At 49.6% G+C, this 554,193-nt stretch overlaps 23 protein-coding genes and 1 long non-coding RNA gene across 106 annotated transcripts; 14 read left to right on the top strand and 10 right to left on the bottom strand.

Moving 5' to 3' along the window:
• The first annotated feature begins 8,919 nt into the window (after positions 1-8,919).
• Positions 8,920-33,217, top strand: EXOC7 (exocyst complex component 7). 13 transcript variants are annotated; one of them, XM_068913144.1, is made up of 22 exons: positions 8,947-9,152; positions 9,719-9,784; positions 10,864-11,048; positions 11,754-11,859; positions 12,384-12,606; positions 14,867-15,034; positions 16,103-16,114; positions 21,236-21,328; positions 22,317-22,385; positions 23,747-23,892; positions 24,224-24,376; positions 25,014-25,112; positions 25,757-25,819; positions 26,142-26,208; positions 28,672-28,710; positions 29,784-29,849; positions 30,630-30,750; positions 31,185-31,280; positions 31,555-31,618; positions 32,168-32,209; positions 32,380-32,513; positions 32,963-33,217. In XM_068913144.1, the coding sequence occupies exons 1-22, from the start codon at positions 9,093-9,095 to the stop codon at positions 33,063-33,065; spliced, it is 2,175 nt and encodes a 724-aa protein (XP_068769245.1). In that variant the 5' UTR covers positions 8,947-9,092; the 3' UTR covers positions 33,066-33,217. The 13 variants fall into 13 exon arrangements, with proteins under 13 accessions (XP_068769256.1, XP_068769248.1, XP_068769255.1 ...); XM_068913145.1 differs by lacking the exon at positions 16,103-16,114; XM_068913151.1 differs by lacking the exon at positions 21,236-21,328.
• Positions 33,218-43,132: 9,915 nt separating this feature from the next.
• On the bottom strand, positions 43,133-47,010 carry GALR2 (galanin receptor 2). Its single transcript, XM_068913990.1, has 3 exons — positions 46,931-47,010; positions 45,934-46,337; positions 43,133-44,442 (listed from the first exon to the last, which is right to left on the bottom strand). The coding sequence occupies exons 2-3, from the start codon at positions 46,275-46,277 to the stop codon at positions 43,662-43,664; spliced, it is 1,125 nt and encodes a 374-aa protein (XP_068770091.1). The 5' UTR covers positions 46,278-46,337; positions 46,931-47,010; the 3' UTR covers positions 43,133-43,661.
• A 3,860-nt stretch (positions 47,011-50,870) lies between these two features.
• On the top strand, positions 50,871-66,634 carry SRP68 (signal recognition particle 68). The gene is made up of 16 exons (XM_068913285.1): positions 50,871-51,043; positions 53,147-53,213; positions 53,829-53,942; positions 54,902-55,097; positions 55,863-55,945; positions 56,177-56,286; positions 56,664-56,746; positions 57,004-57,144; positions 60,308-60,406; positions 60,726-60,790; positions 61,105-61,264; positions 61,935-62,029; positions 62,253-62,382; positions 62,828-62,903; positions 63,777-63,829; positions 64,282-66,634. The coding sequence occupies exons 1-16, from the start codon at positions 50,890-50,892 to the stop codon at positions 64,507-64,509; spliced, it is 1,854 nt and encodes a 617-aa protein (XP_068769386.1). The 5' UTR covers positions 50,871-50,889; the 3' UTR covers positions 64,510-66,634.
• Positions 66,635-68,813: 2,179 nt separating this feature from the next.
• Positions 68,814-106,768, top strand: EVPL (envoplakin). 2 transcript variants are annotated; one of them, XM_068913283.1, is made up of 23 exons: positions 68,814-68,895; positions 78,532-78,674; positions 84,770-84,869; positions 85,399-85,553; positions 86,280-86,403; positions 87,175-87,300; positions 87,556-87,594; positions 88,335-88,496; positions 89,096-89,203; positions 89,859-89,954; positions 90,413-90,538; positions 91,533-91,679; positions 92,072-92,226; positions 93,813-93,910; positions 94,691-94,872; positions 95,610-95,788; positions 96,240-96,378; positions 97,009-97,202; positions 97,756-97,906; positions 98,492-98,575; positions 98,661-98,771; positions 99,844-99,936; positions 100,809-106,768. In XM_068913283.1, the coding sequence occupies exons 2-23, from the start codon at positions 78,601-78,603 to the stop codon at positions 104,256-104,258; spliced, it is 6,093 nt and encodes a 2,030-aa protein (XP_068769384.1). In that variant the 5' UTR covers positions 68,814-68,895; positions 78,532-78,600; the 3' UTR covers positions 104,259-106,768. The 2 variants fall into 2 exon arrangements, with proteins under 2 accessions (XP_068769384.1, XP_068769383.1); XM_068913282.1 differs by lacking the exon at positions 68,814-68,895 and adding an exon at positions 76,357-76,477.
• Positions 106,769-108,101: 1,333 nt separating this feature from the next.
• CDK3 (cyclin dependent kinase 3) lies at positions 108,102-113,475 on the bottom strand. Its single transcript, XM_068914142.1, has 7 exons — positions 113,134-113,475; positions 112,724-112,801; positions 112,345-112,465; positions 111,637-111,807; positions 111,069-111,170; positions 110,057-110,260; positions 108,102-109,052 (listed from the first exon to the last, which is right to left on the bottom strand). The coding sequence occupies exons 1-7, from the start codon at positions 113,259-113,261 to the stop codon at positions 108,927-108,929; spliced, it is 930 nt and encodes a 309-aa protein (XP_068770243.1). The 5' UTR covers positions 113,262-113,475; the 3' UTR covers positions 108,102-108,926.
• A 1,045-nt stretch (positions 113,476-114,520) lies between these two features.
• Positions 114,521-120,351, bottom strand: TEN1 (TEN1 subunit of CST complex). Of its 2 annotated transcripts, none has more exons than XM_009666229.2 (5): positions 120,281-120,351; positions 119,527-119,613; positions 118,263-118,369; positions 117,972-118,129; positions 114,521-116,320 (listed from the first exon to the last, which is right to left on the bottom strand). In XM_009666229.2, exons 3-5 carry the CDS (start codon positions 118,346-118,348, stop codon positions 116,184-116,186), a joined length of 381 nt encoding a protein of 126 aa, XP_009664524.1. In that variant the 5' UTR covers positions 118,349-118,369; positions 119,527-119,613; positions 120,281-120,351; the 3' UTR covers positions 114,521-116,183. The 2 variants fall into 2 exon arrangements, with proteins under 2 accessions (XP_009664524.1, XP_009664526.1); XM_009666231.2 differs by lacking the exon at positions 120,281-120,351 and adding an exon at positions 120,181-120,280.
• Positions 120,352-120,370: 19 nt separating this feature from the next.
• On the top strand, positions 120,371-142,225 carry ACOX1 (acyl-CoA oxidase 1). Of its 5 annotated transcripts, XM_068914139.1 has the most exons (15): positions 120,381-120,573; positions 122,480-122,639; positions 128,183-128,343; positions 131,531-131,691; positions 133,445-133,552; positions 134,086-134,205; positions 134,801-134,916; positions 135,755-135,924; positions 136,251-136,413; positions 137,200-137,390; positions 137,639-137,818; positions 138,470-138,575; positions 138,666-138,809; positions 139,185-139,391; positions 140,400-142,225. In XM_068914139.1, exons 3-15 carry the CDS (start codon positions 128,279-128,281, stop codon positions 140,448-140,450), a joined length of 1,782 nt encoding a protein of 593 aa, XP_068770240.1. In that variant the 5' UTR covers positions 120,381-120,573; positions 122,480-122,639; positions 128,183-128,278; the 3' UTR covers positions 140,451-142,225. The 5 variants fall into 5 exon arrangements, with proteins under 5 accessions (XP_068770238.1, XP_068770240.1, XP_068770239.1 ...); XM_068914137.1 differs by lacking the exon at positions 131,531-131,691 and having other exon boundaries at positions 120,371-120,573; XM_068914138.1 differs by lacking the exon at positions 128,183-128,343 and having other exon boundaries at positions 120,384-120,573.
• A 1,591-nt stretch (positions 142,226-143,816) lies between these two features.
• On the top strand, positions 143,817-160,751 carry FBF1 (Fas binding factor 1). 12 transcript variants are annotated; one of them, XR_011135584.1, is made up of 31 exons: positions 143,817-144,268; positions 144,859-145,010; positions 145,421-145,448; positions 146,139-146,180; positions 146,608-146,698; positions 147,125-147,185; positions 147,494-147,544; positions 147,757-147,901; positions 148,487-148,567; positions 149,193-149,312; positions 150,178-150,331; positions 150,807-150,940; positions 151,221-151,323; positions 151,429-151,824; positions 152,517-152,594; positions 152,925-153,019; positions 153,530-153,588; positions 154,167-154,211; positions 154,301-154,435; positions 154,662-154,762; positions 155,213-155,419; positions 155,535-155,642; positions 155,949-156,088; positions 156,491-156,609; positions 156,765-156,887; positions 157,292-157,477; positions 158,080-158,256; positions 158,749-158,886; positions 158,991-159,116; positions 159,491-159,615; positions 160,271-160,481. XR_011135584.1 is itself a non-coding variant. In XM_068914130.1 (31 exons), the coding sequence occupies exons 2-31, from the start codon at positions 145,008-145,010 to the stop codon at positions 160,352-160,354; spliced, it is 3,453 nt and encodes a 1,150-aa protein (XP_068770231.1). In that variant the 5' UTR covers positions 143,817-144,268; positions 144,859-145,007; the 3' UTR covers positions 160,355-160,751. The 12 variants fall into 12 exon arrangements, 10 of the variants coding, with proteins under 10 accessions (XP_068770231.1, XP_068770233.1, XP_068770229.1 ...); XR_011135583.1 differs by having other exon boundaries at positions 151,426-151,824; positions 160,271-160,478; XM_068914130.1 differs by having other exon boundaries at positions 151,426-151,824; positions 158,996-159,116; positions 160,271-160,751.
• Positions 160,752-162,103: 1,352 nt separating this feature from the next.
• Positions 162,104-167,025, top strand: MRPL38 (mitochondrial ribosomal protein L38). Its single transcript, XM_068914204.1, has 9 exons — positions 162,104-162,235; positions 162,791-162,970; positions 163,170-163,298; positions 163,379-163,587; positions 163,968-164,040; positions 164,838-164,883; positions 165,284-165,442; positions 165,819-165,955; positions 166,358-167,025. The coding sequence occupies exons 1-9, from the start codon at positions 162,169-162,171 to the stop codon at positions 166,492-166,494; spliced, it is 1,137 nt and encodes a 378-aa protein (XP_068770305.1). The 5' UTR covers positions 162,104-162,168; the 3' UTR covers positions 166,495-167,025.
• A 2,035-nt stretch (positions 167,026-169,060) lies between these two features.
• On the top strand, positions 169,061-174,183 carry TRIM65 (tripartite motif containing 65). Of its 2 annotated transcripts, XM_068913833.1 has the most exons (6): positions 169,061-169,576; positions 170,245-170,340; positions 170,423-170,656; positions 170,822-170,990; positions 171,408-171,491; positions 173,045-174,183. In XM_068913833.1, the coding sequence occupies exons 1-6, from the start codon at positions 169,130-169,132 to the stop codon at positions 173,575-173,577; spliced, it is 1,563 nt and encodes a 520-aa protein (XP_068769934.1). In that variant the 5' UTR covers positions 169,061-169,129; the 3' UTR covers positions 173,578-174,183. The 2 variants fall into 2 exon arrangements, with proteins under 2 accessions (XP_068769934.1, XP_068769935.1); XM_068913834.1 differs by lacking the exon at positions 171,408-171,491 and having other exon boundaries at positions 173,045-173,725.
• Positions 174,184-175,688: 1,505 nt separating this feature from the next.
• Positions 175,689-189,319, top strand: TRIM47 (tripartite motif containing 47). 2 transcript variants are annotated; one of them, XM_068913199.1, is made up of 7 exons: positions 175,689-176,443; positions 178,835-178,930; positions 179,702-179,932; positions 180,521-180,716; positions 181,736-181,810; positions 183,190-183,811; positions 188,989-189,319. In XM_068913199.1, the coding sequence occupies exons 1-7, from the start codon at positions 175,700-175,702 to the stop codon at positions 189,101-189,103; spliced, it is 2,079 nt and encodes a 692-aa protein (XP_068769300.1). In that variant the 5' UTR covers positions 175,689-175,699; the 3' UTR covers positions 189,104-189,319. The 2 variants fall into 2 exon arrangements, with proteins under 2 accessions (XP_068769300.1, XP_068769301.1); XM_068913200.1 differs by lacking the exon at positions 188,989-189,319 and having other exon boundaries at positions 183,190-184,180.
• WBP2 (WW domain binding protein 2) lies at positions 176,114-198,123 on the top strand. 3 transcript variants are annotated; one of them, XM_068913202.1, is made up of 9 exons: positions 176,114-176,119; positions 190,015-190,085; positions 191,514-191,622; positions 192,166-192,301; positions 193,917-194,009; positions 194,322-194,438; positions 194,663-194,785; positions 196,118-196,194; positions 196,469-198,123. In XM_068913202.1, the coding sequence occupies exons 2-9, from the start codon at positions 190,027-190,029 to the stop codon at positions 196,520-196,522; spliced, it is 768 nt and encodes a 255-aa protein (XP_068769303.1). In that variant the 5' UTR covers positions 176,114-176,119; positions 190,015-190,026; the 3' UTR covers positions 196,523-198,123. The 3 variants fall into 3 exon arrangements, with proteins under 3 accessions (XP_068769303.1, XP_068769304.1, XP_068769302.1); XM_068913203.1 differs by having other exon boundaries at positions 176,114-176,125; XM_068913201.1 differs by lacking the exon at positions 176,114-176,119 and having other exon boundaries at positions 189,859-190,085.
• Positions 198,124-201,129: 3,006 nt separating this feature from the next.
• Positions 201,130-225,133, top strand: UNC13D (unc-13 homolog D). 10 transcript variants are annotated; one of them, XM_068913191.1, is made up of 34 exons: positions 201,130-201,242; positions 201,736-201,847; positions 204,113-204,171; positions 210,387-210,419; positions 210,720-210,827; positions 211,334-211,393; positions 211,793-211,859; positions 211,950-212,127; positions 212,637-212,681; positions 213,196-213,264; positions 213,487-213,556; positions 213,925-214,029; positions 214,377-214,469; positions 214,813-214,916; positions 215,604-215,721; positions 216,383-216,507; positions 216,880-216,970; positions 217,301-217,357; positions 217,743-217,840; positions 218,206-218,257; positions 218,619-218,749; positions 219,291-219,411; positions 220,107-220,250; positions 220,452-220,550; positions 220,839-221,045; positions 221,436-221,504; positions 221,896-221,975; positions 222,291-222,396; positions 222,494-222,565; positions 222,741-222,824; positions 223,174-223,294; positions 223,998-224,121; positions 224,389-224,594; positions 224,699-225,133. In XM_068913191.1, exons 4-34 carry the CDS (start codon positions 210,387-210,389, stop codon positions 224,803-224,805), a joined length of 3,144 nt encoding a protein of 1,047 aa, XP_068769292.1. In that variant the 5' UTR covers positions 201,130-201,242; positions 201,736-201,847; positions 204,113-204,171; the 3' UTR covers positions 224,806-225,133. The 10 variants fall into 10 exon arrangements, with proteins under 10 accessions (XP_068769292.1, XP_068769296.1, XP_068769290.1 ...); XM_068913195.1 differs by lacking the exon at positions 204,113-204,171 and having other exon boundaries at positions 201,131-201,242; XM_068913189.1 differs by lacking the exon at positions 201,130-201,242 and having other exon boundaries at positions 201,505-201,847.
• Positions 225,134-227,525: 2,392 nt separating this feature from the next.
• On the bottom strand, positions 227,526-273,358 carry UNK (unk zinc finger). 19 transcript variants are annotated; one of them, XM_068913616.1, is made up of 18 exons: positions 268,418-269,686; positions 267,871-267,928; positions 254,277-254,486; positions 252,424-252,600; positions 251,862-251,992; positions 251,618-251,753; positions 249,962-250,079; positions 248,899-248,983; positions 246,824-246,966; positions 245,464-245,511; positions 244,320-244,520; positions 239,886-239,954; positions 239,047-239,221; positions 237,817-237,918; positions 236,170-236,358; positions 233,767-233,864; positions 232,961-233,218; positions 227,526-232,627 (listed from the first exon to the last, which is right to left on the bottom strand). In XM_068913616.1, the coding sequence occupies exons 1-18, from the start codon at positions 268,566-268,568 to the stop codon at positions 232,472-232,474; spliced, it is 2,505 nt and encodes an 834-aa protein (XP_068769717.1). In that variant the 5' UTR covers positions 268,569-269,686; the 3' UTR covers positions 227,526-232,471. The 19 variants fall into 19 exon arrangements, with proteins under 19 accessions (XP_068769717.1, XP_068769714.1, XP_068769729.1 ...); XM_068913613.1 differs by having other exon boundaries at positions 233,767-233,948; positions 268,418-269,685; XM_068913628.1 differs by lacking the exons at positions 267,871-267,928; positions 268,418-269,686 and adding an exon at positions 273,017-273,358.
• Positions 272,935-278,451, top strand: H3-3B (H3.3 histone B). Its single transcript, XM_068913635.1, has 7 exons — positions 272,935-273,026; positions 274,161-274,235; positions 275,829-276,052; positions 276,476-276,791; positions 277,269-277,410; positions 277,502-277,655; positions 277,752-278,451. The coding sequence occupies exons 5-7, from the start codon at positions 277,283-277,285 to the stop codon at positions 277,878-277,880; spliced, it is 411 nt and encodes a 136-aa protein (XP_068769736.1). The 5' UTR covers positions 272,935-273,026; positions 274,161-274,235; positions 275,829-276,052; positions 276,476-276,791; positions 277,269-277,282; the 3' UTR covers positions 277,881-278,451.
• Positions 277,751-291,060, bottom strand: LOC138061607 (uncharacterized). Its single transcript, XM_068913633.1, has 16 exons — positions 290,969-291,060; positions 289,528-289,635; positions 289,331-289,406; positions 288,926-289,082; positions 288,522-288,567; positions 286,570-286,628; positions 286,407-286,442; positions 285,082-285,134; positions 284,628-284,760; positions 284,331-284,527; positions 284,051-284,096; positions 283,883-283,948; positions 282,358-282,417; positions 281,481-281,563; positions 280,852-280,946; positions 277,751-279,832 (listed from the first exon to the last, which is right to left on the bottom strand). The coding sequence occupies exons 1-16, from the start codon at positions 291,003-291,005 to the stop codon at positions 279,798-279,800; spliced, it is 1,287 nt and encodes a 428-aa protein (XP_068769734.1). The 5' UTR covers positions 291,006-291,060; the 3' UTR covers positions 277,751-279,797.
• A 1,309-nt stretch (positions 291,061-292,369) lies between these two features.
• On the top strand, positions 292,370-298,523 carry GALK1 (galactokinase 1). Its single transcript, XM_068913419.1, has 8 exons — positions 292,370-292,551; positions 294,456-294,645; positions 294,842-294,961; positions 295,671-295,806; positions 296,254-296,435; positions 296,636-296,786; positions 296,966-297,128; positions 298,330-298,523. Exons 1-8 carry the CDS (start codon positions 292,405-292,407, stop codon positions 298,399-298,401), a joined length of 1,161 nt encoding a protein of 386 aa, XP_068769520.1. The 5' UTR covers positions 292,370-292,404; the 3' UTR covers positions 298,402-298,523.
• Positions 298,524-298,828: 305 nt separating this feature from the next.
• On the bottom strand, positions 298,829-333,122 carry ITGB4 (integrin subunit beta 4). Of its 11 annotated transcripts, XM_068913412.1 has the most exons (42): positions 332,712-332,768; positions 332,131-332,152; positions 327,290-327,381; positions 326,887-326,969; positions 326,210-326,311; positions 325,550-325,754; positions 324,923-325,019; positions 324,188-324,359; positions 323,180-323,443; positions 322,727-322,816; positions 322,434-322,556; positions 322,040-322,207; positions 321,443-321,519; positions 321,059-321,270; positions 320,431-320,534; positions 320,131-320,229; positions 318,834-318,960; positions 318,546-318,665; positions 318,035-318,141; positions 317,443-317,476; positions 316,786-316,974; positions 316,130-316,233; positions 315,445-315,503; positions 314,749-314,772; positions 314,409-314,557; positions 314,150-314,329; positions 313,423-313,571; positions 312,900-313,104; positions 311,702-311,862; positions 311,062-311,242; positions 310,391-310,528; positions 309,633-309,815; positions 309,291-309,422; positions 307,908-308,108; positions 306,820-306,990; positions 306,105-306,278; positions 304,467-304,616; positions 303,665-303,853; positions 303,232-303,387; positions 302,578-302,742; positions 302,038-302,154; positions 298,829-301,393 (listed from the first exon to the last, which is right to left on the bottom strand). In XM_068913412.1, the coding sequence occupies exons 3-42, from the start codon at positions 327,369-327,371 to the stop codon at positions 301,251-301,253; spliced, it is 5,586 nt and encodes a 1,861-aa protein (XP_068769513.1). In that variant the 5' UTR covers positions 327,372-327,381; positions 332,131-332,152; positions 332,712-332,768; the 3' UTR covers positions 298,829-301,250. The 11 variants fall into 11 exon arrangements, with proteins under 11 accessions (XP_068769513.1, XP_068769510.1, XP_068769514.1 ...); XM_068913409.1 differs by lacking the exons at positions 332,131-332,152; positions 332,712-332,768 and adding an exon at positions 332,998-333,122 and having other exon boundaries at positions 327,290-327,392; XM_068913413.1 differs by lacking the exons at positions 332,131-332,152; positions 332,712-332,768 and adding an exon at positions 332,998-333,101.
• Positions 332,929-339,529, top strand: LOC138061591 (uncharacterized). The gene is made up of 3 exons (XR_011135442.1): positions 332,929-333,156; positions 335,516-339,261; positions 339,356-339,529. It is a non-coding gene; the product is annotated as an uncharacterized lncRNA (long non-coding RNA).
• Positions 339,530-339,860: 331 nt separating this feature from the next.
• Positions 339,861-373,897, bottom strand: SAP30BP (SAP30 binding protein). 2 transcript variants are annotated; one of them, XM_068914150.1, is made up of 11 exons: positions 373,705-373,897; positions 373,459-373,568; positions 370,278-370,325; positions 356,228-356,270; positions 349,629-349,717; positions 346,527-346,618; positions 346,014-346,074; positions 345,476-345,527; positions 345,034-345,092; positions 343,749-343,833; positions 339,861-343,072 (listed from the first exon to the last, which is right to left on the bottom strand). In XM_068914150.1, exons 1-11 carry the CDS (start codon positions 373,880-373,882, stop codon positions 342,891-342,893), a joined length of 999 nt encoding a protein of 332 aa, XP_068770251.1. In that variant the 5' UTR covers positions 373,883-373,897; the 3' UTR covers positions 339,861-342,890. The 2 variants fall into 2 exon arrangements, with proteins under 2 accessions (XP_068770251.1, XP_068770252.1); XM_068914151.1 differs by lacking the exon at positions 370,278-370,325.
• A 50-nt stretch (positions 373,898-373,947) lies between these two features.
• On the top strand, positions 373,948-415,166 carry RECQL5 (RecQ like helicase 5). 3 transcript variants are annotated; one of them, XM_068914148.1, is made up of 21 exons: positions 373,948-374,122; positions 374,341-374,471; positions 375,688-375,809; positions 377,865-378,383; positions 379,090-379,195; positions 379,654-379,765; positions 382,027-382,189; positions 382,586-382,668; positions 404,854-405,081; positions 406,606-406,705; positions 407,217-407,253; positions 408,044-408,102; positions 408,245-408,321; positions 408,820-408,913; positions 409,397-409,537; positions 411,056-411,726; positions 411,944-412,022; positions 412,917-413,168; positions 413,692-413,764; positions 413,888-414,026; positions 414,137-415,166. In XM_068914148.1, the coding sequence occupies exons 2-20, from the start codon at positions 374,351-374,353 to the stop codon at positions 413,986-413,988; spliced, it is 3,138 nt and encodes a 1,045-aa protein (XP_068770249.1). In that variant the 5' UTR covers positions 373,948-374,122; positions 374,341-374,350; the 3' UTR covers positions 413,989-414,026; positions 414,137-415,166. The 3 variants fall into 3 exon arrangements, with proteins under 3 accessions (XP_068770249.1, XP_068770248.1, XP_068770250.1); XM_068914147.1 differs by having other exon boundaries at positions 413,888-415,166; XM_068914149.1 differs by lacking the exon at positions 375,688-375,809 and having other exon boundaries at positions 374,087-374,122; positions 413,888-415,166.
• Positions 415,167-416,122: 956 nt separating this feature from the next.
• Positions 416,123-445,783, bottom strand: MYO15B (myosin XVB). 3 transcript variants are annotated; one of them, XM_068914146.1, is made up of 43 exons: positions 445,767-445,783; positions 444,026-444,100; positions 441,709-441,766; positions 440,454-440,584; positions 440,260-440,355; positions 438,005-438,240; positions 437,742-437,920; positions 436,942-437,014; positions 436,301-436,507; positions 436,111-436,190; positions 435,801-435,898; positions 435,521-435,608; positions 433,966-434,079; positions 433,446-433,546; positions 432,676-432,894; positions 432,070-432,166; positions 431,575-431,724; positions 431,088-431,277; positions 430,864-430,954; positions 430,066-430,291; positions 428,446-428,561; positions 427,827-427,886; positions 427,501-427,576; positions 426,854-426,972; positions 426,292-426,410; positions 425,675-425,816; positions 425,436-425,547; positions 424,946-425,106; positions 424,586-424,698; positions 424,389-424,470; positions 424,062-424,134; positions 423,605-423,681; positions 423,152-423,228; positions 422,467-422,597; positions 421,761-421,855; positions 421,367-421,444; positions 420,972-421,080; positions 420,444-420,592; positions 419,851-419,981; positions 418,661-418,794; positions 418,050-418,183; positions 417,434-417,571; positions 416,123-417,129 (listed from the first exon to the last, which is right to left on the bottom strand). In XM_068914146.1, the coding sequence occupies exons 2-43, from the start codon at positions 444,026-444,028 to the stop codon at positions 417,070-417,072; spliced, it is 4,923 nt and encodes a 1,640-aa protein (XP_068770247.1). In that variant the 5' UTR covers positions 444,029-444,100; positions 445,767-445,783; the 3' UTR covers positions 416,123-417,069. The 3 variants fall into 3 exon arrangements, with proteins under 3 accessions (XP_068770247.1, XP_068770245.1, XP_068770246.1); XM_068914144.1 differs by lacking the exon at positions 445,767-445,783 and adding an exon at positions 444,612-444,711 and having other exon boundaries at positions 444,026-444,103; XM_068914145.1 differs by lacking the exon at positions 445,767-445,783 and adding an exon at positions 444,612-444,684.
• Positions 445,784-482,857: 37,074 nt separating this feature from the next.
• Positions 482,858-517,945, bottom strand: LLGL2 (LLGL scribble cell polarity complex component 2). 8 transcript variants are annotated; one of them, XM_068914017.1, is made up of 27 exons: positions 517,824-517,896; positions 511,378-511,509; positions 510,336-510,443; positions 503,706-503,803; positions 502,639-502,720; positions 501,238-501,353; positions 500,450-500,608; positions 499,390-499,552; positions 499,077-499,209; positions 498,182-498,236; positions 497,825-497,979; positions 494,193-494,410; positions 493,621-493,688; positions 492,484-492,637; positions 492,255-492,359; positions 491,627-491,919; positions 491,215-491,368; positions 490,436-490,586; positions 489,633-489,749; positions 488,935-489,101; positions 487,839-488,103; positions 486,961-487,114; positions 486,219-486,256; positions 485,727-485,774; positions 485,060-485,102; positions 484,269-484,330; positions 482,858-483,559 (listed from the first exon to the last, which is right to left on the bottom strand). In XM_068914017.1, exons 3-27 carry the CDS (start codon positions 510,408-510,410, stop codon positions 483,552-483,554), a joined length of 3,081 nt encoding a protein of 1,026 aa, XP_068770118.1. In that variant the 5' UTR covers positions 510,411-510,443; positions 511,378-511,509; positions 517,824-517,896; the 3' UTR covers positions 482,858-483,551. The 8 variants fall into 8 exon arrangements, with proteins under 8 accessions (XP_068770118.1, XP_068770117.1, XP_068770119.1 ...); XM_068914016.1 differs by lacking the exon at positions 511,378-511,509 and having other exon boundaries at positions 517,824-517,945; XM_068914018.1 differs by lacking the exons at positions 511,378-511,509; positions 517,824-517,896 and adding an exon at positions 515,638-515,685.
• Positions 517,946-519,508: 1,563 nt separating this feature from the next.
• On the bottom strand, positions 519,509-530,147 carry TSEN54 (tRNA splicing endonuclease subunit 54). Its single transcript, XM_068914021.1, has 11 exons — positions 530,063-530,147; positions 529,646-529,804; positions 528,297-528,360; positions 528,070-528,153; positions 526,270-526,368; positions 525,913-525,965; positions 525,460-525,558; positions 523,435-524,072; positions 522,788-522,848; positions 522,015-522,131; positions 519,509-520,865 (listed from the first exon to the last, which is right to left on the bottom strand). The coding sequence occupies exons 1-11, from the start codon at positions 530,089-530,091 to the stop codon at positions 520,715-520,717; spliced, it is 1,554 nt and encodes a 517-aa protein (XP_068770122.1). The 5' UTR covers positions 530,092-530,147; the 3' UTR covers positions 519,509-520,714.
• Between the last annotated feature and the right edge of the window lie 24,046 nt (positions 530,148-554,193).

Below are 554,193 nucleotides of genomic sequence, written 5' to 3'. Positions count from 1 at the left end.
AAAAAAAAAGACATTTGCCTCCTCGTTTCCCTCCAGTGCAGACTGGCTCTATCTGAACCTCTCTTATGTAGGTAGAGAGTATCTCTCCATCACAGACCTGTTTGTACATCCAAATCCTTGGGCAGCAAGAGGGAGCAGCGTGGGTGCTAACCCCCTCTACGGTGGGCAGGGTAATTCCCCAAGGGGAAACACCAAACTGCTTGGTGCTGGTTATACAACATCCATAGAGCAGAAGGGTGGCCATGCCTGACCTCCTGGGCCCCAGGAGATGCCCCTAACCCTGGAGCATCCTTGGCTTCCCCTGCAGGGACCTGCTCTGGGAGGAAGCGAGAGTGACTGTTCCCCTGGGCTAGTGGCCGCAAGAGACCCTCGTGCTGGACCAAGGTGGTGATCGTTGACTTGGTTCCTTGCCTGGAGCAGCCATTTGTAGAGCAGAAGGTGACCCAGCAGGGTTTGCAATCCAAACTTGCTGTTATCCTCAGCACACAGGGTGGGAAAGTGTGGCATGTGGAGCCTGAGTGGTCTCATATGTAGGGAAGGAGAGCCAGAAACTCACCCCAGCTCGACGACTGTGGTCACTGGGCACAGGATGAGAGGTCCCGTGGGTCCCCTTGCTCCTCTTTCCTTCCAGCATCTCATTTATGGAGACATGAGGCTCTAGGGTGAAGCGCTCAAACCCAAAGAGCTGAGGTTGCCCTCTTTCCAGTTGTGCCCTGAGAAACACAAGTGGCTTTGGACGCTCTGGTCACCACTCACCAGTTTTATCGGGGGAGCAAAGGGCCACACCAGCTCCCCTGCCCGGCCGCCCTCTGCCGAGCTGCTCTTTTCCACCCAGGGGATCTGAGGGCACCCTGACATGGAGGCCAGCAGAAAAAGTCACTTCCGCGGCCCCTGCAGCACCCTTGGGCACGTGGTGGCAAGAGGAGCCGCACAAAAGCCGCAGGAACAGCTGAACCCTCACGAGGCCAATTACGCCGAGAAGCGTTGGGCTCTGCGAAGGCAGGGGATAAAAAGCAGAGTAACTCCAGCAACAAACCAAGCCTGGGTGCAGGCAGCAGGGAGGGAAGCTGCACCAGGATGGCACGCGAGTGCCGGGCTCGGAGCAAGGCTGGCAGCGGCTGGGCTCGGACCTGGCGGTACCTTCCCGTGCCCCACGGCTGGATGCCATTTCCAGCAATCCTGGGATAAGGTGGCTGCAAGGAACCTCAGGAAGTGGCTGGTTCAACCCCCCACTCACAGGCCCCCAACCCGCTGCCCCATCACTGAGCATGGCCGCAGCTGGGCCGTGCCAGCACCACCGAGCGGCTCCCAGCTGGTGTCAATCCGGCCTCTTTCAGCCCAAAAGAAAAGCTGTGGGTGCTGAGACAGGCTTGGTTGGTTCTTGCCTTTGTGGGCTTCATGCTGGGAGGACGGGATGTGACCACCTGCACCAGGTAGGGTTGTCCCTGTGTGCTTTTGGAGGCAGGTCCTTGTAGCTTAGGGTCACCAGACCTGGGAGCTTAAAAAGCAAGCAGGAGAACACAGCGCGGGCTGTTCCTCCTCTTGGCAGCACAGGGGATCTCGTCTCTATTTCGCACATTAATAGAGTTTGTGGCAAGGCTACGGCAAGCTGACAGCCCCCCTTGTCTTCTGTTTCACTTATTTTTGTTTTGCCAGACACAACTGCTTAGCTGCTGTTGAAAACTTGCTTGAAAAGGAAGAGCACGAAGTGTGCGTGCACACATACGCACATGCACATGTGCACCCACACACCTGCTCCAGCACAGGGGTGACAAATGACCCTGCTGGGGAAAAAAAATTCCACCCTGCTGGAGCCAGTCAAGGTTTTTAAAGCCAAAAAAAAGGGGTGAATATAGAGGAGGCACCAGGCAAGGGCTGTAACAACCTCATTTTGGTCAGCTTTTGAAGGTGACAAAGCAGACTTGGAAGTGATTTTTTTCTTTTTTTCAAATGAGGGTGTTCTAGCTTTTTTCCCCTCCCTTAGCAGCAGCGAGAAGGCGCACGGATAGCGTGCGCGCGCAGGGAGGGCTCGGGGCCGAGGGGCGGGAGCGCCTTTTCTTCCATCGGAGCCGGGCGCTTTCCCCGGCGGAGGAGCCGGAGCTGAGGAATGCGAGACAATAAAATCTCTCCCCGGGTTGTAAACTGCCCCGTGACGCGGGCGGCGGCGCCGGGGCCGCCGCTCACAAAGCGCCGTGTGTACTCGGCGCGAAAGGGAGCGCGAGAAAAAGGGAGGTCGAGGCCCCGGCAGCCCCTGGCCTGCCCGGGCTTGCCGGCGGGAGCGGGATTCGCGCCGCGGCGCCTTCCCGGGCGAGCAGCGCGCTCCCTTCGGCCCTGGCCGAACGCCACGGGCGCTTGCCAACGCCGCCGGCCGAGGCGGGAGCCGCGGGGAGGGTTTGTTTGCGGTGATGCTCGGCGTCCCCGAGCCTCGGGGAAGGGTCAGCTGGGGCCGAATCCAGCCTAGGGGTGGCTGCGACCCCCCCCTCCTGGCCGGCGCTGGGCTGGGGGGGCTGGAGCCGGTGTCGGCGGCTGTTTCTGGACGTTCACCTGGGATTTTTCCCACCGCGTTGGTGCTGGGCGCGGGCCCCGGCTGCCCCCGCCGCAAGGCTCTGGCCGCTTTGTGGAGTGCAAGGCAGTGATTTGCAACGGGAGGGGGCTGGGGCTGGGGCTGCCACCCTGAAGGTCCATCCCTTGTCATCGCGATGCCTCCCACCGGCTCCTTCTCGTGGCACGTGGCCGTCCGGGAGGGCTTGGGGAGCCTCGCTGCGCGGACCCCGTCGGATGCCGCTGGGGAAGGCTGCGGATGCAACGGGAAGACGGGGGTTTTCGTGGGGCTGGATGCCGCGCACCGTTCCCCCCTGGCTCGCACCCGGGGCATCCCACCACAGCCTGCGAGAGTCAGTCCCCGTCCCCCTGGGGAGGTGCTCATGAGGACCGTCCAAATTGCTATTTTGTCACGTGTTCTCCCACCACTGCTCTGGGGCGTCTCTGCCCGCTGGGGTTCGGCTCCAGGGAGACCCCTGCGCCGGCCCCGCTCTTACGGGGGGTCCCGAGGGCCATGAGGCCGAAGCACCTGGCCGGCCCCACACGGTGCAAACGCCCCAGCCTGGAGGTGGCCGCGTTTTGGGATGGGTGGCCTCGCGCGGGCTCTGGGCACCCTCCCACGGTGCCCCTAAAGCGGGTGGAGAAGCACCCACAGGCCCTAGCTACCCCCCAAGTGCTCTCCCAGCCAGTTATGGAGCACCTCACAACTATCCCTTTCTTATTTATTTCTCCTACTGCCCCCGCCGCCGTCCCCTCATCCATCATCCCTTCCTGATGGGCAAACATTGACACCTCAAACCAATCTCCTGCTCACAGAGGGGGAAAAATATACACATAAGCCCTTCTTTTCTCTCCTCTTCTCGCCTTGTCTTTCTCCTCCATTGAGTGCGGGGCTGGCAGGGAGCCATTCTGGCAACAGCCTGCTTTCACTTGCTAATCATCCGAAATATTGAAAATCAACGCCTAGAATAAACAGCTCAAAGATTGGGGCCATCTCTGCTCTGTTTGGAAATGCTAATCTGGCTGCCTTTTGTTTTCCTTGTGTGGGTTTGGTGCTGTGCCTTTGGAGGAGGTCACAGCTCAGGGGTTCTGCCTCCGCTCCCCCCCCACCTCACATGGTGAAAAATTCAGCCCGTTTTAACCTCCCCGGCTGGGGCGGCCGAGGGGCGGCGGGGGGAGACAGGCTGGAGGAGGGAAGGGGGTGGGATGGACTCGCTTCGCATAGCGATGAAGGGACTTCCAAAGTTTGGGAAAAAGCGGGTTTCCCAAACGGGCACCGGGCAGTTCGCAGGCTTTACCCGAAGCCTGCGTGAGCCGGCGGCCGAGAAGCGTCCCGGGAGCCGTCCCGGGGCCTGGGCTCGCGCGGGGAGCGGCGGCAGGGCCACGGGCCGCCTCTGGGCACCTTCCCGCTCCGGCGTCCGGGCAAGGTCAGCCCGGAAAAGGGGGCTTGGAGAGGCGAGCGGGGGCAAAGCCCTGGTGGCGCGTCTCCGGCTGAGCGCTGGCGAAGCTGCCTCGGGGCCCGCGGCCGGCTGCACCGGACCTTTCGCAGCTCTGCTGGGGACTTTCCGCCCCGAAGCGATGCTCGGGGCCGGGCAGGGGCGCGCACGGGTGCACCCTCGCGTTTTCGGGCTGTGCACGCGTGAGTGCCCCCTGCGGCGCCCCGGAGCCTCCCTCGCCCCCCCCCCCCCCCCCGGCCCCGCTCCTGCCCCGGGGAGGCTCCGGCAGCGCGTGCCAAGCGCCGGGGCAGCGGGCCGTGCCGGCGGCCGTTGCCCTCGGCCGCCAGCGCGGCACAATGCGCCGGCAGGCCGGGGCTTGCCCCGCGCGCGGGGAGCGGCGCGGCCGGCGGCCCACCCGGCAGGGCAACGGCCCCCGCGCACGGAGCTGCCAGGAACGCTGCCCCCCCCCCATCCCACCCCTGCATCCTCCTCCTCCTCCTGCTGCTCCTCCTCCTTGTCACGGCACAGCGGGACAGGGGGACGCGGCCAGTCCTGACCCTTGGCCCGTGCGCCGGTGGGGCCGAGCCGCCGGAGAAGTCCCGGCGTTGCTTCCTCCTCCTCCTCCTCCTCCGGGCAGCTGCATCGCGCCAAGTGCCAAACTTGGCAGGCTTGCAAGCAAAGCGCCGGGGCCCGGGGATTTCTTTCAAAAGCCTGTTTGCGAGGTGACTTGTTCCAGGAAAACTCGCTTGAAAAACCCCAAGTGAACGCCCGCTTTTGGTGCTGGACTCCAGGGGCTGAGCCTTATGGCCCAAAAGCTCGAGCTGCCCCCCACCGCCCCGGTGCTCGCCCGTGCTCGTCCACCTCCCTGTCCTCCCTCGAACCCTCGGCCGCGCGGCTGCTCTCAGCCGGACCGCGGTGGGCGCAGGTCTCCCGGACCCGAAGATCCTACGAGTCTTTGGGACCGAGCGGGAGCCACCGGGAGCCCAAATCCCAGCGATCCTGGCTTCCCGAGCGGCGCAGGCGGCAGGGCGAGGGCTCACCGCCGCCGCGACCCAGGGTGCTACGAGCGGCGGGCGTTGACCTAGAAATGGCCAAGAACGAGGGCTGGCAGGCAGCTCGGCGGGCAGCGCGCCCGGCCGGCGAAGGCGGCTCGTTTGCGCAGGGAGGCCGAGGCGGGAGGGAGGCCGGCCGCCCGCCCCCTCCAGCCAGCCGGGGTGCCCGGCCGCGCCGCACTGTGTCACTTGGGGGTCACCGAGTGGGGAGCCCGTCCGGGGGGCTCGCGCGCCCGTCCGGGGGCCGCTCGGCGCCCCGAGGTCTCCGGGTGAGGTTTCGGGCCGGTTCCTGCCGCGAGAAGCCCCGGAGCAGCCTCTGCCTCCGCCGGGAACGGGTTTGGGGCCGGCTGCGGAGGCGGCTCCCAGCGGAGACGTCGCTGCGGAGGGGGCCGGGGTGAGCCGGGGATCGACCCGCTTTCCTTCCCGAGCGGCACCGCCGGCGTGGGGCGGGTGCCGCCGGGGAGCCGGGGCCGCAGGAGGCGATGCTCCCTTCCCGCGGCTTTCGGTTATGGGACGCGTTAGCCGGCAGGAATGCGCAAATCTCCAGGCTTTGCACGGCTTCCCCGTCGCGGGCGAGCAGGCATCGGGCGCCGACCCGCGCGCACCGCAAACGCCCCCAGCCGCCGTCCCCAGCCGCGCGGCGGGGAGGCAGAGGGGGCATCAGCGGCAGCTGCAGCCGCTCGCGCCCCGGCCCCAAAGCGGGGAGGAAGGGCTGGGACGCGCGTGTCCATCCCCGGCACCCGAGGTCCGAGGGGGCCGGGCAGGAGGCACCCCGCACCCCGGAGGGAGTCTCTGGCCCCGGGCGCCCCTCCGCGTCCCGCCGGAGCGCCGAGTAAACAGCGAGGAGGGGAACCTCGTTAATCCTGGTCATTCATTTACAAAAAGCCATTTAGAGCTGGCTCTGCAGGCAGTTATCCCGGCGTAGGGGAGGTTTTCCCAGCGGGACCTTAATTCCCTCCGCAAATAAAGCCGGAGGGAGGGAGAGCACAGCTTGCGTCTGCGGGGGGGGGGGGGATCTGCCGGGGCAGACGGGGATTTGGGGCCGGCGCTTGGGGGCTGACCCCCACGAGCCGCCGCGCCGCCGCGAGCGGAGGGGACAGCGCGCATCCCCCCTTTCTTCGCTTGGAGGTTTTGCCAGCTGGGGCGGCCGGGAGCATCGGCCGGTCGCCCGGCCGGGGGGGGGGGGCTCTCCGCCTGGGGCGGCCCTTCGGCCCGCAGTGAAAGTTGTGTAATTTCACGGTGGTCCCGGCTCCTCTCCCGCACCCGGGGCAAAGCCCGTTGGGAGACGCCGCGCTGCAGGAACCTGGCTGCCGCGCGGGCTGCTCCCGGCGGCTGCCCGGCTGGCGTGGGAGCTGCGCTCGCCCCGGCGGCGCGGGCAGCCGTAATCCATTTTTGCAACACACGGCCGGTTTTAAACAGCAACTCCTCCTGGGCTGAAGAGCGTCTGACTCACGGCGCCGGGTGCAGGAAATCCTCGCTTCAAGAGCTACTGAATAACTGAGCTTGTCAGGACTTTGTCAAAAAATTTGCCTGAGTGAGCAAATCAAGGCGGAAACGCGCGGCTGAGCAAAAGGGCCCTGAAGCTGCCTGAACCCCGGGCTGCTCCCGACCTCGAACGGCCCCCGAAGCTGTCGGCTCCTGCTCTGCCGTCCCAAACGTGAGGCTTTTTCGGAGCAGAGGGTCCAGGTGCAGCCGGCGAACAGCTCAGGCGGGGAGCGCCTGCATGCCCGCCTTGAAAATCCCTCCTGCCGGGGGGACGAAGGGGCTTTTCCTCTCCCTCCGTCCCGCGGATGGGAAGGAGAGGGCGACTCAGCGTGGCCGGAAGCCGCTCGGCCGGGGCTGAGTCGTCACCTCCCCGACGGGGCCATCCTTTCCCCGCGCCTCCAGCCTCCGAGCCCCGAGGGGTAGGCGGCACTGGAGGAGAGCACCTGCGCCGCGTCCTTCCTGGGGCCGGGAAGGGCAGGTTTCCTTTCCGCTCCTGCCGCCCTGTGCATGCGGGTGAGCCTTCGCAGAAGAGCAATGAGAAAAGCAGTTTTCCACGCGCGCAGAAAAGGCATGGACGTGCAGCCAGGGCGGGGGGGTAGAGCACGAGAGGCAGCGCGCCTGCCCGGGGCAAGGCCTGGGGTCTTCTCTCTTACACCCAAAGGGCCAAATCCCCTAGAGCAGGCGCCTCCGTAAAACACGGGCCCGTGGTCGTGGCCGGGCCACGTCACGGACAGAAAACAGAGCGCTCGGGCGCTGCTGTCGCCCATCGCGGCAGCCAGAGCCGCGCACAGCTGTTTGCGGCGTGATAAGGTGGATTACGAAACGCACTGAAGTCGTCGAACAAAAGGGGCTCGCCGGGCTTGTTTGAGCTGCCTTCCAGAGCCGGGGCTGGGGTGACAAGGGGGAGATGAACGGGAGCGCGCAAGGCTGCCCTTGCCTTGGGGCGCCCCAAGAGAGGGGGAGGCCGGGGCCCTCCGTACGGTTAAGACCCCCCTGCTCCAGGCTGGGGGCGGTTTAGGAGGATGCCCAGCCCGTCGCGGCCCCACCGCCAGCTGAACCACCCGTCCCCATCTCCGCTGGGGAGGGAGAAGAGCGCGGCCCTCCGGCGGCGGCAGCCTGCCTCCCTGCAGCGTGCATGCAGGACGGCGTAGATGGAGCTGGACTCCTGCCCTCTTTCTGTACGTTTCTATAATTCACCTCCTACTCCGGGAGCAAAGCTGCGTAACCTTCCTCCATCCCTCGTCTCTCCCTCCGGGCACCACGAGGCTGCTAAATCCCGCGGCAGCAGGACGCCCTGAGGCTCAGAGGATCTTCCCAAGCGGGGCAGTCCCGCGCTTCACGCGAGCAGCGTACGATTAATTTAATGAAACGGGCACACCGCCTGATTTTCCCCAGATCCTTCCCCGCGGGGACGCGTTCCCGGGACGCAGCCGCCGTGCACGGCCCGTCAGCGGGGCCCGGATCCGACCCGCCGAGGGGGTCACGCCGGGCGAGCTGCCCGGCGCCCTGCCTTCCTCGCGCGGCCCTTCTGCCGCCGTGGCCCGCTTCCCCCCGCCGCCGGCCGCCCTTCTGCCTGACCCGTCGGCCGAGCAGGCGGCGAGGTGGGGAGGGAAGGAGGGCTTTGCCCGGATACGTCCTGTCTCGCCCGCTCTGCGGGGGCCGGGGCGGCCGGTCGCCTCCGCGCCAGCCGAGCGGCGGGCAGGGGAAAGTTGATACTGGAGGACATCTGGCGGACGTGGGGCTCGTCGCACGCGCTCGGGCGCCGGCGGGGAGGGCTCGTCCCCGGCGGCTCGCTCGCGCATCCTCGTCCGGCGACATGGCGGTCACCTCGCGGCCAAACGAGGCGGCCGCCCGGGGCCGGCTCCCAGGCTCTTCGTTAGCGGCGCCGCGCTAATCGCCTGCGAGCCGGGGCGGAGGGGGCCGCTGCCCGGGCTGCAGGGCCGCGGCACCGGCACCTCCCGCCTGGGCTCGGCCCGGCTTCGGGAGGCCGTGAGAGCCACGAGGGTGCGATACGGCCGGGAGGAAGGAAAAGGGGGGGGCTGATTGCCCGGTTTGGGCCAAAAAGCCAGCGCAGGAGTAGGGGGGGGGAACCAACCCTCGCTCCCACCCCCGGCGGCTGTCGCCAGGCCTCCCGCCAAGGGGGTGTCGGGACAGCCCTGTCGCAGGCACCGGGGTTGGAGAGGTTGGGCTCAGCCAGGCCGTAACTGGGAGCAGTGGGCGGTGGGGACTGGGAGCCAGGCCCGCTCCCCATAGAAAGGGGGAGCCGCACTGGGAACGCCCCACGCCACTCCCAATATGGCTGCCCGGCCTCCCCGCCACTCTCAAGGTGGCCGGCAGGCAGTGCGCACGCGCCAATTCACCCAGCGGACCTGCCCCCCACTGCGCGTGCGCCCCACCCCTCCCGTCCTTCCGGCCCCCCTTATGTGGAGGCCACTCTCTAGATGGCGGCTGGCCCGAGCGCGCATGCGCAGTGCGTGCTGCCGCTCCCAAGATGGCGCCGCGAGGGTGACGGGGGGCGGAAGAGGGTGACCGGCGAGGGGTCTCTCGGCGGAGGGTGACCTCGGCGCCCCGCGGCAGGATGATCCCCACCGAGGAGGTGTCGGCCCGCCGGAGGGAGATCGAGGGCAAGCTCAAGCAGGTGGGGCTGGGCCGGGAGCCTGCTGCGGGCCTGGCCGCGGGCGCCGGGCCTGGGGGTCTCTGCTCGTCGCCTAGGAGAGAGGCCCTGGTCCCCCCTCGTCTCTGGGCCTCGGTGGCTCGGAACCAGCCCTCGGCGGTTGTGTCGCGGCAGGTTCACGGCTGCCCCTGAAACGTGATGCCTGTGGAATACCCCTGTTGCCTATAGAGCGCCCCGGGAGACGTGCCGCCTGAATCAGGGTGCCTCTGTGGTGAAGGTGTTAATTTTCTGTTGCGCTTTGACAGCAAAGCGTGCTGCTAAGGTGTTGGGACTCGGGATGTTGGAGGGAAATGCGTAATCCTTAAAAATCTTGTTTATGATGTGATGGGTCTCTCGCCATGGGTTAATTATCCGGATTTCTTTTAAGAGGTGGCATGTTGAAATGTGACCTTAGCGTCAGATCAAGCATGGTTTGCTGTAGTGATTAACAGGACTTGTAAAAATCCAGAAATATTGTTTGGCTCTGATCTTGCATGAGCTAAATCCTCAGTGTTCAGAATTGAAGCCTGTTTTTTCCTTGCTAACGACAGGAAGAAGAAACTCTTTCTTTCATCAAAGAGAGCCTTGAGAAAAGCGACCAACTCACAAAAAACATGGTAAGGAAGGCTGTGAAGTTCAGCCCTAATGTTGGGCTTGGGACTGCTCTCTGTTAGGAGGATCCTTTCCAAGGCTCTCAGTATGCACGTCTGAGGTATGTGGAGGAAGACACCGCTCGCTCTGCAAGTATTTTAGGTTTCCCTGGTTTTTCAACGGGGAAGGTTGGTGAATGTTTCGGTCCCGAGCTTCAGGGCTGGGCTCAAATGAGCTATTGGTCTCATCTCTTTACAGACTGCCCTCCCTCATGGGAAGAGGTATTAATAGACCCCAGATTGGATTGTGCAACAGCATTATGTTGTTGCTCCATAAAGGCAGATCTTGTTTGGGGTTTATTTTAGGAGTGTTTTGTGTGAGAGGTAGAAAGTAATTAGTGCGCTCTAATTAGCGCTGGTGAGCCCTTAGCTAGCATTCTGTGCCCAGTTTTGGGCTCAGCATTTCAAGAAAGTCATAGAGGCACTGTCTGAGAAGTTTGGAAAATACATCCTAGGAGCACATCTTGAAAGAATTGTATTTTTAGCTAGAAAAGATGACAGTTACACATTCTTTATGGGTCTGCTGAGCTTTCCCACTCTTCAGAAGTGATATCATAGTATCTATCTTTTAAAAACCAAATGTGTGTGATTCAAGAGGTGGTCAGAATGGTCATTCCTGTGCTTTTGTGTTGCACATCTCAGTTTTGCGTTTCGTGGTACGTAGGAGAGTGGATGCTGGGTTCTGCTTTTGTTGTCCTTGTTACTTAAGGCACCTCCAGGCAGTTCCTGTGGATCTGTTTTCTACTCTCAAATAAAATTTTGTTCCTCTTTAGTACTGTCTTGTTTGTAAAGCATTCAAATAACATACCATTTAATTAAAGATTGACCCATCTTTTTATGGCAGGTGATCTGTTTTGTAAGTATTAATGGAAATTAGGAAATAGAGGGATTAAACAGCTAGCCTAAGGAGCCATGGCAAACTAGTAGAAGAGCCGAAAGACAAGCTGGGACCTGAAGGTCCCTGGTTGCTCTACTCTAACTGCTAACCTACTGTGTGGATCCATGTAGAAGGATGTCCTCAGCTCTGTTTCTCTCTTGGTATATAGGTTTCTATCCTCTCCTCCTTTGAAAGTCGTTTGATGAAGCTGGAGAACTCTATCATCCCTGTCCATAAACAGACAGAGAACCTGCAGCGCCTGCAGGAGAACGTGGAGAAGACCCTGTCCTGCTTGGATCATGTCATCAGTTACTACCATGTGGCTAAGGACACAGAGAAGATCATAAAGGAAGGGTGAGTTGAGCAGCTAGACCTTACTGGGGAGCTTCATCCCATTGATCTTTTGGGACTGAGGTGTAGGAACTGACTCCCCGCATTCATCTTTGTGTTCCTTGTACCTTTCCCACTCTCTTTCCCTTCCGCCAGTCCCCCAGAAAGCTTTTTGATTAGACCTTCAGCAGTCTTCTGAGGGCAAAGCCTGTTCAGACCTTGCACTGGTGTCCCTTCCAGGTTTTGTACACGTGCTCCCACATGAAGTTCATGAACTTTGGTCGTTTCTCTTCTTTTCTCTGCCCTTTTCCCAAAGATTCTTCCTGCCCTGTCAATGTTGTCACCGCATCCAGAATAAATTGAGCTGTTCTGGAGCCTGCTTGCAGTCTCCAGTAGGGTGTTGTGATGGCCTTTCCTCTGAGATGGGATGGGCAGCTTCATCTACCTTCACATTAGGGTCTGGCCGGGAGAGGAGGGTGAGGGGTGAGAGCTGTGGGCTGTTGAGTGACCAGTACTTCTGCGCTTGCTGTCTGAATTGGGTTTTTTGTTGTGAGTGGAGGCAAAAAGAATTCCCTGATCTCCTAGTAGGAGAAAAGGGAATTGAAGTTTTCCCTGATGTTTTCATCCTGAGTCTAGTCTGGTCCTTTCTTGATATCTTTATCTTCTTCCTTCACTCCTTGGATCACTGTGGTTCTCTCTTTGTTTGTTTTCTATCTTTTTTTTTTCCAGCCCCACTGGGAGGCTGGAAGAATATTTGAATTGCATGGACAAAATCCAGAAGGCGGTGGAATACTTCCAGGACAACAATCCGGACAGCCCAGAGCTGAATCGTGTGGTAGGTCCTGGGTCTGAAACCTGGCAAGGGTGAGAGAGGGACAAACATTGCCCTGCAGCTTGCTGTCTTGCTGTGAGTGGCTGATGGGCTTGTTGCCTGGCAAAGGAGGTGCCTGGGCACAGCTGAAGGAACGGTTGCTTGGGCTTCTGCTGTGAACTCAGCAGTATTTCTGCTTGTGGCATTTTGCTTTCTTCATGTTTTGTGCCAGTAGGACTTCTGAGAGCCTATCTTGTATGTGTTGGAGTAGATTGAACCTCCCTCTGAGTAGCTCTTGTCAGTCCTTTAACTGCTTGAGCAGAATGGGGAATCAGTTTCAATCCCACTTGAAGGCTGAGCAACTCCCAGGCATTTTTGTATTTAATTCACTTTAAAAGTCTCTTAGTTACAAGCGTTGTCAGAGTTTGAAGCATGCGGCGCTTCACAGTGGTTAGGAATGCTGCAGAGACTGATGGAGTGTTTTGACTCGTGAGTGACTGATTTCAGAAACCCTGTGTTTCTTCTATCCTTCTGCTCTTCTGTGCTAGAAATCCCTCTTTGAGAGAGGGAAGGAGTCACTGGAATCGGAGTTTCGCAGCCTGATGACACGGCACACCAAGCCGGTCCCACCCATCCTCATTCTGGACCTCATCAGTGGGGAAGATGAAATGGAGACGCAGGAGGAGATGTCTCTGGAGCACCTCCCTGAAAGCGTCCTGCATGATATCATCCGCATTTCTGGCTGGCTAGTGGAAAATGGCAGGAATCAAGGTTGGTAGCGTTACATGTTGTTCCCTTGTAGCTCTCCGTTGGGTCAGCGCTCTCCAACTGCTTATCGCAAGTGGTTGAGAGCGAAAGTAGAGTGTTGAGGGTTGTTTGTAGCACTGTACAACTTTGCTTGTAGATCACACACCTTCAGCCATCAAGGCTGTGTTTAGGTGCTTCTGTAGCTAATGAGCCATGAGTGACACTGCTGTTGGTAGCTAGCAGCACTAGCAAAACTAGTGACTGTTAATCATGCTTGTAGGTGAGTAGTTCAATCACCTATCCAATGTGCTCTGTCAGTTGGAGAGAATGATCTGTTGGTAGACATGATCAAAGGCTGTGTAAATCCAGTACAAATTATTTTAATGTGCAGCCTGTCCTACAGAAGAAATCTATGAGAGGAGTGTGTTATTTAACCTGCATCTCTAGCACCTTCTGATGGGACTGCAGCTGCCTAGTGCCCAGCTATTACAAATGTGCAGAGCACACTGATCACTTATTCCCTATTTGGGACCTATTTATAAACAGAACTTCTTGTATTAACTGTGACCAAGGGGAAGGAAAACAGCACAAAGACTTTCTTCAGCCAATCCATGCCCTTTTTTTTTTTTTTTTTTTTCCCTGTTCTGTAAAATCAAAATCTATCTACAGCTTGATATTCCTTTACTGACTTTTCCTTTTAGGAGTGAATGACTCCGTGAACTTGTTACAGGAAACCAGTAGTCTCACATACCTGCAAATACTAGAATTCTTCCCCACCTCAGTGACTTACCTTACTTCTCAGCTGGGTTTCCTGTGCTTACTGAGCATGGCTCTCATCTTTAGGAGCGGTGTAAGAATTTTTTTCATGATCAAAGGAGGCAGCTCTAGCATATATATCTTATTTTAGTTGGGCAGTTTGTAGTCTGCTTTCAGGCAGCAAACACTAAAACTGATCCATTCCTGGATGGGTGAGCAGTTTGTGTGGTGGGAGGGCCTGGTGAATACTGCAGGGGAAGGAAGCCTGTTTTAGAAGAAAATAGGAGATTTTTCCCTGCTATAATCTGTGAATGGGGCAGCAGCTAAGCCTGCTGAGTGGGTAGGGGGTCTGTAAGCTGGAGTTAAATGTAAGAGGGCCTTAAAGGAAGGGCTCTGAGGGGACCAGGGTTGGAAGAGAGGTAGATTCGGAGTGGGCTGCTGGCATATGGTAGGGAAGGGGATGGAGGAAGAGTGGCTGCGCAGGAGATGGGAGGGGAGACTAGTGTGATGAACCCTAGGTTTATCAGCTCCACCTCCCAAAGGGTTGCTCTGGAAGAAAGGCCTGGAGGTGGCTGAGCTGAGGTGAGGGGGGGAAACAGCCTTTCTCCTCTAGCACTTGAGGTGATAAAGACGAGTTTGTGCAGGCCCCAAGGGGCTGGCCTAGCTGAGAGGGAAGGTTAAGGAGATGTTGGAGCAGGTGGGACAAAACTAACACTCAAAGGTCTGTGGTCTTCCACAGCTCTTGCCTTCAGCCTGCGTCCGCTTCACCCTCATGCAGCACTGCATTACTGCAGGCAGGGGCATCTCTGGTGTCCCCAGTTGATGCCTGCATGTCACAAGGCAGCAGTGTGGTTTGCCACCATGGGATTGCATGGTTGCAGCTTGGGCTGGTAAGTTACCTGGTAGTCTGCTGAGTTTCTGCTGTCAGTTGATAACTTGCTGCCACCTGGGGGGCAGGGAGAAATCACAGTCCTTCAGGAGAGTGAAAGAGGCACTTGACATCTTTTTGAAATCAAAGCTGACATCTCAGGGCTGTGTCAGGACAGGAGAGGTTTGGTCTGGGAATGGAGGACTCCCAGTGGTTGTCTGGATTCTGTTTCAGGTTTTGCTGTCTTTTGGGATGTTTGCATGTCTGCTCCAGTTTCTCAGTTGTGAAAGGGAGAAACACTCGTCTCTGAGCTGAGTTGCTCTTCTTTCCATTGAGTCTGTTTGTATTTTGGCTTCTTTCTGGGTTCAGCACCGTTGCATTTGGGGTTCTGCAGAACTCCGTCAGTGCAAGTCTAACGCATAGTGCCGTGAACACTGGCAGTTTGGTTCTGGCCAGGTTCTCTTGTGCCAGACGCTATACAAACATAAAAAGTGATGTTCCCTTCCCAAAGAGGTCCAGATGCCTAAAATGCAGAAAAAACACTTATGGGAGTCCCACATAAATGCTGTTAAGTTCCCCTGAGGCACAGTGTGTTTCAGGAAAGGTTTATTTTACTGTACAGTGTTTACTTATGATGCTATCTTTATCTTGTCTTTTTAGATTTCATGACTGTTTACTTCCAAATCCGATCTATCCAGCTAGACCGCTCCATCAAGGGGCTGAAAGACCATTTCCGTAAGAACAGCTCCTCCTCAGGGGTCCCATACTCCCCTGCCATTCAGAACAAAAGGAAGGACACCCCCACCAAAAAGCCCATCAAGAGACCAGGTGAGTCCCTGAAGTGGGGGTCACTGTACTGTGCATCATCTTGCCTGGATATCAGACACACTTGCGTGGGCCTTCTCGCTGCTGAGGTAGCCTTTAGGCCTAAAAGGTGCTTTCAGGGCAGGAGCAGGGGTGGGATTTAGGAGATGAGCACCTCTTCTCTGCACTGGATTCAGCACTGAGGTTATGGCCCTTTTCCGTCTCGATTTGTCAAGTCATCAGGCGTGCTCTCTGGGAGGCTGCGAAGGGAGAAGAGAACTGTGCACAGGGAGAGAAGAGGCTGTTAACAAGGACATCAGTAGTAAGAGACCTGAGCAGGCTATAAATGAATATGATTGGGAACGTCTCAACAGGAATGTCCTCAACCAGAATATAGCCTGTGCCACTGCAAAATGGAAAATATTGACCTGATAAAACACACCAATTTAAGGGCTAGTTTAGAGTGAATGATGATTGCACTAGGAAAGCAAGAACTCATCAGGAGTTCAAACAGGACCTAAGTACCTATGGACAAGCTAGCCAAAGCTGTCCTAATCAAACTTTGGAAAGGCTCTTAAAGCCTGTGCCTCAGCCTGTCTCTGAAAGAGACAGGAATATGACTACGTTATTCTACCCCTTCTCCTAATGGAGTTCTGCACCTGGTGAGGCTGATCACTGCCATCTGCCGCTGTAGCTGGAGCGCCAGAGCTGGATCTGTCCTGGAGTTCCCCGTTCTCTGAAATGTGCCATCTAGTGGGACCATAGCCGTAAGGAGAGTCAGCAGAAGATAGCACTTACCTCCCACAGCAGCATAGTGCTGTTATACCTCCGTGTGTCCCAGCACCCCGTTGCCTCCCACGTAATGGTGATGAAAGTCAGAAAAATGCAGATTTCTGTGGGATTTGCCCGGCAAGTACTCCCTCCCACCCCAGTACTTTTCCTGTGTTGTCTAAATAGCTTTGCCAGATTCAGGAAAAAAATAACTTGAGATGCAGATAGGGCTGGGCAGTGGATGGGATGGGAAGAGGGAGGAAAAGAAACATCCATTTTAATTGTGTTGTGTTTATTTTTATAACCCTGATGTGAATGCAGTCCTCATCCCAGGTAATGTGTGTCTATGTGTATGTGTCCTGGCCCTGGTGCTCGCTCCTTACTTCTGCCTGCCGAGAGGCTTTGTTGGGGCCCCCACCTTGCTAAAGCAAAGGATGTGCCTGGGATATTTGGAGAGGGAGGTCTGCCTGGAGAAGGCTGTGATATCCAGATTTCGCTTCTCTGGGCTTTAAAAAAATCAATCTGTGCCACTGCTGCTGTGCCCTGGAGCTGTTCCTGAGAGCTGATGTGCCAAATAGTTGGTGAGCGCAGTGAGTCTGTCTTAAAGAATTTCCCCTTTTTCTCCCGTCAGAAGAGACCTGCCTGGCAAAGGGATGTCTTACCCCATGCTTGGCCTTCCTCTGGGGTTTGAGAAATAGTTATTTGCCTAAGAATTTGCCCCCAGTATTAGAAGGCCTGTAGAGGGCAATATCTTCCTGCTAAGGAGAGTTAATGGACTGCAGATGGAAAGAAAGCAATGTTTAACGCTGCTCTGAAGAATGACAGCAGTCACTTGTGTTGAGCTTCCAAACAGTGGCCCTTGCCCAACAAGGTGATTCCAGTAGGTAAAAGTTATTTTTGTTGTGGTTTAGTAGATCTCTATCGGAAAAGATGCCAGATGGGGATCTGTAGTTGAGAGTTTTTGGCATGAGTTTGCTGGAGCCATGGGAAACTCAGGTAGCAGATGCTGGCTTAGGATTTGGTCGACAGCTCTCAGTTCAGCGACCACCTGACGCTGAAAAGATCCCTGGATTTTCATTGCTGTGAAGTCAACATGGTCAGCAAATGTTTCCAACCCACCTGGTAAATGGAAACATTTCCCCTACGCTATAAGTTAGTCAGAGGTGGAGAGATGTTTTCATGGGTAGACTTAAAAAAAAAATATATATAAATATATATATATATATATATATGTATATAAATTTTTTGTTTTTTATTTTGTTTTTTTAAGTGAGCTTCTAGATCTTGGATGCTCATGTAGAGAGAACAGAAAGAAGCCCACGTGTCTGAAAAGCACAAGCATCTGTTCTCTACAAACAGGGCTCCTCCAGCATGGATGCATGTGGACATCCAAAATTACTTGTCATTATAATGTCTCGGCTCTAGATTTGCTGGGAGATTTTGGCCCTTTTCCACCCAGTTTAATCTGAGTTTGAGATGTGCCTGGCAACAGGCACAGAGTACGGTCTGAATGCGCTTACAGAGGTGGCAGTGTATGAAGGGTATGTCAAATGACAGTGTATGTCAAATGATCTAATGGGGTATTGTCAATCTCAAGAAAAAATAGTGGCTAATTTATCTCCAATCTCCTGTGAACAAGGAGAGAGAACCAGACTGGAGCTGTTGAAGGAATGGGGGCAGTTAAACTTCATATACCAGCCATCTCTGACAGGTACTAAATTGCACAAAAGTGAAATGAAATAGAGGGTGGGGGGGGGGGAATAGTCTCCGAGCAGAGATTGGCCTGTTTTTCTGCGGTTTCATCAGCTTTCAAGGACGGCTCCCAAGGCAAAGGTCTCTGCACACTGGCATGGTGGCCCTCTTCATAGAAATATTTATCTTATGGCGTTTGATTCTGCTGATTTTAGCCTTTATTCAAATGTGGACAAGGTCATTTTTTCTGCGCTATTGCTTCAGTAAGTAAAATTGAGTTCCCCCACAAACTGTATTTCAGTCCAGGGGTTTCCCACTGTTCCAACAAGTGAGTTGATTTCCTTAATCCTTAAGGAAGAATATCCCAGTGCACACCCCAATAAACACTTAACCTGTTGCAAAGGATAAATAACAAACTAAATCTGCTGTGCTACAACATTTTTACCCACAAAGTGAGGTGCAAGGGTAAAAGTAACTGAAGAGAAGGTGAGGTATTTGGGGACAAGGCAACAAGGCAGAAATCCCTGGGCACTGGGTTGGATTCTGGGAAATAAACTTCATATCTATGTATTGTTTCTGAGCATCCTTCTCTCCATCATTGTTTCATTTGTTGGTGTACCCTGTGCTTCCTCCCATCCTTACAACATGCAGTTGTGAATCTGTGAGTGCTGGAGATACTTTTAAGGCAGAGTCATCTCCTGTTGACTGAAACTTGCCGAAGCAAGTTGAATTGATGGAGAAATCTGTCGGCTTTTTTTAAGCAGTTTTCTGCCTGAAATGTTAGCAGTCTGTGTCAGAGTATAAGTGTATTCAGGTTCCCAAATCTTCCTGTTGCAAACATCTGTCCATAAAACATTAAGATGATTACTCTTTTTCTGTGATGCCTTTAGACCCAGTGCTCTTCTGTTGGCTTGAGAGCAGCAGGTAGCTCAAAGCTCTGAATTGCCAGAAGCTCGCAAAGGATAAGGCCAGAAGAAACCACCTAGCTCTAGTTGCTTACAGAAAAGCCAGAAAGCTTCAGCCAGTTTTGTACAAACTCCTGCTGTCAGTGCTCAAGAGGATACACTATCCTTCTCTTTAGTTAGAAAGCTGCCTCCTGGAAGAGAGAAACAGGAGAGCAAGAAGGCACTAGAAAATTGTGCCTCGTACGTGCCTTAAAACCACTTTATTTAGCAGATGGGCTACAGGAGCAAAAGTGTCAAGATAATTTCCCCCCCCCCCCCCTTATCAAGCTGCGGGTGAGCCCTTTTCCTGTTAACTTACTGCTCCAGTGTACCTAACAGTGAGGTGCTGCTTCGGAGAAGGCTGTGGAGTCTTTGTGTGGCAGAATAAAGAGTCTGTTCCTGTTTCCTATATTGATCACTGCCTAGCTTGAATGAGATGCTTTCATTAGTAGCTGAAATGTCATCCCATTTGGTTTGCAAGCTGCCTAACAGGGGAAAACAATCATGGAACAAAGGCATTTGGTTTCCACTAGAATCTATTAAAGCCTAATTACACCGCTAAGTACCAGGGATACGGCAGCACTGAAGTGATGCTCATAAACACTTGGAGTGTGTCAGTGTACACACAGGTAATTGTACTTATGCAAATAAAATGCAGCAGAGGCATTGCAGCTCTCCTCGGAGAAGAAATTGGCAGGGCTGGGCTGTGGAGAAGTGCACTGCATACCTGTGAAATGAGATCCTGTTGACAGCAACAGCAGTTGTACTCTTGCTTGGTTTTCAGGTTTTTTCAAATCATTTTACTTTTCTATGCTTAAAAGCAAATGGGAAAGGTGAAAGAAACCTGGCAGAAGAACAGTCCCTGGGTTGAGTTGCTGTGCATCAGCTGGGCCATGGTGACGGCAGTAGTGACGGCTTAGTGCACATCTCCAGAGCTTGCTGTGGCCCTGCTGACGGCTGTTGCTTTGCTCAAAGGCACTTTCTGTTGTAGCCAAGCTCTCGAGGTTAGACCTTAAGGTTTCTGAAAGCAGCTAAGAATAAAGTGGAAGCGCTGGGTGTGAAAAGCATCAGGATGCTTGGAAGACGTGGCATAGCTCTCTTGTTTGGTCGCATGGTAGAAACTAGGAGCAAGTGCATCAGCGCGTCGTGGCTGTGCGTCTTCCCACCTTCCTTGCTGTGGGTCTAGAGGGAGAAGTTCCCTGCCAGATGAATGTGTCTTAAGGGTTTTTTCTTTTTTTTTTTTTCCCTTCCCTTCTTTCTTAAGTGGTTAAGAACACTTTGAACTGGCAGGGGGAAACTGTTGCCAGTGAAATATTTTACTTGAAGACCATGTTCTGCTATTTAATAAGTGAAGGAGGTTAAGGCAGATTGGTAGTTGAACGGGAACCGCTCTCTCCCAGAAGCATTCTTGTCTTCCCCCATTAGAGATGCGCTGTCTGAAGGACCTGAAATTTCCTTCCCCCGCCATATTTTCCTTTTAGGGATGAAGCTGTTCCCCAACACCAGGTTGCTGTTCTGCAGTGTATACTTGGACTTTCCCTCAGGATAGCAGCCCTCAGCATTCAGACAGAAAATACTCATTCCCTGGCTGTGCTGCAGCCGACAGAGTTGCTGGTGGAAGTCAGGGTTTGTGCATGTTTGAAGTTTTTATTACTTTCAAGCAGAAGAACAATTCCTAATTTTGGCCGCATCATTTTTATTTTAGATCCTTTTTTGGTTTACCCAGTTCTGTTTCATCTGGTCTCCTATAGAAACTCCTTGTACCTTCCCCAAACTTTCCTTTCTCTGTTGCACAGGCAGCATCAAGACTCTGCTGCGAGAAGCGTCCATGTGCTTGTGACCGTCGTAGCTTGTTGCATGACCACTAACCTTTTAACGTGGAAACAGTGCTTAGTTCTCAGTTGTCACATTAATGCTTTGTTTTGTGCTTTCTAGCTGCATATCCAGCATCAGCTTTTGTTCAGTTCTGTCTATTTTTTGTTTGTTAAGTATAATTCTTTTAACCTACATGTGTTTGTTTTTTTTCCCCCCTCCCCCCACGTTTTTAAGTGATTTGCAGCTCCTTAGAGGAGAAGTGTCTTAGGGATTAGGGTGCCTTTTAATGAGAGCTAGACAGGGGTAGGCAGAATCCATCCATTATTCTGTGATTCCTGTGTTGGAAATTGCTGCTGTAATGGCTCTCTTGAGCCCTGAGGTTATCACCTTTTTATTGCTTCCTGTAAAGCCAGAGATTGTTCCTTGTCTTGGCTGTCGGGTTCCTGATGGATCTATATTGAGCATGCTCAGAAAGCACCCCTCAGAAAGGGCACCTTTTCCTACAGGTCTAGCTGAACAGCTGGAATTGTGGCTCTGGGAGCAGTCGGTGTGTTGTTGGCTAGCAGTAAGACTGTCCGTGCCACGAAGCCTGACTTCCAGGGCTCGGGGAAGGCAATAAGCCTTGTATGCTTGGATGCAGAGTACCAGCTTAAATAAAATTGTTACAGGGAAGGATGTTTTGTTGCTTTCCTTCTCTGGTTACATCTTCTCACCCAGCCATGTCACCTCCCTAAACTGACTTGAATGCTCCCTGATTCCGTAGCATTGATTGGAATTTGTGCCCCTTCTCAAAGAAGGGGAACATCCTGGAAATGCAATTGCATCAGCGCTCTTGGACATCAGTTTGGGGTTCGTGTTCCTGTACTGAGCATGCTCATTGGTGCCCAGCGTCCTCTCCCAGGGACAGGGTGGCTATTGCTGGTGGAGGGCTGGTGTTCTGGTTTTGTTTTCTTTCGCTCATTTTCTAGGTCTTCTTGTCTCTTCTCTCTGGCTCTGGTGACAGGCACGATCCGGAAGGCTCAGAACCTTCTGAAACAGTACTCTCAGCATGGTCTAGATGGGAAAAAGGGGGCCTCTAACCTCATTCCTATGGAAGGTAATCACAGCTCTAGCTACTTCGCCCTTGAGCTTCTCTGTGTATCAGCCTTGCTTTTCCAGGTAGGGCTTCCATTAGCCCAATGCTCGGTGGACATCATCAGATAGAGTAATCTTTGGGGAACAAGGGAGACACTGGAGGCCCAAATCAGTTATCTGAACTGAGTGTCTGAATTTCAAAGTATCTGTAGACATGAGCACAGATGAAAGGAGTCTTGCCTTAAAGCAGTCAATCCACTACAGCTACCTGGGCTAATGGAAGCTCTGTTCTGCTCTGATGACATCTGCCTTTGGTGTTCCTGTTTTTTTCCTTTCGCCTGGACCTCCAGTTTCCTAGTGACCTTTCCAAACCTGATGCAGAAGTGTTAGACCACAGCTAGCCCAATGCATCTTTGCCTGTACATCTTCCCTTTGAATACTTATCTAAACAATCAGGGTCTCCTGCCATATTCTGATCTCCTCTGCTCAGAGAGGTTGTACCATGTAGGGAAGAAGAGAGGTCACTTGCTTCAAAGCATCTGTAAGACCTTCTCGCTTCCTGTTACATCTTCATCTGACGTAGATCTCCTCAGTGCCTACGTTGTAGTCTGCTGAATCTCAGATGATGACTGTCATCAGTTATAGGGGAAAAAAATCAACGGTTTTGAGCTGCAGAAGGGCTTTGAGTTTGGACTTGCAATGGTGGTGGGTACAAATTGGACTTCTGGTACCCGCTGTCCCATTCAGAGCTTATGCCAAGAGTTTCAAGGGACACCTGTGGAGCAGCAAAATGATTAGTGCACACTTCTCATCAGGTTTCAAAAGGTGGCAACTACTACATAACCCAACAAAGGGATTTGGTTAGGTAGCGTTCCCAGGATTGTGTAGAAAAATGTCCATCAGACCAAATAAGCCAAGCTTCAAGTGGCTTCCAGCCAGTGTGAGCATCCATGCTGTAACCACCCTGGATAAATTGCGCCTTCTGTTTGTGCCGGCTGACATCTCACTAGGTCATGAGCATGATTTACGAGTTAAACACCTTTCCGATACCCTGAGCGACAAGCATGGGCCGGCTGCTGGTAAGTACCACGTTGTCACTTCATAACAAGCTGGCTAACATCCCTTCTTTTCAGCATGTTTCACAGTAGTTTTGTAGCCAGTGGCTGTTCCTCTACGTGGGCAGTCCTGGAGCATGGGCCTTCTCTGGCTATGAAGCTCTGGCTCTTCTCAACAGAATTCACTCCTACTAATCACACGCACCCTACGCCCTCCCACAGGGGACCCCAACTTTGTCAAACCAAAGACTGGCAGCCACCATGCTGAGGGGCTCTTTCCTATAAGCAGCTACTGGCTTGTTCAGTTCTGACATGAAGCAAACAGGGAAGGGATCGCACGTGGTGTGCAATGTGATGGGCCTCTCGCCACTGTAGGCCATGTTTTAAAATCCTGATACATGTTTGTGTCACCTGCTGACTGTAACTTTCAAAAGATCATCCTGAGGGACTTGTCAGTGTAGGGAAGGATTTGGTTTTTTTACTCCATCAAAAGTTGCAGATCCTGGTGGGAGCAGGAAAGCAGCAGCCGCATAGCTTAGAGAAGGCTTCTCTGTGCCTGTTTTTGTTGCCCTGTGGTGGTTACTACAGGGCTCCGAATACCGCAGGACGCGAGTCCATTTGTGTCTGTCCTGCTGACACATCCAGCTAGTGGTTGGCATGCGTTAGTGTATGCCCTTATATTGTGCTGGCACTTCTCCTACCTACCAGGTAGGTGTCTTGCGGGATGTATCTGACACGTTCACGTGCCAGAACTTGAATCTTTGCATTTGTATGCAGCATTGTGTGGCAGATACTTTACCTAACGGTGCTGATGTGCCTGCTTTACAGGATTTAAATGTTCATCTGCCTGTTTTTCGTCTTTGTTTACTACCTGTGGGAAGAGGCTGCCTTCCAGGAGAGCCTTGATTTCCCAGAAATGTTGATGCAAAATGCCAGGCCTTCATCTGCATGACTGATGGAGATAGGAATTCTAAAAATACAACTATAGACATTGAATAATTCACCTCGGCCCTTCCCTAATTTAGTACTCTTTGTTCAGGCCCTCGATTAAATTTAGTCTTTGTCCCAGAAATAAAGAGCTCCAACCAGGCCTTCTGTCGTGAGGCTGGAAATTGCTGGTGATGTCCTGATGTGCCCGTTTGGCAAACTGCAGATGACTTTGCGCCCCTTCTGCGGGGTATGCACAGCTTTCCATGCATAAACCCAGGGGGCAGGTTTGGTGAGAAGCTAGATCATGGTCTTATGCCAGAATGGATGCAAAACCCGTACTGCCAGATCCAGAAGAATCTTGTGCTCTTTGTGTAAGCCAAGGCCTTGGAGTGAGCAGCGATGCTGGAAGCTCCGTGTGAATTTGGCCGTCTCTGAAAGCCATCTTGCCCCCACAGGGAGAGATGATGTGTTCGACATTGAGATTGATGCGTACATCCACTGTGTTAGTGCCTTTGTCAAACTGGCCCAGAGTGAATACCAGCTCCTGACAGAAATCGTCCCAGAGCACCACCAGAAGAAGACCTTTGATTCCCTCATCCAGGTCAGTTGCATCTTTCATCTTGGCTGCTCTTGTAAAGGATCCACACAAATTCTTTTTCCTTTCCTCCTCGTTGCGAGGACGTGGTTTCAATCACCTACTGTGGGTGTCCAAGAATACCACCTCTGCTAGGGTTGTCCTCTAGAAACTGTTCAGGGAACTGGGGCAGTGACCTTGGAGAACATGTGCTCTGAGTCACTCACCTTGCCATACTGGCTACCACCAGTCACCTGCTGTCAGCTAAATTGGCATCCTCAACAGGTTCCTGATCTTGCATTGTGCTACCTGAGCAAAAGTTGCACTGCTCCTTTCTGACTGTCTGGCTTTGTTGCAGGAGTCATTAGATAACTTAATCATGGAGGGGGATAACATTGTCTCAGCTGCCCGGAAAGCCATCATACGACACGACTATTCGGCTGTGCTCACCATCTTCCCTGTCCTCAAGCACCTCAAGCAGATGAAGCCAGAATTTGATCAGGTCTTGCAGGTAAGTGTGATGGAAATAGAGAGGGTCCTATGGCTCAGGCTGCCTGGAGCGCTTAGTGAAAGTAGTAGTAACAGTAGCTTTGATCAAAGCCGTGCTGACTCTGTCTTCCAGCATGGCCTGGGAATGACACAGATGCAGTGTGCTTCCTGCTGGGATGCTGGGCCAGCCTGTTTCTCTCCGCATAAGTTCTCTCCAGTTGAAGTGATGACCTGGTGATGGACTGTCTGGGTTATCCGCTATATCCATGCCCTCTGAACAATGTTGAGCTCAGTTTAGGTGATGCTCGCTGGTATCTGGAAGATCAGCTGCTCTGAGGAGAAGTCTAGCATGTGCTTGCACAGGTTTTACAGATAGCAAATAACGGCATCCAGGTTTAGCAAGGCTTCTGGCTGCTTCCAGCTGAAGCTCATGACTGTGATATACCAGCCTCCTGTATTAGATATTGCAGAAGGGTCACAGCATTCCCCCTTTCTGGCTGGCTGAGGAATGCAGGTTTTCACTTGCTGTTGATGATACTGTAAATAATCTCCTGGCATGTGGGGAATGAGAGTGAAATGTGGGGATTGGGAGTAAGTGTCAAATGAGAGGTCAAATGCTAATTATTCACCTTCTCTGGTCTGTTTTGGGACTGTTCCAGGGAACTGCAGCAGGCACAAAGAACAAACTGCCAGGGCTGATCACTTCCATGGAGACCACTGGTGCGAAGGCACTGGAAGAGTTTGCAGACAACATTAAGGTAGGATTCCCCTCACTGTTCTCTCTAGCAAGGCCAGCAGGTTTGGAAGAGGGTTTTTGTGAGCAGAGCCCCCAGTTCAGCTTCCTGCTTTCCACAAGGCCATGTTTTTTCTGACTCTAAAGCAGGGCTGTGCTTGCTGGATGTTGATTTGAAATACAGGAGGAACATCCTTGTTTTGTGCCCCTGGCTTCAAATGTGCTTATAATTAAACAGAGGCCTTTGCATATGGCTGTTGCAGGTCTTACTACAAATAAGTTGACATGGACTTCCAAGCCTCTGCAGACATCAAGTCAATGTCTGAGAGCTTAATCCTTTTTCAAAAAGAAAGGAAAACTGCTGAGTGTAAAAGTTTTGCTGGACTCACTTTAAGCTGTCTCAGCATGCGGTTGGGTCAGTGAACGCACTGCCCAGCCAGTGAATTGAAAGCCCCTGTGGTCCTAAGCAGCTGGGGGCTGGTGCGTTGGAGCTGTGGTTTCTGAGTGCCAGGAGATGGCGCTGAGAGTGCTGGGACTGAGGATACTGAGAGAGGCTATGTAAACAAGCCTGCAGTTCACTTGCAGCAGTTATTTTACACGCATGGGGTTTTTTTCCCCCTCTTTCTTCTTACATGCTTGCTTTATGTTTTATTTTTTTTCCTCTCTCAGAACGATCCAGACAAGGAATATAACATGCCAAAAGATGGGACAGTTCACGAACTCACCAGCAATGTATGTGACTATTTTAATTATCCCCTCTTTAAAATTCACTCTTCAGAGGCTGGTTTTGACAAGAGCAGTAGGGAAATTTCTTGCCTTGAATTAGGGTGTATTGGAAGGGGGATTAACTGGCTTGCACTGAGATATTAGCTAGTTACCCTTGCAAAGCTGTGATGTGACTGCGTGGGTGAAAACAAGCAGCTCAGAGGAGCATAGTGGTTTATTACTTGAAGGCTTTTGGATATGGTGGGACACGTGAACCTTCATAGTCCTTATTAGTCGAGCATAGGAGACCCAGTGCTAGTTGCGGTTAACTTTTCCTCATCTTTTTCAGGCCATTCTCTTCCTACAGCAGTTGTTGGATTTCCAGGAGACGGCGGGTGCTATGCTGGCATCTCAAGGTACATGCGTGGGGCTTGTTTAGGCATGCAGTTCCTTCCCCAAATTGTCTGAACATCTTCCCTAAAAAGGTCAAACCTCAACACGCACTTGTGAGCCTGTTCTCCTCCTGTCCTTCTCCCTGTGGTTTGTCTTGCCCTCCAATCTGCCCTGACCACGTAGATGGTTACCTGGAGATCTCCAAGGGATGCAGAGGGTTTCCCCGCTGGCCTGCCAGGCTTGCTCCCATCAGGTGTTCTTTGGATGGTGTTTGTTGCTAATGTGTACTGTAGTATCAAGAGAGGATTCCTCAGCCATTTAACCTCAAAACAGTCATGGGGGATTGGTCCAGTCTCCGTGTGGGAGTGAGGATGGCTGGTCTAGATGAGTTAGCTGTAAGTAGGCTGTGCAGTGATGAACTGCCTTCTCTCCCTGCCACGTCCTCTGGTCAGAGTAGCAAGAATATTCCCCTCAGCATCCAGCCATGGTCAAGCTGTGACTTGTGAGCTATTTTGTTTGTCACTCTGTTAAGGTATATGGCACACTTTAGCTGAGCTCTCCAGGATGCCAAAGAAGAAACTAGTTCCGGAGAGAAATGGATGGATCAGGAGCTCAGACCTGCTGCCTAATGTAACAGGATACTGCTCCTGCATATGAGCTGCAGCATGATTTCTCAGCTCTCTGCAGAGCAGCAGGTCCCAGCTCTGTAGTGAACCCTCAGCCTTGGCAGATCTTACGCTTTCACCTGGAGAGGCTGGAATAAAGCAGGTTGGAGAGATGGAGAGCCTGAGATTTGGGGGGCACGGGGCCTGAGGAGGCAGGCGTTTGGAGAGAGCTAGGGGAGTGCCTTAAGAGCTGGGAAAGGGGGAAGCTCACAGCTGCCTCAAGACTTCTAAATGCAATTTCTGGCCAAATTTTCCAAGCAGTGCTGGGCTAACTAAAGCTAGGATGTGTCTCTGCATCTTGCCACATCTCCTCTAGCAGCTGTCACATGCCCTCTCCACCTGCAAGCTTGGAGTGCTCAAGGCCTCTGTGGCCTTGGCTGTCCTTGGCCAAAGAGATTCTCTGAATTTTCTCTTAGAGAGACGGACTGTTTCCCATGTGCTTCCCTGAATGGTGAGGCCAGTGCTATGATTTCAAAGACTTGAAGTGCTGTCTCGTGACAAAAATCTGTCATGTGGGCTGATTAAAAAGGTGGCATAGGCTTTCTTTTTATATTGGTCATGTAACAGAATGTCAGGGGCATAAGCGAGCCATTTTTCTTTAATTATGGCTAATTGTCCCATCAGGTATAGAGGGATCCTGCAGAGTAAAGACAGCTTGAGAGGGGGGAAAATACCTCTTTGTAGTCTGCTCAATTATTTAGGTGTGAGGTCAGTGTAATTATAACTGATCTGGTAGTTTAGGCTGACGTTTAGTACCTCAGAGCCATGCAGGAGGTGACCCACAGTCTAAGTATTGTAAATCTGCTCTTTCCATCTGCAGTTTGGCCTTCAGGGCCATCTGCTGCCAGACACTCCCTGCTCTCTGCCTGTGGTGTTCTCTCATGCAGAAACAGCTCTGTCACTTGATCCAAAAGCTAGGCCTAGCCCAGCCCAGGACACTGATACAGGGCAAAGCTGTTTGTTGCATTGTATCTCGTTCTGAGTTATGCACTGGATACTGAATGCTGGTTGAGCTGTGACCCCTGTCCGTCCGTGGGCCTAATGTCACCCTAGACTAAACATCATCAGATCAGAGGTGATTACATCACCAGAGCTCAGGAGGAGAGTAACTTCTGGCTCATGGAGGCATCTGCTTTGGGATGGTGAATTGCCCCCATGGGTGCAATGGCAGCTTCTGGTCACTAGGTCAGAGGTGGGTGTCTGGAGTTGGGTGTTACATAATTCCTGTAGCTGTCCCAAGTGACTGCAGAGAAAGATGCATGGATTTCCCAGCTAATGTTTCCCTCAAGTGGTAGCAAAAGCAGAGCAGATAAATGCAGTGGATCCAAGAAGTCGCTTGCTGCCCACTGAGCAATTTCCATGTAGGCTCTGTAGGCCCTGTATTGCCATGAGGAGATGCTAAACCATGGAGTGATGATGGGATGGCTTTGCTCAGCTTCCCAGAAAGGTACAGGGGATGGTGTGGCTCATTTCAAGGAGCAGCTGAACTGCTGCTGTGAAGCGAGGGGAGGCTTTCCCTTGTCAACGGGTTGGTTGGAACCGACTTGGAGTGAGGCGTCTTGCTGTATCTAAACAGTGACACGTGAATGTCTAGCAGGGGAAGGAGGTTATAGACTTGGCCTTTCCTCCATCATTTCCAGCTCCATCTGTGGCCTTGGAGGGACTCTTGCTTGCTCTTCCGTGTGGCTGTCTGTGGCTGCTCTGTGTTAATATCTGCTTTGTTCTTGAAGGGATGGTGGTCTCTAACCTATCTTTTTTGCGCTTTGCGTTTCTTTCTCTCCTCCCTCCCCTCTTCTCTTTGCTCCGCCTTAATCTTTGTAGTTCTTGGGGACACATACAATATTCCTTTAGATCCCAGAGGTAAGCAGACTTACCTACATGTACCTGTTCACATTGCCTTGGACTCTGATGTATGGTAATCCTTTATGCTGTATGAGTGGTAAATAAATCAACACATAATTGAGAAGTAAAAAGGGTAAGTAACTCTTGCCAGCGGGCTGGAGAGAATAGGGAGGGCTTGTCATCTGCAGATGATGAGGGATGCCCCATGAGCTGAAACGGGCTGGAGACACTCTAATGGCACTGAATCTGTTTGGCATGCTGGCCCAGCTGGGCCAGCATCAAATCAAATCGGCCCAGCTGGAATCACACCTTGTGCTGGGTGTGCTCAGCTCCTTATGGTCCAACTCCCAGCAACAGGAGCCTCAGCCTTTCCCTTGGGGTGCTTATGAACTCAGACCACCTGGACTAGGCCTAGCTGCCAAATTCCTTGGAAGGGAAGGAGGGGATATCTGCCCTACGTGTCCTGTGAGACACAAGCCCTTGAGGGTAGGAAGCCATATCTTATGAATAGACAGAGGAACCTGTGCCAGCCCAGAGTCGTTGCTTGTATGAGCAGGCTCCTGTGCTGGCGCAGTCCCTTGTGCAGATCAAGGCAGGCTGCTGTGAGCAGGCAACCATGGGGGTGGCTGAAACTTTCCAGAGCCCTTCAGCTTGTTTCAGTTACTGTTGTGTGCCTGCAGCCATCAACTTCACTTCATCTGTTTTCTAATTGCAAATTTCTAGTGCTTATAAAGCCCTTCTCAGGTGGGACACAATGATGGGGAGGATGTGGTTAATGGCTCAATTTCTGACCAAGAGGATGTCCTCTGAGCTCTAGGAAGGAATAGGAAGGAAGGGAGAGATTTCTGCCAGGGTATCTAGCACTTGATGCAGATACAAGGATCACGGGGTGCAGAGATTTTCCACCCTCGCCCTGGATAATCTGCTGATAATCAGCATTGAAGGAGGGAGCTAATGTTGCTGTTGACAGGAGTGCTGCACTAAATCCATAGCAACAGGAAAGCAGCTTGTTAGAATAAAGGCAGGCTGACCACAGATATACTCCCCTTCCCCATGGCATTTTAACTGGTTTAAGGCTCTTTTCTTTTCAGAGACCAGCTCTTCAGCTAGTAGCTACAGTTCAGAGTTCAGCAGACGGCTACTGAGCACCTATATCTGTGAGTACTGTGCACACCTTCCCATCTGTTTCTGCCCCATCAGCTGTTCTTCACTTGGCACGTTCTTGGGTGAAGAGTAGAAGCTATGTCTCTTACTGGCCATGTTTGAGCTAGAGTCTGAGAGGGGATGGAGAAAAAAGGTCAGACTGGGAACTTGGGATTGTTACAATTAGACAGGACAAAGCACAGTGCCCTGTGCTGCAGAGCTGTTATTGTCAGTTGGCACAAATCATCCTCACACTGCACTTTGTGCCTTTGTACAGTAAGGGATTCCCCACTGCTGAAGTGGCTCTGAGTGTGTGTGTATGACATGTTTTTAAAAAAAAAAAAAAACAACAAAAAAAACCTGATCCTGCATTCAGTAGTTGGGTGGTCAGAGGAATTCATGGCACTATTTCCTGTGATGATCGGTTCTAGCAGTGGTCAGGTTCCTCAGCTTCTTGGAGATCTGAGTCTGTGTCATGCTCAGGCTGAGTCTGATCACCCGTGTTGGACCTGGGAGTTGTGCCCTTACTGCAACAGGTTTAGAACTAGTTCACAGAGTGGTTTTGGTTACCTGCTGAGGAAAAATCTGCATAAGACTTGTAGGCTTTTTAAGTACCTGTGACTGTACTTTCACCTGTACATGCAGTTGGGATTATGCGCTGTTTGCTTTGCTGTGAGTTCAACAACGCTTCAGGGTGATGCTGGATACTACAGTACTACAAGGTGCTCGGTTTGGGTTGCCAGTAATGACAAATCTCAGTGCAAATCTTCTGTCCTATGTTTTTCCTATTTAAGGCAAAGTGCTGGGGAACTTGCAGCTTAATCTTCTTAGTAAATCCAAGGTTTATGAAGACCCAGCTTTGAGTGCTATCTTTCTGCATAACAATTACAACTACATCCTGAAATCTCTGGAGAAGTAAGTGTGTATCTGGGTACGTTTCCCCGAAGTCCAGCCAGATCCTTGTCACAGTAAGCACTCTTCTGGAGTGTGGCTCTGATACAGAGTATGTTTACTTGCTGGCCTCTCTTCTCTGCTCTTTCTTCTGTTCCTGAAACTGCCCTTTTGAAGCCTTTGCCCTTCTATAAACGTTACGTTACATGAAGGTGGAAGAGAGAAGCCTTAGGTTGCAGAGAATCCTTTGATCTCAGGAGGATGGTGGGGCATGCCTTTGGAAAGTAGCTTGGAGTAGCTTCTGTTTCTTGGTTTGTGCTTTTCAAGGTCCCCTGTATTGTAAAGGGTGCAAAAGATCTTGTTGATAGAGGCTTGAAATGTTGCTGTCCTGCTAGCAGCCCTGAGAACAGCTGATTCTTGTGCCTCCTGAATGGGTGCGAAACCTCCTCCTCTTTTAGGTCTGAGCTGATCCAGTTGGTGGCCGTGACACAGAAGACAGCAGAGAGATCTTACCGGGAGCTCATTGAACAGCAGATTCAGACTTACCAGCGCAGGTCAGGTGGCATCCTGTGCTCTTCCCTTAGCCTTTGTCGTAGTTTGAGAGCTCCCTGGGAGATTCGTGGCCAATGCCGCTGGAGCGGTGGGAGAGATTAGCCTAAAACGGAATAGCCAGTATCATGATTTGCAAGTGGTTAATGTAACTGGGAGAGTGGTGGTTGTGGACAGGGGTGGGTGTGTATTGTCTGCAGTGGCTTTTGGGTCAAGGGTGAGGAGGCAGATGTTTTGGTGAGTAACTCCTCCTTTTTACCTCTCTCCCACCTCATGCAGCTGGTTGAAGGTGACAGATTACATTTTGGAGAGAAACCTGCCTGTCTTTCAACCAGGAGCGAAGGTGAGAAGATAGACAAGAATGGTTTTGAGATAATTCTGGCAATTTCTGTCATCTCCTCTCTTGTATTTAGAAATCCCCAGAGGTCTTCTCTATCTCATACCAGTATTGCTCTGCAGAGTAAATACTGTGGCTGGGACAAGAATGGAGAGCAGCACTGACTTCTAATCTCCCTTGCCCCAGATTCATATAGGTCTTTTCATCTCTGCCTCTGTTCTCGCCTTTCTACCCAAGCAAATGCTGCTATTTCAGGTTTGCAGAACCCTGAGCCCTTCCCTTAGAAAGGGCTTCAAGCATAAAGAAGTCTATTTTTATGTCTGTTCTGGCTGAAAATTACTCTCTTTAAACCTACTTCAGATGAAAGCCAGTCACTGAATATAGGATGTGCTGCACACTGCAGCTTTCTCACCTCTGTTTTAGGAGAGGCAATTTGATCCAAGCAGATGGGGGGGGGGGGTATCACTTAGATTGGATGGGGAGTTTGAGAGCAAATAGCGATGTTGAAATTTATTTCTGGAAGATTGAATGAAATCCTTTTCCTCCTTGTTGCAGCTTAAGGATAAAGAAAGGCAGATGATAAAGGAGCGCTTTAAGGTAAGAAGGCCTTGAATGGTATGAGAACATCCCCTTGTTGGTCAGGACAGTCAAACAGGGTCAGACCAAAGGTCTATCTAATGGTGGTCAGCAGTGGAGGGAAAGAGCATCAGACCCGGTAGAGAGACTTGACTGCAGCCAGGGTGTTTGCTGTGTTCTGTTTTGAACAGGGTTTTAATGATGGGCTGGAGGAGCTGTGTAAGATCCAGAAGGCCTGGGCTATTCCAGATGTGGAGCAACGGGACAAAATCCGCCGGGCGCAGAAAACTATTGTGAAAGAGACCTATGGTGCCTTCTTGAACAGGTGACAACCCCTTGCAACATTGTCCTCTCTCCTTGGGATTCACTGAAGTCTTTGGGGCCTAGAGTAGCCAGACAGAACTGAGGCACGTTCCTGCAGGCCTGTATCTCGTGCTAGAACGCCCCCAAGCTGCGCTCTTCTAGTTGTGGGTATCTGCAGTCGCCCTGATCCTCGTTCAGGGTGAATGTAGACGTTTTAGCTAGCACAGTGCTCTGAGCCACCCTGGGGTGTTTGTGTAAACCCCATGAAATCCATTGTAATTAGGTCACTTGCTCCCTACCAGGTACCCTGTCAGGTTCAAGTGGCGCTTGCAGAGGAGCGCAGTAGAGCTGTTCTCTCTGGCAGAGGGATGTAGGTGGGAGCAGCCTTTCTCCACATGGAGAACACGAGGCAGAGGGTGTCTTTTGCTCAATTCCAACTGCTTGTCACCCAGGGATTGTCTCGCTTTGCAGATATGGCAACGTGCCCTTCACCAAGAACCCCGAGAAGTACATCAAATACCAGGTCGACCAGGTGGGCGAGATGATCGAGAAGTTGTTTGACACATCGGCGTAAATCCAACTGTCTTATACCCTCCAGCTGCTGAGTATGAGGCAGTGCTTTCTCAGCAACCTTTGGGACTCCCTTTCTTTCTCCTCTGCCCCATTGTTGTGGGCAGGGTGTTATACTTGTATTTATCAGATTTATAAACGTGTGGCAACACTGTCTCCTGGCTGTCCTTGCCTTCTTCTGTGGGTCCTGAGCAAAGACTCCAGATGCCCACTGCAGCGCTGTGTCTTGGGATCTTACGTTTGCACGTCTTCAGGCCTGTATGTAAGTGTTCGTGCTTTGATACGTAGTCAAGATGGGTGAGTGCATAAATCTGTTTTAAGTACAGGCCTCTTCAGAGCAGGAGGCTCTAAGCTTGAAATGATGCTGCTGTCTTCCTTGATGTGTTTGGAGAATCTCAGTTTTGTAAGATCCCGGAGAATTTTCCCATTGTTACTCCTGACCATCATTTAGTGCAGTGATGGGGCCAGATGCTGATTCTAGGGTGTGGTGGTATCAGGATGTGATGGTGCTTGGCATGCCTGAGGTCCAGCTATGTGCAGAAAGTGTCTTACCCCAAAGCTTCATAAGCTGCCTCAGTAGCAGTCCTCTGTTTTGTGTGAGGCCATGGTAGAAAGGGTGGTGGCTGGCTAGGATCATTCTGTGGATTAGATCTGGCAGTTTGGGCTTTCCCTTGGAGCGCTGGAGTCGTGAAAGAGAGCAGCGAGAACCAGGAGAGCTCCATGCTGCTTCTTGGCCCAAGCAGAGCATGTGTAGAAGTGTCAGCATGCTCATTTTTGCAGAGCACCTTGTTGGTTCCTGCTCCCGTTTTCCTTTAGATCTTAACAAGACATGAGATAATGTATCTCTCCTGTAAGAAGCCATGTCCGTTCCTTTCCTTTAACTCATGGACATCACATGAGAAATGAATGCTGCTCTTGTGGGGACAAGATCAGCCAACAGCATGCCTTGGAGCTTTGCTACGGTAACTGGACTCTGCCATCTTCACGCCAAGACCTTTCAGAGCTTGGAGCCTGCATGTGTTTCTGTGGTCTCTGGCCAGGCACCTCCTGCTCCCCTCTCACTAACTCTTGCAACTCTCTGTGTTGTGGGGTCTTCTCCATTATTTGCCCATGGTAACATTTGAAATACAGGGTTTCCACAGAGCATTCACAATAGCTGCTACTTTGTAATTTGGAGCAAATTATTATTCACCTAAGCCTGTGCTTACAGGAATGAATGTATTTTGGTGTCTATTTAGCCCAGCAGTGAAACAGCCACTGTATTGCTGCCCGGGACGCTGCAAACAGCACGGGGAGATGGAGCCGGGGAGGAGGGCAAGGCAGTCTGGCATGAGACGGGAGTGAGAACAGGATGGTAAACGGTGGAGAACTGTTTCAACCCTTCTGCTGTTGTGTATCCGCCAACGTTGCCTTTTTCTAGCAGAAGAGGTTGCCCTACCTGGTGAATGCCTCAGAGCTAAGAGGTGGGCCTTTAACCCTGACAAGGTTAGGGTTGCATATCCTAGCAACGGTTTGATCCAGATAGTTTTGGTGCCTCGCAGGTAAGACAGGCCAAGTGGCGAAGGGCAGAGAGGTGGCATATCTCTCCCAGCATCACACAATGGTTGGATGTTAGAGCCAGGATGAGAACACAGGTCCTGCAGTGGCAGACCCAGCCGCTTGCCTGGGCAGCTGCCTCCACAGACAACTGTTTTCCAGATAGTTCCTCCTCTTTTCTTGCCAGTATCTGATTTGTAGGGACAACAAGGACTCCCATCTCCTCTGGCCTTTCAAAACCGCTGACCCATTCCTTCTTAGCCTAGACCTTGTTGGTATGATCTGAGACATTACACCATCAGAGTAGCATAGAAAACACCTGAAAAAATGCATCATTTTGACAGGCTGATCCAGCCCAGATCTGGTCCACTGTGTGATTTTTAAATCTGTCACACCTGTGGGGCGAGTTCTTCATTTGGCCATGCAGGCTTGCAGTACTGGTCTGAGAGCTATTCTCTGCGGGGGCCTTCCCTCCTGCTTTCTGATCTCAAATGGAGAAGAAACCTGACTCCTGTACTAGCAGTTGTTGTTTTCATTAACTTTTTTTCCTTCCCTTTTTCTCTGCCAGCTCTAGGAGCTTCTCAAAGGCTGGGAGGCCCTGGACAGAGAGTTTTTAAGCATAAGCAAAGCACTCCTGGCTTGCTTTATATACGGCACTGAGTGCGCTGGATACATGCACTGACACTGTCCAGAAGGAGCTGGATTCCATCTTGCTGGATTCCATCTTTCCGGATCTGTCTCCGCTGCAGCAGTGATCTGACCTGAATTTCTTTCTCCCGAAGAGCAGGTGGAATTTGTTGACGTGCTCAGGCTGAGACTATAAACATATGTCTTATTGCAGCTGATTCTAGGACAAGGTGATTCACTGAGAACTGTTACAGACAAAGCTGGGGAAGGAAGGTGGGGGACCTTAGCAGGGCACCTACAGACTTTCTGGAGCATCTGGGCTTTAGGGCAAGGGTTAATATTATCTATGATGCTCTCTTAGGCTAACCAGAAATTTGAGGCCACAGCAGTCGATGGCATTGGTTCAGGTCACCCAAGAACACGATCTCTCTGCTGTAAGTGTTGTGCATACGTGCAATGGATAAGCAAAAAAGAAGGTAGGGGAAAAGGCTGAGAGATGCGAGGGCCTTCCCGGATCTCTTCGCCTAATCTGACAGTGTAGCATGTGGCCCTGGAACACCGGTCTCTGGTAGGTGGGGGACTGGGTTCCCAAGACCACAGTTCTCACCTTGCCTCAATCCATGCCAGCTGCCCAGGTAAGGGGAAAATGTATGAAGTTCCTTAGAGTCCAGGAGGAGGACTGCATCCCGTACTCCGGAGGTTTCTGGGTGGCCTACTCAGAAAGATCTGCTGGGCTTTCCATCAGCTGGTCCAGCCAGGAAAGCTGTGCTGGTCTGTGGCCAGAGTGGGTCTGGTCCAGCTCAACTCAGAGACAGGGAAATGCGATCAGAGAGAGAAAGTGATGCAAAATGTCCTAGACTCCTTATTTTTTTTTTTCTATCCCGGGGCAGTTCATGACCTTGTTTGAGGGAAGGGGGGCATGAGGACCCAGTTTGGTGTCCGCCGTGCAGCGAGGAGGGGGGCCGAGGCTTCTGTTGCTCCCAGCCGTACAGCTCTCATGTGGGGATCTGAAGGAGCTGGGCCTGGCGGCAGCCGCAGCACCCCCAGCCAGAGGCCACCCTTTGCCAGAGCGCCAGCCGCCCAGCCCGCGGCACACTGACCTCGATTGCGGAAGGCGCGTCGGACACTGCACAGCACTCGGGGCGGCTTCGGGTGCTCCTTGGCTTTTTATGGTAAGGAATGTCTCCTTAGCAGCATCTTAAGGGAGAGCGAGCAGGCCACCAGGGACCCAAGCTCGCTCCCCGCTGCTCGTGCAAGACGAGTGCTTCACCCCCCACCCCGTGCTTGGCCCTGAAAAATGCGCTCAGCTGTGGGGCTCCATCTCCTCCCTGCCTTCCCCTTGCTCCCTTAATGCTCCTGCTGGTTTTAACACCCTTGGGTTTCCTCCTCCTTAAGAGGCCCCCAGCCCTGCTGGTGCTGCCGTTGCTACCAGCGAGTCCCTTAAGTGTCTGCCGCATGGCATTCACCGTTTTGGGGCCAGAGCCCCGTTTCCCCTGCTTTTGCTGCTTGCAGCCAGGCTGGAGGGATCGGGTAGGGGCTGAATCTGCCACCCACCCTCGTGGCCCCCTTACCTGGGGGCTGCGTGAGCCAAACACAGCAGCAGCGGGAGCCTGCTGAAGCCGCCGGCCTGGCGCCTCGCCCCGGGGTCCCTGCAGCCCCCGGGGTCGGTGGCGAGGGCAGGAGGCTCCAAAGCCTCAGCCCTGGCTTTGATACTCCTCACTGATGCCCAATTTGGCAGCGTGCATAAAAGGCTCCTGCACCGCTCGATAAAGCTGCTTTCTGGAAAGCTCGAGCTTTTGCTCAAATGGCTCCTTTTCTTCCCGAGCTGTTGGGCTTGATGGAAAGTGAATTTAGCCTCTTTATTTTCCTTTCCCAGGTGAATCTGCTTCTATTAAAGTTTAACTACAACACTGGGACTTTCAGTAAGGTTTAAAAGGCTTTTTTAACTGATGGCCTTGAGGGGCGCCCGCGCTCAGGTGCGGGGGTGCTCGGCGGCAGCGAGTCGCGGTGCCCTCGCCCCTGCCAGCGGAGCCCCTTCCCCTCTGGCTCGTCTCTCGCAGGAAGCTCTCTTCCCACCGTGCTTCTGTGCCGGCAGCGACGCCGCGCGCCCTCGAAGGGCTCATCGCGACGCGGGCTGGCCAAGGAGGTGCTCGCCGCCTCGGAGGAGTAGGGGGGTAGCACAGGGACGTAGAAGGGGACTGGGGGGGGGAGTATAAGGGATAGAAAAGGGTGTTTGCGCCCAGCTGCCTTGCCGGGGGCTGGCTTTAGCCTTGCTTTCTTCCAGGGCACGCCATCAGCAACCCCGTCCTGCCCTCCTTCCCATAAGGGGAGTAGAAAAGGGCTCCAAATTTTTGACTGGCTTCCTGCTCTGCGCCTCAGTTTCCCCTGTCCTGGGGGTGGAAATGGGGATCTTCACAGAGCTGAATCGCACCAAAGCCCCTGCCTCTGGCGCTGGCACGGCTCTCTGGAGCAGGTGGGCTCTGATTAGCGCTGCTCCCACGGTGCCGCTGCGTGTCCAGGCCCTGCCGCCCCGCATTAAGCCGGGAGCCGCTGGGGATGGCAGTGTAGGGTGGCAGGAGGCTCAGCATCTGCCTCCCTGCTCCAGGCACCTGGCCTCGCTCTGCAGTGGCCGAGGGCCCTCGGGACCCTGTCCAGCTCCAGCATTCGAGGGTCTCACCCGATGCAAAATGGGTGCTCCTGGCTCAGGGTGGCGGTAGGAGGATGCTTATTTCGAGTCAAGGCACCTGGGCACCCAAGGAAAGGTGCTTTGCCCCTCTCTCGCTGGGTTTTTACAAAGATGGATGAGGGCAGCGTTGCACTGATCTCCGCTGCTTGCTCCCAGTCCCTCTGCCCCCTCTCTGCAATATCGTTTCCCCTGGCTGGGTCTGAGCTGGCTGGTGCATATGGATTTCGGGGCCTTGCGGAGGGCTGGGCGCAGCAGGTAGGGGCTGGGTTCGTCACCTCTCTCGGGGCGAGAGCCCTCCTCTGCCTGGCCCGGGAGCTCCGCGGCGGCCCCGAGGCCGTCTCTCCGTCAGGCTGGCTAGCTGCCATCCGCCGCTCGATTCACAAGTCCTTCGGGGATGGACGCACGAACAGAGAAAAGCCAACGGCCCGAGCCTTGGGTTGAGGACGTGCTGCCTGTGCCGAGGAAGACGAGGGCAGTAAGACTCACCGGCAGCATCTTTGTTTCTTCCTCCTCCTCGCGTGGCCGTGTGGTCCCCCCACCTGCGTCCTGCTGGTGTCATGCAGGGCTGCGCCGGTGACCGTCCCCTGGCGGGAGCCGTGGCTCCTGCTTCGCCTGTGTAAGGGTGAAGCTGGGCTGCTGGGAACGGAGGAGAGGGGAGGTTACTTGCCCCAAGCATGGTGTGGGATGCTCTTCCAAATGCTCGCGGTGGCAGCTGGTTAGTGCCACAGCCCTAACCGCAGCTGAGCGGTGGTGGCCCCAAAGGCTCGTGGCCGCTCAGCACAGAGCAGAGGGACCCACGCCTGGTGTCCCCCCCCGCCCCAAAACTCTCCTTTCAGCTCTTCCCTTGCTCCTGCTCGCGCTCAAACCCATCTCTCTTAGTGCCGGCAAGAGGGAGCAGTGTGGGAATGAGTCACCAAAGTCGATTTTTGCTCAATGTAATTAGCAGATGTGCTGGAAGTCTCTGCAAAATTGCTCTCCTTGTTCCTGCAATGTTATTCTTTGAAATGCAAAAAAATTGCTCGTGTCCTCTGCTCGGGCTTTCTCACGTGTCCCCGTGCGCACACCCAGGCGCGCGCACGTGCGCACACCCCTTCCTTGTGCTGCTCTGCGCCGCTGTCGGGTCTCGCTCCGGCCGCGAGGGCTGCAGCCGCCCCCCTCCCGGCACCCTGCCCCAGCCCGGCCCCAGGACCATCCTGCCCGTGCCTGGTGCTGCGTTGGGGCGCCAGCACCTCTCCGTGCTGCACCGGGATAAGGGAACTGCGGGACCCCCTTTCCCCGCCAGTTTGTGGGGCTGGAAGCGAGTTTGGGGAGCAAGGGACCGCCGGGGCGGGGGGGGACGGGACGGCCGGCTCTCCCACGGCGCGGCCGGAGGACGCTCCCGTGGCCGGCAGCCCGCTCCCGAAGGCGGCCGGGCGCCCGCGGGACTCAGGCGGCGGGCTCTGCCTGGCCGTGCCGTTGTTATGGCAATGCGGGCTCGGGGGCGAAAGCCGCTAAACGAGCAGCCGCCGAGGGGGGACGCGCAGAGGGGGGAATCGAGCGGCGAAGAGGCATCTCGGCGAGGCGATCGGTGGCCGCCGGCCTGGCGCGACCGAGGGCTCCGGAGCAGCTCGGCGCCCGTAGCTCGGGGCTGGGGACCCCGGGGCTGCCGTGGGGAGCGCGGGCAGGGCAGGGGGAGCTCGTCCTTCAGCCCCTGCTCGCGAGGGAAACGGGGGCGTCCCCTTGCACGGGGGCAGCGACGCGCGCCCCTCACCCTGGCGCCTGCCCTGCCCTTTTGGGGTGGTTTCCCCTAAAGGCGCGAGATCGTTGCTGGAGGAACGGACCGAGATTCGCAGGCGCTAGAGAGCCGCCTGTTCCCCCTCCCCGGCGCAGAAGGTGACGACGGGCCCGTGGGCCTTCATCACCCGTGGTGCCATAACGAGCTGCAGCGCTGACGAAGCGCGTTGCTGCGATGCACGTGCTTCTGAGGAGCTGTTTCGAGGGAGGTGACCTGCGTCCCCTGCCCTTTTCCGGCAGCTCGGGGTCGATAACGTTGAGCGTCTCTACGCCGCTCCTAAACACCGAAAAAAGCAAACTGGGTTTACGCGATCCGCGGGGGTTTAGCGCGCTTTCTGCCCTCGATTCTTGTACCTGCCGCGGGTGGCTCGCCGCCGCGGGTGGCTCGGCTCCTGGCCAACGCTCGCCGGCCGGCAGCCCCGTCCAACGCGTTATCCCTTCCCCGAGCGCCTCCGAGATGCTCCTCCGCCAACGGGGCTCGGTTGGGTTTGCACGTGGGGGCCCGTGGGGCTGCCTGTTCTGCCCGAGCCTCCCTCCCTCCCTCCCTTAGGAAAGCGGCCGCAGTGAACGCGGCTGGTGCTGGGGGCTGGAAAATCAAGCCACGAGGAGCCGTTCCGGGAGACGCAGGTAGATCCCGACACGCACGCGGGAGAGGACGGGGTAGCTGACGGTAGCAGCCAGGGTGACCGTTGCTCAGCATGGGGGACAGGCAAGAAGACCTTTTGCCATCTTGATTTTCTGCTGGTCGAAGAAACTTGTGAAGACAGTATTGAACTTGACAGGGCAGGAGGAGGCGGCAGAGAGGAAACCCAGCAGAAAGCTCCATGAACCTCCTCTTGCTGCTGGTAGCCTCAAAGTGCTTTCCTGGGAGCCTGGCGTGCAGCCGACGGCCGTGCTCCCTTCGCTCCCTCCTTCCGTGGCTCAGCATTCACGGGTGGTGCCTCCAGCCCGTGCCGCGGTGCAGGATGGGCCCAGGGTGCTGGTGGGGCTTGGAGCAGAGTCAGCTCCCATCCTGCAGGGAGAGGCTGAGAAGGTCGGAGCAATTAAATAAAATATCCCCCTACTACCCGCTGTGGGCTTAGCTGCCCGGGCAACCAAGGGGCTGGCGCTGGCCCCTCTGGAGCTGCCGGCCGGAATCACCTCCCTCTTCCTCTGCCCGGTTGTTGATGGCCACGGGAGCAGGAGCAGCCCAAGGCTCGCTCCTCCTTTTGGGTCCTGCCCCCCAGCACCCCAGTGCTCGCCCGATGGCGAGAGCAGAAGGGCAGGTGCTCGCCCGCCTCCCGTGCGAGGCTCAGAGCAAGCTCTCTCTAGCCGAGGGGGTTTAGAGCCCCTCTCTGTAGGGGACGGTGCAAGGATTTATGTTTGCTGGCTGGCTTGCAGATCTGCGATTCGGTTATTTTTATTTTGTTTTGAACACTATAAAAAGATGAAGCAACTCCCTGTCCTTTCTGGGAACTCAGCCCCGCACGAAGGGGAACGACGTAGGCTTTGGAGCAAGTGCCAGCTCGCTGGCACGTCCCAGGGGACGAGCTGTGGCCCCAAGGACTCGCAGGGAGCCTCTGCACAGCCTCTTGGGTCAGGACCAGCTCTCTCAGCCGCGTGCGAAGGGAAGACGAGCCTGGGGTGAGCGGGAGGGACAAGGGGGTCAATCTCCACTCTTCCGTTGTGGTACAGTAGGAGCAGAGGCAAAATCCCTCCAGGACAGGCTGTTCCCGTTCCTGTCCCCAGCTGGAGGTGCTAGGTCATGTTTGGTGAAGATGGCACAAGGGGACAAGGACACGGCACCCTGCGGGCAGCTGGGACCTGCCAGCCCCATGCCCGAGTCCTTGGAGAGCAAAGATGTAGTAGGGCAACTTCTCAGTCCCCTGTGTCCCCAGCCAGGTGGGTACCACACGTGGGAGAGGGCATCCAACCTGCCCAGGCGCCAGTTTTAGGCAGCCGGGTGGCTGAGGGACTCTGGACCGTGCTGGGAAGGGGAGACAGGGCTCATGTGGTGTCATGAGTGATGTGGGGTCTCTGTGCCCCCCAGGGACCATGCTGCTCTAGGAGTGACAAGATCCCCCCACGTCTGGCCTATGGCATGGCCAGGGCCACCGAGGGGACCCTCCTGCCACGCGGCACGGGCAGAGCAGCTTCGGCAGCCGTGGGAGCTGGACCTCACGGATCTCTGAGCAGAGGTGGGCGAGGACCGGAGGAAGGGCACAAGGCTGTTAGCTGTGTTTGCATGGCTGATTAAATATTTTCCCCAGCTGCGAAAGGTTCAGCAAGGGAGATAAATGCAGATATAAGTAATGGAGCTGTTTATATAATCACTCTCTGTGACTTATGCCGTGAGCAAGCCTAGACTAAATATAATTGTTATTGATATGAGGCAGTGGCCAATTTATGGCCCTCCATGCGGGGACAGGAAGATCTGGTTAGAATAACACTCAGTGGGGAAAAGCAAGCATTAGACAGCCAAGACCCTCTCGGGGAGAAAGGCTGAGCGATGGGGAAGGGCGGAGGGCGGTGCAGGCCCCACGGCTCTCGCATGGCCAGCTCGGAGGTGGGCTTGGGCCCATGGCACAGCCTGGCCCCAGGGAAGCTGTGCTTGAACCAGGCACCATGGAGCAGACCCTGCCAGCAAGGTTCAGGATCTGGGCTAGATGTAGTCCCCCGCGGCCATCCTGGTGCCAGAGAGCTCTGCCTGGGGTCATGGCAAGGAGGGAAATCTGTGCACCCCTCTGGGCAGAGGGTGCTCCTCCACGTGACCTGCTTCAGCCCATAGAGCCAGGTTTATGGACCAGGACCCAGCCAATAGCAATTTATATGACCTTATCTGCATGGGCATTATATACCAATGGCGCTAAGACCTGGAAGCTGCAGAGGAAAGAAATCCCCCCAAGGCAGTCCCAGCTCTCTGACTGCTTGCCATACGTCTACAGCCAGGTTTTAGAAAGAATAAATTGATCCTATTCCAATTACGTTCCTCTTTTGGTCCATAAAACAATGGGTTTTTTAATAAAGCTCTTGGCTGCTAGCTATAGCAGGGTTCAGCTGTTTGTGGAGCCTCTTTAGCGTTAAGAGCACGGATGCATGAGTCACGTTCAGCCTCTTGCGTGGGTACAGCCGCGCTTACCCGAGGTTAAGTGTTAGAAGGTCCGTGGAGCACAGAGCTGTCCCTCTCGCTGCCATCTCCCAGTGTCCCCTCTTCGACGCCTGTACTCAGACATAACCCGCATCTGTCGCCTCCGCAAAAGCCCACGGTTTCCCTCTGGTCAGAGGTTCTCACCACCACCCCCACCCCCCGAAGCCTCCAGCACCAGCTTTGAAGTGCAAGTGAAACCAAGGATGAGCAAGTCCTGCCATCGGTGCAGCCCGCTCCAGTCTGAGCAGGAGGGAAACGGAGGAGTTAAACATTCAAGGGGTAGCAAACCAAAGCGTACCTCAAGGGACTCAGACACAGGACTGGGGAAGGTGGTCTTTATTGAGGCACACAGACAGGTCATCGATTCCCCTGGTTCTCCCGTGTCCCCACTGACTCTTACACCCCTGCCTGTCGAGCGTTACCTCAACCCGAACCCAAACCCCTGCTGCTGGCCGAGTCCAAGGAGCCCTGCCCGGTTGCACTTCCCCCAGCAAATGGCCTTCTTCCCTGGCAGGTCTGCGGTGACCTCTGGGTGCTCTGCAGAGCCTCGAACGCACGGAAAGGGATGAGCAATATACAGCAAAAGATGATTTTATATGAAAATTGAATCAGGGTTTTGATCTCTCCGCTCTCAGCAAATGTTCAGGGAAAGCAAATCCTGCTCTTGGATCCTCAGTTGCTCACTTGGCTGAGTCCTTAGAAAGCAGCATCATTTTAACAGTTTGACAGTTGGGACCGTTGGAAGGGGAAAGGGTGAAATTTGACGTATTTAAACACAGAGTGTAACCCATCCTCAGGCTTGTGAAACCGCAGGAGATGCTGCAAAGCCATGGGACGGAGAAGGAGCTCTGCTAGGTAACGCTGAAGGTAAGGAAGGAGCCTGATGCTTTCTGCTGATGTCCTACTAGCTCTGCCTCCCCCCAGGGCTGGGATGGGACCTTACGGCGTGTGGAGGACCGGCCAGGCAGTGCTTCGCTGATGTGGGTCACCTCGCTGAGCTCTGCCTCCAGCGTGCTCACGGTGTTTGTCACTTGTGCTACGTGCACCTTGTTGGCTGCTTTCTTACGCAAGAGGCAGATGAAGATCTTCTTGAAGCCCTTGCGGAAGTGTTTGGAGACCAGGGCGTAGACGATGGGGTTCACGCAGGAGTTGGCGTAGGAGATGAGATGGGAGAGGATCCTGAGCACATAGGTAGCATGATTGAGGGGGAAATACCCGAACCAGACGCAGAGGATGACCAGGTGGTGGGGCAACCAGCAGAGGCAGAACAGGACAGCTACAATGATGATCATCCTGGTTACCTTCCGCTTGGCTTTCTTGGACTCTGACATGTCTTGGAGAGGATCCACTGACCTCCAGAGGTAGCGGATAGTCCGCATGTAAGTAAGGCTCAGGATCAAGACTGGGATGATGTAGCTGAAGACAAACGTGCAGATGTCCATGACCTTGCGCTGGGAGATCTCCCAGATGGGGTGGCAGACGGTCAGGTTGGCCAACTGGAACTCCTGGTAGTAACTGAGGTAAGGGCCCGAGAAAATGAAGGAAAGAGCCCAGATGAAGCAAATAGCCATGAGGGCGTTCCTGGGCGTTCTCAGCTCTCTGGAGTGCAGGGGATAGCGTATGGCCAAATACCTACGTGGGAGAGGGAGAGACACAACTGCAGTTCTGCCAAGGCACAAACATCTGCTGTGGGAGCTGACTGGAGAAAGGGTTAAAGGGATGGCTTTTAGCCTTCCAGAGCTAATTCTGTGGTGCAGTACACTGGGGCGTGATTGCCTGGGACCTCAGGCAACTCACTAGCTCAGGCAAAGGCAAGGGCACTGGTTTGGGACCCATCCCATGAGGGCAGTCACACTCTGCTCCTGCCAGTGCTGGGAGGGAAGGCAAGGATGGCTCCCTTCCTAAAGCAACAGATCCACACCTGATCTTTCGTCTAGCTGGCACAAATGACAGCCAGAGTGAGGATATGAAGACAGGAGCCTTTTAAGTGCCAGTGGCTGGAGCAAGTCCCCTGGATCCTCACAGCGTATTCCTCATGCTGTCACATGCTGAGAGCACATGTAGCCCTATTTTCAATTCTGTAATCAGTTAGCTCCTTTACTGACCCCAGAGCTAGGGGCTCTGGCAAGCCCCTGCTTGCTGCATCTATGTTCCTCCAGGCTCCGCACCAACCCAAGAGAGGCAGAGCCCGGGTGGATTTTAGCGACTCGCTTCCTTCTGCAGCTCCCGGGGTCGAGGACGGGGCTGGACGCAGCCAGCTCTGCTCCGGGGCTGTCCCAGCTCTTCCCAGGGGACTTTTGCGGGAGCCCTTTGCATGTCACCATCTCAGGGGTTTCGAGCACCCTGCGCTCCACATGGCAGCAGAGCGGCTCCAGGGGATCCCTGCTCTTTCTCGCTGAGAGTCAGTAACGTGGCAGCCCGTGCTGAGCTGGCATGGGGTGAAGTGCAGGCACCAGCAACAGGCTGCTTTTCACAGCAAGCTTCCCAGCGAAACCCCGCTCCTCCTGGGCCAGCCTGGGATGGTCACCCCCACAAGGGACACACCAGGAGAGAAACGAGCTTTCTGATAATAAAAGGGGGAAGTGGGAAAAGAGATGTCCCAGCTAAAACAACTCAGTGGCTTCTCCTTTTTGCGGCTCGCCTGCTTTGCCGTGGGCTGGCTGGGAGGCAGCAGCTCTCCACGCGTCCCTGTAAGAGCCAGAGCTGCCCGGTTTCTGAGCCCAGGATGAAGCAGGGGCAAAGCTTTGCTTCTCTCTAGTTTTCTACCTGTTCAGCTGCCAGATCCTGAAGGCAAACCCTGATCCCATAGCTTCGGGGTGGGATCTGACCTCCTCCAGGTGGGCAGCAGGCAAAAGGGATCCGAACCCAGCCCTCCAGCTGCTGCCTGGCAGCAGCTCCCCAACACCGGAGCTCAGACTCCTTCCTCGGCCGTGTTTCCTCACACGGGCAACCCCAGGAAATGTTCCCGATTCCCCTGCAAGCCCCAAGACATGCCCTGTTCCCCCCTCTCTGTTACAGCAATCGGGGCTTGGCCCCCCGGGGAACCCGCCTGCTCACGTGCCCCAAGGGGCTCCAGAGAGGGGGAGCTGCAGGGTGCAAGGAGCCCCCCTTCCCCTTTCCTACCTGTCCAGGGAGACGGTGGCCAGGGTGAAGCTGCTGGCGTACATGGTGAGGTAGATGAAGAAGTGGACAGCCTTGCACATGAAGGGCCCAAACACCCAGCCCTCCAAGGTGTAGATGGTGGCTTGGAAGGGGACGCAGAAAAGGATGAAGCAGAGGTCAGCCACCCCCAGGTTGAGGATGAAGAGGTTGGTGGTGTTGTTCACCTGCCCGTTGCGCAGCAGGACGGCCAGGACCAGGCAGTTCCCCACTGTGCCCACAAGGAAGATGAGGAGGTACAGGAGCGGGATGATCACCGACTCGGGCTGCCAGCTCACCTCGCCGCCCGCTGCCGCGGACCCGTTCATGGCTGTGAGCGCACCGGGAGGGTGTGCAGAGAGCGCACAGGGGCTGCACCAGGAGGATGCCTGGAGAGCGCAAGGATGTGCACGGGGTTACGCAGCGAGTGTACAAGGAGCACACTGGAAAGCACACGGTGAGCGCACTGGGGATGCAGGGGGTGGGTGCACGGCGAGTGCACGGGGGATGCACGGGGGTGCTCGGGGAGCGCACTGGAAACGCACGGGGGTGCACGGCAAGTGCACAGGGGATGCCCGGGGGTGCTCGGGGAGCGCACTGGAAACGCACGGGGGTGCTTGGGGAGCGCACTGGAAGCGCACGGGGGCGCACGGTGAGCGAACCAGCAGTGCACGGCGAGTGCACAGAGGATGCACGGGGGTGCCCAGAGAGCGCACTGGAAAGGCACGGGGGTGCACGGCGAGCGCACAGGGGATGCACGGGGGTGCTCGGGGAGCGCACTGGAAACGCACGGGGGTGCCCGGCGAGTGCACCGGGAGCGCACAGGGGTGGCCGGGGGGTGTGGGGAGGGGTGCACGGCCAGCACACCGGGGACGCAGAGGGTGGGTGGCCGAGGAGCGCCCCGGGGGTGCCCAGGGATGCGGGGGCGGGGGGGGGGGCCGGGGAGCGCAGCGGCAGCGCCCCGGCGCCGGCTGAGCTTCACCTCCGCTGCCCGCTCTCCTCCCCGCGACCCTCCTCTCGGCCCGGCGCCGTCGCCTCCCGCTCGCCGGCGTCGCCCCGCTCCGGCCCGGCCCGGCCCGGCCCCGCTGGCGGCGGCTCCGGCGCGGCCCCTCCTCCGGCCGGGACGGGGCCGTGGCCATAGAAACCCGCCCCCTCCATCCCCCCCCGGGCCGGTGAGCGGGGGGCTGCGGCCGCGGCAGCCCGGATTTCGGGGGGCGAAGTGGTGCCGGGGCGGGGGCCCCTCCGGGAAGGCAGCGGGTAGCCGGAGCTGAGCACCCCGGGGCAGTCCGAGCGGGTGCCCGGTTGCTTCTCCGTGTGGCTTACCGGCACGGGAGCTGGTTTGGGGGGAGCGTTTATGACAGGAGGGTCTGCGGGGTGTTTTAGGAGTGGGAGCCCGCTCGGAGCGTGAATGTGTAAATTAGGCAGCACATAACTTGCACCAAAACGTCCCATAGGTGAAACTCCGGTTTGCAGGAGAATCTTTTTTTCCCCCAAAAAGCGGACGATCAGGCTAAGTCACTGCAGCAAGATCACATCTTTCTGATGTCCCTTCTGTCGCCTGCAAAATTGCCCGTGTAGTTCCTTCAGGGGCTTCATGAATAAGTCTCAGGACCGCCTAGCACAATCAGCTCTCCAGGGATGATGCTTCATCCGGCCCATGAGCTGCCTCCCTTCACTCATGCGGAGAGCAATATTTAAGATATCAGTTACTCTCCTAACTAACCCACTCCACGGTTTCTCAACGGCTCAGCTCAGATCTACCCCTGCTGGCAGCCCTGGGCGCCGGGGATGGCCCAGCCGCTGGGCCCTGCTCCAGACCGGCAGCCCAGCTAAGAGCCGACCGGCCAGCCAGGACCGCATCCGGCTACCCGGACGGGGCAGCGAACGCCCTGCTCCGCTCAGCCCCTGGCTTGAGGGGATGCTCCGTTCGAGATGTTGTTTCTCGGGAAAAAGCAGGCGATTAGGAGCAGCTCAGAGCCAGGCACTGTGCAGGGCAGAGCAGGTGGGTGCTGGTACACTGCAGCGCAGGTCCCCCTTCCCCTCCCAGGCCCCAGCTGGCCGCCCCGCACCCTCGGGGAGTCGCTCCGGCCCTGGTGAGGGTTGTGCCACGTCCTCAGCCGCGCTCTGTTGAGGTTGCGCTGCCAGCTGGCGGGCTGAGCCCAGCTCCTCGTGCCCCGGAAAACCTGCAGGAGGGCACCAGCAGCCGGGTTTATTGCGACTTGCCGGCGTCTTCAGCTTCCCTTGCATCTGAGCAGCTGCTGACAGCTTGGAGAGAGGCTGGGTCTCCCCTCACGCTGCAGAGTGAGACCTTTGAAAAAGGTAAGAGGAAACAGCCAGCTCTCTGCTGGACGCCGGCGTGCTGCGCTGGAGGCCTGCAGACTGCTGTGCAAGGACCACCAGCTGGATCCGCTCTGCAGAAAGCTGAGCGCTGGTTCCCCTCAGTACGTTCAGCCAGCAAAGCCCACAGTCTCCACTGCTAACTGAATTCCTCCCTTGGCCTGCGACATAGGTAAGTCGTTTGGCCAGGGACGTAGCAGACTTGGTCAGAACAAAGGTCTGTTTGGGCCAGGACGTGGCCTCCAAGGGTGGCCGAAAGCAAAAGGAACAGGCATGTTGTAACACCTCCAACTCGGAGCACGCTCCCGGGCCCCCGGCACTGGTGGCCCCGGGCCGGTCTGCGCCTGGTGTGTCTCTGCAGCCGGGAACCCTCCGTGGATTTCTCCTCCGCAGCCTCCGTCAGCTCCCCATAAGCGCAGCAACGCGTGGCGCCCACCGCGGCCAGGAGCGCCGCAGGCTGCCCGCTCGAGGGACGAAGGAGCGGCCGCCCCGCAGCCCTCCCCGCGGCGAGAGCGGAGCTGCGCCAGCCTCGCGCCGCCAGCCGGGCCGCCCCGAAGGGCAGCTCGGACCCTCCGTCCCGGGCTCTGCGGGATGCAGCGCTGCGGGTTTGCCCTCCGCTCCCTCTGCCCGGAGGAGGAGGAGAGCCAGGTCCGCAGCAGGACTGCACGCGCAGAGCCAGCACTTGACAGTTTTATCCTCACGCTTACAGACTCCAGAGGAGCAGCAAAGCTTCGAGCCAGAGTCTGAGGATGGCAGCGTGGCAGAAACGTGCCTGTGCTTAGCCCTGCAGCGGCTCTGGCATCCGAGGGGCTGTCAACCGCTCGCAGGGCAACACGCGTGTGTGTCTGCACTGGGACTTTCCAACGCACGCCCTGCAGCGCCAGCCTAATCCGCACCCGCCGGAGCCGCCGCGGCCAGGAGAGAGGAGCGGACGTTGGTAGAACACGCTTTGAGTGACATGTCTCTGGCTGGACTGAGCGTTGCCTTGAAACACGGTTTGATTTAGATGAGGACTGGGTTGCTGGGAGACGCGGCAGAAAGCAAGAGCAGGTGGAAACAGGTTAGAAGTTTTACAGTGGAAAGCTGCAGCTTGAAGACGTGGGTTTTCTGTTTCCCCTTTTGAGCTTTCCTGTGCACAGGAGGGGGGTGAGCTCTGAAATCAGAAATAAAATGTCATCGCTGAGCCCTCCGGACAGTTGCAGCAGGCGCTGCCAGCTCCCAGCACGGGGGGAGCTGGTGCACGAACAGGGCAGGTCCCGCTTGGGCCCCCAGAGCGCGGGAGTCTGCGGGTGTTTGGGCACCTTGACCCCGCGGGCTGCAGGATCAGCCGGCCCTGGCTTGGAACAGGGGAAGAGGATGGGGCTGAGGACCCGAACCCTGGGCGGGGGGGGGGAAATAATCCTGGGAGCTCAGCCATGGGGTGGAGGAGGGGGACAGGGCTGTGGGGCCCCGTCCCAGAGGCTGGGGGATCAGTCGTGGGGCAGGGCAGGAGGATGGAGAGGGGGCCGATCCTGGGGGCCGGGGCATCAGCCGTGGGGCAGGGCAGGAGGATGGAGATGGGGCCGATCCTGGGGGCCGGGGCATCAGCCGTGGGGCAGGGCAGGAGGATGGAGAGGGGGCCGATCCTGGGGGCCGGTGCATCAGCCGTGGGGCAGGGCAGCGGGATGGAGAGGGGGCCGATCCTGGGGGTTGGGGCATCAGCCGTGGGGCAGGGCAGCGGGATGGAGAGGGGGCCGATCCTGGGGGTTGGGGCATCAGCCGTGGGGCAGGGCCGGGGGATAGAGAGGGGGCCGATCCTGGGGGCCGGGGCATCAGCCGTGGGGCAGGGCAGGAGGATGGAGATGGGGCCGATCCTGGGGGCCAGGCATCAGCCGTGGGGCAGGGCAGCGGGATGGAGAGGGGGCCGATCCTGGGGGCCGGGGCATCAGCCGTGGGGCAGGGCCGGGGGATGGAGAGGGGGCCGATCCTGGGGGCCGGGCATCAGCCGTGGGGCAGGGCAGCGGGATGGAGAGGGGGCCGATCCTGGGGGCCGGGGCATCAGCCGTGGGGCAGGGCAGGAGGATGGAGATGGGGCCGATCCTGGGGGCCGGTGCATCAGCCGTGGGGCAGGGCAGGAGGATGGAGAGGGGGCCGATCCTGGGGGCCGGGCATCAGCCGTGGGGCAGGGCCGGGGGATGGAGAGGGGGCCGATCCTGGGGGCCGGGGCATCAGCCGTGGGGCAGGGCAGGAGGATGGAGATGGGGCTGATCCTGGGGGCCGGGGCATCAGCCGTGGGGCAGGGCAGCGGGATGGAGAGGGGGCCGATCCTGGGGGAGCAGGTCCGGAGCGCGCCCGGCCCCGGCCCCGCCGTGCGCTGCCGGAGGCCCCCTCCCGCGGAGCAGCGCGCAGTCCGCCCCGCCCCGCCCCCCCCGCCACGCCTCCGCCGCCGCCGCCTCCGCCTCCGCCCAGCCGGCGCGGGCAGCCCCGGCCCCCCGCCCCGCGGCGGTCCTCCCCTATCCCATCGGCCCCCGCGGCGGCAGCGCGGTAGCACTCGCCATGGCCTCGGCGGGCGGCTCTCCTCCCCCGGCCCATGATGCAGCGCGGCGGCGGCGGCCGGGGCGCAAGATGGCGGCGGAGCGGCAGGGCCCCGCCGGTGGCGGCGGCGGCGGCGGCCGAGGCGGGACGGGAGGCGGCGGCGGCAGCGCGGAGGAGAACAAGGAGAACGAGAGGCCGGCGGGGCCGCGGGCCGGCAGCTTCGGCGACAGCCTGGGCCTGGAGAGCATCCTGCGGGGCGGCGGGACGTGGCAGGCCCGGCCCCGTGAGGCGGGGCGGGAGCGGGGAGCAGGGAGCGGGGCCCGGGCCGGGCGGGCTCCGCCGCCCCCGCGGCGCCGGGGCGAGGGGCTGGCGGCTCCCCCCGGCCGGCGGGGCGTGGGCCCAGGCCTCCTTCACCCGCTTGGGCTTCGTCCCGGCGCGGCGGTGGGGCGAGAGCCGGCGTGTGGGACCCGCGTCGGGGCGAAGGAGGGGCGGGCGCCGTCGCGGTGCGGTGCTCGGGCCAGCGCGGCAGTGACGGGATGAAATGGGGGTGTCAGCTTCGCATGGCTGAATTGCGGCTTTATTCTTTACCTTTTCAGCTTCTCCTTCCGAGCCGCGTGACAGAAATCGTCAGCCCCCGAAGCGGAACTCTGTGCCGGGCTGCATGCTTTAGGTGTAGGGTGTCAGGAATCTTCTTTTGGTGATGTTAACGTTGGAAGTGGGTGATAGTGGATAAAGGAGGTCTAACTGGTATGCTGAGATGGCAGACTGGCTCCTCCGGGTTTAGCACGTCTAAAATCTGATGTGGCATGTAAAGCTGTTGGCTTCTTCCTGTGTGAAAATTTCATGTGAAACTAGTCCAGCTGCGCAGCTGTGATAGAGCTGAGTTTCCTCTTGTAGTAAGAGGAAAACCCAAGTGAAATAAGGCTGCAGTTTTCCGTTTAGCATATGGCAAGTGCTGTGGAGATGGTAACCGCGCAGTAAAAGGCAGACGTGGCAATGTTAGGAATACCTAACAGCGAAACTCTAAATAGAATAGATAGTGTGGATTTAGTGAGTAACTACACAGGCTGAAAGAGAGCCTGAAAAGAATTTCATGTAGATAGTAGCGAGGACTAAAGTGTCTACCCTGAGCAGTGTTCAGGCATTACAGTTTGCCTTATTTGCTTCACAAATACAAAATAATTTAATGTAGTAACTGATGATGCAGGTTTTTGCTACTTAAACAATGGAGACTTTTAGGTTTATTCCCCCCAAAAAACACTTAGATAAAGATCTCCCATGTTAACCTTGAAGTCTGGCATCTTCTTTTTCTGTAGCTGTAATAATAGTATTTTGTTTGATGGGGGTTGTTACACAGTTTGGTATTTTTAAAGGCTTTTTGGTATTGCTTAAAAGGGAAAATTTTGGATGTAAATAAACACTGCCAGAGACTTCTTGCTTATAATGGAGATCTTCTTTCCCAGAATAAAAACTCTGGCCTGTAAACTGAAAGAGTAACGTCTTGTCAAATTTACTAGAATAAAGCGTGTTTTTATTTGGTAGAGCATCTAAGCACAAGATGCACAGAAAGCATCAGGTATGCTAATGAATGAGTGGACTCGATAGAAATCATGAAGTGAGGAATGCTAGAGCAAATCACGGGCAAGTGCATTCCGTTAGGGAGTACTTACTAAAGTAATATGCAGTAAAACTTGAAACGTGTTAAAAAATTCAGTAGAAAATAAGAATAATAACGAATACCTCACAACAGCTCTTTTTGAGGTTCTCAGTGTTTAGAAAGCAGTTTTTTTTGTGGAAAGCTGTGTCAGGAATACAGTGCTGGTTCTGCTTGGTGTAGCAGCACCTGTGCCTTCTTGAGAGATGGAATGTTCAGGGAAGAAAGGCTTCTCTGTTTTTCAGTTTTGCCAGCGTAACTGTGTCACAAGCTGAGGGATGGCCTGTTGGCGGGGGGGTGGGGGGGTGGGTGAGTAATGTAGTTAGGGCAGTCAGTTTTATTGGCCTAGATGCTTCTGCTGGTGTAGCTTGCTTCGCTTGTTATCCAGAAACAGCACCACTGACAACAGGACTCTTATGGTTATCTGTAAGAGAAGATGCTTGTGGCAGTTCCTTAGTCCTGGTCTTGATGTTAATCCTAAAGCTCTATAACAGGCAGTGGAGAAACGAGTTCTTTTAAACCTCTCAGTTGTCTCAGCTCTGTGTTTTTATGAGCCTTTTGGGTGCTGTTACCAATCTCTGTTCAAAGTGTACTTGCTTAACAGAACTTATAGCCCAAACTTGTGTTATTTTGGGCTAGAATGATGAGCTGAAAACAAACTGTACTGTCAGACTTCCTTAATTCAAATTGCAGTCCTTCAGATTGTGAAGGAATCTCAACAGCAGCACGGTTTACGACATGGAGACTTCCAGAGGTACAGGTTAGTAAGCTGTATGGATGTCTTGGAGTTACTGTCTATCATGCAGCTAGTGTGACTTGGTATATTAGCACAAACTCATTTAAAATATAAATCCACTGTAGCAGTCAACAAAAATTATCTGCCAAAGAAATATCCTTTTGCTTCGTATGAAGTGATGCACACATTTCTTTATTTCTTCCCCCCCCCCCCCCTCCTTACTGGACAAGATGTGCTGTGAGTCTTCCATTTAGGAAGATAAAAAAAAAAAAACTAGCTCTTGTTTCTGCGTTGTCCTTTAAGAGCTTGTTTGGCAACACCTTACTAGTAATCACTGTGTTCTTCCAGAAATGATTTTTCAATAAACTTACATAAAGCGTTAGACAGTAAGGAGAACATCGTTCTGTTTTTTCAAGATCGATAGCTATTACATGTTCTCTTGTTTTTCTTTTACTTTTATTCTGTCTTACAACAAGAATAAAGGTTTACAAGTTCTTTCTTGTATCTCACATACGGATGTCTTAGTTAAATATTGTATGTCACAGCCTCTAGTGCTTCTCTTTCTCTGGTTGCAGAAAGCAGTAAGCAGAAATAAAATTGCTCTTTGGCCAAACTGTCTGTCTGTCGTCTTTTCCTTAGGGGTTATTGCTCCCGTAGGCTAAGGCGGCTCCGAAAAACTCTCAACTTCAAGATGGGAAACAGGCATAAGTTCACTGGGAAGAAAGTAACAGAAGAGATTCTTTCAGACAACAGGTACTGTCACAAAATAGAATCCAGCATTTAATATATTCATGAATCATTTCTTTTATTTCTGTAATTTATTTTCATGTGGGTGTCAGGGGAATACTGTTGTGTACAATATACTCAGAGATGTGTGTTGTTGATAGTAATAAAAAAATCAAAGTTCGGGCTGCAGTGCTAGGAGAAGAGAGATTGCTCAGGTTCTGCTTCATCTTGTGAATGAGTGAGAGAAGAGGGAGCAGCAGATAGTTCCTTCTTTCACTTAACATAGCTATTGAATGGTTCTTCTCATAAGCAGTAAAGACTAATTAGATATTAAAAAGGAAATGCTTAGACTTGCTGCAAGGTAGCCACCTGAGTGCTGATAGCTGAGTACTGTAGCCAGCAAGAATGTGATGGGAGGCATAATCTGTTGAACGAAAATACCGCGTTGCAAGTTTTACTTAGTTTTTCGGTTTTGGACAGAATGCTTGTCCAATAGAATACACAGACAGTACCCATGGTCTTGGGCTTATTTCCCAGCTTTTAGAAACACTTGTGTGCTGTGTTGTCGTCTTTTCTTGTGGGGGAAGAAAACATGACACTGTCTTCGCCTGCGTTGTTAAGAAGCCAGATGCGTTATAGCATTAACTGTGGGGAAAACAGACTTGTTTACCCATACTAACTAGTTTGGAAACCAACCTAGAACCAGCAATCTGTTTTCAAAAGGTTTGTGATGTTACAGAATGGTATCGAATTCTCTTCGTCAATTGAGTAGTTACACTTCTGTGATGCGAAATATAGTAGAAAAGAGTTGGGGGTAATGCAATTTTATTTACTTCTTCACATGAAGAGATAAAAGCATCTACTTATTATCCAAGCCAAAGTTTTGTTACCAAACTTTTCAGATCACGTGGCAAGGAACTAAAGGTGACACGGGAGTAGTGATTTGAACATCATCGCAGTATCAGTAAACTTCCTCTGCCCTGTAGGTATTTGCTGTTGATTCTGATGGATGCAGAGAGAGCCTGGAGTTATGCCATGCAGCTTAAACAGGAAGCAAATACAGAACCCCGCAAACGATTTCACTTGCTGTCTCGCCTGCGCAAAGCTGTGAAACATGCTGAGGAGCTGGAGCGACTGTGTGAAAGTAATCGAGTAGATGCCAAAACAAAGCTGGAAGCCCAGGTAATCGCTAATGCTTTGATCTTTTTTTTACAACAAAAGCTGAACGAGAAACCTTTGGCTTTTAGGTGAACAGATTATTCTCATCTAGTGACAGGTAATTAAATTGACCGATTCTTGAATTGGATGATGTCTTCCTTTAAATAGATTGGATTCACTGTTGGTGCTGCTAGAATTGTAGAAATAACCCGTGGCCTGAGCCAAGCAGCTAGAATCTGTTTAAGCATGTCTGGTGATCATCCTTGCTTTGAAAAGCAATAGGTTTTATAAAAGTAAAAAGAATTGGGAGTGAGTAAGATAATGCAACGCAGCCTAAGAAACTGTGCTTATCTATTAAGAACAACTGTTTAAATCTATCTGTTTAGTGTCCTAAAGTAGCCAGCTAGAACGCAAGCCTTGTGACTCCAGTTCCTGGAACACAGAAAGCAGTTGTATTGTGGACACCAGCCTCTGCAAACAGGGGCTACGGTGGTGCTTACCTGATGAAAACTTCTATTTTGTAACTTCTTGCTGAAAAAAGGGGGTTTTTTGCTCTCAGTGGACCATACTGAGGATTCCATCTCCTTGGAAATGTAGAAATGTCACTTAAAACAGTTAGCTAGTAACTTGTAAGCCAAATCAGTTGCTTTCAATGAGCGGTCCAAACGGAAAGGTCAAGGAGTTTAATCACATACCCTAAATGTCGCAGCACCCTTCGTGCTAAAGGTTGTACAAACTAGGCAGTCAGTCTTCTAGAGATTAACTTGTTTGCCCTTGCGCTGTCTGCAGGCATACATGGCTTATCTCACAGGAATGCTTCGTTTTGAACATCAGGAGTGGAAGGCAGCGATGGAGGCTTTCAACAAATGCAAGTGAGTTCCCTCACTTCAGCAACTTCATTTAGTAAAACTCACCAGACTGGTCCAATACTGTTTATGTACTGTATGTACAATAACTCTGGAAGTTGCTTAGTTAATTGTGCCAAATGGGCAGTGTTACTGAAGAAACAGCATCCTGCAAAGTACAGACGAAACCTGTTCCTTTATGTTAGCATCTTAAAAAAACACGCACGCTGCAGTGTTAATCTGTGTTCTTTGCTGTAGGACCATATATGAAAAACTGGCCAATGCTTTCACAGAAGAACAAGCTGTGCTGTATAACCAGCGTGTGGAAGAGATCTCTCCCAACATTCGCTACTGTGCCTATAATATTGGTAAGGAAAGTCGGGTACCTGATCTTCAACAAAAAGCAAGGTTTGCTTGTAGGAAAAGAATACCAACTTGATAGTTAAATATTGGTCCAAAGTGATATGGAGTGAGTCCTTAGTGATACTTTGGGCAAGTATGGCACAGTCTGGGTCGGTTTAGCAGCGGAGAAATTACACTAATTGTGCAACACTGCATCTGGTTTTGTGTAAAATGACTAAATATGTTTTTGGTTAGTTTGCTTATAAAGGCAGAAGGGAATTGCAGTCTCACCTCGCTTGCGCCCAGATCTCTAGTATAAAATCTATTGATTAGCTTTTATGTATCAAAGACCGATTTTTGAACTTGGGTGGAAATGGGATCTCCATTTGTTAATTTTCCTCAGGTGACCAGTCTGCTATCAGTGAGTTGATGCAGATGAGACTGAGATCTGGTGGCACTGAAGGTCTTCTTGCAGAAAAGCTGGAGGTAATTTACTGAACGTTTCAGTCTGAAGCATGCAAATGTTATTTTGTTGAACGTAAATACTGCTGCAACATACCTTTCAGGAGACCAATACCTATCAGAAAAGAGCAAGTGAGGCCCCCCCCCCCCCCCCATGGAAAACCACACTTCCATAAAAAGCCCTTTGATTTCAAAAAGAAGTCAAGTCTAGTGTGAGGTTTAAAAGGTCCAATTTTGGAGCCTTTAAGTTCAGGCTCATAATTTCAGTCCATTCTTTGCAGGCACTGATTACCCAAACTCGAGCAAAGCAGGCAGCCACCATGAGCGAGGTGGAGTGGAGAGGAAGAACTGTCCCAGTGAAGATAGACAAAGTGAGGATCTTCTTACTGGGGCTGGCCGACAACGAAGCAGCCATTGCTCAGGTAACCTGGAAGCCATCTCCAGTGCCAGTGTTCTAACAGTCCTATTTCCTCCAGTGTGTAAGAAAATGCCTGATACCTGGATGAAATGATTTTAAATAATCTTTTCGCAAACTTTGGGTCAGAAGGCTAAAAGGAAAAGTTGGCTGTAACCCAAAGCTTGAGTGGCAGTTGGGGACAGCTCCCACAATTTACCAACAAGCGTTAGTTTGGGAGACCTGTTCTACTGAGTCACTGGGTATTACTGCTCTTTTGAACACGTGGTTCTACCCAGAAGTACTATGTTTCAGTGGCAGGTTGACAGTTGTTTTGTAAATTGCTTTGAAGTGAGGATTACAATTTTGAGATTAACTGCTTTTGAATTACTGTTCTTATTTCCTGAGGTATCTCACCTAAATGCTCAAACTGCAGAGCAACCAGAAAAAAAAAAAGGTCTGTATTGCTCATGTTTTTTCAGCAATGGAAAGCAGCTGCTGTGAGGTTTGTAGCATTCTCTTGCTGAGTTAGGCAAATCTTCAAAAGCAGGAAGCGGATTGCTAAATGTCAGGGGCTAAATTCATCTCAAATGTAACGGACAGTTCTGAAACGCTTGCAGTAGGCACACACAATGCATGTCATAGTATTGCACTGCTGCCAAGATTTTCATATAGTACTTTTCCCTTGGAAATGGTGCCCAGATAGTGTCTTCTCCTTCCCAGTGGTGCATACAGAGCCCTTGCTGCTTAAAAAGGCAGTTAAAAGGTCTTTAGTAACAATTGCAGCGCCGCTAAAGGTGGGCCCTTTGTAGCATCAAACACCATTTATCACCAGGAAAAAATGAGGATAAATACCAATTTAAATGATAAAATTAAGACCCTAAGAAGGTATGAGGTAAGTGGACCAGAGCAGAACATAGCGTTAAGTTAGCAGAAGTAGGTTAAATGGGATATGTCTGGGTAGGAAACTTTAGTGGTACCAGTCTTATCAGAAGTATTATGTTGCTGAATTTATTTTTTTTTAATAATGGTTGCATTTCTTTAAAAGAATGATGTAGGTAGTACATTAACATGGCCAGCAGGTGGAAGTGTAGCTTGGAGTTCAATGTTTCCTCATTTAATTTCCTTCCTGCAAGGCTAACACTTGGGGCTTTTCAGTTTAATTGCCCTCCTTGTTCCACAAAGCAGTGGCAGAACAGCGATCTGAATTTGTTTCCATCTTGCTTTGTGTTCCTTGGAAGTTCTGATTAAATAGAGGAGTTGTGTGGCACCAGGTCGCAACTAGTAATGGTGAGAGCTGAGCAGCACAGCAGCAGTATGAAATATGAATCCACATTTGAAATTGCTTGTGTGATCCCTCTTGTCCCTTGTAGACTTGAATTCGAATTGTGACTTGAAGGGCCGCATTGACTTTAACCAGGTAAAAGTGAGAAGGCTAAAGGGCAGAGTGACAAAAGCATGCTCATATCTGGTATTCCCTTAAGGAGTCTGTGATCATCTGTAGTGGCTAGGACTGTACCAAAAATGAGTCGTAATAATTTTCAGAGATGATGTACAGCCTTTTAGAACAAGGAAAGAATTAGAAATGATCACTCCTAGACTTCCAGAAGTGGGTTTGTGGGTAAGTTCTGTTTTCAGTTCCGTTGATCACTTTAAAAGCAAACCTGTGCTATTCCATCACCCCACTTTATCACCAGCTGTAGCGCTTGTATCTCAATTGTGTGATCTGGTATCAACCAACTCAAACATGCATGTATTTATGCACATACAGTCAGTTTAACCTTAGGAGTCCTTGCTTATAAAGGAAAGCCTTTGTTTCATTGCATGGCCCAGCCCTTTCTCTGTTTGTGCTTGACTGATGATTTAGCTATGTCTGTTTTCATTTTTGTGCGTACAGTGAAATTGCTGTGCTCCTCTGGGTGAGGTTGAGAATGTTGCCAGACTTGTCTCTGGTTATTCTCAGTAGTTAGTCCCACCTTAAAAATACTTGCAGCAAATCTCAAAAAAAAAAAAAAAACCCAAAAAAACAAAAAACACCCACCAAACCTCTTCATCTCAGGTCAAGATACCTAAGGCTTTATGAGAGAGTAAAAATAACATTCTTTAATGAAAAGGGGAGAGGCTTTGAAGGGTAATGCTCAGCAGCTTTTTGTAGACATTCTAGCTCCTAGAGGAAGAGAAGGTGGAGCTCTACCCTAGTGGAGTTAACACAAATTTTTTTTTTAACAGTTCTTTACTGGTCTAAGCAATTGCAGGTTTGTTGCAGCAAATGTTCATCTTCTGTTGTTATATGATATGGAGGTCATGTGACACAATGCTGACATCTTTCTTTCCAAATTAACCGCTCCTTCAATTGGTAAGGTTGGGATTTGTTTATGAGCAGTTTTCCCTTGCAGAATCAGTAAGAGAATTATGATCCCCGTCTGGTTATCTTCTCAGTCAGCAGAACGAATGGTTTTGGGTGCGTTGTTTAATTGGGTATGTGACGTGCCAGTCCGTTAGGCAAGGAGCAGGCTTCAACTTGTTCTTAAAAGGTGTTTTCAAATTTTGCTATGGGGGCAGAAGGCCAAAAACTGCTTTGCTTTTTGACAAAACTTGCGGTGACAGCAGAAAAACTACTCAGTCGCTCCTGCTACTGAAATACAGGTTTAATTTTTTTAAAAAATGCCTAGAACAAGCAAATTATTGCCACTGTGAGCATTACTAGAGTAGGAGTGTAGAGCAGCGAATCATCTAGATGTTATTACCACACTAGAAATGTTAAATCAGTATAACAGGAGCAGTCTGCATTGGTAGTTTGCCAGCTCAGTAACACTCAGCTCTTCTGTTGCTGTGGCCTTCCCACAGTGCAGTCCAACCTCAGCTGTTCTCTAAGCAATGTGGGTGCCATTCTGGAAGGGAAAGGAGTTGCTAGGAAGGCAAGGGCGTACGGATGAGGAGATCAGAGCTGCCTGTGCTAGGCCTTCAATGCTGCTGCATTCTCAGCGCTGACCAGGTTCCCTGCGATTTCTGACAATTTGTCCCCTAGGATATATTGCAAACGGGTGCAGATTGGAGTTCTAGTTACCCACAGGACTTAAAGCAGTAATTTGAGAGACGTTTGGTTTGATCTCCTCTGTTAATTCTTGCTTCATGGGATGAAAAATAGGAAAAGGTCTAATAGGTGTGTTTTGACTTTCCTTTGCTCTTAGGCAGAAAATGAAGAAACAAAGGAACGTTTGTTTGAATCTTTACTCAGTGAGTGTAGAGATGCCATTCAGGCTGTTCGGGAAGATCTGAAACCGGACCAGGTAAGTATCAGGCACCAATGTTTCTACTTTCAACAGCATAGTGTCTCTTTGGGACTGCTTTTTTATTGTTGAACTCTGTTAAGAGCAGAAGTGGCTTTTGGATTTTCTTTAACGAAAAGCCACAAAAGAGCTGATCATCTTTGATTTGATCCTCTTCAGAATTGGAGAGGGTAAATAACTGTGTAGAAGCCCTCATGTTTTTACCCAGAAGCCTGATGTAACTTCCCTAGTTTTATCCAAACTTTGCGTTGTTTCTGATGTTTTTTCCCCCAGCTGCCAATCTAAGTAAATCATGCAGTGTTTTGTCCAATTGTTGCAGAAGCAGCGGGAGCACTCTCTGGAAATGGATTCTGGGAAGGTGTCCAACATCCAGTACTTACACAGGTAATAAGCAGACACAGCTGCCCGTACTGGTGTGAAGAAGTCATACTCTTCTGTCGGGTTCAGTCACCTTATAAGTGTGTGGGGTTTTGTTTTGTTTGTTTGTCTCTTTCTGTCCTGGGCCCCTCAGATCTGAAAGAATGACTGCACAGATTAGGATTTGATTCATGCAGCTTTGAAAACATTTTACTTAAGACTCTTATGCTGATCTTTCGGATGTTTTTTCCCATAGTAAGATCAGCTGACTTATGAGGGAGGATCTTTTTTCAGAGCAAAGAGTAAGTAGTTCTGATAGTCTGTTAATGGTATCTTTTTAGTTATTTGACTTACATCAAGCTGTCGACAGCCATCAAGCGCAATGAGAGCATGGCAAAGTCTTTGCAGAAGGCACTGCTGCAGCAGCAGCGGTCAGAAGAGGATGGCAAGCGCACACCACGGCCTCAGGACCTGATTCGTCTTTATGATATCATCTTGCAGGTAATACTAGGGAAAGCAAATCTAATTCTTTTCACTGACTGGGAAACTTTGGTATGAAAAGGTATTGCATAAAATATGGCAGCTGCAGGTGACTTTTGGACCATGACTTTTGAACAGTAGCTTGGTACCTTCAGTAACCTTGTTGAAGGTGTTTCACATCTGGGCAGACCATGAGAGAATGCTTTTAGTTGTGAGCAGAAAATGCTGCTAGGACTGGTAGCCTTGGTTTTATACCAGGCAGTGGTTTTTCTGACACTTATGCAGCACCCTGATAGCTGCCATAGTTTCTCCTGGCCAGTGAAAATGGCAGTTAAATATAAGCAGCTTCTCAATTTAACATTTATGTGAGAAATTAACTGTGGGAGCCTGTGGCTGGAGGAGTTGTGAATGAGAAAGGAAATGTCTTATGAAAGAATTACCTCATGTGAGATCTGAGGAGTCTTTTGTCCTAATACCCGTTCGTGTCAGGAAATCTGGCCTGAGGTCAAACTTTCACTAGTTTCTGTAAGTGTCCTTCACAAGGTTAGCATTCTGACAATTAGGAAACTGGAAACTGCTTCCATGAGAATTTGCTACTGACTGTTGAAAAGGGCAGCTTTTTCTATTTCAGGAGATTCCAGAGGAAAACAAAGCTTGCCTGAATTCATCACTCTGACTCTATTTTGCACAGAACCTTGTGGAACTGACGCAGCTTCCTGGCCTAGAGGAGGACAAGAACTTCCAAAAAGAGATTGGACTGAAGACGCTAGTGTACAAAGCTTACAGGTGACTGAGAACAGCCTGGTTGTTTAGCAGGCATTAAGTCTTCCACCTGTAGGTGCTGTGCAGGGCTTAAATGCAGTTTGCTCTGTCCTTTTGTTTAAATGAAGGAGAATGCTAAGGGGAAACTGGCCAGTGCTATGTAATAGTCTCCTGGTATCAGTGATTTGAATTGGCAAAAGCGTCAAAGAATATGGACGCATCAAGGATCAACTGTGTACTGTTGCAGGTGTTTCTTCATTGCGCAGTCCTACGTGCTGGTAAAGAAGTGGAGTGAAGCTCTTGTTTTATATGAGAGAGTGCTGAAATATGCCAGTGAAGTTCAGTCAGAAGCTGGAGCTTACAAGAACAGCTTGAAGGTAGGAACACAATCCTTCACCATAGGGAAGCCATAGGTAAAGGGGAGCCATGGTTAAGGAAGAAGCTCTTGACATTGGCAACTAGATACCTGGCCATTACAATTCAGGTCTGGTCTTTAAGTGTGACTTCTTGATATATTATGCTACAGACTTTTCTAATGATATGCAAATGCTTCAACTGGCCGCTCGCTTTGGAGGAGAGGCAGGCTTGCTGTAACAATGCTAGAATACTTTTCCATGTTTCTCTCACATCTGGATTGTACGTCATGCTACTTCTCTAGTGCCTGAAGGACTACAACATAGGTTTTTCTCCTCTGGGAAGGCTTACCAGCACTTAGTCCTTACTCTGTCAGATTTTAACTTTGCCCTAACTCTTAAAACTCCAGCACCTTTCAGAGTCTCAAATAGTTTTGTCTTTTTTTGTTTGTTTTCTGTAATGCTCTAGGAGCTGCCTGACGTTCAGGATCTGATCACTCAAGTCAATGCAGAGAAATACTCCTTGCAAGCAGCAGCTATATTAGGTGAGTTGCACAATCATTGCAACAATTAGGTGAGTTGCACTTTGCTTGGATAACATCCCTCCAACTATTTCATTTCTTTTATTTCATTTCTGAAATGCCAAATGTTTTCCCACGTTTACTTTGGTCTACGTAGGCTCTAGAAAACTGTTTCTTCACAGTCCTAGCCTTTTCTAGCTGTGTGCAGTGCAGCTAGGCAACCATTGACTAGACGCTTGGCGTCTCATTCCCTGACCAGAGATGCAAAAGCTCTTCATGAGGACTTGCACCTATTTTGGTAACCTGCACAGAACATCCTGGTTAGTGTTTAATTTTTTTTCCCCGCAGACACATTGGAGTCAGTAGATACCAGTTATTCAGTAATAGCACTAGCTTCCAGTGTCCTTACTCACCTCAGTTTTTCCCTAACCAGGAGAAATACTGAAAAGGGGGAAAGCAGTGATATTCTGCTCTTCGTCCATGTGAACAAGGTTAGGGGAATTTCAGGGGAATGGATGACCCTTGTGGTGTCTTAGGCTGCTGGCTTCGCTCTGCCTGCTGCTAGAAACCCAAGATAAATAATGGACTGCCTTGTCTTTTGTTGCTTTAACATACCTCACTTGTCTTTTTGTCATCTACTGCTTTGTGCTTAACTTGAAATCTGTACTTCTCTCAAGAGCTTCTCGCAGCCATGCAAGACTGGAGAGCTGTGATGGTTAGAAACGAAAGTCTGTGACTCTCCTAGTCTAGAAAGTGAATTGCTTCTCCTGAAAACATCTTGTGTGTCCCTGAAAGTAAGGCTCACAGCTAAGCTTAGAGGGCAGCTGACTCCTGAGACGCTCTTAGTTTTCAGAGATCTAGTCTGTTATCCTTACCACCTTCTCCTCAATTTTGCAGATGCAAATGATACTCATGAGACTGAGTCTCCATCTCAGGTCAAGGATGGCAAGGTAAGAGCTGAGAGCTCAGACATTGTGAATTTCAGTAGTGTTCTTAATACTGCTTTTAAGCTGTTACTCAAGTGTTTCTTACGGTTCGGGCTGGTTGGAGTTCTGTTACAACTAGTGTATTTAAGAGGTTTTAATAGGCTTCTTTTCCTTACCACAAGTCCTGAAGATGGTTTAGAGGGTGGAGTCCCTCAGGTAGGGATTGGGCTGCCCCTTGCAGCTTCTGGTGTGGCGTCTTCATTTTTTAGCTTTCTCCCTGCACTTGGGAAGGCTTTCCAGAGAACCTGCAGTGAGGCTTTAACAATAGAGGACTATTTTCAAGGGCCCAAGACATCACACATGAGAACATCAGCTTCTGCTGGCTCAGTGCCGCTTATTCCTTTTCACTTGTTTGGCCCCTGTCAGCTGTGATACGACACGTGTTTAATTTGCGTTTCTGCATTCGTCTCTTTCAGCCACTCTCTGAACGGTTTGAGACTTTCTGTCTGGATCCTTCTCTTGTCAGCAAGCAAGTCAGCCTGGTGCACTTCCCTCCGGGGTTCCAGCCCATTCCATGCAAACCCTTGTTCTTTGACCTGGCCCTTAACCATGTTGCTTTCCCACCTCTGGAGGACAAGGTGGAGCAGAAGGCCAAGAGTGGCCTTACAGGATATATCAAGGGCATCTTCGGATTCAAAAGTTAACCAGGACCCCCTGAGGAACAGAGGTTTTATTCTGTATTGAAGGAAAAGCTCCAAGAGGTTCTAGGACATAAATATCTGCATCTGAAACCGACAGAGGGAGGTTTTACCATCTTCTTCCCTATGTTCTGTGTATGTGTCTGTGCACTTATATTCTCTCCGAGTGTATTAAAGGCAAACAGTCTGGTCAGGAACATAAGTACACTATAAATATCTGAAAACATCTAGAGCACAGAGAAATTCCATTCTGCTTGGAGAAGTTGGAGCTCACTTTGTGACCAGTGGCTCATTCAGGGCCAGTACACATATACTTACCATGGACCAGGGCATGGGTATATCTTGATTCCCCATCTCCCCCCCGCCCCCACTGTTGTTTGACATTATCATTTGGTAATTTGATCCAGAAATTTTCTGGGTGTGGTGGGGAAGCAGAGGCAAAGGTAGATGCGGAACTAAAACAGCAGGATGAAGCTGCCTACACAGTGGGCGTGAAACAATAGCCCAGGGGGCTAACTTTTCCTTCCCTTTTGACTCCCACTCCCCACTGAGAAGTATATATAGTTATGTAAAGAGAAGTCTCTTTATTTTTTAAAAATGTAACATTCAGAAATGACAAAGTAGAACCTCTTTCCATATCAGTAAGGATGAAAAGTACCTTATCAGATGTTAATTGTTATCCCAGCTGTGGTGGAATATTGTCGGAATTTGTACTCTGGGCCGATAGAATCCATCCTCATTGATAACTTTTCGTTAAATGCCTAAATACAGTATAGAACCTATTCCTAAAAGGCTTTTCCTGGGAACCTTAACTATTCATGGCTGGCATTAGGAATAGCTACTTATTCGTGGGAAGCTGGGTCTCTCAATGTTTATTTTGTCTCTGATCTAAACCTTGCCTGAAAACAAGATGATCTTTTTCTGGAGTTCATCTGTTGCTTTTTCCTCATTGTCAGTCAGTAGATGTACCTGATATGAGAAATAAGCAACAGAAGATCAGTAGGTTCTTGAGTGACAGATCATCTGTCACACAAGCCAGCATTTTTATAAAGAGCCTGGGTGCTATGGTGATAGGCGCTTTCAAAATGCGGGTAGTTCTGTAATCGTGTTCATTAAGCAGGAAAAACAACAGCACCTGGGCAGAACTGTTCCTAAATAAAGTATTTGGAAGTTTCCACAAGCCATGTTTGGGTTTTTACTCAGACTGTTGCAGCTGGAAGCTGCAACAGCAGTTTGTTATAGCTGCTTTTTAACTCCTCTTCACTGGTTGTCTTGACTTGGCGTTGTTTCTCCATTTTTAGGCATTGCAGTTAACAGAGGTGGAAACAGAAGAACTGTTTTGAATGATTGGGTGGTTGTTGTCGTAGGAATTTTCCATGCGAGGTGCGTGTGTCAGATGAATGGGGGGAATTAGCAATTCCCATGATTTTAAGATGAATGCTTCTTTTTTTGTTCCGAGTTAGTCTGATGTGTGAGTTCTCAAAGTACAAGGCAGCTCTAAGGAGGACTCTGGGCTCAGAGGTAAGAGGAGGAGGAGGAACTTCTTGGTTGCATTTAATATTTGCAACGTGAAAACAAAATGAGAATTTCTGGTGTTCTGACTAATTCCGTTTGCCTCTGGATGCCAGGGGGCTTTTACAAGAGAAATGGGGAAGTACAACCTGAAAGAAACATTCAAGAGTATTTGTACATGTGGTGCTAATTTCTAGCAGACATGGTCTTGGATGACAGATGTATCTGTTCACTGTAAAGCCTGTTTCTTTTTAGACATAAGGAAAGGTCACGCAGTAACTGGCCCAAGCATCATCTGGTTGATCAGCTTCATGGTACCTCTTTCTTCATACTTTACTCTGAGCTTTTCTTTCCTTCACTTTTATATCAAGTCCCTTTGAGAACTGTTCCTCTGTTTGGTTTGTAAACCAAACTTCTTTCTGCTCTCCTACCATAAATCTGTGTGGTGCCTGGATTCATTCCAGTGAAACTTGTATTGCAGCCGCTTTCTAAGTGGTTACTGTTACAAAAAGCTAGGAGCAATTGGCCTCTTCATGTTAAACATCTTTTGACAGATAACTGATTAGTTAGACACAGATAAGAAATCTGAAAACAATAAAGTCTTATTCCTGACCTCTGAGACGTGTAGTTTATGTTAAGCACAGAGAATGCCAAGCACTCTTTGCCTCCCAAGCATTCAGATGATCAGTGCCATGCCATCATCTGGGACTACTTAACCCCTGGAGAATGATCACTTTGATTTGGAGGAGGACCTTTCTGAAGGCTCAGATACATGCTTTGTTTTCAGAGGTAACTTGTTTTGCTGTAATGTAAGAAAGTAGATAGAATAGGATTTGTAAGCAGTGTTGTGATTTGAGTAATGTGGAAGGCACTGATAAGTAATGTGGAAGGCGCTAAGAAAGAATCTAAAGTGAGAAAAATATATACTGTTGTTCATGTAACCTGTATGATGAAAACCAGACTTGTGAAGTTTATTGAGGATCGTAGCCCTGCAATGGTGCCTGGGATTGCAAAGGTAAGGCCTGGAAAACAGTTATAAGGGAATAGCCTTGGCAGGCCTGATAGTCTGAAGTGTCTGCTGTAACATACAGAACAAACTGATTCCCCTGCAATTGGCAAGCATTTAGTTGTGCCACCAGCTGCCAGACCGCTAAGCTGCTAAAACAGCCAGAGCAAGATGCAGAACACTAGTTTGTGATGCATAGATACCTGCTTATTGCTATTCTTTCATGAAGACTGCAGTGTTCGCTCTAAAGCGTTTGCTCTCTTTCATGAATTGGCAAGTAGTCCCCGTGGTTGCTTTCAAACAGGAAAGTCCAGCAGAACGGTCAGGATAAATACCTTCAGTCGACTCTTCCTGTGGAGCGCCGTATCTTTGGGCTTAGCGCTGGACTTGTAATTACATGCTGAACTATCCATGTGTAGTGCCACTGCACCAATCAAAATATCAGTAAGATATACACAATGGCCTTTGACCCCACTGTCAGTGATGTGCCTGCATTTTAAGACTGTGTTCACTTTGGTCACCTACACCAAAGGGCCTTGTGACAGTGGATTGAGAGCCTATTGGAACATGTGGTTATGGGGAGTAATTAGCATGAGACGAACCAGGCAGTCTCAAGAGCTGAATGAGAGGTGACATGCTGGATAGTAAGTCTGGCCTGGGAGCTTCTGAATAACACTCTTTAGCTCCTTAAAAAAGGAATTGGGAGTGTTTTAAATGGAAGGTATTGGGTTACTAGAAGAAATCATCAGTGCTATGTAATCCAGCACGGTTCAGATGGAAAGGATCCTAGGTGAGCACGGGCAGTAAATTCTCTGGTGCCTTTGTGGCCATGTTATCCTGATGGGCTTGTTGCAAGTTTGGCTTGCAGCTTGCGTCTGGCATACCTGACAGTGAAGGGCTATAGTCCCTTGAATTAAGTATAGGAAGTCCTTGCCCAACTACAGAGGGTACGAGTAGAACTGGTTCTTGGGAGAAGATATATCTGTTGAGAGATGTCAGTGCTCCCATGTACCTCTTGCCAATACCCTGTTACTCCTGCAAGCACAAATGCCCTGTGGTTTTCAGCTCAGGATGTAACTTGGGCGTTTGCTTGCTAAAGTGATAATTTGGTGTTATCTTGATCCTGTATGGTCATTCCTGTCTTTATTCAGGCCTGGATTGCTGTTTTCAAGCATGAGAGCAGCTGCAGGTAGGTTTGCCTACCAAAGACCTGGTTCTGTGCAAGCTTTGGCCCATTGTGCTGAGGTTGGCCCTTGGCTTGCTTTCAGCACCAGCAGACGTTAAGGATAAATGTGACAGTCTTCAGGGGATGTTGCTAGTTCTCCCAGCTGCAGGATTAGAGTCTAGGTGCTGAAAGGTTGGATGCCTTTGCTTCTGGAAGGTAGAAGTTTGAAGGCTGTGCTTTGGACATGCCTCAGAGGGTGGGGGGCAAGGGCACAATTACAGCTCCTGTTTGAAGGGGAGAGCCCTTTCCGATAAGGGTGGGAAAACTGCGTGGTAGGTGTCCCTGGTATGGACTAGGAAACAGGCAGTGATCCTGAAAGCTGCTCGACTCGGGTGTCCCAGCAGCTGCTTGCGTGCTCTGAGCTTTTCTGGAGCTGTAGCAGGACCAGACGGCAGCTCTGACTACTTTGCCTACCCCTCCCTGCTCTGAATTGAGGAAGTGCTGGGGAGTGCTGCTGGCTGCAGTGCTACCTGTGCAGCCCAGCTCGTCAAAAGCGTGGCTTACTGGTCAAACCAAGCCCATCCGACCTCTTCCTGTGAACTGCCCCAGCGATCCCTTTGGTCCTGGCAGCTGGCGGGTTTGGTGTGGAACAACTCTGTGCTCAGGATTCGATCCCTCAGCGGTTCGGTGAGACACACCTGCAGCCAAGGTTTGTGCGCTCCCGGAAAGCGCTGGGCTCTTGCTTCTCGGGCTCACCCAAAATTTGTGGAGGATGAACAGGCTTGTGAAATGCAGCCTCTCCCTGACCCTCTCCCTTTGGGTGAGGTCTGTTTGGCCTGAGTGCGTCTCTGATGAGGAGAGGCTTGGTACTTTGCTATCCTGACACAAAGCCAGCTGAAGCGCAAGCTGGTTAGCTGCTGCTTGTTGCTATGAAACCACATCTCCTGCAGGAGTGGATCTCATTTGGGTTCTGGTGGGGACAGAGCCAGAGAGCCCTTGCCCCAGACCTAGCCTAAATAGTTGGACTGTCTTGATTTTTCCGCTGTCCCCACCTGCCTGCTGGAGAGCAGAGGATTAGCGCTTTGCTCTGTGCTGAGCGCTAGGCTACAATGTTTGGGTTAGAGCTAAGCACAAGGGCAAATTCCTGCTTGTGTGGGTTGGCGTGGGAGGGAGGCTGTTGTCAGTCCCACACCCACCTGCTTCCCCAACCTTTTCTGGGCTGATGCAAATAACCTGGGGTGAAAACTTTGCCACCTCTTGCCTAAAAAGCAGTAATTTCTCAGTAGGGGAGGCTTGAAACCACTTTCGAAGGGTAGTTTTCATGTCTTGATGCGTGCATGTGGCCTCGAGCGTAGCTTTCATGTGCTCCAGTTCCACTGAATTCAAATTTGGACCCAGGTACTAGTGTGTACTTAGCATTTCTAGGGACTGTTGTACTATGATCTTTGGCAAACTCCTCCACTGCTGGGCACCTGCACCTGTAGTGGCAGGGTTATTAAAGTTAGAATTCATACTGTAGGAATAGTCGTCTTGCCACTCCCCTGCTGCGCTGCCTGATGGCGTTGTCCATGCACAACACTCAGACGCAGCAATTTGCCTAAGGCCCAAACACTGTGAATTAGAATTAGTGACTCTCATTCCCGGCTCCATGGTCAGTGCAGGGAGCGATGCGGTGGTTGTGGTGCCTGAATGACTGAAGAGCAGCATCAAAGCCTCTGAATTGCATGGAATGTTTGCCTTTTTCCACAGAAGCAGGGGAACTTCTAATTTTCTCAGAGATCGAATTAACTCGGGGAAGGTGAAGTCTGACCTCTCAGAATTAGTTCTGGCAGACAGAACCATCCCGTCCTGTTCTCCACCTGTGACACAGAAGCACTCACCCTTGCACCAGGAGACAGCAGCTCAGAAAAGGAGCTTTGCAGGAGATTCAGAGCTTGCCCAACATAAAAAGTAATTGGGCTTGTGGACTGGAAGATGCTGCAAGTGGAAAGGCTGTGGTTTTGGGTGTTGTGAGCCAGCCCAGCAACGCGCTCCCCTCCGTGATGGCTGTGCTGGGCAGAGCAGGCCCTGAAGATGCAAGCCTGCTGCGTGGACTGGTGGCCCGTGCTCGCCAGCCATTGGAGATGGTTTGCACAGGGCTGTCAGCAGGCTCTCCCTCCTGCTTCCTGCTTTAGTTGCCCAGGAAGAATTTGTCTCCCCTCCCTGTTCACCTTGTGCTGCAAGTAGAGCCTATCAATGGGCTTGTCTTGGTTTGGAGGGAGTCTGAAAGCAGAAGCCTCGCCAGCTGGCCTGTGCTAGAGTATGTGAGCGTCCTCCTTGCTTTTGTCCTTCAGGCTTTGCCGAAGGAGGGTGCTGCAGCCGGATCCCTCATCGTTCATTTAACTATTCACGTCAGGGCCAGGAAGTTTTCCCCTAAGCAGGTACTCCTTTGAGCTGTTCCAGCTATACGTGTTTCTGCCCAGTCACCACCTACAGTGTAACATCCTACAGGTATTTTTGCACATCGCAGGACCTTTGTGTTGCACTTGAGTGTGGAGCCACAGATGAGAACACAGATGAGACTTGCTCTCATCTCTTCCATCATACCAAAGCAGCTGCCTTGCGCTCTAGCTCAGCATATACAAGATGGTCCCTTTTCCAAGGCACTGCCATTTGCGCAAAGCAGTTTTCTCATGCGACATGAAAGAAATCTCCCCAAAATGTTCAGATCTTCCACTTTGATTTCGAGGAGTACTTCTCCACCAATGCTGCTATCTGTGAAGGTTGTCCTTCCTCGGAGGACCGTTTGGTCTAATAGTTTGATTACTTCTCATTGCCAGGTTAACTGATCTAGGACACATCTTGTTCAGAGCAAATTCAATCAGCGTGTTTGTGGAGCAGTTCATTGCAGCAGTGTTACTGGATCATAAAGCAAAATTTGCAGGCTGCCTCCTGCAAGTTATAAACAAGTCTTCCAGACAAACTGCCTTGAGAATCTGCTATTAGTGAATTTAGCACTATTATAGGCTGGCTAATCCTCTGGGGAGAGGATAATTGGGCTAAAGCCCTAGCTGCTCGGGGGAATTGCAGTGGTGTCCTGCTAAACTAGCTGTAGGGCTTAAACTCAGAAGAAACTGAGGGATGCTGTAACGAGCACAGAGAGCTGGCAGAGTGGGAAGCAGGTGTAGGCCCTTTTGATGTCTGAAGGGTCTGGAGATGAGTAGCCCATAAAAGCCCTGGGACTGAACTGCTAATAAACAGGTGAGACTGCTTGATGCAGACATCCTCTGTATTCAGAGAGATGCAAAGGGGCAGGATTTGGACTCTCCGTTCGAGATGCAAGAGGAAGAGGAACAGGCAGGCTGTGGCAGCTCTTGCCTCTGGCCCTGCCTGGCCTCCCGCTGTCACGCCGCTTGTTCCAGTGCGGGGAGGAGGATCTGGGGCAGGCCAAGTCCTGTGCGCCGAGGGATCGCCCAGCCCAGCCGAGCGCTGCCCCTGCTCGCCTGCCTGGGTGCGCGGCGCAGGCGAGGCCGCGGCTGGCAGCTTGCGGCTTGCTCAGCAAACGGGGCAGGAGGGCGAGGGAGCAGCCCGCGTCAGCAGATAGCGTATGCTTCCCGTGCCTGCTGAATGCTGCCGCTGGGGGAACCGAGCGTCGTTCACCTTTCTCTGGTATTTTGGGGAAAGGTCCCATGGCTCTGAGCCTGCTCTAAAGTCAAAGCTTGCTAAGGTATGTTGACTTTGGCAAGGTGCTGAATCCAGCCCTGTTGAAGTCCCAGGAAGCTTTTTAATGGGTCTTTGAATCAGGCCTGTAGGGAGATGTACAGGAGCCTTTGTACTTTCTGGCGTCTTTCCTTTTTATTTATTTATATTTTATTTTTTAACGAGGTGAGCGCAGGTACCACTTTGAACATATCCAGGACTGCATGTTTGCTTTGCCCTGGGTACATCGTTGCCAGCCGTGCAAAAGTCCCCTGGGGCGCTCTGCCAGGAGTTGGTCAGGCTGCGAGGGGCACAGGCTCGGTCACTTCCACTCTGCCCTGAGCAGCTTTAGCAGTTGGTCTCGTGGCCTCATTCGTTTGTGGTGCTGCTGCCACTGCTCGACTTATCAGCTGTTAAAGGTAAAGCAAAGTGGCTGTTAAAGCAAAGCAAAATTAAGTTTGAGGACTGTGTAATTTTAGGACACTTGATTTTTATTAAGTCCCTTTTCTTAGCAGGACAGCGTGGCTGTTTTTTGTTTGTTTTTTTAATAGACGGGCTATTCTGAGACTTTGAGGTTTCAGACTGGCTTGAATGAAAACTACTCTACAAGGAGGAAAAAGGCTGGGGAGAAATGTCACGAGAAGATGTCATCTCTAGTGTCTTCCCTGGGCAGAGGAGGCTGGCCCGTGCACATTGGAACAGGCCTCTCTGATATCTTGCAAGAAAGTGTCTGGGGCTGTGGCTCCTAATTCACATTGTTGCTGTGCTGAATGGTCTCCGGAGAATATCAGGGCGGGTTCCCTCTAGCTGAGGAGAGCCCTTGTCTTCCACCTCTGCTGTTGGCTCCAGTTGCAAAGACTGTGCCCTCTGCAGCAAGCCTTGGTCTGGTCTGGCTTTGGCTACTGCCTTTGCCACCCTGGCAGCCCATCATGGAGAGCAGCGTGGCTCTGCTTCAGAAAGGAGGTTACTCCACAGGCAATGGTTAGGCTCTGCAAACCAAGGGCCAGAGCCTGGTGCATCATCTCTAGGCATATTGCTGCTGCTTCTGCAGCCCACCCTTTTGGAGTTAACAGGGATTCCTCCTCAAGAGGAGGAGCATGAGGCTGGCCAGAGAGGTGCCCACGTTCCTCAAGACCCTCCTCAAAATGGCACCGCTGCCTCGTGATGCTATAGCAATGCTCCATCCTCTTTCTTTCCAACAGGAGGAAGTTTAATTGAAGTGGACAAAGCAGTTGATTCATATCCCTCTGATGCCATCAGTATGTTGCTGTTGGCCCTTTTATGTAGAAGTCCCCTACCGAGCTGTCACTTTTCCTAGGATTGCACTGTCCTGTTTGTTTTGGGCTACAAACAAGGGGCTGGAGCCCAGTTTTGCAGGGTCAGGATGCTGCAGGACCTATTTTGAGGAATTCAGCACCATAAAGCAAAGCTTTGATATTTGTAACAGAGAACTGCAGGAGGGGTAGGAGAAGCGCTTGTTAGCCCTCTGTAGACTGGACCGGAGTTCATCTTCCAGCTTCCCTCAGCTAAGCCAGCAGAAGACCATGAACCCACGGTAGTTCCCAGGTGTATGGAACACTAAACCCCAACCACCTTCCCGCATCCCTGCTCACAATGTGCCTTGTCCCTGCCTTCCCCCACCCCCCGCCCCCGTCCCAACCTCCCAACTGTTTAGCTCTGTTGTAAAGGTCCTTTTGCTTCTGCTTTCTAGGCACCTGCCACTTGCAGAGCTGTTTTTAAGAACTTAATGGTAGAGTTATCCCAGCAGTGTCTGGCCAGGAGCAGTTCTTGGTAATGTGACATCGGAGGCCTGTGCGTAGTGTAGGGGCTCTGCTCGTTGCTTTGATTTCAGCACATAAGCTCCCAGGAGAATAATTTCAAGAATGAAGAAATTCCAGAGTGAAGAGGGGAAGTAGGAGGGAAAGGCAGCCGGAGGAGCGGTGTGCAGAGGGTGAGGAGGGGTGAAGAGAAGCACAGAGAAGGCAAGTATGTTTTCATCCAAAAGGGGTGGCAGATGGTCTTATTGGGTAATAGTAAATCATTTATGGGTTGTATTAAGCCTGCATTTCCTCTCTGAAAACTCAATAGAGGCCTGGCTGATCATGAGAGCAGTCCATCCTCTAAGCTCTTCCTTTGGCCAGATCTTGGGAAGGTTTATATAAAAGCCTAGTCCAAGATTTCTTGTTCTTGAAATCTTATTTCCTTGAAATGTTACCAGCTCACCAAGGTCCTCTAAACAGCTGTACCTGATATCTGTCCCTGGAGGTGACCTACTCATCTGTGTATGCAGCAGGAAGCATCTGGTTATGTGATTGCTCTGAAGAGCTAGACATCTATGTCTTGGCACACCTCCATGCTGCTAGGATGAATCTCCAAGTCCTGTTCTGAAATGTAAACACAATGATTACGATGTGATTTCTTGTACCATCTTTGTTGATCCTGGAGTGCTGCTAACAGCCTCAAGGTCTGTATCTCCAGAATGTATATCTCAGACCCAAAAGTGAGCCATAGCCTGGCTGGAGAAGATGTAACTTCCTGCTGGATTAGCAACTTTGTTCAGCAGCAGTGTTTTAAGGCTGGTCAACATGGAATGAAATGAAGGCTGTACGCCCTGACCTGGCTTCCCTCGGACGATCTTGCCTGGGCCAGGCAGCTCTACCTGCCCTGTCAGTAGGGAACTTTGTCCCCGTTGCAGTGCAGTGCAGAGCAATTGTGTTAGAAGCATAGTCGAGGTGTGGTGGAGGCTGACCCCCTGGAATAAGGGGATGGCCAGGAGTTGTGAGGCCTTGGGTAATACTGTTTTGGAGGGTGTTCTTGGAGACCTGTGCTTGGGCTTCTAGCTGCAGAGAAGCAAGTAGGTACTGGGACACTCCTGCCCAGGATTTCTGGGCCCAGGTCCAAGTGCAAGGCACAGCTGTGTGAGTGATTATGGTGGAGGGGGAGAACTAGTTGAACTGGCCTCCATGCGTTGCCTGCTGCTTCTTGCATGGACTCGGTTAACCATCGTACTCTGCACTGGCTGGACTCGGGTGGGTCTGAACAAAACCCACTGTGATTCTGGAAATGACCCATGCTGAAGCCCCAGGGCATACGAGCAAGCACTGCATGTCTCGGGTGTTTTTCTATAGCTTTCTGCAGCAATATCCATCTGTACAGGCCACAGTGGTAATCACTCTGTGGGGGGAGGCTGGTCTAATAACAGGCTGGATGTCACTTGGATGGTCCCAAGAAAGAAGCCCTGGGCAGCAGAGGTAGAGCTAGATCACAGACCTGTTCAGAATTGGATATGGCAGCTGAGGACATGGAGTTGGCAAGTCCCGTCTCCCCAAAGCTCAGATCAGCCCCTGGAGTTGAAGAGATCTCCGTTCAGAAATGTTCCTGAGCTCTTCAGTGCTGCTGCTATGAGGGGTGAGGAGCATATGTCAGCAGCGGTGAAACCATCTGCTTGCCGGCTTTGCTGCTGTCCAGCCGTCGCTGTAACAGCTTGTGTTCCCAGAGTGGTCCTTGGCTCTGCCTATGGCTTCCAGCTGCTGCTCTTGCTTCCTGAGGCTGTCAGGGGGCAAATAGCTTGGGGCTTTCCTGAGGGTTAAGCTAACCCTGTTCTTCTCAAAGGTGACCAGGGAGCAGAGAGCCATCTTCGCACGTGGCTCTATGCGAGACTGACAGGCTGCATCTCCTTCTTTCTCCTCTTGTGAACGTCTGGTTGGGTGAAGAAGGGGCAGGTCTCTTTGCCACGTTGTGATGATGCAGCAGACCGGATAGCTGTTAATGCTCCCAGACGTGGACTGCTTCATAAGCAGCCAGCAGCCCTGAGCACTGCTCGGGGTGCCAGCCTGAGAGCCAAGCTGATGAGGCTAAGCCCCTGAGGCTGCTGTGAGGCTGAGGAATAGCAGATGCTCTTCTGAGATGTGGCCTTGCCCTCCTGCATCCGAGATCACTCCAAATGCCTCAATCATCCAAGCAGAGATGCTGTGCGTTCAATTCAGTCGTCGTTAGTGCAGGATCCCTCTCTCTGCTCCATTCATGTGCAACCTTGACAGTCCTCTCACAGAGCTGCCTCCTGTCATTGGGAAGAGCAGAGATTTTGCTGGGTAAAAGAAGCAGCAAAACTCACCTCAACGTGCTGGACCTGCTTCTTGCTCAGAGGCAGCTGAGGTCTGTGGCTAGTCATTTCCCACCTTGCTGGCTCCCCATTCCAGCCAGCAAAAACATCCGCAGGAATTGCCTGCAGAAATCTGGCCCGGCTCTCCAGCATGCGTCTCCCGCTGTCTGCAAGCGGCGGGTGCTACCCTGCCAAACACACTGCCACTTTTTAAATCAATCCTGAGATAAGCTCTGTGTTTTTCCGTCCTGTCGGCATCTAGCACAGAGGTTGCTGCTGCCTGCCGGAGCGTGTGTCTCTATCTGCGTAGGGTGATAGATCAAAGAGTCTTGGCTTTTAAAATGCTCCGTCTTTCGGAGAGATCCTTCCCAGGCGGGGTCCAGCTGGGGAAAGGATCACAGCTCTGTCTTGCTAAACGTGTTGGGAGAGGAAGATGCTGTTTTAAAGCTTTGCAGGTCAGGAGCTCCAGCTCTCTGCTCCAGCCCGTGGGTGATGGATTGCTTGGAAGCAGGTAATCTCAGGGGGGAATCTGTCCCGGATTGGTATGTGCCTGTTTTGGTTTTTGTGTTTCATAGTACCTCTACCATGTGCCAGCACACTGTCTTCCAGGGGTTGCTGGCAATAAGTCTTATTCGCTTTTAGTTTGCTGCTTGGATTTCAGAGGACTGATTCTCTCCTGGCTTGCATAAACAGCAGCCTTGCAGAAAAGAGGGTATCCCATGCGGCCGTGGGGTCCTGCTTGCTCCTGTTTTGTAGGGTTGCAAACTGTGGCTGAGGTCTACCTGGGCCTTTAATGCTTTGAACTCTTGTCCTTGGCAAGGTTTGAGCTTTCTTTAAGCCTTTGAATACAAACGCAGCAGGTCCTATGGGCTGGAGCTGATGTGCTGTATTGATTTCCTCCTCCCTGGGTCCCTCCAGCGACTGCAATTTTATTCCGTTCCAGGAGCGTTGTTGCTGTCAGTGGTCAACTGGGTGCTGATGCAAAGGGATAATCTTTTAGTAATTGCTTTCCATCTTGTCTCTAGACCACTGAACAGTAAAGACAGGCCTGAACAATTTTCTACTAACTCCAAAAGCCTTGGAGGAGAGGTCACCCCTTGGTGCTTTAAATGCTAGCTGCCTCCCTGTACTTCGAATTAGGGGGACCTGCTACCTTTACACCTCTGAGTCCTGGTACGAGAAGCGGGTGCCAAGCAAAGAGCCGTGCTCACCCAACAGTAAGGTGATACCGACAGGAAAAGGCAATACTTTGTGGCTTGTAAAAGAGCAAGACCATAGTGGAAAGAAAGGCCCTCCACAAAGGAGCCTTGTCTCATTTGTGTCTGTTTTTATCTCCTGAGACAAACGTGATCTCTTTTGCACCAGTTTAGAGATTACATAGGGTCACCCTGGAAGTGTCGATAGAGCTCAGGCTTCTGCCTCTGGCCCCAGGTTGTTCTAAGGCTGCAGGAAATGGGGATGAACAGCCACAAACCTGTGCTGGCATCACAGGTGGCTGTTGCTTACGTAGGGACTGTGGTCCCCAACCGCTTCTGTCCCCTTCCTCCTCCATCCTCTGCCCTCCCTCCCCAGTTCTGCATGGGATAAAGATCCTGTGTCACTGCAGTATCCATGCTGGATCGACCTGAAACACAGCGTTCCTGCTTTGTGGGAAACTTTGAACTTTGGTTTATCTGAAACCAGCAGGATGTGGATGTGAGCTGGCCCTTGCTGTGGTTTCAGAGAGCCATGGGGCTGTGCAGCTCTACTGTACAGCATGACCTGGACAAGTATTCCCAGGAGCCACGGAGACCCCAGGCTGTTGTCACACTATGCTGGGATCCAGCAGGGACTCTGAACCTGTGCTCCACAGAGGAAAGAGCTGCCCAGAAGGCAAAACCAGCTCAAAGATCTCACACAGAGAGAGCATCTAGTTAGAGCCTCCGCCCCAGGTCTTCGTGTCTTTGCTTTCTGAGTTTGCCTCAGAGCCCAGATTGCAGTGGTTGAGCTCTTGTGATGCTGCGCTGCAGCTGCTGATCCAAGGTTTGCCGTGAGCCCTCAGTATCTTGCTGGGAGCTAGGACGAGCTTGGGTTGAGCCAAAAGGTTATTGAACTGCAAAAATAAGATCATTTTTTGTGAACTGGCGATTCGCAAACTTATGCTGCTGCTTCGGAAAACTCTTGGATGGCATTGTCGCTAGGGCTCCTGCTGCTTCTCCAGCATTTCAAACAACTCACATGAGAAGGTCCTTTAAAACATGTTTTTGTAGTCACAGCAGACTCCCTCTCAGTCATGTTTTCAGACTTTTACTCCCTGTGAAGGCTGTGCTCTCTGCCCCTCTGCTGGTATATTGCTGCACGGTTGTGGCTGTGTGCACTGAAACACTCTCTGAGCCAGGGCGAGGTCTCCCGTTCTCCCTCTGGGGCGCTGTTCTTTCCACCTCAAACTGGTTTTTCGAGTCATTTTTCATATGTGCCTCCATCTCTGTTTCTGCTCACCTGCGTTTGGGGAGGAGCCTCCCAGAAACTGCTCTTTAGCGCACTGCCAACCTTCCCATGCTGAGTCTTGTCATTCCATCCCGACAGACCGGAGCGCAGAGCCAGTGCCCACGACAACATTGCAGACTCCAGGAGACCACCTGTGCTCTAGCCAACATGTTCAAGGGGGTGGGCAAAGGCTCCCCAAGCAGAAGTTCCCCGAACAGAGGTTCCCCTGTCAAGCCTAGCAAGTAAGTGCAACTTCTTCCTTCCCTAAGTTGTCTTGTAAACCCTGAGGAAAGATGGGGGAAGAGAGTCTCAGCGTCTATGAGAGTTTTGCAGCCTTTCAGACGCTTCCCTTAACAATCATTCTTCTTTGTGGAGCAACCAGAAAGCTGGAGATCGCTCGGGGCTCATGCCAAAGCATGCTGTCCCAGCACAGGCTTTGTTGTCCTTGTCTTGTGAGGGGTTTGCGCTCCTCCCCAGAGGTAGCCTCATAGCCCATGGGAGGTGCAGTGTTTGAATGTGTGCTTGAAGATGCATTAAGTGAATAGGGAGATGCGAAGCCCCTTTTGGATAGGCAGGAGTAGGGAGAATAAATGCAGCCTTCTTGCTTGGCTGGAGCAGGCTGGGCTGGATGGGGAAGCAGCTATGAGGCCAGATTAGAGATTCCAGGACTCTCCTGTTGAGTGAGTTTGGCATGGGGCTGCCCTAGGAACCGGGATCCCAAGAGAGGGACACTCAATTTGGTGCTGCCCTGCTGTCAGGTGGCTAAGACAGGTGAGGGATGGGTTTGCTGGCAAGTGATTGCTCTAATCCATCTTGGTGGCAGGCTGGTTCTCTGCAGGTAAAATAGGCCTGAAAGAAGCAACCTCAACTATCTGAGGCGGCACCGAAGGGATCTGACAGCCAAGTCCTCCTCTGAAGAGATTCACTGAGCTCTAGGGGAAGGTAGTGTATGTGACAGGACTAAGAGAGGAAGAGATACTTCCCTAGAGACGAGGTTTTTTCTCGGTGCCTCTGAGAAAGGGTGCTCTTGAGGAGCGAGATCTCATCCCTTCGTTGAGCTGCAGTTTCTAACTCAGGCTTGTTTTCCACTTTTCCTCAGCAATTTTGCGTTTCCTAGTGTTAGTGGACTGGTTCTGCAGGAATCCCTGTCCCCCACCAGGGTTAAAGGCTGAGGAAATTGCAAAGGAGGAAGTTCTAAGGAGAAGGGAACCAGCAGCAGCAGCAAAGGGGGTGCTGGCCCTGTCACTCACAGCCACCAACGGCAGCAGCCCAAGACGGCGTGCGTGCAGGCAGCTGGGTGGACACAGCACTGCACTGGCAGCCAGCTGCACTGTTTATGGGGGCCAAACCCAGCGTTAGCAAACAGTCACTGAGAGGAGTGGTGGCCCAGTGCTGCCGTTGGGGCAGCAGGGCTCCAGGCCTCTGGGAAGAAGGGGATTCTCAGCAAAGGCTGAAGTTTCCAAGTCTGGATGTCTGGATTTGGCCCTTCGCCCCATGGGGCCTCTTTGAACACCAGGCCTTTGTCAGGGCCCAACTGCAGTGAGACGTGTTTGCAGAGACCCTGGAGCTTAGTTGTGCCAGCTTATGTTTTTAGTCTTTCCAATGCACGTATCTAGCTCCCCCAGCCTATGTTGCATGTTGGCTTCCAAAACAGGGCTGGGAATTTTGAGTAAATCTTTGTGATGGAGCTCTCTGCAGTCCTGGTGCCATAGGAGAGGGTTGGGGCCAGGGTCTTTCCTAGTGTGAGCCTCTCGAGATAACCAGAGCTAAACCGCGTCCAGGTGAGACCTTCCCATGCAGGACAGAGCTCAGAGCCGGAAATGTGACAATTGCTGACCCAGCTGTGCTTGTTTTAGGAGGCACCGACTATCAGACAAGGACTAATTTGTTTGGCCACAGCCTGGGGCCTAGTCAGCACCATCCTGCCGAGATTAGCCAAGGAAATGAAGGTGAACAAGTTGTCTTGGAACCAGCGAACAGCGCGCACGCTCTGCAATGGGCCTCAAGCAAATTTTGATGGCCCGTAGCTGCCCCTGGCCTCCTCAGGAAATATATCCTGGAGAGTTTGTAGCAAGCTTAGGTTTGGCCCCCAAGGAACAGCCTTGTTGCACCCCTCTCTGGGATTAGGCATGCTGCTGGGGGTGAAAGGGAAAATTCATGAGAAGGTGGAATTGAATCAGACCTGGCTGGACTGGCTGCCCTGGTATAATCTTTACAAAGGCTGTGGGTGGTTCTGGATGTGGCTGGCAAAGCGTGGGGTTTAATCATCTCCTGGGATTGCTGTTTCTGCCACCACTTCCCTCCACTTCTCCCTGATCAGTCCTGAGCTGCAAGGGCCCTGGGGGGATGGACACAGGTTCAAAGGCCTAATTTGGGTGCCAGTTCCATTTACAGCACTGAGTGTGGAGGGGGTGTTGCATCTTCTGTGAGAGGCCCAGGCTGGCAGATCAGTGTGTGCAAGGCCTTCTGCAAATCGGGGGAAATGGACCCAGCTTTGAGGTCCATCCTGCAGCTGGGCAAAGTCAGTCAGAAACTTTTGCTTGGAGCAGAAAGCAATCTCCCTTGGAAGGAAGAAATGGAGGGGTTAGACTTAAAGGGATAGGTGGTGTAGTCCTGCTTGAACATGCAGGGGACTGTCCTGTTTCTGCTAAAAGACACTATCCCTTTGCATGCAGTTGGACTGTCTAGGAGGCAGAAAGTAGTATGAGAAATCAGCCAATTAATAATGATAATAATAGTGTTCTGCCTCTTCCAGGTGTGCAATAGCCTTAGGGAGGAAGGTCTACTCTGATTCTCTTGATGAGGAAGAGGAGGAGGAGGAAGAGCTCTGCTAAGCTTTGTCTTCAGTTATCTCTCAGCAAGCCCAGTGCTGTCGCTGTATGCACACCCTTTGCGTGGAGTCTGACCTGGGCCCTGGGAGCACAACGGATGCCCAGTGCAAATGTGCATGAGTTTGAGACTCCCCATATCCTGCCCAATTCCAAGTTGCCTCTCTGCAGCCCAAGCGTCAATGTTATGGCTCTGAAACGTGGAGCCTAGCTGCAAACAGCTCTTGTTGAGCATGGGCTTCTGGGGGCGGCAAGGCCGCATAGAGCAAGGAGTGCAGGGCTGTGCAGGGCCAGGTGTGCAGGCTGGGGCAAGAGGAACAGCCCTGAGGAAAGATGGGGATGTTGCTTATGAGCTGCACAAACAGACACTTGCATTCCTCTTGGTGTGGTCCGTGGCTGGGATGGGAGGGTCTACAGCAGTTTGGATGCTTCTCCAAGCATGCGCAGACCAAGTGGGTTCCTCAGTGATGCTCCCACCTTGTCTGCAGTGTGATGAGTCTGGGAGGCTCAGCTGAGGACAGCTGACTTCACTTGTGCATCAGGCCTTCCTGTGGCTCCCAGGAGAGCAGACAGACACCCCTCTCCTTCTAGAACATCCCCTACTCAGAGCTTCAGCACTACTTGAGCATCCAGATTCTCTTTTGTAGAGTCTACGGTTCTTCAGCTGCTTGCATGGCTGGTGTGTCCCTTCGCCAGCCCAGCTTCTGCTGGCTAAAGGGTCTCAAGGGTCTCTTTCTCTAACCTCAAATGTGCCATGCGCTGCCAAGGCAGTCCAGGTTGGGGATGGGCAATGCTGAGCCCCAGTGCTCTTAGAGGGCCGGGTCCCCCCATGGCTTTAGGACCAGCATCAAAGGCATTGCTCTTGTCTTGTGACCAAGAGCTTGTTGAGGTCTTTTCAGTTCATAGTTTCATTGTGGATTGGCCTAAAGAAAAGTGGAGTGTGTCCCTCTTCATGAACCAAGAGATGGGGTGTCCCAGTGTACCCTGCAGCCAGGGTCCCCTGCAGTGGGTTTTTATTGGCAATCTACCCTCCCTGGGAAGGCTGGATCTCTAGTTCTCCCTGGCTGGAAGTGGCACGAAGGTATCCCCAGTCACATCACAACAGGGCTCAAGCTGGGTAGGCTGTCCAAACTCTTTCCGTGAGGCAGCTGAAGTCAGCCAGACCTCTCAAGGAAGACTGACTCTTCCCCAGCACATCTCGAGAGGCATCCATCCCCTAGGATGCCGGCCAGCCCATGACTCACTCTCTCCTCCCTGCGCAGGGAACTTGGGTGGTGCTCAAGTATTTGCTCATGGGACACCACCTCATTCCAGGCGTGTCGAGGATGAGTGGGAGATTGTGTAACCTCCTGGGGAGGGGGGAACCTCTATCTGCTTCCAGCCTGCTGCACACTCAGTTCAGAGGGGACTGTGTCTTGGCTCTGTGCTGCTCCAAGGCCTCTTCCATCCACCCTGCTGAGCCTCGGACCTGGGGCCCTCCTTCATCTCCCTGAGCATTGCAGTTTACCCCAGGAAAAGACAGTCATGTGGCAGAGATGGGATGGGAGGGATGTTTATGGGATATAGAAGACAGATTGTAGCAGAGAGTGGTACTTTGTTGTTGATGAAGATGATGATGCCCTACTTGGGCTCCCTGGCCCCAGGATCCCTGTAAAAGGGGGCACTGCCAGAGCACAGCAGTCACCCATTTATTTTGCTGACCACGCATTTTGCAGGCAGGGAAGGTGAGGTATGGCCGGGAGATGCTGATTACCCAAAGCCCCTGAGGGAGTGGGAAGGTGCATTGCAGGCCCGTGTCACCCTTTTGGGAAGTCAGAAACAAGGGAGGAGTCAGCGAAAGGGATCAGGAGGATGCCGTGAGCAGAAGCACCAAGGCTGCCCCTCCTCTCCAGTAATGTGGGCTTGGCTATGGTCAGCTTGGGCTGAGCTGACTTGAAACACTAACTCTGTCTGTGGTGTCCAAGCGCTTGGCCAGGGGTGACTGTATCACTAACTGGCATTTTACAGCTGCTTGTGACTGTAATGGATGAACATCTCAGCATCTGCTCTAGCCTTTGATAAGAGCCATGGAATAACTGGAGCCCTATAAGGCTGTTAAAGGCTGCACGCAGACAGGATTTCTTCCTCCTGCTGCTCCTGTCCCTCTGCGTCACTCCAGCAATGGGCACATCCACAAATAGGCAGGGGCATGTGCTTGGTGCATGCAGTTTATTTTGGATGTGTCCAGGACTAGGCATGGTTTTCCGTGCCAAGGAGCTAATGGGTTGCAGCTGCAAGGATATCTCAATATCTGTGGGTGAAACACAGCTTCGTGTTCTGGGGGAGCAGTTTCCTCGTGGTCCTTTGCTGGATTCAGGAGCTGGAAAGGAAACCACGGGGTTGGAAGGCAGATGTGGATGGCTCAGCAGCAGGACAGCACCTTTCTTCACTCCCCCAAAGGCACGAGGCAGGTTGTACCAGCCAGCCCTGAAGAAGTGTCCCCCTGTTCAACTAATCCCCTGCTTGTTGCTTTTCTGGCAAAGCTCCAGCTGCCTTCTCTTTTGTGCCTGCCGAAATGCCCCATTGTTGCTGCTCAAACTCTTTTACTTCTGGTCTCAGACCACAAACCCAGCACGTAACTGAGCTCAGCCTCTACTGAGCTTTGTCCCGTGAGCAACAATCCGAGGCACCGGGGTGAGAGGTAGTAGGCAGGGGACAGTCAGTGATGAGGACATCCAGCGAATCTTCACTGGGCCCTAGGAGGGCTGCAGTTCTGCTATTGCCATGGGAAATTTGTCCTCTGAGCCCAAGAAGCAGCATGGCTACTCCAGGCAACACCGTGCCTGGAAGCGTTCGTAATCTGCATAGCAAGTCCTTGCGCATTGCAGCCCAGCCTTGGGGTGGCATTGGGCGCTCCACCACCACAAGGGGCTCAACTACAAAGTACCTAAGATGAAACAAGGCCACAGGGTGGCGTTCTCGGTCAGGCTGAAGGGCCATCTAGCCCCAGAGAAAGCTGTGCCAGCAGCCAGGGGCAGACACCCAGGCAACAGCATCCAAACAGGGCAAGCATATGGTAGTACTTCCACAGGATGCTCTCCCAGCCTCCAGCTGTCTGTGGCTTCAGGACTTCCCAACCTAGATAAGGTGTCTGTGTGTTTGGGAGCCCTCCAGGGATTTCTTTTATTCCTCTACTGGTCTTTGAATCCTCACAAACTTTTGAGCATCTGCAGTGTCCCGTGGCAAGGAGTTCTGCAGATGAACTGCATGGTTTGCAAAGAGCCAGTGCCTGCTCTCTCTGAACATGCTGCCTGTTACCTTCACTAGGCTGAATGCAACCGTCAGGCATCTCCTGCTTGTCAGCACAAGGGGGATGCACATCCATGCCCTTGGCCACAGCTTAGACTCCTCCTTTGGAGACTGAGAGAACGTGGGCTAAAGGCCTGAAGAATCAGGTCAGGCCTGGGCAGTGATTAAGAGGGTGAACGTTACCTTTACCCATCTGTCTGCTTTGTTGTTCCCTCTCTCAGGTCCTCAACCAATGAGCTGGCTGTGCTTATCTCTCGCATGCAGACAAATGCTGATCAGGTGGAGAAGGACATCCTGGAGACACAGTCCAAACTCAAGCAGGTGAGTTGTGACAGAGGGCAGTGGGAAGATGCAGGACTTTGGCAGGAAGATGCCTAAAAAAGTAGCATCTAGAACAACACATCAGCTGTCTGCTCTGTGTATCAGCTTGTCGGTGCAGGTCTGGGGGCTGACTTGAGGCTGGGGAGGAACAGAGCACCCTGCAGGCAGGCCTGCATACTGGAGCCGCTCAAATTCTAGCTTTCATGTTTTATGCTCACTACCTCCTGTTTCCTGCAGCCTAGGCTGTATCACCTACATCTGCAGTGCAGCAGCATGGCCCTGTATCTCCCAGCAGACCCAGAGGCAGGCAGCCAGTCTGACCCATGCTGATGCCCTGGTGCAGGAGAGATGCTGAAGCAGGCAGCTTGTATGGGCATCTGCTCCCCAACTGTGTCCTTGCACTAGGATTCCTCTGCAGCTGGGTACCTCTGAGTGCTGAGCATCCAGACCTTCCATGTTAGCTAAGGATGGCGCTGAGATGACTGTATGGGCCAACCAGGCTTTTTGGTCTATCCTCTCTGGACTCCAGGACACCAGCAATTACCAGAAGAACAAGGCCTTTGAGTTCCAGCAAGAGAACGCCAAGAACCTAAAGGAGGCTGAGACCCTGCTGAAAGACCTCTTTCTGGATGTGGACCGTGCCAAGCGGCTGAAGCACCCTCAGGCTATTGAAATAGAGAAAGAGTGAGTGTGGTGGCAGGACAGCTGGCATGATCAGGGCACTGAATGGTTGGAAACCGCCCCCACCAGAGCAAGGTTCAAGCCTGACTGCAGTCATTTCCGTGAATAGGTTGTTTCATCCTTCTTCCCTTGTGTTTTAGCCTCAGTGCAGCCCTCAGGCATCATTGTCACATCTGCAGGTTGGTGTTTGTTGTCTGTACCTCGCAGGCACCAGAAAGCACCTGATCTTACCCAGGACCTCTTGTAGAAAGTGCTAGATAAATGCAGAACTAAAAGGTGGCCCCACGCCCAGGATCTGTGTGCCCAGGGCAAATGTACTTTTCCTCTGCCTTCCCTAGAACAGAGGCTTGCTCTAATACAAGTACAGAGAGTCAGAGTTGGGTGTCTGAAGGGGAGAAGAACTTCAGCTGGCCTCTGGTGCTTTGCTCCCCTCTCTGCTTTGCTCCCTGGCCCTTCTAGGTGGAAATTAGGAAGGAAGAGTTGGGATGGGAAGGGACACCCATACCCCGATCTCCCTGCGATTGTTCCCAGCTTCCTCCTGGGATGTAATGGAATCTCTGGAGATGGAGAGCACCAGGGAACGTCCCTCTATTGCTAAAGGAGGACCGCATCACAAAAGGACAACGACTTAGGCTGGGTCCTCTGGGTGAAATTTGGGTTCCATGCACCCCACCTTGTCTCTCCCTCTTCCAAACTGACACAGAGACATGTGCCTTTCCTCCTTGGCAGCATCCAGCAGCTCCATGACCGTGTGACACAGCAGTGTGCAGAGTACCGGGGCCTCTATGAAAACCTGAACATCCCTGATGTGGGGCCCAGGGTAGACTGGGCCAGGATCCTGGACCAAAAGATGGTAACAGTAGTTGTATTTACGTATATCTCATAACTCCTACAGGGCCGGATAATGCTTGCTATTGCCAAGGAAAACAAGAGCAGGAGAGATCAAGATTACGTCTGCCTCCTCTCCCTTGAGCTAAAGCTCGGATGTAGCTGAAACACCATGGCTGAGCACCCTGTTGACTGAACAGGGTGATTGTTCATCATTTACTATTGAGGCTCTGTAGGCCTTTGCCAGCCATCATGTGCTCAGCATCAGGCACGTGGTAGAACTAACTCTGATTGCTCTGGGGAGGAGAAGGAATCTCCTCCCACCTCTTAAAACCCTCGGGAGGACCCTTAGATTGACCTGTGCAGATTAAGAGCTACCAGAGCGTGAGCAAGTAGAGATGCGCTGCTGTGGGGCGAAAGGATAGAGAGGGTGATGTCCTCAAGAACTTTACAGCCCTAAATCCTATGATTTAATGCTGTAAGTTCTTGGGTATGCAGAGTGCCCAGTTTGGAGTCAACTTGGGTTCCCTTGAAAGCTGGATGATACACATCCATTGCATGTCACCACTGGAAATGTGGCTGGCTCGGCTTAGAGGCCAGAGGACTAGCTGGGGTTATATGGCCTGCCCCTCTGAGTGGCTGAAGAAATGGCAGCCAACAGAAACAGTGGTAAACAACCACAAGGTCCTGTCTCTTCCCTTCCTCCTGGAATGATATCAGACCTTTTTATACCCTGCCTGCACGCACCCTGGTCTCTCCCTGAAATAAGACTGATTGCATAACTCTCTTTACACAGAAACAAGTGAGCACAGGACAGTATGGCCCCAGCATGCCAGAGCTGGAAAAGCAAATAGCTGAGCACAACATCCTCCAGAAGGAGATTGAAGCCTATGGCCTCCAGATTAAGAATCTCCACTCTGGGGTAAGACATCTCTCTATCCCTTGCTTGTGCTTGCCTGCCCCACTCAGGACCCTGAAGGCTCTCCCCTGCAGAGGATGCAAGGGAGACCTGAGCTAGGACAGATCTATTCAGACAGAGGCCAGGGGGCTGGTTCTTGAATGATTTTTAAAGTACTTTCCATAAATCATCTTACCAGCACCTATCACTGCTAGGTTTTTTTGGTAACAGCTCTTTTCTCTTTTTATTCCCCTTGGTCCTGGATGTGTTATAACCCAGGATGTGGCAGAATTGAAGAGCCAGTACAAGGACTTGCTGGTAAGATTCTCAGTGGCTTTCTCGACAGATGGCTTAGTGGAGCAGGGTGACTGTTTCCCTAACAAACAGGGAATACCCAGATCAGGGCAGGACGTATCTCTAGCGTTGCACAGTGAAGATGTCCCTCGTTTTCTTTCCCCTCCACCTTGAAATGGGTGTAAATAGGTACATGTGCTGCCTTCAGGAGAATGCCGAGAGTGAGATCTGGGCCTCTTTTTTTTGTGGATCATCACTCTGGATTGCCTGTCTATCCATGAGCACAGGGTTACAGATACGAGCAGTGAGAAACCCTGTTCCAGCCCACAGGATGTTCCAAATCTGGGTTGAGAACGTTGAGGTTTGCACCGATCGCTAACAAGCACTCCAGGGAGGAAATGAGCAGCCAGAACAAAGGAGATGGCCAGGACAAAGGTCTTGGGTTTATCCAGCTGGCCCTGTAAAGATTAACGCTGAAGAAAGGCATTTGTGAGAAATATTTCAGAGCTGAGGCTGTTCTCAGACTCCCTGAGGCATCAGCCCGCACCGGAGATTCTGGTTAAACAAACACGTCCTGTTTGTGAAGGAGGGAAAGGAACGATGGCCCCATCAGATAAGAACAAGTGGCAGCAGATGCCTCATAAAGCTCTCTGGGAATCTCCTGGCAGATGTACAATGTGAGCAGAGTCCTGGGGAGGAGAAGTAGGGGAAAGGGCTTCTCAGTCTAAACACCAACACCCTCTCTCTCCTGTGTGAATGGGCAGAAAGCCTCCATCTGGCGAGGGCAGAGCCTGGGCAGCCTGTACCAGCACCTCCAAGGCTGCACCAAGGAGCTAGGGTACCTCGCAGACCAGCAGAACAAGATCCTGAAGCAGGACTGGAGCGACCAAATGATGGATGCTCAGACAGTGCGTCGGGAGTATGAGGTGAGTGCCGGGGGACAGCAGCGTGCCCCAGCCATCTGGAGCTGGCCATGTCTGGCATGTGTGATCTGTGAGGTGGATCCCTGCCTCCTACTCATCCATAGACAGCCCTGGATCAATGCTTTTCCAGGCCTGCCTTGTAGCACTAGGCACAGAAACAAGGGCAGGAGAGAGGATCTGGCTGTGCACTGCAGTTAAGGATGAGCCACTCTGTGTGTCCTCACCTGTCCCGTGAGCTGCTGGTGAGGCAGCACGTTGGGAGCTGCTGGTGAGGCTGTCAGTGTTCAGATATGAGGAAGGGGTTCAGCATCACGTCAGCCTCAATATCCAAAGTGCAACACCCAATGACAGCTATATTCTGGGACCAGGTAGAAGACAGGGGTAACTGCTTGGGAAAATGCACTTTGTACAAATGCCCTGATGCTTTCTTAGGCCCTGGCATAGTCCTGGCCTGTTATTTATTCTAGCTATGCTTAATCACTTGCTATGGAAAAAGCAGGTCTGTGTTTTGGGAGCCTTTTCTCTGCTACATGGGGTTGATGCCCAGGGACACTGCTGTGTGCTCCCCACACACTCTCACTGCAATTTCTCTTTCCCTCCAGGATTTCAAGTCTAGTGAGCTGCTCAGCCAGGAGGAGTTTGTGAACAATCTGCAGGACGACGGCGACAGGATGATTGAACTAAAGCACCCAGCTGTTGAGCCTATCCAGGTAGAGAAAGGAGGTCTCCTCTGAAACCCTATAAGAGAAGGGGAATGCTTTACATCCTCTATGAGTCAAGAGCCAAGAGATGGGTTTGTGTTCACTTGTTCTGCAGAGCTGCCTTGTACCCTTTTCTCCCCCATTGTACCAAGTGTATTGCAGCATCTTTGTGTCTTCTCCAGCCCTATGAGGGAGCTTGGAGCAGTGCAGACTCTTCACACCCTTCAGAAATCTCCATAAGATAGTGGTTAATATCTGTGTGCTGGGGCCCGTTTGCTCTCTGTCTGGTGCTCAGAAGCATAGTTGTGCAGCCATGTTGATGCCGTATGACATGGCATGAATTCTCCAGCTCCCAAATGCCAGGGGGGTATTTCCTACCCTGCAGACGCAGTGGCAAGCAGAGGTGGGCTCACAGCCAACCACACCACTGGAGCTGTAGCTAAAACCCTTTGAGAAATGGTGGCTGCTCTATATGAGCCAGCTCACTGAGGAGCAGGTACCCTTGCTCATGTTCAGGATCAAGCAATGCCTGGGAATAGCTTTGCCCCTGCTCAACAACAGTCTGACTCTCCTCTGATCTCGGGGACTTCTGTAGAGAGGAAACCAGTGGTGGGGGTGGTAGGACCAGTTGGATCCCACTTAGACACGCTCTGTTCCCCCACAGGCTCACCAAGAAGCCTTGAAGAATGAGTGGCAAAATTTCCTGAACCTCTGCATTTGCCAGGAGAGTCACTTGAAAAGTGTGGAGAGCTATAAGAAGGTAAAGAGCAGATGGGAGAGCACAGGCCATGGGGCAGCAGGGTCAGGCCACAGTGGGTAGGCTGGGTCCTGGAAACACAGCCAACAAAGGGATTAGGGTGTGAAATCCTTTGTTTGCACCTAGTCAGGGTATTTTGAGGAAGCATGTCTCGGAACACAGTCCTTTAGTGCTGCAATGAAGGATTGACTCCCAGCTTGTCTGATCAGCCCTACTGCTGGGACCAGCTGGTGTGCCAGCTTGAAGAAGAGGCACAGTTGAGGGTTATTACCTGGTAAATGTCTGTTGATTGGGATTAATATCCTTGTGGTTAAGGCATTGTGCAAGTGTATGCTTTGAGGGTGGCCTGTTGGGTTTTGTGAGCCCCAGACAGGTTGTGGGGGGAGCTCTGACTCCCTCACTGGAGTGGAGAGATAGCAATGTCCCCCCAACCCTGACAGTTTTGCTACCCACATGTCTAGTTCCAGGATGACGCTGAGGCTGTGAGCCATTCCCTGAAGAAGATGAACTCCGACCTGGACACCAAATACAGCAAGTTTGATAAAGACAGCCCTGGAGTGGTGCCAGATCTGCTGCTTCAGCTGGAGGTGAGGTCTTCAGGGTCTGTGGCGCTAACCAGACTTAAGGGAGGTCTCATGTCTCGGGCACAGACCAAACATTACTGCATCCCCCTGTAAATAAGAGCTTGGGAAGGAGATGAGGTGGGTAAGTAACCCTCCCAGGACAGCTCATCCCAGCTCTGTCCTAGGGAATGGAAAGCCCATAGCAATTCTGTGCTGTGGGTGGGAGAGACCACTCCAGCTGAGTCCCTGCAGCCCCAGAAGGGCCATGTTCCTCACACTCTGTGGGGCAGTGACCTCTGGGAAGGCACTGGTCTCCATCAGTGACACACAACCAGGCCCCAGGTCACCGTCAGAGTAAAGAAAAAGCACGCCACAGGGAAGAGCAGTGTGTTTTCCTAAACATGAGAAATTCGGATTAGAGGGCCTACAGAGAGCAAGAGCTGCTGGCCTGCAAGCAGGGGAGAAAGGCTTTCCCATCTTCTCAAATCTCTCTCGTGAGCCAAGAGCAAGGGAGGGAATAAAGAAATCCGACCTCAGGGGTGAGATCTGGATAGGAAAGGAATGTCTTCCAGGGAGAGAGGGAAGGGACACATTCAGTTTAGTATCTTCTCGTGTATGTAATGCATTTCACTCCTGAGAAGTGACGGCTCTTGATACCTTGTGATGATGAAATGGAGCTGCGTCTTGACTGGTCCCTGCTCCTCTTCTGAGAAGAGAAACTTCTCCAGAAGATTTAATATGGCAGTGAGGATCGCTCAAGGTAAACTTAGGCAGGCTGTTCCTTCAAGGGTAGGTCTGCCATGAGCGAAGGAAACAGAGGAGAGTGTAGAAAATGAAGAGGAGGAGGAGAGGATGTGGAGGGATAAAGAATAGAGAAATTCCTGACTCCATCCTAGCAATGACCACCTAAGGATGGACAACTGCCTCCAGCATACTTACAACAGTGTGAACATTGCTGCTACTCTGTTTCTTCTCACCCAAACCTGGTCACAACCACTGTCTTCCCTGCTTTGTCTAGAACGAGGAGAAGGTGGTGAAGCAGGCAGAGAAGAGCATCACTGACCTGAAGAGAAGGAGCAAAGAGATCAGCCCACTGAAACTGCGCAGGATGTGTCCCTCCCAGCCCCTCACCTTGGATACCCTGTGTGACTGGGATGCTGGAGATGTGAGGACCCAATGGTTACTCTCAGGAGAGGCGGGAAATTGGATTCTTCTTTGATTGATCCAGTCACTTTTGCTCCAGGGTGGGAGGAATCCAGTGCAAAATGTCCCCGAGTCAAAGGGCAGGAGGTGACAGCTCTCCAGGGAGTCTCGTGGCTTCCCAGGGTGGAGATAGACACCCCACTAGTCTCTGGCAGGAGATGGTTTCCATGGTAGAACCAAAGCACCTGTAGACCTACAAAAGCCACAGTTCCCTGCCAAATCCTAGGAGCCTGGCTCTGTTACTCCCCTGGGGATCACCTTTTATCCAGCAGGAGCCTTGCTGGTGATAAGGAGTGGAACTGGCCCAGTACTGGAAAGCCAAGACTTTCCCTGGGTTTTGTGTCTTTGTTCCAGGTGCAGCTGGCCAGGGGTGACAAGTACACTCTGAAGGATAACAGCAACCAGGAGATGTGGGTGGTGCAGAGCAGCACTGGTGTGGTCCAGGAGGCACCTGCTGCTTGCTTTTCCATCCCTCCACCAGATCCTGATTCCATGGACAAGGTCAATAGGTGAGTCTGCAGTGAAGAGCCTGACTCATGGGAACACTCAGACTCACTCTTTGGTCATAGGCAGCCTGACTCCCATAAGCTGCATAGAGTTGGACCAGACCTCTTGGCTGCCCAGTACTAAATGGTCTAGCACCAAATACCCAGTACCACCTTATCTTCCTGCTGAAGAGGGATTGTTCCCAGGTATCTTGTCCAGTTTCCTGCCATTCCTCGACAGCTTTGCACACTGCACAGACCTTGCAGTCGAAGAGCTTTCTGGCAGTCAGGCTTGATTTCTTTACCTAAACTTGTGACTTGCGTAGGTTTGGCTAAATCCATTTCAGAATCGGTTTGGGGCTTGGGACTTGCCAAACAGGACAAAATTATCTCCTGCCGGCTGAGCTGTGATATCTGCTCTCAACCAGCCCCAGCTGGAGACCGAAATGTGTTCTTTGAATCACTGTGGAGTTCACTGTGTGTTTGCTCATTTTCTGTGGTTCCCACGGAATGGGGTGGCAATGCAGCAAGCTCTGACATTACCTTTTCAGTCATGTCCCTAGACGCTTAGATAAAGCAGTGCCGCTTATGTGCTGTGATAAGGCCCGCAGACCAGATTCAGCCTTAACTGGGCATGCCCATGGTGGGAGTTTGGTTCCTAAGTCACATGGGCATGATTATTTCATTGCATCGCTCTTCTTGAATACATACCCCCTCTCCACATGTCCCAGATCACTGAATCTTTTGGGCCTATAAATTTCATGCAATTTTTAAAACAGAATATAAAAAATTTGCAACATCCTCCCAGATAAAAGCTCTGCTGGTATTGACCAGAAAACTCTGCTTGTCCTTTTCAGGCTGCATCTGACAGCTTGTTTCATTTCCCAGCATTTTCTTCCCTTTCTACAGATGAAACATTGGTCTGTCCTATTTCCCAGCATGTTCCACCGTTCAGTCCCTCTGCGTGGAGCTACCTAAGGGCTTGGGGAACCTGGGTCCTGCACTGGGACATTCCTTGCCTTATGATAGCTAGGCAAGACTGTGACTTGGTATTTTCAGAGCACAGAGTTTAGTTGAAGTAGTCCATAGCAGGGATATGAACTAACCCTGATTCTTCAAAGGTCCCTCCAGGAGTGACTCTTGGTTCCATCAGCCTTCTACCAGCCCAGAGATTTTGGTCCTTCTAGCTCCTCCTGTTGCCAGCTCTAGTTTCATTAGGAAGGGAATCATCCTTGCAAAGGAAACCTAATATTTCCAGGACAGCAGTCCCAGCAGCAGCCAGTTGTACCTGCCTTCTGCTAACTTGCTAAGGGCCACAGTGATGTGAACTACCTTTCTAGCTTTGTTAGCTTCTGGCAAGAGTTGGAAAACACTGGCTCCATTGGAAGGAATTAGCTACCAGCACTAGTCAGGTGTTCTTGCTGCTCTCCCCTTTCTTAAGGGAAATTTCTGCCTTATAAAAGGCTGTGAGTTCTCAGGCTGCCCCTGCCTTTGGGAACACCTTCCACAGCAGAGGCATGAAGCTGCTCCTGGGCCAGGCTCTGTCGAGGCTTGCTCAGTGCAGCAGGCTTCCTGTCCTGCTGGCTGATGCTACTCCTCTTCACTCACAGGCTGGAAGGGGAATTGAACGCTGTGAAGCAGAAGCGAGTGGCAGTTCAGAACGCCCTGAGACGCAGCCACAAGGAGCCGGTTCAACCCAGCCAGCAAGGTATGTCAGCTTGTTAATCACACCTACTCCATAGCAAGCCCATGCACTTCCTTAGAGCTGACTCTGTTGCATGCTGGCAGCAAAGCTCCTGGACCTGGCTTGGCTGTAAGAAGAGCACTCACCCAGACAGGCAGAGGTACCTGCGGGTACCTCTGAGTATCTCTGAGATTGACCTCCCCCTCCATCTGCAGCTGCAGAGTAACTTGGGATGCAGGGGGATGTGTCTATCCAGAGGCTTTAATTAATCCTCCTTTGGGATCTGGGTCCCTCCCAGTTCTTCCTCTTCTTTAGCTGGGGGTTGTAGAATAAGAAGGCAGCAGTGACTGAATACCAGCCCCTGGCTAGCTGTGTAATTGCCACAGCTGTGGATCATAGGCTCCAAGTGAAGCTGAGCAGGGGTGTTTGCAGGGCACCACAGAGCAGTCTTTGGACTTGAGCTCTGGCAAGCGGGGCCAGAAGCTGAAATGATTTTCCTAAGCCTTTGCAACGAGTAGGCCCACATGTGTGCATGATGCTCCATGGGTTAGAGATGGTAACTGTTTTACAGTCACATTTGCAGTTTGCATTTACAGTTGCATCAAAACCACATGCTCAGAATCAGCCTGTATGTGCTTCAACCCTGCATGATGCACAAAGAGCAGAGCTTTGCAGCAGGGCTGTCGTGAGAGGGAGCTGCAGCTTTAGGGACCATATATGCAAGATCTCAGAGGAGAAGGCCACATATTAAGACTGGGATGGCAAATGAGAAATAGGACTTACCTAAGCTGTGTCTCACTGCAGCTCTACCCAGGAGCCCCCCCATAGCCCAGGATGACCCCCAAGCTGACCAGCTTCTCGGCAGCCTGGATTGTGTTGGTAAGGACCTGGTCCAGGTAGAGAAGGAGATCTTGAACCGAGTAAGGTCTCCAGTGAACTACAGCGATCCCACAGATGACCTTGCCAGGAGGATCAAACACCAGCAGGTGGGTGCTTCTTAGGGCAGCTCAAGGGTAGGATGAGCTTGGTAGTGCTGTGTCCTTGGCCCGGAACAGAACTAACCTAGGATTTACACGGGAGATAACAGCTGGTGCTACAAAGGGGAAAAGCTTGCTGCAGTTACAGAGGTTTCAGGCTGGCTTGAGTCCTTGAAGTGGGACCAGACCCTAGAGAAATGCAGGCCCTTCCCTTGGCCCAGCTCTTTAGCAAGGTAGTCCGTCCTTTTCAGAGCTGTGGACCAGGTGCCAGTCTTGGGGACCCCTCAGCCTTGTCGTGGGGATGCTATCCCCCTTCACCCTCAAGGCTATAGCATGAAAGAGACGGGATGGAGGGAACGGGCTCACCTGATGGAGAGTACAGGCTGGTAAGTATGAAGAGGACAGGAAAAGAGATAGTGCCTTTGAGGCCCCCCTCTTTTCTCTGGGAACAAGGTCTGGGTCCATAGTAGTTCAGCTTATTACATCTTCATCTGTGGGCATTTACCCAGTCCTGGCAGAAGGAAGGACTCAAGCAGGTAGCTTTCTTCATCTCTGTTCAATCTGATGTCTTCCCTACACCCTGCCATTGCCAGGCAGCCACAGTCTGATGGGACTGTGCCCACACCTTATGAGAGGACTACCGCACCCTTTGCCCCACAGCTAAAATCCACCCTCGGGGAGAAACGTTTTCATAACAGCGCTGCTGTGGTGGTGTTTGGTGACTCTGCTCCTGTCTGATGTGCCAGGAAACAGCAAAGAAACTTGAGAATCTGGGGGCAGCCAAGGATGCCTTGCAGAAGGAATGTGAGACCTACCTTTCCGGGAAACCCACCAGCACCTCAGCCTCCCAGCTTCCTGTCACGCTGAATGCCCTCAGGAGCAAATACAACGATGTCAAGGTGCTCTCCAGCCTGTACAGCGAGAAGTGAGTGGTGACGACAGGGCCTGCTGGGGATGAGGGAAGGAAGAGCTTGCAGAGAGGTGTCAGCACAAGAGCCTGAGAGCAAATGCGTTGGGCCAGGCTATATGGGCATTGGTTGAGGTCCATCTAGCCCAGGGCAGGTTGGAAACCCTCCCTCCATCATCAGAGACATCTCTGAAGGAGTTCCTGTTTATCATCCATGCTCAGATCCCCCCACTGGAGAAAAACAACCATACTGCGTGTGCGTGCCAAGTCTCAGCAGTGCTGTGGGCACTGGAATGCAACACATCTGACTTCTGTGCAGCATAGCTGGGTTGTGGGTGCATACTGCTTGTTCTCTGCCATGCCACAGGAGCCCTGATGTTAAGAAGCCTCGACATGCAGAATCAGAGAGAAAAGGAAAAGAATAGGGTCTTCTATAGCTAACCTTGGCCTGTCATCTTCTCTTCCTCAGGGCCAAGGCTGCCCTGAACCTGGAGGCTCAGATTGAGAACACAGATAAGATTATCAGCACGTTTGAGGCCAAGCTGGCTCAGGATAGCATCATTCCTGCCTCCCCCAATGCCCTACGGGATCGGGCCAACGATCTGCAGGTAGGGGAGCATCAGGTTCTTCATTAGGGATGGGAGATCTCTGAGCTCAGGTAGCAATGGATGGGGGGGCTGGACTTTGCTTATTCAAGCATTCCAGGACACCAGGGATGATGCCTTTCCAAGGACATCAACTTGTTCCTCGAAGGCTCTGCCTTGGCATTGCAGGCTATCCTGTATTCATTAGCTAGCAAAAGTCTCTATCTCTCCCAAACAACCTTCAGGGTCCCTAAAATAGGCTATGAACCCTTTAACCACCTGCCTGCTCTTTTCCTCTTGGGCATTCACTGTTGCTCTGCCCCACAGTTATCCTTCCCCTCTTTCCTGCTCCCAGTCTCCCTGCCCCATCATCAGCTCCTGCCCTTGACTCACAGTGACCCTTTTAGCCTTTCCCAAAACATTCCTGTCTCTTCCCTTCTGCTCCATGCACCATCCAAGCCACCTTGCTTCCCACCTTCTTTACTGAATAAGTCTCGCTGCTCCATCTCTCTTCCACGTTACACCACATCTTCCATGTCACATATCCAACTCGGAGAGTTTGACTGTTGCATGGTTAAGGACAGTACTAAAGAAGGTATTTCTGGTTGGGTGCATTGACTGGTACAAACCTGGAGGTGTCTTGTTCCTCTGCAGAAGATGAAGCGTGACCTGGTGGCCCAAGAAGACTGTGTGCTGAAGCTGAATCGGGGTCTCAAGGATGCTGAGCACAGCTGCAGTGCTGTGCAGAACAACTTCCAGGAGTATTGCCCTGACTTGCCCCGGCAGAAGCGGGAGGTGCAGCTCCTCAATGATCGCTACCACGCTGTTGCAGACCAGCTGGATCAGCGGTGAGGAACTGCAGGGTCTTCTATGCTTCTGAAGCCATGACTTCCTCTTAGCTAGTATGGACTAGCTTTACAGTCAGAGCCCCGAGAGGATGTTCCTCATTGCAGGACCCTGATCCAAGCATCCCTACTGTTGTACTGGGGACCAGATCTGTACAGTACTGTGCAGTTCCCACCTTCCTGTGCACAGCATAGCCTTTGTCTGAGCTGCCCAATAGCTGCAGGAAAGCAGCGTTAAGTGGCTGACTCCTGGCCCCTGCCTGACCCAGCTACCCTACTCTGCCCTGGGAAACCCCAGTGCTTAACACTGCTCACGGGCAATGCTGATGATTGCCTGCCTTTTCCTTTTAAATCTCTCATCTCCTGAGTTGTGCTCCTGCTGCAATAGCAAACCTGATGAACACAGAGGTGTGCTTCCCACTCAATAGCCAGTTGTCATCCCCTTATTTTTGTTATCTTCATGTTTGCAGTGGTAGCAATCACCGTAATGTCTTTTTAGAAACTCATACCTGAATCTTTTCCCCTGAATCTTCCTGTTCCCCCTCGTGCTGTGCAGAGAGAAAACCCTCAGAAATATCAACATCACCTACCAGCAGTTCCAAAACTCCAATGAGAACCTGATGTTCTGGATGAACAACCTACCCAAGCACCAAGTCAAGACCACAGATGGGCCAAGCCAGATCAATTACAAGCTGCAGGCACAGAGGGTGCGTTCCAGGGCAAACATCATAACTTGAAACTTTACAGAGATGGGGGGAATTTGTCTGTGAACAGTATGCTAAGTAGCACTGGCCAGCTCCTGGCTGTGTGCCCATGCCAGAGTGCACCTGCACGCTGCAACCCGCTGTCTCCCTTTTTCTAATTCATGCCCAACTGTGTTCACCCACAGTGCCAATCTGTGCTAGTCACCCCCAGGTTGATATCCTCTCCATGGAGAGGACACATCCATACCCTAAATGACTGCATCCAGGCTACCTATGTGGGGCAGATATGTTGCATTTGGGCTCTGCATCTTTCTCTCCATGACTAGATCTTAAGCTGACTAGCTCAGATGATGTGATGTGGAGCTGGTATTTTTCTCAGGCGTGATAAATCAGCGAGGCAGGGAGCAGGTCTCTTGTACTAGTGAGACTGCAGCCGAGATCCTGCATAGGCCAGGAGGCTCTTCCTACATGTCCCCTGGTTCCCATCCTCTCCTCTGCTACCAGGGTAAGCTGCAGCTCTGGCCTGCGAGAATATTAGTGAGCTGCTGTCTTCCTACCCATCCTTAACATTGTGTCCTTCTCCTGCAGAGGCTGGTGGAGGAGATCCAAGGAAAGGAGCCTGAGAAGAACGCAGTGGTCAGACTATCCCAGAACGTGCAGTCGACCCTGAATGTATGGTTGAGTTTTCCCATGCAGCACTCCCCTTGTGTCTTGCCCAAGAGCTTCCAACTGATTCTTCTGTTTCTGCTCTGAACAGGACTATGAACTCCATGCAGGCAAATACAGCTCCTCTCTGGACCCCGCCCTGACAGATTTCGCTGCCAAGAGGCTGCGTGTGACCCCCTTACAAGAAAGCATCCAGGCCCAGGTAAAACATTAAGATGAAGGCCTGGAAACTCATGGAAACTCTAGCATGTACCTCTCACCCAACCCTGTTTCCTCTGCAAGGCCTTAATCCACTCTCACAGCCACAGCGATGATGGTCCTAATTCCAAGGACAAATGTTATCAGTGATCTCTTTGTCTAACGCCACTGGGCAAAACAGCACATGAGATCCAGAACTAGGGATGTATCCTGTACCTTTGGCTGAGATTGCTGATGATGTCTCCTTACCATATTGAGAGTGAAGATGAATGTTACAGGGCAGGTGTGTGGGGTTGCACAGGCATCCCTTGATGCAGGTGTATGTAAAGTTGTCCTCCAAACCCTTTTATTTGCTGGTTCTCTGCGTTTGGATCAACAAGAACAGTGTAGATCGTTGCTGTTTTGACAGAGCTCTCTTTGAGTTTTGAGTATGACTTGGCATTGGAATATGAAATAGGGCTTTGCGTGGGAACAGCTCTATTTCCAGAAGAATCTAAAGCATTTTTCCAGGAGTGGGTTCAGAGGGCCCTCAAACCATTAACTCATCCTCGCAGTAGCATGGCAAAGACCCGGTCATTTTCCACCCTTACAAGCATTACTGCTGAATGCTGTGCTTGCTTGGTCACATTTTCTCCAAACCTGGGGCCTGTTTTAGTAGTGCGCTAAAGACTGGCTCCCATATACCTGCGTAGAAAAGGTGAGTGGGTGTTGGGGACGGAACTGAGCCAGAGCTTCTCCTGCGTGCTCTTTCCAGTTACGTCCCACTTCTGCATCGCCTTAGGCTGTTCCCCAACTACCATTGATGCGTGGCCCGAGGTGATGTTGAAAGTCTGGGACTTGTACAGGCCATTAGGCATCTAACTGGCATGCAGATGAAGGGGACTGAATCTCCGAAACGAGCCCTTAGACTCTTTTCCTCAGTTTACTTAGAAAGTCAGAGGTGATGACACTAATCCCTGGAATGATGCAGTACACACAGTGCATCAGAGTGAAAGGGGTGATGGGAGAGTATGACACATCCAACAGGCTGTGCCGGGGTGAGTGGGACAAGGCCCTCACAGCTGTTTCTCTTTCAGGAAAATGATGTAACCAAGCTCTACATGGAGCTGGCAGCAGAAAACAAACAGCAGCTCAGCCGGTTGGAGTTTGCCAAGAAGATTGTTGAGAAGGTACCCACTAACAGCTTGTGGCAGGATTGGGGTACTCCACCCCCACTACTCAGCTGGAGGGGTGGAAAGGAGCTTTCTAGAGCTGTCCACAATCTGTTCAACCTGGGATCCCCACAACTCTCCCCAGATCTCCATATTCAGGTGTTAGGAAGGGCAGGAATGGAAACCACTATGAGAAAAGGCTAAAAGTAACCACAGTTTCACTGACATTGTTGTGACATTCAGACCATCACCTCTGTGGGCCTTCAACCCTTCACTGAAGCTGTAGTTTATGATAGAAACAAAAATTTGAACGAAGAATCTTAACTCCTCTTCTCAGCTAGATAAAGTCAGGGATTTTAGATAGAGGATTTTAGAGATTCATCTGTGAACATGCCTGGAATTTAGTGCTCACAACCTTAGGGGAACACCTTAAGCCACTAGGTGTTTTTATGCCTTTCTAGGGCTTGATGCACATGTAGGAAAGTACTCCAGTCTGGATGGCTTTCATTTGCTGTGCTTAAAAAGGGCAAGTGGTTAAACTGCACTGCTCTACGCTGTTGCCATGAACCAGCTGTGCAGTAGGAACTGAACATGTTATCCTTCCTCAGTCGCAGAGTACAACAGGACAGCCTAAAGCACCTTTGTAGGCTGCTGCAGCACCTCCCTGACAAGTGCAAACTTATTAAGTTGCACTGTCAGTTGCTTGAAATGGTGTGAAATTGTCCTCAGTTGCCACTTACAAGCGTCCTTATTTGGAGACTCTCTGGAGTTTCTGTACCAGTTCTGCCTCCTACTATGCTTTTTCATGGAAAGGGCCTCTGAACTGGATTCAAGGAGTGACTCTGTTTCCCTGCCTTTTCTTTAAAGACCTTCTTGTTTTTCGCTTGCAGAAGGAAGTACATGAGGACATCCAAGCTGTACGTGAGCAAACCCAGCAATCTGAAAACCAAGCCATGTCGAGCAGAGAATCTGAGGGGCTGAAATCACAGTTGGAGGAGGAAAGGAGGACAGTGGCCAAGATTGAAGAGGACCTGGAGGAACACAGAAACAAGCTGCTGATGTTGAAGACTCAGAAGCCCATTGAAAGAGTGGAAGAAAAGGAAGTGGTAGAATATTATAGAGACCCACAACTGGAGAGCACCCTGTCAAAGATGACACAGCAGATTGAAGAGGAAGGCAAAAAGAGAAAGCGCCTTCAAGAAGATATTGAAGTGATGAATCAGAAGCTTGCCCAGATGGGGAAGGAGAAGGCAGCCATCCCCGCTCAGCTCCTTACCAAAGAGATTACGAAAATTGAGAGGGATCCAAGCCTGGATAGTGAAGCAGCCAGTCTTCGGCAGGAGATCAAGCATCTCCAGGAGGAGAACTTGGCTGTTGCTTCTGAACTTGAGCAGCGTAAGAGAGAGCTATACATTCTGGAGCAAAAGCAGCCTAACATCAGAGAGAAAGTGGTGGTGAAGGAACTGATCAAACTGGAGAAAAACCCAGAAACGCTGAAGTCCATTAGGACCTTGCAGGTACAAATCGATGAGGAAGCCTTCAAGAGGAAGTCTGCAGAGGAAGCAATAGTCAAAGTAAAGAGCAAGATTGAGGAGGTGGAAAAACTAATTGAAACAGTAGAACCCAAAATTATTGTGAAGGAGGTGAAGCAGGTAGAGCAGGACCCAGAGTTATTGAGAGAGTCTTCCAAACTCAAAACTCTGATTGAAGAAGAGAGGAGCAAAAACTTGATGCTTACAGGTGAGCTGGGAGAGCTGCAAAGCCAGTACAGTATTGCAGAGAAGCAAAAACCAAGGGTGGAGGTTAAAGAGAGGGTCAATGAGATTTTCCTGGTGGATCCAGAAACAGAACGTGAAATTACGCACCTGAAAAGGGAGCTGCAAGAAATTACTCTTAGAAGGACAAAGATTGACAGTCAAGTGGAAGAGGCCTTAGCAGAGCTTAATGTCCTCAGGTCGCAGAAACCAGTGGTAGAGCTTAAGGAAGTTATAGAGGAGGTGGTGAAACATGAGAAGAGTCCAGAAATTCTTAGAGAAATCGACAGGCTGAAACAACAACTCAATGAACTAGTGAACACCAATGGCAGGACCCAAGAGCAGCTCATCAGGCTGCAGGGTGAAAGAGATGAATGGAAGAGGGAGAGATCCAAGGTGGAAACCAAGCTGGTCAACAAGGAAGTCATCCGATATGAGAACGATCCACTCTTGGAAAAAGAAGCTGACCGCCTCCGCCAAGAGGTGCGTAACATGTCTCAGAAGAGGAGAGCTGCAGAGGATGCAATCTATGACTTGCAGAATAAATACATGCTACTGGAGAGGCGAAAGCCAGAGGAAAAGGTAGTTGTCCAAGAGGTGATTCTGACTCAAAAGGATCCAAAGCTCCGAGATGAGCACAACAGGTTGAGCCGGAGTCTGGATGAGGAGGTGAGCAATAGGCGCCGTCTAGAACGTGACGTGCAGCAGCTTCGTGCGCTGGTGGAAGAGCAAGAGAAGTTGCTCAACTTTCAGGAGGATCGAAGCAAGAGGCTTGCACTGGAGAAGGATATGAGACAAATAACGTTGAGAATAAAGGAGCTGGAGGAGAGCCCAGCCCCAGTGCAAGAAAAGATCATCATGGAAGAAGTGGTCAAGCTGGAGAAGGATCCACTCCTCGAACAGTCTGCCAGTAACCTCCGCTTGGAGCTGGACCGTGAGAAGATGGAGGTGCTGAATTTGCAGAGAGAATGCAAGAACCTGCAGATGCAAGTTGATGTCCTGCAGAAAAAAAAGTCCCAGGAGAAGACCATCTACAAGGAGGTGATTCGCGTGGAAAAGGATAGAGCACTGGAGAGTGAACGAGCACGCATCTGGGAACTGCTGAACAGGGAGAGAGGCGCCAAGCAAAAGGCAGAAGAGGAGATACGGCGGCTCAGGGAGAAGATTGAGAGAGCTGAAGGTATGAAAAGGACATGGGCTCGCGAGGAGACAGAGCTGCAGAAAGCCAGGAACCTGGCCATCCAGGAGAGAGCCAACATGGAGAGTGAACTGCGGGAGCTGGAGAGGCAGAAGCAGCAGAAAGTCCTCTTCCTTCGAGAGGAGTCCAAACTGCTCAACCAAAGGACTGAGAATGACAGGCAGAAGAAGAAGCAGCTGGAACATGAGTTTTCCCTGCTAGAGGCAGATATCCTGAAGGAGAAGGATCAGATCTATAACAAAGAGAGGTTCATTCGAGATCTCCAGTCCAGGGTCAACCGGGAAGAAATTAATCATGAGACCCAGATGAGAGAGACAAACCTCTCCACTAAGATCTCTATACTGGACCCTGAGACAGGGAAGGATATGTCCCCTTATGAGGCCTACAAGAAAGGTATCATAGACAGGGGCCAGTACATCCAGCTGCAAGAGCTGGAGTGTGACTGGGAGGAAGTCACCACGCTGGGCCCGAACGGGGAAGTCTCGGTTCTCCTCGACAAGAAAAGTGGGAAGCAGTATTCCATCGACGATGCACTAAGGCTGAGAAGGATCACAAAGGAGGAGTACCAGCTATACCGGGACGGCAAGATTCCCATCTCCGAATTTGCCTTGCTGGTAGCTGGGGAATCCAAGCCTCCCTCATCACTCTCTATTGGCTCCATCATCTCCAAATCCCCACTCCCATCACCCACTACCCACCAAACCCAAAGCTTCTTCCCCTCTGCTTCTCAGAAGGGCTTCTCTGACGACAAATCTCCCATCGCTGGGGTGTATGATACCACCACAGACACCAAGTACAACATCAAGACTGCCGTTGCTAAGAAGCTACTTGATCCCATGACAGCTCAGAAGCTCCTGGAAGCCCAGGCTGCCACAGGGGGCATCATAGACCTTATCTCTCGTGACCGGTTCTCAGTCCACAAGGCGACTGAGAGGGGGCTGATTGACAGGACCTACATGCAGAGACTGCTCAATGCCCAGAAAGCTTTCACAGGGATTGAAGACCCTGTAACCAAGAGGAGGCTGTCCGTGGGGGAAGCAGTTCAGAAGGGATGGATGACCAAGGACAGCGCTTTCCCCTATTTGGAGGTCCAGCATCTAACGGGAGGGCTCATCGATCCCAAGAAAACGGGTCGCATCCCCGTGCTAGAAGCTGCCCAGACGGGGATGATAACAGGTGACCTTGCCAACAGGCTCCAGGATGAGTCCAACTATGAAAAAGATCTCGTTGACCCCATCACTAAGGAGAAGATAAATTACAAGGAAGCCATGGCTCTCTGCCAGAAAGATTCACTGAGCAGCCTCCTGCTGCTCCCAGCCACATCGGAGGGCTATCAGCTTTACCATCAAGTGAGCCATTCCCCCAAGCTCTCACGGTTCAGACAATGAATGGATTCAGGCACATACGGGATCAGATTCCATCAGTAGTTCATCCCTTCGACACATCTTCCCCCACAGAGACAGGACTGATCACTAAGGAATGGAGCATCTAGTGCTTAGGGTTGCATGTTCTTCTGTCTTAGCTATCCCTGCTTCCTAACACAGCTTGGCCGTGCAAGGAAGAAAGAGTGATCATGAGCGCGAGGTCTGAGCACACAGTAGCCTCCATGATCCCCCAAGTGCCTCTGTGCCAGCAAAGGGGGTTTATTTGCAAGAACTTCACTTGCAGTAGGTTAAACACGGTTATGCCCAGAGTGGGGGGAGAGCCAGAGCGTTTTCAAGTTGGGTCATTCTTCTGCACACAATAAACATAGACAATGTGTCTCTATGGCTGTATTCTTTCTGAAACCTGAAGCTGCCTGAGGGGAACTAACGATACCTTCTGCTGCCACCCAATCTGCAGAGGGGATGTGAACTCTTAACTCCCCTGATCTCACTGCACTGAACCCCCTGAATTTCCTTCTGCATTTGAGTCTGTATCTTTCAAGATTTTTTTTTTTATCTTTGTCCTTACAACTGAGAACCAATGGGACTTCACTCCTCTGTCCATTGGGACACCTCTGACAGAGGGACTTGATCACAAAAGGGTGTAGTTTCATGTTACTTTTGATCCAATCTAGATGTGGGCAACTAGTGAACGGAGCAGTCCCTGTATCCCCCTCTGATTGCCTGTCCCTGGTGCCTCTCTGGCTGTAGATCAGTGATGGTGTGGCTGTATAATGACTTGGGTCACTTCACTGCTGGAAGATGAAGCCAAACCCCAAGCACCACCAAACCACCCCCACTGGAGTAGAGGGTTTTGAGGCTTGTCCTGCATCCACGCAAAAGCAAATCTGTTGCAACGGAAGGGGTGATCTTCAAGAGCAGGCTGCTGCTGCCTGCAATCCAGTGTGATGTGAAACCGCTCTCTACAGCCCTTGGCTGTGTGGTCCATCTAGCAGCACCTGAAAAATCTATACCTGCTGAGCTTTCACGCCTGTGTACCACTTTCAGTGCTCAGCCCTTGCTGAAGTGAGAAGGTCCTCTCTGCCACGTGTCCCTGTTCAGATAAGAGATGACATGTTCCTCCCTTGTCTCTGCCCCGCTCTGGAGAGTCCCCTGGCTTTGTGGGATGACAAAAATGACTTTCTATTAAGACGAGCTCCTCTGCTAAGGGCTCTGGCCCTGTTCTCCAAAGTGTCGATGTTTATTCGCATCCTGAGGCTGCTCTCTACGGCCTATCTCAGCCACTACGATCAATACAGGGGCAATATTTGTTGGTTTACAACAGGCAAAACTGTCACATGCACATTAGAGCATCTGGTCCTATCCCCTCTCCTCCTGGTCGAGCACTGTCAGCACACAGGGCACTGCACATTGCCTCCTGGCTCATCTGGGCTGGAGCTGGGCTGTGATGGACAAGAGGATGCAGGAGGGAAATGCCTGGCCTTGCCTCCCATCAGGGCTGAGGCCAGGTAAGGATCACATCTCACCATAGCCAGGGATAGTCCCCCAACTGGTACAAACAGCAGACCAGCCACACACCCCACCATCTCTGGTGGGGGAGAGCCTGGCCTTTATAGCCCTGCAGTTCCCAGCAGGCCTCGGGTCAGCCAACGAACTCCCCTTTAAAGCTGTGGGGAGCAGCCTTGCTCTGCTTTGGCTTTGCTCCCTGGAGCCAACTGAGAGCAGCAGGAGTCCATCAGAAAGAGGGCTGTCACCCTTTCTGCAGCTCAGCTCAGCTCAGCTCAGCTCAGCTCTGCAGGACATGTGAGTGTGCTGCCAGCCTCTCTCTCCCTGGGCTCCATGGGGCAGGGCTGCTGGGCTGCAGGAACCCCTTGCTAACAAGGTAAACCTGTGCTCATTTTTAAAGCAGTACAATGGTCACATGGTGACTCTTTTCCTGAAGTGCTGATTAAATAGGTTTGGGGAATGCTGTGAAACTGAGGGACTGGGAGTTCTGGTAGTTAGGCAGGCAGTCAATCATTTTGGGTAATCTGCTCTCTGAGTGCATGACAGCAATAATAGGTATTTACCCAGGGCTGGGTGAAGACGTTCAGAAACAATTAGCTGGCTGAGCGGTCTCCCCTGGAGGGCCGGTCTGCCTCTCATTTCTGACAAAAACAAAAATCCTTTTCTTTGCTCTCAGGTGCTTGTAACCTGCAGTAAACAGGGCACATCCCAGGGAACAGGGCTTTCCTGGGGCAAAACTGTTTGGCAGGGTTGTGAGCTGCCTGGGAAGAGCCAGGTAGCGCTTTGCCTTCCTTCTCAGGCATGGGATGGTGGGGTGGGTTGTGACTTTCCCAGGGCTGTTATTTAAACGCAGCTGTTGTTGGCTCCCTTTGCTGAGAGTGGTGTTGGATCATAAATGTTTGAAATTTGGCCTGTTGCTTCATTTTGTTGGGCTAGGAGAGCCATAGTATTTTTATTTCTGTTTCTGGACTGGGTGAATGCCCTTGGTACTTATTTCTTAATGTAGCTCTCTTAAAAAAAAAAAAAAAAAACTTCTCTGCAGGCACTTTGACCAGTACGACATGAGCATTTGTTCATAGGGAGCAAACAATGGAGCATTGTCTGTACAAAATAAATTGGCTTTAAAACATGCATGCAAAGGCAGGGAAATGGTTCTAGTAGCAGAATTCACCCATGTCTCACAAATGTGCCCCTGCGAGCTGGCTGTTACCGCACAGAGGACATGAGATGTTGCTAGAACACAGCAGGGCTTCAATTTTCCTAGCACACAGCTTTCAAGGCTGCTGGGAGAGCCCAGCTGCCTGCTCTGCCCTGCTCAGGCAGACAAGCAGGACCCCCCCGCACCAGCAGCTCAGCTCTCTGCAGGCAGCTGCTTCGGTATGTCTCCTAACAATATTTTCAAAAGCAAAGCAAACCCCTAAAAGCCCAACTTGGGCAAATTACAGAGGATAATGAGCTTCCCAGCTCCTGGCAGCTAGGCAGCGTGACAGGGTCCAGAGGGAAGTGAGCAGCAGGTCCCTGGGCTGTCTTGCCATAGGGGTATCTGTCGGGAACTGAGGCATGCTGCAACATTGATGACAAAGGTAATTTGATGTAATGAATTAAGCAGAGACGCCTGCTGCCTTATGTCAAGTAGGGGAACAAAATATGGAGCAAGCCCAAAAGGCTAACAGAGCTTGGCTTCAGGCAGGAGGGTCATTTTGGGGGGGGGGGGGGGGGGGGGCTGCAAGGGGGGTTTTCCGGGAAAGAACGAGAAATTCTTAACAATAAGAGAAACTCTTAACTTTCCTCTCTCCTGTGCAAATTCTCTGGTATTTAACAGGTGGGGAGGGAAGCCTGTGCTACAGCCTTTCCTAGCTGAGGTGTTTGGGGACCTCCCTCCTTTACTGCATCATTTATCTGTCATTAAGCCCTAGGAATGTGACAGCTTTTGAGAGCTGCCAGGTTCTGCGGAAATCAGCTGCTAGGTTCACAGTTACTAGGACACATGTCTGCACATGTATGAACAGCAGGAGTGCAGAAACATGACTTCCTTAAGTTAAAAATCTATCTTTGAGTGTTTAAATAAGTAGAACATAACTCTGAACTGGTTTGGGGCAATCTCTACAGAAACTATATCTTACCATACCAAGACAGCACTGGGCTGCAGAACCATCGGCCCCTTATTCCACAGCACAACAGAGAGCACAGCTCTGCAGATGCCAAGGATTTGGGCTGGAAAGGATAAAAGAAAGAGTGCAGGAGGTGATGAAGGGAGAAGAGCTCTGAGAAAGGAATGGCCCAGCCAGACTGTCTTGCATCGCTATCCGGATGCGCCAGGCCAAACAATAAACAGCAAGGTTTCTGAACAAATGACAAGCCTTTTATTTTTTTTTTTCCATACCGAAAGAAAAAAGCTTGCATATGTCAAAAACTACATCAAAAGTTAGTGATAATTCTGCAAACATTTGAACAGCAAAAATACGTCCAAGCAAAGGAAATTGGGATTACATCTGGACCAGCGATGGAAACCCAGTGTTTCCACACCGGGAGTTTTCAATCGGTGCTTTAGGCTAACTGCATCTTTTGGCTTCTCAGTCCTAGCTAAGGCACAAATTAAGATTCCCTACAGTGGTCCTCAGCTTGCGAAAAAGCAGAACATCAGCTCCATTAAACAGCTCACATCAAATAACTTGTCCAATGCTGGCAAACCCCCTCCTTGTTAACAGCAACAAATAACTGAGTAGAGAAGCACTCCCGTACCCAGAGTGGAGCTCCAGCACGCCCTGGTGTCAGGAACTGCCATCGACAGATCTGCGGCAAGACCAGGAGATGCTCCAGGGCTGGAGAGAGACAAATCATTGTGTGTCACCTTAGCTCGCTGGCTAATGCAAAGGGCAAGCCTCTGAAAGTTGCTCTCTCATTTCCAGTTCAGCGTTTTATGCTGATAAATTACGCTCTAGCCCCCTCTTCGGACAGGACCTCTTCAAAACAGCTCTACTGTCCATAGCCTAGACAAACTTTCCCCCAGCAACAGGCTGAGAGTTTCTAAATACAAGAATGTCCCCCTTCAGGCTCCTCAGGAGAAGTGAGGTCCTGGGTCCCAGCCAGTCCCCTGCGAAGTGCGCCAAAACAGATCTGCACCGCTACCCTGCAGAGTAAGCGCACAGGAATATCTCTGTCTTCTCATCTGCAGTGTCTCTGCAGTGTACACCGCTCTTCAGGGTCGTGGGGGCTTCTCCAGAAGAAGTACTGGTGATTGAGGGCTGCCTTGGCTGAGATGCGCCTGCTGGGGTCATACAGTAGCAATTGCTGCCAAGAGAAAAAAACCAATGGCGTTAGTATTCTAGAGTCAGATGATGGATTGCACCAACATGTGTCTGGGCCCAGATGCAGATGTTGTTCCTTCCTCTTCCCCTCCCTGGCTTTCAGGAGTAACCCACAATGTGGGTTACACTAGAAGGATTTCCTGACCCTCCGTCTGGCACTGTCCTCGTGGAACCTGCCCTGACCACCCTGCTTGAGAGCTGGCACTGGGCCCCATTCAATGACAGTCCCAAGGCCATTTCTGCAACAGCAGAGGTGAGCCCTGGAGCCACATCAGCCCCCTCCCAGTCATTCACCTACCCACAGAAATGCACTTCTAGGGTCACAAACAGACAGGTTCCCCATCAGCCCTGCAGTTCTGTCTCAGGCCTGCCCAATTTAAATTCAGGCAGACACGCTGTGCTGCCTAAGATGGGACTGTGGTGCTGTTGCCAGGTGTGAGGCTCTGCAGAACCCCATTTCTCAATGTGATCTTGAACCCCCTCCTCTGGGGTCTTTCATATGCCATGGACAAGGCAGGCATTGTGTTAGTTTTAGAGAACAATGGTTAAAAGCACAGCCCAAAGGGGAGCTGAGATGTTGCTAAATGCACCTGTCCTGCTGTAGGCAACACTGAGAGGATTGAGGCAGTAGCTATGATGCCATACGTGTGCGGGAGTGTGGCCCAGAGAATGGGGTTCTGTATATGGTCATTCTGCTGGGGCTGGGTTATTAGGGCAATGTGCCTCATCAAGGGCATTACACACATCTGGGATCTGAGCTGTGACTAGTCACCTCTGTTCTTGTATTAGTACAGACCTCTGCACCCCTGCCTCAGGCTTTTCCAGCAAGAAAACGTTGCAACAAAAAGATTAAACCAAAGAGCCCATGGCTCAAGGATCAGGAGGAACCCACAAACTCAGGCAGATCAGCTCCAAATAGCCCTGTTGTCTGCTCAGTTTGAAAAGGTCCTCCCTGCCTGCAGGTCTTGTACTGAACCCCTTGCTCACCGTCAGTAAGTCTCGGCCATCCCGATCTAAGTTGGGAACAATTTCCTTCATCTCCTTCCTTGCCCAGCGGGGAAAGTCCCCCTTGTAGTCAGGCAGTTGGGTCACCCCAGGCCAGGTCACCTCCGTGGGAGTGCCCAGGGTGCGAAAGATCCGGAAGAGCTGATCGATCTCAGAGTCCCCTGGAAATAAGGCTTTCCTGGTCACCTGAGGCAAAAAACAGCCAGTTTCCACTTTTCCATCAGCTTTGTGCTCTAGTTCCCTCTGCAAATAACCCTGTTTTCCAGCAGACGCAACAACTGCCCAATTCAGTGCCTCTGCCGCACAGTGGTCGGGAAAGTCACAGGTGTCCATCTGCTTCTCCCCAGCTCCCCTGTGTACCGTGCTCCCCTTAGGCCGTCTGTCTCAGCCAGTCCCTTATTGCTCTTCTCTTTGTCTCTAGTTTCCTCACACCCACTCTTGCAGGCTATCCCCCTTCCCTCTGTACTCTGCCAGGCTCTGCTGCTCTGCATCTCAGGGGCTTTGGGAGCTAGGGACACTGTTGTCATGCTGCAGAGATAAAAGGAGCTATTCAAAGTGGAGTATGGACACCTGGGAGATCAGCTTGGAGCAAGGGACTGCCATGCTATGAAGTGCCAGTTCTCTGCAGCCCACGTGGGGGCACCGGAGGCAGCAGTGGGGGGGAGACATCTGTAAGAGTCTTCAAAACATTTCAGCAAGATGACTGAAATTACCCCTTCTGCAAGGAGAGGCATGACACTCCCACAAACCTGAAACTGCAGCTGAATTGCAGAGGCTCTTACACCTTCTGCCAAGTCCCTGCTGGTTATAGATTTCCCTCTGAGCCCACAGTTAAGGCTCAGCTAACCATCAAGGTGGTCTTTCCCATAATACACTCCCAGCTCAGGCTGGACAGCAGTGTGGCAGATGTTCTGGGTTCTGTCCCTGCTTCCATACTTTCCATTGCAGTTGCATCCTCCCCACTTATTGAAGAAACCATGTAAACCCATGTTACCATTTCTGCAAAGATGCAGCCGATGCTCCAGATATCCACAGCTGTTGAATAGTATTTGCATCCCAGCAAGATTTCAGGGGCTCGGTACCACAAGGTCACCACCTGGGAAGGAACCGACAAACAAGTCTAGTTTTCCTGGCTGAACCTAGAGACATGAGGGCCTCTCTTCTCAGCTGAGCCCCTGGTGTCCAGCAGGCAGAGCTCTTCCTTTTCAGCCTCATTCCAAACATAAGGCACCAAATGCAGTGCCTGTACAAATCGGAGACTGCTGAGGCCATGCTCAACTAACAGACACCTTGACAACACCAATATGAGAATTAACAGACCATTCTTCAACAGGACATTCTGGAATAAATAAACCCTCTACAGAGAAGGTGGGAACCCAACAGGCAAGTGGGCTGGGGTAGAAGCAGTCAGCCCACTTTGTGAGGGCACCAGGTAACCCCTTAGCTGCAGGTTAGGTTAAGGGCATGCACCCAGGCATAGCTGTGCCTCAGCTATGTGCTGGTCACTTGTGATGCATGGATTGTGTACCCCGCTTTCAGGTGGAAAGGAGCCTCAGCAGTACCTCGTGAGTGTATGTGCGCAGGGGGACTCCAAAAGCTCTTGCCAGCCCGAAATCAGCTAGTTTGATGGCTCCCACTTCGTTAATGAGCAAATTCTGCGGTTTCAAGTCTCTGTGGATGACTCTGTGCGAATGGCAGAAGCTCACACCCTGCAGCAGCTGGAAAAGGTAGTTCTAAGGAGAAAAGAGATTTCAGACAAGGCTACGATGAAGCTATTTGGAACGTTGGATCACGTGGACCTACATACTCTGGACCATTTACAGACCTGTATGGGAAATATGGTCTTGCTATAATGTAATACCAGGCTTACAAGCCATTACTCAGGGATAGCCACAGACTGCTCCACCTCTACACCAGGACAGAAGGACTCCAGTCCGAGCAGTGGCAGTTCCTTCCACCCATCTGTTACTCTGTGCAAAAGCAATTAGCAGTAGATCCCTCAGCTAGCCTCGTATCAGCAGTTTGCTCTGCAGTGAGACAGGCTGGGAGAGCCTGGAAACAGCTGGGAAACAAATGCACTGAGCAGTCGTGCCAAGAAGTTTTCCCAGATGCAATGTTTGGGATCGGAGAGGCTGAGTGCCTTCAGCCAAGGATGAATCTCCTTGTGATGCAGTCTGGCGAAGAGCAGCTCAGTGCTGGCTCTGCCCAGCAGAAGGCAGCAAGGACACACGCTTCCTCCCTCGCCTACAGGAGCTCCTTCCATCGAGTACCTTGACCAAGCTTAAAGGAAAGTCTCCAGTCTGGGATGAGTCCATGTACTTCTTCAGGTCCTGATTCAGGTACTCAAACACCAGGTACAGTTTCTTCTGGCTGTGCACGACATCCAGGAGCCTGCAAGGGAAAGGCAAACGCTTCCTCCGGTACCTTTGTGCAGGGAACCCAGGCTACGCCGGGATGCTACCGTCTCCTGCAGAGCAGCTGGGAAGACCTCCTTCTCCAGACCTTTGTCAACACCCAAACATCCCCCCGTCCTCCCGCAGGTACCTCTGCTCTGAGAGCGCTGTGGGGCAGAGCGGACGCTGCCCCAGCAGCCAGCGAGGCTTCGCCAGCCCGATCGGAGCCGAACCGGCGCCGGACCCCCTCTCTTACCTGACTATGTTGGGGTGCTTGAGCTCCTTCAGCAGCGAGATCTCGCGGATGGCGGTGCTGGGGACGCCCTCGGTCTCCCTGCGACAAAGCGGGCGGTACGGCACCCGGCCGGCAGGCGCCCCGGTGCGGGCTCCCTTGGCAGAGCGAGGGTTGAAGCGAAACCGGAGACGAGGCAGGAGCGGCGCGGGAATACGCCTCGGTCCGCCCCAGAGCCGGGCGGAGGGACGGGCCCCTCACAACATGGCGGCTGCCCCCCTTCCCCCTGCCGGGCAAGGCCTGCGGTGCGGGGCAGCGCCCTTCCTCCTCGCACGGGCCCCCGGGGACGGGTTTTCCCCTCAGGCCGGGCCACCCCGAGCCTCCAGCACCCACGGTGGCCGCCGCCGCCTGGCCGCGGCTCTCCCTCTACTCACGAGTCCAAGCGGATCTTCTTGAGGGCCACCAGCTGCCCCGTGTGCTTGTTGCGGGCCTTGTAGACCACGCCGTAGGTGCCCTCGCCGATCTTCTCCACCTTCTGGAAGGCCTCCTGGAAGGTGTCCATGGCGCCGCCCGCCGCGCCTGGGCCCGCGCGCCCCGGGGAGAGCGGCTGGCTGCGCTTTTCAGGGGAAACACCACCACCACCACCGGGGGTGGCAGGGACGTGGCAGACATCCGTGCTAGCCCCCCCCCACCCCGACCCCAGCTCAGTCACGCATCCCGTTGCGTGAAGAAACCGCTGCCAAAATAACCCCCCCCCCCGCCCCGGAGTCAGGAGGGGGCCAGGAAGGGGCAGCTGGGCCTCCCGCAGCCCCCCGACCGCTCTCCTCCCGCGGAGCCGGCCCCGGCGGGACCCCCCGGCTGGGCTTTCACGCCCCCGCGGCGGACGCGGCCCCGCTCCCCCATCTGGTTACGGGGAAAAAGCTGGAGGGAGTTGTTTTTGGGGGGGAAGGGGCTGGTTTTTGCTTTCTAGCGTCTCTAGGGCAAAACACCCTGCAGCCATCTGGCCACCACTACTGTTTTCACCCCTCCTGCGATACGCTGGCGGGGCCGGCGATTTGCTTCCCCAGCGTGGGCCGTGCCCGGCCCTGTGCCCCCTCGAGCCGAGGCGGCCGCCCCGCGCGGCTCCTCCAGCCTCTGCCTTAACCCTACAGGGAAACAGGAGCCGGCTGCTGCAGGAAAACAGGGAAGCCCGGGGCACGCTGGCAGCTTTCCGGGGCCGGGGGGTGTCGGGCAGACCTGGAAAAGCGAAACTCTCCGTGCAAGGGGTGCAGCGTGCCCTGAATTGGTTGCTAGCGACCGCAGCTGTGGCACTAAGGGCTCGCGAGCAAAAAGCAAGCGAAACGCTTGTAAGCGAGTGCTAAGGGGCTGAAGGAATGGCAAGCACGAATTGCACAGGCCCGAGGGAAGCGCTCCAGCGCTGTTTGCACAGCGCCGAGCGTAAAGGGGATGCGGTGTGCGTGCAATCGCTCCTGCTGCAGGCACAGGACAAACACACAGCAGAAAATGTCTTCTCGTTTTTTTTCGTCTTGCACGATTGTCCCTTGAACCTCCCCATCACGGGCTGTGCCACTCGGTCAGCCTTTCGGAAGATGTCCTTGCAGGGAATTAATCATTGACTTGCCAGCCAGCAAAGGACAGGATTTAAAAAAAAAAAAAAAAAAACCATTGTGCATGGTGGCTCTGCAAACAGCAGCGCAACAGGGACCTGGGTCTGTCTTCTGCAGGGTTTGGGGAGCTGCGTGGCCCCACGGATGGGCAGAACAAGACGAGGCAGCTCGCTGGCTGCTCAGTGTGCAGCACAGACAGCAATCGCTTGCAGGATGAGCTCAAGACCTTCTTTAATTGACATAAAGATGCTTCAGGACTCCAAGGGGGTATCTCTGCCTGTTACTAGTTAACTAGCTGTCTTGACGGCTGCAGCAAATCCTGATTTTGCTGAGTTGTTTGGGAAAAAAAAACCACCCCAAAGCACAGTTGTGTGGTTGGCAGAGCTGGAGGCCCGGCTACGGATCGGTGTGTCCCCAGCGAACTCCGGGCAGGTTCTCTGGTGCCTTGTGAAGGCTGTTTGCACGGATGCATCTCCCTCTGGAGGAACTTCTGACTTTGCTCTCCTCTACTTGGCCATTTGTTTTCACGATGCTTGTAGGAACTTGGTATCTTGGATATTCCCAGCTCTGGAAAAAGGGCTCAAACCTGGCCATTTGGTTAAAATTTAAGGGAGGGGAGGAAGGCAGAAGAGATGGGACAGAACAGTCTATGGATAAACACAGCATGACCTTTTGCAAAAGGAGGTTAAAATCCTGCCTCCTGAGATGACGCTTTTAGACTGGGGCTGAACCGAGCATGCTGTGAGACAGGGCTTTTGGAGCTTGATAACTGTATGAAGAAAAAATGTAAGGCTAAACTATGACTAAAATTATAGTACGTGCTATAATTACTGAGCAATCTCAGACTCTTGAATCAAGCCTGCTGGTTGCATGGGACTTTGCCATTACCTGTTGCATTTTGATCTGCTTCTGCACACTGGATGGCTTCAGTCCCTATTTTCTGAACATTTCACCAGCAAATCTGAGTAAACAGAGAAGACAGCAGGTAGCTGAACTTCCCTGTGACGTGTAGTCCCAACTCACTCCAGGTCCAGGGATTCCTGTAGCAAAAGTGAGTTTTATCTCTTTCACTAACATTTTATTCCTGTCTCACATTAGCAATTCTTTTTTTCTTTTTTTTTTTTGATAATTTAATTCTGCTGGGTGGGCAACTTGTTTTCAAATCAGAGCGGCTCTGATGTAACTTCATCTCCTCTTCTTACAACTCGTTAAAAGCCAAGCACTTCCATGCACACCAAGTACTTAGAAGAAGAAGGGCACCGCGTTAAATTCTCTTACATCATCCATGGGGTTTCAGCAGGCCCTAATGCATTTGCCCAAGCAGGCAAGAGGGTTTAAATCAATCCAGACACGTGACCGCTCTACCAGGAAAGCTCTTGTGTGGCAGCTGAGTCACGGTCCCTGAACGTTTGCCCCGTGGACCTGCAGCCATGCAGGACAAAGAACTTCACTCAAATGCCCTTTACCTCCCATCTGTTGATTGCCCCATGACCTGATATGCTCTGGAGGTGCGTGTGGGTGCAAGCAGCCGTTTCACTACAGATTTACAGACATCTCTCTTTCCTGGCTGCTGCCAAGCCTTGCATTACAAAAGGACTGGTCCTTAACTGCCCTTCTAAACACACAACAACCCTCCTTCCCAGAGCTATCTTCAGTGATCATGAATGGAGCAGCTCCACAGACAGCTAGGTACTGATTCACAGCCTTCAAGCATTTCCCTGCTTAGCAACTTCTTTTTGCTACCATGGCAAAAAGCTCCCCCCCCCCCAAATATACTTCAAAAAGATGTATTGCAAAAAGGCTAGTGTGCTGACTCTTTCCCAGCCAAAGGGATCGCTGTTGCAAGGAGCAGCGCACGGTGGGTTTCGGAGCTGCCGTCAGGACACGCCGTTTCCCATCCGCTGCTGCCTCTCGTGGAAGTATTTTCTCTGCTCCTGAACGGCTTGTTCCAGCAAAGACAGATTCATCCCTTCCACGCAGGTCAATATTCGGGCCTTTACCACGGGACCCTCTCCTGGAAATATAAACGGGCAGTTTTTGTAGGAAAGAAAACATGCAGCAGCTCCAAGGCAAGCAAAGAGGTGCCCTTTGGCAGCATATGGCCAAATAACCATTGCCTGAGACGCTGCGAGACCGATCCAACCGCGTGCCTGCGCCGACACAAGGAGTGCGCCACGAACAGGTTCGCTCAGTGACATGTTTGCCTGCTGCCTTGCTGGCTCTAAAACGACGGTGACTAACACCGCGCTCACCCTGCGCTGGGGGAAGGTGGAGCCAAGGACATCTGGGTGCCAGCGCCCGCCGCACAGCCTCCATCTGCACTGCGTGAACAGCTCCGGCCTGGACTGAGCATGTTTGGGTTCTCCCTGTCTAAAAAGCGTCACCGATTCATCTAAACCCATCTCTGAACACCTTTGTGCAGCCAAGAAGCAGGCAGAGCAAAGCTGGGCTTAGAAGAGGCTCAACACTGCCTTCAACCAACAGCTCAGACCTTCCTGGCGCGTTCAGATGGTGGCACGGAGCAGCACAGAAGGGGCCAAACCTTGGTGATGCAGCCAGTGTCTCAGCCAGTTCCCCTTCCACGCCTGCAAAACAGGGTCAGCTTCCCCCGAGATGACTAAAATAACATGCCTTTCTGAAGGAATTTTGCAACAGTGGCTTAGTAGGTGACTCACCAGATGCTACAAGTGTGGCTTTCCATGTGCCACTGAGGACTTCAATGGCACAAATGCAACTGCTTGTTATCAGGTGCGGCCAAGACCTGCGGCCCAGCTCAAATCAGTTCCCCACGCAAAGCGCTGCGCAACCAAATAACACCTGGAGCATCCCAGCAAAGGATGACACGGTGCCTGGTGTTGACAGCGCCTGTCTGCATTCCTCAAGCCCTGTGCCTGAGCACGGCGGGGTGGGGTGTAATTAGCACCTCTCAAGGACACAAAGACCAACCCGGCCAGGTTGCAATGAGGCATTGCTGCAATCAGAGGTGTTTGGAGCAAAGATGATGTGGTCTAATAGCAGTGAAACCATAAGGTCTTAGCACAGGTTTCACAAGCTCAGCTATGGTGCTGAGCCCTCCTAATTTTTAATGAAATCTGTGCCAGAGCACCAGGTTGTCACCAAGGTAAGTGTAGGGCAGCTCCTCTCATGCCTCCTCATGGTCAGCAGGGAGAGATGGGCTGCTCCTGCCTTGCATCACCCACACGTGTGGCTGCAGCAGCCGCGCGAGAGGAGCCTGCCTTGGCCAAAGCGGAGTTTTGTCACCATGCAGCTGGGAGCCGGGAAGGGTGGATGCCATGTACGCAGCAGCAAAGGACACAGGCTCCTGCTCCAGGGCACAAAAGCAATGTTCTGCATTTTCTATCACTCAGCACAGGGACTCCAAGCAGCTCATTTGAGTGACAAAGGGCCAGGGTCATGGTACAGATGTGCAAACTGAAGCAGCTAGTAGCAAAACAGTCCCCAGGGTTGCAGAGGTGGCAGACAGTGCTGACTGCCCGCTCTAACCCTGGAGTGCACTGCCTTGGGGGAGACGGTGCCTTATCCCATCTGGCAGTCTGGGTGGGAAGGGAGACCCCGCAGCAGTGATCACTGGTTCAAGCCACCCTTTCTTTTCTCAGGGGGCCAGACAATTCCTGCATTTGGCTAAAAGCAAAAACAGCATTTACCTTCCCTGTGTTCGGCCTCTCCCAGCACCATGTAGAGAGAGCCCAGCTGGGCTTGGAACGGCTCCACAAAGCTGGTGTCGACGCACACCCGGTGCTGGGCTGCACGGTGCTGAGCAGTGAGAATGGCTTCGGAGCGGGCCAGGTCATAGCAGCATAACCTGGGAGCGACGGATTTGGGAAGCTCAGTAGTGCAGGCACAGTGGAGTTACAGCGACTGCAAACAAAGAGGGGAAGGGACAGGCCAGCAAAGGGAAGGCCCGGCCTGCGAGGAGACCGAGTTACTGTTCCCACCTGCCAAACGTCCTCAGTGCCTCCCCCTCTGGGACTGAGCTGCTGATCTCCCACGGGAAGTAATAGATGCCAGCGTTTGGCAACATCTCACACAACCAGCGTTGAGCCTGCAGGAAGGCAAAAGAGCGGAGTTCCCGCCACACCAGCACCCGGCCCCGGTACAAGGCTTTATGGCCCCAAAACCCCTTCCTCGCCAAGGGCCCCCACCCAGGGGCTGCAGCAGCACGTGGCTCATCTTCTGCAGGGGCTGAGGAGCTTCAGAGCTTCCCTGCTGAGTCCTCCTCGCAGCTCAGTGCACGTGCCGAGCCTCAGGCATCCTTCCCCGGCACAGAGATCAAATACCTTCCCCAGACCCGACTGCTGGGGTGACAGGGTACCACGCAGCAGGATTTAAGGTCTAATGTTGAATGTGTTCTCATGCTGCGGGATAGGAAATCCTAGCAGTGTCTCATCCTGCAGCTGGAAAACAATTCTTTGGATACAAGCCAGCCTGGTTTTATCAATAGTCTAGTAGGGTTTTGGAAGACAGCGAAGAGTGAGAAATGATTCGCTCGAAGACAAGACTCAGGCGAGACCTCAGGGGACCTCATGGGAGCTGAAGCAGCGGAGCAGGGCTTGGCACAGGTGGGCCAGGCCCAGTGGAAAACACGCAGAAAAGCAGGAACGTGGAGCAGCTTTGGCAAGATTTTAATTCTGCCCATCTGATACAGTATTCAGGCTGGCGACTGTGCCCCAAAGCGGTTTCCTTCTGCCTCCTTTTCCCACCAGTCTCCCTTGCAGGGTGTCTAGGTCCAGTGCGTTTCCATGCTCTAAACCCTGTTTTTCTCTCTGGTTTCTCTGCCCGGCGGGGGCAACCCCAGTCTGCGTGCACCAGCGCTGGGAAATGGGGCAAGCGGAGCCACCCAAAAAGCACCAGGGGACGGCAGCGCTGATCACGCAGCAGGAGGGCCAAAGACAGGCTGCAACCCTGTGGCATTAACGCTTGGTGCCCCTTGGCCACCCGTGCATTGTTTGGGGCGGAGGGGGCGCAGCCCTGCTAAAAGCCCCACCGCCTTCTCATGGGGCACTGCTGTGGGAGGCTACCGAAACCGGCTCACCCCTTTTCTGCATGCAGGAAACTCAAGGACTGGCTCCCCTGTTGCCCCATGCAAGACTTTGCATGCCAGGTTATGAAACGCCCCTGGCATGGTGCCAGCCCGCAGCAACAAGAGGCTGTGCTCTGGCCTCTGTGCACACTGCCACTCACTGTAACACCGTCGCTCACCTGGATTTAGAAAGCGTGTTCAATTCTGCACCTCTGGAGTTGGGTTAAGGATGTTCAGCATCGTTCAAGTTTTGCTCCTGAACCACACTGTGCAACAGGACAGGGATCAGCCAGGAATGCAAGATGTTAAATGCACATTTAACGCACTTGCTAACACACACCCAAGCCCAACTGCAGCATGCTATGTGCATATTTAATGCATGCACAACCCCAAATGCAGCATGTTACATGTGCATTAAATGCATGCCTGGCCTCAAACGCAGCATGATATATGCACTATTATTACAAACTCAGCCCCAGATGCAGCATGTTATATGTGATTTCAATGAGCTACTTAATGCATGCCCAACCCCACATACAGCAACATGCTATATGCACGATTTAACGCCTGACTGAATGCACACCCAGCCCCAGATGCAGTACATTATATGAATGCAGTATTTAACATATGTCCAGCCAATGTTGCAGCACATTGTACGTGCATTTAATGGTCTGTTTAATGCACGCCCAGCCCCAGACGCAGCACACTATATGCATTTAGCGCACCATTTAATGCATGCCCAGCGCATGCTGCAGTATGTTACATGCACATTTAGTGTGCGGTTTGATGCATGCCCAGCCCCAGATGCAGCCCACTCTAAGCATTTACTGCACCATTTAACGCACGCCCAACCCACGCTGCAGCACGTTCCCACGCGCATTTAACGCACGACTGGGTGCCGGCCGCGCCCCAGGTGCACCACGTTATACGCACAGTGAAGGCGCGCGCCGACGCGGGGCCCTGCGCGGCCCGGCCGCTCCCGCGGCGTCACGTGGGGGCTGGGGTCACGTGAGGCGCGACGCCGCGGGGGCGGGGCCGGAGCTGGGGCCGGGCGGCGGCGGCGGCGCGGAGGCCGGTGCGGGAGGGTCGCGGTCGGGCCGCCGCGGCGAGGATGAAGATGAACGCCGACCTGCGGAGGGAGCGCGCCGCCGCCACCTTCCAGCCCGAGCTGCTCACCCACATCCTGGACGGCGGCGCCGAGCGCACCCGCCGCCGCAAGGAGATCGGTGAGGGAGGCTCGGCGGCCGCGGGGCGCCCCGGGGCCCTTGCTGGGCAGGGGAGAGGGGAGGCTGGGCAGGGGAGAGGGGAGGCTGGGCAGGGGAGAGGGGAGGCTGGGCAGGGGAGAGGGGAGGCTCGGGGAGAGGGGAGGCTGGGCAGGGGAGAGGGGAGGCTGGGCAGGGGAGAGGGGAGGCTGGGCAGGGGAGAGGGGAGGCTCGGGGAGAGGGGAGGCTGGGCAGGGGAGAGGGGAGGCTCGGGGAGAGGGGAGGTTGGGCAGGGGAGAGGGGAGGCTCGGGGAGAGGGGAGGCTGGGCAGGGGAGAGGGGAGGCTCGGGGAGAGGGGAGGCTCGGGGAGAGGGGAGGTTGGGCAGGGGAGAGGGGAGGCTCGGGGAGAGGGGAGGCTCGGGGAGAGGGGAGGCTGGGCAGGGGAGAGGGGAGGCTCGGGGAGAGGGGAGGCTCGGGGAGAGGGGAGGTTGGGCAGGGGAGAGGGGAGGCTCGGAGGCTTGGCAAGGGAGAGGGAGGCTCGGAGGCTGGGCAAGGGAGAGGGGAGGCTCGGGGAGAGGGGAGGCTCAGGCTGGGCAAGGGAGAGGGAGGCTCAGAGGCTGGGCAAGGGAGAGGGGAGGCTCGGGGAGAGGGGAGGGGGAGGCTCGAGGAGAGGGGAGGCTCGGAGGCTGGGCAGGGGAGAGGGAGGCTCGGGGAGAGGGGAGGCTCGGAGGCTGGGCAGGGGAGAGGGAGGCTCGGGGAGAGGGGAGGGGGAGACTGGGCAGGGGAGGGGGGAGGCTTGGGGAGAGGGGAGGCTCAGAGGCTGGGCAAGGGAGAGGGAGGCTCGGGGAGAGGGGAGGCTCGGAGGCTGGACAGGGGAGGAGGAGGCTCGGGGAGAGGGACCCCCAGGGGTGGGGGGTTGAGAATAGGAAGCTGTGGGGAGGGGTAGGTGCCAGGGGGAGCCGTGGGGAGAGGGAGGCCCCGGGGTGGGGGTGTTGGGGAGGAAGGGAGGCCTGGGGAGGGGGCTGCAAGGAGAGGGAGGCCTAGAGGGAGGGTGTGGAGAGGGTCTGCGGAGAGAGGGGGGCACCCTGTGGGGAGAGGGGCGGCAGGCGGGGGGGCTGCCCGAGGGGAGTTTTCCCTACAGGGCGGAGGGGAGGGCAGCAGCGTCACATCCTTGTCCTTCCCTTCCCAAAAGGGGGGGGGGCACTGATAGAGAGAGCAGTGTCCCTTTTTGCCCTTTTCCTTCCTCTTTCTCCAGAGGAAGATGTGGGGCTGAGAGGCAGCTTCCTGTGGGCATTTCTCTCGGAAACCGTCCCCTCTTTTTTCCTTGCCAGTGCACACTTGCCCAGCAGTACAAATATGAACCGTTCCTTGCTCACAACCCCGATACGTGGAATACTGCCATCCTCTTTCCTTTCCCAGCCCTTGCTGGGGTGGGACTGTCGGAGGCTGGTATTGTATAACTTGTGGGCCAAAGGGGACACAAAAGCCTGTAGCCTCTAGGTACCTCGGTTTTGAGTCAGCGTGGTGGGAGTAACAGCTGTGCCCTTCTTCAGGGAGTTACGTGGCGATCAGATCAGAGTTCATGAGGCAATCTGATCCTGCAGTGACAAGGGCTATGTGAGGATTGAGACAGTTGTTGAGGGCCCTGCAGTTCTTGCATCAGTGAATTAATCTCCTGCCAAGTCCAGAGTACTCCTAGTTTAAAACATGGGTTGTGTGTAGAAACGTGAGAGCGCCCTGTTGTCAAGAGGTGCGCTCTGAAATGCTCCAAGAGCTTTGTGACTTCCTCCTGACCTTGTTAGCTTTTGCTTTTAACTTTCTGATATTTTTAATTGAAGTATGAGAAACGATTCATGCTTTTCACTTGCTATATGAAGATTATTGTGGCCTGTGGAAACTGGGTTTCTCTTCTCTTCTGCTCTGTCCCCAGAGGCCTTAGTTATTAATGACCCTGACTTCCAGCATGAGGATTTGAACTTCCTCTCCCGTAGCCAACGTTATGAGCAAGCCATCAGGAAGAGCGCTCTGATGGTGATGAAGTTGAGAGAATATGGGATTGCAGATCCTGAGGAGATCTACTGGTTTAAAAGGTACCCAGTTGTAGAATTTGCTTTTTATATTTACTTTTATCATCACTAAGGACAGTAGAGCTGCCTTTTTCTTCCTCCTACGTTAGTTTGCTCTGGAAATCTAGACTTGCACCAAAACACACTGAAGTTGGCTTCAATGAATTTAAGGCTCGCCCTGATTCCCTGAATATTGTGTTTTCTTAGGGTTTTTTTTTTTTTTTTTGGCTAGAAATAACACCTTCTGCACCATATACTTAAAAAACAGTGATAACAGGGCTGGTAGTCTGATTTGTGAAAAGGAATGAAAGAATATACGTTGAAATAACTTGACTCTGAATAGATCTGATAAGGTTGCAACTTCTAATGGACTCTCTTAAAGCTGATTACTTCTCTTTGCACTTAGACCTAATAAAGATGCATTATAGACATACTTGAAAGTGTTTCAAGATCGTTTGTTAGTTCTTGTTTATAAGTTTCTCTCTCCCTTCTCCCTCCTCCAAGCTTCTGGGGTTATAGTGGTTTCCCTTTGACCTAGAGGCTTTCTATTGTATGTGACGTTTTATTTAACTGATAGTGTTGCCCTTGGGTTAAGTAAATTAAAAATGCTGCTTTTACATCTGAGTTGCATTGCTGCCAGCTTGCAGGGGGCTTTCTTGCTGGCTCTGACATATTTCTCATCTTAGTTTTATTAAACTGATATAATTAAGCAAAAACTGTTTGTACAGCTCTAGAAATCCAAACATAAGACCGTGAATATATCCTCTGGCACCCTGAATAACTAAATATGTTCTGAATGCACCACTAAAATCATAAGCCCCCTCTAACTACATTTGTAGGAAAGCTTTCGTTGCCTCAGGGGATGGATATTGGGACCAGTTAGTCCAACCTGCTGTAGTGTTAATTTCAGAGCTGTTGTTCAACAGTGTGAACTATGTCATGAAAGTTCTTGTGGGAAGTAAAACATGTTTTCTGAAAACTGTTAGCAGTGAGCAATGATTACAAGAGAAAGTTCAGTGACTGTATTAGGTTATGTAGGTACTGCATGGCGAAAGTTAAACGTTAATTTGTCCGAAGCAAGCATTTCCCTACTGGAGGGGATAGGGAAGCTTTTTCAATTATTTTAGCAGAGAAAACTCGGACAAGTGCATCCAGTCTCTCAGCTGACAAATTTCCATGGTGTGGGTAATGTAAATACTATGCTTTGTTAGCATTGCTAACAGCATTTTATGAAAACAGGACTCTTCTGGAGTAATCAGATGATACATTCTAGTTTTGTTGTTCTATAAATTCATCTTGGAGTCAGCAGTTCATAATTTTAATGGGTGAGTGCTAAATATTTTATGTAGCTACCAAGTAATATATCCGTATCTTATGATATGAATAGTCAAATGTGACTGGTCAGAGTTTGTGATCTGAAATCAACTGAAATACTTGGGAAGATTTACTTATTTTCAGAGCTAAATCTAGCTGCAGATACTCGGGATTTCCAAAGCTAATTGCAGCTATGCAGAATGACTGTATTTCTCAGTCTTCTGTGCTAACAACATGTAGAAGAATAAAAAGCAGTACAGTTTTTGCCTGTGAGGTTTATTTTCTAGAAGAATGATATCAGGCTATACTGTTTACATGCTTGATTTGAATTCTTTACTACAATATGAAGTGTTTGTAAGGGACGATACTGGCTTAGTGGTTAATAGATGGAAGAGATCAAAGGCTTATCTTTTCATCCTTTGAGTTTATTTGCATTTTAACATCTCTCTCCGTTTTCTCAAATGCCGAATTTAAACTTAACCTTAAGTAAGCACACTGGATGGAGTTCAGTGTTTCTTTGGCATATCCAGCCATGTCAGTTGGTACCTACCAGAGGAGACCTTAGTTAGCTAGAAGGCAACCTAGAGGTTTGTGAGAAAGGACTCTGCTACGTATCTGGCCTTATTCAGTTTTCCAGACTGGAAAATTGAATGGATATGGTGTTATGACATGCCTTTAATGACGTTCATGAAGTAGGTTGAAGTCCTTGATTCAACTGTAAAACTGTATTTGTGACTGACAATCAGATTTCTGCGTAAAGAAGGCTGAAGATGTTTTACAGTAATTCCTCTCGTGCATTCATCCTTTAAGAGTGGAAACAAAGGTACGCTCACATATGCGATCGCTGTCGGTGAGCTTTTTCAAGGCCGAGCTCGTTTTCCTGTAGCTTCTATATACTACAAGAATTTCGTAATCAGACTTTGTCTCCCAACATGACAAACTTTAAAGTTTGATGTATGAATAGCCTTGGAAGGAAAAAAAGCTTCCTTCAGCTGCCCTGAAGATATGGCTAAACAACTGTTGCTGCTGTGACGTGTTGGGAACTGCATATTCCTCCTTCCTGTTTCCACAACAGATTTGTTAGGCTCCAGAACTTGAGACCTGTTAAATATATTTAGAAGCCATTTTAATTGCTGCTTATCTCGTCATTTTTTTTCCTGTGCTTTAACACACGTCAGCTCTGCAGGTATCACTGACTGTGGCTTCTGAAGAGCAGCAGCCTTAAAGTGCCAATATTTGATGTTTCTTTCACTGTCTAAGTGCAGTAGAATGCAAGTCAGCGTGAAAAATGGAAGGTTGCTGATGTCCATGATATACAGCTTTTTGAAGCAAGCGGTCTGGTGGCCTTAATTCACCTTCAAATTTAAAGGGCTTTCACTGAAGAAAACAGAAGTAAGAGAAGAAATGAGAAACAGCTGGGAGAAACTGGGGCATGGAAGAGAAGATCTGAGAGCTGCGAGTCAACAGATGATTCCTGTGTTCGTGAGCGTTATTACATGATTGTGCGCTTTCCCTTTGGGACTTTGCCTCTGCTTCTCATTTTGGCACTTAAGGTAGAACCAGGAGTACTTTTCAGTACATCCAACCAGAAGCTGTAATAGGGTCCCAGGCTACTACAGCTTAATGGGGCCCTACTAGCTGCTGCTAAGCTTACGTGGCATGGATGAGTCTGACTTGGGTTTTTCTTTTGATATGGCTTGTAAAGGAGTTTATTGCCATGGCATTTGTTAACTCTGAAACTCAGTAAGCACAGGTCAGCTGTGTTACCCCCTGCTGTTTGCCCCCTGAGGAGATCCTTCCAGTTCTTCCTTCAGAATGATCTTGGGAACTGCGAAAGCTGGAAAAGTTGGGTAGGAGACTTTGTTTTAAAGTAAGTGATCCTATTCTGTCGCCTAATTCTGCAGTCTGAGAATGTCTTTGCAATTGTTCATTTTGATCTGAAATCTCAAAGCGTAGACTTCTACTGTACTGTTCCCCAATAGGTATACTATCATACTAGATTAATCTGTCAAATACAAGTGCCTTTTAGTAATATGGGTGGTGTTGGCTGCTGTGATGTCTGGAAAGATCTAAATTGCCCAAGTAGCATGTTATTCTACGCTCCTCTCCTGTAAGGGGATTTGGAACTGCAGCTGCCTTCTTGACTCACTGTGGTGCTCTTGGCAAATCTGACTTCAGATTAACACAGAACATCTGTGGTCATTGATAAAATTGCTAGTGCTAGATGCAACCAGCCACATTCAGTCTTGACGTAGCTAATAGCATCAACAGTTAATGCAATTCAGGCTGTGTAGATAGTGGGAAGAAATTGGGAGAGGCAGGGGTAAAAGTTTAGAGAAAGAAAAAGAAGAAAACTATTCTTCTGTTCCACAGATAGTACCTCTTATCTGGTTGTCCTTTGTCAAGAGAAAACAGGAATTGCTTGTGAAGGTTCTTGGCATCTTGGCTCCTGCTGACTTCACGTGGCTCTTAACCAAACAGCGTTTTAACATTTAAGAGCGTGATCACCCACTCATCTTTTCTTTCTATTCTTCCCAGTTCTAGCTGTTACTGGTTTTGTTTTGTTACTTATTATTGATAGCATACTTATTAGTTTAATTTAAAAAAAGGAAACTTGCTATAGCCATCTCTGTCTTTGGTACTATTGCTAATGCAAAAGGATTACATGGCTGATAAGGAAGTAGGCTCTAGCCAGTGAAGAAGTAAAGGGTGCTGTTATTACTATATGGCTCCTGGAGTAAATGGGGAGGAAAAAAGCATGTAGGAAAATACAGCAAGGTTGGGGCACTTTCTGTCTTCCTGTCCTTGTAGCATTTGTAAGCCCTTGGTGAGCCTGTTAAGTTTTACTGCAGCATATCTATTTATAAGGGAGATACCAGAAAGTATTCCATAAGTTAAGAGAAGTGGCTGCCTTGATCCCAAGGACTCTATATACACTGTATCCCCATTCAGACCAGCTTAGAGCACAATTAGTTCATTAATAGCCTGTATTGGATTACTTGATGACAATAGTTCTGGTTCTGGAAAGGTTCTTGGCTCATTCAGTCTTGCCCATTTAAAAACTGTTTCATTTAAAATGAGTGTCTTCCATGTGAGGTTCAGTGGTGCTGAAGAAGCTGTCCCTCTTATCTCTTGTCCTAAGGCTGCTTTTGGCACTTTCTGTACAGCAATCTGTTTTTGAATCATCAGTTATTTGCTCTCTGCTCCCAGGTGTTCATTCATAGTGTAAAATGCCAATCACAAATGCTGCTGTAATTTGAAAAGCTCTCTGTACAGAACATCTGCTCCTCAGTGCAGACCTATGCTGACAACTAACTCCTGAGAAATAAGTTCCCTGGCAGGTAAAAACAGATCAAGGTCGGAGGTTGTATTTCCTTTGTAGATCTCTCGAACAGATGGGAGAGTTTTGTACCTAGGTTTTCAGGCAGGTAGTTGCAGAGCATTTGTTTGCTCCTTATCTTCAAGTATGAATGGAATAAGCCTTTCACCTATTGGAAGTAGAAGATGAAAAAAATGTTCAGGCTCTACAGAATGTTGAATGGAAATTGCTGTCGCTTACTCCATAGATTTTTACACAGCAAAACGTTCTAGCATGTTTAGTGTTGCCGAGTTTTGTTTTATTTGGACATGTACTTTGCCCATCATCATGGCTACTAAATTGGTGAAGCTTTCCGTCATGAAACAACTTCTGTTTTGATGAAGTATATCTACTTAAAACATATGGTTTTTTTTCTTACGTTCCCTCCCACGGTACCCCATAACAGTAAGTTTTATTTAAGGTGAATTCATAATCTAACAGCTGATGCTGTTAGAGCTGCAGAGCTCTTCTGAAAGAAGCACTGGGTCACCTAGGCTTTTTCCTTTCCAATACTTAGTGCTCCTAGCACTAAGTTCTAGGCCACTAGCCTAGTGGAATTTGTAAGCTTGAGAAATAAGGGGTGGGGGGGAAAATAACCTGATTTTCATGCTCTCAATTTTAACTTACCAGTGAGTCTTAGTAGAATAATATTTTTTTCTAGTTAGCTAGCAGTAGCAGAAGTTCAAGGGTGAATAGAATGCTTGAAAAACATTTCTTTTTCCGTTAGCATTGCTTCTGATGTCTCCAAACTTTGGAGGTTGTTTGTGGGGCACAAAAAAAAAAAATCAATGGAATGGCAAAGAGAACCTATTTTATGCTACGGTTGGAGAAAAGCCTTTCAGGGGCATGCAAACAGTAAGACTGAGATTCAGATCCCTCTATTTTTCTCCTGTAGAACATGTTTGGGCTCTTTTCCTGAACCTTTCGGTCTCCACTTCAGCATGTTTCAAAAAACCTTAGAGACACAAACAACTGATGCTCAGAAGGAGAAATGGCTGCCTCTGGTCCATGGAGTCAACATAATTGGCACCTACGCCCAAACCGAAATGGGACATGGTTAGTTCCCTTCAGGGATCGATGGGTAAACTCTTTTCTCTAACTCCAGTTCATAATTTGATGCTCCATAGGTAAATCTAAAAGGGGAAAGGTAAAACAGTTAATTTGGTTAACCATTAAATGTTTCCTGCCCAACAGCCAGACAACTGTTTTGTTTCACCTTCCAGCAATCACAGGACTTGGGTTGGTCTTTTCCAGAATGCACCTCTGAGCTGATCACTGTCTTCATTAGTTGTTTACCATTATTGTAAGATGAGGTTGTTCTAAACCCTGGGAGTCTGAATTTCAGTTCAACTAGTTGGGATGTGTCAGTCAACAGTACTGTGGTTTTCATTTTTACCTGAATTTAGGGCATGTAAGTTGCAGAGTTCTTAGTGCATGGACAGTCTGCATAAATGGATCAGAAGTATGCCTTTAGATGCAGTGTAGCATGCTGAAATTACACTACTTATGTTGGTGAAAGTAAGGTAAGCTTTGCCCCAGGCGTTCTTTTTCCAGATGCCACTCCATTACAGCTGTATAATTTCACAGTAAGAGCCTTGGTTTCGAAGAAGAAAAATCATACTCCTATTACTGAGGAAAACTGCCTGCACTTATTCACATGGAAGAATGTTTAATGGATAAGAACACGTTCCTGTGCCACAGAACCTGGAAGTATGCAAGTCAAACACAGCAGCAAGTGGAGTTTAACAAATCAAGAGACTTCAGTGCACGTGCCGGCATCTGAACCTGGAAAGCATAATCTGTTCGAGTCTGGTGGACAACTGCTCAAGTTAGATGGTAATACCAATTGCCTGCCTGTTAAGTTACAGCTGCTTGTGCTAGCTGAAAGACTCCAAGGAGATGCAACGGAGGGAATGTTGTCGTCAGTTCTGCTTCAGAGATGGAATTAGCAAACTTAGCTCAACACGGAAAGCTAAGGGAGAACTAGATATTAATAAATGCTTGCTAATTCTGTTTGCTTTTCCCCCACCAACTTGTTTAAATCAGACACATCCACCCCAAAATGACTTTTTACATGCTGTTTCATACTAGATTATTGCACTTTCTTGCTTGGTGATGGTTTAGTTCACTTGCAGTTTTCCTGTTTGGTGAGAAATGAGTATTTTGAAACTTAACAGAGCTAACCCGGTGCTAGTATGATGAAGTAAATGTACTTTCAATGCTAAATAATTAAAATGCAATTGTATGGCATTTCTGCTGTGAGTGTTGGGTATCTAACTACTTCATCAGTAAAGCCTCTGCAATAATCATCACTAAGCTCTGCTTAATTACTTTTTTTAAGCATGATGTTTAGGAATCGGTGATGGGGAAACAAGCCTCTGGATTATTGAATTGAATCCCAGCCTAGATCGGTAGTAACTTGGTCTTAATGACTCCCTGCTTGGTGGCCGATGTTGGTGGTTTGTTTGTGTTTTTTTTTTTTTTAAACCTATTTGATAGTGAATAACTCTCCAAATAAAAGCATAAAGAGCACAGACTTAAAAGGAGATGAAAATGAATTATGAGAAGACTGCATTGCTTTCACCTATTCTATAGCTTGTAAATAAGGAATTCTGACTATCAGCTGTCTACTTCTCACAAGCACTAAACTAGCTTCAAATTTGGTATTCCTGATTAAAATAGAAATCCACTATTTGACTGTTCAGTCAAAAAACTTTATTGCTACCAGGTTTATTTTTAAATGGTTGATGTTTTTAGGCATCTACAAACAAATACAAAGAATTACAGTTAGGAAGCTCGATGGATAAAACTATAGTTTATATTAATATATGTTTAGAGGTAACACAGCATATCCTTTCCACTTGGATAAGGATGCCAAATGTGTTCAAGCCAAGTTCAGATCACTACTCTTTCCAAAATGCATATCTTGCATTTAGAAAAAAACGTAAAGATGTTATTTGATACATGGATGTGCCAGATGGACAGCTCTTTGAAGATCAGCACTTCTATACAGTCTACAGTCCAACTGTTTTAGTGCTTTGCTTTCTTATAGGCAGCATTGCCAGTCTTGCCCGTTGAGGACTAATGCTATTCGCTTCACTTCTTTTATTTCTCAGAAGCTGGTAAATACTGTTCTGAAAAATAGTAAATATATTTTGAGAACCTTCTCACAAGTAAATGCAAATGGAATAATCTTATGAGACTGCAGCCTACAGTAGTCAAACGTAATTTTTACCATCCCGTGGGGTTATAAGGGACAAGAGTGAAAAGGGGCCCTGTAAGTACTCAAAGCTATCAATATTAAGAAGAGTTAACAAAGTATTTAACTTTTTTACATCCAGAGGCTTAATAGACCGGTCGTGGTTGCCAGAACTTTGAGGAAAGAATAGTTCTGATGAAACACATTTAGTTGGAGAGACTCTGTGCTGGTGATTTACAGAATGGAAAAATTTGGCCGCCTTGCAAAGTTATTGGTGTTCGCAACTTTGACTTACACATGCAGAGCACTGTCCTTTTTCAGGGAGCTTTTAAAAAAAAAAAAAAAAAAAAGACACACACAGAAGTTGGCAAGAGACCACAGATGGAATTTTGGGAGGGGAATATTAGAATATGTGCTACTTGTGTGTACTCCTTCAAAACAAAAAAGTGAATTAAAGAATTCTAAGACTTTTTAAAAATTTCATTGAAAACCTAGCTCATCCAGCTGCCTGGAGTGGAACTTCTATCAGGTTTCGCATTCAAGCCATGGAGGCAGGAAGGGAGAAATGTGGACTTAATACCCAGCAAATCCAAGGCTTACTTCATCCAACTGGACTGTGTCTTCAACAAAAGGACAGTCTGACTCAACTCATTTTTAACTTACGTATGCCCTGGTTTCTGAACTGTAGTAAGTGTTTGGTCTTCCTTCTTTTGGTTTGGATTAATTCTTTTCTTTCAGTCAAACAGGGCATCAAAAATACAGGATTGCTGCCGAGTGCATTTTTTTGTAGGGTTAGGAAGAAATGCATTGCAGCATGTTTATTTTGGAGGAAGCATAATTTGTCTTTTTCAGAAGAATTGAAAGCTGAGAAAAGGACAGCGCTCTAGCTTTCTAAAATATGCTTGCTGAATTCTGATTTACACATGAATCTTTTTTTTTTTTTCTCTCTCTCTTTCTGAACCGAATCTCCACCATGAATCCTCATGCTTGCTTCCCTCCCATAACACTCCCTTCACGCTCCCATCCCATGACGCTTCTTCACAGCTTTGTTCACCGTGGACGGCCTGAGCCTCTGGACCTTCATCTGGGCATGTTCCTTCCTACCCTTCTCACCCAGGCAACCCCAGAACAGCAGAATCGCTTCTTCATGCCTGCCTGGAACCTGGAGATCATTGGCACTTATGCCCAGACCGAAATGGGCCATGGTACAGTACATTACCTAAATGCTATTTCTAAACATGGCTTTATGTACAAAGGATTTCCCTACCTGGGAAAAATGGTGCGTGTTTACTCCACAGTCTTTACATATGCAGTTGTGGCCATAGGGAAGGGTGGACTGCCTCTGAAAATTTTGATAGATCATAATACCATATGCTGCTTGACCTTTTTGATCCTATGGGAGAGTTTGCGATGTCTGTGATTTTATATATGAGCATATTGAGTGCTGCTCTTGTACTATTCAAACGAGTGCAGATGATTTAATAAAACACCTTGTGTATGTGGGTATGGTGGTGTTAATGTGATGGTATCCATTTGTTTCTACGCTTGCCATTCTTTCCAGAGTGATTTCTGCTTTGCTCTACTTAGCATTCAATGTGAAGATAAAAGGACAGAGCTTTAAGATCCTGAAAGAGATGCTAAAAATAAGAGCTGCTTTTCAACTTGGGAATGACCTTGGATCAGAGAACATGTGGACAACTTGGTTCCATTGCCCATGTTTTGCAGGGGCTTTATTCCCCCAGCTCCTTAGTTCGCTTCCATGTGTTCTTTCTAATTGGAACATGAAATGGTTTCTCTTAATTAGCTATGTCTCAAGTAGACTTCATTCTTTGCTATTGCTTTGCTTTCGAGCTTTGAAATGGATTGTGATAACTCCAGCAGTACTGTGACTGCAACTTTTTTTTTAATCCAAGTTTCAAAGGGAGCATGCTATGCCTTGGGAAAACTTTAATTTTGACACCTGAGAGTTGCTGGTGAGAATTTTTCTTTTTCTAAAAATGAGTGGGATCTACCTTTGTGCTGAAGTGAAGTGTAAAGACTGAACGAAGTATAAAATAACCGCAAGTCTGGAGAATCTCTTGCATCTAGTGAGATTTGAAGAACCCCACCAGGAAAGTAAGCCTGTGTTAAGCTGCCTGTGGAAATGCTGCTGTTAAGCTCCACACTTTGGAAAAATTATGTGAATGCCTCGAGGTGACGTCCTGTTTCTTGGTGAAACGCTTGTGTAGCGTCCCTGGCTCTGTATTGCTCTGTCAGTCTGGACTGTCAGGAGTGCTTGTAGCTCATCTAGTTTAAACTTAAAAAAAAGACATGGTGATTGGTCACAAATGCAAGGGAAATGCCACTTGGTAAGACAGGTATGCATGAATTGTGAAGTGAAGATTTAGGGGCAGAGAACAGCAGAGACTGGAGTTGTTGCTTTCGTCTTTTTGCAGTCTCTTCATCTAACTGCCACAGTAACCTAGCATGTGCATGCTATTAGTTGCGCTCTTGGAGCTATGGATGATCTTGTTTAGGAGAAATTGCTCTATCAAGTGAGGGGAATGTAGGCTGGTGAGGGAATAAAGAGATGATGGGCGCTACTTATTCCATCTTGTGGCCAAAAAGTATAATGTTTATTTTACAATTAATCAGTTTGAAATTTTAGTCAAAGTAGATGAGTATGCCTCTGTGGACCTTTTCACTGAGAAAGTGCTCGTGGTGTGTAATAGGAAAAAAGTGTCAGATTAGAGGTGCTTGGAAACTAGTCTAGAGAATGGGCTTCAGGTTCCAGAATATGGCCTGACTTTTCCCTTGTTCTTTCTTAATTGGCTGATACTTAGTCCTTCGTATAGCCTAAAAGGCAAAGTTAAAATTTGTCCATCACTACTGGAGTTCAGCTTTCCGTTGTCTAATTCTGTCCTTGTCTATTTTGTGACTGACTTTCTGTCAAAACACAATGTGCTTGCTTGTTTTCAGGAACTCATCTTCGGGGCCTAGAAACCACAGCCACATATGACCCTGCTACCCAGGAATTCATCCTCAACAGCCCCACTGTGACCTCCATTAAGTGGTGGCCAGGTGGACGTAAGTACGCTCTTGCATGCTTAAGTCTGGAAGATAAATGAAAAACTTGAGGAGGTGATGTCGTGCATCTACAGGATGGTGAAGAAAGTTGATCCGAAGTTTTGTGTAAATTTGCTAATTTGTTTTCAGCCAACTAGCAGACTTATCAGAGCTTAAAAAAAACTTTTGGTTATCTGTGCTCTGGATTGTTTCTCTGAATCATTCATTTTGTATGGGTTTGTAATGATTTTGATACAACAGATCAAAAAATTATATTTGAAGTGTCTGAGGTAGCCTGCAGTTAGGCAGAACTTCCTTTGGCTTCACTGGGAGGTTTAAGGACTTAGTATTGTATAGTCAAGAGAATCACAGTGTGTAATTTCATGACTTGGGGAACCTTGTTTATCTAGGCGTAAAACTGAGATGTTAATCAGGACTGTAAATCTGTTTTTCTAATACGTGGTGTGGTGAATGTAATCTCAGATCTTGCTTTAAGGAACGAGGACTGTGTATTTAAGTCCATTAATTCTCTTTGATTCTCGCTCCTTTTGCAGTTGGAAAGACTTCCAACCATGCCATTGTTCTGGCTCAGCTCTACACTCAGGGTCAGTGCAAAGGGCTGCATGCCTTCATTGTTCCCATACGGCAGCTGGGCACCCATGAACCTTTGCCAGGTAAGAATCTGTGTGGTAGATTTAGCACTCCTGGAAGCATTAGATCTGTTTCTGTCCCGCTTTCAGCTTTCTCAGCAGCTGCATGTGTCTTGTTAATGTACGCAGCTTATTTCACTAGCTGATTTCAGCGAGTAGATTGTAGGTCAGAGGGCTTAAAACTTTAGGAGCCTTATCTGTGATTGGACCACCACTAAGTCAGCTTAGCCTCATGTTTTTGAAGTGAAGGTTAATTTGGAATTTGATTCTGCCTCAGTGTTTCCCAACGAGGTATTCTGTGAGGCAGCATGTCACGTCCTTCTGCTTTCTGAAAGGGAAAGAATACCTTTCAGCATCCTCTAGCTAAAAGGGAACTGGATAGGCTTTAGAGACAGCTTCTGTGTCACTATGGAGGTGTGCATATAAATTACAAAGATTCCCATCTTTTGACCCCTGCTTTTGCCTCACAAAGATAAAGGCCCCTAGCTAGCTGTGATTCCTAATAATGCCAGGACTTCCTTTCTAGAAAACTAAGCGGTCTACATGTTGGAGAAAGCTTGAACCTCTTGTGTGGTATTTAATGCCTGCTGGGTAATGCAACTGGTTTTGTCGGTGGCAGGTATTACAGTGGGTGACATTGGGCCAAAATTTGGCTATGATGAAATGGATAATGGCTACTTGAAAATGGACAACTTCAGAATTCCTCGGGAAAACATGCTGATGAAATATGCTCAGGTAAAGCAGGGAACTTCAGCGTATGCTGTTAGAAGCAAACACCTCAATGATCTTGTGGCTGGCTGAGTAATACCTTAAACTCTGCATGTCATTAACTCCTTGTTTAGCTGGGTAAATCCAACCCCAATTTGCTGCTGTTAGTGGGGGAAGGGAACCTCTTTTTCACTTTTTCCAGACTTTACTGGTCTGGCCCCAGAAGCACCTCCTTTGGAACTTCTGATTTAACTCTGAACTGTCCTGAGTGATGGTGGTTGAGCTGTGTGTGGTTTTAAAAAAAAAAAAAAAATTGACAATTTATCCCAGTATCTGCATTCTCTTTGTTTCTGTTGCCTGATGGCATCAATACCAGGAAAGGTTTCTTCGCTTCATGAACTGTCCTCGCATAGTCACTGCATTTTATTCCAAACGGGAACGGATTGTTGGCTATTGTGAAGTTCCTTTCTATAGAACATCCCTGTTCTGTTTGTCTTGTCTTGCAAACGAGTCCATTTTGCTTTAATTTCTTCAGTTGCGCTTTGTCCCCAATTGCTGTATGAAATGTGCAGGTAGTTCCACTGCGTAGGAGGGATGGACCTATAGTGACTGTTCTAGGGCTGATTCAAAAGACTGTGCCCCTAGCTCCTGCCCAAAGACTGTAAACAGGAACAGAGAAAACAGTCACCCACTCAGCTGGCAAGCTTTCACTATGGTATTTTGGGCTTTCTTTGAGAAGCTTCTTAGATAAGTACCAGCGAGACTGTAGATTGCTTGTAAGTGCTACTTGATGAGTTCAGAGGCTGAAATGTGAACGTGTAAAAGGGAGGAAGCTTTAAAGATCAGTAGACTATTTTTTTGGTAGGTTGAACCAGACGGCACTTATGTGAAACCGCTCAATGACAAGCTGACCTATGGGACCATGGTGTTCATCCGATCCATCATTGTAGGAGATTCAGCTCGCTCCCTGTCCCGGGCTTGTACCATTGCCATTCGCTATAGTGCAGTGAGACACCAGTCTGAGCTAAAGGCAGGGTAAGTGCAATGAAATAGAGAAGCAGTCCAAGTCACGTGGTGGAATTACCAAATGCTGTGGAAAGGAGGGGGACTGTGACTGATCCTGTTTTCCTTAGCACTTGATAGAGTTGTAAAACACTGCTTCACCCTGAGAGGTGGAAATCTTTTATTCCTGACTTCCAGATTCTGCTTCCTTGTGCCAGAAGCTTTTGCTCTGTGGCCTTAGATACTCTGACTTGATGCAGCCTGCACTATCCAAGTGGAGAAGTCGCTTGGAGTTGAACAGCACTTCTACAGTAATTTGCCAGCCACTGGCATGCTGACTCTTCTGTTTTCTGCTCTAGGGAGCCAGAACCCCAGATCTTGGATTACCAGACCCAACAATACAAACTCTTTCCTCTGCTGGCAACAGCATATGCTTTTCATTTTGTGGGAGCCTACATTAAAGACACTTATCATCGTATTAGCGGAGACATCAGTGAAGGGGATCTGAGTGAACTGCCGGAGGTACTGTGTCTGGAAGTCGGGGGGCTTTTGATGCTTTTAAGTAAGATTTGCTTACGGTGTGGGAGACAAGGCATCAAGCCTTTAGGCTGTCACTCGTGAGTTAGCTTACGCTTTTTAGATCCAACAACTGTAAGTCCAGTAAGTCCTGGTGACTTCTACCTCCGTTTGCACTATTCATCTTGCAGTGTTTTACAAAGATACAGGAAGCAATGCATGGTAAGAAGGTTAGTGTGTAGAATAGCAAAGTGCCTTTTTAGGAATGATGGTGTATTAGTTGGAAGTAGAGTTAAGACTGGTCTTGTGCCTGTGCTTGTGCCTTCTTGATAGTCCTTCCAAATGACTACAGTAGAATTGGTGTCTTGATCAAAGTTTTGGTAGTATGTTGAGGGATTAGGATTGTCAGATGTAACGGTTTTCAGTTGATGGTTAGGGATTCTGCTTGAGAAAATAATATCACAAAAGGCAATTGAAAGTAGTTTTGTACAAAAAGACTAGTAGATGGGTGGTGCAGAAGGCTAATGGGATTCATGCTCTAATGAATGATGCATAGAGGCAGAAAGGGCTAGATGATTAAAAGAGCTTTACGTGTACAGAGGCTTTCCCATGAATTGTTGGGCTCAGGAAAAAAGAGTCTTTACAAGAGAAACAGGACCCTGTTGGACAATGGGAAGGTAGTGTTGATGGGTGGGGCTGGTTGGTTTATTTGTTTGTTTTTTCTGGGAGCTGCAGTTCCTAGCAGGATATATGCAAGAATGGAATCTTAACTTATTTGCTTTTGTCCATCAGCTCCACGCACTGACAGCGGGGCTGAAGGCATTCACTTCCTGGACTGCCAATGCTGGTATTGAGGAATGTCGAATGGCATGTGGTGGCCATGGCTACTCCCGCTGCAGTGGCCTTCCTGATATCTATGTTACCTTCACCCCATCCTGCACCTATGAGGGAGAAAACACAGTCATGATGCTGCAGACAGCGAGGTGTGGTAGCTTCCATCCAGAAACTTTCTTGCCGTGGCATTATGGTCTTTGTGCCAGAAGTGATGAGCAGAAAAGTATCTAGACTATCCTATACTACCACGAAACTGTTGTTTCCACCTCTGTTCCTTGCCTTGTTGATACACGCTTTTGCCTACAACTATTCTTTGCTAGATTGACCCTACTTAATGTGACTTCTCTTTGTCCAAATGAGCAACGTAACGAAGGAATTTATTTGTTTTTATCTTCAGGTTCCTTGTCAAAAGCTACACGCAAGTTATTTCTGGTCAGCGGGTTACTGGTATGGTGTCCTACCTTAATGATCTCTCCACGCAACGCATTCAGCCACAGCGTGTGGCTGCTAGGCCTGTGACTGTGCGTATTAATGATCCAGTCAGTTTGGTGGAGGCCTACAAAGCGCGTGCTGCCTGGTGAGTTCACATTTATCAGACTGAGCTATTAAGCAGTAATAAAAGCATGTGTTGGGAGATGGTAGTGATGTGCTGCCCTCTTAATATGAGATTCTCAAGCTGTTACTGGCAAAGCTTTGCTCCAGGTGTTAGTTTTCAAGAAGCGATGACCGTTATTGGGTCAGGCCAGTGTTAAATGCTTTGAAGTTAAGAGAGTACATAACAGCCTAAGTTGCTCTCTGCTCCCTGTTCTGTTTTCAAATGTATCTTTTTCTTATTAAGTGCAAAGCACATTCGAACATACAAGTACGAGCATAGCTCAAACTGCTCGGTGATCTATCTGGAGAGAAACAATCCTCGTATTAAAGCCTATTGTGCAGGAAGGGTTAAGTGAGAGTAGAAAAGGTAGATATGGTGCTTGAATACCTACTACATCTGTCTTGTCAAATGTCATCTTACCTGTCTGTTGCTGTGTATTCTAACTGCAGCCCTCATACTGGCCTTAGAGCTACAAGCACTCACTCCAAGCAATGCACTTAGTCACAGTGCATGGCCTCTGAGTGTCTTCCTGATGTGTTACACTGAAATTTCTGTGAATTCAGGGTAATAATCTTGTTGAGGTCGTGTCACTATATAACCTGTTTCTCTCTTCTTCCCATTTTTGTGAAATAGGCTTGTAGAAGCTGCAGAAAAGAACTTGCAAGCTGAATTGAATCACAGAAAGAGCAAGGAGGATGCCTGGAACAGGACTTCTGTTGATCTTGTGCGAGCATCTGAGGTCAGTGATGAATCTAATAAATAGGAGTGCTCTAGGAGCTTCTTACCCTTTCATGAACCTGATTCGTCTTCCTTTTATCTCTTTTGTTAGGCACACTGTCACTATGTGATAGTGAAGCTCTTCACAGCAAAGCTCTCGGAGATCAGTAATGCAGCTGTCCGTGCTGTCATGACTGAGCTGTGCCTCTTGTATGCGCTCTATGGAATCAGTAAGAACACAGGGGATTTTCTGCAGGTCAGTGACGCTGTCGTATTCCTAGGGCTAGAGTCTTCTTCACAAAGGTACTTCAAATACAAAGCTGCATGAATGCTTATGCATCAGTTCTCTGCTGTTGACTTCCAGAAGGCCAGTAGCAGTGCGCTTCTGATGGAAGGCTCTTGTGTTAAGTTTCCTTTGTGATTCACCAGAAGCAGAGTTGGTATCTCTCTGGGTTAGTTTGTTTTCCCGTTGACAACCAAGTTTTAAAAAAATTTTAAAAAGCTAATATTTCATAAACTGCTGTTTTTCCTCAGTGAAGCAAGACCGACCTAGGTTAGACTGGGGGAGAAGGGGGGAAGGTTCTTGTGACTTGCATACTCTTCTGATAACCTTCTGAATTTTTTTCCCAAGGCGGGTATTTTGACAGATACCCAAATTAATCAAGTGAACCAGCGTGTGAAGGAGCTCTTGGCTGTAATCCGTCCTAATGCGGTAGCACTGGTGGACTCCTTTGATTTTCGTGATGATCATCTTGGGTCTGTGCTTGGCCGGTATGATGGCAATATCTATGAGACCATGTTTGAGTGGGCAAAGAAATCCCCACTGAACAGAACAGAGGTAAAGAAACCTTATTTCTTCCTCTTAGGTCGTGTGAGCCCAGAGAAATAATTTAATTTAGGGTTGTTAGTGCTGATCCAGTGATCTCAGCAGGTAATTGATCAGAAAAAAGTCACTAGTGATTATGGACCAAAACTAGCAAGCTGCTTCTGCCCCCCCTGCTTTCAGCATGCTTTCTTTAACATCTCTCCCAAATGCACCTCACATCCAGTCCTTTGTGGGATACTTTGAGTCCCTCAGTTGGGAGAGCAAATCGCACCCTGCCCAGAGAAACAATTGGAGATGATCTCGTTGAATTTGAAAGCAATTATCACTTGCTTTTAGTTCTGTGTAGTGACAGAAAGCCTTGCATGTTTTCTGGCAAATCTTCTAGTGCCTTCAGGCAGTTGTAGTGACTCTGTGGAAGGAAATAAATTGGTCCCATGCAGTCCTTTGAAAATGTCAGGTGCTGCATATCTGCCCTCAGACTTTAGCTGCAGCGGAGCCAAAAAAGAAGAAACTGAGCTGAGAGGAGTTTGGTGTGTCCCTCTTTTGTTAGCCGAAACAGAACTCTAAATCCTGTCACTGTAACCTTTACTGCTTTTCTTTGATTTGGACTGACTGCATCTCCTACCATAGGCTACTAGAGACTGTACATCAACTGCAATCAAATCCCACCAGAGCTTGCTCAATTTCTCATGCTTCCCAAGTCTGTGGGGCTTACGTGGTTCATTGCAATCCTCTTGGGAGACCTCTACCAGTTTTCTGTTAATTAAAACTCCATATAGATATGAAATGTCTTACAGCTTTTTTTCTTACAAGTGGTAGTGGGGAGACTACTTGTTCTGGGCTTATTTTCTCCATCCTGTCCATGTTGTGCAGACACTCAGTGTTTGGCTGCTGTCCTTTTATCCCAAAAGCGAATGTTTGAGGTTTTCTTAGTATAAAAACACTGCAAGATGTAAATAACTAAATATTTTTAAAACTCGGGCCTTATATTGATATAATCACTGTTTTGTCCTCTTACAGGTTCATGAGTCTTTCCACAAACACCTGAAGCCGATGCAAGCCAAGCTGTGAAGCCAGCTCTTTTTTTAAAAATGCACAATTGTCCTGGTCTGAAAACTGGATGTTTGCATCCTTTCTTCAGTTACCTAAATCAAACCTTTCAAATCCTGATAGCTGTAGGACAGTGAATAATTGTAGCTTTTCTTTCTACTTCTGTAAATTGAGGGAAGTGATTGGGGGAGTGCATATGGATTGGTGGCTATTTGTTTTTGAAGTGCAATTATGGTGGAAAAACCTTTTAAACATCTGGGAAAGCTTTATGGATTCATACAAGAATTGCTTTTGTGAAGCTGCTAACTAGAGACGTTACTGTTATCTAAAAAGGTAGCAGGTTTTTACTACTAAGTAGTTAACAGCCCTCAGGCAATAGCTTCTAATGAGCATTATGTCCTTTTCATCCCCCCTCAAAAAGCATCAACATGTCTTTTTTTATAATCTTTTTTTATAAGACTAGCACCAGCTCCTCTCCTTGTTTAGCAAATACTTGAGCTGCATAAAGCCTTATGCAGAATTTTGTGCATGTGGTGTCTGCGTGAGATGCTACTCTCCTGATGTGGCTGGGAACTAAGTGTCCATCTTTTTTTCTGGAGCTCTGCTTCAGTTTCTTTCTGGAAGGCATCTTCATGTGTTCCAGTACATCCTTTCTTCACTGCCCTGCAGGCTCTCCCCCTGCCTGACATTTGCCATCTCCAACACTGACACCTTACTCTTTGTGTTAATAGGAGTTGAAAGGAGAAGACGCTGATGCTACTGTGAGAAAAGATGAGTAGTAATATAATCAGCCAGGAGCTGTTAATGGATGTTCTGCCCTTCTTTTAACTGTTAATATTTCCAAAGCACTATCTCAAAGCACTTTACAAATGCTAGTTATTGTGATTTGATGTGGAAAAAACACATTCAGTGGAAGAAACTGCAAATTTGACTTGTAATGATGAAGCCAATATTTGAGGGCAGAAGTATGGCCAAGGTCTCTGGATCTTCAGATTGTTCTGGGAAGTTTTTCTGTGTGTGTGTGTTTTTTGGTTTTTTGTTTGTTTTTTGTTTTGGCAATCTTCAAGAAAACAACAATCCAAAGTGAAGTGTCCAGATCTTTTTCCCCACCCATGCATTTCCAAGGAGCTTTCTCTGATCTCCTTAAAAACATTGTTTTTATATTGACTTGGGACTTGCACAATGCTGTCTAGATTAACAGATTTAAAGTGTAGTTTTTAACAGAACCTCCTGATGCCTAGTGAAATCATAAACTAAACAATCACTGCTGTTTTTCAGCACCAATAGCTTTGTCCAGTAACAAAATAAAACATTTTTCCACAAGAGATGAAGAGCAACTTTGAGTTTAAATTGGTAAAGAGCTTCAGCATAAGCCAAAATCCTGCAGTTCTGAGGCAACATACAAGAAGCTTGTTCTCTTATAGCTTTGGTACCTGTTAAGTCTCTAACTTTGGATCACACTTTCAGAGAGGAGTTTTCTAGGACTAACAATCTTTAAACAGGATGTTCAGCTCCATGCACAGTAGCTGAACAGAAATGCTTAATTTTAAATTAAAAAAAAAAATCAAACTTGCCTTTTGGCTGCTGAGTCTCCCAGGTTGAATGGAACCGCTGCTGTTCAGGATACCAGTGAGGCAAATGGCTTTGCCTTCCATTTATTCAGTAGAGCGGATTGCTGACCTGGGGAGGGTCTATGGAGAACAAACAAGGAAAGGTTAAAATGTGTTAATGAAAACAGTACTAGCTAAATGTATGTACAGATTTAATAAATCACAAAAATGTGTTTTCAGATAAAACATGTCTTTTTTTTTCCTTTTGGGTCTCATGTATTTGCCTTCAGCGGATCCGCTTTAAAGCATTAGAGGAAGTGTAGAACACAGTGTTGGAAAGATGGCTTTTGCAGAGAAATAGCTTCTTGAGCTGCTGCTCTCAATCCTTTGTGTAAGGAAATGGAAGGTTTCATCTTTCCTGCCAAGCTTTATGAAAATTCCTGCAGCATTCACCATTAAATTAGTTGGGTTTTATTTGGCTTATTGCTAGTGTGACCTTTCTGGCTTGGCTTGGCAAAGGTCTCTAGGGCAGTTAGCACAGTGCAGCAGTTATTCTTGCCTCTGTAGTGCTGCTCACAGCCGCAGAAAAAACAGAACTGATAGAGAGCAAAGCTGCCTGTGGCATGTTACGCAGTATTATTACTGCTCATGAGCCAGCAGAGCTAATCACTGCCAATACCAAAGACTTAACGATACAGCATTTGGTACTACAAGCTTACAGTTGTAAAAGCTATTTCTTAAGTTTGTTTCTCCCCCCCCCTTTTTTTTAGATTAGATCTTGATGATAGAACAGCAAATTCAGTACTTTGCTATATTGGTATTTGGTCAATAGTATATATATTTTTCCAGCTCTCTACTAATTAGCTCTTCCCTAAAAGGCACAACATGGTTCATCTTGCTGGAATTCAGCTCTGTTAAACGGTCCTGTGTCCTGGTCAGGACTCCTTTTGACAAGAGGTAATGGTAACGTTCTTGTAAACGCTTCACAAGGATCCTATATTCCCACATAGATGGGCAGAGTGCAAGGTGAAAGCCCCTGGTAAATAGGTCCCAAGGATAAAAGATCTCAAAGAGCTGTTTCAAGGCTCCAGGCATTTCCCTGGGAATTTTCTGGAGATAAGTACAAATGAACACGGTTAGACCCAAGGTTGGACTCCCACCTTGGAGTGGGGCTGGCTAGCTCTTTCCTGTGTATCCAGCTTTAGTTAGTATGAGAAATCCCCCTCCCCCTCCCCCTCCCATCTGAACTTCTCATGTTATCTGTTAGTTGTTTTGAGCAGTGCATTTGCACCTTGCTCCAGAGACTGTTGTGGTTAAATCTGCTGTATCTTGCCCCCTTGGAGTGGTGGCCACTGCTTCTAGCTCTCAGCTAGAAAATTGTCCTGCATGGCTTACCAGGAATAGCTTTAACAGCGACAACATGCAAAAAACAGTATTGCCAGATGCAGTATTCCAGCCTGTCCTTGAGGTTTCTGGATCCATTTGCTTTTTTTTCTCCTGCTAAGCTTTGAGTTAAAGCTGGTGGCTGCCACCCTTCCGTGGCAGCCCAAGGGTGCTGTGCTCTGAAAGGTGAGCTTAAACAGCACTGTTTGAGCTATAAGCGCTCCAGTACCGTGCTTGTTGCTAACATCTTGTAACTGGGTGCTTGAACTGGTTTCTGCATGTCTTGAGAATGAGTCACAGCATGCAATTGCTCTCTTTTTATCAGTCAAACCAGGAGACATGGCTGGCATGACCTCAAGCTGAGGCCAGCAGTGGTAGCTTGGCGGGGGGCTGGCTGATGACTTGTGCCGAAGCCGGGTTTGGCCCTCGCAGCCTCATTGGCCGCCTCTGGTGGGGCGTTTCAGGTGGCAGGGAAAGCCCAAGCCCCAAACCCTTGTGCTGCCTTCAGGCATCAGAAGCTGCCTGCAGCCTGTTGGGGAAAACCATGCATATAAAGTGGTTTCTGGGGCAGCTGGCATGAGCTGGAGGCTGTGTTCCCGTCTGCCTCGGCTGCTAATCCACATCTTGGCTTCCCTAGCTGCACCGCAGCCCTCAGAGCCTGTGAAGTGGCACTGTAGATTTCCAGCTGCATTTCACAGTTGTTGAGCCACCTCCTTCCTTCCCAGCTTCCGGAAACTCCTGGATAAAGCGGAAGCCCTGTGGCAGGAGCAGCAGAGGTGCCCGTTCCCATCGGGGACCGGCCGCTGCTGGGAGCCGTAGTTCCCATCCCTCCCTCCAGGCCAGCTCGGAGACTGCGTTTCCCAGGGCTCTGCGCAGGGAAGGGCCTGGCCGGCAGGCTGAGCAGCGGTGAGAGCTGCGGCGGGTGCCCGAGGCTGCTGCGGGCATGGGCCGGGGATACCGTGGACGCTGGTCAGGGATGGCAGGAGCACGGGTCTGGGATGCCGCAGTCAGGGATGCGGCAGGCCGGGCAGGCGCCATGGCAACGCAGAAGCAGGGAGCGGGTACCAGAGCCGGGGAGGGGGACGGGGAGGCCCTGGCAGCCGGGAGCCGGTCAGAAAGTGGGGGCTGCTTTCATCCTGCTTCTCACCGTGCCTCTCGTCCCCGGGGCAGCTGCCGTCCGCTGGTTTGGGGTCCTCCGCGGGTCCCGGCCCCGGAGGGCCGTTTGCCAGGCGGCTGGGGCGGAGCGGGAGCGACCCCTCGGGCTCGGCCCTGCGGTCAGCCCGTGGCCAGGGCAGGGGGTACTGGCCCCTCTCGGGTTACTCTGCAGATCGGTTCCTCGGCCTCCCCTTGTGAATCGCTGCTGGAGCTCAAGGCCGTTTGGGGGAACAGGAAGGGGTTTTTTTTTTTTTAAGACTCGGAAGGTGCCTTGTTTTGTGGCTCGGCGAGAGGCCGGTGCAGCACCGCGCCTGGACAGGAAAGGGAAATCTTTTCAACAGAGGCGCTGCCAGCTGTAACAGCGAATGGGGAAACCTTCCTCTCCGGCGAGTAGGAGGTTCCCGCGAAGGGGAGCAGCGGCGTTAACCCCTGCGCCGCGCCGCGAGTGCCGAACTCCCCCCCGGAGCGGGGCAAGGCCGGGAGCCCTCTGATGGTGAGTGCGGCAGGCAGGAGGCTTGGGAAATCCAGATTGGTTGCTCTGGGACGTTTTTTTCCAGAGGTGGGAGATGTCTTTGGGGCTGGAGGCTTCTGCCTAGTTGGTGGCCACGAGGGGTTGTGCTAACCGGCCTCCCAAAAGTTGCACCCATCTCTGTGTTTCCCTTGGGTTTTGCGTGCGGGGAGGAGGAGGCTTTGCCGGTGCTCAGGGGATGCTCCAGGGCAGCCCGTCTCCAGCTTTGCAGAGGGACAGTGACGTGTCCCCCCCGGCAAGGGGGCTCATTGGGGCAGAGCCTCCTTGCCTGGGCCAGGCGGTACCCCACCGCCCCATGCAGAAAAGACAGTTTTGAGAAAGTCCAGGGCAGGCCCCCTTCGCTTTGTAACGAGGGAATTTGTCTTTCTCCGTAGGCTGCAAAATCCGGGAAAGGTTTAAGAGGTACGTGCCCTTGCGCGCTCTTCCTGACGCTGCCCCTGAGCGCTCGGATCTGCTGGGAGCACGGGGAGGGGGGGGACGCAGGGGTCGGCGCAATCCCAGCTCCCAAAATGCTACAAGACCCTTGGCTCAATGCTGCTGTTGAGTTCATCACGTCGCTCCTCGCCTGGTGCTGCTCACCTGCCTCCCAGATCCAGCAGATCTGCTTATCAGGGTCCTCCTGTCTTGGGGACTTTCCCAAATCCAGGGGAGAACATAAACGTACCCGTTTCAGTTTTTCCCCCCACCCTGGTGCCTTGCTTAGAGGCTGTCAGCCGCTTGCAGCCCCTCATGCTGCAGCAGAGCTTTTGGGGGGGCCCAGGGGCTCCGCGATGCTGCGCCATCAGAGCTCGCAGGTCGTCTCAAGTGCTGCTTGTGGCCAGCAGCTGACGTGAGTGTAAAGCAGCTTGCGCACTCGATGAGGAAGAGAGCCCGTTTCTAGCTAAGTGAAGCCAAATCTTTTGTCCACAAAACACTGGCCCAAGTCCCAGTCCTGCTGAAGCTGAAGGAAGCTCCCTTTGCACTAACGATGCTGCAGACCAAACCTTGTACTTGGGAGCTTTCAGAAGAGCAAGCCGGAGCCGAACTGGAGGCTTTTCTGCCCTTGCCCGGTGAACTCGCCTGCTCCAGCACCTTCGCTCTGTCTCGTTCCAGGCTCCATCGACGACGTGCTGGGCGACCTCCTCGGATACGACGGTAAAACGCACCTTCCCTGCAGCTGACGGGGCAGCGTCCTTGTGCCCTGTAGCTCCCTGCCCGGGAGCAGGAGGTGCTGCTTCGGCAGCCCTGCGGCGCACAGCCCTCGGTCTCCTTCTCCCAGCACAGGGCTTTTGCTCTGGGCTGTCGTATCGCCGCGGGATGGGCAGGACAAACAGCCCGGTCAGCCGGAAACGGCCTCCCGTAGCGAGGGGGGACGAAGCAGGGAGCAGAGCGGGGAGCAGCGTCCCCAGCATCCGAGAGGCCTTTGAGCAGGTCGGACAGCGGGTTGGGGAGGCAGAACGAGGTTCATCTCCAATTAAAAGCCCCTGGGGCCTGTAAGGAGACAGCGAATCCCGCTTTGGAGTGCCTAGGTCAGGGATATGCCTGTGTCCAGCATCTTAATCTCTCCCTGCCTTGTTTCCAGATGAAACCCCTGTTAAATCTGCCAGAGCTTCCCAGCCGGCCGGGGGCAGCGGTGGGAGAGCCAGGGGCACCGGCTCCCCGGCCAGCAAGAAGTGAGTAGCTCTCAAACACGTCCCTCTTGTTCGGAGATCTGTCTGTGCTCCGTAAGACCTTCTGCCCTGCCCCGTCCGTGGCCTGCAGCTTTCCAGCAGGAGTCGGGCGTTCCCCGGCCCTGCATTGTCTTCTGTAAATCGCCTTTCTAATGGTTGTTTGCTTAAATGTAACAGTCCCAGCCCTAGCGTCAGTTTTTCTAATGCTATTTTAGCCCTGTCAGGTGGGTGCATGTTCCCATGTTGTGTGACACGGCTGCTGCAGGGTGGCTGTGTGGTCCCCCTGCCCCGCCTGGCCTGGCTGTCCCATCAGCTGTGGGTGACCAGTGTCCCCAGGGTGGTGTGCAGCAAGTCCTGCCCATGGCTGGTGTCTCCCTGCACCTTGCCAAGCGCCAGTGCGGCGTTCCCAACCCTGGGCTCATGTCACAGGTCCCTCCTGGAGGACGATTTCTTCAGCAAACTCCCTGCCGAGGACATCGAAGCTGCGGAGGTGAGCTTGAATTTTGGGGGGGGGCCCTGGGTGTCCCAGTGACCTCACTAGGCCCAGCTTGCCCCTGGCGTCACTCCATCAAAGTCAGCAGTGGGACAGCAGGGATGAACCTTGAAGTTTGGCTGAAGAAGTGACCTCTGGCTGGGAAGATGGGACGGGGAGTGGGTGGATGGTGGGAGAAGGGCTTCCGGGTGCCCCAGATGGGATGGAGCGAAGCCAAGGGAAGGTGCTAGTGAACGCCCCTGGGGCGAGGTGTCCCCAAAGCCTGTCCGCCCGTCCATCTGATCTCTTGCCTCCCTGGCACACAGGGATCCGATGTCTCAGATGCCGACCCGCAGGCTGTGCTGCAAACCCTGAAGGTAAGCGCCCAAATACCCGTCACCTCAGCCCCGGGCGCACCACGGGCAGGCGCGACAGGCAGACCAGCTCAGCGGCCTCTTGGAAAGCCTTCCCCGTGGAGCCAAGCTCCGCGAACGCAGGTCGGGGCAGGCAGCGATGTGCCGGCCGGGAAGCAGCCCTGGGGCGGTGGCAGCATCCACCCTGCTCCCATCCGCATCCTGCTGCTTTCCAGGACATGGATGACATGGAAGCGGATCTCCTGGGAATATCAAAACCCAGTTCGGGGCCAGGGAAAACGACTGTGAAAGGCTCTGAGAAACGCGACCCTGCGGGAGGAGCAGTAAAAACTGTAGGGAAGCTGCAAACTCCTGAGAAAGGTAAAAAGAAGATTCTGCTCCTCTTCTCCCAGCCTGCCTGCAAAGGTGCATGAGATGTTTTCCTCTGAGATAGGGAGCAAAAAGTGGTTTTGTTCCCTAAAATCCTTTCCCTGATCTCTTTTGGGGCTATTGCAAACACAGAGTTTTATTCTGGCTGTGTGTGGTGCCCAGTGCTTGAATCCTCGTCCCTGGGGGATCCCTCGCCCGGCCTCTTGGCATGATGTGACAACGTCACCGACACGGTAGCGCCCGCAGCCACGCGGCTGCCTCCCACCCAACACCCTTGCGCCATTCCCGATGCTGTGCAAAGTGTTTCTAGTGAGATCTGCCGGGTGCGGGTGGAAGGAGACCCAGAGGGGTTGCATTTAAGATAAGCCACTCCTCAGCCCGTCCTGCTCTCCCTGATGCCCTCTTCTCCTTTCCTGCTTGCAAAGAGGCCCCTGCAGAGAGACCTGCAGCCCCTGGGACCTCGGGGGGACTTTGTGCCACAGCACATGCTTGCCAGGGGTGCCTGGGAGGGAAGCAGCTGTTGGCTGGGGAGGGGACAGGGGCAACTCTGTCTCTGAGCATGGCCTCTCTTTCCAGGGGAGTCTGCACCTGCAATGGAAAAGAAGCCGCTCTCATCTCCCCCTGCTACCCGGCAGTACAAGAAATTTGACTTTGAAGGTAGGCTCTCGCTCTGGGTCTGCCAGCAGACGCCTGGGGCAGCTGCGGACTCTGGCCTTGCTGTTTGCCTGCAACTTGCCTCTCGCATTGGCTGAAGGTTTGGATGGTTAATGAGATGCAGTGTCATTCACCCCTGCAACGCTAGTTCAAATCTAATCCCACAGAAACGTAACTTTTGAGCGTATGAAGTTCAGGGAGACTGGAGGGCATCCTAGATCCCTGCAGAACCCACCTTCGTGGCATTAAAGGCAGCAGCCCTGCAGCAAAGAGGGATTTTGGGAACACCTGGAAGACCTCAGTAGGGATGCTGAGGTCACAGTTACACCTGAGGCCACATTGCAACACATGCCTGGCAGTGCCCAGAGGACCCAGGTCTCAACCCGGCTGCCCCGCGGAGTTTGGGCACAAGCGCAAGCACTGGGGTTGGTTTCCCTCTCGTCGCCGCTCTGAGCGAGGCAGATCTGGTCCCCAGAGTCCCCATGGGCGCGTGATGGGGTTAGTGCTTTAGTGCTTGGCTTAGTGCAGAACAGGAGGTCTTCTAAATTATGTGTTTGGTTTGAGGTTCTTCTGTTTGTTTGTTTTCTTTTTTAATTCTCCTTTCTTTCCCCTATGGGCTAATTCCTAGATTTAGATGATCCTTTGGCAGGACTTCTATCTGATGAGGAACAAAACGCTCCCAAGAAGCCAGCCCTATCCAGCACTGAAAATAGCCCTGTGAAAAAAATAGAACTGAGCAAAGAGAAAGGTAAGTAGGGATGCTCTGCATCCCATTTGTATTTAACGAATGAGGAGCCGAGATTAGTTTGGGTGACGTCCAACCAGTTCAACTGAAAGCCAGCTAGTCCTGTCTCTTATTAACCAGTATGAATGTTTATAAAGCCACCCCTGTGTAGCGGGGTTAATTGTCAAGCAGCTCACTGTATGCTTGATACTTCCAGTGTGCTACAGGTTACAGAAGTGACCTTGGCTTCTGGGAAAGGTCAAATCTTACCTTTGACTTCACCCAGCCTGTTTGCACAGTACCGAATGAGGACAAGTTTGCTGGGTAAGGGTTGGGATGGCTAAGAGCATTGCCAGTTCCCACCAAAGCCCAGCTGGTGCATCTCCAGGTTAGATCCAGCTGCTCTGTGGCTGTTGCAAGCACCTGGCCCCCTTGTCCCTGCAGCTGGGACACTAACGGGAAGGGACTGAGAGTCCCCCTGAGCACCCCCCACCCCAGTAAGTCCAGTCTGCTGCAGAGATGGACACAAGAAGCAGCTGCTGGGTTAGGGCAAGGACTAAGGTGCATTGAGGGAGTGGGGACTTTTGGAGGGCAGGAATTCACTGATTAGAAACTTGCAGGGCTACAAAGCTCCTGGCATTTGCCAGAGCTGGAAACCCTGGTGATGGTGACACCCAGCAACATCCCAGCAGTGTGCGCGCGGCCGCAGCCCGGGAAGTAGAGCCTTGCTGCTTTGTCACTTCCCAGGGGATTTGAGCACCAAAAAGCCCTGTTTGAAAGTGACTGTGTAAACGGTCCTGAGAGAAAAGGGCAGGCAGGGCTGCTATGAGCTCTTGTTAAAGTAAAAACTGATGTAACCTACTGCTCCTGTGCGTGATCCCATCCGCAGAGCCTCCCCCACCCCAGCCGCCCCGGCACGCCGCGGCCCCTGTCCGCAGAAGGGAGGAGCTCGTGTTTGAGGACGATGGCGATGAGCTGATGGACGCGCTGGGATTCGGCAATAGCCCAAAAGGAGACCCAAAGCAAGGGAGGAAGGGAGAAAAGTAAGGCATTGCTGGGCAGCAAAAAGGCAACAGGAGCAAAGCAGGGGGATGTGCGTGATACGGCCATGCGGGGCAGCCACTGGAAAGAGGGTGCAGGGTCCTGGAGGAATTTAAGGCTTCTCCTGTGGGAGAAGCAGCAGGAGCTGCTGTGCCTGGTGCTGTGCAAATACAGGGTCAAAAGATGGGGCCCTTCCTTGGGGAGCTCAAGGTCTGGTTAGTTGTGCTGCGGCCACGCTGCACCTCGTCGCTGCAGCTTCGCGCTGCCTGTCTGCGGACTCGGCCGCGCTGCAAGGGGTCACGGCTGGTTTTCTTAGCAATTGGCATGCTAGAAACGGAGGGCTTAATTTAAAAAAAAAAAAAAAAAAAAGAAATCACACAAAAAGTGGCAAGAGCAGCCTCATTTTGTACGGAAGAGCAGGAATGCCCTGGCAAGGCTGTGTGTCGAGAAACACCCTCACGGCTGTGTCCCCTGCAGGGACGAGCTCCGTCCAGCCCGCTCCAAGCTGGACGAGTTACTGGGACGAGGCCCCGTGGCCAAAGCCCTGGAGCGGCCGGGCGTGGGAGAGCACAGGGAGTTCAAGCTGGATCCAAAATACCAAAAGCAGCCAGGTGAGCCCAGCCGGGGACGCGGGGAAGGCCTGCGGAGGTGCCAGCATTGGCGCAGGAGGGTGAGGTGCTCGGTAACCCAGTTGCCTTTGAACATGGGCCCATTCCCGATGAAGCCGCTTTTCCCAGCCGTGCCAGGAAGGCACCTTGCTTGAAGCTTGCCGGGGAAGATGTTTCCAGCAGCGTTTCCCCAGCGGCCGTGATCCCGGTGGGAATCACAGGGGAGGAGGAGGAGGGCCGGTATCTTTGCAGCATGTTGACTTGAGGCCACATGTCTGAGCAGAGAAGGAAGAGCCTTGGGACGAGGAGGATTTCATCTTTGGGGCGTACCAGCCCACGGTGGCCTCGGCGCCTGAGGGCCGGCCGGCGCGGAGGCAGCCTGCGAGGTACCGCGCTGTGTGTCCGTCTGTCCGTCTGACCGCCGGCTGTGCCGCCTCTAAGCCGGGATGTCCCCTCTCAGGCGGGTTTGTGACTCCCTCTCGCCGCAGCAGGTTTTCGGCTGAGAGCAGCGGTGAATCGAAGCCGGACCCCCGCGCCAAACCCTCTCCTCCTCCAGCAGACAGGAGCCCCGCGCGGGGCAGCAGGGCTGGCGGTGACTGGCTGGGCTTGAAAGATGAGGATTTTCTGGATTCGGACCCTCCGTCTCCAGCTCAGGCCAGTGCCACGGGGAGCTGCCCAAGCCCCGCTGCAGCCAGGCGGCCCGACCCCACCAGCCAGCTCCTGGCCGCGGAGGAGCCCGCGGCCAAACCCGACCCGCCAGACGAGGACAGCTGGCTGAGCGCTGCCCTGTCTCGCAAGAAAGCCCGAGTGCAGGCGAAGGCGCAGGAGAGAGGTGCTGAGCCCTCGGGGACCCCGGGCGAAGGGCTGGATCCCCGCTTGGCCACTAGGTAAAGGCATGTTGATGGCTGCTCCTGTCTGCTCTGCAGAGGGCTGCTGAGGATCCCTCAGAAAACCTGAACTCCGACTTAAGGAACTAATTTTAAGCACTGTTTTGTCTCCTATTGGGGTAAGAATGTGGGACTTTGTCCCGGCTGATTCAGCTGGGGGTCCATCACGCCTCCAGGCCTTCATCCCAGCTGCGGCAGAGCTTGCACACGCTGCCTGGGGAGCCATGCGGCTGCCTCAGATCAGCTCCTCCACTGGGGCTCCCACCGCCCTTCATGTCCCTGCCTCACCTTCCCCTTTATTTCTCTTAGTCGCAGGCAACCCACCTCCTCCCAGTCTGGGCTTACACATGCACAGAGTCAGGCTTGTGCCATGCAGCTGGGACTCAAAGGCAATTTGCGGATGAAAAGACACAATCCCAGACTTGTGTTTCAGGCAGGGAGTGTGTGAGCTGAGGCTGGCGCTGCCCGGGGGAAACAGCGGGCTGCAGCAGGGAGGAATGCACAGCATGAAGCAAAGACACCCCATGTGTCTTTGGGGTGTCTTTGCTCCATCTGCAGCCAAATGGGCAAATCCTGCCACAGCTCAGTGGGACAGAGGCTGATGCCCTGCAAGGAGCAGCAGGTGTTGGGGAAAAGACCTTGTTGCTCATCACCTCCATGGCTCTTCCACATACGAGGTTCTTTTCTTGCAGCCAGCCAGCCGCCCTCGCAGGCGCACCGTCACAGGCAGCCGCTCCGCAGGACACAGCAGCGAGCGTAGGCGGCTCCAGGTAAGGCCTTCCTTGCGTTTTGGATGTTCTCCATGGGAGAGCTTTCCTGTGAAAGCAACCACGTGGGTGAGATAGGGAACGGGGAGAGTGGGTAGCCAGCAGTGACCGCGTTGGCTTGGCACCTCCGTAACGGAGAGGGAAGGCAGCTTCGAAGCACTGGTGCTTTTGAGTGGCTCTTCCCTTTCTGCCCATGATGGAAAAGCCAAGCTTTAAACTTACGGCAATGCCCAGCTTGAGGAGATTGCGGGCACATGCAAGGAAACATCCCTGTGCCTCTCCCCGTGTCATGGCACTCTCGTACATCGTTCATGCATGCCTGTCCCCACACAGGTACCCCGTTCCCCACCTCAGCGTGCCGAAACAAGCCCCAGCTCCCCCACCGGAGTCCAGAAAGGAGGATCCTGCAGGAGCTGCTAGTGCCCTGGGTGCGTTTCATGGGGCAGATGGGTCCAGGCAGCAATAGGCAGTGAGGCTCTCCTCAAAGAAACCAGCAGGAGCCACAGGGCAGCCCTTGGCCATGCAAGGACTACCCCAGGCTCTGGCTGGCCTTTGATGGAGCAGGCTGCCGAGCTGCAGGATCCCGCTGTCCCTATTTCGTGGTGTTTGGAGATAGCGTGCCAGGGGTGCACTGCAGCTCCGAAACACTGCTCCAAGCTCCCACAGCGCAGCCTTTGCAGTCCCAGAGGGCTGCAAAGACTTGCCCTCTCCAAGCAACAAGTGGCCTGGAGTGGGCTCCCATCCTTGCTGTCCTTTTTCTCCCCTCGTTGCCTTCCACTGGCCAGACACTCATCCCATTAGTGCCGTGTGCTGGCAGGACCCCTGCCCTGGCTGAGCCCGTGCACCAGCTCAACGTCCCCTAGAAGTGGCTTAGGGGATTCAGCCTCCTCCCTGGTTCCCATTGCCATGTCTGAATTACGGACACGTTGAATTTTCAGCTCCCACAGCCTTATTCCCAGAACAGCAGGAGACACCGGGCCCTGGCCCACTTGCTCAGGTGGGTATGTTGGGCCTGTGCTCCCCACAAGAGGTGCAGGACCAAGGAGGTGATCACGAGCATCACCTGAGCAGCATTTACATAATGCCCTAGGCATATTTGTATATTATATTAATAAGGAAACAGAGGCTCCAGTTGAGGAAGGACTTTTCTTTCTGCTCGTTTTCCCTGATATTGGGGTGAAGATCCTCTAAGGTTGTTTCTAGGGAATTGAAGGGGAATCAAAGCCTTTGAAAGAGAGGGCAGCTCATGCTTGGTCCTTGAAGCCTCTGTTTCTAGCCAAGGTGGGCCTCCTCACTCTGCCCCTGTGGCAGGGTGCACATGATGTCCCAAAGGATTCATGGTCTTATCCTTGCACCTGTCCCCAGTAAGGAAGAGCTCAGCATGCCTGTGGTAGGGCCTCCTGGGGCATCACTAGGGTAGAAGGGACCTGGCTCAGCAGTGGGGCTGGGCTGGAGAAGGGCAGGAGAAGAAGGACCACAGCAGCTTGGAATGGATGGCCGTTCCCCAGTTAGAAGGAGACTTCTTGCAGAGCTAGGCTCAGCCCAAGGTCTGAGAGTATCCTTGCACCTCCTCAGGCTGTCGTCCCCAGGATGCATCTCTCGGCAGCACCACAGCCACAGGTGAGGGACGTGTGTTTCCGTGGGGTCTGCTGGCCATGCTGTAAAGCTGCTGGTCCTAAAGGCCTCCGTCTTCTCTCTCCACCCCGCAGGCCGAGCCGCTGGCCCTGGACTTGCTGCACACAAAGGGGCCAGGGGCTCCCATAGCCCAGCTCTCTGAAGACAGGACAGGCTGTCAGGCAGCACTGCTCAGTGCCCAGGCCCGCATGGCGGAGCTGGAGAGCCAGGTGACCCTGTCGCGGGGATCTGGACAGGGGACCCACGGGGAAGAGAGGAGCCATGTCTGCTCCAAACACCATTGGGATGGCTGGGGAGAGGGGAGAAACCTCCCTGGGCAGAGGTGCCTGAGGCTACCAAGTCCTGCTTTGGGAGCTCTGTCCCCAGGCCAGGCTGGATGGGGGGACACATCTCCCCAGGATGGCACAAGGACCTTCTCCCGTGGGTGCCCCACAGGTCCGGACGCTAGAGCTGGAGCGGATGCAGCAGAAACTGTTGCTGGAGAGTCTCCAGCAGCGACACCAGGAAGACTTGGATCTCCTTGAGAGTGCGCACAGGTATGGGGCCGTCTCCCCTTCTCTGCCATGTCCTCGCCTACTGGCCTGCCAGTGCTCCCTGGGGTAGGAGGCCTGGGGAGCTCCCCAAATCCATCCCTGGGGCAGGCAGGCACATAGCCACATTAGTGCTGATGCTGGTGGGGTGGAGAGCAGCCCCACGGGTGAGCTGCAGTGGGGGGTCACCCACGCTGTCCCACGGGTGGCAGGGAGGAGAGACCAGTCCTATTGCCAGCAAGCTTTAAACCAGGGCACCTCCTGGGTGGTAGTGGGAGAAATCAGGGCTCAGACCACAGAGAGCAAATCGCCCCATGCCTCAGTTTCCCCAGACACACAACAGCACCCATCTGCACGCTAAAGCCCTTGGTGCCCCTTGTGTGGGGAGCACTGGGTATCGCTATGAAAGCAGCTCTTGTCGCTTGCTGTGACCCTTTGTGGGCTCTCTCCGGGCAGGAGCTGGGTGAAGGTGGTGGAGGAGACCTACAGGCAGCGGGAGGAGCGGCTGCGGCAGGAGAAGGAGCAGCTGGCGGCACAGCTGGTGTCGCAGAGCCAGGCCGCGGAGCAGGCGCGGGCAGAGCTGCTGGCGCGGCACCAGCAGCAGCTGACGGCGCTGGAGCAGCAGAGCACACGGGAGCTGCAGCGCCTGCAGGAGCTGCAGAGGTGAGCATGGCACAAGGCAGCACCTGTGTGGGGCCCATCCCAGCAAAGGACCAAGGCAAAAGTTCGGGGGCCCTGGGAAAGGAAAGATGAAACAAACTTTCCCTGGGTCCCGCAGGACATCTGTCCAGGAGATGCGCAAAGACCACGAAGAGCAGCTCCAGCGGCTGAAGCGGCTGAAAGACCAGGAGATTGACGCAGTGACCAGCGCCACTTCGCACACCAGGTTCCAGTGGCCCGTGTGGTCTCCCTGCATTGGGCCCCAGCCTCTGTGTCCCCTGTCCCGGGGGAACCAACCGCAGGAGCGGTGGGTCTCTCCCACCCACTTGCTGCCCCTTGCATCCGCAGCTTTTGCTGAGGAGATGGTAGGGAACCCACACAGATGTCCCCAGTTTGAGGACTAATATGCCCTCAGCACCAAACCAAACCCAACCCATCAGTGCCCCCCTTGTCTTGTTTCTGCTTTGTTGCAACTGGGAAAGACTCAGGGCAGCGAGATGAAGCACGTTCCCCATAGGTGGCCTCTCCACAGGTCTCTGAATGGCGTCATCGAGCAGATGGAGAAGTTCTCTAGCGACCTGCACAACCTCTCACACCGGGTAGAGGCCACGCACCACACCACCTCCCAGGAGCTGGCCATGGGGGCCCAGCAGCGTGACAAGCAACTCAAGGGTAGGTCTGCCCTTCCTGGCACCAAAACAGCCACAGGGTCCTGAGGACGCCTGGGGTAGGGAGAGGCACCCACATTAGGGATGGGGCCCCCATGGCGGGTCGGCTACGGTGCCCGGGTTGGCTAGGCCCTGCCTGCTAGCTGCAGTCATGAGCCATCTTGGGGTCTCCCCCTTACAAAACAGTGCTCCCAGGGATGTGCAGCAGGTGATGAATGCAAAAGCACACAGATTTTTCCATGAACATGCTATGGACAGAGGGGTTCCCCCCTTGGTGTTACAGAGGATGCTAGAGAGGGTGGCAGTGATTCATTGTGTATGTGCGGTGGGGTGGGATGGATGCCCCGCAGCTTGCACCAGCCTGCAGGTCCCTGCTGTTCATGGCCCAGCCCTTCGCTCCCCTCAGTGCTCCAGGACAGGCTGTCGCAGCAGCAGAGGGACATGGAGGAAGAGCGGAGCCGACTCCAGGACGTTATCGCCAAAATGGAGGCGAGGCTGGGCGAGCAGACTCGGCTGCTGGAGCAGGTGAGCCTGTGTGGCATCCTCTGCCTGCGCTGGCTCCACACCCAATGTGGGACTGTCCTTTGTGCAGGCAGGCTGGAAATGGGGCAGGTTGAAGATCTCGGGTCTCACCTGGAGCCCATGAGTTGTGTCCATCTCCCCTCTGCCTCCGGGCCCAGGAGCGGTGGAGGGCAACAGCAGAGCAATCCAAGGTGGAATCGCTGCAGCGCTCACTGGAGGAGCAACGGAGAGTCATGACCCAGCAGCTCTCCATGGAGCGGGCAGAGCTGGAGAGGGCAAAGGTGAGACGTGGACATCTCCAGGCACTATTCGGATGTTTCGAGAGTCGGACCAGAGCTGCACTGCAGTGCATGGTGGAGGAAAGAGCTAGATGCTGGGCTGGACCATCCCTCTGCTCCGTTCCATCCTCTGCCTCCTCAATCCCACACTCGGTCACTTGATGAATCATGGATCAGACCAACCATCTGGCACGCAAGTGCAAGAGGCTGCCGCATATGTGCACGGTGCACACCGGCTGCCGAGGCGCATGAAGCCTGAGTTCCCCATGTAGGGCTCACACCTGGCGCCACAGACTTGACTAGACTGTAGATGCTTAATGGGGTTTAGTGGCAGAGATAGGTCAGAGGAGAAAATCCTGTGACCACGGGGCTCAGGGCTCTTGCTCTCTCTTGTATCGCTCTCCCAGAGTGCGTTGCTGGAAGAGCAGAAGTCGGTGATGCAGAAGTGCTCGGAGGAGCGCCGGAAGCTGGCGGCCGAGTGGGCCGAGTTTCACACCCGGCAGCAGCTGAGCAAGGAACGGCTGGAGCGTGACATGGACTGGGCCCTGCAGAGGGACTCCCAAAGAGAGGGCACCATCATGAGCCTCGCCAAGGTACCACAGCAGAGCCCTGCCTGCAGGGTCCAGCACGGCTGGGCAGGCAGCTGGGCTCCCTGGTGGGCCCTGCTTGCAAGCAGAGATTCAGACCTGGCTTCAGCTGTTTAAAATGGAGACATCATATGGGGCCAGTGGTGAGAAAAAAAGCCGTTCCAAGGGCAGCTCCCTTGGCCTCTTTTAGATGCTGACTTTTAGCATCAGTCACAGCTGTCTCTTCCCCCTTGGCTGTGAGGAGTTTGGGCAGCCAGACCAGGCACTGCTGCCTCTGTGGTGAATGTCCAAAGTCAGGTAACCATCGAGGCTGAATACTTCCACTGCTGTGGCTTGAGCGTGTTTTAGGGTGTGCAATGTGGTGAGGAGATCGCTTTCCAGGTGCGCGTGTGTGTCTGTACACCCTCAGCTCCGCCAAGCCTTGGTCCCCGTGGCAGGGTGGATGGGGGCACTGCTTGAATACCTGGTGGTGTTGCTCTGCACCCCAAACCCAGCCTGTTAGCACCAGGAGCTCAGCGGGGCCAGATTCCTCCCATCGCTAGGGAGGATGTGGGATAGCTGCTGGGACAGGGCAGGTAACGCATCTCTTGCCCCTCTGCTCGCCCTAGGAGCAGGCAGAGCTGAAGATCCGGGGCAGCGAGCTGAAAGCCAAGGAGGAGCAGCTGGCAAGGGACAGGGAGCTGCTGGACCAGGCCTGGCAGGAGCTGAGGCTGGAGAAGGAGAAGGTGAACGGGGCCGCGCTGCGCATCCGGCAGCGAGTGGAGGAGATCGAAACCATGAGCAAGGTAAGCAGGAGAAACCAGGCTGCAGCTTGCAGCTCTGTGGGGCGCAGCTGTGCCTGGGACAGCCCTGGCTTAGGATCCACAACCTCAGGGGGGTGTGAAACCCCAGCTTTGCTGCTGGTGCGTGTGTGACTAAGGACAAGGGACAGTGCTGCCATCCCCAGTGGTGCCACACGACAGCGATTCCTCCCTGGTAGGGAGCTCTGATCCCTGTTGACACAGAGGTACCAGAGGAGGTGACAATGGTGGCATTGGCTGCATCATCCTCATCCCCTGTGGAAACCTGTGTGACTTGATGCATTTGCAGCAGGGAAGGTGCAGGGGACAGGCACAGACCCCCTAGGGGCACCTCTTGCTGGGATGGTACCAGTAGAGAGAGCGTGGAGCTGGGGCAGCTCAAAAGGGGAATAAGGGAGTGAACGAAGGAGCCTCGGCACCTGCGCCGGGTCAGCGAGGGTCTCGGTCCCCCTCCTCCCCAGCTGCTCTGCCTTGCAGCTCTCATCCCAGAAGTGTGAGGAAGGAGAGCGAGCACTGCGGGAAGCCCGCAGGGTGGAGTCCGAGCACCAGGCCAGACTGCAGGTCATGCAGCAGCACCTGGAGCAGCTGAAGCAGCAGGAACAGCATCTGCAGCAGGCAATCCTCCCTTCATCTTCCTTTCTCAGCCTTGGGCCGCCATGCTGAGGGCCTGAACATTTACCAAGGGCCTCTCTCTCTCTCTCCCTTTCTCCTGGGATCAGAGCAGGAGCGGCTGAGCATGGCTCTCCAGAGAAGTCAGCTCCAGCAGCTACGCGAGGAGCTGCCGAACAACCCCACCACGGCCCAGGACATCAGCGCCCCCACCAAGGGCCTCTCCGGCACGCTGTGTAAGGGCTCCCGCACACTGCTGATGGCAAGGAGCAAGCCATGGAGCAAGCACGCTCTCATTTCACTCCTCAGGAGGGTTGGGACATTTCTGGGGGCTGTTTTAGTTCCCCCATAAACAAACCTCAGAGCTGTTTTGGCGTTGGCCTCTCCACTCTCACAAGGGGTTGTGCAGTTGAGCTCTCCAAGCCAGGGCAATGCCAGGATGAGGTACAGGGCGCTGGGAGGGGCAAGGTGGGTAGCTTAAAGCCCATCTGCTCCAGGAGGTTGGGAGGGACTCCACTGCAGTGGCATGTAGACAGCAAAACAAGGATGCTCCAGTGTGTCCGTGTTTTTCTGATGGCAGCGTTGCTGCATGCTCAAGCTCTCATTCCAGGCTTTCCACCTCCCATCACGGCATTCCCCCGGCACAACCCAGGCAGTAGCAGGGACAGCCTGGGCAGGGCAGGCCCGTCGGAGCTCTATGCCAAATTGCTGCTGCTGAAGCACAGGGCTGAACAGGTGAGCCAGTAGGAAGATTGGGGCAGACAGGGATTTCAAACCACCCAAGAGACAGCAGGATTGCAAGAAGCCAGATTCAGGCCTGACAGCCAGAGCATGGGGTGTCTTCTAAGATCATTGCTGAGCTATGAATCCGTGCTGGGCTGGGGGGGGCTTGCAGCAGGCAACGGCTCCACATTTCTCTGCTGTACCTACAGATGGTTGAGTGATACCAGAAGCAAGGACTAGTGAGTGCTCACCACTTGTCTCAGACTCGCTGATAGTGTCCTTGTCTAGCTGGGGTAGCGCCTCACCCCATCTCTCAGTGGGAAACATCAGCTCTCCTGGACTCTGCCTTCATTAATGTCTCCATCCTCTCCCATTAGCTTCCCTCTCCATCAGCCCTCTGTGTCCCTGCTGGGTCCTTCCCCAGGCAAGCAGGTTGTCTGAGGCTTTTTCCGTGGGTCTCACTCAAAGCGCAAGCTTATGGGCTTTGAGTGGGAGGCCCTAGACAAGCCCTCCCAGGGACCGTGGCTGGGTAGCTGTCCTCATGCTTATGCTTGCTGTGTGAGAGAGGGCTTGGGATTTGTCCCTCACCCCTGGGTGACACCCCAGCCTGGGACCGTTTCCCAGGTGCTCTGTGGCACCCCTCCCATCCTTTCTCCTCTATTTTCAGGATCGTGATTTCTTGGAAGATGAGCAGTTCTTCCTGGAGACCCTGAAGAAGTCGTCCTACAACACTTCATCTCTGTCAGCCTGAGGAGAAGGCATCCCCACATCCTCCCTGAGGGACCAGCTGCTGTCTGCCCTCAGGGTAGGCTGCTGTGCCATACTCATAGGGGGGTGGAAAAAAAGCAAACAGTAAATAATTCCAGTTCTCAGCTGAGAAACTGGCCTTCTTTTCTTTAAAAAAAAAAAAAAAAGCCATGGTTTGTCTGATCTCCATCCTGAGGGCTGCCAGCCACCTTGGCAGAGCTGTGGCTGCAGGACTGCGCTAATGCAAAGGGTACTGCAAACCTGGAGGATCAGGCTCCAACGTGGTGTCTCGGCCAGCCCAGCCACATGGTCGTGGCTCTTGCACAAGTAGCTGCCTCCCACGGGACTGGACTTTTCTCCAGTGGGAGAAGGGAGATCATAAAGCCTTTCCACCCTTTGGCCAAATTTCAATGCTCAGTAGACTTAATGCAGCATGGGACAGAGCTGTTCAGGCCAGGAGAGGAGGTCTCTGCCTCAAGTTTGCACTGATGTCTGAAATGCCTGAATCTTCATGGGCAGGTCATCCCCACCAGCACCCTTTGCTGTCTCCACTGCTATCTCTTCTCCCCATCAGGGGAAATGGATCTGCTTTTGGGGGGCTGCTGAATTATGGCGGGGGACAGACTGGAATAAAAAACTACTGGAGCCCACCACCCCAGAGCACCTGGGCACAAGGCAGGGTAGAGGGGATGTCTGCTGGGTCTTTGCTCCCTTCGCAGCGCCCACGGGGTGGGGAGGATCGGCCGCTCTGCAGGCCAGGATGTTGTTACGCTGTCCAAAGAGCAGGCAAGCGATCGCTTTCCCAGAACCACAACTGGCTCGATTCATTCACATGCTTCTTTCTGTGGCCTCAACAGCCCTGAATTGGGTGGGTTTTCTCCACATATGTTACCACCACTGCCCTGTCATTTGAGCACGCATGCGCTTGGCCTGACCACAGCTTTCCTCCTGGCTACTGGTTGTCTGTGAGAAAAGTGTTACGAACTTCACTTGAGGTTTCCCCCTCTCCCCAGAAAAAGGTGGAATTGCATTTCCTGAAGAAACATGACCAATGTGCGGGGGGTTCGTGTCCTGTCCCTGCTATCGGAGTGTGACCTCTTGGCTAATTTCCCCGTGGCTGACCTGACACGGGGACAGAGGAACCACCAAGAATTATGTTCCTGTGAGATCCATGAAGGTGTAACCGGGGGAAAGCTCCCGTTCCCATCCTACTACCACCCAACCTCTTACAAGACATCCCCGAGCCCGCGCAGGAGCACAAATCACGGGTCTGCAGGAAACGGGCAACATGAGTTCTTTTGGTCCTGGCACTGTTACATCTTCAGGGCTCTCCACAGCCTGTGCTGGCTCTAAAAAGCCCAAACTCTGGGTCTGAAACTCTTGCTGGAGGCTTAGTTCCCCTGTGGAAGGTAAAGGCAGGTGGCTCTTTGGGTAGGAAGAGCAGGGTGGGGGGCAGCCGGCGACAGGGACCGACTGTGGACCCCCCCCCCCAACCCCACGAGGTGCCCTCAGGACCCCAGCTCGCCCTTCCCTGAGGAGACTCCCCCCCCGACCCGCCATGGCCGCCCCCCTCTCAGGGCTGGCCCGCGCCGCCCTTCCCCTCGGGGATGGTTGCTGCGGGCAACGGGGGCCTTTCTCGCCAGGCTCTGCCCGGGGCAAGCCTCTGTCTCTATGGCAACGGGGGCCTTTCTCCTCGCCAGGCTCTGCCCGGGGCAAGCCTCTGTCTCTATGGCAACGGGGGCCTTTCTCGCCAGGCTCTGCCCGGGGCAGCCTCTGTCGCTATAGCAACGGGGGCTTTCCGTTAGGGCGGTGCGCACGATGGCGGCGCCCATGCTGAGCGCGGCGCTGTACGGCGTACGGAGCGGGAGAGCCTTCGGCACCGCCGGTGAGACGCGGGGGGTGGGGGAGCCCTCGGACGCCTGGGTCCCCCCACGGGCGTGTAGGAGCCGTGGGGGGGGGTGGGAGGGAGCGGCTGGCTCTCGGGCGCCTGGGTTCCACCAAGGGCGTGTAGTAGGAGGCGGTTGGGGGGAGGGGCTGGCTCTCGGGCGCCTGGGCCCTCCCAAATGTGTCTGGCAGGAGCCAGTTTGGGGCGGTGGCGGGGGGTCTCGGACGCCTGGGCTCCCTTGCCAGTGCCCCTTTGGCAAATGGGGAAGGACTCCAGGCTCGAGGCCTACGGCAAAGCGGGGCCTCCCCCATAACGATGCTGTGGTGCTTTATAGAGGGAAAGAGAGGATTCTTCCATAAATGGGAAACGGCAGCTTAAAACTGAGGATGCCCCAAAACCCCCCCGACTTAACGACGCACTAGAGTTCAGCTCTGCTCCTGTCCTGGCCCTGCTTTAGCCCCAAACCGTGTTCCTGCTCTTCATCCGGTCCCGGGCTCGCTCGGTCGGGCTTGTCTCTTGCTGTGTTTTTACAATGAAAGCGCTCGCCGTTTCCAGCTGCTCTCTGCAAAAGGGCAGCCCCTCTGGGGCCGATGCCTAACGAAGACATAGACGTCAGCAACTTGGAAACGCTAGCAAAATATCGCAGTTTCACTCGCTACTTCAGACTGGCTGAAAAGGAGAGCAGAAAGCCTCGGTGGTGGAAGACGTACCGGCAATACACTACCTCTGAGCCAGGTACTCGCAGATAGATCTGTGCTTTTTCGTTTCTTTGCTAGAGATCTGGGAAGCTGTTTGTAGGCTGGGGCCACGGTTGTAGACCTAAAAATCTGTCCTATTTCCCAAAGAAACACTAACTGTTTTGTGGGGTTTTTGGTTCTGGATATTTTGAGCATCCATATTTTTCATGCATGTGTTTTTTTATTTCTCTGTGAAGAGCCAGAGATTGACATCAGCCTGCCACGTGATAAACTGCTGCGGATGAAGGAACTCAAGGAAAGAAAAAAGATCCTGAGACAGAACCACCAGAATGTCGAGATGGAAAGAGCAGCACGGCTCCGAACAGGTCTGTGTCCCATCTCCTCTCCCCTGCCCTGGGTGCTCTCTCTCCGGCAGCCCTCTCCAACCACTTCCCTCCATTTGCAGTGCTGATCCCCCTCGATGAAGTCAGAGCTGAGTGGGAGAAGACCAGTGGTCCGTTCCACAAGCAGCGCGTGGCAGAACGCTACGGGATATTTCGTGACCTGTTCAAGGGGGCCACGTTCACCCCCTGGGTTATCCTAAGGGTGGGGTACAGCCAGGAAGATGAGCATGTCGTACCAGTCTACCACGGGAACATGGTGACTCCATCAGAGGTGCGTGAGGAGAGTTGGGAACATCCCCAACATCGTGGGAAAGCCTGCATCTTTTTGTCAGATGCTCCTGATTGGCATCATCACTTCTGGAGGATTTCTCTTACAAGGGCGTTTCCTCTGTGATAAAGCAAATGTACATTTCTTAAATGCGATAAGAGTAGATCTTCACAACAGGTTCACTGTCTGTCAGCAAACTGGGGTTTATTAATACTCCTGGAGCTCTCCTGATGGAGCTGGGTAACGCTACGCCATGGCCATGTCTGGTCTGTGCTGCTCTCTGGCTGTTCCCCTGACAGATTCACCTTCTTTGCCTTTGAAATCATGACTTAATGGAGACTGTTGTCCAGGCGATTTATGTTCTCTTTATATCGTTCATTTAGGCTTCCAGTCCCCCTGAAGTGTCATATGAGGCAGATAAAGGGTCCCTGTGGACTCTGTTACTCACAAATCCAGGTGAGTAGCAAGTTCTTTAAGAACAATGTTTAAACTAGGCTGTTTCAATCTGCTTTTGGATAGGAAGCTCCTGTTTCTTTCAGCTGCATGGTCAGGGATGATGCGATAACCTGTTACACAGGGTCTGTCCCCTAAGCTCTGGGTGCAGAGAACGGCTTCAGAGACTGTGTCTGGAAAGGGAGTTAGAATTTGCCTGCCGTGGGGGAAAAGTTGTGTCTTCTGAGAGTGCTTTTGTGCCCTTCTGTCACTTATTAGAAGATGAGTGGATGTTTGCAAAATGCTGAGTGTTACCTCACTGTATTACATACACAGGAAAGGTTTTGGTATCCTAAAATCTCTGCAAGTGCAGGAATATATTATCCAGTTTGCAGCTGTGAGATGGGACAGTGACAAAACAGGGCCCATGTCACAGCATAGGGGAAGCAATTCCATGACTCCATGTTTTGTTTACTGCCAGACTCTTCTCTCTTGCACACAGCTTGCCTGTCCCAAGTGCCCCCTCTCTTTGCAGACTCTTAGGGAGGTAGGTTAGCTGGCACTAGGCACCCCAGGAAACTAAGGTGCAGCGAAAGTAGGCGTCATCCAGGAAGTCCTTGTGATGTCGGGGTTCCAACGGTAGAGTTCTTGGCTCCTCGTTTTGAGCTCAGCCATATAAGGATGAATTGTTTTCCGTTACGTGAGAAGTGCTGGGAGGTCTTGAGGTGCCCTGTTCCAGGTGGACTGGCATTCTTGCCTTGGGGCTAATGCAAACACCACATTGTCACTAAGGTGCCTTTCTCCATTGTGTGCATTTGCAGATGGACATTTAAGAGACACTGACTCAGAGTACCTCCACTGGCTGGTGTGAGTATTGCTGATCAGAGCTCTGTGCTCCTTGGCTCAGGAGAAACCCAGGCTGAGAGGGTGGAAACTCTTTCAAAAGAGCTTGGGAATAGATGTGTTGCCAAGATGGTTCCTTGGCTTTCTCTGATGCTCCTGCCCTGGGCTTGTCACACGTCTGTGTTCTGGGTCCTGCTAAAGATGCAGTAGTTGCAGGTGTTGGTGCTGTTCTGCGTTCCATTCACTGGATGTGATTTCTTCCAGTAAAATCAGCCTCTACTATCTGCACGTTTGTTAAAGAGGTGGAAAATAGCTCATGTCAAAGCCTAGTGCGAGGTGATTTACTACGACCCTGTATGAAACTCCTAGCCCAAAAGTGGGGAAATGAATGGCTACTTAGTGAAATAAACTTCTTTGTGTTCAGGACAAACATCCCAGGCAATGACGTCAAGTCAGGAAAGGAGATTTGCCATTACTTGCCGCCTTTCCCTGCCAGGGGAACTGGCTACCATCGCTTCATCTTCCTCCTCTTCAAGCAAGACTGCCCAGTAGATTTCAGTGAGGATGCTCGGCCGATGCCGTGGTAATTCAGGTTTTCATTAGGCCGTTCCATTCTTTCTTGGCTTGGATGTTACTGCTTGTTACTCCTGCAGCAGATCAGTTTCTTTCGACCTGCAGGGTTGTTCAGGCCTTCTCGGTCTGCATGCTACCTGAAGCCAGAATCCCAGCCCTGCAAGCCTCGTAGAGTCACACTGCCTTCAAACAGGCTGTTGAGAAAGTGATTTGCCCTGGCCAGGGCAAATGTCTGTAGTGCTGAAGCACCAGGGAGGCTTTCTCCTGGTGATTCCTTTTCCCTTTCTGTTTGTAAACTCTGGGGTGAGGTGGGGAAGTAGCTGCTTAGCAGGATGCTGCAGGAAAAGAGGTTCGCCTCAGCTCTTGTGCCTGTGTCCTGTTTCCAGCCGCAGTCTCAAGATGAGAACCTTTAGGACGTTTGACTTCTACGAGAAGCACCAGGACCACATGACCCCAGCAGGGCTGGCATTTTTCCAGTGTCAGTGGGACAGCTCCGTTACTCGGGTCTTTCATCAGCTTCTCGGTAAGAAACGCACTGTGCAGGGGTGCTGGAGGGGGCCCGTTTGTGGGCGGAGGCATGGCTCCTGCCCATCAAGCACAAGATCAGTGAAAGAACTGTTGCTAAGGCCCTTTGCTGATCCTGGCTGTCACTGGGGCACTTGGACCTCTTACAGTACAGACTGTAATTTAGAGAATTTATTGAGCCATCCTTCACCAGCCTAACAGCTGTCTGAGGAAACGACCTCTAAAGGCCTTTCTGAATGAACATTTTAAAATAACAAGGGAGCCTTCACTAGGATGTGCTTAACCAGCCCTGATCTCGTGCCCTGACCTGGATGCACAAGGCAGCCCTTGCTAGCAAAGGGAAGGGGCCAGGGTTTGGATCTGAGGCATCTTGCTAACGTTCTGCCTTCCCCCTTTACAGATATGAAGGAACCCGTGTTTGAATTTGTGCGGCCACCCGTTTACCATCCTCCACAGGAAAAGTTCCCACGCCAGCAGCCTCTGAGGTACCTGGACAGATACCGAGATACCAAGGAGCCCACCTATGGCATTTACTAGGGGCCTGGCCTCTTCTCTGCGTTCTCTGGTGTACATGAGGATGCAGGCCCAGAACGTGGGACTGCTGGCTTCCTTGTGTTTGCAGAACTGTGATGCCGGGAGAAGTCTGCACCTCCAGAGGAAGACAACAAATTCTCAGCCCTCTGGCTCCAAGTTCCACTTTGTTGGCAGTACTGGGAAGCAGGCAGCTAAGGGCAACAGGCATTTGCAGCATTGGCAGTTGTGTGGTCAAAAGGCTGCTTAAGAGCATGTTCACGTATGAGAACAAATCCATGTCCAGGCTGAAATCTTGCTACTGATTTTGTGGCAGAGCTGATTGATAAGGGTGCCAGGGTCGAGTCCACCAGAGATGCTCTGCCTTGCTTCTCTGAAGGGATCAGAGCTCTCCTTTTGTCCATTTACAGTGCAGATGGAGCCAGGTCCACCTGTGTCTCCTCCCCTTCCCAGTGCTGCGGTTTGGGGCTGTGTTGGCTCTTTTTTTGTACAGTTCTCTTAAAAAGCTGAGTCTGATTAAACGCGTTGTGAGCAACACTGGAGGCACTGCCTTGTGTTCACTGAGAAGAGCTTGGGTGTCCCAGCCATCTGGTGCGGACGTGGGGAGTTCAGTGGGCTGCACGGGAGAAATGCAGCCCTTCCTCCTGGTTTGGCTCTCCTTCCCCTCCTGGATGTTACAGGGAGAGAAGAGCACAGCTAAGTACCTGGTAAACCTTGTAAGAGTCTGTTCAAGGTCAAAGTTAATGAAGCTGACTTCTCCCAACAGCTGTCCAAGCACATGGACCCCAGTTTCCTTCTCCTCACCTGCTGGACAATGTGTTGACAGGAGTCTAAAGCAGATCTGTGGAGCAGACACATGGTGATGGCCTGGCAGCCTACTGCTGCCTGTCCTGTACCCAAGTTGTGGAGAGATCTGTGGTGTTTTCTGCTCTGCAGAGCTCTTAGTCCAATCACTGTTTGCGTGTTTTAAATAAAACCCCCAGATACCAATGTGTTCCTGCCACTGCAGCTGTCTTTTCCCAACTCTGGTTCCTAGCAACCTTAATCTAAGGTCCCCCTCTTCCTAGGGAAACAAGAGACTCCAGTAAGCAAATGAGATTGGGCTGAAATGCCCACCTGCTGCCATTGCTCAGGGCCATTACCAGTTAGGTAGTGAGCTGCCATATGCTCTCCCTTTTAATATTTGGTCAGAATTTGCAGATTCAGCCAAAATAAATGTTTGGAGGGCTGTTGCTTGCCTTGGCTGAAGCTCTGTTGTGGCATGCAGTGAGTTGTGACAGGTCCTAACGTGCCCTGCTGAGTTCAGGGGCAGTCTGAGGTTGTGCCTCCGAGCTTGCGTTTGATACAGAAACTCCTCTGATCTCCCACCACCCCGACCGCGAATGCCCTAACCGCAGTAGGGATCTCCTCCCCACTCGCCTTACCTGGGCAGGTGGGTGAAAGCAATGCTGTGCCACGTGAGGAGGCTGCAGAGCTGTTGGCAGAGCTAAGGCCACCTCACAGAACAGTGTTTAGCTGATCAGCAACATGTGCTCACAATGATAGTATGTCTGCAAGGGTATGTAGATAAGGATTGGACTGGAAGGTTGGCAGCATTTTCCTTCCTGAATGTGAACTGTATAAAGATATGAAGACACATGGCACGCAGGCACCACAATCGCCTCCAGACAGAAGACTCCACCTGTCATCTGGGCATGGACTGATTTCCCGGGTGAGGTCTTTCCTGCCTTTTGGGGTAGAGCTCTACTGATGTGCACTAGGTATTGCAAGGAACATGCTAGTACAAGTTAGTGCTAGTTCTCTCTACCGCGCAAGGAGCGTTGGCTGCCCCAGCTGGCATATGCAAACAGCAGGAGCTGTGGTTTGAAGGATGCAAGGAGGGAGGGAGGGAGGCAGTTAGAGTGGCTGGCTGCTGGCATGCGTCACAGCCCTTGTCAGCGCAGAGGGAAGCGGCAAGTGTCTGCAGCAGCAGTGGGTGCTCCTCTCTGCCAGTTGCCAGGCTGGCTGATGGGGCAGGAGTGCCACACTGAGGTCTCTCTGCCAGGGACAACTGTCATGCTCTGCTTGGGGACCAGTCTCTGGGGCCCTGGGAGAGGCAAGGGTGGGCTATCCTCCCTCTGCAACTGGCCTGCCCGACCCACCAGCAACCCTGAGTGCTGGAGCAGGTGCTGTGGGATTGCAGCGAGCATCCCTGCATCTGGGGAAAACAACTGCTGAGAGGCGAGGAAGTTCCCCGCCAAAGGCAGAAAAGGAAATCGGATTATATAGAATACGGATACTCATGCAAACACGTACAAGCACATATGCATTGCTTTGAATCTTTTTAGCCTCTTGCAGGAGGAAAAACAATTTCCCCCTGCTGTCACTGCAGCGTTTTTATCCTCTCTGGGGCACCCTGCTGTGCTCTGCAGCCCCTCGCAGGGAGCAGATTCAACCCTCCGAGCTGTCTGTTCCGCCTGTGGGCGAGCGCAGGTCGGAGCTGGCGAGGCCGAACTGCCGAGCAGCACCCGCTGGGTGTCTCTTTAAGAGTGTCTGGCTCTGTGCCTCGACCCGCCTCTGGGCTCTGCATCACCATCTCTTCCTCCTTTTCCCCAGCTGGGGCTGGGTTTCGTTTCCTCGGTGCCCTGCTCCCCGGCACAGGATGGCATCGACAGTCTCCCAAAAGCTGGAGGAGAAGCTGGTCTGCTCCATCTGCCTGGAGCTGTTCAGGGTGGCCGTGACCTTGCCCTGCGGGCACAACTTCTGCCGGCAATGCATCAGCGACCACTGGGACAAGCAAGAGCAGGAGGCCTCCAGGGCCGAGAAGGGCTACACCTGCCCCGAGTGCCGGAAGAGCTTCGAGCGGCGCCTGGAGCTGAAGAAGAACGTGACGCTGTGCAGCGTGGTGGAGCTGGCGCGGACGGGCGAGGTGCAGGCCTCGGGCGCCGAGAGGCGCGAGGTGGCGCACGGCGGCCAGTGCCCGCGGCACGGGCGCCCGCTGGAGCTCTACTGCGAGGACGAGAGGCGATGCATCTGCTGCATCTGCACCGTCCAGCAGTGCCAGCATCACCGGCGGGTGCTCTTCGAGGAGGAGCGCTCTAAAAAGCAGGTGGGGGACAGGGGAGCCATCGACCACCCCTGCACTGAGGCTCTTCTGCCCATCTGCTGCCCCTGCATCCCCTCGTCAGCGTAGCAAGGCCACCACCAGCCTTTAAGCACCCCCGGGCTGCGAGTCCAGCCCCGAGCAAGGCAGCTCTGCCCCGTCCTCCTCCCTGACCAACATAGTCTCGCCCTCCAGGGTGACTGCACTGGGGTGGTGGGAAAGGGACAGCTGAGCCGGGCTGGCCACGCAAGGTGGCTTGGGCACAGCATGACGTCCCCCGGAGCAGTCAGCAAGGGTTGCAGCCTCTCAGCCTGCGGGGATGTGAGGTACCTACTGTATGCTGAGCTGTGCCTGGCCTCAGCTGACGGAGCTGTCACGGGCTCTTTCCCTGAGAAATCACGGGCTGTTAGGAGCAGCAGAGAATGGCATAAACTCAGCAATTCTGAAAAAAGTGCTGCTATGTATGTTTGTAACCCCCTGATCTAGGGGAAGCAGCTAGAAAAGGGTGAAATCCAGCAAAGTGCCTCACTTCTAAGTGACGCAACACAGCGTTTCCCCTCCCTAAGCCTCCTCCTTCCTCACGAGGGTTTTTCTCGGAGGCCCATGAGGGATAGATGGGCGCGAGGTGAGCTCTATCGCTCTCCACCGCGAGGTGTCTGTGCCACCCTTTGCAGGCCCTTCTGAGAGAGACCTTGGAAAAAGCCCAGCAGGAGTCAGAGAGGATCGAGCAGGCGATGCAAGAGCTGGAGAAGCAAACGCACAGCATCAAGGTAATGCTGCGACAGGACACGGGTGCCCCATGCTGCTCCCTGGGAGGGAGCCCACTGGATCTCACCTGTCTTCCCCATCCAGGACTCCTCCGAGAGGCTGAAGTTGATGGTTCTGAACAAATTTGCCCACCTGGAGAAAGCCCTGGAGGACTGCCAGCGGCTAACAGTGGCCAGGATCCAGCAAGAGCAAGCAGCAGCACTGGGGCAAGTGGAAGAGAACTGGAGCCACCTGAAGGACTGCCTAGATGCCTTCGACCACCACAGAGAGAAGGCACAGGACCTGCTGGCCTGCACTGACAACCGGACGTTCCTTGAGGTATCGCCCTGGCACAGTGTCCCTTGTCCCTCTCCATCCCTTTCACTGGTGCCTGAGCATTCCCAGCTCTGCTCCCTTCTGGCGAGGATGGAGACGTGGCCAACCCCTTGGGGCTGCTGATCCTCCCCAGTCTAGCTGCATGGGTATCTGTCTGTCCGTCCGCAGGAATTCCCCCTGCTCCCTTCTCCAGAGAGCCCGGAGGCATTGCCCCCTGTGGAGTTCAATGTGGGCATGATAGAGCCCATCACTGAGATCCTCACGGACATCTCCAAGCTCTTGCTGGAAGACTTGCCTGGCTCCGTGGCCCCCAAAGCCACTGACCCCGTAGCCACAGGTAAGCCCTCTGCACACAGATCACCCCAAAGGACCTCAAGCCACTCTGGACCACAGCCTTGCCCTGGTCCAGTGTCACTATGCTGGGGATACAGCTCCTGGGCACAGGGGGCTGAGAGGGGGGCACGTGTCTGCTTTCCAGCAGACAAGTATCAACAGGATGGGACGTGCTAGGTGGCTTCTCTGTGTGCCCTGTCCTTATTGGCAGTGCCAAGCCGCAGCAATATGTGCCCGCTCCCAGGCTTGGATGTGATGGTTTTCCTCCTCCTCCTCCTCCTCCTCCTTCTCCTCCTCCTTCCCCTGAAGTTTGGCAGGGATGAGTTCTTTGGGTGGCATCACACGAAATGCCTGCTGGCTTCCTCCCACCTGAGCAAACCTCAGCTCCCGCCATCCACCTGGTGCTCTCCCCTCTCCATAGGTCCAGTCCAGCCAGAGGCACCTGCGGTGGTGAAGGTGGTGGACCCTCTCCCCAAGTGCCAGCTCCGAGCTGAGCTTCTGAAGGGTGAGGAGCACAGTGGGAGCGGGGGGGGAACGGGGCTGTGCTGGGGTCCCCAGCTGGCCTTGGGGGCAGGGCAGTGATTTCTCCAAGCTGGGACCCTTCCCTGGGAGGAGGTGGGCAGAGCGAGGTGGCTGCAGGAGAGCGTTTGTGGCTACGGGGGTGTGGGTTCCCTCCCTGGCTCTCACAAAGCATCTCTTGTGAGCCCGGTCCTGGCGCTGGCTGCGTTTCCCTAAATACAGAGGAGGGTGTCACGTGGCTGGGGAGGGCAGGCTGGGAGACGCCGTTCAGACGGGAAAACGCTCGTGGGTCGTTGCTAGCCCTTAAGGGCACCAGGGACCAGCTTTCCCACGGAAACTGGAGCAGCCCATGCCCAGAGTCTGGTTGGTCACTGCAGAGCGTGGCCAGCGCTGAGATGCTCCAGATCTCACCCCGTCTCCACCCTCTCTGTGTTATCTGCTTCCCCTGCCTCCGGCTTCTCGCCCGGGCACGAGCAACGTGCCTGTTCCCAAGGACCCATATTTAGACACGGCTCTTCCCCAGGGCAGGCCGACAACGTCAGCAGCTGGCGCTCCGCGGGGATGTAGCACGGCCCGGCGCTGAGCCGGCACGGCCGCGAGTGCCGTGCAGAGCCCGGCCTGCGATTGTTGCTCCCTTGCCCTGGGAAATCAGCCCGGATGCTCCCACCTGCGATCCTTCCTTTCGCCTCCCCGCCCCGGGCTCAGCCGCAACGGGGAGAGCGGTTAGTGCAGCGAGGCTCGTTTCTCCATCTCCCCCCCCCCATCTAAAAGAGGGATAAATAATGTTTAGGGTGCTTTTGTCAGGTCCCTCACCAGCTAGACCATCAATGCCTAAGGGATCTACAAGGATCCCTTCCTTAATGGCCAGAAAATCCCACAGAACCTTCTCAGCAATATTAATAGCAAAAAATGTAATTTATTACCAGTAGGCATGAGCCCAGAATAGCCAGCCAGGCTGGGTTGCTGTGGGAGGAAGGTGAGGTGCTGGCAACAGGCCAGTCCCCCCCCCCCGGCAGGAGGAGTTAATACAGCCTGCGCTGATGAGAGTCACTCCCTGCAATACCATATTTGCTCATGTAACACCTGGGTTTTCTCCTCTCTTGCCACATCCACACACACACACACACACACACACACTCGCACTTTTTGCTCTTAAAATCAAGTCCATCTCTTCCAAAGTTACCGCTGAGCCATTGCACGCTTGCAGCTATTTGCTAGTTGTTTTGTGCCTTCCCCTCATCAGCATCAGCGAGGGGCAAAGCATCAGGTCTTTGCCCCTCGCCAGCTGTTTCTGGGCTCTTTTCTCATTCGTTTCAGCATGCGGGCAGGCATGGAGGAGCCAGGCAGGTGTCACGTCCCGACACGCTCCTCTTCCCCTCCAAACGTGCTCGGAGTCGTTTGCGTCTATTTTCGGGGCAGCCCTGCGCGGCTTAAACCGTGCTGCTCTCGGGGGGCTCACACAAACGGGCAGGAGCAAAGGCACCGCGAAGCGTTTTGGCCCCCCCCATCCATGCCCTTGCTTCTTCCTCCCATTTCCAGACCACCGAAACCTGACCTTCGACGCCGAGACGGCCAACAAGTACCTGCGGCTGTCAAGCAGAAACCAGAGGGCCAAACACCCGCGCAGCGCCGACAGCCGGCAGCAGGACCACGCCGCCCGCTTTGAGCTGTGGCAGGTGCTGTGCGTGCAGAGCTACGGCCAGGGCCGCCACTACTGGGAGGTGAAGGTCTCTGGCCACTCCGTCATCGTGGGGGTGACGTACCGGGGCATCCCGCGGAAACGGCAGCCAGGCCACAAGTTCAACATCGGCCTGGACGGCGGGTCGTGGGGGCTGCAGGTGCGGGAAGACTGTTACTTAGCCTGGCACAAGGGTCGGTCAGAGAAGATCCAGGAGCGCTTGTACGAGTACCTGGGGGTCAGCCTGGATTACAGAACGGGGATCCTTTCCTTCTACGGCCTCGGGGACAGGACGCAGCTCATCCACACTTTCCACCACATCTTCACGGAGCCCCTCTACCCCGTCTTCTGGCTTTGCGAAGGCCGAACGATCACGCTGTGCCAGAGGGACTGAGCCGGGTGTATCTCAGTGCAACAACTCGCAGGGCACCAAAGCCGCGGCAGGAGTGGGGTGCAGTGATTTAAACACAAGTAGGTGAAGCCAGAGGTGCAAATTAACTGTCTGCTTTGCATATGCAAATATCATTATGTCTACACAAATTAAGGCAGTGGCAAGGATGCTGTTGCTTCACTGAGGTGCCCTCGCAGAGGGGATGAAGCCCTCCAGTATCTGTAAGTGCACGTGCTCAGTGCCCACCCATGCAGAAGGGAGTCAGTGACCGTACAAGAGAGGGCGATGGGAGGGCACAAGAACATGATTTTCTTGTCCCTCCTGTCCTGGCCAAACCCACCCATGCCTGGAGGAGCTTTGGGGTGAAGGGGAGATGAGGGGGGCGCAGACCCTCCTGGGGGGCTGCCAAGCCAGACTCAGGGAGCCTCATGCTAATTGAGACCACAGGCTTTCCAGAGCCTGTGGTAGGCCCAGTTCCTCCAGCCCCCCCGTGCCATCTTGTCACTCTTTGACTTGGACTCACGCAGGGCAGAGCATCCTTTTTGGGGTGCCACACTGCAGTTAATGTTTGTAAGAAGCTGCTAGCCCCAATAAAGCTTTATTTTCCTACATGCTTTGACCTCAGTGCTGGCAGGAGACGTGGGACCGTACAGCGCTAGCAGGAGTGAGCCAAGGCGCCCTGGCTCCGGCACTCATCCCTACATGGCCTTGGCATGCCTGGCTGCATCCTCGGGGGCCGGCTGCGGGAACCAGCCTCTTTGTGGCATCCAGCCGGCGTCAGAAATAGAAGGGGCTTTATTTACTGTAGCTCTGCAATAAGGAAACCTGGTTTCCTACGGCTTTGTCTCAAGGTTGATGTGGCGCTGACGAAAAGCCACAGCCTCGATCAAAGCTTTTCCAAGGGTGAGCTGGCAGAGTCAGCGCTCTCCCCTGCCGCCCCCGCAGGCACAGCCTCAGCCGGGATGCTGGCTGAGGACTAACCGGCCAAAACTGGGCGCCAGATTCAAAGATGCTGAAGATGTGCAGGCAAACATGCAGGGAATGAATCACAGCAGCTTGTTTTCTTCGGTGAAAAAAGGCTTAAAAGGAGGAATCCCCTTGGTTGTAAACTAGTGCATTTAGTTTTGCCATGCTTCTTCCATCACGCCATGCCTTCCTGCTTCTCCCAGCCCCGTCCCTTGGTGGGACCTTGGGCCAGCTTGCCTACGTGCAATCCCCGCTTGGGCAGGGTGGCAGTGTGCACTGCTGGTGCCATGCTGGATGCAGCATCCCGGCTGGCTGGGACAGCTCAAGCATCTCCCTCCATGCCCGGGGGGATGAGCCCACGCCAGCAGACGGTGGCTGAACCCACAGCGTCGACCAGCTGCCAGCCAGAGCTCGCACCCAGCGCCCGACCTGTCCTGGGTGCTGGCAAGGCCAGGGCTGAGTCAAAGCTCACCGGGAAGGGGGCCGGGGCACTGAACCCCCACGGGTGACGTGCGCACTGCTGCCCCGTGGCCTTGCAAGCAACTTGGCTGCAAGCCTTGCACCGGCAGGGGCAGGAGGGCAGGAAAGGGTGGGCACCCTTGTGCTGGAGGGTGCTCAGGACCCCCCCACCCCCCGCAGCCCCAGCGGCTGGGGGGTAGGTTTGGGTTTTACCTCCAGGGGGGAGGCAGCTTCCCTGGGGGGACAGGACCTCCTGGAGGGACAGCCGAGTCCCCTGGGGACAGCAGAGCCCTGGGGGTAGCTGGGAGTGAGCTGGCGCCAGCCCTCCCGGGGCTGGGAGGGGTGCAGCAGATCTCAGGAGGGCACCGGATCCCCCACGGCGACAGGGCATCCCGAGGGGCAGCAGATCCCCCGGGGAGCAGTAGATCCCCTGGGAGGCAGCGATCCCTCGGGGGGGGGGAGGGAGGGGTAGATTCCCAGGAGGGGGCGCAGATCCCCCGGGAGGGGGCAGATTCGGGGAGGGGGGGCGGCAGCGTCCTGGGAAGCAGCCCATCCGGCGGGCACCGACCCCCCGCGAGGCAGCGGACCCCGGCGGAGCGGCGGGGCCGGGCTGCGCCCCGACGGCGCGGGCGGAGCGGGGCGGAGCGCGGCGGCCGCCCGCCCCCTGGTCGCCGGGGCCGGGGCGGCGGGGCGCGCAGGGATGGAGGCCGCGCCCGGCAGCGCCCCGCCGGCCCCCGCCGTCGCCGCTACCGCCGCCGCGCTCCGGCTGGCCCTAGCGGCACCGGGGCTGCCCGACGGCCCCTTCGGCTGCCCCATCTGCCTCGACCTCCTCAAGGACCCGGTGACGGTGCCGTGCGGCCACAACTTCTGCCAGGGCTGCCTGGAGGCGCTCCGCGAGCGGCCCGGCCCCACCGCCGCCAACGGGGGGGCGCCCGCCGCCACCGCCGCCCGCTGCCCGCTGTGCCAGGAGCCCTTCCCGGCGGCGCTGCGGCTCCGCAAGAACCGCGCCCTCTGCGAGGTGCTGCCGCTGCTGGGGGCCGCGGCCGGCTCCCCGCCCGGGGGCAGCCCGCCGGGGCCGCCGATGGCACCGGGCGCCGAGGAGGAGGAGGAGGAGGCGGCGGCGGCGGCCGCCGGGGGGGCGGCGGCGGTGCTGTGCGACGTGTGCCCGGCGGAGGCGCGGGCGGCGGCGGCGCGGTCGTGCCTCGTGTGCCTGGCGTCCTTCTGCGGGCCGCACCTGGAGCCGCACCGGCGCGCCGCCGCCTTCCGCGCCCACCGCCTCGTGGCGCCGCTGCGGCGGCTGGAGGAGGGGCTCTGCCCGCGCCACCTGCAGCCCCTCGACGGCTTCTGCCGCGCCGAGCAGGCGTGCGTGTGCGCCCGCTGCCGCGCCCACGAGCACCGCGCCCACGACGTGGTGCCCCTCGAGCGGGAGCGCGAGCACAAGGAGGTGCGTGGTGGGGAGGGGGGGGGGCGTCCGCGCGTGGGGGGCGTCCGCGCGGTGCTGCGTTGCTGGGGAGGGATGGGGCAGCGGGCGGGGTGGGTGCCGCCGCCGCGGAGCCCGCGTGCTTGCACGGCGCAGGGTGCTGTGTCGGTGGGGCGCGCTCTGTCGGGTGGGTGCCTCGCCCGTGTCCTCACGGGGGACCTAATCTTTGCCGGGGGGGGGGGTGCAGGGTGCTGTGTCGGTGGGGTTTCCTCAGTGAGTGCTGCCCTCGTGTCCCCACGGGGGACCTAATCGCAGCCAGCGTCCCCACAGGGTGCCCTGGGTGCGATGGGGTGCTGCACCCGGGTGGGGTGACACGCTGCGCCCCGTCCCCACGAGGGACCGAATCCCTGCGTGCTTGGTGTTTGGGGTGCTGCGCTGGTGGAGCACCCCACACGGGGTGGGTGCTGCACCCCTGCCCCACGGGGGACGTACTCGCAGCCGGGGGGGGGCTTACAGGGTGCTGTTCCAGCTGGGATAGGGTGCTGCACCCTGGGTATCACGGGACACTGCGCCCCATCTGGGGACCTCATCCCAGCGCAGGGAGCATCAGGTGGGGCGGGTGCAGCACCCACATCCCCACGCGCGGGGGGGGTGTGCGTACGGGGTGCTGCCCCAGCAGGACACCCCGTGGCAGGGGGGGACGGGACAGGCGGCCCCGGGGCGGGCGTTGGGGGCAGATGTGGGGATGGAGAGGGGGCGAGCAGCGCGGGGAGGGACGGCCCTGCTGCGGGGATCCGGCGCCCTCGGGGCTGGGGGCGGCGAGCGAAAGCGGGGTGGCAGCGCCGCCTCCGCCGCCGTCTCGTTCCCACAGCATCGTCAAAGAGGTTTTTCTCCGCGTGCTGGCGCCCTGCCCGGCCGCCGCTCCCGCTCCGTGAGCCCTCTGTCTTCTTGCGTTTTGGCAGCGGGGTTTTTTCCATCGCTTCCATTCCCAGATGCGGCTGAGTCACCTCCCAAATTCGCACCCACGGGCCTCCCTGGGAGCCTGGCGCTGGCCCCCGGGGACTCCCCGGGAGGAAGGCAGCTTGCCCCCAAGCTCCCCGCAGCCTCAGCACTCCTGGCTCGAGTGCGTGGGGACTCTGCGGGGCCCCGGAAGACGCGAGCCCCCCGCGAAGCTCACGGCGCGGTGACGTCCCCGCGCTAGCCCAGGTCCGAGACGGGGTGGCGGCGCGGCCCTGCGGCGATTCGCCCTTTTCCGCGGAGAGCCTTGGGGCTGCAGACGGCGCCGGCGGGGAGCAGCCCCGACCCTGCTCCCTCCTGGCCCTCCTGGGCCGCAGGGAAACCCTTTTGTCAGCGTTATCAGCCGTCGAATGCCTTAAAATAGAAAACACGGGTGATCCCAGCCCCGAGGAGCTGTTGGTCCTCAACAGGCGCTGTTTAACGTCACCCGCGCGGCCGTTCTCGGTGACTGTGTTAGCGTTTCAGGGTGGGAAAGGGGGCCGGGGAAGGCGTCCTTTCCCCCCTCCAGGTGCAAATCCCGATGGGCATTGGGGCACGGAGGCTGAGCAGCCCGGGGGAAGGTGGGACCGGGGCTTTTCCCGCAGCTCCGGGCATGCTGCCCCTGTGGCTTTCCGTGCCCTGGGCTCATGCTGTGGTTGCAGCTGGGTTATTTTTTCCCCCTTTTTGCCCGTCCGTACGCATCATGGGTTGCTCCCACCGATACCGACGTTCGTTTGGACTCCCTTGCAAGCGCCTGGCTGACTCCCAAACTCCTGGCGGGCCTCCAGCGGCGTGCGCAGAGAGCAGAGCTCCCAGGCGAGGCGAGGAGCCGCGCTGCCCTCCGGGCTCCCGCGGGACCCGGCCTCGTGACGGGGCAACGGCCGGCGCTAACAATAGAGCGTCAGGAAATGCTGTGTTCGGACGATGTTTCCTTTGCGGCCAAGGAGCGCCCCGTGCTCTCGAGCTGTTTTGCAGTAAAGCGTAAAGGCTCTTACGAGAAACATCCAGGGGACGCGACGCTGCATTTCCTAAGTGCTCTGGGTCTGTCTTTTGGTTTCCACATGAGTTGCAGGTTTTTTCCAGCCTCGGAGGCCCATTTTGAGTGTGCAGCTTTGCTGTACTTGCTGCAAGCACTGCCTGAAAATGAGCCTAGTTTTCAAAATCCAACTTGTTTTCCTTTGGTCTCATGACCGAGCGAGAAAGGATGTTTGCAAATCAGACAGGTTTGGAGGGTGGCAGGGGGAGGAACAGGAGAAAAACAGCTTAGTTAGAGTTAGGGAGAGTTTGGGTTTGTCGCCGTTGACTCTGGCGTACGGTGGCCTCTGCCTCTCGGAGTCCGCGGCGGGTGCGCGCCGCGGGTGCCCCGCTGCCGTCCCGGCACTGGCGGCACAGCTCAGCGTCTGTCCTTTCTGTCCAAAGGCCCAGCGAGCCAAATTCCTGAGCAATGTCGAGAACGAGCTGGAGGAGCTGGCGGTCACCATCGCGCAGACCAGGAAGATGGTGGAGCTCATTAAGGTGAGCTTAAGGTGCCTGGTGGGGCCGGACAGGAGCCCTCTGCTCCCCCTGACCGCTCCAGCCACGTGAGGCCAGCGCGCGTTGGGCATGGAGCCGGGAGACGTTTCTGGCTCGTGGAGATGGCTTTTCCTGGTCATCGCTGCGTGATGGGCTCACTCTGTCAGCGTCTCTCTGCACTGGGGCCGGAGAGCAGAGGCAAAGGGGCCACCAGCTATCAGAGCGTGCAGGGTGTAAGAAAGGTGCTTACAGAGGAGAAAGTGCTCAGTGACGCGCCAGTGACCCTGTCCCCGTGGGTCCTTGCTCCTGTATTAACACGCTGGATCTGGCCCCTCACATCACCTCTGGTTGCTTTCGTTTATAACGTGGAAAGAGGAACATCAGGAGGACCGTGCCGAAGCATCCTCCGGCTCTTAGATCCCCTCTCCCCAAGTTCAGAGGGGGTTTGCTGGTCCCCCTTGGCCCTAGCACACACATGTGTCACTGCCTGGGGAAACCTGAGCTGCTGGAGCGATAAACCACAGTGCAGGCCAGCCTGGTCTCTCCACCTGAGTTAGGCATCTGTGTCCCACTGGGAACGAGCCATGGAGGCGTCCTGGAGGAGCTGGTCCATGTCACCTGGGTTGAAAGTACTCTGAGCTCCTTGGGTTTGGGTGGAGGGAGCTATGGGGTGTTGGGGGCACCCTGCAGAGCAAACTGGGGTGCTCTCCTTCCACCCCTGCGCCCAACCTCCCCGCCTGCGGATGGTAGCACGGACCTCTCTTCCCTGTGCAGGGCGCCGCCACCAAGGAGAGGGAAAGAGTGGAGAAGCTCTTTGCAGAAGCCTCCGAGGTGCTGGCAACCTTCCAGAAGGAGGTGGCGGGTTTCATCGAGAACGGCGAGCGCTCCATGCTGGCAGACGCAGAGGCCGATCTCCACTGGAAGGAGGAGAGACGAGCCAAGCTGGCCCAGTGCAAGCAGAACCTGGAGAATGTCTCCAGCACAGACACCATCTACTTCCTCCAGGTGCGTGGGGACAGGGCTTGACAATGTCTCTCTCTATACATACGTAGGTATGTTGTTTTTTCTTTTTTTAACATGCCACCCCATTTCAGGTGGAGCTGGGTGCAAGGTGCAGCGGGATGTGAGGGCTGCAGAGTCTCAGTCCCATTTGCACGTTCCTCTCCCTTCCCTTCCCCTCTCCTGGGGGTGGCCAGGCTGCCGAACTTTCTCCTCCGTTATCCCCTCCCTGGCACAGCGCCTCAGGAGAAGCTGGTGCATTGCCTAGGTGCGGTACTAGGCGTTGGGCTGTTCCACTGCCCCCTTTTAGCATCCACCCCTTGCCGGCAACCTAGCGAGAAGAGACCTGTTTGGGAGGAGACGCTGCTCTTGGGGATGAGCATGGTCTGGGTCCAGATTTGAAAGGGAGCAAAGAGAAGGCGCCAGGAACGCATGGCCGGGAAAGCGGTCTCCTCCCTCTTGCAAGTCTGTTTTCGGGCCAAGTGCTGCAAGCTGCCAGTTCCCAAATCCTCCAGGGCAGGGTGGGGTTGCGGAACAAGAGGCAGCTTCGGCTTGTTTGAAATCTCCTGCAACCCTGTCTCCTCCTTGGCTCAGGAGTTTCAGGCCCTAAAAATAGCCATGGAAGAAAATCTCTCCCCTGCTCCGAGCTTCCAGAACGAGCTGAGCTTCACCAAATCCACCCAAGCCGTGCGCACGGTGAAGGATGTGCTGTCTGCTGCCTGCAAAAAACAGTGGGACCACCTGCTGGGGAAAGGCGTTGACGGGCTGAGTTTCCAGGAGACGGAGGAAGGTTTGTATGCACCCCCCGGGCTGGAGATGCCGTGCAGGGCACCCAGCCACCATGTTCCCTCCCGCGGGGCGCGCAGGAGTGGCCAGGAGGTGCTTGAGGCTTGGCGAAAGCACTGATCCCTCTCCTGCCAGCCCTGGAAGCTGCCCGGCACAGTTGCACTGTGCATTTCACAATCACTGTCTGGGCTTGCGCCTCGTACTTGAGGTTTTATAAATTTTTTCCACGGAGACCAGGGAATTGAGAGGCAACAAACAGCCTGGGAGTTAGGCAGGGCCGTGCAGGAAGGGGCAAGTGGCCAAGGTGGCCTCCCATGAAAGGGGACTTTTTCTTCCCGGGACAGACGATCCTCTTCATCAGGCAGGCTGTGGTGTCCCAAACCTGCCAGTGTTAGAAAGCCGCAGCAGCTGAAGGTTCAGGCCTCTCCCTGCTGCGCGCTCTCGCTTAGGCTCAGCTCCTTGCAGCCTCTCATTTTCTTGGACGCTCATGAGAATTGCAGCCAGGTCCTTGCCGCCTGTGCTTGTCTCCAGGAGGTGGCCAAGGTGGCCTCCATCCTTTGTTACACCAGAGCCTGCAGGGATGCGCAGGAGACGGCGTGGGCTGGAGCTTGGGGGCCGTGGCAGCATGCAGCCGGGCACCGTCGGGGTGTTGGGGGTGAGGTCAGGATAAGGTAGCAGGAAAGGCAGCGCAGGGAAAAGGAGCTGATGAATGCAGCATTTTTGATCCTGCTCAAAATCTGCCCTGTCCTGTCCGCACCTGGCTCAGTCATGCCCAAAACTGCTGCATCCTGGAGGCGTTTGAATTTTTGTATATATATTCACAAAACATCCCAGACCAAAATGCCGGAGGAGAACGGTGTGTCTCCATCATTGTATGGAGAAGTGGGAGGGCATGTGTCTGGTACCATGCACCCGTGCTCCCCAGGCACCACGCTCTGCCCACCATCTGGCTTCCAGTAACACTCATGGGTTTGGCTCTGGTTTCTTTGCTGGGGGTAAAACCATTCGTCCCTGTCTTTGCAGCGGTGGCTGAGTCCCAGTTTCCAGACAAGTCGAACAGTCCCGCCTGCCTGGAGAGCCGTGATTACTTCCTGAAATGTAAGCGATGGACTTTTGCTTTGACGCTCGTTGCTAAGACCCGTCTTCCCTTTCCTCTCTGCAGGCGGCTGGCTCCGTCCCGCTTGCCCGGCAGGCCCCGCTCTCAGGCCCACGGCTGGCGGGAGCTCTGCCATGCCCCGGGGGAAATATTGCTCAGCTAATGAGGAAGTCTCCTTGCTTTCCTGACAACAGTCAGAGTCTGTTTAGGTGCTTTTTTTCCTTAGTTCTGCCGGACCAGCTGCCAGGGGTTTGTAGGCATATCATGTAACTTGTGCTGCCTTCCAGCCATTGACAAATTTGATCCTCTGTTTAATTAGATCAGAATTTGGGCATCTGCCTCGTTCGTCTCCAGAACAGCAGTCTGATGAGGGTCAGCTTTGAATGCATTAAGCTGATGGATAATTCAGTGGCTGAACAGAGAGTGCTGTGACAGCAGGGCAGCAATGCAGGGAGAGAGGGAAAAAAAGGAGCCCGAGGGAGAGGCGTGTGCATTGAGAAAGCTGATGATAAACTGGCCATCATCTGAGGAAGTTCCTGACCAGCAGCGCTGTTTGGGTGCTTATTGAGCAGGTCACGGTGGGACAAGGAAGGGGCTGGTCTGAAACAAGTCCGGAGACTGGAGAACCTTGCTGTGGGCGAGTGAGGAGTGGAGACGAAGTATCTCCATGCCCCGCACAAAGCAGGCAGCTGATTTTCCATCCTTGGGCTTGCTTCCTTCCTCCTTGGCCCCAAGTCAAGCCTTCGTGGCTGAGCTCAGGTCCCAGCCACGTCGCCAGGGGCTGTTTATAGGGCGCAGGGCTTGGGTCGGGCTCCAATGCCGCGCGAGTCCCCCCCGGCCTCACATGGGTCCGAATCACGACGGGGGATTCAAGTTCACCCGGTGAGATCTCCACTGAGGGGGAGCCGCAAGGGGCAATGGCCAAGCGGTCCTCAGGGCCAGGAGCTCTGTGTGGCCGGACCTGCCTCGGCAGTGTTGGGTGCACCTCTCTGGGAACCGGGAGGCAGAGCCCGGACTTGAGCCAGCTGTGCTGGGCCGCAGTGTGCTTCTTCGCGGTGGCAGGGGCTGAACGTGCCGTGGGATCGGGCTCCGGCTGTGCTATGTGGTCGGCAGCGATCCATGTCCAGGGCTGAATTCCTGGGGTGGGAGCGTCCGGCAGCACTCGGAGGAGGGCTGCTACTTCTGGAAATCCCCCATGTTAGTGGATGGCTCCAGCGGCCGTTGGCTCCAGGGAGAGCCCCCAGAGCCCTGCACGCTGGGGGCTGCCTCTGGCTTTTGGGGAGAACCTGTTCGGCAGCGAGAGCTGAGTGCAAGGAGCGGTTGTTTTAGATTTCTTCTTGCTTTCCTCCTCATGCTCGTGTTTTCTTCTTGCCCCACACAGTTGCCTTCATCATCGACCTGGACAGCGACACAGCTGACAAGTTCATCCAGCTGTTCGGCACCAAAGGGGCCAAGCGGGTGCTTTGCCCCATCCCCTACCCGGAGAGCGTGACCCGGTTCATCAACTGCGAGCAGGTGCTGGGCGAGAACCTCATGAACCGTGGCAACTATTACTGGGAGGTGGAGCTCATCGACGGCTGGGTCAGCATTGGCGTCATCGCGGAGGATTTCAACCCCCGGGAGTCCTACGACCGCGGCCGCCTGGGGCGGAACGAGAAGTCCTGCTGCCTGCAGTGGAACGGTCAGAACTATGTGGCCTGGTTTGGTGGCTTTGAGTCTGTCATCCAGCAGCCGTTTTTCCACACCATCGGGGTCTTCCTGGAGTATTCAGAGAAGGCCCTGACGTTCTACGGAGTCAAGGACTCCAAGATGACCTGCCTGCAGCAGCTCAAGGTCTCCCGTTTTAAGAAGGGTCAGTTTGACGCTTTCCAGAACAAGATCAACCACCAATTCCCCTCTCTGTTCTCCTACAACCTGAAACCAGCCTTCTTCCTGGAGAGCGTCGATGCCCACCTGCAGATTGGGCCGCTGAAGAAAGATTGCGTTTCGGTGCTAAAGCGCAGGTAACTCCCAGGGAGCTGGAGCAAGGGAAGACCCAGAAGAGTCTCTCGTGCAGTAACTTGCCCCCGTCATGGCTTCTCTTTGGTAGCGTCGTATTTCTCTGTGACAGCCCTCCCTCCTTGTTCTCTGCTGCTTGCGACCCAGGGGTGGATGAAGCCGTCTAGTAGGTAGAGCCGTGGACTGGGACCCAGGAGGCTCTGGATTCGAGTCCCGGCTCTGCCGCTGGCCAGCTGAGCGAACTTGGGCGAGTCCTGTTGCTGCTCTGTGCCTTAGTTGCCCTGTCTGCGCAACGGGGATGGCGAGCTGGGCTTTCTCGGTAAAGCACATTGCTCATAGCAAGCGCCGTGTAAATTCAAAGCTGTGTCTTGGCCAGCTGCTGGGTTGCCTGGTTCCTCTTCTAAATAAGCGTGCGCGCTGCCCTGGCGACCCGTGCCTTGTGCCTTATCTCGGGCTCTGTGCTGCCGCTTGTTCGGCTCAGCAGCACCACCTCCGTGCTCCCTTCTGAAGTGCCTTTGACAAAGCGAGCCTGGCACGGGCCGGGCAGACCCCAAAGCAGACGCCTTGGCTTCCCCGGCGCCGCGTAGCCGCCGGGCCTCGGCCTCTGCCGAGAGGGGCTGCCGGCGGGGGGACGGGAGGGGAGCTGCGTACCGGCACGGCCGCGATCGCTGCTCCGGGCAGGCGAGCTGGGCCGAGCGGGGCGCGCTGGGCTGGGCAGGAGGCGGAGGAGCCCGGCGGGCAGAGGAGCGGTGATGCCGAGGGTCCCCGAGGGGCTGAGCGCCAGTTAGCGCTGCGAACGAGAAACGAGGAGAGTCGCTCCATCCCTCGCGCTGCGGCCGGCAGGTATTTCGAACGCGTTCGGGAAAAGGCTGGGGTCCCGCGCGGGCTGGAGCCCCGCGGCCGCGGGACTGCTTCCTGCCGCAGCCGGGAAACGGGAGATCCTCCTGGCGAGAAGCGCCGCGTGCTGCCTTGAGATAACGAAGCGAGCGGCGCAGACGGCGAGTCTGAGGATGTGCTTTTAGTTAACACGTTCCTCAGAAACGGCTTACGGAAGCGTTACCATCAAATTGCCCGTCAGATGAGGACAGCAATTCACCATGCTATTTTAGGGGATTTTAGTATGGTTAAGCTGCCAGTTCCTGAAGTAGCCAAGGCGCAGTTGAGCTGTAAAGGTACCCTCTAGCTCACAGAGGTCAACGCATGCCAAAGCGAAGCCGTGAGTATGTCCCGGGGGCAAGCGGTGTGTTTTAGGGACAGCTGGGAGCTACATGTCGGTTGTATAACTCTGGCAGTAAGTGATAGTTAGCAAAAACAACTCTCGAGGAAGTATCCCGTCTGGCAAAGGTGGAAACTTCGGGCTGAGGCTAGATGGCAGTTCACGTTTTCTAAAGGAGCTCTTTCAGGTCCGCCGCCCTGGAGATGTGACGGCGGCGGCAGGGAAATCCTGCTGCTAACGGCAGCACAGGCAGCTCCCTGTCTCGGTGCAGCGCGCCTTTCTAGAAGTTTATTTTTTCTGGGGTTAGTTTGTTACCTACCTCCTGAAGCTTGCTTTACAAAAACTTAATGCTGTGTACTGTGTAATATATAACTAGAGAGGGATTCGTCCGACGAATCGGTCGGATTCGTCTCTGGCATGAGTGAGTCACTGATGACGCATCGGCCTCCAAAGGCATGGAAAATGGCCCATTTATCTATATATATGAAAAAATATATATCTCCCAGAGGATGAGCTGGAAATCATAGTAGTATATTCAAGGGGAGCCAGGGAGAAAAGGCAGACACATGGCCAAGAGGTTTAAAGCTAAAGCCGCATTTACATAAACACTGAGGCTTAAAGAGCTCCTTTACTGTAACTAGTCAAAGGGCCCTGATTTACCGGCGCTGCCAAATCCTGCTACCGCAGGGAGAGGGGCTGCTCTCCGGCTGCCCGTCCGTCCCCCTGCCAAAGCTACCACCTCCGCGGCGCGTCCAAGCTGGACGTGCCAGCGACGACCACCGCTATCGGGTCCCAGCGGGAGGACGGGAGGGTGCGAATGCAGCTGGCGGACTGATGTGCCAGCTCTGAGCCCCCCGCCGAGCGCTGCTGCCGCCCCGTGCCCTGGGCACGGGGACGGAGGGCTGGAAGGATCAGCCGTCGTTGCCCTAGGTGCTCTCGGGGCCCGTATCTCGGACCTGGTGGAGGCGGTGAGCCCTGAAACCCTGCAAGCGGTGGGAAAAGGGAAGGTATGTCTTTCAGCGCTAAATCTTCGGATGAAATCTCGGTTTTTTGCTGGTCAGTGGGAATGTTGCCTGGACTCGTGTCCGGACAGGATTGTGCTCCTCGCGTCCTGAGCTCCTGCCTCAAAAACGCTTTGTTTCCCTCGCGCCAGCCTTTCCTGCCAATCTTTGCCTTTGCGTGAGCTGTCGGCGGTGACATAGCACAGGGATGGGTGCTGTTTTGTTAACACCAGGGAGGACTCGCTATCAGAAATAGTGTAACCAGATTAAAGAGCTAGAGATGTGCAACAGCCCATGCTTGGCTGTGTCCCAAGAGGAAGAGGAAGGTAACCTTGATCTCTGCTGAACGCCTGCAGGAAGAGATCCTGCTTGTGGGCCAACATCTCGGCTCTGTCTGGGCCCCAAATGTGACTGTTATTCAGGCGAAACTCCCACCGTTTGCAGCGAGGAGTTTTGCCAGAGTAAACAGAGCAGATCTGGGCCGTTGCCCTGTTTTGCATGGCCGTAGGCAGCTCGATTACACCCTGGAGGGACCGCGCGCTTGGGGAGCCGCGGAGCCCTCCCTGCTCCATCGCGCCCAACGCGGAGATGCAAGTCTCTGAACCCCTGCAGGGTCTGGGATGGCTTGGAGGGATCCTACGCTTTTCCCTTTCCTCTCTGTCCCTGTTGCCAAGGGGGAATTGCCGTGCGTCCGGGCTCTGCTTCCGGTGGTGCCTTGGCTTTCTGCGGTCGAGGGCCAGTTGCTTAATTCATCTTTGCCTCATTAGCTGGGATGCGGATACACAGCTTTACAGAGGATTTCAAGGGCTTCTGTAGATGTGATGCAGCTGGAAAGCATTATCAAAACCTCCCCTTCCTGTTGCTGCTTTTCATTCTGGTTGAAAGTGCTATAAATCCTCATGTTTCAGGGCATAAAGCAAATTCTAAACAATTTCAGATGGGAACAATCCTCCAGGCTGTTGGACCAGAGTTTGCTCAGACACGTTGATCCTGTCTTCCCAATAATTTGTGGTGTAAACTGGAATGATTAGGAAATGTGCATTACACCAACCCTGGATCTCTGATTTTTGCTGCAAATGAAAGGATAAGTGTGGTGGGTTTAGATAGATAGCACTGTGCAATTTAAATAGCCTTTCTGTGTTCTCCTGAGTTATTTCTGCTGTCACAGAGTGTTCCTCTTTTTAATTAGGATTATTTTTTAAATATACAGTTACTGTAGAGTCTTTTACAGTGTGTGAAGAAACTGTAACGGAATAATATAATGATATTAGAGACTATGAATTGCCATTAAATATTATACAGACATAGCTCTTGGTTTGTCTTTCCTTTAAATACCAAACTAGAAGAGTTGTCCGATTACCTCCTGTTTATTTTTCTGTGTCCTGTACATCTGGCTTAAAATAACAAGAGATTTTATTTTCCACGTGTGTCAAAAGGAATTGAGCCAAATATTTATTTTTATTGCTCGATTGCAAAAGGAATGGAAGAATCCTAGAATCCAATAGTGATATTGCCAGTCCTGGGCAATTCAAAATATTAACTTGTCTCACTTTTCTCTTTGGGTCTCTTCTACCTCTGTCCTCAGCTTAACAATAATGAAATTAAGTAGTTTAGGCACTTTTTTCCTTAGAGTTTTAAGTTTTTAGAGTGTAAATTTCCAACGTTTTTTATGTAATGAGGCGGTCCAGAGATCTCCACGCACACAAGCACTTGTACCAGTAGCATTTTTTAAACAAAGGCTGAGTTTCTTAATACCAAACCTCTACAAGAAAAACACCATTATCGGGCAAGCTGTGACTCATGAGAGGTGGCAGTGCTTCAGCTGGGAACTTCAGTGGAAGCTGAGTGGATGTTTGCTACTGCCTTTAATAGGAGAGGAATCAGGACTGTTTATTATAACAGTTTCTTAAAAGGGAAACTTACAGCTTATTAAAAAGCGGATATGAAAAGCACAACTTTGCTTTTTTCTTGCCAAGAACTATACAGATTATGTCACTGCATTTATTTAAATCTGGTTTCCATTATGCAGCTTTTCTCCTTTCCCCTACTCCATCTGATTCTTAGGTGCTCAGGCAGGGCTGGAGGGGGCTGGGCTGCAAACCCTGCAGGGAAAAGTTCAAATCCATTAAAAGTAATTTAGAAAAATATATGTTATCAATATATTTGCATAGTATATAGGTTATTGATATGAAGAAATGTTCAGAACAGATTGATTAGCTTTAAAGGGCTTCTATTTTAAACAAAAGTATGCAACCATAATTTTTTAAAAGTTACTCCCACCTCCTTGCTTGCCCACCTGGAGGCAGTAGACTATACTCATAGTATAGCTATGCAAATGCCACAGATATTTTCCTGTTCCCAGATTTCTTCCAGACGTGCCTTAGAGTCCCTTCAGTTTAACTCTCTTGAAGATAAAGGCTTAATTTTACAAACCAAAAGCAGGGTGATTTCTGCACAGAGAGCATTTAATATTGGGCTCCAAAGTCTGTTTGCAAGCATCTGTAACACAACGTGTGCGTCAAGCATCTGAATTGAAAAACAGTTGGAAACTCTACGCATCCTTGCTGTGAAAGGCACTGGGCCTCATTTTAGATAAAGCATCACCAGCTATCTGAGATGCTTTTTTTACTCTGCATTACCAAATACCTGAATTTGCCCTGGCCACCTACTGAGAGTCCAATTCTGTCTCCGTTTCATTTATTTCTGGCTTTTCCCTGGGAGATCCTGCCAAGCAGCATTAAAATCACTTATGGTTGCACGTGGCATGCAAACAGCTCCCCCTTTACATGTTAAACTGGACGACATCCCAGGAAAAGCGAATATTTCATGTGCTAGCGGGCTGGCCTGGAAACGCCTTCGGGAAAAAGCGACGGTGCAAGCCGCAACAAAATACAGCGTTTTAGGACGAAACGGCAATTTGAGCAGTGCCAGAGGTTTTTTTGCTTTGCTTTTTTTTGCTTTGCAGGCTCCTACCCAGGCAGCGCAACTTTTCCAGGGCGCCCGTGCGAACGCCACGGAGCCGTCTGAAACGGGAAGCCAGGAAGACCGCGGCCGAGTCAAGCAGGCTCCAAACAACTTAAACCGTGTTATTATATACGGTGAGAGGGACATGTAACCAGATGATTAACAGGTTTCTCAGCGCTTCAGAGAGTCCTCCCGAGGAGCAGGAGAGCGGATCTTCGGATTATCCCTGCTGCTCCCTGCAGAGAGCATAAAGAGGGGGTTTAATAACATATGAACGGCGACTTTTAGCCCACTAAAAGTAATATTGAGTATAAAGCGATTATAAAACAGTTGACTTTTGGCTCTCGGCTGGAATCCCTTAGAATATCTGTAAGGCACCAAGCGCACGTGGTGCCGCCGGGCAGCGCGGGGAGGAATTTGTCGTTCGCCTCGGTATCCACCGCAAACATTTCCCCGTTCAGCCGCGGCGGGCGCCCTGAGGGCCACGCGCGAGCCCGGCGGGGCTCCCGCTTTTAGCGAGGGCGAGCCGTTGTCGGCATGAACGTGCTGGGAGAGGTAGCGTATTTTAGGAGGCTAACTTCAGCAGCTGGGGAACAGAGACAAGCTTTCAGGCCCAGGCAGAGCGGCGCGGTGCGAGGGAGCCGCGTCTCCGCCTCCCGCTCCCACAAACGTCCCTTGTTTTGTACAAAAGCCCTACTGATTGCCAGGCCTTGAGGGATGGCTAGAGCCCCTGGGGCTTTGGGGGGCACGACGGAGGCGGTGAGCGAGGCCGCGGGGCCTGATGCTGGGCAGAAAAGGGATGGGAGCGCCCCGCAAGCCGGCCCGGCCCCCGCTGCAGCCTGTCCCGGGCAGCCCACGGGGCGCTAAGGGCTGCTGAGGAGGGAACATGGCGCCCGCTGGGCTGCAGGGGGACTACAACTCCCAGCATGCGCTGGGGGGAGGGAAGCGCGCCCCGTCGCGTCGTGACGTCACGGGCGGCCGCTATCCGCCGGGCGCAGGCGCAGAGCAGGCTGGGTGCTGCGAGGAGGCGGCGGCGGCCATGGCGCTGAACAGGAACCACTCGGAGGGCGGCGGCGTCATCGTTAACAACAGCGAGAGGTGAGGTGCCCCCACCGCGCCCGCCGCCATCTCCTCGGGGAAGTAGGGGGGCGGCCTCCCTCCCCTCACGGGGGGAAGCGTTAGGGCGCCGCGGGCCGGGTGGGGGCGGGGCCCCCCGTGCCTGGAGCGGGGTGGGGGGAGGGTTTAACCATTTCAGTGCCCCCCCCGGCGGGGGTCGGGCTGTTGCCCCCCTTCCCCCCCCCCCCCAGCCCGGGCCCCCATCTCGCCGCTCTGCCGCCCGCGCAACGGGAAGCCTCCACGGAGCTGCCCCCGCCTGCCGGGCGGTGGGCGGCCCTCGCCCCGTGTGCCCGCCCGGCGCCCCGGTCCCGACCCGGCGGGGCAGTCAGCTGCTCCCGAGACAGAAGAGGGGTTCATTCCGCAGGGCTCCTTTCCGTGAGGCCAGCTGGAAGATTGGTACGGGAGTTATGCCCCTGACTGCCATTAGGGGTATGAACCTTCCTCTGAGAATTCGGGGAAACTCTTGTCTGTGGCTTAAGTTTGCGTTCGCTGACGTAAAACATCTGGCTGCTTAATGTGCTCCCAGCTGCCAGCCTACCTGGGGTCGGAAGTTATCTGCGCTATAACCGGCAAAGCGGATGCGTGCCCGTGCCGCAGCCCAAGCTGCGCGCATTGTTGATTCGGCTCATATGCTGTATAGTGACTAAAGCCACTGCCCCCTCAGCCTTCCCTGGGCTTTTGCTGTGGGGGCAAGTACCCACTGGCAGAAGGGAAAGGCGAATGACTAGGGATGGTAACATGTACGTTGCCAAAGATAAATGCAGCAGAGGCTTGTCCAGCTTTGAATGTTAGCGTGTCTAGTGTGGATGTTGTGTTAATACCTGCTACCTTCTGCATCCATAGAAGGGTGTTGCACCCGTTTTAACCGGGTCAGTTTCTAATTGAGCATTAAGGAGTCAGGGCGGACACCACAGGTTAACAAACTCTAGTGACAAAAAAGAGATGTTCCTCTGATTGCGTTTTTATGATAGAAGTGCTTAAGCTGAGGTTAGACGCTCAACAGCCTTGTCGCATAAGCCAGCTTAAGCAGTTCCTGCCTCTGCACTCCTTCCTCTGTTGTGTTGCTTGTGGCAAACCAAATTAGGGAACTGATCCAGCAGAAATGCAACGCAAGTTTTTTAAAAAAACAAAAATCAGATCTTGATCAGTTTAATTGACTAGATTCACTACCTGCCTATGCGAATGGCTGTAGCAGTGCCAGCACACTGAGGAAGAAGCACAAGGCTGGGAACAAGTAGATAGTACTGCTTAAGTTGTTCCTGCCAACAAAAAAACAAGTCAAACTGATACATCTGCTGAGCGTTTGGCTGAGATTAAAGCTCGTTTTGGTTGGTCAATAGACTATATTCATGCTGAACCACAGTGTTGAGCTGTAACACTGTGTCTCTTCTCTTGTTGTCTTGTTTGTAGCGTTTTGATGACCTATGATCACATAGAAGTTTCCTTCAGTGATATCGAACCTATGCCAGATGCCTTCAAAGGGACCAAGAAAGGGAGTGTTTTCTTGACTCCCTACCGAGTAAGTAGTAAAAGGCATTATCTTGCCTAAGGAGATAAGAGCTCTTTTCAATTCTGTGTTTAAATGTTCTCAGTGCATGAAAGTTGGGATAACCTACTGCCGCTTGAAGTATGGCTCATCCCCTCCCTCTGGGGAGCATTATGAATTCATTGCACGTCCAGTCACTTTGTCAAAAGATGATAAAATCTGATTAGTTCTTATACAGACAGCTGCTTACTCTATCAGGCATCTTCAAGATTGGAAATTAGCAGTGGTCTGGAAGTGCTGAATGTAACAGTTAAGCTACTAAATCATAGCTGTGTGGAGCTGGGAGTTCTTTAGAAATTGGGAGGAGTATTATCTGAGCAAGGATAACGTTTCTAGAAGGCACTTTACATTATTGCATTGAAGCTTTAGTTTAGCCTTGTTGCTCTTTGCAGAATTGACTAGAAGTTTCAGATGTGGGAAGCAGCTTCAGTGCATTGAAAACTCTTTTCAAATAAGAAGTTCAACTGTGTTTCCTGCTTGTTTTAAACACTCTTCGTGATGTTCTTTTCTTTTCAGGTTATCTTTGTATCAAAGGGAAAGGATGCTATGCAGTCTTTCATGATGCCCTTTTATTTGTTGAAAGATTGTGAGATTAAGCAGCCTGTTTTTGGAGCAAATTATATCAAGGGTACAGTGAAAGCAGAGGCAGGAGGTATGTATTATACAGACGTGCAGTTGAACTAAGATGGAGAACATCTAATTCACAGCGAAGTAAGTATCCAGTTTGACCTAAACTGGATACTGACCAGATGGATTTTTACAGTCCCGCTAAAATGTGTTTCTTTCTTTAAAACCAGTAGCTAAAAATATTTCCCTTGTCTGCTTCCTGTACAGTTACAATGAAGAGATCTGTTCTGTAACTGATCTCATTCCTGCCCTCTGTACAAAATATTAAGTTCAGTCAGCCAAGTGATCTCACTGACTGAACATCGGAGCAGAGATCAGACTGTGTCAGCAAGACTGAGGATATCATTTAGTTTTGGTCAGTTAGGGTTATCTATTAATTCTTCATCCAGATCCTTCTACGCAAAACGCTTCTGATTCTTTCCAAGACCTATGTTGGTTTTCAGATGCAGATCGCCAGAGTATTGTTCTCTGTCATTAGTTTCTTGTACAGTTCAAGGAAAGGCATGTTATTGCACCAGTGTATCTTAGCAGTAAAAACGACACTTTCTGGGGAAAGAACAGGCTATTTTGAAATTCAGGAGTCTTCAAGGGGCTGTTTCGTATTATGTTCAACAAGGGAAGGGTAGACGTTTTTTCCAAGAAGAAATGTACTTTACCACTGTCTCTTATGCTTCCTCTTCTTAACAAAGGCACATAGTTCAATAAACTCTTTCTCTTCCCCAGCTTGATTTTTTTTTTTTTTTTCCTACTAGCTGTGGCACTGAAATCGCAATACACTGCTTGGGAAACTTCAGTCTATAATCATAAAATCAGCATTATAGCTTCCGTGGAGGATCAGAATGGGGCAGTGCAGCATGAGAGGGAGCCCAAGCAGTGAGGAAAAACTCTGGAAACTGTGTGAAAGGCAAAAAGGCTTTAGCTAAATCTCTGTGAGTCTTCCCCAGAGGCTATCTCCTTTAATGAGGATGTTGCTTTAACAGCCATGAGTCTGGTTAAGCTCAAAAGGCTCTTTAATCTACATGTCCCTGTTTCAGCACTGACAGAGCTGCTGCTTTGATGCATTGTTGGGGACTGTAGGCTGTGCATGTTTTTCTTTTTTAGTCTGAAATATGAGATGGCAGGATAATAAAAAATTAGTGGCTTGAAGTATCTTCTGTGGACTCTAATGGATTTATGTGGTCTATGTTTTTCATTAAGCTCTTTGCTTCATTGGGTACTCGAACTCCCAAGCTAATTTATAGCTGACAGTTAGGTGTAGCTGCAAAGGCTTTTTAGCAAACAGGATTAACAAAAATGCCTGTCTTCTGCACTAATCTTATACAAAGCTAGAGCAAATCCAGTGCCTCGTGATAGCTTGGTCTGTCAGCAGCTGGTATGATAACAGGCACAACTTTAGGAAGCTTTTGAATGTCTCCCTCATTGATGTTTCTTCTTAAGGTGTCTCTTGACCTGAAAATATTGTCCAATATGAATGTTTCTGATAATACTGTAGTTCTGCTGCTTTATCTGCAGTTTTTTCTTACATATTTGAGATAAGCCTTTTAAAGCGTTACATACAAGGGATCTGCAGACAAAGCATGGAGCCTAAATAGCAACGAAAAGGCTTCTCTGTACTTCTGAATTCTCTCTCCTCCCTGCAGGTGGCTGGGAAGGATCTGCCACATTCAAAATGACCTTTTCAGCTGGGGGCGCTATCGAGTTTGGACAGCGTATGCTGCAAGTGGCATCTCAAGGTATGGGAGTCTAGTGGTGCCTGAGGTTTAGCTTTGTGGTTTCAGGAGCCCTCGCCTTATGTTACAGCAAGGGTAGTTTAAGTTGCAACAAGTTGGATATTTGAAGTCTATTTGAATTTCCGGCTGTAGCTGGAAGTTGCTTGCTTAAAAATAACTTTTTCACATCCAATGAGCAGCAGGATGGAGTTTGTTTGTTTTTTCAGATAAGAGCTCTTTGAGTTTGTTGGCCTTCTAGCCACAGAAGGCCCACTTGGACTGAATTGGATGCAGGCTTGATGCTTTGATGCGATGAACTTACCTTTACTTTTCCAGCCTCCAGAGGTGAAGTACCCAATGGAGCTTATGGCTATTCCTACATGCCGAATGGATCCTATGCTTTTGCACCACCTGCAGCTAATGGGGGCTATCCTTACCCACCGCCTCCTCCTGGTAGGTTGGGAATTGAAGGTAGAAATTGTTCTACTTAGCAAAAGTTAAGAATAGGTAAAAGGGGAAGAAATACAATTTTTATATCTTCTTTTACATTGGGTCTGGTGCCTTACGTAACTTCTGTTCCTTAGCTTAATTGTGTTTGCCTTTTGGCTTATTTGGGCTGCGTGTTATGACGTACCTAAAGGAGCTAAGTCTTCTGCTGTGTTGTTTCCTTCCCTCAGAGTTTTATCCTGGCCCCCCTATGATGGATAGAGACATGGGTTACATGCAGCTTCCACCCCCACCGTACCCAGGGCCCATGGAACCACCCGTCAGTGGTCCAGACCTACCTTGCACTCCTGCAGGTAAGAAGTGTGTTCAACTGACTTAGCTCACGTTTAGAACCTCAGTAGTATAGGCACTGGAAAGAAGTTGGCAGACGTCGTCTTATCACTTCTTGACAACAGCTCTGCAAAAACGTAGAACAAATCCTTCTTTATGGGACTGATGATGTTGAGCATCAATGTTACTGCTCTGAGAAGTCATAATTGTGTTAGTGCCTTTCAGGTTTCATGTCTGCTATCTCTTGGGGAACTTAGAGTCAATTTAGAAGCTCCACTTAGAAGTTAAAATCATTTAGGAGAGAGGGATTAGGGAGCTCCCCTAATCCCCAGCCTTGTGTCCTCTGCTCAGGCTGGAGGCCAGCCTGAATATCATCAGTAGATATTTTGTGGTTGGATTTTTCTTGTGGTGTGATGGAAGCAAATACAGTTTGTGATTCTCCTATTGTGATAAATTTGTTCTGTGATGAATAAAACAAACCAAGGATGGAATAGGCTTCTAGTCCGTTTTAGTAAGCAAATGGTGTGACTTTGCTGATATTGGCCCTCCCAGCCCCCCACTTCATTTTAACCTGGTTACTTTACCCTGAACAATATGGAACTGAGGCATAGACAATGGAAAGGAGTTGGAGAAAATTTAGTCTCGTGTTTTCACTCGTTTGGGATTTATCAGAATAATTTGGAACATGATCTTAAAAGATTCTGCCTGGGGAAAAAAAAGCAAGAAACGAGCGTCTGTGGTTGAATAGAACTATAGACCTCTTTATTTTAAGGATGTTTGTCTGGATAAGGACTTAGCTTGTCTCTTCGGTTTGAATCAACAACCAGTCAGCTTTGAACTATTATTCAGAAAATGGCCTGGATCCGGAAACAAAAAAGGTTTTTGTACTCTGCAGAAACGGAGGATCTAGATTAGCCTCATAGTTTACCTTCTTTTAAGTATTGAATCCCCTGAGCTGCTATCAACTTGTGCGGGTTTGTTTTTTGTTTTTTGTTTTTTTTAACTACCAAAGAAGATGGTTTGTTGACTGCCTTTATGGGATATTGTCTGTATTCAGTCAAAGCAGCTGTAAGCATTTATTCCTTGGCTAACAAGAATCCCAGGTGACATTTCCAAACTAAATCTTGGTCTACTTTGTTTGTGACTAGACAATGCTGTGGCAACTGAATCTCTGCGCTTTACTACTTGGAAGAGATTATGCTTAACTGTCATGTTTATATCAGAGCTATTTTGCAGCTTTAGTGGTGGTCAAATAGCCCTCTAGCTATAATGCTTGAAAGCCAGAAATACGAGCTTTTGATTATAAAAAAAATCTCTGCTTTTCTGAGCCTGTAACTTCTATGCTTCTGTGACAGCTGAAGCGAAGGCTGCCGAAGCTGCTGCCAGTGCTTACTACAGCCCAGTCAACCCACATAACGTCTATATGCCCACAGTAAGTTCCTGTATCGTTCTCTTTTTGCAACGTGAGCCCAAGAGTGTGTTGCCTGCAAAGAGGAGGCCCATATTTCCATCAGTGTAACTGATCCCTGCTAAATCTATCTTCCTCAAAGATTTCATCCTATTCATACGTGAATAAAAATTGTGCAAGTAGCAGGGATTTTAGAGGGCCATATTGCGTTAGCAGTTCTTTTCTCAATGACGAAGCAAGGTTTTTCTGAGTGGATTTTTCTTAGCCATGAACTGATCTTTTTTTGCCTTTATTTCAGGACCAGCCACCCCCTCCTCCATACTTCCCACCAGAGGACAAGAAAAACCAATAGGATAACAGAACTTCTCCACAACTCATTGCTTTCTTATTTCCCATTTTGGCTGAATCTTGGGGCATGGTCCATAGCACCAAGGATTAGCGCCTTCCCTCAAGGCACATAGCTTTCATGGACTTCAGTGGTGGATATGTGCAGAGAAAGGGAAGAGATCTAAACAGCCTGGGTTACCTCGTAGAGCTCTGAGGGTTTGCTATCCTACTGCGGTATTCCTTTCTCCCTATGCATGGCAACACTAGAACTGGAGGTTCTCTTTGTGATTGTTTCCCTTGCATCTATTTCTTTTGATACTTAATTACACTTAAGTTATACTTCTTCGGAGTAAGCAGCTGCTCCAAATTGGCAGTTAACAGGCTCATAACCTGGAAACAAGACTCTTGGTGGTCTTGAATTTACCTTAGTGTGCAGCCAAGAGCATCTCTGGACACAGGGATGTCTCTGGGTATTTCTCTCAACCTAGAGCATTGCATCCAACTTCTCCCCCTGCTACTGAGAAAGGGCTTCAAAGGGAACCTCCGGGGTCTTGAAGGAAGTTGATATCAGTCTTTTTTCCTCTCACTTCAGAAAAGTCATTCCTGGCAGTTGTGGGAAATAATCTGGTAACCCTCCAAATTTTCCTGGTGTGCACTGTGATGCAGGAAAGATTCCTTTTTAAAGAAAATATACTGCCCTTTGCAGGGCTGATTAGTGACATCTAACTACTTATAGATCATATGGGAACACTAATTTTCTGTTGGATTTTTTTTTTCCCAGTTAGATACATGGATTCAAGATCACTAAGTCCTGAACCTTCTCTTTAGAGCCATTAATGCACCTTTGATTTTTTTTTTTTTTTTTTGCTTGTTTTTCCTCCTGCTGTAACATACGCTTCACTGGCCAAGAAGTGTAGCTTCTTACTGCTGTGATTTAACTGGTGAATTAAGAGCTAGTGGGGGAAAAATAGTTGCTTTATTTTTGCCCTGGAAGCACTTGTCAGAATATGCAAAATGATGGAATAAGCTATTAGGTATAACTGAGCCATTCATTTGAGTGTTGTTTAACACTGTTAGTGCTCTTGGATCAGCTATGAATTTACTTCTCAGTAGCTTGAATGTGGGCTCCTTGGACTGAGGGTTCAAGCATTTTCCTTCCATAGCATTGGTTCATCGATCTCATTAGCAATGACTGTAGTATTTGGAACCTCTGCAGGACTGATCAGTAACCAGGTTGTGAAATTTGCATTGTACAAAGCTTTGCACGCAAATCAGATTTCACTGACTTCTGACAGTGTCTATGGGAGATAAAATCATTCCCAGCAAGTGTGAAGAGAGATCATGTGCTAGGGAAGCTTGCTGAGACTTACTGCATGCAGCCTGCTTGGAGAGAAAAAGGTTCACCTCTTATTTTCTTTTGATTCAAGTCTAGCTGATTAATCAAATTGCTACTCTGTGCACTGATTTTTCTAGAATTGCTACTGCAGTGATGTAAAGACAGGGTTATTTAAAAAGAATATTTATTTTGAAAATGTTTGATTAATATATTAATGTGCAATGACTTTTGAATGCAATTTGTTTTGCCAAGACTGTGAAGTAAAGAGAAAATTGGTTCAAAACTTTAAACGTTTGTACATTTGTGTGTGAACGGGCAAACCTGAGAGTGACTTAGTAGTTCTGGATAGGGTGGGGGTGGGGGAATTATCAGACAGCAAAATCATTTGGCAAAGTAGGATTTTGTTCTTGGCTTAGCTATTCATTTGCAACTTTGCAGTAGTCGCTTGATTTCTCTTGACTTCTGCTTACTTTGTGAAATGAAAATGTTAAAATCTTTACAAACACCCATTTCACATTTCCTGTTGTAAATGGATGAAGCTGCTGCTGAACATTTTAGCAAGATGTGTTTTTCCAGGCCATTCCTCTTTAAAATCCCTCTGCAATCTAATGCTAGAAGAGGTAGTGGAGGGCCACAGCATAGTCGACCCCTCTGAAATCTTGTCTGTAATTGGAAGACAAGAATTCATAGGTTGGTTTTTTGTTTTTTTTTTTTTTGTTTGTTTGTTTTTTGTTCCTAAGTGTGCTGAGATGTCTGGACTGCACTGTGCTCAGTTAGGTCTGAATTCTCTGAGGCAGTGTGGTCCAGCTGGTAGCTCCTCTCCCTGGAAAAGTGGGGAGTTGTTCCTCAGGCAGCATGAAGAGCTCCTCCGGGACGTGCTCCAGCAGCAGCTGTGCAAGTGCTTTTGCTACTTAGGCATGAGCAGAACAGTTTGGTAGGGCAGGAAAGGGGACATCCCGCCCCATGGGATCTGCTCCTGTGGTAATTGAGATTAGATGAGACCCTCTGGTTCACACTGACCTGTAGCACATGGAAGACATTCAGAAGCTGCTCCACAGCTAACATTCAAACCCTGCTCGGCTTCATTCCTCTTCCAAGCTGTGATTGGCCGCCTTAATGCACTTGAAGCTCCCCAATCAACTGGGGTGGCAATTTTCCAGATTTCACTCTCCTGCTATGTTGTATTTGGATCTCACATCCTTCTGGATATCTCCTTTATTGAATTTTAAGGCTGGCTGATCCATTTGAGGTTTGTTTTCTTTAGCAAGAGGTGGGTGGGGAAGGAAAGCATTAAGAGATAAAATGTTACAGTGCAGTGAGAACGTAATAAATCCTGTTTTGTGAATTAAATTACTTCAAATCTAGCAATAGCATAGAGCCAGACAGATATGATTCAAGAAACCATGCTGACTGGTACAAGACCCTTGAGAAGACTTCTGCTGTGGTTCTGTCAAACTGTTTTGTACTGCAGGGCTCCTACTCTGTTTTGAAGTGCTCTTCCCCTACTTACCCTCTACTCCCAGGCAGATAATCCTATAAAATATAGTTTGCACAAAGTTTCCAGGTCTCTCGCACAGCACCGTTTTCTGTGCAGCTCTGATGCCAACAGTCAGTGCAAACCCACAGGATTTGTTAAGTCTTTCTGCAGCAAGGTGTGCTTGAGAGAAGAAGCATTTAGATACCTGCTTTGATGAGAACTTAGCTTCGTGGTTCAAGCTGACTCTCTGTTTCCTTAGTGCAGGCAAGTGGTAGTACAACAGAGAGACCATGCTATTTGCTGCTGAAAAGGAAGATGTTCTAAGAGGATGGATCAGGCTGGAAGAAGTCAAATATTCCTTCCTTAACAAGGATAATAGTGAACTAAATCAGTGGCTCTTGTGAGCTTTTTACAAGGTTTTGTTGGTGAATGCCCCTTTTCCTCTAGACTAGACTTTGGGGTGTTGTATGGGGAGGTGAGAAGGAGCAAGTCAAAATGAAGAGCTCGATCACAGTCATCTCAGTGTGACCGGAGCACGGTGGGGAGAAGAGAAGCACGTGGTAGGAGTGCTGAAGACATGGGGCCAAAAGGCCAGGCAAGTCACACAGCTGGTAAGGCTCAGGCAGGTGTGGCGCTGAGTGGAGCAGCGCAATCTAGGAGGGTACAGATTTTGGCCAGTCTGATGCAGGTGAGAATCCCTGCTTCACTTACTAAGATTTGAGTAAAGAACATAGATGTGGCTTAGATATTCAGCATTCCCTGTCCTCTCCCTGATGGGAACAGTGGGCTGTACTCCACTTTGAAAATAGCTTAGGTAGGGTGGAAGGGTCATCCAGTCCTCCTGCCCAAATATAGGGGAAGATTTTAAATGCTGAAATAGAGAAGTGCTACTGAAAGTCTGCCTCCACTCTGAAAGTGGGGATGAGAGTAGGGCAGGAGGAAATGGCATGCGTTAATGTCTCTATATCTAGTTTCAGCTTGAACATTTAATCATTTGTTATGCAGCAGTAAGGCTGTCACATGAAAGCTAAATCCATACTCTTGATTTGTAGTATTTGGACAGTATTATGCTTTACTGATCTCCATAAAGATAATTCTATTTAGTAAAAGGAGGCAGGCATATCAAATGATTAAATTGTTGGATCCAGTAAACCTTTTAGCAAAAACAGTTTTTCTACTAATGTGTACAGTTATGTCTTCTCGAAGTGACTTAGGCTCTTTATTTGAGAAGTCTGTCACTTAACCTTTGTGCTTGCTTCCCCGTTCCGAATACAGACCTGTTTCCCTGCTTCACTGGGGTGTGGTGAAACTAGGTATTTCTAAAGTGCTTTGTGATCTTATGCAAAAAGCTGTTACTGCAGGAATTGTAGGTACTAATTACAAACTTTCTACCGTAGCCCCTGAAAGTCTTGTTGATATCCCTTGGCGCTGGTGTGTATCTTTACTCTGGAAGGATGGTGCTTGTGTATTCGTTTTCAGGAATGTCTATAACCTAAGAAAGAGGCCAAGCCATCCCACGCCATCCCACTGAGATTTTATCTAGAGCGCTCCACCTGCATGTAACCCATCATAAAAAAAATCAGAGCAAATCATTAGTTTGCATGAATTCCCTTCTAGCTGAGGAAATGCACTAAACAGTCTTTGGGACCGCAGTGAAGCAAACCTGGCCAGCTGCCTGCCTGCTCTGGGTGTGTTTCCCTTCAGGGGCTGCAAGGGCTGCCAGCTGCTTTTCTATCAGTAGACAGTCAAATAAGCCATTGATTGCATCTTCACCGTATGGGGATAATGTGATTTATGAGATGCGGCTTGCAGTGCCAGTTCCCTTCGCAAGCGCAGCTGGAGGAGGCAGGAGGCATGGGGCGAAGTTCGGGCTGAGCCGTTCCCGGAGCAGCAGCTGCTGGCAGTGCCTGGGAGCGCGTCCAGTGCCGGCAGGTAAGCGGTTTGGGCTGGCTGGTGTCAGCGCGTCGCGGTCGCCTCCGCGGCGGCAGCTGGCGAAGGGCTCGTGTCAGCCAGAAATAACTCTTGGGTGGGCAGGAGAAGATGGGTTTTGTTAACACAGGCTGTGATCGAGAGGTAATTTCAGGTTTAAAGCTTTATGAGGAAGTCCGAGTGACAAATATATTTTTTCTGTGGCTGGTTAGAAACACTAGGGCATGCAGGGCAGACACGTTAATTTTAGGCAAGGATTTTCTTTGCAGTCATATTCAGAATTACTCACACGTCTGCTGTCCTCTGTGAGTCAGCTCAAAGAGTTGCCATCATGAGACTAAACTGGGAACTGGAATTTCAGCACCCTCCTTGCTCACGGACTGGGTGTTTGCTGCTGAGAGAGGCCGCAACGAGATGTGAAAAGCTCTACATAATTGTAAGAGCAGGAGCGTGGAGGCATACCTGCTCTCAAGGGCTGCTGAATTTCGTACTTCAGGGTGCAAATGGACCGGGAAGGATCTCTGCAATGTCCTTCCAGCTGCCTGTGAACCAGCGGGCGATTGATTTCCTTCACAGTTGGATACTGTCTCTGGATACTGGAGCAAAAGGTATTGGCCTGTACTCCGCTGGTGGAATCTGTGGCGTGAGCTTGGCTCAGCAAATTCTGTATTTCTAAAACTTTCCCTTATCCTGCTCAAGTCTAGTCTCTCTCCTACACGTTTATGTACTTTGTTCTGTAAGGGCTGGGCCCTGGCTGGGGCACAGTCACTCTCCTTTGCAGCACAGATCAGTGTTTTGACTTGTCTGCCCAGGATCTAGGGGTAGGGGAATCAGCACTGCAGTTTGCTCCTCTCTTCCAAGGTTTCCGATCCAGGTCGGGTTCAGAGCCTGGTTCTTCGGAGAAGCTTTAACATGCACGTGAGAGAGAGGTGGCAGTAGGAAAAACCATGGAGGGACTGTTTTGGGGTTGAAGCTGGTCAGTAATTTTGCGTATGTGCTCCAGCACTCCAGAACAGGCAGAAAGGCACTTAACACACGCCGGCATGCCTGGTCTGGTGCTGAGATGTCAGCTCCAAACTTTGCCATGTTCACGAGCGTCTTCCCTGGTCTCTCTTAGGCTCATGCAGGAACTGTAGGTCCTGCTAGCCTGAACTCCATGCCACGAAACAGCAGATGAATTGGCCTCTAAATCTGTGTGTCCCTTTCCTGTCCCTGCAGTGAGAACAGCTGCTACCCTGGGCTCCGCTGGCACAGTGAGGGGATGGTAAATTGTGTGGCTGACACTGAATTCATCTCACTAGGAAAGGGAGATGGAAAAAATATTTGCTACCTCCATGTAGCACATGACAGTAATGGAGAAAATGCTTTAAAGCTGTCCTGGAGCACTGCAAGCCGAATGAATGCATCCAGATTGATACATGAAGTTCATGACCTCCTAAAGGAAGCGTAACTGAAAGCCCATGAAACCTGCACAGGTACTCAGGCTGCTGCGGTGTTTGATGGACAGAGAAGTACATCAGAGGCAGAGCCTGAATCAAAAACCTCTTTGCTAACTCCCATTACTTCTACATTAGATCTTGCACAGCCCCAGTGATTGCTTGGAGTTAAAGCCTTCACAGAGCCCTCAGGACACTTTCGTGATGTGTCCTGTCCCAGACTTACTGGAAGAGCTTGATTTCTGGTATGCAGGTTATTCTCTACTATCTGCTCCTCCTACTGACCTGGCCTTGGCGTCAGATCCTGCGCAGAAATGTTGGGGGCTGGTGCCCAGTGCTCTAAAATGTCCCGGTTCTCTAAAAATTTTGCAATCGCTGTGAGCCCAGGCAAGTGCAGGCTGCTACCCAGAGAGATTTGGTCTCTCCACCTGCCTTGTGTAGCCGCGCAGGGAGCCAGAGACTCAGCTTTTAAGCTGGGATGGTTTTCAGCCAGCTCAGCCCTGGGGTCTGGCTCACATGCCGGTACAGCAGAGGGGGCAGGACCCCGGGGCTGGGGAGGGCAGGACGCTCAGTTCACTCACCTTTGGAAAACTATCCAGTTTGGTTTCTCTAGGGAGCTGGAGCAGCTTTAAACGCCAGCAGGCAGAGCTGAGCGTCGCAGCAGCGTTTCCGCTTGAGGGACTGGGGACGTTGAGGCCCGGTCTGTGCCCGACGGGATAAAGCACCCCACGGTGCCCGGGTGCTGACTCTCTCACAGGAAGCACGGCCAGAGTCATCCTCACATGCACCGTTGGTGGAGCAGGGACGCCTTGGTCCAAACCCGTGTTCCTGCCTGGGCTCCCCAGAGGAAATGCAGATTGCACAAATGCAACTTCGCTGCCCCATGTGGACAGCTGAAAGTCCCTTTTGTACTTCCCAGAAAGACAAGGTTTGCCTTCACATCCTGCTAAAATGTCCCTCTTGCTGCAAAACATCCGCGTGGGTGTGGGCGGCAGTGTTCCCCCCACCCGAGGTACCACCGCTTTTCCCTAGGGCAGCACTCAGAGCTCCTTTGGAAGCAAAGGAGTGGGTTTAGGCAGGACAGAAATAACCTAAGTGCTCCACAGTAGAGAAGGAAAGCAAATAACCAAATCCTGGGTATGAAATTACTGATCCCAGAACAAATTGCATCTGCAAGTCCCTGGGAGGTTCAGCCAGCGGCTGGATCGCCCCGGGGGCCAGCAGCCCCCGTAGGGCTCAGCAGTCCCCGGGGAGGGGGCATCTCTGATCTCGTTTTGAAACCGCCTTCCGCTACGGAGCTCGGCTCTCCTCTGCCTTGGGTCTTTGCGAGACGGCTTGCCAAACTGCGTCAGGCACAGCCTGGTTTTGCATAGTCATGAGGAGAAGTGAGGGAGAGACATGTTGAAATCAATTTGTTGACTATTTGCCTGTTTCCAGCCCAGAGATCAAGATAAGGGAGAGGGCCGGCTGCGGCACCAGGATTGTCAAGCCGAGAGGTAGGAACGTAAACTATTGTTCATGCTTATAGAGGGTCCTTTTGCACCGTGTTTTCCTTTGAAAGGAAGATAATTCTTAAGGACTGCAAAAATGCTTGTTCTTTGGTGATCTGTTTTCTCTGGAGACCCAATGGCAGCAAGTACAACCCTATGCATGACTTAACTGAGGACTTAATTTATACCGTGGGCAGCCTATAACCCTGTAGGGTTATGGCCTACAGGATTATAGCTTTATATCCTATGAGGAAAAGCATTTTCCTTCAGGATGAGATGTTTTTAAAGGGAATGGAGAGCTTCACTGTATTATTGTGCATAGATATGGTATGTGCTGCTGGCTAGTGATTTTGGGACTGAGATTGATGTTGCTGGGAGGGAGGTCTATTTTGGGGGTGCCGACCACTCCCCTTAGAAAAATAGGCCCTTCTGCAGTGCTACACCTCATTTTTCTTGAACAGTTTGGCTGATGTATTAAGGTGTTTCCTTGCTGTTCTTGGAGTCCTCTGGAAGTCTCCTGACTTGGGATTTCTGAGCGGTTTTGCAAGGTCCTTGCTAATTGTCTGTGGTTTGGGGCATGGAGTTTATTGGAATTATTTCTTCTAGCCAGAAATCTGTGCTACTTTTGGTAGCTACTTCTAGAGTTTCCAAGATGAGGAATAATTCTGGGTTCAGTACAATGAGATGTGTGATCGCGGTGATTTTTGTCACAGGTTATTTTGGGGAGCAGGCGATTGCTGGTAAAACCAAGGGGTTTACAACTCTCCCTTAGCACACATTCACAGAGGCCCACAACCCCACATGAGCCCTGCACAGCAACTTCAGGTGAGAGGCAGACTGTCCTGTGACAGGGGAGATCTGAAATGCTTGTGTCCAGCCTGCAGAGCTATGACTGAGCGTTTCCAGGCAGCATTGCAAAGCCAGCCCCTAGAAATGTAGTTATCAGTTTGGAAACTTTTGGGGAAAGTATTTTTAACAGCACCTTGCACATCAAAGCTGATCTTTTCCTCTCTAAAACGTGCAAAGCCACAGCACAGCAACTGGCTTTTGGCTGGAGAATGACTGTCTGATGTTCAGCAATACTTCTCGTTGATGCTGCTTTTATTTCTTCAGCATTTCAAGCGAAAGTGAGGTGGATATGAGGATTAACTAAACTCTTACCAGTCGTTCTCTCTGCATCGGTTGAGGCTAGAGACGTTTCTTTGACTCCTGTTACTTTTTTGTTTGGGAGAATCCGCGAGAGGTGTGAGCAGCTCAAGAGGGGTTGGCATGCCGGGTCTGCCTTCTGCCTTGAGCTCTGTGGTTACTCTTTGCTGTGCCATATTTTGCCTTTGCAATCAAAGCTAAAAGCAAAGGTGAAAGCAATTTTTTTAAAGGCCACTTTGCACTTCACACTTCTGCTTTCCTACGATGACATTTTGCAGCGGAGTATGGCACTACTGTCCCAGATCAATAAGCAGCATATGTGAGCATCAAAGGCGAGGGAGGTGGAGTAGAAATCCACTCATCTGACGTGTCCACCAGCAGGGGATGAGACACCTTTAAACTCCTTGCCTAAGGTAAAGCGCAGGCTTAGCTGAAAAGGGCCTTGAGCACCTCTGCCGGTGCTGGGGCCGGGCACCCTCACCAGGTGCAAGGAGGGGAAGTGACTCCACAGCCCAACCGGGAGAGGAAGTGATGCAGAGTCCTTGGGACTCATGTGCCGGTGCTTGGGGACAGCAGTTACAAAAGAGCTTCCTTGCAGCACTTCCACCGGGGCCGGGGTGCAGGCACCTCGGTGGCCGGTTGGGCGCCTTCGCGGGCCAAAGCCACAGGAAAATGGGAGCGGAGGCTGGCAAGGATGCACCCTGTCAGCTGTCTTGGGACACAAAGGCATCACCCTCCTGAACAGTGGGCAGAAATTTTACAAGCAGGTTTTCTCAACCCTCTGGGGATTGGCCTGTTGCTGAATGATCTCTGCTAGAGCAGGGATGAATTTCAGTTTTCCATCATTTCACTGTATCTCCCATTAGCCAGTAGATTAGCTTTGGCCCACATCCCCCTGCCCTTGGAAACTTGCTGGAGGAAAACAGAGCGCGCCGTGCATGTGCTACACAGCTGCTCGCGGCAGGCACCGGACCTGGCCCCGTGCTGGCTGTGCCGGATAAAGAGCACCCGGCCATTGCGTCAGCCACATGCCGACACCTGTGGCCCTTTTGGAGAGAGCGAGAGCCCGCGTCTCATTTCCCACCTTCTAGGAGCTCCCAAGTAACCTCCTCTCACAGGTTTTCAGGGCGAAGGGGACTTGGTGTCTGTCCTAAACTAGCTAAAACAGTGCAACTCTGAGGTTGGGCTGCCTTGTCCCACCTTCCAACAGGGCATTGCCTGCTGTGCCCAAACTAAGGAAATAAATTGGTCCAAGGATGAAACAGGCCAGCTGCCTCCCTCCCTCCCTCCTGCAGGGATACTGCTGCCCAGATCCTCAAGCGAGTCAGTGCGTCGTGAGGTGCCTCGACGCCATTGCCGTCGCCTCTTCGCGGTGCCACATGCGCTAGCTAAGGGGACAGACGTAGCTGCGCGGTTTCAACGGTTGTGGTTTCCTGTTTGGATGAAACAGAAATCCCTGACAGATTACGAAGCACCACTAAACCCGACCTAGAGCCTCTGCTCCCCGTGCTGCCGTCAGCCATCGCAGCCTGGGCTCGAAGCACGTTCAAAGTGCCTGTTGCTGCCTTCGAGGAGCGTTTGGGAGCCAGAAGCACCAGGGAGCAGAAAACCGAGCTCCCCTTGATGGGGAGGGGGGGTCCAGGCCCCAGACCTGCTCACGGCCCCATTGCAGAGCACCTGAGCGCTTGGCGGCCCCAGGGATGATCGGCAACTCTCCCACGCAGCCCGCAGCGCTCCTTCCCCCACTGCCTGGCTTTGTCTGAGCAGCACGGGCCCTCTGAGCTCAGTGGCGCCGCTGAACGCCCACCTCGGGCTGCTCTTGGCCGTGCAGGTTACGTACGTTAGACATCTGGGAGCCGAGTACTCTCGGCTCGTCCCTCGGTGATCTCCCGGGCTGCTGCTCTCCGGTGGCGGCCTGCGTCGTTCCCCTCCCTCCGCCAGCAGCGCCGGCGGTTGGACGGGGCTCCGCGAGGGCAGCGCGTCGCCGGCAGCTTTTGGTAGGCAGCTGCCTTGCAAGTTGCAACCAGGTGAACTGTTTACAAGAACGAAAGCTGACAGTAACAGGCGAGTTTTTCACTTGGTTTCCTGCTGCTTTCCCCCCCCCTCAGTAACCTACCTGGCCAGCTGGTTCAGGGAACAGGGTCTTCGCGCGCTGCTCCCCGCCGGCCGCGCGGCGCCTGCCCGCCCTCGCCACCGCCCCCTTTCCCGGCAGGGTTTTGCTTCGACCTTTTCGGGACTAGTTTTGTCCACTCGCTTGTGAATGATTGCCTGGATGGGATGCGAAACCCTCCTTTGCCCCTCCATCCTGTCTGCCCCTCGAGGTGCCCGCGGAGCCGCCCCGGGGCAGGATGCAGCGCCGCCAGCGCCGGGCCAGGCCGCCCGCGCGCCTGCCGACTCGCCCTAGCAAGAGGCCCGCGCGCGTTTCCGTTCCTTATGGCCGGGGTGTGATAAGGGCTGTGGTTTCCTCTGAGCATGTGAACGAGGGGGAGAGGAGGCAGCGCTAGCGCCAGCGGCGGCAGCTCCCCTCCAACATGGACGCCGCCGGCGAGGCCCCGGCGGGGACCGGCCCCGGCGAGGAGAGCCCCGAGGTACGTGACCCTCCGTCCCGTCCCGCTTCGCCTCCCCGCTCGGCTGCGGGCGGCGCGTGTTCCCCCCCCCCAACCCCGTCCGCTCGGGCGGCCCCTCGGGGAGGATGGCTGCGCCCGGAGCACGGCCGGCACCCGGCGCTGAGGAGGAGCGAGCTCAGACCGAGCGACGAGGCGGCTGCCGCTCCGGCGGCTGTGCCGGCGGAAGGGCTCGAGGTCGGCGCGCCCCGTCCGCCGCGGCCGGGCGGCTCCCCGGCGCCTTCCAGCCCTCCGCCGAAAAACCCCAACCGCCTTCGCCTGCAGCGGCCGGCCGGGCCGCGGCCCCTGCGGCCCCACACGCAGAGACGCGGCCGCGGTGACCCACGGGCTCCGCCGGCGCCGGGCCTGGCCCTGCCGGGCGCATGCCAGCCTGATTCCCCAGACAACCTGTCCTGGGGGGTGGGGGTTAAAATCCCTTCGAGGGACCGGTCCTGCCTCCCAGCAGGCGGCCGTCTCCGCAGCAAACCCGGCCCGCCGCAGCGGCGCCGCTGCCCAGGCGAGGGAAGCCGCCACGGCTGGCGGGGTCGGGGTGCCGGAGGCTGACGCCGGACCTGGCTTCCAGCAGCGCCCCGGGATTTCTGCTAGGGTGCTGGCAAACGCATCCCGGCGGCTCAGCTCGGCTTTATCTGAAAGTCCCGTGCCCGTACGGGCCAGCAAGACGCAGCTCCCGGAGCAGCCTTCCCTAATGGCAGAAGGCACCAGCGCAGCCTTGCCCTCTGCCACTCAAAAGCAGTTTTTCCTCCTCCTTTTTCACGCTCCCCGCTGCGCGGCGAGGGGCACGCGCGCTTGCGTCTCGCTCATAAGCGCCTGCGTCAGGGCAACGAAGGCGTGTTTTCCTCTCCCGCTCTGCGCTTGCGGCCCTGCTACGTGGGCGCTGCTGCTCGCTCGATGGCCGGGAGGATTCGGTCCCTGCAGCGGTCCCGGGAAGGGGCCAGGAAAAAACCCAAAGTCCCGGCACCGGGAGCAGCAGGAGGGCAGGCCGTGCCCGGCAGTGGCCATGCATGCTGGGGGGAGCACGCGCGGCCCGTCCTCGTTGCAGCGACTCCCCGCCCCCCCCAGCTTTTACATGAGCAATTCAGCAATCTCAGCACTGCCCCAGCTGTGGCCAGCACTTTGCTGGTGGTGATTAAAAAAAAAGGAAAAAGACCCTGGCACGTTGGAGAGCTGCAGTGCACGCGGGCTAAATTCGCCGTAGGTGGAAGAGCTGAGTTTAGTCCAGGTGGCCAGGGGATTATGCCAGCCCTAGATTTACTATCTGCAAATGTTAATGTCACAGCTCTTTCTTTTTTTTGCTGGTAGGAAGATCCTGGGGTCATTTCGGGGCCCGGGCTGGCCTCCCGGTAGGCGCTCGTCTGTCCCTCCCTGGGGCCCGTCGCCTTCTGCTCCAGCCCGCGGCTGAGCGGGACGCCAGGGCCGTGCTGGCCGTCCAGCATGGAAAGCGCTAAACTCGTTTCAAGCCTTCCAAGCTGAGGTTTGTTTGCGTCACGTTGCGCTTCCGAGGCTCGAACGCCGTGGCCGAAGCGGCTTTCGCATGCCTTTGGTCCCGACCCCGCTCTGCCCACGAGCTGCGTCACCCGGCTCGCGGTGGCGGAGTCACCGTCCCCAGGAGCGGCGAGGCAGCAGGAACATGCTGCTCGGCGGCCCGGGCCGTCGTTACTCCAGCGAGGCGTCTGGGCGAGGAAATAGCTCAGCACACTCGACGGCTGGCTGAGAGCACGGGCTTTGCTGGGAAAAAGGGTATTTTGGGCACAGGCGGTTTTGGTTCGTTTAGCAGAGCCGTGGGGAGATGTGACGCGATGCGAGCTGGGGGAGACGTGCAGTTTGGATCCCAGGAAGCAGCGAGGCTGCGCGTGGTGGCGGGACCCAGAGCCTGGCTGCAGCTTGGCATGCGGCGATTTTAGCTTTACCTGGTTTGCCCGCCTTCTGGAAATCACATGTTACTGCTAGGCCTCCTTCTAGTCGAGAACGGCCCTTCGTATCAACCAGGAGCAATCTATTGTCCTAGCAACGGTCACCTTTCTTTCTGATAGGGCTTTAGAGGTTGCGTATCCTTATCGCCCTTTGACGCCTCCTTGCCCGTAAGCGCTTTGGCAACCTTGCAGCTCACCCGCCCTGCGCGCGCTTGGGAAACTGCCCTGTGCCCCGCGGCGCCGCTCGGCCGCCTGGCCCTGCTCGGCCCCGTGGGCTCGGGGAGCCGCTCTGCGTGCCGAGGGCTCGCGCTGGCGGCCGGTGCGGCGCGATGCCTTGTGCCGTACAGCTTCTTCGCCAGCGCCTTCCCGCCGTGTGTCCGCAGGGTTTAAGGGTGTCCTTTAGGGCCTGTGCATCCTGAAGGGCTGCGGGTATTGGCACCCTGTCCCACTGCCCTCCTCTGCTTGGCCAGCAGCATCCTCTGGAGATGGCCTCAGCCACGCTGGCAGACCCAAACATCTCTGTTTTTCTTGTTTCTCCTAGATGGATCTGTCCCACCGGTTCTCCAAGCGAGAGGTATGAGCGTGGCCTGCTTTTCTTTGGGTAAAACGGCTGCCAACCGCTGGGGCTGAGCCCGTGGTCCTCCTGTGAGGAGGGTGGGAGGAGAGCTGCTGGTCGGGGGAGGTGGCTCAGCACCTGGGGACCCCAACGAGGCTCCCCAAGGACACCTCTTTCAGGAGCTGGAGCAAATGAGCCCCATCGGGTTGCCCCGAGCAACGTGACCCCTGGCATGATCCCCCCACTTGGAAACATCCCCCCATGCAGCTTGGCGCCAGGAGAGTGGCCACAGGTGACCGGGGACCCCTCTCGTTGCAGCTTGTCCTGCTCTACGAGGAGGTCCTCTACACCATCCGGTATCGCCTGGGCAAGCCCGAGCATGACCACGTGGCTGACGCCGAGGAGCTCTACACCTATGTGCAAAAGGTCAGTGCCCATTATTCCAGCTGGAGCAAGAGCATTGCCGCGGCTCCTCAAAACCTACTTTCCCATTCCCCTTGTCCTTTCCACATGTCTACCTTCGTGGCAAAAGAAACTAGGGAGCATGCAGGGGAACAGACCAACAGGCCACCTTAAAAGATGTAGCAGGAATGTCTGTGATGATCTCCAGAGGTCCCTTCCAACCTAAACGATTTCTGTGATTCTGTGATTCTGTGCGGAGGGCAGGGGGCAGTTTGTGCCTGGGAAAGGCAGCCTTTTAGGAAGAAATATTTATCTTCGGCTCAGATGGTTGGAAGAAGTCTCTTCCTTAAGAGCTTTCAGCTGTTGCCTAGCCTTTCTCCGGACTGTTTGCTCTTCTCCTCTCCCACCAAGCGTTCCAGCTGGCTCCCACAGAGCAGGCGCCTCGCTTCCCAGCACTGGGAAGTCCCTGGCTGCCCTCCAGCCACCATTAGCCAGGCAACGTCTGTTAATGGCATTAATTTTTGTAACAGGCTTTCGGCATGGATCCGGAGGAGCACAGCGTCATCATGCAGCAGGTCAAGGAACTGGAGGTAGGAAGAGGGATGTGGTCACCCAGCAGCACGTGACCCAGGGCCAATCCCACTCCATGAGGTCTCCCTGCAGGGCCTCCTGGCCTGCGTACTGGGGCTTTGGCCCTCAGGCTTTGGGGTAGGGCAGCTCTGCAGCTGCTGCTCACCGTGGGACTTGCCCAGGAGCTGTTTACTGGCCTGACCCTGCTGTTACAGCCAGCGACCAATGGCATGATCCCACTCCAACCCTGTCCTCCCTCGCAGGATCGGTGACACACACTCACTCTCACTGCCCGGCTGAGCCCCGTGGCTGCTTTCTGTCCCTGCAGGCTTTGCCTTCAGGCCTGATGTGCATCCAGCCTGCTGGGTGGAAGAAATCTTCCCCCTGCTCCGAAATTACACAATTTTTCTTTCTTCCAGAGCCCAATTTTTTGTTTGAAAGCAACCGTGAAGGAAGCCAAAGGGATTTTGGGTAAAGACGTCAGTGGTGAGTGGAGATACGTGGGTGTCTTGAGCAGAAAAAGGACAGCTGCTGCTTGCTGTTGCAACAGGGTCTTTCACTTCTCTGCCGTTGCAGGGTTCAGTGACCCATACTGCCTGCTGGGAATCGAGTCCAAGAGCCAGGAACCGTCTCATCCGGAGAACAAGAAACGGACAAAAGCTGTGGTCAAAGACCTCATCCCTGAAGACCAGATCCATCGCACCCAAGTCATAAACCAGACCCTCAGCCCAGTGTGGGATGAGACATTTATCCTGTAATCTGCTTTCCTATTATCCCTTCTTTGCTGGTGGCTGCCACCCTGCTTACCAAGGGATCTCAGGATCTTTCCAAGGGATCTCACACTGGGGTGGCAGTGGGGTACTGGGAGGACTGGAGGGTTGCAGCGTTGTGCCTTAAGTCTTTGATGGTCACGAAAGAGATGCCAAGCTCGGGGCTAAGTTAACCTTCTGCCCTGGCTGGGATTTTGGTCTCTGCTAGGTCAATGCCAGCTAGTTCTTACTGTATTTGAGGTCTGACCCAATTAACAGATCCAGGGAGCAGTAAAACAAGAGCGTGGCATGGAGACGTGGCAAAAATCCCTCCCAAGGGGCTCTCCCATGACTTGCCCAGGCTGTGTCAGGTGGCATAGGGGGTATCCATCTCCCTGGTGGCCTGGTGGGAGCCACCTGCCTTTAATCTTTAGCTGTCCTGCCTGCTTGCTGCCCATCGCTCTGACCCCAGCAACTGCTGTTTGAGTAACGGTTTCCCTCTGGCATATTGCAGGGAGTTTGAAGATGTGGAAACCGCCAGCTTCCACCTGGACATGTGGTGAGCAGCAGCATCCTTCTTCCCAGACTGACAGCCCCCAACCCACATGCCAGACCTAAGCAGGGTCCTATCTCCTTACAGAGGGTCCTGGGAGGGTCACTGAGGCGTTCCTTGAGCCTGGACCCTTTAAAAAGGTCTAGAAACCAGCTTGGGACCTGATTCCCCATTGCTTTCTGCTGCAAGCAGTCACCAAGAGCAGAGTAAAGTGCAAGACATGCCCACTATGGAGTGGAAAAAGCTCAGACTGTTTCTATATGGGCAGGGTTTGTCGCCCAAAGTGAAAAGCAACTGAGGATTGGATTCTGATTTTTTTACTAGGCAAAGGTGGCTCTTGGAAACTGTGCTTGAAGGTTTTGAATGGAAGATGGTTTTGGGGGGGGGGGGGTGGTCTCAACCCCAACACATTCATGCCAGCACCCCTCGCTGCACTATCATTTTGGCTGCCTGAAATGTTTTGCAGTAACCTGAATTTCCTCTTTTCTTTTCCTATGGGTTTTCCTGCCCACCCTTGCAGGGATTCGGACGTTGTGGAGTCCGTGAGACACAAGCTGGGGGAGCTGACGGATCTCCATGGCCTCAAACGGTGGGTGCTGCCGCAGCCCAGCAGTGCTGTACAGACAGCACTCCCAGGTGCAGAGAAGGGAGGGTTTAGAAACTGCCTGTTTGCCTCCCTAATTTTACCAGTTGCTTTTGGAGTGGTGGTAAAAGTCATGAATGCAGCTGGCAGGAGGCAGAGGTTCCTGCAAAGTCGTAGACAGGAGGAAGAGAAAGAAAACCTTTTCATCCTCTGATTTATGCCTTACAGGATCTTTAAGGATGCTCGGAAAGACAAAGGCCAGGATGATTTCCTGGGGAACGTGGTCCTTCACCTGAAGGTGAGAGTGGAGCGAGGTGCTTCTCGCTCATGCGACATAATGTCACCTCCGAGAGACTCCACAGATGTTATAATTAAGCCTCCTGGGGTCTGGGGAGGATCATAATCCTCCAGCAGCACAGGGCTAACTCGGGCTCCAATCAGCAGCAGAGCCACACATAGATGCCCAGCCTCCCAACTCAGTGGAGGGTGCCCCGACCAGCCAAACAACCTTTCTCAGGGATCATGGTTTTTTTATATTAAATATAAGAGTTATCAAACAGAGCATCTTCCTGCCCTATTAATGCATGGAGGACCTATTCTCTTAATAGAGACCCTTCATCTGGGAAGGCTGCCACAGGATTTTACGCTTTGTTTCTGTGGGTGCAGGACCTGCACTGTTGGGACGATCAGTGGCACCAGCTGGAGCCCCGGACAGAAACGTACCCCAACCGGGGGCAATGTCACCTGCAGTTCCTGTTGACACACAAGAAGGTAGGACGGGAATGGGGGAAGGAAATCCCTTACTAGTGGCTTGGCAGAACTGAGCAGCTCCCTCTGTCCTTCCCCTGGTTCCCGTCTCAGGATCTCCAGTCCATGTCCCAGGCACCACAAGAGTCCCACTCACTGGATACCACCTTGGCTCTGCCACCGAGTGCAGAGACACATAGTGCCAATGCACTCAAGGCTAGTGTGGGAGCCTCCACCACAAATCTGCTCTGCAGGCTTACCTGTATGCTTGGTTCCTGCTTTGGCTTCAGACAAGAGCTCCCTGACCCCAAATTTTTGGGTTCTTGTGTTCCCAGTCTCAGACTTCATCCCTGGTGCTATCTCTTTTTCAGAGGACCACCACTAGCAGCCGGACACAGCCAAGCTACACTGTCCATCGCCACCTCCTGCAGCAGCTGGTGTCCTATGAGATCCTACAGCATCAGGTATGAGAAGGCCAATGAGCAAGGGAAGGAGATGGTGGAGAAGCAGTGGAAATGGAGGTTTAATTCCCCGTTCTTTAGCAGGCAGGCTGGGTTGCGGGCTTCCTTTGGAGCCCATTGAGCTTGATGTCCTGCTGTGGGCACCACAAAATGATAGGCTGCTTCCTCGGGAGGCGGGTCATGGTGCACAGCCCACAGAGGTCTGTGGTGTCTGGCTGTGCCCAGCAGCCCTTTACAGCAACTATCCTGCAGTGGCCCTGAAAATGCACCCAGCCGCTGTGCCTGACCCCTGCTCCTTGTTTGCTCCAGGGCACATAACCCTCACTTTGCATCCTCTTTCCTGCAGGCTGGCAGCACTGCCTGGGACGGGGAGCTGAGCAAGCACGCCATCACCATGCTATACCTGCACGCCACACAGAAGGATCTGTCTGTCTTCCACCAGGTCATGGCGTGAGTACCCTTGTGCCCCAGGGAGCAGTGCCGGTGAGCAACAACGCAGCAGTGATGGAGCAGTTCACGGGCCCTGGCACTTTTCCCTTGATGCTGTTTGACCTTGGACAAGTCCTCAGTTTCCCCTTTGAAAGACTGCCCTGATAATGTCTCCTTGTGTCTCAAGAGTGTTGTGGGCCTCCACAGAGTGGAGTGGTGTGCTTTGAGATCCCCCCAACAAGACTGTCAGTGCTGGACATGGCCAAGTCAGCTGGCCGTGGCCGTTTCTCCAGCATCACTGAGCTCTTTTCCCATTTCCCTTAAGTGTGGCTCGCTTCTGCCTCATGCCTCTCTGCAAGCAGATTTGCCCAGATTGCTTGCCTCCTGGGCCCGATCTCTGCTGTGAAGTTTAGATTAGCATTACTGGTATCAAACCCAGGGCTGTGAGCAGCGACGGAAGACCTTGGTTCTGCCCCCGACAATGATAGCCATAGCCACGGACAGGGATGCGTGGACATGGGTGAGGGAGCCCCATTCTGGTCTCTGGGCTCATTCGTCCCATCTCTCATGATTGCTGCATCACGAAACCAAGCTCTGGAAGTGGGGCTTATGCATGCTGGAGCAGCCAGGCCAGGAGGGGCCCCTTCCCACTGCCAGAGGCAGCCCCAGTGCCTCAGCGCTCACGCCAGCCTCTCCCCGGCACCCCAGGCAGTGGCTGGCTTACAGCAAGCTCTACCAGAGCCTCGAGTTCAACAGCAACTGCCTGCTCCACCAGATCACCAGCATCGAGTACCAGTGGGCACAGGAGCGCCTGAGGCCAGAGCAGGTGAGAGGAGGCACCAGACAGGGCAGAGGTTGGGGTAGCCCAGGGGAAATATGCCCCAAGCACCAGAGCCAGATCCTTTCCTCCCACGTCCCAGGGCCACCAATAGGGCCAAGTTAGTGCAGTCTCCCTCCCTGTGCTCCAGAAAGGGCAGGAGATAGTGGGATTCAAGGATGTCCTGAGAACCTAGAAACCCCAGCAGTGGGCTGGGGCAGCCAGGAGTAATTTCTGGGGAGGAACCAGACAACATATGGGTCAGGCAGCCACTTCTGCCTGAAACTGGTCCCCTTCTGTGCAGAGAGGCCCTCATCCTTTACCTTGACACTCCACTCCTCCAGCATGTGAGCATCGCTGCCATCAAATTGGCCACTCACTCCCCCCACCCCGAAATGAAACATGACCCAATTCCCGCTCTCTGATCCCTATTCAGTTTCCCAGGGCATCCCAGCACCCTGCTGTGACTCTGAATTTGTCATGCATAGCAATGAGGTTTAAGCACAAAGCTCAATTCAGCCCCCTTCAGGGGGAAGTTACCTAGGGCATCAAGAGGTTTGCACGTTCCCAGAGCAGGCTAGAAATGACAGGCTCCCTCCATCTCAGTGTCGCGTGCCTTCTGGCATCTCCAGCCAGGGACAGCAGCGCTCGTTTCCTTCCTTCTCCCCAGAAAGCGGAGCTGGCTGAGTCCTTCCAGTCCTTGCTGACTTATGGGATCTCTCTCATTCGGAGGTACCGCATTATTTTCCCCCTCTCTGTCCCAAGGTCCACGGAGAGGCTCCGATCCTTACTCAGGTGAGTCAACTGCTGCATTCGCCAGCCAGTGTCAGCTGTGGTTGGGGGTCGTGGTGCTTGGCCCCCTCCAAGATGGACAAGCTTGTAACCCTTCCACCTCCTGCCTCCTTCCACCTTCCACCCATCCCAGGGGAAGGGGATGTCGAAGCTTGAGTGAAAAACCCATGAGAGCCCTTTCTGCCCCCTTCCAGGCTCCTGACCTCATAACTGCTGTGCAACATTTTCTTCCCTCCATCTGTGGTCTGGCTCCTAGTCCTGGGCTCCCCATGGGGGATTTTCTCAGGAGGAGAATGTCTGTTTGGGTAGGGTCTCCAGAGTGGTTGTTTTTTGAAGGGTTTGTGCTAAGTTTCACTGGTGATTCTCACCTTGCAGAGTCCTGGTCCAGATGTGCAAAATGAAAGCCTTCCGAGAACTGTGCACGCTCAGCTCTGACCTCCCTGAAATGGTCTCTGAGGCTCTCAAGGTATCAGGAGCAGGGGGATCTGTCCCGTCCCAGCCCTGGGAAGCAGGGACCCTGTGGCTCTCCCCTCCCATCCTTTCCTTCTCCAGTGCCCACACCTCAGCCTTTCCTCCTCCAAAGCCTGCAAGCCACATAGACCACCGTTGGGTGAAAAAATACCCGCTCATCTCCCTCTTCAACTCAGCTTGCTAAGTGCCACATACTGGGTCCGGGCCCTGCCATTCCCAACGTGCCACGCTGGGCCCTGCCTATACCTGGAATACAGGGAGAGCAAATGGGATGACAGAGCTGCCTTTGTTCCTCTGCCCTTACACTGGGTCTCCTCTCTTGCAGTCAGGGACTACAGAGTGGTTTCACATGAAGAAGCAGCACCTCAGTCCCATGATGAAGGTCAGTTCCCATTTCTGCCTTTCTGAGATTACAAGAAGCAATTTGCTGGGTTTGGGGTAGCAGGCCCAAGGGACTGGAAGATGGGGATGAGACAAGGCTTTTGCGGTTTTCTGATACTGTCTAGGCATTTGGGTTTCCAGCCTGAAACACCAAGAGCTGTATTACCTTCGCATGCCAAAGTACATTGAAGCTTAAGACCTTGCTGTGATACTCAGGAGAACAGGAACTGGTCCCCAGTGTGGGTTACTAACAGGCAACTTCCTGGTGCTGCTAAAGCAGATCTAATGATAGATTGCTACCTCGCAAGCAAAAAATCGACTGAATGGAGCCCAGGTCCATCTCAAAACCACTGATTATCCAAAATAAGCTCTTCCTTCCCTTGCAGAGCATGGAGGAGAATGGCAAAGCCCTAGCCAAACTCCTTCTGGAGGTGATAGGAGATCTCCAACAGTGCAACAATACCTGGAATAAATTCTTCATCAGGTAGGTTTTGGAGGTAGACCCTTGTCCACCTTCCATGGGGGCAAGAGTCACAGGACGCTTTGATACCTCATTCCTCATCTCAGGCTCCACAGTTAATGCCTATAAAAGGAAATCTACAGGAATAAAACCAAGTTGTGAGAGCCAGAAGACAGGAAATCTCCTCCTGGGGTCTCAGGGGGGAACAGGTACTAACTGCTGACTTCCTCATCTTCCAGCAGTCCCTCTTAGAAGATCTCTTAGAGCTGTGACACCATTTCTGTGCTGTTCTCACTCTTACAGCAAGGGTATGGGCTGTGGAGGGCTTGCTGGGCTGGGTTTGCTGCCTGGGTCTGGCAGACTCCTGACTCTCTGTTTCTCTCTTGCAGCACCTTGAAACTGAATATCTTCTCCATTGCCTACCTGGAGCTGGAGAGCCTGGTGAGCAAGCTGAGCAAGCCTGGGCTGCTCTGCAGTCATGAGACTAAAGATTAAAGCCAGTCTGAGATTTTTAGCTCTCCCTGCAACTGACTTTTGCAAGTCTGTAAAGAGAGCAAGCCAGGGAAATTCTGAGAGTCTTGCCCTGCACGCACATTAAGTGACTATAATCTGTTTGCTCCTCTGTTTGCTTGACCAACTGAATTTCCTGAAATGCCAGCCAAAAGGAAGGGGAGTCCCTGAGGTTGACCCTCACCTCATGGCTCCTGAGATCCCAGAACAGTCCAAGGCTTACTGGCCTGACTCTCACTAACACCTCTCCCCCCCATGAGATGCCCACCTTATTCCCTTTCATCATTGCTAGGTTGCAAAGCACGTACAGGAGCAGCTGAGTGAGATCGACAGCAGCATGTCCAAGCCCACAGCTGAAAGCCTTTTCCAGCTCTACATGAGCCTGCAGGAGCTCTATCGGATGAAGGACTTTGTCCCAAAGAGGTACCGACCCGTTTGGGCTGAGTCCTGATCGGCACTGGAAAGAAGGGAGATGCTTGAGGGTGGAAGTGAGCTGGCTGTTTGGCTCTCCTGGAGGCAGGATGCAATTTGGGCTGGACCAGCCTGTTAAGGCTGATCTCCACATGGAGTTAATTCAGAGGAGCTGCAGGCCCTTCGCATTCACCTCTATCATCTGGATTCATTTTGGAGTGTCGCTAATTACATACAAGCCAGAGAGACCAGGCTGTTGACTGTCTGGGTTTTGATGTGAGGATCATTAGAAGGGTTTCAGGCTTGTCTCTGGGCAGGTTTGACAGAGACCTCACAGAAGCAGAGGTGGAGTCTTCTCCTTAGCATGTTTCTCATGGGGCTCTTCTGACGGGTTTATGTCCCCAAGGACTGTTGCTGGGAGGGGCTATGCCAAGGGTTCACCCGAGGCTACCTCCTCCTTGGGGCAGGGTCTCTCATATCTAAGAGAAAGGAGGGTTTGTAGCCCCATGCTGTTGTGCAGTTAGAGAAGCCAGGTTGGTGCCTTCATCCACAGGGACGGGCCCTTGGCTCTCAGTGACTTCCACCAGTGGTTCAAAGACGCTGTGCCCCAGTGGCTGCAGAAGGCCTACACTATCGCACTAGAGAGGACGCAAAGAGCTGTCCAGATGGATCAGGTAACATGAGGAGGAGAATGACTCCTTCAAGCCTCCTAGGGACTCACCATATCCCTCCACAGGCTCCCATCCAGCCTTTCTGGAGTCTTTTATTCCTTGGCTATTTATGGTCCTCACCCCTGCTCTTTGGCCTTTGCTAGCTCAAGCCTTGCAGCCTTGAGACCACCAAGGCAGCTGCCTCTTGCAGCCCAGGAGCAGGCTGGCTCCTGTCTCAAGTGCATAATAAAGGACTGGCTCATCCCACGTGTTCCCCAGGGCACCAGGCTCCCCATGCCCTTTCCCTCACTGCTCTCTGGCAGCCAGTGCAGAGCAAGTCGACGAGCCTGCACTTAGTGCAATGCTGCAAATGCCACCATTACTTTTGGCCTTTGGAAGGAGAGGAGAGGAGAGGGGAATGCAGCCATGGGGCCAGAAGCTCCTCACCTCGCTCTTCGGTGCAGTCCAACCACATTGGGTCAAAATATGGGAGAGCAACTAGATGGGGGAATCTCGGACTGCTCCAGCCTGCCCTCTGTGCACTCCTTCTCTGTCCTTGTCTCCTCTGCTCCCCAAAGTGACCAGATGATGACCATGGACACAGCCATGATAGGAAGGATCAGAGCCAAGGAGCTCTTAAAATAAAGGAGTAGCTCTTCTGTCCAAAATGGCTTCTTCCCAGATGAACTAAGCCACATTTGATCTCTTCACCCATCCAGCTGATGCCCTTTGGGGAGCACAACAAGCACAGCACATCGACCGTCGACCTGTCCACTTGCTACGCCCAAATCGTGAAGACCTGGCAGCAGCTGAACTGGCCGGACCCAGAGGAAGCCTTCATGATCATGGTGAAGCTCGTGGAGGTTTGTATACCTGGACCCTGTCAGCAGAAGTTGTGCTTGCAGGCATCAGTGGCAGGAGTTCCCTCTTAATCTTGGAGACAGGTCCTGGTGAAGTGGACCGGTGTCCTGGGCTGCTGGGACAAGCCGGTGCCAGTCCCCTAGCTCCACAGTGGCCTCTTTGCTGCCTATTCATCTGCTCAGTCCCACTGCTTTACTCTCCAGGACATGTGCAAAATCGCCCTGATGTACTGCCGGATGATCAAAGCGAGGGCCAATGAGCTGTCACTGCGTGAGCAGAATGAGAGCGACGCAGCCAACAGGGTTGGTATCGAGGCAGGGCCCACGCCTTAGGGGCGGCAGGACTGGGCAGAGAAGGAGATGAGCTGCAGAGTGCCCAGCCGAGAGGCCCACCGTCCCAGGTCTGGCTTTCTTGGGGTTGAGTGGGCATGGAGCAAGGGCTGCCTCAGTTTCCCCTCATATCTGTGATCCTGGAAAATCAGAAGAGAAATCACATGAGCAGAGGGAGTGGGACGGGCGCTGATGGAGCCAGCAGAGGATGCACAGGGAGCCCTGTGCTGGGCCGCTGCAAAGCAGACCCTTCTCCCTCAGCTCTGCATCGTGGTGAACAACATCAAGCAGTTGCGGCTGCTGATCCTGAAGTTGCCGTCACAACTGGACTGGACCCTTCTGGAGCAGCGCACAGAGGCCGTCATCAACCAGGAGCAGGTCCAGCACACGCTGCACAACCAGCTGGATAGCACCGTCTCCTGCCTTGACCATGAGGTCAAAGACGTGGTGCAAGCCCTGGCTGTGAAGGTAACCACCTGCCACAGTCCCCCCTGCCTCTCACCTGGCCTGAAGCAGGGAGGTTTAATCCAAGGTGGCCTGGAGCCCACAGAGCCCAGAGCATCTTCTGCCTGCTGGGATGGGGCTGGGGTCCTATGGAATGGAGCCAAGATGAGTAGATGTAAGGGAAGACGGGAAGAAAACAAATCCTTAGTTCAGGATTCTTCTAGCAAGGAGGCTCAAAGAAGGATTTTGGCTTGGGATGGAGGAGGCAGGACGTGTGCTGGATGGTACCATGGGGTTTTCATGGGGAGGCAATGCCCCGGGTGCCCACCAGACCCAGGCACAGGGAGGCTGGTAGCGTGCTGTTGCAAGACAAAGGCAAAACCCAAGTGTCTCAGTGCATTTCCTCTCTGGCAGCTGGAAGGGGGCATTGCCAGACACATCCAGGAGCTCTCGGCCTCCCACGACTCCCAGGAACCTGAGGATGTAAGTACTTGGCCCCTTCTGGCCCCGCTCCTTTTGCAGCTTGCCCGTGGCCATGGGGCTGTCTGAACACCAAGGGGCTGCAGTTAACCATGAATAATACTTGCCTGCTTGATGGAGGTCCTTGGCACCCTTTCCTGCCTCCTCTTACCCCACAGCCTGGGGCAAGGAGACACACACCATGGGGTCCAGACCCCCCAGATGCTTTGTCAGACACCTGTACTAGCAGCCAGGACTGGACCTGAGTGCAGCCCACCTGCACCCTTGCTGCAGGAGACCATCGCTGCCCTGCCAGCTCCTGCCAGCCAGCAGCTCCCTGCCCCTCCTCGAGTTAAGCTCTGCTGGATACAGCCCTGCCAGTGACCTCCCTGATGCACCTCTCCTTTCACTGCAGTCCATCATGCCGCTGATGAAGTTCCTGGAATCAGAGCTGCAGTATCTCAATGAACATCTGGTCCAGGAGAACTTTAAAAGGTGATGGGGGGGTGGCCAGGGACGCACTGCGGCAGGGGCTAGCAGCGCCACGGCGCCCTGTCTGCTGCAGGGAGGGAAGAGCTGGCTCTGCCTGAGCAAACGGGGGCTGGTGAGCCACCTTCCCCGGCCAGAGCATCCCATGGGGCTCGGGGATGTCCTCGTCTTCGGGCTGGCCACTTAGCCCAGCGGGACGAGTAAACAGCTCTTGGTTTCCCTTGGGTCTTTGCTAAGCCCCTCACAACTTGGCTGAGGACCAAGTCCCCCCCCATAATCCTCTACCCTATGCTAACAGCCCTTCTCCCTCACCCGGCGCAGCCTCCTCGGCCTCCTCTGGCATCACACCTTGGAGGTGCTGTCAGCAGCTGCCCGGCAGGAGATCCCCTCAGCCCAGTGCTACAAGAAGCTGCACTGTGCTCTGAAGGTATCAGGAAGGGCTGGCTGTCCAGGAGTCCTGGCACATGGGGCAGAGCCGGCTGGGACGTATTTTGGGTGCCCACTAACAGCATCCTTCTCTCCAGAGCCTGGAGCTCTGCTTTCATGCCGAGGGCTGTGGGCTGCCGCTGGAGACCCTCCACACTGCAGCCTTCCTGGTAAGGCCCTGTGGAGGCATGGTGGGCAGGGGGTTCTGACTGTCTCCGTGTCCCCTGGGACCGTGGGATGGCCTCAGTCATTCTGGGGATGGGCGTGGGACAGCTCCCCGGCTGCAAGCTCATCTGCACGCTTGACCGTCATACCTCATTGTCCTCCTCCTCCTCCTCCTCCCAGTCCCTGGAGACCCACCTGGCCCTCTGCTCAACCACCAGCCGCAAACTCATCCAGAAATACTTCAGCAACAGGATCCAACAGCAGGTCAGAGTTTCCCCCAAGCGCTTCCCTTCACTCTGCGCTGGCTTCCCCCCCCCCTCTTCCTTGCACACACGAGGCTGCATGATGCAACCACTGGGTCTCCCCATCATTATGGGCTCCCCCAACTCCAGGGGCTCTTGGGAGCTGTTTCACCCTGGTGGTGGACAGTTTTAGGGTGGAGTTGAGCCAGCCAGCTGATGGAGGGAAAATTGCTCCCTCGGGCCAGGGGATCCCCCTCGCCTCCGAATGCCCAATAAAACATCTGCTCAGCCTCCACCAGATCCAGGGCATCCCCTCTCTGACCACGCAAGAGCTGAAACACAGTGCTCTTATTTTGTGCTGCCTCACTCAGCTGGACACCAGCTCGGAGAAATATGGAGCCGTGACGATTAAAGCGCTCTACCGCTCTTCGGAGCAGAAGCTCCACGTGGAGGTCCTCAATGCCGTCAACCTCATCCCCCTGGACTCCAACGGTGAGTGAGCACCAGCTGGGGAAACCCTTCACTGCACAGGCACCACTTGGAGTAACTGTCTTCACTTGCTCTTGCATCCAACGAGGCTGATTTAGGGGATTTTTACCAGTCTGGGCTTGCTGATGAGCCCCTGTGATCTGCCAGGCAGGACCCAGGCGGCACGGGGCGCACTGCCCACTCTGCCCACATCTCACTGCCTTCAGTTTGCAGTGATCCTGCCTGCGGCTGTGGCAAAAGCCTGCAGACAAGGCAGCTGGCTCTTCCAGCCGCACAAACCCCACCTCGCACAAGATAGATGCCGGCAGACAAGGGACGTCTCTGGGGATGGCTGTCATTCAGTGAGGTCTCCAGGAGAGGTCATTCCTAGTTCAGCCACCCGTGGCCAGCCCACAGCTGTTCCATGGCCAAGGTTCCTGTGGCCACTGGACCACATGTGGGCTGATCCAGGCTGCTTCAGCACCATCCTGTGGGCTGTGAGGCAGCAATGACGGTGGTCTGGGGTCTGTTTAATGGAAACAAAGCCCCCAGGAATCAGGATCTTGCTGAGACATGTGGCAGCATACCTAAGGCAGAGTATGTTCCTGCCCTACCTCGGGCTGGGCGGGGGGGTCTGGGCCCCTCGAGTGCCCTGAGGAAGGGCCGCACGACCGCCCCTGGGATGACACTGGGCGATATTAGGGGGCTCACGGCTGCACCCCACCAGGTTCGAGCGACCCCTTTGTCCAGCTCACCCTGGAGCCACGGCACGAGTTCCCTGAGGTGGTAGCCAGGACCACGCAGTGCAAGAGGAACGAGCTGCACCCGCTCTTTGATGAAGCCTTCGACTTGTATGTAGGGGCTGGTGCTGGCTGTGCCCCCCCCCCAGCCTTCCCCACCCTTGGGTGGGAATGCATGCCCACAGTGGGAGCTGGCGTCCAGCCCCCCCCCCCCCCGGACGCCTGGGTCCTGCACGCTGCAATGCATCGCAGTGCTTTGAGGTTATTGAGGTCAGCGCATGGCAGCTGGGGGAACCCTGTCTGATTCCTGTGGGGATGCAGAAAGGGAATTGGCAGTCTGAGGGGGTAGGAAGTGACAGCCCTGTCCCCCTGCTACAGTTTGATCCCCCCCGAGAAGTGCCAGCAGGACGGGGCCTGCCTGCTGCTGACCGTGTTCGACTATGACGCGCTGGGGGCCAACGACCTGGAGGGAGAGGCCTTCTTCCCCCTGTGCCGCGTGCTGGGGCTCAATGCCGACGAGGACCAGCTCGATGGGGGCCGGGTGCCCCAGACGCGCCTCCCGCTCACCCACCCCAAGCCCACCGGTATGTGGAGGGGAGGTTGGGGAGCCGCGGCCGGCGGGGCCGCTCGTCACATCGTGCGGTCGGGGGCCACCGGCAGCCCTCAGCCTCGCTGCCCTCTCCCGCAGGCGATGAGATCCTCCAGCTGCTGGAGTCCCGGAAGGGGGACAGGGAGGCTCAGGCCTTCGTCAAGCTCCGCAAGCGACGAGCCAAGCAGTCCAAGGAGGTGGCGTGAGCCCAGTCTTCCCCACGGGAAGCTGTCGCAGGGACAGGGGCGGGAGGGGACTGAGGAGATCTTGGGGCCACCCCTCCCCGTGCCGAGCTTAGCCTGGCCTTGTGCCCCGTTGGTGCTCAGCCTGGCACCTGGCCCCCCCATCTCGGCGGGTGGATTCGGGTCCCTTGGCCGGTGCACAGGGGGTTTCGTTGCCTCTCCTGGCTGGTGACGCTGCGGGGAGGGTACTGCGGTGTGCGACTGCCCCTGAGCCCAGGCCTGACCCCGCGGCTGCCGGCACCGTGCAAGACAGTGGGGGTGTTGCAGGAGAAATAAATGAATACAAAACCGAGGTGGATGTTTGTGGTATATTTATTGGCGATGGCAATACAGTGTTCTCATGACAAGCGTATCTTACTGCACTCTCGGGTTTCCCAGGTCCTTATGCCTTACCTTTGCGATGAGCATACCGGGGTTGGGGGGGGGGGGGTTCCTAAAGCAGGAGAGTAAGGGCAAGAGGCGTTGCAAAGCAAGGGGAGGATCGCTGCCGGGCAGCTCGCGGCCAGGCGGGAGAGCTCAAGGGGCTCTTGGCTGAGCTACTGTTTAGCCGACGCAGGGTTTGCCGCATGGTCACACTGCACATGGTGAGGAAAAGCACTGGGTACGTTGGGCCACCCATCCTCGCGTCTGCAGCCTGCCTTCCTGCTTGATCTCCCGGCGTCGGGGCGCTCTGCGGTGGGACCTGGCTGCCCCCTTCCCCGTTCACGGTGCCTAGTGCCCCAGGCTAGTGGCCATCACGAGGGGAGGGCCACAGCGGGGGTAGCCAGAGTGCCTCCTCCTCCCCCCCCCCCCAAGGATGTGCCTTTTGTGTTTAATTAAAAGTGACAAACCCGAAGTGTTGGATGACTCAGTGCTTTGGGCAACGGCCAGCAGGAGCGTCCCTGGCTGCAGCAGCCTGGGAAAGCGCCGGGGAAGCAGGGCCAGAGCCCCAGGAGGGGCGGGTTTTTGTTTTAGTTTCTTCTCCCCCCTCCCTGCCCCAACCTTCTCCTGCAGAGCTTGTGGGGCTCAGACTGTTGGTTTCAGTTGCAGGCCATTACAAAACACTATATACAACTAGTCTGTATCCGCTTAAACTGCTGGGGCCGCTCTCGCCGCCCAGCAGCGTTGCAGAAAGGCAAGGACGTGCCAGCGGCGCGGCTGACGGCTGTCGCTTCGCCCGGTGCCGCCGGTGGAGCGACGAACGAGCTGGCCCTCCACGCGACGAGCCAGGCCCGGCTCGGGCATGGCAAGAGGCTCGCCAGAGGGCCAGTACAGAGGCGTTTGATGAGGAAATCTGGGCCCAAGCAGCTGTGAGCGTCTGCGGAGCTGCTGGAGGGGCTACGTGGGTGTTGGGAGAGGGGGAAAGGCGCCAGAGCCCCCCCCCCCCCCCCAACCGCGGCTGGGTGCTGCCTGCGCCCTGCCTGCACCGTCGGCCCCTCTGCAGCCGGCTGGGGTTTGTGTTGGGGGGTTGGGGGGGGGCAATCTGTTGAGCCTTGGTTTTGAGCTCACTTTAGCTTCATTGGCCTAGTTTTAGCTCTTTTTTTTTTATTATTATTATTATTTTTTTTTTTAATCCAAGTTGTTTTAGCTGAAGTTGTGCTCAGCTCTGGCCAGGACCAAACGAAACGGCACCACAGGCAGAGAAGGACTAACAAACCCGTATGATCACAGCATAACGACCCCCACGGGCTGGCAGGAAAGGAGCCCGTTAAAAACTATGGGACTACAAGCACATGAGACCAGATCCTACCGGATGCTAGACTGAGGAGGCTGAAAAACCGCCCCCCCCCCCATTCACCCTCCTCACCCCCCTCCCCCAGCAATGACCTCCCGATGCCGCCAGCGCGCCCCAACAACACAGGGAAGTAACGGCAGGGGGCAGCCACTCCTGTCTACTGATTTTATTACATTACTACTACGCGTTAATATAAATTGGGTGATTTGGAATATTGTTGCACTCGCACTAACAACAACAAGTGGTTGATGCCGCTTTAAAGCACTAATTCAACTAAAAATAAATGCTAATTTTTGGATGCTTATATAAGGGGTGGTCTTCTGATGGCCAATACGTGACACTGTGCGTGTAACAGTATGCATGTTCACCCCCCCCCCCCCCGGCTGCCTGGGCACAAAGGATTAGGCCTTGCTCTTGCAAAAGACACTTAGGGCCAAATTTCTCTGCTCAGCCCAAGAATTTGGGTGCTAAAATGCTCCTGACTGAAGGGCTCTGGGGTTCTGCCTTGTCCAAAGAAGTCTCCACCACCGCTAACTTCACCAGAGGACCCACGTGTGGTTGGATTGTAAAGGCGAAGGGCAACCTCTTCAAAGGGGCTTCCTGCACGAGGGAGCTCGGGAACAAAGTAGTGGGTGGTTTTTTTTTTTTTTTGGGGGGGGGGGCAAAAGAGATTGGCCATGTAGATGTTTTCTGAAAGTGGTTTTTAGACGATGCTACAGCATAGGACCCCCCCCCCGCCCACCCCACCACAAAAGATGGGGCCACGGCTGCACATACACCCCGGACACGCACGCACACACACACACACACACAGCTTTATTTTTTTGTTTTCTTTTTCTTAGCAAAAAAATAAAAATTTATTGTCCTCTAAAAAAAAAATCCATCCTGCCCTTGCAAATTGTGACACAGATTGAGTTCTCTTCAGCCCCACATGCAAATTCACTCTGCCAAGAAAAGAGTCTAAACCAGGTTTCCGACAGCCAAAACACATATTTACAGAATACGAGAGAGAACGACAGCTGAAATCACAGTTCTATACATGGAATCAACAACACGTTTTACACACCACCGATTACCATTCTGCCAACTTCTACACCGACTAGGGGCGCTTCTGCCCTGTGCCCTTTCTCCTGGGGAAAGCAGGGAAGATACTGGGCACGAATTCCCCCTAGAAATACTGCAGTGTGTATTATTATTTTTTAACGTATACTGCATTTATTTTGTTTTAACAGTGGAAGCTACAGAGTGGGGAAGCCCCAGAAATCTCTCCAATGCAGTCACTCGTCTGCAGGAATACTTCACTTTTGAAATACTTCTTGTTGTTGCTTTTTTTCATCAGTAACATCTAGTTTTCTGTTGGCTGTCACTCCAAGGATTATTACAATTCTGGAGGAAAACACTGGTAATATTCTTCCTCCTCAGATGGGGGAAAAGGAGAAAAAGCAGATAGGGAGGCTGGTCGAACAAATTACTGAGTCCATTCAGCACTCCAGGCTTCCTCACACGGTAAGGAAATCTCTTCATTGTCTCAGCTGTACAAGCCTTGCTAGTGGCTCAGGTTCAGCTTCAGAGATGTACAAAAGTTAAAAACCCTTCAACAGGGGAACGGCTGCAGCGACCCCTTTGCGGGGGGACCGTTCAAGGGAAACGTGCTCCAGCTCTGAGACTCTCCCCTGGTCCCACCTGTGCCGCGTGCATCTCTGCCACAGCTGGCATTTGGCTACGGCAGCTACGTCCGGAGATGATCTAAAGGTGGTCCCAGCTTCCCAAAGCGATGCAAACGCCAAACGTACCCCAATTCTTTCCTGGCTCTTCTCTACAGCTCTGTCTTTGCTTTTTGATATCCAGCTAGCTAGGATATCATTGCCTTAAGCCATCTGCTCATATATTTTGTTTTTCCATAATAAAGTGTATTGACCTTTAAGAGTACTGTGGTTTCACAACTCCACTCAAGACTCCCTTCTCCCAAATCTCAGCTCAGGAACCTCCAAACTACACTATTAGTCATAGAGGTCAACACTTCCACTGCTTCCAAAAATTTGGGGAGGAAAAGTGTCATTATGGAGTCAGGAGTTGGGGAGTCTATGTGACAGGGCAGGAACGGACAGAGGCCAGACATGCTGGGTTCACGCAACCATCTTGTGAAGCAAAACTTAGTTTTGAAGTGTGACTCAGCCAAAAAAGTCCCCTTAGTTCTGGTGTATTACTTCATGTCCTGTAAAAGGGAGTTTCCTGCTTCAGGAGGAAGCTCGACAGTACATTAGAGGGGCTGTACACATTAGCACCAGATTTATTTTTAACAAGACCCTTTTTACACCACACACAAGCTGACCAGACTCCTAAGCCTCAAAGGCAGTGCGGTGATGACTGTTAATCCTTCCTGCCTGAGGCACGCAGCAGCAATTGCTGGAGTCGGTCAGAAATTTTGTCTTTTCCCCTGGCTCTCATCTCACTCTAGTAAGAAAATCTGTCACAGAAGTGGCCCCCAAAAGTTTCACAAAAGATGCAAAGATCAAGTTCTCCCTTCCCTTGGATGCCTAAGAAAAAAATTCACATTTCAGATTTTTTTTTTTTTTAAAAGCAGCAAACAAAAATTCATAGATACCTAAATTAAAGTGTTTCGTAAAGAACCAGAGGAAAGAGAGAAACAGTCTCTGTGCTTGTGCAAAGAGAGCACTGGGATACCTTGGGATGGAGGCAAGGGGAGGGGACGCGCCAGCCCAGGGCTCGTGCCAATTCCTGGGGACTGCAGGGCCAGGTGTGCGGTGTGGCAAAGGAGAGTTAAAATTTAAGGGCCATAATGAGGGAAGTTTTGAATTCTTTGGTCCTTCAGTATAAGCTTTAAAACAGAGAAATTGTGTTTAATTCAAAAGGGGGGGAAAAAAAAAAAAAAATCAAGCTTTCCTCTGGCTTGGAATTTTCCTTGTACCTCCCTGGCTAAGCAGTACGCTCCCTTGGAAAGTGGGGAACGTGTCCCCCTTATGACCCCACGGAGCTGCATCACTCTTGAACGTCACATTGAGACAGAGTGATGGACCAGTGGACAAGTTTCATCTTAGGAGAAGGAGGGAGGATGTGAAGAACCCCCACAGGAGCCAGGTGCCAGACAGTTCTGGCAAAAAGGGTTGCACAAAGACAGTGTCATCATGACCAACGGCACAGAGAGGGAGGAGAGCAAATAAACCACAAGGCTAATGGGGTGGGGGGGAAGTGTTACAAACCAATAGCCAAAGAGGCTGATGAGCTCCGGTTCTTATAAATATTATAGATCTGATTCAAGAGTTTATTTCCTATGATTTAAGTTAGTTACAAAAGTGTTTTAGTAAATTTTACCTTCAGTGGGTTTTTTTCCTCCTCCCCCCTTTTTCTTTTTTTTTTTCCTTCCTTTTTTGTTTCTAAAAAAGAAATGTTCACATATTTTAATAAAAGGTCTTTCCTTAAGATCAGATTGAGGCAGATGTGCTGCCTCATGGCACAGACATTCAAAGGCTATAACCAAACAACATAGCCACAATAATCACCCAACAGTGTCTCTCCTTAAAAAAAAAAAATTAGAAAAACTGATGCTAGTTACAATAAAATACACATGGAAAAAAAAAAGCATTTTTACCAAAAAACCCAAAAACAAGTTAACGGGAAAAACATAAAAAAAGAACTACACAGAGCTGCACTTAAGAGATCATCTGGGAATGCATATAACCCCTTCCATGTAAAGGAAAGGTAGAATTATGGAAGCAAGTCTAATTATGTCTTTGCATTAAATATGAAGCTTTCTGAAAGACTCTGGTAATAGTTCAGTTGTTCCTACAACAACAGCAGGCAGCTGGAGGTTCCAGTGCTTTTTCCAGGTCAGGAAAGGGTTTGCACAGGACGCTGCCTGTGCAAAAATGGTATTTAGTCACAGGAGTGGCCTTTTTGTTGAGATCCCAGCAGGTTATTGCAATCCACCTGATGTAAAAAGTCAAGGGACATGCTGGTGAAGAAAGTCACAGGAAAGCTCAGTTACCAGACAGGTCTAAGCTGGTGGCATTTCTTTTCCCTGGAGAGGAACTGCACTGGACAAGGTACGGCTGGTATAGGACTAGTCTAAGGGATTCCCTTCTTCTTTGCCTTTCTGAAATGATCTAAGGTAGGAAATTCGTTGTGGACAATTAAGAGGAGGATCCTGGTGAGGAGAAAGTCCCTGAGCTCCTCTGCAGGTGGTGCTTAGGGACAGAGGCCCAGAGCACACTTAGCAGGTCAGAGACGCCAGCAGGAGCTGCACAAGGGTGGTGGAAAGCCCCGTGCTTAGGAGAAAGCAGGGCTGGAGGACCCTGCAATATTTCTCTTGCATGGTGGAGAAGGAAGCTTGTTCTGCTTTGAGCCACTTCTCTCCTCTCTGCTGTGATGAGGTTGGCATCCCTGGCGGCAGATAGCCCTGGAGTTGAGCGTCTAGCCCTCTACAACAGGGCCACACTACTACCAACTCACCAGCACCTGGACAAACTGGCAGGTGAGGCTGATGAGTCACAGATTTCTAACGAGCATTTGAAATGAAAGTTCTTGTCTTTTCTAGTTCTCTTTTCTCAGGAGCCAAGTAACATATGAAACACTGCCACAAGACATGATTGGATCAATTAGCTTTAAGATTTTCCCATCAATAACACTTATATACATAAGAACAGTGGCTGTGTTTCTAAGTCAAAAGCGTTAATGAGAGTCATGTTTTAATGTCAAAGCGAGGAGCATTACAAGGCAAGGAATTTACACTCTCCTCCAGTTCCAAGCAAGAATAGATTTATCAGAACAAACATAGTTTGTTCCATGCTGAGCATTTTTCAGACACCGCTGGTATACACTGTCACTAGCATGAGGGCTTCTGGACCCCCTTGTCTGCAAGCCATCCTTGAGGTGCTGACATCAAGTCTGTTCAACTAAAGCGTCCTCAGACTACCTGGAACTGTTTCATGCATTTCAGCAGTGACTATGAAACAGGTCCCTGTGGCTAAAAGAAAACTGTAATCTGGTCTGAAGCAGTAAAAAGTCTCTAGACAGCCACCAGATATGGGGGTGCTGGAGAGAACAAACCTATGCATCCACATTCCTTTCATACAAGGCTTTAGTTGACACAAGGGCAATACTTCTAAGGCTGCTCAAACCTGGAACATGCCAGCTGTATCAGCAATGAACACACGTCACTGAATTGTTAGGCCTGGCTTGCTCTAGTTCTGATAGATTTTTTTTTTCCCCTTTTCTTGTTTTCATACAAATATACAAAGTGTGTGTAAAAAAAAAAACTTTTAAAAAGTAAACTTTGCTGTTTAAACAACAGACAAAGTTGCTGTACATTCAGAGGTTGGCAATGTGAGCCCCACTGGGCAAGGGCCCAGTGGGGCTTCCATCAGAGAGGACAGCTTTAACCACGCTGGGTCAGTGAAAGAGCAAGGAGACTGAAGACGCAAACGAGTCACTTCAATCCACCTCATTCTTCCCTGTGATCTCAACTCTTCCTCTGGAAAGCACATGGAAGCTCCTCTCGCCCACTCTAAATCCTTCTGGAAATAGTCAAAAATTTGTTATCACCTAAATAGAAAAGAGGAGAAACACAGACTCTCTGCAAATGGCCCTTTGATCTGTATTAAAAACAGCTCTCAAAGTTCCTCAAGAGTTAGAATTAGTGGGGCATGGGTGAGGGGCAGTTTAGATGCGGGTTGTAAAATATTAAAAAGTGCTCTGCAACTAATTTGTTTTATGTGTGTATGTGCGTGTGTGTGTGTGTGCACATATATACATACACAAACATGCACATACACACACTCATATATACATATATATCTACACATACATATATATATATACACACATACATATATATGTACGTATGTATAAAGTTAAAAAGTTCTATATGATATGATTAGACCCAGTGTCCTTGGAAGGTCACGACTGGAGAGAATGGGGCCTGTTAGGATGGCAGATGGGGCATTCACCCTCCTCAGCGCACGTTTCACACAGCACAGCATGTTGGCACGGCAACACCACCCGGTTCTCTTCCTGACACTTAAGGCATTTCATCGACTGCATCTGAAATACTGCCTGCAAGAGAGGGGGACAGGGTGAAACATAAGCGTCAGAGTCACAAAGCAAAAAGGCCTCCCATCCTGTTTGGGGGAGCTCCCCTACATAGTCTGGGGAACAGGGAAGAGGCAGCAGGGGAAGGACTTGCAGCTGCCTGTCCATTTTATTTATATGGACGTGCACACAAGCATACACACACACACCGCCCCCGCCATACATGCATGTGTGTTCATACATGCTTTATATATATAAATAAAAATAATACAAATATAAAATGCATATAAAAAAGGGGGTCTGTTATCTATGGGAGCAGAAGCAACAAGGTCCCACCCCGTGATCCTCAGCACTCACCTTATCAACTTTCTCCAGGTTTGCCCGCAGCTGTTTCTGAAGCGTATAAAGTGAAGAGAGCGAGAGGGTTTCCAGGTCAGAAAAAGAGCGCAGAAATTGAGGGTCCTGGCCTGCATGGATCCTCTCCAGCTCCTCCTGCAGTTTCTTCACTTGCAGCTCCAAGGCTTCCCTCTGCTCCCGGGCCAGTTCACATTCCATGTTAGCTGTGTTGGCGCGATCATTTGCTTCCTCTGCCTCCTTTTTCCATGCATCACAGGCCTACAAGTTCCAGCAAAGAAGGTAAAAGAAGAATCAGTTTGAAAACTTGGTCGGCATCAAACAGAACATCCTAGGCAAAAAACACGCATTTCCACACACTCCTTAGCAGGAAGGTATTCTGTCCTATATGCCCTGTCCCTGAATTCCGAAACAGCCTTTTCTTCAAAACACTGCTCGTCTTGAATAACCTACCCAAGTGGAACTGCAGTTCTGCAAATTTGGATCACTCAGTTAAAGGGAATGAACTTTGCATACTGGTAAGTTGTCACGGATTTAAGTCAGTCACCAGGTCTAAGAGACTCTCAAGCACTTCAGAGCAGCTGTTAGGACACCTGGCCTTACACTTCCAGCATCTGAACGTCAGGCACATCGATTCGCTCTCTCTTCCCCAAGGGTAGGAATGAACAAGAATGCTTAAGAGAATCTGTTTATAAAACCTATGGCCCTTCACATCACCTCAACATCTGGAAAGCCTCCTGTTTTAAAGACTGACACCCTCCCATTGCTTTACCCTCCCCAATCCCTCCTCCTAGGAGTTGCCCAGGTACCTGCTTGGCTTGTTTCCAAGATTCTTCCCACTGCTTTATTGTGCTGTTGGCTTCATCCAGTTCTTGTCGTAGCCGTGCCAGCTCCGCAGCACCTGGACCTGACAGAAATGCAGGTGAGGTACTGGGCGAAAAACTCCCCGAAGCAAAGTGTTCCCATATGCTGCTGTTCATCCCATTTAAACCTGTTTCACAGGGAAATAGAGAGGGTTATGTCAAAGGCGCTGGCAATTCCCCATTTCCTCCCTACCCCTGTGAAATCCAGGATTCAACGTGTGCATTTAGGAAAGAGAATCACTTCCATCCCCAGGACCCAGGAGTCCATCACAGGGAGACTTCCTAGGGCAAGTTTCACACCTTTAGGCCTCAAGAAACTCAGCAGAGGTAACTTTTGCATCAGGTTGGTTCTTAGAAGCATCTATGTTACAGCTGATTTGACTAAACTCAAACCCCCCTTCTCATATGAGAATGTCTTTGAACTGCTTACTACCTTCCCATCCTTCTGTGCAGCAGAGACATTACTGTTGGTGAACAGAGTGGTTTTTGGCTCACGTGGCCAACTCAGGTAGGGTTTCCTCTCACATTACGCTAGTGTTGGGCCTTTACATCACTTCTGCTTTTGTCTCTTCAGCTGGGTCCTTTTTGAGTCTCACTTCCCAAAGAGCCAGACTAAAATGCTCCAACGTCAACTGCTGTTTGCATACGTAAAAAAAAAAAAAAAAAAAAAAAAACACACACACCAGAACTAACTGGAAAATCCTGTTTGTAAAGAAGTGGAGGCAGAGCTCCTATATACCAGCTTCATTCCCTGCTGAGTCTCAGCATAAAGCTAGTGACTGGGGCTGGAGGAAGCCTAACCAACCCCTTTCCCATTTCAGCGTGTTCACATCATTTTCCCGTTCAGGATCAAGTTCAAGGCTTATGAGAAAAAGCAGTAGAAAACCTGTTGTAAGCAAAACTGCCTATTTTTTCCACAGAACTCAAGGCATGTGCTCTTTTAAACAAGAAAACATGTGTTTACCCAAAATAAGCATACAGAGCCTGTACTTGAGGGATAACCGAGAGGAAAAGCTCATATCCAGAGGTACAGATCCAGACTCTTCTGCACACAGAAACACACCAGTTTAACAGAGGAGTCATTTTCATTTAAAGAGTTATTAACGACTGGGTGCAGACATTCCTAAACCCAGTTGCATTCGATAAACCAAATTAGCCTAATGTAGTTAGAAACTCATCTTAGAGCAGCCAAACTGACTCTGTCTGCAAATAAACTCTGAGGCAAATGGCTTCTCAGGCCAGAAGTAGTAAACTGCTTAACAACTTGTTTCGTCTGAAATTAAAACAAGCCTTTTTAAGAAGTTTTCCTTTTCTTACTGAAACTGGGATGAACAGTCAGCCTCAACACTAATTAATAGCAGAGAGGTCTTCTGATGTCTCGTTTCTTATTACTGTGCTTGTAAAAGCTGCTAAAGCCAAAAAAATAGCAGTTGTAAAGCATGGTTTTGTCCTGTGCAAACAAGGGATACAGTTACATAGATGAGCGCAGGGAACAATAGGTTACAGAAGCATGTAATCATTTTATTGTGTTAAGCTGAGTATTACAGATTAAAGCATATCTGAAATCTGAAGAAGCATTTACTTCTAGTATCAAGAGAAAGAACTAACATTTACTGCTACTCATACAGAAATCAGCAGGTTTCAGCAGAAATCAGTTTTATTTCTCAATGTAACCTCATATCTTGATAATAAAACAGATCTGGTGCCTCAGCTCCCAGTTCTGCCTGGTCTGTACTGAGGAAGCTCCATATCAGTTTCCCTTCGCTTTACAGTCCCTTGTAGAGGAAACAGTTCCTCAAACGGGAAAGAAGGGGGAAAAGGGGACGTAGTTGGAGAACTGTGACTTTTTGCTGAGTCCACGCTGCAAAACAATCCGTGCAGGGCACCGAACGGGGGAAAAACTACAGTGATCCAAGTCTGTTCTCAAGCTCCCAGAGGCCAATCTACCCTATAAGCATTCCCAAAGGCACGCTACAATCCCCACCTCAACTAGGCCAAGCTGACGACCCAACTCTGAGTATTAAGTAAAGCAAAATCTCAGCACACTGCTGGTAACAGAAAAGGGCTGAGCTCTTTTCCCTAAAAGCCATTATCAGAGCAATTCACAACCTATCTGTCACTTTTTCCTCAGCCTAGAAAAAGGAGAGAGCAGAGGGAATTGCTCCCTTGCTCACAGGGTGTTAACTGATTTTTGATAAGCAGCTTCTAGTACTGTTGCTGTTCTCACAGGAAAAAAGAGATATAAATGGCAGCAGTGAAATAATACATTAAAATTAAAGCTAACTTGAAAGAAAATACTTACATGGCACAGACAGGCATGTACATGGGACACACACACTGTGCATTTACCTAATGATCCATGAGAAGCTGATGTCCCCAGGAACGTGTTTTCTGATTGGCTTAAGTGTCCCTGGGGCTGATGGAGGAAATGCGATGAGAGGCTGACCGGTGGAGAAGGAGAGGCAGAGTGAAAGGAGGCAGAGCTTCCAAGGGACCCGGGGATATTTACAGGAGCAGAACTTTGCAGCAAACTCCCACCTGGACAAAGAACACACAGAGAGGATGGCTATGTATGACCATGAAGCATGGGCCAGAGCACAGCACAGGAGCTGAGAGCAGGAGGTGTTAGCTTCCCTCTCTCCTCCCTAAGCCCCTGGGGATTCCCTCCACTTCTCTTTTACGTTTCACCCCCCTTTCAGCCTTTAGAAGGAGCACTGAAGCTGCCATCCCATTAGCCACAGGTGAAAAGACCCTCCAGATTTCAATGGCCTACTTGTTTATTGGCCAAAGCAACGAGAGGCTTCCCGAGCAGAGTTCGGTCCCTAACTGTCTGGAGAAGACGAACATCTTGATATCTTGTGAATGACTTTGTAATGCAAATTTCACTTCTAAAACATCCTCCCCTGCCTATAACCTCCAAATAACCTGTAGTGAAAGAGACTATCGTGCTGGGTCATGACCTGAACTACCAAAAGCCAGTGACTAGCTTTAGACATACTTGAAATCTTAGATCTACCAGCAATAAAAAAACACCACACACAACCTCCAAAGACATCACACTTCCCTTACACAAGGGGTCAGTCTGCCTGCCACGTACAGACTGAGGGATAGCTCAGCCCCGCTCTCCACTCTTTTGATCTCTCTTCTTAGACTACCAGGTAACATCCAGACCTGGAGGAACCAGATTGGCCACGTTGCTTTTCCCGCTGCAGATAGACAGTGGCAGAAGCTGGGCTATCAGCATAAACACACAGTAAACTCTCTGATGAGGTTGTTGATCTTTGGCAGGGAAACGGAAGTGCTGTTCTTTAGTGCTCCTTCCACAGGACACCTTTCACACCGAATACAATTTCGAGCAACAGTTCCCTTGGCAACCACTAAGACAACCAGTGTTAGCTCCCATTCAAAACCTGTCTTACAGAGCAAGGGTAGCCAGAAACTACAGCCACGTCCAAAAAGCTACGAGACACTCCATTTTTCCCCTGGACAGTCACAAGACAGGTAAAAGAGGCCTTAGCCTAACCTCTACATGTTAAAGATGAGACAAACATAGGAATCAAATCAGCAGACCGTGATGACGCTCTGTGACAGATGAATAGCATTACCAGGTCAGTGAGTTTCCTGTTACCGTTAGGGAGACTTTTCTGCTTACAATGCAAATTGTTATACTTTGGTCTGTTCCTAAAGCCATCAGATGCCTTCTAGATTCTACTTACACACTGGAAAACCCAAGAAATCAGACAATTCCCATTCAGTCTCAAGAAACATCCCCAAGACATCTGGGCCCAATGGCAAGAACTCAGCTCTGCTGGTCAGCAAGGACAAGCTTGCGCTCGTAAGATGCTCAGTGGTTGCCAGAGTTTGTTATAACTGCTGTTTTAACTAGTCAAGTTTATTTTGGGCCTGGTTTTAGAGCTCTACTGGGCTGGCTCTGCTTAGGTGACTGGGCAACACTGCTTGGCAGAAGATAAAGAAAGCTCTGTTGCTTTCATGTACCTATCATGATGCCACTTGTGTGGGGCACTGTGCTGCTGTCAAATGTCTTCTCCAGGGCAGCCACTCCGAATTCATTCAGGTCCAGGTCATCCAAGGCAGACTCTGCCAGACACAGAGGTACCAATTATGTTATAAAGGACCAACAACTTCAAGAGATAGGATGGCCCAAAGAGCCTACATGCAGGGGAGCCTTCGCTCTCTATCTGTCAGTCTGCACAGCCCTACTTGCCGTCCTGTCCAACGCTGCTCTTAAATGATTTGGCAGAAGTGTCATGGGCAGCTTTTCAGTTCAGGTTCTTTTGCCTGATCCAATTTCCCAAGGTTTTGTCTCAAGGTATTCCCAAGTGTTGCACATAAACAAAAAATTGATGAAATAACAGCAATCCCCACAAATCTTCCCCAAACTGCTCTTCTGAGCCTGTCCATAATATGTGAGAACACTAGTTTATGACACGTCTAGATCCCGAGGGCCACTTGGGAAAGGAATACCAGCAGAAGGGAACACTGCAAAAAATAATCAGCTCTGAGGTCCAAAGGCAAAATAAAGTAAAGTAAAGAAAGCTTATGCAATGCCTGCAAACGTTATATCTATTTGAACGTGCCTCATCGCTAACCTTGATCAATATAACTTCATCCCACATAGGCCCACTCATTGCTATTATTATTTTTAAGCAATGTAATGACTTCACCTCAAATGTTAGATCATAAAACAAGTTACCAAAAAATTGTACCTATCTAAAAGGAGTGATTCTTCACTCCAGAATCTCCTGTTCTCCTTTTTCTCACAGCCTCTGTCCCATACCCTGTGAAGGGCAAGTCCTTGCAAGCTACCTGGTGATAGTCCTTACTATGAAATTGTCACTTGCAATATAAAAGTCTGTAGCTGTGGAAAACACCTCAGTGATTTCTTGCCTGCTCCAAACCCTCTTTGTCATTTTGACAAACCTAAACCTAAGGCTCTTTACACCATTTGACCATATGAATTCAAAATAAGCAGCACACAGGCCTTCTGTTGGCCCTCTTGGGTTAATTTCATCCATAATGACCCACAGAAACTGTCAGATAGGCTAGAGTCACAGAATAAGCGAGCCTACAGCTTCAAGAACCTGCCAACACTGACACACACGACAAGCTGGAGTTCACTCCAACATCCAGGCTATTCCATTTCTCATACCTGGAGATGCACATCTGAGGAAGCCCTGTTAGTGTAAGTAAAAAAGGCAAAGTTACCTATGACAGACTCAACGGTGTCACTGGTTGGGTAGAAAGGAAGGGCATTGGCATTCATGCCTGGAATGCTGCTGGTGCCAGCAGGACTGGGTGGTGTTGCAGCCAGACTGGAGGTGATACTGGAGGAGATGCTGGATGTCAGTGGGCTCCCCACTGGGAGAATCCCCAATATGTCCTGAAACAAGAGTTTTAAAAGGAAAAGGGGTAGGAAGTGAAACATCTCCACAGAAAATCCCTTCAGAAACACGCAGGAATGAGCCAAAGATCAGCAGCAAACCTGTTCCTGCCTGCTTCCAACTTGACAGATGGCTGGTGCTGCCACTGGGATGGGGGTGGGGGAGAGATTAACAGCTTTTCTTTAATTTCTGCCGACTGTTTCTTTTCAGTATTACAAAGATCCTTCAGGATGCCTGAGAATTAACTCCCGCGACCCACAGGTTGCATGCAATCATAGCCATAGGTCATACAATCACTCACTCAGACTTAGCTCAGCGCATGACTTAGAATGTGACATTAAATTCTCTTTGTTGGATCCTTGAACTTAGATGACTCTAGAGATCCATTCCAGCTCTATTTTCTGTAATTTGGGAGACGCTCTCTGATACTGGCCAGACTCATGAATCTAACCTGAATTTGTGCAAGCACAGCCATTCACATATAAACCCTCCAGCCCCTGTCCCATCTTCATACAGTAAGCCCCTAAGCTGAGCATCCCTAACAGGGTCTAGGCTGCCATTCCTCCTTACAGAGCCGCCTGGATCCACAGAGCTTTCTAATGTCCTTGCATATAGAGGTGTGAGCACCAAGCCAGATTCAGAGCCCTGCTAGCCGTACCATACCTGTTTGGGCTGTAACAAAGGTTGCTCCTGACTCCTGTGTTCCAGTGAATGGGATTTCATTTTCGCTTGCTGCAGTAAAAAAACAGAACAGAAGATTAGCAAAAAAAAAAAAAAAAAAAGGGGGGGGGGGGCGGGATTAGCAGCAAAATTAAAAATGGCTGACTGCTGGCTTTGGAGCAGCCATGGAAAACATGCACGGTCCCCTCCTCTCTAGCAGCCTGCCCTGGACACTAGAGAACACAGAGAGCAGGAGAGCTCAGCAAACTGAGAACTTACCAACCGATCTGCTTTCGATATATCAAGACATCCCCCTTAGAGTTACACAAAGGCTTACCACAATCACATTCACATTCAGTGCTGCTAGTCCTTTGCTAACACAAACGACATCTTAAGAACCAAGACCAAAACTGAACTGTTTTGCCTTGATACAACTCATAAGCCCTACCAGTACCTAATAAAGAGAGCCAGAACTGGTCAGAGGCACACACTATACACACATACATACATGTATGCACACATGACTATGTGTAAATACATATATTCTCCAGCTCTGGGAAAATAAGCTATGCAAATTATTTTTCCTCAACTTTTCTAGCTCCCAACTAGGACTGCATAGTTTATAGAAGAACGGTACAGAGGTAGTATCAAGGAGAACACAAAATTATGGGGAAGAATCTGGATAAACCCCTCAAATTATTTTTTCTTAAGGACAAAGGGAAAGCGATAACTAACCGATTTTAAAAGCGACATCAAAATTATTTCAAAAAGAAAATCCCTCCCCTCATCCCTTAACCTGGAGGGCTCAAAGCTATAAAGCATAAGTGAGGTCAAGGCTGCCCGGGATTTCAAAACTGCACAAATACCAACACATGTTTAGAGTTCCACTACCCAGCATAACAGTAAAGCTTAAGGACCTTTCTGTACTATGCCCGTAATGGATTTCAGTCTTCTTGCTTCAAGACATCAGCCAGTTCTCAGCTACAGGAACCAGAGTTGGGAAGGAAGCGGCCTCATGAGCTTGTCACTGTGCAACGGTCTGTTCTGAAGGCCTTGTTTCTCCCCTGCTACTGCATCTGAGACAGCCGCAAGGGGAGATCAATCACCCCCTCCAGGCACAAAAAGGGGGCAAACACCTGCCATGAGTCAGGTCTGCTTGTTTACTCCCCTCCTTGCACCCACCCCATCTGACTCAGAGCAACAGTCCAGGCGTAAAAGGTCTGCTCAGTTACTTCATCGCAAACACGGACAGTCACTGTATTGGCAGGGGAGATCAGGCCCGATGTACAACAGCAGCACATGAGACGCAGCACTGACCTGAAGTGATAGGCCTTGACTTCTTGGCTTAAACTGTCTTATAAAAATGACAAATGATTGCTGAAGAGGGACCACATATCCAGACAGGCGAAGGAGCAGCAGCAGAATTCATCCTTTGTTTTACTTCATTAAATCATTTTCTCAGTTTAACTGCGTGCTTTTGGGGAGACTGAAAGGAGCGGGGGCAAGGCAAATAGGCAGGTGAGATACAGATGCCGAGATCCTTCTGCAGCAAGTACCACTTACCCGTACTTCCCCGAACACAGCACAGTATGTGTACATGCAGCAGACCTACTACTGATCACAGGCTTGCCTCTTTTTGTGTGCAATAGATGTGCTACATGAGTGCATCTGTGTGTGTCTGATAACATGCCTGCTAGATTATCCAACATATCCCTATCGTGTTCGACACTCATCTGAACACAAGATGTGCTATCAGACGTCAGCAGCTAAAGCGGAGGCACATACGCGGGCGCGCCCCCCCCCCCCACCACCGAGAGGCTTCCTGCCAATGTAGCTGGCACTGGTGCAGCTAAGCCTTGCTGAAAGCCATAAAAAGAGGGGAAGGGGGAAAAAAAACCAAGCCAAACAAAAAACCCCCAGTTCTGAGCTAGTCCCAAAATGCATGTAATCTCAGTGTAAAAAGGAACAAACTGATTGACCCCTCTAAGTCAGTCTCCTTTAGCTCTGAACAACACTAAAAAGCGCATGCATCAACACAAATTCAAAGCGTACACCAAAATTCTCCAACTCACCCTGCTGCAGTCAGGGGAAGAAAAAAGAAGGTATACATTATGGATGAAACTAAATATTGTATGACCAGTACGGGACAAACCTAGTGTATTCTATGTATAGACTTGGGAACACCTTCTGGTCAGGGCTCTCAGTGCAGCTAGAATTTTTTCTACCTTGCTACAACTTTTGAGACTTCAAAAAAATATTTTTAGCCTTAACTGCTAGCTCAGCTTTATCAAACCTATGTGGAACCAGTTAGCACAAAAGGTACACCTTCCATTCTAATAAGATAGAAGCCATTTGTATTAATTCTATCAAGGAAACTTTATAACTGTATTACAGAGCTGAGCAGGAGTGAGAGTCTCTCCTACATTTTCAAATGAGTGGCTGAAGCAAGCTGCCTAATTATTGGTCTAATTTAGAGCATATATAAGAATCTCTGGTGCCCACTGCAGCCAAAGGGAATTAAAGAAGATAAAAAGTAATTATAGATTTAAAAATAAATAAATAAATCATCAAATCAGGTCACTTATTAAACACCTAATTTTTTACTTTGAAGCCTAGCACAAGGCAATTGTGATTACACCTGTCTGTATCTTAATAGCTATTTATCCCAGTCATTTAACACAGTCTCTTTTACTTAATTAAAAGGCACAAGAGTAAGAAGATACCTGAACACGGTATCTTTGTAGCACAGCCTCAACCCGAGACATAAACGCTCATCATCTGGCCCTCCTTTTAAAAGCCCTATTCACGCTCCATCCCCTTTCTCCTTGGCTTAGGCTTGCTGCCCATTTTCTCCAAAGCAGGGCCTCCCTGGCACCCTGCCTCTGCTGGCAGGAAACAGGGCTTCTCTCAGCTTTGAGTTCGCTCCTGCTTTGCGGCGCGGGCAGAGGACGAGCACATGTTTTTCTTTTGTTTCTAAAGAACTGCTACAAACTGCTGTGCCTGCCAGAAGTGCCAGGATCACAGCATGGTTTGCACTTTTCCCGCAAGGACATGCTGCATCAATTTGTAATTTCCTAAGCCACATCCACGTTAAGCAAAACAATAGAAGTATTTATAAGAAGCCTACATACTAGCCTATATAGCTTAATCTTTATCTGTCACTAAACCATTTTAATTAGGCCAAACAGTGTTCAAGACTGGTCCTACTGCAAAGTTTGAGTGCGGTATCTTCCCAAAGTTGTAAAAATAAATAAATAAAACAAAACCCACAACATCTGCTTCTAAACCCAACCACTTTCTGCGAGATCTTGTCTGGACAGGATATTTCCACTGTTTTCCCACAGCAGTGCAATACAAATACAGCAGCATAAGCTTAATAAGGCTAGCTTCTTTAATATTACAGACAGGAGTTTAAATGAAGCCAAGTTGCAAGCAACGTTTCTGGCCAACTCCATTTTCAGCAACATAGAACAACAACTCAATTCTTTTTTATAAAGAGGTGCCTGCAAAAATATTTCCAACAAGTTCTTTAAAAAAAAAAGATCTATTACATTTACAAACCTATTTAGAATTAACAATGGGGACTCAAACTCTAGTTTGGACACAGTTGACTTGGAGGGGATGGTATAGAGAAACTACTGGCTCTAACATCAAGAAAGGATAGCCACAAAAAGTTATCACTGTAGCAGAAGAATCAGAAGAGATTGCTCTTGGCTTAGGGAGTAGTTTGAATAAGACATGACAGTGAGAAGGAGAAGACTGAGGAATCCGTAAGGCAAGATGACTGGGACATCCAGAAGGGATAAGAGGGAATGCCATCAGAGATGTAGGTTGGATAAGATTACAGAAAGTTCTTCAAATAAGAAATTTAAATTTAATACAGAAGTCAAGGGAGAGATTCAAGTTGCTGAGTGATACAGTTGGAGAAGCAAGAGACAACTAACATCGCATTTTTAACACACTGGAGAAATGAATGGCGAAAACAGAAGACAAACTAAAGTCACGGAGATCAAGGTAAGAGTTCGGCGTGAGAACAGATAGGGAAGGATGAGTTTCCATGACACAATACAGCAAAAAACCCAGCAACTCTTGGCAAGGACATGAACATGGAAAAAGAAAGAGCAAGAAGCAATATGTGGGAAGCGACCCAGGGTCGAGACAGAAGAGGTCAGGAAGTGGGGAGGGGGGAAGGAGAGAAGCAGCTCAACTTTTACAAACAGACTGTGTGATATAGCATCTAGACAGACAAGAACAGATGCAAGATGGAACAGACGACAGGAGGCTGAAAGCAACAGCATAGATCTGAGAACTGCAAATGAAAGTAGTGCTTTCTCCCTTTGTCCCCTGAAAAGTGGAGATACATTCAAGCTAGGTTGGACATTTTCTCAGTCTTCCTCCTCCCCCCTCCGACTCCTCCAGCCAACGTTCCCTACTAACCTGGCATTTGAAACTCTTCAAATACTCGGCCCCCACCTGATCTTCTCGCTCAAACCCAGGTGCTTTCTTGTAGCTGCCAGCTGCTGTTACTGAGTCTGGAGGAAAACCAATGCTCTCCAAGCTGTGTGGTTTTCCAATGGCGCCAGGAGGAGACCCACATATATTAGATGGGCTTCCGAGACTGCTGTTCCTACAAAGAATCTAATAGAAGGAACAAGGGTCAGGAAAGTGCAGAGAGACAGTAGCACCAACTCAAAGAGGGGAAGCGTCCCAGGGACTAGCTCATTCACTTCACTGTTTGAACATTGATTTTACCGATAGTCAACACAAGTGTACAAGCTTCTAGTAAACAGCAATTTTTTAAAAAAACAGGAAAAACAGCAGAAGATATGGGATTTATGCAGTTCCACAGTGATGGCTTTATTATCATTGCTTTGCACTTGAGTGCAGACTTACAAAAGCCAAACTGCAGTTCTAGAGACATTTCCTCTTTCTGAGGTCTCAGAGGTGACTGATCAAGTTCCCAAACCTGACCAAAACTCTCCTCACTTTCCTTAGGCTAGAGCATGATATGGATCCTTGTTTGCACTCAGAGGAGGAGCAGTGTGAAACCTGAAAAGGTGTCACGGCAGTCAGAACCACCAAGCATATCTGAGCTACATGTAATACTGTACTTTTTTGCTTTGGAGTTGGAAATCTGAAAGCTTTAACGCAGGCACAGCTAAGTATCTACAACTGCATTACAAAATAAAAACACACCCACACACCCAAGGATTTGAACAGTTCTATTCTTTGGATCATAACCAGGGATCACAACCACGTGCAGCAAGGCCAGTTTTGCACTGTAGCTGAAGCCACAGACAGCAGCAAAGGAGATTTAAGGCGAGTTTTAAAGAAAGAACCTAGCCGCATCAAAGTGATATCCCATTTCCTTGGGATGGGAAATTATTTGCTTGTACTGGCAAGACTGACTGTGCTTCAAACAACATTTATACAGTTACTGCTACGACAGATTCAAATATAGCACAGTCTGGTCTGGCATTAGAAAGAGGGAGCATGCTGGGAGCACCCTACACTGTTTTGATTTTATTTTCATACAGACATTCTGCTGTCCGCGCTTCCCAGTTGCGGAGTTACTACTCACTGTGGTGGAGGTGGGGCTAGTTGGCAGAGTTCCTGTTTTATTCCACACCTACAGTACAAATACAAAATAGAACAGGCCATGTGAGGCTTGCTGCCAGAGGGACCTTTTCCTTTGATTAATCAATCACGTAAAATGATCACCAGCAAAGCCATATTTGTTTGCAAGTTACATGCAGATGCCCTGTGCAGTGATGAAATCACAGAAAGACATGTGTTGCCATTTGGCTTATATTCAAAAATTAGGAAGGACTGTTTAAAAGATTGAAGAGCTTGAGGGAGAGAAAACCTACATGATCTAGTAAGTGCAAAAGATCTTCAGTTTCCTTGCAACTTTCAGAGCATTTAGATGACACATTCATAAGATGAAGGGGTTTTCTTTTTACTTCATTCCACAGTGTTATTTATTGAGAGAAAATAACATGTCCGGTCTTTTCAAGATCTATTAAGAATTCAGGCTGCAATCAAATCCAGGGGAACTATTAACTGGTAGGCTGGCTTTGGTATTAATGAAGTCAAAATATCAGTTTTCCTTTTCAAAGGGAGGTCATAGGATAACATGGAAATCCTAAATGAGTTCACCTCATCCAGACCAGTTTCAAATGAGTTAAGCACATGTCATTTTATTTTCTCAACATCTCAACCAACCATTTGGAAAGGACACGCACCTTAGCAACAGGGCAAATAAGAAAGGACTCAAACTTAATGAACATAAAACTAGGCAAAAATTCAGAGGTCTAGCATTCCACATGCATCTAATCTGTGTGTGTCTGTTTACTAGTTCAAAATCTCTTTTGTTCATACAACTAAAATAAAGTACCTACTAACACTTTGGGGCATTACTTCAAAAAACATATTGCAGACTTCAGCCATCTCCAGAAAGAGGACAGGGAGAGGATCAAGGATATCCTACAATGCCACACACAATATGCACAGGCTAAGCCTCTGAGATTACATATGTAAACAAATTCAATTGTCGTTATGTACTTTAGATTACACTGGCTCATGGCCTTTAATGAGAGTACTTGGAAACTGAGCCCAGTATGTACTTCTAGACAAGAAGGAGCTGGACTAGATGTACAAGTGCATTCCATTTTCCTGAAAGGATATTAACTAATTTTGCACAGAAAGGAAGGCTTAGAGATTGTAAAGGTGAGGGGAGAGCATCTAGGATTAAAACTACCGAATACTATGTTCCAAACAAATAGACCCCTCTAAGAAGTATGGAGCTGAGACTTAAAAGGAAGTCAAATCCTTCGTGCTTTTGATACTTAGCTTTCTCTTTTTGGGTAGAAGAAATACAGTGACTCAGAGAAATGCAGATTTATAAAGTAGGGACAAGGCTTCCCTGCAGTGCTACATACATTGCTCAGGTCTGGGGCATGTGGACTGGAAGGGCTGACTGGAACGGAATCACCAGCTGCTGATGGCATATACATCACAGGGCCTGTCTGTGTTGGGCTGGACACAGCCGAGGATTGCTGTAAATCTTCATTGAGAGGAGGCTCTGGAAGAAATAATAGCACATCAAACATCGTTGAAAGCTGTACAACTGCAATGGACTACAAGACGTTTAGGAACAAGAATAGCTACACACTCTTGAGAGAAGGAATATTCCACTAATGCCTACTCATAAGTAATATAAAAATCAAGGAGAAATCGTATCTGGCAAATGAATACTTCTTATCTAATATTCCTCACGTTATTACTGTCACCACTTGTACAGTCTGCTGCTCTTCAGCCCGTTAATGCTGCTCCAAAATTATCTTTCCTGAGCGAATTGCGTGTTATTCATTCAGCTGTCCTGAACTAAGCAGAGCTTCCTTCTTTGCTAGGCACAAAGCTGATGGAAACTCAGCTTCCTCAGCTAATTAAACACACCCATCTGCTCTCAGTACAAACCATTACAGAAAAAGTAACATACACAGAAAGGCATACAACTGCCAAATACACAAAAAGAAAATGTCGTGGGCTTGGAGGGGGGAGTTGAAATGCTGTAGGGCTGTACTATTCACATCTAATACAACTCATCATCTTTACAAAAGCTACAGCACAAACCCCATGCCTATTTTGCAATATCTTAAAAGCACTGCTTACAGTTTTAAACTTCTATACATTTCTTGTTAATAATTAGCAAAATTCATGCTGCGATCATACAAAATAAATGGACTTCTGTTACTTTAAGTCAATTAGGTCCTCAGCGTTCACCTTGGGAAGAGGACTAGAAAACAGGGGTCTGTAGAGAGCCACAAGAAATAACCATGATGAAATACTAAGTGGCCACTGAATGTTACTATGGCTTTAAAGAAATACAGTATCAAGTGCAGTACTCTGGTTATGAATAAAGTATCTCCTAAGTAAAAATACTATGTTATATACAAGGGAGTTTGTTGAACATCATTTCTTTATTAAGGTCTCATTCTCTCTTAAGCCTGCTGGATCATACAGCGAAGTTGCACTATTGTGTTTTGGGCATTATAGCCCACAGCCCTAGCTGTAATTACTGCTTGACTGCAAGGTTTCCTATGAAAGCAGCTCTGTAAACGGTGGTGAATTTACTCTCACCATTCCTTGACAAAGGCAGCAATTACTAATCCCACCATTTACAAAGGATAATCAAAACAACAGTGAGATTTGCTCAAGGCCATGAAGTGAGTCAGTATCAGAGCCCATCTATTGACTTACAACTAACCTGCTCTAATTACTGCAAATTCAACTGTGAGACTGGAGTGCAGAAACTGAGTAGGAGCAGTAGGAGGATTGGGAGCTAACCATTATCTATAAATGGTAACATACACCTGAATACAGAACTCTCATGATAAAACAGCATCACTAGTTTACAATAACGAAAACGAAGACTGAAATAACACCCTATAAATCAGTCAGCTAGTGAAAAGGGAATGAAGATTTGAGGAAAAGTAGACAAAGAACCAGCATGTTTTTCTTCTCTAACCGTCTTAAAGATTTAAGCTCTAAGCAAGACATCAAAAACAGTAAAGTAATATTTTATTTTAAAAACAGATGAACACCTTATCTGTAGTAGTTAGCAATTTTATCTTCAGCTTTTTATAAGACAACATTTTGCAACTTCACTATGGCACAGTTCAAGTGCATACAGAAGCAGCTCTCATTCTGTTCCATAGTCCTCCAAGCTGACTTGACAGAGAGCTGAGCGAGCGAGACTCAGAGGGAGAGATGCTTCAAGAGACAATGCAACGAGAGCTAGTGGCTGAGCCCTACAAGACTTCTACTGCCTTCAGCTCTGATAACATCTCCCAAAATAGCAGTTTTATAGGAATAATCAAAGTTGAAGGGTTTTCAAGAAACCAGGTATCATGAAAGCTCCAGCTTTGTGCCCTCTCTTTCAACCTTTCCACTCCAGCCAGAAGCCCTCCATAGCTCAAACAACCCCGAAAGATGAGAGAAGCAGCCCACGTACGTTCTACATGTGCAAAAGCACAGAAGGGTCCTCGGGGACAGCTTCCAGACTGCTGCATATCATTGCACTTGGTGGATTTGTAGATCTGAGGATGGGAAAAAAAATAACGGACATGAACAGGAAAAATAGTGACCAGCAGCCCAACTATTAGACTACTGAGAAGAGATTCAACAGCAAGATAGAAAGACAGACAAAAGGCACAGAGGCCAGTAGATTTCAGGGTGACCATTTCAGTGCTTTGCTTTAAAGAAAGGAAAACCCACAATAGTTACGAAAACAGCAAAATTTGCCCAACACAGCTAAGCTTACCCAAAGATCACCCCACCACAGGGTACGCTCACCCAAAATCACCATTTGCCATCAAGTCCCTCAATCACCCTAGGAGCTCCATGGATATAAAAATGGTTGAAGGTAGGAAACAGTTGACAGATGACAGCACAGAAAGCTACAGCCACGTGTCTGCAACGGTAGTGATAAACCGTTGACAGCGATTGCAGGAAATGGATTATTCCCCTTCCACCCAGTTTGACAGGCGGGGACTATGGTTACTTGGCCAATACAGGCCCAAAAGAACTTTTCAATACTGAAACATGGAGCAGGCTGGGACAAAGTCTTAATTACACTTTCTGTAAGGATACCAGAATGCTCCAGGCCTGCCCGCATTAGCGGCTTGGCAATTTTTAGCACCAGCTCATGCATTATCTGTGGCTTAGTGCAATTCTCATCAACTAAGAATGTTTTTGACGGAAACAGATGTTGTATGCTTCTCTGCAGACCCACTCCCTGCTTTTAGAAGATCCCCACACGTGAGTCCGCTCTCTTACAACTATTTCCCCCCACACACATACTTTTCTTACCTCCTCCCATAAGTTCTACCTAATGAAAAGGCACCCTGTCAAGCAGCTCAGTTCCAGTTACTTCCAACATGCAGTTTCTCTGTATCCCAGGACCATATTGCAAGCAGCCAACATATTCTCCTAGTTGGCACATAAATGTATCTCATAAGCCTGGAATGCTTTTGCTTTTCCAGTCAGCTACCAAACAGACCACACAGGTACCGTACCTCTGGGTGGAACTGCTGCTCTGTGCGAGTGTGGCAGTACTGGCATGAGTCTCCATTCTCACACTTACTGGGATCTCCCCACTCATCTCCATGTTTCACACTGGGACACGGTGAAGATCTGTTTAAATAGGTAGCAGTGGTATGCATCAGACACACATTTTGGGCTTTGCTACCTCAGTTGGGAGACAGGTTCAGCTGCTCCCACTCTGCTGTGCACTCATTTGCCCAGCTGCTGCTCCCCCAGCCCCCTACCCTGCTACTACTGCATCTTCTTCCCCCTCCTCCAGTTTCTTAATGAGGGAGAGAAACATGGTTTAACTCTCCATCTGAAACAGAACACAACTTGAACCACCATAACTTAACCATGTTAGCAGCTGATGTGATTAGTGTCAGCGATGCTGGGTCTGTTTCGTTTTGGAACTCTACAGTCGTAGAGAGCTAGTAAGTTAATTGGCTAATCTTGAAACACATAATACCCTTCTACTGGTACGTTTCCAGGGTTATAGCGTGGCCATGCAGAAAAGAGGCTGAGTCAGGTCACTGGGGAAAAGGCAAACCCATTTCCTTTCTCCCAGCTGGGAACCAGTTCCGTTTCCCAGGTCTGAATTTTTGCTGTGACCTACTTCCCTGCTCTTTATGCTCTCACCCATTCCCTCAAACAACAGCAGAGGGAAGCAGATAGCAGCAGCAGAAGCCCACATTGAAGAGGCAGCCACATCAGCTGGGGGTGGGGAAAAGCAACACAGAAGTGAGCAGAGATCCTAAGGCGAGAAGCCTTCACCTCTTCCCTCCTCAAAGGGCCCAGTGAGGGGCAGAAAGCAGATGGCTGTTGCCTAAGGACTGGCTTGGAGTCTCTGTTTCTACTGATGGTGTTGGGATTAATGTTTCTCTGATTTTTACAGGATTTCAGCACTGATTCAGAAATTTCTGCAAATGCTGGGGGTGGGGAAGGGAAGTGAGAACATCCATGGCATTTTCTGTCCTGGCTTTCTGGTCTGCTCTTATGTTTTTCAAAAAGGAACTAAGGAAAAGCCCCACTGAGACAGCAACAAAAGCGCTGTTGTGTTGGAGGAAATGAGGGCCTATAACTGGGACAGAGTGCGTTCAGGGAGAAGCAGCATGTTGAAAAATCCAGCGACAGCTGAGTGATGAGAACACCCTGGTGCCTCAAAAGCAGTCTTTAGCAGTTGGTTAAGAATGCATGTCCATCTATAGTACTCGTCACACTGTGCCTCACAGTCCCCATCACCAGGCACACACAACAAACAGCTTGATGCTTCCGAGTCCTTTACCCAGGAAATCATTGCTGTGTGAGTTTGTTTCTAGATGGGGATTCAATCCTCCTTTTGTTTTCTTTTTCCTGTACCTTTTCTTTTTTTTTTTTTAAATAGGAGTTTATAACATCACCACAAAACCAGAGATGTAACATGATTCAGTAGCATAGTTAGATATATTGGTTCTTCTATAATGCAAAACTCCCAGCTTAGTGTGTTATCCCAGGTCCTAAGCAGAATTAACAGTCCATCAGGTCTGTCAGTACAGGCCTTAAAGACACACTAAAAACCATCTAGAGGAGCAAATATTAGATCCTTCCATACAGAGCTCTACTACACCTCACCACTCAGCTGGGAAATAGAGGACCCAGGAGCAGGGTACCTGTACTTGTGTTTTCTTGGGCTTCTTCTTCTATCTTTGCTATTGTGGTAGTAGGGACAGGCATAACCCTGGCGACAGAGACGGGGGGGTTTCTTACATTGCTCCGTCTTGTAATTTCCCAACACGTAGGTTGTATCTGTGAAAGAAGCAGCTGGTTAGCGAGAGATCACTATGGTCTGTATTTATTAGCGAGCACTGCATGAACACCAGACCTCCCCAGCCTTGCAGACCTTAAGGGACTAACCTTGCCACCTTGGCTCCTCACCAAGTATTTTCTCTATCATTGCATGGCTAGCAGCAACTGCAGACTGGCCCTCTATGCCACCTTCTGATGTAGTCTGACCATTCTGCAAAGCCTCCATGGCCTGAAGCTCCCTTAGTGGACAGAATCAAACGAACAAGAGAGAGCAGATGAAGAGACAGAAATACATACAAAAACTCTGACAGACTGGAGTGCTGTAACAATTCCTAAGTGAGTGCATTTCGTTCATGCTTTCTTGCAAAAACATCCTTATTCAAGCAGCAACTGCAATACATGCTTTTCCTTCCCTGGGAATTCTACATGCGTTATTTCAACTCCACCAGGCTCCCAGCCACAGCACAACTAGTCTAAGGTGTGGCTCCCTCCCCCACCTTTTGAGTATCTCCTTGGAGCTTTTGTACATTTGCTTCGTCAGGAAGGGATATATTGTCATCTCTCTGACACTAAGCATTTCACTTTGAAGAGGTACTGTCCTCCAGTCACCTGACTTTCTATTGGAGCAAAGCAATTACCCTTTCCACACAGAGCCCTGACATTTGCTAACCTGATGTCATAAACCGGAGAGCGTAGGTCATGGGGCCCGTGAGCAAAGGCGCAGTGGACTCCATTCTTTGTACAGTTTCCCTTGGAGTCCGTCTCATGAATGCAGATTCCAGTTTTGTAGTAGCGCAAGTGATATCTCCTCTCCGTGTCCCCAGTAGTTCTGTGCAAGAATGGACACCTGAGTCAGAAGAAGGGGAAGAACAAAGTTAAGTCACACGGGTGGCAGACTAGACGCTACCAGAAAGCGCATTGCTGATACAAGATGCTGTGGCTGGCAATATGTTTGCCAGCTCCGCCCCTTCTCTTACACTGTGCCTTCCAGCATCACACAGAGCCCCTAAACCTGTCACTGCCTACTATATAATAGTTTCCCTCCTAAACAGACAACTGGGTGGTTAAGCCAGCAGCAGCTTATTATTCTAGTCTAGTGACTGCCAGGGATCTGGACAAGAGCAAGGACACTGTCAAGGCGTTCCGATATACTAGCCATGATTGAGGGGACATCACATGGCACATACCATTTCCTCAGCAGCCCATCTAGACTTCGTGCTGTTACTGTTTCCTGCTGATGTACTCTTACAGGGGGCTGTGACAGTCTATCTATAGCCAGATGCATCCTTTATGCAGAGCATGGGACAAGAAAGGAGAATTACAACACTACCATTTTAACTGATGTTCTGTTTTCCCTCTTAGGCAGAGGAAGAACAATCTACACTGAGAATTATAAAAGAACAAGAATAGGTGGAGTTCAGCGTTAAGCTAAAAATATAAATCAGTAAAGAAGTTCTGACATAGCAACAGTCTTCAATGACTGAGTTTGAGCTAAATATGAACAAGTGGTCTAGAAGCCAAAGTCCCCAAATGTCCCACTTCCGGTCCCTTCCAGTTCTCTCTTATTGAGAAAGAAAGAAAGAAACAGAGGCCTTAGGCTGGGGGATTATTCCATTCTGCTGTTGCCACAAAATCTTTAGTTATCAACCAAAAAAAAAAAAAAACACCCCACCACCACACAAAATACACACACCAACACTGTTTCCCAGATAAATAGCTGTTTTCTGTGTGTGTTCATACTGGCACCATGAAAGGGAACTGAAATTCCATCCTTCTATAGCATCTCTATATAAAACTGTCTCTGTATTTGACCATGGTTTGGTTACACTATTTATTCTTCTGTGTCTGTCACGTGGGTCAAGTTATATTACTGGGTTAACCCCCTAATTGCTGGCATCTGTCACACACATGGCAGAAACATGTGCATCTCTGCTGTAGTTAAACTCATCACAATCTCGGGGAGGAAAGACGCAGCAAAACAAGCTCTTCCCATGTTGCCTTATTCTGGGTATCTGCCTTCCCGAGCTTTAAAGAAGCGAGGAGGGAAATGACAAAATAAACGGGAAATAACCAACATGATCTAAAAAGCAGGTGATAGGTAACTCAGGGGACAGATTAGAGGACAAAGCTTCCCCCCTCAGCAATCGGCTCAAAACCAAGCTACACTGCTAGTGAGCAAGAGCTGTTATTTGATGGTCAGACTCACGAGAAGGGAGCCCTTCTCAGTGCATTTATCAGTAAGCTGTTTGTCACACCCCAACTTTGCTGAAGATGCCAAGGCTCAAGAGGACACAAAGATGCGAGAGCTGAATTCCCATCTTTGTCAATCTCAGTACCCTCTCCACAGCAGGCTTAGAAAACACGAGTTGCTGTTACAGCTTTTACATCTGTTCTTACGTTACTTATGTTACAAAGCTGCTTTACTGCTGACTTGCCTCATCGCTACAAGAACCGGCTGGAATCATCACCTGGACTGATCCCAAAAGCTGAACGCCTGAAAAGCAGGGCGCGCTCTTCACTTACTCATCTCCTTCTGGGCAGATTCCTGTGGTCTCATCGTACTTGGTACAGTAGATGTCAGGGCTGTAGTTAAATGTACCATCCCGACGGCGGATAGATCTGCGACGACGCTGGTTGACAAAGTGCCAGTGGAAGCAAGTGTAGGGCCGGTGCTGAGTGCACTTGTGCTGCACGAAGAGAGGGCACTGCTCCGTGCGAAACTCCTTCAGGTAACTGCAGGCAGAGATCCAAGAGAAGGGATTAGGACCAGGACGTTGGTCAGAAGCAATAGCCAATCCCCCAGCAGACCCCCCTGCCAAACCAAGCTGCACCCACCAGAGATGCGTGCTGCCCTTCCCACACCAGCCTCTGCTTTCACTCTCAGTAACAGAGACTGGAAGGTGCTGGTTTTCTGCAAGGGGAAGTTATCAGTTACCAGGCCAGTTCACCCAAACATCAGGGCCAAAGGCAGCTAAAATCATTTTCTACTGTGTTTTTCAATATCATTTCAAATCAGGCCATCACAAGCTTAGTGAGCTTGTGAGAAAACAGAAATAGATAAAACGAGAGTTGGAGGTCCACCACCATTTAGAAGACACATGGGGGAAAAGGGTTTTTCTTCCCTTAAAGAGGTTTAGGTTTAAAAACAAACAAACAACCCCCCCACACACACACAAACACACACACAAAACACACACTTCTGTGTAGCCATGTTACCTTTGCCATGTTTCAAGTTACTGAAAGAGAAAAGATTTTAAAATCTGTTCTTTCACCCCCTTGCCCCCACGGTTTAATCTTTGTTTCTCATTCAACTAACCCATTCTCTCCTGCAATCTTCTGACTTCAGGACTCAATCTTGAAAAGTGAGATAACTACCCTCAGATCCCAGATGTTTGCTTTCTATTTTACCAAAAACGGCTTGATGTCATTCTCTGAAATGTATATTTTTTTTAATCCTGAGAACTAAAGAAGTCACAAGCTTTTATTTGTGACACTAATAACAGTCTCTAAACCCAGATTGTAGAGGATTACAAAATGATTCAGACCGATATACTGAGATCACAGGCAGATCGCTATAGGTGCTTACAAAATCCACGTTGCCTACAACCCACCAGTCGCCCTATATCTAGGGAACACACAAACACTTTGAAAAGATCAGACCCATATCCCACAGGGTTAGATCTTCTCGGAGACAGCTCCAAGAGCAACACAGAAGGTCCCAAGCAGGCAGATGTGTGGTAACTGCCTCTCATAGCAAATCACACTCTGGTCTTTTATGTTTAGAGGTAGGTTTAAATAGTGAATAACAACATTTGTCAGTCACAATAAAAGTGCTGGTGCTCTGCTGGAAGCAACAGGATGATATAATAGCAGATATGGAATAATTTTGAGCTCTGTATACATACTCCAAGGCAATAAAATGGAATAGAGGAATTTGTCAGGTATTCACTCCAGTATCAGAGGACCTTTCTATCTTGTTTCTAAATAAATGGAAGGATGTCTGATGCCTGAAGATGCATTTACAGATAACATCATCATCCTAGACTCTGTCCGAAAACAATATCTGTAAATAAAACAGCCTTTCCTCTTTACCCCTGGCTGAAGAGAAAGCCTCCGGAAAATACACGAGTTCAACCAAAGTGGTTTTGTTTGCTTGCTCCGAGGAGAGAATCTCACCGGCAAGAGCTTTCCTACACGGGATTTTTGCAAGTGCGGATGGATGAAAGCGTTTAGCCTTCAAATACATGGGACTCACAGGTTCCACTGCCTGGCACCGGCTCTGCGAATGCTCAGGGCTTGGAGAGCTTCCATGGCCGGCTCTAAGCCTCATTCAACGCAGGTCCATCTGTCCTCTGCAATCTAGTGCTGCTGCAATAGTACCTGCATTGAGGCCTAATGCCTAACATCACAAAAACGCTAACCCACATTCAGAAACAGGTCTCTTTGGAATAGGTAAGGGCTAACAACATCACTTTCTTTTCATTTTAAAGAAGCTACATACATTCAAATGGAGAGCTGTACTCCAACCACAGCAACTATTCATCAGAGAACCGAATGCCATCATAACATCAATCCATGCTGAAGAGCCTTCCATGCTGTTGGAGCTAGCACAGTTCTACAAGATGAAATTCTACAGAACATTTTATCTTATCAATACACTAATAAGACTTAAAGCAAAAGTGACTGTATCAACATTTAGGTTAGAAAGTGAATTAAGCAAACTTAAGCAGCATGATCCTTAGGCTGCTTTCCACAGGTATCATACAGTTGCCTACTGGGCCTTTCCCTCCATACACCTCCATGTACATGTTATGGAGGTGAGCCTTGCACTGCTCTCATTTTACTCAGAGAGAAACTGCAAAACAGGCTAAGTGCCCTATCCAACATCACAGAACAAACAACCAGAGTCAGCAACAGAGTCCAAGAGCCCTTCAACTTCTGCATCTTCCCTAAGTGACCCAGAGTCTCCTGGGCCTAATTTGAAGAGCAGCACTCTGAATCTCTTTAATGCCCTGGAAACTAAGGAGGGACATCAGACCTAAACATCTCATGGTATCAAACCCAGCACTCCAGACTTCTAGCCATAGGCACGCATGAGACACTTAAACAAAAATAAAACTTAACTGCTTGGGGAAAAGGAGCTGAAACAGCTTCCCTTTAGCAGGATAGTTTAAAAACATACATGCTGACTAGGGATTCCAGTCTCCAGGGCGTCAGCTGTTGCTGAAGAGCATTTGAAAATTAATTGCATTTTATGATTGGCTAAACTCCCTAGAGAAACATTTATTATAATGTAAATGAGAGATAATTACATAAGTAAACGGTTCACCTGAAAAGTGTTTAACACCTAACTCGCTTCATCAGAAACTCATTCTTTAATGCTATCTATTAAATAAATGATCTCTCTCTCACTCTTCATTTCAAAGCAAGTCCTGCAAACAGGTACCATCGAGCTCCATACCAACACATTAGATGTGCATGAGCATCTCTGTGACACCGACCAATAGTGGAAAACTAGAGTTGTCACATTAAATCAGACATTTCAAGCCTTTCAATCACCAGTTTGGGTGCAAATTTAAATACCAGGGTTTTTCTTCTTTCAAGTCAATAGAACATTTTAAAAACACCCTTCTCCACACTAGCTTGAATGGTAAAATGTCTCTGTAGCCCTATATTTTCTTGATCCATGAGGTGAGTTTTAGCTCCTTTGGGAGAATATGGAACATGGGCCACTCAACCAGCCACTTTGTATTAAAATATATTGAGACATCTAAACCACATGTGTTTTGGGAATGTGGACAGGATATACAGACTGTGCTACTGCAACGTGATGGCTCACAAAGCAGAATGCTATAAATATTTCAGCAGTCTCTTTGCAAAGACTCTAAACAGAAATGTTGAAAAGGCTGTTGTGATGGATCCTTATGGCATGGAATGGTCTCTATAAAAATTTTCCCCAGCAGAGCAGAGAAATGGAATTTTTGAATGACCCCTAAAATTAAAAATATGTTGACAACTGGTACATACTTCACAGCCTATCAGCCAAATGCTGTGTCTGCACAGGAAGAGGAAATCTGGCAACGATAAGTTGCGTTTCTCAACTCCTCTCTAAAGATCTCAGGAAACTCTATAGCCCCCACAAGAGGGGCATATGAATTACTACCCTACTTCATTTACAGATTATTTCTATATTTACTTTAAAAGAAAAAAAAACTAATCAGTTTTGTGTTCTTGCTTTATCTTTAGTGTTTTTTTTGTGTATGGGTGCACATAATTTTTTTTTTAATCCTCACAATTTTTTAAAAAGTAGAAAACACGTAGCATGGTTTTCTTGTGATACTACCACAAGCCAAATATACAAAGTGATAAACAATGTCAACAGCAACACCCAATTCCTGGAGGGAACATTACCATTTACCATTCCTACTAAACAAAGACAAATACAATTCTAAACAAATAGGACAAGATCGTCAGAACAAAGCAGATCAAAGTCACCAGGCTGAATTGAACTTGCTGCTGAACAGGATTGGTACTACTCTAAATGAAAGCTTATTTCCCTACGAAGGCAAGAGGAGAGGTTCTCAAACTAGTTTTGGGAGCTCCCAGAGACTGACAGGAGCTGAAAGTTGTCAGAAAAAACAATGCTACTTTGCTGAAATTCTGCTTCCTCTGGGGTGGGAAGCAAGAAGGGGCAGTAATTACTCTCTGCAAGAATTTACACTGGCCGAGGTGGGGGGAGAGACACACAACTGCTAACTGTCTTTAATTGCTAGCAGCAGCTCCACTCTCCAGGGCAGGGCAGCAAGTGTTTACATCTGCAGTGGGTTCCCACTCTGCCCTGGAGGAATCGAGCTGCAGTCTGCCTTGGGAGCTGCAAGAAGATGAGCAAGAGAAAACAATTGCACTTCCAAACACTATCACCCCCTCCCCCCCCACACCCACACCCCCCCCCCCAAAACCAACCAAAAAAAACCCCACCACCTGTCCCCCAAACCAACCCCCCAACCTCTAACTTTGCCCCTAACTTTGTTTCTAAATTCAACAGCTGCAGCCTTGTCCTGGTCACATCCATCCTCTGCTGCTGTGAAGATCCCTTGCTTTGCCACAGCTTTCCTGCTCTCTGCACCCAGTGTGCTCAACCAGCCAGTACAGCAGGATACCTGTGTCCGTCGTGTTCCAGAGCTACACGTTTCCTGCCAAACTCAATGTAAGTCACGCATGCACTGGCACGAGCTCAAAAAACAGGAAAATGTGCTGTTAGTGCACCAGAACAGCTGAGCTCTAAATTCCTCATTAAAAGCCTTACCCAAAGCTCCCTGGAATCACTGGAAGACTCGCACTGAGGCCAAGAGACAAAATTGCTGAAATCTCGAACGAGGAGAATCCAGAAGACTACGGTGAAAAGCATAAAAATAAAAGGAGGAAAACCAACTCTTCCAAACCCGTGTTCTTCCCGTAACACAAAGCCAGGCTCTTTTTTCCTTCTAACATCCTCCCCGCACCGTTCCACATCTTTTTGCAGGCCCCAAGACAAGCTCCTCTCCCTTTCAGTCCTCCTTACTCCTCCCAGTCAAGGCTCTTCCTGCCAAAATTCCTTTAGGGCCCACAGAGAGTGCCTAGGCTAAGAAACAGGATCTAAACCTTCTGCAACAGTATGACACCAGCAAGAAAGCCATTAGATAATTGACTAATCCAGACTAAGACACTGTAAAAATAGGACAGTAGTGAGATCTAACACCACTGTCATCTAGATTTTGCATATCCTGTGGGTGTGTGTTTACAGCAGTGAAACTACACTAGAGAACCCTCAATACAGATCGACACAAGAAGCAACTGGCACCAGTGCAGTTTATCCTAGCACTAGACCAGAGTAAGTTACAGACACCTTTTATACTAGTATGGCAGGTCCACGCTCAAAGCACTAGTCAACATCAGCAAGGCTCCATCCCTGCAGCTCCTCCTGCGTCACGAGGAACAAACCCAAAGAGCGTAAGCCCAGGTCATATTCACACAGAGCAGCGTCTGGTCATTTCTGCAAAGTCCGGTCCAGTATGGACACTTTATGCAGTCCCATGCTAGTCATTCCAAAATATCAATGCTAAAAAATAAAGATTCTTAGCACTAGCCTACCCAAAAAAGGGTCCCGCAGAGGCAAATCTGAGAAATTTGAACTAAATTTGAACTAAGTTTGAACTAAAACTGACAAAGTCATCCGAAGCAAATCAGTGAGCGCTTACCCAACACACTGCTTGCAGGGTAGGCAGCACCGCTAAACCCAGGAGGAAACACCTACCTATAAATACAGACATTCCTAATTCAATAACACTCATCTATTTTTAAATATTTTTAAAATGGCTACTTCGCTTTTAAGCTCAAAGACCCAGCCCAAACAAGAGGAAGACAGCTGTCCATGTTTAACCAGCTAAATTCCTTTCACCCTCACAAAATTTTATTGCAAAAAAATGGTATCAGATACGCTTTCTGTAAAGACACCCATGAGTCTTTTACTTTCCTTTACTGAACTGTAGTATTCCGATTGAAAGGAGTCAGTGGCACATGACAGAATCCACTTATTCCAACAGGATACTCGACGAAAATCCTAATAATGTACCTTTCGTTTAACATCACCACCAATAGAGGGAAAAAAAATATGCAGCTCTGACATTGTTCAGGAGTTCTTGCTCTTAGGGCAAAGAAGATATTCCAGAATAAGAGAAAAACGGGGATTTAAAGAATAGCGTCATTCCAAAATAAGTAGGACAATGGATATTCTGGAACAGCTACTCAGCCAATTTGTCTGCATGGGAAACTCCTTACAACACCCTTACACACATCAACAAGTCAGCAGGGCTAATGCAGGGCTAATACAGGGCTTCCTCCCCCCCCCCCCCCCCGTCCTTTTAAATAGAATTCCTCAGTATATTGAGGAGTTTAGCAAGTTACCCTATGTTGGGGATTTATATTGCTTCCAACCACCATGGAACTTGAACACCTTTCAGAGAAAGGGTTTGATAATAGCATTCCCAAGGTGTCTTCGAAAATGCTTTCATTTCGATGCCAAGCAAGCTTCCCGACAGGCAGCACAGCCTTTTGACTTGCACAATTTCTTGGAAATTGGGAGAAAAAGATGTGAAACAAGCAATCCAGCTTCACAATTCTAGGCACAGGAGAACTGCATTCTTCAGTCCACAGCTTCAGACTACCAGCATCCCAGTTTAAAGCCTGCCTGTACCTCTGCAAGGAAACCTTGTCAGCATCTTTCTAATAAGAGAGGTAGTTAAGACAAGTTCATTTAATCAAACAATATTTTTTTACTTCTGTATTAGACTGTAATCTAATATTAAAACAAAGCCCAACACTAGTCACAGCTGACTAGCAAACGCGCTTCTCGCAGAGATCTTGCACGCTTTCATCACAATTTGAGGAAAAGTTCTAACCAGATTTCACCAATTTTGTTTTTTTAACCAGCAATTTTTATTAATTACTATGGCTCACTGCTATCGTTTTATCTCCCCATTTTCCAAGTTTAATAGTATTTTACAATACAATCTCACATCGCTGATCAAACCTTCACACCAAACAAAGGCCTTTTGAATACTCCATGCATTGCTTTACATAAATGCTATTTTTTCTCTTTTTCAGTACATCTCAACAATTTTTAGTCTATTTGCCTTCCCATGTCAACAGCCAGGTGCAATTTCGTAAACCTTGAAGAGATTAGAAAGCATTTAAACAAAGAAAAATAGATGGATGACCTTACAAAAAAAAAAAAAGAGGCTGATTGCGAACATGGGGAAGGAGAAAAGGATATGGAAAAAGTTTCAGTAAGCTCACATCTGTCAAGAAGATAGACTTCACATGCCTCTGTTTTCTTTATCACCTAAATAAATTGAACCATCAACTGTAAAAAGGTCATACAGCAGACAGCACTGTGTGATTTTAAAGCTGTTAGATTTCCCCTTCGCCATTAGGGCTTGACAATAGTGTCAGTCTAAGGGCAAACACAGAAAGTGAAAGTTGAAGAGACTTATTACAGATGCATAGAGCTGGACTTGTTTGGTTGTGGGGTTTTGTTGCGTTTTTTTATTTTAAAAGCCCACATAATTCATGGCGCATCTCAGGGATCAAAAGAGCACTGCTCAAATCCATAGAGCATGGCATGCTTATTGGCTCTCCCAGTTTTCACTACAGAAATAGGTAGGTAGCACTCAGGTTTTCCTTTTTCTAGGCATCCAATTAGTTTCGCAAGTCAAGTCAAGCTGGAAGCTTACAAATAAATCCCAAAGGACTGCGGGCATTGCAGAACCCAAAGCACAAAGCACTGCTACATTACAGACAGCTAAGGACAAAACACAATAGTCATATTCAACACTAACCTGATTGCTACGGTAGCTCTGTTTTTGGATTTCAAAGCATATCATGGGGTGGACAACGATGTAACTAATCAGTTCCACTATGAGAGAAGAACCATGTTACCACCACTTTATAGGTAAGAACTTGATTTGAATAGAGTGACTGCAAAAGGCCATGCTAAAAATAACATGTGTCGGCAACTATCACAAATCATTATGAGATTTTTTCAGTGAAAAGAAATATTTTGTTGACACAGAGTCGCGTCTTGTCTATATTAAGAAACTAAGGAAAAAACCCAAGAGATTGATCCTGTAGTATCATGCCAACCAATCGAGGAAGAAAGCCTTGCACCAAATTTTAGGCAAAACATTCCTAGGTTTCCACAATTATATCCAGAAGTGGCTTCATTTTGAGAGAAATATGTTGCAGCTAAGTAGCTCACCAAAGCTTTATCTCTTTGAGGAAAGAAAATTGGGGCATTCAACTCTAAGTTTACTCAACAAAATCAACACATGCATTACATGTGTGAACAGCCAAGGCACAAGCTTCACTGAATTACACTGTGTTAGTCTATAGGCGTCAAGGGAATGATGTTCTCGTTCAGTCTTCGCCTGGGCTGTGTATCCCTCGGGCTTGGCATACAGAGAGTTGTGCCATTCAAACCTGACGAGTAAAACAATTTGAGTCATGCTTTTTGGCTGTGCGCTGCGCACTCTTAAGAGAGTACAAACCTGTTGCGTCAGTGGACTGTGAGATATACATGACCAAGCTACACCAATAAAATCCATTTTAAGCACAAGTGTTTGTTTACATAGTGATTTTACCTTTTTAATTAAAACAATCAAAGTACAGGCATATGCAAACACTTAACTGCATCGCATTTCAGAGATGTGTCTTTAACAGCCATTAAGCGTGATCCAGAATTGCACATAAAGCCTTTCTTTACACCTCCTCAAGTTTGATTTTTTTCCCCAAATTAGTTAGGCATGAATATGTATTACTTGACATGACCTTAAAATTAACTAAGCATTTAGACAGTTCATGCAATGTTTTAAAAATACATCAATTTTTCCCAAGTTTAAATGAAATCTTTTCGATTCAACGCTGTTAGTTTATGTAAACAACAGAGTTGTGCCTAAAATAAGCCTCCCTGTTTTCAGACATGGCTCACCCCCAATTTAGACAACCCTCAGCAGTCTGCAGGTTAGTTCCTGCTGTACAAACTATTTAGCAGCCATTAATGCTTCCCTGCAGCACCTGTACAAGTGCTGAGTTTATGAAATCGGATCATACTGGAACCACTATTTTTCAATAAAATGTGAACTGAGCATAATTGTTTCAGTGATAGGAAAATATTGGAACTTATTGAATCTGGACAGCTGTACTCTAGTGAAAATTTACACCTGCTTTGTCAGCACAATATATGAATGTGTCTTTAAACAGGAGCAGTTAACTATTTTACTGATAATTACTTATCAAAAACATCCATCCAAAAGTTTATGTATTACGGTCATTTATTTAGGTTATATCCATGTAAGTTTTCTAGTTTATACGAACCAGATCAGGTACGTGACGTTTCTTTATCCTAGCTTTAGCGTTTGCACCATATCTCAAACTTGTGGAGAATGCCCACCGAGTCTGTAGAAATGCAGAGTTAAAATGGAGTTAATAAAGGTCAGGTTTGCTGGACTAGACTACACTGAATTAATACAGATGTCCTGTGCTGTACAAATTAAAATTCCACCTTCCAATTAAAAAAAAAAAAAAAAAGTACTTCTCTCACCACTGATTTAATCACTAATAAAGCATTTCCACAATTCGTGCCCCTGGATAGGCTAGCGGAAGGTCGGGAACAGGGCAGGGCTGTTTGAAAAGTTGTGTTACTCACTCTGCTAGCTCCCTGAAACAAAACATCTCGCATGCAAGAATTCATAAAGGCTAATTCAGAAAAATATTATTTCCATACAAGCCACTACATCGCTCCAGCTTTCAGTTCCAGATTTTTTAATGAGCATTTTTTCAAGCAACCAACCTTCATCATCTTGTTTCACAGAGATGTTTCCACAAATACAAGCACAGTAATCTTGCTTCTCCTGACCACGTCAAGAGCCTTCAGGATTTAGTAAGTGGCTCACAAATCAGTTGCAACCCCATACTCACACCAGTTTTAACACATTACATGAACTGTTGGAAGATCTATACTTATGTTGAACCAAAAACATAAAATCAAAACTCCACAAGAAGTGCCTGATCTATAGTGCTCTAATCCAGACTAATCCACATTTGAAAATGAAATGCAATCTGCTTCTCTTCAGGTTAAGCGCCAACCAGATTTGCGGCAGCAGCCTCTTTGGAAAGATTCAAATTTGTGAACAGACATTTTCTGTTGCAAGTTTGAAACAAAACATGGTGATTATCTAGCAAGCACGAACCTGCATCCTGTAATACACGTGCCAGCACAAAGATAAAAGCTGACTCTTAGCAGTTACCTTTAAAGAATCAATGTTAGTCATTTGATTGATTTGCTTCTCCATTCGGCATTCAAATCACACTTTACTTGCGTCTGCTACAGACCAGCGGACTCTTCTGAGACTCCGCAAGAAAGGCGCACCTCACACCAAAAATTCTGCACAAGCAGACTGGTCCCAAAGGAGCACCATTACACAATGCCATGCCAGACTCCACTTCAGACGGGTACATTGACAACATCAACATGTATACTAGGTCTTCTTCACAAAGTGGAAAACAGTCAAATCCCAAGATATGCCAGGACTTCTAATTTTCCATTTTGACTAATCAGAATATGAATAAATCAGGTGGCACTCTTAAGATATTTTAAGCTTGCAAAGCTGCACAGTTGCCCTGAGGCATCTGAACAGTTTTTATTTCTATGATGATAGTAATATTTAAGTGCCAACCGCAATTTAACCGCAATTAACAGTGCAATCATTCTTAAAAAGCCAGCATACTCTACAGACACATATTTGTAGTTAAGATCAACCAGATAGCTAGGGATGGCCTAAGATTTTGCCTGTCTGACCACAAACTCAGTATTTAAGTTTCCCTTCTGCATATATTCTAGCAACTATGTTCTATTTAGTGACTCTGACTTTTAATAAGTGATGAAAGTCAGGCCAGTATCCAGCATCTCCGTGAGCTAGCACTTTATTACCATCATCGCATTTTGGCACTTACCATTGATATCTTTCTTTCAAAGAAAACTTAGAAAGTTATTGTTACAACAGGAAAAGTTCTAAGTATGAACTGAATACCACAGGGAGGGGAAAAAATAAGAAAAAGCATGAGTCAGAAGACAGTCTGAAACAAACTAAAGAAAAGAGACTGTTGCTATTCATTTTCAGGGGATGTTCATTCTAACTGATATTTCAAATGTCACACTGGTATTAACTACATCAAGTACTGATCAAAATACACAAGGAAAGATATAGATTGCCGAGAAAATTATCACAAGCATCTAAATCGGTTGTCATCACTAGGTGGAGTTTGGGAAAGCACAAGCCTTTAACAAACTCCCTATGTTCCCTGTCAGTCCATGTATTTTTATTGACCTGATATAAAAGAAATTTCCCAATAAAGTACAGAAAAAAATGCAGCTAAGAAATTCCTCTTGTTCTACAGCCTGCTAGCATAGAATCATCCATTAACTTGGGACAGGAAAGGAATTGCTGGGGGATTGGCTCTGCCTATGCACAAGGCAGAGCCGTCAGTAATAATTCGTACCCAATTTGCAAGTGACATGCTGAACGTCATATAAGTATACAGCCTTATAACAGATATCTCTAAAATTGCCTCACTCTTTAGGCAAAGGGATGGACTAGGCAACCTCTCCTTTTTCAGCCCTACCTTTCTAAAAAGATTTAGGAAGTTTTTGAAAAGCAGAGAGAATAAGTTTACTGAACAGTTGTACAGAAGGGGCAAAACACAACCTAGGCATCCTCACAAAATGAACACACCTGACAAGGAGGTTCTCATGAACCTCGAGGCAGCAATTTAATACTTTACTGCCCCAGGTGTTTATTTCGCTCCTCTCCCAGAAGTTACTGCTCCCTACAAAAGGGTTAACAGAAGACAACACGTGCCTGCTCTCCAGCTGCCCCAGTTCACAGCCTGGTTTATTAGTACAATCTACCAGCACCACTCAACTTACTGCTTGGCATATTAGCACAAGGCAGGTAAGTAATCTACTAGCGCACGCCTTCTGCCACCCTATTGCAGGGGCAGTAACATCTAACAAACAGCTAGACAGAAATACCTTAAACCACTGCAGAAGACTCTCCAGAGGACGCTAGTCAGACCATTCGTAACAAGGCTGTGCATTTTAGCTGCTCATAGAAAATAAGCTTTATTTTGTGGAAGGAACAGATCTAGAGAAAGTAAAATATTGGATTCTGACAGAATTTCACTTAAAATAAAGACAATCTAAAGATATTAGACAACAGAAAGTCTACAAAACAAAAAAAGATGTGTGGAAACTCAAAGTTATGAAGTTTTCTAAAATAATCATTTTTTCCACATTTATCTCCCACACCGCACAAATTCACCCTATAGAGTAACGTAAAGAACGTATAAGCACTCACATAATACACATTTTTAAGTCAATGAATCAGATGACCCATTTTCCATGTTAGAACAATTCTGAATGACTCAGTCTTTCTCCTCTCTGAAGTCTTCTTTCAGAGAATACTGAATTTTTGAAATACCAAGCCTAATCAGACCAAAACTAGTTCCGAAAGTGTCAAAACTGTCCATGGAGCTTTCACCCTCTGCACAATATTTATATCCATCCTATACAGCAGTTATTCCTATGCAAATCCGCTCTCAATGGCAATAATCAAAAGTACTCCGTTACTAAGAATAAACATAGCTAGCAAACCACAGCTCCAACATCGCTTTAACTCAACAGAGAAACACCTTATTGCGTGAACACATAAGGCAATCGGCAAGACAAAGCAGTCCTGCGTGGAGCCTCTTCTGCCCAGGCCCAAACGACCCCCAAAGCCCACTAGCCCCGTGTCCCAAGCTGTGAGCTTTCAACACTGAACCTTGGAAGGACCAGAAATCTACACTTTCATTTTCCAGACTGCATTGCCCAGACTACTTTGATGGCAAGTATATACTGGGAATGCAGCCTTTCTTGTGAACACTCCTGTACTTTATACTTCCACCTTCCTGTTACTCTTCATATGTCCCAATAACAGCTTGGGATGGACTTCAGTGAAATTCACGCAGACTTAAAGAATTAAAAAAAAAATAACCAGCTTGTACCTGCTGATGAAGAAAGCAGAGATTTTACAGGTGACAGTGTAGCAGACTGCTGGTGAGTTTATAAATATTGGCTTATTATGTGTTTTCCTAACTATGCCCAAAAGTAGTACCAAGTCTGAATCCTAAAAATGCCTTTTTTTTTATTTTTTTTTTAAATGAACAGGGGTAGATTCTGCTTGTATGCAAGTCCGTAGCAGCTGTATTGATCTAAGGGGCGTCACCAGTAAAACCAAAGCAAAATTATGAGAAACATTTGTTATTTTAGAGTTGTTTAAAAATAACACATAAGGTAGGTTTTTAAAAACAATTTTAAAAGTCTACACATATTTGTTAGCTTGTGAAGACAACCCAACACAGGCACGTCAAAACTAAAATTTAACAATCCAGATGTTTTTGTAAAGGAAATACTAAGTCTTCTAGAAGTTCAAGCAGTTTATGAAAAAGTAGCAACCTCTCTGAAAATGTGTTTAATACACACCTGGTTTTCACTTGTGCAGACTGAGACATGCTGCGTTCACCCTGCCAGTCTGAAGACACTGTCCAGTGATAAAAGGTAAGAATTACTCTCTGCTGCTACAAATACTTTGGGGTGTGCTTTTGTATGAGATTATTTTTGAATGAGAAAGTAAACACAAGATTTTAAGGCAGATAAGACTGTGCTCGCAAGCTCTTCATTGAAATCCACATCCACCTGTGATCCTGCTAATTCCTTCTTCATCCATATTTCTATTGCTGTCCTACCAGAGTTCCCATTTAAGACTGGCAAACCACCAGGCAAGGTACTGCTCAAAAACATGCCAACACAGAAACATCTCAAATACGGAATTGATCTGAGTTATCAATACAGCATTGCACCAACCTGATTTTCACTGCCACTTAAACAGCCCTTCACTCAAGTGCACTAGTTCTTTTACTTCTAAATGGCTGGCACAGAAATGGTTGTAAGATAAAGCTTGGGTGAGCGCAACCCAGCAGTCGCCAACATGACTATGCCAGTGTGGATGCAGTTCTAGCACCACACTTACAGGGTGCTAATCCTTCAGGAATTTCCCACAATTCCTCCTCTTGTCTTTCCTTTTGCACAAGTTTTTGCCTTTTATGTTGCAAAGGCCTTATCTTGTCACAAAGCCTTATCTTGCTGCAGTATGAAGAATGACAGGATATGCTCCAAGGCATCTTAGTCCAGAATTCGAGTAAGGAATCAGCCTGTGGGCCACGGAAACTCAAAGTTTATTTGCAGGATGGCTGCTCATATTTAAGACAGGCATATGCATGAGAATTATCCTGAGTATAGGTAGTCCGAGTTACATCCAGCAAGACTGTGTCCTGACGTGTTGAAGACCTAAAAATCAAAAAATACTCTCAAGACTGCTTTTGCGTGTATTTTGAATAGCCTAGAATATATCTTCACCTGAATATTCACCTATCTCAATTCAGTGAGACCAATAAACACTCCAGCAACGGATACAACTTTTACAATTCACAGTCAAAGGGAGTCCAGCCTCTCTGGAAACCAACAGCCAAACGGATAGACTGTACCAAAACAAAACTACACAATAGCACATGATGTCTACAATTCTTAATGACTGATCGCCTGCTTTCAGTTTCTTTGAACTCAGCCTTCATTCATATGTGTAGATAACACATTAAAGGCAAAGAGATACATACTGAAATAACTACGCCAGCTAGACTTAAGAAACGGTGCAAAGCCAACACTTAAAATTAGATGAGGTTTGACAGAACGTATGCAAACCAAATCCACTTCCCACTACGAACCACCAACTAAAGCCTGCACAGTACATCTCCTGAAGCAGACCAAATCCACCCCAGTCTGCACATCCCTGAGAACCAAGCCCATCTCTTGGGTTTGTTCTGAGCAACACACTGACCTCAGCCTACTGCGGTAGCTGTGGAATCACAAGGAACCATTGCACACAGAAACCTCTAATCCAATAACCCACAGAGAACATAACAGCAATTGCCGAATATTGTATTACTCGCTTGAATTCTACAAAGAGAATACCAGATGCCCAAGCAAGAAATACGGCATTCATACTTAAATAGGGAAGGTTGCATACACCAAAATGACTTGGTTTCTAAGAGTGTCTAGCTGTACACTACAACGGCTAGCAAGGACATCTTCAAAGAAGTTCTTTTTAGGCTCTTCTGCTGGCAAATAGTCAGTGCCGAAGGTGTGGGATACCATCGGTAATTTCATTTTTTTCAGATTTTCTTTCGCTGTAGATCTAGATCAATTATAAAGGCTTCCCGACAAGACACAAAATGAGAGTTCAAAGTACCTAAAAAAAAAAAAAAAAACCTCATGCAAATAACACCAAGAATTTAAAAATTGATACTAATACAAAAATTGGAACATTTCCTAATAGATACAACCAAAGTTTTCCAAGCTAGAGATTCCCCAGTACCAGATTGCCTGTCCCCAGGGCACAGTGAAGTATGCAGATAATTAAGTCTATCTGGTTTTTCAACTTGTAACTCTTATGTCATTTTATGCAAACAAACTGTATTAAAAAAAAAAATTACATTTTGACAGCATACAACTTGTTCACACAAACAACCACCAAATAAGTTCCCATATGTTATCAGAAGGAGGTTTATAATATGATGTGACCTAGTGCACAGATCTTCTAAGACTTCCAAAGTATGGCTCACTTCACACTGTCAGCACTCCGCAATCCCAAAACCCATCTTTCACTTATGGTTATTCAGCATTCCTGCAACTGAAGTATTTTTAGCATCCATCTGAAAATAAGTGTTTTGTCCTCTGGAAAAAAAGCTAATTACACCATCACTTTTGTTCCATACTGTTCCATTTTCCCCCTCTGTCCTTTTCAGCTACTGGGTCCTGATCTTCCTTCTTCTCTTCCTGTTTCCTGAACTCTTTTCTTCCAGTGTTTCTTTCCTAATTTTTGATATCCTTTTGTTTCCATGGTCATGCTTAGCTATGTTGTTGTTGTTGTTTTCTTCTTCTACCTCCTTAATCTCTGTACCTAATCACACTGTTACCTGGATGTTTCTCTCTCCCTTTTGATGACCGTTTCCCTGCCTCTGGTGACACTCCATCTCTAAAGGCAGGTCCTGCGCTCTCTTTCATCACTACAGCAACAGTCCGAGTAAACTCCTTCATTCTAGGTGCTTCTATAAGTCTACCAAACTTCAACTGTAGACACAACCAGAAATAATCTAAAAGGTTATGACTTGCCAGGTCCCTGAAGGTCACAACAGATTCTTCACAATGGGAAGAAAACCTAAAATCCCTCATTCTCCTAGAGCCTTGATATTCCTAACAAACCGAAGCATAAGGATGTAAAATAGTCCATTATCCCTCTAGTAGACACAGGGGTCATATGATTCTATGCCTTTACATCTCTGAAGCTCTTTTTATTCAGTATATCGCAGCAAAAACACAAGGAAGAACTTCCCTCATTCCCGCTTCCATCATCAACTAAGAAGAATAAGAGAATACGACACAGACCACACTCTGAAATTGCCCTTCTCATTTTTTGGGTGGGAGCATCAACACAAGTGAGAGATAGGGGTAACTTGTTCTACATTTTCTCTGTATGTGGACAACACCCTAAAATGATAAGGGTAGACAGTTCAGCAGAAGTGTTTCTGTTTTGACCTGAGCTATTTCCATCCACTATAATCCCATCACTAGCCCATCCTCACAGAGATACCGTTCACTCTCAATTCACCCAGTTCTTCCTATCGCAAAAGGAGCAATGACTTTTATTGCCGTAACTTCCAAGTCAAAACAACTTATGAGTGGCCAAGAACACTTAAGTGTAAACTCCAAGAGGTTGTATATCCTTGGGACAATGCACTGTAGCGATATTTTTGGTTAGGGAAGACATATTCCAGGAATAGTTTCCCAGTGAAGGGTTTACCTCCAACGATGGAGGCAGCACACGCTAAATATTTTCTTTACAGAGGAATCACGTTTCAGTAGTATAAGAAAAGGAGGGAGCAGGACAAGCGCCACTAACATTGCCCTACAGGAAAGGAGGGGTGTGCGACGTTTCGCTTGGGATGCTTCTCACACGCACGAGCAAAACGCTCCTGCAGCCCGTCTACGGGCAACTTCTGGCCGATGCGGAGAGACGCTCGCTCTCACGAGGTTTCCTCTCACGGCATCCCTCACGGACACCGGCCCGGCCGCGTCTCCTAGAGCGTCCTCGCCACGCGCCCCTCCGCAACGCTCCCACGGCGGCAGGCCCCGACCGGCGCAGGGTGGGCCCCACGCGGGGGGGGGGGGGGGTCAAGAGGAGCCCAACACCCTGAGGGACCACCAGCACCGCACGCGCCCCACACGAGGCGCCGCCACACCCGAGGCGGCGGGGGGCGGCCACGCGCGGGCCCCGTGACGGCGGGGGAGGGGGCGCCCCCGCGGCGAGGCCGAGGGGCTGCGGCCCCGGTGCATCACGGTCGGCGCGCGCCGAGGGGCGGGGGGGGGAGCGCGCGCGTGGGAAGGGGGGGGGGAAGTCGCTCATCCCCTGCCCCGCCCCCGCCGCGGCCCCCCCCTTCCCTCCCCGCAGGCGGGACCCCGCCGGCCCGCGCCGGCTGCGGCCGGTTCCAGCCGGTGCCGCGCGGGCGGCGGGTCTCTCCGTGCGCGCGTGCCGCACGCTGCCCGCTGACGTCAGGCGCGTGTTGGCGCGCGGGCGGGCGCCGGGCGGAGGGCGGCGGCGGCGGGGTGCTCTCGCTACGTACGTGTAGTGCTGCGGCTTCTCGGGCTGCGCCTGCAGCGCGCTGGCGGCGCTCGCCGGCCCGGCCGCGGCGGGGCCGCTCGCCACCGGGCCCTTGGACATGCCTGCTGCCTTCCGCTCCCGCCGCCGCCGCTACCGCCGAGGAGACCTTTATTATTCACTCTGCGCGGTCCGCACGGAGGGCGCCGCGCGCAAGCGCCGCCGCCGCCATTGCCGCCCCGGTGCGCGGGGCGGGGTGGGACTTGTAGTCCCGCCGCGCGCGCGCGCTCCGCCAACCCGGGACGCGGCTGACGCGGGCTTCCGGCCGGGGGAACTACAACTCCCAGAGGCGCCCCGCGGCGGCGGGCCCGGACTTCCTGCCGCGCGGGGCCTGATGGGCGTTGTAGTCCGGGGCGGCGCGCGAGGGCGCCCCCCGGCGGCGGGGCCGCGGCCGAGCGCAGTCAAGGGCCGGATCCCGCCCGCGGCCGGGTCCCATCGACGGGACCGGCCTCGGCGACGGGGCCCGGCTGCCCCGGGGCCTCCTCAGCCCGGAGCCTCCAGGCCGGCACAGGCAAAGGAGGCCGCGGCGCGGGGGCGGCGGCGTGGGACGGGCGCAGGTTCAGGGGCTCGGCGGGGGCGGGAGGCCGGGACAGAGGGGTTTGGCGAGAGGATTAGGGAGTTATTTGTGGTGCGCAGTATCACTTCCTTCCTACCCCCCACCCCCCTTTCCTCTGCCGAGGGGGAAAATAAGTGGATGCTGGAGCACAACGTCCCAGCCAAAGAGCTATTTTAGTATTGGCATCTCCCATGGCCGCACGGCTTTCCCCACCCACAGGACGGCATGGTCCAGGAAGTGCCGGCAGTAGCGCTACGGTCCAGAGGAGGAGGGAGACCCAGAGAGCAGCGTGGAGAGCCTACCTCTTCATAGGTGACACGAAACTCTTAGGGGTTCTGGGTCATCAGAGGGTCGCACACACACCTCATCCTCCCCTGAGAGAAAAAGCCTTCCCTGAAGAAGCAGTCCCGAGGAATCTGGTGAATTCCCATGTGAAGAGCTTCCTCAGTAAATTAACTTCTCTCTCAGGGGAGGAAATGATACGAGCTTCTTTTAATAGGACTTTGATCTCTTGGGTTCAACACATAACTGCTTTTCTAACTCGCTGGGATACTCCAGTTGTGTGGTAAAGGGCAGCAAGGATTTATAATGCAAACGCCTTTTTTTTTTTTTTCCCCTTTTCAAACGTTGCCAGCGTGCATGGGTTGAACGCTGTTAATAATAAACTTTAGGCCTTGTCTTTGTGCTGTGCCTGTATCAGTGCAGCTGTTTTGGTAAGGGGAATAACTTTTTTAATTATGATAATTTATACTGGTGCAGCCTCTACTGTGGGCAGGTTTTTACTGAGGTAATTTAATAGCTTATTCCCCTGCATTTACAGGAATAAGTCATATGATATCAATACCTTCTTATTAATGTTACAACCCTCCACAGGAGGCTGAAGTACTATAATTATGCAGCTCTCGTTGAAGTAGGACAGCTTTTTGTATGTCAATACACGTGCAGGTATTTAAGTTAATATCTACATAAACACACATACATATCGAACATAAAATCACAGTTAACAGATGTACCTGCAGAGAGAAACCTCAATTATCAACTATCATCAGTGAAAACGCTACTTTGTTCATGTATGTTAAATATATCCTTGACAACTTCTTCGTAAGGCTTGCATGCTATAATGTTTAGACAGACTTCAAATTTTCACAACAATGACAATTAGTTACCAGACCATCAGTCATTCTATTCTTGATTGAATAAAATCTTAAATCTAATGTTTTTAATATTCAACAGTAATATTATGAAAACACTTGACCTGTCTTTTACCTGCCTTTTAAAAACGAGTTAGCAATGCAATAGGAAGAAAAGATATCATGTGAGCACTAAGCTCTGCAGACTACCAATGTGCACTTCATGCCCATGAATTTGGAAACCACTGATTCAAATCATTGTACGCTGACGTTTGCTTGACAGCCTAGTACTGACACTATCTATTTCCTCCTCTAGTTCTGTTCTGTTTCAGAGTCAGGAAAACTCAACATATACTCTGCAAAGCAAGAAAAAAAGGTTAGGATATGCCAGGTAAGCGTGCCCAGTTTGTATTCTACTTTTATGTGTGTGCCTGTCTTTGTCAATATGTGTACATTTGCTCTCTTCAGCTTTTGTGTAAATGCCTTTCCCTCATCCTCTGTTTTATATAACAGGATGCACAGCTTTTCTTTAGTCGTAACTCAAAGAGAACAAAAATCATCAGAAGTATCTCTAAAATTAGAAGCATAAGCAAGCAACATTATAAAAACGTGGGAGAGGAAATATCTACGGAGCAGTGCATCTCAACTATTGGTAACAAGCACTAAGCGGTGGCCTCTTCACGTTATTAATAGCATAAAAAATAAAGTATATGCAGGTACCATCAGGAATGTCGAGGTGTCTAGAATTCTTTTTCCTAAACAAGACGACAGACAGACTAAAAGAGAATTCTTCTTTACTTTGGACCTCAATCTTCCAAAGCATGTAAAATGCAAATGCTCATTAATATATATCTACCAAGTGATATGCAGTTATTTGTCTCTGATAAATAATTAACACTTTTCTTTACGAGTATCAAAGAGCAAATTAACCTAAACCGAAGATCAGTGGCAGGGGAGATGTACAGAGAGAGAATATCCTTACGGCAGACCCTACCCTGGGACACGTGACGATCCTGTCGCACCATATTGCTGCGCGTTTGCTTGACTTGCCAGGAACAGGCAAAGAAGCAAGACACAAGCTCCCTACGCGCGGAGTCACTGTGCCGTGGCAATCCTTGCAGGACGGCTCTGCCCTTCACGCCCGCTGTTGGCTCAAGAGACTCACGCATTTGGGGAGGATGCAAAACCTCATGGAAAGTCTGCTTGATTGCACCTGCGCTCCCGTTTGCAGAGCACACGAATACCTTTAGGAGCGGTTGTTAAGCAGGCATTTATTTGTGCTCGGTACACGTTCGGCATGCTACAACTGCGGGGCATTTGGGACCTGTTCTTCCTGATCGTGGTACCCTTCCCATGGGGCAGGGAACTGCCTGCACTCCCAGCAGTTGTTACAAATATAATGAGGTAGTAACATATAGCCATCACTCCTAAGGCACATCTCTTAAGGTAGCAACATCACCAGAAAGACACAGTCTTCCTTTTTACTTAATTGCTATCATCTTTATAGATGTTTCTAATAGAGACCATGGATTCTAGCTTGCCGCTTCCTCTGAAACTTTGTAATAAGCCCTGGCTTTTGATTTTGAAGACAGTCCACCAGGTCAGTGGGAGTTTGGTTTCAGTAAGTGGCGAATGAAAGCAGAGGGTCACAGCCTCAACCTTGCGAATACTTACGAGCTCGCTTTGCAGCAGGACACGCGCACTTCCTCTGGTGGCGTTCCCAGTTGGCTCACATCAATGATCCAACTCTTCGTGACTTTAGGAGGGCCACAAATCAGTAGGGCGGCCCCAATTCAAAATTAAATCCTGTGACAAGTGTTTCTAGGCTGGAATATAGCTGTCATAATTAATAAAATAAGACACCAAATGCTACAAATATATTTATAGCACGTTACCCAATTAAACGAAGACTCACTGTGTTGACCAGATGAGTGCTTTTTTTAGGAACATGTAAAAACGATGCCACTTTTTTTTTTTCTTTCAGTTCACACTAACTAGCGTGATGCTTGTGAGCTAGGAAAAAAAAAAAAAAAAACCAAATCGCCACGAAACCGGACGCTACGAAGCGTCGCTCGCGAAGAGCGCGACAGCCACGACCGCCAGCCGGGTGCCGAGCGCAGCGCGGGAGCTGCGGCCGGGGCGCGCCGGGACCTTCTTGCCCGAGGGATGCTGACCCCCGCTGCCGGGGCGCTCGGGCTGGAGGGCGAGGTAGGGACGGGCTGCAGCGAGGGGCCGGGGGCCTCGCACCCCCCCCCTCCTTCCCCTTCCCCCGCGTCGGCCCAGCGGGCCCCGGCGCCCGGCCTCCCCCGCGCTGGTGTCACCCCGCGCAGCCTCCGCCACGCGGCCTCCTCCGCGCGTCTCCGCACGAAATGCCAGAAAAGGCGCTTTCTGGCGCGGGCCGGGAGGCGGCGGGGGCCGCGGAGCCCTCCCCGCCCCCGCCCCCCGCGCCAGGGCCGCCCGCCCGGGGGCAGCCCGCCGCCCCGCCGCGCCCCGCCGCCGCTCGCCCCGCTCCTATTGACTTCCCATTGTGGAGCTTTGCAACAAAGGGTAGGATCCAAACCGTGCCCCGTTTCGTCCAATCAGCGCGCAGAGCGCCCGCCCGCCGCTCATTGGCTCCTTCTGGCCTCACAGTGCCCAATCAGGCGGCTACTTTAACAACCAATCAGCGGCCGGGCATGTGCCCAATCAGCGCCGAGAAACCGGAGCACGGCCTTTGTGTCTTGTGACGCCACGGCGCCGGCGGAGGTCCCGGCCAATGGAACGGCGCGCTGTTTCCAGGCATTGTGAGGTCACCGCGCCGTGTGCCGCCCCCGCTATAAAAGGCGGGTCCCCGCGGCGGGGAGGGCGCAGTGAGGGGGTGGCTGGCTGCGGAGCAGGTCGTAGCGGGAGCAGCGCAGGCTTCGGCGCGCACGGATACCGGTACCGGCGCTTCCTTCTTCTCCAAAAGGTGAGTGGCGGCCGCTGGGCGCGATCGGCAGCGGGCGACGATGCTACGCGGCCCTTGGCCGTCTCCTTTCTCCGCCTTGGCGGACAGGCCGGGCCTTGCCTACGTGCCTTGGGTCACGGCTGTGCCGGCCCCCCTCCCCCTCCTCCGGGGCAGCATGGGAGGAAGAGGAGGCGGCGTGACTCAGTCCGCTTCCCCCGGGGAGGGGAGCGGCAGGACCGCGCCACGACGCGAAGCGGGGGTGGGGGTGGGGGGGCGGCCGTGACTCCTCCTCCTCCTCCCGGGGGAGGCCGCTGGCCGCCTGCCCGCCTCGGCGGCGGGGGAGGGGGGCAGCCCGCCGGCATCTGCTGCCTCTGGGGCTTGAGGGGATTGTGGTGGGGGAAGGGATCCGGATCTGTATGGCCAGGCCCGGCCTGGCGATCGTGCTGCCGTGGGGGTCGGGCGAGCTGGGCCCTGTGTCACGCGTGCCTGTCTCCCTAGGTAAGTGAAGAAAAATGGCCCGTACAAAGCAGACCGCCCGCAAGTCCACTGGGGGGAAGGCTCCGCGCAAGCAGCTGGCCACCAAGGCGGCCCGGAAAAGCGCCCCCTCTACTGGCGGCGTCAAGAAGCCTCACCGCTACAGGTAAGGCCGCCGGGACGGCCTAGCCCGGCCCTGCCCGGCGCCGCCCCCACCCCGGCTCACGCCGCTCCCTCCTTCCTCCTCCTCCTCCCAGGCCGGGCACCGTGGCCCTCCGCGAGATCCGCCGTTACCAGAAGTCCACGGAGCTGCTGATCCGCAAGCTGCCCTTCCAGCGGCTGGTCAGGGAAATCGCCCAGGACTTCAAAACAGACTTGAGGTTCCAGAGTGCGGCCATTGGTGCACTGCAGGTATTGCTGGCAGCCCGCTGGGCCTCGACGTTCGCGGCACGGAGCGCGCTTCGCTGAGGGTTTCTAATGACGTTTCTTCTTGTGCTCTTGAAACAGGAGGCCAGCGAAGCATATCTGGTGGGTCTGTTTGAAGACACAAACCTGTGCGCCATCCATGCCAAGAGAGTCACCATCATGCCCAAAGATATCCAGTTGGCTCGCAGGATACGGGGGGAGAGAGCTTAAGTGAAGGCTGTTTTTATGGTGTTTTGTAGTAAATTCTGTAAAATACTTTGGTTTTAATTTGTGACTTTTTTGTAAGAAATTGTTTATAATATGTTGCATTTGTACTTAAGTCATTCCATCTTTCACTCAGGATGAATGCTAAAAGTGACTGTTCACATAAACCTCAGTGATGTGAGCCTTGTTGCTCAGGAGTGACAAGTTGCTAATATGCAGAAGGGATGGGTGATCTTTCTTGCTTCTCATGCATGTTTCTGTATGTTAATGACTTGTTGGGTAGCTAAACTTGTAAGGTACTAGAATTGATATAAATGTGTACAGGGTCCTTTTGCAATAAAACTGGTTATGACTTGATCCAAGTGTTTAACAATTGGGGCTGTTAGTCTGACCATACATCACTGTGATCAAATGTGGACTTTTTCAGAGGGTGAAACTACAAGTCTTAACCACAGTGTAACTTACAGTTTCCTAAAAACGTAAACCTGGCAGCTATAGAATACACTATGTGCATTTATAATAGCTATTTTATATATTGTAGTGTCAACATTTTTAAATTAAATGTTTTACATTCACATGTGAGGAGTCTTTGTCATTTGGTTTGTCTGGGCTCTGAAGAAGCTTATTCCTTCTGCTCCAGTATGTTAGCAGTAGATGCTTGTAATACTGGAACACTCCTGTGGCAACAGGGTTTAGCCTGCCAACAAAATGGAGAACTGCCTCTTGTTACTCTCTAGGAGTGTGGGGTTGTTTTTCCTCTTTTTGGAGGCTCATCTTAAGCTAAGCCAGTAAGCAGAGCTGAACCCTACAGTACAGCTGCGGGGGAAGAGGAAGGATGCTGTTGACAGGCTTAGGCTGGGCAATAACTTTTTATTGTTTTTATAAAGCATAACTGCTCATCTGTTTTAAGGCTGGGTGTAAAGAGCTAGAGGGGTTTTTTTTTTTTTAAGTCTTCTTCCTTCCTCCCTCCCCCTGAGTCTCTACAAGGGGGGAAGTTTATTTGAAGTGTTTTGACTGTTCTGCGTGAAACACAGCCACCAGCTTTGACCCTGACTAAGTCTAGAGTGTGAGAAACTTCAGCTGCTTAGGCAGTATGTGTGCAGCGGCTGGTCTGAAGCCCTGGCCTCTGGATCCCCTATGTTTCTATGGGAACTTAACACTGGATGTTGCATTAAGTTGGTCTTAATTGTGCTGGAAGTGCAAGATGGTGTGCAAGTGGAAAAGCTAATTATACAGCCTGAAAGTGTACAGATTGCTAAGCAAAGTGGAGAAGGCTGACTTAGGAAATGAGAATCTTATTGAGAGCTATCTAAGCTTTTTTTTGACTGAACAGGATTACACTCAAACCTTCACACCGGAACATTCCTTCAGGCTTTCTGCTAACAGCTCTGGTTTGCTTAATTGTGCCTCTGGGAACAGCCTTACCTAATTCAGCTGAGGTAAAGGAAAGCTGCTCAGACTGCATTTGAAATGCAGGTAATTAACATTTAAATAGCTAGGCCAGCTATCCTCAATCCTTAAAAAAACAGGATACACTAGTTAAGGCTAAAGTTGAAACAGAAGTAGCATGGGGAAGTAGCTTTAGTTAGTCCATTTTGATTTATTTCAATGAAATTAAAAACTCCCTGGAAAGAGTGACGTTTTAGGAGGAAAAAGCAGTAGTTCATACAAAGGAAAGTGGACGCAGCAAGTCAACGTTGGCTTTCTGTGTAATTGTTTAAGACAGGATGCATTTAAAGCACTTCCTTCCACAACAATGTTCTGACAGGAGTTTAAAAATACCAGTTCACAACAGTTGGAACCTGCATCTTATTCCAAGACGGCTGCTGTTAGGATGACTGTGTTTCAGACTGGGCTGTGAACAGGGTTGGGTCACCAGAGTGCTGGGAGGAAGCTCACAGCTAGAGCCACTGATCTCCCTTATCAGACAAACCACTCTGTGTGTTTAAATCCTGCAGCTGGAGAAACAAGCACTTATTACCACTCAGTCTTACACAATTTCCTCAACACTCTATCCTGCTCTGATCCCAGAGGTACTTGAAACAAATACACCACCACATTAATACCGTCGCTGCATCTGCCACATAGCTACTAAAAAAATATGCTTAAAGCCCAAATCTTGAATCCTTTTTAAATATGTTTTCTCACTTACAAATCCATAGGGAAAACTAATTTATTGCATCTAAATTGTAAACTAAATTAGTATAAAAATAAATTTATTATTTGACACACTTGAGAACTGATTTCACATCTTCACTCCAAAACAGCCTTCCTTCACAGGCTTCAACAAGTCACTTAGAACCTCTGCACTATCTGTAAAAAGTGGATAACACTCAAACACCTCAAAGGCACTGCAAAGACAGGCACAGCTGAGGGGCTCAGCTAGCGGGAAGGGAACTGCAAGATGCATCTCAGCACTTCCCAGCTACTGATCTCAAAATACAGCAATAAGGCAGTTATGTCCAGCTGACAGGTACAACCTGTCAGGGAGCCATTCGGCAGCAACGCCTATTAGCCCACCAGAAAGCTGAGGGTCACTGATGGCCCCAGCAGCCCCGTAATTTGGGAAACGCAGCCCAAGCTGTATTTAGGCGAGTTAAAAATATAGGAATTCCAAGTGATGGACCTTGTTAATGGTTGGTTTGGTTCTGAATTGCATTAGCAGGCTACACTCCTGGTGGAAGAGTGTGTTTTAAAATAACATCCCTCGAAAACAAAGTTTCCTCCAAGTAGTTAGTGGAAACAATGAAACATCTGGGTATGCCTAGAAGCTGTTTCTTAAAATAAAATCATTGTCTAGTGAGTCTAAAAAACAACAAAAAAAACCCCACAGAAAACTCTATCAAAGTAGCTATTCATCTTAATACTCCTAAAAAAAAAAAATGTTGGAGCTTGCCTGTGGTGGAATGGAATAGCAATTCTTGGTGTTCCACGCTTTTACTGTAATTATAGCTGAAGAAATAAAATGTTCCCTCACCAATTCTCTTGATAATTTCCTCACATTCTTGCTCAGAATTCGATTCAAACACTAGACAGTCAAATGTGCTCCCTTCAAGGCTCTCTGGGGAAACACTAAATATGGAAACACATCCATTAGCAGGCAAAAAGAAATCCAGTACTTAGCAGTGACACTGAAAGCCAGGCAGCGTCTTAGCAGTATCTTGTAATCGCGTAAGCGACAGCGCAGCTTGTCTGGACGTACTTCAGTTTTTCTAAGCCCCGCCATCCCTCAACTTTCAAGTCCAAGCTCAACCCCGCTACACATATGGCACCGTGTGCTGGCCCAAACCTTGACTGGCAGTGCATTTGAGTGCCAGTCATGCCACGTCCAGCTCAAAGACCTTCAAAGCGGTGGGCAGGCAGGTCATTCAGACACTGCTCTGGGTGAGCACTCTTCCCATGGGACCCCCCCCCCACCATGGGCTCAGCTCAGCATCATGTAAAACAACCAGCAAATTGCCCCTGCTAAATGCAGCATTTGCTTCTCGCCACTGCACTTTCGTTTCCTTCATACCTGCTCTGGATCATGCACACACGCACGCTCGCTAGCCGCGCAGCCCCTGGTCTGGGCAGCCCGGCCAGGCTTAGCCCACAAGCAACACTTACACAACGCAGAAGGCAAATAAATTGCTGCTGCTCAAGTGGCGTCCCACACAGGAGATCTCTGGATAGGCATAGCGGAACAGGACCTACGCAGGGAATCAGAGGGAGAGCGCGTTAGGGCAAGATCCAGTTCATCCCTGGAGCTAGTCCTGCCACTGAATTAAGGACAGGCTTAGTGCGGGGACGGGCGTCACAACAAGCGGAGCAGCTACATGTATGAACCAGAACAGCCCCCACTGCTGTGCATACCCATCTTCCCACACTGCTGTGCATACCCAAAGCTCAATGCACCACATGCAAGCCAGGAACAAGCAAAAGGAAAGGCTGAGGGTGTCGATTCTGCACATCACTTGGCCATGCCGCACCAGACCACGTGTCTAGCTGGGTCAGCATCTCTGCAAGAGCACCTTCTCAGCTCCTCCCTTAAGCAGCTGTTAGGAAGCAGCATGCTCAGAGCTACCCCGGGAACGCATCCCAAGATGGACAGCGTGGGGATTGTCTGACGCTGCCTGGCTCAGGAAATCATGTTCACGCGGCCCTCGTGGATTACAAACTTGCCTCACCCCTTCTCACACCAACATCTATTTTTGGCCTCCGCTGCCTGGCTTACCCCAGTTCTGAAATCCCCTTTGTGAAACAACGAGCCTCTGTTTGGTTCACGTTCACTCTGTGATCATGCAGCCTTTTGAGCCACCAGTTTTCCCTTTAACCGCTCTCACCTGAACAGCGGCAGCAGCCGGGCTGCGCGCTGAGTTCCCACGGTCCCAGGTCGCCAGGCGCTGCCCTGCAACCACCTCCCCGCACACCGCCGCCACCTGAATAGTCAAGGTCCCAGCCTGCCTCGGAGGGTTTCGGCTAACCTCAGGCATCACTCTCTCACCTTGGATGAAGTCTTCTCTTGTACGAGGACTTCCGTTTCCTTCACATCAAATAAAACCTCCTGAATGGGGAAAAAGAAAAAAAAAAGGAAAATCAAAAAAGCCCCAATCATTGCAGCTTTTGAGCTTTATTTTTAATAAGACACTTGCAAGAGAGAGATTATTCGAGAGCAGAGGTAATGAATCTCATCTGAAACAGTTTTTCAAGGACTTTCCTGTTGCTCATGGCAAAATCCACAGATGGAAAGCGGAGATAGGGGCTGCACATTAACTTCTCTGTACTTCAGATGGGGGTCAAAAAAAGATGGCAAGAGTGGAGTGAAAACACTCGCTGGCCTCTCTTGCAAGGCTCTGTCAGCATCGTGGCTCCACAACGTGACAGTGCCACGGCCAGGTCCTGCTCCCAGGCAGCTGGGTTGGGGATGGCCGAAGACGCCAGGGAAGCAAACACATCCCCTCGGGTCTTCTCCTTCCAGAGAGCTCCTGCCCCTCTGCTCTGTGCTGCCCTTTTTGCCAACAACCAGCACTCTCACGTTTGAACCTTTTTGTGAACGACCACATAAAGGCTCAAGCAACAGTGACCCGAGCCCAAAAGTGCCTTTGAACCCCGGCCCGGCCTCCCCATGCTTTTTCACTGCTTTCCTACATGCTGCTTTCCGTTTTGTTTGGTTGGGTTTTTTTTTCTCCTTTCCGTAATGTACTTTCCTATTCTGGCTGCAAATATGCTTCTAAATAGAAAAATCACAAGGGCAAGGGGTGTCAGATACTCAGCCAGGCCAAACAAATCTGGAGCCAGTAAGGGGAAAAAAAAATCCACTGGGCAGAGTAAATATTTCCCTGCAATTTTTTCATTGAGCACTGCCGATTGAAACGCCAGAGCTCACCGCACACTGGCACCCTGCTCAGATGGTGTAGAAATAGTTATGAATACAGTTGGGGTGGATTTTCATTGTAGGCAGGTTTCGGCTTCTCTTCCTTTCCCCCCTCTCCCCTCCATCTGGGCCCACACACAAGACCACATCGATCTGTTCCGCCTGGGCTCATTGGACCCAATCATTCACTTATTATTCAGCTTTTCTATAGCCTTCCACGGGGACACAGCACTTACAGCTGCCGCCGGGCCAGACAAACATCCTAATCCCTTCCCGTGGCATTTTCATGAAAGGGGAGGGTCAGCTCCGACACAAGAATATTAAAAACAACCTGGAGAGGAGACTGTTTTGCCTGGCCTCGTGGCTTGTGGATTTACTGAGCTCCTAATGCTTTTTTCTCCAGTCTCGCTGACATTACGACAGCTTGGCTCTCTGTCCTGATGTTTCCCTGCCCAGGACGGCCAGGTCCATCCCCTCGCTGCCCTGCCCCGACTTGTCCCCCACCGGCCATCTGGTACCATACACCCTGCAACCGCCTGCCCCACTCCTAGAGCTGAAGATGAAGAAATTGGAAATTAGGGACCCCTAAGCGCTAAACCTGCTGCCACCAGCCCCAAAGAGCCGCAGCCCCTCTCAGCACGTCCCCGTTGCTCACCTGGGCTGGCAAGCTCGTCTCCACCACGGCGGGGATGCCCTGCTCCAGTATCTCCTTGCCACCGTACTGGAAATGGAGTGGAGAGAAGGCAGTAACCCATGAGCACATAGAGAGACACTCAGGAGGAGACAGCTAACCCCCAGGCAGATCTCTGCCCCATCTCCTCACCTTCCCAACGCCCGTCCGGCCCAGGTACCGCAGGTTATAGAGCAGCCTGGGGAGAAAAGGGCTCAAGGCATCAGTGCAAGGGCCCTGTGCTTCCTCCTGGTTCATGCTGGGGGAGGTGTTCAGGACCCCCCACCATCCCTGGGCCCATGGGCTAGCTTTGGCCCCGCAGCCCTGAGCGGAGAGGGGCAAAACCAGATGGTGCGGGCCCAGGACTGTCCTGACACTGGGACCTGCAGACAGTGCCCACCCAGCCCGGGGGCCCGCACAGCACGGGCCCTACCTGCCCCCCTGCAACCGCCGCGGCTCCTGCTCCGCCGTGCGCCGTGGGCCGTGCTGGAGCTGAAAGTGGGGCTCCTTCTCCTTCAGCACCTTCAGGTAGGGCAGCAGGGGTGCAAAGACCCCTCCGTCGTGCCACCGCCACCGCAGCAGGCGCAAGCTCAGCGGCTCACCCTTCAGCTTCTGCAGGGCCGCGCTGGCCTGGGGCGGGGAAGAAAGACGTGCGGAGGAAGACACCAGGAGGAAGATGAGGGGAGGAAGACACCAAGAGGAAGATGCCCACCCTCCCATGCCCACCCACCTGCCCGCTGTATGCGTTCCTCAGTGAGCAGCCGTTGATCTCATCAAGGACGTCACCAGCCAGCACCACCTCGTCCACCTCCGCCTGGCCCTTGGGGAGCACCTCGGTGACAAAGACACGTCCATCCACGTACCTGGGGGTGCGCCCGAGCCCCGGCTCAGCCTCCAGGGCTGTCCACCCAGAAGGTCCCCCCAACCCTTTCGTACCATCATGTTTCACCTATACTTCAAGGCAGGGAAAAACAACCCCAGGGACAGGAGAGCCCTACAAAGAAAAAAACATCCAGTGCTCCGAGACACAGCCCCAGCCCTATCTCCAATGTTCTCAAAGTGATGTTTATCTCCCCCTTTTTTGGGTTTTGAGTGTCTTCATCTCCAGATGCCAGGAGCTCCTCGAACAGCAACAACCACCCGACTGCTGCTGGGAAGTGGAGAGAGGGATAGCGGTCTCCTACCTGAGCACCATCCCCAGCGCCCGGCACGGGACTGTCTCATAAGTGATGCACACCTGGAAGAGAGCAACTGCTCAGAGCAGCTTCTGGTAACATCCCCTGGGTGAGGGGCTCCCACTCCCTCTTCAGCATGGCCAGGGACAGGGAGGGAGCATGGGGACCCGTCGCCACAGTCTGGCACTGAAGGAGAAGCTGGAGAATCGCTGCCAAGTTGGGCCATCGGGAACCCACAGCCTCTGCCCAGGGATGCGAGGCCGGTCTCCAGAGCCACCAATGGGCCCAGCCCATCTTGATTTCCAAGAAGGCCATTTCCGAACTTCATCAACATCTGTATTTGCTAGGGTTTGGCTGGGCTCAGCCTCTGGAAAGATAAGTCTGCTGGACAGAAGCAATCCCAGAGCCAGAAGTGTCTGCGAGCCTCATAATATGGCTATAACGCCTCTCCCTCAGCCCAGGTGCCCCAGCGCAGCCAGGAGAATGTAGCTTCCTCTCCCCAAAGACACCATCATTTCCAGCACCACTTACTGTCACATCACATTAGTCAGGGACCTGACATGTGGCCATTTCAGCTAGGAGCAGTTGTGGTTGGAAATGCGTGACAGTCAGCAGGAGCCACAGCTTTGCAGCAGCACCGCAGCTCAGCCCCTCTTTCCTGCCAGATTTCAACCGTAACCAGCCCAAAAGCCAGCCCGAGCAGGCTGCACGCGCTGGGTTCCCGAGAACACAACCCGAATGAACAGCAACGGGTTGATTTTTAGGGTTCCTTTTCAACCCAGAGGCAACAGAGAGAAGCTGTTCATTTTTTAAAGACATCAGGGCACCCCTGCTGTTCACCGCCTCTTTGCAGAAGAAATGCACAGATACTCAGCGGAGCAAAAACAAGAACGAAACCAACAGCTCTGCATTCTGCGTCAGCCCTGAAAAAGGAGACTTTTTGGTAAAAGAGGGGAAAGGAACATGGGAAGACTTTGGGGGTGTCGGAGATTTAGGCTTCGGTCCTGCCCACTCCTTCGTTTTTCCCCCAGGAGCAACCCCAGGGTCTGCTCCTGTTGACGGCGCAGGCACAGGGGCCCTGGCAGGACCCAGCCCCAGGTGCCGAAGCGAGCGCCGGCAGCAGAGGCGGCTCGCTTCTGTTGGCGAACCTGAGCCATCTTGCTACCTCTGACCGCCTAGGCCAGAGAGACCTGCTGGGCAATCTCGCCAAAACAAATTCTTTGTTCTTTTCCTAATTTGAGCATTGAGCAAGGGCCGGCCCAGATGGCAGAAGGACGGATCCCACCCTGGCTCCTGCTCTGGTGGCATGTCAGGAGGGAGGAACAAGGTCTTACCGGCAGCAGCCAGCTTTCATCCAAGAAACTGCAATTCTGCAAACAAAGAAGAGCGTCACAGTTGCTCCCTGCGAGGAAGGGAACCGGGACTTTGTGCAAGCAGCTATGCAGGGACCCACAGAGCCCCATTAGAGCTGCCACCCAGGCCGATTTATTACTGTACCTGCAGATCCAGGGAGAAATTCATCTCTGTCACCACCAGCATTAGTGAGAGGAATGGCTCTGTAGAGGGAGGAAGGGGGACGGGGACCGAGAGCCGACATTACTACCAGGCTCTGAGCCACACGCTCTGTAAGACCCGAGTCGCAGGGACACAGGAGGGGTCCAAATAATCAAAGCAATTTTCAGTGCAACTAACGAGGCCCTGAGGTGCAGTCCCGGGGGGACTCTGCCGGCGCAGTCAGTGCTCATGGTTACGCGAGAAGAAAAAAATGGAGAACCTGGTTCCTGCAATCCTCTCTGCAACACCTCTGCGTCACATTGAGCGCTCGCGGACTAGCTGAAGAACCGGCTGGCTACGAGGGGTCATCAGGGCAAACAGACAAACCCTCAGCCCACGATCCCCCCCCGGCTCATTGCAGGGCCTGGAACGACGAGGCGGCAGAGCAGCACTGCAGCCAGAGCAGCTCCGGGACCGCAGGCCACCCAGCAGCGCTCGAGCCCAGAAGGGGTCGGGCCCGCGACCGCAGCGGGCTTGACGGGAGCTGCCAGGAGGTGCCATCTCAGCTCTTCCTCCGAGGAACGTCCTGTCCCCCGTGCCGATGTCCCCGCTTCGCCTCCCGCAGCCCCAAGTGGGGACGTGGCAGCAGCACCGCGGGCACTTTCTCATGGCACAGCTTAGACATGCGCCAAACGCAGCGAGGACGAGGCGGCTGGCCGCTGCTAGTGACCTGTCCGGAGCTGCTCCGGACACTGTGCCTCCCGCTGCCGGCATCCGAGCGGGAATTACGGCATCGCTAGACCTCATCTTTCCTGCACCGGAAATAAGGCTCGTAGCAAACACTGCTGACAAGTAACTTTCTCTCCATTTGTCCTCTTAAACGCAAGGCTGCCTGCCCTCTCCTACGCTAATGTTGCAATTATACCGAAGTATATTTGTAATCCGGTCATGCACTGAGAGCCCAGGGTGATTTATAAGCCATCTAGGAACGATTTTAACACAGAGTTATTTATCATAATCAAAGGATTAAAGGCTTTCACCCTGTTCCGGTCCTCCAAGGAGCAGGGCTGCAAATGGAGCTACACGTAGCGTCAAAGGTGATACAGATACTTATCGAGCCGGCAACCCTCCCTGTCCGGACCCCTCGCACGGGGCCGAGGACTGGGATTCGGGCTGCAAAGGGCTCCGCTCGTGAGCGGGACTGCTGGGGTTTGCTTAAATCAGCATCCTCGTTAGAGAGAAATAACACAGAAGACACTCAAGCGGCAATTTTCCCATGATATCCCACGATAGTAAACCATCCTTAGATTGATCCACTGCTTAAATATTTACATCTCCTTTCCCATCACTGCAGCCACGTATGTAGATTGTAGCACTTAGTTTGGCTTAGAAAATCACATCAGACTGTTTCACTTCCTCCCCGTGCTAGCACAGTGCCGCAGCACCCAAGACATTTGCTGCAGGGCGGATTAGGTCCAAATGTGACTCCTTTGGTTGGATTTAACAAAAAGAGTTGCATGAACCACACAGCCACGGGAGAGGATGGTGGCTGAGGACCCCGACAGCGCAGGGACCATGCCTGCAGAGGTGCCAGCAGCCGGCTCCCCCCGCTGAGGCTCCACGGTGGCCCTTGGGGACAAGAGAGGGCTGGGGACGGCACTGCCACCAGCACTGCCAGATGCACCTGCTGGTATGAACCCGGCTGGGTCAGCGGTGTCATGCTGGGACTGCCTTCACCCTCAGAAAAACACATTTCACAGGAAAGACTCGGCAGGCTTCTCCCAAATCAGGTACCCAGCAAAGTGGCCGAGTAACGATTTTGGCATAGATCCGGGAGGAAATCCCTGCGGCCCTCCAGGGTTCGGCTTTCAGACCCAGAGCAAACCCTCCCCTTCCCCAGCTCCATGTGATTTCTAAGAGATGCCACTGAATTTTGGAAGACCACTCGGTCTTACCCATGAGGTCTTCATTGCCGAGGATGGAGGTCACAGGGTCGTAAAACTGAAACACAGTGAAAAGCCGCAATTAAGTCACCGCTTTGTTTTATGCTACGCCACGGGTAGCTGCTCACAAACACTTCTAAGACTGTGCCCGTGGCAGAGACAGCGACAAGGCAACTGGTGCTTTCTGCTCGCCCCACCAAAGCCCAAAGGATGTTGAACCCCGCTCACGGGAGCGGCCAGGACACCTGCTCCTGGCCAAGGAGAGGCACCTACGTTCGGGCAAAACCCCCCGTGTCCAGCCCCTTCTCCCCAGCCTCCGCTCTCCTCGTGGGGGCCGTCGAGCCAGTCCTGAGCGAACCCACGGCGTCAGCCAGGCTCCAGCCGTAACGGCGGGGCGCCGCGAGAGCCCGTCGCACCTCCAGGAGCCGGGGCGTCCCCGCCAGCTGCTGCACGGCCGCCGCCAGGAGCTTCTCGTTCAGAGCCAAGCGCAGGAAGTACCGGCCTCGGCCCTGCGCCGTCAGCACTTTCGCACAGGTACTGGCTTTTTCTATGCTGATGGACAGAGCGGTCGGGCTTTGCAGAGAGAGGAAAAGCAGTTAAAGGCTTAAACCCTTCCCCGCTGCAGGAGACTACTCGTCCGTCCCTGCTACAGACTGGTCCGGGCTGGGGCGGATCAGGTACGGGCAGAGCCGAGCGAGCGCATTGCAGCCTGGATCGCCCCAAGCCCAGCGGGCTGCCGCGGCTCGGTTTTGCCCGTGCGGGATGCTCACGTCGCACCCAGCGCCAGCTCGGGGCCGTGGGCCCTGCCAGCCGCCGCTCACCCGCTGCCGGCTGCCCCCGGCGGCAGCTGCTCCAGCCAGTGCCAATAGTCGCGTCTCCTGAAGCCCAGGAGCGGCTCTGCAGGAGAAAAAAAGCGCGAGGCCCTTTGCTGAGCGCAGCGGGGCGACGGCATCCCTCCCCGAGGTGCCACCGAGGCCCTTTTCCTCCCCGCGGCGAGCGGGCGAGAAGGGACACTCACGCTTAAGTCCCTTGCGGAGGATGCTCTCCAGGAGCTGGCAGAAGGAGGCGAGGTGCGGTGAGGCGTCCGTGCAGGGGCTGCTGCCGTCCCGGAGCCGCAGGACACCGGCTGCGGCACGTCACCAGGAGGAGGGATGCTCAGCGCCCCTGGGTGCCCCGGCCGGGGGGACCCTGGGTGCCCAGCTCCGCACGCAGCCCCAGCCACCCGGCTCCCCCCAGGACGATGGGCAGAGCCCACTCAGAGCCCACCTGCCCGAGCAGCTCTTACGGGGACAAGATCAAGCGGTGGCCGTTAGGGAGGAGAAGCAAAATCCTCCTTCGAGAGAGGCGGTTCAGCCTAGGGAGCGGATCGCAGGCAGTTTCTCCGTCCCTGCGACCGCTTCCTCCTTTCCCTGGGGTTTTGCTGATGCTGTTGGAGGCGTCCGAGAACCACGAGCCCGCGGCAGGAGGGGACGTACCCCGGCTGGGCCAGCAAGGGCCAGGGACCTCCCGACACACTCAGCCAGCCCCACGGCCACGAGCAGCATCGCATAACAGAGCCGTCCGAACGGCGCAGCGAGACACCGAGGGAAGTGACAGCTCAGCGCCCTTCGTGCCCACGGCCTCCAGAGAGAGGCACGGAGAAGGACCAAAGCCTCCTGCCCCACCGCCACCACCCAGGCGGGCGGCCGGAGGCAGCCCCTGGCCGCTGAGAAAGCAGGCGGCCGCTCGCCCAGGATAAAAATCAGGTAAACTTCCTGAAAGCAAGGCACCAGGTGCAGCGAACGCAAATGCAAACACTGAGTCACGCTTGGTGCCCGGCCCTGCCGCGACGCCCCGCCGCGGCTCTAGGACCCCCCTCGCCAGGCTGCCCCCCGAAGCGGAGGCTGCGGGCCGAGGCCGCGGCCCTGCAAGGCAAATCTAGGGCTCGCGGGGCTTTTCGGTTAGCGCAAGCTGAGTTTTTGCTGGTTTTCAGAAAGGGGCTGGGTAGGGAGTTACTTCCAAGGGCTGCGGGAGAGGGTTGCCAGAGATGCTAGGGGAGGAACCAGGCACAGGGGGAGGCGGCAGCGGTGGCAAGAGGACACCGTCCCTCTCTGCCCGCAGTCACCAGGCACCTGAACATCCCCGGGCAGCTCTAGAGCCAGAAAACCAACCAGGCCAGCAGCCTTGGCATTATTTCAAGAGGAAAAACCCCTGGGCATCCAAGGAAGCGAGCTACCTGCAGGTCCTCCCCACTCCACCCGCTGCGCCTCGACCTCTCCCTGCTATTCCAAGCACGGCTGGGAACACACACGTGTCTCCGAGGGCACCGGGAGCGAGGGCACCTCCCACGGATGCTCCTTGGCGGCCTCAGTTCGTGTTATTTCGCTCCCCTCCCTGTCTCCCGTGTTGCAAGGAGCAGCCCGGGGGGCTACAGCCAGCGCCGGCCGCCCCGCGGCTGCCCGGGCCGGGGCCCCGCTCACCTCTGAGCGCGCCGAGCAGCGGCTCCTTCCCGGCCATGCTCCCGCTGCGGCGGCTCCCGGCTCCGGGCTCCCGGCGGGGCGGCACCGACGGGGCGGCACCGGCCGCGCTGCCCCGCCCCGCCCGGGCTCGGCGGCGGGAGGCGGCCCGGCTCGGCCCGGCCCGGCCCGGCCCAGATATTGGCACACACCGATGCGGACGTGTGTAGCTAGCCACATAGGACACCGACACTGGCATATATATATATATATATATATATATATATATATATACATACATACATACATACATACACACACACGTACATATGTATTTATACAACATAGACATAGCCGTGCATATACGCCTCTATACACACATATAACAATTGATGTAGATATACATAGCTATCTATACTGTATATAAAACACTAGCATGTGGCTATACACGTATTTATGCACATATATAACAGACATGGACGTAAACATCTATACATATAACAGACATTGGCATACATACACACACACACACACACTTATAACTGACATACATATATATCTGCACTATATATAAAACTGGCATATATCTATATGTATATATATTCACACATGTATAATAAAACTAGTATATTTATCTACACACATATATGTATACAGACATACATAAACAGACATCACTTACAGATATATAATAGAAACATTTGTGCACAGATATGCATCTGTAAATATATATAAGACCCACCAACATTGGCATCTATAGATATACATACATGTATCTATACATAGATGTCTATATGTACATACACATACATAACAGACATTGGCATATATATATACACACATGTACCTATACGCACACTCTCTATACATATAAAAATATCACTGACAATGGCATCATATATACACACACATCTCTATAGCTGCATATATATACACACACACACACACACACACACACACATATGAGAACAGTATTTCTAAGGCGGGAGCCAAGGGTATCTATGGCCCATAGCTGCCCTCCAAAGCCGTTTGTGGCACCCCGGCGTGCGCGGCGCAGGCCAGCGCCCGCCGCCGCCGCGCTCCGGGGGGCGCCCCGGCCCCGGCCCCGCCGCGCCGCGAGTTCGAGCCCGCCCGCCGCCGGCGGGGAACCGGGGCGGCCGGTCCCGGTTTCGCCTTTGCGTTGTCCTCCACGAACAGCGCGCCTGACTGATTTCTCCTGGGGGGAACCCAAACCCACTGGGTTTATTGCTGAAGAGTGAAAGCCAAGATACCTGATTGGGGTTTTAATTATTAAAAAAAAAAAAGCCCCCCTCCCCCGGTGGCCGGCTCTGGCGGGTGGGTCCCAACCGAGCAACCCACCCGGCGGCGCCGGGGGCGGAACGCGCCGGACCGGGCCGGGCCGGACCCGGCGGCAGCGGCAGAGGCGGCGGCGCAGCCGGGCGGAGCGGAGCGGAGCGGCCATGGCGGCGGCGGCGGCGGCGGCGGCGGCGCGGGCCTACGGGGCGGCCTTCGGCGGGGGGGCGCCGAGCCTGGCCGCCTGGGCCCCCGGCAGGGTCAACCTCATCGGCGAGCACACCGACTACAACGGCGGCTTCGTGCTGCCCATGGTAAGGGCCGCGGCCCCCCCCGCCGTGCAGCGCCGAGCACCGCGGCCCCCCCTCACCCCCGCCGTGCAGCGCCGAGCACCGCGGCCCCCCCTCACCCCCGCCGTGCAGCGCCGAGCACCGCGGCCCCCCCTCACCCCCGCCGTGCAGCGCCGAGCACCGCGGCCCCCCCTCACCCCCGCCGTGCAGCGCCGAGCACCGCGGCCCCCCCTCACCCCCGCCGTGCAGCGCCGAGCACCGCGGCCCCCCCTCACCCTCGCCGTGCAGCGCCGAGCACCGCGGCCCCCCCTCACCCCCGCCGTGCAGCGCCGAGCACCGCGGCCCCCCCTCACCCCCGCCGTGCAGCGCCGAGCACCGCGGCCCCCCCTCACCCCCGCCGTGCAGCGCCGAGCACCGCGGCCCCCCCTCACCCCCGCCGTGCAGCGCCGAGCACCGCGGCCCCCCCTCACCCCCGCCGTGCAGCGCCGAGCACCGCGGCCCCCCCCCCCGCCGTGCAGCGCCGAGCACCGCGGCCCCCCCCCCACCCCCGCCGTGCAGCGCCGAGCACCGCGGCCCCCCCCCCACCCCCGCCGTGCAGCGCCGAGCACCGCGGCCCCCCCCCCCCCCCGCCGTGCAGCGCCGAGCACCGCGGCCCCCCCCCCCCCCCGCCGTGCAGCGCCGAGCACCGCGGCCCCCCGGCGCGGCCCGGCCCGCAGCGCCCCTGGGGATCGCAGCTCTCCCGCGGCGCCGCGGCTTCCGCCTCCGCTGCGTCCCGAGTGACACCGGCCCGGGGCTGCACCCCCGGCCCCAGCACGCCCCCTTCCCTGGGCCAGCTACTGTGCTGGCAGCCCCTTTGCGGGGTCCCCCACGATCCTCCGATGATCCCTCCCAGGACCCGCACAGGATCCCCCCCAACTGTCTCCTAGGATCTCCTATCATAATCCCCCACGATCCCCCCTGGGTATCTCCCCCAGGATCCCCCCCACGACCCCTTCTGGATCCCCCCACAATCCCCCCTTCCTGATCCCCCAGGATCCCCAGTCCCCCGAGATCTCCATGTTGCCCCAGAGCCCCCTCCTTCCCCAGGATCCGATCGCTGGAGCTCAGGGCGGGGAGCGGGGGGAGCACCCCGCAGGCTGGCTCCTAAATCAGTGCCGGAGGGCCGCGATTCCCCCTCCCGCGGGCTCCCCGGCGCCGCGCGCCCCACGGCACGTCCGCTCTCGGACACCTGCCCACCCCGGCCTGCCCAGGCAGCACGTCTGCAACTCGGTTGGACAATTTCTCGTTCCTGGAGAGAGATGTTTTTGTGGCAGGGATGAGCTGAGGCAGCTGGGGTTTCCTACCCTGTGTTTGCTCCCCGGGAAAGTCCCCGCTCAGTCCTAAATCAGACCTAGAGCTAATTATTCTGAGGTCCAGCAGCGTGGTGAAAAGGTCATATTAAAAGCTTGCGTGGTGCTTCCTGCAGGCCAGAAAACTCCCCGGAGCCTCTCGCGAGCTCATTGTGGGCTGTCCGCACGCCACCGAGCAACCCCCCCGCGGCCGGCTCACCCGGAGCCCTGGGCAGCCAGCGCTGCGGCGGGCGCTGAGCTGGGGCGGTCGGTCATGACATGTTGTTGTTGGGGTTTTTTGGAAACCCTCTGATTGATGGTTTGTGGAGTTAAGTAGCCAGAAAGTTAAATCCTGCGATAACCCAGAGAGCAGTGCGTGGTGGGGGCTGGCAGCTCTGCGTGGGCAGAGTTAAGGGTAAAGGCTCGTTGGGTGTCATCAGCTGTGGGTTAAGGCAGCCGAGCCACCACCCCCTTCTGCGCTCGGCGGGATGGCAGAGCGTGGGAAACCCCCTTTCCTGGGGGAATCGGGGGGCGGCGGGGGGGGGCGGGGCTGGCGCTTACCCCCCGCGCTGCCGTGGGGCTGAGCCTGCCTCCCCCCAGGCCCTGCAGCTGGGGACTGCGCTGGTGGGGTCGCCCACGCAGGACGGCGTCATCTCCGTCCTCACCACCGCGGAGGGGGCGGACGAGCCCAGGATGGTGCGGTTCCCGGTGCCGAGCGACGGCAGCCCTCTGAGCCCGGGGCAGCCTCGCTGGGCCAATTACGTCAAGGGGGTGATCCAGCACTACCGGGGTAAGGCCTGGGCCGCTCCGGGGCGGCGCGGGCTGGTTAGGCGGGGGCCGGAGCCCCCGGCGCGCGGGCGCAGCGCTCTCAGCGTGGAGCCCTTTGCATGCTGGTGCAATCCTGCAGCTGCTGCAGCAGGAGAAATAGAGGGGGAGAAACAGGAATTGCAGGCTCACGGCCTCGCTCCTCCCCTCTGTTCCTGCAGCTGGGCCCCTGCCGGGCTTCAACGCTGTGATAGCCAGCGACGTCCCCCTCGGCGGGGGCCTCTCCAGCTCGGCCTCTCTGGAAGTAGCCACTTACACCTTCCTGCAGCAGCTCTGCCCAGGTAACGTGGCAGCCGCCCCCCGGCTCCGCGCGTCTCCGTTCGCAGGTCAGAGCACGGGGCGCCTTGAGCGAGCTCCTGCAGCCCTCGGGGAAACGTCGCCGTCTGGGTGGGTCGCGACGTCCCGCCGCAGCCGCAGCTGGCTGCAGGGGCTCCTGCAGCTCCCCAGTGCAGGCAGCCTGCCTGGAAAGCCCCAGCACAACTCCTCAGGCCGGCCGGGGAGGTGAGAGCCGGTTCCCTTTGGAGCATCTTCTTCCCCCGCTCTGTGTCGCTGAAAACAGAAGGGAATTGCCCAAGGCTGCGTCTGTGACGCCACCGTTGAAATCTCCCACGGATGCCGGCAGAGAGCGCGGCTCAGGCGCCGTGCGGACCTAAGCGGGGACTGGATCTCACCCTCTGTCCGGCTGGTGCTTTGACGAAGCCACGTTCGGAGGTCACGCGTGCTGTGCTCGGCGTCACCCAGGCCACAATTTCCCTGTGTCTCACAGAACTGAAAATCTTGGAGAGAGAGAGAGAGAGAAGCGAGAGCCACGCAGCGCGGAGGGAGCAGCTCAGCTCGGGGCTGCCAGAGCCTTACGGCCGCTCCGCCGGGCCCTTTCACCCAGCGGCTGCTTTTCACCCTCTTTGGTGGACAGCCATGAGAATGAGCCTTTGTTTTTGCTCTTGTTCCCATCCCGAAGCTGCTAACCTGGATCTCTCCTGTCTGGCACAGATGACGGCAATTTAGCAGCCAAGGCGCTGGCATGCCAGCAGGCCGAGCACACTTTTGCTGGCATGCCCTGCGGGATCATGGACCAGTTCATATCCGTGATGGGCAAGGAAGGCCACGCGCTGCTCATCGACTGCAGGTCAGGACCGAGCCCCGAGCGCGCCGCGCTAACGAACCCTGCTTGGGCATTTGCCTGTGAGCATCTTAACTAACGTTTGGGACCCGCTGTCTCTTAGCTGTGAAGTGAATGTGGCCACAGGAGTGCAGAGGGGGTTTAACCCTGCATCCGGGTCAAAATCTCATCGCAGGGTTAGGACTAGGCCCAGCTTTGCGCGTCCTCTCAATGATGGTCTGCACGTGGCTGGGCTGGCCTTCCTGCAAAGTCTTTCGGGTCTAATATGGGACTAATAATTGGGAAAGAGATATGTCCAAGCAGAATCCTAAATCACGTGGACTTTGCCCTTGCAGAAGCACCAGCTGCCCACCACGTGGCATGCAGCAGGAGGCTGCACCGTGGCCTCCCTGGAGAAAGCAGGGGGAACGGGGCCATCCCCCACGCATGGCCTCCTTTGCGCTCTCGTTCCAGGTCCCTGGAGACCGTCCTCGTACCACTGACCGATGCCAGCTTGGCCGTCCTCATCACCAACTCCAACGTGCGGCACACGCTGACGGGAAGCGAATACCCCAGCCGCCGGCGTCAGTGCGAGGAGGCTGCTGCGGCTCTGGGCAAGGCCAGCCTGCGGGACGCCACCGTGGCCGAGCTCGAAGGTGGGGCCAGGATCTCGCTGGGCTTCGGCCGCCCCTTGGAGCAGCAGGAGCTGGTGTGGGGCGAGGTGTGGGGTGAGACCGGCGGGTGCGTGCCCTGGGGACGGGAGCGCGATGCCGCTGGAGGCGAGCGGAGAAGCTGGATGAGGCCGCGTCCCGTGGACCTGAGCAGCTTCGCTCTAAGCAGCTGCGTGTCCCTGCAGCGGCCAGGGACCGGCTGAGCGAGGAGGTTTACCGGCGGGCCAGGCATGTCATTGGGGAAATCGAGCGCACGGCCCAGGCAGCGCGAGCGCTCCAGGCCAGGGACTACCGGACATTTGGGAGGCTGATGGTGGAGAGTCACAACTCCCTCAGGTACGGCGGCGCCAGCCCCCGGGCAGGCCAGGCTGCGTCGGGGGCACCGGCCTCGGGTCGCTGCAGCGTTTGACGTGCCCGCGCCCTGCGACGTGATATCCGGGAGCCCAAACGGGGCAGCCGGAGCAATACCCTGCCCGGCCTCGGGACAGGGCTGACTGGAGGTCTCGTCCCTCCAGGGACGACTACGAAGTCAGCTGCCCAGAGCTGGATGAGCTGGTAGCGGCAGCCCTGGAGGTCGACGGGGTTTACGGCAGCAGGATGACGGGGGGAGGCTTCGGCGGCTGCACCGTGACTCTGCTGGAGGCCGGGGCTGCAGAGAGGGCCCAGCAGCACATCAAGGTAGGCGAGAGCCTGCTGCCTTCCGGCCACCACAGCCCTCCCGCTTGGCCTCCCCGCTAATGCGGAGCTCCGGTTCTCCTTAGCGGGAGCAGAGGGAAACGGGCTCGCAGCGGGACAAGTGCCCCATCCAGCGATGAGCGGGGATATCGCCAAGTTTGCTGAGGCTACCGAGCTCTTTCAGGCCATTAAACACTGCGTGGGTGGCAGAGAACTGCAGAAGGACCTCACTCAGCTGAGGATGTGAGCAAAAAGGTGCCAGGGGAGCTTCGGCGGAGCTCGAGGACAATAAGCCCAGCGTTTGCAATGTTGAACTCGATGCTGGCACTTAACAGCTCAGGAAAGATCTTGGCGCTGTCATCAAACATCCCTGGAAACGGGCAACTCAGTGTGTGCCGGTGGCCGGAAAGGCCAGCAAAATCTGGGGGTGTCAGCAGGGAGGGCGGCAAACAAGGCAGAGCCTCGTTTTGCTGCTGTATGAAGCGAGGATGCGCCCACCCATAGTGCAGTTCAAAAAAAGGGCAGAGGAAGGTAAGGGAAATGATGCAGGGGTGGAGCAGCTGCTGCAGGACGAGAGACTAAAAGGGCTGGGCCACTCTGGTTCAAGGGGAAGGCTGGGGTGCGGGGGAGAAGAAACACGATCAAGACTCACAAAAATCATGAAGATGGTGGTGAAGGTGAAATCCTCCCAAACAAAAACTTGTGATCACTACAGGAGTTAGGAGAGCAGTTAGAAACAGAGCAAGGGAAGTATTTCCCAGAGCCGGTAGCGAATTTCCTGCCATCACGGGATGCTGGGGAGCTGGCAGTGTTGGCAAGTCCAAAAGGGATTAAGGAAAGGCATGGAGAGCCTTAAAGGGCTAATTATTTTTTTTTGGGGTGGGGGGGGGAGGGTGTCTATTCAGGGATGTATCCTAGAGCACCCCCCCAATGCGATGCTACAGATGCAGAAGGCATATGAAGGGACACAGGCCAGGCTTGCACATATTCCCCAAACAGCATCGCCCGTGGCCGCTGTTGGAGCTGCTGGCTGCTGCTGGGCTGCAGATGCACGCGGGGCTGCCGAGCAGGGCCTTTCTTGCAGGCCTGTTCAGCAGGTCCTGCGTGCCTGCGGCCAGCCTGAACGCAGCCTCGTGGCCTGGCCCCTTGCTGCAGCGTGTTACAGACCTGGATCGCCAACGCTTAAACTCCTTTTGTCTCCTAGGCGAAATACAGCGGCACAGCAACCTTCTACATCACCAAACCTTCTGGCGGGGCGAAGGTGCAGCCCCTCTAGAGAAGCACCTACCTTTTCTGGGCCGGGATCATCTCTGAGGACATCAGTGGCAGCTGCTTTCCTCAGTCTGCAGGGGAATCAATTTGTGACCGCATCGTCTGTCTAATAAAAATTAAACATTTGCACAGCAGTTCTGCCTCCTGCCTGAGCCACCTCAGCCCAGCGCTGTGACACCAAATGAACTTGGGAGCGTTCCTCAAAGGAGGCAACGCCAGTTCATACTGGTGTAACTAAGCACCTCCAGGCACACGTGGTGCCTCCGCGGAGATGCAATCACACGAGGGGATGGTGGCAGAGGAGTGGCAGGCACTGAATACTTGGCAGAAGGCCCCACTTGTGTGTCTTCTTGTGGCACACGTCCCTCATCTGCTGGTGCAGCTGGAGCTATGAGGGGGCCGGTGTTTTTTGTAAAAAGGAACAGGCAGACTGTAGAGAAAAACATTTATTGAGTGCAATAGGAAGCCACCTGATCAAAGACCTGCTGTTAGAGCATTCTGCCAGCCCTCCCTTGGAAAGGCTGAGGCACCAACAGCCTCCTGACCGGATGAGAAATTAAAAAGTGACACCGTTGAGCGCGATGCATCGGTTAGGTGCACAGCCAGCTTGCTTGTTTAGGGACCGGGTGACACTACCGTCAGGAGCAGTGATGAGCTGTGCTCTCTTCTCTTGGATAAGAAAATAGTCTTTGGTTAAAATGCTTGGAAATGGGGCTCCCATTTGAGGCTGCGATCAGTGTGTTAGCTGGTACCACAAAGCACAGGGAAAGGGTCACAGAGCCTGAGGGCAGGAAGAGGCACATCAGCTGGAAATACTCCCAGGAGAAAGGAGGAGGAGACAGGAACCTAAAGGCAGTCAGGGTAATGCCATTGGTACTTGCTCGGGGAGCTAAGTGCTTCTTGAAAGCACAGTAGAACCACAGGTTTGCTGAAGTATCTCCGTTGACCTAGCGCCAGTTGCTATCTCAGTGACCTCTGTGGACTTTACTCACCTGTGTGCAGGTTTGGCTCAAACATGCAAAAACCTTCCCATTAAAATGAACAGCCGTGAGGGGGGAGGGAGCCGTTGATGTTGTCCGTGCTGGAAATTCTTCCTCTGGTTCCAAAAGGAAAAAAAGGTCAAACCAAATAGGCAATGCTGCCCAGGAGACCAACCAGCTGCTGTTTTGGGTGGAAGCTCTAGCCTAGAAAGGTGGCAGCTGCCGTTTCGGGCAGGATCCCTTAGTGGGAGGCTCCTTGCCTGCTCCAATGCAGTTGAAGCAGTCCAGGGAAACTTGCTTTTCATTAAGACACGAGGTCCAATTGTTCTCTGTTGGCAGAGGGTCAGCAGAAGCCAGGCATGTTGCCCAAAGCCACACAATGAGGCACAGCAAAGTCTTAGCTCAGCTCTGCACCCAGCACAGTCCAAGAGTGGCTAAAGCCAAGGGTTGAAAGAGGGGCCAAGAGAGACACATTCGCTCAAAAGGACAAGTGAGACACTGCTGTTCCCAGTCTCATACTCCTCTTGAGTTCACCGAGCAGTTCACAAAGCCCTTTTTGGACATTGCTATTGGGCAAAAGATCTTTTACAAGTTAGCCGACATTCTCTGTCCAAATCTCATGCGCTCCAAGTCAGTACTGTAAAAAAACCCCCATGCACTGGTCCCATTTTCAGTACTTCTCCAAGCACTGTTAACTGAGCCATTCTCTTCCCCTGCTTCCAAGCAGCTCTCAGCCCATCTGCGAGAGTGCGCTATGGATAGAGAGAGCTGAGCTGGTGGGTGCTGTGCACTGAGCAGATACATCTGCTTGCAGTGGTCTGCTGTAGTCTCCAATGCTGGGGGAATGTCGGCGCCAAAGCGGGGCTTTCCATGGGGTTTAGAAGCCTTTGGATCAAGCCCTTTAACTGATTTCTTACAGTTATTAATGTTTCTCAGCAGCCAGAGAGCCAGAGTCCCAGTGTATCCTCAACCTTCAGTGTAGGTCTCATCCACCTCCATTTTTTTAATAAAATAATACATTTTTATATATACTAGAAAAACTGTACAATATCATATTGCAGAAACCACATTAGAGGCCATTGTGAGTAATGCTATACAAATCTAAGGCTGCAATTCGCTATTGTGGTACCAAATGTTAACAGCAAAGGGCAGAGTCAAGAAAGTGCAGTAAGAAAGCATAGATTACCCCAAACCTCTATCTTGCAGCTCTCATATCAAAAACAAAACAAATAACCAACTCTGGTGGGCAGCCTTCCACTGCTGAAGTGAACAGGAAACAGCAGGGAGATGGGAAACCCAAACTGCCACATGGCACAGGGAGAAGGTGGAAGCAAGCCCCAACCAAAGCCCAGCGTGGCCCAGTCCCCACAGCAGACCCCAGGGGTGTGAAGATGTTCCAGAAAGCCCAGAGAAAAGATGAAAACTGTGACCTTCCGTAAATCAGGATGTATTTGGATGCAATCAGTTGGGATCCTCTCAAAACTGAGGACCCAAGAATAAATTGTTCTATTCCATTCATTTGGGGAGGCCAGAGCAACTGAGACATCTGAAGTTTCTGCAGTAGCAGGTGTATTTGGGTGGCTGGGCACTGAGGGATGGTATTGGAGTGAGCAGTGATAACTCATGGAAGACCTCCCACTGTAGGTTCTGCAGAAAAGATCCCAGGCTGTCCAGACAGCCTGATGACCCAGCTGTGCAGAGCTTTGAGCACACTGGGCTCTAAAGGAGAGGTCCAGAGCTTGAAGTGCCATGGAAGGTCTCTGCCCACATGGAGGAGCTGCCCAGGCACCATGGCAGAGTCTGCATGAACAGCCCTTGGATTGTTCTGCTAGTCTGAACGGCACTGTCCTGCTTGCAGGCCGCCTCCCCTGGCTCAGGCCTCATAGAACTGCCTCTCCATCTGTTTGGTGAGGGTCCCACTGGACATCACAGTCCGGCTCACAAACTCTTTGGTGACCTGTTTGGTGAGGGTGCTGCTGGCGCTCCCCACTCTCTGGGTCGTCATCAGCATGCCATCTGCAACAAGAGAAGCTCAGTGGTCAAGACACTGCGCCAAGTACTGGGTGGACCGGGTCAGACACAAAAGCATAGGGAATAGGGCTGGGAAGAAGCTAGAGCACTCAGCGTAAGCTCTACCTAATGATTAATGGCAGACGTTTCTCCTTCAATATCGCTTTCATTGATGGAGAACCTCCCCAGATCAAGTGATTCAGTACTTTGCTATGGATGGATTTCTTAACATCTCCCAAACTCTCCAGGCTGCAGCACAAGCCCATGACTCCTTGCACTCAAGAGGGACGACATGGGATACTGTTATCTCTCTGTTATCATACTTCTCTGTTCTCTCTTTTCTGAAGAGATCTAACCTTGCAGGAAGAGCTATGGTTTGGTTACTAGTAATAGCACCTGGGGGGGCTCTGAAAACTCAGGGTTCCCTCTGCAACATTGCTTACAACCAGGCAGCACAAAGTAAAACAACTGCAACAGCCTTCTGGGGTGGAAAAGGGACAGGGGGTTGGAAACGGTCTGTTCCTTTTTTTCTATCCCTATTTGATGGACCCTCCCTCCCCAACTTCCACATATGAGGTAAAAGCACCTTCCAGCCTTTGGACAAACAGAGGGTCTCTCCAAGAGTTTCAAAGCAGACAGAAAGCCCTTACCTGTGAAGTGAGGATCCAGTGAGGAATGGCTGATGCTGGTTTTGGTGGTGTATTCGACGGGGAATTTGTACACTTCCTCTCTCATGTACTGCTGCCCTCCAAATTGGGAGAAAGTGCCTGTGGAGAAGAGAAGGAGAAGAGTTAGCCAGGAGATGACAAGGAACTTCCAGCATCTCAACCCTGGCCAACAAATACTAACAATTATCTCGTGAGGCCTGTCTGGCTGACATCAAAGCCAGGCTTAGGAGAAACTGGGAGGACTGAGGACCTGTGCACTGCAAAAAGCTGCCTCCAGGGATGTGTACAACCATGGAGATTCATAATAAATTACATAGTGACAGGTTTTCACAATCCTCCTTCATTCAATGCCTCTTGCTGGACTGGGACAACGCTCACAAGGTACAACGTTGTCTTTGTTGTGCAGATGGAAAATGGAGTTGCCACCAGAGCTCGAAAGGGACTCCAGGAGTTGTCACCTAGCGTTTGTTTGTTTTGAGAAGTTTCTTTGCTTTGCACTTTTTCAAAGAAGTGATACCGTACCTCCATCTTGAGATTCGATAGTGATGATGCCCTCTCTTTCTGGCCCAAAGCCTTGGGTGGTCTTAGCTTGCACTTTAAACTTGTACGGGACATTCTCACTCAGTTGAGGCACAGTCAGGGTGGTTTCTGGGTTGTCTCCTTCAACGTAGATATTCCTGGGCTCCCCTAATCCATACAGACATACCAAGGCTGAAGACAGACGGGAGCGACAGTCCTTTCAAACACGCTGCCCCTAACTGTAGCTGGTGACTTGGCTTCTGCTAAGCTTTATGCCATCCGCAGACTGTACGATCGCACCCAGCCCTATTGCTAAAGCAACCCTGCTTCAGTATAAAGCTGATCCTCAGTAACCAGCCTCCACTGAGCTCGGATTATATTAGACCATGGGTCCTTCCTTTTCCCACCACATCTATTTTACTAGACCATGCAATAATGCAAAGCACCAAGGTCCAGCAGCTCCTGAACCTGGAATCAGCCTCACATCCTCACTCTGTGGGCTCTGTGTAAGCGGATAACTTTGTGGCTGGAGCAGGCGGGCAGTGGCAGTAATTTTGTTTGGTTTGGTTGCAGCAAAAATATGGCAAATTCCTGCCTTTGCTGGAGAAACCTAGTTCTCTGCACAGGGAACTGGGCTTCCACAGCCTGATACCATACCTCCTCCATGCAGCATCTCACAGGTGACCATGTAGCCCAAGATGGCCCCATTGGGCTTGCGGGGTCTCTCCCAGCTGAGCTGCAGTGAATCAGGGCTGAGGGCAGTGAAAACCAGGGGTCCAGGAGCACTAGGTGTGCTCAGTGTGAATGGTGAACCTGCAAGTGCACAAATGAGAGGCCAATGTCACAGAAGGTGGAGAGGAGGAGCCTGGGTGGGGTCTGCATGTAGCAGTCATGTAACGAGCTGGAAAGTCTCAGCTGTCTGCACAGCTAGTAGAAGGCTAGTGCACAGGGGAAAAGGTCCAGTTTCCAAGTGAAAGAAAGGGGGAACTCAGGATGTGGTAAAAGGAGAGAACACAGTAAGGCCCACCACTGCACACAGCAGCAGAGATCAGTGCCACCCTCCTCTTCCGTTATGCCCTGTCCTCCTCACCTGGCACAGGGCTGAGTGGGCTCTGCGGGTCCACCTGGGACTCTATGGTGATGACGCCTTCTCTCTCGGGGCCCCAGCCTTCCTCACTCTGGGCCTTCACCTTGAAGATGTAGGAGTGGTTGGGCAACAGGTCTTCCACCACCACCGAGTTCTGGCTAGGGCTGGGGATGGTGAGTCGGTACACTTCTCCTGGGACATGCAGGGAAGGGGGAGGTCAGCACCGTGTTTCAGGCACGAAGACAAAGCTGTGGCTTTTGCTTAAATCCTTCCCCAAACTGCCTGGAAAAACAGCTGGAGCAATTCATCTGGGGCCCCTCCCCCAGCCACCTCCACCACACCTTGCCACCTACAACCAGTAGCACAGGCTGCTACAAAAAAACTTGGGACAAACAATGGCTTCCTGAAATCACAGGGGTTTTCAGCCAAAGAAAAATCGGTTTTCACTAACGTTGTCCCAAATTTTGTGTAAAAATAAAAGATTTTTACTCCAATCTTTCCTCCAACTCCACCATGATAAAAGCAAACTTCAAGTAAGACTTTGGGGAGAGATAGAGAAGGAGCCCAATACTTTTTGGAGGAGGAGAGGAGACTCCACAAGCAGCTCCATGAACTATCCCCCTGGTAGAAAAGGAGAATGAGAGGTGCAGGGTAGTTGAGTCATTCCCTCAAGCCTATGCAAGAAGAAGAGCTAGAACCAGTCCTGAAAGATGTGGGACAGACTCTCCACCATCCGAGACGCCCACCCTGGCTGGCCAGCTCTCCAGCCTGAGCCATAACCTGCACCAGTCATGCGTTCGCTCACCTCCGTTGAGGAGCTGGTACTGCACGCTGTACCCCTGCACCTCCTTCTCACAGTGTGGCTCCTGCCAGCTCACCTTCAGGGAGGTGGGTCCCAGCGCAGAGAACACCAGGCGCGTGGGGGTGTCGGGGACACCCAGCGGCATCCTGGAGTCTGAGGCAGAAAGGGACCGTCATTGGCATGGATTTGAGGGCAAGAGGTTAGGGGGGCCAGGGAAGAGGAGGAAGCAGCACACACAAGTGTGGGATGATCCTGATGGTCTGGGGAGAATGCGGCAAAACGTCCCCTCTGCAAGCTCTGCACAACTACAGCAAGGCATGGGGTCCTGTGGTCTTGGGCTGCCACTCTCAGATGTGACAAGGCAAGATAAGCTTTGTGCCCCCTTCCCCTGTGGTGGAGGGACCGGAGCAGGAACCTAGGTGCTGTGCATGGCCCTCCACACTCATCCTGAAGCAGCCTGTCCAGTGCTGTCCTGCTAAGTGCTTCATGTACATCTTTGGAGCGAGTGTGGCTCCTGGCTGCCTGGGGAAGCGGGGAACAGGGACTAGGTTGGGGGCTTTGCCCTGACCTGCCAGTGCAGAGGAAGAGGCAAGTAGGGTCAATCTGCCTGCGACTGGCCTTGTACCCAGCCTGGACTGGAGGGAAGCAGACAGCAGGGCACAAGCTGGCTAGAGAGCTCTGGAGGACATGGTATCTCCCATCAGTCAGGCCTCCAAATGTTGTTCATCTACTGACCACTCTCCACCCACTCTCCTCTTTCATTAGCTGCCTAGTCATTCTCAGGCATCAGGGACCTGACTGTCTGCACCCATCTCATATGTACCAACTCCAGAAAGACGGCACTTCTTGCAGGGAGATTTACAGAGGGAGTTCAGGAACCAACTCTCCCAGGCTTTGAAAGGGAGCTGGGAACCTCACTGAAGCTTGCAAATTGGCCACCTCTTCCTCACCCAGTTCTTCTCCCTACTCTGCTGAGAGGCATAGAAGGAATCAGGACTAGCCCTAGCCTACAGCTGGAGAAGCCCAGCAACTCCAGGGATCATTCGAGGGGATGGGGGCAGTCAGGACCAAAACTAGGTGCTCCTCATTCCCCCCCAGCCCAGCCCACTGGCATGCTGTGCTTCATATCAAGCACAGCAGCCTCCCAGGAAGGTGAAGCTTGGGGTCAGGGGAGTTGGAGACCGCTTTCTGGGCAAGGCACAGATACAATTCCAGGCTGGATCTCAAGCCTCTAACTGACAGGGGCTTTGGCCAATGAGTTTGCAGAGGGACATCTTGTATGGAGCACACATTCTCCCCAACGGTCCTCCAAAGACCTGTAGGGTAAGACTGAGAACAACAAGCTTGTTAGGAATGAAGAGCACAGGGAACAATGAGCTGATGAGCTCGTTAGAGCACGATGGCAGCAGCAGTGAGCGTTAATCAGCCCATATGGGTTGAAACACACTTGAAGTCACCTGTAAATGGGAAAGTGGTGTGATGGAGGCATAGCTTGGATCAGGAGAGAGATCAGTGCAGCACACAGCAAGCAATGGAGAGAGAGTTTGGGGAGAGCAATGGATGGCAACAGTTCACAGGCGGCCAGTGCCATGGCTGGTTATGGGGTGCATGGCCAAGATGAGACACTGGACAAAGCTGTACCTATGTACTTGCAAATCCCCGCGGACCCATCAGTCATGATTATAGAGTCCCGAAAGCCAGTGCTGGGGTAGTAACCCTTCACCTTTGCCCTGCTCCTGAAACCCACATCCCGGGACAGTGGGATTGTCCTCCTAGCATCTTCATGGATGGGAGGGAGGAGTCTCCCTGGGTAATCTACAGGCCGGCATCAGAGAGAGAGAGAGAAAGAGAGAGAAAGAGAGAGAGAAAGAGAAAAACATCATTGGAGACATCAGAGTAGGTTCAGCCAGCGCAGCTTCCTACACAGAGATGGCTTCCTCAAGGAGGAGGCTCTGCTCAGATCTGAAGAGCATTTTTACAACTTCCTCTCCATGCCAGTCTGATGTGTACGTGTGGAGCTGAAAAGTAACCATGCTGCTAGACAGAGTAAGAGGGAAAGACATGCAGTCTTCCCAGCAGTGCTTTGCAGTGTGGGGATAAGGAAATAGCTCCTTTTCCCGAGTGCTCTGCACATAAGTTATGGACCCCTTCCAAAGTGGTTTGGCAGCAGAGTAGCCTTACCAAAGTGCTTGCAAGTCAAGGGTAGGGACATGACCTTCTTCCAGATCTTTGGTTCATAGTCCTGGCCACCTTAGCTATGAACCCACTCCTCGCCCCAGAATGAGCTGCAGGGTGGGGATCTAACAAGAGTCATGAGAGTGGAAGAGGAGGGCAGCCCCATCGCCTCAGTACTCACCATGCCCCATCAGCATCGTGGAGTAGTCTCTAGTCAGCGAGGAGCTCCCCATCACCCTGTGCTCTTGCTGCATGTGTGAGCTCAGCTGGTGGTAATTTGTATTTGTTGTCCTGGTCAGTGTGCCCCCACTGCCAGGAAAGGAGAAATCCATCCGGCCATTCAGCAAGTGCTCTGTGAAAGAGGGTACACAGTGAGGAACGTAACTGTGGACTGAGCTTCTGCTCCAGCCAGCTTCCAGGAGGAGGAAAAGCAGGAGGCCTCAAGAGGCACCCTGTCTTGGCGTCTTCCCAGCTCCAGCTGCTCTGGAACGTCATTTGGGAATGCTAGATCTAGAACAAGGGACAATCACCCAGTGGTGAGGGGGAAACAAACAGGTAAACAAAGACTTCACCCTACACCCAGCACCAGAGACACCCACAGTGCCCAAGGTAACTCCAGACCTCGGCCTCACTGGGGCACTGCCTGGTGGTTCTCACCATGTTCTCTCACATCTCTCCTTTGACATAAGCACAAGTTTATAATTTCAGGTTAAAAAAGAAGATGGAAGAAGAAAAACAGCCCTTTACGGAGGCAGTTTCTCCAAATCTCACTCTGGATCCTATCTCAGCTGGATCTGAAAAACAAAGTCTGCTCCGCTGTTCTTGTCCTTGACAAATCTCCATCCCCTCCCTGCAGGCCAGAAGAGATCAGCTACCCATGAGACAGTGATTTCTGTTTAACAGTCCAGCCGGTCTGCCCTGGAAGCTCAGGGGACCTAATAAAGATGTGCAGCTTGGAGGTGGTATTTAGCAGGTATCATGTGAGTTTGTTCCTGCCTTGAAGGTCCAGCTCTGTGCAGAAGCAACTTGCTAGCAGGCTCCCAGGTCCACACCAAGATGGGGGTTACCTTGACACTCTCATGAGCAAAGAGACCACGACAAGGCTTTGAAGCAGACTCTATAGCACGTGAACAGTGCATCACGCCAACACGAGGATGGGCACACAAGGGGAGGAAGGGGACACGGTTTGGGGCAGAACTCAGTTGCAGGCTCCTTGGCTCAGAGCAGGACGAGACAGGACAGTCAGTGCAGTAGGGAGATGTCCTTCACCTGCTTGGGGCCGAGGGGTCCCACTCCTCATCAGACTGCCAGTAGCCACGTCACTGTCCTCCTCACGGAGGAGACCCTCGGTGTCTGAGGAGAGGTGGCTGCTGCCGGAGAGGCGGGGAATGGTTTCAGGTGGGAGCTTCCAGGTGATGCGACGAAGATCCAAGTCTTCTCCCAGCAACTGCACGTATTTCCACCTGGAGCCTTTTGGAACAATGTAAGCACTGGTGTTGGCACAATCTGCAGGGGACAGAGTGGACAACCCCACCATCTTCATGCTGCTTGCTGGGGAGGGGAAAGGGCAGCCACCAGTGGGAATGACACCCATTTACGGCCCGTCTCGCCAAGTGTTAGCTGATGAAATAAGGCAGTGCAACGATCACGTGACTGGCAGAAGGAGGACGGAGGGAACATGACACGCATGGGGTTCCCTAGCCCCATGGGCTTTGTTCCAGCCCTATGTCCATCAAGACCAAAGGCGACTGTTGAAGTGCCACCACGCGCCTGTCCCTATCATGAAGAGTCTGCTACAATTGTTCTCCTCTTCTCAGGATAGGTCTCCTCGCTCCATGATGTGCACACAGAATGGTTGTCTCAGATTCTCAGCATTCCCATTGTCTCTGCTTTCTCCAAGGACGAGGGACTCGCTCCTGGATCCCAGTCCCTGGAGAACCACTGCCCACCCCAGGAAAGACCCTGTTGACAAGCCCCATCATTTCAATTACAGTCCATCTTCCCCTTTTCATACTCATTGTTGTCCCAATACAGGAAGCTAGGAAACCAGGCCTTTTCAGAGAGAGAAGGGATTGAAGAAGAGAACAGGAGCTGCAGGGATCCACCTGTGTATGATTCATGGGCCAATGCCTCCCCATCACTTGGGGAGTCTGGACAGTGTCCTGGGCAACCTGCTCTAGGTGACCCTGTTTGAGCAGGGGTTTTGACTAGATGATCTAGGTCCCTTCCAACCTCAACCATTCAGTGAGTTCCCTCCTGTTGGACTGGCCAAGCCCCTAAGCTTCCCAAGGGACTCAAGGGTCTGTATCTTACCAGCTCTTGTTTGCAGTAACTCTCATGGTCCATTCAAACAGCAACAGTAAGAGGAGGTGAGCGAGGCGGGGCAATGAAAAGCTTTTCTCCCGCTCACGATGAGATTTCTCTTTGTCTCACAGCTAAGACAAGGAGACACTGGTCTTATTTACATTGTGACTAGTCAAGTGTTCCCATGGATGCAACTACTGTGCTTTGGAAAAGCTGATCTCCCACAGCTCTGTGCCTTGAATCTCCCCATCTCCAGGGGGAGGAAAGGTGCAGTGAAGCTCATTACTGAAAGCTGTTAAGGAAAATTCATGTTAAAAAAGACTCTTTGCAAGACCCAGAGCAACATACCCGAATCATCAGAGACGCTGGGATGCTTGCTGCCAGTCGCAGACCGAAGCACATCTGTGCTGTACATCAGGTAGCTCTCGTAGTCCTCACCCCCCTCAGCATCAATGATAGGGACATCGGGGATGATGGGGACTGGAGGGGAGGTAGAAAGTGTCATTAGGCAGGCAGCTTGAAACCATGTAGGGCTCCTCCACGCTCAGGCTGGCCTTCACCGCTCACCAGGATGACAGGCACAGGGGAGAGGGCAGGGGATGGAAAAGCACCTGGGGTGATGGAGAGTATTTCCCAGCATGGCTCCTCTTTCCCTTCCCCGCTCCCCACCCAGGCAGGGCAGTAACTCACTGGACATCGGGCGCTTGGGTTGTGTAGCAAGGTTAATGGTGGCTTCTCTCTCAGGCCCCCAGCCAGCACCATTCCTAGCCTTCACCATGTAGCGATAGGGTTGGGACTCCCGCAGGTTTTCTATAAGCACCATGCGCTTCTTTGGATCTTCAACCAGCACCTTCTTCATTGGTCCAATGGGTACTGCAAAAACAGGTACATATATTCCCCACAAGGTCACAAGACAGAGAGAACCCCACAGCACCTCTCCCTGGACCAAGAGACTCACTGAGGCTTCGTGTCAGGACACAGTCTGGCTGTGGGACAAGGTGCAGAGAACTATTTGGGCTGCTCACGACAGGCATAACATTGTCTCAGGGGAAATTCCCAAACTGAATGCTGAAGTCAACCTACAGCAGAGATGTCCTGTTGCTCATGTGCCAGCTGCTGTCACTAAGTAGCACCTTTCAGGCACCATGGTGCTAGGTCTAGACTTATGGACTAAACTTTTAAGGTGAGAAACAACACAAAACACTACGGAAGTGAATGGGAACTAAGAGTGTTCAGGGATTTACATGACTAAATCCTTAGTGATAATTTTCTGTGCTCCCTCCATCTAGAAGCAACCTCTCCAAATCCCAGCTCTTGCAAGAAGAGTGCTTGGAGCCATTCTGGTTCTGCTGTAACTTTAAGACCAGCACAGCCCACAACAAGCGCACTCCAGCCACTCAAGCTGGCTGAGCTGCCACAACTGACCCACTCAGAAAATGAGCTCTTACTGTTGTCCTCATTAACGAGTCCATAACTGACTTCATAAGCCGTGATCTCCCCATTGGTTTCTGCAGGCTCAGCCCAGCTCAGCTGCGTCACGGTGGAGGACACAACATTGAAGGCCAGGCGGCCAGGCTCACTGGGAACTAGAAAGGCAAGAGCAAAGAGTCTGTGTTACAGGAAGCATGAGAGAGGGCTGGACAGCCCTGGAGGAAGGGGAAGGGACATGGCTAATGAGAGAGCGGGTTTGAATAAACTCAGCTCCTAGAGATTCCCGAAGCTGCAAGGCTCAGTCACGCGCAGAGCTGAGCAGCCCAGTCCCCGGAGGGTGTTGGGCACAGCTCCTCCAAAGCACAAATTGCCTGGTTTGAGCCTGAGGTGCAGCCCAACTAACACCCAGCACAGGCACTTTGCACTGTAGAGACAGCCACTGTACTGTCCACCAGCTGCTTATTTTCCACCAACTGCTCTGAAAAACAGGCTGTTGATCTTGCAGCCCATAGCCAGACTGCTCAGATGTCCGGACCTCCCAGGACTACAGGGGGCATCACAGCAGGAGCCACTCAATGCCTGGCCCCAAGGCTATCCGAAGCTCAAGGCTGGGGCCCTTTACCAGCTGTGTGTGCAGATTGCCAGCTCGCTTCTGCATGGGGAGGGAGCGGGGTGCAGAGCAGCTCACCATCCTCCAGTGTGCGGCAGTGGATGATGTCAGAGTAGGCTCCTTCACCCATGGCGTTGTAGGCACAGACTTGCATTTCATAATCACAGAAGGGGTAGAGGTTACTCAGCTCTGCTGATGGTGGTTTGACATCAAGGAGCCTGGCTTCTGACTCAGGGTCCCCTTGGATCCAGTATTTCACCTGACGAGATTAGAGAAAATCAAAATTCCTTCAGATCCTTACCACAGTGGCAAATAATTCCTCCTCTCTTATTAGATCTGCTTTGGGGAAGGTAGGATATTGTGCGGGCCCTCAGAAATGGGAGGATAGGACACAAACTGAGCATTTCATGCTACCTCTAGTTCTCACTGTCCAGTCTTCTCCCCCACAGAGCAGGCACAATGCCTCTAATGCTTTCTCTAGAGCTTTCTCGAGCTTTGCTTAGTGGTAAGTGATGGAAAGGGGGATGGACCTGCCAAGAAACCTTACCTGCAAATCCCACATCCACCCAATGGTCCTTGGGGATGAAGGGGAGCCAGGAGCTGAGAGCTTGCTCCCTCTTTGGGCCTTCTCTCCCTGCCCCTTCAGCATGAATGACTGGCTGTGTGTGGTGTGAAATACCCACAGAAATGGGTCCTCTGCGATCTGTTCACCCCTTACCTTGTACCCTTGAGGTTTCCCTGGAGGAGGAAACCAGCTGAAGCGGATTTTCCTGGAGCTGAGAGCCTGGGCATTGGGATTGAGCGGTGCATTCAGGCGGCCTTTGGGAGACTGGGCAACCTGGCTCTGGCCAGCCAGTGAGGGGACGCCATCTACCACCTCTGCAGACACAAAGAGGAAAGGGCACAGGTCAGCGTTGGTCCCCCCCGGAAGAAAAGAAGGAAGCATGTCTCTTCCCCAGCACTGCCTGGCTGTTACTGTTCGAACCACTCAAAGCGTTCCTGAGGAATAGAGTCTCATCATAGCGAAGGAAAACTGAGGCAACAGAGGATGACATCCCCTAAAGCTAGGCGCAAGCTGGCACAAGAGGCTGGTGCAGAACCACAAGTTCTGCATTTCCCACCGTAATGACTGAGCATCGCTGCTTCTGTCCAGGTAGGAAAAAATGGGGAGAGCAGCTTCTTGCCTCTGAAATCTTTAGCTCTGTCTGAATGCATTTCTTGATTCTTTAATAATGCTTCAACATCTTCACAGGTTGCACTGGGCATCTGGGACAAGAGCATGAGAAGGGCAGAGCCACCTTGAGTCACCCAGATGCATCTTTCAGAAGCTCACCAAGTCCATTCAAGAGCTACCGAGGAGCCTCTTTACCCCTAGTGCCTGCCCTAGGAAGCTCTTCTGATTGCTTCAGTGACAGGAGTCTTCCTTTCATCCCTAGCATTCATGGCCAGTGCCATGATAAATACCTTCACGTTATCAACCCACTTGATGACAACTCTTACAGCTCTGAGGATGCCTCTTGCATACTCTAGAGCCTGGCTGCCTGTGCAGCCACAGGAACCTCTACATAGCCTCCGGCAAGGCCCAGCTCTCCTCCAACGTTGCAGCTTTTTATTCCGACCCTCAAGGAAAAGGAAGGAAGAACCCAAGCTATTTGCAATGCAGTTTACCCTGCGTCTTCCCACCCACTGTCTATACACACTACTGCCTCTAGAGGGAGGCCCAAATCTACCAATCAGAACTGGATGAATATCCTAATCTCTGTTTCTGGGGGGAGAAGCAGGGCTGGAGCTCGGATCTGCAGTGTGCTCCACGTGTTGCCCTGGCGTGGCATGCCATGGTGACCCCACACCTCCTGCCACCATGCCAGCCTGGCCTTGCAGGCACAGTTCTTGCCAGCTGGGCTACTGGTCCCTACCTGGGTCAGCAATGGTCACTGTGGCCTGGGAGTATTGACCGATCTTGGCGCCGTTCTTTGGGTGGAGGAGGTCGATGGCAAACTGCTTGACCTGGCGGTTGTGCAGAAGGGTGTCTATCTCTGTCAGCTCCAGCAATGGGACCTGTACCTCCTTCCGAGTCTCCCCGGGGTAAAAGACCAGGTCACCCTCTGTGAAGACATAGTCCTGCAGGGGAAGGAACAGGAGTGTGATTATAGTCTACAGCATCCGTAAGGTGGTTCCCCGTGAGCTTCCCCTCATCTGCCAGTGAACCTTGCCTCCCAGTATTCACAGCTCAGAGGGCAGCTGGTGCCCACTATCTCTGGTGGGAAGACTGAGGCCGAGTGAGCGAGGGCAGAAGGCAGAACTGGAGCATGTCTGCCCTTGTGCTAGGCTCAAAGCCTCGGACCACCCCTTTCCCATCCCTGTCCCCTTTCTGAGCCTGATTCACTGTTCTTCTGCAGACCTAGAGTTGCTTCCTTCCCAGCCCTCTGCGCTCCTTACCCTGCCGTTCTTGGCGGTGAGATCTCGGGTCCTGTAGGTGACTTGGGATTTCCCATCGTCTATGATCTCCCGGATGACAGGGATCTTGGCCACCTTATCAAAACGGCTGTGGGAGTAGGTTGGCTGCAAGAAGGTGATGAGGCTGCTGACTGGAAGGGGCAAGAGAGAAGAAATATGTAAAGCAAATACATGAAGTGAATACATTAAAACCATGAAGAAGTCGTCCCTCCAAACAGCGTTCATATCACCCTTGGGTGCAAATTTTGTGTAAAAGGTTGCTGCAGGGGCTAAAGACTTTGACAGTCCTAACCCTTGCTCCCTGCTCAGAACAACCAGATAGGAAGCAGAGGCACAACACTGGGGACATCCACCTGTGCCGAGCAAAGGGTGTTTACATTATTCCAGCAAGCTGCGCAGCTGCTGGAGCAGTGGAGGGATATGGTCAACCCTGGATCTGCCTCTCCAGCTGTGGAAATGGTAACATCTAAATCTGTGGGGGCCACACGTTTGGGTCTCTGTCACCAGAGGTGATGACCCTTCCTTGGATGCTTTAAAAGATGCTCTAGTTCAGACGCAAATAACTTAAGAGTCACCAAGCAAGTCTCTGGCCTGTGATCTGGAAGAGCTCAAACACGCAGACTGTGCCTTCCTTGGAAGGTGCGCGAGTCTCTCTGGACATTGGACACACAAAATCCCTTCGTCTTGTGCCATGGTTGCAGCCCTTCACCTTGTTCTTTGATGATGGTGATGTTGACGAGCCTGCGTCCAATCTCTGCAATGCCAGTGGGGACATCAATGGCCTCCACCTGCAGCTGCTTCTCATCGTCATCATCCTCCCTGATGAAGAGCGGGACACGGACATCAACCAGCTCCACAGCCTCCTGGAACTCCACCATCCCATAAGCATCTAGGGGGAAAGGGCGATGGTGAGAGGTGGCAGATGCCCCCTGCCTGGCCAGGAGGCAGCGCTGGGGTCTGCTCCCTACCTTGATCTGAAGTCACAGTGTAATAGCCCGGTGACACCTTCAGGTCATTGAAAGCCTCGTGGGAAACGTGCTTTTCCGTCACTTTGACGATCTCTGACTTGGCTGAGCGAGGGGCAGTGAGCACAGTGTCCACAATTGTGTGATCCTGCCTGTGACCGGTACAAAGAGAAAACGGGGTAGATGCTGAAGCCAGGTTTGCTTTTCTCACATTGCTGCTGTGCAGCAGCTGGAGGGGCTAGCAAGGGAGTGGGGCATCCAGCCACTCTGCACACGCAAGGTTGCAGACACCCCTCCCAAAGACAGAGAAGCAGCAAGAGAGGGGGCTGCAAGATCCACTTACCTTTTCCCAGAATTGGGCTGTACCCTGGGGAAGAAAACAAACCAGAGTGATTAACACATTCGAGGAGACAAAGCTCTGCATGAATCACAGTCCTCTGCAAGTCCAAGCTATGGCAGCGGCTCCACGGGCTCCTCTGTGGGCCCGGTGCCAACCCATCCTCCAGAACCCATGTCCCCATCACATGTTCCCACATGTCTAGCCGCTCCCTTCAGTCTCAGGTTTCCCAATGCAATAAGGAGCATGCCCAGAGGGGGGATCACATCCTCTCAGAGCCATGGAGAGTGGATAACACTCCCTGCAGAGTACTGGTATCTTCAGACTCCTCCATCCTGCACCAGGCACTCCTAACTTTGCCAGGGCTGAAACCTTTGAAGGCAGTGGGAATTTTCCCATTGAGCACCGTGCAACCCACCCCTCTCCCTCCTACCTGGGGGGAGGGGTCTCAGCTACATAGCCAGAGGCAGCAGAGATTGCCTGCAAAGGGAGCTCACTCCTGTGAGTCCTGCTCTGCATATTCCTGCGCAGGTGAAGGAACCTCAGCACTGCACCAGGCTCATGCTTGTGCTGGGGAACAGCACACAGACCCACTGCCTTTCGGCATCACACCTACACCCCGGCCCTCCCCTGCACTCCCTTGTCAGCAGAGCCCCTGGGGCAACTCAGCCCGCACATGAGGTCTCCTCCCCAGTTACTCACCTGAACGTGGTCTGCTGGACCTTGTGGCAGCCAGGAATGTGCTTGTAAATGTCATGCAGCTGCAAGGAGCAAGAGAGACTTTTACAACAGTAAGACCCCCACCACGAGGCAAACTGTCAGCAAGCAGATATGGCTGCCAACAAACCGAGCCTCCCACCGACCATCCGCAGGCCCTTTCCCCTTGCCCTTCCATGCCAAGCTGAGGGGACCACACAGGTTCCCCTCTTCTGCAGCAGTCCCTGCAGTGGAGCCTCTAAGCCCAGGGAGCTCCAGGGTATGGGAATGCCGATCCAGGCTGCACTGCAGAGACAGGAGGTTCCAGGATCCCCTACTCCATTGCCCTCTCTCTAGGATGTGACAAGAGGCCACACTAGGAATTGAAGCCAAACAGGAGCTCCAGAGCATGCCCTTAAGTGCTGGTTCATTGCAAATCTCTTCAGCAACCCGATGCTTTGATAATTCTCATAATCATGATTTTAAGATTTGTGCCTTTCACAGGAAAATTCTGCTTTCATTTGGAAATAGAAAGAATTGCTTCTTCATTGCAAGAGCTTTTTAAATTTCCAGAGCAGAGGAGTTCCAGCTTCCCCAGCGTCGCAGACAAAGAAGAACAACTCAGCGCGGCTGTAACCCATTCCCATCTCTCACCCCGCGAGCAAACCCTGCCAAGTGCTCAGGCCCTTACGTTCTCCTCCACTTCCTTACGCAGTTGCTCACATTCCCGACTATCTGGCTTCAAGAGGTTCTGTGTGAAAAGCCGGGTCAGCCTCAGAGACAGCCCATAGGGAACTGAAAAAAGAAATTCTCTGGTCAGACTCCTTCCCTCTTGGTCAGAGAAATAACCTAATCAAAAGCCAGAAGCATGTGGACATACATGATGCTGGATGTCCAGATCCTTTATCTCTAGCACCCAAACCCCATCTAGCACCAGGAGAGAAAACCACCTGAGAGCTGAGTGCTTACTAGGAAGTTCTGTGTAAGATCCACCCAGAAGCCTGTGAAGGAAGCTGTGTCCAGTGGTTGCTATGGACCGATGAGGCAGGAAGGTTGGATCACCTGAGCTAATGAGACCTCAGACACATGCTAGGAACATCTGACACAAGGCCAGGCTGTCAGGAGCTCTCCAAAGCTACCCACAACTCCTGTGACAGGCCTGGACACAGGAATATGATGCTCAGCTGCCCCCTGGGATGGAAGCAGATAAAGGAACAAGCCACCTTGCAGCAGGCTTGGAGGTGATGCTATGGCTGGTGGAGGCAGGAGGCAACCACAAAGGACTCCCATCCCCTCTGGCTCCTGCAGCATCTCACTTGGGCCTTGTTTCTCAGAAATAGCACTTACTGAGCTCTTTGGGGTTGGTGGCAGCGAGGGAGGTGAAGCCCTGCTTGTGAACATTGTTGTTGATCTTCCAGCGGACGGTGTCTCGGCCCTTGAGGGACCCACTGCGCACCATGGGAGTGTCCAGGTGATCAGAGGACATGAGGCTCTGGCGAAGCATGTAGTGATCCTCCTTGAAGCCAACGGTGCGGCCTGCAGAGCAGTGGGCAGGGTCAGAGACCAGACAAAGTAGGACAACTCGAGCCATCAACTTCCCAAAACCTGGGATTTTGTCCTGGGGAATCTTTAGTGCTTCCACCAAGCCAAGGGTGTTGGGAGTGGACTGGAGCTGACTGGCCGGTGGAGAGGGCATGGGATGCTCACAAGCAGGGAGAGCACATCACCCCAGCTGGGCATTAGGAAAGACACGGGGTAGGAGAGCACTAGGGCAGGATTCCCCTGCAGGCACACACAGGGCATGCGGCAGGGATACAAGGCAGGAGTTTCAAGGGCTCCTTGGCTAAGAGTCTCTGCCAGGGACCTTCCCCTGATTAATCTCCTCAGCCTGCAGGAGGTTACTGCGCTCAGGGAGGAGGAGATGCTCATTCCAGTATGCCCTCCTGTCCAGGAAGGCAGGGAACCCCTCACGTCCCTTTCCCCCCAAGTTCAAAGGGATGGTACCTCGTGCGCAGCAGGGAAGCAGGGCCAGGCAAGCCTAGAAAACAAATGACCAAACGCACAATCACTCTGCGGCCAAAGCAATAAAACATGTCTCCAGCTAGGGGCATTTGCATCAGCAGCATGGGAGCAGAGATGGCTGGGGCTCTGGAAGTGGATTTTAGCCAGACATCCCTTTAGCTGGGGAAATCACACTGCAATTCATATAAGCAACGGGAGAGTTGTTGAGTAGCAGTGGGACCCAGGTACTGATAATCTGGCCATGCTGGAGGCTGGGTGGACTCTGGAAATTTGTCACTTTCTGGACACTACCTAGTTCTTCCTGAAGCCTCTGGCAAAACTCCCACCATTTTAACAGGCACTGGCTGCCCTCTTCTATTCCCTCCCAATATAATATATTCTCTGTTTGTCCCCACCAACTTTCCCAGCTGGTGAGGGAAGAAAGGCAGAATTTTTCTTTTTCCTGGCATATTCTCAAAGCTGTTCAATAGGAGAGACTTGAAGGACAACTTTTCAAGAGCAGAGATTTGCTTTCAGTGAGGGCTCCCTCTTGGACCAGCCCGGTACGGGGAGGCAGCCGGGCCGAGAAACTCACCTTGCAGCAGGCGCAGAACTTCCAGCAGAGCAAGAGCAGCAATCCCAGGAGCAGGATCAGGAAAATAAGCAGTGGGATGAGCCACAGAAAGTTTCCTGGAGGGCACTCTGCAACCAACAGCAATGTACCACCATGATTCAGGGGCATCAAAACCCTGTGCTGCATATGCAGGGCACAAAAGGGAAGGAAGGGGGGGATGCATGGACAGATGGGAGAGGCTGGACCACAGCTCTTTTCGGGATGGAGCAGCCAAGTTTGGCCTAGGAATTTCTTTCTCAGTGCTCACACAGAAAAAATGCTGCCCATGGAGAGGTCTTCTCCCTAGGCAGTGAAAAGGCACTGATCTCCAAAGCTGCTGATGGCTGAGGGCACTATCCACCTCCTGGCGTTCATATGAGAGCCAAGCGTAACCCAGCACACAGCGAAGAGGGGAGAAGAGGTGCTGTGCACGCAGACCACTGCTAACCCAGACTCCAGGCTGCACCTCCTTTCTTGCTGAGTCCCTGCTCACCTTTTTTCTTCTGCACCTGGACAGTGGTATTAGGGAGGACAGTGGGATCTCCCTCCAGGGAGTAGTGGTAGGTGCAGTCATCCTCCTCATCCTGGAACGAGCAGTGTTCATTGACCTCTCCTGCAGATAGAAAGATGGGGCACGGTTGCCAGGCTGCTAGGGGATCTGGACCAGGAAGCCAGTGCTAAGCATGAGGAGCAGGTCTACACACACATAGACGAACACACACACACACACACACAGAGGCACATCACACATGACTGCACAGAGCACCGAGTCTCCTGGTACCTTTCTTCAGCTCTTCCACCATCTGGACCTGGAGGTGGCAGGTGCTGCAGTTCCCTTTCATCTTGCCCGTTCCCCAGGCCTGGCACTGAACACAGTCCCGGATACTCTCGCACACAGCCTGGAAACCCTGGGTGGAGACACAAGGTGGGACTGTTAGGAGACAGGCCAAGGGGGAACCGGGGAGAACATCTCCAAAAGGCAACAATGCTGCGTCCTCATCCTCACGACAGGGCAAAGAGAGAAGAGACTAACAGAAAGCAAGCAGCTAACACAGACAAGGGATTTGTAACTCAGGAGACAGACAGCCACAACTTTATTTCTTGCAGCTGGGTAAGGCTTTTCACATTTATTGGATGAGGTGAGCGTGGCTCCAGAGAAGCGACTGAAAGGCTTGCTCAGCCTCGGGGCAGGCGGCTCCTCGTCTGGCTCAGAGGTGTCAGGAAGGGACTTACCAAGAGCAGGTCTGTACCTGCCGCACCGCGCTGCCAGTGGGAAGGTGAGTGGGGGCCAAGCAGAGGTAAGCGCAGATCTCTTTAGTCATCTGCCTCGGAGGCACCAATTCCCTCCTGCACACCCACCCCCCAGCTGCAAGCAGCTGGAGCAGCTCCGTCAAAGCGGTGATGAAACGAGGGGGTGGAACTGAAAATCTGAATTTATGTCGGGATTTTGGCAGCTGACTCCCACACCTCCCGAATCCAAACAGCACGCGCGAGACAGTCCACACAGCAGCCCGCACAGCACGCACCCAACAGTTCAAGGTGTTCGGACTGGAGACACTGAACCCTCACAATCGCTCCAAAATCTCTTACACTGACATGCTGTATTTGGGCAGTGGTTAGATTTTTCTGTAAGGGTTTTAGGTGGCCTGTCTAAAATACGATCAGGCTACCTTTTGCCTCTCCCACCACGAGACTAGCATGTGTTTGTCCACGGGGAAACTGAGGCACGGGGCCACGGAGTGACTTTTTCTAGTCTCACGGCAAATCAGAAAGAGAAGCAAGGAGCCAAGGCTCAAACCTCTATTCTGATTACTAGATGCACTTCCTTCATGAATGTGCAGGTAAACACAAATATACCTTAAACAATCATATGGCTTTAATGCTGCTGGTGAACTGGAGGGCAAAGCAAGCCCAGGGCTGCAGAGCAGCTCCAGCACAGAGCCCCTCCTGGCTGCCAAAGCAGGGTTTTGCTCCTGTTTGAGGTGTGCTTTCATCTTTGCTCTGTTTTTCTTCCCCTCGATGTTCTACGTAGGTCAGAGGAGTGATAAAACCGGAGGGACCGCAGGGCTGAGCCTTACCAGGGAGTAGCTGAATTCGCACGTGGAGCTGGTGTACAGAGAAGCCGTGTCACAGATGCACCTGCCGCATTCACACCTCCCATGGTTATTGCAAATGCCCTGGGAGAGGAAAGGTGACAGTCCGTGTCCAAGAGCAACCACAGGCACCCAAGGGTGCTGGGAGTGAGCACGCTGCCAGCTACCAGCAGCCCTGAATCTCAGCTCCTGGGGCAGTTTGCTACAGTCCCAGCTGGGGTGGTCTTCCCAGACTCAGGGCAAAGCAGCCCCCCAGCCAAGGCTGGCCTCAGACACGGGACTTACCCCTCGGCTGTCAATGCAGGTGTCGTTGCTTGTGGGACACTCGCAGCTGGGGCCCTCCCAGCCGCTCTCACACACGCACGCGCCCTTGGAGCAACGGCCACGATCTGCATTGTAGAAGAAATCACCAAGGGACCCCACCACGCTGTGCTGCTCCCCCAGCCCTGCCTGCAGGCCAGCCCGGCTCTCCCAGTTTCAGCGGGGGGCAAAGGGCTGCCCTGAAGCCAGGACTCAGACAGACTCCAGTGCTTTCGCCCCAGGTCTCCCTCCTTCCCCAAGCGCGGAGTCCCCACAGCCCATTGCCAGCTGAGCAGTGGGACACTGCCAGTCCATGCCAGCTCTGTACCCAGCGCCTGGGGCAGGATGGGGACCATGGCATGGAGCTGCAGCCTCCTCAGAGCACCCCACAACGGGGACGCTCGTCATCTACCTGCCACTGCCACAAACCTGTCAGCATCACACCCCTCCAGCAGCCATCTCAGCTGTTTTGATGCCAACCCAGAGAGAGCTGCCATCATGACTCTCCGGGTGCGTGCGAGGACGCACGTTCCCTCTCCCACAGCCCTGGCAGTGCCTGGAGGGGAGAGGCAGTGGGGACCGGGGCTGGGAGGCAGCGGGCGCCTGCTCTCACCGTTGCAGAGGAAGCCAGAGGTGCGCGGGCACTGCAGGACGTCGTACTGGCAGAACTCGCCGTCGAAGCGCAGGCTCAGGTCTTCGGAGTAGCACTGGCACTTGCCACAGAGACACTCGCCCCGGCCCGAGCACGGCTCCACGTCCCCAGGGCGGATGCAGGCCTCGTTGTTGAGGGACGAGGCTGGGGAGCAGTTGCATGTGTCCCCTCGCCTGATGGAGGGGAGGAGATGCTGAGAGAGGCAGGAGCAGGGGACAAGGCAGCAGGCTCCTGGCCTGATGCCTATGCGCAGGCAGGATGTCCTTGGTGTGAGTATGTGTTATTCTGGGTGCCCAGAGACAGCAGGGACCACGAGAGAGGTACAGAACTAGACAAGGTCCTTACCAGCCTGCATGGCAGATGCACTGGCCGCAAGCAAAGTCCCCGTTGGAGTTGCACTTGGGTGAGCCAAACTCTTGTTGCTGAAAGTGAGGAGAGAGGAGACATTGCCAGCTCCCCTGTGGGCTCGGCACCCCCTGCGCCATCTCGGGAGTTAGGAAGGCAGAGCCAAGGGAAAGGCTGTGCGCACGAGACAGCTCTGCAGTAGAACAACATGCGCAGTCCTTCACAGGCTGACTCTGCTCTGCAGGCAGCTGGGAACAATCAACTCATTCCACTTGTGAGTGAGTCTCTGCAGCAAGACACCTGGCAGATCTGCCTGCCACAGCATAGGCAGATGCCATTCTCACTCCAGCACCCTCAGAGCAGGATGAGGGCCAGCAGCCTCAGAGTGCCACTGACCACACTTACTTGGATATTCACAGCAGCAAGACCCACAACTCAGATCCTCCTGCTTTAAAAGCACAGGGCTTCTGGCACCCAACTAGAAGGCCACGGCTGTCAGCAAGGAGCTGAGCAGGACCTGCACGCGCTGGCCAGCGCCTACCCACTCCCGGCTAGACAGAGAAAGTGCTGGGGTCTATAACACACAGCCCCCCATACCTGTTCGCAGGGACACACGTCACAGATGACAGAGGCTTGGACTCTGAGACTGTCACTCAAGGACGTGGGTTTCACGTGGATAACTCCCTGCCGGTCTTTCTCGGGGAGGCTGCAGACGTGCTGCCCTCCTACATACTCAAGCGCCTTCACACGCATGTTGAACTTGCCCTGGAAAGGAAGGGACATGCAGGTGAGCTTGCTCTGCCCAAAGAGCCTGCGGGATGTAGCTCTGCTTGACTGACCCTGTCACCAGTAAGTGAACGCCTAGGAAGGAGAGACACAGCACAGGCAGACAACAGCAACACCGTGCCTTCCTCACCCTGCCCCAGCAAAATCACAGCAGAGCTCTGCACATTGCACACACCTCCCCTCCAGGGCAGCCACTGGGACTTACCACTTCACCCCGGGTGATATGGAAGGAGCCAGATTCTGTCTTTTCATACATGGTGGAGGTGAACTCTGTCTTCATGGCTTTGGGAACAAAGTCAGCCCGGATGTCCATCTTGGAGCGGATACGCTATGTGGGCAGAAGGTAATCACTGCACTGATTTTCAGCTGTATCCTTGAAACCACCCCCACGGCCTGCCCCGGAGGAGTCACATACTGCATCCTCTCTGCTTTCCTTGGCAGGCTCTCACCCACCATCTGTCCTGGGAGTGAGACCGAGGCTCTAGAGAGCACTGTTACCTCAAAGGCTGTGCGAAGCAGCTCCACAATGTTGGAAGAGTCCTCCTGGAGCACCCCGAGCTCAGAGATGGGGAAGTACTTGTGCAGCTTCTGCAGAGGGAGAGGAGCCCACTGAGCCACAGCACAGCACTGCAGTAACAGGTCCAGAAGCTGAGCTGCAGCATGTGCTGAGCATCTAATGTGTCCACCAATGTTGAGGGGAGCCCTGGATGCCCAGTTGTGAGGCCCTCCATACTTGAGGTTGGAGGGATTAGAGCAACCATTTCATATTCCCTAACTGCTCCAGCCTGGAAGGAGCCAGGGTGAGCAGGATTAGACACCAAAGCGGGCCCAGAGCCTCCAGAGAATGACCAGGGCTCCTCTGCTTCCTCATAGATAAGCTGCAGCCAGAGGAGAAAGGGTCCTGAAGGAAAGCAAGCGCATGTGGCTCCCATACCACCAGGTTCTCCTCACCTCATAGTAGCTGTAGGAGTGGTTTGTGACAGCAAAGATGGGGATAATGTTGTGCTGTCCCAACAGGCGCACCAGGGTTGGCACTGAAGGATAGTCCTGCTTGGTGTCATATCTGTAGGTGCCATCAGGATCCAGGTGACACTGCTCATCATTCCTCCTCAGAATCCCTGCCAGGACGTTGGTGCCATCAGCTTCATAGTGAAAGGCAGATTCAGTGGAAAACACGAGCAGGTGAGTGCTGTCCTTCCTCCAGCCGATCTTATCCTACAGGCGGGGAGGGGGAGAAGGGAACTTTTATCTCTGTGCCCACTAAAAGACTGCACAGAACTGCACCCATTGGCAGACCAGCACTGGCAGGACTGGGGCCTTTGGGAAAACCAAGGGAAAGGCACCAACTCCACTTGGTAGCAGATGCATTCAGCTACGTGTGGTCCCGGGACTCCAAGCCAGCAGGTCTCTGCTCCTGCCATCTATGACCCAGGGCACAGGATGTCTACCTGGCTGGTCAGTGCCAGGTACATACACACAGAGCAGACAAACCCTTGCTTTTCTGGACGTGTTTGGAGCCATGCTCATCCATTTGTATGTGTACCCCTCAGCCAACTGGACAGGCCCAAGTGGGCAGTTTTCCAAGCAGGAGAATTTCACCACGGCAGGCACAAAGAGGAACAGCACAGAGACAAGAGCATACAGGGTGCCTGACAATTAGCTCCTCTGCTGGGCATCAAATACCAGAGAGATAAATACATCTGGTCTGAGATCTAGGAAGAACGGGGAACGCAGAACAACTCAGCACCAGGAGCAGCAAGCTGGGGAGGCAAAAACTGACTGTGTCTGAACCTGAACTCTGGGCCCATTGACTGTATTATCAGCTGCCCAGTGTGCTGCTCCTCTCTTCCACTCATTACCACACTGGTATCATTCCACTTATTACCCAGAATCAAGCAGATCTATCCTCTAAACCTGCCCCAACACACAGAGCTCCTGCTTCCCTAGCCACCATCAAACCTTGCAAACAGCTGTCTGCAGGATGGCATCAAAGCCTCCTTCTGGGGCATCCAGGTTGCCAGAGATGCGCTCTTTCCTGAGCTCCTTGCTGAAGTAGTTGATGTTACTGGTCAGGCGGATGACGTTCTTGAAGGAGAAGGGGGAATCAGCATTGTTCCAGGGCTCACGCAGCCTAGGAGAGAAAAGGAGAGCAGGGCTCTTGTACAGGGCAGGTCTCATTGCAAAGGGATGCTTCTCAATCCAAGCAGGGCACTGTTTGTCCATATGGAGCTCCTAGCACAGGGACTGTATGTGCAAAAGGTTGGCTCCACCTCTCTTGAGGTGCCGAAGCCAGCTGGCCGCCCACCCCAAGCTCCCTGGATCCTAGGAGAGAAAGAGTGGGAGATCATTCTTGGGAAGATTCATCAAGGGAGGACGTGAAGTTGAGATGACAAACCAGTGGCCCTGAGAGAAGGGACAGGAGCAGTAGAAGGGATAAAGGCAAAGATGGAGGTGACAGAAAAATGTGCAATCTGTTGCGACACAAAGCTGGAAGAGGACACTGCTGATATCGGCACTGTGTTACAGCAAGGTTGGAGGGCAGAGCAAGGAGGCCGGAAAGCAGAGATTTGCAACAAAGGGAGTGAGAGATGGACAGAGGCTCTTACGCTGCAGACACAGAAGACCAGGAGCGAAATACAAAGTACCTGCTCTCCTCACTCTGCCCACCCCCTTGGCCCCATCAGCCTCACTCACTTCTCAGGTCTCATGTCTGTCTGAGGGGATGAGACTTTGTCCACAAACTTGCCGAATCCAATGGTGTAATTACTGGTCAGGGCTTGCAGGAACTTCGCTGGGAGAAGAGGAAAGGAGGGAGGAATAGACATGTGAACACAGAGATGTCTGCAAGATCGCTGCTCCAGGGAAAGAGTCAGGTCTTAAAGAAGACTTCCAAACTGTCAGCTTTTAAGCTTTTTGGGGTTGGGCTTGTCTTTTGGGGGTGGAAACCTACACCACCTAGCCTTTGGTTCCTCTCCAAGACTGGTGCTACTCCTATAGCACAAATCATCCCTATGGGCTCGAGATGCCAAAGCTACTGCACAGAACAATGCAGCAGGGCACCAGCCCCCATACTTGGCTGAATAGGAGACAGGACGTATGATGAGCTCTGCAAGGCCAGGGACCATATCCCATGTTGGGAGAGACCTGCACAAAGCAGCAATAATAAGACACCATAATTAAAACAGACACTTTTTGGCCCTTTGCCAGTTCCATACCTTTCTCTGCTACAGGCAAAGAATTCACAACCCCAGGCAAGAGAGAGTCACCTGCCTTCATAAGTGCAGGGTCTGGCTACCCCTCTTCTCCCAGTTCTGGTCTCACCTAGTTTTTGGCCCATGTTTTTGAGGTTGTCCAGATCATCAGACATAGAGTAGGAGAAGTCCATGAGGATGTAGAGATCCACGGGGCTCTCAAGGGGCTGGAAGACATCCATGTCGAAGTTCATCTCCTCCCCAGCTCGCAGCCGCATGAACATGCTCTGGGGGGACACCTCGGTCCTCCTCTGGGACTTGCTGATAGTGATATTCTGTGAAGGAAGAGCGTTGTGTACATTGTGTAGTGGCTGGACTCCATGTCCTGTGCATACGCAATGAGGAGGTGACAAGGAACAGGGGAATACTCAGGAAATGGAAAGCCAGGGATGATTGCACACCCTTCCTTCACGTACAGCTAGAGACTAGCTGCTGAGTCAGTGTCCCCTCCCACTGACCACCTCCACCTCCTCCAGACTGTGGCATTTTGCATATATCTATTTAGTCTGAAAAGTCACCCCAGCCACAGTGAATAGGACCGGCTGTGAACAGGTTCCCCCAGCTGGCAAAGGAAGAGCATTGCTTTTGAGTAAGCTCTACATAAAAAGTGGTGTGTACTTCATATTTTCCCTGCACAAGAGCCTAGAGGAGGATGAAGGACGCAAAGGATGTTGGAAAAAGTAGGACCCTTCAGAAGAAGTGGAACAACAAATCTCTACCTAGCACCTACCTGCAGAGCCCTCATCTCGCCTCTCATGTACACAATACTGGCCTCCTCGCAGCCGTATCGCAGCAAATTCTCCCGCAAGTCGCAGCGAGGCTCTTTGAAACTCTGCAGCAACAGAGGAAGAACGTTACAAGCACAGAAAGCAGCAAATCTCCACACACAAAGTGGCAAATCTCCACGCAAGGAGGCCACACTGCTGGTCAGAAAGCAGGATCCTCTTCTGAGATGGTTAGATCTGGTGAGCCTTTACAAGCAGGAGAGCAGCAGGCAGATGGGGATGGATCTAGCACAGAGCAGCCAATGCCCCCTCGGGCACTGAGGAAATGCTACAACCAGTGAGTCACTGGGTCTTCTGGGGCAAGACTCTCCCTCCCTCCTTGGCATACACCTTTTCCCAGGAGCTCCAGATTTGTCAAACAGGCATTTTCTGATAAATCCCTGTATTTCTGGAAGTTTGCCCTGGACTTCCCTTCCTCCCCATTTGCCAGTGTAGGCTGTCTGAGCCAAAGGAAATCCACGTTTTAAGAGCTTTCAGTCTTGTAGAGAGAAGTTCGAGTCAGCAGCTGACTCTGCACTCAAGTTCCTCTCCTGGATTTCACCTGGGGTAGCGTGATCTCTCCATTCACAGGGTGTGAAATCAGCCTGGAAGCGGAGTCCCACACTCCCCTGAAAGCTCTCACCTCATCTGTGCAGAAGGAGCAGTCCTTGTCCACGCGGACACACTCAGTGCAGCTCTTCGCTTGGGACAACACGCAGCGGTTATCTAGGGGGAATGTGGAAGCATGAGGAACATGGGAATTGGGTAGGATGCGGAAGGGCACAAGAAGGGCAGATCCTGTTCCTGTGGAAGTTGGTGGGAACTTTGCATGGGTGTTCAGTGGCAGAAGGCTACAAAACAGCTGCTGGGTACATGAGAGAGGCGTCCCAGCTGCTGGGGAGCTAACAGACAAGAGAGAAGGCACACAGCAGATCTAATATCTTATCCCTACGAAGACCTTTATCTTCTGGAGCCAAGGAGGAGTTTATACTGCCCTAGAGGGAGCGAGCAGAGATCACGGATTGACATAAGAGGACCGCACTCACTTTTGTTCCTTTGGCAGAGGCCTGTGGTGTAGAGCAGGGACAGGAGAAGCAGCCCAGCGCACACCCTTGGCAGCATATCCATCCTCTTCCTCCTGAAAAACATCTGTCAGCAACATCACAGCTAGCTCCAGCCACGGCCGGGGGTGCTGAGCTGCCAGTCTTCCGCAGGAGCCAGGACTGGTGCAGGAGCATGGACTGCTCCCTGACGGAGCCCAGCACCATCCTCATGTATAAGCAATGACCAGGTTGAGACCTTCCTTTTCCTGCTAGCTTAAAGTGAAGCAGAGAAGAAAAACAAGGCGACTGTCTGCATCTCGCGCCAAAAGCAAAATAGACCCCTCCCTTTGGCTATTTCCTATTGCACTAAGAATTTCCAGGATGGTCGAACCAACAATAGATAGAGGGTGAGGCCTTGGGAAGTGCCCGACCAGGAGCTTTGGGCTGCCTGGAGCTGCTGAATGAGTCTGTGGTTTGAGAGCCCGACGCTTTTCTCCTCCGCCTCGTCAGAGGTGATGCAGGGAGCCAGAGGTGAAATCCTAAATAGAGGAAGCCCTTTTTCCTGCAACCACGCTTCCACCCATGATTTATTATCTGGCCATCAGAAAACTCTCAGTGCTGCCTCAATTTCTGCATTTAGACCTGGTAAACAGAAGAGAGAAAACTGGAACGTGAGCTCTGCGGCTGCCTGGCTGAAGGGGGCCCGGGCTCCTGTACCACAGTAGGGAAATTGGAATATTCAAGGCAAAAAATTTGGTCTAAAGATAAATTTAAAGCGTCTCTTTTATGGAAGATACAAGTGTAAAATATAAGATACGGACAAATTGTCCAATAGCTTCTTACTCTGTTCACCCTTATGCTTCTAACCGTTGCCTTACAAACCATCAACCTCATATTTAACGGGATAATTTCCCGCATGCAGGCTGTGGTGGCTGTGGGGGTGCACAGAGCACCACCAGCTGCCCTAACGCACTGCCAGCCTGTGGGGAATGCCGATATTTTGTGCAAAAAATCTCCAGTCACCTCCCTATTTCCAAATAGGAATTTCCCTCTGGAAGGGAAAATTTCACTTTCACTTTGGAAAAACTGCAGCACTTTGGCTGGATTTTCATGACAATGAGAAAAAGCTGTTTAGCTGTCCAAAGCCAAGGAATGATTTGGATTGGCTCCTGACTGTATGATGCCACCCCAGCCCTTCCCAAACACACATGTGCTCCAGCATTCCCGCCTGCTTCGTCCCACCCACCCCCTGCCTCCACCTTGGCCCAGCTGACAGACCTGCTCCGGACAGGGCGGACGGACGGGGGGGACACGTGCTGGCGGGCAGCACCTTAGGGCAGGAAGGGAAAAGTGCTTTGGAGCTGACGGTGAAAGGGGGAAACCTCCCCAAAATTGTTTGACACCCACTCGATACTTGGATTTGGTTGCTGGGGAACAAAACTGGGGAGTTTCAGAAACTTTGTGCCAATAGCATCTCATCTCCTCAGCTGGAGGCTTTTGGAGCAGATACAGAAAAGTCCCCATCCCGCCGAGTTGGGTCAAGATGCTCCACCTCTACGGGCTCACTCATCCGCATGGATTTCGGGGCCTGGCGTGGTTTTAGCCAGCGCCAAGCAGCCCCTGAGCCCGGGCCAGGCCCACCCCACAGAGGGGAGAGACACAACAGCCTTTTGTTGCATTCAAACCCACAAAACACCCAACGCTTCAGTGCCTTCAGGTTTGCCAGGGCTTGGGATCTCAATGAGGTTGCAGGGCTGAGGAATTCCCCCAGCCTCGCTCCTCCTTCCCTTTCAAGGAAAAGCACCCGGGACAGGGAGGGGAGGCAGGGCAGTCCGAAACCAGTAGCACATCCTGCAGAAGCACATCTGTCCTCTGCTCCTGAAGCCAGAAAGTCAAACAGACCTTCCCAGGCCTCATACTGACCCACCTGAAAGCACTGGCTCTCCTTAGGAGTAGGAGACAACCAGACACAGGCAGCAGCGTGCCGGAGGGCATAAACTGCCCAGGAAAAATACAGAGCCCCAAAGCCATCAGCCTGGCGCCCAAGCACGCGAGCACAGTGCTCAGCGTGGGCTGGGAAGCCAGGGGAGATGTTCAAGCCTGCAGCTCGCCCCAGGCACAAATTACAGAGCCCAAACCCGGTATCAGAGAGCCCGGGGTGCTAGGGGCAGGGAGCCGAGGCGCTCCTGCACAGCCTGCAGCCTTGTCCCCTCTGCAGGGGACTGCCAGGCGCCCCTGCCCTTCCTGTGGTTACAGAGCATCGGGCTCCTTGCTCTTCTCCTCAGCCTCATCTTGCCAAATCACCCTTCCAGGCTCCTCCCCAAGCCAGTGCTGATCACGGAGGACGCACAGCCAGCAGCAGGGGCTATGTTGGCTGGCTCTGCTCCCAGGAGCATGAGCACAGCTCAAGCCACAATCTGGCCTTTGCTCCAAGCCGGCCTAGGCAAAGAGGAGGATGAGCAGGAACACGTTTCACAAGGAGCCCTTGCAGTCCTCTGCAGACGCCCAAGTCTGCGGAAGAATCCCCAGGGAGGGATAACCCGAGGCACCAGTACAGGCTGGGGCCTGACCTTCTGGAGAGCAGCTCTACAGAGAAGAACCTGGGGGTCCTGGTGGACATCAAGTTGAACATGAGCCAGTAATGTGCCCTCGTGGCAAAGGCAGCCAATGGTATCCTGGGCTGCATCGAGACCATTGCTAGCAGGTTAAGGGAGGTGATCCTTCACCTCTACTCAGCCCTGGTGACGCCACATCTGGAGCGTAGTGTTGAGTTCTGGGCTCCTCAGTACAAGAGAGACATGGACATCCTGGAACACATCCACTGAAGGACCACAAAGATGATTAAGGGGCTGGAGCATCTCTCGTATGAGGAGAGGCTGAGAGATCTCGGACTGTTTAGCCTAGAGAAGAGGAGGCTGAGGGGGATCTTATCCATGTTGATAAATATCTGAAGAGAGCGTACAAACGGGACAGGGCCAGACTCTTCTCAGTGGTGCCCAGTCACAGGGCAAGAGGCAATGGGCACAACCCGAAACAGAGGAAAGCCCACTTGAACACAAAAAAACACTTCTTCATTGTGAGGGTGGTCGAACATGGAAACGGGCTGCCCAGAGAGGTTGTGGAATCTCCATCCTTAGAGATTCCTAAAAGCCAACTGGACACGGTCCTGGGCAACCTGCTCTAGCTGACCCTAGTGGAGCAGGGGGGATTGGGCCAGGCGATCTCCAGAGGTCCCTGCCAACCCCAACTACTTTGTGACTCTGCAAGCCTGTCTGCTCACCAAGACCCTTGCAGGCTGTTCTCCACTCCCTCCTCAAACACTTTGGCCTTCAGAAAGTTATGGCAACTGGCTACTCCAGAAACGCCTTGTCCAAGCTCCCAGGGGAGCATCAGACTCTTGCAGCTCCTGCACCTCCCCTCCGTGTTCGGGCAGCAGGGACAGCATAAGGACCACGTGTGTTAGAGCTGACACCGTGTGCACCAGGCACCAGCACCTTGCTAAATGGGCGGGCTCTGGAAGAGATGACGCTACAGCGAAGCAAAACGCCCTTTGCACCCATCTCCAGCCAAAGCCCAGTCTGGAAGGGCCAGGGGAGCGGCCATCTGCCCGCGCGGGCCTGTGAAACCACGGGGCTTGCCGCTTGCTCGGTGGAGCGCCGGGCTCGCAGCTCTGCCGCAGCCTCGCTGCCTCGGCCCCGAGCAGCCGCAGGCTCCCGGGCAGGCCGAGCCGCTCCTCGCCGGGCAGCGCTGCGAGCGCATGGATCAGCGCCATAATCCGTAATCTCTCCTCCGGGTTCCCCCCTCGTGGCACGCGCAGAGGCACAGTCCTCACAGGTGCCACGCTCCGAAACTTAGAAATTAGCAAGACGGATCCCCAGAGCAATATCAGCATTTGGCCCAAAAGTCAAGGTATTTTTTAAAGACTAAATGCTATTTGTCTTTGCCTTTTATTTTGATCAGCTTCCCCTTCTGTTTTCTCCTTTTTTTCCCTCCTTCCCCTCTGTCTCCGGAGACTCGCGCGCAACAAGCGTCACGGTTTGTTGTTCACCGCACGAAGCGGCACCTTGGCTCCCGGGCGCCGACGGCGCTCAGGACCCCGACACGCGGCTCCCACTGCCCCCGCACGGGACGAAACACAGCGGGGAACGTGCAGCCGCAGAGCCAGAGCAGAGACCCCCGGGGGCACGGGGACGTCCCGGCCGGGCAGGGGACGGCTGACACGTCCCGTCCCGGCAAGGGGGCTCCCTGGCGCAGGTACAGCGCGAGGGACACCTCCCCGGCCCGCCGCTGAGCCCCACAATCGCTCCCGAACATAAAGCCGGATTCGGCCTCGTTCCTCTGCCCTCCAGGCTTGCAAAATGGTGAACTGCCAAGAGGCCGCAGAAAAGTCGGGACCTGCTGCGCCGCTGCCTGAATTCCTGCGCAGCCGCTGCCCCGAGGTCCCCCGGCGCCGTCCCCTGGCCCGCTCCCGGCGTCCCCTCCCCTGCTGCGTGCAACCGCTCTGCCCCTCTCCCACGCCTATCGCGCGCCCGTCACCTCCCCTGCACAGACCCCACCAGGCTCACGCACTCCTTTATTCCACCACCCGCGTTTCTGATTCACTGGCTGGAAAAGACAAAGTTGTATTTGCAGTTCAGCAAAAAAAAAAAAAAAAAAAAAAAAAAAAAAAACAAAAAAAAAAACAAAAAAACCCAACCTTCCCGAAGCCGGTTCACGTTTGGCCCTTTTCTGGCTGGGTTCAGCCCTCCTCCTCCTCCCCGAACGCCACCCGCGTTTTGCGGAGACGGCACCCAGCACCCCATTTTGCAAACCGGCCCTTGCGTTTTTTAAGGAGCCGGACCCACCTGCAGCTCTGAAGGCTTCAGGCTGCTTTCAGCGTAAAGTCAAACAGTTTCCTCAATGTCAGCTCCAACGGACAAGCGATTTTTCCCCAGGAAGCGGGGTGGACGGAGGGAGAAAAGCGAAGCTTTTTAAACTGTAACAAACCGTCCCCTCGAGCTACAAGGCAGTGAGATCCGCTCCCCGCGGGCTCCGCTCTGCTCTATCGCGGCTGCTGAGTATCCCCCCCGCACCCGGCACGGCCACCGTCCCCCCTCGGTCTGCTTTGTTAAACAAAGCAACTATAAAAAAGCAAAAAGAAAAAAAAAAAAACACAAAAATCCTGCACAGCTCTGCAAAACAAAACCGTGGAGCCACAAGCGCTGCCGTTCCCGACCAGCAGAAAGGCACGACAAAGCGTGCAGCCGCCAAAACGAGGGGAAAGAGGGGGGGGAAAAAACAAAGCGCGTACGCAGCTGAGCCCGCCGCGCTCGCCTACCTGCCGGCGCAAGGAGCCCCGCGCCCCAGCGAGCCCCCGAGGTGACCGACAGAGCAACGTTAGAGCAAGCCGGACGCCACAGAGAGCAGATGAATTAATTCCACAAACCTCGTTAGCGCTGGGGCTGACTCGACGTCCAAATCCTCCGCAACGAGCCGAATAACAGTCACCCACACGACCGGCCAAGAAATTCTTCTGCAGGCGAAGCGGGAACTCGCTGCTTCGCTGCCCCTAGCTGATTTCCAGACTCGGCCTTTTCTTTTCTTTTCTTCCCCTTTTTTTTTTCTTTTACTTTTTCCTCTCCTCTCTGTTTTCTGTCCCCTTTCTCTCTTTTCCGGTTAAACGTCAACCTCGGAGGCTCTGGGGAGGGCCGGCAGCCGGCGGTCTGACATACCTCCGCAGTGATTGCTGCAGCCTCCAGTCAAATCTCGCCTTTGCTCCGGTTTCCTTTCGCTGTCGCACCCCGGCGCTGCCTCCGCCTGGCCCAGGCAGCCCCGAGAAGGGCCGGCGAGAGCGGAGGTGGGAATAAGCCACGCGCGAGCTCCCTGCCCAGGTGAGGAAGAGCTTTATCCCCGCCGGGGCGGGGGGGAAGGAGGGGGTGCCCGTGACTCAGGGCTGGCGTTCCCGCGCCTCGCGCACACCTGTACGGGCAGGACCGGCCGGCGGGCGCCCAGCACCCTCCCTCCCCGCACGCACGAGCACCAACCCACAGGAAAAGGGCCGGGACGGGAGCCGGCCCGGCCACGCTCGGGCATTTACGGAAGGGGCGAGGGCTGCGCGGAGCCCGGCCAGCCGCCGAGCGAGCGCTCCGGCTTTCCCCGGCTGCCCGGCGGCCCCCCTTGCCAGTGGTTTTTCCTCCGTGTTTCCCACTGTCCCGGCCGGGGGTGTCGTTGTAGCTCCTGCGGGGAAGATCTGGCAAGTTCACGCAGTGACAGCGACGACCCCCCCTCCCAGCCCCAACTTCGGCAGCTGGTTTACAAAAATTGACCCCCAGCCTGCACCCGTGCCGGGGTTAAAGACAGAGCCCCGGCCCTCGCCTGCAGTAAACGGGGCTCAAGGGTCAGCGTAACCCCGCGCAGCAGGGTGAACGGGACCCATCCGTGCTCGGTCCCGTGGCGGGGCAAGGAGCGGGGTCCAGGGATGCCGGGGACGTGACGCACCCGTCCCTGCTCCCGCCTGGTGCTCCGGCGAGACCTCCCTTGGGCCCGGAGCAGCCTTTGGCTTCAGCCTCCCCGGGGTTTATTGCAGGTCGGGACACAGCTCCGGTCCCGGCCGACATGCCCGGAGCGGGCTCAACCCACAGGGAAGGGGCCTCGCCGGGCGCGGAGCCCGCCAGGGCCGGAGCGGAGGCCAGGGCACAGGCTGCGTTTTAGCTCCTTGGTGAAACCCCACGCGGAAAACGGCACCTTCCCCGCTTTGACTCCGATACAAACGGCAACGGACTGACAACCGCGACCGCAGCTTGCGATCGGCTTTTATTTCCCGTCTTTCTTGGACTTTTTCCTTCCTCCTTTTTAGAGATTTAAAAAAAAAAAAAAAACCTAGCAGGGCAATTGCAGTCAGCAGTTAATTCAGCGTCGCGGCGGCGGCTGGCTGGATCGCCCTCTAATAGCCCTGACCAAGCACTGATCCAGTGACAGTGAGGATCGGGATCCCCTCCACTACAACAAACGTGAAGTTTGGGTAAACATGAGTAAACAGATTAAGGCCAAGGAAAAAGTAGGATGTGCTCACGCTATTAAAAATCGCAGCCAGCAGGAGACATGCGAGGGGTGGGGGCAACTGAAGTTTAAAACTGGTATTTCCTAGTTTCCAAATGCTTGATTTGGCAACTTCAGCAATATCTTTGCCTTTTTGGAGATGCCGTTTCCTGTATTTAAACAAAAATCCTGAAAATTAAGGGTTTTTGTTTTGTTTTGTTTTTAACCACAAAACACGTTTACTGCCACGTGCAGCATTAGAGCTGGGACATGAGGGTCTCTGCAGCTCTACGGAAGTGGCTGCTGGCAAACAGCAGCTCATTACCCACCGAGGGGCTAAAAGCAGATGGACCCCCTTGGCCTTGGGAAGCTGCAGACGCCGCGAGACGCTGCAGATGGAGGAAAGTGAGGCTTCAGGTCCAGAGGCTGGAAGGGAATGTCCGCTGGTGCTTGTGGACTTGCCTGCTCACAGCCCCTGGTTTCTTCTGGTCCTATCCACCATCAGTGCCCAGCTCCTGCAGTCCCAGCCCACCTCACCACTTTGCAGTTCTCCTCCCTTTGCACTGGAGTAAGCAATGCTGCTGAGTACCAAAGTTGAAAAGAGCAATTTGGGCTACAGACAACAAGAAATATATCAATTAAAAAGTATTTTAGTGATGGTTCCCCAACAGGAGCCCTGGACCCACCATAGAACCCAAACACCAGGAAAGCTTGGGAGCAGCTGGCTCAGCTGGCTTGCACTCGGTCTTCAGTGTCTGTTGTGCCTGGAGGACCTCCTTCCTCCATCTGAGATGGAGAATGCTTATTTTGTCTCCTGTAAAGTAGCTCTGGTCCTTCATATACGCTCACTGGTTACCTAAACACCCAGAGCTTTCAGCTGCCTTCCCGCAGCCCTGAGGCTGCCCGCTTTCCTCTGACCGCTCCTCACCTTGGGCTACTGCTGCTGGTCCAGGCGCTCCTCCCTCCCTCTTGGCCAGTGGACAGCACGCTGAGCTCTGGTTCTCCCAGGTCCAAGGTCTCCTCCTCCTGCAGCAGCCTTGATTTGCTGCCCAATCCTAACAGATAAGGAAAAGGGACCGGTCAGAGGAGAATTTCTTCTTTGAAACCCTGCCACTGGAAGGGAGGCTCTAAAGGAAATGGAAACGGAAACTGAGTGATGAGAACTGACGATATTCACCCGATGCCTTACCCTCCACCCCGCTTTCATTTCAGGAGAGCCAAGAAGAACACGGGAGAGAGCATCTTCCTGCTCTTCATCACCTGCAGCTTGGACGAGCCAGGCAGGATCAGCCCCACTCGGCACCTCCTGCCCCTTCCCGACAAAGGGAACGCGTTACTGCGGGCACAGTCACATTGCCACTGCTGGAAGAGCTGGAGAGGAAGATGCTCGTTTAGTACCGTTCCTTAAAAAGTACCCACCAGTCGCTAACAAATCTCTGAGCGCACGGAGCATGAAACGTCCCAGAGGCTCGTAACTGGGCTGCATTTACGACTACATTTGCAAGACTTCAGAATTTATTAGAGGTTCGTTTCCAAAGTCACCAGAACTCCACTGCCAAATGTTAAGGCGCTACTCCAAAGCGGAGAGGAACTAGCAGTTCTCAGTAAATGGGCATAACATGTTTTCGCTTTGTCTTGTTCTACAAAAATTGTTGGATTTTTAAAGTTGTATTTAAGGAAACTCCTCCAAACTACTTCTGCCAGAGCATTATTCTACCTGATCAGTTCAAGTGTTGTCTCGGCTTGATACCTTTTATTCACTGCCTGCTGGATTAGGCTTTTACTGCACAAATCTGCAGTTTTACACGACTGAAAACAGGGACTTCAAAGAGGAAGAATCAGCAGATCTCACTGCAGACCTCTCTACCAGAGCTCCCAGCCGCATTCGAGATGGACCTCACACTTATAAATCACTGGTTTTTCCCTGTGATAAAGGGGCCAAGAAATTTTTGCCCTAGGAGTGAGAACAAGCCATTTTTATAGCTCACTCAGTTATTGCTTTCTGTGCTGAGACTGCCAGTCAGGGTGCCAGTTACTGCTAGTTACAAGTGGTTTTAGGGTTACTTTTCTCCCACTTTTTTAATGCCATGCCGGACCGCTCAGAATCTTTCTTCTTTTTGTCCTGCTACCGCACTGCGCCCAAACACAGAGTTTTGGGACTTTTCCTGGATCGCTACTGAACAACTGCATCCAAGATCACGCTGCTGAAACACGTTCCCTTTCTGAATTGTATAACGCCACAAACCATTAAAAGAATAAATTTTAAAGAGGTATTTTTCTTCCTCAGTGTTCTACTGTACGCTGTGCTGGCAACATCCTTTAGCATGCTATCTGGCATAAATTTAAGGAATGCTAATAATGTATTATTAATGTACATTACTGTGCATATGATTTATTACACTAAATTATGCATAATATAATTACCCAGGTAATTAAAAATAAAGCAAAAGGTTGAGGAAGAAAGAGCACTGGAGGATTTCATCCTAAAGAGGAATTAACTGTGTGCCCCCATTGTTTTGCATGAGATTTATTCCCCATCAAACGTTCACAGAGAGGAAAATCTCTTTGCTGGACATCACCGGCGCTCAGCTCTCTCTGGGGCGGGCAGGCAGCAAGAGGCAACGAGAGAGAAATTTTAGTAAAGGATCCAGGATAAAACTTTGGTGCCCGACAATCTGAACATCCATCCAGAAGAGACAGGACCCAGCAGCGTTATATTAGTGTCTTATCTGCCCACCAAAGGGACAGCAGCAAGACTGAAAACACCCTGATCACGCGTTTGAGAGATGTAGGCAGACAGCCCCCCTTGCCCCCCGCTTTATCTTGGCTGGCTCCTACGAAGCGTGGGGCGAGAGTCCCGTAAGGAGCCAGCCCGGCAAACGGGGAGAAAAGGGGGACTGACGCTTTTTGTGATGCTCTGCAAGTACTACAAGAGGCCGCGCAAAGGAGATGGGTTAAAAGTAGCGGTAACTTCACCCCTCTTATCACTGCACTGGAAAACAGGCCCGTGACTGGTTTTCTTCCTAAGGCTGGATCATACGGAGAACAGACAGACAGACGCCTGCTACGTAGCAAAGCCTTTCCTGCGCGCTCCTGGTGCTTTGCTGTTCACGGGCAACCGAAGGCAGCATCAGGCCAGCGCCGGCCAGAGACAGCTCACGTAAACAAAGCCTGAAGCGTGGCAGCCCCCGGCGTCCCTGGCTCTCGCCTGCAACGAAAGGAAGGAAGTCAAATGTGAACGCTAAGAGGAACGGCAACACGCAGCAAGGCCGAGAGACACAGTTAGTCTGTGAAAGCGTGGAGCGCTGGTGTGCTGGAGACATTGGTGGCCCTTGGCGGGCCTCGCTTCTCAACAGTGATTTAATTATTTTAATATTAGACAGCCTTATAGAGCCCTGTTGAAGAGCACGTTTCCTTCTCTGAAGGAATCTGCACTTTCCTGGATTCCCAATGTTTTACAGGCACGAGAAGCCCATGGTCCTGTGATAACTTCCTGCACCGACCATCTATTTGAGGGCGCTTGGCAGAAAGCTGCAACTGTTTTCTCCCTCCAGCGATGAAGGGCTGGAAAGGAGGTAGCGCAGGTGTTGGCTGGCTGAACGCCTGCTGAAGCCATCACCTCCACGCTACGAGGAGCCGATTTTATTATCGGCGAAGCCTTGCCATGGCCCGAAGCCTTGGCATGGAAGGTGGTTTATTTAAGTCTCAGTGGATAACACTCTGCACTGCTGCTGCGTTTAAAGCAGACGCTGCAGCAGCACTCCAGCAGAAACATCGCTTGGGGTGCTCCCACCTCCCCGGCTGCGGTGGGGCTGCCCAAGGCTCCCCTCCCAGCTGCTCCCTCCGTTGGGTGGCACCAAGCGAGACATAGTATAAAAGCGAATCCTGAACAGAGAATCCCTCCCCGCAACACATCTCTAAATGACAACAAGCAAATAAGAAAGTAAATCAACACCTCAGGGCAAGGAGGAGAGGAAAAAAAAAACCAAACAAGCTTCTTAAGAGTGGTTAAAGCAGAACAAACTCTGCCAGGTATGACTTCATTACAGCAGCTCTCCTCCCATCACCGCTGAGCGGCCCAGCATGGGCCACAAGAGACATTCGAACATGGAGTTTCAGCTAAGACAAACCTGCTCCAGCTAGGAAAACCCATGCTTAAGAAGAAGGTGAGCAGAGAGAAGACCAGTGGTTTTCAAGGAGCACCAGCCTCTAATAAGGGACTTGTTCTGTTCTCTCATGCACAATGAGTGTCCTCTTGGGCGGAGAGGTGGGAACAAGCACGTCCAGCTCTTGGCAGTCAGGAGCACAGCCCCAGCCATCGCTAGTGCAGCGGCATAAAAACCTCTGAGCGTAAGTCAGGAGTCTGCATTAGCGCAGCTGAGAAACAGCTCACGGTTGTCAGCGGCTATTTGACACACTTACCTACGTAAAACGTCCCAGCAGAACGGCGGTTCTCCCTTTGGCCCTTCCAAGCTCAGCAGCAGCCACACAGCCCTCGGTACGATCACGAACATAGATTTGTAAACAGAAAACCAGTCAAACCTCCGGTTTTAGGGCTTCACATAGCGGTAGTCACGGGCCAGAAAGGAATCCTTTTCCCTCAACACATCGCTCTTAAGTTCCCTTCACATTTCTCTGAGGTTACCAGCTGGCCATAGCCAAGTGCAAGCTACCAACATGTACGAACTTGTTCTCAGAGGTAGTAAAGAGGTTTTTTTCCTAGAACAGTAGTTTCCAAACTGTGCATCTATGCATCACTTCCTATAGCGACACACATGATAAAAAAAACTGCAAACTGTTTTAAGAGATGCAAGTTTGTTATACAACAGTTGGCATCTCCATTTCAGGTCTGGGAGGAAGAAGGGAGGGAAGGAGTTTTAAAACTGCTCCTCTAGGTGCCTCGCTGCCGTCTCTGCTGACAACGCTTCGAGGACTACAGAAGAGCTGGTTTTCAGAAGGTATGTTCTGCCTTCAGGCTTTGGGCAGAGTTTTCCTCATCCCTGTCTGTAACATCACCAAGCTCCGCTGACCGGCAGCTTTCTGTTGTTCCAGGGTTCCCGGACACTGCCATTCCCTGCCTGCCTCAGCAAAGCAGGAGCTAAATGAGCAGAGAAATCCAGAGGTTTGGAACAGTTATGGATTCTGCAAAATATGAAGGAAGAGGGAGCATGGAAAGAGGAAGGGTGGGGTGCCAGGATGTGTGATACGAATAAGATACTTCCATTTAAACAATGTTCAGTAGCTTCTGTATTTAAATGATTCATCCCCCAGAGCACTTCAGCATTTGCCCTGCGTTAAGTGCCAAGAAACAGGTTGGAGTCTAGCTTCGTAGTCACAGTAGCTGGTGGGACTTTTTCCACCAAGTTCATCTCTTCATCCTGCAAACTTATTCCCTTGGTTCACGTTCAGCTGTATGCTGGTACTGGCTTTTCAAAAAGGTAAATAAGGTCACAAGCACCTCCCTTTGCTGCTTCTCTCTTCCTGATACAGTAAGGCATATAATGATACAAGCGATAACATTCTTCACTAGTATAAATAATATTTCCTTGTAAACGAGTTAGTTAACCAGGCACATTTATTTCAGGTTAGAATCAAGACTCTCATCACATTATCAATTAGATTCATATATTCACTTGCATTGAATATGGTCTTTCCAAATTGCCAACGGAATTGAGAAACCGAGCAGACACAGAGGTCAGGAAGGAATTTCACATCACGAGAGCGTGAGCAGTCTAGAAGAGACCACCCTGCAAGGTTTTCCAGCTGCTAGGAGACAGTCACCACTTCTGATCCAACGTGACAAGGACTTACAAGACAAAATGGCAAAAGATGGTCAGCTCTTACAAAAGGCACAAAATCTTTTCCATTATATATTACACTGATGTTTAGGCTTAATATATAACTTTGCTTAAGTTCACGTTGTTTCAGCAGGCTCCCACATTCAGTGTTTCCCACTAATTACAGTTAACGATAAGGAAGAGGAAGCGGATGCACAAGACTGACTGGTACCTCTGGTACTAGGCTGCATTTCTCTGTGTACTGGCACACGTTCCAATGAGATATTTAATCTCACTCAGCCTCTGACAGACTCGTTCACAGCATACACGTTAAGGATATTAATCAGAGGAGTGTTTGCTTTTCTAGAAGCCAAGACACTCCTCCCACCCATATTCACAGGACTGAACAATTGCAGTGATCCTTCCAGCGCTCCAGCTGCCTCTGCTGCTGGAGAATCACAAGTGCCCAAAGTTTGTCATGAATCTACAGTCTGGGAGGTAGAAACTGCAGCAGCCAGTGCCTGCCTTACTGCAGTTTGCGTTGTACCTTCATCCACATGTTGTTCAGCACAATTTTAAAATAGATGTTTATGCCACACAAGTTTTAAACTTGTACGAGATGTTCTAGGAAGCAGAGAAAGTAATGTTACAGGGCTGTAACACTACCTAATGGCTTGTATTTCCCACCATCAGTAAATTGCTCGCCCTTAAAAGAAGCCCATGAAAACTTTACAAACCCTGTTCCTCACGGCAAGGGAAAGAAACCCTTAAATATAAGGTGGAGTGTGCCATCCTCTATAGAGCATGTTACTGAACCAAAAACAGAGGATGCCCCTCAGCCAAGGGAGATGTTACCATCTTCTACATGAGGAAGATGGAGTTAACGGCATCCATTACAAGTTTGTGGGAATCAAGTCAGCAGCCTGATGCAGAGTTACTTTGGCAGGTAAACAGAAAGATACTTTTATCTTGCTGTTTTCATGCCCTTAATTTTCATTACTTTAAAAAGAATTCCACCTTCTCCCCAATTTCCCATGCCTACAGTCTCATGTACTCCCTGGTTTTCCCCCGCTCCATGAGCATTCTTGGATACACAGCTCATTTTTAAAGCTAAAACGATAGTCAGGACAAAGTGCTTAACATGTTTTAAGATTCTTTGAAAGCAGGAAAACTCCTCTATTTCCTTCCTTAAGTTTTCATATTTATAAGTTTTAGATCACTGTTATGAAAACATAACATTGAATTCTAAGAGACTTAAATCATGATCTAATGAAGAACTGAAGACTGTACTTAAAGCACCTGAAGCGACCACTGGGGAAGAAAAATCCAGGTTAGCAGCTATTCCTCTAAACAAATGGAGCCACTCAAGTTATTGCTCCCACCCACCTCAAAACTGTGGACAAACCACTTTACCAATGGCAACTCCGCTCCTTTTTAAGGGACTGCCCTCTATAGATGAAGAGGATTGTGTGAAGTGTCTTGGTGCTAACACTACTGAAGAAATTTAAGATGCTGGAACAGGTTTAAAAAAATAGCATCAAGAACAACTGAGTTATTAACTGTTCTAGAACACAATCTAAAACAAAAAGAAAGAAGTATTTCCAAAGACAATCAGGTTAATGCCCAAAATTTTTGCAAGAAGCTTGATATTAAAAAAAAAAAAAACACTATGGGGGGAAAAAACATTGTGCTCCACTCCCATTAAATACTCATCTAGTAATATTTGTTACCAAAAAGCAATCTGATTCTGATTCTCCTTGGCCAAAATGAGAAATGCAAAGAGACATAAATGACATTAGAATTTTTTTTTTAAGACTTTTTCATTTTTATAACAATTTTTTGCAACACAAGTACGAAGATTTATACAATAAAATTTTGAAATGAAAATATTTTCACAACAGTGGAGCAAGCAGTAACCGCTGCGCGTGCATTTCATGGTACTTCACTATCGGCTACAGAGAGAGGCAAGAACGCAGTCAAGATCACCTACCCTCTGATTACCTGCTGTCCGATCTCGTTCCACGCCAACAGAAGAGTTCTCTGCACAGATCTTTGCAAATGAGTTCACAAATTAGACCTCTACAGCTTACTGGCTTTGCATAGAAATCTCCATCCCTGCAGGATGCTGACAGGACTATTTCAGTATAGTTTCCTCATTATTTCAGCTATTTAACACAGGGTCACTAAGACTTACATAGATATGCACACAGGTACAGACGTCAGTACTATAACAAAGAATGAGCGCACATTCATAGATGTAGATCGCTTCTCAAATCTCTGCTGCACATTTGAACACGGACACTGACCAATTGTCTCTGCTTTAGTGCTCTCCATTCTTAGTGCATGTGAAGGAGCACGTATGACAAGCAGCAGCCTTTGAGGAGGACCTGGAATATGCAAGAATAATACTGACCTTCCCTCACTGCTTGCTTTAAAAAAAAAAAAAGGAGGAAAAAAAAAAAAAAAGGACAGAGACTTACAAGTAGGGTAAGAACCTTCAAGTCTGAAGAAGGCAGCCATTTAATAAGCTAACTTTTACAAGCTGACTTCGCATACCACCTTCCTCCAGCACAACACAGGCAGACTGTGGTTCTTCCTGCAGCAAGAAAAGACAGCGGCATTTTCGGCAGAGGTCCATTCCCGTGGGCACACAGCTGGCATGCCTGCTCCTGCCCCCATTCTTTCAGATGGGAACTGTGGTCTGTTCCAAAGTCTTGTCATCTTTTACCAAAGGTGAAAGCTAGCCCTCCCTTTTGAGGGCAATGGCTTCAATGACAATTCAGTCTAAAATCCAGGCCCCAGCACGCTAGTCACTGCTTTGCCTTTTTCACAATGGTGCCAACAGCAGAGATGACCGTAGTTTTGGATCCACTCGCGCTGGTTGTCACTGTGACAACACCTGGTAGCGTCGCAGTCGTGGTAAGGATGGTGGGCTGAGCTATCGTCGTTACAGGGATGGCAGAGTCCCACTTGCTCTTCCTCTTCTGTGCATCTGTGCATTTGATTAGATGAAGCAAATAAGGATTAGCACTGTGCTAAACAACATTGATCCTTTTATAACGCTTCTTCTTGTCAACTTTTAAAATATTACTGATTGACTAGACAAACCTTTCCTTGCATTCGTTTCAGCATATGCTGTCAGCAAATGCTGAGGAGGAAAGACAACTAGAGGAGCTTTATACTTCAAGAGTCAATGTAAAACTCCACACCTGAACTCCAGCCAAATGAGACAGGTTCACTCCCTGCCCCAAAGCATGTTTAGTTTTAATAGAGCACATGCATCTCAGCTCCTTAGGTATGTGCACGGAGCACTCCGTTTTCTCCTCTCTTCCCAGTTTAAAAGGCAGACTGTAGGCAGGAGAAGGATTTTAACAGCCTTCCCACTTGTCTAGAGCGGTACTAATCCCAAGAGAACTCCACAACACAGACATCTGCAGATCTCTTGACCCACTAGCAGACATTTTCACTGTCCAAGCTGTCCCTAGGCCTTCATTCCAGAAGGACCACCATGGGATACAGGGACTACAGGAAAGCTAGTCTATTAACTCTGGGAATAAACACTTTTCTTGTATTATACGCGCAATCAATAAGGAGCTTTTAGAGTTTCCAGGAAGCACTAATCCCAGCATTACTACCGCTTAACAGGTACAATCACAACAGGTTTTTACCTCCCACAGTGGTACTGGCTGTTGTGGTTGTCGTAGAGGCAGCACTTGTCGTTGTTCCCTTTTTAGTGCCAGTCACAAATTCAATCTGGGAAGGGAGAGGCACCCCAGAGAAAGGGGAGAAGGGAAAAAAAATATTAACATACACAGGCTTTTTTAATTCACATCTTTTTTCCCTATGATTTTGGGCTTAAAGAAGAGCTTTAGTGTCATGAGACACTGGCTTCTGAGCTGACTGTCATTCAGGAAGAAAGATGTCCTCAGGCCAAAGTGTACTGAAATCATGATCATTAAGGGTCCCTGTGTCCCAGTTCCTAAGTCAGATACCATAGAAACATTTTTTTTTTTTAACTTTTTTTTTTTTTTTTAAACTATAAGCATAAGGACTTGATGCAGTTTTTGGAGAATAAGGACAGGTCCTGGTCATTACGTATCAACCATATCTCTACGGTTGCATGTTTCTTCAAGGAAAAAGAATAGAAACTTCTAAGGCACGAGTCTCTACTTGCATGATTTACCATGACTGCATCAAAATAGGAAACCTAGCAACAACAATTACAACAGCATGCAATCTCATATACTCAAAATTGCAGATATGAGGAAGGAGAACGTAATCAGATACCAGGGTTACTGTGCAAAAAAACAGAACAAGTAGCAAGACGCAACATGCACAGGAAGTAAAGAGTACCTTCAAATGCAACTATTGAAGGAGCCCTCTGCTAGGTTAGACAGTCATTTCTAATATTCAACAGTTTTCCAATGCCAGTCACTAGCTTAAAGGCACCAAAGGAGAAGAATAAAATCTTCCAAAGCACGTTTGTATTCTTAGTGGAGGGGGTACACGAGCATATGCATTTCTTAAGCTAAGACACTCCCAAGTTAAAGAACAGAAATTCGATATTGGCTCTCAATGAGATACGGTAAGGAATTTAAGCTGTATTAGGCTATGCAACCCGACCAAACGTCAAAGATTAAAAAAGCTGTTCCTCATGCAGTATCTTGTCTTTATCTGGCTTACTGAGCACCATTTTGGGAGCTCTGGTTTAAAAAGGCTGATAAAACAGCAGGAAAACCAGTGGAATAAGTGGATCTATAAGGAAAGGCAAACAACTTGATCTGTCCAGCTTAGAAAAGACATGCAGGAAGAAAGGACAGAACCAAAGGGGGGGAAAAAAAGTAATAGCACAGAGGAGAGTTCATTAAAAAAAACAGCAAAGCAACAAATGAAATTCATCAGAGAAACCAGAAATGTGTCTCAGTCCCATAGCTTTTGATTTTGAACAGCTACCTTTGTGCGCTCCTTCTTGGCCTTCTCCAGTTTGTCCATTTCAATCTTCTGTGCTTTAGCTGAGAAAGAACAAAATCAGAAGTTATAAGTAGTGCTAGAATCAGCAAAAACTCTACCTTACTTCCATCATGAACAATCAAAAATAATTTCAAATTATGTATAGAAAATTAAATTATTAAGAAATTACCTTCTTTTTAAGCAAAGCATTGCAGCACTACATTAATGATTTAAGAGATGAAGAAATTAAAGTAACAATTTAAATGAAAGGGCTTTCCAAACTGACGAAGCATCTATTAAATTCATGCACATACAGCTAGAATGAAGTAGTGCAAAAGCAGCGTGTGATGACTTTTCTTTTATAGAGACAGTAAAGATTCCAGAGCATTTCAGTAACTAAAAAATGAAAACAGCTAAGCTATGACAAAAAAATTCCTGGAATTACCTAGCGCCTCATAATATGAGTCTTCTGACCAACCATGAGGATCAAACATGTCCTAAAAGGAGAAAGAGTCAGTCACATCAGGGCTATTTTCACATATACACAACCCCAGTACAAAAGTGCTGTGTATTTCCGTTCACAGATGATATTCATTACCAGTTACTTCGTACATCCCAGTGACAAAAATCACATCAGACCTTTTGAAGGATCATGTTCTGTTGTGAATGGAGAAACATCTTTGAAAGTAAAAGGGCTCTGGGATAAGGTGTATACTTCTCTGCTGCTCAGCTTCTATCACCCTCTCAGAATTTCTGGTATATCCACATTTTTCAGCACAGTGTTAATTCAGAGTCCTTACAGCAAACTTGGAGGCACTAAGACTCAGTACCACATGCAAAACGGTCATTCAGTGCAGAGGATCGGGCTAACATTCCCTTAACGGACCTCTAAACAAGCAGGCTCAAGAAAGTCAAGGTGAGACCCCTCACCCCTGCATCATCTTTCACCCACCCCCTTGCCAGTCAGAAATATTGTACCTCACCTTTGGATAATTTGTACCAAGTTCATCAATTGAACAAAATTGGATCAGTTTTTCATATATGCTGCAAAGGAAAGACCAGAGTTTAGCTCTAGTTCAGTCACTCTCTTCTGATTTTCAGTGTTTCAGGTTTATTAGCAAAAAGCCTGTCATCTCTTCACAGTGTAACATTAAAATCAAAACCCAGGCAACTTTGCTTTCTGTGACGCATGCAGTGTGCCACCAACCACTTCCCAAGTTAATCTCACCTCTCCCAGAGCAAGCATCTTTTAAAATGATCTATACAAAATCTGTACGTTTAACAAGTTTAAAATCTAACTGGGGTGCTAACTCTAGATGCTGCCACATAGAATACCAAAGAGCAGCTTTGCTGTTTCAGTTACAATTGAATTATGCCTTTCCCAATTTTGTAAGCAGTAGCGCTTCTCGTTCTAATACAACTCCAATAGCAAAGAGAAAAAGCCTTGTGGTTTGCTGTGTGGTACTTTGGTGATACAGGACAGGATGATGGCTCACCTGGGGTTGCGGAACTCCTTTTTCCTTTGAATGATATAATTCATATCCATGCCCTCTTTTATTTTCCTCTCGTACAGTTTTTGAATTTTATCCTAAGGAAACAAGATCACAGGATGAACCAATACAAAAAGCGAGGAGCACTTCAGCTGACTATCAAAGCATACATGTGAAAACAAGCCAACTGAACGAGTGACATCCTTACATGGAGCAAGGATTGCACCTCCCCGCCAAGGCCAGCTAGGTTGGTTAGTAGAGACACTCCCTCCTTCACGGTCTGAAAGTATCCTCTCCGTGAACTGTCCAGATGGGTAAGGGAAGTGATCTTTGCAGCGTCTCAAGGCTTCAGTGATTAAAGACTTGTATTTGAGGCAGTAGCGCCCACTCCTTCTCTTCAGTAAGTTGATTTCCTCTATAACAGAGGCGGTGGAAAGGCAGAAACAAGCACCGAGGGGGACAAATAGCCGCACAAAGGTTCTTCCACAACATACAGTGAATGACCCACCCTCTGACTCAGACATGCACCTGAAGAACAGCTGCTGGGCTACACCATGCAGAAGTCAAAGCTCACAGCTACGCCTGGGTAACAGATGAGCAGAAGTGAGTTTTGCTGGAGAACCAAAACCAAGCTGGCCTACTCAGACAATGTGATCAGCAGGTATTGCTGGTGGTGTCTACTGGCAACCACGTGCTCTTAGGAACACCGCACGTGTAAACCTCTCCTTGGACACATGGCCAATTAGAGGGAAGCAACTTCTCTTTGGGGATCACTCGCACAGTTAGGCAAGTCTAAGAACATCTTAGTGAAGCCAGAAGCCCCTATGAAAGGCAACTTAACTGACTCAGGTCAGAAATGCTGAGCAGTCCACCTTCCAAAAAGGTGGACAGATTTAAAGAGAACCATGGCTTTGGAGTTTTGGTTTTGTTTTTTCCCCTCAGCAGGGTAGTGAAAGGCCTCTAAAGTAGTCTTACCCTGGTGATGCTGAAGGGATAGCAGAAACAGAAACTTTCAGGCAGAACACGCATTTCAGCAGTACTACTAGGAGAACTTTCTCAGTAACTCGCTTCATCTTTTTTGACACAAATTTGTCACGTATAAAAAGCATATAAAATAAGATCCCTGGCTCAACCTCAGTCTCACAAGACAGGAGAGCTATCGGGTCAATTTTCCTTTTCTGCTTCTGGGTAGGTCACTGCACGTCTCTTCCTCTGTACAGATATTCAACTCAAATACTGAACTGACTGTTGTCCAGGAGTTCACTCATGTCTGAATAAAAGATGGTCACTGTTAAGAGCTAATATGAAATTGGTATTTCATGAACTTTAAGAAAAGAAAGCTTTATTTGATAAGTTTATCAGGCCCTCAGAAAATTAGCCAGAAGTAATTATACAATCTGCACACCCAAAGCCCACACCACAAGGTTTGAAGGAACAACTGCAACAAGTGGTGAGCTTTTGGGGTTGAAAGAATTGAATGCGTGCCTCCTTTTCTGACCTCCCTTTAGAAGCACCAATATAGTTCACATTGGTAACGTCCATAGATGAGGAGCTACTAGGTCACCTTTACAATAAGGAGGGCTCTCTTTGTCAGAGTTCAAGACAGTTTATTAGAGGAAGAGCCTGACAGAAGTAGCAAATCAACACTGAAGAGCCTAGAACATTTTGAGTTTCCAAAGAACAATCCCATCTCCTTGCTGCAAGTGCTCTAAGATGTGGTTTGACCTGCTAAAAGAGGACAAGTTCTTTGATTTAACCTGGTAAACTACTGTCAAAGGGGAAGATGCCTGCTTTATTCAGTCTACTCTCTCAAGCTCTGTGCATTCCTCAGATCTAACACATCGTAATTCATTGATGTCAGAACAATAAAATCCTGCTGCAGCATAAGAGAACTACTGGGTGCGTCTAGGTATGCCACACAGAGAAGAAAAGAGTGTGATCTGGATGGTGAGTCACTCACTCTGAACCACCATTCCACGTTAGTAGCTTGCTTTGTAGAGGTTTCCAAGTGTTTTTTTAAAAAAAAAAAAAAAAAAAAAACACCCTTCCCACTGCCCTTTCATTTGCCCTTCATCAGGAGGGGGAACAGAGCAGAAGGGGCTCCTCCACCTATCCTGGGAAGAAGTTTTATTATACACAGAAGTCTACAGAACTTCTCCCAGAAACACCATAAACCAAACTCTGTCAACGGAAGGTAACTCAATTTTGTTATTTTTGCTCTAAAGCAGATGGCACATTCCTTACTACTCAGGTAAGAGGCATTATTTGCAAACATAACTCCCTCATAGCTTTCATTTTGGATAGACGGTAGACAGGATGCCATCAGGGAATGCTCAGACCAACTGCTTTATGCACAATGCAGGTTGGATGCAGGGAATACTACAACTGGATGTTAACATTTCTGCCACACACAATCAGAGCCAGAGGCTCAGTTAATAATATTGTAAGTCTAAGATTTGTAGGACTGGCAAGTCAAGTCCATAGCAAAAGTTTGTTTGCAAATCATCCAACTGATGAAAGAATCCTTATATTACAAGGCAGAATTAAGATACTCATGGAAGTGGACTGTGGCAGTCTCAAACTGATCATTACTGCAATTATTTGGGCGTGCACCAGAGAAAACAAGCATTTGTTTTCTTTCACTGCCTCTAGGTTACTAGCCTTCTCTCTACATGTTTATCATCTAGAGATATGTAGGTGGAAAAGGAATCCAGTTAATGCTGCCTCAACTATTCCAGTTAGGGGATTCTCAGGCCCATGCAGAGAAACAATGATTTATTCTCTCCTACAGAGCTGAATTTGCTGAGGTAAGAGGATAGCAGCCTTCACAGTAAACATTGCTTCTGTATCACTGGTGGAATCAAGAGCCATTTTAATGCACAAGTGACCCACACAGACTGCGGAGAACAGCATAAAGCTAATTCGAGACTCCTAAAACAGAATTGCTGCCAAGTCTGAAGTATTAAAACAGTACATTCAGGAACTCAAGTATTATTAAAAAGCTTTAATGCAAGATTTGTGCAAAAACACCAAATTTTCAGAGGTCTCCTTCCCCACAGAAATATAAGCTTTTTAGGGAAAATAAAGCAGAAGAAAACTTATACCAACCTGTAAGTGGTTAGAGCATCTGCCAGGAGGCTCAGGTGGGATTTTGATCTCGTCAGGAGACATGTTCCGCACTCTCTCTGAAAAAGAGGCTGTAGAGAACAAACTGGGCATGAGTTCTGGCAATACAGAAGCAGTTAAAGTCCATGTAAGTCATGAAACTTGTTTTATGTCCTTGACCAGCGCTACTCTATCACCAAGAACCAAAGGGGAAATATAATAGGGGAATGCTGTAAACTACTAGTCATGGTATTTTGGAAGTGCTGTTAAAGAAGCAACTAACCTAAAGGGTAGATCATTGGTAGAATGATGATGCTTGAGAAGTATGAGAGGTATGTGATGCTTGCAGTATTGACATCTACCTTATACTGTAGCTCGGTGTTATACCCATGCTTAAAGCTTTATATTGAGTCTTTTCACGCCGAGCGGTAGTGTGAAAAAGCAGAACTATCCCCCACCCTAGCTGTGGTTGCTGATAAGATCCTCAAAGACAAAAGAACCTGCAGAAGAACAGAAATAGGTTCACAGCATATTCCGCTAGCCTTGCGCTGTGCACCACATACTGAGCTTTCCACTACTCCAGATCATGCATATGCACTTTAAAGTCCTGCTCTGAAGAGCTCAGATAACCTGGAATCTTCAGCAAGACTTGAGACAAGATACTCTTGCAGAGAAAAATCAGACTCTGTATCTGAAGCAGCAGAGGATGAACCTAATTCAGCCTGGCCCACGGCCGTATTTGGGAACCTAATCCATTTGGATCCTATTTACTTCAGGATTTACCTACGTGAAACAAAGTGGTTCAAAAAGCAAACAACCCTCTGCAGAGCCGTCAGGAGTTAGCCACAAGAAGTAACGTTTGGTCCTGAAGTTAACATTTCCTTAATGGGCACTTTAATCACTTACAGAGTCAGGCCATTATTAGAAACAACAACTTGTTCTGTGGGACTGAGGACAAACCACGCAGCGCACCAGGCTCCTAGAGGCAGCCGTATGTGCTGGGCTACGCTATTACGGTACCCGACTGCTCTGTGAGGATTAATTCACAAAGGCGTCAGCAAGACACTGCCATGCTTCCCCCTTTTGCTTGCTCCTTTCCCACTCGGTTATGGAAAACCCATGCAGCTTCCTGGCTAAGCCCTAGAGCAGAGCTTCAGGCTGTATTTAAGCAGCCAGGTTTGTTCTCAACCATAGTTAAGACAGGCAACACGTGCCAGGGGCCCACAGTCTGCGTGCGTGCGGGCGGGGGGGGGGGGGAGACCCGACAACAGCACAGAAATCAAATGAAGACATTCACATTTGTGGCTCCTCAATTACATATTCTTGAGTAGAAGCTGACTGAACTGCAGTTCCAGCACGCTCAATTCAGCTCCTCCGACCAAAGCCCAGAAGGGCCCACAGGGCAGACCTTGGCATTTGGGCACAGCATACTATCCCGCTGTCCAGCGCAGACTATCAGAGAGCTGAGGCTACGGATAATCAACGCTACATGTGTTCAGCACTACTCCAGTTTCTCGTTCTTTTGTCAAAATGTAAAGCAATAAGGACAATATCCTTTCGGGACACAAAGCTGGCAGGCGACCACTTGTTCTAGTCGATCAAGACATTGCTGAGGGTTAAATTCTTCAGCAGTTGCAAATAATGAAGAAAAAGCGTCCTTTGGCATTTACTAAGAGGGTGCCTCTACAGAGAGGGAAAAGCTTGCCAGAGTCCCTATAGAAAAGCAGGGAAACTAGAGCTCCCTGACAACAAGGCTGACATTTGTTATAGGTTACAGCTGCTAGAGGGATGGGGAAGTCTCTAATTTAATTAGAATTTCAGGAACCCAGAGAAACAATTGTAAATAGACAGAAATGGTCGTAATAGACAGCATACTAGGCTTCCAGAAAAGCTGATCAGTGACTTACAAGTTTTACAATGTCAGTAAAAACATTAAAAAAAGGCAAAAAGCCTACAAAGTCCCGACTTCTGGGGGGGGGGGGAAGTACTTAAAAACCAAGCCTAGCTCCCAGACTAGATATCCCCTAGCCTTTTCAGCTTCTTTGCTGATGACCAGAAAAGCCACAGAGAAACATTTAGGGGGAGGGGAATTCCGGGTTCCTGTTCACTCAGGAACGAAGGGCAAGAACGCTGTCTAGCCAGCGAAGAAGGCATATAAAGCTGTAAGAGCATATTTGGCAATCAATTCAAAGCTCCCTTTAAACAGAAATAGTAGTGGAGAAAGAACACAGAACTCGCACTGGGACGATGTATTTTGACCCAAGGTATTTACAGCTCACTTGCCCTTTTGTTTGAGCCATATGAAAGCAATCAATTATCATTTAGAGTGGTAAGGGGAATCATCTCTTAACAGGGTATAATAAACTAGAATTAAGACATCTTTGTCCACTGCAATCCCACTGTGGCTGCACATAGCGGAAGGCTTCTAGTCAGCCGTGAGGCTACGTGTACTGTTCCACCTTCCAAACTGAGCACAGACAACTGTTCATCATTACTCAGCTATTTCATCACATCACATGTCGGATTTAGGAAGAAAAGAATGAGTTTAAAACCTGTGGGTTTATATACAGCAAGAAATTGCACAGAATTCATGCCCTTGAGCAGTCCTCAGACTCCTCTCCAAACAGATACCAAAGTAGCTGATTCCATGGCCTTTTCCAATAGGTCGTTCCCCTGGAGATAGCTTGGATCATCCCTCCAGGGGACCGTGGAACTGGTGCAGGTACCAGCCGCAAGGTGCTACGGTGCTATGTAACAGGTCTTGTGTTTTCAAAGACCCAAGCAAACGAGCATTCTGCTCCCAAAAGTTTCTCCCCTGTGTATACAGCAGTAAATGTAAATGAAGAGCTAACGCCAAGGTGTGTCCTCACAGGATATATCCAACTGCTTTTTGCATCCTGTTATTTCTACCAAGATCAAAGCTTTACTTTTACATGAGTCAGAGGCAGTGACACTGGCCGCAGTTTCTAAATGGACCTGTGATTTGCTGGCTCATCTCCACTTGGGGACTTCAGGAAGTTGGTTGTTGGCATGATAAATCACTACAGGCACACCCAAATTCTGACTAGTAATGAGTAAATAGCTTCACCTGCACTATGAATCTGATTAGGAAAAGAACATTTAAGAAACAGGCCACAGAGCAGATCCCATGAGTCAGCCGGGAGTCCAAGAAAGTGGGAGCCAAGGCACTGTCAGGGCAGCAACTCAAGGCATCTTCCTGCTGAAAAGGGAGCTGGCTACTGTTGCCAAGTCCATACATTCTCCTTTCACAGGCTGACCTAAAAGTTAAAAATTTTAGCACCGTATGAAATAGGTACTCATGGCTTTTGGTGTAGCCAGTACCCACATCATGGCAAGGCAGAGATGTCCAGCTGGTCCTGAACACTGAGAGAGAGGCCAAAGCGCTACTAGCCACTAGGATGCATTTCAGAAAGATTCAGAACTTCAGTAGTCAATGGAGAATATTTGTTTGCCAGAGGCCTTGATGAGACAGATAATTATTAAAGCGTTACATTTAGCCTGGTTCCGTTTCAGATGGATGGGTTATTTGGCCAGTATACCAAACAGAAAAAAAGATACTGCAAAAGCAGGACAGAAGAGAGGAGAATATAACAACGCCAAACTGCAAAGAGCGCACTGCCACAGTGCAAACTGTTCAGGCAGTTCCTTCCAGAAATAAATGACTGCTCACAGTTCAAAGGCTATGCTGGAGACGAGGGCACGAGAGCTCATGAGAGCTTCATTTCCTGCAAATGGCTAGCCAGTTTTCTTTAGTGCAGTGAGAACCAAAAGAAAACCGAACATGAGAGTATCTGGCAGCACCTGGACAGATTGGAGTGTGGATCATATGAAGATCTGGTAAAGCATCTTGTCTCAGTGCTCTGAGTGAACAACACTGTTCCCCAGGTAGGATTAAAATCTTGTCCCTTTCCAGGTTCACTTGTGTGCTGTACCTTAACCAGCCACAAGGGATTACAGGTAGTATCAGGTGCCATCACACACGATGGAGGAAAAAAAGTGGAAACGGCAGAGGGGCATGGCTTTCCCCTAGAAACATGCAAACCAGTGGTGCCTGGTCTCTAAAACTGCATTCTTTGGCATCCTAATCAAGTCTGCTTGGCATAACCCAGGGTGTGTGGGTTTCTGATTTCCTGGCACCAAAACAGCCAAATCACAGGAAAGAATCTGAGGCAACAACATGCCAGTGAGTCACCCATCCATGAAAGGATACCAGTTCCCCTACTGTTCTGTGGGCTGAGAAATGCACAGAAAGACCAGCATCTCAGCCATATTTTCTGCGGTTATGAACACTGACTTTGTGTTCAGATATCCTAAGGGCAGGAGAGGACGTTTCTTATAGGCTGAAAGGTAAACAAAACCATGCTGCAAAAAGCCTTGGGACAACACACACATCCTAAAAGTATTATTTTGCAAGGCCACAGGAAACAGCAAATGGAGATGCGCTGTCAGTAGTGCGTACTCTTTAGAGCAGTACAAAAATGAGGACAGCACATGGATGCAGAAATGTATAAAAAAAGTTCCACATATACTCCCTCTTCAACCACAGAGCAGTTACTGCTGGAAACCTCCCTTCCAGTCTTTCAGGCTTGGATTACACAGTCACTAATTCAGCATAAGTCAGGACAACTGTGCCTTTCCCAGCAGCTCATTTTTGCTGTTTCCTTTGTGCCAGCCCTAGTGCTCACCTGACAGGCACTAAGCAGACCAGGGAATGGATCCTGCTGGCAACCTCACAGGAAGGAGGAGGAAAGAAAAGAAGGTGGGGGGGGGGGGGAAGAGAGAAGGTAGATCTCTGCTGGCTCAGTCTCCTCGTCCAGCTCACAGCACTCAAACATTATTAGTATGCGTATAGGGGAGGTAGAACAAACACTCCTTTTGGCAAGAGCCTGCATTTGTGCTGTACTTAAGTGGCTGCATAACCATGGACTTAGCTAGTGAAGGTGACAATGAACAGCAATAGGTTATCCAAGAAGGGCAAGCCGCAGCTTTTAATGGAGAAAGCTGTTTTGGAGAAATAAGGAAGACTTACACTTCCACATACTGATATTAAGACAAAACTCTAGATCTCCAGATTGGAGAAGTTACTTGCTTTGCATCTGAAAATCCTCCATCTTTTTCCATTCAAGAATTCTAAGCCTTTAAAAGCCCCAACTTCCAGGAAGGGAGTGGTTCTTGTATTACACAAACCATATGGCTCTTGCAACTGTTCCTTTCCAACTAGATAAGATATGGTCCAATTGAAGGGAACTACAGAAGCAGCATGGCGAGCGTTCTGCTCCCAGGTAACCTGGTTCTGCACAAAGCTAGCCCACATGTTGCTCTGTCTGCTGCTATTAGGAAAGGATATTAAAGGTCTATTACAACCTTAATCCAGGTCTCAGACTCACCAATGCTGTTTACCCAAAATACGTGATGCCGAGTGCCCTGTGTGCAGCTTTCAAACTTGCATGCAAGCCTGGGCAGTAATGAAGCAAAAGAGGTTCAGTCTCCTAAACCTCCATGGATGGGGCAATCTCTGGGGGACAGGGCGACTATATCATAATTGTAACTAGAGTGTTATACCTGAACTAAGAGAGGAATTATCACTATATTGCTTCACTAGTGCAGAGCTTCACTCATATGAAAAGCAGAGAGTAGAAGGGTAATTGGTGTTCAAGTATTTATATATAGTCTTTACCCTAAATGCTGTTGTTGTTTGTGTTTCTTGTGTGTATTTTACAGCAGATCAGCAGTTTGGAGAAAGATCTCTATTGCACTCCGTGATAAGACTGGTTAAGGTAGTTTTGCCCTCTAAAGGCTGAACGTTTAGTATAAGAGTTGGGTTAGTGCAGAGTCTAGGCAGGCCACTTGCAAAGGATCTAAAACCAAAGATTCAGTGACGGTTGCTTTAAAAATCACACCTTAGCATCTTCATACTTACTGTCCAATAGTTTGTTTTAAGTTTATTGCAGAAACACTTAGTGGACAAAATATCACAACTGAATCTGGACAAGCTGACTTGACAACAAACAAAGCAAGTTCTACACTCGTGATTTATTGTGGTATCATCACATGCTGCCACGCAACTGTACTGATAACCTCAGGAACAAAGGGTTAGTTTGAGATGGTCAGAACATCAACATAAAATACAATAGCACTTTCCACATAGCCCCACAAAAAGCAAGCAGAGGATACTATTTCTAGCCGATTACAATGGATTTTCCAAGGGTTTGTTCCAAATCTAATCATTGTGCAATGAATAAGTGAAACATCACAAAAATCAAATAGTTTTCAAGAAACATTACTAAACATATAGGGTGTGCTGGGTTAACACAGTGCCTATAAAGCACTCTATGAATCACATTTCAGTAGGGGGACTTTAGGTACCTAAAGTTTTTGAAACCACAGAACAAAGCATCCCTCATCATTCATGGTTATACTGGCTCCCACAGAGGCCGCTTGGACAAAGCTACGCTATACTGTTTTTCAGCTCATCTGGAAAAACACCAGCGTTGCCCGTTACATATCTGATACAAAAGGGGGAATCCATAACATCTAGTTTGAATATATGTGAGTTAATAAATACTTCTTAGTGAACTTACCAACTAGCTCCTGGGGATCTCTTTTCTCCAGTTCTGAGAATTCCTGGGAGGAAGGGGGAAGAAGTAGATTTTAATCAAGGTATGTTTCTGACTTAAAAAGCTATACTGTCTTTTTTGTTGTTGTTTACAAGTTTACACATTACTTCTGAGACAACAGAATAAAAATGAAGAATGAAATGCAAGTTATTAGATAATAGGGCAATGTTTGCACCATGGAAATCTAAAGCCTTACAGGATGCTCTGTTTCCTTCCAAAGCTAGCGTCTAAATTTAATCATATAATTATGGCTTTGTTTCTGTGAGTCCTGAACACTCAGCTCCTTTTGAATTCCATGAAAACTGCTGCACTTGAAGGCTTTCCTCACAACAGATCAAACCATGGATTCTTCATATCCAGAGACTGGCATTTGAGACTGGCCAAGAGTCAGTGCTTTAGAGCATAGCCAGCTAAATACAAGCTGGATCCAGCCCATAGAAAATGACTCGGATCCTGGAAATGCCTACAAGAGGCCTGTGCAACAGGCAGTCCACTAAGCAGGGCCAGCAGGATGCGTTCCCCAGAGAGTAACATATAAATAGCTGAAATGCTCCCAGAGCCAGCAGCAGAGCGCAGCCGCTTCAGAGGCATCCGAGCTGCCTCTCCGCCGACCCCTGAGCATCCACACTACGCTCACCAGCGTCCCAGGCTGCAGAGGTTTCCTAGGTGTGCGTGGTGCCAGAATTCACTCCTGCATTTGTGCCGTAGAGGGCTTTGGCTAATAAACCCTGCAAGAATCAAAATGCTGGGGAGCGCAGTGGTGATACAGACACTGTATTCCCACTTTCGAAGAAGGCTCCCGCTATCAATTTCCTCTTGCCAGCCCTGCCAGGAGCAATACAGCTGAGCTGCTCTATCGGCAAATCAAGGGCAAACGCCAATGAGCTGAGAAAATCTGTCAACGTTTCAGCATGGACTAATGCATTCTCAGTAACACTGGTATAAGGTAAAGGCAGCTTCAGCTGTGGGAGCGCAGCAGATGTCTGCATCAGAGTCTGCTCCGCAGGAGGTGTTATGCAGGACAAGGCACTCCTGAATACGCCTTCAGTACGCCGAGACCAATGTTCAAACGTTTCGGTACTTCTGAGAGATCCCAGGAGAGCCACGAGTAAGATCAAGTTCAGCACAAGTAAGGTTTATGAAACACTAACAACTGTATCCTAACATTGTCCTCTCCCTCCTCCCTCCCAAAGGCTTTTTGTGACTCACTGGACTGTGTGTCACAAATTCCCCAGTGCCTCCGAACACTGGAGCTATTCATTCAACCTGACACAGACATAATGCTGCCTCCTTGCTGCTTAGTAACAGCACTTTAAACCCCCTCCTCTATTCCACTTCCAAGCAGGTGAGAGGCGCGTACGGTGCGGAGAAAGGAGGAGCAAGGTCGCCAAGCCAGTCTGGGAACATGCTCGGTCAAATTCACCGTGAAAACCTACCGGTTTCCAGAGGAGCCAAAGCCCTCCAGGAGCAGGAAAAAAACCACGCACATTCTCTCTGTGGCACTACGCTGCTATGTGGCACTACTTATAGCCCTCCATGAAAAAAAGCACTGTCTCTCCATCGTACACTAGGAGCACAAAAACCCCACAAGGCTAATGCTATTTTAGAAAAAAAGTACACGAAGGAACACGCATCTTCTTGCTGGCCAGCTGGCTACGAACCAGCCTGCTTCGTGCGGCACCGACACGGGCTGTGGCCTAACAGCCCCGACCGCTCTAAGCGGACACGCTTGGGCCAGCCTATTAACACCTCTTCTCCCAGGGTCTTCAGAAAGAAGAGTACAACCAGAAAAGGTTATACAGAAGTACGACGTTTCAAAGCGGAAAACGAAGCGTGCGCTGGAAGAACGAGCCCTCTTTGGCAAGGGCGCTGGACAGGAACTCAGGCAAGCGAGGCCGCCTTCTCCGCGGTCCTGCATGGCGTTAACACGGTGAGCCTCAGCTACACAGAGCCAGCGAGCCTCAGTTTGCCATCAGTGACACGAGGAACAATTCTGCAGTAATTAATAATTTCTGTGAGGACAAATTCAGACTAGCATGCAAATGTTGCAAGCAGGCTGGTGAAGTTCATAGAGCTGCAGATGCAAGGGAAACATATGTGCAGACAGCATACAATTGCTCACTGGTAGTTTAAACGCTCAGACAAAAGGCTGCTTTATTTCCTTGTGGAGGGAAGATGCATACTTCAATGTATTCCTCACCTTCGTTTTACAGGCAGAGAACAAATATTTGTAAGGATGAAAGGAGGGAACTGCGTTGCTTCACCCTTAGCTGGTCTATAGCCAATATTCTGTTGGAAGTTTTCTGTTACAAACAGATTGATAAGGAAGAGGGAGACTACGTCCTTAAGCACCCCTTGATCCTTACTCCTATGCAGCACTGTTTTATTTACTCCACTATCCCTCCCATCTTCTCCACCCCATCCCTCCTCCCACCCTCCAAGAGCGCAAAGAAAAATCCCTGACACAATATTGCCAGGCATATACTTAAGCAACCCAATGGCACAGTCAAATTCAAGAGCTTTAGACACGCATGAAATGCCCTCAAGAACAGACCAAATTAATAAAGCAGCCTTAGCAGGGTTGCAGGAGCATTCACTGTATTTTTGAAGTTTTCCAAACCCCACTCTCGAGTCTCTCGCAGCTGTCTGGAGCCAGTGCCAAATGCATGAACGCAGTTGTCAGGAAACTGAGTTAATTCCAAGAAATAACTTGACAGGGCAAAACCTCTCTGGGTATCTGTCTTAGATCTCTGAAGTATCAGATGTGTTAAACAGTATGTTTTATGAATTTCCAGAGTCATAAGTTTTTCACTACCACAAGTTTGTCCTTTAACTTGTGCCCTCGAATCCTAGAGCTACAGCACAAGTCTGCCCCATAACAGCCTAAGTGAAACCAGTCCTATCAGGCTGCAGCTGTGTATTTACCTGGCCTAACCACCAACACCCATTTCAACACAGCCACTCTAGCAAGTCTCATCTCCATACCCTCAGGACATTGCCAAAACATCAGAAACCCTAGAGCTATGCCAAGCAAAAGAAAACAAGTTCACTAACATATTATAGCCACACCTCACTGCCCAGAGGATATGAAGTCTGCTTACTGAGGAATTACTGCTTACCTACACCCACTGCTCCATGATTAACAAGCTGAAGACATCAACACAGCTTTTCATTAGTCAGACTTCTTTCAAGCCTCTCAAATGCCTTCAGAAAACAAAGGGATGACCGACCCCTCCTAGGGCACTTGTTCATATTTGCTCAATTTACTGTCCAGCACTACAGCAGGCAAGTATCAACAATCTGACCAAAGGCACACAGTCTGGCAGATGCAAGAAGTCTCATTCAAGCCTATTGCACCTCCTGAAGGTCCAGAACTCAAGGTTAGGTCCAAACACCTTGAGTCAAGTAATTAGCCAACAAAAGAAGTGTCCTACGCTAATTTTTTAACAGCTATCTAACACTATTTTGTTAGTGAATTGACCCACTACACAGGGCAAGCAAATATACTTCCAGAGATGCTTAAGTTGAACTGCATAGAGGTACTTACAGCACAGCAAGCATCCACAGGAGAGGCAGTACAACATACCCATTATACCCTAAATTGTCACTTCAGCAGCACAAAATAGGCCAGGTGTCCTGCCAAATCATCTTGAATGCAACTCCTACTAGCAGGAATGAATCTTGGACTTCATTTTTCAAAATCTTGCTTCAGCTAATTCAAGACTGGGGCACAGGTTGAATTCAAGAGGTTAATTAGAAAAGAGGACATTTTAAGAGAAAATAAATGTCTTCTGCAGATCTGATCCTATATAACGTCGAACAAGGGAATCACTGAGCAGATAAATGAGGTACAATAAATATTGCACAGTTCCTATCTTAGTTGTGAAAGAGAAAGAAATAAGTTGGATGCTGACAGAAGATTCGTACAGAAATTCCAAAGCAGTTAAGCAATGGAAAATTTGGGAGGTAACTGAAGTTTAAATAGACAAGTTATTTAAATCCATTCAGGGCAAGGTGATCTTTTTGCAGATTAGGGTGTCACCAGTACCCTAATGCACAGTACTATGCTTCAGTATCTTGGCCAAAGTGCAAAAGTCAAGCTACTGAGTGGTACTGTTCAGGCAAGATTATACCCCAAATCTCATCTTCTGAGCAACTAGATGGAAGTTATTACAGCCTTTAAGTATCCTAGAGCCAAGGCAGCACAGGAGCATTTCCATTTGGATCCTGATCATTGATAAGTAGCCAGGATTTCAGCAGTGGCACCTGCCAATCCTGCTGTGTTCACAACCCTGAGCTCTAAGAGGCTGCGTGGGAACATCTCTGAATCTACTTCTGCAGCCAGTCTGCTCACCATTTGCACAAAGTCAGCCTGGACAAATCAGTTTTGCCAAATACTCTTTACCACCACAGAAATACAAACTCGGCAAAAAAGCCATTCCCTTTTTCATTCCTTCTCTCTAACCATTTTATCCCATCTGGTATTACTGGTAGTCCTCTTTCTCATGCACTCAGCAAGTTGGTTTTCTGGCTGCTGTCTAGCTGCAGCATAAGCCTCTGTGGATCCACTGTTTAAGGGCCTAAAGCCAGACAACCTTGTTCCAATAGACCCACTGAAAGGAGTCAAGGGATGCTGCAGTGGCTCAGGGCCAAGCTGGAGGAGGACCAAGAGAAAGCCAGGCAAGGGGGAGATAGTCCCTGGATCAAGGGAAAGGAGTCTAACAAAGAACAGCAGCCTCCAAAGAGCTTAACGGTTATGGGGAAAGAAGAAAAAAAGAAAGTTTTTTGAACACATAACTGGACCACCCACCAACATAAGTCACAATTTCTGCACATCTAAGAGTGATTGTGCACACCTTGGATATGACCTCACAGAGAGGAGCACAGTTACTTTATTACTATTCCTATCAGCATTTAGGAAAGTTTTCCATTTTTTACTACTTCTCTAGGACAAAAGGCCGTGTCTTCAAGCCTTGAGCAAGACAGCACTGCCTGTGATAGCCTGACTGATATGAACCCAATGTCATAGTTAGGCTTTCTTATCATCAGTTAAGGAGAAACAACAAGCTGCAAGTGTTTGTGTATAAGCACATCAGAAACACCCTGCATTCTGATTAAAGCCTTCATCTTACTGAGGCGAAACATGGACCATCTTTTCAGCTGTAGAGTGTTGCTATTAAGTTATATAAAAAAGTCTCTGCTCAGGCTCCACAGAAAAGAAAAACAATTGCCCACAATCTGCACAGTGTGGAACAGAGACTAAAGGAAGGAAACAAAAACAATATGAATCTGAGACTGCTGAATTCAAGCTTGGAAAGGCTTACCCAAAACAGCTTTAATTATTGGAAAGAATAGACTCATTTACAACAATGCTTGCTAAATCCTTCCTGAAACAAGATCCATAAAGGCAGTGTCCAATGTGAGCTTTATACTGGATTTAACTACTGCCAAAAGGTACAACCATCAATTTCTCATAGAAGCAGTTGCATATATTAGCACAGGTACACTCCCAACTATGAGGGGAAATCGTCATACAGGGAGAGAAAAAAAAGATGGGAAATAAAACAAGACACAAATTGTAAGAAATGAAAATTGATACCAGATTTGTCACCATGCAATTGCTTTCCCAGACTTGCAGCCAACTTAGCCTTCCACCTTCCTATTTTTCCCCCAACTCGCTTCCAGTTAGTATTAAGAAAACCTCAAGCAGTTAGGAAGCATCAGTGCATCTCAGCACAACATTTCCCCTTTTCCAGAGACAGGGACCGCTGCTTCTTGGCAGACTTTGATCTGCCTCCCCCTCAACTATTTCACCCGTTTGCAATTAAAACAAAGAAATGTAACTCAATTTACACTGACCCCCACACAATCTACAGGCCAGTTCCACTGTTTGCACCCTGGTGGGCTGCGGATTAATTGGAAGACATTCATATCGAGAACTTTTTAGCATAGTTCTTTGACCAGTAACCAGAGTAGCCGTTTAACACAGGGACTCACCTACTGCCACAACAGTTTTTACAGTGAACTCATCTGGGCAAATGCCAGTAATAACTTTTTTGCAATTTTTCCTCCTCTCCACAATTCAGACTCTCCCCTGTAGTCCTAGAATATCAACAGCCTCATTTGGCTGAGTATGATGGAAAGAAACTCTAACTCAGCACAAACTGTTAAAAACAGCTGGCTAAGCTGATAGCAAAAATAGTCTTGCCAGAGCAAGCAGGTGAAGCATTCATATACAGGCAGGAAGAAAAAGACTTATACTTGCCATATTGAACATCTCTGATCTTTAGACCTTGCATTTTTTACTAACGTGCTAGCAATTCTGTTCTTGGTTTTTTACAAGACCAAAAGTTCTAAAGTGTAGAGAAAAACAGAAGCTTCTCTTTTTATATTAAGAGTATATGGCAAGAACCATTTCATCTCTTGTCTACCAGATCTGCCCGATGTTAACACGCTACAAGGCGGAAGACAGCAAACAACGGGTGCCATGTGTGCTCGCAGTGAGGGAGAAGAGAAAGCAAGGGAACTGAAGGACAGAGCTTGTCTTCCCCCCCCCCCTTTTTTTGTATTGTGAAAGAGGAGAATCCCAAGAGAAAGCTCGAAGCAAGCCCATTTCCTACAGCCATATCCTGTTTGCCAGCTCCGATACGCAGCTCCAGGCAAGCTGCCCAGTACAGGATAAGAAATTTAACAAAGAAAAGGGAGAAAACTGCCAGGACTATGATCTAGGTACTCAGAACAGCACACCAGCTCAAAAAACAAGCCACCGATAGGAAACAACTGACTATATTAAAACTCCAACATCACTAATGTACTATTTGTACAAATTACCTATTTCAAGATGCCATTGTTGTTGCAGATAGAAAGAGGGAAGGAAAAACAAGACAGGAAAGAGTCAGCTCCTGAGACATTCCTTAAGCATCTTATCAAAACAAAGAACATGTGTAGCTGACACCGCCTTTCACTTTTTAAGCTAAATTAAATCTCTAAAAATCCATCTTCACTCATTCCAAATTCTATGACAAAGCACCAAAAAAACCCAGCCAAGATCTGGCAAAGTGTTTCAGTGAGAAAATGCTTCAGAAGGGAACTTTCATAGCAGGAAATCCTTTAAATAGCTTCTTTGAAACTTGATTCCATTCACCTGACACGCTATCTCAACACTTACAACTAATGTTTTTATCAAATCATTTCCCATCAAGGAAGCGTACACCAGAACTCTTGCTTTCCACGCTGAGGCACAGTCAAAGCCTGCCTTGCTGTGGCGCTTGGGTCCTGAAGCCACAAGCTTCAGGTCCCTGCCTCCTTCCTCTCCTTCCCCACCTCACTCCACTTAGGACTGCTTCCTAGGGGCTCTCCAAGTTTAACACTAACCGATCAAGACCAGAGGGTATGGCCTCTCCATAGTATAGGGATCAGCCAGGACGCAGCGGTGTAAACATGCTACCTGCATGAAGACCGTCCTAACCAGATAACCCATCCAGCCACAGCCCATTCGAGCAGGAGAACGGTTAATGACTGCCACACTTTGAACCCACTCAGCAGCACAGCGCTCTGCAGTCTGCACCAGAAGAGCCCATAGGAAGATCCTTGCTCTGCAGAGCCCATAAATTCCACATTCAAATCACTTTTGCTTCCAATTGTGAAGGAGGAATTCAGAAGTTAAATACCAGCACTGCATGACAGCTTGACACCTCAAGCCCTACTTTAAGGATTTTATTTCTGCAGGTTGTTGCAGGGCAGAATCAAGCAGAAGGTGAAGTTTGACTGTGAAGAAACTTAAGCCTCAACAACAGCAAGGGAAAGGCTCAAGAATGCTGACAAAATTAGCACAAGGTTTCTTCCCAAGCACTTTGTACTGAAAATCCTGCTTCATGGATTAGAGTAGAGGCAAGGTGCAAAAGCAAGTATCATCATTGGGAAATCTGCTGCTCCATGAGTGGATTCCATGGAGATTTTTCAACTTTTGGCCCTTCAGTACCCACAATGGGGAAGCTGGAAAAAGCTATTATCTGATGTTTGCTGGTATTTGAGACAATCATCTGTCTGTCTGACCGTTCAGACTCCAGGACTCTCACTCTGACATGTGCCAACAAGCGAATTTAGAATAGGCTGTTTCAGTACGGCAAAGAACTGGACTTGAACAACATACACTTCTATCAGGTGAAATATGCAAGGAAAGCAGCTCCAGAAAGGACTTTTCTCCAAGTTTAAAGACAAACAGAAAAAGCCTGACTCTTCCTTTGGAGAAAAGCAAGCCACACCTGTGTCAATAATCTGTGGTATTCAGCACTGCAGGGAGTGAAGGGTTTGCCGCAGCATGCATGCCTGGCGGGGAGGAAGGAACAAGCATGTCTTTGGACATGTCTCATCTTCCAAATAGTTCATGAGCTGGATTCAAGCCAGCAGCTCTGAAGGAGGCAAGTCAACTCTGAAGACCAGCAATGCTATGATTTACTTCCCTCTCAGGCAGGCAGAGCTGGAGACACAGAAGTACATGCACTTCTGTAGGGAAGGGGCAAAACCCAGAAGTGCTGAAAGCTACTTAGTTGCCTGCATACAAGACTGCTTAAGCACTGCTGACACTCTCTAGCAATAACCAAGGCCAACTACCTAAAAAAAGTGACAACCAGGAGAGGTATCAGCTGTTTTAACACTGGAGCATTCATTTTAACAGTGCAGTGTACAGCATTAGAGGCTGAGTGTACTCCCCCTAAAGGCTTTCCACATGTAATGCTGCCTGCTGAACTGCCAAACTTTCCCGATCCCTCAGCAGAGCACTGGAAAGCAGCGTGCCAAGCCTAAAATGAGGAAAAAATACACAGAGATGGAAGTGCAGGTAGTATTTTCCATGCACGTATTAAAAGCAAGGAAGATGAAGCTTATTACAGTCTCAGCTTCATCTCATTCTGTAAGCTTACCACTTCAAGCTTTAGCCTGTGCTCACAGGCAAAGAAATTAGTGGGAAACAAACTACTGGCAAGCGAACTTTAGCCCTCAACATTGCACAGTTAACACTTTGAAAACGTTTACAACGATGTACGTAGCACAGCCATCTATAATAAAGGTCTTTTTTGAAATATAGGGGCTCTTGTGCCATTTCTGTCCATGAGGTGCCAAAACACCTACCTGAGCAGTGTCAAAAAGCAAGGCGGGGGTGGGGGGGATGTGAAAGAAAATAATGAAATTTGACTCTGATAAGACATTGAGAGCCTTTCCACAGTGCACTACAAGCCAGTGCACTTAGGTCAAAGTTACTGAGTAGGTTCAGGCAGGTATTTGTGAAGCTAGATTCTCAAAGTGTCTCGAACACAGAAATATTAACATGCCTTACCAAATAAGGTTACAGAGAATACTTTGCTGCACACACCTCCATTTACTGATTCTCAGCTCTCATTTTTACCTGAAAGCAACATAGTTTTTGTATTTAAACAGACAAGTTAATGGGCAGACAACATAAAAAGCACTGCAATTAAGATCCTCTAAGTATTGGTACACACCTATGCATCATAACACAGTGAAAATATTTTACAGGTAGACTGGATCCATAAAAGCTAAACAAATCTGGAGATCCTTAAGGTACTTCAGAGACATGCTCAGGAATGCAGCACTTCTCTTAAAACCTTGACGCCTTTTTGCTGCTTCTACAAGATCCCAGTTTGGCTGCCTCTCAGTATAATACCGGAAGAAAGCAGGGGAGCCTTAAAACAAACAAAAAACCCAAAACAAAACAGGAAAACATCAAGGTAGCTACCTGCTTTCAGAAACTGTTACCATGTGTCAGGCATTCCCTCGCAAAGGGAGTGGCAATATTTATCAACTTTCCTGTGCTGGCTAGTCCTGATACCATAATCAAGGCTTGAGAGTTAATGATTCCCTCTGTGAAAACGCCAGTAAGCCAAGCAGAAGGGCTGGACTCTGTCCTTGATCACCACTTGTAACCTGTTATTCACCCGGCCCCACAATGTGACAGTACAGAACCCTCCAAGTAAGGCCTGGAGCATGAGGTCAGCACTTCATCTAAGATTCATTTCGCTTCCTCCTGCGGGGCTGGTCCATTAGTGAGCTCTGAAGGCTTGTATTTTGTTACTGCGTCAAGGCTGTAACCATAGGCAGCCCCTGGCAAGAGCCCAAGCTGACCGCATACACCGCGCAGCCCTTTAACCCTTGTCATTCCAAACAACTGCCAGCAAAATGCCAAATTTCAGACCAGCATTCACAAGCTCTTGTTTTTTTTTTTTTTTTTTTTTAAATCCACAGTTTCATCATCTCAGGAGAGGACATAAAGAGCCCATCTAGATGCAGAACACCATCTTTTAACATCATGCTTTTGCCAGCAACTTCTGTTGACCATTTCTTTTCCCTTCTAAGAAGTATTTTGTTTCCAAAATTCTTTTAAGACAGTAGCTTGTTTGCAGCAAGCGACTGTTGCTTAATCCTAAAAACAGGGACCAATGAAATGATTTGGGTCAATAACAAACACCTCTTGCCCCGCATGCTGAGCACATCCTTCCAGAGTAAGATTCTGGAAATCAATTAGTTTTTCCTAGATTTGAATCTCCTGTTTTCCATGAGTCCCTGACTCACTTCAAACACAGCTACAGGATGTAACATATCTGACTACGCTACTTAAATTTAAGAGGAAGATTCTGGTTTTTCTATAAGCATACAATGTTCAGGACTGGTTCATAAGTGCTCAGTAACAGAGCGTCCTATGGTCCAAAAGTCTACTCTGGAAGAATATTTAAGCTTCAGCAATCATCTGAAAGAAATCTTCTACTCCTGACACACCCATCTCTCAAGAAGGTTTATAGAAAGCCTCAGTTTATCTCCTGAGGCTATTGATAAAACAGCAGCTTGACATCACAGAAGTGTTTGATCTTGAAAAGCTTATCGGGACTCGCTGCTCAGAACTCAGAAGAAATGGGAAAGCTGCAGTCCCATCCAGCCCTTTATACTGCCTTCGCCTCTAGTGAGGAACAAGGGCTGCCGAAGCGGACAGATAAGCCTTCATCAAGAGCAACCAAGGGCATGCTGACTGGGCTCAGGACAAAAAACTGAGGTAAATTCAAACACCACAGAGGGGGATAGAAAAAAAAAATTCTCCTCATTGGAGCTATGAGACAGGCACTAAATTCACACATCTCCACCATTATTTTACTGGTGCACTTGTCAGCGCAAGTTTTTACAACATTCCCCACTTTTTAGTCTCTTCAGTCTATATCCATAACTGACGCAAAGCAAGTCTTCTGGAGGTTTTGTGTATGTTACTGTTCAAGTCCACAACACCACCACAGGATGCAGCAGGTACATGGGAACCCCTTCTCCATATAACCTGGCCTAGTTAATTAAATAATTGACCAAGACTCTAAGACACAAGTTCAATATAGTTCATTTACCATATGTTCAGAGAGGAAAACAGTAGAAACAACGTGGGATGTACACTCAGGGCTTATAAAAAGTTCTGTAATTAACTGATCAATTGCAAGGGTTCAGGTTCATTCATAATAGCCTTTTGAAGGACGGGTCTTCTGACAAAGTCAGATTCAAATCCTGGAAAAGTCCTAGCCACGTATAAAGAGCCTATGCCACCTATTTAAACACGTCTCCAGATCTGTGATGTCTTACAATGAAGTCCATATAGCAAGAACAATTTCAGTACTCAGCTGGGACAAAAAATAAAGTTATCCAAAAGTGTCAGCGAGTTAATCAAGTGCCCCACTTCCTGCCACACCTTGCATTTACAGCAACAACTCTTACTCACAAGTTCTCAGAGATGCTGCAAGCTCAAAGCAGCAAGGAAGAACCAGGAGAACACTGCCACTTGGTGGAAAAGGGTGATAGGAAATACCTGCTATTGCTCTGACTAAGATTACCTTTATATGTTCCATACCTTCTCCCTCCCCTGAATTTCTTAATAGCACGGCCAGTACAAGTCAGCGCCCCACGTGATGGTTTACAGCAACATGCCTGCCCTGTCAGCAACACAGCACTGGGCCACCTGGCAGTATGTCATGTAGCACACTGACATGTGATTCTTCCTCTCCCATCCCTCCCAGGGCCCACTAGCTATTTAGCTAGAACTATAAAAAGCCCAGAGGAGCTATTGCCTTTTTCATTTACGTCTAAAGTCAAGTAGTAAGGACAATATAGAAGTCAAACTACTGAGGTTCAGCTCTGTCTCCCTGCTATCCTTCCCAAATACTTTCCTTTCAGAGAGGAAGAAATTCTCTTTAAACAGAGAACAACACTCAGGTTTGACCACTGAGTAGAGTCCTTACTGCAGAGCGTATCTAAGATACTAAACACTTTCGATTCCCCATATTAAGCTGAAATGCTGCTCCATAGCTACATGTAACTGCTCTTCAGAAGGGCAAAATACATCTGTACAGTAACACATAAAACTCACTGAAATCAGGAGGCTTTTTACGCAAACTGACATGAAGCATCAGAAATACCTTAAAGCAGTAATTGCACAATTCAGCTCTAAGCTATCTATAATTCATCGTTATTTAGACAAGAGCTACGATAATCTTATTTTGTTCTACTTCCGAGCTGTCGGACAGCTTCACTACTGCCCTGAAGTCTCAGGGCCCTTTTTCAGCAGACAGAAAGGCATATAGTTGCAACAAGGCCTTGCTACAGGGGCTGTGATGATATACAACAAAATTCTCATTCAAGGCAAGCCTGTCTATTCCTCTATTCAAATTAATGGGTGTAAGCAAATGCAATATTTGAATATACCAGTTTTTAGAAATACCTTGCTAGCATGCCTAAGCCAGCCACAATGGGAAATATTTAAAAGTTAAGTGAAATGGCAGCTTGTGGAGAAAGAACAAAGATTGTGATGGCCCTTTGCTCTCTTAAGGAAATCTGTGAATTATTTTTCTTGCAACAAGGAAAGGCAACAGTACATTCCATTTCTGTGTCTCCTACTTGCATGCCAAAGGCTTCAGCCACATTTCACACTTTGTGATGCAAGAGACCTCACCAGCTACAGTACAGCTGCCAAGATTTTCAGCTGTCTACCACTGTAGACCCATGCAGATATCATGGAAATTGATATGAAGGTGCTGTTACAAAATATATATAGGCAGGAGAGCTAAACGCATAGATCTGCCTTCCTATTGTCCCATGAAAGCTGTACATTAATTTAAATGCTCTACAGAATTTCAGCTTGCAGCATGGCCCTCTGGTTTTCTCAGCAAAGTTTAGAGATGCTCTGCACCTTTGAAGAAGTCACTGGATAAAACAAAGACCCTTGTAATCGTCATTCATTCAATATTCCAAAAGAGTTCTCATACTGCATGGGGGATTGATCTGACATCGAAATCGGAGCACGTATCTCTACGTGTCAAATGGATTTGGCCTTTCTCCCTACTTCTTGCCTTATCTGTGTTCCTATGTTCTGTTAAACACCTGTTGTTCAGCAGAAGTGAGATGTAATCCCAGGATACAAAGAACTTCAATTAATCATGGCGTTACGATAGCTGTCATTTGGGCATATCACTCCAATTTTTTTTAATATAATCTTTGCCAAAGAACTTTATTCAAATTGGTAGGAAGAGCTGGAGACATTTGAGCCAATTTTGTCATGTTTCCTGACCTCTAGGAGTACAAAATCACTTATTCATTAAGTTGTTCTAATAAAAGTCTTTCAACTAATGCTGGTCAGAAGTAAGAGAATTCTGTACTGACTACTACATCTCCCAGATCACTGCAAAATAGATGAGATGCTGTCAGAAAGCCCACCTCAGATTTCATTCACAAGAAGAGGCCAAGTTCAGGGGTTCAGAACCAGATCCTCACGTTGAGTCCATAGCCTGACCAGTTAACTACCTTTGGCAAAAGCCAGATTTTAAGACCTTACAAAAAATCATGTTGCAGCTACAAAAAAAAGAACGTGTGAAACTAGCTACAGAAGATCACAAACCAAGACCAACCCATGCTGTTAAGACTTATTCCTTTTGTACTGAGCTTTCCCCCCCCACCACCATACCACACTTCCAAATACCTTTAGGTCACCAGCCTCAGGTTTTTCAGTCTCTGAATCGTCATCTTCCTACAAGACAAGAATTTACAGGATTAAGCTTAAAGAGCAGGCTTGGCAAGTTACTGCACTTTCAGCAAAGGGCTTGCATACAGCAGCCCAGCAGCAGTCCAAGACCCTTTCCACAGAAGTTAGTTTTGCCCCACCCACTTACAAAAGGAAAATAAGTCCTACAGTCATGGAAACAAGTGGGGGTTCTGTTGTTTTTTTAAAGCAAAAGCATCGCTAAGTAGCAGACAACTCCCATAGAATTCATGCAACTCCTGAATGCTCAAAACTAGACAATGAGAAGCCATAGAACTGGGGGGAAAAAAGCATTTCTCATTTCATAATTCTGACTCCTCTAGTTTTGGGGGGGCTTTTTTGCACTTGCCCCTGTTCAGCAGTATTCACAGAAAAAGCAGCATTTGCAAGACCTACTGTACTCCCAAGCACACATCAGCAACACATACAGGACACAGCTTGCCTGCCATCCAACCAAACATGCAGGCTTGGTGAGGGTCTGGCACCAAGTTCCAAAGATCCGGTGATGCCAGCTGACACCGCATCTTTCTTATTTGTACAGTGCTCTAGTAGCCTTATCTGCAGCTCATAACATGAACTTGTACAGAACGGAATCATTGACACTTAAGTGTTTTAAGTAACAGTCTTCATTCAATTTTTACTTATACCCAGAAATAAGCCAGAGAGCTGGGGCAAGAGCAAATTTCTGCCCTATGAGAGCTTAAAAATATTAAACTCAAAACCTCTTGTAACCTTCCACACCATCTTAGAAGTAAGCTACAGCTCTGGGCCCAACTGGTAGCTAAGCCTAAAGTTCCATTGACCCATCAGCTAGCTACTTTACTGGGGATCCTACAGTTACTTATGTTTCTAAACATAAACACATACTCTGGGTTCAAAACAAATTTGAGGAGCAGAAAGAGTTTTTCATGCTCACACAACTCAGCAGAATGGTTTTTCCTCCAAACTTCGTCACTGAATTTCAACTTTGGCCCCAAAACAAGAACTTGGGTGTTTCAGCTTCAAAAACAAAAACAAAGAGTAGTGAGATGATTACATGCAACTGAAAGGAAGGGTTGATAATGAAGTGGCCACTTCAGGTTATTAGCACATGAGCAACATCTGGCAAGGCAAGCTAGAGAGTGATCATGCAATTGTGTCAGTAAGTTGTAACTACCTGAAAAAACACACATATCCCACAGAAGTGGGATATCAAATCTCTTCTTCGTTTCCATTACTCCCTAGCTTGCTTTTCTGAAACATGCACATGTGCCAATAATTCAGGCTTATCAGTCAAAGTTTAATACTAGTAAGTGTACAACTAAACAAGAATTATAGTACCAAGTAAGCTGGTGCTTAATCACACTTGAGATTCCCCTCCCCTCCATACTCCCTCACAGTAAACAGATAAGTCATTTTCAACAGAGCAACACTGGGCTGAATTGTTCATGTTAAAGACAGGTAACTGAAATGGATCTAAAACCCCACTAACCTGATAGGTAATAGCCCTAGAACTAAAAACATGTTACAGGGGGAGAAAAGAGGGAGGGGGGCCTTTTCGATCATGGCCAAGGTAGCTAACGTAAGGACACAGGTGCTTAGGTAAAAACTCAAGACAAGCAGAGTCCAACTTGCACTGTTTTCTAAAAAGAACTCAAAAATCAATATAAGCCACTAGCACAAGCAAATTCAAGGAAGCTCTTGAATCTGGTCAAAGATGCAAGAAATACACTTTGTTCTCCTGCAACAAGACTAGATAAGAAGCCCCCCCCAGGTAACTAAGTGCAAACCTGCAGAGATCTACAGGGTGAATGACTACAAGTACACACCAGAACTACAGGCTAACCACTGCAGTGGCTTGACCAATCACCGTTACCGGAAAGGTATTTTGCAGTTCTCAAATGATGGATAGCTGAACCTATACTGAAAACAGTGTATGCAAGAAAAAATACCCAGTCTATGTGCCTATTTGTCAATGCTACACATAACAGTTCTCGACAACCATCTAGTTCACACTTACCACTTTCTTTTAAACTAAGGAGTTCTCATTGAAAGAGAGTCTAAAAGCTCTAGAGACAAAAAACCACACACACACACACAAAACACCCAGCGATCACTGATGCAGTAAAAAACCCTCATTACTTTACTTTGAGGATAAACCGGGATCTAATCCTAGAATCTGGCTATCACTTACACCTTCTCAAAGTAGCAACAGAACAAGAATCAAAAGCCAGAACCAAAAACAGACTATTTTCTTTTCTGCTACTGGGGAAGGTCAGTAATAGCACCTGGGAAAAACAGCAAGTTTCTCATAAGAAAATAGTCCAACGCAGGTAAAACAGCTTTCAATGAGAAAGAGATTGTAGTAACAGGGCCTTATTTCCCTCCTCTGCAGGGTAGCCACAAAAACTAAAGCATGAGTAAGATAACATATTGTTACTGTCGTGGCAGGCAGAAGGTTGATCGGAGAGAAAGGAGACAAGAACTCCTCTGAGAAGCCTTCTTGTTTTGCTCCTATAGTCCCACAACAGAACAAATTTTCCTTTTTTGTGTTCTAGCTGCACTCACATGCAGTGAATTTCATGCCCTGTCTCACAACACACCAATTATCTTGGCGTTAAGATGCTATTAGAGACATGCCATGCATCTGTGACAAACAAAACCCACTCAAGTCTAGATAGAACATTGCTACATCAAAATGACCTGATGTAGTGAGTGAGTTCAGTTATACACAAAAGAATAATTTAAGAGATCGCATAGCTTTATTCTTTTTAATCCTCCAACTAGCCATGCAACAGCATGTTTGTCTCACAGGATTTTAGTAGATACTTTTTTTTTTAAGAAATAAGTTATGTTTTAGATGACTGTGGACCAACATCTTTTCCATTTAAAAAAAAAAAAATCAGAGTTAGTAGCAAGCAACACAAGCTGTGCCAAGCTGCTGATGGGTTTCAAAGTGAACGTCTCCTACTTGGAAACAAATGAAAGTGAACGACAGTGTTCAGGAAGTGCCAAAAACCACAGTAGGAGTCAGAGCTCCCAGGTTCCAGCTCGGCTGCCGGTCAGGGGCTTTCCTCGGAGAACAAGGCTCTGCAACGTGCCAAAGGGCCAGGGCAAGCCCTAGGAGCAGAGAGCTACTTACGGACTGCCTGCTGTTCTCATCGTCCTCCTCCTCGTACCCATCCTCGTCCCCATCCAGGCGGGTGAAGTCATCGTCGCCGTACCCAACGGAGACAAGGCCTCCTTTCTCTCCTACAGAGGAACAGGGGGGAAGAGAGCCATGAGGAGACGGCAGCAAGCGGGGCCTCAGGGCGAGCGCGGCGGCGCCCCCCGCCTCCACTCAGAGCGGGGCAGGCCCGGGCCGCGGGGGACCGCTCCCGGCCCTCACCCGTGGCCGCTCCGCCGTCACTGCCGGCCGTCCCGGCCTCGCTGTCGGACTCGGGGTCCGAGTCCTCGGCGTAAACCGCCAGCGAGGACAAGACGCTCCGCTTCGCCGCCGCCATCTTCTTCCCCCAGCCGGGCGAGCTTCCGGCGCGCGGCGATGACGTCCGCAGCACAGTCGCCATAGCAACACCACCCCCTCAGTCCGCCTTAAACAGGCTCCCGTTAATCCCCGGGATGCTCCAATCTCGGCGCAGGGCGAGAGCGATAAACCCTCAGCAGACGAAACGGGGTGTCTAGAGGGAAGGGGAGGATAAAAGCGTGCGGCCTGCTTTTGGCGGCAGCGGCGGCGCCGCTGGCCCTTTAAGGGGCGCTGCTGACGTCATCGCGCCGCGCCGCGGCAGCACCTGCCGGACCCTGAGCAAGTGCGAGACGCCGGGGGTCGGGGCGCGGCGCGGAGGGATACGGGGATGGCGCGGGGGCGCGGAGGGGTACGGGGGGGCGCGGGGAGGTGCTACGGCGCCCGGCGGAGGGAGGGTCGGTGCCGGGGGGAGGGCGCTGCGCGGCCCCTTCCCCCGCGGGTGGCCCCGTCCGGCGAGCGGCGGCGCTTGGGCTGAGCGCCCCGTCTGCGGCCTGTTCGCAGCGGCGCCAGGATGAGCGAGGAGCGCGGCCCGGGCCCGGCGGGCAGGGTGCGGACAACCCTCCGGAAGGTCTTCGGCTTCGAGTCCTTCAAGACCGCCCTGCAGGAAGGCGCGACCATGGCTGTGGTGAAAGGTGAGGCCCGGACGAAACTCCCCCTTTTGGCTTCCCGCCCGTCTGCGGAGGAGGTGCTCGGCCTGCGCCGGGAAGGCCCTCCCGGCCCTCCGGGGCCCCGCTGGTGCAGGAGCGCTGCCGTGTGTCGCAAACCGAGCGCGGCTTTGCCTCTGCCTGTTCCCCTTGGCATTTGTTTAGAAAAAACACTATTACCTCAAAAAGAAAAAAAAGAAAAGGTGTAAAATTGAAGTGCTGTGCTGCTCATGACTCCGCTAGAGGCATCTGCCAGCATGTTTATGGTCAGACGAGGTTAAAACACTGATCTGTTTGCAGGGTAAACCTGTCTTTATTATAGGTGGGGTAGACGCAGCTGATACCAGCCGAAGATTGATTTGTCGGTATCGTTCATATGTATTCTGTGAATCATGCGGAAGTTATCAGAAACATGATTGTGCTGGCGTTAACGCGTCCACCAAAATACTGCTGTTTGTTGGACAGGCAGCTCGCACGCGCGAACTGCCGACTGACAGCTCTCCTGGCAGATCTCATAATGCAGATCAGAACAGCGTCAAACTCGGCGTTCAGGATATAGTTACAGTTTTCATCTATTGCCAGCAGTTGTACAGAGGTGCTATTGATAATAGACCTGCCAAAGCGGTGTTCTGTCAGCGGGGTGTCTCTGCCTCTTAAATAACATTGCGTGCATTGGCATCTCTGATTTGAAGTGGATACTGTTTGGCGCAGCGATGGTTACTAAACTACATAACGTTCTCCATGTGTTTGAAAGATTTCCAACTCTTATTGTGCGGGATCTTTCTGGGATAAACTTTAGCAGGATATGATAAACATCTGTCATTGGGACTGGTAGTTTGGTAACGGAAAGTCTATCAGATGAATGAAAGCAGTTCATCTGGAAGAGAATTAGTCTGAATATGGATAAGTTGTTTAACTGTTCTTTATCTTGGTTTCTGTATACCTTCTGGTGCTGATGTAAACCTGTTTCTCTATGTTTACAAAGTGATCAGAGATTCTCTGAAGGAACTATTGCAGGCATGCCAAGTATTACTATGCTTTTAGAAACTAAAATGAAGCGTCCTGCGTTGGTATGCCACAAGGTACATGCACAGATAGGCCACTAATGCTGTTTCTCACAGATTTTGTGCCCGTCCCTCCAGACAGAGCTCTGGGAAGTTGCCGCCATTCAGTAGCCTTGAGCTTTGTTCTGTTGTCTTTGCAGGCGAGAAGGATGTCTTTGTATGCATGCCCACAGGGGCAGGGAAATCCTTGTGCTACCAGCTTCCTGCAGTTCTGGCAGTGGGCATCACCATTGTCATTTCACCTCTGATTGCACTGATTCAGGTAACTGTCTCCTGTTAGCTGTGGAAAAGCAGACAGTGAAGGGGGTAAGGAAACTCTGGAAGCACAGCTGCATCTTGCCTTTCTGTCTGGAAGTCTCTGCTGTTAGCCTGTCTCTGGCTTCTCATCTTGATGTCTTGGGGTTTTTTCCTTATCGTGGTGATAGGTGAAGAGACTGCAGCTTGGCTGCATAACAGAGCAACTCTGGTTTAATATTATGCAGTTCTCTAAAAGGCAGGACCATGGCAGATCTCTTTCACAAAGTTAATGCTATTAAGTTTTTCTTCTTTAATAATAACCTGGTGTTTATTGTAACTGATCCTTTCTCCATTTTCTCCAGTTGCCTTTTACCTCCACGTGGCAGTGTGCTCTACAGAAGCACTGATGTGTAGAGTACCTCAAATGGACCAAACTGGATCTTTCCCTAGAACAAAACTGCCATTTTATCTGTAAAGTAATAACTCTGGAAACAATGAAGTTGCCTTTGAAGGCATAATTTCCTCTGCATCAAACTGCCTTTTGTTGCTGTCTTTCTTTCTGTCATGGGAAGAAGCTGGTTTAACAGAGCTGCTCCTGGAGCGCTTTCATCTGTGAGACGTTACGTTTGTGTGTTTTCCCTTTTCTACTGTTTCATCGCTTATGGGGAGAAATGCTTCCCTGCAAGAGCAGCTGTAGCATAATTTAGACTTCTGTGAAGCATCCGATTAATACTGCATGATATCTGGTTTTGTAAGTTGCTATTTTGTCTGTTTGGTTTTTTTAATTCCTCTATAATCTCTTATAACGCGCTTTAAGGATTAAGAACAGGCTTGGTGGCACATCTTAGAAAGCTGTTACAAATAGTGAATTCTTTTCAAGTGAGAGAATTTCTAATTAAGCTTCAGGGGAGTTAGCAGCAGCTCCAGCACAGGCAATATTTTTATCTGTGAACTAGAAGTAAAAAAAAAAAAAAAAAAAAACACCACGCTGGTAAGGTTTCCAGATGAAGCAGAATGTGTCAGAGTGACAAATATGCTGAGATTGACTCAGCGAATCTTAGGGAACAGAGCTGGAGCGAACTTTGAGAGGTTGTCTCATCCAGCCCTCCGGCAGGGTGGCTGTGTCTGAGATGATCTTGATGTATTTCAGTGTAGCCAAACTTAAAGTGCTTGATCTGTTTAGTTTATTACAGGGAAGAATGCAAGTTGACTTTGTGAGCAGAAAACAATGGATATTGGCAACCTCTCCAATCTAGTGAGTAAGACCTGGTGAAGATCAGTGGCTGTAAACTGAGCATCACATGCCTTGAAATTAAAAATCAGGCATGTGAAAATTTAGGAATGAGAGGTAATTAATCACGGAAAGCAACTACCGAGTGAACTGATGAGGTATCCGTTCTTCAGGATTATACATATCTTTTGAAATGTTACGTGCAAGTCAAGTGCACAGCTCCGTCCAGGGACAGGCGGATGAATTTCTGTGTCTAGTGTTCATTTGAATGTGATCTCGTGTTTCCTCCTTGATTTTCAAGGCCTGATTCTCATCCAGACTCAGTTCTGTTGCAGTGGTGATTTGCATGAGCGTTGTATTTTGTCTCATCTCAGCTGTGTTTATAAAGTTCTCTAGATATTTTGGAATGAAGCGTGCTCTGTTACTAAAGGGTGGTGTTATTCTTTTTCCATGTATGACAACTTGATAGTGTAAATCCTTAGATGCGTAGGTGACTCGTTTCAACTCACTCTGGATATGACAAGGTACTTAGCACGTATACAATGTATTTTGTATTTTACCTGATGATGTTTCCAAGCAGCAAAATGACTGTCTTAAAGTGCATGGAGACACAAAAATGCAGATGGATGATAGATCTGAACAGATTTGCTTGCAATTAAAGATAAAGGCAGTTAGAGTTGAGGTTCTAAATAGCCAGATTGTATGCGGATGTTGTCTTGAGACTCAGTCCTGGAGGTGAAGTTAGGGCCCCATCTGGATGTCCCCAGTAGTCTTTATTGGTGATGGTTGGCTTTCCTCAATTCCATTTGCTTTTCTTTTAATCGTTATTTATTTATTTATTTAATATAGGACCAAGTGGATCACTTGTTGGCTCTGAAGGTCAAAGCCTGCTCTCTGAACTCCAAGCTTTCTGCCCAGGAAAAGACGACCATCCTGGCTGACTTAGCAAGCGAGAAGCCCCAAGTAAAGCTCCTGTACATTACCCCAGAGATGGCAGCTGCCTCATCCTTTCAGCCCACGCTGAACTCTCTGGTGTCCCGAAACCTCTTGTCCTACCTGATAATCGATGAAGCTCACTGTGTCTCCCAGTGGGGACATGATTTCCGACCTGATTACCTGCGACTGGGCACCTTGCGCTCTCGCATACCAAATACGCCGTGTGTTGCCTTGACTGCCACTGCCACCAGGCAGGTCCAGGAGGACATTGTGGCAGCTCTTAAGCTAAAGCAGCCTCTTGCCACCTTTAAGACTCCTTGCTTCAGATCTAACTTGTTCTACGATGTGCAGTTCAAAGAGCTCTTGACTGATCCGTATGGCAACTTGAAGGATTTCTGTCTGAAAGCACTTGAAGTGAAGAACACCGCTGGGGTAGGTTTTACGTTTGGGGGAAAAAGGCTGAATTGAATAGAATATTCCTTAATTATGCTGTGGTCGCTATAGCCCTGATAGGTCTGTGATGGGGGAGGAAGAAGTCCCTGGAAGGGAAGTGCTCACATATGTTTTTTAGTTCCTCTAAAATAAGTAAAACGTGAAGCTGTGCTCCTTTCAGACAAAAGTAACCTCAGAAATGGGTTGCTCTAAAATAACGTGCGTTCAGAATACGTGAATAGCATTTCTCTCTTGGTTTTTCTTGTCTCAGGCAATCAGGGTGTGTTTGGTAGTGTTCTGCTCTTTGCCTAGTGTGGAAAAATACAGTAAGGGTGAACTGAAGCATTTGGAGCGTTGTATTGAATTTCCTTCTGTAACACTAATTTCCAAAGTAACTCTCAGCAAGTCAGTCAGCCTCTGCGCATCAGTTTGTTATCTGTAAAGTGGAGAGAGACTGCTTTTTGCCTTGTATGCAGTGGGAGAGCACTGAGATATTTGGTTAGTATCCTTTTGGCCTCACAGGATTCATAAGGAGACTCTCTGTCTGGTTTACTTCTGTGCTGCAGCAGTATCATTTAGTTGTTGGGGAATCAGCTTGGAAAAGAGCCGAGTCTTATGCTTCCCCAGGGTCTCTTCTGCACTAATGACTGCAGCTTTGCTGATTGGCTTGGGACAGTGTCCTAGATTTTCTCTCCTGTCTGCACAGGTGTACTCTGGTTGTGGCATTGTGTACTGCAGGATGAGGGATGTGTGTGACCAGCTGGCTATTGAACTGAGCTACCGAGGAGTGAAAGCCAAGGCTTATCACGCAGGTACTGGAAGCTGCATCTGCATCTCTCAGTGGTTGGTAGAGCTGAACTGTACCACCCTTATGGTCCGGGTCAGGGCTACCTAGACAGCAACTTTCTAAGCATGGTCTGCGATGTGTCTGATGTTCAAGCTGGCAGTGTGGGGCGTTCCAGAGAGTGGCATTCCCTTCACTCCAGAACTTTGACTTCTGCTGGATCTTGCATAGCCTAAATATAACAACAGCTTCTGCCCCAGAAGGGTTCTGGATTTTCCTCTCTGAAGTAGAATCAACTGCTGATGACTTCTGCTTGATCCCAAGCCAGTTTAAACATAGGCTTAGAGGAGTGTGTACATCAGTCCGTTCTTTAAGTGAGGGAGCTGGCTTGCAGTGGGGGAACGGAGGAGGAAGAGAATATTGCTACTTCCCCTTCAATCCTCTTATTTCTTTTTTTAATTTTTTCTCCTCTTTTTCCCTTCCCAGGGCTCAAGGCAGCTGACAGGACTTCAATCCAGAATGAGTGGATGGAGGAGAAGATCCCAGTTATTGTTGCAACCATCAGTTTTGGAATGGGAGTAGACAAAGCAAATGTCAGGTGTGTGAGGTTGGGTTTTATGCACCACCAGACACTGAAACCTGAAGAAGTGGGGAGGGAAAGCCTCCATCTCTCTGTCCCCTGGTCCATCTGACTCAAATGCATGATGAACACTTGCTAAAACCCACAAAAGCAGAGCTTGAGGTTTTCTACCTTAGAAGCAGCAAAAACAAACAAGGAGAGGTTTTGTAAAGAAATTAAGAAAGCACCAGAGCTCATCTTTGCTAGTCATCCTGGAAACCAGGAAAATTGGAGGAATGCTTGTTCTTACTACACCCTCCAGAGTTTCAACAAGAGCCATCCAGACACAATCACAGCTGTCCCTTTCACTTCTCTTGATGCAATAGCTGCCCTTAAAAAGCAGTGGCAAGGAAATTTTCACCTAAAGTAGTTTGCACACCCTCTACTACAATAGTCAGAGCCAGTTTTTGGAGATTGCCCCTTTGCAAACTGCAATGAGGTAAAACAGCAGCTCACAGATCACAATAAGCATTCTAACATTATTACTCTAATTCAAAGGTTAGAAGCTTTGCAAATGTTTTCAGTTGCTGTTCCTCTTCGACTTTTTAACTGTCCCCATAATTGCTCTGTGTTATTAGAATTCCTGTTATCCCTGCACCGCATTATAGCTGAGTTGTGTTAGTGCTGAAAGCTAAGATCTTTTAGTAGATGCATGACCCAGCTGCAGCTCACACAACACCCCATAAGGACCTGATCTCCTATGCTCTAAAACCCACATGAAGCAATTGCTTTGAATGCCATGGGTCAGGAGCAGGACATGATTGAGATGATCACATCAGTGCACAGCTGTGCCATCTTTCTGTCTCTGCCATTTTGCTGACAGATAACGTGTTCCCATAGCAATGACAGACTATTTTACTGCTTGACTCAGGTTACCTAACAGCAACATGAGAAGTCTTCTACTATAGCAGCATGAATTGTAGTGATCTGCTGAAATTAGTCTCTGCCTTACTCAGTACAGTGGTCACTGAAACAGCAAAGAGTAGCTGAAATGTATGGGGCTGAATGAGAGTGAAATATAGCTGAAACATGCTTGTAACCTGGTTAGTTTCCGAGGAATGCAGTTAAAGTGACTCTTTAAAAGCAGTTTTTTAATAGCTAAAAGTCTGTTTGACCCTGGTAACAAAACACTTCTGCTTAGCCCTGACTATATGTTGGCAGAGTTTTAAGCTCTTATTCATGCATATCTTCTCAAGTATAAGATCAGGTTTGACGAGTTCTGGAGGTGACTTTTCAGAAAGAAAGGGAAAACAGAGGTGTTGTCTCTTGTTTGACAGAATCAGATCCTCTCTCTTTACTGCTAATTCAGCTTTGCTTGAGATTATTTATCAATTCCTTCAGTAAGCTTACCAATGGGGAAGAAATGTCAAGCAAGGGCCCTGCTGCCTTCAGACTGGCCTGTTCCTGGAGCGTTCGTGTCTGGAGAAACACATTTGCTCATTTTTGCCATTTAATCTTTTGTCATGCCTGTCTGCAGAATACCTGCCTCTGGGACATGGTGTCTTGCAGAGATTAAAAAGGCAGTCTGCCATTTAAAATAATGGCAGCATCAGTGGACTGCAAAATGCTGAGACCTCTCGATACAGGTTTGAGCTGAATTGCTGCATATTCAAGTATGAGCAGGTTTAAAGTAGTCTTGCAGTATTGTGTTGAAAACTTTCCTTGAGAGATTATTTATGGTTTCGTAATGACTCAGAGTCATGTTTGCTAACTGGGAAGGATGCCTTCATCTACAAAGGAGCTTGGTGAGACAGAATTTCCCATGCAGACTTTGTTGGCAAAGAAGTTTCTTTTCAAAATCAAATATTTCAAATTGTTTTGTAATGTTCAAATTGTGTGCCACAAAACAAATAGGACTTGTGTTCTATTTTATGGTAAAATATTCCAAACTCCTTCAGTCAGGGTCCTTATTCTCATCCTTCAGAGCTGTACAACTGTATACGTGTTTGAAATATGCACGTGTCCGTTCTCTTCCATCTATTTTGAGTGACATCCTGCTTACATTTTGTTCACATGTACTGGATTTTGTTATAGCTTTGCTGCTTTCCTGTGTGCCTCAAGTGTTAAGAAGTAATAAAAGTCTGCGTTCAAAATCCTTTGCTCTGCTAAGTCCTCTGTATTTCATACTTTTGCTGCCTGATTTTTTACTCTGTTGTTGATGTCTATGAACAATGCAATTGTGTATGCAGCGATCTGAGAAGATTGCAGCCATGTGCTTCCTGTTGTCTTATCGCATGCAGATTTGTTGCCCACTGGAATATTGCCAAGTCAATGGCTGGATATTACCAAGAATCTGGCAGAGCTGGGAGAGATGGGAAGCCATCCTGCTGCCGCCTCTATTACTCTAGGAATGACCGGGATCAAGTCAGCTTCCTGATCAAGAAAGAGCTCTCTAAAATCCAGGTATAATCTGCAGAATAGTATCTACCAACCTGTATACGTTGGGTTTGTGCAGACCTGGTTTGCCTCTTGCCTGTAGTAGTATCTGAATATGCAAAGATGAAATGATTCTTTTCTGGAGCTGTAGGTATAGCTGTTGAGTCTGGAGCTGGCTATAGCCCTGTTTCAAGGAATAGCAGAAGAGGACAAGGCAGGGAGGGAAAGGGCTACCAGACCCAGCTCCAGCCTTATTAGGGAAGCAGGGGTGAGCAGAAGTGATCCGAGTAGAAATGTGGAGCGGAGAAAGGGTGGTGTCTGTATCTGTGCTGCATTGCTCAGTAGGGTGAGATGTGGTTGTCACTAGAGTTGCTCTATCTGTTTGAATTGAAGACTATAGTTATCGTCCCTCTCTAATTCCAGGAAAAAAAAGGCTCCTTGAAAGAGTCTGACAAAGCTGTGATGACAGCCTTTGATGCCATAGTCAACTTCTGCGAGGAGCTGGGGTAAGTGCATTTCTTTCTAATGCTGTTTAATGTTGGGGAAACAATGTCCTTTCCCTCCAAGGCACTCTTATGGCTGAGATCTTTCTGTAACTGCATGACCAGGAAAAAGAAAATAGTGAATGAATCACCTGATACTTTGTTGTTTGGACTGGGGAAAGTGTCACTTAGACATCTCATTCAACCATCTCTCTCTCATTCCCACCTCTGAGTTAACTGAGATGTTGGCTTGGAGCCTGATAAGTAACATGTTGTCATTAAAACTATGATTCCTCTGGCTATGAATTTTAGTGTGTTTTATCTGTGGTGCATTGACTTATTTCCAGTTGCCTCTGTTTTGACTCTTTCTCCTTTGCCGCCTCTCCTGTGAGGAGGCAGACAGATAGAGTAAAGACCATCACTGTAGAGCAGAAGCATTTAGCTTTAATATTTCTCTAAATCTCAGGAGCTCCGCTCTGCAAAATACTAGGTATCCTTGATTCTCATTGATCTCTGAAGGAGCTGATGGTGCTTAGAACCTTTCAGAAACAGGCTCAAATTATGAACATGCCCAGTCTAAATGCAGACTAGCATCTGCAACATGTGTTGTTCAGATTTAGTTCATAATTTGTAAGCTGTAATTGTACTGATTGCTAGGCTATGCTATGCTGGATGAGACATCAAAGCTATAATTTTGCCAGTAAGAGAGCAGTGTGCGTTCACTAAGTGAAAACAGTCAACACTAGTCATCTTGCTTTCAGGTCTGCGTTTAGTTTCATCCTTCATAGCAGTGTCTGAGGCAACTTTTTCAGGGTGGATGTGGTATGTGTTTCTTTTCTGATGCCTCAGTGAGCATATTCTCTCTTTCTGGTCATGTTTGGAAAACAAATCCTGTTTTTACAGGGTTGCTCTGTAAGAGTCTTATTTGTTGTGCTGAAGCATTGCACAATGTTGAGTAGCGCTGGGGCATGTGAAGCAATGCATCTTTGTCCAGAGTTAAGGTGATTTGAGGAAGCAGCTATTAGGATGTTTCCTGCTATAAGGGCCTGATCCACGCAGGTGAAATCTGAGCAGCTCTGCTCCTTCTGTTGCATGTCACCTACTCACAGCAAGAGTGGCCAGATGGCTGCTTGTCTGGGTTTTGTATAATACGAGAGGCATTTGTGTCTATTGGGTTAGATGCTGATCCTGGAAACATCTCAGTATCTGTTTTTCCTGGGTCCTTACACAGGAAATAGTTGTGTTAGTGTTTTCTTGGCATAGGCACTCATGCTGTGGGAACTGCGTTGGAATCAACGAACTAACCTTGCATAAGCCAGAAGCAGTTAGAGGACACTTCAGGGTGGGTCTCCTAGAGAGGGTATGGGTGAGGATCCATGTAACCATCTTACAGCATCTCCCCTTTCATATACTAAAAGACCTGACCATTATTTAAAGTGAGGACCTTCACTAGAACTGGGCTGCAGGAGTGAGGCCATATCTGAGAGAGGGCAGAGAGAAAGCGGATTCTCCTTTGCTCAGGTTAATAGAGGAGGAAATAGTATTTCACTGAGTACATAAAAGAGAAAGACTTCTGCTTCTCACTATGTTACTGCAAGGGAAGCTCACTGAGCTAATTACAACTCAAACGCTTGCCCATCTCTCTGTCTCCCAGCTTGGTACCTTCTTGCTACCTTCTGGCACACCACAAGTCATCCCAGGATAGCATATTGCAGCAGTGTTGTCTGGATTTCTCTTCCTTGCCCTAACTGTACAGGGGACTAAGATGCTCTTTAAAGGAATGTCACACTGCATTTCTTTTTTGTATTTAGAATACAGTTCTATTCACTATCCAAACAGCAAAAGTAAACCTGAATCTCTGATCTTGCAAGGTTCCAAATAAAAACAAATAAAGAAAAACTTGTATTCTAACAGGCAAGTTTTTGCATGGTATATTTAGGCTATTGCCTGAGCATGACAGGTGAATAATTGTATGAGCTGCTTTTAGAGAACAGACATTCAGACAGAAAGGTCAAGTTGAGCTTTTGCTGGTGAGAGTCTCCTGTTGCCCGCTTGTAAGGCAGAAGAAAACATGAAACTGCAGCAGTTGACGGCATCTTCATCAATTTTAGGTGATGGCTGACCATTTATCATCTCTACCCTCTGGTTTTGCTTGAAAGATGAAAGTCAGGCAGAGACTCTGGTATTCAGCTAGTCACGCAGTTCCTGAATAAGATTGCCATATGTATTGCATTCGCTGTGGATTTCAGAACAACCTGCTGGCACTAGTAGGTGGCTCTCAATGCAGGAAAGCTGCTGCATGGGGGAAATTACCACCCAGGGATAGAAGATGAGAAAGCTTTCTATGAACAGCACAGTCAGTATGTAGCTGCACTGACTCTTGCCTGGCTGCAAGGCTTTAAGTACTACACTCAGCCTCGCTGTTTTATGCACAGCTCCGCTTGCGTTTTGGAGATGAGCAGCACCCAAAGATGGCAGCAAATAAGAGGAGAGCAATGAAGATGAGACAGAAGGCACTAATCACCACTAGCCCCCCAAGAGCCCAGTCACTTGTTACAATCCGTCTCTTCAGATCTTCCAGAACTGAGGACGCCTCTTGTACTGATGACATGCTGCCTTCCACCCTGCCAGAGTTAGACAAGAACAGCATCAGATGTTGATGCATCCTCTCTGTGCCCTGAGCAGAAACCGCCACAGCCCCTAAACCAACATGTGCACACATGTCCTTTGTGTTTGCAGGCTTCCCTGTTCCAAAAGGTAGAGTCACTCCTCACAGAATCTGGAGCATAAACCAGAAGGAAGATAGCGGAGGCCTTATTAGCAGTCAGATCTACAGAGAAGTAAAGCCGCAATCTTCCAACCTTCCAAGATTTTGGAAGCTGAGACTTGTTTTAATTATAGCTTATCATATTTTTAATAATTGAGTGTCTCTCCCAGTATGTTCAGTATGAACCCTTCATCTCTACAAACTGCACAGCCTACACATGAAAGACAGGTATTCAAGGGGAGAACCTTGTTGATACCCATGGAAAGATGTCTAAAAATGAAAGTCGGGTGCTCCTGTGAATTCTTAAGTCCAGTAATAATTTAAACTGGGATCTCAGTGGGTCATACACACTTGCTCTTTCACTGATACTTTGCATAATGACCCAACTGTCAGCTTTCTAAAGAACATCCAGCATCTCTTTGCATCTTGTGGTTTTACTAAAGCTTCCATGCTAGATGCTTCTGAAGTGAAAGGACAGATAGAGTATTTCTCATGCTCTCTCTCAAATATTACCGTACAGACCTAACTCAGGAAGAGAGGTTCATTATTTCAAAATGTTTAGGCCTCATTTGCTGCCTCTTATCTCTGCATCCTGAATATCTATATGAAAGGAGAGGATTCGATATGCAAAGTGTGTTTCATCCTCAACAAGTCACCTGTGACTAGGAGTACAAGCCCACATTTCAGTTTCCTGAAGCTTTTGTTTATTTCTGTGCAGCCAAAATATTCAGTTAATGCTTTGTTTTTTGGAACAATGGCAGATCACCTTGCCCAGTCCTTAACCAACAGGCATACAGAACAAGGAGGCTGTTCCAGATAGCTCCCTTTTCCTTTAAAAAGGAGGCAGCCTAAACAGAAAAGCCTCAATATTAGCTCAGCAGACCCAAAGCCAGAAACCCTGTGTGACTGTACACCCCAGAAAGTTCCTCTCTCTTCTCTAACTACAGTTAGTCTCCTGAAATAGGAGAGTTGTGTGCAGTCTTATAAATACCTGAAGCTGTTGTGTTTGTAGTGTGCACTTCCTCTGGTGCCTCCTCTGCACCCGCTCCAAAAGATCTTGGCTTGTGGCAAGGACCCTCTCACTGCATCCAGAGACTTGCAAAGCAAGGGTAGAAATTGCCCGTTTGTACTGCAGTAAATGATTAACAGCTGGCTTTCTTGCAAAGGTGTGGCTAATCTAATCAAAGGCCTTGAGCCTACTTAAAAAGGCTTAATTTACCTGTGATTTAAATGTTTTTTTTTTCTTCTCTATGCCTGCATGCATCTGTTCCAGCCAAACCTTCCTAGTGCCTATAAAGGCCCACTACATCCTCCAAATGGAGGATATTGTGGAGAGAACGGCTTTGTTCCCTGGCTGTATCTGTACTGCAAACTCAGTTAAGAGACTGGCATTTCTAAAAAGAGACTGTGAACAAGGCTGCCCTCTAGTCCAAACTTCATCGTGACGATTTAAGGAGGTAAATTCATTAGAGCCTTGCACTGCTGTTAGCTGTAATAAAATGGACTCACTGTTGCTTTCTTAACTGAGGAAGATCAGAGTGAAGGTGCTGCAAATTAAAAAGCTCCTGGAGAGAGGTGCACATATGGGTGGGAGGAGAAGAGTGTGATGTGACATAAGTTTTCTTCTACACACATACAAGCCAAGCAGATCACTTTGAAACCAGAAGGATGATGTTATTGAGTAGAAGCTATTCCACAAAGCTTTAAATGCTTCTGCTGGAGAGGCTGGCCTCAAGGTTTGCCTTGGGTTTCTCATGCGAAGAAACTACTTCAGTGGTCGTATTGTCATACTGAAGTAACTGTATCTCCTTGCAGTTACTTCCAGGCTCGCTCCATCTTTTACAATGTGTACAGAAATTGCTGTGTTTGAAGAAGTCTTACCTTAGTCTGTGCTCTTCTGAATCTTTCTTTCCTTTTTGAAACAGAGAAAATACAGCCTTACTAGTGCTTGGGGTGTTTCAGGTCCCTTTATGTGGGTAATGGGTGAAGCCAAAAAGACCTAAGGCTTGTGTGAGTGGTGTGCACGGGCTCGGAGACTGGCTCACGTTTTTCTAGTCAACAGAAACTGAAGAACTGCAGTAAAGTGAATGGAGATTTGCTGGGCATCTTTCAGGCCAACCTTATCTCTTGCTTGCAAGAAGTTGGCAGACCCCAAAGCAGCCAAACACTTATGCATATGCATCAAGTGTATGAATAGTCCTACTGAGTATAACAGTATGAAATGCTAAGCAGAGTTTCAGTGAGGTCCTGGCAAGTGTGTGGAAACCCTACTCTGTGGAGTCCCATGCTTGATGGCTGCTCCTCTGCTCCAGAAAGGCACCTGCATTCTTTAGAGACTTGCTTGATTTTCTCCCCTTCTCTTTTCTAACTCTGCTGTGTTTATCTTCTCCTTCTAATTCAGGAACTAACAGTGGTAGAGATAAGAGAGGAACCATTTCCTCTGTCCTCCTGCCTGGTGCCTGTCACTAGTTTAACACGTAGCGTGACTGGCAAGCAAGTATTTGTCACTTTTCACGTTGAGATAAGGCCTGGCAGCTCTAAGCTCGTTCCTAATGACAGCAGCTTGTCAGGCATTGGTGCGTTTCCAACTCACAGAGCTTCCTTCTGACTCTGTTAGCACAGGCCCATTCCATGCTGCTGAAACATTTCTCAGTGGGATCCTGTTAATTCCTGCAGCTGGCACTGTCTAGCACAAGCTAGGGAAGAAAGTAAGCTCTGTTCTTTCACAGGTCTCATGATATAATTAAGAAACAAAAAAGGTCTGTTAAATTGAGCCCATCTCCTGCAAAAGAGGGGTTCTGAGACATCCTTGATTGTCACTTGTCTGTAAATGAAATGAGAAAAGCAGCATCTCTGACAGGTTATGGTGTGATGCATCTCTGAATGTTGATTAGAGTAAATTGATGACACACTTGAGCTTATCCTACCCTAACATGCTTGTTGGGAGTGAAAGCTTTGAGATGGCCTAATAAAGGCCAGTGCTTTGTTAGTCTGCGCTTGCAGTAGCTCTGGGTATCTTTCTTTTATTGACAGTTGTCAAGTTGTGTATCAGATCTTTGCTCTCTTAAGAACATCCCTGTCTTCTGCTGGAAACTTTTTAATTTAAAAGTAATGTTGTCGCCTTTAGAAGTTTCTTTTTTCCTTAATTTTTAAACTATCCTCTGTGTTGCTGGCTGCAGATTTATACCAATGCGCAGCCTTACAAAGGTGCAAAATACCTAAATATAGTTTCTTTGAAAAAATTAAAGTGCAATATATACATATAAATAAATAAAAATATATATATATATACACACACACACACACACACACAGATGCAATGTTCATTTTACTAATCCAAGCGCAGGCATCAGAAAGAAGAGGTTTCTTTACAAAGTTTTCTATGTGTTGCTCCTCTGAAGTGTAAAGAGTATTTAAAAGCCCATTAAAAAACTTGATGATTCTGTTCTCTCTAGCTGGATGCTGGCTCTGGTATATACATGCGTAATCCCTTTGACTCTTCCAGGTTTAGCAATATGAACACAAGGGTAGAAGATGGCTTATCTACATGCATGTGTCCTTTTTATACCTTCTCTTTAAGGTGATTGGTTTCATGTTGTGGCCTATCTATTTTGGGCTGAAAAAACACCAGTGGCTTACAGAATAGGTGCAGTATGATGTTCTTCTGTTTCTCTGTCCCAGTTATGAAAGTCATTCCCTGTGCTGTAGCCTTGTACATAGGGAAATCCCTTTCTGAAGTTCACCAAAGTACAAACCAAGCATACACAGTGGCTGCAGAATGGAAAGGGGATTTATTTGCGCTTGTTAACTTCAGCTGTGCAGCCCAGTCTTGGCTCTGCTTTGTCACAACGCCAACTGTCAGCTGCTGCATATATACCCTGAAGTGACGCTCACCATACTGTGTGTCACTCCTGTGAAATGTCTTGGTGTATGCGAATAAACATACCTTAAGCATAATGCTTATGTCCACTAAAATAAACTGTACCCAGTGCAGGGAGTCAGGCACACAGGTTCTTCAAGTAAGGATATGGATTTGTGCATCTCCTGTGACTCCCATGCTCTGAAAGGAGCATTCACCTGCAATATGCAGAAAGAGCAGAACTCCTGAAGGATCTGAATACCACCTAGAGGGTGGGTGATAGAGAGCATGTTTAGTAGTAGAGCAATCAAATTAAACTGTACCATTTGTGAGTTTTCCCCTTTTGCCTTCATCTTACTGATTACAACTGATATTGCACATGATCGAATTGTTCTCTTTGGCAGTTTCACATCCTTTTAACACTGAGGAAAAAAAGCAGGGAGCATTTGTAATCGGCTGCACTCAGAGCCCCTCAGCCGGCATGTCAAGCTCAGAAGGTCCAAGATTTCTTGTGTTTTCTCACCAGTCATCTCACCTAGACGTCTGTGCTCTGTTGTGCACGGCTTTTGAGAGAGCAGGTTTGGGCTTCATCCAAGAAGTGCTGAGCACGTGCACCTCCCAGTGATGTTACTGGGTTTTGCTAGTGCCCAGCATCATCCTTCAGATGAGTCACTTGTGAAGAGGGTAGGGGCTGCCTAGCCATGTGGCAGTTTGTGTTCTCTGCTTTGGCTTGTGACTCCGTGGTCACAAAGGGAATCCTTGGCTGGCCTACCTGTAAGGTTGTCATGGGAAAGTGTGTCTGTTCTCTTGGTAGCGTGTGTCCATGCATGCCCCCTACACCCTGGCTGAGGGAGACGGGGATGGTAAAGTAGCATTACCTTGGTGGTCACACCACGGAGCCCAGCAGTGGCTGTCACAGAAAGAATGAAATCCAGGCTGTGATTTCTGGTCCTCTGAGTCATATTCATTAATATTGTTATTGCCATATTCAATGAGTTAGCGTAGACAGTCATTCCCATGTGACTGAATCATGATGTCCATGCGTGTCCTTGGTCGTGTCATCTCTTGTTACACCTCATGGATGGGCAGTTGGGCGGACTTGGATCTTCCTACGTCTGTGGTCGGGATGTCCGTTGCAGCTACAGCAGCTATAGCAGCAGCAGCTGCAGGCAATAATCATCATCACCAGAACAGTACCTGGAAAGAAAAGCAGAAGATATTGATTTATTGATTCATGACATAGAAGGAATCACTGGAGAATAACCCTACATCTCCTCTAAGTTGTTTGATGAACAGCAGAATTAACAAAGCCTGGTTTCTTGCTGATTTTCACCCTGCGTCCTTTACCTTCCGCCTTCCAAGTTCCTCCCCTCTTGTATTTGTTATCCATTTAGCTGGACAAATGTCAGCACATATCAGGTCTTAGCAGGAGCCATAGGTGTTGGTTGCCTTGCTAGTGCCTCTCTTGATTGGCTAGCTGGCTGCTTGTAATGGTTAAGAGGCTAGTTATACTGCCTTCCCCACAGCGGGGACACTGATTTGGATCTCTCTCCTCTACCCAGATGTCTCCTTTTGTGGATACTTGGAAGAGATCAAAAGATAAAAGTTCCTGTTGCTTTGTCGAACTTGCTGAAATCAGCCAACAGGTTCAAAGATTCAGGACGGGCAGATAGGGCAGGCCCAGTGAAGAAAGGTTTAAGCAAGTAATTTTAGATTTGTTTCCAGTGGTAAATAAATAAATTAAGGAAATGGCAGAGGGAAATTCTTCTGCAACTGTAAAGAATAAATTACCATGACTATTGCATTTATTTCTGGGCAAGTGGAAAAGTGTCCATATAGGAAATGGTATATGTTTATCTGTAGGCAATACAATAACAAAAGTAGAGAATTTTAATAGTTATACGTTTTGGATTGAAGTTTACTTTCCAGACTGTGGGCCCAGAGTTCACCCATTACACACACAAAACTCCTGTCGTCATTACTGAATATTTCATGATCATAAGATCATGATCATATGTGCCAAGCTGTGTGGGTGCATATCTTTACCTGCCTCTTGTGGCTGTTTCTGTGATGAAATGCAACAGTTAGGTAGAGTTGTGTGTCTGGAATGGACGGAGATTCAAGTCTCCTCATAGTTGCATCAGAGAGGATTTAATTATTCAAACTGGCATTTCTGTGGCAGGTCTGTTTCTGAAGAGTGGGTGCAGTTTGCCCTTTAATGATGATAGATATTTGTGACTGAGCTGGCTTTATTTTTTTTTTTCCATATTTAGCTCTGTTAGCATAGAGCAAACAGATACTTTGGGCACAGGGCTTTGCTTTGTAAAGCAGTGAGTTAACCTGCTGGTATTCTACATTAGGCATAATGGTCAGAATTGGGAGCGGTATCTTAGTTTGTCTGGAGGAGAAAAGGATGACATTTTTAATCCTTCAAAATGTGTAAGAGTGCGTGCATGTCTACGCATATGTGTATGTGTTCCTTAAAAGTCTGTGGATGGGCTGCCAGGTAACCAGCCCTGCGGGGAACCAGTTGTAGTTATGAAAAAAAGGAAAAAGAAGAAAAAAAAAAAAGGCAGGTGTGTCTGTGTCTGAATTCCAGCCTGGGGAGGAGTGTCCACGGTGGATACACACCCTTCCTTCTGGCACTGCGCCTGGGAGCAAACTGTACCTCTTGGAGGGGGGAAGGCCTGCCTTCCTTCCTGGTTGTTTTCCCATTGTTTGAACAAACTTGGTTCCCCTTGCCGGAGCAGGTCTTTGTTGTTCCTTCCACGTCATCTCCACATGGCTGCCGGAGGGGTCTTGCCGTTACCAGAGGCGAATAAATACACTCATCTGAAGCATATTGCTTCCGCTGAACTAGGCACAGAAATGACACTTGGAGTCCCCAGCCTGAGCGTCTTTGCATGGCAGTGAGGTCCTCTAATGCCATTTGTCACAAACCATCTTCTCTGCCTCAAAACACTGCAGCAACCTGGGGTTGGTTAAAATACTGCTGTTGAATAAGGGAGCTTGGGGGAGTTATACTGCTGCCTGTCATATTCTGCATGTGTGCAGAGATGCACACTGAACATGAAAACTGACTTAGAAATTAAACTGGGCTTCAGAGCACAGTCTGTAAAACAACTGCTGATAACATGACCTATCAACAGAGACCAAGAGCAAGCTGCCCCTGAAAAAGAGCAGAGACATTCGGATGCCCCTCTGCCTCCACCGATAAACTCACCAATAAACAGAAGAATCACACAAAAGGACACAATCTCCACAGGGTCAGCCTTGGGCAGCTTCTGGAGCTTAAGGAGCAGCTTCTCACCAATGCCTTGCATTTCCTTCAGAAAGCCTTCAGAAGACATTCTGGCTCAACCTCTTCAGGCTTTATGCTGTAGAAAAAAACAAATGGAGAGAGAATAAAGCTTTTCACTGACTAATGCTAGGAAGCTGCCAGCCTTCTTATAGAGCTCACTGGGGATCACAAGTAAAACAAGTTTATCTGGTCTCAGTCCTTCCTCCCAGTAGCTAAGGAGGAGGACTATTAACTGTCTGCATGCTCTGGCACTGTTTTCATTTCAAAAACTGGCTTTGAGGGTTGTTTCGACAGTTGCACAGTTACACAAAGGCAAAAATAAGATATTTCTTCTAAAAGTACACCTATGCCAGCAAGCAGGGAGTTAAAACTGGACAGTGGCTGCCCTTGGCTTTCCCCCAGTGAAAATAATTGATTTTTTTTCGATTGTGCTTCAATTGTCTTCCAGAAAGCCATGCGATTCTAATTCAAATTGTGTTCCAAATACTGTATTCTGGTGGTACATAGGTTTCACTTGTTTTCTACTGAGTAACATACAGTAGAACCCTTTGAAGACTCTCTGTTTCCAGTTACAGAAAGCCTCTTCAAAAAGTAAGGTGCTTGCTTCAGCACCTTTTTATAATACCATTAAACTGTGGTTTTATCAACCAGTCTTACTGAATGGTGATATTAAAAGCTAAAGTGTGTGTTTACCGGGGACAGCTGAATGGTTTTCAAGGTTTTTAGAGGACTGTTTTATAATGCTAAACTAAGTGTAGCTTTTTTCCTTTTTTTTTTTTTTTTTTGGTTACGCTCTGTTCTAATGGAGTAATACGTAAGTTGAAGAGTGGATGTCCATCCATTACTGCTGGTGATGAGTAAAACAAAAGCCACTGAATCTACCAGGGCCATGTGGAGATAGTCTTTCCTGCCCTGCTCAGTAACGTTACACTTTGTTTAGTCTCAAAGAGAATGATCATCAGGAACTGTTGCTAATTGATGTTATTAGTCTAGTCAAAGTCAGATACCTCAGTTTCGCCGCCAATATTTGCTGTTCTTGCCTCCCTTTAAGCAAAGTTTTGCAAGGCACTGCAATGAATAAGCTTGCAGGAGAGCTACAGAAGTTCAAATTTTACTTCAGCCAGTAAGTGGAATAGAAGATTGTTGGGAAATATGCATAGTCTTGCCTAAAACAAACTTTTGGACATGCAGATGGATTAAGGCTCTTATGTCATTAAATTTCATTTCATTTATGTCACGCTTGTGCGTGTTGTAATAGTCAACACGGTTTTATGGGACTTAAAAATTGCAATTTAATTTCCTTTTTTTTGGTGATAACACAAAGGCAAAAGACCTAGACGGTGCTTCCAGAGTAAGCCAGCTAGTTCACTAGCACACATCTGGTTTGATTACTCAAACAAATGGATGCTTGGAGCTCAGTTTTTCTAAACACACTGAGGACTGAGAGAGACCTTGGATGTTTCTTTGCATGCTGGGCTTTACTACTACAGTGCCAAGTAAAATTACATTTTGTATGTTTATGCAATGCAGGAAGGGTTTTCTTTGTTCTTTTAAACCCAAGCTAAGGAATAAAAATCGGAACCAGCTGACTTAGGCATGGGGGTGGATGAAAAGCTAGCCCCACAGAAAGATCTCTGTGCAACTTAGCAGGGAGGCTTAGCTGTGGCCTTTTGCCCTGAAAAGGTCACTTCTGAGACTAGGGTTAAATAGTTCTTTCCGGATGATTGCCACACCCCAAGTGAACTGCTCCAGAAATTGCTGCTCTTTGCTTTGCACAGTGGTGTAGGACTTTGTGTCAGCAAGTTCCAACTTTGTTTCCATTTCAAGAGATGGCAGTGCAGGCAGGGGTGAAGCGATTTGTGTTTTTTTGCTCGTGGCTCTAGAAGAAAACCTTAAATATATATATATATTATTTATTTATTTATTTATTTATTTATTTATTTCTGGCTATAACATTCTAAAAATATTTCTTCCCCTTGGGGGTATTTCTGCCTGCCTAGTATTTCTGCTAGAAAGGAGTCTGCTCTAACTTTTCATACCATGCTTTAGGCTGCACCAGGAGCAGCAAGTATAAGTACTAGCCTTCTTCAGGTTGGGTGTAAAATATAAAATTACTGATCAGAAGTGTACAGCTCCGTGTGGATTAACAGAGTGCCTAGTCTAAAACGATAGGAGCTTGCCTTGATTCTCTCTTCTCGGTAATGGACGTTCCTCTGCCCATGGTGCCTTATCTGGCTCTAAGTGAAGCAGTTTTTGTTCCAAAACTTGCAAGGAATGTTGCTTGTTTACCTCGGTTTGAACTTCTTCAGGGAGAAAGTTTGAATTGCAGTTGGTGGTGCAGGCTCTGATCTGCACGTGCTTTTCCACCCGACTGCACTTCTCACTGTATGCTGGCTCCAGGGGCTCGCACTGCTTTGGGATTTCTGCTTGTGGAGTGCAGCAAAAGGGTGATGAATAAATCACTTCTCCCTCCCCCGCCCGCCCCCCCCCCCCAACAAGTATAAAGCCGCCAGGAAAGCTAGGTGCATTCATGGACTTCTGTATCTTCCATTCTACTTGTGACTAGTCTCTGCTCAGAACTAGTTTTGATCGTGATCTTATTCCCATCAATTTCAGCAGAACCAAGATCTTACTCTAAAGATTAGCATGAGGGTAAGCTAGTGCTGACCATGCGACTTCAGTTGTTTCCATGCGTCTGCCTTATCTTCCTCATCTACAACACAACAGTGATAACATTACTTACAGATTTCACAGTGGAGTTGTAAGAAATAATTCATTTTTTTCATTATGCTATGTTCAAGTAAGCTCCCAGTTGCCAAGAGCAGTAGATGCCAGGTGGTGCAGGAGATTTGGGCGAAGCAGTAACTGTAATGATTATTATTAAAATAGAAAAGTCTTAAAATGGTTTGAAACTTAGGGCTGTATGCCTTACTGACGGTTTATTTTCTAAGACTGGATTGTTGTTCTAGAGCCTTAGAACAGCCCCCCGAGTTCTGTTGGAAACTCTTGGGCTCCACACAGGTCCTGTGAGGTTTGGAGCAAACATAATTCTCTGCCTGTGTTTTTCTCATCTGCGAATCAATCCTTGCCCATTGTCCTTCCTCAAAAATACATCCACCGACTCTGTGCTCCTCCAGAGCAGATAACATGGCTGTTAAGGCAGTAAAGTCAATGGAACTTGTTATGCATTGTCAGACTAATGTCATTAACTTGCCATAGCTGCAGCCAGAGATAAAAAGAAGTGAAAATAGGGTGAAGGGAGGCAAGAGGACAAACTTGCATAGAAAAGAAAGTGACACAGTGCTGATGCCTTGTGGCAGGCAGTTTGGAAGTTCCTGCTGGGGTGCTGCGGCAGTCTGAAATCCGTAGTTTCAGTTGTTTTCTCTTGCTCTTGTGGCTGTTTTTTAAAAACATTTCAACCACCCAGTATTGCCAGTGGGGCTAGATCATGAAACCTCTCTGCTCCCCTCCATGTTGCAGAGCCAGGCAGGGGAGAGAATAAAACAAATCTTTTAATCTGGGTTTATTCCTTTTTGAAAAAAATAAGGCAGACTTTTCCGTGAGTTGTTAGCCTTGCTTGTAAAGAGAGAGCGTGGTAGTAATGCAGGGGGATGTCTGTGGCGTGCAGGTGTGCCGCTTAGCTGCAAGGATTAGATTATCATTGAAAACCGAAGAAGCACGTCTTACATTCAGGGCACTTGTAGAGTTAGATTTCCAGAAAGTGCTAATATTTGTTTTTAATGCATATTCACCCTGCTGTGCCTGCTGAATAAAGCTGTGAAAATTGCCATAATAGCACTGAGATTATCCTTCTGATCTGTTTTAATGGACTTGGGGCATACTGAAGCAGTCAAAGACGTTGGTTGCTCAGGCCTTCTGAGAATAAAGCCATTTATGAAAATGCCTCATTCTAGATATCCAAGACAAAAGCTTTGGTCAGGGTGTCTTGGTACTGCAAACCCAGCTGTACGTGGTAGCTTCTGTGCTTCAACCAAGAAAAAGAGCTTTGGGATGACTACAGAACATGGGTCCCACATCCCTCTGTCTGCCTTAAGCTACTCAAATTGCTATCAGTATTTTGGAACCGATGAAAATTAAGCAGTTTTTTCCCCTGCTTTTGGTTTGGAAAGCTACATTCTTTCTGTGTGTCTGGGCAGGTGCATCAAAGAACTGTAGGGAGCGGGCGAGCTTAAATTTCCTGCTGAGGAATGAGACGCTTGTTTAGTCATAACCATGGTGGCATTTCAGCAGCCTATTTCAGCATGACAAACATGAATTTCAGTTTGTGGTTAAGCCTCAAGACTGGAAGTTAGGAAAGGCAGGCACTGTGCTGGGCCTGCCACGGGCTCAGCGGTTGTGTGACTTTGGGTAAGTCATGCCATCCCCCTTGCTGTGTGACTTCCTCTCTGTGAAGCAGCAAGATACATAACCACCATCAGAGGTTCAATTTACTAATTGTTTTGTGTCCAAGTCTCAAAATGGTGTGAGATGTTTAGACAGAAAGAAAGAAAGTCCCTGGTTTTGTTACAGTTACAAAATGAAATGACCTCTGCTTGCTAACTGCTTGTTATGCTTCAGTCACCGAGCCCATTTAGGATGAAAGTAGATGAACGTATGGCTTCTACTCTTGGTTGCTGCTTACCCAGTCATGCCCCATAGCGTTTTATTTCTCTTGATGTGACCTCCTGATTCATTGGTTTTACTGTACTACCCCCAAGAAGCTTTGCTTTCATGAGTCTGTTGCCTCTGTAATCTAAAACAGGAGATGAAGCTTTGGAGGGGGGAATCTGTTGGTAGTGGCCTGAAGCTGCCAACACATGTAGTGCTAACGCAGCAAGTCCCTGTGAAGGTGAATTTGATGTCCTCCACAGTGCCCATTCCCCATGTCAGCAGTACTCCAGAGACCTTATGAAGTTGAGCCTCCCTGAAGTGCCCATGAAAGCAGAATGCCAGGACAACATCTTCACTGAAGAGCTGTTTTTTTCCAGGGCTCCTTGGTTGTGGAGAAGCAAATGCTGTGTATCGTTCTCACTCAGACAAGTCAAATGAGTTGGCTGAAATTGGACCAATGCAGGGATGGGAAAGTGTCCATGGACTGCAGTACCTGATTTGGTAGGAAATCTCATAAGGCAGTCCCAGCCCTCACAGAAGGAGGGTACTGAGCAGCTGAAGGAAAGAGGATGTTTTTTATTTTGGTCTAAGACTTGAAAACAAGCTGTGACCGTATTTCTTAAGAACATGAAGGCCCCAAGTCTTGGCCAGTTCCTAAGCCTACCAACTTTGTTCTTGGTTCCTGAGACGTGCTTCTGATTTCAGATGGATAAGGTCTGCAGTGCTTCCTGTCCTTACAACAGTCTTGGGCTGTGAGGTGGTGTTACAGGGCAGATGCATTTTGGCAACAGATGCAGTAATCCCTGCATGATTGTTTATTGTTCTAAGTCTGTAACGTGCTTCTGAGAAGAAAAGGGCTATAGAAATGTAGCGTTATTATTGGTGCACGGTTTTCCCTTGTCATTGTCAGTACAACGTTTGCTGGCGTGACTGTAGTTGACCAGCCACATGAATCTTAATTGTGGTTCACAGGCAAGCCCTTTTTCCTAAAATGGGAGTGAATGGAGCCAGACAGACCTATAATCATTCCCCAGCAGATGAAAATAGTTCCCAGTATCAAGAGAATTCAATTTTTAACAGCACACACCCAAACTGGTAAACTGCAGTTGAATGTCATGGGAGAAAAGCTTTGACCTTGTCAGCTGGTCTGGAAAAGAAGGCTACAAATTCTTTCAGATGATAAAGCAGCCCTGGCTGGCTAGCCATTTGGCTGAAACACCCTGTCATCTCTGCCACCCACTATTTGGAGATTGGTTTTGAGGTAGCAGTGTAAATGTCTTTCCTCCCCTACAACCTAATATTAGACTAACATAAAAAGGTACTGAATGCCCTGCAATAACAGCTTGAAAAGTTGAGGGTACCCATCAGGGGCACTGAGCTTAGAGTCTCTACACCTCTACAGAGCCCATTGGCTTTCTCCCTTCCATCTAACAAGCAAGTCCACAAAACCCCAGGAGACAACTCCTCTCTACCAGTCCCCTTTTTAAGAACTAGGGAAACCAAGGCACAGAGCCATGGTGTGTTATCCAGTGAAAGGAAAAGGTCAGTTTTAAAAATAAATCCGTAGCTGTTCTACAAGTGAACTTTTTTAGGCCCAAGCATCGCTGATGCTTGAATTTAGCCTGAAAGTCTATTCTGACATTAGCAAAATAACCATTTCCCAGCACGCTGACAGCGAAGTAACTGTGTGCCTATTTAGGCTTTGTAAATAGTTACTTCACAAACCTACTGGACTCTATCAACAGTTTGGTGTTTGAGGTGAGGCATCTGGAGCCCCACTGAGAGTGCTGGAAATACCTTCTCCATCTTCATTCAACCACCTCTGGGTCCTGTCCTTGACTGCTCGGTAGATCTCAGACATGGTATGCGTTTCTGAGTTTTTAAAATGTGTTGGTCTAATCTTAGTACAGATACCACTTGAGTGTTGGAACTCAAAACGGCAGGACACAACAGCTGCTTCCTCAGAAGAAGCTGTTTTGAACTGTATCAGCCGTAAGACTTGTGGCATGGTTGTGCAGGGCGGTGGTGGGAGCCTGCATGGAAGTGAGGGATGGTTGCTGCTCGCCTCACCCAGCGCTCTTGCGGTCTCTGCCACCCGGTACGCAGCTCTGCTCACTGGCCCTCCGCAGGCTGTGTGGGCAGCCTGCTGGTTGGTTGTTAAGGGTTTGTGTTATGGAAGAGATCTGCTGTATCAACCTGGGTTTATTTTGTACCTCTCCTCCCACAACCGCTTTTGCTTTTCACTCAGCCAGCTCAGTGACAGCTGTAACACAAGCCATGTCCTGCTTCTTTTATCCAGACATGTGTTTCATATTGCTTATTCCTCCCCCCCACATACGCACGCTGCTGTGGCTCGATGAGCCCCCAGCAGCCAAACCCATTAAGATTTTCTTTCGGCAAGGAAAACTTGGCCTGTTTCTCTGCATCCCTCCCCTGGCCTTCTCCCCTTGCTCTCTCCCTTTTTTTCCCCTAAACTTTGTTTTTCCTGCCCTTTCTTTGAGACACCATCTTAACTGTAACAACCAACCTATGGACCCTTCATTAGCAGAGTGGGAACTTCCCTCTGTCCCCTTTGAACCTTGGGCTAGACTGCAGGCACTTGGATCTTAACTACTAGGTTAACTACTAGGTTCTCACGCAGGCAATTCCAAGTCCATCTTCGTACAAGGTGTGCATCAGAAGGATGTGCCCTCCTTTCCACAAGAATGGGACTGGAGAGAAGTGGAAATACCTGATCCTTAACATTCCTCCATATGGGCACATATGGGATTGGGGAAGGCATCTCACCAGGAGAACTGGCTTTCTGCCTCTCTCCCTGCCTGTTTGTAAACAGCTGGATGCCTGAGCTCCTCCTGGAAGAGGCACAGCATTTCGGCTCAGTGCTGGGAGCTGCAAGACTCTTCCGAACAGAGTAATTGGGAGAACAGAGTAAAACAGAACAGAATAAATGGGAGAAAATGGGGTCTCCCCACACCCAGCAGCAAACAGAGATGGGAGTGAGGCTGGAGGACGCCTTTCTATGGAAACTCAAGGCTGACAGTGGGTAGTTTCGTGTATCTGGGGGCTCCTTCTCCTTTTCTCCTTCCCTTCTCGGTGCAGTCAGGCCTTACAGTCTTCTGTTACTGTTAAGTAACCACAGACCATGGATGTGTATGTATGTTCTCTCTGAGCAGTGGTTTCTCATGCTGTTTTGAATAGTAAACCAGCATCTGTGCCTGATATATTAGCTGATTTTTTTTAACGCTCTCTTTAGAGGCTGCGTAAAAGTTTTGCATTTATTTCTCTTGGACACAGATGCTTAACTTGCACAGTATGTTAGTTCCCCGGCCAGTGTTTGTTTTTTAAGCTGTTTGCTTCAGGATTTGGGGGGATAAAGCGCAGCTCCAGGTGGGAGGAGCTCTGGGGAAATGCTGTGGCTGGCACCCACTTGGTTTGACATGCGTTCACCTGTGGTGGCAGCTCCTCTCTAACGGCACGTACGCTGTTTGTACAGGGCAGGGCTCTCGTCCGAACTAAGTACTAATGCACCAAAACACGACTGCAGAGAATGCCCCGTGCTAGACCCTGCTTATCACTTAAGGTCAAATTCTGTAACAGCAACAGAAAATAGCATACGGCCTTTCTAATCAGCAAAAAAGTTGCTTACTCCTGCTGTGAGCTGCTGTTGAGTGTTTGGGGTAGGAGCAATGCAAGGCTGCAGGCTGGGTCCTTTTGTTAGCAGTGCGGCTGCAGCATGGCTTTCTGGAATCCTATTAAAAGCTTTTCTCTCTCGCCACCTTCGCCCCTGAGTGTCCCCTGCAAATAAATTCAGGCTAGCAAGCTCTGCTCAATGGCTGATTTTGCAGTTCACCACACAAAAGAGCTACAGAAGCTCCAGCTACTTGCTAACTAGCTGAATGTTAAGGTGCTACGGTTGAACGAACAGCAGCAATAGCTCAGCCTTACCCCAGCCGTGCCACGGGACCTTTCTTCTCCTCTTGTTTTTCTGTCTTCTTAAACTTTCACGTCATCTCTCCCCTCATCCTGGCTTGTGTCTCCTTCCTCGCTCGGCTCCTCTCTGCTCCGCTGCTGACAGCCAGCTGTTGTCTCTGCCTTTTTTTTGTTATTGGTCGTCCTGGAGATACGAAGTTTCATGTTACATGTGTGCCAGAGAGGGAGGGAGGGCTGGCGGCGAGGAGCCACCACAAGCTGAGCCGGCCCCTGGTACAAACTCCCCGGAGCTCCCAAGTGCCAGCACTTGTTGCTCGCTTCCTCTGTTCATCTCCTCCTAGCAAAGTCTCTTCTTTTTCCCTTTAATTATAGCTTTTTCTGGAGTGGGGTTTGAATTGAATCTCTCCTTAGCAATAGTTTGGGTGCGTGTTAAAACAATTAACTTTTCTTTATGCTGCGCAGTTTCCTTCCGACTCCCGGGGAAGGAGCCTTTCTCTTGCGTTCTTTGAAGGAGCAGAGCAAGAAATCGCAATGACAGCGCAGCGCAGTCTGCCGCGGACGGGAGCAGGGATGATGCTGCAGGGGGTGAAATCGCTCCGTGCCCTTGGCCAAGTCACTTACTCGCTTGTGCCTGGTTTTTGTTTACTGGGGACAGCTGATGCCCGCTGTCTTGTCTCAGAGGACTGTTGAAGTTCAGGCAGTATCAGAGAGGATGCAGTCCTTCAGACAGGTGCAAAATGATAATACCTCATCAGCGTCATAGTTTGCCTTTCTTTTTGATAGAGCTTATTAGATGGCTTTTGTTCAGCAACTGGCATCTACTTAAATAATTTGTCCTTGTATGATTTTTGTCTTTTTAATGCTCTGATTTCTTGGCTTTAGTCCAAGACTTGCTGTGTTTCCAGGGACCTCTTCCCACGAGGCTGGGAACCCTTCTTTGGGGGGGACACAAGAGGGAACACTTTTTCCTAGTGTATTTTGCTAGAGGCATGGCTGCTTTTAGGAGGCACGAGACTTTGTTTCTCCCCTGACGGTTCATCTGCTTGTACGCACTGCAGGAATAGGGCTACAGTTTTGTCTGATATACAACAGCAAGTAGTACCAGAAGGAGGCTTGGTGCAGACATCCATATGGTTAGTTTAGCACTTTCCTGAAATGTATTGCCACAGAAAAAAACACGTTAAACAGAACTTGATTGTTATCTGCTTTTCATCCTATCCCATGATGTAAAACTAGGGTAGGATCTCTCGAATGAAAGAATGATTTTCTTTTGATATTTTAAAGACAGATAGTCAGCTTATACGTACTCTTGTTGAAGAGCGGGGAAGGCAGCTAATAAAATTGCATGTTTAAAGGACTAAATAAGTTTAGGACATGCATAACAATGCAAACTGCCAATAATTAATGTAAACCAGATCTCCATCTCCCACGCATTATCAGCTGCTTCTATGACTCAGGAAGCTTTCCCACCCTGTGTCAATGTATAACTAGCTAGGTCTCAGGACCTCTTGCCTTCAGTTAAGCATTAATGAAGTGGCTCCTCAACATTCCTAACGGTGAACCTATTTGTGGCCTTTTGACACCTGTTTTGGGACTGCGGTCTCAGTTTTGCAGCTGAATTTCCTTTGTGACCCCACTCAGGAATACCATCACCTCAAGTGAGGTGGTGGCCCTGATTTGGGTAGTTCTTCATGAAGATACAGGCACTTATGGGAGGCTGGACCAAAATGGCTTGGTTTCACATGCTTGATAAGCCAGAAGCTTTAAATTCTAGTGACTTCAGAGCTGATCTCTGCTTCTGCCAAAACACTCCCTTGGGGACATCTCCCTTGGCTTTAGGGAACAGAGGTGCATATGGGTGTCTCTCCCCAGCATAAGCGTGGTGAGTAGGCTGTAGGAGGGGGGAGAAGGCCTGACCATTACTGTATGCCTCAGTTAACACTAATTTGGATGAGCGTGTGTGAGAGAGACAGGGACTAATGAGAATGCCAGCCTGTTTTCTTTCCGGGGAACAAAAAGCTGACTTGCAGCTCGCTGACATTTCTATTATCACGTTGCACTGGCAGGACAGGCAGCGCCAGTAGTTCTTTGGGAAAGGCAGGACAAGGGGATCGAATGTGTCGTTGTCCCCCCCCCCCCCCCCCCGGCCCTTCCCTGCCCCGTGAAAGGAGCTCTTTCTTTGAGTGCAAGAGGAGAGTGAGTCAGTGCCGCTCTGCAGGGGGATATAAAGCCAGCTTTGTAGTAGCCCTTTCTAGGCATTCAGGGCCTTACCCCGTGCAGCACAACGTCATGCCTGTTCCAGTGCTGCTTACCTGAGCAGTGCTGAGTCCGTCACACTTCAGCACACGCTTTTCTCGCTCCGGCGACGGTAGTCGGGGGGAACCTGCTGCTTTGCAGCTTCGCTCGCTCTCCTCCTTGGTAAATTAACCTCCAGGCCATCGGAATGAATAAGCCAACAGCCAGTGCAGACCTTTACAGGGTTTGTTTGTGATGCTTTGATAGACATGCAGTCATGTTACACACACACACACACACACACAGAAATGTTTTGCACACCAAGTTGCTAAGCCAACGAGGGCAATCCTTGGTAGAGAAGAAAAATCTCCACTTTGATCTTTCTTGCAGTAAAATAATTCTCTTTTAAAGTTACTCTTGTTGCTGCCTGGCTGCACGATTTGGTCGCTAAATGCCTGGTGAAGTAAGTGTCTCTGTGTGTCTGGTATCAGGATTTTAATTAAGAGAAAAGTGGCCACCTCTGCTGTGAAATCAAAGTTTTTAAATAAAAAAAAAAATTCTTCTCCGCTCCGCCAGCTTTCTGGAAAAAAATGACTACCTGATTCTTCATGATCTACCAAAATCACAGTTGTCTTCACTTGTTTAACTAAGGGGGTGATCTGGAAAAGAAATTGCTTCTTGCCTGTATTGCTAATGAGCATGTATCTGTCACTGATTTTTTTTTTTTAATTTACATAACCCAAAGCACTAATATCTGCCAGAAATCTTTGAAGATTCTTGGAAAAAGCTAATCATCTTCATGTGGCTAATTTGCTAAGGCTTGTAGGACTGGTTGTGCAATATTGTATGAGCAAATGGACTGGTTTTCATCACCAGTTTTCATGGATGTTGGACTTTAGCAGAGCTTTGACCACTGATCTGAAGCAAGTCAAGAACCCAAACCTCCTTTTCTGACTAGTGCTCCCTGTTAACCTTAGTCCAGACTTTATTTCTGTGACTTAATGTACATTCCTGCTTATTCAAACATAGATTTGTTCCTTCAAACCACAAACTATAAAATTAGAAGCTCTCCAATGTGAAATATACGGGCATATTCTAAACTCTGGGTGCAGGGAACAAAATGACTTCTGTACATATTTATGTTAGAGCTCTTCTGATTGGACAGGGTGCACATGGAATATATTTGGCCAGCGACGCAGAATTAATAGCTGCGTATTTAATCCATCACACTTTTTTTAGATCTCCAAATCTGAAAGCGTTTTGTAGAGGAGATTGATGCCTCTGTTTGTTTTATACCTGAGGAAAGGAGGGCACAGAGACCTTGAGCTGGGTGCCAGGAACAGAACCCCAGTTCTGCTCTAGGGCTTGATCCCTATGTCCCTATGCTAGAATCAGCATTCTCTAGGCAAAAAAGACTCAAGTCTTCATCAAAAGACAACTTGTGCTTGGGGGTTGGAGGACTTCGATGAAAATAATTACCAGCTCACTTTCCCTTTTGTCTCCTAGATGTCGCCATGCTGCCATAGCGAAGTACTTTGGCGATGTCACTCCACCTTGTAACAAGTGCTGCGATTACTGCAAGAACCCAGGGGCAGTGAAAAGGCAGTTGGAGTCACTGGAGCGCTGCAGCAACAGCTGGAGCAAAACCTGCATTGGGCCCACGGGTTCCTCCTGGGATTGTTATGATCCAGAGCTGTATGAAGGAGGGAGAAGAGGTTGCAGAGGTTTTAGTAGGTTTGTATTTGGTAGCTCAAACTCAACTCACGTGAGCTGTCTGAGAGAGGAGAGCATCTTCCAGCTGCAGGACCTGCCACTCCTATTTTCAGCACATGTTTCTGTGTGGTGGTATTTTCCTGTAACTTTCTGGCAGCAGGAGCTGGAATTTCATTTTCCACGTGCTTTGGCAGCCTTGATCAAATACATGCCTCAGAGAGCCAAAAGCTGTTTTGATTGACCTAAGAATTGTCTTGCAGAATGTAACTGGTTCAAGAAACTAACCTGAAAGTTTTGAAAGGAGTAAGTGGGCTTAGCCCCTGCTCACAGTCACAAGAACAAAAAACGATTAAATTGAGACAGAGATGAGAGCAAAACATTACATGTCCCAGAGCTTGTTCCTGGCTTAGTACTGCTCTCTATGGGGCCAGCGAGCTGAGGGACCATTGAGATGACTTAGCCATCACAGATGATGTAATGGGGTGCCGGTGTCAGATTCTTCTGCAGATTGCTAAATTTTAGTGACTCCTTAGCAGATTGACAGTAAAAGGAAGATGTGCAGTGGAAATCATGACTTATTCTGTAAAATGCTTGGCAGTGTGGAGATGACAACTTCTCTTCTCCTTGCTTTCCACAAGAATCCTCATGTTAAAAAGCAAAGATAGGTGGCCTGGCTGGGTTGCAGCCATTGTGCAGGTCAGGCAGGATGCAATCTTCCCTGCTTGCACTGCCAGTGAAGCTCTGCCAGGAGGCATGGCAGCCTGGCCTAGCCCTCTTCTTTACTTTAAACAGCTGGAGAGTAACTGTAGCTTTGTTCTTCGGGCTATTCCAGCTGAGTTGGAGAAAACTTCTGTACTTATGACCTGAGTCTGTGTTTGATTCCAGGACTTGAGAAGTCACGGCCAGTGTTGTTGCTGTACAACACAGTTTGCCACTTGGTTTATTGAGCCTCTCCATGACTCGCCCGTAGCTTTTCCTCGGAAGCTATACTAGTCACGAGTCTTAGAGTTCTGATCTGTGATACCTGGAAGTGTTGGCTGTGAGAGCTGTAGAAGGCAGTAAACTCTTGAGCTGCATCTGGGAAGAATAAGGTGCAACATTTCAGAGTATTAGTGATGGGGATTTCATTTAATAAACGAGTCTGTGAACAATAGCAGCTGAAGAATGGATGATGTGCCCATTCTGTCATCTCTGCTGCAAGGGCAGTAACAACTGAGACAGAGAGAGAGAGAGAGAAGGTGGGCAGCTGGCAGTCGTGACTGCTCGACCCCATGGGAGAAGCTGGCAGAGCTTCTGAAATGGAGCCCTCCATTCTCAGAGCGCTAGTTACCTGCTGTTAATCCCATGAATTTCTGTGGAGGGGAGTACTGCCCACGCTGAGGGATGGTAGCAAAACTAAGGGCTATGACTTGTTCAGAAAGGATCTGAAATACCTCTTCTTTGTAAATACTGAGATGACCCGGGCTTTCCAAAGCCTGTGCCCCTACCAACTAATGCTGCATCTGCCTGCAGGAATGTTTTTTCCTCTTGTTCTGCCTTATCCAGGTATGATGAAGAAAGCAGCGGGAATGGAGATGAAGTCAATGAAGAAAATCGGAAACGGGAGTGGAACAACTTCTACAAAAAGCAGATGAGTCTGCGCAAAGTGAGTTGATGCCCCCTTATAAGAAATTCACAAGCGGTTTGTTTTTAGCTTCTGTGCTGTGAGCTTGCGTTGCAGATAAAAAAGGCTTCCTGGCACTACTGAAAGTCAATTACTGTATCTTGTTGTTGCTTGTTCTGATTTTTACTGATTACTTCTGTTTTTGCCATGCTCTCTGTATTCTGGGTAAATCCTGAAATGTGAAGGAACTCAACCTAATTACATACTGATCTCTCAGCAGTGCTAATCAAGAGGATCCAGTTGTCTTTAGCATCTTTGATATTAGTAAAAACAGACTTCCCCCATTCAGCTTCTCTTGTACGTTCCTCTGGACCTCTGGCTTTGATTTCCATCCTTTGCCTCCCTTCCTCCATTTTGATGCCTTTTCAACCCCTTCATAGTTTCATCATTAATCTTCCCTGGAGCAGGGAGATAAAGAGTTTCTTGTGTGCTCCTAGACCTGCATGTGTGTTGCAGGGATGGAAGTGTTTGACTGATCTGTGTTTTCTTCCAGGGCAAAGAACCAGAAAAGGAAGATTTTGTTCCTCCAAGTAAATATCTTTTGATTTAGAGTGGCTTTTCTTTGGAAGAAGGGCGTCTTGTATTTTGCAGCTGCATGTAATTTATGTTGCATCAACACTGCGGGTACCAATCCTTAAGCACAGAGGTTATGTTTTTGGCTGTGGAAGCCTGGCTGGAGGAGATCAATCTGAGCTTAGTCCTGGATGGGGTGAAGATATGGAATGCATCTCTCTGAACAACTTTTGTAAACGAGCAAGAGAGAAGGAAAACCCTGTCTCTTCTGGGTTTTTAGCTCTCTCTCTCTTCTGCAGTGGCTGTGCAGCGTTAACCAATTGGGCTATATGGAAACTAGTGAGGAACTTTGCCATTTTTATCTGTTCTACTCGGAGCCCTGTCTAACAACACAGTTAAACTATTGTAAATGAATACCTGATTGTTCATGTTACTCTTTTCAGCCTCTTTAATTTTGGTTGCCATTGCAGGGAGGAGGGAAAGAGTTGGATTTCCTAAGAACTGGGATGTCTCAAAAAAGTGCTTCGTGGGATGGGGAGTTTTTGGAGAGCTGCCAGTCATAAGCTAGCTAGCAAAGTAGACGTTCCCATCCAGAGAGAGAGAAATCTCACTTCAATTTCTGCCTGCTCTTCTGGAGTTTATAGCTTCTCCAGCTAAAGGGGTGATTGTAGTGGCCCTTGGGGTGATTATGCAGGGAAGAGCATGCCAAGAAGTATTGGATTAGCACCCTCCTAACGAGATTTGAGATGTTCTCCATCAGCCCTGGCCCTGCTATGGCATCTTTCCCAAATATCTCTTCTCTGGTAGGTGCAGACTGTCCCTTGAAGGATGCCTTCAGCAGGAGAATCTCTAAGCTCACAGTGAAGGTAAGAAAGGCTATTTAACATTCAATCTAATTGACTCGCAAAGGAGAGCAAAGATTTTCGTCTTCCCCATTCCTATTCCTTCAGGGATGGAAGGGGCTCTGTGACTTCCATAGAGCATGTCTAACTGTCCTGTGTTTCCTAGGGACGGGAACACTGCTTGAAGATACTGGAAGAAGCTTTGAGCAATAACCAGAAAGTTCCAGCAGCAACAGGAAAAGGGTATGAGATAAGAGAGAAAAGGGGTAGCAAACTGGATCCCTTAACATGGGTCCTACCCTATCGTAAGCGAGATCACCATTCTCAGGAAATACCTTTTTAAGTTATTGGGTCCACGGATGTAGTTTTGCTTAACAGCATTCTTCTTGTGGTGATGTTAGGACCAGACATGAGGATTCCTGGGTCCAATTCTGCTAATTCAGTTTAATCTAGGAGTCACAGTTCCTCTCTGTCCCACAAGATGGGGATAGTGTACTTCCCAAATCCAGCAACTGAAGAAGAGAATTTAAGTCTGAACAGGCTTAAGTCTGTTTTCATCACCCCCTCCATTTCCCAGCAAGTCACCCCTGTATATCTTAGACCTTAATCAGGAGTTATCACTTATCCTTGCACCAAAGAGGGTGAATTTTCTATACTTTCTGGGAGATGTTTAAGCATTAGTGTTCCCTTTGCAGATGTAGAAGTGTATCTTGCCAGAAATCACCCCAGCCTATGTTACAGGTCAGACCCTCACGCCTGTGCTGTGGAGCTGGAGTATGAAGCTTTCCGAACCAGTAAAATGGCTAACTCATACAAGGCAACTGTGTTAAAGAAGGTAGGGCCCTAGGTCTGCTATTGCTCCCTGACCTCTAAACAAGGTGAGGCCTCAGCTCATGGTGAAATATGGTAGAGTGCATGCAGGAAAGACAAAGGAGCAGCTTTGCTTTGCCTTGGATGTCTTCCAAATCTTTCTTCGTGGTTCTGTTTCCAGGAGGAGCCACAATCACACTGGCTTCACGTCTTTGTTGGCTTCAACCCATAGGCTTTGGAAAACTACATATCAATGCAAGCTTATTCAGATATCATCTAGGTGTAGCAATAAAGGGAATGCGGAGTTCCTCAGACTATCACTGACAATAGAGAAACCTTGGTTTGCATTAACTGGCTGCCAGAAGTCTCTTTCAGGATGCTCTTATCCTTGAGATAGGTGTCTCTCCAGGGAAGACACATGTCTTGCCACTAAGGCTTTCAATACGTACAGAGGCAGGCACACATCAAGGCTTATAGCCACTGGAGAGCATTTCCGTTCTCTCTTCAGGTAGCAGAGATCAACAAGGCCTCAAAAGAAGGAGAGGTGTTCACAGTCTTTGAGTCAGGAACCGGTAGCCACAGCAGTTTGGAGACAAAGTCAGGACATCCAGCAGAAGAGGACTTCCTCCCTGCATCCCAGGTTTACTCGGTGAGTGAGTACGGATGGGATAGACAAGGAAGGAATAATGTGGTATGGCTCTCCCCTTTAAAAAAAAAAAAAAAAAAGTCCTTTGTATGGCCATAGCTGTATGTTTAGACTGGAATTGCTTTCCCTGTCACCCTTTGTTTCCTGTCCTTGAAGCTGCTGAGGTAAGAACAACTAGTCATGCTGGTTCCTATTAGTGATTATAACTTACATGCAGGCCATACATCAATAAGCGTTTCTTATCTTGCTCTAACCAAGGATGCTGTCTACTTCCTTGCTGTGGGCCTATGACTTCAACCAAACCATTTTCCTAATGGCTCAGTTGATGGTTACGATGATGAGTTGGTTTTAGAGCCCATCCCAGGTTATGGCTGTATGCACTGTGTTATACGGTGCGCTGTCCTGGGGAGCACTCAGGACTTGTCCTGGTTAGTCAGTTTAACTTCTCAGGAATGGCTTCTCCCCCAGATCACATTGCTCATCACTAACCTTGCCTCATCCACTGATAGATATTACCCTGCTCAAAGTAATGGTGACCAAAGCTCATCTGCTGGCTTTTCAGGAGTGGCGTGCGTATGAGAAACAAACTCAAGTTGGCTTCTGCAGGGATCAGATTGCTGCATTGCCAGCCTCACTGCTGCAGTGCTTGGACTCCTTTGCTGACAGCCTTTTTGTAACAAGGCTCCTGGTAGCTCCATCCCCAAGGCTCACACTGGCATGCCCCAAAGAGGGTTCCATCTGATCAGGATGAAAGAAGCATTTCTTTCCAATTCCTGTGCTGCAGTGAGCTCTATTGGCCCACCACTATTTATCAGATACCTCTCCCATTAGTTGACCAGTCTCGCAAATCTTCAAGAGCTGCCACAGTGCGTGGATGCTCTGCCTCCTTTACATCCAAATGAGGATCCTGAGATGCATCTGTTCACAGTACAACAGGTGCTAGTCCTTTAGCCTCTGCTGAATCTCCTGCTAGAACTCATTTTCCCCATCTGTGGCCCCACAAAATTAAGAAACTCTCTTTTAACCTCCCACTGACCCTGCTCCTAATGGCAGTGAGGAGAAAAGGCTCTTCGGTGGAGCTGGGTGGCTGTGACACCCTGGCTCAGTCTAATCATTTGATATACCTTAGCAGCAACATCTGCTGAAGCTCTTCAGGGCAGAAAGTGTCGATACAGCTTCTTTTCTCAGCATCCCTTGTCGTGTGTCTCTTTTCCAGGCTCCTGCTCCTGTTCCTTCCCTTCCCCCACAAGGGTTGTTTGTTTGCCTGGTCTTATAATCCTCCTATTTTAAAGGCCACTCCCTAATTTGGTGGGGTCTGTCCATTGGTTCCAGAATGCAAATTGGCTTCCACCTCTCCTTAGTTTGCATAGTTCAAAAATGGGCCATTCTTCTGTCTCCTGGTATACTGCTGTGACAGTGCAGGCAAGCAAATGGAAATTTGGCTCCTTTCAGAGTTCTGCGCATGAAGCCTCCTTAACGCTCTCATATCCTAAATCTGCCTTCCCCTTCCTTTCTCTCTAGTTCAAACCCAAGCGTGTGGGAGCTGGTTTTCCAAAGAAATCCAGCTCGTTCCAGGCCGCTTCGGAACTGCTGAAGGTCGAGGAGGAGAGCGATGCCAAGCCTGTCAAAAAAGATGATTGTCCAAACGGGCAAGATAACAGCAACTGCAATCTGGAACTGGACACTAGAATCCCTGTTCTACAGAAGAAAGAAATAGCAACCAAAGCAGTGTGTGAGAGTGCTGCGGAAGAAGTACTCCTTCCTGAAAAGAAGGGACAGCAACCCAGTCCAGACACAAAAGCTGCCCTTTGGGATAGCCCTCCTAAGAAGGCCAAACCTAGCAAGAAGCAGCAAATGCTGGCCGAAGCAGCCAAAAAAGAATCACAGGACATTTCCAAGTTCTTCTCCCTCGCTAAAGCTGGATCTAAAGCCACAAGTTGCAGCTCAGCAGAGGAAGACTGCTGCTCAGCACGGACGCTACCTCAGGTTTCTTCTCAAAGCATGTGTCAAGAGAAACTGATACCTCAGGAAATCGAAGAAGTCTCTGGAGAGGATGTGACTGGACAGTCCCTGGCAGAAGATAAAGAGTTAGACGAGAGGGAAGGAACACTGACTGAGAGAGAGAAGAACTTTAAGACCCAGCAGGCTGCTAAATCTGAACTCTTTCAGACAGAAGTTGATGAAAAATCCAGGTAAAATCTCCATCTCTGTGCTCCCTACATTGCTTTACTAACTACCTGCAGAGGTCCACCAGCTTTGTCCTGGGAACTGGAAATCCATGTTAGAGGCTGGGGAGGGAGGCCTCCTGCTTTTACCAGGGAGAGTCTCATGGTCACTGACAGTGAATGCAGTAACATCTTTACTGTGGAATAATTAAGATTGTCCTTCTCTCCACTATTCCCATACCAGTGTTGCTGAAACTGTCACAGAAACTGAGCTAACTGCTGTTGGGGAAGGTCAGAATAGGAAGCGACCAGGATCAGATGAGGTGAGACTTTAATGGATGCTGTTTTCCTCAGCTCCTTCTGCTCAGCTTGTGCCAAGTTTCTCTCTGGGAGTGATGTTCCTAGTCTGAACTTCACCTAATAGGGTTATTTATCTGGGGAGGGCCCACGTGCAGAGAGGAGAACCGTAGTCGAATTGCCCTCCTGGTATGCCCCTTCTGCCCGCTGGGCCAGTGCCAGCAACTCAAACTGCAGGTCTGGAAAGCCTCCCTTCCGCTCTGCTTTGTTTCCTCTTCTCTGAAATGCATGTGGTTGTACCCTTTGCTGATGACTTGCCTGGAATGAGTCTCTCCACCTGTCTAGATTGGTAACTAACTATAATTAGCAAGTTGCTTTCTCAAGTCAAGGGAGCAACCATAGGCCAATAACACATAGGACCACTCAGCAGCAGACCATGGAAACAGCCTTCCTTGCCATTCAGTCCCTGGTTCTACATTTGGTGTCTGTGACAGTGCAGTTTTTTTTCTTCCTCTTCCAAGCTGAATGGGAATGCAGCTCTCCTGTGGTGGTTGATTCCTCCTGAGAGGTATATTTTCAGCAGACAGCCTGAGAGATCTTTTCTTACCAGTCTTTCCTGTATAAGAGAGGGTCTAGCAATTACCTGCCCTAATAAAAGCATAGGCTAATTCTAAATGTGGTAGTCTTAAAGGACTTTTTCAAAGCCCCTTTCCTTTGTGTGGGAGCCGGGATGATATTATGGCTGCACAGCTTCATCTCCCCAGGAAGCAGGCAAAATGGGTTACACAGATTCCTGCATGGTATTCACTATAGGAAGAGCCTGCTGCAAAGATTCATGTTCTCAGAAGGCAAAGGCTGCTTGGAAGGCTAATGCTGCTGCAGGAAGCAATGGTTTTGGTTTTCTTCTGTCCTGTCTCCAGGATATGGAAAGCCCTGAAACAAAGAGGCTACGGACAGCAGCAAAGTCTTCTATTCTGTCCCAGCCAGAAAGCAAAAGTGTTGGTCCAGCAAAGAAGAAAGTGACTTTTGATCCAAACATATCACAGTGTGATAAAGAAGGAACCAGCAAGACCATCCAGCCAGTGACCAAAGGCATGTCCCTCAAAGAGACAGCAGACATCGTTGTGAAATATTTGACCCCATTCTACAAGGGGGGCAAATTTGCTTCCAAGGTAGGGCATGGTTCAAGGCCTTCTCTCTCAGGATACTGAATCTACCTCCAGTGATCTGGGGCTCTAAGAAGGGAAAGGTGTGATAGGGATATTTCTGTCCCAGTCAAATGTTGGTATGGGCTGCTGTAGTGACCCTAGGTCCAGTAACTTGCCTCTCCCAGGAAAAGGGTTTGTGGGTGATAAAGTGGCATCATGTTGATCCTATACTTGCTCAGAAGCGTTCATGTTTTCACACTAAACTCTGGCAAGTTTTTTAGAACTCCCACCTTGTGGAATGGCAGCAAATCAGGTTCAGCTTTGGTCTGGTTTATCTGATGTATTCTGCAAGGCAGCATGTGTGTGCACGTGCTCATCCAGTGCTGAAGGGTCAGGTCTATTTGCAGGCTTACAGCACTCCTGTAGTATAAATATATGAACAGCTTGTGCTACAGTCAGTCCATGCTAAGGGCAGAACAAGTGTGGAAATGGTTCAGTGACACAACTGATCTTGATTTCCTGTTCTTTCTCTTCCCCATCCCTGCAGGATCTGTTTAAGGGCTTTGCTCGGCACCTGTCTCACCTACTGACTGAAGAGCAGAACCCTGCCCGCAAGATTGGTGAGTTGGCAGCTGGGGATAGCATCAACAATCTTGGGTTCTTTTGATGCTAAGTGGCTTGATCTATTGGGGGGGGGGGCGGGTGTCTTAAGTGTCTTCTCAAAGGTGGTGCTTCTCTTGCAGTGAAGGAAGAAGCACAGAGACTCATCAAGGAATTTTTCAAAACACGGGTCAGGTGTGAGAGCGAGACAGACTGGCAGGAGCTGCAGAGCTCAGAGAGATAATCTTTGCATCTTGTTGGCTCTCTTCCTTTCTCGAGCAGGTGGGACCAGGGGGCTCTTGCCGAATGTGGCCAAGGAGGGTTTTGTGAAAAAATGCAGAAGGGAGCTTTTTCTTCCCACTGCATTTTTTTTTGTTCTCTTCTGTCTGCAGTGTCACCTTAGTGACACACACTTCCAGGTAACCAGTTTCTGTGAACTTGTGAAGAGTTTCTCCAATGACCAGGGCACTGAAGCCCTCCAGCACATCTTGCCAGGAGGTGTGAAGTCTGCATCTGCTGCGTAGGTTAGGGGCTGCTGCCTCAGATGTTCTGCAGTGCCTCCAACCTCTGCTCCCTGTAGCAGTCTGGGAAGGGCTGACTTTCCAGTTGGGACTCTGCTTTGGGGATAGCATCCTCTTGCTCCCTAGATGGCTCCTCCCCTCACTCCCCCATCTCTTATGTTCTTATTTAAATGTTACCAATAGAAGCCTTATGCTACAAACACGTTCACGCGCTTTGCTCAGGGCTGCCAACGATGGAGTTTGTGGTTGAGTTCCTGGATGGAACGTTTTCCCTTGGAGGGTAGAGTTTTGTTTTTACCATGTGGGCATTGCCTACTTTCTGAAGGTAGAGAAACTCAGATCCTTTTTGTTTTAATCCTAACTTTTTTTTAACTGTGTCTAGTTCTGCCTGCCCTTTAATTTAAGTGGTGATGCTCTCTGTGTTAACCTCTCCAAGGGTGGCAGCAAGGTTGCTGACACTTTTCCAGCATTTGCTTGTAACCCCTAAAGCCATATCTGCTCCCTGTGCCTCACCTACAGCATCCAGTACAGAGGGCAATGCTGCTGTTACAACTGGTTAGCATACTGCTGTGGCCCTTAAATTGATGCTGTGGTGCCTCTGCTGCTATATTTATATAAGGACCTGAACCTTTAGGGCATCAGTGTGCTTTAAATAACCTGATCCCCAGGCACAAGTCCTTTCTGTCGGGTTTTTGTTGGGTTCTGCCTTTGTTCTGTGTCTACAGGAGGATGGTGGCCTCAGGTACTAGTGCTGCTAGAGGAATCCACAGCCTGAGAAGCCATGAAAGAAACAGGCTTTTGAATCACTTGTACTCAACAGATTCCTTTTTTTTTTTTTTTTTTTTTTTAAATATACTGAAGGGTGTGTGCAGAACTGACAATAAAATGATGTTATAGCTGCTGTGGACTCTTCTTGGAAACTTTCTTACCTATCATATAAACCTATCTCAAGTTAACATTAAGACAATGCTCCATGCACAGTGGTGTGTTCCATCACTGTGAACACAGACACAAAAGCTCATTATTTTTGTTTGAACAGGCAGCCAATGAATGCAAGACTGGGATACGATGGGTAGGAAGTCTTTGGTGGCAGTCAGATCCATCCCCTGATAGCTGCAGGACTTTTCCAGCTAGAACCAGAAGAGGAGCTTGGAAATGTTTAACTCAACTCAAAGTCACTTTTGTCTTCAGCTTGGTGTGCTCACAGTTGCTTGATGACTTCTCCTTCACCTTCCCCTTAAAGATCCTGATTTACTGGCCACTTAGGTGGGATTACTGTCTCTCTGGAGTTTAGTGCTTACCAAGTTCAGCTGCTGTCTGGCTGGGTCACCTTCTCAGAAGTGTTTTGTGTGGCTTGTAAATCAGGGGGCTCTTGTACGGATTCTAAGGGTATAGGTTGCGGAAAGTGTTGAATCACCATGTGTGGCATTTCTAACCAGGAAAGCTGTGGAGGGTTGTGCCTCTGTGGAGGGTAGCAAAAGCTCATTTAAAAAAAAAAAGGGGGGGGAAAGGATGAGTTCAGCCTCAGAACTCTCTCCCTCTCTTTCATGTTGCTGTAGTGCTTCACCTAGCCCTAAGCAACGCTGGTGATGGGGGAAAGGTGGAGCATGCTTCAGCTGAGACCTTCCAGGCCCCAGCAAGTAGCACTTGCAGGGAAGTTCCTGATAGAGAAGACTCAGCTGCTACTGCTATCATCAGCTCACCAGCAAGGAGTCAGCTGTGCGTCATGGCTTGCACTGAGCACCCTCAGATCTAGTCCATTCCCAGCCAACAGTAACATCCTTTTCCTCAAGCTTTTCCAGTTACTGCAGGTCACCCTTCTCGTGTTATATATAAACTAGTATCTGTCACATCATAGCTGCAAAATAGCTCTTATGTGATTATTTTATTGCAGTCCCCTAAAAATGCAGGTATGTTTTAGTTCAGTAAGATAGCGGTAGTAATAAAAATAAATTAAGCATTTTTATACAAACCAGGACTCTATCCTCTGCCATAATACAAGTTCCCTTTGAATACTCTTTTCTCCATGGGCATGGAGCCATCATTTAACTACAACAGCTGCACAGACCTGACTGCCTTCTTTGTAATAGAGGGAGAAAAAGATGTACATGATTATGTCAGTAAGAAATTAATTAACAATAAACATTCTTACCCTTGCAGCTCAATCTGTGATCCAGCACATGTGGTAATTGCATATTAACACTGATCTGCTTTGTAATTAAGATGCTTTCTACAATCTCCTGCTTCACAAACCCTACTGCAGGGCATCTCTTGCACATCAAGATAGAGAAAAAAACTGGTCTTAGAAAAACACCAGCAGCCAGTGCAGTCATATCATAGCCCTGGCATTGTTTTCTGATGCAAAAAAAAAAAAAATCTCTAGCAAGCATCAGTCTTTGTGCCTGTTAATTAATTCAAAAAAGAAAGAAAAAACAATCTCACAGTGCATAGCCTGAAGGCAATTGCCTCTGTGCTTCCATTGGTTCAGCTGCATTGTGATGGAGCAGGCTATGAAAAAGCAATAGTGTGAAAAACGTGTCATGTGGTTCTTTCAGCCAGCACATACATCACTTCAAGGAAGAGTATAGCCCATGGGGATCGAATTGCAAGTCACATGAGGTGAGATTATGGTCCAGTCCATCAACAAACAGACCATCACTGTGGTGGTAGTCTTGGAAAGCACCTGAGAGCAAGGATGGCTTTTGGGAGAGCCTTCTCCAGCAGACAGGGCAAGGAGCACAGAACAAGCCCAAAGAAAGGAAAACAGCACTGTTCTGCCTGGTCAGTTCTTCTCTTCTCAGGCTCTAGTGCTGAAATTCAGTTTGACTCAAGATGACACCAATTGTGTGATACATTTCTTTAGCCTGTCAAAACACAAATCAGTACCAGTTATTCTCTACTTACTGCTGCTCCAGAAGTCCCTGCTTATCATAATTAAATATTCCCACAATTAAGTATCTTCCCATAAATAACTTCCCATAATTAAGTATCAGCTGTGCACTAGAACTCAAGCTGCACTCTGGAAACTAGGAGATACACTGCCCCAACCACCTCTGGGAGAGAAGAGAGCAGAAGCACTGTCTCTTGGTAATGGCTCAGCTGGGCAGTGCAGGGCAATTTCTGAATTACCAGGAGAAAGCTGGGGGGGGTCAAGGCTGATCGTCTTACCTGTGACAGTTCAAGCCACAGAGTCTTGGGGCTGGCAGCTGAGCCATAGTTCAGTTCTATGCCAGGAAGCCCGCCATCAGAAACAGGCCGCAGAGTTCGCATCTTCTGCAGCTCTTTCAGTGGGATGACACAGCAGATCTGTACAAAGAGACAAAGACACAGAGCACTCTGGCACAGTGTTTAAGAACAAAACCACCTGGTTCCGGTCAAGGAGGATTTGTCTCAAAAGTCTCTTAAAGCAGAGACAAGAAGTGGGGCACAGGGCAACGTGCACTGAAGAAACAGAAGGGCCAGAGTAATTGCTAGGCCCCTGCTGCCAATGTGTTCATACAACTGCTGCAGGAATGAGATAAATAGGAATGTGACCAAGACTTAGTTTTACTATGGACCATGCTTGTTTCCAAGACCATTGTGCTTACAAAAGAACACATGACAACATGCATGTCTATTCTACCCCTCTGTCTGTCGCTTACTTTGGACTAGAGCAGTTGTTAACAGCGAACGGCTGTCATGCAGGTAAACACAGTCTCTTCCTGCGCAGGTTCTTCTAAAAGTCAAAGCTAATGTCTGACAGACATCAGGGTTCTGGGCTCAAGGGAAGAATTCTCTGGCATACCTGGGCATCACCATCCACCGCAATGAGCTGTTCTTTATTCACGCCAAAGAAACAGGGCACAGGGATTGTCTCATCACTGACTCTCTCTACAAGGTAGCTGTTGTAGCCAAAGAGAGGCAATTTGATCATGTGTTCTGTAAGAAAGCAAAAGGTAGTTTTCAGGCAGCAGCTGCCAGACAGGAACCTACTGCATCAACCTACGACAGTCAAAAGCTGAAAAGGTTCCCAAGCTTTTCTACACTAAAAAGTAAGACTGACAACTTCTCCCTCCTCCCCTAGGTCCCTGATATTCAGGTGTCAGCAACCTGAATGGATGTGCTATTCTTTAAAAGGCAGAAAACAAGCATGCAGCCAGAATATCCATTTAAATGTAACTCATACAGGGCTCCGAACATCTGCTGCAGGCTTTTACCAAGAGGTGGCACCTGTATCATGATCACCACACTTGGGAACAAGTGCGCCCTGCATTCTGCAGGGCGAGGCTGTCAGGGTGTCATGTATTGGGCCGTTCCAGGCTCCAAAGACCCATGCCAAGCTCATGAATTACCCCAAAAGCAGGTTCAGAGGCAGCTCAGGATGGGCTACTCTAGCAGATCTGGATATCTCCTCACCTATAAACTGGATTTTTGCGTCCTTTGGCTGGAGTGGCTGCCTGGATCTCAGCAGCAGGCCAATCTGGTTCTGCAGAGCCTGGGGGCTGATACAGGACTGCAGGGGCTTTGGCGTGTACTCCTTCAGCTCCTCCCTGTGCCAAGAAGCAGAGCCTGACTCACTCCCTGCCCAGCTAAAACAGAAAGTTCAGCCAGGGGAATTAGAGGCAAGGAGGGGATGTGACAACAATTTTCACTGTCAAGGCTGGGGGCAAGGATGCAGGGAGAGGGAAGAGCACAACAGGTTGTGTCCAAATTGAATAATGTGGAAGAAAACATCACAGACATTGAGATAATCAGATATCCACAGAGAAGAAAGCTGTGCACCCACTGATTAGTACACTGAGAGAAATCTCTCCTTTCCAGAGACAACAGGAGCTCTTCAAGCAAGAACTGTAGCATGGAAGTAGAGCTATAGAGTGTTTGTTTCACAGGCAGTCTCAGCTGAAAAACGCCCCACTGCATCTCTGTCTTGCTCCTGTGTCTCCAAAGCACTACACTGAGCAGGTTCCCCATGCCTAGCAGGACTATTCCATTGCCCCTTAGTGCTGTCGCTTTAAGGGGATTTGATGGATGTCCTACCACTAACACCACTTGAGTCAGAGTGCAGAAGGATACAGGAAGAAATGAATGTGAAAATAGAGCTCAGGGCTTTAGGAGGGCTTCAGGACAGAAGCTGGTGCCTGAGGACCTTTCCCAATACCCAAGGACACCTTCATTCCCATTAGACAGCACACCACAGATTTCAGGTGCCCAGGGTTGAAAACACTGGCCCTCATGAGAAAGAGCAAAAGAGCATTCAGCCCAGATAAAAAGCTACAGCTATAAGCTCAAGCACTTCCTTCTTGGTAACATGAGCAGGTGGGAGTGGCAGCCAGGAGAAATGTCTGTGGCACCCTCATGGCCCTGAGCTCAGGAGGAGTCACAAAAGCAAGTGTGGATAAGAGACGGTCAGCATTCAGTGTGCGAACAGGAGGTAAACTTTCTTGATTACAGGCAGGAGTCAGACACTAGGTGCCTGGAGTTAGTGGATAACATTCACCAGAATGCTCCATTCCCTAATTATCCACAGAATAGTTTCAGGCACCTTCCCCCAGCCCCTGCGATACCAGCAGCCATTAGAGATACAGACCACCCTGAGACAAGCTTACCTGGAGGGAGCAGCGCTGTGCTGCTCTGTTGTTTTGGCCCAGTGCTGGAGCATTGCTAAAATGCTCACCTGCATCTCCACTTCTTTACTATAGCCCAGCAGCATCCTCCCATTCAGGTAATCCCACAGCATCTGAGAGAGAGCACACCAAAGTGGCCTTTGTTAAACCTGCCAGAAGGTAAACGCAGCTCTGGACAGCCCCAGGCTGGAGAGATCTGGATCCTGCCTTGCTGAGAGCTCAACCCAAAAACACTAAAGCAAAGTCTTGTTGGGCTCAGGAAAAGCATGCAGAACTGCACAAACTACGTCTGGAAAAGAGACAGCTGCCTCCTTCACCATCACTCTCCAGTACAGGGCCATATGGGCTAGGGCCATAGAAGTACTGCTTTCCTTGGATCCATAGCATCAAATATTAGCCATTTCCAGAAATACCATACAAAATCAATCAGCTAAAGCCCTCACCCTTTTTTCATCTCCCTAGTTTTCCTGTTTCCCAGGAAAATCCCTGTTGGCCTGTACACCAGCTCTGCTGCAGGGCTCTCGGGAGCCACTCATAGGGAGGTTCTTGGTGCTCATGCTGCCTTTGTTGCTTACCTGTCCATAATGGACATCAGTATAAATGTTGTTCTCGAAGTGCAGAGGCGTTTTCCAGGTGACCCTCCGTAAACTCATGGTAACCAAGTTGTCCTCCAGCAGGTAATCATGAAGATATTCCTCTGATCTTATCGGCCTCACCATTTTCTCTAAATGTTAATGCAAAGAGAGGGTCATCACTCTTAAAACTGAGGCAGTGAATCAAACTCTATGGCCTGGAAGGGGAGCCTTTCTGCACACCCCTATTCCTCCCTGTCCCTACAACACCCGGCATCAGCCATTCCCAAAGGATGTGCGTGCGTGCGCGCACACACACACACACACACACACACACACACACACACACAAAGGGCTTTCAGGAACAAGTAACGCAGCCCCTGAGAAGGCATTATTCCTAAGCTCAGTACAGGGGGCACCACTGAAAAGGAACCTTGCCAGGGCCAGCAAGGGTGAGGGAATTATCAGAAACAGCAGCCATGGTACTGCCCGCTCAGCAAACTTTTAAGAAGCTAGTCGCTCTCTACTTGCCGAGTTTATCACTGGCTCTCCTGATGGCAAAGAGAGCAAATTCCCGGATCTCTTCCTGCTCGCCTGCTCCCATCTGCTCACAGATCTCCTGCAAGATCTCCCTGGCCACCTGAAGCAAGAAAAGAAGCTGATAAAGCACTATGGCCAGGCAAGCCCAAAGCAGCCCCAGAACAGCGAGACATGCTGGGCCTGTTGGAGAGGAGCAGCATGGCTCCAGCCCTTGTGCAGAATATGGGCTGGGTGTGATGGTCCTGGCATGCTGCAGGCCCTGCAGAGATGTGCTGTCATGGCACTATGGGAAGCACAAGCTAGGCCTGAGGGTTTGACAGATAAAGGAGTTCCCTGGTGTGGCTTAGAGTCTGGATCAATGGAAAAATGCAAAGCAGAAAACTCACGGTGAATGTCTTGATTCTGGTGAGGAATTCCATGCCTCCAGGCGTGAAGATCACAAGTCGGCGGGCCCCACGCCCCTTCTGCAAAGGACAGTCTTTAGGCAGCAAGACACACAAGACCCAACCAGCCACACAGGTCTCTTCATCTTCCCTCCTCATCTTTGCCTTCTACTACCTGGCCCACAGCACTTGCCTCTTCTCTGCCCACATCCATATCCTCCCTATGGCATTGCACCTCCCAGCCCCTTACAGACACATGCCTCGTGTCCTCTGTTGGACCACTAACTGCCCCCACAACCCACCTCTTCCACATGTAGCAACATTGCACATCACACCTGCAGGCAAGCATCTGCCCTCCCTCTCTTCCCAGTGTCCCCACTTCTCTGCCCCTCTATACCAGCAGTGCCTCCATCTCCACAGGGAAAGGCAGGTGGCGGCGGCCCCCATACATGACATTTTTCCGCAGGTTGCTCTGACAGATCTTGGCTATGTCTGTAAGGAAAGGAAGAAGCTCCATGTGCTGAGCCAGACAGAAGGCTGAGCATTGACTCCTGCAGTGTTGGGTCATCCTGGCTATGTTGAATTCAGCTCAGTCCACTGCTGGGAGAGGAAAGAGACCTCACCCTGTCCCTCACTTTGTCAGGACATGTCCAAATCATGAGACACCAGCCCCAGATAGTGTCCAGGGCAGTAGGAGTACATAGGAGCAATGGCATCCTCTTCTCCTCTGTAAGAATTCCAGCCCAAATGCTTCACATCTGATGACTCAGGAAGAGCACAGCCTGCCTTGCCTCTAGGGTTTGGCTGTCAAAGTGGGTCTAAGTCACAGAGTGAAGCTGAGCCCCAGAGAGAGATATAACAACCCCACATTGCTCAGGCAAAGATGAAACAGGAAATGACCTCCGGAAGCAGGGAGATTTCGGATACAAAGCAGATTATTGCCTGCAGGCCCAGCTCCTGTCATTTCTCCTGTCTGACAAAATCAGGGAGATTTCCCCATTGGTCCATGTCCCCACCTGGATTCTGTCTTCTTTCCTTGACCACTGGGGCTTAGTAACAGAGAGAAGAGCTGTTTATTTTACAGGGCACAGAAATAGCCATACCGTAGTGGGTGCTGGATGGATCGCTGCTGGCTTGCTGCAGAAACTTGGTGGCATAGGGCATCAGGATGTTGGAAGGGAGGAAATAGCCAGTAAGCAGGTTTAGGAGCAGCCAACCACGCAGCAAGCTCTCCCTATGGGACAGAAAGAACTGTGGACACCTTGGACAAGACAATCTCTGCTCCAAGGTGCTCAAAGTGAACCTCTGCCCTTCTCAACACCTATGGAAGGTGGCAGCATAAATAAGGTGGTGGCCCTTGGTCAGAGTATCCTTAAGAGGAAGGGACTGACCAACCTATTCCAGCAAGAAAAGAAAAGGAACAGGCACAGCCACTCTAACGCCACAACATGGGACAGCATGGGATCAAGCTACTCCTGACTGCTGTACTAACTCCCCAAGGCTCTGAAGAGGAAATCAGGGCTATGAGCAGCACTGCTGCTGAGAGCTGCCAGGAATGTTTACCAGTGCCCAGATACCTCAGGAGCCAGAGACACAAGGACAACTATCCTTTGACGTGACAAAGCCAGACCTACTGACAGCTTAACCTTTCTGGGTGTTCAGTAAAAGCCCCAGCAACTGAGCAGCTGGAGACAATACACCTCTTCCCCTGCTCTGCTGTCCATCCAGCACAGCAGATGTTCCCTCTGCAGCCATGCATACCCAGGAGCTGATGATGCTAGTACTCACTGTTTAGGGTTGTGGGTGACCTGTTTGATGACCTGGCAGTACACCTCATCATGCAAAATCTCCTTCTCCTTGCACAGCTGCATTCAGAGAGGGGACACAGCATCAGAGAGGCCCCAAGTCTGCTCTGTGGCTCTCCTCTCCCAGCTCCTGAGCTCTCTCAGTAAATCCCAAACTCCCACCATAGCTTAAAGCTGGGACTTCACAGCCTCTGGTCTCTAGTGCTATCTGGGCCCAAAGAAGATGGCAGGCTGTGCTCTCATCCAGGGAGTGATATCCAGGTAAACCATTTGCACACACACCCCTCTCCATTTTTTAAACAGCCGCTTGTTTCAGCTTCTTTTCTCACCCATGAGGTGGTATTATGGCTCTCCCTGCTCTCTGCCTTCCCTGCAAGGTCTTGGCCCCTCATTCCCATCGGTGCTTCAGCACCTTGCCCAAGAGGAGGTCACAAACCTGAAGGATTTCATAGATGCATTCAACCTCATTCTGGTTCTTGAGTTTTGGCTGGTCTCCCATGAACCGCATTACAGCTGCAAAGCAAGGGCTAGCATTTAGGTCTCAGCAGAGCTGATCCTGCCATGGGGCAGGCAGTAGACTAGTAACATCCTGGAGGCCTTTCTGCTCCACAGACTATTATTAGGCTTGCACTGGACATACGTTCTTGGAGGGGAGTCAGCCCAGACAGTGTGTGATCTTGGGCACTTTGACCTCAAGGCAAAGTGTATTTTGCTGCGTGCTTCCAGCAAGGATTCATGTGGCTATCAACAGCAGAAGTGCCTTAGGAGAGGCTCTACTCTCACAATTTTCATTCCCCTCTCTGAGCCCCAGGGTGTCTGTGTGTGGCCACCAGGGCCATCTTGCTCAGCCCTGCTCCAGCCTCTGCCATGTTGTGTCCTGGGGAGATACTTACTTACAAAGTTCTTGGTAGCCAGCTCATTCAGCTCACTATCAGAGTATGGGAGCAAAGACCCCTGGATTGGGACCTGCAGAGCCAAAGCACAGGGGTAGGCAGGGGAGTCAGATCAGCACAGAGCTGCATTACAGGCTTCATGAAAGACACAAGCTCCCAACATCTTGCACGCAGCACTGGAGAACAGGGAGCACCTCCAGTTCTGCAGAGACCGCAGGCAAGGATCTGCCCTGTGCACTTTTACCACTCTTACCGTAGTGGAGAAAAGCTAGAAGCAATGCTGCAGCTGGGATTCCAGCTGTAGCCAGGGGGAGAGAATGGGCTCACCGTGGTGTGCTGGACCAGGTCAGCTGCACTTTTATTTTCACCAGACATCCTCTTTTCAGCAGACATCCCCTTCCATCCCAGCCTAGCCAGAGGAGAGAGAACGTAAACCAGTCCAAGAGACGCACGCAGAAATGGTTGGCACGGGTCAGGCTACACAGGCCCATAAGCCTGCTCAGGAAGGACCACGGCCTACTCACATGGACTGAGCCTCTCGGAAGTGGGCTGTGGCAAAGTCCATCATGGTGTAATGATCACCAACAGGAGCAAGCATGATGCTGTTGGGTTCTGAGGTCAGGCTGGGTAGAGAGCTCTGCAGGGATAGGCACCAAACCCACTTGAAAGGTCAGCTGATGCAGTACATATTCTCTTCACCCGCAAGACCTGACCAGATCTCATCTGTGTATGGTGACTCCCTCTCCCATTATGATAATATTTGTGTGCTTCCATCTACAAGGATTAAGCAGTCTTCTTTTTCCCCCAGCCTTGGGTGTGAGATACTACCAGGGCCTTGGTCACACCCAGCCATGTCCCCTTTCAGTTCCCCAAAGACACCTCACCTTCCTGCTGGTGTTCCTGCCCTCCATGGGAGCTGTCATGCTCTTCCTTAGCCCTCCATGTCTGTCCATGCTGGTGTTGAGGTAATCAGGGGCTGCAGCCAATTGCACCAGGCTGGTGGGGAAAAGACCAGAGCGGCCACCAACAGAGCCAAACTGCCAACCTGCAGAGATGGGGGAGAAACAGTCAAGCACCATGGCAGCTGCAAAGAGAAAGGAACAGTGAGGCATCCTAAAGGCAAAGGAGAGCATCAGTCTCCGACCAGGCTTTCCAGCATTCTAAGGTAACATCCCCTACGACTGTGGCAGCAGGAACAGAATGGGTCACGATCAGAGAACGGCAGAGCCGAAGGTGGACAATGTCAGTCCTTAACAGTCTGCTTTCCTCTGATCTGCTTGATAGCAGCATGTAGGGCTTCTGGGTTCCATGTGTCCAGCAGGCCCTTGAATCCAGTCCCCATCTTTCCTGCCGATCTCGGGAAAATTCCCTCACCTGGCTCCATGTTTCGCATGGGCAGTAACTGGATGAGGTCACCTTTCTTGAAGCTAAGAAGGCTCTTGTCGTCTGTGACATAGCTGCGCAGAGCAACAACATAGTTGGTATCCTGGGGGAAAAGTGATGGGGAGGTCAGATCTCGTCCCCAAGATGTAAGGGACTGGGATCATGCCACCCTGTCAGGGCCACGGGGGAAAACACCTTCAATCCCTGCTGCACCACAGCTGCTCCCTCACCTGCCTCAGCTCCTGGATGAAGAGTTCCACCATGGCCTTGATGTGCTGAGCCTTTGCAGAGTGCAGGAAGAGCTGTTCCGTCTTCAAAGAAAACTCTAGGGCGTTGCTGCCTTTCAGCTCCACCGACAGCACATCTGCAAAGCTGAGAACACAGCCAGCACGTTCAGGCTGCTTCTGCCAGAGCTAGGGTCTGCCTGAACTGTAACCAGCAGTTCATGGAGATGGGGCTCTGAGGAGCCTAGAGAGGCCTCAACATGCTCCAGAGGGTGGTCTTTCACCAATACTCATAACAATAAAGAGAAGTGTTGTAGGCTGATGATGATTTTTGCTGTACCACTCTGAAGACCTCCCTTCTGATGCCACACATGGAGCTGAATCAGGCCTAGCACTCACTTATTTTAAGCAAAGCGCAAGGTGGGAAGGAAAGGAAAACACCAAACTCATTAGAGGGAGAGTCAGTGAGCCACAGCAGGGCTGAGACAATACCGGAAAGCACAGCACAACCAGGGAATTTGTCAGCTCACCCATTCAGTCTGCCTCCTACCGACTGACCACTCTAAAAGCAACCTGCAAGTCACAAACCATCCTCCTGCAGCAACCAGTGCCCTTCTGCTCACCTGTAGCTGCAAAGAATCTTCAGGTGCTCAGGAGTATAGCCGGCTGCCCTCACGACCTTCAGCAGCCGCAGGCCCCGGTGAGAAACACCCAGGATCTGAATGTCACTTCCATTTTCACCCTGTAAGGGAAGTGCAAAAGTAGATAGGACACAGCAGGGGAAGAAGATGCTGCCAAATGTACCAGGAAGGAGGCCTGGCTGGCAGGAGTGCCAAACAGCAACGTTTTTGCAGCAGCCTGGCAAATGGAGAAAGCAGATAAAGGAAGACAGAGGAGCAGGAATCTGAGGGTGCAGAAAGGCAAATGGGAGAGCTACGGGGACAAAGACTCAAGTGACAGCTGCCAAGCAGGGAGCTTTGCACTCTTATATCACAGCAGGGAGCAGGGATTGGGGCATGAGAGCAAAGAAAATATGCAAGTGAAGAGAAAGGTACAGAAAGCACAGAAGAGTGAGTGATATGTGGCCAGGTAGGAAGAGATGGCTGGGACAGAAAGGCATCCCAAATGAACCAGAGCCACACAGCCACAGCAAACCCAGGGTCTTTTGAGACAATTAAGACTCACATGAACTGGGAAGAGGCGGGAGAAATAGTTAGCCCAGTTATCCCGAGCAGCCAGTACAATCCTCTTCTTTATCCCATCCTCCTGAATGGACTGGACATCAGCACCAACCTGAAACTCCACTAGCAGAGATACAAAGCAGATGTTTTCTCAGCAAGGCAAAAACAGCCAAGCCACCTTCTGCCCAGGGACTCGCTTACTCTGTTCTTAGTGATTTGGGGGCAACAAACAGAATGCAGAGGCAAAAGGACACTGTGACCAGAAGAATCAACACTACTTGCACACACCAGTCTACTGCTAGTGTCTGTCCCCCTTTCCATGAAGCGCCTGTCAAAAAAGACAGGTGGATTTTGAGATAATTCAAAATTCCATCTGTGCACCTGTTTTCTCCCTCCACAATGAGCACATCAGAACTAAGTTTCCTTGACTCAGAGAAATTCTGGGGCCATGTTCTAGCCATTTGGAATAAATGAATGTTCCTAAACTGCACTGCACTGCACAGCACACACAAATGTGCTTTCTTGCTGCAGTGACAAACATTTCTCCTCTGCGCTAAGTCCTGCCTGAAAGGGCTTGGAGGCCTGTTTCTCCCTTAAAACTAGGAGCTGGGGTGAGCATAGGGAGTGAAAGAGGATGGGACTGTTAATTACTCAGCAGATCTTTCATCTTGCGCTTCTCCTCCCTGGAGATCCGAAGGCAGGAATCAGAGAAGGTGTCACGGACGATCTGCAGAGGAAGGAAACAGAGAGGGTTCCATGGAAAAGGCCACAGCTGAGTGTGTTGGAGCAACTGAGGCTGTAAAACGGACTGGGCTGCACAGAGAAAAGAGTAGGGGCTTGGCTGGATGGACCTGAGGAAGGGACTAATACTACTACAGATGCAGAAGTGAAGGCAGCTTATGTAATGTTATTATGGAGTATTTTGTCACCCCCTCAATGCAGAGGTGAGGGGCCCTGCGTCATACACCAGTGCATACCTGTTCACACAGCAAGTTCAGATAATAAGGGTGACTGAAGTTTTCTTTGGGGTAAAACACCTGCAAGAGGAGGATAAAAACAACGTTTATGTTACGGATGTTGCAGAAATGGCTCACCAGGGATGTTTTGTAATCTATATGCCCTACTGCTAGACAGGAGTGAGTCCATCTCTGAAGTCAGTGGGAGAAGAGACATGGTGAATGTGAATGGAAGAACCAGAAGCGAAGGGTCAGAAGTGAAGTGGGGAGACCACGGGGAGAGCCCTGCTCAGTTCAGTGCATTCTCCAACACTTGATTTTAAACACATTTGTAGTATTTTGAAGAGAAAGCAGCAGGTAACAATAGATTCACTTCATCTGTAGCGCTCTCAGTTCTTTACAGAGGAAGGTAAGGACAGGTAAGGAAACTGAGGCACAGGATTCAGAAAGGTAGAGTAGGACCCTAATCCCCTAGCTGCCTGATGATCCCCTATCTCCCACTCCTGTGTCATGCGGCCTCCTCCCAGAACTATCTTTGCACTCTTACATCACAGCAGGTGCATGGGCAAAGACAGATTTTAACTAACTGTGGGATCAACTCCTTCCCCCTACAACAAGGCCCTCAGGTAATGGACTGTACCTCTTTGCGCAGAAAGATTTTCCATGCAGGGTTGACATAGGAGAAGCTGACACTGGCAGTGAGCCTGTACAGCTGGGTCTTGATACTGTCATCTTCAGCCACTGTTACAGTAGAGGCTGGGCAGGAAGAAAGAACAGTAAAGATGGGAGTCTTTACCCCACTCGAGTCACCTTCCCCCCTTCTGCTCTACCAAGAGGAAGGGACAGTGCCATGTGCATCACAGAAGAATTACTGCTAGGAACCCTCTTTGAGGTTAGTAACCAACTGATGTGGATGCGTGCACAAAATAGTCATCATGTAAGTACAAGCATTTCCAATAGCATTTACACTTGCTGTACTAGCCAGAGTTCAGTGCTCAGGATAAAAATGAAGCACTCCAGAGGTATGGAGCACACAGCATCCCAGGCAACATATTGCCCCTGTGCTTAAGCTTGAAGACACGAGTTCACTTTATGTCACTATAAAATGACTGTTGAAGGAAAGTTCTCCCCTGAGTTTGCATACTGTAAGGTTCAGGTACAAGGCAGCTGGTACTTGCACTGGATTTTCTCTCTACAGGAGAGTTATTGGAGATAGGTTCAGTTTGAAGGCAACCATTCAAAGGCATTCCTCGTTTAAGCAGTCACAACTTTTGAAACTCTGGAGTTCACAGACAGTCAAGAAATGTGATAGATCCCACTGTGCAGCTGTTTCTATATCCTTATTAAAAAGAATGTAGGGATTTTTCAGGCTAATCCAGCTACCTAGGTTTGCTTTCACAGTACTTCCTAAACACCTTTTTTTTTTTTTCTCCTTCCTAAAGAGAGTGGGAAAGGAACATGGAAATTCTTTTATACCAGAGAAGCTGCTGCAGGACGTAGGCCTGCAGGAATGTGCACAGGCTCTTTGCATGTTATAAAATGCGATGCTGATGAGTGTTTGAAAGAGCTTAAAAGATAGTGGTACATGTGTCCAAAATAGCAAAGTATAATATGAATTTTGGCCCTAGGCTCCCATTGAAATTCAGAGGCAAAACCTAGGATGGAATAACACTTCCAAAACACTGCTGGGAAGCATTAGCTACTCCATTTTTCAGGTGGACAGCCTCCAGACACACCTTATGTAAGACTCTCCCAGGCTCCCATTCTCCCTCTGAGAAACACTCCCACATTCCTTAACTCATCTCTAAGAACCCTCCAGAGCCTCTAGAAGGTAAAACACCTCCTTTCTCATTCCTCCCTAGTCTAAAGTCTGTCCCTTGAATTGCAGCTTTGATAAAGCAACTATGCTTCAGGTAGGCAATAAAATGTGTTGTGGGCTGGACTTTGATAAAGCTGTAGCCCAAAGGTCCTTTTTATTTTTAGCTGCATTTTTTTAGAGAAACCCAGCCCCTCCTTCATCATTCCTGTCTGACGTCCTCCATTGCACTGCGAAGAAAGTAAGGAGTTAGAGCTGGGCCAGCAGTTGTGGTGACAGCTTCTCTGATTTCATGCAGTCTCATGCCTCTCCCTGGAGCCCACTCAGTCTTTGGCCAGCTAGCAAACAACAGAGCGTGTGCTGTGACGCTCCTCGCACCCTGGCCACTGGGTTATCTGACTCTCTATCTGCCACCAAACCCACTCTGACAAAGTCAACACTCACCTTTCCCTGTGGATTCCTGCTGGCCTTGGTCCCCAGGGGGAAGAGGCATGGGAAAAGGTGGGGGAGTAGGAGGGGCCTCAGAACCTGGAGGAGTACTTGGTGGGTCACCAAAGGTGGACAGGAGAGGCATCTGCTTCTCCCTGATGGAGCTGGAAGCTGAGTCTTTCTTAGGTGGGGGAGGTGGAGGCATCCCTTTGGGTTTCTTCTCTAGTGGCCCAGGGGATGGCTGCAAGACAGCAAAACCATTCAACAGGGTCATTCTCTGCACTACTGCACTCTGCCATGACAGTGCTGTCAAAAATCATCCCCAGGGCAGCAGCCCAGCTCTGTAAACAAGACCTGTGTGAGGAGGGGTATGGGAACCTGTAAGTCAGCATACAATCACAAACAGATGAGGATCGAGCAAATCCAGGTGCAAAGAACCAAGTACTTGAGACTGTATCCTCCAATTGGAAAAGGGGGGGAAAAAAAAAGATATCAACAGGCAAAGACCTTGGGACCAAATGTGGGGTACATGAATAGTTCTCTTTGAACTGTTTCCTGTCAGATCAGCCCTAAACATACCACAATAGGCCTTGTTGCTTCAGGGCCTTTCTCCAGGATCTGAAGGAACTTTACAGACTAGAACGCATTCAAGGATGGGCAGTACCAGGGGCTCTGAGCCCACAGCTATCTTGTAATCCAAAAAGAAATCACCCAGATCCTATCGCATTACCAGATAGCTCCCAACTCATTGGAGGCTGCATATAAGGGCACTCTCTGCTGAGCTCTTGGCTGATCAGAGAGGAAGGAACTCACTGATTTGGGAGACTGCAGATTCATCATCCCCAACTTGGCCAGAGCCTCATTCTTGGGATCATTCTTCTTCATAAATGGCTTGGACACTCTCCTGCAACACAAAGGAGAGCAGAGTCACTGAGGCTGCAGCGGTGTCATGGCCACAATGGAGCCATGTGGCAGTGCTGAGATGCGGTCCCTCTCATCTCTCTTCCTGCCCACCTGGGAGGCTCCCACCCTCTCACCTGACAGGCTCAATGGGCTGTGGCTCAGGGGCTGGCCTGCTCTGGTACATTTTGATGATGTTGCGGATCTCCCGGCTGGGTGCAGGCCGTGACTCAGGGCTTGAAGGCTTCACTACAGGTGGCTCCTTCTTCGCTCTTGGTGTCTGCTTTTTAGCCTTTGGCTCAGGAAGTGGCAAGATAGGAGCAGGAGCTATTGGAAATGAGAGCTTTAATCAACAGACGAGCAAAAGCACAGGACAAAGCCCTTAATCCTATCTGAAGCTCCCTCCCTTTCGCTCCTGGGCTGACTAGCCTTGGGCTTCCTGTGCCTTGCTTTGGGATCCCACTTCACCAAGCTCAGGCCTTTCGCTCGCTCCTCTGTTGTCAAGATGCAGACTTGCAGAACAGCTGGATCCTTTCCTTCTCTGGCTATATCCTGTGCTGATGCTCAGTCCTGGAAAGTTTCTGCTTGTCAGCCTGCCTGGGTCTCCACCGCACGTCATCTTACCTGCTTCGGTTTTAGGGCTGGGCTTTTCTTCTTCCTTCCTTTTCTCCATCTTCTCTTCCTCCTCCTCTTCCTCCTTTGGCTGGAGATTTGCTGGAGGAGTCCAGGTTTTAGAAGGAGGCCTGACTTTCTTCACTCGGATCTGTTGCTGTCCTGCACAGAGAGGGGGAGCCCAGCTCCTTAAACCCATAGCAAACACATAGCCCTCACAGCATGCGGCTGCCTGTTTCCCACCCTTGAATCAGTCAGCAGAAGCCTGTGCTTTCCAAGGGCAAAGGAGAGTCACAAGCCCAAAATTTCTAGAAAATTGGCAACTCAATGATTCACAATCTTAATTGCAGCCAGTTGAACAGGCACACAAAGTTCCTGATACATGCAGTGCCAGAAGCTCATGCAGGGATCAGCTGGGTTCCAGACAGGGAACCCTGCTGTTATGCTGCGGAGGCTGCAGAACAAGGTGCTATGATGAGTGCAATTCTCAAAGTGGTAGAGGCTCACCCATCTTCTGGAAATATTCTCTCTTCTGCTGGAAAGTCTCCCGAGGGTAGTCGTCATCTTCGCTGCTGGGGAACTGGTCTTCTTTGTAGTCATAAATCTGCAAGTAGTTCACAGCATGGTCAGTTAGTACTAGCCAGCAGAGACACCTCCAGAGTGCCCTTAAACTCAGAGATGACCTTCCCTTGCTAGGGTTGGACCCTGATACAAAACTTGTATCCCAAGAGTGTCCCAAGAGATCAGGCCCTGACCCAAGGAAACATCAACTAAGTCCACAGGCGGAGGAGGATGTTACAGCCCCAAGATAGCTTGCTAGAAGATAAAGAATTCAAAGTGATGAATTTTCCTATGTACCTCATTGGAATTCAGCTCAGCTGGGAATGATTTGGCCAGTACTGCAGCCATCCTTCCACAGACCTAAGTGCCACCAAGGTTTGACCCTGTATCTTAAAGCCTCAGCAAGCAGAGTTTGAAAGGCTTCAGTATCATAGGTGAGCATAGTTCTCTACTCTCCTCTCTGCCAAACCACTGCCAGAGTGGAAGGGGAGCAGAGCAAACACAAAGTATGACATGCAAACCCAATTCCCCACCACCGTCTGTTCCTTGTACCTGTTCTTCCACCTGAGCTGGAGGTTCTGGAGCCTTTGGTGGCTGTGCAACGTTCTGGCTGCTGGGAGACTTCTTGGGTTTGGGGGAAGTGGCTGGGGCTGGGGCTCGTGGAGGAGTCGAGACTCTTGGCCTTGAGTTCTCAGGAGACTGCTGCCGCTGCTGCTGTAGCTGCTGTTGCTGCTGAGACATGGTCATGGCTTGAAGGGTCATCTGCTGGGCCTGGAGGAAAGAATTGCAGTGTGCATGAGCCCTAGGCCTCACAAACACCAACCATCAGTCAGGCTGCCCCATTCTTTCACTGGCAATCACAACTTCCCAGTCCTCTGCCTCTATGGACGAGGCAGGCCTTCAGAGCTCCTGACAACACCCCAAAGACTCAACTATCAGTGATATAGGCTGGGGCCTCCCTTCCCTCACAGGGTTTCGTGCAGAAAGCAGGATACTGCAGATTTGCATCCCCAGCAAATCCAGCTTAAATACATTTAGGAATTACAGCTGAGGCCCCTTGGGACCTGCTCTTATCCCTGCTACTCACCCTATGGTACTTCAACCTCCCTATCTACACAAAGGGACAAAGAGGGGATTCCCAGCTTTGCAGTCTTAAATAACACCAACTTGATGCACCTAACTCCCAGCACATAAACACAGAGCGCTACAGAGCAGGCCCAAAGCAGAAGGTAAGCATGGCTAACCTTTTCACAGCTCACATACACTAATGTGTTTTTCTTCCCCACTTCCTGGGCCTCTCCCATCCAGTCCCTTCAACTCACCATGAGCATGGCTTGCTGGTTGATAAAGGCTTGCTGTTGTGCTGCTAACTGATTGGGATCTACAGCTGGAACCACAGACTGTGCCTGGGGCATAACCATGGCTGCAAAAGAAACACACACACACACATATCTACAAACACCCACAGGCAATCGTTCCCCACTGTGCCTGAGCATCAGTCCAGAGCAGCATCCGTCTCACAGAGCTGAGCTAGGCAACAGCTGTACACCCAGCTCACCTGTTTCTGAAACAGATGATCCTCATTTCAGCCCCAGCACAGATCACTCTACACTAACATGTGGCTGCACAGCTGCCAAACAGCAGCTGGACTACACCCCAGAGGTAGCTGCACTGCAGTGGCTGCTGAACCTCCTGAACGTAGAGTCTATGATTTACAATGAAAGGTTTAAAGGGCTATGATGACAGAATACTGCTAATACCCAAATGCACAGGTTCCATTAGGATGCTTCCGTTCTCCTCCCCTGTATTTATTACTGAATTACTGAAACACTGTGTTATTACCTGGCATAGGTGCCATCCCACCAACCCCTGGCATCATGGGCATGGATGCTGGCATCATCCCCGCCATTGCAGGCACAGGCTGGTAAGCTGGTACTTGCATCACTGCAGGGAAGCCTAGAGGCAAAGAGGCATATGCACAGTGTTTTAGGGGAATCCCAGATCAGCAAGCCCTGATCAGTCCTGCAGAACACAACACACAGGCTGGGTACCTCTGTTTCTCTCCACATGCACCAAGCACAGATATATGTGAAGGGCTTATCTCTTCGTACACAGCAGGATATACAACAAAACTCAGATGGAAAAGGAAACCAAAGAGAAACATGTGGCTTGACAAGCTTTTCAACAGCAGGAATTAGACACTGTTTCTGCAGCCTTAGGACACCACATCATTCTTGACTACACATATAGACACCTCCTGCCTGTGTATGATTACAGAGAAGGGTTTATTTTAAATGATGGGCAAAGACCTCCGGAAGTGCCACATCCATGTGGGTTTCTTTGCAGCAGGTAGCATAGGTGAATGAAGAAGGAGCCCTAGCCTGGACTGAATTGAGCAGCATGTGAAGGTACCGTGGGGAGAAATTTCTCTGCTCCCAGCAGTCAGGACCTACATAAGGCCACAGAACAGAAATCCCACAGAGCAAAGCCAGCATAGCAAGAGGCACAGAGATCAGTGTCAGCTAGGAGTGAGTCAACACGCAGCATAGGTCTTCTGAATGTTGATGTTCTGTCATCTGTTCTACCCCAGCAAGAACGGCACAATTTCACATTTGGCACAAATGGCACAAAATTCTCACAACACCACAGTAAGAATGACATAAGTAGCCACATGAGTGACAAACTGGTCTTATGACAGTGATTTGTAATAGTGCCTACGGTTGTGCCCCAGAGTTTCTACAATAGCCACAAATAACTCCAGTCTAACTGCAGATATGAATAGGACACTCCCCACCTTACTGAAACAGCTGGGAGTGTTCCTACACATGCAGATTTCTCAGTGCCATTAATATAGTGGTGTTTGACTCCACCCTGCTGAAAATAACCAGGTCTTGCCCTCCACACAAACAAGGAAAAGTAAAGAAACTAAACATACAAAGCAGAACCTCTACAAGGTTCAGACTTACTAACCCATGGAATAGCTAGAGATAATGGGAAAGTCTGTAAAGAGGCAATAAGATTAAAACCCTCACATGAGAAAGGCAGCAATTGTTTTGGGAAAGCACAAGGTGCATTAGAGGTGAATGAAGGACTTGCAAGTATCGGCCTAGGGAAGAGGTGGCCTGGGTCAGAGGCAAGTTATTTGCTGCCTTATGCCCTAGACCAACCCAGGAGAGAAATTAAAAACAAGATAAAGGCAGTACTCATTCTAGGCACCTTCTCCAAAGCATCTGTGTCTCCCAGCACCTGGGAGGGAGGAGCGCAAATTCTGATGACCTAGGCTAGAAGTCCAATGCTCTTCATCAATCAGCTGAGACCATGCAATAATTAGCATTTGAGGCGCTCAAGCACAAGTAGCCCCACAGGTGTTCCTAGCTGTTCCTATCCCCTTACAGACCTGTAGAAGGAAAGATTCCTCTCTGTGTGGGTCCAATCTTCCCACCTCCCTTCATGCGGCCAGTCAGGCTCTCCCTGCTCTCCATATCCTGCATCAATAAGAAACAGAGTTGTCTGAGCTCAGATAAATGGACTTCACAGTGGGGGAGCCATCCAAACGCTTATCTGAGCTGAAGAAAGGCAGAGTGAGCAGGCAGACTGAGGCATGCTTGAGGAGGGAGTCACAGGGAGAGGAGAGCTGCAAAGAGACAGGAGGGAAAAGGGAACAGCAAGGGACTTACCGGTACCCTGGAACCTTGATGCAGCACAGGGCTGAAGAGATCATCCACATAGTGATCCAAGCCCACAGGAGTCCCCAGGTCATCTCTGAATCTTGCATCTAAGAGCAGAGAGAAGTGTGGTGACAAGATAGGTAAGGAACATCCCCCTGTTTCCAGTGCCTATTAAACAGCCGTGTTTTGGAGTAGAACCCCCCTCACTTTTACTTTTCATCAAGAAGAGTCAACCATTCTTTTCCTTCTACCCTAGTTCCCTGGCTTGAGCTCATCTGACCCTTCCCAGTGCTATCCACAGTCCTGGACAGGAGCTCACCTGTGTAGAGGTGGTTGAAGTCTGGGGGTAGACTGGGTGGTGGGAAGGCTGGGGCCTGGATGCCTGGAGCAGGGGGGATCCTGTTGAAGGCAAAAATGAGATGAGGACAGCACAGAGTGATGTGAGAAGAGATGGGCCCCCTGGGTAGCAGGGCCAGGAGCGATGGAGCAAGGAGGATGAGGTGACTCACGGATCCGGGATAGAGTTCTGAAGGAAGCTTCTGCCCTGTTCAGGGGTGATGGGGTATGTGACTGAGGATTGAGAGGGGCTGCTGGGGCTCCTGGCCTCCTCCATCTCTCCAATGAGGTCCAGCACAAAGTCACAACCCAGCAGATCCTGCCACGTGGTGCCAGTGAACATGGAGACAGACCACCCTCGAGGGCTCTTATCACAGCCCCTGGCAACCAGGGAAAGGAAGGAGAGAGAAGATGGCAGGGTAGGCATGGGGGAAGAGAGAGAAAGGGAAAAACTGCATTCAATTTCCTCTTGCCTTATCTATCCTGGCCTAGGTCTTTAAGCTTCTGGGTGTGAACCAGCAATTAATGCACAAGGTTAGGAAGAAACTAGAATTGCTTAAGATTTGTCCAATTTTTGCATCTTTTCTCTGAAGCAGCTCTGATAGATCGTATTCATGAGTTCCCTGCTCCTAGAGAAACCTGCAGTCTGTGCACACATATGGAAGGGAGACGGAAAGAGCATATGCTGGGAGAGTGGAAGGAGTGGCTATTCCATATCTGGCTGTACTATCTGTAGCCTGCAGCCCTGACCAATCTGAACCTTTAAGGGGGTCTTTTTCATAGCCCCAGATCTTCTCCCATCCTCTGGCAGTACCTTGCATTCAGGAGCCAGCCTGCATACCGCTCCCCGGTCATCCAGGACTCCACTTCAGCTGAGAACTTCTCCTCTAGCCCAGAAAAGAAAGAGTCAGTGCCCACAGCCCCTGGCAACACCTAAGCAACTCCTAGGCTCTGGAGAGCACAGGCAGAGCCCAGCTGAAAAGCCTCACACACTCTTGAGGGGGTGCATAAGGACTGAAAGCAAATGCAGGGCTCTGCATGAGCACATTCCCATCTATAATGACTGTTTCATGGTGCATCTCAAAGCATTTCCAATCCAACAGCTGAAAGTCTTCACAGTATTCTGGCTTGTCTGGGCCATCACTCCCCTCACTAACAAGCCGGAGGAGGGATGCCCTGTACTCAATTTGCAGAGTTTCTGAGCATTCAGGAGGCAGCATGAGACAATGTTTGGAAGGGGAGAAAGGCTCAGAAAGTCTGTAACAAAGGCAGTGGCTGCTGCTACAGGGGCTATGCAGTAATGGCTAACAGAAAAACTAGACCCAGAGAGATGCACCATCAGGACAGCAACCTCTGCTGAGATGGGCCCTGACTCGGAAGAATCCCATCACTCAGGATGCCTGAGTAGCAGGTCTGAGCTGAGCAAGCTCAGGTTTCAGGGAGTTGGGGTCTGAATTCAGATGTTCCTATCCTCAGTGGCTGCACCAGCCAGAAGCATTCGGTCTTCTGATCACTCTTCACCAAGCTGATGGAAGTATTTTCTGAATGCTGATTTTTGTGCTGGAGGAGTTGTTGGGGACCAGGAGATGGTGGAAGGGCAGAAGTATGAGTTACCATTAAAGGTATGGACATCCAGCACCATCTTTCCTCTCCTCTGGTTCGCAGTCCACTCCAGCTGAGTGGGAGGGTAGGCCCGGGAGGCTGCTGGGTCAACCTCTGTGTGCTGTGCTGCTGTCAAGATCTTGCGCTGGCAAACAGCATTGTAGCCTTCCATGCCATGGTCTGACACAAATCTGGGAAAAGGCAGCTGCCTTTAGCACATTGCTCATCTCTCTCAACCCTAATCAAAGCATAACCAGCCCTTTCCTCCTCCTTACTTCAGTAATGGCTTCTCCAGCACTGGTGAAGGAGCAAAGGAGCTCAGCAAGGTTGTCATCAGGACCCAGGCTCGCCGGCTCTGCTCCACGTCTGGGTTCTTCCATGTCTGGCTGACCACCTGACTGAGGATTTCGTCACGCAGAGCCGGGTTATTCAAACCTCTCCCAGCAATGTAGTTGCCCAGAAGCACCTCCTGCCAGCCATGGAGGTTCTTGTCACCAATGAACCGCAAAATCTAGAAGGATCCAGGGTAAAAAAAGAGAGCTTTAGCTGCAAAGCTCTGGCCTAAACCATGCCGCAAGGTGACCTCAAAACTCTGGGTTGTAGACACCAGGGTGTTTGTGACCCTAGGAAAAGTAATCAACATTCAGATCTTGATCTGTGCTCAGTATTCAGGGACCACCTAATTTCTGGGGAATTTGGGAGGCAGTGTTCATAGGGATAGGACTCTGACTAAGTGTCAGGACTTCTTCAGTCTATTCTTATTCTGCCTCTGACTCATAATTTGCTCTTGGGCAAAACAATTCCCCTTCTTTGGGGATCAGAGCTCAGACACATGAGCCAGTTACCATGGGCTATTTCTTCCTGTATCTGAACCCAAAGGCTGCCTAGCTGTAAAATTATGAAAAATAAATTGATTCAAAGCTGATCTCTGTGAAACGCTCAGAGAACTAGACATGAAGAAAGGCAGTCTAACAGCTGAATGTTAAAAGACTTTGGTGTATTTAATATTATACCAAGTAGCATGAGATATGTTATGCTCAACCAACTCACTTAAGCAGTGATTCAGCTTCTTTGCTTATGTATATCAGCATCATAGGTATACTTGTAATTTATATTTCTCACCCTTAGGTACAGAATGATTTATTTTCAGCCTCTACAATTCAATATGTCATTAGATTAAAATTCTTCTAAAATGTGCTTTGGAAAGGACATTTATGCGTAATGGTCTATTTTTTCTGGAAGAACAACACTTCTTAAAATCTCTGGCTGAAGGCAGTAGGGGTGTCAGAGACTCACTGAGAAAAATCAGAGATGGTAGCTGTTTAATTATTTATGGAATTCTTTGTAGTAAGTCCCTGTGTACTGCAGCCTTTGCTGAAAAAATAGCTGTATATATGTATATATGATTAGCAATGGAGAAAAATGATATTTAATCTTCAGGAAAAATAATAGTAATCTGCTTAAACACAATCCTATTCACAAGGTTTCAGTGAAACTTGTGTTCCCCTACAATCGAGATCATTGGGACAAAGCAAAAAATGTGGTTTAGGTATTACATTTCCTAGACAGCTTATTTTAATTACATGCCCAAAAGGATTAACAGATCTACTTACAAATTCTCTGAAGACTCATTCTATTTTCAGAGAGTAAGCATCATCATTTTTAAGAAGAAATGTACTTTTCACATCCACAGAGAAGAGGGCTGGACCCTCCTTATACAGGAGACTCAGCTTGTGCCTTCGCAGGACAATTGCTATCGATACCTTCATGATACAGTAGCACAAAGCCATGCTGACCCAGGATATAATGGTGTCTCTCATTACATCAACACTACAGAAATAGGGTGTGGTTCCAGGTGTAGTTTTCTTGATGACAAAGTCCCTGCCTGTGGCCACTTGTTCCAGCCTCTATACCACAGGTCACTGTCCCCTGTTGTGTACTGACACAACAGTACATCTGTGATACAGCTAGTATCTTATAGCTATAAACCAGATCATGGAAAAGACCTGGGTTAAATAAACCTTTTTCTGACCGAGGTACAGGAATAAGTGCTTGAGGGAGGGAAGAGACAGATCTCCTTTATACCATGTTATATATTAATACTGTGAAACAAAAGCTAAGCAGTCTAATTCCTATACACTCTGCCAAGTTCTCAGACTATACCAGTAAGCAATTCACTTGGATTCCAGTCCTGCTCTCACTTGAATCAGTAGCAAAACTCCTACTGAGACTGCCTTTTACCTTTTAAGTCTTACTTAGGTACTCACTGAAGATAACACTTACCCTTCTAGGGCTGGTCTATGCCCCGCCAAAAACACAGAAACCCTACGGGGCTGCATGCGATCTCTGCTAGACAATTCCAACACCTAGAAGGAGCTGGAGTTTGTTCTGCTCTCCTAGCACACCACATATTGTAAGAACAGTAATAACTACTATGCGTTTCAGCTTCGTATTGTATGAAGGCATCAAAGCGTTCTCCTATGTCCACCTGTTCTTCCACAAGGCCCTGGTCAAGGAAAAAGTCTCTCACCAGTTTGTTGATCTCAAGCACAGTCTCCTCGTATTCAGTTTCCAGACGGGTTAAGGGGTGCTGCAGGGGCTGACCAGGGGCAGGGAAATCGGTCTTCTACAAGGAAACAAAAGGGCATTAGTACTTGGTGTTACCAGAACTAGCATGTCCTCCCTCTAGGGAAGCAATGGGGAAATACGAAAAAAGGTTCCCACCTGGAAGTGTGACTTGATGAAGGAGGAGAAGGGATAGCTGTTGATGGCAGGTGGAAGGGAAAGGTCATCTTTGACCTTGACCTCTGGAGGCAATGCCTCAGTTATCTGGTTGGTTTGTGCTTGATACTGACCTTCAAGAGAAAGAAGTCCGGCGCTGTGGCAGTCAGAAATGCAGCCAGAGCATATCTGACTTGCAGTGCAACATGTGGCTATTCCATGTATCTACCTTTGCCTGAGCATCTGTACTAGCCCCCTTGGTACCAGAGATACCCACTGCATCCCTGCTGCCCCCAACCTCCCACCAGGTACGTCCTCATGACCTTGAGACTACAAGGCCTAACTTCAGTGGGGAGCTTCTACAGCTGTGATCTTTCACACTCTTATGCCTGGGTAACACCCAGAGGACAGTCAATATCTGGCATTTCAATTTTGTTATGCAGAGCTTACAGGACAGGAAACACTGAGGCTACTCAGAGATACTGCTGGCAACAGCAGTACTGCCCAGTTAACAAATAAATTACAATGAGGCATCGGATAAAGAATTTATCATGAATAATAGAGGAGGAAACATCTTTCTGAATGAAGAGATTTCTCAGTGCAGCACAGCTTCTGCTGCACTCCTCTATATCCAAACCAATATACCCCATGATGCCCTCCCTCCCCCTCTCTGTTTACATCCCATCAGCATGAATTTCCAGCAGCTTCAATCCAGTTCGTCCCCCGAGCTCCTAGACCAGCTGACAGTTCTTCAAGGGGTATGCCATGAAGTATGGAGTATTAGGGAATCCAGCACAGTCTGCTCCAGCTCACAAAGTTCTTCCGACTGATTATTGCCTACTATTGTATTATATAGAAGGCCAAAGACATGGCCGTCATTTTATCAGGTGCTGTACCAACCTATCAAGGAGGCAAATCCTGCCTCAACACATTTGCAACTGAATTATATACATTGTACAAAAAGTTACAGAGGAAATGAAACTGTGAATAACTTCTTGCTCAAGATAGGTCAAGAGCTGAGCAAATAATTTTGATTTATTTTTTCAAATCACCAAAATACCATCAAAGAAAACAAAAACATACACATACACAGCATCCATTTGCCTTTATCATAATTACATTGCAATGGTAATAAAAGAAATACGGCCCAGATGAGAGACAGCAGGTAGAACAGGCACACGCTTAATCTCCTGCTAGAAAACAAGATAATAAAATAAAACAGTGCAGGAGAGGGAAGGAAGGAAGGAGGGTTACTAACCTTCAGCTAAGTGCAAGAGGGCCGCAAGATCTGCAGGGATCTCCAGCAGTCCTACATCCTGTGGAGAGAGTGAGCAAGTCAGCCACTGGGGTACTAGAAGCAGAAATTTCCTGCCATTGAAACACTGGCTAAACCTGGAGGCTGCTTTACTGAGACCGGGTAAAGCCACCTTTGAAAAGCTGGCCGTAACAAGGCCAGCTTGCTGAGTATCTGAACAACAATAATGATTTCTGCATGTTGCATGTTCAGAAAGGTTACAAATAAGGAAGTATCACATTAAAGCAAGTATCTGAGCTGGGTCAGCAAAACAAGGAAAGGTGAATAATTTCTGCCAAGAGCAATTACCACAGGGGGAAGAGACAGGCACACTGATTTTCTTTGACTCATTTCTCATTACTCACAGGCTTTTCATTTTGCAAGGAAGAGACTGTGGTTTAAGAATAAGTGCCATTTCCTCCTGTTCCTTTATCTGCTATTCTTAATTTTTCAGAGTGCTAAAGAGTGCTACAGCATAAATAGAGAGAGATCTGATTCCATTTTTTGATGGACCACTATTTTGGAGTTTCCTAAGGAAGCTCAGATTTTCACCAGGGTAATTCAGATGAGAATCTGCAGAGAACCGTGATTTTTCACTGTTTTGCACCTTGCACGATGCATATATTTGTGCAACGTAGGAAGTAAATGGGCCATAACATATCAAAACCAGTGTCTGCATATAATGTAAGACCAAAGATAATTGTGCCCTGGAGCCTTGACCTGAGACTGCTGCTTCATATTGGTCCCAGTTCAGGGTAGGTCTCTTGCTGGCCAGGGAGCCTTACTTATTTCTGACAAGACTACTCAGATGAAGAAGCTACCTAACAGAGTAAAAGGATCAGAACCTTTGCTTTTTTGTTTCTTTGTTTTTTTAAGATCTGCATAATAAAGCCGTTACTCATCAACACACCATTCTGACATTTCTCTCTAAATAACCTCTCAGCAATTATTAATAGATTCACAGCTTTTCTGATCAGTTTGATTTTGCTCATCATAAAGTCTTTGATTTTAAAACGAGCTTCTTAATGGGGCAGCATTCAGGACGTGGACTGTGAAATTCCACACTGCTGGATCCAAACCTGAGAAATTAGGTGATATTTTAAGAGCACCCATAGGGGTACTACTATTGCCTTTACTGGCAAATCCACACAAAATTGTGAGTGATGAAGTGTTGACCCAGCTTTCCTTGTTACACACATCATAGCAAACGCATGCTGTCTAAACGCACAAGTAATGACATTAGTTAGCAGTGTTACGTTAATAATTGATATAGGCTACTCTTGTATACGACTAATGGCTTATGCATTTATATTACTATAAAGCATTCAACATCTACAACATCTTCTGTAAATACATTTGCCCAGATCTGCCTCATTCCTACCCTTCGCAGCTGAGCATGTTCCTCTTCCTCCCAGATGCAATGAACAGATTCTAGTGCAACAAACGAACACTGTATTCTTCCTCAGGACCACTTTAGGATGCCTGGCTATGCCCAGTGATTGGGAAACACTGACCTACTAAGAGAGCTATACAGGTAGAAGGCTCTTTATACCAGACTAAACTGCATCCTTACTGCTGGGTTTTCAGCATACATGTGGGCTCTCTCCAAGGGCAACCCTAAGATGCTACTGTCTCAACCCAACACCCAAACAACAACAAGAAAGATGGAAGTAAAAGAGGAGGCCTAGAGTGAAACTCCTAGGCTTCCAGTAGCTATTAATAAATAAAAAAGGAAATCCCAAACCAAGTTTGAGGAAAAGTTTTAAAATTCCTAGCGGAAAATGCAGCACCAGAACACAGGCATGCTTTGTTATTTGCATAATTTCAGCAGCATCAGGTTTACATTATCCCCAATCTTTGTGTTCCTGCAAAGTGTTGAGCTCTCCCAGCTTCCACAACAGGGTGGGAATGAAACAGGCCCTACTACAAATAGGGACGTTCAGAGAGCAGAACTAAATAACTTATTAGCCCAGTCGGTCCCCTCCTCGGGGATCCACAGCACGAACAAAATGGCAAGAGCCTCATTTTGGCAGGTCAGGCAGAAAGGTTCCTAGAAGATGCTGAGTCATTTGGATGTTCCCATTCTGCACACTTTTATCCAGAATCTACGATGCTTAAGAATGTTTCCAGAGCTCAGCACTGCTGTTCTTTCATTTCACAGGCACCCCAGGGAATTCCCATCCATCAGTGCCTTGAGCTGAGGAGGCACAGGGGGCAGAGGAACACCCCGAGAGACTGGCTTGTTTCGTCTCAAACTGCCCAGGACTACTTGTCTACTTACCATTCCTGGGCTGGGACCTTTCTCCTTGTCGCCACTGGCCAGGGACCTCCTCCTTCGTTTCCCTTCCTCAAACTCCTGCTGTTAGGAGATAGGAGAGGGGGGAGAAAGATGTATATAAGACCAGCTACTTCTGGGAGCAGACACTGTGGACAAGCAGGAGCTGGTGTCTTGCTCCAGCAGATAAAATGACAAAACAGCCGCAGTGCCTTCTTAGGACTCACCACACAGAACAGGAAGGTGATGCTCAGGCAAAGCCCTTAGTTTTGCTCAAGCACCATCTGCCCTGCACACCACAATCCAAGAGCAGCAGCCTTTGCCACCTGCCCAGCATCTCCACCACACCTTTCCTCCCTTGCCTGGCATTCAACGCATCAGGACAAAAGCAATAGCACACACAAGCTGTCGGAAACATTCACCTGCCTCCTCCAGCACCAGAGAATGTGATAATGCAGCCTGAACAGGATCTAGGAGGTTGTCCATGAAGAGGGACCTCTTTAGAGGGGGTGGGAGGGACAAAAGGAGTCAAACTGTCTTGCAGCACTACCCTTTCCCATCCATTCTACTGTCCCATAGCCTCACCACTCACCTGCTGCCTGCTCCAAGGTAGAAAAGGAGGGTCTCGGTCTCTCCTTCTCTTTCTCCTGCTCGTCTGTGTTGCAGAATGGTATGACTAGATGGGATGTTATGAGGGTTGGGCTGAGAAAGACAGTAGGCATGCTAAAGTCCAAAGGGCAGGGCTGTGGGGAGGGAGGAAAGGGGGAAGAGGACTCTGTCTCTCCAGCAGGTGAACTTTGAGAGCTTTACTGTTGCTACTGTATGTACTGTGGCTTCAGCAAGCAAACACTGGAGAAACAGAAACAGGTTCAAAAGAGCAGTGCTGCCGTGGTTACCTGGGACAGAGACAAGCTGGATCCTATCCAAGCAGGAAGGGGCAGGAGAAGGAACAGGAAGACATGCTGCTCTGGGCACTGCATGGCAGAAGGCACCTCCGCAAAGTCGTCCAACATCATTGACCTGAACTCTCTTCCCCGTACTTTGCTAGTCCTGCCAGCAGCTGCATTGCTTTCCTCCTTCCCTACCTTGCGAAGCTGCCAGCTACAGGTACACTAGCTTCTACCATGAGTGGTCTAATTTCCTATTTTCCATTTTATTTTTAGCAGCTTGTGCAACACTTTTGACAGAATCGTGGCGCTCTCCTGCAGACAGTTTTCCATCTTCCCAAACCACTGCCATCCTATTCTCACTCCAACTGTGGACCTTGTTGATTTCCAAAAGGACTCCAGCAGCCTGAAGCAGCTGTAGGAGGTCAGTGAAGGATCACAGTGGGCAGAAGAAATCTTGCATTTCAGTTACTATTGGAGATATTGCCCAGAAATTAAACTGGGCAACTGCAAGAGCAGGATGAACGACTCACTACAGCTTGAGCAGAACCACAGATCTGGAGCCCAGAGCTGGAACAGACTCGTGTCTTGCGTGGGGCAACCTCGAGAAGCTCACACACATGGAAGTACTGCCTTTGCCAATTCCGTACCTTGTTTCCAGAGAGAAGGCTCCAGCCTTAGTGATTGTTTCTTTTGACTACATTTATCTCAGTCAGAGAGTGAAAGGCAGTTTCACCACATTCATTGACTCATTTCCAATAAACTGTCTTGAAGGCCAGCCCTGCCTCACCCACTCAGCAGCTCTCTACCTAGGGCAGAAATAGCTCTTGCAGAACAAGTCCTGTGAACAGGGCTGTTACCTGGCAATACTTCCTCCTTTGGACAAAGGGCCTGGAGATTAAAACCGTGGTCTTAAATTGTATCAAAGTTTTCTTCAGCCTCCTGTATTGCTTCCTAAACGGTTGTGCAAAGAGAAGAATTGCAAATGAGAAGGAAATGTCGACAAGTTTGGGCAAACTGTGGAATCAGTTCAAGGGCGTGGGCCAAACATAAGGTTAACATAAACAGCCAATCTGGATGTGGTATTCCCTTGTTAAGCCTGGTCTTAATTAGGAACTGCCTCCACAGCCTCACTGGGCTCCAGTGAGCTCCAGCCATTCCAGTAAGGGTTCATCCAACCGGATTCCCCACCCAGGGGCCTGGCCAGGCACGTCCTCACCTTGTCATCCTAAGCAAGGACAAGGGCTGGACCTTGCCTGACCTTTGACTCCTGACCTTGCCTGGTAGCCACGGAAGTGAGCCTGAATGATCGTGACTTTTTCCTGGAGGATGCGGAGGCGCCTGCGGCGGAGGAGGCGTCGGAAGTTCCGCTGGAGGGTAATGACGGCCCAGCTCTGTCTCTGGTTCCACCATCTCTCCAGTAGCTGCCTGGCCTTCTCCTTCAGGAATACCTGGGCAAAGGGAGCAGCTGCTGATCCACAAGGAAGCTGCCAGCTTCTCTAAGGAGTGATCAGTAACAACAAGCTGCTGGCTTGCCTCCTTGGAGCCTTTATGGCCTATAAGATCCTCTGCTAAAGGAAGTGCATGGCCTTCCATTAGGGAGGGCAGGAGGCTTAGGCACAGGAGACAGGGTGGAAGTATTTGTGGAGGACAGCTCAGGAGCAGGCTGTCAGGAAGCGATATCAGTTAACAGACAGGGAAGTAGGAAACCTAGGCCTCCATCAAGGAACACTAGCTGGATAAAGGAGTTGGCCATGCTACTACAACAGCCTGGAGCCAGCGTTTCCTGTTTTTCCATCCAAGACACTAAAAAAAATCTCTCCTTCATACCAAAGACAAGAAGCAAAGCAAAAGGGAGGAAGAGGCATGCAATGCTTCCCCTCTCTAGGCAGAAGGGCTGAGGTGCTCACTCTCCATTGATACCCAACGAATATATGGCTGGAACTGTGGGATTGAGACACTCTGTAGGCAGCACCTTTGTTACTCCAATCTGATAGAGTTCTGAGGGGTTTCCCACCACGTGAGACAACACTGCTGCACAGCCTTCCCTCTCCTCCAAGCAGTCACGTCCTCTCGCAGCCAGGAATCCATACCTGGAAAACGGTACGTTGATATAGGGGAAGCCAGGGCTCTACCTATAGTCACCAAAGAACAAATCTTGATGTGCTGATAAGTCCACCCGGGCCCTTGAGTGGAATCACAAGCCAATAAACCACTCTACCTGGCTAGGAAGTTCTGGAATGGAAAACGGACTGGGTATCCCTCTTTTCTAATGTGGATGGCCTCCAGTATCCCAGAATGCCTCAGCTGACAAGTGACATACTCCACATCAAAGATATTTGACAGCTGTGGACATAAGGCAGAAGAGAAAATGGAAAAAGGGAGGAGAAAGAAAAAAGAAAGGAAACAGGGCTGGGTGCTTAGAAAGGGGCTCCTTCTATTATCCTATCCTCAGGTAGATCCTGCCATTGTCTGCAGGGACAGGACACGCTACCCCTCATATCCTCTGGGTGCCCAGCTGACACTGGCTTCTTATCTTCTAGCATGTGGTCAGCTCACACAGCCACAGAGGTGGGCATGGGACAGAGAAAGGGGAAGAAAAGTCTCAGCTGTGGACTGAAAAAATAGAAGTTCAAACCCCAACTGCAGCAGGCAAGCGGCTGGAGAGGACTATAGTACTTCTGCTGCTCAGGATGCTGCCTTACCTTTTGGGGATTAGGGGTGATGCACCGAATGAAGAAGGCATGGCTCCTGCAAAGCAGAAGAAAGGAAGACCCTTTTACCAACCTGTTCTCTGTGCTGACCTGGGAAGATTTCACAGAGCCTCCACCTTTCCAAGACACCTTTCTCCAGCACACAACACCATCCTCTCTTTCTGTCCCAGCAGCTCACAAGCAGTCCCTGCTCAAGCACCCACTCCAATCCATCCGAAAATAATCAAGGAGGGGAAGCTTCTGGGTGCAGCAATCAGCCCAAAGCAGGGATAGCACTGTAACAGCATCTCTCACCTCCTCAGCTTGGCTGTGAGTTCCTGCAGAGACTGCTGGAATTTGGACACCAATGTGGAGGCCTGAGGCTTGAGTCCTTTCCCTCTGGCCCCTAGCTCCCTTTGCTGACTGTAGGCAGCCTTAGCCTTTTGGAAAATGTGAGACACCAACTGGAAAGACACAAAGGAACAACCAAAACTCCCTCAGCTACATGGAAAGAACAGTCTCTTCTATTGTAACTGGAGGATCATTCTCTCTTGCCCCCAGCACTGCCAGGGCCCCAGCTGCATCCTGAGGCAGTCTATAAGTTTTATATGTAAAATGCATCAATTGCAGCCAAAGAAGGAATTGCTGAATTCCCATGTGCCCTTCAGTAGAACAAATCTTCTCACAGTTTCTCCAGGCTCTCCCCAAACCTGATCAGGCTCTTTCTGCTTCTCATATGAAAGACATGAGGGGCTTGTTAGGTGCCTGAAGCAGAGATCCTCATCCACTGCAGTACCTCAAGGCGGCTCTGAGAGAAGATATCCAGCACCTCTGGACGCAGCTGGTCACGGTTTTTAGTAAGAAACCTGTGGACCTGCAAAGGCAAAGCCCGATTTAATGCACAGTACAGATCAACAAACCAGACAGGCAAACGCCTCTCCCACACACACCTTGACTTGGGACAGATAGCTGGAGAGGGGGCTGGGGGTAAGTGCTAGAGACTGAGGCTTGCTGGTCCTGCCGCCACCAAGAGTGGAGAGAAAAGTGCTTGCTGCTTGTAGGAGGGATTGCTCCTTTTTCCCCTCGCAGTGGAAGACGTGGCCAGACAGGCTCTGATGCCTCTCTTTGTCCCCTTCAGCAGCACCAGCTTTCCTGGCTTTCCAGGGCTCTTACATGAGCAAAAAGTAAATAATCCCAGTTACCTACTTTGCTTCTGCCCAGAGCCAGCCCTGGTTGTCTCACCTCACTCCTGATACACTGACACTCTAGAGGGATGTACAGTTACAAAGAGAGGGTTTTGTCCACAGCATTTGGAGCTGGTCCATCAGGACCCCCACACCCACAGCATGCTTCCACCCTGGCCCACAGCTCAGAGCTCCCTGCCAGCCCACAGAGCTTACCTGATAGGTGATGGGGCCTGCAAAGTGCTGCACAGTGAAGACTGGCAGAGGTAGCTTGGGCTTGGTGTACCATGGGCTGTTTCTGTGATGGTAATGACACTTCTGGAGGAAAGTGTGGTCAGTGGCCTGAAAAGGAAACGACAAGCATGTTTCCTGCTGCTGCAGCATATTCTGCGGGTCAAAAGGCCACTGTTAAAGTGAAGGTAGAAACACATAATACCCCTGTAAACACACCCCTGTTAATGGGTGAAACTACCCTGCCATATCCATCCTGTAAGAGGGATCAGATAAGAAGAGTTCCTCACCTGAGGCAGTGAAGTCTGGTCATCCAGGATACGCAAGATGCCATGGGGTTTTGCAGAAATGAAATCGAGGCATGACTCATTGTACATCTTGGAAATAGGAATCCAAGCTAACTGCTCTTGGCTATATTCCTCCTGCATGTTAAAGATCAACCAGTCAAATGCAGCCATGAAAACAAGAACAAATTCAAGGAGTTAGCAAACAGATTTGGTTCACTCTTCCGGAAGCTAGTGTTTCCCTGCTGTTAGAAACCCGCCTAGAATTATCTACTCTTGTCTTACGAAACTTCTTTTCAATCTACCAGTGATTTTCCTAATTTAAAGGAGGTAGGCTTCTGGTTGGAATAAGATAAAGGGAATTATGAAAGCCAACAAGTCTGATAAATACACTTCTATTTCCAGGAGCTTGTGAAGTTGTGAGTAAAATGCTACATCGAATCTACCAGAACGGGCTTTAAGAGTACCAACGGAGGTTTGGGGTCCCTGATCCTGACCAAGTTGCTTATAAAATCTGTAAGAGGGAGAAGGCACTAACAATCTCTCTTTCTCTTAATTTACTACAAAATTAGTAAAAGGTAATATCCAGCTTGCTTTGGATGAGGATCCTGTGAGTACTGCTTAACAGGGCCAAGTCCATTCAGTTTCATTCTTCCCCATTAAAGGACACTCTCCAGCTGCTGCTGCCTCAGCTCATTCCATATGTGCTGCCCCCCATCTGCTGTCATGAGTTCCATTTACCTCCTCTTGGGCAATGACAGCCTGGCTGAAAAAATGCTGGAGATGCTCATTGGCAAAGTTGATGCAGAGCTGCTCTAAGCTGTTCACCCCTAGATCCTGCAAAGACAAAAAGGCATCATACTTCCAACCTGCAGCCTCCTAGAAGGCTTTGCCTTTTGGGTATAACACACAGCACCAGTTAGTACTGATCTGAGCCCCCAGCCCAGGCAGCTTGTTCTAATCAATAAGTTGTAATGAACCCGAGAAATCCAGAACATCTTATGTCTGGTTTGCAAGCTCTCAGCCTGGTTTATTGACTAGGCTGAACAGCAAGAGGCAAAGCAAGCTGTGAAGGAGTACAAAGAAAGAGAGATATACTATTGGATGCACACCCCCACCTATATGCACACCATCATTCTCAGCATGCACCAGTTCAAGCACAGACTTTAAAATGAATCCTAAGCATAAATCTCACAGGCCTTGGCAAGCATGTTGCCACACTCCTGCTCTGCATGTTATTCATTGTTCAGAAGTTTGGGAAGCCCCCAGAAGCTCACTGAGGCAGGAACATGGGTCTATGCATGCCACAAGGGGACTTATTCCTGACAGGGTTGCATGTAGAGTTCTCAAACCTCAATTTCAAAAGGTCTCACCTGCAAGGCCTTTGCTCACAAAAATCCCTGCATCTCTCCTGTCCATGGCCTGATCGAAAACATACTGGATCAGCACAAATTTCTTCAGAAACCTCAGTGGATTCTGGACTAACTCTTACTCAGGCTAGGAACCCTAACTCAGGCTAAAGCACATGAAAAAAATACATTTGAATAGACAGTGTGAACATATTTCCAACTTCATTCAAGTCTTCAGGAACAAATGGGAACAGTTAGATTAAAATTCTATCAAAAATGTTTTTGTTATCTATGTTAGGAGTAGCACCAGCAACAAATAAAATGTGATTCATTAAGAGCTACCTCATTCAGCTCCCTTCAGCAGCATATTTATATCAGAAATTCTGCTGGGTTTGGTCCACAAAAACAGGTTAGTGAATGATCTGGCTCCCTGAGCTACTGCAGAGCAGCAAAACACAGGCTGTAGGGAAAGGACTCCTACCTGCTTTTTACAGGAATATGTTTATGGGTAAACGTTCTATGAAACTTTGGGGGATTTTGTCAAATCTTCTTCATATAGGAATAGAATCATGGAGTCAAAATCGCCAGGTGTCCTGTTAACATCACAAATAACCTCTTTGATTTCTAAACTCCAGCGCACTGGCTGAAACCACAGTTTTGATCTGTGTTCAATACAGTACGTCAGTTAATACAATGGGTCAGATTCACATTTTGACTGTAAGTGCTAGTTTGGTCCAATTTTAACCCAAATCATTTTCCTCTTCCTTAGAAGGACAAATCCAAAGCCAGGTATGCGTACTATTTGTGCAGCACCATACTGGTCACTTTAGGCAAAGGTATGAAACAGGCAAGGCCGAGATGGTAGGAGCACCAGAAACCATTCTCACCATTTGAGGCTAGGTTTTTAACTGCCTACATCAGTTAAGACTCCACCTACACACCAATCCACCCAGTTGTATGTGCCTTAGGATTCTACCTATGCCGTAAGTCATGGGCTCCTCCAGCTGGCAATTCATGGCAAGAACCTATAGTAACTGTGTTAAATCACCTCCTGAAGGAGCCCTTTTCACTGCTTCTGAAGGAGAAGTACCCCCTGCCCCAACACAGGCACTTAACTTACATGGAACCAATACTGTCTCCTTTCTGCAAAGACACATTAGATTGCCTCCCATCTCTGGCAGTGACTGAGAATTAGCGCACACACTTGCAGCCCATAAAATATGAAAGGAATGCAAAAAGTAACCTCAAAACCATATATGTCCACAATGCCCACAGTGCAGTCTGTTTCCGAGGGAGCCAACCACTCATTGATCCTCAGCAACAGCCATTCAAAGAGAAGGTAATACAGAGTCTTTGCAATGGAGTCCCTGAGTGGGAGAGGGGAGTAAAGAGTTACAGCAGAGACGGCACCCTTGGGTGCATCTCACCAACCCAGACAAACAGCAGCAGGAACTACCTGGCATCAGTGGCTCCTTCTACAGACAGAGGGGTGACGATCCGATCATAAGACATCACCTGGACACATAGGAAGAGCTGGGATTTACTGTTATTATCTTGCAAATATACCTCTTTTTTGGAAATCCACAAGAAAATCAGCCTAGCTTAATACAGGGTTTTCCTTTTGGCCTCAGAATTTCCCCAGGTGCCACAATGGCAAAAAAAAAAATCTGCTACTTTACAATCTCTTCACCCTGACAGAGCTGCCTTGAGGGGTTCAGCCCATCCTTCCTGATCCAGCATAGGAACCATTTTGCAGCATTTTATTTCTGCAGTTACTTCCCAGATTTTGGACCCTGCAAGATGGCAGCCCTTATGCTGACAGAGCATGTCATCCCTCAGGATGAATGAAAAAGGGGCACAGAGGTACTCACAGTGACCCGGTGAGTGATAGCACTTTGCAGAAGATCTGCTGAGATGCTCAACAAATTGGCCACAATCCGAATCTCAGTATCACTGGCAATGGCTGCATGTTCAAGTGATCCTTTCTAAATAATGGAGAAGAACAGTAGATTCAACTGTGGACTGAATACCAGACACCAGATAAAACTAATACCCTTGACAGCATCTCAACAGCATAGAGACAGGTCACATCCTGGGCAAAACACCACCATCTAGGTTCACTTTGGCTCCCCAAACAGCTGCCCAAGCTCTAATGACCCTTGGTTGCCTCCCATCTTCTGTCCCTGCCTAGGTCAGTCTGGAACCTCACATCCAAGGAACAGGACGGTCTTCAGATGATACCACGTTCAGTCAAGAATAACATCCCTGGACGCATCACATGGGACAACTGCAATGTGTTCAGCACTAGCAGCCCAATCCCAAGCTGCCAAGGGTTAGCGTACCTCATAGGAGGTAAAGCAGATGTTCCCTAGCTGCAGAATGGCAGCCAGCACAGTCCAGGTGGAGGTCAGCTGCTCATCGGAAAGGCTGATTCTCTCCAGAGCTTGCACCAAGACCACAAAGTCCTGACTGTCCTCCTTCCCCAGGATGTCACATACTCTGCCCTAAGATAAAAGGGACAGATAATCATGGCCAGTCCCGTTTGCCTCCAGCTGTAGCTGAGGTCCCAGCAGCGAGCTTCAACAGTAAGGGCTGGAGGCATCTGAAACAGAAAAATCAGAGACACCACAGCCAGCTGCCACTAGTGGGAGCTCAGCATTCATAACAGATCAGTCTCATTTCTCCCTAGAGGTTGTGAGAGCAAGATCTCTCTTGCCCACAGATGATATGTTTTGATTACGCTTCCAATATGGGCACCAGACCCCTTACTCGCTACTGCAGTGCGACTCGACAGGAGAGGAGATGCTAGACTCTCCTCCAGCTGAGGCATGCCAGAGTTACTACCCTAGATGGTACCAGAACCTGATGTTTCAAGGCAAAGCAAATTGGTTTCTATACGCATAGAGAGCAGTCTTGGGCTTTAGTTTCATCTCTGACACAAGAGTTTCACTATGGGCAAATCACTCATCCTTCTTGTGCCTTTCTCTGCAAGAATGACACTGCTAGCAACCACCTGTGATCCTGAAGCACATGGAGGTCGTGGGTGAAGGCAATCTGTAGAACTTGTCAGTTGGGAGTTTTCATCAGAGACTGCCCTTGTACAGAGACATCAGATTCAGATAAGGAAAAGAATGAGGTCCAGGCAGCTCTTGGGGTTTTTCTTGCCAAGCCTGAGATCCAAGAGAGATCTGAGAGAGATTTTGTCAGTCTCTGCTAAACTTCCTTCCACATGATCTGATCTTTTTCCATTTCTTTTCTGCAGCAAGCTGAGACACTCCTGTTAGCTACCACCTAGAACATCACACCTCCTAGGGCCTGGTTTACAACACAGAGCCTTTGCCACTAGAAACCCTCATGAGACTATAGGAACATCTTCCTGCAGAGGTAGTTACATCATCTCTGCAAACAGTGCTGACTGAGCTGACAAAAAACATACTCCTCTCAGAGCAGCTGCATCATATCCAGCAGGTTCTGGCAGGACAATGCTGGTGACAAGTGCAAGTTTTCCTCAGCATAAGTCAACACAGCCCTGCCAGCAGACCTCAGATCCAGGCCAGAAACAGTATAGTTTTGCTTGGTTATTCCCAGGTGGTAGAGAAAGGTATATTATCAACCTCTAAGACAGATTTCCCCTCAAGCAGGTAAGTTTTCTAGCCCTTAGCAATTGTCTAATAAGTATCTATTGGGTAGGATGGGCTCTTAATTGTCCTCCATCCTTGAGTCATTAATTCTACTTGTTCCTTCCTTGCCTGAAGGAAAGATGATAGCAATCATTTGTCAAAGGCTCCTCAAAAGGCCACAGCTGCTATAAAAGGGTTTTTTCCACCTGGGAAAGCTGACCCACACAGCTGAAAGATATCTTGCTGTAGCTGGGAACTCCCTGGGTATGGAAACCATTATCAAACAAAAGCAATCGTGCTCCGAGATGATGCCTTGCCAGAAGTTGGGGGAACAATTTTCTAATTTAAATAAATCTCAATCAAAAGTGTATTTCAGTCGTTTTAGACTTTCAACCCATTGACTCAGTCAAGTAATCAAGTGTGTTTTGGAGAAGGTAAAAAGAAATCCTCCTTGTTCTTTTTAGTCCCATAATAAATTACAAATGCAAAAGGTGATGAGCAAAGGATTTCCACACCACGACGTGGAGCCAGGGGGCCACATGATGGCTGAACTTTTTTAAAAAGGCTTTCTTTGGGAGCAGCAGGGGCCAGGAAGGGTGAAAAAAAAGAGGAAATAAGACACCAAGGCATTCCTTCTTGTGTCAGGTGTGAGAAGGAGCAGAGCAAACTTCAGCATAGTCCTGTGTGGTTCATCAGGAGAGAAGCAAAGTTATCAGGTGCCTCATAAAGGGCCCTGCTAATCAGAGAGAAGTGATATCTCAGCAATTTCACTCTATCAACTGCTGCAGAGTGCCGTCACCTCACTCACCTGATTCAGGTAAAAGTAAGACTCTGCCTCTTGCAAGAACAACTCCTCTTTCTGCTCCATAGGCAGCCCAGCCAGTAGCTCATAAAACACATGGTAGTTCCTCTCACCATGGGCCTAATAGGGTACACAGTTTATAGAATTGACTTGAGTCCAGTTCCAGAACCCTACAGAATGCATGCTGCCACAAACCAAATACTCAGGTAAGTGGACACTGAAACTCTAAGGTCAGTAAGATGAAGGCAGAAACCACCCAAGAACTGGGTCATTTGAAAAGTTTCCAGGGTTTCTCACTGACACCTTAAGAGCATTCCATCTGAGAGCAGTTCCTTTCACAGGGCTGCAATATCTGACCCTTTCCAGACTCCAGACATCATGAAAAATTGGGTGAGAAAAGATTTAACTTTCAGTAAGCCCTAATAAGTGGCTTAGTTCGACCTGCTTGGGGTAGAGAGAGCTCCTGTGTTATTCGAATAAGAGAAGTGACCACCTTGTGACATATTTCTTGCTGACAGAAGAAACGGGAGGCAATTCTTATACTTATTCCCATCCCCTTTATTTAACAGTGAACTTAAGATAAAATATGAATAATACAAAGAGAGTGAGGGACTCCTCTAGCAGGGAGGGGTTCATTGATCCTCACCTGAAACACCACACGAGACTTCTCCAGCAGGTACTGGGAGATGGACATTCCCACCATGGCCCCACTGAGTACAAGAAGGAGACATCCTGTCAGAGGCTAGTGATGGGTTTCCTGTAGACCATTTTTCTGAGGGTTTAACAGAGGGAGGGAGTTGTTGCTAAGAAACAAGGGTACAACCTGACCAACTTGATCTGAATGTTGAAGACATCTTACACTGGCATTTTGAATCAGACTATTACTCAGAAAGCAGCTATAAAACATCACTCAGGATTCAAGTTTGGGTTCTGAACAACCTTCAGAGTACCAGGGAGCCTGAAATTGAATGATTCTCACAGGGTATGTCCCCAAAATGTTCAGGGGATGAGCTACACACCTTCCCTTCAGCCATCTCTGATTACTGTTGCATTATCACTCCCCTGTCTGTCCCTACCCACCTATTCCTTATGTCAGGCTGACAGTTTTTGGGGACAGGGACCACTTTTTTGTTTTGTACTTGAATTTCGTCTTGCACAAAGTCATCCCAAACCAAAAGTAGGAGGCCCAAGTGCTACAGTAATAGTGGGCTGAGGCAACAGCAGTTTGAAGTTAAGCTGCATGCAAGGCTCTATAGGCCTGTAAGCCCATCTGCCTGTCTGCCCCAGGCAGATTAGGCAGAGGTGTAATGAAGGACAGAATTACTGGGCATCTGAATAAGTACAGTTGATGTGAGAAGTGTCGATATGGCTTTGGTAAAGGGAGGTCCTGCTTCATAACCTCCTAAAGTCCTCTGAATGAGATGATAAGCATGTAATTATGGGTGATCCGACAAATATAGTCTACATGGATTTCCAAAAGATTTTGACAAAGTTGCGGGACTTTTAAGGAAACTGAGCAAGCATGCTGTAAGTGGGAAGATCCTGATATGGATATATAATTGGCTAAAAAATAAGAAAACAATTCTAAGAATAAATGGCCGATCCTCATAACAGTGGGAGGTTCACAGAGTGTCCGTCCTCTGACCTGTGATATGTAACTCAAGGTTTCATAAGTGACCTAAAAGAGGAGCTGAATAGAAAGATGACAAAGCTTCCTGATAATATGAAGTTATTCAAGGTAGCAAGGATGAAAGCCAACTGCAAATAAATGCAGATAGATTTATAATACTGAGTGACTGAGCAATAAAATGGCCTATGACATTCACAGTAGATAAATGTAAAGTGATGCACAAGTAATCCCAGCTTCACATATGAACAGACAGGCTCTGAGCTAAGAGTTACTATTTAGGACTGAAACCTTTGGGTTATAATAGACAGTTCCACAAAAAACATCAGCTCAGTGCCTGACAACAGTCCCCTTCCTCTTCCCCTTCCCCCCCACCCCCCCCAAAAAAAAACAGATGTTAGAAAGGCAGGTTCAAAATGAGAGGTGTTTTCTCATGGAACTGGTTAGACCTGTAGAACACTTACAAAGACTGTTACAGATGCATGAAGTTTACATGAGTTCAAGAAGAAACTGGAAAACCACAACAGGCTCTGAAAAACTCCTGAGCTGAAAACAGTCAAGGGCTTTGAGAGAAGCATCATATATATTTGGTCTGTTTTTGCTGTTGCCTCAGTGGACACTTGTTGCCAGTGTTGATTTATATTGTTCTTTGATATGTTCTTAATTTGTTTCCCATTTTGAGAGACAAAGATCTATTCTTTTGTGGAGGAAACTTAAAGCAAAGTAGCGGCGTAAATTCACCCTCCTCCTATCCTGACGAAAACAAGAGTATGAAGGAGGGAGGGCTTTTGCATGATCCTTGAGTATTGCTAGACATTTCCTCACCCAAGCAACCCTGAATATCTGGGAAGGGCAGCATCCCATGATGTCCCTTTAACTCACTGTTGCAGGTGGACATGCAGAAGCTTCCCAAAACGACTTGAGTTGTTGTTGAGAATGGTTCTGGCATTCCCAAAACTCTCTAGGATAGGTAGGACATTGCAGGGCTTGAAGAAAAGAGGGAGAGAACACTCTAGTAGGAGTCATAGATTTCAAACCCAGAAGGAACCTAAGTAACTGTTATTCTGAAAATCCAAGTAAGATGGGACTTCACTGAATTAATTCCAGCTCGGCTATAGAGTCTCTTTTCGAATTTATCATGGCATAATTATCTCCGCCCAGGAGTGAGTAGCTGTATGAGCTTTTCCCCTTCACTGCAATAATCTGTCACTTTACTTCTGCTCTGTGTCTGTTCAGATTCAACTCCCAGACACTTTACAAGGTCTCTGAGGCAGGTATCCTCTTTCTGCCCAGATATATCAGCCTGTACAGCACCAGGGCTCCCAGATACTAAAACAAACAACAGCAGGTAAACCAGCTGTGCCTCTGGCTTCATGGCAGCTTCACCTTGAACCTCAGCCCATCCAAAGCCCAGTGAAACAGGAATGGAAAACAGCATGAACAATATGGCCTCTTGGACTAACTTTGGCTTCCATTCCTTGCCAAGCCATCACAGCACAAACTCTTACCTGTGTGATCCTGCAGCTGTCTGATCTCTGGTGCAGCATGGCCAGGTACTGCACAACTGCTTTGGCAGCTTCTGTTTTACCTGACCCACTGTGTCCACTGGAGGAACAAGAGTTAAGGAAGTAGGGGTCAAAACAGATTTATGTAATACGGCCATATCAGAGGTCTTGTTACAGTAAATCAGCAAAGTTGTGCTGGTTTACAATAAATGAAGATCTGTCACATATTGTTTGAAACACTGAGACAACTTGGCAAAACAGGCCCAAATAAGAATCCACTGTGGAAGGACAAAGTCCTTTTCTCCCAGAGGAGAACTAAATTCAAACTATATTTGTGCAAAGTGAAAGAAAAATCCATCTTATTCATGTTCTCTACTCACAGCTTTCACACAGGAGCCTGAGTGACAAATTCATGGCCAGTGAAATACAAAGATGAAAGTCTTAGGAAATAAATAAGCCTTTAAAAGAGCACCTTCATTTCCTACCTGATGATGACACACTGCTCTTGTGCTGATGACTGGGGTAGCATGTAGGCCATTTCTGCTATGGCAAAGATGTGTCTAGTTGTACAGAAAGGAAAGCTCAGTTAACTAAACTGACCCTACATTTCTGCCGCGCAAACATGGCACTGAAAAGTTATTCATCAGTGATCTGCATTAGAGATGGGCCACTATCATGATCTGAAAAATGCAAGGAGTCACAGAAATCAGAGCTTTGTTCTTGCTCACTTTAGGCCAATATTACTGTTAAAAGGCAATTCAAGGTTCAGGCTCCTGCAGGACCTCTTCAGCCCAACCTGAATAATGCTTTGTGCCATGATATTTAATATAGTTGGCCCCAACAGTCTTATCTGCACTAAAGGAACCTGCCTAAGTTGCTAGCACTGTGCCAGTGTTAGCAATGGGAAGCACATATTGCCAGGAACTCCTCAGGTATAGGCACGCATTACAGTCCTAGCCAGCATCAAATCTAGGACCTTCAACCATTAACGAAGAGACTTGAGCTAAAGAGATTAGCTCTGTAGTAATTACAGGTTCAGGCAACTACCACTTTAGTAAATGGAATGTTCACTTCCTGTGGCATTCATCCTGCTCTATCAGACATCCTGAAGCAACTAAAACAGTTTCCACAGCCCAAAGGGAATAGAGTCTAGGGAGTTATTTGAGAAAGAGAAACATACGGGGCATTTTTGGAGAGATTCCCTTGCTGGTACTGGGTGGTCACATCTTCAGAGTAGATATTGAGGTCTTTGAAAGGATTCACAGAAACCAAGATTTGTCCAATGTAAGTCTAGGCCAAAAATAAGAACAGGGAAAAAAAGGTTTTGGTATGTCTGGTGGCTTATTAGAATTTTCTGAATGAGGAATGCAACTAACTGGGAATACATATACTAATACAAAGAATAAAATGAGCTTTAAGGGAATACTGTATACTCTGACTATGCTGCCAGCTCATTCAGGCCATAGCACGATTTTCTAGCAGTTATTTTCAAAGCTGCATCATTAATATTGTGGGAGAAGAGGATATATTTTCTTCTCTGGTCACTTCCTATTCTCTAAGCTCCATACGGCGTTTCAAGCACAGGTTTGAATATCTGAGCTAGTAAGTGAGAAAGAGAACAGTTGTTCCTCTAACTCCAGACTGCACATGAAATGTTTGCAGAAACTCCAAAGTTTCATCTTGAGCTCCACAAATTTCACTTGGAATTGGTTTGCTAAGACGGGAGTTCTCTCCACTAGGAGCAGCTGAGCCTGAAACTGAACCCAAGCACGCTCAAAAGGTGGTGACAAATACCAAAATTCAAAAGAAACTCTGGGGCTTTCAGATTTCACCACAAACATTTCATGCTGCCCCTTTTCTGAATGAAAGCAGTATGGGTCCTTCTTATCACTGTTCCTAGGAATGAGCAAGCTCTTGCATTACTTGGTGAAATATCAAAGCCTGATGGAATGAGAGAAATCATTCTCTCTTGAAGCTCCTTGTTCAGGATGAATGAGCACTGAAGAAAAAATATATCACTACCCGTACATAAATGAGATTGCGATGGAACCTCTTCTTCAGACACAGCAGAACTGAGTGCTCACAGACTTCCCTAGAAACAAAGGAAAGGACTTGTCAGCCATAGGCTTCACTTGCATGCTTTAATGTTAACCTTTCTACCCTCCCAGAAATTTTGTATGAGGCTGGGATATGAGACTATTCACTGTCCTTAAGTGGTTCCAACCTGTCCAGGATTAACCACATCAGAGAGACTAAAGTAGCCAAAGCTCAGAACATCCAGGCTGTTTCTGTCTGTATGGTCATGTCTCCTTGCGTACAGCCTTTACAGTTGTCTCTCCGAGCAGGATGTTAAGGGTAGAGGGTGCCAGGGCATGTGTGAGGAGCCATGTTAGGTGTTCCTCTTTTGACAATAGCAGTAAACCCATGATTTTAAAACTGTTAAAGATTTAGGGCTGGAGTTTGTCATAGTTGCAAGCAATAAGAGTTGCAAGAGCCATAGATGTCAGCGTCAGTAGGAACGTGACAGAAACGTCTCTCATCCTGAAAGCCTTCCTGATTTGCTGCCCACTTCACGCAACAAGAATGGTATGTTCAATTCACGGTTCTGTCCCTCTGCAACGTCACAGAGGTCACATCAGCCTCTGGACCTCATTTCTCCTATCCATAAAGTAGATTTGTTTTTTAAAACTCATTTTAGGCCTAGGAACAGTTTAACAGGAGAGCTAGAGTTCTCTGGATGCATCTGTAAGAAAGTTTACTAACCATGGTGAGCTACTCTCTCTGCTGTGTGACCCTCGAGATTCAGCGTGCACTCTCTGTGTAACAGAGTGTGGGGACACACTGCACACAGTGTAGTCAGGAGTTTCCTCTGCACCTGACTCAGTGCAGGTCCATGACTTAAATAGTGCAATTCAGCCTTTTACTTAGCTTTCCTCAGCAGCATCATACCTCTAATAGGGTACACACTAAATTCATTCAATGTTCTCAAGTGGTAGCCAAGGGTCTACAATATGCTTTCTGCGGCTGAGCCAACAGGAGCTTTAAAGGATAACAAACCAGCCCCTGTGACTTTCAGTTAGCTTCAGATCACTGCTGACACTACGTACTCCAGTCCAGTTAGATCTTCAATCTCCTCAACTTCCACACTGTGGTCTTCATCCGTGTACACCTAAAATACACAGGCACATTACTGAAAATTAGAAGTTCAGCTTCATCCCACGGAATCATAGAATGGTTGAGGTTGGAAGGGACCTCTGGAGATCATCTAGTCCAACCCCCCTGCTCAAGCAGGGTCCTCTAGAGCGCATTGCACAAGATCGCATCCAAGCAGGTTTTGAATATCTCCAGAGAAAGAGACTCCACAACCTCTCTGGGCAATCTGTTCCAGGGCTCTGTCACCCTCACAGTAAAGAAGTTTTTCCTCAATCCCAAAACACTCTGTTCAAATGTCCCCTATACCTGTTTCTGCATTACATCCATCTCTAGCATATCCTCAGTAATATCTTCTGCTTCCCACTCATCCCTGAAGACCTTCATCCCATGGCTGTTTGCCAGATGTGGGTCCTTGTAAATGGTCCATTTGCTTAGGTTCTCAATGGTGAGTCGTGGGAGCAGCAGTTCAGACTTCAGCCATGCCGCAGGATCATATCCCTGAGCCTGCTGCTGAGACCAGTGAACATAAGATATGACTTTGGACGCTGCAGTCTGAAGGGCACCTGAATTCTCGTTGACATCTACCTTCCTGGAATAATCTACTCTATGCCTTGAATCCTCTTCTTGCTGCGGAAGGAAGCTCAGAGCATAACAGTAATTTCCAGATGCTTCTGAAGAAAGGGAGAGTTTAGTGTCTTTGTGGTGAGACTGCAAGTCTTGCCCAGTGGTGAAGAACTGGGATGTGGAAGTTTCCTCAGGAGTTTTGATCTGCTGGGGCGAGGAGCTCAGAAGCCTAGTCACTCTGTATTGGGTTGCGGTAGATGTCACCTGTCTTGCACTGCCTGCTCTTGATGCAAATATTTCACCATTGCAGGAATACTGTTGGCTGTTTCTCTGAGAGGTTTGATCCATCAAAGATCTGGGAACGTCACAGTGGAATCTGCAGCCCTGTTGCACAGGTATCATAGATTTTCTGCTTGATAGAGTTGTCACTTTCTCCAGGGAATAATCACTCCCAGAGCCCCCAGATAAGGAACTCTTTGTCTGAACCATGCTGTGGACTCTAGGGAACTTTACAGCAAACTTGGCATCAGCAACATTGTTCTTCTCCTCATCATCCAGGCTAAGTATGTAAGGAAAGGAACTGGTTCCATGAAGAGGGGAATCATCAGAATGCAAATCAGTACGCCTCAGCTCCTCTGCCATTTCAGCACCACCTCTCCCCTCTACTAACCGCCAAAAAGATTCTTTGTCATTCAACTCATCCATCCCCAGTTGTCCCGCTGCACCAGGGCAGGCTTTGCAAGACCTACCAACCCACCCAGCGGTGCTTGCAATCCTGATTGCCGTTCTCCTTCTGAGTCCAAAAGGCTTGCTGCTCCTCTTCATTTTCCCAAATTTCTTCAGAAGCCATCTTGAGATACCAATTGCACGCGCCACACTCAAAAGACGAGCTTTCAGGCTTGCTTTCTTGGCAGGTTTTTGACTGAGCCAGCTGGTGACTTTTCTGAAAGTAGAAAGGGTGTGCAAGTATTTGGATCCTTTCCTAGCTTGCACATTTTCTTTTTCAGAAGGTGCATCTGCAATCACTTCTTCTTCTGCTTTCTCTTCTGCCTCTACAGTCTGGCCTAAACCCAGTTTAACCTTTCCAATAACTTTTCCAACTCTCTTCCTCTTGCAAAGGAGCTGCTTATCAGCTTGATTTTTTGTAATAGAGGAGCAGTTTGAAATATTTGAAAGAGTTAATCTTTTCTCTGCAAAACTCTGAGCTATGTTGGGCTCCTTATGTATACTGAGAGTTTCTAAAGTGGTGGGTTTTGAACAGATGCTTTCAACCTTTTTCAGGTCAGGACTGGTTTCCAAAGCCATCTGGACAGAATTTGTTTTACAGCTTGTTAATAGTTTCATCTCAGCTTCTTTATGTTTGCCTTTCATATTGAGAAGGACTTGGGATGGAAAAGAGCATTTGTTTGTGAACATCCTCACTGCTAACTCCTGCTTGCTACAGTCTAAGGAAGAACTGTCTGTTTGTATTTGTCCCATCACTTTACTTTGTTCTGCAGTCTCACACCTCCTGGATTTCTCTTTCAATGTCATTTGCTGCTTGGACAGCAAAGGGCTATCTTCTAGTGTGCTGCCTTCGTCATTCACCTTCTCTTCTTCTTCAGTTCCCTGAGGTACTTTCCTAAGGCCAATGTGATGGAGTTTTGCTTTCACAGCCCTAGACAGTGGTTTTCTTCTTATATCATCTTTTCCTTTGTCAATGCTCACTTCAGTGTTATTCTCCCCGTTGCTGTTAGAATGATCATGGTCATCTTTTAACATGTCTTGATCCTTGTCCTTTTCTAACATAATTTCCTTGCCTTCTCTATTATTGTCTCCATCATTTTCTCTGTTGTTAGGACTTGTGAGTTGGGACCCTGAAACACTTGCATCATCATCTTCCTCACGGCTCTCAGCTAGAATAGATTTTGTTTGTCTTGGCATGTCATCTTGCTTCTTCAGTTTCTCCTCTACCTCTAATCCTGCAAAGTAAGTGTCTTCATCCTCAGATTCTTTCCTTCCATCTATGGTCACCTGCTCCCTTTCAGTTTCACTAGCTGTTTCATTGCTTTCATCAAGCAGCTTCTTGAAGCCTTTTCCTTCAGCCGCAGGAAGTTCTTCCAGAATGTCTGCTTTCTCACTGATGTCGTCCTCCTCTGAAGAGCTTCTCTTGTCTTCACTGCTTTCAGTGCCGTCAACTCCAGTCTTGTCTTTACCTCTTTTATGGGTCCAGTGAGCTTCACTGATTGAGTTAGAACAAGAGTTATCTGAAGTTTCCAGGATCTTTTCTTCTGCACTTTCAGTGACAATAATCCTGGCATGTTTTCCAACTTGCTTTTCCCCAGTTCTCTCACCTTTCCTCCAGATTACACTGCCTTGGAATTGAGAACCTGACTCATTCTCAGAAGCTTCCTTAGAGCCATGATTCTCCCTGTGTTTTTTCCCAGGTCTGACATTGTCTGCCTTCTGTGGCAAGTCATGTTTCTGAAGAGAGCCTTCAACAATTTGCGCTGCAAAGGACTTTACAGACTCTGACTCAGTGACTTTTTCAATAACAACAGGACACTTTCCACACTTCCTCTTAAAACTCTGTTTCTTGCTGTTTACAGTGGCCTCTTCCTCCTTACCAGTACTGTCATCACTTTCTTGTCCTGATGTCGGATCCTGTTGTTTGGAGGCCTTTCCTTTTTTCTTCGCTTTGGACACTAATTGTTCTCCATGTTTTCTCCCAAAACTAGATTCTCTCTGATCATTGCTCTTGGAGGCTCTCTCTTCCCGGAATAATTTCTTGTGGCCACTTTCTTTGCTTCCCTTAGGCCTCACCAGCCTCTGGCTTTTTAAGGTGTCCTGTTCAAGGGTTTCATCTTGTTCAGGTAATGACTCTTTGCCCATCAGCTGGCCTTTACTCTTTTCTTCCCACTGTCTCCCACAACGTATCTTTGAATCTCCAGGAGAGCTTGCCTTTTTCTCACAGTTCAGCACTTTCTCCTTTCCAAACTTTTTGCGCCAAGTCTTGGATCTGGAAGGAGCCATTTCTCCAGTGTTCAGAAGGATGTGAGTGTTTATTCCAGTTCACCTATGAAAGGAAACATCGTGCATTTTGCTGTGAAAAAAGCTACAAAGAGAGGCCAGGTCCTCATAAGTGATAATTACCTCATTTCTGTAGAACTGAGCAAATGTTTGCAGAACCAAACCTATACAACTGTGGAATACCATGCTGACTGTCTTGCACCAGGTTAGTCTCTATTTCATTTTGTCATGAATCACCCTTTTTTTTTTTTTTTTTCTTTTCATTAGGTCTCTTTCCAGAGGCCGGTCTTATACAGACAACTGAATCAAAGTCCATGATTTTCCACAGCTGACAAAGGTTTGGCCACACTGTAGTTTAAGAAAGAAGGATTCTTTTATTTCAGGTTTTTCTTCTCTGTTAACCTTCTTTGTGTCGAAGGACAGAGGACAGATCTAATGATCTACACCAAATTAATGAACAGTAAACTATTAACTCAGTTTCCTAGGTGACTAGAATTACAATTGGTCCTATGTGAACTGCACTAGCTTGAAGGCTGAAAATACAGGATACTGAGTAGATGCTGTATCACTGAGTAGAACTGAAAAGACAACAACCAATTGTTTAAAAAAAGGCATCTAACTCAAATTGTTCAAGTTGAGTTGACACTGAAGTATTAGAATTGATATTTAAAACATTATATTTTTTATAAATATAAATTATATTATATAAAAATATAACCCCTGGTTTTTGTGATCATTTTATATTCTCTCCCCTTTTATTCTAGCACTTCTCTCTTAAAAAATAAGTGCTGGCTAAGTTTAAATAAATAGGTTAATTTTAGTTAAATAGTAGCTGTTTATCCAAGGAAAAACTTTTTAAGTTTTCTGCAGTGCAAGAGAAGGACATCATTAAATAGATCATGCTCAAGATTTGACCTGTCCTGAAATTACAGTTTAGCCCAAGTAGCAAAATTTATATGTGGAAACCAGCTCTTAGAGCAAATAATAAGTCTGCCCCTGAACAGCTCTGCTGAAATCATATTGGAGAGAAGGCTAAATAAATCAGTGAATAAATGAGGAATAGGAAGAAGAAAGAAGAAATGAAGTGGTGGAAAAATAAATATCATAGGGAGAGTGGAGATAACAATAAAAATTCAATCAAGTGATCAGACAATCTCTGCAGAAAAAAACAGTTAAAACTAAGTAGGTTAACTCTGTAGTATAAGTCTGCTCTTCAGAATTGCTTCTGACACATAAAATACCGAGTGAAGATTGCTTTTTTTAGGATAGCATATGTTAGTTCCTACCAGCAAAAGGATTTTCACACCAATATAACTGATTCTACATTAGGATTTTTGTCGATGCGTAACCATATTGCCAAAGCATCCAGATAAATCCTTGCAAACATATTTACACCAAAGAAAACTCCTACTACTGACCCGGTACACGTCAGTGGAATTGTTTGACACCATCTTCTCTTTTATCATGATGGGGCTGATTTTGAATGCTATATTCCAGGAACAAGCATTCAGTGCCTTTCTGGCTAAACTGAGCAAGAAGTCAGAAGCAAATATTGCTCCATTAGGCAAAGGCACCTCCACGCAACTCCTCCTGGGTGTGCTGTTATTAGCTGGTAGTTTAGGGAATGGTCAGTATTCTAAGTGTTAATCAGCATTGCTTACCTCTTTATCTTTTCTCTAATCATAAGCAGGAAATAAAGGATGTAAAAGTGCCCATAGGATTAGTCCTGATCTTTCAGCCTGTTGGGAAATATCACCTCTATCCCTTCCAGTTACAAAGAACTTTTATTTTATGAGTCAGCCTCTTGCTGCTCCAGACAGACCAAAATACCACTTGGGCTCCAGGTTCAAGTTCTACCCATTTGTCTGAATGAAGCGTTAATGGCAGAGCCTGGTTTTGATCCCACAGTCACTAAACACTTCAAGGCAAAGGTCCAAATCAGAGAATAGCAAGAGCATAACTGAAAGGAAATGATGGAATAGAGAAAGGAAAACTGGGAGGTGAATGGAGGAAGAGAATAAGACATAGAAAAACAAATCTTTTAGCAAGGAAACCCAATAGTCTTCATTATCATTTCCAAAAAAAAAAAAAAAGTAAAAAGCCTCCTATAAGGGACATTCTTAGCTACCTTAACCATGACACTAGCTAATGACGCACACGGACAAACCAGCACACAGGACAAAGGGAAATTCTATTAGGTATTTTGTCCTCTCACTTCCTTCTATGTTAAACTCTTCTCTCCCCTTGCTCCTTCATTCTCTTTCTCTTTGCTTTATAGACAACTCTGTAGATTCTCTACAGGAAGAAGAGATCCTTCTATCATATTCTTACAATCTCTCTCAACAGGCAACTGAGGACCTAGCAGTCAAGATTCTGTTATTAACTCCCACCTTCATCATAACTCCATGAGGTGTTAACCTAACTTACCTAAGGGATGAAGTACAGTGTCTGGAAGCCTTCAGAGGTAGGATTATTGACAGGACACTGGCAACATGTTTATCTGGCTCACTGCAGCCTCCTGGTTGCATGGTTGCAGTGTACAAGTTGTGACAGAAGTACCCAATAACAATGGGGACTGCAAAGACACACCAGAAGGGTGAGCAATTTTTGATAGAAGGGATTGAGTTGGGAGGATTAGCTTTATTATACAGTACCAATGTTTTTTCCCTGTATGAAAAGTAAAGCCTTGCTGGGTATTGCACGCACACTGCTAGCCCAAAAGGGTTCTGAACAAAGTTTTTTGGAATGTGCTTCCATCCTGTCTAAGGTCTCGTCTTGCTCTAGGGCAAGGGGAGGGGGAGGAAGAGTGAGTAGTTAAGATGGCAAGTTAGCATAAAGCTTTAAATCTTTGTAGCTACTACAAAACTTGATGAGGAATGAGAATTTTTAACATTTAGCACCGGAAGAAGGCAGTCCACCTGCTCTCCAGAATGTCCTATGACTTACTTGCAGACTAAAACCTGTCCAAGCATTTTTAGAAGATGTTTAAAAACAAATACCATAAGAAAATACATTCCAGTGCTCTGGGAATGTCAAATTGGCAAAGGACAATTCAGCTGATCAAAGTCTGCCTGGCTTCAACAACCCCAAAGACAGCAGCAAAAACCACATTTGAGATTGACCTAGTCCAGGAAGACTGATGCTCTAAAAGAATACAGTAGGTGTATAAAGCACGTGGTTTCACTGCAATTTTTTTTTGTGTACTACTCATTTTGTTCTCTCTTGCACGGCATAACAATCCTCTGCATCTGGAAAAACAGTATCACCCCTTCCCCAGCCGCAGCTCTGATGTTGAGCAACTAGCTGCTGCCCAGAAGGCACTGTTACATTGCCTCAACATCAGGGAGAAGCAGGTTATACAAACAGCCCCGCAGTCCTGGTGAGAGAGACAGCAATCAGTGTTTTTGATGTTCCCCCTAAACTTGCTTTTTTACTTTGGTCTAGATCCGACACCAGTCGTAAGATCCTGGACATGTATGTTGCACAGTACAGAGTTCATTTCCTAACATCAAATCCTCTTCCTTTATCCTTCTCTTTAAACAGTAGCCTCTCAAATACATAAATCTCTAGTCACCTTGTTTCAGCCCCACATGCTTAATGCACCAATATCAGTGGCCTAGATCTTTAAATCCTGCAACAGGACTTTTGTCACTGAGATTAATGGTAGCTGAATTAGACCCTAAATCCTCAGCACAGGATAGGTGTTAATATTCCGTCCTCCTGAAGGCTTAAAGCTCGTTCTGCTTCTCTACAATGTCAAACGAAGTTTAAAAAAAAAAAAAAAAAAAAGGTCTGTTTTTATGTATTATTGCTATATAGTCATGTGTCCAGAAAGCTAAAATCTTCCACAAAATAGAAGTGCTGCAGCACTTGGATGATGAGGACTGTCAAGAACACTGCTGAAGTTTGTAGGGAGCTTGGACACAGGACTTTGGTTTGACTCACTGTAAAGATAAGACCCCAAATTCTGAATCTGGGTTAGAACATGAAAATCTAAAGTTCACAGTTCTTTCTGAGACAGCGTTTCAGAGTAGACTGCTTTGTGACACTGCTGCTATCACTGGGAATGGTAAGATGAATCATTGCTTACATAAACAATTCCTTTGACATCAGCCCTGCTTTCTAACTGCCCTGGACCATCTGCCTCCTTGACACGCTGTAGCAGGTGAAAGATCCTGCTCATCAGCTTTGCAGCTTAACGCATTGTAACAACTCCATCTAAATTGCCACAGGAAGAAGCACCGCTTGATTTTATTTGGTCTTTTTAGATGAAATGAGAATTGCTTACATCAGAAAGAAGAACCTCAATGCTATTAAGAAACACAGCGTGAATCTACAAAGAAGCGCAATACCAATTATTATTTTAAGACCAGTAAGAGAAGTGAATCTCAACTTCCATAAACACAGTACTCCAGGCTGGTTTCTCCTGCCTCATGCAGAGGATAAAGTACAGTCATTAGTCTTAAAAGGAAATGCTTGGAACTTTGTCTTAGCAGCTTATGTTTTTATTAACCTGTAAGAATTGCTCAAGCTCCTCCCTTATCACTCTGCACAGTAAATTTCTCAACATACCTACAATGTCCATCCGGATCCCAGCAAGTTGCTCAGCACCACATATCATAGGTCATATTCATTTATATGGCAATAGATTCATTCTCCTCTGCCTTGTTCCTAAGCAGCCCGCAGTTTGTCCCAGTGTCCTTGCAAGCCTGCCCAGCTGTGGAGTCTTAACATCAATTCTGGCTGGGTGGTGCCAGGCATAGGGAAGGAAACTGGCATGAATAATTCAAGCTTTCTCATGGCACCTTTGAACTTTTCAATCAGCAATATCACCAGCTGGTTGGCAGGGTTTTGGATAAGAGGATAGGAGGGATTTCACCCAGGCAAAGGCCAGGCTTAAAGACAGTATGACTGGGTACATCTCTAGAGACTTAAAAGGATAGGTCACTTCCAGTACCCAAAAAATGGCTGTTACACTCCAAGAGACACTTGGAGGCACTGTGAATCAGTCAAGGCACTGTGAATACCATACAAATAAGAGCTTAAATTGGTGAAAAGGACTAATTCATAGGCCTCTTTCTTCTGCAGCCCTGGAGTTTTATTTCAGAGAGCCAAGCATGTGCAGCTCAGGTAGCCTCTTCTCCCTGCCAATACTGAGTTCTCTGCTGACAACAGGAAAGCAGTTTCCAGCTCAGCGCTGAGATGGCAGCAAAATTGGCACCATTTTTGCCCTCGCTTTGCCTAAATCTCTCTGTCCAATAAGAAGCAGAAAGACTGAATGTCCACTCAATCTGCTTTTCCAAATAAAGCTTTAAACGAAGCTTTTGCAGGCAGGTCAAGGTTACTCCCAGCAGGAGTGGGCAGCAAGTGATGATGTTCATGCAGCACTGCTGCCACACTCATTAATGGTTTTCCCCTTCCCAGGCTTTTCCAAATTCAGTGATGGTTTTCCCCTTCCTAGGTTTTTCCCAAGAAAGCAGATAGCAGAGCAAGCGCGCACACACACATTCTCCCTCCGCACTCACCAGGTTGCAAACTGACAGCATGGTTAGTGCCATGTTTAACGCCTGTGAAGATGACCCTGGTTCTTCAAAGCAAAGTCCCCTTTTACCCATACCCCCTCACAAAAAGGCTTTGCTGAAGGGGGGGGAGAGATTAAACAAGATAAACTAAGGTGGGGCTAGCAACCAGAACAAGTGGCCCTAGCCTAAAATGTAATTAGTGCTGTTAAGATAAGATAGTGGATGCTTAACAGCATTTGTTTGGGTGGGGCCTGTTTTCCTATCTCCTTCCAAGAACCCCCTGGCTGTTATGCACTACGCTTTAAGGGCTCCTCCATCAAGAAGGAAAGACAAAAACCAAGTGCTGAGCTGGAGAACTTAAGAAACCCACTTTACCTAAGCTTTCTGCCACTGGATGGTCCTCTCCTCTTTAGCTCACTAAGAATGGGCCTGTAGAACAACAGGTTAGTTAACTATTTCATCACCTTCTTTCATTCATTGTTTATAAATAACTATCTCTGTTGAGAAGAGAGATCTTTTCTTTAAAGCCCAAGATGATTGGTGTCATCTGGAGCATGCATTCCTTTTCCAACCCTGCAAAAAAGCCTCTGGGCTCTTAGCTCTAAACTTTGGGGGGGGGGGTAAGAAACTTCTCTGCAAAATCCAACTCTTCAGGGTTCCTGTGGAGGAAGTGGCTTTAACAAAGTATGTAATTATCAGCTGGAGCCTCTTTAAGGCTTTGATCCCAAGGCAGAACTGAAGCCTTCTGTGTTTCTTTGATTTCTTTGATTTGTCAGAAGTCTCACACGGTATGATTGGGTTTTGCCTGAGGAAGATGGCTGAGAAGAAGGCACTGATCAAGTTAGCTCTCTTATCAGACTTATCATCTGCTTTGAGCTACACTGAGATGAGAGAGGCTAAACTGATTCTCTGCAAATATTCCCTTTCCACCTTTATTCAGTCTCAAGCCTGTCTGCCTCAGCACCTCTAACCTGAATTCTCTGCACAGACTAAACACTACTTTTTTTTGTCTTTTAAAGTGCTCCTAGCAAAACCTTGGCAGTTTATTCATATCTTTTTAAAGGAAGGGAACGTAACCAACAGTAAAGATGGGACATTTCCAGATTTCACCTACCTACCCCTGAGCAGACTGGACCATGGAGCACGAAGCCTGAGACTTGGGTTCAGTGCCCATCTCAGCCACTGATTTACCCCATAGGTTTGCACAGGCCATTGCATCAAAGACAAAGACACATTCACTTCAGATGGGAGTATGAGCAGTCGGACAGCTTCCCCTCATGCACAGCCCCCTTAACACTTGGTACATGCAGTGAGAATTAAGTTATCTTTGGAACTAAAATCTTGCTTGCACTTTCCCACTTTCACTTCCATTCTCCCAGTGCCCTTCTCTGTCTGGACATTCAGGGTTGAGAAGGCAGGGCCAGGTGGGTTAAGCAGATGGAAAGTAGATTGTGTTTGCCAGCTATGTACTACCCAGGGATACCAATACCAAGGGGAATTTCCAACTAGCCAGGTCCTCTGATTTAAAAGCCCTTTTACCTTGGAGAAAGAGCTTTATTTGGGGAATCCAGCAGCAGATTGAAGAAACAAAAGGCTTGAAAAGCGGCTATGTTCCTTGAGGACATACAAGACTCCCCAGTTTCCTAAAGAGTCCTTCAATTACGCAAAAAATCAGGTCATTGCAGCCACTATTCAGCCACCATTATTTTAAAATGTGATTTAAAAGAGGTAACACATCAGTGCCTCCTTCTCGCTGCAAATTGTTCTTAAATCAACAACAGGAAATAAATCATTGATGACATTGCAGCAAAGAGCTAATAAGGTCACTGAATTTTAAAAATGGCCAAATCACAGGCATAAATGAGTAGACTGATCAGAGAGATGATACTGTGCATAGATTCACAAGAATCCTGTTTGGTGGTAGTTGGGGGTGATGGTGGCCAATGCTGTTCTGTTTTTTCTAGCTCCCATTGCATTAATATACAATATCAACATCATTCCTTCCATATCTCTTGCTGCCTCATACTGACAGAAAACATCCTCTCTTGAGCCTGCACCCTAGGCTACTGAGAAGGGATTCCAGTCCTCTGTGCTCCAAAATTATGAAGCCTCTGCCCTTTTCTTCCAGCCATTTTAAGATGAACTAGAAGGTCTCCAAGGTTCTCTTTCCCCAGCAGTAACCTGAGGAAGCCAAATAAAATATTCATGACTGCAAGAAGAAACCAAAACAATTAAGTTAAACATGTCTGAAAACAACCTCTTGAATATTTCAGGAGTGCTCTGTTGCCCAGTTGTCTGCCATGAGGCTGGATGATCCCGTTGCACTGCAAGCCAATGTCCCATGTCCTTTACCCAGAGGTCAGCCAGAAGGACAGACTGACACACTGCACAGATGGTATTACACCATACTGGAGGGATTGATTTTATTCGCGTCTGAGCTGAAAGACTTTGCACTAGGCTAAGACCCAGCTCAGGCTTCCTCCTTTTATTCCCCTGACCTACCTCTGTAGTTGGTGCCTAAAAAGAGCACAGTGAAGATATGTGGTCCCACAAACCTGCACTGACTTTAATCTTGCTTTGTAACAGTAGTGAGCAATTGGTGGAATAATGACAGCAGCAGGAACTCTGGCATTACTAGAAACTGGAAAACAGGCCCAATTGTCATTCGACTGCATCTTCACTGCTGTTGTGTCCTGTATTAGCAAGAGTATAACTAAAGATGACATGCCTGCTTGTGCTTCAATCATATTTTCTTTTCACTGGACACACTGAGGTGCCTGGGTGGCCTCAGAGAGGGAGTAGTCCTTGTTTCCCTTCCAGTGCATACCTAGGGAGTTTTTCTCTGTAGCTTGAAGCTATGGGTTTGATATAGAATTTATTTTAGTCAGTGAAATCCCCTGTAGCTGAATTGTTTTCAGTCCAACTCTTCATGCATGCACGCAGGAGTGAGCTCCCCAACTGCGTGGGCCACAGAGCTGGCATGTGGCTGCCCACAGGGCCTGTTCTTCCATAAGTAACATCTTCTCTGCAGGAGGCAGGTTAGCCCCTGAAGTATAAATCAGAGGATCAAAGTGGAAAGCTAGAGTGTCCAGACTGAAATGATTACACCCAGGTATTTGAGAATTCCTAGCAGAAGCTAATAAGCTTGCAGAGACAAAGGCAGAAGGAATCAAGCAGCTAGGGGTGAGGTTTCGTATTACAGCTAAACTGACTTTATAACTGTTATCTGAAGGAGGACACTTCAGTCCCTTCTGTATTCCTCGACCGCTTCTGTTGCACCAGTTCTGGTGACTACAGCATCAAAGGCGCAGTTTGACATTACAGCTAATGGCGTAATGGTGAGCCTTCTCTAAAGTGAGTGGGCCTACTTGCCTGCATCTTGCCGATTGTTCCCCTTACTTCAAATCATATGGAAAGATGGTGGCCTTGGTTCAGCTGACTGAGTCAGCAAAAAAGTAACCTTGTTAAAAATAAAATTAAAAAGCATAAATATATATTAGCACAAGGCAGCAGGTACAAGCTGCAAGGGAGCGCAGAACAGCTCGCAGTAGCAACACAGATCTGCACTAGGTAAAGTGGAAACGTAAATATAGCTTAATACTTCAGCTCAATAAGATACAATGTATGCCCTATTTTGTCAAAGATCAGCCTTTTGCCATAAATAGGAGTAAAAAAACACTTGGAGAAAGGGCAGGATACACTGAATGCCCAGAGACGCAGGCTTTATTAATACCAAAGAAGCACTGCTACAATACTATGAAGATAGTGCTCCCCTAGACGAAACTGCAGAAGAGGGTATATAACTGACAGCAAGCTAATGCTGGAGCTGGAAACAATGCGGAAGCGCTGAAGCATGCTGGCTGTTGCATGTCACGGGTGTATTCTCACACTGTTGGGTGTACAGAAGACATATGGAGTGGGAATTAATTGTCCAACATCCTCAATGGAAGCTAATGGCAATTGTTTGGTTTAAACTGCCCCAGGCCCCTTAGAAATTGCCAGCCATAATTTTTAGCTCTTCAGGTAGGGAGAACTGTCACCAACTGGTAGATTGGCCTTTTCAAACAAAATACAGCCAACAGCTGTTGTTTGAGAATTCATACAGGTGGCTTTGGCCCAAAAGCACTCCCTAGGGCTGGTAGCAACCTCCATCCTACTGGAGAGGTCATTTCTCAGCTATGGCATGTCACAAAGGCACCGCAGCATGTCTCTGTGTTTATGACATTACAAGGGCCAAAGCCCTGCCTGGCCCACGCAGTTGGTTGCCAGTGCACGGGCAAGAGGTGCTTGCGAGGCGTTTGCTCTGGAACCTGCAGTCTCCCGGCAACACTCAGACAACGCTAGAGGAGGACGAGGTTCTAAACGGTTTACTCCAAAAGCTGGAGCACCTCTAATTCGCACTCTCTTCTTAAAAGGATTAACTACTATTTTTTTCTTAACATTTCAACCTCAGCAAGACCCTTCCAGGGGCCAAGCAGGTTGAGTAAATTGAGGGCTGACCAAGTGGAGCAGACAGGCCCAGGTCTGGCAGGTGAAAGCCTAATGTGTGCGTGGCATGAAAAGCAGAAACACCAGCCATGCCAGAGCTCTGCTGTTCCTCAGCTGCCAAGCAGCCAGCCACCCAGTGGCACCTCAGCCCAAAGGCTGCAGCCATCGCATGGGCCTGTACCTCTCTCCCTTGGGAATGAGGTGCAACAGCCCAGCTGCAGCTCCAGTGAAAGGGCTGCTTACTTTCTACAGGTGTTGACTCCACGAGAGCACTTGGATTCCACACCCACGTCTGTTTTGGCATCACAGGATTGTTCCAATACAGATGGGACATCACCTTGTGAGACGGACCCTGCTCCTACAAGCAACCAGATAGTGAACAACCCTTTACATTGCAAAGAGGACTCGGAGGAGATTTCAGAGGAGGACTCAGAGGAGCACTCAGAGGACGAGGAGTTCGTCCGAATCTGTGTTACAGACTTGCTGCTTGCTGTTTCCTCCAAAAAGAGACCGAGACTTTTACCACCTAACAGGAAGATGTACATTGAGGTGCGGTGCAAGAAAGAAACCTCCCAAGAGGTGGAAAAGAGGAGCCCCATCCCACCAGAGTACAGCCATTTTGTTGATGCCATGGCAATGACAGAACCTGCTGACATTTCTAAGGCAGAGTCCTTCTACAGGAGATTTTCTCCCTGGCCAAGGAGACAAGACTGTGGCTGCAGCACAAGGGATATTTGTGCTCAACCAGGGAACACGGTATTGGCCAAGGCAATCAAAGACTTTGCCCACCGCCAGCCTGACCTCAGAGGAGCAGCAGGCAACAGCTACGAGCAGAATCCCAAAGTTCATCGCAAGAGGAGCCTGGCTTCCATTGCCTCCCCCACCACACTTACTGAACAGTTTGGGGATGAAAATTGGCTTGAACACCTCCCACCAAAGAAACGTTATAGCCGGTGCTGGCAGTAGAGAAACAAGCGTTTCTCGCAGTTAGCTACAGCAGACTGCTGTGCTCCTGCAACATCCCAGCCTATAATCAATTGTACACCAACCTGACGTTTCCTCGAGCAGCACCTCCCTCAGAGACTTCTGCCAAACTATCTTTTCCCTACATTTTTAGATAGACTATTATGTTTTCAAAATAAAATTAGGTGATGTTTTTAAGTCACACTCTTGCGTGTGTTCATTACAGGCAGTAGGGTAATTAAAAAATGCTTGGGAAATTCTTTTAGTGCTCCTAAGCTCTTGAGGGAATGAGGAGGAGGGTACAGGGAGATTAGACAGTATGTAGAAGAATATTTGGCTTTGAAACTTTGACAGATCTCTGTCAAAGGCAGAGTATCCTACAGTGGAATAAGAGAAGCTTTAGCATGATATTGGGCCACTCATGCGAGCATACGCCCTGTAATGCTATCTTGACAATTCTGCAGGCACAGGCACTCTTATATGCTTTGCGGTCAAAGACTTCGGTCAAATTGGGAGTGGTTTGCTTAGCCAGGCCTTTAGGAGAAATGCTCAAAGGCTCTTCTCAAGGGGGTTGCCTCCAAAACTTGCCATTTATTTTATAGGATGGTGAAAATTTTCTCCCGTTTAATACGGACAAGCCTCTCGGTATCTTATGGCTTATTCTACTGTGGATTTTTAATTTCCTTAATCTTCTGTTGATAGATTCCTGTTCTTTTATGAATGGATCCCTGTTCTTTTAGGAGAAGCTTAGTTTCTCCATACACACAGGAGATGTTCTCATATGTAATAAATACCTCTCAGTAGGTACCACTTTAAAAATGAAATGGTTTATAAAACCTGAGTCATTCTCATGCTGTATACGTTCTGATGGAAAGGTCCCTGACTGTGAATTAGCTCTCCTGAGACAAGCACATCACTGAACAAGTTAACCTGCTGAACCAAGTTTGTTTAGCCTTATGAAATAAGAAAAGAGCGCAGCGATTGTCTACCTCCTCTCATCAAAGAAAAAACTACCAGGGTTAATGGTGGTTAACACCCATATTATTAACCAATAAGGCACATGAAGCTCTGATACGCTGGATTGTGACATGAGCTACTGGGACAAGCATTTTGCTTGTGCCCTAAAAAATCTGATAAATGAAGATCTTACCCTCAGAAAAGCTGGCTTTTCTAATGATTTAACAAACAAACCTCTAAGTAACAGCTGAACAGGCACAAAGAACAGTAGAGAGGAATCTGCCTGTGCAACATCATTAAGCAGACTTGAAACGGACTAGGAGCGGTTTCCATCCAGGGCAAGATTAGATAATTTGAAAGTGCAATGCACTTCAGAGAGATGACATGATATTATTTCACTTTGAAATTTTTATATCATACTTAATCCTAGTTAAAACAAGCTTTTTAAAGGATGGCAGCTGAATGTTGCATGGCAGAAGTCACAGGGCCCAGACTCTCAGATTACTTTTCGTAAAGGTTCCCTGAGCCCTCAGGAATGAGGCACTGCCACCTGAAGGGGTACATTGCGATGTGAAGGGGAACATGTAGAGGCCTCAGCAAGCGAACTAAGTATACTATGATACTAGCTGTTTGTAAAAGCAAATTCTATAGCAGGTGTCTACTACTCGGCTCTTGAATTTTATTATTTCCAGAAATAGTACCTCATGGGCTGAGTAACTTGACAACTGGATTTCTTTCTTAATCCTCATTATTGTATACTGGCACTCCAAATGTCTTACTGTAATGAAAGTGCATGAAAATATCATCTATAGCAAGTAAGCTGTGGTTATGAGACATGAACAGACTTGTCCAGATATGCAGGGTGCTCATGGAGAGATTATTGCTCTTCCAGGTCCTGATCAGGTCTGAACCATGATCAAACTATCCCATCAGTGACAACACCACAGACTATCAAGTCAACTGGGGGCTGTGAAACCTCCTGTGGTCACAAGCCTGCATTTCGTTTCCTCTTATCCGTGTTCACGTGCTTGTTGCAGAACAATCACACCCTTTAAGAATACCTGCACCAAATTCAGATTTGGCTAAAGGACAGATACGTTTCCAAATTTGGTACTCTTCAGACTGCAGGACTTGGAATAAATCCCCCTCAACAAGAGCTTAAACCACTTCAACTCCAGACATTACCTAAGCTAGCAGGTACCCTCAAAATAATGCTAAGCATCTGCTTGAACAAACCATGTTTAGGTCAGAAGCTATACATTTTAGTCCGTTCAAGCCACAAGACCGCTTACTTGAACCTACATATTCTCTGCTTACTTGGACTCTTACCTCCAGTCCAGACTCTGGCTGTAGCATCTGACTTCGAGGTGGCACTCAGCAGCCCAGACATGTCCTTGGAGCAGCAGATGTTTTTCAGCCTGTTTTTCCAAGGACTCACCATAGCAATCTGCTAAAGCTAAGTTCCCTTTGAGGGGAACGTGAGCATAATCCAAGCATCCTTTTTGAACTCACTGCCCTAAGTATAAGCAGAGAACAAGCAGTTGGCTTTAAACAAATAACATCCAGAGACTCTTTAGGAAGAAGCAGACAACATAGAGGTTCATTTGTCACCAAAGCGTACCGGATCGTATCTCTTGAGGGGGAAGAATCAGGGCACAGGCTGCCTCTCTGACACGGCCAGTGGAGAGGGCAGCAGCTTCCCCTCTTCTCGGGACAACTCTCCCCGGCCGCTGTCAGCGTGTTCAGGACCACTGCCCTTAAAGAGGGCCCCCACCGCTGAACAGGCATTTTTAAACACAGTTTAGCTCTGGATGAAAAAGCCATACCAAGAAAGGTTGGGCAGCAGCAGTCTCTAGCTATGTAGCTGGGGAAAAGGTGCTCAGCAGTAACGGCCACCTATAAACATACCTTCTCGGCTACTTCCTTCTCCACTGAGGCAGGCCGCAAGCGCCAAGAGCCTGTTAACCCCCCTCCCCACCGTGCTTCGGCCAGGTCTCGTCCTGCTGTCCCCACAGTTCAGTCAGCACTTATAAAAACACATCTTCCTGAGACGCAAAGGGGAAAGGAGGAGTTTGTTTACACCACAGTGCTTCATTAGAAGCAAATTCGGCCTTCTTGAGTCCCCACTAGAGCTGATGGACCTTTCCGGGCATGAACTCCCCCGGTACCAGGGCGGCCTCCTTTTCTGTGCTGCCAGAGCCCCGTCGCACGGCTTGGCCCATCTCCCGCGTTTGTTCTTCAGCGGTTTGCACGGTCACGTTTGACAGCTAAAGCTGTTCTGAAGGGGGCAGACGCAGCACAGCAAGGGCAGAGCGGCGTGCCGGCGGGAGGCGGCTCCAGCCCGCCCCGAGCCGCCTCCCGAGAGGCGGCGGTGCCCCCCAGAGCTGGTGCGCCTCAGGAGGCGGCGGCAGCTCCTGACAGGAGCACGTCCAGCCCTGCAGCTGAGCTCTGCCAGTCCCAGGAAGACGACTGCTCCCGCTGGGAAGAGCATTTACCTCAAGTCATTTATCTCCTGTGTAGTGGGGGGGGAGGGGAGGGGAACTAACTGAAGGACAGTTAGGTGGGGGGAGGGGGGAAAACCCTAATCCCCTCCAAACTGTTCACACTGCCCTTAAATATAAGCTCTGACCACCACAGAGCTTGCAGCCGGAGAAAGCCAGGCCTGCTCCGCCGAGCCCCTCGCCCCTCCTCAAGCAGCAGCCGCGAGGCAGAGGGGCTCTCGCTGGCCGAGAGGGACCGCTTCCACCCCAGCAGCGCCTGGGCCATAAAGGAATTGCTCCTAGGGTGATTGATCTCAAGGGCCATCTTACTGCCACAGCAACCTTTTCAGCTGAGGGTTTGCTGATCCCTTGTACAAAAGAGGAGCTCTGCCTAATCCGGAAATCTCACCCAACGCCCCAGCACCACCAGGTCTGAGGAAGAAGCTGGTTCCTGTGTGGAAATACCCCAAGCCCCTGGGGTCTAGTGCTGCCAGCGAAGGCATCAAGTCTCATCTGACCAAGGACTTGAGATAGCTATCGAAGGAATCAGTCCTCTCTGCCCGGTTTACCTCAGGGAAACAGCTACTGTTGCAGCACAACCTCGGCCTATGCTCCAGAGAAATCGCTAAGGCAAATAACAGGGCTTAGTGAAGACAGCTGGGTGGTAGAAGAAAACTTCCATTAACCTAGTATCGTTCTCCAGCTGTGCCAATTCAACAGAGCTTTGCCCCAGAGGCATCCCTACTCACACAGCTGCGTAGATGGTGACACGCAACACAAGCTGAATTTGCCAGCTGAACCCAGGCACGCATTTATTCTAGCCCCAATAGACACAAGCCGTATATTCCAAGAAGTAGAGCAATTAGGCTGCAAAAGTCTGCATTCTCTCACAAAACAGACATGCCTCAGGCCTTAGGACTAAGATGATGAAATGGACTTTTCCTCCCAATAGTCTAACAGAAGTGTTAGACAAATTCAGCAAAGATTCAGTTGCTAAGCATCTGAGGAAAGTTCGCTTTACTGTTACCTAAGAAGAAAAGAGATAGCCCCATGCCAGGCTTTTCCAGCAAGACTAGTGATTTTTGGCACTAAACGTGCAGCCCTATAAAAGACCTCACGTTACAAGAAAGCATTTGACCTCTGAAACCAGGCCACTACAACAGTGTCCCATATTTGATACCCAATATGTGCATTCAGATGTGGAAAAATCTGGGCCGTTCTTTGAGATCCAAGACTCTCTCTTCTTCAGTGAAGCAGGTCTGCAAGGATTAGGCAACACGCTACCAGCACAGCTATAAGAATGGATTTTTTCAAGCACTGGCAGCCAGTGTTAACAGCTCCTGCAGTGAAGGGGCATTAAATGATGCCAGACCCCAAAGACTGCATGAGCAGGAGAGAAACGCTGCCAAAGCCTGACCAGCAATATCCTTAATAAAGGCCAATGAGCCCTGAGTGCTTTCAAGCATTAAGCATTAGCTCTTGGAGACGGCAAGCTGCTAACAGAGACTCCAGACAAGTATTTCAAGTGAAAAGTAGAGGAAGGGTAGGCACAAAACTCAAGGAGTTTGGCAGCAGCTGAAACCTCTGATCAGAAGCAGGCTATTATTAGTCTGCCTGTCAGCTGACAGTAATAAGAGTAACAGCAAGACTCAGAGAAGACAATTAGATCTGTGGCATCCGTGAAAGGGAGAGAGGCAAAGGGTTTTTTTTTTTTTCCCCATTACATTCACAAGCTGCTTACAGACATTCATTAAAAAGAGCGAGTCCCTCATGAACACCTCATCCCATCCCATCTTTGATTTTACTTGTTAGTGGCTTTTTGACAGCACAGAAAGTATGCCCTAGTTTTGGATGTCATGAGCCTTTCCATCCCCTCCTGCTTGGCTCTAGACAGTGCTGGGGCACAACACAATTGAAAGCATAACACAAGGGTTCCACTCTTCCCACAGCTTCCTCCCTTCTCTGCTTTCCTGTATTTTAGGCACAACAGCTCTAAGAAAGGATTATTAATGCCTCTACTCACAACAATAATCCAAGCAGCTTATTCCGGGGAATCACTGTGCTGCAGGTTTAAAATAAACATTGCTAGTAAGAACCTGCCCTATTCCAGCACATACCCTAAACTATCCCTGTGTTCTACCTCAGCTGCAATTGCACTAGTAGCCCAGCTTGTACACCTTCAAAAAAATAACAAGAAACTTGGTTTTGTTTTTTTTTTTTTTTTTAAATCTAAATTCACTTTAAAGGGGATGAATTAGATAAGCCACAAAAATGCTGTTGTAACACCCTCAGGAACCCTATCCAATTTTTATGGTCGTGTGGATGAAACTGGGGAGAAGGCACAAACTACGTTTGCCCTTCCTGAGCAGGGCAGCCATGTCACCTACTCAAAGGTGGCTTTAGAATCAATTCATCTGTAAGTAGCAGAAAGGAGCAGCTGGGTGCACCAGGATGATGCATTTGCACATGACCATAGCAGCTCAGAAGCTGCTTATTAAACCATAACTTCCTATAAATTTGCAGCACCAATGATTGGCACAAGAGGTGGAAAACAACAGAACCCTTCTGTTATCCTCAGTCCTGCAGCAATAGAAACAAGGAAGTAATGAAACTAGTGGGAATAAGGAAATAATGAAACTAGGTTGTCAGATCACACAGCATAGGACAGCAGACTACAACCTCATTAGTGATAAATTAGGTCTCAAAAGAGATACTAACTGCTAGAAGGGTGCCTGAAACCTCACCTGAACAACAGCAGCTCTACAATCATATTCTCCTGCAGAACAGAAATTGCCACCGTAGTACTCTCCAGGAAATAAAGGATCCCTGTGCCTTGCTCAGGGAGACATTACAAGAACAGAGCTTGAAACAAGAGGGAATCCCAGGAGAGGATTCCAGAGCATGCCGAGGACAACGGCTCAGCACCCAGTATGGGAGGATTTAGCCTTTCTCACTGACTATCACAATGCTACAAGCCAAGTTATTTGGGGGGGGGGCGGGGAGCAGGAGAATACTCTTGCTCTTTCTTAGCAGGGAAAGAATAGCATCAGGCCTGGGGAAAAGGGACAATTTAGTGTTTCTAAATAACAACAACAAAAAATTGTAACACACTCCTCTACATAGTTTCACCACTTTTATTTCATAATCCAATGGCTAACTAGTATAAAAACATTGCCAGGTAACTGTTTTGCCCTTCAGCGTGCTATCATCCCAAGTTATTTCAGGATCTATTGGCAGATGACTTACTGAGGACTATTATCTGAACCACTGCTCTTTTCTGGCAACACAATGTACAGATCGCAGGACAGAGTGATAGAATCAACTTGTTTGCCATGTGCATCTCCTCCAAACAACAAGCAGTGAAAGAGGCCACTCTGCCTCCAGCAGCACTCGTGGCCTCTACAGCTCAAAGAGGGAGAGAACTCCACCTTCTTCAGCAGTGAGGGGGTATGAGCATGGGCCTCTTGCCAGTGTGAAGGAAGTTGCTGATAGAAAGAATAGATATGAGAGCAGACAAGGATCACAAAAAGGAATTCAGAGTTTTATTTCCAAAAAAGAGCAATGTAGTGTTGAAACAAAACAAAAAAAAATCAAGTTCAATTAATTTTCCTCCTGTAGCAATTTCAATGGCTACAAAAATAGATTCTACCCAAATCCGTAAAGCCAGTTAACAGTACCATAACAAACAAAAACCAAATTTACTCATTCAGATACCACATACAGCAGTCACAGGAATCTAGCATATATTATTTAATGTTTAAAAAGTAAACTTCTAAAACGTTTCCTTTAAAACTGAAATACCCATATGATTTTAAAAAATTGTACAAAAAATAATTTTAAACCAGTTGGAGGTAATAGTGTGCGTTTATTAAAATCCTGTACCAAGGCAGTAACATTTATAATTTAAAACCCAGCCCAGTAGAAAAGAGAAATGTGCAAACATTTAAAAAGTTATATGTACTCAGAGGCTTGTGGTGCATTAGACCAGGCGATCCACTTCTGTCCTAATGCAAGGCGGGCTCCAAGAGGAGATGTCTCTAGCTCTAGTGAGGCACTGAAAGGGGAGGCAGAGGCAGGCACGCATATGCATGCAAGTTGCAGCTCAGTAGCCTGCAACGCAGGGAGCAGCAGTGCCCTCTCCCCAGGGACGGTTTGCCCAATCAGTAGTGTTATGGCACTCAGTCCAATGCCAGAAAGTCCTTGATGAATTTTGGTCAATCCGCTTTGGGGAAAAAAGAATGCAAAAGCCATTTTAGAAAACAGAAGTTGAAAGCAAATGAGAGAAATCAGTATTTGGTCCACAGGTGCATGTCACTGCATCAACTATAAAAATTCACGCTGGGCCCAAAAGCTCTCTAAGAAAGTGCACCTCCACAGACACCCATACGAGAGCTTATTTTGAAAGACAATAACCCTTTATATAGCCTCCCCACCTCCCGACCTTTGTTTTCTACCCATAGGTTTTCAGAATTAATACAGGCTCACATGTTGCTGTGGTCACTACTCAAGCCTTCTTTTGAGCACAGAGGAAGGGAAGAGGGTAAAAAGCAGTAGCAGAGAGTTCTGTGCATCCCGTTATGCTCACTGAAAGCATCTTTCTATTCAGAGGGCCCTAGTAAGTCTCAACAGATTAGCGTGATGAAATGTGTCTAGCTCTCAGGCTTCCTTTACAGTAAGGTTAAAGAGTCAGACAGAATCCTTCAAAGGGTTTTTTTTTTAATCTCTTCCTTTAGAACTGGTGCAGCACATTCACTCATGTGGCACACAAGGTGCTTACACTGTTAAGTATATCACACAACTAGCAGGCCCCTATCCTGAAAATACAGGTCACAGTTCTGCACTCTATCATGAGCCATTTAAAGAAATGTCAATGCACTTTCTGCTTCTTTTGGCTACTTCACCAGACGTGAAATATCTTTAGCCTCACCTACCTCCTCCATTACTTAGTCCATGTCCTAATGGACTTCTTGCCAAATTTCTTTCTGCATAGCTCCTGGAACGACACAAGAGAAGTTTCGTTATTGCCATGCAGTATCATCCCATCCACTCCCAGCTGCTGACAGAAGACCAGATTAGGTAGTGTCCAGAGGAAGTGCGCAGAGCAGAGCATGTCAGGCAGTCACTTATCCTTACACACCAGCAGTTACCAATCCCACCAAGCTTCCTGCATCCGTTGCAAGTAGTAGTCCTTTGTCTACACTTCCATAGCCCCTGTCACCTGAACATCAGTGTTCTAGGGAGACAAGATAAAGCCCCGCACCCATGGTGGTAGTTTAGCTCTACCGTACAGACAGAATGGGAGCAGAGATACTGAACATGTCCCAGTGACAGTGTCAAGCCAGGATTAGAACTCCAGAGTCCCATCCTCAGCCAACTGAGCCCACGTGGCCTGCCCTTAGATCAGTATGGGTTGACATGAATAGAAACCTGTATGCGAATACTCAGAGTCCTGTTCCTTTGGGATGTGGGAATGTGATCTCTCCTGCTTTTCGGAGAGAAAGAGACAAAGCATTACTCATTAAAAAAAAGTCAAGGGACAACATGTGAAAGAGAACCCTGCCTCTCTCTTACTAGTTCCCTTTGATAGTTTGTTGGACACACACACGATCAGATTCCAGCACAAGGATCCCTACCATCACATCGGGCATTTCCCCTCCTTTTCCTAGGAACGCCCTCCCTTACCAGCCCCATGCCTCAGGGACAGAAGTTGGTCAGTACTCACCCTCTGCCCCCTTCCAGAGTACTCTGGATCTCCTTCAGGACTTCTGGAAAGCAGAGTTTTTTGTTAAAAAAAAAAAAAAAAAACACCACCACCAACACACACACACACACACACACACAAAAAACACACCACAGCATGAGCAGAGCCAGAGGAGATCTGCTTTCAAGGCAGCAGACCAGCCACGTTCCACCTCCCAGCAGAACAGCCTTTAAAACCTGCCTCCCACCACACAGAGGTCAGACCTTTTAATATCATTGCCTCTTCAACAGTACTAGATTTTTACTCAACAGGCTGGCACAAAGGACTGAAGCAGTCACTTGCCAGAGGAAATGCTGCCTGTCTCAGTGTACCAGAGCCCCAAAGGAACAGTCTGTTCCAGCTGTCATTTTACACAAGTCCCACTGGAAAGTAAAAGGGCCTTCTCTTATCAGGGCAGTGAATGTAGCTACGCAGAACAATCCTTGCCTTAGGGTATTACTATCTGTCCAACTCCTCACTTCTATTGATTCATGAAAAAAACAGTATTTCTAGCAGTCTGGCGTAATTGCAGATGCCTCAGAACCAAGTGCTGGAACCAGCAGAATTCTGGTTCTGAAGCAGAACAGCTTTCCTGTTTTTCCACCCAGAAACGCACCTGCCCTGACAGTAACAAGTTCATCTCACTCACTTTCATCATTGAGTAAGGCATGTTCCATCAGCCTCCCAGACTTCCTTTCTAAAAAAAGGAGTAGGAAAAACGTTTTTATCTAGTAATGTTTTCTGCTTTTCATGAAATACATGCACTTTTGAAAACCCACAACAGAACTGGTTTTTTCTTCAAGTCCTTTGGACTTCACTGAACGCTTCACAACTAATCCTTAAAGCTTCTCACGTACTGCACTGTATTTTCCAGCAATACTAGTTTGGCTAACAGAGGATATCTGTAATTTCAGAGCTTATCTTCCCACAACCTCTTCCTTCTAGCAGGAACTACATTCTAATTTTTCAGCATAACCTTACTACATGCAACCTACTTTAGCACTAGCAACTGCAGTGTCCAGGCCAAAATGTTTTCTTCATGTCCCCCCTTGCTTTCCCTTTCCTATGCAGGAAATATCAACTGCAGTAATAGGAAATGGTATATTCAAGCTTTTTTTTTTTTTTTTTTTTTTTTGCTTACCGTCTTCTCCATAGTCACCTGAAGTCCTTCCTGATCCCCTAGAAGAGGAAGAGGGGCAAAAAACAAACACTGACTCTGATGCACAGGGGTGAAGAGAATTCACGTATACTCTTGGCAGCTAGAAGCAGCTTCAGTGCATGTAACTAAATGCCTTGTTGAGCAAGCGTGCAGGAAGGGCTTCATCACTATTGGTGATTCAGAAGTTTGTGGGCACTAGAGAACCTGTCTAATCCTTTAGAATAAAATTCCTACAGGACCTCAGTGTCAGAGCTATTGTTATGTGCTGATGTTTCAAGAGGAGAATCGCTAAGTTTTCCTTCACAGAGCAATAGTTCAGTCTCTTCATTAACACATAGCCCTCAAGTAAAGCAAGCCAGAATTTACAGCTTGTTACTCTAGCTTAGGGAGACCAATTTCCATACTTGATTACTTTTTCCCAGCAGTAGTACTGCAAGTAGTAAAACTATCAGGGAGAGGGTTACGTTTCCTCATGCCAATCCATCTAGGAATGAAGTTAAGAGTCTTCAAACAATAATCCTACTAAAACTTCTGCCTCATTTATTTATATATTTTTAAAGAGCGTTTCTCTGTAAAATACAATACTTTGTGGGATACAGCTTGGAAAGGGAGACAGGCTACAGAAACGTTTAGAACTCATACCACAGGCTTGCTTGTATCAGCTGCAATACAGGAGCAGGTCACAATACCCAGACACAGTATATAGGAGTTTTACAGACTTTACCTGGATTTTCTTGTAGTATTTTCCATGCCAGACCTGCTGTGCACATGATTGTTGCTGGTAAATTCTGGCACATCAACAACACACTGGGGCTCCACTAACCATTTGGTAGAAAGGGAAAACCTCTCAAACTCTGATGGCGAGATCAGATAGAAACCTACAGAGGAGAGAGAGAATTTATAAACAATTCTCAAGTTCAAGAACATGGTTCCAGAACTAAAAGCCACCCAAAAAAGAACACACACAAGCATCATCCACGTTCAACAGAAAAGGGCCTGTTTGCATTTCTTCTTTGCCAGTGTTATCTTGATTCAGATAAGGAGCTATTACCCCAGTTTTCCTAGGAGGAGTTAACCTAGAGACTGAGCAATTTAAGACTAGGCTGAAGGATAATTGCGTTGTGCTATGACGACTTCTATGAAAAGATATCAGGCAGCACAGACAGATGTAAAGACAACTGCCAAGCAGAGATCCACCTTTAATAGCCATAAGGTGTTGGATCCCACTTTTGCAGTTTAAGTGTTGATCCAGAACGACATACAGGAGGTACAATACGGACATTTTCACAGTGCCTGCTACTTAGAGGGCCATTCCCTTATCCCCAAGGAAGGATGGGGCGGCCAGACAGAAGATACCTATGGGGCACATCCAACTTGTTAGCTGAAAGTTAAGAGTAGAGAGCAAGCTCATATTTGTTTCTGCTAATTCATACGTCAATACCTGCTGGCAACTGGAACTGGCCAGAAATATATAACACACACACACACAGTGTGAGGCTCACCTGTGTAGGCAGATAGTTCTAAAACCCGAGCCCTACAACTCCTCTGCCATCGTTACAAACACACAGTAGGGGCAGTTGATTTGGAAGAAGCATACCTTACCTTGGCCATATTTGGTGAAGACGCAGGATGCAATGCCGCTCACATCCTCTTTGCGGATGCAAGGGTAGCGGATCTGTAACTTGAGGAAGGGCAATGAGATGATCTGAATGTCTCCCAGGTTAGTCAGGACAGCCAGGTCATTTTCACTATAATCGTTAGTCTTGCAGCTGCCAAAGTTAGCAACTGTCACCTTTCGTACTCTACAGCCTTCCAGTGCCGTCAGCTTGAGCTTCAGTTTGGAGCTAACCTTGGGTAATGTGAAGACCTGTCGATAGGAATAAGACACTGACAACTCCTTCCTGTACAATGCCAGAAGCCGCACCCTAGGACATCTGCTGCTCCTTCCTTTAACAATGTTTTTATTCACAGCGAATACACACAAGTGTAATCTGAGTCAACCTGGCTTCCTGTTCGTGGGACAAAAAAATAAATAACCAGCTGCAGTCAGTGTTAAGAGCCTGTTTCTGTTCTGACATCAAGCAGTTTTACACTTCAGGCTCCAAGCTGCGTTTCTCTCCTAGCTGTTTTTCAAAATCCCTCTGTACTCAACTACAAATTATTAAGGAAAAAAAGGGGGTTTACAGTCCACGCTCTTCCACATTTAAAAAAAAAAAAAAAAACCACACAAGGAGAGCCTACAGCAAGCTACATATGGAATATTCTCTCCTAAGCTCGTTAGTATGCAAAACGAGAAGCTTTAGGTGCTTATAGAAATGCCTACAAATTATTGTTTCCGTACAGTGTTCCATGGAACTAACTACAAAACTAACCACAAAAGCTCTTTTCCAAAAGCAGAAGCAGCTTTGTACAGAGTTTAAATATAGGAATAAAATTTCTATGTTCAGTACGCACGTTATTATGCTGAATACTCAAATTGTCTGCATACACCTGATTTCCCTGGGCTCAGGATTATTGTCATCATTTTCCTGGACAGTACCACACTGAAATGCTATTTAAGCATTATTTATGAAGTATTTATTATTATTTATTATGAAGTATTATTTAAGTTCAGAAGAATAACTATCCCCAAGAGCGCTGCTCCATGTTTTAGCACATTTTACATGCGGTCCACATGCACCTCCTGCGTGATACTTACCTTAAACTGCTCTTCAGACACCACCAGCAGTTGATGGCTGCCTTGCATATCAGGGCTCTTCGAAAGGTCATGCGCTACTTCCAGAGGTTCCGGGAGAGGAGTGCTGCGCCCATCCAAGACGAGTATACCCACAACAGGAGCCCTGTGCATCAGCTGAATTTCTTTGGCTAGACAAGATGAAGGAAAAGAAAAAGAAAAAGAAATAAAAGAAAAAAACAAACAAGATTCTAGTCAGAGACATTGTGCTAGAAACTCACCTCATCCTCTCAAAGCTGGAGAGCTACAGATCACTGCTATAGAAACATTACCTAAAAAGATTTAGTAGTTAAAGGGTATTTGGACTAAACTGGTTCACGTTAAACAGTAACCATTATTACACAAAGATAACAGGCCCATCTGTCACAATAAGGTACATGGACACTGTTGACTTGATGGTAAGCTTTAAGGACAGCCGATGCAAGTTCAGACTTCTGAAGTCAGGGGGAAGTAAGGCTAAAAAGGGTCAGGGAACACTGGAACTCAACTACTCTCAAGCATTGCTCAGCTCAGACTATGCTATATTTATCTCGACTCTCTCACTGGTAAACAGCAGTAACTGAACCACCTTGCTTTTCTATTTCTATGACTAAAGACATGCCACTGTTATAAGAGCGACACCTAGATTCATTAGGACACTTGTTTTCATGAGCCATACTTACCCTGCTCTGCCCTGACAGGTTCGTCCATCCTCCTCTCTGCTGGAGGAACACGTAAACAGAACGCGTAGACCGTACCTCCGTTGGTGCCTGCCCACAAAGATGGGCAGTGGCGGGAGCCTGGAGCAATGAGAGCACTCATGAGCGCAACACCAGCTCTGGCAACCTCAGATACCTGCTTTCCTTAACACGCTAGCTGTGTGCATCCTCCCTCTGTTTACCTCCTAAACACCTTTACGTTATGGCAGACTTGCCAGGAAAACTATTTTCTTAGCACTTCTCTTTCCAGAGCTGCTCAATCAACAGCCCTGATAAAAGATATGGCGTGTGAGCAAAGGCTACAGAGTGCTGTTTCCATCAGTCACCACCACTGCTACATCCAGTTTTCACGGATTTGTATCACATATGAGCAGAGGAAACAAAAGTTTGGGCTCTGATGCTCACCCAGCCACCACCTTCGCCAGAATTAAAAGGCCACGTTGGGGCCAGGGATGAACTTTAGAGTAAAGAGACAGGGAAAACCTTATGCTCAAAAGTCAGAAGCCATTTCGGCACATTTGAAGACCCGTGCGTTCAGACTGCTTAGGAGGATGAACTACTACTTGCCTTGGATTAGCCAACAGCCACAAGAGCTAAATAGCAGTTCTGCATGACAACACGTGCTCTTGCTCTAGATTATTTTTTCAGCATAGCACAAAATACAACACAGGAGGCGCTGAATTTTCCTGGCAGTAAGACCCTAATGCGTTCCTTGGCAGAAGAGGGAAAAATCCCATCAGAAGAAAGGAGATGCTTTTTCTACTCACTATCTCTCAAGAAGGTGTCAGCAAAATATAAGGTGCGCACAAAGCCAGTGAAAGAGTCCTCTGCAGATCGAGCTTCAATCTTCCGCTGGACTGGAGCCAGTTCCATTTCCTGCAGTGTGTCCTGGTCAAATTTGGCATTTGCCTCTTGAACCTTCAAAGAGGAGGAGACATTTTGCAAGTCAGGCACGACATCTTTCCCTTATCCACAACACAAGGATGCAGGTTAACACATGGCTTTAGAAGAGCAGAGCAGCCCAGTCTGCCTCAACACACTGCAAAGAACTAGTTTTGCTCTTTCCCTACCAGCCTGCTGCACACTGTAGGAATGCTGTTCCTCTGGTACTGACCACACGTGCCAGTTACAGTATCTAAAACTCAGGGAGCTTTGCACAACTCATATTCGCATCTCTCTCTAGCCATTGATTTTACTTTTTTTACCAAGTTCGTGTCCTCCTCTCCTCATTGCAAAGACGGAGGGGAGAGAGGGAGATAATAAGAGCAGCAGGCAGCAGAAAGGGAAAGTACAACATATCAGTGAGCAGGTATATTCTGAATCACAGGTTCAATGCCAGACTGTACATTTTCCCCTGAAAACGTAAATAGTTTTATCTAACAACCAGCAGCATCAGAAGTTGCTATTTTTGCCACTACACCAATCAGCCACTGACTGATCTCATAGCAGGACTGCAGACCACCTTCCTGCTCTGGGCAGTCTAATCAGGAATCTACACACTCCAAGTTGCATTATAGACTGGGTGCCAAGAAGCTGGACCCCTCACCTCGGAGGTATTTCCACTACCTCCTCGCCGCTTCCGACTGGACACTCGGCTTCTTCTGATCCGCCTGAATGACTGCCGAAGGGATTTCTTCAAGGATTTCACCCGAGACAGCGGGCCTTCTAAGGCCAATTGGTCACTGGGATGTAGCGTGCACCTAAAAAAAGGAGATGGCAGGCACACAGTCACTTTCTACTGGGTGGCGATCACTACTAAGAGTTCAACATGACATGCACAAATGCTGAAACAAGAATATGCTTATATTCTTGAAGATCTTCAAGAAGTCCAATGAGGTAGGACTTCTTGCTCTACTAGCTGCTGTCTGTAAACCTCTTCTCATGACTTGCTTAGTTAGGACTTCCGGGACATCTGTAACTGGAGGTTACCCTGAAGCTCCTGGAAGGAATGTACTTACTTCACAAAGACCAGTCGTTTCTGCTGGTGGTCAAAAAGCCCAAAACCATGACTGGTACCAAAGGCCACGAGCTTCCATTCAGAGTGAAGGGCCAATGAGGTGACCACAGCTGGTGGCTGACATTGGACCAGAACAAATGGCTGAAAACCAGCTTCAAATCGGACAGGACCGTCTCGAGTCTTTAGTTTCTCATGACCTTTCCATCGATAGCCCTCTTGATCCTGCAGAAGATCTGCTTCAGCATGGTCCACAACATGTTCCGCATCTTCATCATTCAGTTCCATCACCAGTACCTGAAAGGAAAAGAACAAGCTGTTACAGCTTCTACTACCCAGGCAGTCCTCCATGCTGTCAAGTCAGCCAGAGTGACAACATCAACAAGCCAGGAAAGGTCAAAAGATAAGTTCTCCACAGCTGGAAAAATTAAAGCTCCTCTAAGGGCTGATAAATAATGTTAGATAAAATCCAAAACACAGATTAAAGAAAGTAGACAATCCTCAGACAACATTTCCAGTGATTGATTAATCACTGCAGAAATTAGTGTTTGCAGTTTTGACAGATCTCCAATTTGCACTGTAACAGGCTGCACTAAAAGCAAGGTTGATAGCGACTGTTTATATATCAATACCTGCCCTGCTGTTCCAGCTACAGCCAAGTATCCGCTGTATTTACAGAGGTAGATCTTCTGGATCCCAAGTCTAGGATCATCACTATACGGGTCAAAGGTACCAACCTAGAACAGAGGGGGGGGGGGGTGTGTTTGTGTACACAATGGCTGATCTTTGTAGATGTATTAGTAGTACAAGAATAAAAACTCTTCAGCTTCAGAAAGCTTCTACAAGCAATAATTTTCTTACCTTGCGAAGTGGAGGCCATTCATCCTCACCCAGAGTGTTCATATTGTCATTGGGATCAGCATCTGTGAGAAATACTCTCACTGTGCTCAGCTTATAAAGGAGGTGTAAGCAGACACCAGATGCATCCCAAAACCTCACAGTGCCATCTTCATGCCTGTATGAGGAAGGGTTACGGAAAGCACAGATCATACAGAGGCACAGCAAGTCACAAGGATAATAAAACAGAGGGGAAAAACAACGCAGTCAAATGTTAAACCAAACTATTTACTAAGCCCTGAACTGTGGCAACTTAGAGCTTCAAGACTACTAGCTTTTTGGGGTTTTTTTTTTTGTTTTTTTTTTTTAAATTCAGTTTGTTCATGATTTGATACCACTATAGAATTTAAGGTTACTCCAAAAAACACCAAAAAGGAAAAAAGCCCAGCACATGGAAGGAACAACTCACCCTAAAAAAAAAAAAAAATACTACTAGCAGAAAAGCTATAGGCTAAAAATCAAGCTTTAATCTTAGTTCTCCAGGTGAGAATTGGCAACATTCTTCCCAGGACTTCTAACAACTTGCTGCATCAAGAATGAAGAGTCTGAAGAACAACCCACAGAAATGCTTGAAAATGCTTTGAAAAGAAAATGAAACATTTTTATACGGTGAGGCAATTCCTTGCTAGCTACTTCAGCCCAGCACTTAACTAAACTAAATTTGTTCATGCTGATCAAAACAGACAGGAGTCCAAGCTAACCTCTGAGATTCACAACAGTGTAAATAGCGCGGAAAAAAAAGCTTAAAACTTGAAAGATTAAGCTCTGCATTTACATCGCTTCCTTTGAAGCGGTCTGGATTATTGCCTGCACTTCTACAGTGAAGTGTATGAAAGGCAAAGATAACATTTCAGAATCAAAAATAAGGCAGCTGTATAGGTTATCTGTGGGTATTAGGACCTGTATGTTCTCTCAAAAGCAGCAGAAATGCTTCGCTTTAGGAAGCTAGCAGCCAAGCTTTGAGAAGTTATATTGCAGAAAGAAGGCCGCAGCTTTACAAGATGAGCAGACTGTAATCTCAAGGGAAAGCCTCAGTCAGTTCAAAAGGAAGGGCAAAGAGGCTGGGAAGGGCACCTTGAATTGTATCAGTTAGGTACATACCCTGTTAGAAGCAAGTCCCTCTGAGGAGGATCTGGAGCTAAGTTGGTGCCACCATCAATCGGCCACGGCTACAAATACATTAAGGGAAGACTGTGACTTCCTGGGCAGTGGCAGTGTGAAGAGAATACGCAGTCAGCAGGAGAGCATGAACTTTAGTGGAAGTGGCAGTGAAACAGCCCATGCTGTTAACTTTTGTTTGGATTAGATGTTCCTGTTCTGACACCAGCTGTGCTTTTTAGTAGAAGATATTCTACGTATTTCCTCAAGAAGCTGTGCCGAAAGCTTCCAGCTTCTAAATGAGAAGTTTGTTACCACTGACAGCTGGGAACACTCACACTTTCCTTCTAGCTTGTCAAAGCCTGAAAAAAATATCACATTTTAATCCCCACAGTGTGAGCAACTGCATTGGTGGTGGTCTGGGAAAATGCCCTTCTCAACCCTGCTAAGAGGCAGGACAGTGCCTGGTGGGACTCAGCCCTCCACACACTGTCAGCAGCACAGCCCACCCACGCTGAGCATGCTGTGCTGTTCTTAAATGCATGTGGTCACGTCTACACTTAGAGCTGCCATACCATATTGGAGTAGTGAATGTTCTGCTTGCTCCCAGCACTGATAATCCTCTCCCACAGTTTCAGTGGGATGTTGGAGACGTGGTGTGAGCAGGTGATGGCTGAGCAGTGGAGAGAAGCCAGGTACGGAGGATGGACTGCTGGCCAGCCTGCAGACTTTAAGTCTATCACTACCAGCTCTTCTTCCGCCAGCACCACCATAGCAGAAGGGTCATCAAACTCTGTGGAAACACGATTCTTTGAGGCTAACAAAAAAGACTATCCAAGGATAATAGAAACAAGCTTCCTGTAAGGCTTATATGGAAACTACTGTCCATACAAACATGTTTTTGTTGGCAATACCTCTAAATGCTTCTGTGTTAACTGGGCCTACTGAGGCACTGATATTAATAGAATTCGAAATATTAATAGATTTACTGCAAGTTCACGTTCCTCTATATCATTGCTGGGACTAACAGAGGGACTCAAAGTTTTTCTTCTGAAGCGGAATCCGTAAACCTCATCCACAACTAAACAAAACAAGTCTATACTCATCAATAGAACAACTCAAAAGTCCTAGCTAAATTTAGCTAATTAACAGCAGGGGATGGATGGACATGTATGCACCCCAGCAACAAGCCATTTAGTACTGTGTTAGGACCACAGTCCAGCTAGGCTAAGCTGCTCAAAAACAGTAATGCCATGGGTGCTGCAGAAGGCTTCTCTGCTTGAGCTGACAAGCGTTTACAATTCAGCACTCTCACTCTAGAGTCTTCCCTGCTTCTAGCATGCTGAGCTACCTCCTCTGGACTTCAATGAGCACGTACATCTAATATATTTATACATGTTAGACATGATTACAAGCAAAAGAAATCTGCTAACGTAACCTTAGATACGACACTTGACACACTGAATCAAGAAATTAACTCTAGTTACAACTAGAAATTTTAATCCACATTAAAAAAAAAAAAAAACAGTCTGCAGTAACATGTACAAGACAGCCACATTACCAACTGGTGGGGAAAACCAGAGCTATGAATTGTTTCACATCAGTAGCTATTAACGAAGCCACACAAATCTAAGTGAATGCATAGGTGCATTTGTGTCGCTGGGGGTAGGGATGCATAAAGGGTGTGAGCCAAGAGCAAACTGGCAGCTCTTCCCCGAGATTCCCTAACCTGTACTTTCACTTCCCTTTAGTATTTTGATTATCTGGAATATACTTGCAAGAAGGCAATTCTATAATCAAACACATACCAAGGCTATTCAGTCCACTAGAACTGACTTAGAAGTATTTACTACTTGGCACCACTGTAGTTAGACATCCTGAGTTCCACCTCTGACTGGTCACAGCCATAACACAGCAATAAGCAGTTCAGTTTCTTCAAGATGACTGTGGAGATGCTTTAAAACATTTCAAATCCAGTTTTCGTTCCCCATCTTGTGTGCTATCATTTGCAGTTGCCTACAGACCTTCTAATTTGGACCAGTTATATCATATCTGCACTGCATTATGCGTGATCAGCCCTGCACTGTGATTAATACTGCCAACACTAACCTCCAGCTTAAAAATAGCCCTTTCCCCTACAAAGGGGAATATCTGAGCCCATTGCTTATGGAAAGAATCTGTTTTAAGTTGCTGAAGTAGCAAACATAGTAAAATTTTTTTAATGACTTCTATAAACTCCTCTACCTACTAAAAAAAACGAAACAAAACAAAACGCCACACACACACAAATCAAAAGGACAGGAAGGGTTAAGTTCATACGTTTATCTTTTCCTTTTTAAAATTTCAGCATATTCAGAGTTACGGAAAGCCACTACCTACCATGACGCTTCAACACGAGCTTTGTGCTTACTAAATTAAGTGGCTTTGGAATACAATTAATACCTTACTATTGCCATTGCAGGGAAAACTGCCTAAGGGTGAACAAGGCTAGCTACGTAGATCCACTAAGCTTAGGCAATCAGCCATAAGGAACCTCGTCAACCACAGAAACCTCATTTTATTGTAAATAACTTCCTTGTCTAAGGACAACAGCTTCAGCTTCCTGTAACAGCTCCTGTCTGTACCCACTAGAAGACATGTTAACTAGATAATTCAATCCTTGGGCAGAATAAAAATAAAGCCTGTGAAGTTCAGTTATTTCATCCTAAAGAGACTTAAAATCTAATTCCCGGATACGATTAGAAGTAGTCAATCTCTTAGCTTAAAAAAAATAAAAAATAAAAAGTGTCAGATTTCTTTCACCTTTAAGACCTTCATGCCATTACTCAATTTCAGCTCTGACAACTTCACAGAAAGTAAGAGCGCCCTGCTTCTTTTATTATAAAAAAAGCTAAACGGTACCTCAAGATTAATACCATTGCTAAGCTTGAAGGTTTAAACAAATAGGTTCTGTGTACTTGGAAGATACCACCAAATTAAGCTTATAAAAGGCAGCCAGCCTTGTATAGGTGAAGTTTATAATAACAAACATAGAACAGCACTTCATCACGCTTACAGTCTGCCCATCTCATTCCTGTTTTAACAGACTCGTTCAAGTCACCGAAAAAATATCCACGGGAGGGAAAAAAATCCAAAACCTAGTTTGCTATGCCTCCTTTCCCAAGCTATTCCTCCACTGGATCTGCAGTCTGCTTTGTACAATAGGCCAGAGGGAGGCAACCTGCACATGCACATGCAGCTGGGAGCTGTTGTCCTCACCCCTGTGCAAGAGAAATAGGTTTGGAAACTTCTGTACTAAGCAAATCAGAAACTAGAAGACCTGGGACGATTCAGTAACATAGAAGATTTGCCTGCAAGCACTTAAAAAGCATCTAAACTTTGCAACTTGTTCCACCTCAACTTCCAATAGTGTGTATTTGCAGAGTTTGAAATATTAATTTTCCACTCAGCTACTTCAAATTAACCAGAAGCAAGAACTATGCCAGCAGGAAAGGAAGTTCTTCCTTGGGTGAAGTCATTGACAATTCCATGAAAAAAGGGGGAAAAAAAAAAAGGAAAAGAAAAAAGATATGATGGGTATTGCGGACACTAGAGTAAAAAGCTCTTCAATGGAAGCAAGAATCTGACAAGCTCTAACTATGCCATGGAATGAGAGCTATTCAGTGTTAGAACTGTTTACACTCATGTTTGCCAGCAGTAAGTAAATTATGCACTCTATATACTGACCCTTGGCTCTGTGTCACCCTTTGTTGATTTATTACCCAGAGCCTTAGTCCTAAATCCAGGTACTAATTAAGAGAAACATTGTCTTAGTGGGAGTAGGCTATGTTTTCAATTATTGCCTCCTTTGAAGGACTATTTCCAAATAGGAATATCCAGATCCTGACTTCACAACCTGGTTATGTCCAGTGTCCAGCCTCCACAGACAAGAGACTAAGAGGTCTTTCCTCATTAATGGAGCAGCTTGCAGCTTACTTTTTTTTTTTTTTTTTTTTTTCCGGAATGTATGGCATTTGTGGTTGACACATTCTTGATGCCGGTATTTTACACTTCATTTTTAAATGGCACAATCTCTCTGTTAAAATCTCAGAAAACCCAAACAACTGAGCATAGATTCCTTTGCATTTCATTTGCTATTTAGACCAGGAAAACATCCACATGCTTACACAGCTATTCAAATTCTTCAGTATCGCCTTTCACTACATACCTGCCGTAGGCTCTGAACTGAAGATGATAAAGAAGTCTATCACCCGTGATGTGAAGTCAAAGGCTGTCTGTTGGCTGCCATGGATGACAGAGATACTGTGCCGGTCACCATAGCTAGCCCGGGGCATCCCTCCTTGGAATATAATGTAAGGAAGCCTGAAGAGAAAGACACAGATAAGTGGCCTATGCTGAAATGAGGAGTAAGGACAATTTCAAAGACTTGAGGCAGGTCTAACTTTGACAAGAAAATTCTTACCATGTTACTCTAAAGGGCTGTTATTGGCATGGCACACTGCACCCTTTAAGGGCCTCTTGCTAATAATACTGAGAGGAGTTAAAGACTAGACCAAGAACTTACCCATTTTTTGTTGTTTGCCAATAGATCTTGGAGATGGCCTTGCAAGGAAAAGGACCTAAGAGAACAGAGTTAGTTAACCGTAAGCTGAGAAGTCTATCTTTACACAGAAAGTTCCTTACTCTGCTTCGCCTCATCAGGCGTATGGGACCCAAAGTCATCTCAGCCTCCCTGTAAAAGGGAGCCACCTGAATTTGGAGACACCACCACCATCTCCCCAGGCCAAGCCACATCCGATGCAACAGTTCTTTCGGGACATGGTCATTCCCACAGCACTCCTCCACATAACAAGGCTCAGACCCAAGGGAGGTTCCAAACTATGTTGCTGATGGCTAACAGGGACAGGGAGTGCTGCTGTAGAAGCTGATTAACGAGAAAGGATTGCTAAAAACACAACCGTTCCTGAAATTAATGTAAAGGTGATAGAGCTTTAGAAGCTTCTATATGCTTGAAAGATGAGGTCATTCCCATTTGATGGGCTTCAGCAAATCAGAGGCATCATTTCATCACTGCTGTTTGACAAAAAGCATACTTAGCTCACTATTAATTACAGAAGATCCAAGCAACTCCTGCTGAACAGGATACTTGAACTGAACCAAAGAGTTGAATCACAAACATCCTTCATAAGGCATATAAGTTTCTTCAACACATTTTTCTCCATGCTCAAGACAGACCTCAGTGATGCAAAGGAGTTTAAAATCCGAAGAGAGACTGGAAATCCTTTAATTTAGGCTCGTAATCCATTCAAAAGGCGGCACTGCATTTTGCATCAGGATTAAACATTACGGAGAACCTGACTTAAAAGTTCCACACAAGCTCAAAAAGAGTTCGAGTTTCAGATGAATATACAACTATTAAACTTCAGAGAAAAGGATGAGTTCTATAACCACATACTGACCGTAAGGCACAAGGTTTTCCAGAGGCTCAGGCTGCCTGTCGTCATTGGACACTGGCCACTGGGTGTAACTTCCATCATAGTGGCAACTAATGAATTTACTGCCATCCCTCTGCCAGTAGAGGTTCTCCAGTTGCTGAAGAGGAAGAGACACAGTGACTGCTCTCCAGAGGACTGTTAACTCCTCCAAAACCAGCTCATGCTCAGCGAGAGAGGCTTTGTCAGGCTTTCCCTGCACCCATTTGTCTTCAGGGGGCCCTGGGAGGAGAGCACTTTTTTTTCCCCCTGCTGAATTGACTTCGGACTAGATGAATACCTGGCTGCCCAGGAAATGGTGTGTCACTTTGCTATTTTGCAGGTCCCAGAGGACAATCAAGCCCCGGCTGTATCCGATCAGGATCTGGTCAGGGTTCTTAGGATGTTCCTGGAGGGCTTCCACCAGTTCACATGATCGCCTGCTACAGTAATCTTCTGGCACCCTACAGAAGCAGAAGAGAAAGCCTAGAAAAGTTTACTCCAGGTACAACCCAATACGGCTGTAATAACATTTAAGGTATAAGCAGCAACAAAACAATTTAAGAAATTAAACCGGATTTTAAAAGAATTAACATGGATGAGAATAAGTATGGTCTTTCCAGGAATCTGTCAAGCAGCAGAAAATCCTATATAAGACATCACATCAGGCTCCTGGAGGCCTGCCAAATGAACCAGCATCTAGTCCCATTTTCTTAAGGGAAAACCCATGGTATGCGGTGAATTCCAGGACTGGACCCCCATAAATGTGAAAACAGTCCGAATTGCCTGTGCTATTCTCTCATGACCCTCACAGTACGGGTAATTGCGTACAAGCGTACCGAACAGAGGCATTTGGTTTCTCTAACAATTAGTGCATAAAGCAGGGTCTGAATTTTTTTTTTTTAAGCTGGCATTTCCATATCAGAAGGAAGTGACAAGGACACAATGTAGGACAAAGTGTTCAGCAGCACTTAAACCTCCAGAGGGACAAAATCCTCATTTGGACAAAGCAGCATCATAAGTTCCCTCTATCGTTGAAAAAATAAATGCGGAATTGCTGCCAAGTGTAAAATTCGTTGCACGTGTAAACACAAGGGACAGGGCACAAGACTTCCAGCTTCACTCCAAGTGTCTCCTGCACAGTAGTGCCCATTTCCTGGGAGCGACAATACCAGACTCACAGGGACAGAAACTGCCTCTTAACACGAACCAGGACCAAAAGTTATTTTCACAGGATTTGGATGGTGCTTAATACACAACAATGAGGCCCCAATACCTAAAGTGAGGGTAACATTTGAACAAAGGATGTATCTGCTATTGGGGTTCCACTTCTACACAGCGGTGCCTGTTCGCTCACTCACCGTTGCAGCACAGCTTCGGAGGTTATAGTCCTGTCCTCTAGTACTCTGAATGATGGAAGCTCCACCACAAAGACATTGCCGCTCTCCGTACCAAGATACAGAACTTCCCGCGAGGAGTGGGGAAGGACAGCCGTTATCTGCGTGGCACTGGGAGGAGACCTGGGGAGGCAAAGGGAACCTGGTCAGCTGCATGCCAGAAAGCAAACCTTGCTGAATTTGAGAGCTAACAATTCACCAGGGACTTTTAAAAAAGTCTAATTTGTCTGAAGGACAGAGACTGAGCCAGGCAAGATATTTTAAAGGAGGAGAACACTACCTTTAAGATAAGTTATGTCAAAAGACTTCCGGCAAGTGCACAAAGACCCAAATGCCTTTTTACAGCAGCCTCTCTTATTAAGCTGTCCCCAAAGCAGCTAAAAATAGCTCACCCAAAAGTGGCAGGATCACGTGAAACTGAAATCATAGCAATATTTTACACTCTTACTTAAGGGATGCTTAGATTTGCTTAACCTTAAGATTTACTGCACTGTACACACAGAATGGGATGCACATTAACCTTAAAAAAAAAAAAACAACAAAAAAACCCTTTTACATTGGTACAACAGTCCTTAGAGGTGGTCTCCTGGGCCCTAGCCAACTCTGTTTCCATGGAAGCCCCTTTAACGGATCCATAGGAGCAAGAGTCCCTAAGATCAGGACAAGCTCCAGCTAGAACAATAGCAGCATTTTCCTACTTGCTTCCTACTTACTTATCCCAAAACTAGCTCAAAAACACTCTTGCAGATTACCCAGGTGGCCCTTTCAATGTGAAGCGACGCTCCTCCTGCAGCTCGGATGCTCCATTGTGCTGCTTCAGGCTCCAGAGGTGCAAACTGTTATCATCTAGCAGCGTCACCAGCTGGCACTACAAAACCAGACAATATCCTTCGTTTGAGAATCACATTAAAACTACCACAGTAGACCTAGCAATAAAGGTGTTGCTGTTCATAATCCCCTCTGCTAAAGCAGGACTGAGAAGCCAGCCACAGCTCTTCACAGTGCTGGGTATATACAGTTGCATTCAGCCACACTGCAACAGTGCTGTCAGCTAATGACATGGGACTCTGGGGTTTGGAGGAGACAGCAAGTAGCCTAAAGGTTGAAAACCCTCTTACACAGGACAAAGGCACAGGCTGTCACCAGAGGGGAAGGTAAGGATTTAGGCCCTTGAAAACCAGCCTGTGTTGGAGCTCAGCGAGGCATGTGCGAGCTGTTAGCACAGCACCTTCTCGCTCGGCATGGTTTGCCGCAACACACCCCAGCCTTGGGTGGGGCGAACGTAGCCTACTACACCGCACTCCTTGCATTCTTCATGTTCAACCTCATTCTGGAGGGTTGTGTCAGAGTCCTTTTACGAGCCCAGCCCTTCTGGCTCTATGTTCAAACTGAAGCATTTTGCCTGCTAAAGCCACACCTGGTGCAACGCTCCCCATGGGAGTTTCAGTTTATACCATTAGTTAAGCAAACAGCCACCCAAAACCGTCTTGAAAATTAAATCCCTCTCATAAAGAGGCCACTGGTGAGACATAGGGGGTGTCAGGTAATAAAGCACACGGCTGTCTAACCACTTTCCCTTCTCCTGCCTGGCAGACTGGTGTCTTTGCCAGTAGCCACTTGGAAAGTTTTGTCTTCCAGTTTTCAGTTTGTGGCAATAACTGTTCGGCAATCCCCAAAAGCAAGATTCAGTACCCAAACACAAAGGCAACAAACAACCTTAAGAGCAGGCTAAGTTAGCGGTATTGTTTTGAACTCCCCAAAATAATGAAATCTGTTCAGCAGCAGCTACTGCTCCATCTGTCCTGCAGGAGAAAAACCACCCAACCCTACTGCAAGAACAGAGGTCGCAAAAGGAAAAGGAAGTTTCTGTTTCTGCATCAGGCTGCCTGAACTATTCTGGCCTTATTACCGTTCCCACTATACTTGAGATAAACGGCCAGTTACGAACAATAAACCTACTCTAAGTTTTATCAAACATCTCTGTGGCAACAAGTGCAACTGAGAGCACAAAATATACTGGGATAAGTGTTCCAGACCAAGCAGCATTTAAATAAACTTGATATTAGGAGTTCAGTTGCCCAGATCAATTTTAAACTCAGCCCTTGCTTAAGGGAATTCTATACAAGTCACAGAAGAACAGAAAATACACTCACCTGATCAGGTATAAAGTGTATTTGCATTACAGTATTGTTTTCTTCGTGCAAACCCATGAACTCCACCCCAGGAGCGCCGTATCTGAAGGGTTTGTTGAGGATCAGCAGTATTTAGAATGACCCACAGCTACAATTAATTGATAAGAAGCTTGCTAGCAAGCAACATGGAGAGATTAGTTCAAAACCAGGTCCTACCGTTAGCGATACAGACCGAGGAGAAGCAATGCAAATCGACTTTGATTTTCTGCTTGTGGTAGGTTGCTACAGGAGAATGTGGAAGTTTATTTTGCCTTTTGAGCATATGCAGAAGAGGTGTCTGGACCCTGTTTTTTCTCAGAGATGTTCAGTGGTTTCCCTGACACTACAATCCTGCTTAACTAATTTGTAACCAGGAGACAGACGGCTCCCGCTTGCACGCAGAGTCCAGCCTCTGAACACAAACAACACCGGGAATGATTAAGCAGGCACAGAGAGCACCAACTTTTCCTTTCTGGGCTGAGCAATATGCCTGTTTCACAGCACGCCTGGCTGGCAGGGTGCCACGCAAATCACTCAGTGCCTTGCACATGCAATACTGGACTGGACATCACTCTCTCAGGAGAGAAAGAAAAAGCAACCACCCTCAGTGCTTAGGTCTCTAATGCCCAGATGGTCACAAACTCAGGAAGCTGAAAGCATTTTTGACTTCATTTTTAACCTTTGAAACAGAATTGCTTTAAAAACCGGAACCCTGCCCCAAATATTTAAACCACCCTGGAATTTACAACATGAAGGATTACTAAACTGAGGCCAGATCTTGTCTGACCTCCTGCATAGCAAGAGCAAAGAGCCCCATCTAATATCTGCATCAAGGTCTGCTTCTGTTTGAGCTATAGTTCAGCTCTCAGCAAGACGATCCCACCCTGATCAGACTGGAGTCACTTCAAGGCAAATTGCTCTAGTACTCAGTAATATTTCCTTGCAAATCTATACTTTGTCTTAGTCTAAATTCAGACAATGTTTTCAAACACAATTACACATTCTTATGCTATCAGAGGAAATCTATCCCAGGTAGTTCAAAAGAATACAGTTTGATGGCTCCCGATCGCGTTCCAATGGCCATAAGGCGGAGAAACGGGCTGTAGCCCAATGCACTGGGTTGATGGGGAAATCCATGTTCCACAGTCTGGTAGAGAGAAAAAAAATTATGATTAACGGCATGTTTCATGGACATTGTTACATACAGATGAAAGACGGAAGTTAAATATGGCACGGCAGCCTGAAGCACAGCACTTTATGACAGCTTTTTCGGTTGAAGTGTTCAGATAGGGCAAGTCTGATTTGCTGGAAAATAATCTCAGGCCAAATCTGTTCTAAGAGCCCCTGGTTGCACAGCCCAGGCACGCAGAAGTACAACAGAAATGAAAAAGCAATATTCCCAGAACGGTAATCCACACAGTTCTTTATATTAAATTTATAAATAACTCTGCACAAGCACAGCTTACTCAGTCTCCACAACACACTGGATCAGTCCTCATCAACTTTACTTCCTGTAAACCACCTGTTCAGCATAATTTCAAAGCCTGACACAATTGCTGCTTATTGAAAGGTCAGTTTTATCTGTTAAATTCCATATAAGTCAGCCTTCATAACCTTCACTTGTTGATTGCCATCAGGAAGCGGTGCAAAGCTATGAAGAAGTGTTGAGTGAACACCAGCGCTTACCAAGAAAACTAAACAGATTACCCACGGGGCAATCAGGAAAACTGATGCATCTGATACCCAATTTCCAGAGGTGGCATGAGGAACACCGAATTTTAATGAGAACAGGAGCCTGCTAGGCCCCCTCAGACTAATTCCAAGCCATTCTGTAATGAGAAGACATCAGTCACTATCATGGAGGATAAGCAGTACGTTGCTTGCTCTTAGCAGCTTCCCCAAAGCACAACACACCGTATCAAGAATAAGACTCGATGCATGCAGTATATGGGCATCTGCTTTGCACCTGCTTTGCAGGGCTGACGCATTTACGCACTATGGCAGAACCTTCTGCCGTCCTTACAGGTTGCAATCGAGCTGCTTGTGAAATAGCTCAATCAAGTTTTTAGAAGTGCTAGTGTAGAGCTGTTGTCACTGTTCAGAGAAAACGAGCATGCCTGAAGGTTCAAGAATTTATGGCTGTATTAATCTTGGCACACAGATCACGCTTTATAGGGCTACCACATTGGAAAATATTCAGTTGTACTTCCAGTGCAGATACAGCTACTGGAAGAGACATGCTTTTAAAGCAAGTTGGACAGCTAGAGAATAGGAATTTGTTTCAAAACAATCTGAGGACTGGTCACAAAAAAAAAAAAAAAAAAAAGGAAAAACCCATACACAAACAACAGAACACTTTGTCTACAAAAACGGACACTTGCTCCTCACTCCCATCCTCGTTTCCATCATTTCTTTGAGATGGGCCTGCCACCTTACCTGACCTTTGGTCTATTCGAGCTAAATCTAACACCTGGACTTTATTTCCTGCGCAGTGATTTCCTGATTTCCAGCAATTTCTCCTTTGCAGGAGAATCAAATAAAGCTTGTTTCATTTATGTGGTCATGCCACTAGCCTGAGGTGTTCCCAGCTGAAAGGCAACCACAAAGTAGTTTAATGACCTTTTACTGTTCCTGCTCAAAGACACACAGTCTGCCAGATTGCTTCAGCTTTGGCTGTTTGACCAGAACTTAGAAATTGTAAGACAGACCTCCTTCCTCCCAATCATCAGCTACCCCCGTTTGAAGTCACATCAGGGAAGGCTGAGCCATTTAGAACACACACAAAATTGGAAAAATTGGAGCATTTGCCATTTTTCCGCTTACCAACTCAGAAGACTGGACAAAGGAGTCATTACTAAATTTTAACCTTTTATACCTCGTAAGTTAAGATTATAAGTTAAGTTATACTGGCTCAAAAAGCAGCAAGTTTATTCCCTTCCTGATAGTTTAGTCTCCAGCCTTACTTGTATATATTTTAAGAAGGTCATTCAAGTGTCACGTTTGTATCACTGAAAAAGAATTTTGAGAAGCCGGGTTTTTAGCGTTAAGCTTGAAGTTGTGGCAACTAGGTCAAGGTTGGTTAGCACATACACAACTTCCTACAGGCTGCATGAAATCTGGAACTGAATCTACAGACTCGGAAGCGGAACAGAGCAGTTTCCTAATCTAATACAGGTGAAGAATTTCTCTGTACCGTAACAGTTACTGAGACAACACAAAGGATTTCCAGTTGTCTAAGAGTGGGAGTACGAGGCCACGGTATACAGTTCGGGGAAGAAAATCCAAGATAACATGTTACCTTAACAACAAACCAGGCATTCAATCGAATCAGCTGTAGCATAGGCTATAGATACCGTTTCATTCTGCCCCAAAACAGAGCAAGGAACTCGTTAGGGAGAAACTAGCGCAATTTTGCTGTTAGTTTTAGTTCCAGCTTGCTCACAGCCACCGAACTGTCCAGCTACTGGCAGAACTAGGTGTCATTTTTAATGAAAGATCAATTAGAAACTGAGTTTTGTCTGAAACTTCTTCCAGTGCAGAAGATACCCGGGGTTTAGCCATGATTCAGAAAGATGTGACCTATGCAACACGCTGCATTTCAGGATGCTGTCAGTGCTAGCCTTAACACTGGCCTAGTTATAGCCTGGTTTTGATGTGCTAATTTGTGAGCACATTAGGCAAGTAAATATAAGCTTTAATTTTTAAATACAAGACCAAGGAGCTGCAGAACTGAGAGTGCATCACTCAGTGCTAACGCTAGGAAAGTAATTGCCCTCCCCACCAACCCCCCCAGATTCGCCTTCAATAGAAAATTCAGAATAAACCTCACATACCAGCGTGCAAGAGCTACAGTAACAGTCGCAAGCCGGAGGGAGCCGCGCGGAGCACCGCGCCGCCGCAGCAAACGCGAGCACAAGCGCAAGGGGAGAGGCTGTCAGGAACAGCCGTACGCAACCGTCACACAACCGCTTATCTAGTAGGATAAATCTATTAACGGTTTCTAATAGCCTTGAATTATTCAACCGAGGTGTCCATAAGACCGAAGGGAGGATAACTGCCGCCTCTGCCATTCGTTCGTTTTCACAGCAGGGCAACAAAGGCTACGTGGGGGCTTTGGGGCCAGGCTGGACCTCACCCGGGCCAAGCATCCCATTGAACCGGTTCCCTCAGGTCTTTTCCTTGCACTTATTCACATCCAAGAGTGATTGTGGGTTTGGGGTTTTTTTTTTTTTGGTTTGAGTTTTTTTTTTTTGGGGGGGGGGGGGGTCATCACATTAAGTCAACATTTCAACTGGCCTTGGTGTCCTCCCCCCCCCCCCCAAGGGCTCTCAGCGGCCAGCGCTTTCACCTGCTCAGCAGGTGAAGCCAGCGAGGGCTGGGGGGCCCGACAGGCCCCAGAGGTGACAATGGAGCCTTTCAGCAGAGCTGAAATGAGACACCAGAGGGGCAACAACGTGGCCTCCTTCTCAAAGGGGCCTTTGTTTCCTTGGGAAAAAGAGAGGAGCTTTCATTTTCATTTCTCCTCAGACTACAGGTTTGTGGGAGTCAGGGAAGGCAGCCCGATGTCGGCAGCCGCCGGTAGCTAAGAGAAATGCTTCCCGTCAGGCGTATTTACTGCAGGAAAAACGTGGCCAAACTTCACAGTTGTTTCTCAGCCCCCGCTGCAGCGGGGGGGGGGGGGTGAAATTTGGTGCCGTCGTCTTCGTTTCTCACTGCTTCTCCTCTCAGATTGCTGTATGACAAAGCAGCGGCAAATGGGACCACGGGCAGCACAAACCCCGCGCCCGCGTTAACGCGCCCTCGGAAGCGACCACGAAGGCAGAACGTGTTACATCCGCTTTGCATAGACACTAACTGAGTATTTAAGGTAAGCTATCCATCACACCTATTAGCGAAGGGCTAGGAAGGCTAAAAAGGGGGGGGGGGGGAACCACGCCACAAAGCCATAAATTAAATGCAATGGTCCCAGTTTGCTAACACTCAGCTGCAAGACTGGCTGGTTCACCTGCGTGCTGCCCATCGTCTAGCCTGACAGCGCCAGCCCCAACACGTCTGCTCTGCCGGGCCCGGGCTGAGCCAAAGGCATCCAAACACTACTTCCAAAAGCAGGGTAAACGTAAGGAAGTAGTCTGCCAAGTACACATACCTTCTCCTTCATTCTAGCCACTGAGCTAAAAACAGATCCTTGCAACAGGTACACACAAGCACGGGAAGTTCGTAGCCATCCCGAGAACCAGGCACACCGAGCTAAGCCACGCCGGCAGAATTTGGCTAGGTGCTCTGTGAAACGCACGCAAGTTTGAGGCGAGTTTGAAGAACTAGTCTAGTCCCAGTTATCAGTCAGGCCTTCAAGACCATCCAGACCACCTCTTTTCTCAAACAGAGACGCAAAAGGAAAGCAGTAAAAAGATCACAGGTTATTGAAACCCGAGTGAAACAAAAAACATCCAAATCCAATAAATACACACATATAAATTATAATCTATATATGTGTATGCATGTATATGGAACTGCCTCCTGCCTTTTTTAATTGAAGTCCATTACTGGGTCAACATAGCCAAAAACACTCCACTTCATTAACACTGAATTTGGGTGGTAGCATGCAGTCATATTCAACTTGCACGTAAACAACAGAACAAGGGCAGGAATACCATATCACTTTTAAGGTACAGACCTCCCATTTAGTCACTACCAGCGTCATGGGTAGTCAGACTGAAGCGATGCAAATCCTCTCACCAGCAGCTTATAGTCCCACAAAATATTTCCCAAAGGGGTCTTAAACCAGAAGAGTTTCAAAGGTCTCAAATAATAGGGGTTAAAAAACTTGCTTACCACCACGCTGTTTTTACTGGCATATTAGACGAGGGCAGTCTTGGCCTAGAAAGTACCCTAAGATTCTTGGCTCCTTGAAGCCACAACCTTTGACAGGCCAGAATTAAGGTCCATCTTTCCCTGCTCTGCTCGGCCTACCTAGCTGTGGCAGATGTTTACTGTATCAAAGGGCAGACTTTCAAAGGGTCCCATTATTTCTCCAAATACTGGAATGGGACACACAAGATTTGAACAAGCTTTATATAAGAACACAATGCAAAAGATTCTGGTATAATGTAAAAGCACCGGTAGATTCCCTTTCCAACTTCTTGCTGGAAAAAAAACAAGTTAGTTTGGCTTAAAAGTGCAAATGCATTTTGCAAGGCCTTTAATCACCAAGTTGTTAATGAGAGTAAATCATTAGGAAGTGTCCAAAGTAGCCACCTCCCTAGAAACAAGATGCCATTTTTACCTTCAGGACTGAATCAAATGAAGTCACGTATCCTGATGCCAACTTCTAATATATTTGGAAGTTTCCCTCTGCTGCAAAAGCTAGCCCTTTCCATCCTGTTTTGCATCATCCAAATTATTCCTTCCCTAGCAGGCAAAGTTTAGTCAAAAGTTCTCATAAGAGAAAAATTTATTCAAGGAAGAAATAGCAAACCTTGCTCTGAAACATGTAGCATGTTATATGCTTTTAACCCATCGCTGGGATGTCTCTTGAAGCTGGCACTGCATTCAGCTAAATACAAGCAACTCGATACTGGACTTCATTTACTGAAACTTTTACTGCATCCGCACTAGCGTTTCCTCATGATAACTAGCGGAAAAGAGGCCAGAAGCAGCCCGAGTTCCTTTTGGCTTAAGGGGTGCGTGGAAATGATGGATATTAGTACCAAATTACATTAAATAATTCATTTCAAATATCCAAGCAGGTTCCACTTTAAAATCCTAGTGTAGATATACCCTTATTGAATCAATAAGGTTATTGCCTAGGCTGACATCACTTACCCATTCTACTTTTCAGCCAAATTCCATTTAACCTTGGGAATAAAAAGCCTACAAATACACTTTTGCTAGTCGGTGGAGGGTATTGTAAGCAGCCATTAGCCTACCAATGAATTAATATTAGGCATTTACAAAGATGAAAACATGATGTTCCTGGCCAGACGAGCTGGGCCTCTAAAGAAAACGCCCAGAGCGGATAGCCAGCGCAGCCAAACATTGCTGCTCCCTCTTCGCAGGGGGAAAGGAAGAGGGATGGGGGAGAACAAAGTAAAAAAGCAAAACAAAACAAAAAACTAGATACTGTTAATAATCAACAGCAAGATCATTATTAATGGCCACTGTGTTGCCTGGATAATCCCCTATTTCCATCTCCGATCACTAATTCTGCGTTTAAATGACAGAGGTATCACATAGAAACCCAAAGCATAATCACAGAGAGAGACGTCTGGCAGCTGCTTCAGCCGCATCTCAACCTGCATCTTAGGTGCTTCTCCAGAAAATGCTACTTTCATAGTACTAATGCAAAGACTACCTATATCATAAGTAACCACAGCACATAGCAAGGCAGCGAAGATCTCTTCTTTCAGCAAGAGCGCCACTGAACCAACAGCACGACAATATGCTGCTTCTTGACAACGAAAGCCAGAATTGAGAACATGCTCAGGAGCTTTAAGAAAACAAGCCAGGCGCTTGAACGCATGGGAGAAAAAAGAAAAACTGAAAACCCGAACAAACCACCTCTCCTCAAGTTAACTTTTCCACCCACACGCAGGTAGTTTTTCCTTCCCGTTTTACTCCGCAACGACTCTGGACAGATTCGCCTCACACAAGTATCTCAGAGTTTGAGGAAAGCGCCGTACCTTGTTAAACTGGAAAAGGTCGCGTTTGAGCCTCTCTCTCACTGGATCGTGTCCGGGTCTTAAGAACCTTCTCATTTTCCCCGCTGTATCACCTTGGCACCAAAAATCCTAACAAAGAAAAAAAAAAAAAAACAGGCAAAGCCATATAAACAAAAGCAGCCTGAGAAGAGGAGCAGGCAGAAGGCGGCTGTTTTGGTTTAGCAGGTAACAGAAATCGGCCAGAGCAGAACGAGACAACACAGCCACAGAGCAACTAAAACCTGATACCGCCGCAGATCTTCATCCCCGGTGGCCGGATTTACTTACAGAATACTATTTGCACATTGCCCAAGCAGACCTAGGGTGGTGGATCTGAGAAGAGCCCAGTATTGCACGCTGCCCAGGAGATCCAGATAAGCAGGAGGATTTGGATCCAGGAGGTCCAGATAAGCAAAGGGGATTTTAGAAGAGTTTTTACACTTGGCCGTTTTGCTTTCTCTTCAGCTGACCTCATCCAAAGGAGAGGCAAGCAGAAACGCAGCAGTTGCACGAACATTCAGAGAAACCCGTGGTAAAGGCTAACTCCCGCGCTCGCAGGCACTATCGACCAGAATCACTTTTCACCCCAGGTAACCTCCAGCTATTGAGCCAAAAAGAGAAAGAATCACATTTTCAGCTCAGTCCACGCGTACGGCAGAAAGGGCACTGTGCTGCCTGCAGCGCAGCTGCATTAATTATTAACCTGCTTTTGTAAAACATTAAGCCTAACTCCCTGCCCGCGGGGGGGAAGGGGATCTCGCACCTGCGGTTCGAGGTACGGCTGGAAGCACAAGCCCTTCGGTACAGCTCGCGGCGCCTCTCCCCGCGCCAGGACCACCCAAGCAGGACACACCGGAGCGCCTGACTTGCAGCCCAGCGATGGCACTGGGGATACCAGCGAGAGCCTCGTGCCGCACGCAGCCCAGGAGAGCCCGTCACCTCCCTCCTCCGCAGCGGTGCTAAGCGGCGAGTAAAACTCTGCCAACTCGAGAGCAAAGGTTTGACTCGCGCCCTGACAACTTACCTTGGAGCAAGCGCTCCTGCCTGCCCTGGTCGTCGTTCAAAGGCTCCACTTTCCACCGCGCAGGAAGCCGGCCGAGCTGCTCACGAAGCAGCTATTGGACCGCTCCAATCAATATTTCTGTACCTTAATTCACTGGGCAGGAAATTATAGCTACTTAGCAGCTACTCCATGAGCAACTGACACAAGCGCGCAGCGGGGGCAAGAACTTCCGAGGTGCAATGAACAACGGGGTCAGATACCCTCTAGCAACCCGCTGCCCGAAGACGCGCGGGCGCAGCACCGAGGCCGCAACGGGGAGAGGAACCAGGAGGGCAGACGTGACCGCCAAAGCCGCAAAGCGAACAGAGCACCTTGGGCCCTCGACGCGAACCGTGGGGCTGGATGGGCGACCGAGGGAAGAAGGCTTTCACGGCCCGTCTGGAGAGATGTCGGGTAGCAGAGGCGGTAGACAAGCGCCTCTCTCTCTATTCCAGCCAATAGCAGCGGTCTTCAGTTAGTGACTTAAAACACCAGCTGTTTAAAAGCTCGAGCTGGTTTTCAAATGGCTCCTAGCAAGGCTTTTCCAGCTGTGAAGGACCAACTAAAACAGACAGCGTTACAGACAGGGTGCTCTGTAGCCAGTACACCTCCCCAAATTTTGACAAGCCTCTTCAGAAACTCCCTGAGCTAGAAGTTGTACCCTTTCATTGCATTACTCCCCTTTCACCTTTCCTGCCCATACTCCAGTACCTCCAGCCAACCACCCAGTGCTGTCTGGAGCTCGCCAAGACGACTGGGATGCCGTCCTGGTTTGGGGGACCAGGAGGCCACCTCAGTGCCAAGAGTCACTCAGGCCCCAGCCAGAATCACTAGCCTCTCCGTTCACCCCGAGAAAATGAGCGGCTCAGAGCAGCTCAGAGGCATCTGGGTTAGTGACTCGACAGCAAAACAGCACCACCAGCACAAGCGGAGACGAAGAACGTGCACAGGAACACACCTAGCTGGGGACCCCAAAGAGAGAGAAAGAACGAAAGCACAGTTTACTGGAAAAGCACAACAACCTTCTACAAAGATTCAGATATAATTTCCAAAATTTCAGCTCAGGTATCAGATCATCTCCCATAACAAACTTTCAGCTGGTATTCCCAACAGGAAGAGGGGCATTTTTTTACACAAGGCTATTTTTGCTGTTAGGGAAAGCTGCAGAGCAATCCCAAGCTGCTGTGCTCTGCAAGGAGAGCGTATCACACCCCTGCGTAACGCACAGTTTGCCCTTAGCCAGACAAGGGGAGGAAAGTGCCAAAGAGACGCACCCTTTCCCACTGTCAATCAATATCCCAGACCTGCTCAACTGGGCAAACTCACAGAGAAACGACCAAAAATTATGTTCCTGACGCTGGAAAAGAGACCACCTCAGCCTGGGAGAGCAAAGAAATTCACTGTTGGAAGCAAAGTAAGGAGAAGAGTGGGCTTGATTTGAGACACTGCTTTATATTTAACACCCTGCTTGAATGTTTTATCCTGAAATATTAATGGCATCTAGAAACATGCTGTTTTAACCTGCTTATGCAAGAGATCTAGTATTCACGCTCCAGCCCACAGCAACTTGCTCAACTGGCTAAGGAGCATAGCAGCTTGGAGAATCAAACAGTAACTCACATGAAGAAACATCATCCTGGCAAGCTGATGTGAAAAAGGCATCATCAGAAAAGGCATGCTACAAAAGTCATCTCATGTTGACTGGCAGCAGGGCTTCATACCTGACCGAGGAATTCCCAAGCATCAAGGCACAGGAGGAAATAAAGAGAGAGAAAAAAAGTACTTTTGAATAAAGGCAAAAGGACAGAGTGGAACAAAAGGGTTCTGCTGTAGCACAGTTGTCCGAGGGGAGTTATTATTACAAGTTCACAAAGCTCTTGTCAGTAAAAGAAAATTCTTTTTAATACAGTAAATGGCTCTTCCAGTTCCAGCAAAAAACAAGTAGATTCCACAGTCTGTAGAGTCTTATCTTCCAGATGCACATTTACATATTAGCAGACCAGTTTCTCTCCCACATACCTTGGGCATCTTACATAAAGCTCTAACCCCGTGTGCTCTGCAGCTATCTGCCAGTCAGCGTTTGCAGCCATATGGTAGCACTTGTGGCTACCAGTAGCCAGAGTGGAATTCAGCGGTAGCCTCTGAAGCTCTGCCAGGTCGGCATGCAGCTAATATTCTTATTTTCCAGGGAAACCCTTCTTTATGCTTTTAAAGGTCAGCCTCTTCGCAGAAACTACGTGCAACAGTCTTCTCCAAAGATGTATCGAGGTCAGTCTGTTTACAAGCAACAGTAGCCCAAGGCCGAGTCAATCCCAATTTTGCTCACATCCAGAAAACAGACACCTGACAGCAAGGCTCAGAGTGCCCCTTCCATCTAGCTCCTGCAGCTTTGTTAGCCGTACGCTTAGATAAATATTATGAGGTGCCCTCCTCCATCTCATTCAATTAGCTCCAGCCAGGAAGCAATTATCCTGCACTGTTCACACAGGATGGCAGGGAAAGCATAAATTGCAAGAAGATCCTGTTTCCAAGCACACACCGAGAAGCAGTTAACATTAAAACCAGATCTCGTTCTGGCTTCTTTGCTCGGCTCAGTTCATTTTAGATGTTGAGATTTACGGCAAGTACCCATGCCACGTCTCATGACAGACCCATACTCAACAGAGGGCAAAACACTCCTAGGGTAAAGCAGCTGTTGCACTCACTGCTCCGCGTTAGCACTCCCTCAGGAGAGGTTTTGCTTTGTCTTCATCGCTTTTGCACTTGGCCTTGTGCCTGGCAGCACGTGCCCAGCTCGCTGAGACGCTAAGCGAGGCTTGGGCTGGGGGGAAATCGCCCTCTGCAGAAGTTTGTTGCGGTTTTTGTTTACGTCCTCCCATGACAGCAGCAGTTCCAGCCAAAATTACAACAGAACCAATGCTCTAAGTCACAGTCCAACACACACAAATTAATCCAGTTTTACAAGATTAAGCAGCTCAGGTCAGAAGTTTTTCCTACATAGACAGTATTAATACATGGCTACGGGCCCAAATTACTCCCACAACAAAAACATACCCATAGTGAGTTTATTTTGCTCACATAGGACAGTTGCAAGACACCTTCTGTGTTCTTCCTAGGTAACCTTTACTCACTTTGAGCAGGTTTGCAATGGCATAAGCTCCAGTTGCTTTCTTTTTAAAATGCTATGAAAGATCTCAAGAACTGCTAACTTCTCGTGCTTTAGGCTCCTGCTTTTCATTCTTTCCTTCCTCGTCTTCCCTTCCCACATTACAGAACCTTCCAAGGAAGGGCTTCTACCTCCGCATCTGATAATACTTTATTAACTCTGCTAAAATAAAAAGAAGTCTTATCTACAAGCTTTGTTTCAGCTCCAAGCATTTAGCACTCCTATCACAAGCAGTCACCACCATGGCCCTGTGTGAACCAGGCTTTCTGCCCACACCCAGAAGTTTGCCTGGTTCCTATTACCAACACAGTCAACGGTCACAAAACAGTAGCTGCCTCAATCACACAGGGACAAGCTATTCCTTAACACTAACGATCTCTCAACAAAAAGATAACCAAAGCATCATTTAAGTACTAGGGGTCTCAAGTGTGCCAAGTGCAGGAGCCATCAGATCCAGCAGACATGATTCACTGTGAAATGACAAGTTTTAGAACACTTCCAGCTTGAAATCAGTGAAGCAATCCCTAGCTATTTTCTAGCCGGGCTGTCACTGTAAAGTTCACTTCTATAACCTAGCTCAGCCGCACACACTAACAAGACAGATACTAAATAAGAAAGCAGAAGCCAAGCAGAAGAGCTAGAGCAAACGAAGGAACGGTTGCAGCACATTGAAAGCTTGGAAGCGCTAGATACCATCTTCTTCCCCCCAGGATAAAGCTTCTTTTGGAAAGACGTTCCTTCTAAAAACATCAGTAATCTCATAGTTTACTAAGACCAAGCAAAAAGCTCCCTTACATGACATAACTGCTGATCAACTGCTAGCATCTCATCACTCACAGCTTTCCAGAAACAGGACAGCGCTCAGATGCATCTTGCATGCGTTAATTAGGCACTAGCAGAGAAGACAGCTGAAAGATCCTTCCATAAAAAGGATTTATTTTTTGCAAATCTGGAGAGAGAGACATGTAAACAGGCAGTTGAACCAGCTACATCAACACTTTGTGCAGGTGGCCACCCTTAAAAACTGAAGATAGATCCTTCTGATTTCTTAGAAAAGGATCGAGAACCAATCTTACCAATCAGGAAAGTTCATGGACTTCCACAGCTTTGCGTTCAGAGTTACCAGCAACTGCCCACTTGTGATGAATTCGCTAACTGTGCAAACTTATGTGTCATTATGACTCCTATTGTATTCTCCTTGTCATGGGAGCATGACAACATGAAGTTTCAAAATGCTACAGCAGAACAAAGTCTTTGCATTGGACAACGTTATTGCACACAATGCAAAACTCTTTGTAGACTTCTAAATAAGAAGTGTGATTCAAGTGAAAGACAGAATGGCTCATCATCCTGAAAATAACTTCAGGATAGCATTTTTACACCAAAAATAGTGGGGACGTGAAAGCATTTTCTTTCTAAAGCCACACAGAGAAATCCACCTAAAAGAAACCTGTAGGTGAGATTTGGAGTTTCCATACAATTTCTGCACAGAGGTTGAACTTCCAACTACTGCCAGTCCCTCCCTGGATAAAGTATTGTAAAGAAAGATCAGACTAGTAGCAGTATCACAACCTCTTACTGGGATGTAGTAACTGCATTACGCATATACGTTTAAATCCTCTTACCCTTTGACATTTCTCAAGACGCTAGTCAGTCAGGAAAAAACATCTGTCCCACAAGCAATTCCCCAATAATAATCAAATTATTGTACCAGAAAGCAACTGGAAGATACAGGATTATCTCAACCAGTTTAACTCCTCCAGTAATTTTCTTCAGTCAGTAGCAACAGTAGATGCAACTTGTACAAGACCAAAGAGAAGAGATGCTCTTCAACGCCATCCTACAGAGATGTTTAAAAACTCTTCCCCCTTTTAATACCAGAAACTAAACAGAGTCCCTGGAGCAGTTACGTCTAGAAGAGTTCAACAAGCAGCATTGAGCAGGACTAGCGAGCGCTCAGAACTCGCGCAGACCATCTTTGCCCCCGCCGCGGGCCGGGCCGCCTTGCGAGCGCGAGGAACGCGTCAGGACGCACGGAGAAGCCTTGGCCGCGACGTGCCACCGCTTTGCATCCCGCTTGCTAGAGCGCCAGCTTCCCGAATCAAAGATGAAACCAGCAGGCAGCCCGCTTTGGGCCTCCAGCTTCACCAGGGACTTGGTAAAGCAAGACATTCCAGTTGACCGAGGTGCTCTCAGATGACTACAAAGAGCAGCACTGCCATTCAAGTAACAGATTACAACGGACGGCTTTTAATTTTACTATCTCAGTGAAGCTCTCTTCCCATCTTACCTCTATCCTCACGTAAAGCTTTACGCCACTACGCTGCAGAAACAGTCCCTTAAGTTACTTCAACAGCTCCGTGAACAACGTGAAACGGAAACACGCCGAACAGCCTCCGCAGCCACGCCGAAGCCTCACCTCGAGGAGGCGAGGGGCCGCCAACCAGTCTGTCCCCCCGCCGCAGCCGCGGGGCGAAGCCCCCACGACTCCTTTCCCCGTCTTGCTTGGCCCCCTCGCTGGCTGCTAGAAGCAACGCGCCCCCTCGCCCATCTCGCTCGTACGAGTTTGGGGAAAGAAGGGAGAAAAGTGACACCGTATGCTGAGTATCGGATGGGGGATGTGAACAGAGCGTCCCGAAAGGGCGCACAGCCGCTCCCGAGCGCTCTCGGCGCCGGGGCCGGGCGGCAGCAGCGCTGCGAGGGGCCGCGCCGGGCGAGGGGCGGCGGCGGCCGGGGGGATGCGGCCGGCCGGGGGGGGGGGGGGGGGATGCGGCCGCCCCGCTCGCACCGAGCGCCGGGACAGGAAGTCGGGAAGCAAAAGAGCCGCCGCCGGGGCGAAAATCCCAGGATGTAAGAGCTCCCCGGCAACACCGCGCGCTCCGTCCACAGCGAGCGCAATAAACTAAACTCAGTTTAAAAACAAAAAAACAAACGACAACAACAAAAAAAAACGCGTTACGGGAGAGCCAAAGCCGGCTGCACCGGGACGCGGGCGCCACGGCCGGGGCCGCCCCGCCGCCCGCAGGCGGGTGGCCGGAGGAGGGCCCGGGCGCCGCGGCGGAGGAGACCGCCCCAGCGGAGAGGGGACGCGGGGGCGGCGAGCACCTGCCGGCGGCTCCGGGAGCGGCCCCCGCGGAGGGGGGGGGGCCTCCGGCCCCGGCTGCTCGCCACGGACCCACCGGGAGGGCCCCCGTCGGGCACGGCTCGTCACCCCCCGCTCCGCTCCGCTCCACCCCGGAGGCCGAGGCCGAGCCGCGCTCACCTGCGGGGCCTGGAGCCGAGCCGGGCCGCCCCGGCCTCGCTCCGCGCCCGCTGCCGCTGCCCCTCGCCTGCGCGGCGGCGGCGGCGCCGTCCTCCCTCCCTGGGTACCTCCGGGAGGGGTGCGGCGGGGCGGGGCCCCGCATGCAAATCACCTCCCGGGGCGGAGCCTCCCCTCGCTTTCATCCGGCCCCGCCTCTCTGGCACCGTCATGAATAATTCAGCGCTCCGCTCGCTCGGAGCCAATCAGAACGCGGCCACAGCTGCCGCCGTCCTATAGGCAGCCGCGCGCTGTGCCGCGTCACGCCATTCAAGCCGAGCGGCCTCACCGGCGCGCCCCGCGCCGCGGCCCCGGGGCGGCGCGGACGGGAACGGCCGGGAAAGGCGCTTTCCAGCCCGCTCAGGTGTTCGTCAGCGCCAAGGGCCCCACGCAACGTCGAGAAAAGGGGCTCACCCGTCATCGGCTGCAAAAACGAGACAGACTTAACAGCAAGTTGAACCCTTCGCGGGGATCAACCGCTGCGGGGAGCCCGGGTCCTGCGGCAAGGCAACAAGAGCCAGGCTAGGACTGTGCTTATGTGGCAGTGCAACAGCACTGCGAGGTCTGTCAACGTCTCTGCAGCGACACAAAGCTTGAAATTACCTCAGACAAGTTTTCAGTAATGGTCAGTGTTTCAGCCGAGCTTCAAAAGGTGAAATTATTCAATTAAAATACTTTGTCATCTCCTTGCAACATCCAGCTCTTCCACATCGTGGGTCCAAACGAAGCAGCCGTATCAGTCTGCATCACAATCTCATCCCGCGGGGTAAAGGCACCGTCAGATGGTGTGCTGCTGAGCAAGGCAGCCACAGTTTCTCAATCCTCCCTGCCACGGTTATTAAATTGTAATTGTTTTGTGCTGAATCAGGGAGTCTCTGCCCTAGCGAAACTCACTGGGTGGCTCTTGTCCATCGATACAGTTCCACCTTGGCATAAGCAGATGAGGCTCTGATTCAATTCAACAGGAGCGCACGCATTTGACCTAATTCCAGGACAAACGTGAGCCCCATGGGCCGGACTGGAGCTTTTCTGCCTATGCCTGTTCTTAGACACTCACCTCCCACTGCCTTTAATCTGCAAAACAGTCTGGGAGAGCGCTGAGGGATCAGACCAGAACTGCCAACAGCCCTGGCTTTTTAAAGAGGACTATTAGAGTTAAAACACAGCCCCTCCCAGGAGGGAGGAAGAGGAAAAGGAGGGTGTGTGTCAGAGGAGGTATTAAATTAGACCCTCAGCTCAGTGGAGCCCTCATGACTTCCAGCATCTGGTAATACAGGTGTGTGCACGGAACAGGAATAGGTGAAGAGCTTGCAGCAGATCGCTGCCACCCTGGGCTACAACACCTCTGACCATGCACCAGGAAGATGGCAAGGTGGGGGTGTGTGCCGACAGGGACTGCACGCAGAGGTACAGACTCCTCCTGCCTCTGACTCGCGATGCCCTCCTAGGGAACTAAGGCATGGTTGATGGCGAGGCCCGATGAGAACACAAAACCGGTGTAGGAAAGGGGCCATGTAGCCACCTAGTTGTATGACCAGGAGCAGGCATTCAGGAGCTAGTGCTACTGGCGTCCAGACAGCCTCCCCAGAGCATCCCTCTCTGCCTAGTTTCCTCAGAAATGTTAATAAGTTAACACTCAGGAGCTTGCATTGTTGGAAAAGGCTTTTTATTCTTTAGCCTTTGCCTCTTCCCCAACCCCAAAAGGAACTCAAACATTATCAAATAAAATGCATCTAAAACAATTGGTATTACCTTTCTGACGAAAGCTAGATACTGAACGCAGCCCTGCTCAGCATCCTTCTATCCACTGAGCAGGCTTTCTGGCAGCCCTCACTGGTCATTTTTCAGAGAGGCTAAAGCAGATTTGGTACCTGCATATCCTGGCAGAAGGCTCCCATGGTAGGGCCTGGAAAGCCATGATGGGATACTCATCCTCACTTTGGAGCACAAAAGCCACGGGACTGGAAGGCTCATGAGGAATCTGTAGCTTCTTTTTTTGCTCAAGGATCTCTCACTTGCAAAAGAAAAGACAAGGAACTACAGCCAGAAAAAGGGATGTCAACAGACAAAACAGAGAAGGCTGCAGTGCAGCCCTGGTGAGAGAATCAGACACAGTGTGCTGATATTGGTGGCATAATTTTAATAAAATATAATACTGTGTGGCCAAACCACATCTCCGGACAGCCATTACAGCACGAGGCTGGGTGCCATCTGCAATGCTCTGGGGTTTTCTGGGACCTCTGGTTGACAAAACAGCGCACAAAGCCCAGAGTTTCCTGCTCTCAAATATCTAGAAATTTGATTCCTTTGGCTGAGTTTTATGGCTGCGACTTTGTTTTTCACATAAGAATCTGATCCAATGTTCGTTGGCGCAGCTGAATGACAGAAGCTCAGGAGACCACCGCTGACCTGATCAGCTTATTCTGCCCTGGCTGACCTCAATGATTCTCCAACCGTTCAGACTGGCTTAGCACAGTGGTTCTTAACATATGAAAAGAGGGTCACCAGCAAAGTATTTTCTAGCGGTCCACAGGACAGATAGACATGACAGGGAAAAGGCTAGTCGTCCATGAGATCAGAGAGCTGGAGAACCAGTGGCTTCAAGAACAAAGCGGTGTGTATTCCAGTCCAGAAACGCCCGGCTAAGCTGTACACACTGCTTGGCTGCAGTAAATTTGCTTTTATAGATGAGCCACCTCCTGGTTGAACAAAACCAGTTGCAGTGGTGGACTACCAAGTGTAAGAGTTGGTTATCATAAGCTCTATTTTCCATAGTATTTCATTAATCAAGAAAACAAATCCTGAATAAAAGCTCTCCCCTTCATCCCACATCACTTCTGCCCGTGACAGCAACTTCAGTGATTAATATCAACTGGCAGCTTGAATTCCTTTAACGAATAAAAGGCAATTTCTCCATGGTCCACCAGTGCAAAGACCACCGGGACGTCCCCACTCTGGTATGTGACCTGCTTCAAAGCTCGAAGGGATGGAATCTGCTCGTCAAAGCTGTAGAAGGAAAAATAGTTCTCAAAGCACAGAAGAATACATAAACCCAGCTGTTCTGGGAAGTTTTGCTTATCAGAGACAGAACAATAGCTAGACAATTCACAGCAACAAGCCAGGCTGCCCTCAAACTTCACCCAGCTGGGCATCCCTGAAAAACCAGAGCTCACAATGGTCACCCCCTCTGGTCTCATGAGCTGGAACTGACTCTCCCCACACTTCTCAAGCAAAGCGGGAGACTGCCAGCAGTGAGAGCACACCACATGCCAGGAACCAGGAGCTGTCAAATCCTTTGCTGAAAACAAGGGCAACTGTACAGTGCTCCATGCTGTGGCTATTAGATGCAGCTCACAGGGCTACTGGCAAGTTGCCAATCCAATCTAAATACTTTTATATTAGGAAGTTCTTTAGGTTGCTGGGATCGACATCTGACCTCCTTTTAATTCCATTTAAGAATGAACAGACTCTGCAGAAATATTTCTGCAGTAAGGATCATCCTACTAATTCATAACACAGACCTTTGTAAACCTGAATTACCATCTTCCTTCCTCTGTCTCTACTGAAGTTGAGAGTAGAGAAGAGACTGTTTTAGTATATCAAAACTAGAAAAGGCAGAAATTGAACTTTGCATCTACCTATGGAATTTAAGTATCAGATTCTGGATCGGGCAAGAAAGCAGATACCTGCCCCAAAATTACATATGACAAAGATCAAAATACTAAACCCATGGCCCTGAGCCAGTAGTCACCTCTAGGTAGGCACAGCTCTGCATAAATCCACAGGGATCTGCACTGGCTGAGGAGTCACATACCATATGGCTCTCTGCAAAACCGGGCTCTGTGCGAGTTTCACAGGCATTGCATAAATACAGCTGTGGCTGCTTCTTGTTCCCGACTCCAGTAATACCCGCATGAGCAGCAACCAGATGACCAAACAGTGTGGGCTGAGTGCTAGGGCTGGGGGAAGAGTCAGCCACAGACTCCAAGAAAGGAGGAACAGAAAGAAAAGGAAACCTCGGGGCAGGACCACCCTAGAGGCAGTCACTCTGATGATCTGCAAAGCCTCCAAGATCCTGGGTCATTTACAGACCATTAGGATCCCCACATCAGCAACAGGGATATTTCAACAGAAATCATAATGCACTATTGATACCTCCGTACACACATCCTGACATAGGGCTTTCCAGGATTCGTCTTCTTAAACTTGGCCACAGCATCTGCTTGATACACATTGAAGTCTATTGTCATGCCCTCTGTGTCCTCCTGCAGCCTGCAGAAGAGAGAACACATCTGTGTGCTTATGGGATTGACAGGTCACAGGGTATAGCTACAGCAGAGGAAGGAGGGAGCAAAAGCTCTGGAAGCCTGTCTAGTCTGGGCTTTTTAGAAAGCTTCACTCCCCAGAAAATTAGAACAGTTCCAGGGTCAGTCATTTACTTCCCAGACCTTCCCCCACTTCCTCATGTCAGACCAGAGCAAGCTCCTTCCCCACATCCGCCACGCTCTCCCTCTCCCTGCATTCCTTACAAGAAGTACCACAAACACAAACCGATACAGGAGCAAAGCACTGCGCAGCAGGGATGGCAGCACATTCAGGCATGAGGCAGAGGTGAAACATAACCAAACCTGTGGGCGAGATTCCCTGGCCAGCATGCAGACAGGGAACATCAGGAGAAGAGAGCAACCCTCAAAGTTACAGTCAGCCTGGAATGCCTTGGTTCCCTGACCCAGAGCTTCATGGAAATACCAGCCCTTTGCTAAAGGTGCGAGAGGGCCATGGAACAGAGCACTGGATTCTCTTGGCATCCTGGACACTAGGCAGCTCCCACGCTGCTGCTGAGAGCGTCTCGCAGACCTCACAAGCAGGGACAGTCACAAGATGCCCCCTCTCCCTAACTGCTACTAGCTGGCTGGCAGGATACTAACCGGGAGGCTCCATCCAGGATGTGGGAGGGCTGCAGCACACTGATCTGCTGGAGGACAGCAGCTGGAGGGAGAAGGAACAGGAAAGGATGAGACCAACTATTTCTCTCCCAGGGCACTCCAAGGACTCCACCACCACCCACAAGTCTTCCTCCTCTGACAATGACTGGCAGCACCACAGTCACCAGTGGCTACTTCAAAGACCTCAGCTTCCTCATCTCCTCCCAATAGGCAGCCCAGAACACCCTGCAGTGGCTTTGCATCTTGCCTGCCTTGACTTCACATGCCTAACAGCCTAACAGGAAGGACTGCAATTTAGCATGACATGGGGAACAGATTAGAAGACCTCCCAGAGCCCTGTTTATCCTGGCACTTGAATGGGCTATAGAAAAAAATGGGAAGGCAACAGGACAAGTCTTCTTCCCTCTCCCCCCTGTTCATGGCTGGGCTGCTGTGTTCTTGGTTTGCCCAGGTCTTCTAATGAGGCTTTTCCTGCTTAAGAAACCCTCCCCGAAACTGATGTTCAGCATCTCCACATCATCCCTTTTGTTGCTGTACACTAGGCACTCTTTCTGCCCACATCCAGTCTGTAGTGCCAATTCAGGGAGCGGAGGGGTCCTTGCCAAGTTCCTTCCCCTCAGACCCAGTACCTGATGACGTGGCTTCATCCGGCCGCAAAAGCGGAGTGACAGCTTGGTCCCAGAGATGTGGCGGTCGTCTCCAAACCTTCTGCTGGCTCCTCTGCTTCAGGAGGGCTTTGTACTCCTGCCAGTTGGAGCAGCGCCTCACCTCCCTGTCTGCATTGACACTGCTCTTGTACCTGCTCTCCCTCTCCAGCTGCTCTCTTTCCTTCCGTGACAGCTTCTCCCGCTTCTGATTGATGCATCTGCACCAGCAAGCAGCATCAACTTCCCTCCCCAGCACGTTCTCCGGCAGGAGCCCCTTGTCAGGTGAGGGCAGATGTGTGCACGGCTGGTCTGGGGCCAGGTTCGGCAAGACAATGGTGCTAAAATCCCAGCGGGGCGCGCGGGTGCCAGGGCTGCTCTCCCTCAGGTCTCCAGCCCCACTCCTGGAGGGGCTGGGAGATTCCTTTTCTTGTCCTGTATCAGGAGGAACTGGGGCCGACTCTCCCTCTCCACTGCCAGCATCTGACTCCTTTGCATGCTCTAACAAAGGAATTTCATCCATGGGGAGGCAGCTGGAGTCTCCACAGCTATCGCCAGCCTTTTCGGAGGTCCCTTCAGCTTCTGGGAGGCCCTCAGATACTTTATGCTTCTTCTCATGCGACCTAAACATAGAAGCAGCAGCATAAAAGGGAGGGAGAGGTTCGTGGTGGGATTGTACTCTCTTTAAATCCTGCCTCCTCCCTGGTAACAGGAAGGATGAAGTCTGTCAAGCCTAAAGGAAGGATGGGAAGGGTGGCAGAAGCCCCCACATGGGTCTCTCTGCAAATCCTTGACAACAACATCTCAGCTGTGAGGAGGGTGTTTGCTTGCGTGACAAAACAAGAAAGAAACAAAGCAGGCCAAAGACGAGCAGAGAGTGCCAAAGGCGGTATAAACCTCTCAGCAATCCTGCACAAGGCCTGGCTTCAACACCCAGGAAAATCCCAGTCTTGACTCGTGCACAGTCCTGCCGTGATGATCCCCAATCTGCCCTGCAGCCTTCACACAGCCCATACACCGCCCTGGGTGCCACCGTGTAAACATGATGGACACCAGCCGAATGGAACAGGCCTTAGGTACCAGCATAGACTAGGCAGAAACCACCCTGCCAGCATCTCATACTGGTGTGAGTTTCAGTCCCTGGCTCCCAGAAAAGACAGGACAGTTCTTAAAACAGCAGTTTTATCTCCCAACTCCTAAAATTCCACCCTAACTCCTCGGGCACCAACTTACTTGGTAACAGGAGGGGACTTGCACTCCAGCCTCTCCCTCCCCGTTTCTTAAAGGATGATGCCACCTAATGGAAACTGTCATAATTATTAGCAAAATTAACAGTTATGTCAGCACCTATTTGCATTTTGTCAACTTCTAGAGGCTGTTTGCAGGGACCAGGACCCCACTATGCTCTCTGCTGTATAGTCCTAGCATTAAGCACCATCGAAGGAGCGGACAACAGAAGGATGGGCACTGCAGTGTCTGCACTCCCTCTAAAAAAAAAAAAAAAAGAGCAAGAGAAGACATCTGCCATGTATTTCTCCTGCACTGACCTGTCTCCCCTTCCATTTTGGCATCTTATCGCTGCAGATGGGAAGCACAAGGGCGGCTTTGCCCCTGTTAGCCCCACGTGAAGTACAGACGTGACAAAAGGGCTGACTTGGTAAAGAGTTCAGGAAGCGCACTGGGCCAGGCCCTGGGAGAGGATGGAAGGTGGCTTTGGAAGCATGGGCAGAAGGAGGCTCTTCATCACAAAAGCTGTGCTATGAACCGATCCTGCCCTTCTGACCACCTGAATAATGCCTTCAGGAGTCTTTCAGCTGCGTGTCATTGTATGGGATGGCCAGATTCCAGCTTCAGAACTCCAGACAGCTTGCAGGGGGCAAATGGCTGAGACTGGGGTTGTATTTGTTTCCTGTTTTGAAACACAAGTGGCACGGAGCAAAATTTCTACTCGTAACCGCAGGCAAGGCAAAGGGTTAGTCTACGAGAGCACATCAGGGGACACATCCTTACCGAGGGCTGGAACTCCTCCTCCTTTTGCGATGGTGTTTCCCAGAGCTCTGGCAATGGCTCTCCAGGTTCAGCTGCCTCTCGTAGGGAGATAGGACAGTGCTGCAGGGAGACACCAACACAGGGGCTGAGGGCAGGATGGGGTGGTGAAGCTACCCTTCTGTCCAGACCCCAGAGTACAGCAGCAAAAAACCTTTTTCCAGGCACAGAAAATCCACAAGCAGGACCAGGATGGTCCTCAAGTTATGCCTCATTTCATGTTCCTGGTCACCTCCTCAAGAAGGAATAACAAGGAAGGGTAGAGGGCTACTTTTAGCCTTTAATCCTCCCAAAAGGTGAAATGCAAGGTTTCCTCAGTCGTCTTCTCTGCCCTTCCATTGGGGCCATACAGTGGGCACAGAGCTGCTGAGGGTCTTCCGAAAGGAGAAAGCAGCATGGAAAGGAAAAGACGGTTACCTGGGGTTGAATCTCAGTACAACATAACCCAGTTGCTTCAAGTGGCTGAATACCTTAGAGCAAAGAAAAACGAGAAGGTTAAATGACTACCCTGAACCAAACAGTTTACTTTAGCTCTGCTGCTGCAACTGGGTAAACACGGTGTGGCACCGGCAGAGGAGAAAGCCCTAGGGTTAGGGCCCAAAAACAGAGATGAGGAAACAGGAACTGATCATACAAAAGAAGGTTATCGAGAAAGACTCGGAATGGCTCTCCTTCCCTCCCTAACTGTCCTACCCTGACGTCAGCCACTGGAACAGGGCATGGGGCAGTGGCTGGGCCTTCACCCTCCCACAGTAGCTGGAGCTCTCAACACACCTGGTAATGTGGCAGGCTCATTGCCTCCTGGGACAGCAGGATCTCATAGGCTTCCTGGATCGACAAGGGCAGATCTCTGTAAAAGAGCTGAACAGAGCCCTGAAGGGCAAAACTTGGTGTTTAGGGAATCACGGGGAAGCAGTCTGTGCAAGCTTACCCCAGTTCCTTCCCACTGGTCCTGACAGCTGGTATCAGCACATGATATCCATGCTTATCCACATGCCTACAGCCCCCCTCCCATGCACAGTTCCCCGATACCGTAGTTTTAGCAGAGAAGCCAGTTAAGAAGTGTTTGTCCTGATATCCCAGTTTAAGCAGCAAAGCCAGGAAAAACGTTCCCCCCCCCCCCAAAGCTGTTAGCTCCTGCCTTGCTGCTGCCCCCCTCAGCCATACCACTAGATCTGTTTGGATGACGCAGCTGGGAGCTTGATGCTGAACGGTTAAAGTAATCGTTGCTTTGGGGGATCCTTTTCTTTAATTTTGATAATTTCTGTGATTCAGGACACAGCACAGCTACAGAAAAATTTAGGACCAGCATAACTGGAGCAACAGAATCGATGACAGCATTCAGGCTGGCTCCTTAGAAGCACTTACTGCAGCATCAGTGATCCCAGGGCGGGTTCCCCCAAGGCAATACCAGCTAACCTCCAGGAGGCAGTTTCAGGCTACGCCTCTCTTTCCTTTTTCTTTTTTTAGTATGTGTTTACTCATAAAACACAAAAAAACAAAGCACTAGGAACCACACCTCTCCCATGGGATAGGCCAAAGGCATCTAACTGATCTCTTCTGCTTCTGGGGAGTGATTCTGCACTCAGCAACTAACTAAACAATTTTATTTTCAAGTCAATTTGTTTATGATCTATTGTTTATGATCGTTTGTTTATGATCTATTGTCAAATTACCAGAGACATTTCTCCAAGCAGGGGAGCGCTGAAGAGCAACTTGGTCTCATTCCCCTCTCAGCCACATTAGCTTTACTAATTCTTGTCAGCTTCTTAGAGAAGTACAGAAAAACAGACTGCTGTCGAACTTGTGAACCTTGTTACTGCAGAATACGTAAAATATGTTGGATAAGGGAGGAAATCAACTTATGACAGAGCAGGCACTGACCAGTCTCCTATGTCCTCATTACCAGTATACCATATCTGAGGAAAAAGATTTCTCATTGTCAAATCTTTTCCAATTTACCCCTGCAAGAGACGGTAAGATACTGGTGTGACCTGGTTTCCAGAAATTCCCAGAACACTGAGTCTTCCTAGATTGTGGAAATCCAAGCCCTGATACACAGATTTGGGTAAAGTAGTAACTGATATATAAATACCTGTGTTTTATCACCCTCACTAGGCAAGAAGAGAAATCTCAGCAGGAAACTTGGTAAGTACGTTCCTTACGCTTCCTTCCTTCTGATAAAAGTGCTGACTTACCACTGTTATTGTAACAAAAATTCCGATCATCCAAACACCTTCCTAGATTCTGTTGTCATGTTGACATAGGAGTGGGTTCAACTTGATACCAGCTGGATAACCTGGCCACAGATCCAACTGACATCCAGTGTCAAGGACACAAAGAGCATTTTAGAGTACTACATACTCCATGGCCTGCAAACAGCTCCATCAACTACCGGGCTAAAAGAGACAGTCCCAGGAGAACCAGGTGTTTATCAGCTACTCAAACTGCAGGAGTGACCAACATCTGTCAAGTGATTCCAGACTTCACTCTAAAAGTGTCCAGCTACCAGAGTTCCTTCAGTTATTCAGGAAGAACCCAGGGCCCCCATCCACGCACGGGCATCCTACTTACACACTCCAGCAGATAGAGAGCTTCCTCGGGCAGCAGGCACTGTTTGCCATGCTCTGTGAACCCCATGGTGTGCCAGAACTTCCCCTGGAACAAAAGCACAAATCTGTGATGGGCTGTGGACATTCTTTGCTGACAGCCAGGCTCTCTCCCATTTAAGAAGCAGATGAAGGAGTCTGCAATCGCCAGCTGGAGATGAAGGTATTGAGGACATTCTGCAGCAGACTCACCGCAGGGGACTGCAGCTCCACGATACCCTGTCCTGGCTTCCACTCAGCTTTCACCAGATTGCCCCTGAGAAGGTTAAAGATTAGCTTGTTATTACCAGCAGATGTAACACAACCATCTCCTGTGGTAGCAACGCAACAAGTGCAGGAAGGTGTCGAAAGGCAGCAGACTTCCAGCTGGCACTTTTACAGAGCAAGGCCTCAGAAAGACCTCATCCTCTGGATTTAGCAGTATTCATTAAGGATTTTATCACCAACTGGTTAACAGTGTCTTAAAACTAGCACCACAAATGTCTGCCCACAGACACAGAGGCCTGCTGGAGACGTGGGGCCCCAACTGATCCATAGTATATCATACAAGATTGTTCAGATGCTGCCAGGACAGAGTCTCAAATTGCTGTATCCCACCCACAAAGCAAAGTGCACGGCCTTGTAGGGAGAATTTACTAGCAGAGAGGAAACACAGGGTGACTTTGAAGACGCACATTTTTGGTGGCTGGATCAAGGAAGCAGGAGATGAGACCTGTGGGGCCTGCCATGGGTTTGCTCTGAATCCTTGGTCAGTACCACAATTTCCAGCACAGCCGCAAACGTGCAGTTACACACGTACTTAAACAAATCTGCTTCTGACCACAGCGGAAGGAAGGTAACAGTGCACCCCGTCTGTCCTGCCTGTCTGCTGGAGGTCCCCTTTCTCAAAGCAACATCCTAAAGGTCCCTGCAGTGTGAGTTTGCCTGAATGCTTTTTAGCAACTACTGACTGGTGTGGATGGAGAAACTAGTTACCAGAAAAAAAGCAGGCCAAAGAGAGGAAAAGCGTGTGCTGAGAGCGTGTGAAAGTCTCCCAGGAACTGATAACTGAACTTCAGAGACTGGTAGTGCTGTGGGATCTACCAGAGCTGATAAACCCGGGACACCGGGAGTCAACCAAATCCGTACAAGGCCACAGACACACACGAGCATCAACAAGGGGCTGTACAACTTGAACTGCATCTGCGGGCAGCAGCTGCCACATGCAGACCTGGACTGAAGGACTACGTACGCGCCTGAGAAAACTAGGGACCCTTGGAGGAGCTTTCTGAACGCCTCCCTGGAAGCCACTGGCGTACCAGCGTAACCCTCTGCCCGGAGGGCACAGCCGGGGCGGCTGCTGCTCCGGCTAGGGAGCTACGAGCGAGGGCGTGAGGGAGTTCCCTGCGTTCACAGTTATCAGCTCCGTCCTCGTGAACTAAGCCAGCTCCGTTAATAACGGGGCGATCCACGCCCAACGGCAAAGCAGCCGGGGCAGGCACTGGCTCCGCGCCTCAGCCCCGCCGCCGGGCTCCGCCGCCGCCGCCGCCGGAGACACTCACAGCCGCTCGACGCGCTCCTCGCAGAGCAGCTGCCATTGCTCCTCCCGGCACCGGCGCAGCTTCTCCGCCTGCTCCTCGGAGCCGTCGGGGGCGAAGTCCTTCTGGCCGTGCGAGCGCTGCGGGGCCTTGCGGGCGCGGGCGGCCAGCAGCTCCGCCGTGCTGCGGGCGGCAGAGGGGGCGCCGTCAGGCCGCCGAACGCCCCTCACCCCCCGCCCCGACGGCGCCCTCCCTGCAGGCCGGGCCCGGGCAGAGCCACCCGCCCCAGAGCGCTGCGGTGCGCTCCCCCCCGCCGCCGCCGCCGCCGCCTCGGCCGCCTCCCCCCGCCCGGGACCCCCCACCCGCCCCGTCAGGGCCCCGGGGGCGGAGGCGCGCGCACCGCCCCTTTCAGGCCCGTCCCGCCCTCGCGGCCCCTCGTACCTGAGGCGGCGCGAGCCGCCCGGCTCCATGGACGCGCGCGCCGCGGGCAGCCGCTTCCGCCGCGGCTCCGCAGGGTCCTAGCGCCGGGCGGGCGGGGGGGGGGGGTGCGGCGCGAGGGTTAGCGCGCCCCCTGCGGGGCTGGGGGACTGCGCGGCGCGGCAGGCTCGGAGCGGCCCGGACCGGCTGGGACCGGTTGGGAGCGGCTGGGAGCGGCGCGGCGCCGCCTCAGGGTCTGGCTCTGGGCACCTGAGGGGGGTCCTGAGGGGCGCGGAGCCGTGCGCTGGAGCCACGCACCGGCCTCACAAAATGTGGCTTGTGAAATATGCGAGCACCGTCGTTATCCTGAAGAAAACTGCCCCGGACACCGGGAAGTTGGCTCGCTGCTGCCCGCCGTTTCCCATAGACGTCGGTGCTGCTGCGCTGCCCGCTCGTGGCTCGTCGGGTCCTCCTCAGTGCAGTGGCGCTGGACCCTGCGTGCAGGGAAGAAACAGGCCCCAAGAGGCCGAGCAGGGGAGTGTCAAGGCCTGCTGCTGCTGGCCCTTAACCAAGGCGCTCGGAGGGCCTTGCCCATCACCCAAATTCAGTCCGTGCCCTCTCGGAGCGTACGGATTCAGCGCCAGGATTTTGGCAGCAATGTTCGCGTGGCCAGCGGTGATTTTAATTCCTGGGGTTTTAGCACTCGCTTGCAGTCAGGTGTGCCAGCCAGACTGGAAATGTAATTTAAGGAAGCCGGCCTCTGTACAGCGCCAAGCTTGCTCAGAAAATAACGCGTCAAGGGCTTTTTGACAACCTACAGAGAGGATGTTGATTCAGAAGTAATCAGCTAGCCCCACGTATAACCTGGCCGTACCTCAGCACGCCTGCACACAGATGGGCTGACGTCTTGTACTTAATAATGAAGATTCAAGCAAAGGGGGCAAAGGCCGATAAAACTGAAACCGTGCCAAACTGCTGAAATCACAAGCCTTGCTTGTGGATTTATTTTAAAGCTGCCAACAGCAAGATTTGCTGAGCTCTTTCGCTGACTGTTTCAGAGCCACCAGCTGCAGCTGTGCCTGGTTCACACCTGAACCGGGGCAAATTTGGGCACTTTTTGTGCTCCAGCCCCCTGAGAACAGGCTCTGGTGCCATGGGAAAGTGGTTTCTCTCTTCGGCAGGTGTCACTGTTTCTTCTGATTTGGCCGTAAACGGAGGCCAGCGGGGTGTCCTTGCAGCACGGTTTCGCTGAGCGTGCAGCCAGGCTGTAAAACTAGAAACCTGGCTGACGAAGCTGTATTTGCTACTGAGGGAGTGCATGAACTAACCTGGCAGGGAGGCTCACCAAAGGTTCAAGTTTCACCTCAAGCCTGCGTCTGGTTGCTGTGGGATAGCTCGCAAGAGTCAGTTACCCTCAAGTAAGAAAATTCCCCACCAAAGTCCTTGGTTCCCCCTGCAGTTTCTCCATAATAGTACTTGGACAAAATGCCAGCATAGGGGAATGAATGCAAAAACCGTTCCTCTATATTTTCCGCTGAATGGCTTAATTTTCACTTCCTACCTTATTATTTCCCCCTCAATGAACTGACCCTTACACCTCCTGCAGGACGGTGAAGTTATTTTGCTCGTTGTTGCTAGTCCCCAGTACCTGGGGGCAGGTCATGGGGGAGGAGGGCTTGCGGCAGGGGGCACACAGCTCAGCAGAGGGCCCCAGGGCATCTCCTGGCCCCATTAGGATGGGCGAGGGGGGCTTCCCATGTGGCAGCACCCACCAAGCGAGGGCTCTGGGTGCCACCTCCCAGGGCCAGCCCCCACCAGGCCGCAGCCCACCAACCCCCCAGGAGCCGTGGTTTAGTCATTTCAACCTAAAGGAGCGAAGCCAGTGACTGAACACAGAGATTGTGGAAAGCTGCAGCACTTTCCCTCCTTGATTTACTAAAAATATGTATTTTGGAGGACATTCTGCCTGCTTGATTTTAACATAATCCTAGAACACCACATACTGTTGCTTTCAACTTACAGGCTGTCACCCCTTTGTTTAACTCAGTCGTCCCTTAAAATAGAAACGTTTAAATTGCTGCAGCAAATACTCTGATCCAGAATTTGCTTTTGTCACTCGCTGTGATTGCAAGACCTAGAAATGTCAAGATTAATTTCAGTGTACGTTTCTGCTCAATACTAAGATTTGTAGCTGTCACAGGAGGTCTTGTTCCTCCCCCCAGGGGCACCAACACGGCCTTGTCCCTAGGGGACTCCTGCTCTCCCCAGCTGGAGCCTCTTAACAACCCCTAATTGGCCAAGTCTCAGCAGCTGGGTGCAGGTGAGCCCGGTGGGGCTGTGCTTTCTTCTTGTGCCTTACAAATGAAGAGTGAGATGGGAGGGAGAGAGGGAAGGAAGGAGAGGGTGTTTTTTTTCCTCTCCCTACCTCTAGCAAGATATTTTTCTGTTTCCAAGTTTGAATTTCTGATGGGAGGTGTTTATTATAGCTACCTCAAAACTAGGACTGTGGTGCAGCTCTTTTCCTTGAGTGGGGGATTTTTTTTTTTTCCTCCTTACCTTACTTGGGACCTTAGTGAATCCTCTGTGGAGAAGCTGTGCATGGCAGAAAAGTGTAAAAATGGCTAATGGCCTGTGCTGGATGGGGCTTTTACAGCATTTCAAGCCTCTCTGTGGCAGTGTTGTGAAAAGATGGAAGAGTTTAAAATGTTCTCCTTTGAGCTAAAAATGGTGGGTGAAAGAGTTTGGCTGCCGTGAGGAGGCAATTGCGTGGTGAAAAAAAGAGGACTCTAAGTGAGGGGTTGCTCTGGTGAGGCTTTTGGGCTGCAACGTAGCTAGGCGTGAGGCCAGGGAGAGAGAGCTCAGGCCTGTGGCACCAGAGCCCCAGCTCACCACCCTGGTGCCCAGCCAGCGAGGGGCTGGGGGAGCTGGCACCGGGGCTGCTCCCCCAGGGGTGCTCCTCGCCCCATGGGAAAGCTTCTCCAATTCATCTGGAGAGATGAAACGCTGAATGTGCCAGTGCCGTGAGATCTTCCAGGAGCATGGGTTGGCCCGACGTGCTCGCAGAAAAGGTAAACTGTAGTTGTTTTGTGTTTGTTGTTTTTAATTTTGAAACTATAAATTGTAAAAGGGCTATTAGGGCTGAAGGTGTGAGATGGACACCTCTGAGCAGCAGCTAGTTGCTAGGTCTCGTGTTGCCATCTAGTGAGAGCAGCCTGGGTGCTCTGTGCAAGCTGGAGCAGAGGCACTCTGGGGCCAGCAGGTTTTGACTCATGATCCCTTTCCAGCTTCCCCCCCCCCACACACACTATATCCAAGTTATGTTTGTGCAGTCCTTGTAATCACAGGTCCTTTGCAGTTAACTCTTGGAGGAACTTTGTGTAAATAGGCAAATAGTATTTTAGGAGAAAATAGTGTGAAGCGTGGACTTGAGATTGCTTTCTGGTTTTGTGTAATGTGCAAGGCAGACCCAGGTGGGAATTGCAAGCTGCCTGCTGTATACTCAAGCTAAGCTGCACTGCCAGGTACAGCTGCCTCCTTTAATCCCTTTGTTTAACAAACCCTACAACACCTGAGACAGTGTTTGGAAATATCTTAGTAACTCTGCAGAAACCAGCTGTGCCTCAGCTGTTTGTGGTTCAGACTTTATCTATACTCTGATAGATGGTGATGTTTGGAAAACAGGGTGTCTGAGATGGGTAACGTGCTCTGTCAGCTTCAACTTTGTTGCAACCTGTGAAGCGCGTCCTTGTACCACAAGATTTTGGGCTCAAATGCTCTGTGTAATCTGGGACAGAAATGGATGTTTTGAGCTCTGTGAGCAGGCTACTGCTTGAATTCTTACGTGAGTTGAGATTACATATGGTGTTACCACAATCGCTTAACTCTATGTTCACATCTCTGTGCAACAACTCAGTTGTCATGGGTTAGCAGTAGCTCAGCATACAACTGTCTAACTACTATACTTTAAATATGTTTCTCAGCAAGCGGGAAAGTATCTCAAGAAACATATTTAGAAACATATAAAGAAACATATTTAACTCCTAGGTTGTAGAGACATTTTTAAACTGCTTATAGTAGGATATATGAAGGGAAGGCTTGGCAATCACTTTAAACAGAATTTGACAGACCTTAAATATACCTTGAAGTACTTGATTTCATATAGAAAGCAGATAATAATGTCGGATGTTATAGTATCTCTGTGGGGTGTGGGACTAGTCTGCGCTCTAGGCTTGGGCTGGGCTTTCTGCCAAACTCTCTGGAGTTGTAGGACACTTTTGACACCTCTGGTAGCATGTTACAGCTGTGGGTTTTGGCCTGTCGTACACGTTTTGTCACAGAGCATTGGGAAGAATCTTGTGGCCGACGAGGAGATTTTGGGGGACCCTTTCTGGGCTAAACCTCTGTTGTCCTTATGCCACCCGAATCCAGCCCTGACACGTGACGCTTTTAAGATAAAGCTAGTGTTTTTGAGAACTTGACTTTGAGCATTAAGTGGTTAGTACTGCCAAATAACCGATGTGTGCTGTGATTCACTAGTCTACTGTTATGTTCTGATGGTTGGGGAAACAGGAAAGCCTAAATTCTGCTTTCTCTCTTCTGGTAATTTTGTTGTAGAAATCTTCTCAGCCTGACCATCTGCAGGCTACAGCCCAATTGTTTGGGCTCTGCTCTGTGGCAGGATAACACGATAAAATATCACCGTACTGACTTGCATAAAATGAGCTAGCTGAGGCCCTGTGTAATGATTTAGCAGAAGGATATGACCTGAACCTAAGTCTTCAACCACCACTATATGCATTTGTTTCTAGAGCTAGAGTCTGTTAGTACTCCAGGTATTTTTTCTGAAATAATTTACTGGAACCTGCATATTGCTAATTATCTGTGTGACTAGCCGAGGGAGCCATGAACAAAATCCAGCAAAATTGATTAAAATAGTTGGACTTCTTTCTTACTACATTGATGCACTGCACTGGGCTAGGAGAAATGCTGAATTATTTCTGTCTGGAGAGAACAACTGGAGTCTTTCTCGCTTCTACCATTCGCCTTGGCATCCTGGCTGCAGTTTGCTTGAGCAGATTGAAGTTTTACCCTGGGATGTCAGCCTTGGAGTAAAGAAGCCTTGATATTTTGGGTTCCAGACTTCAAGGCTGTAGATCATGCACCTTGTTCAAATTTGATAACTTCTCCACAGTCTGTCTGCCCTCACTGAGTGCTTTGAAATATTTTCCCTGTGCGTTGGTCTGGAGAAGCACTCAGAAACCTGCTGCTTGTTGCTGAGCTTTCCATGAGAGGAGCTGTCTGGTGGGGATATGCCTTTTGGTCAGAGACCTGCGAGTGTGAGTCAGGACTCGAGGGGGTCTTTCGGCAGCTCACAGTGGGGCCTGGGAAGGAGGAAATGTTGTTGTTGAAGGCAAGGAACTGGGAGATCAAGGATCTATTCTTCAGTGTCTCATTAGCTTGCGAAGTTGCTCTAGGCTGTTCCTCACCTGTTCTGGGCACCATGGGTGTTAAAAACCAAATGGGATTAACAAATCATGCAGTGTTGCTTGTAAGGCTAGGTCAATAGCCGCCCCGGGTCTCAAAGCAGTAGGCAATTAAAGGCACTAAAGGAGGGCAAAAAAAATTGCTCAGTATCTAAATCAGCATCTCTTGAGACTACTAAACTCTCCTCTTCTGTGTTGCTGCCTGTGTTTTGAAGCAAGTCTTTGCATTGATTAGTTGGAGCACTAACAAAGTGTGCTCTTCTGGGCTCTTAGGTTTTATTGAAGTATTACGGAAAGGGGTTAGAATAATGAAGATACTGTAATAGCTCCAACAAACAAATCAGCCCTGTGAACACACAGGCCCTGTCTACAGGATGTTGATGGTGACTGGTGGAGACAACCTCAATTACAGCGTGACAGTCTGTTGACTTGTTTGCTCTGGTAGCATAGCTAAGAAGATATTGCTTCCTTTGCTTTTTGCTTGTGGGAAGCAAATTGCAGACAAGGTTACTCGATGGGGTAGGGGAAGGGAAGGGATAAGTCTCCAGCCAGCATCTGGCACAAAGTAGGTGGCATGGGAGAGGAGCGGGAAGTAGTGTTGGTTGCAGTTATGCCTTGGGCTGTTTGAAAATGGGGCTGCTTTTGCAAGCTAGCCCACCTCTGCTGGCAGAAAGCTTGTGGGATGGGTCTGAGAGCCTGACGTGCTCTGCCCTGAGGGGGCAGGTGCCATGAGGCTTCATACAAGTCATCAGTCGAATAGTGTCCTTCTTGCCCTTCCTTTGTATCATTGGCTGTTGGCAGCTTTGCCTCTGCAGTTTTCACACCGCTACTTGCTGTTGCGTACTCAGCCCTCGCTCCTGAGCAACTCATGAGTGCTGGGGGGGTTCTGTGGCAATATAACACTGGCAGCCCCTTGGGATCCCTGGCTACAGAGCTTCAGGAACTGAGCTGGGAGTCTAGTGGTGCCAGGGCTGCTGTGACACCCTGAGCCTCACATAGGAAGGGTCCGTGATCTGACTTTGGAGGTCCTGACTGCCCCACTTTTCCTGGGGTCCCATACAATGGAAGGTGAGCCCTGCCATCCCACGGGGACCTTTAACTGGGTTTCCAGGGCTCTGTCTGACTTCTCGCCGCCCTTGTACAGGGCTGACCTTGACTAAAGGCCGCTTTCCAACCAAATGGTGGTACTTACATTAGAAGTTGAATGGAGTCCACATCAAGGCCACTTCATGACTCTAATTCTCTTGTTTCAAACTTATAACATTAAAATACTATGCGCACCTAAGAGAAGAATTATATATGATTGGATTCCATTTGGACTAAAAAGGCAGATTTGTGAAAGAGGTACACAGCCGTTTTTGTGCAGAAATGTAAGTGATGGAAGGAAACACTCAACTGCAAAGGGCTGTTATTTCTCTGCCAGTCACTTATAAGTCTGAGGCCTGCCTGTCAATCCAGTTATCTACTTTTTACTCTAGGCTTTATGCTAGAGGATAGAGTAATTTTCACCCAACCCAACAAAGCTATTTTTGTTTTGAGTGGATTCTGTTTTTTTTTTTTTGCCTTTTTTAGTCCCCTAAAAATACATTGGTAGCAGACTTGTTAGCGTTTGCTGGAGATGCATTATGTGCTGTAATGCTGGGGCATCCAGATCACCTGCCTACGAGGGCTGGAGTCTGCACTGTGGATCCGCTGTGCCTGCCCTGCCTGTCCCAGAGCTCAGGGGGCTGGCGGCTGCTCTGCCAGCTGTAATCCCACACAAATGACCAAGTGGTTTTTTCTTTCTTTTTCACTTCCATAGACTTACTCTTTAAAAATTGAAAGAAATTCATAGCCAGCTCCCACATTGGGAACTAGGGACAGCCAGGGGAGTTTCTAGCTGCTGCACAGGGCAGTTGGTCCTCCTGCTGCTCTTGATCATCCTGGTTTGTTGAGCTTTACAATAGCAGTTGACCAGTGCGTCTGTCTTGGGGAACTGCAGCAGCAGCACTTGTTCCCAAACAATTTTTGGAGGCCAGCAAACGGCAGAGCTATCATGAGCAGGGGTGCTTCGGTTTCCCTTGAACACGAGGCCTGAGACTTCAGCGTGAAAGGTGTAGCCAAGATGCCTTGCAGAAGGAAAAGGTATCTATATTTCTGTCTCTGATTAAAGTGAAGTGACTTCACTGTGCATCATCTATAATGGGGAATAGATGATGTGATGGAAATGGACTCTCTGCAGCCTTGTTTGATCCTTTGAGTGTTTTGTTTGGCTCCCATGCCAGCTGCTGCTTCATGTATGTGTGTTAGCAAGCACAATTTGGTGCACCCCTCAATGCGCACCTCGGGACACCTGTGCTTTGTCTCAGAGATGGTTTCGGAGTAGCTCATGTCACTGTGTAGCTGCATATACACCACTTATTTAGTTGGGAGCGATGAGGTGTGGCATTCATAAATCTTTTCATGTCCAGCTAAGAGGTGTGTTTGGAATGGGCTGGGAGGGATGTAATTCTTGTGCAGGAGTGCTCCGAATAAGCCTTGGAAATAGTAGAGGGCAATGCCACTGAGGCGAATGGAAGTGTTTCTTCCCACTCAGAGCCTCATTTTCCTTCTTCCAGGAGTTTCGGCTGTTGCTGAGAGCTGTCAATAGCTACAGGGATGGGTAGATTTAAGCAAGAAGCTGTTCCAGCAAAATTGGCTGCACTGCATCAACTTGAGCCAGGTGTAACTTTATCCTAATGCATCTAGAGAGACTACTCTTTCGCCAGTGCACTCCTAAAATGAGATTGAATCTATGCCTCTACCTGAACTGACTCTGAAATGCTTGCTAGCAAACTCCCCTGTGTACAGGAGACAGCATGGGGAAGGAGCAAGTTTTGTTGGAGAACAGCTGGAAGGTCGGTCAGGGATAATCCAGCCAGCCTAGCTGCATGCAGTGGGGTCTGAGGGGGAACGGTCGAGATTAAAGCCCTATTGCTGTACCTACACATCCAGAGGTAACCCTGGATATGAAACCCTTCTGTTCGCGTGAAATGCTCTGATAGGATGCCTGCGGTGGGCTGATAGTAGCAATGTGCAGCACTGCTATTGAATGGATGAAATAAAGGTGTCTGTATAGGCGATGGGGAGGGTTGTCTCGCTGCCTCTGGCTGCCCTGTGGGAAGGGGAAAAGGTAACAGAGGGTGAGGGGATCTGCAGGTCTTGGGCAACAGTAGGATGGACCTACCTCCGTTACAGGCTCAATGAAAAGTTGAGTGTAATGGACTTGGGCCTTGCGAATGGCTGGCCTTTGTGAAGCCAGTGCTCACAACCTGGTGCAGGGAGCCTCAGCCCAGCCGTGTCATCGTGCTGCGATCCTGCAAGCTGGAGATGGGTGGCGTGGTGGGAGAGCATCACCGCATGCTGTGGGTGATGGTCTGTGCTGTGTTGCAGGTGTAAACCGAGCTCCTGCTCCCGGGAAGGACTGAGGTTGTCGCAGCCATTTTGAGTGGCAGGGTGGCTCCCAGAGGCTACTCCGTGGAAAAAGCTGAGCAATGTGCTTCAGATGGCCAAGGCAGTAGCGTGACTCCAGGTCTGAGAGCCGATTAACATGGGATAATGTGAGCCTTGGACATACAGGAAATAGGAGAGAAAGGAGTAAGGGCAGGGAGGTGATCTCTATTATTTAGGGCTGTGGTGAGACCAGATATACTAAAATTACTCGTACAGCTTTAGTATCAAGGTTTTTAAAAGGATATTGAGAACTTGGAAGGCATGTAGAAAGGCTTGGGAAATGCCTCGGAGGGAGGGAATGCGAGAACTTGATCTATTTAGTCCTTATCAAATGAAGGGCTGGGTGACTTCATTACACTGTAAGTAGTTTTCCAGATAGCAGAGAGCTCTTTAATCTTGCAAAAAAAGGCACAATGAGAGCCTGACTGAAAGGATAAAATCAGACCAATTCAAGATAGAAATACTGTGCAGTCGGCTAATAACTTCCACCCCAAAGGGGGAATTTCGTCTCTTGATGAGATGGCGTGAATTGGCCAAACTCTCCTTATACCTTAACTAAACCAGTTGGCAGAGGGCTGACAAGGTGATATTTGTTAGAGTACTCAGGTGGGGAGAGGAGGAGTTTCCCTGCACTGGAACACAGGAAAGGGGCTCCTAGATTAGCATGAGGACACTGAACTGCTGGGCTACAGGCTCTGAGGTTTGGGCTCCTGGTCAGCCTTGGACATCTGGCCATCCTGTTCCTGTGGGCCATGATATATCAACCGTGTGATTAGGTGGCCTAGTGGTCCTCCTTTGGAACCAGCCTCTACCAACTCCAGTGCCCAGATTGTGTTTGAGCCAGCGGCAGATGTAGTCTTCCCTAGCCCCGAGCTAGCCAGAGGTGGTGGGTGCACGGTGTGCTGTGTTTCAGGCATGAGCAGAAAAATTACTTCTGGTGGCTTCATTCTTTCACTTCTACCACTGCTGTTGGCATTAAAAGGGTATTTTATCTGGATTATTCATGCGCTGCTGATAGCTCCAGAGTGCTCTATGCTATTTCCAGCCTTCAGCTGCACCCAGCAGTTTCACTGAAGCCAAAGGATCTGTACTGACAGATCTGAAGAAAGTCAGAATTCGAAGTTAAATCGGTTTGCATCCACTTCCAATGCATAGCTACAGAATAGGAATAGCATGATCCTTGCTACTGGCATAATCCCATTTAAATGACATACCTGCAGATGGAGAAACTGCCAGTGGGTGTGCCTACTGGAGTCAAGAGAAATAGAGCACCAGCCCTAGAAGACCAGATAAAATGAAAAAGTTCTTGCATTCCCTTTTATGAAATGGAGATGAAAGGTGTGTAATCAAGCAGATCTCCTGTTGCGAGCTCCGAGGACACAGTGGGTTTCAGAGGGGAGCATGCAGAGAGCAATGTGATTTCCACCTAAACCCTGCTTCCCCTATTGCATCACAGTGTTGGAGGGATTCCAGGTCCGAGCATGGAGCGGAGCATGTGTACTTATGGATGCAAATGGGGTGATATGCTAGTGGGGTATGGCACCACTCGGGGATGGGAAACATTCAGGAAAGCCTTGCTCTTGATGAGTCCCATTTGCAAGAAAATGGAGTGGCTTTCTCTGGGGTTGGAAATGTGAGCCTGCTGACACAGCCCCCATGGGGCTGCAAGCAGCTTGTTTCTTCTCCTCTTGGCTATCCCATGGCTCCAGGAATGTGATTGTGCCTTTGAGGGAGAATCCTTGTTTAATTGAGCTGTGTGTGTGATGGGAGGTGAGTTTGGATGGTTTCCCTTGGTAGCTGCTCTCTTGCTTGGGGGATGGTTTGCCTTGTTCTTAATTAAACCTGTCCCTTTTGCCAGACAGACCTTCCTGCATCTTTGTGCTGCTGCACAGAATAAGTGATGTGTGCGTGATCGTCCCAATCCTACACATCAAATCCTATGCATGACTGAAAGCCAAAACACAGCTAGCCAGTGTGTGAGGTGTTAAAGAATGAAGGAACTCGGACAGAGTCATGGGTGGCCCCACTGCAGCAGGATGAGGCTGAAACTACCCTGCAGAGAGCCCTGCTGCTGTGTGGGGTGGAGAGCAAGGCTTGACTGCTGGTCGTCGCTTGTGATCCCTCGGGTTATCAGCTCATTGCTCCAGCTGCACAGCAAGATGTTGCTAAGAAATAAGTGCTACAGATGCTGCTATTGACTTCAGATGCAGAGCGCAGAAAGCTCTTCTTGCTTGTATCACTGATGATTCTCCAATCTAATGCTCTTTCTTCATTCAAATTGACAGGTTTCCCAGCAGCTGTCTGCTAAATCCTGGTCAGGTTTCATAACTGGCCCTGTTTCCCCAGGGGCTCTGGAACAGTTTTTGCTGTCTTTTCATCCTGATTAAACTTTTTTTTTCCTTTCTGGTAAAGAATGAACATTTCTCCTGCCTTCAGTCCTTCCAAACCTTGCTTGTGGTGCATGCCATGTTTTGATGGGGCCACAGCCACTGCTGCTGGTAGGAATAATCTCGGCCCTCAATTACGTGACTATTCACACAAGGCTAATGAAGGACTTGCTAATTAGCTAAGAAGGAACAGTAACCCTTTGCCCACTTTGGCCCCATTCTAGTTTCCTGATAATGCAGATAATCAGGGATCATAAATATTAATTCAGCTTTCTAAATCTCCTGATTTTTTTTCGTGTTGTAGATAAGGGCACTCTAATTCTTTCCTTGGAAGATATCCCTCCTTTGTCACCTGTGGTGGGCTCTGCTGCTGCTGGGGCTCTCACTGATTTGCTGGAAAAGGGACCTAAGTGGTTAAGGGGAAGTTGGGAGCCTTGGCCCTGTAGAGCGGCTGTGCAGATGGCAAATGCTTGTTATGGTGGGTGCCCTGTGTGTCTGTGGGCCCTGCTGCTGCTGAAAAGCTCGATTTGGGAGCTACAGGGGAGGAGGAAATCCCACAGGTGTGGGCCGCAGTCACTGCAGGACTTTGATCTGGTTTTTTTTGTCCTGGAGAAGGACGCTGCCACACTGCTGTGCCTGTGAACCTGCTGCACTGGGGTGCGCAGGGTGCTGAGTGCTCCCAGCTATCCCCAGGCAGCTCCCTGCTTATCTTGGTTGAGAGCTGGCTGGGTGCAAATGCGTCTGGCACAAGCTGTAAGGTAAAAGCATCTTCTCTCGGAAGCCCCAGGGCTCAGTCCAGATAAAGTGGCACTAACAGACCTTTGTGTTGCTGAGCGGCAACCCATAGGCAGGCTGTGGTGAGGGAGTATGCCATAAATTAGAACAGGATCCACATCTCCTGTTGAACAGGGCGTTGCTCTAATTGAGGTCCTGGCCCTTGGGCACAGACTGGAGCCTGGTTTGACTGCTTCTCTTATAACTTGAGCCCTGGATTAGTGTTTAATCTGTAGCATTCACAGCTCCTGTCCAACACTCTTTCATCTGTTCCTGGGGCTTTGATTGGGGTAATGAATGCCAACTCCTGTGGCAAAGTGTTGGTAGCGTTGGAGCGAAGTGTTCTGCTATCTCCCTGCTTGCTCCAAGTCTGCAGGATCATGCTGCTTCTGTTGCCACTGTTCCTCAGCCAGCCTTGGCAATGCCACTTGCTTTTTTGGGGACTGTCTCCTAGAGGATGAAAGGTCTTTCCTCTGCCTCTCCACGCCTCGGTGGTGCTAGTGCTTTGCTTGCCATCAGTGCCTGGCAGCCAGGGCGGCGCTCTTTGGGGCGAGAGTTGGCTAATCGGACATCTCGGGTGGGTCATGACAGCGACTCCCCTGCTCTAGGCATAGAAGCTGCCCCAGCAGTACCTCGAAGCACATCGCTTGCAGTTACTACACAGGCTTCAGCCTTGCTGTGGTGAAGAATGACTTTTAAGCTTATCTTTTGAAGTTCATCCTGGGATGGAGAAGAAAACATACCTGGACCCACTATTCTAAAGCAATGTTCAGTCTTGGCTGCCCCACTGCCCTGCACTGAGCATCTGAAGCTCCAACTTCACTGCCTTTAAGAACTAAATCAGAAATCTGCCTCCTCAAAAACTCAGTCCCAAACAATACTGGAGCCAGTGCCTGGCACTGCTGAGCAGCAAAGCTGCTGCCATCTAAAAGCAAGCAAGTGAAAAAGAATTTCTGTAAAGGATGGGAATGGTGTGAGTCACATTTAGGATAGATACTTACTGATCACTGACTTTGTTAGCTCTGCCCTCAGAAAGGTACTGCCTGGGGCAGCCGTTGTGAACGAAATGGGCTGGCTAAGACTTTCCCTGGTGAGGGTGGAAGATGCATTGGGAGTTACTGTTCGTAAGAAAAATCAGCTGTCATCTGCCCATCCTGGCTGGGGATGAGAAAATTGGGGAATCTTTTGCTTGTGTACCCTGAGATCCCAGGGCAGCAGAGTCAGTGGCAGGCCCAGAGATCAGCAGCTTGGTAGGGTCATTCGTCAAAAGATGTAAGGGAAGAGCTGTCACAGGACCAGGCTGTCCGTGGCTGAAGTCTGAAATCTGATGCTCCAGAAACCCAGGCTTGTGGCACCCAGAAAGCAGTCATCTGTTGCAGGTTTATTGTGGATTGAAGGTTAATCCCCTTGAAATCTATCCCTATTGCTTCCTCGCTAAGCTAGAGAGGCTGGGGCTATCTGTGGCCAGTGGCTAATCTCTCTGTGATCTGCTCTCTCAAACGGCTCTCCCAGGGCTGGCTGCAATTAATTTCAGGAGGTTCCATCGTAATTTGTTGGTCCCTGAAAATCCTGCATCGCTTCTGCGTGTTATTCCTGGAGACTGATTTGAATGGCGCTAAGTGCTTTGATCTCTTTCTGTGTTCTTTTCTGTTCTCCTCCCTGACTTGCTTTGCAGTGTGAACAACTTCTGCTGGCCTTAGCCTACCATTCCCCAGCATCGCTCCCCATTAGGCAACACCTCTCTGCTAACGTGTCCATGCTCAATGTACAGCCTTGTAATTGCTGTGCAATTTCACATCCGGGTAATGTATTGCAAGCTCATCCAGTCAGGTACTATTATAATTAGTCTGCAAATTAAACTTGCTTTTAAATTAAGCCATGCATCATAGCAGTGAGAGATGGGTAACTGCTAACCCTAAAGCAGACAGGAGTGTTTCTTGCTTTCCCCCACCCAAATAAACAGTGATGGCTTTAATGCTGCTTTCGTGGGTCCCATCGTTCTCAAGTATTGGGGAGCCAAAGCAACAATCTCACCATTTCCTGGGGCTTCGAGAGCAAGGGGTGAGGTGGTGCCATGCTAGGGAAGCTTCTTATCTGTGAAAGCCTGTTGCTGGAGCAAGGGCTAGCCTACATATCATGCTCAGCTTTACTCAGTCCTCTCCTTTCTCTAGCTCTTCTCTCACTTGCTGTTTTTCACCCAGCGCCAGCTTGAGGCAGTGTCTCTCTGAGCTATTTAGATCCGCAGGCTGGTTTGGCTGGCTACTCTTCTGGTGGCGATCACAGCCACTGATTCTGCCCTAGGCTGTAGAGCACTTTGAAGGGTTCGTATGCCTCTCGTGGAAGAAACCATAGAGCCCTTGTTCGGGGCAATTGGCATGGCAGGGACAGTAGAGGCCATCAGAGATCCAGTGCAATGAGTGCTCAGGGGATGTGGCGGTCCTGGACAGCAGGAGGCTGTGACTGGCTCTGCATGTGAAATAGTGTCATGGGAAAGGATGAAGGGCTGTAGAGACCTCCCCTTTGTTGTCTGGTGACAGACGTGCAGGGAGCCTCTGTATATCACTGTTTCTGAAAGACGAGCAGCTGGACACAAAGTGGTGGAGTAAAACTCTCTCAGCTGTGACTGGGATCTCGATCTTGGAGATTGCCAGGGACCTGCAGAGTCTTCTCCGTTTCTCTTTTGTAAGTGCTTGTAGGACTAAAAATGAAGTTTTATAGTCAGCTTGAGATCTTTGTAAAATTGCCTAAGAGGGCATGTCCTGTGCTTCTGCTGCCTTCTGGTTCATGTTTCTGCTGCCTCCCAGCCGTCAGCACCAGGGACTGACTGCCATGTGAATCGGACCAGCTCGCTCATCAAGCTGAAAACTAATCCTAACATTTGCCTTTAATCCCTTGATGCTGGACTTGACTTGAAATAGCTTGAAAATAGCTATTTAATTTGTGCTCGTATGCAGCTCCTCTCATTTCCACAGGGCTATGTCTCCCTTATCCAGCTAGGTTAGAGCCAGTAGGTTTTAAATGAGCAAAAAACTTGGTATAAAAACTTCAGTAAACACCCAATGCCTTTTTGGCTTTCTGTAGCTTTTAAGACTTTGGGAGGAAGCTCCAGTAATGTGGGTCCATCTCTAATGGAGGATAAAAGCATCCATGAAAGCTGGTGGGAACGGAATGGTGTCAGCAGTCAGGAGTTCAGTGCTTCTGCAAAGCCAGCCCTTTCTGTGCAATATGTGGTTGGTCTAAACTTTAAACCCTTCCTACCTTTCTCTTTGTTTGGTTTCTCCTCAAGTGAATCCTTTCAGAGATTCCTGTTAATTCATCTCCATTTGAACAGGGGTCCTGGGAGCCCTGAGTGTCTGTAATGCTAAACACCAGCCATACGGTTATCTCGCTCTGTCAGTCTCTTGCATTGTGACTTGCTTCCCCCATTCCTCCTGCAGCTGGGAGCCCAGGTCCCATTCATGCACTAATCCCTTTCATTCCCCGCTCATTTGTTCATACCCTCTGCAGCATGGGGAGAAAATTGCAATCCCAAGAACAAATAGGAATTCTTCTGCTCTTTGGAAATAAAACCCAGTCCATTTAAATTGTTTGTTCTCTTTGAGATTTCCTTGTGTGCCATTGAGAAAGAGGTCTTCTATAATGGAGTCAAAGCCTTAGTACTGAGCAGGGAACAATAAGGGGGAATCCATCCCTCTTCCTTTTATATTGTGTCCTGCCCTCTTCCCCCCCCCCCCCCCAAAAAAAAAAAAAAAAGGATCGGATGAAACTTTCAGGGCAGCTGGATTGTCTTTAATGGTATGCCTTCTCCAGCCTCAGTAAGCATGGTTAAAGCGGAAGAGTTTGACTTTTTGATGACTGCAAAGCTACTGTGTGGCTCCTGCCATGCTGACGCGTTTCTTCTGGCTTGTGCTCTGGGAGAGTGCTGGTCTGTGGTGGACTGTGCAATTGCAAATTTGTCTGCTGGGATGTTGACCTGTTAGACTGTGCATGTAAAGAGAGCCCTGGCAGCTCTGGCAGGGATGCACTATGAACCCTAGAGCCTGCCTCCCTTTCTCAGGCCAAGGGCGTGCAAGAGTCCCTCTGCCTGTCGGACCTCTGGGAGGAGAAAGCAACGACAGCATCTCTTCCCAGTCTGAGGCTCTACTAGACCGAGGCAGAGGCAATCTCTTAAGCTTGTCTTACATTGAGAAATGCCAAGCACTGGATGAATTTTGCTGGGTGAGTGGTTTGATTTTGCACAAAAGAGACACCGGAGCTTTCCCCTTCCAGCTTCCCCCAGACAGCAGGGCAGTGCATGTCTGTGTGGCCGGGGAACGGGTCTGCGCCGAGTTTGGTGAGCGGACATGACCTGATGCATGGGGTGAATCTGCAAGCCTCGGGGTCCCAGTCCGTGGTGCGGACACGGCTATCTGGGAGCAGGAAATTTCCTGAGGAGCTGGAGCTAAACTGCCAGCACAGTGGAAGAGGGTTTTGGGGAACTCACTTTATGTTGCTTGTGAGTGAGCGGAGGTGAAAAATGCCTCCAGCAGCCTGTCCTGTACCTATGCAAGGGCACAGTAGAGACTTGTTCAGGTCCACCCTGGGAGAGCTTATTCCAGCTGCAAGTCATTTGTCTACTGTAGCCAATTCAGAGATCCTTAAAATACAAGTTTCCAAATTTGCAGAGATGTTGAGACTTGGTCAAGTGTTTGAAGTGCTCTGGAAGCTGCCACTGCCCTTTAAAGTGTCCCTATTTAAAGCTGAGCAGATCCTTGAATGTCTTGTCTCTGCCTCATGCAAAGGACTTTTCCAGTTTGAACAGTCACTAGCTACGTTTACTGTCAGAAAAGCTTGTGGGAATAATGAATTCTGGAAACTGCTTATCTGTAGTTAAAGTATTTAGAAATAAAAATGTTTATGTCCTGGAAACCAAATGATATCATGCATTTTGTAAAGAAAACTAAAACGTACTCTTATCTCAAATGTTGCATGCTCACAAAATTGCTCTGAAACAACCTACAAAGCAGAAACTGTTTAATGTATAACTGCAGGGGTTTAGCTCGCCTCACTTGAGGGTGATACAATGAAAGCTCAGATTTAATTATTGTAAAGAGAGCCTAAGAGTCTTCACTTTGGTTCTGATGCCCTTTCCCATCCAGGTGAAATAGCGCTTGCCCTTCTCTTCTAGGAGCTAGCCTAATCTCTAAGTTAGAGCAGATTGTTACCCGAGTGTCAGTAGTCCTTTGTTGCCTCTCTGCAATTGCCTTCGCCCATCAGGCTGAGAAAGGTTTATTTTGTGACCCTACGGCAGCGGCAGAGAGCAAGGACCTCCAGAAACCTGTCCTGCGGTCACTGCTCGCTGCCTTGTACCTGAGCAAACCTAACATGACTTGTCATCTCGATAGGTCTGCTGTGGAGGTGTAGCTGGTGTGATCACCAAAAGAGTGAATGGGGCTCTAGGCTGAGTGTCCGCTGCCTGCAGTGCTGTCCAAGTCAGCCTTGCTTTTCTCTTGTCCCTGCTCTCTTGTTCTCACCTGTGAGCCTTCCTTTTGCCAGCCCTAATTCTTCATTTCGCTCGAGCTAGAGACTCATACTTCTCACTGTGGAGAAACTGAGTCATTGCATGCAGCTGTCGTTCAGGTCACTGCCGGGAGCTAGGGCCTTTCCTGGATGCTGCGGTGTGCAGACCTGGGCTTACCGCAGCTGCTAAGTCTTATCTCTGAAGTTGAACGTTGCTCTGGCAACTCAGAAGCTAAATTCACCCAGATTATAGTTGTGATTCATCCATTTGGGTGTTGCTTCCTGGTACTCCTGCTCTTTGCCTCTGGTTAGAGGTGGCGTAGCAACAGCAGAGCCCTGCATTGTGCAACAGATTTGCCAGTAAATCAGTGTGCAAGTGCCATTTCCATTCCTTGTTTAAAAACGTTGGCTGTACTAAAAATACCTCTGCCCTGCAACTGCAACAGGGAATGGAGGAGTTGTTGGGCAGCCCCACACTTGCTGGGGAGCTACACAGGAGTGCCAGGCAGGCTAGTTAGCATGACCATAGGTCTCGTTGACTGCTAATATGCAACGTTTAGTGTGCAGTGGATGGGCCCAACAGGCTGCTTTGTGATCCATAGCTGTGCCGTGGATCTTTTGGCTGGAAGGAGGTGTTGCTCGGTGGTTAGAGAAGGAAGGACAGGATGGCAGCCTCAGCTTCAACCTGCCTGTGGTCAAGGCTGCCCTTCCAAAACGTTTCAGGTGCTCCAAGACAGTGCTGAAAGCAGTCCAGCTTCCTCTTCATGTAGCTGCTCAGCAAGCCAAACCCAGGAAGCTGGCCAGGAGGGTTAGCATTAAGGACGTGCGAGTTCACCAGGGCCTGTTAGCTGCTGTGCAAACACAGCTCTGTTTCCCTGTCTTAAACGTGGGATGACCTGGCCCTGCTCAGATGTGAGGGACTTTCTGGTTGTGCAGCTCTTTAAGGATAAAAGAGTATGAAAAGTTAAGCCTTAATTGTCACTTTCAGGAACTCAAAGCTCATAAAAAGGCTACAGGTAAAAGTAAAGCTTTGGGAGAAGAAAGGACCTTACTGCAGGGGCAGCTGGTTTGGCAAGCTAGAAGCAAAGGTTCAGCCAGAGCTCTGCTGCCTTCTCAAACCGATCTGCTGGCACACAGGTTAAATTCAGATCCAGAACTGCTGTTGGGCAGCGGAGTTGGGCTGTGGTCTCCCAAGGCTCTCCCTCTTCTGTTGGTCTGTAATGGTGTTGGCTGGTGGCTTCTTCTCTACCACTTTAGTTTATAACAGAAATTAGTATCTGGAGCTATTCCTTATGGTTTCTTCTGAGAAGCGGGGAAATACTAACAAAATAATACAGTATTTCTCCCTCACCTGTTCCCTCTGGTTTGAGTTGAAATGTGTTTGGGCTTCTGGGAGGAAGAAGAGTGCTTCCTTTTCAGTAGTTTTAGTCTTGGTTTTTGTTTGATTTAATGTAAATTCATGGCCTGTCTCTCGAAAGGCCTTATTAACGAGGTAGGGTGTGAATTCAATGTGAAGGTACTACAAACAGCACTGCCTGCAGCAGAGACGTGCACGGTTATGTGGCTCATAGTCCTAGCATAGCTGTCTGGTTTAATTTGAAGCTGCTGCCCTTTCATCAAAGGCAGCTTCGCTCCAGAGGTGAAGGAAATCATTCCTGTATCCTGGGGAGAGATTCATCTTACCTGGTGCATACCTCACTGAAGCAGGTCCTGTTACAGCAACGTCAAGATCTCGGCTAGTTAGGGCCCCGTTATGCCAAGCAATGCACAAATGTGGAATAATTAAGGATAGCAATCCAAAATGAGTTGTAGTTAAGAGGATGGTAGGTAGCTGGGTGTGAGGGGGCCTCACAAGCATACACTTGGAAGGTGCGTGGGATATGTGGATGAGAGCAGCAAGTCTTCTCAGTCTATCCTTGTAGCCCCAGCGTGGCTCGTTTCCTGCACTGTGGAAGAGGCTAGCCTTGGGGAGGAGCTTTGGAGGAGGAAAGATGCTGTCTGTGTTCCTGGGTTATAAATGGAGTCACTTGTCTGATGTATTTGAATTCTCAGGGGCTACTACATTAGAGGCATTAACAGGAGTGGTAACAAGTCATGTATTATTTATGTTGCAGTCACGCCCAAAAGGCTAGAACTGGAAATCGGGATGTGAATTGCTGTGTCAGACGCACAGGAAGACATAATGACCCTCTGAGCTTACCTTTACTGCTTAGGGAAAAAAGAAAAGAAAAAACAAATGTGCAGGGGCTCCTGTTCACCATGGAGGGAAAGAGGCACCTGTGTGTCACTGCAAGATGAGCTTGCACCTCTTGGGCCTGCTGGGGCAGCTCTGCTGTGCAAGCTGCCCTCTGCTAACCCGAGTCACCTGGTGGGTGAAGATGAGCCCTCGCTCATCATGCCTGTGTGTGAACACTTGCGGGACACTGGTGGTGGGTGATGCCTCCACTCCCTGGACCAGGGCCAGACCCCAGCTCATGCCCAAGGCCCTGTGGGAAGCAGCTCAGCAGCTCACAGCTGTATTTGTTAAATCTGCCTGAGATGAGCTGACAGGAAGGCCTTTTCTGTCCCACCATTGTGCAAAGCCTTAATGACTAGGGAGAGCTAAAACTTGGTAACAACATCCAAAGGGAGCTCTATTCTCTGCTCTGATGACTCAGTGATACGGCTCTCAGTTCATTACTGCACGTGGCTCTGCCTAAACGGGCAGTTTAATTTGCTTGTAACAGGCACTACTGGTTTGCATCCCTTATCCACTTTGTTATTGATGTAACTGCACCCGGCCGCAAATTAATTGACTACTGCTTCATTTGCCCAGAGCAAATTGTTTGCTGATGTCTCATAAATTTGTAGATGGTAGGCTAGATTGGCGGGGTGCTGTGTGTCCTCTACACCCCTGTGTACCAAACTCTGGTTATTGTATGATTAACAACTCTTGGTGTTCAGGAGCGAGTAGGCATGCTCCAGAGCGAAGTCATCACGGCCACTGCCCCCGTGTGCCTAAGGCTGTGGCCGGGGAGCTTGAGAGGAGGTGAAAAATAGGAAAAGACTGGTTCTGGGAATCTCCTGAAGTTAAGACCTCTTAAGTGTCATTTGTCATCTTTTCCCTCATGTGCGTGGTTTAAGGTTTGTGATGGAGAGATGATGTGGGATGGGGAAAGCCCCGCAGGCAGGGCAGAGCTGGGAGTCCTCCCTGGTCCTGTCTGTTGTTGGAGCGAGGGGCTTTGCACAGATGGGCTTCAAGCGCTTTAACCTGAACATGCGAACTGTTTCTGCAATCGCTTTGTCTTCACCCAGTGCGGGCAAGGCGTGAGTGAAATATTCCCTCTTCGCTGCGTTGACGAAAGTCAACATCAACAATCTTAAATTAATGATATGCTGAAAGCTCAAGGCTAAGGGAGCAGGAATTAATATCCTTGAGACTTGTCTAGTTCTGCCTTTTCTGACACCTCCTAATTTTCTATGTAAATTGCCTTATAGATCTTATGCTCAAAGGCTATGTTGTTTGCTGGGGAACTCTGGTTTGTCTGGTTGGAAATCATCCAGCGTAATGGCAGGGTTATAATTGTGCTGGAGGTATTCAGATCTGACTCCCTGTGTGGATGCTCTGTCTGTGACTGTCTGAATAATCACTGTGTTTATAGCAGTTTAGCATGCGTTTCTGGTTTGCTAAATACTGTAAACCGGTATGTGATAAGCCCATGTGTGCGCAGTTGTGCTTATAATGAAACATGATGTTTAATCCTTCTTTTATATTGACTCAACTTTGCATAACAGCAGGGTTCTTATGCAGTAGTTCTTATGCATACACCTTAAAAAAAAAAAAAAAAAGCTCAAATTTCTACCTACCAAGTAAAGTAAATTCACTCTGAATTTTGCAGGAAGTAAATAAACTAGCACAACTAAGGGGAAATTCATTCATTCAAAATGTATTGATTCCCTCAACTGTGGATATGTTACTGTACAATCTGACTTCATAGAAAAAAACAAATCTGGCTTTTGACTTTTAAAACTAATCGGATAATGGGAAAAAGCTGTGCAAGCCATTCAATCATTTTTAAAAATTTAAATGCTGAATTAATTTTAAAAGTCTATTGACTAGTTCCAGTTTAACTGTTAATAACTTTAGGGCTCAGCGTGGCACAAATCAGAACTCATCATGCAGAGCTCTCCACATATATGGAACAAATAAAAACAGGGTGTGGGAAGAGTCAGCATCCGCTTGTGCTATGAGTTTGCAATAGGAATATTCCCTTAATTAGCACACAGCAACTCTCCTTAATTTTAAAGTCTGAGCTGAAGATGGGAACCATAGTAACATCAATAATGACTCCACGGAAGAAAGGAAGTTTTGCTGGAAGTGTCCCTGTTTGACCCCATGTTACAGAAACGAACCCATGCGAGCCCTGCACAGTGGCCTGTGCAGGAGGCCTGGGGGCTCCGCTGACCCTTGGTGCAAGCGGCCCCTCTCAGATGTGAGGTTGGCACTGCAGCATCTTGGGCCAGGGTTGGGCACAGCCGGGTAAAAACTTGGCACTTGCTCTCAAGTAAGTGCAAGTGAGGATAGGGACCTTTCAGGAATGAGAATGAAGTCTTTGTTCTCTTCAATTGCTTGGTTTCTAGGGCCATCTCAGCAAAGAGGGTCTGAGCACTAGAGTTGTTCAGAGCAGTTGAAATATTTGTGCCGTCAGTGAGGAAATTAAGATGGAAACGCGCAAACAAGGAGCTTCCAAGGGCTTGGGAAGGACCTTTCATTGTGGGTTGGGAGGTGGTTTTCACCAACATCCCTTCACTGGTGCCAAAAGCTGGCTTTCCTCTTCAGATGTACTTTATTTTGAGTTTGTGCTACGTGGTGTTTCACCAGCGTGGCAGGGACATGCCCAGGGAGGGGAATCTGAACGAGCACCAAACGGCAGCTCTTGAAACGCCCACACTGGCTGAAGAATGTCAATCTTAAAAGCAGATAAAATGAACTATCTTGCCATAGCTACTGACAAGGGAAATAAGACTGCAATAGATTTTTGTAAAAATAACCTCTTGTTTTAATTAGCTCAAAAATTTCATTTTCAAATTCTACTTGAAAGACTTAGAATCAAGTTTGTGTCCTTTCCTCCCCCCCCCCCACCTGAAAAAGTTGCCTGAACTAATTTCTGGAGGTGGTTTGTTTAAAAAGAACCAAACTTACAAATTCTTTCATAAAACAAAATGAAGATTGTTTCCCTCTGGCTATTCTTCCCTTAGTGCTGAAATTGTCTGGCTCACGGAGTCTCCAGTGTCCATCACTCCTGGAGCTTAAAACAAGCCTCTCAGAGGTGCTGGTGGTTTCTCTTAACTGTTTCCTCTCCAGAAGCAGTGTGTACCGTGCTGCCTGACCCCTGCCAAGTCCCTACAGTTTCCTTGTTATGTCTGTCCCTGCCAAGTATCTGCATCATTGCCCTTGGTCACAAATCTGTTTTGATTAGAGAAGTCTCACTTCTGGTTATTTGATGTAACCCGAACAACTTTGTCGAGTCAACACACTTGTCACAGCAGGGTCCTGATCTTGGAGGTTGACAAAACCTTTTCCCACAATCTAAAACTCCATGTTATCATCTAGGGCAAAGGCTCTGAAGTGTTAACAGTTTTGTCTCCTTTTAAGTCAGGATCTGCGTGTGTGTGTTGTCTTTCTGAATTGACAAATACTGCTAGACCCACCGCAAAGGAGATTGCTCCTTCATCTTGCTGTTTGTGAAGCAAAAAAAGCAGATGCTCTGGGTGAATTGCAGGTGAACAGTCTCAGCCCCTCCAAACCAGGCTGCTTATGGCAGGAGCGTGAACCAGGCTGGGCCATCCTGCTCCAAAGGCTTTGCCTCTGCTTCTGCATTGGAAACAAATGTCTGATTATGGCAGCTGGTCAGATCTTGTTTAGGCTTCGAATGGGCTGAACTTCTTTTATTTAAGGTGGTCAGGAGTGGGAAAGATGCAGATGTGGTTGTGTCAAAGTTTTCCCCATCGTTGCTGTTCCATTTCTGGCCAAGGTAGTGTAAGTTCTACATTGTCTGTCCTAGACACAAAGGAGTTGTGTCTCTGTGCTCTTCTCCACTGTAGTTCGCCACACAGGGCGATACCATGACCCATTCTCCAGTCCTGCTCGCAGTGAGTTCACCCCAGGGGAGCACAGGAACGGTGCGGCGTGAGTAGGGCTCGGGCAGCCTCAGGCTCCGATGCGTCGTCTTGGGACATGTCGCTGCTTTTACAAGAACCACTTTCTGTTACTATAGAAGTGGGGATAAGCTAATTTCTCCCCACTCCACGAGTCTAGGGTGTGAAGTCAAAGCTAATTTCTGCCCACCCCATGAGTTTGGGGTGTGAAGTTATTAATGCTTGTAACGTGGCTTGAGCTCCTGGCTTGGGGCATGTTGTGGGAGCACTAAGACAATTTTGCAAGTTTCCTAAGAACTCGTACAGCATCTGCTAATCAATACTCATTCCTGCTTCCTCTTCTCCCAGCCACCAGCCAGCTAGAGCTCAAGTAAGGCTTTTTTGCCCTTTTTTTTTTTTTTTT

Source organism: Struthio camelus, chromosome 19 (assembly GCF_040807025.1).
Source record: "Struthio camelus isolate bStrCam1 chromosome 19, bStrCam1.hap1, whole genome shotgun sequence".
Classification (NCBI taxonomy): domain Eukaryota; kingdom Metazoa; phylum Chordata; class Aves; order Struthioniformes; family Struthionidae; genus Struthio; species Struthio camelus.
Note: the sequence above shows the minus strand (reverse complement) of the source record. Positions and strands in the feature narration are given on the sequence as shown.

Coding starts and splice junctions, on each gene's coding strand:
- LLGL2 (XM_068914016.1), bottom strand. CDS start 510,410: ATGAGAAGGTTCTTAAGACCCGGACACGATCCAGTGAGAGAGAGGCTC. Junction 500,609..501,237: donor ACATTGAAAGGGCCACCTGG/GTAATCTGCAAG, acceptor TTGCCTCCCCAG/GTCTCCTCCCAGTGCCACGC. Junction 490,587..491,214: donor GTAGTGGAAATACCTCCGAG/GTGAGGGGTCCA, acceptor TCCTCTTTGAAG/GTTCAAGAGGCAAATGCCAA.
- WBP2 (XM_068913201.1), top strand. CDS start 189,874: ATGGCGCCCGCTGGGCTGCAGGGGGACTACAACTCCCAGCATGCGCTG. Junction 190,086..191,513: donor ATCGTTAACAACAGCGAGAG/GTGAGGTGCCCC, acceptor TCTTGTTTGTAG/CGTTTTGATGACCTATGATC. Junction 194,010..194,321: donor GCTGCAAGTGGCATCTCAAG/GTATGGGAGTCT, acceptor TTACTTTTCCAG/CCTCCAGAGGTGAAGTACCC.
- EVPL (XM_068913283.1), top strand. CDS start 78,601: ATGTTCAAGGGGGTGGGCAAAGGCTCCCCAAGCAGAAGTTCCCCGAAC. Junction 95,789..96,239: donor TCCAGCCTGTACAGCGAGAA/GTGAGTGGTGAC, acceptor TCTCTTCCTCAG/GGCCAAGGCTGCCCTGAACC. Junction 96,379..97,008: donor ATCGGGCCAACGATCTGCAG/GTAGGGGAGCAT, acceptor GTTCCTCTGCAG/AAGATGAAGCGTGACCTGGT.
- TSEN54 (XM_068914021.1), bottom strand. CDS start 530,091: ATGGAGCCGGGCGGCTCGCGCCGCCTCAG. Junction 529,805..530,062: donor GGCGGCTCGCGCCGCCTCAG/GTACGAGGGGCC, acceptor TGCCGCCCGCAG/CACGGCGGAGCTGCTGGCCG. Junction 524,073..525,459: donor AGGAGGAGTTCCAGCCCTCG/GTAAGGATGTGT, acceptor TTCTATGTTTAG/GTCGCATGAGAAGAAGCATA.
- ITGB4 (XM_068913409.1), bottom strand. CDS start 327,392: ATGTTTTTCAGGAGGAAGAGGATGGATATGCTGCCAAGGGTGTGCGCT. Junction 314,330..314,408: donor CACTGTGACTTCAGATCAAG/GTAGGGAGCAGA, acceptor CTTTCCCCCTAG/ATGCTTATGGGATGGTGGAG. Junction 303,388..303,664: donor CCCACTCAGCCCTGTGCCAG/GTGAGGAGGACA, acceptor GTGCACTTGCAG/GTTCACCATTCACACTGAGC.
- RECQL5 (XM_068914148.1), top strand. CDS start 374,351: ATGAGCGAGGAGCGCGGCCCGGGCCCGGCGGGCAGGGTGCGGACAACC. Junction 406,706..407,216: donor AGCAGATGAGTCTGCGCAAA/GTGAGTTGATGC, acceptor GTTTTCTTCCAG/GGCAAAGAACCAGAAAAGGA. Junction 412,023..412,916: donor AGCGACCAGGATCAGATGAG/GTGAGACTTTAA, acceptor TCCTGTCTCCAG/GATATGGAAAGCCCTGAAAC.
- EXOC7 (XM_068913144.1), top strand. CDS start 9,093: ATGATCCCCACCGAGGAGGTGTCGGCCCGCCGGAGGGAGATCGAGGGC. Junction 9,153..9,718: donor TCGAGGGCAAGCTCAAGCAG/GTGGGGCTGGGC, acceptor TGCTAACGACAG/GAAGAAGAAACTCTTTCTTT. Junction 11,860..12,383: donor GCCCAGAGCTGAATCGTGTG/GTAGGTCCTGGG, acceptor CTTCTGTGCTAG/AAATCCCTCTTTGAGAGAGG.
- SRP68 (XM_068913285.1), top strand. CDS start 50,890: ATGGCGGCGGAGCGGCAGGGCCCCGCCGGTGGCGGCGGCGGCGGCGGC. Junction 60,407..60,725: donor AAGATCTGAAACCGGACCAG/GTAAGTATCAGG, acceptor CAATTGTTGCAG/AAGCAGCGGGAGCACTCTCT. Junction 61,265..61,934: donor TTTATGATATCATCTTGCAG/GTAATACTAGGG, acceptor TATTTTGCACAG/AACCTTGTGGAACTGACGCA.
- UNK (XM_068913613.1), bottom strand. CDS start 268,568: ATGCCTTGGAGCATATCCTGTCATTCTTCATACTGCAGCAAGATAAGG. Junction 233,949..236,169: donor AGCTTCTCATGGATCATTAG/GTAAATGCACAG, acceptor CCTGTGAAACAG/GTTTAAATGGGATGAACAGC. Junction 232,628..232,960: donor ACCTGGAGAAAGTTGATAAG/GTGAGTGCTGAG, acceptor CCTCTCTTGCAG/GCAGTATTTCAGATGCAGTC.
- UNC13D (XM_068913188.1), top strand. CDS start 207,843: ATGGACGCCGCCGGCGAGGCCCCGGCGGGGACCGGCCCCGGCGAGGAG. Junction 221,505..221,895: donor ACTCCCAGGAACCTGAGGAT/GTAAGTACTTGG, acceptor CTTTCACTGCAG/TCCATCATGCCGCTGATGAA. Junction 222,397..222,493: donor AGCTGCACTGTGCTCTGAAG/GTATCAGGAAGG, acceptor CCTTCTCTCCAG/AGCCTGGAGCTCTGCTTTCA.
- MYO15B (XM_068914146.1), bottom strand. Junction 426,973..427,500: donor CAAGATGAAAGATCTGCTGA/GTAATTAACAGT, acceptor TATCTCTGCTAG/TGGAGTTTCAGGTTGGTGCT. Junction 419,982..420,443: donor CTGATGTCCATTATGGACAG/GTAAGCAACAAA, acceptor GCTCTCTCTCAG/ATGCTGTGGGATTACCTGAA.
- MRPL38 (XM_068914204.1), top strand. CDS start 162,169: ATGGCGGCGCCCATGCTGAGCGCGGCGCTGTACGGCGTACGGAGCGGG. Junction 164,041..164,837: donor TCTGTTACTCACAAATCCAG/GTGAGTAGCAAG, acceptor GTGCATTTGCAG/ATGGACATTTAAGAGACACT. Junction 164,884..165,283: donor GAGTACCTCCACTGGCTGGT/GTGAGTATTGCT, acceptor CTTTGTGTTCAG/GACAAACATCCCAGGCAATG.
- ACOX1 (XM_068914137.1), top strand. CDS start 120,459: ATGAAGATGAACGCCGACCTGCGGAGGGAGCGCGCCGCCGCCACCTTC. Junction 122,640..128,182: donor GAGATCTACTGGTTTAAAAG/GTACCCAGTTGT, acceptor TTTCTCCTGTAG/AACATGTTTGGGCTCTTTTC. Junction 134,206..134,800: donor CACCCATGAACCTTTGCCAG/GTAAGAATCTGT, acceptor TGTCGGTGGCAG/GTATTACAGTGGGTGACATT.
- GALK1 (XM_068913419.1), top strand. CDS start 292,405: ATGGCGGCGGCGGCGGCGGCGGCGGCGGCGCGGGCCTACGGGGCGGCC. Junction 292,552..294,455: donor GCGGCTTCGTGCTGCCCATG/GTAAGGGCCGCG, acceptor GCCTCCCCCCAG/GCCCTGCAGCTGGGGACTGC. Junction 296,436..296,635: donor CACCGTGGCCGAGCTCGAAG/GTGGGGCCAGGA, acceptor GTGTCCCTGCAG/CGGCCAGGGACCGGCTGAGC.
- TEN1 (XM_009666229.2), bottom strand. CDS start 118,348: ATGTTGCCAAACGCTGGCATCTATTACTTCCCGTGGGAGATCAGCAGC. Junction 118,130..118,262: donor GCACTGAGGACGTTTGGCAG/GTGGGAACAGTA, acceptor CGTCGCTCCCAG/GTTATGCTGCTATGACCTGG. Junction 116,321..117,971: donor AGAGGCCGAACACAGGGAAG/GTAAATGCTGTT, acceptor TTATATTTCCAG/GAGAGGGTCCCGTGGTAAAG.
- TRIM65 (XM_068913833.1), top strand. CDS start 169,130: ATGGCATCGACAGTCTCCCAAAAGCTGGAGGAGAAGCTGGTCTGCTCC. Junction 169,577..170,244: donor AGGAGCGCTCTAAAAAGCAG/GTGGGGGACAGG, acceptor CACCCTTTGCAG/GCCCTTCTGAGAGAGACCTT. Junction 170,657..170,821: donor ACAACCGGACGTTCCTTGAG/GTATCGCCCTGG, acceptor GTCCGTCCGCAG/GAATTCCCCCTGCTCCCTTC.
- TRIM47 (XM_068913199.1), top strand. CDS start 175,700: ATGGAGGCCGCGCCCGGCAGCGCCCCGCCGGCCCCCGCCGTCGCCGCT. Junction 176,444..178,834: donor GGGAGCGCGAGCACAAGGAG/GTGCGTGGTGGG, acceptor TTCTGTCCAAAG/GCCCAGCGAGCCAAATTCCT. Junction 183,812..188,988: donor GTTTCGGTGCTAAAGCGCAG/GTAACTCCCAGG, acceptor TTTGCTTTGCAG/GCTCCTACCCAGGCAGCGCA.
- FBF1 (XM_068914125.1), top strand. Junction 146,699..147,124: donor GGCTCCCCGGCCAGCAAGAA/GTGAGTAGCTCT, acceptor CTCATGTCACAG/GTCCCTCCTGGAGGACGATT. Junction 157,478..158,079: donor CCATCATGAGCCTCGCCAAG/GTACCACAGCAG, acceptor TGCTCGCCCTAG/GAGCAGGCAGAGCTGAAGAT.
- GALR2 (XM_068913990.1), bottom strand. CDS start 46,277: ATGAACGGGTCCGCGGCAGCGGGCGGCGAGGTGAGCTGGCAGCCCGAG. Junction 44,443..45,933: donor GCCACCGTCTCCCTGGACAG/GTAGGAAAGGGG, acceptor TCTCCCACGTAG/GTATTTGGCCATACGCTATC.
- CDK3 (XM_068914142.1), bottom strand. CDS start 113,261: ATGGACACCTTCCAGGAGGCCTTCCAGAAGGTGGAGAAGATCGGCGAG. Junction 112,466..112,723: donor AAGCACCCCAACATAGTCAG/GTAAGAGAGGGG, acceptor TTTCCCTTGCAG/GCTCCTGGATGTCGTGCACA. Junction 110,261..111,068: donor GCTGCATCTTTGCAGAAATG/GTAACATGGGTT, acceptor TTTTTGCCTCAG/GTGACCAGGAAAGCCTTATT.
- LOC138061607 (XM_068913633.1), bottom strand. CDS start 291,005: ATGGCCGGGAAGGAGCCGCTGCTCGGCGCGCTCAGAG. Junction 288,568..288,925: donor GGACGCCCCGGCTCCTGGAG/GTGCGACGGGCT, acceptor ACTGTGTTTCAG/TTTTACGACCCTGTGACCTC. Junction 284,761..285,081: donor GCGCTGGGGATGGTGCTCAG/GTAGGAGACCGC, acceptor GCGCACCCCCAG/GTACGTGGATGGACGTGTCT.
- SAP30BP (XM_068914150.1), bottom strand. CDS start 373,882: ATGGCGACTGTGCTGCGGACGTCATCGCCGCGCGCCGGAAGCTCGCCC. Junction 373,569..373,704: donor TGACGGCGGAGCGGCCACGG/GTGAGGGCCGGG, acceptor GTTCCTCTGTAG/GAGAGAAAGGAGGCCTTGTC. Junction 345,528..346,013: donor TTGGTACAAATTATCCAAAG/GTGAGGTACAAT, acceptor TTCTCCTTTTAG/GACATGTTTGATCCTCATGG.
- H3-3B (XM_068913635.1), top strand. CDS start 277,283: ATGGCCCGTACAAAGCAGACCGCCCGCAAGTCCACTGGGGGGAAGGCT. Junction 277,411..277,501: donor AAGAAGCCTCACCGCTACAG/GTAAGGCCGCCG, acceptor TCCTCCTCCCAG/GCCGGGCACCGTGGCCCTCC. Junction 277,656..277,751: donor CGGCCATTGGTGCACTGCAG/GTATTGCTGGCA, acceptor CTCTTGAAACAG/GAGGCCAGCGAAGCATATCT.